Raw genomic sequence first — 487,587 nt, forward strand, 5'->3', positions numbered from 1 at the left:
CACCAATCCAGGGATCTATCTTAGCCCCTAAATATTTGTCAGTTTGGCCCGGTTCTATACACTGAATAAAACTGTCATTAAATTTCCAATTGGCCGATTCATTATAAATAAAAGTCTTATTTTTAAAAACAAAGTTAAAACCTTTAGTCTTATTAATATTTACTTCTAAACCCGTATTAAGGCAAAATTTTTCTACTAATTTTAAATTGCCTATCATCCCCTCACTAGACTCGCTAATCAATGCTATATCATCGGCAAACGCCAATGTAGCACAATGAAAACTTTTGCCGTCCTGTCCTAAAAATATTCCTTGTCGCTTATCTTCAATGGACTTAATAAGAGGGTCCATTACTATATTAAACAAAATAGGCGATAAAGCATCCCCTTGCTTTACCCCTCTTAAAATTCCTATTGGATCTGTTTTACAATTTGATCCCTCAATTTGTGTAAAATTGTTTTCATAAAGATTAGCTATTAATTTGATAAAAGATGACGGGATCTGAAGTCTTCTTAGGGCCGTTAAAATTAATTTGTGGCCGACCGAGTCGAACGCCTTAGCAAGATCTACAAAAACTACGGCTAAATTTTTCCTATTCTTTTTCGCCCCCTTAATTATATTCTCTAATATTTTAATATTTTCTTCACAACCGGCCACCCCCGACATAAAACCCTTTTGACGTTTATTGAGGTTTACTACTTTGTTCAACCGACCGGCCATTATCTTGGTAAATAACCTAAGCATAATTGGGCCGATGGTAATTGGCCTCCAATTATTAATTTCCTTTAACTCTTCTTCGTTATTCACCTTAGGAATTAAAACTGTTCTACTCAATTTCATGTTATGTGGAATTTTACCTGTTCTGATCCAAATCGAGTATATTTTGGGGAGTATTCCATTATCTTTGTTAAATAATTTAGTAATTTCTTTTAAAGTCATCCTATCAGGACCCGCGGCAGTTTCGATGTCCATCGCTTTAATAGCATGAAGGACATCCTCCACAGTCACTGGACCCATTAGTACCTCCTCCCCTAAACTTTCATTACTTTTAGTATATTTGGCAAATCCCCTTAAATTATTTTTCTCATTAACGTTTGCTAACCTACTCTTATAATAATTTTCCAAATCTTCCTTATTTAATGGACACTCACATTTTGAGGGTGCCCCCATTAGGGTTCTAGCCAAATATCTTCTATTACTATTGTATAATGCTTGTGTTTCTTTATACTGACCTTTTCTCTTACTAAATCTCTTTTTAGCGTTATTCTCCTCGCTGCTTTTGCTTTGCCCCCTATCATTAAGTTTTGATCTTAATACTGTCTTCCTTCTTCTCTTATTATCTAATGATACTTTATTCTTATTTGGTCCTACTTTTAACATTATTTTATCCATAATAATATCATAATCCTTGATACTACCTTTTGCCCTAGCCAATCCAGCCTCTATTATTTGAACTAATTCGTCCACCGATTGATTTATCGTACTCTCCAATTTCTAATCTATTACTATCTTCTTGAGTATTTTTATCTAGAGGCTTCTCTATCATACCTTCCCTTTCCATTTCTCTACTATCCTCTTCCTTCTCCTCCTCTCTACCCATAGTATCAGGGATTATCACCTGGTCTGGTTCTACGGCCTCTCCTATCGTTTTACTTTTCAATAACCTTCTCTTATCTGATATTTGTTTCGCCGTTTTAGTGGTGATCCTCTCTGCCATAAGTTTATTTATATTCTTACACCCCTTGAATTCAATTTCTAAACGTTGCACTTCAGCAACTTCCTTGATCGACCATATTCCCTTCCTTACTTTCTCGGGATCTGCCTCCTTCTCTTTACCCCTTTTGGCCCCGACTTTCCTCTTTTCATTCCTCAACAAGGGATGAGCATGCCTCTCATGTTGTCCTAACCCTCTAGCTGTTTTAAACTTAGACTGACACACTTCACACTGGACCAGGTTCTCATTTTCTCCCTCTTCTCTCCTCCTCAAATTATTTCTTTCATTACTTTCATTGTCATTCTCATTCTCATTGCTATTAGTATTACATTTTGCATAGTGGCAAGCTACAGCATGGTAACTCCCTTCCCATTTACACTTATTACATCTAACTCGAATGGACCTTATTCCTTTACATATCTTTAAATGTTTTCTAAATTGCCCAATTGTATTATAGATAATATTGCAATAGGGACAGCTAAAATTATCTATCGGATAATTAATTACTATTTCAATTTTCTGATTTTCCCTATTTATTGGATAAATAATGGAGCTTTCATTCCTCTCCTTGTTGCGCTCTGGTTCTCCGTCACGACTAAAATCAGTTGGCCCAGTAAAATTCGAATTAAAATATGTCTTGGTGTTTATTAGACTAGGTTGTAGGGGGGCCTCCTCCTCTAACAAACCTATACTTCGAATTTCATCATTAGTACTCGGTATATTACAAGCTACCTTGTGCCTGCCCAAGGAAAGCTTTACCGGAGTAATCACAATGGTCTCGTCTGTCTGAATAGAGACAGACCGTCTAGTCCGAATTTAGCTTGTACATTTTGCGCATGGAGCCGCCAATAACAACCATGCGGGGCGGTTATTCTCCCGGTTTCCCACCCAACCGGAGTTTTCGGTATCGGCCATAATCGCCACAACCAATTCGGGGTTTAATTAAATAGACCGCAAGGGAAGAGAGTCATAGTTACTCCTGCCAATCCGTTACATACTCTCCTCTTCAACAATACGGCCCCTCTCCTATTTAGAAATACTGAAGAAAAGTACTCATTCAAGACCTCTCCTATCTCTTCCGACTCAATACAGTCTCCCACTACTGTCCTTGATCGGACCTATCCTTGTCCTCGTCCTTCTTCTGTTTCTCCCATAGGCATAAAGGGCCTTGGGGTTATCCTTGATCCTACCCGCTAAAGATTTTTCATGCCCTCTCTTAGCTCTCCTAATCCCTTTCTTCAGCTCCCTCCTGGCTATCCTGTATCCCTCCAACGCTGTCTGAACCCTGTTTCCTCAACTTTATGAAAACCTCCTTCTTCCTCCTTACAAGACATTCAACCTCCCTCGTCAACCAAGGTTCCCTCACATGACCATCTCTTTCCTGCCTGACAGGTACGTACATATCAAGGGCACGTTGTATCTGTTCCTTGAAAAAGTTCCACATTTCAACGACATCCTTCCCTGACAGCCTATGCTCCCAATTTATGCTCCTCAGATCCTGTCTTGCAGCATCGTATTTACCCTTCCCCCAATTGTAAAACCTGCCCTGTTGCACGCACCTATCTCTCTCCATAACCAAGGTGAAAGTCACAGAATTGTGGTCACCATCACCAAAATGCTTACCCACGAACAAGCCCATCACTTGTCCTGGTTCGTTACCAACTACCAAATCCAATATGGCCTCCCCTCTGGTCAGACAATCTACATACTGAGTTAGAAAAGCTTCCTGGACACACTGCACAAACACCACCCTGTCCAATCAATATTTGGGAAGTTGAAGTCGCCCATGACTACGACCCTGTGGCTTCTGCACCTTTCCAAAATCTGTTTCCCAATCTGTTTCTCCACATCTCTGCTGCTGTTGGGGGGCCTATAATAAACACCCAACAAGGTGACTGCTCCTTTCCTACTTCTGACTTCAGCCCAAAGGCAGATCCCCCTCGAACTGCCTTTCTGCAGCCATTATACCATTTCTAATAAGTAACGCCACCCACTCCCACTCCCCTTCTGCCACACCTGCCCATGGATCGATATGGACACCCAGCTACTTTTGTGTGCTTCGGGGTATGTAGGGTACAGATTGATCTCACAGCTTCCAGTTTGTGAAGTGATTGTACAGGAAGGTCTTCCTTTTAAACGTTAAGTGGAATCCCTTTGTCTTTGTGATGTTAATACTGAGGCCTGTATGGTCACAGTATGCCTGGAGCAGCTTCAGATTCCTTGCCATTCTGGGGTGTGAGTCCCTCAGAAGGGCAATGTCATCCATGAAGGCCAAAGTCGAGCAGCTGACTCTTCTCTCGCCCAGGGGCACGGTGACCTCCTGAGTCGGCCTTCTCCAGAGTGTGTACCAACTGATCCAAAGCGATTGTTAAATAGTATTGGAGAGCGTGGGTCATCTTGTTTTAAGCCCCCCCCCCACCCCCTCAATGGTTATTGGGGTGGTACAGTTACCGTTCCCTTCCACCACTGTTGTGTTGCCAGTGTAGAGGTCTTTGATCAGACCTACAAAAGCTTTGGGGAGTTTGACTCTTTGTAAAGCTTTGATTAATAGTTTGTGCCCAACAGAGTCGAACACTTCCACCAGATTGACCAAGACAACTGCGAGGTCCTTCACTCCCTTAATGTTTTCAAGGATGGTAATGTTCTCATTGCCCCGGGGAGGGGCTGCTGGGAACCCCTTTGGCCTGGGATTTATTTTGACTTTTCACTGAGGTGTTTTGCTGTTATTTTGGCGAACAGTCTCAGCACCATTGGACAATAGTTATTGGTCACCAGTTGTCAATGTTTTACAGGTGGTCCTTATCCTCACACTGAGCAATCAGCACACTCTGGTTTTGTTTTCTTTTTTTTTAGATTAGATTAGATTAGATTACTTAGTGTGGAAACAGGCCCTTCGGCCCAACAAGTCCACACCGCCCCGCCGAAGCGCAACTCGCCCATACCCCTACATTTACCCCTTACCTAACACTACGGACAATTTAGCATGGCCAATTCACCTGACCTGCACATCTTTGTGACTGTGGGAGGAAACCGGAGCACCCGGAGGAAACCCACGCAGACACGGGGAGAATGTGCAAACTCCACACAGTCAGTCGCCTGAGGCGGGAATTGAACCCAGGTCTCTGGCGCTGTTTCAGTGAATCTGGTATCGTGATTGATTGTAGCCACAGGGAGAAGAGGTGGGGTAGACAGTGTCCCTCTTGTTCATGGATTGCTCTTATGTTCTGCAGTTTCAGGCTGTCTGGCCCAGCGGCATTGTTCTCCTCTATCCCCTTGATGGCTGCTTCAACCTCTTCTCCCTCGATGGGTTTCATCAAGGACCCGTCATCAACTTTAGCGGTGTATGAGGTGTACTTATTTCTGTTCAATGTCAGGTTTGGTAATGACAGATTCTCGCGGAAACATGTCTCCAATTCCCCTTTTGAGGGAGGACAAGTGGGTGAGGTCAGTGCCCCCATGGTCTCACGAGCTCATTGGTGCTGGTTTATTTTGTAGAGCTGCTGGGTCACTCTAAACACCGCTCTATGTGCTGCCCACCGTTTTTTTGGCTCCGGTGTTGTTACCGGTCTTTGTCTCTTTTGGCCTGATCTTTTTGAGGCCTCTTGCATTTGCTCTGTCCTTTACTAACTTGCTAATGAATAGTAGCAATGCTTTCCACTAGTCTGACCCCAGGGGAAAGGGGGTCTGGGTCATTCCTCGCGGTTAAGAGCTCCTCATCTAATGTACGCTGGTCACCTACGTCCCTGTGTTTAGGGATTGAAGCTGGTGTTCTTCGGCTGGCTCTATGGTGCAGGTTTTGATCGTTGGAACATTCCTGGACACACTCTGCCCCTGATTCGTGCGAGTCTATACCTGTCATGGACTCGTTTGGGGTCGGGAACTCTGTCGGGGTGTTTGCCAGGAGTCTGCCTTTATCTGAGATCTGGTTTGGTGGAAATGATTTAAGGATGCTGGCGATGGATTTATTTATAAACTTGCATCCTGCAAATCTCCCTTCCAGTTCCCTCAGGAATGCCGCCACCTCCTGTGACCAGACACGATCACTTCTCCCAGATTTGCCCCTGACTTTGGGTGCAGGTTTGAGGCGTTTTTCATTCTGTAGAATAGGGTGTCTGTGTCCCTCTTGACACTGGCTCACCGTGGGGAAGAGGGTGTTACAGTCCTTGCAGAACAGCCCATCGGGGTCGTGGATAATTATCTCTGGGACAGACGTTCTGTCGTAGACCGGCTTGATAACCACTCCTTCCATGAAGGCTGTTGTCACCTCGCCAGTTTTGTTTGTGTAGTTGTTTTTGTATTCTGTGCCCTGTATTGAGTCTTGATCACTTCTGTTGTCGAAGGTTTGTGTCGTTGTGCTTGCCTTATCTGTAGGGTGGGCTGTCCTTACAGTCCCTTCCTCAACATTATCTGGGTCATCCATTACGGGGCGAGCCAGCTCCCTGAGAGGGGTGTCCAGTCTCAGCTCCAAGTAAGGCAGGAGCTATCGTCTCAAGGTCCTTGTCTCGGTTTGGACTGAGATGGACCTTGTTGGGGCTTTTAAACATGTACGACTTAATGACCTATCACAGCTAAAACTATGTGAAAACGTCACGGTCGGTAATTAGATGACGAGGCTATTATTGCACTCCCCATCAGAATGGATGGTGTCCATTTAGAGTTATTCCATCGCTCGTCAACGTAAAAGTAACTCCTGTCGAGCTAACCGCAGCCAGATGATGTTAAAGGGAACGGGGTCGGTCATTGTAGAGAAGAACCAAGCGAGGATTGAGCCGGGGTTATTCCATCGCCAGACTCGCCACCCAACTAGCTCAGACTGTCTCTGAAAGTGGTATCCATGTGACTCCCAGCCTCTCGGGTGTACCACAGTGTTTCCAAACTTTGGAGTGAATTCTTCTGTTCCCATTTCCTTTCCCCCTCTCTCCCTGAGTCAGAGGGGAAGCTGCTGTCTTGCATTGGGTTTTTGGGCTGGAGAGTGGGGGAGGGGTCAGCTCGAGCCCTGCCTGGGGCCAATTCTTACACCTTTTGGGTGACCCTTTCCTGAAGCTTTGAATGATGTAAACATTCAGGGCGTTGAGTGAATTGGTTCTGTCACCTTGGTGTGTAGGTAATGGCTTTCAGTCCCTTGCTAATGGTGATCCCAATGTGTGTCTGCTTTGGGGCCTGGGGACATGGTTTTGTCCCAGAATATGCACCTGACCTTGGGCCACTGAGACACATCTGCCCCCCTGCCCCCTTCCCACCCCCACCCCCCCATGTATCTCGTGGTGACTCTGTCAGCAAACGTCAAGCTGCCTTGTTCAGAGGTCACATGACAGCAGGTTGGAGTTCAGGTTGATTGAAACCACGTGCTTTCGGAGTGCTGCTCCGTCAGGGGAAGGGGAGAGAGGGTCACAGACACAGAATACACAGGTGGGGAGAGAATGGAAAGGATTCCAGGTGATCAAAAGGTTCAGATCACTTCAGTGAGTCGTGTCAACAACTGAGTCCGTGAAGGGATGATCGACAAACTGACTTAAGGCAGATAAATAATTACAAAAAAAACCAAAAGATGGTGCTAGAGACATTCCAAGAGGCTGGAATAACATGAGTATCAGTCACATGACACAGGTCTAACAAGTCATCAAACTGTACAAACTAAAGACCAACACAACTCATCAAGATGTCAGCAAGCACGGTGGCACAGTGGTTAGCACTGCTGCCTCACAGCGCCAGAGACCTGGGTTCAATTCCCGCCTCAGCCAACTGACTGACTGTGTGGAGTTTGCACGTTCTCCCCGTGTCTGCGTGGGTTTCCTCCAGGTGCTCCGGTTTCCTCCCACAGTCCAAAGATGTGCAGGTCAGGTGAATTGGCCATGCTAAATTGCCCGTAGTGTTAGGTAAGGGGTAGGTGTAGATGTAGGGGTATGGGTGGGTTACGCTTCGGCGGGGCGGTGTGGACTTGTTGGGCCGAAGGGCCTGTTTCCACACTGTAAGTAATCCTAATCTAATCTAATTTTACAGAGAACAGTGTGGTGGGGTCACATGGACCGTGACATGACCCCAAGGTCACGGTTGAGGTGGTCTCCATGGATATGGAACAGGAACACTGATTCTGTGTTGTGTATCTCTCGGGCTGCCTTGGACGCTTACCTGAAGATCAGGGGCTAAATATCCTTGACTTTTCTCAACTGGGAGGGAACATTCCTGTCTGGTGATTGTTGTCTGGTGTCTATCCACCCGTTGCACTGGGGAGACCATACACCATGCCTTGGGGCATCCTTGCCTACAGTGTGAGGTAGACAACATTGGCCAAGTCAAATGACTATCTGGTGTGTACATGGTGGGTGGTGTTGCCAGGTGTGATGGTAGCGTCCATGTCTCTGATCTGCCATGCCTTGCAGAAATTGCTGTGACAGGGTTGTGAGATGTTGTGGTCAATGTTCTCCTGAAGGCTGGGTAGTTTTTTTTACACTGGCTTAATGTGTTCTGGTGCATCTGTTTGTTCTGTCTGAGCACAATGCTGTCTCCAGGCAGAATCTGTCTGTTGTGGACTGAGATTCCCAGCACACTGGGATTTCTGGCCAATGTGTGTGCCCCCCTCTCCATTTCCAGCTGCTGTGCTTGTATTCCTGGCTTTAGGATCAAATCACTGAAAGGAAGTGATTGTTCCCTCCAGCAGCTACACGCTTGCTCTGGAAGAGCATCAATAAATATTGACCGTGTGTTGGGAACAGATCACCTTTTTACAGCAAGGCTGTGATATCAGTCACTGGATACAGACCAGGCATGTAGCTCAGCGTGCATCTTCAGATGGGGAAGGGTGGTCTCTCACCTCCACTTACTAAGGTTACAAAGAACTCTCCAGCACAGGGACAGGGGAATACAGAAACATCATCATGGCTCTCCCTGTTGTTGTGGCTACATACATCCTTCAGGAGTTTCTGAACCACAGCCAGAGATCTAAAAAAAAGGGGACGGTAAAATCAATATTAAAAAAATTAAATGACATTGTCAAGCAGAATTCCAGCAAGGCAAGGACGAGCTAAGGTTCTCAACCATTCAACAGGACAACCCCTCATCCTTTATTGTGTGAAGTGTGTAAATTTATTAATTAACCCCCAAACTACCCACCACCTTTAAACTACGTGATCTAAAATCAAACAACTTTATTAATAAAACCTAAAAAGAAATTAACTCTACTTAAAATCTACCTATTAAAACCCATTAAAACATATCTAAAACTATCAATAAAAACTATTTAAACTATTACTAAAATCTTACAATTAAACCTAAAAATAAAACATATTAAATTGCACGGAGCTCCTACGAGTCCATAAAAATTCTTAGAAGCTCTAGAGTCAAAGATAAAGTTAGGTTTGAAACGTTCTGGGCAAACGATTTAAATCGCGTAATCCCGAGGATCTTCATCAAGTCTGCGTTCTTTTCGAACCACTTTCCCCGGGCACCCATAACAAACCCGTAAAAAGATATGGTTCCACCTCCAGTGAGGACCCCTATCTCTTTATCTCGATGGTTGTACTTTTTAATCTTTTCCTCCCAGGCCTCCTCGAGAGAGTTAATCTGGAAGTCCGACCTTATTGTAACATCCACCACCACTCTATGCAATTCCTTTTTCAAGATAAGATCTGGAATCCAAAGCTTCCCAGACTTATCCTTGATCCACGGTTCGACGAAAATTGTCCATCCAAATTTCTTCACAAAACCAACAAACTCATCTATAATTTTGTTGTGCCTCTTAATCCGCATCCCTTTCACACAGGGGCACCATCCCGAAATATGCGCTACAGTCTCTGACACTTCATTACACCTTCTACAGTTTTTGATGTTAAATGGCCTGCCATACGCCAATGACGCCCTGGTTGGATACAAGTTGGTTCGTATCAACGACGAGTTAATCACTTTGGACGATTTCATAAAATGTAATCTCTGTAGCCAACTGTTGGATATACTATCATTTTTAAAATAGTGTATTCCTGCCCCTTGGCAGGGAAGGGCCATCCATTTTTGCATCTCAAGTCCCCTCCATCCTGCGTAGTTATTACTCGCAAACTCCTCCAAACCCTCTTCGCTATTCTCATCGATAGTATCCCTCTCTTCCGATCCTCGGATAATATTCGGGTTCCAGATATTCTCCATCGTCTTCAATTTACTCAATCTTTGCATTCTTTCCATCACGCTACTTCCATTAAAGCGAAATGATGCATGCAACACCGCGTCCTCTGACTTCCGTAGCGACCCATACTTCCTCATTATCGATATTGGAATAAACGTTGACAGCCGACTTATGGCAAGACCGCCATCACGAGCTTTGGCATATAAAATACCATCTGTGATGGACTGTGGAAGGTGTAAAATCTCTTTAACCGCACCCTTTATAATATTATCCAATCTATTCATATAATTTATAGAAACCTCCGATAAAACCAGGTAATAAAATAATCTAGGAATAAAATACGTTTTTAAAAGTTCAATTTTTTGGATGGGTTTAAGGGGGGCACTCTTTAAATTTCCCAACCATATTTCTAACTGACTCTCCCACTTAACCTTACTGATCCCCAACCAGGGGTCTATCTTAGCCCCTAAATACTTGTCAGTCGTCCCAGGTTCTATAAATTGTATAATTCCTTCATTAAACCTCCAATTTGGCCTATCGTTAAATATAAACGTCTTATTTTTACAGGTGTAGTAAAATCCTTTTGTCTTTTTAATATTAACTTGCAGCCCTGTATTTTTACAGAATCTTTCAACCAATTTTAAGTTAAAAACCATCCCTTCATACGACCCGCTAATCAGGGCAATGTCATCAGCAAATGCCAATGTTGCACAATGACACCCATTCCCTTCCTCTCCCAAAAATATTCCCTTTTTTTTCTCCTCGATAGTACAAATCAAGGGATCCATAATAATAAATAAAATCGGTGATAACGCATCACCCTGCTTTACTCCGCGTAGAATTGGAATATTTTCGGTTTTACTATTAAAACCTTCAATATGGGTAAAGTTCCCTTCATACAGATCCTTGATTAATTGAATGAATAATGTCGGGAGCTGAAGTCTTTTAAGCACCGTAACTATTAGTCTATGACCCACAGTATCAAAAGCCTTGGCTAAGTCTATAAAGACTACTGCCAAGTCCCTCCTATTTCTTTTCGCCCCGTCTATAATGTTTTCCAAAATTTTAATATTCTCCTCGTACCCCAAGATACCTGTCATAAACCCTTTCTGTCGCTTATTTAGAATAATTACTTTACTCAACCTATTGGCCATAATTTTGGTAAAAATTCTGAGCAATATCGGGCCAATTGTAATCGGCCTCCAATTATTAATATCTTTCAACTCTTCCTCACTGCTCACTTTCGGAATAAGCACAGTTCTACTGACCTTAAGCTGGTCAGGAATCTTACCCTTTATAACCCAAATTGAATATATCCTAGGCAGTAGCGAATTATCCTTGTTAAAAAATTTAATTATATCTCCCATCGTCACCCCATCCGGCCCCGCAGCAGTTTTCACGTCCATCGCCATAATGGCATGATCGACTTCCTCCACCGTTACGGGATCGGTTAGAGCAACGAACTGGGACTCTTCCTCCTGACCCTTATATTTGGCGAACCCTCTTAGGTTATTCCTCTTATTATTATTCATTAACCTTTCTTTAAAATGTTCCTCCAATCCCTTCTTATCCAGGGGGCATTTACTCCTGACAGGAGCCCCCATTAGAGTTCTAGCCAAATACTGTCTTTTGGTTTTGTACAAGACCTGTATTTCTTCAAATTTACCTTTCTTCTTACTATACCTTTTCTTTGCTTCATTACTCTTCCGACTTTTCCTTAATCCACTACCCCTTACTTCAACCTTCTTCCGTTTATTATCCTTAATCTTGATACAAGTGCTTTCCTTCTTACTCTTTCCTATTTTATCCAGGATCACTTTCATAATCCTGTCATGATCCTTCCTGCCCGTTTTATTTTTACCCAAATCTCCTTCAATCAAACTAATTAATTCTATCACCGACCCATTTGGGCAATCCGAAATATTTGTGTTTTCTTGAGTAACTCCTGTCCTCTCCAATGACCTATTTAAGTTCCCTTCGTTATCTTCTCCTTCCTCCTCCCCACTAATATTCGGAAAAACCTCTACCTCTACCTCTGAATTCTTATCGTTATTCTTAATCTTCTTATTTAACAACCGTCTCTTATCGGAGATTTGTTTAGCCGTTTTCGAGACAAGCTTCTCAGCTATCATCTTATTAATATTTCTATTGCCCGAAAACTCTGACTCCAAAAGCTGCAACCTTTCAACCTCCTCTGCTGACCCCACACCCTTCCTATTACCATCCGCACAGTCTCTACTAACCCTAGCTTCAATCTTACCTTTCTTCCTCTTTTCATTTCTTAAACAGGGGTGTGCGTGTCGCTCATGTTGCCCTAGACCTCTAACTGAACTAAATCGTGACGGGCATAATTCACAGGCATATACCTTCTCCAACTCCCTTTCTATATTATTAATATTATTACTCCCATTAGCATCAAGATTTATATTATCACCAACACTTCTTGGACATTTCGGGAAGGGGCACGCTCCCGCCTGATAGCTCGCTTCCCAACTACATTTACTACACCTAATCCTGATCGCCTTAATCCCTTTACATACATTTAGGTGTTTCCTAAATAACCCCGATGTATTATAAATATTATTACAAGAATTACATTTAAAATCCTCTATGGGGTATTTAATTACTACTTCTAGTTTCTGTTCGGTTTCTATAGGGTGGATAATCCTCTCTTCCCCTCTCTCCTCATCGCTCTCTGGAACTCCGCATCGACTAAAATTAAATGGCCCTTTAAAATTCGAGTTAAAAATCGTCCGGCTCTTGAGTGAACCAGGCTGTAAAGGGGCCTTCTTTCCCAGCCTTTCTAATCGAATTTTGTCTTCATTATTCTGAACTATCTTTAAGGTGACCTCGTGCCTGCCCGAGGACAACCTAGCCGGAATAATTCGAATGGTCTCCTCTGTCTGCGTCTGAATAGAGACGGATTGTACAAATCGGTTTTGGCTAGCACATTTTACACATGGGGCCGCCAATAGCCACCGTGCGGGGCGGTTGTTTACCCGGTCTCCCACCCAACCGGATATTTTGACATCAGCCAAGTTTTGTTTTCATAGACCGAAAGGTCACCAGCCGTCTGGTATGTTTTCTCACAGGTCGTATTAGCCGGCCTATTCCGAGTACTGCTCAGACAACGGTTAAAACGACAAAACCATCCACGGCGCAAAGCACGAGTAAAATCAGGTCAAACCAAAAGATAAAACAATGGTAAAACACTGATAAAACCAGATTAAAACACCATGGGCTGATTAAAATCGCCTCCGTCAAGAGCCTCCTTGTTTTGGCCGTTACCAGGGGGAACCACGTGGAGGTTCGACCTAACTTTGCAGTCGGTAAAATACGTAAAACGACTGCAAAGGTGACTATGCAGGCAGTGGTCTGGGACCAAAACCAAAAACACACTATAGTCACATCCCCCCACTATAGTCACACTATAGTCACATCTCTTCCCTTTAACAAGGGATTCCAATTCCTTATTAAACCACGGCTCCCTCACACGACCCTTTCCTCCCTGCCTGACAGGTACATACTTATCAAGGACACTCAATAGCTGCTCCTTGAACAAGCTCCACACATCGATTGTGCCCTTCCCTTGAAGCCTACTTTTCCAAGCCACACATCCCAAGTCATACCTCACCGCATCATAATTTCCCTGCCCCCAGCTATAACTCTTGCCCTGCAGTGCAGACTTATCCCTCTCCATCACTACAGTCACCGAATTGTGGTCACTGTCCCCAAAGTGCTCACCCACCTCCCATTCTAACACCTGGCCTGGTTCATTACCTAGAGCCAAATCCAGTATAGCCTCCCCTCTTGTTGGCTTATCTACATATTGTGTCAGGAAACCTTCCTGCACACATTGGACAAACACCGACCCATCTAACGAACTCGAGCTATAGCTTTCCCAGTCAATATCTGGACAGTTCAAGTCCCCCATAACAACCACCCTATTACTTTCACTCTTCTCCTGAATCATCCTCGCAATCCTTTCTTCTACGTCTCTAGGAATATTATGAGGCCTGTCGAAAACTCCTAACAGGGTGACCTCACCTTTCCTATTCCTAACCTCAGCCCAAACTACCTCAGTCTTCATCCATCGTCCTTTCCACCGCTGTCATACTATCCTTGACCAGCAATGCCACACCTCCCCCTCTTTTACCCCCAACTCTGACCCTACTAAAACATTTAAACCCTAGAACCTGCAACAGCCATTCCTGTCCCTGTTCTACACATGTCTCCGTAATAGCCACAACATCAAAATCCCACCCTGCAAGTTCACCTACCTTATTTCGTATACTTCTCACATTGAAGTATACACACTTCAAGCCACCTTCCTGTTTACAGGCACCCGCTTTTGAGATTGATGCCTTGTTCTGAACCTCCCTACACTCAAGGTCCTGCACCCTAAAGCTACAGTCGAGGTTCCCATGCCCCTGCAGAGTTAGTTTAAATCCCCCCACTCCCAAAGAGCACTAGCAAACCTCTCCCCCAAGGATACTGGTGCCCCTCAGGTTCAGGTGGAGACCATCCTGTTTATAGAGGTCCCACCTTCCCCAGAAAGAACCCCAGTTATCCAGATACCAAAATCCCTCCCTCCTGCACCATCCCTGTAGCCACGCATTTAACTGTTCTCTCTCCCTATTTCTCGACTCTCTATCACGTGGCACGGGTAACAAACCAGAGACAACGACTGTTTGTTCTAACTCTGAGCTTCCAACCTCGCTCCCTGAAAGCCTGTCTAACATCCTCATCCCTCTTCCTACCTATGTCGTTGGTGCCAATGTGGACCACGACTTCGGGCTGCACCCCCTCCCTCTTGTTAGCGCGGATGAAATGATATCAGTCCGAGCCCAGAGTGCGGTTCAACAATCGGTAACGTTTATTTTTTTTATTTCAAAATATACTTTATTCATGTAAATAAATCTCTGGTACTTGTACAATTTTTCCATGTTGTTCATAGTTATATACATTGCATGTCTTAACATTACAAAGAACAAATTGAATTAATCGAATTCACAGTTATCCTATTAACAGTTACATTTATTAACTTGTCTACATCCCCATGGTAAGCACGAACCGCTGGACCTTCGCTGGGCTGAGGTAGCTATCCAGCTCCTCACTGGGGTCATTTGCCCGCTCTGGTGTCATTGAGCCAAGGCAAGGGTCCTCCCTGTCCAGTTCTGTGTCTGACAGTGGGACTGTCAGAGGATCACAGCTCTCGGTTGCCTGTAGTTGTGGGCCAGTAGGTACCTCCTGGTTCTCACTGGGTGGAGGGTGGACTTCGGGGGGTCCGTTGTTTCCTGGTTGGGAGGAAATGCCCTCCTCTTTACCGACGGCGCTCTGTCTCTTCTTCTGGTGGTGATGGCCTTCTTTGCGTCCATCTTCCCCCTCCGAAGAGCTGGCCGTCCCTCCCTCGTGCAGCTGTCTTTTCCCCTTTTGCTGGGGGGCTTTGGGAGCCTGGCAAGATTTCCTCTTCCTGTTTTTAACAGGTATCCACTCCTCTGCCTGCTTGTCAGAGATGTCGAGGAAAGGGATAGCAAAGATGATTCTGGATAGGAGCGAGTGTAACAGGGTAGTTGTTATGGGGCCTTCAACTTTCCAAACATGGATTGGAATACTATCGTTAGTGTACTTTTTAGATGTGTCATTTTTTGTCCAATGTGTGCAGAAGGGTTTCCTGACAGTATGTAGACAGGCCAACAAGGGGTGAGGCCACATTAGATTTGGTACTGGGTAATGAGCACGGCCAGGTGTTAGACTTGGAAGTAGGTGAGCATTCTGGTGATAGCGATCACAATTCTGTTATATTTACTTTAGTGATAGAAAGGGATAGGTGTATACCACTGGGCAAGAGTTACAGCTGGGGGAAAGGCAATAATGACACGATTAGGCAAGATTTAGGAAGCAGAGGATGGGGAAGGAAACTGCAGGGGATGGGCACATTAGAAATGTGGAGCTTATTCAAGGAAAAGTTCTTGTCTCCCCGAGATAAGTATGTCCCTGTCAGGGAGGGAGGAAGCTGGAGAGCACGGGAGCCGTGGTTTACAAAGGAAATGGAATCTCTGGTCAAGAGGTTGAAGGTGGATTATGTTAGGACGAGATGTGAAGGCTCAGTTAGGGGACTTGAGGATTACAAGGTGGCCAGGGAAGACCTAAAGAGAGAGAGCTCAGAAGAGCCAGGAGGAGACATGAGAAGTTGTTGGTGGATAGGATCAGGGTAAACCCTAAGGCCTTCTATAGGTATTTAAGGAATAAAAGAATGAGGAGAGTAAGATTAGGGCCACTCAAGGATAGTAGTGGGAAGTTGTGTGTGGAGTCAGAGGAGATGGGGGAAGCACTAAATGAATATTTCGACAGTATTCACTCTAGAAAACGACAATGTTGTCGAGGAGATTACTGAGATACAGGCTACTAGACTGGGTGGGATTGAGGATCACAAGGAAGAGGTATTAGAAATCCTACAGAGTGTGAAAATAGATAAAGTCCCCTGGGCCGGATGGGATTTATCCTAGGATCCTCTGGGAAGCCAGGGAGGAGATTGCCGAGCCTTAGGCATTGATCTTTAAATCGTCATTGTCTACAGGAATAGTGCCAGAAGACTGGAGGATAGCAAATGTGGTTCCCCTGTTCAAGAAGGGGAGTTGAGACAACCCAGTGAGCCTTACTTCAGTTGTTGGTAAAGTGTTGGAAAAGGTTATGAGAGATAGGATTTATCATCTAGAAAAGGATAATTTGATTAGGGATAGTCAGCACGGTTTTGTGAAGGGTAGGTTGTGCCTCAAACCTTATTGAGTTCTTTGAGAAGATGACCAAACAGGTAGATGAGAGTAAACTGGTTGATGTGGTGTATATGGATTTCAGCAAGGCGTTCGATAAGGTTCCCCACAGTAGGGAATTGTACAAAATGCGGAGGAATGGGATTGTGGGAGATATAGCAGTTGGGATCAGTAATTGGCTTGCTGAAAGAAGACAGAGGGTGGTGGTTGATGGGAAATGTTCATCCTGGAGTCCAGTTACTCGTGGTGTACCACAAGGGTCAGTGTTGGGTCCACTGCTGTTTGTCATTTTCATGAATGACCTGGATGAGGGTGTAGAAGGGTTGGTTAGTAAATTTGCGGACGACACTCAGGTCGGTGGAGTTGTGGATAGTGACGAAGGATGTTGTAGGTTACGGAGGGACAGAGATAAGCTGCAGAGCTGGGCTGACAAGCGGCAAATGGAGTTTAATGTGGAGGGGAGTTTACAGTGAGGGGAGATAGGTATAAGACAGATTTCAGAGGTAGCTTCTTTACTCAGTAGTAAGGCAGGCCAGGCAGCATCCAAGGAGCAGGAGAATCGACGTTTCGGGCATAAGCCCTTCTTTTGGAATGAGGCTTGTGTGCCAAGCGGGCCGAAATAAAAGGTGGGTGGGGGGGGAAATTTGGGGGAAGGGGTGCTGGGAATATGATAATTGGAAGGGGGTAAGGGTGAGAGGCTGGAAAGGGGGTGGGGGTGGGGACGGAGAGGTCAGGAAGATGATTGCAGGTCAAGAGGGTGGTGATGAATTCGGGGGTTGGGACTGAGATAAGGTGGGGGGAGGGGAAATGAGGAAGCTGGAGAAATCTACGTTCATCCTGTGCGGTTGGAGGGTTCCTAGGCGGAAGATGAGGTGCTCTTCCTCCAGGCGTCGTGTGGCCAGGGTCTGGCAATGGAGGAGACCAAGGACCTGCATGTCCTTGACGGAGTGGGAGGGAGAGTTAAAGTGTTCAGCCACGGGGCGGTTGGGTTGGTTAGTGCGGGTGTCCCAGAGGTGTTCCCTGAAATGTTCCGTAAGTAGGCGGCCTGTCTCCCCAATTTATAGGAGGCCACATCAAATGCAGTGGCTACAGTAAATGGTGTGTGTGGAGATGCAGGTGAACTTGTGACAGATATGGAAGGATCCACTGGGGCCTTGGAGGGAGGTGGGGAAAGAAAAGAGAGGTGTGGGCGCAAGTTTTGTGCTTCTTGCCATTGCAGAGGAAGGTGCTGGGAGTGGAGGTTGGGTTGTTGAGGGGTGTGGACCTGACAAGGGAGTCGTGGAGGAACAGCTACCGAACAGCCCAAATGGCCGCCTCCTTCAAAGACTGCAATTTCCCCTCTGACGTGGTTGACAATGCTCTCCACCGCATCTCCTCCACTTCCCACACCTCCACCCTTGAACCCCGCCCCTCCAATCGCCACCAGGACAGAACCTCACTGGTCCTCACCTTCTACCCCACCAACCTCTGGATACATCGTATCATCCTCAGTCATATCTGCCACCTCCAAACAGACCCCACCAGAGATATATTTCCCTCCCCACCCCCATCAGCGTTCCGGAGAGACCACTCACTCCACAACTCCTTCAGGTCATTTTCTGCCACCTCCAGAGAGATGCCACCAGACACACATTCCCCTCCCCTTCCTTATCTGCCTTCCACAGGGACCGTTCCCTCCGGGACATCCTGTTCTGCACTTACTTGACTCCCAACACTCCCACAGCCCCTTCCCCTGAACCGAATGTGGAATACCTGCCCATTTCCCTCCTCCCTCCTCAGTATCCAAGGGGACCAGACCCACCTTCCAGGTGAAACAGTACATTACCTACACTTCCCACAATCTAACCTACTGCAGTCACTGCTCACAATGTGGCCCCCTCTACACTGGGGGGGAAATGAAGCGTGGGCTGGGTGACCACTTTGTTTAGAATGTGGGTGTTCTGCAAAGATAGGCAACTGGAAGCTTTGAGTCGATCACTTCAACAGCCCCCCCCTGTTCCCTGACCAATGTCAGTCTCAGGCTTGCTGCAGTGCTCCAGCGTGTAGGTGCAGCAGGCAGGAGGTAGATGGTACGCTGGCCTCCAGATCAAGACACCATCCTCCAGATCATCCACTTCATCCCCAACCACAACATCTTCACCTTCACCAACCAGCTCTTCATCCAGACTCACGGAACAGTCATGGGGACCACATTTGTCCCCCAATACCCCAACATTTTCATACACAAGTTCAAACGAGATTTCTTTGCTGCACAGGACCACCAGCTGATGCTACACACCAGATACATCTGATATTTTCATCCTTTGGACTCACGGTGAGGAATCACTGAAACAACTACACAACGATATTAACAAGTTCCATATGCCGAGACTCATTGTGCACTACTCTTCAGAATCAGTCACATTCTTGGGGTCACCCATCCCCATCAAGGACAGACCCCTCAGTACCTCACTCTACCACAGACCCACAGACAACCTCACCATGCTGCACTTCTCCAGCTCCCACCCTGAACATGTTAAAGAAGCCATCCCCATACACAGAAGCTGCTCAGATGAGGAACGCAATGGACACCTGAAGATTTTTAGGGACACCCTCCTCAGAACAGGATACCATGTTCAACTCAATCACCAGTTCTCACGGGGCACAGTGAGAAACTGCAACAACCTCCTCAGGAGACGGACACTGGACACGACCAGAGTACCCTTAGTTTCTCCACTTCGGGGAAATACTGGACAACAAAGTCATGTTCTTCAAAGCCTTCAACATGTCATCGATGGCAAACAATTCACCAAGGCCATCCCTCCACCCAACTCCTCACCTCACCTCAAACAGATCATCACTCACAGCAAACTACCCAGCCTTCAGGAGAACATTGACCACAACATCACACAACCCTGTCACAGCAAACACTGCAAGACATGGCAGATCAGAGACATGGACACTACCAGTACATGTGGGAAAACTCCTCCCACAACACACATGGCAGATACCCATGTGACTCAATGTTGTCTCCCTGATACACTGCAGGCAAGGATGCCCCGAGGACTCTCTGCCTTTCGTTTAATCATCTTTGGGTTGTGTTACTTTGGTGAGACCCTTGTCATGTGACTGACACCAACTCACATTATTCCAACTGTTCGGTTTGTCTCTCGCACCACCTGATTTTTTGGTAATTGTCTTGGCTTTAATTAATTGGATCATCGCTCATTCCTTCCCGCCCCCCCCCCCCCCCCCCCTATTCAGCTGTTGACACTTTACTCCCTATTAGTATTTGTAGATATCCTTCAATATCTGGAGTTAACTGGCCATATTCTGCCGATATATTCTGTGCCTGGACACACCCCTCTCCACTTCACCTGAAGTTGGAGCAGCGCTCTGAAAGCTTGTGATTTTAAATAAACCGGTCGCACTATAACCTGGTGTCACCTGACTTCTGACTATGTCCACCCCAGTCCCACACCAGCACCTCCACATCGTTCACACCGAGACGATTCGAGTCCAGGAACACTGATGTCTTGCTCCAGATGCACAGGGCATTGGTGAGACCACAGCTGGAGTACTGTGTGAAGTTCTGGTCTCCTTATCTGAGGAAGGATGTTCTGACGACAGAGGGAGTGCAGCAAAGCTTTCCCAGAGTGATTGCTGGGATAGTGGGACTGACGAATGAAGGGACACGGAATCAGTGAGGACCACATTCCCAGAGTTTAGAGGAATGAGGGGTGGGATCTCTCACAAACCTGTAAAATTCTGACAGGACTAGACAATAAACACAGTCAACTCCCCAAATGGCTGGGAGCCCAGACCCAGGGGTCAGTGTAAGGATACGGAGTAGGGCAGTGAGGGACTGAGATGGGGAGAAATGTCTTCACCCAGAGAGTGGGGAGGAAGGGGAATCCTCTGCCTCAGGAAATGGCTGGAGGGCAAAACACAATGTTTACAAGGAGGAGTTAGATATAGTTCGGAGAGCTGTTCAAGGAACAGATATTGAGTGTCCTCGATAGTATGTCCCTGTCAGGCAGGCAGGAAGTGATAAAGTAAAAGGAACTATGGTTTCCTACAGAAATTGCATCTCTTGTTAAGCAGAAGGAAGCTTGTGTTGATGGGCAAGATGGTTCAGATGAGGCGATGGAGTGTTACAGGTCAGCTCGGAAGGATTTAAAGAGAGAATTAAGATGAGCAAACAGGACAAGAGCAGTCTTCAGCAAATAGAATAAAGGAGAAATCTAAAGCTTTCTCTAGGTATGTGAGGAATAAAAGGATGACTAGGGTAGGAATAGGGCCAAAGACAGATGTGGGAATTTGATTGCGCACCCTGTGGAGATCGGAGAGATGCTAAATGAGCATTTCCCCTCAGGTTTCACTCAAGAAAAAGGAGAATATTGTAGAGAAAAATGAGGTACGAGATATTAGACTAGAAAGGATCGAGATTAGTTACGCACAGGTGTTATCAATTCTGGAAAGAGTGAAAGTAGACAAGTCCCCTGGGCCAGATGGGATTTATCCAATGATTCTCTGGGATGCTGGAGAGGAGATAGCAGAGCCTTTGGCTTTGATATTTGAGTAGTCATTGTCTGCAGGTTTAGTACCAGAGGACTGGAGGATTGCAAATGTGCCCTTGTTCAAGAAGGTAATTATAGACCAGTGAGCCTTACCTCCATTATTAGAAAGGGTTTGGAAAGGATTCTAAGAAATAAGATTTATGATCTAGCAAGCAACAATTTGATTTCAGATAGTCAACATGGTTTTGGTCAAAGACAGGTCATGTCTCACAAACCTCATTGAGTTTTTTGACAAGGTAACCAAGCATGTGGATGAGGGTAGGGCAGTTGACGTGGTGTACATGGACTTCAGTAAAGCCTTTGATATGGTTACACATGGTAGGCGGTTGGAGAAAGTGCAGAGGCACGGAATTGAGGGTGATTTAACAGTTTAGATTAGAAACTGGCTTTCTGAAAGAAGGCAGCGAGTGGTGGTTGATGGAAAATATTCAGCCTGGAGTCCAGTTACTAGTGGTGTGCCACAAGGATTTGTTTTGGGACCACTGCTGTTTGTCAATTTTATAAATAACTTAGATGCAGGCATAGGTGGATGGGTTAGTAAATTTGCAGATGACACTAAAGTTGGTGGAGTAGTGGACAGTTTGGAACAATGTTACAGGTTGCAGGGGGGACTTGGATAAACTGCAAAATTGGGCTGAGACCTGGCAAATGGAGTTCAATGCAGCTAAATGTGAGGTGATGCACTTTGGGAAGAATAACAGGAAGGCAGAGTACTGGGTCAATGGAAAGATTCTTGGTAGTGTGGATATTCAAAGGGATCTTGGAGTCTCTGTGCAGAGATCCCTGAAAGTTGCCATCCAGGTTGATCGTACAGATAAAGCAGCATACGGTGTGTTAGGTTTCATTGGGAGAGGGATCGAGTTCTGGAGCCGCAATATCATGCTGCAACTATACAAAACCCTGGTGCGGCCACACTTGGAACGTTGTGTACAGTTCTGGTCGCCGAATTTTTGGGAGGGATGTGGAAGCATTGGAAAAAGTGCAGAGGAGATTTACCAGGATGTTGCCTGGTCTGGAGGGAAGGTCTTATGGGGAAAGGATGAGAGACTTGGGTCTATTCTCATTGGAAAGAAGAGGGCTAAGGGGGATTTGACAGAGACATACAAGATGGTCAGAAGATTAGACAGGGGAGACAGTGAAAGTCTTTTTCCTAGGATGATGACATCAGCGTGTACGAAAGGGCAGAGCGACAAATTGAGGGGCGATAGATTTAAAGGCAGATGTCAGAGGCCGGCTCTTTACTCGGAGTGGTAAGGGCATGGAATGCCCTACCTGCCAATGTAGTTAACCCAGCCACATTAGGGAGACTTAAACAATCCTAAGACTAGCACATCGATGATGTGATAGTGTAGGGGGACGAGCTGACAATAGTTTACAGGTCAGCACAACATCGAGGGCCGAAAGGCCTGTTCCGCGTTGCACTTTTCCATGTTCTATGATAGTTTGAGGAGGAGGAGGAGTAGTTTGTTCCTATTATTGTTATTATATTACAAAGTTGTTAGACTGTTTTGTAGTGGTATGTTCCAATTAGGGGGAAGGACAAGGATGGCAAGGTATTAGACCCTTCGACCAATGGGTTTGTGCATTTGGAGTGAAAAATCTGCCGACATTTCCGCCACCTCCAAACAGACCCCACCACCAGGGATATATTTCCCTCCCCACCCCTTTCCGCCTTCCGCAAAGACCGTTCCTTCCGTGACTATCTGGTCAAGTCCACGCCCCCCTACAACCCACCCTCCAATCCTGGCACTTTCCCCTGCCACCGCAGGAACTGTAAAACCTGCACCCACACCTCCTCCCGCACCTCTTTCCAAGGCCCGAAAAGGAGCCTTCCACATCCAAAGTTTTACCTGCACATCCACTAATATCATTTATTGTATCCGTTGCTCCCGATGCGGTCTCCTCTACATTGGGGAGACTGGGCGTCTCCTAGCAGAGCGCTTTAGGGAACATCTACGGGACACCCGCACCAATCAACCAAACCGCCCTGTGGCCCAACATTTCAACGCCTCCTCCCACTCTGCCGAGGACATGGAGGTCCTGGGCCTCCTTCACCGCCGCTCCCTCACCACCAGACGCCTGGAGGAAGAATGCCTCATCTTCCGCCTCGGAACACTTCAACCCCAGGGCATCAATGTGGACTTCAACAGTTTCCTCATTTCCCCTTCCCCCACCTCACCCTAGTTCTAAACTTCCAGCTCAGTTACTGTCTCCTTGACTTGTCCTACCGACCTAACTCCTTTTCCACCTATCCACTCCACCCTCTCCTCCTTGAGCTATCACCATCATCCCCTTCCCCTCTCACCCATTGTACTCTGTTCTACTTTCTCCCCACCCCCACCCCCACCCCCACCCCCACCCCCACCCTCCTCTAGCTTATCTCTCCACTCTTCAGACTCATTGCCTTTATTCCTGATTAAGAGCTTTTTCCCGAAACGTCGATTTCAAAGCTCCTTGGATGCTGCCTGAACTGCTGTGCTCTTCCAGCACCACTAATCCAGCATTTGGAGTGAGGCAAGAGAAGAGATTGCTGGGGCCTTGACCAAGATCAGTGTGGCCTTTGGTTAAGCTGCATTTAAGAGTCTTACCTTCAATTCTGGTCGCCACGCTATAGGAAGGATTGGGGGGTGGGGGGTGGGGGGTTGGGGGGGGTGGTGGGTGGTGCCTTGGAGAGGGTGTAGAAGAGATTCCCCAGGATGCTGCCTGCATAAGAGGCCATGGGCTGGACGGAGAGGCTGGACAGATTAGGTTTGTTTTCACAGGAGCGGTAGAAGGAGGAGGGGGCATTTATTGAACTGTATTAAATTACGGACGCATTGTTCGGGTTGACAGTCAGAATCTCTCTCCCCTCCCCCTCGAGAGGAGAGATATCTAAACTGGAGACCACATGCATTTAAGCTCAAAGGCAAAATGTTCAAAAGAGATTTAAGGGGCAAAGTTTGACTTTAAAAGAAAATACACAGGGGCAGCTGCCTGGAACATACTGTTGGGGGGTAATGGTGGAGGCAGATCGGATTGAGGCATTTAAAGGGCTTTTAGATAAACACATCAACACACAGGGGACGAAATGTCTGCAACACAAATTCCCAGCTCGGCGAACACAACCACAGCAACGAGCACCCGAGCTACAAATCTTCTCACAAACTTGGAACATCAATATCCAAAGGACAGAGGGATATGGACCAAGGGCAGGCAGAAGGCATTAGTTTAACATGGCGTCACGTACAGCACAGCATTGTGGGCCGAAGGGCCTGTTCCTGTGCTGTACTCTTCCATGCTCTATGCGCTTTACAACATTTCAAAAGCATTTGGACAGGCTCGTGAATAGGAAAAGGTTTAGAGGAATATGAGCCAAACACAGGCAGATGGTGCTAGTTTAATTTGGGAAACGTGGTCAGCACGGATAAGATGGGCCGAAGGGTCTGTTTCCCTGGTGTATGACTCTGACCCTGTCTTGTCTATTAACCGGAAGTTGCTCGATCTAAATGGGAGCGTTCCAGTCAGAAACTCCTGAAGGATGTATGTAGCCACAACAACAGGGAGAGCCATGATGATGTTTCTGTATTCCCCTGTCCCTGTGCTGTAGAGTTGTTTGTAACCTTAGTAAGTGTAGGTGATAGACCACCCTTCCCCATCTGAAGATGCACGCTGAGCTACATGCCTGGTCTGTATCCAGTGACCGATATCACAGCCTTGCTGTAAAAAGGTGATCTGTTCCCAACACACGGTCAATATTTATTGATGCTCTTCCAGAGCAAGCGTGTAGCTGCTGGAGGGAACAATCACTTCCTTTCAGTGATTTGATCCTAAAGCCAGGAATACAAGCACAGCAGCTGGAAATGGAGAGGGGGGCACACACATTGGCCAGAAATCCCAGAGTGCTGGGAATCTCAGTCCACAACAGACAGATTCTGCCTGAAGACAGCATTGTGCTCAGACAGAACAAACAGATGCACCAGAACACATTAAGCCAGTGTAAAAAAACTACCCAGCCTTCAGGAGAACATTGACCACAACATCTCACAACCCTGTCACAGCAACTTCTGCAAGGCATGGCAGATCAGAGACATGGACACTACCATCACACCTGGCAACACCACCCACCATGTACACACCAGATAGTCATTTGACTTTGCCAATGTTGTCTACCTCACACTGTAGGCAAGGATGCCCCAAGGCGTGGTGTATGGTCTCCCCAGTGCAACGGGTGGATTCACACCAGACAACAATCACCAGACAGGAATGTTCCCTCCCAGTTGAGAAAAGTCAAGGATATTTAGCCCCTGATCTTCAGGTAAGCGTCCAAGGCAGCCCGAGAGATACACAACACAGAATCAGTGTTCCTGTTCCATATCCATGGAGACCACCTCAACTGTGACCTTGGGGTCATGTCACGGTCCATGTGACCCCACCACACTGTTCTCTGTAAAATCTTCATCTTGCTGACATCTTGATTAGTTGTGTTGGTCTTTAGTTTGTACAGTTTGACGACTTGTTAGGCCTGTGTCATGTGACTGATACTCATGTTATTCCAGCCTCTTGGAATGTCTCTAGCACCATCTTTTGGTTTTTTTTGTAATTATTTATCTGCCTGAAGTCAGTTTGTCGATCATCCCTTCACTTACTCAGTTGTTGACACTACTCACTGAAGTGATCTGAACCTTTTGATCACCTGGAATCCTTTCCATTCTCTCTCCACCTGTGTATTCTGTGTCTGTGACCCTCTCTCCCCTTCCCCTGACGGAGCAGCACTCCGAAAGCACGTGGTTTCAATCAACCTGAACTCCAACCTGCTGTCATGTGACCTCTGAACAAGGCAGCTTGACGTTTGCTGACAGAGTCACCACGAGATAAAAGGGGGGGTGGGGGTGGGAAGGGGGCAGGGGGGCAGGGGGACAGGTGTGTCTCAGTGGCCCAAGGTCAGGTGCATATTCTGGGACAAAACCATGTCCCCAGGCCCCAAAGCAGACACACATTGGGATCACCGTTAGCAAGGGACTGAAAGCCATTACCAACACACCAAGGTGACAGAACCAATTCACTCAATGCCCTGAATGTTTACGTCATTCAAAGCTTCAGGAAAGGGTCACCCGAAAGGTGTAAGAATTGGCCCCAGGCAGGGCTCGAGCTGACCCCTCCCCCACTCTCCAGCCCAAAGACCCAATGCAAGACAGCAGCTTCCCCTCTGACTCAGGGAGAGAGTGGGAAAGGAAATGGGAACAGAAGAATTCACTCCAAAGTTTGGAGATACTGTGGTACACCCGAGAGGCTGGGAGTCACATGGATACCACTTTCAGAGACAGTCACACTGTAGCTGAAAGGGACTAGAACAATGGGGGACTGTGGGAAAAGATCTGCCACCCTGACAACCCATGATTGTCCAATTTTGCTTTTGTGGGCCTAACTGTACCAAAAACACCCAGAATTCCCAAGCAGGCTGACAAGCTAAACCAGACAGGCCACACAGACAAAAGAATACACTTCAAGCTCCCACTAACTGACACAGCTATCCAATGCACCAAGGGCAGTTTCACAAATCAGCAATACCAAAGCCGCACAAAGAGCAGGTCAGACAGAGGCACCAGTAAGGGCACTACTCCCAGACCAAGACAATGGAAACACCTCACCACTTCAGAGACAGTTTGACGTTAGTCAGCAGGCCCCTTCTCTCTCAACAGGGTAAGGAAACCTCATTTTAAATTTAGCCCAATCCAGACCTGGCAGCCAGCCCTGCCCGAGAGGGTCAGGCCAGAGAAAGGCTGGATGGCCTCTATTCTGATCAGCAGCAAATTGGTTTCAGCTGCAGTTTGGAACGAGAGTAGTGACTTGGCCTGTGGAGGTAGTTTGGTGGGAAAGTTAGTTAACTGGCAGCCGGTAATTCGGTATTGAGCAGCATGGACTGGGCTTGTGGAAGGAGCCAGCTGTGAGAAATTAAATAGCAAAACCTTGTGCAACAATCCTTCATTTGGCCCACGCGTGATTTACCTTGAGCCCAGACTTGTCACGAACCAGAAAGACAGCCAGGCAGAGAAAGTTAGGCACAATACGTGGAGAGACCACTCATCAAATTCTCCCTTTACTCCTGATAGACCCAGAGCTCAAAGGGAACTGACTGGGGCCCCAGCTGTGTTGTCCCTGTCCTGTGCTGTCTCAGTGTGTGTTTCGGGTGTGTCTGCTTGTTCTGCGGTTACTGAGGGATTGCCTTGTAAATTCCAGGTGTCCCATCTGGCCGGGTTTGGTCAGCGCTGAAGTGTCTGTTTACTTTGTGGTCAGTGATTACACGCTAGATTACCCTTTACTGCTGAACCGATCACTCACTCACTGTGGATGTTCTGTTAACTGTGTATTTCCCTCTAAACCAAAAATACAGCAATACCAAATCGACCCAAGACACCCAGGATGCCATGGGGACACGGGCATCCACTCTCAGCTGGGAGGTGCCAGCTGTGGGAGCTGCACAAACCCAACCACATGGTGAGACCGGCCCAGTGCCAATAATGAACAGGAGGACCCTGAAAAGGCATGGTCAATATTTAAACTACAAGAACAAGGTAGGGGACGGTCTTGTTCCCCCTGGGTAACTGGCAGAGACACCCCCCCACCCCACCACCACGTGCAGGAGACAGCAGTTACGTTCTCCCCTTCACAAGGGACCTTTACTCCTGGTCCCAAGGGCTCCTTCAAGATTGACAAAATTGATTACAGGACACAGCCATTACAGGGATCCCTCATGGGACACTGTCTACTTGTCTCACAAAATTTCAGGACATTACCAAACCCCACCAGCCCCCTAAAGTTAAAGGCCGCAGCAACAAAACCCTGACTGCAGAGACCACTACGCCCCACAATACCCTAAACTTCCCGGAACCAGCCCCAGGGGCAGACCTGCTGCTGAATGAAGTGGCTGCCTTTGTTATCACCCCCCCCCCCCCCCCACCCCAGCCCCAGCCCCAGCCCAGAGGAAGCTCACAGCAGGACACAGCAGCCACTGATCAGCCTGACCCAGTACCACTACCCAACCCAGATAATAACCCCAGGGTCACACGCAACACAGCTGCTGCCCTGAGAAACCAGGGCACTGAATACCAACTTCCTCTTATGATTGGATTCACTCCCCTTGATACACCCTGGACCCACAGAGGTCTGGGCCATGTTGCAAGGTGCCCCAGACTTATTGAAAAGACTCCTCGCATTTTATAATTGGCTGCTACAAAATTTCCACGATTTACAACTCTCTGCCCCAGGATGTGCAGACCCTGTTCCAACTCACCTATGGTACCCACTGGGTGACCATTTTCCCCTACCATGAACTTCCCCACCTGGCCCTGGGACACTGCTGCAGACCGGGACAGATGGATGGACAGCACTGGGAAGGAGGCAGGGAAAAGCCAGTGTAAGACAGCACGCAGACTTTGGTGCTGTTACCCGGTGTCTGCAGAGGGCAGACCAGCCCCTGCCAGACTTCATTGCCTCCTTTAGGGAAGTCTGGGACACCTAACAATGACCAAGCACCACAGCTATCCCAAAACCCCGAAGACAGTTTCACAACCCAGTAATACCAAAGGCACAGAAAGGACAGGTCAGACAGAGGCGCCCCAGCAAGGGCATTGTTCCCAGAACAGGACAATGGAAGCACCTCACCCCTTCAGTGGGACCATTAACAACTACCTGGGAAGGGGAATGGACCCATCGATACTGTCAGGATGTTGCATTGTGTGAAGGAACAGGACATTCACCGATAATTAACTGGTTTCCAATGAGCATCCTTGTAACGAGATTACTCCATTTCCAGGTACATTGTAGTTTCCCCATTTGTTAACCAGCCTCATTGTGCTGCATTATAATAAAAACTGGTCTCAACCTCAGCTCTGGGAAGAGAAATTCGGATCTACCTGGACAGACTGTCCGTTCTGTGTCAGCCTGGTCAGTTTCCCTTCCAGCCATATCGCTTGTACTAAACGTTTTGTCAAATTCACTTTGAGCTGTGTTTTGTGATCTCTAACCTATTGGGCAAATTTCGCAGACAGATTCTCGTCACCATATCTGCAAGCCTCAGGAGGACTATATATTCATCGGGCAGGGTAGTGAGTATAAGAGCTGGCAGGTCATGTTAAAATTGTACAAGACATTGGTTAAGTCGCATTTAGAATACTGTGTACAGTTCTGGGCGCCACATTACCAAAAGAATGTGGACACTTTGGAGAGGGTGCAGAGAAGGTTTAAGGATGTTACCTGGTATGGAAGGTGCTATGAAGGGTGTAGACAGGGTGGGTAGAGACCAGCTTTTTCCCCCAAGGGTGAGGGATTCAATTACACAGCGAGGTACGAGAATGACAGGAAAACGCTGGAAATGGTGTAGAGTGAAAAGTGACAAATACAAAACACCTGAACGCCGAGATAACGGAATTGTCAGGAGGCTGGGAACCCAAGCACTTCGGCTTCGGGATGGGCACACGAGGCAAGTGGCCGGGCTGGAATAACAGCCTCAGGAAATTCCTCTGCATCGAGAGATTGGAGACCTTCACCCAAATGACATCAAGACTCACATTATCACTGACACTCGAACTGTTACAACTCTTCAATGATAAGTGAGCAAACCACTGCTAGACTGTGATAACACCGAGACAAGGATCGGCTAACCCCCATCAAAACAAATAAAAGGGGGCGTCGATCCATTAAGGTCAAGGCAGGTCGGAGACCCCAACTGACTATAAACCAGAGTCTCATAACACCAGTACCACCCCGGCCCTTGGCCTGTGGTGATGCTGAAGAGTCCAAAACATTGACCAGCGATGTCAAGACTCAAAAAAAAGGCACTCCTGAGAGAGAGTGTTTCAAAATACCCAAGTACCTCGTCATCTAATTAGTGACGTGCATGAATGGGTGAACGAGATTCCCACTGTCCCTCCCTAATATCTGAGACAGGTTAGCTTGACCCGACTGATGTTGTGTTGTTACAATAGTAATCCTGCTCAGTACGAGGGGAACCGCAGATTCAGACAGTTGGTGGATGTGCTTGGCTGAGCCACCAATGGTACACAGCTACCATCTGTGGGATTATGACTGAACGACTCAGTCTGGCCGTTGTCCTGCCGCCGTTAAGTGGCTGCAGCCTGAAAACAAACTCTAGTTGGGGAAGTCTCACCAGGGAAATATCCAAAGCTGTCTGACCTACCACCTTCATCCCCACGTTCATACAACCACCTGATGAAGGAGCTTCCAATTAAACATGTTGGACTATAACCTGGTGATGTGTGATTTTTAACTACGGTCTGTTACCTCCACGTGAGCAGGGAGATGGGGCCTGGGTTTACGGTTCCATCTGGATGACGACACCTCGGACATCACAGGGACATGTGCAAGGAATTTCCAACTCTCAGCAGAAACAATGGATACCTCCACAGAGGAACTGGAAACTGGGAACTCAGGACCAAAGCCAGCGACACACAAATGACATTTCCTTCTCTTGCTAACGTAGCACCCCACTGTTAAGGAAAGGAGTAAGGAAAATGTCAGGAAATTACAGGCAGATTCCCCTGACCTCGGTCATTGTTCAGATTTTGGAGTCCATTGTGCACAATGAGATTTCTGAATATTTGGAAGTGCAGGGTACAATAGGGCAATGTCAGCATGGTTTCATCAAGGGGAGGGCATGCCTGACAAATCTGTTAGAAATCCTTGAGCTGACAACGATCAGGTCAGACCAAGGAGAGCCAATGGATGTTATCTACCTAGACTTCAAGGCGGCCTTTGACAAGGTGCCACACAGGAGGTTACTGAGTAAGATAAGGGCCCATGGTGTTAGAGGCAAGGTACGAGCATGGATAGAAGCTTGGCTGTCTGGCAGGAAGCAGAGAGTGGGGATAAAAGGGCCCTTCTCAGGATGGCAGCTGGTGACAAGTGGTGTTCCACAAGGGTCAGTGTTGGGATCACAACTTTTCACTTTATACATTAATGATCCCGGTGAAGGAACTAAGGACATTCTGGTGAAGTTTACAGATGATAAAGATCGGTGGAGGGGCAGGTAGTATTGAGGAGGTGGGGAGGCTGCAGAAGGGTTTAGACAGGTCAGGGTTGTGGGCAAAGAAGTGACAGATGGAATACAACGTGGGAAAGAGAGAGGGAATGCACTGTGGTCGGAAGAGTCGAGACATGAACCATTTTCTAAAATGGGAAGGAAATCCAAAATGCAAAGGGACTTGGGAATCCCAGTCAGTGTTTCTCTTCAGGTAAACTTGCAGGTGGAGTCGGGAGTTAGGAAGGTGAATACAATATTGTCATTCAGCTCACGGGGACGAGAATACAAAAGCAGGGATGGACTTCTGAGGCTTTAGAAAGGTCTGGGCAGACCATGTTTGGAAATATTGAGCAATTGTGGGCCCTATATCTCAGGAAGGATGGACTGGCCCTGGAACAGATCCAGAGGAGGATCACGAGAATGGTCCCAGGAATGAAAGGATTAACATATGAGGAATGTTTGAGGACTCTGGGTCTATACTCAGTGGAGTTCAGAAGGATCAGAGGGATCTGATGGAAACTTTCCAAATACTGAATGACCTGGATGGAGTGGATATTGGGAAGATGTTTCCGTTGGAAAGAGAGAAGAGTATTCCAAGGCTGTTCCCTCGGGTGAAGGGAAGACCCGTTAGAACGGAGAGAAGGAGAAACTTCTTCAGCCGGAGAGTGGGGAATCTGTGGGATTCATTGCTGTGGAGGAAGGAAGTTAGGAGATCAATAGAAGATCTCAAAAAAGGTAGGAATGGCAGGATTGGTCCCAGGGCTAGTCAGAGGAGGAACGGCAGAATAGTTAAGATGAATGTGTGGCATTAGGGATGGTGCAGGAGGGGAGGATTCAAACTGGGAAGGTGACTGCCCGGTAATATTATCACTGGGATATTAACTCCAGAAACCCCAGGTAATGTTCTGGGGAGCAGGGTCCGAGTCACACAACAGCAGATGGTGGTACCTGAATTCAATCAAAAAGCAAATCTTGTGTTAAGCATCTACTGAGGAGCACGAAATCAGTGAATTGTCAGAGAAGCCCATCTGGTAACACTGATGGCCTACACGTGACTCCAGACCCACAGCAATGTGGTTCCCTCTCAGCTGCCCTCTGAAATGGCCGAGCGAGCCACTCCGTTATACAGATCGTGACCAAGGTTCAAGACAGCAGCTCACCACCCCCTTCTCCACCAGACTCACCGTGCACTACTCTTCAGATTCAGTCTCATTCTTGGGGTCACACATCCCCATCAAGGACAGACCCCCTCAGTACCTCACTCTACCACAAACCCATGGATAACCTCACCATGCTGCACTTCTCCAGCTCCCACCCTGAACATGTTAAAGAAGCCATCCCCTACAGACAGGCCCTGCCCATACAAGGATCTGCTCAGATGAGGAACACAACAGACAACTGAAGATTTTGAGGGAGACCATCATTCGAATGGGATATGATGCTCAACTCATTGATCACCAGTTCCAACCTGCCACAGTGAGAAACTACAACAACTGCCTCAGGAGATGGACACTGAACACGACCAGAGTACCCTTTGTTGTCCAGTATTTCCCCGGAGCAGAGAAACTACCCCATGATCTTCACAGCCTTCAACATGTCATCAAAGACAAAATCTCACCAAGGACATCCCTCCACCCAACTCCTCACCTCACCTCAAACAGACCATCACCTCACAGCAAACTACCCAGCCTTCAGGAGAACATTGACCACAACATCTCACAACCCTGTCACAGCAACCTCTGCAAGACATGGCAGATCAGAGACATGGACACTACTAACACATTTGGGAACACCACCCACCATGTACACAGCAGATACTTGTGTGACTCGGTCAACATTATCTACCTCACGCTGCAGGCAAGATGGCCCCAAGGCAGGATGTATTGGGGAGAACATACAATGGGTGGATGGACAATCGCCAGACAGCAATGTTCCTTCCCAGTTGAGGAACACTTCAGGTGATCAAGGATATTCAGCCCTCAATCTTCAGGTAAATGTCTTCAAAAGGTAGCCTTCGAGATACACCACAAGGCAGAATCTGTGATCATTTCTGTGCCTGGACACACCCCTCTCCACTTCACCTGAAGTTGGAGCAGCGCTCCGAAAGCTTGTGATTTTAAATAAACCGGTTGCACTATAATCTGGTGTCACCTGACTTCTGACTATGTCCACCCCAGTCCCACACCAGCACCTCCACATCGTTCACATCGAGAGGATTCGAGTCCAGGAACATTGATGTCTTGCTCCAGATGCACAGGGCATTGGTGAGACCACACCTGGAGTGGTGTGTGAAGTTCTGGTCTCCTTATCTGAGGAATTTCCTCATTTCCCCTCCCCCACCTTACCACAATCCCAAACTTCCAGCTCAGCACCGTCCTCAGGACTTGTCCCATTTGTCCATCTTCATTTCCACCTCTCCACTCTGATCCAATCACCTTCATCCCCACCTCCATCCACCTATTGCACACACAGCGACCTTCTCCCCAGCCCCACCCCATTCCCATTTATCCCTCCACCTCCTGAAAGGGCTTTTCCCGAAACCTTGATGTTCCTGCTCCTCAGATGCTGCCTGACCGGTGCTTTTCCAGTACCACCCTAAATCTTGACTCTAATCTCCAGCACCTGCAGCCCTCACATGTCAGGAAGTGCCCAAGATACAGGGCTGACCAGTTCCAGACCCAACGGCCAATCAGGCCGGAGGTCAGTGTCACGGGGCTGAACCATCAGCTGGAACTGGATAATGTTCAACACAAGGACAACCAGGCAGCGAGACAGCAGACTGAAAACCATCGTCACCCATGAAGGATTCTTGTTTAGATTCATACCCATCCATCAGTCGGCACTAACCCCATGACCTGGGATGTCTATGCTCCTAAAAGTCCGGTCTCTCCTGCAATCTCTGATTGGAATGGGACCCCCACTGGGGGCTGGGGATCAGGTACCATCACCCTGAGCTCCAGAATCTCCTCCCAACACCTCACCTTCCCTCTTCCCCACGCTCCTTACCACTCGGACACGCCTTTGGGTCACCTGACCGAATATCTCCGGATGTGGCTCAGTGTCAGACTGCTTCATCATGGCCCTATGCAGCTCCACATTTAAACAAAGTTGCTGTTGGCTGAGAGTTTGCAGTTTAGTCCACATTAGTACCAAAGGGGAGAGGTTGTTGGGTCAAGTTATGGAGTAATGGTCAGGGGTGAGACTTCACAAATACTGGTCTTTCCAGTCAGAAAGATGGCTTTCCTCTGGGTGAAATTCAGAGACAAGAGCAAAGATCCCAGTCACATGACCCTCCCTGTCACAAACACATCAGCTGGGGGCCTGTTACAATGGAATACTGGGAAGGAATCAGACAGACATTGACACAATGGTCTGTACAGTATTAGCCTGGGAATTGGATATGGTTGGAGGGTGCGGTTCTGATCAGTTACTGTGCACAAACCTCCCTTTGTAGCAACAATCTCCATCCTGATTTATTTTACCAAGGGCATGACCTAAAATGGCCGATCAGGAGCTTGAGGCCTGCTGGGAAGGAGAATGGCTAAGCAAAAGGCGAACAAACATCTGAATCAAGCCTGACCTGGTTCCACTAAACCATTCACACCAACTTTCATGAGATGACCAGTTCAAGGACAGTCGAGAGGTTCTACGACAATGCTTGTATTGAAACTTTCTACTGGTTAGCACAGAACAGATCTCTTGTGAAAACAGCATTAAATTGCTCCAGGAAAGACCCTTAAGAGACTAAAGCAGTAAATGAGACCCAGGGATAATCTCAAGCTGGGGATGGGGGCATTGGAACACTTTGGATACTGAACACATGCAGTGGGTGCTTGGGAGATGGGAGGCTGATTCCCACCTTGGGAGAAAAGCCCATTTCCTCAGCTCTATCCCAGATGGAGGATGAGTTCTGGCTGGAAGACAGGTTAGTGTTTCCCCTTTCCCAGGAATACACCTGGGAATTGAATAATAAACTGCAATCCCCAGGCCCCACGTTCCACTGGATTGGTGTGAGCTCCTGACAAGGTCTCTCTCACACCAATTGCTGGAAGTGGGTCATGTGTTAGCAAAGTTACTGAACAAAAAGGAACAGATTTCCTTTGGCTAACTTGCCAAAGTGAGAATGACCTGCTGACGTCTGCATGGGCAGGGTCAGAACCACCGAAGCAGATGGAATAGAACGTGGGAACAAGGAGAGAGGAGGGAGACTGTTTTCTAAATGGGGAAAGACTTTGGAAATGTGAAGTACAAAGGGACTTGGGAGTCCTGGTTCAGGATTCGGAGCATTAACACAGGCTCAGTTGGCAGTGAGGAAGCTAACAGGGAATGCTGAGGTTAATGACCAATCCCCATCACTAGGGTAAAGGGGACTGAGCAAACTGGGATTGAAGAGAGGCCAATCCCCAAGGCTTGACAGTCCCCATCTGAGGGTCAAAGGGGACATGGCAGCACACACAACAGTTCCATTGATTAGAATATTCCCTGGATGCAGGAGCTATTCCAGTGGATAGTCGGAATGTTAATGTGACACCCTCATCCAAAGAGGCCAGGAGGCACCAAGGTAGGAAACTATGCCCCATGACACCAGTTAAACTAACTGGTCAAATGTACAAATCCATTAAGGAATACCAGGACACTGGGAAAGTGCAAGTGCAATCCAGAACCAGCCTTGTTCCGTGAAGGATAAATCACTTCTGCAGTCTTCACTTTCTCCCAGTTGATCTTAACCTACTGCCAATCCTCTTGGAAGGATGCCTACCTTGAAGAAGCTCTCCTCCTCCCTCTACAAGGATCTCAGTGAGTCCCTCTCACTGCACTCCCTCCCCCCAGGTCATCTCTGAAAACATCTGCAGTCCTCACTTTCTCCGACTTGTTCAAGTACCTCACTCTAAAAGGTACGTGGTAAGCTTTTACAGGGTGGGGGTCATTTAGTGTGGATAGAGGAAGGTGGTTGGGAAGAGGATCTTGGGGAGGTCATTGCCACAGGGTTCAGTCCTCAGGCCCCAACCATTTCCCATCTGTCTAACAGACTCCGATCCAGGGATTGAAGGCACTGTCACCATATTTGCAAATGCCATAAAAATAGGTTCCAACCGAAGATGCTGTGCTGAAATAAGGAACCCCACTGGTGATGAAGGGGTGAGGTGAATGGATTGAAACGTGTCCATTTGCAGAATGCTCTCCATCTCCTGCCACATAACCAGCAGTTGGTTGTCCCCAAGGGATAGGGGCAGGGGGACGGTGGTGGTGGTGGGGGAGAATGGGGGGGGATGACAGCACAATTCTCACAGCCCAATTCCTGCCTCATCCAATGAGGAAACTCCCATCAGGTGTGGCCTCGGGAACTCCATACCCAAAACACCAACCTGCTATTGCCCTTTGATGTGAAGGGCACGGCTCGTCTCTGGCCACTCGGGTGTTTCCTTTCTTCCTGGTGGTGGAAATGTGAAGATTCGTGCACCTTGTGTGTGTCTCTCACTGTCTCACTGTGTGCGTGCACACAACATGGGTGTGGGGGAATAAATAAGCACTACCTCAGTAAAAAATAAACAGGAGGGTTGTTCTGCCAGAAAAAAGAAAAAACACCAGCTTGTTAAGGCATGTTCTGATACACTGCTGGAGCAGGGGAGGAACTTGAAGCCAGGTATTCTGGCTCAGAGGTAGGGACACTACCACAAGTCAGAAATTATACCACAAGAGTCTGTGACACACTCAAAGCCAAACAGCATCATTTTTTCCAGGGTCACAGGTGACCTGACTGTTTTCCAACCCCTCCCCATGACCGTCCAGTTCGGTGGGATTGTTCTCTGGGTTCAATTCTTACCCAAATCAGCTGCAGAGAAGCCAATGACTGACCTGTATCTGACCCTGATCTCCAGAGGGGGCGGAGTCATTGCTCGCTTGTCTCCTGGGAGTGGACTTCAGTCCACATGGGCATGAAGGGTCTTGTGGAAGAACATCCAACCACAGGGAGCTCACTCACCGCTTCGTTACATTGAGACCCCAGGGGACTTTGGGTGGGGGGGTGAACAACAATTGGGGGAATGAGGGTCCACTCTGTCATCAGACCCTCCTCCTAGTGTCAAAACCTAATATTTGACGCGTGTGTGTGTGTGTGTGTGTGTGTGTGTGTGTGTGTGTGTGTGTGTGTGTGTGTGTGTGTAAGAGGGGTGTTTGGGGTTTGGTGATTCACTTACCCAATATTTTGGGTGTTGACCTGATATGCAACCGTGCAGAACCCAACTGCTTTTGATTAGATTAGATTCCCCACAGTATGGAAACAGGCCCTTCGGCCCAACAAGTCCAAACTAACCCTCCGAAGACTAACCCACTCACCTCATTTTTCTTACATTTACCCCTGATTAATCTACCCAACGCTCTGGACAATTTAGCACAGCCAATTTACCCAACCTGCCTCGCTTTTGGACTGTGGGAGGAAACCGGAACACCCAGAGGAAACCCACGCAGACGCGGGGAGAATGTGCTGCCAGAGGGTAGAATCGAACCTGGATCCCTGGCGCTGAGAGACAGCAGTGCTTACCACTGAGCCACCGTGTGGCTCATACATTTGGTTTCAATGTACAGTCAAACCCAACATTTTGGGTGTTGACCTGATACGCAATTGTGGAAAATCCAACTGCTTTTGTGTCAGTGTAATATTCACAAATGTGTAATATAAAAGTACTTTCCCAAAATTAGAAATAAAAGGAAACAGTCCAGGGGATCAGGGAGGTTCTTTACCGCCACGTTTTCGGGAGGTCAGAGGGGGACAGACAAAACTGACCAAACAGCAAACTCTACAGAACCTGCTCCTGCTGCAGATGATGGGGACCAACCTCACGGAGGGTGACCAGGAGGTGAGGAGACAGCAAGCCTCACTCTTTGCCTCAGAGACCTCCAAGATAAATCTTCTGGGTCCGCTCCGTGGAGCTGGATGAGGCAGGATCGTGTTAGTTCTTCCCGAAGGTAGACTGGGAGAGCTCTGTGCTCAACAGCCTGAAGGAGGAAGATGTCTCAGTAACATCTTAGCCTGACGTCCGGAGGATCAGCAAGTCCTTTTATTCCAGTCTGGAGAACACGAAGCCCACAGACAGCACAGCCTCCCAGTCGTTCCTGTCCTCCATCACGGAGATCTCCGATGACAGCACACAGGGAATGGCTAGACCAGTCACTATCTCTGGACGGGCTGAGCAAGGCCCTCGAGTTGTGAAATCAGGAATAAAACTCCCAGAAGTCACAGCTCACTGGCTGAGTTGTATCCAGCTCTATGTGACCTGGTTGGCCAGGACCTGCTGGAGGTGTCCTACAGCAAGATCAGCAGCTGAAATGGCTGATGGTCAGGAGGAGGTCCATAAATCCAAAGTTTGGCTTCCAACCTCAATTTAAATCCAGGAGGGATTGAAACTGGGGAAAAAAAGAGAAATCCTCACATGGAAAGGGAAAGGTAGATCTTTGAAGATCATAAGGATGCCATACCCCAGGGTAAAAAGGAAACCCTTGAAGGGAAAAGGGAAGTTAAAAAGCTCCAGTGTTTTCACAGCAATAACTCGGGTAGTGTCTCCCACCCATTCTCCTCCTCTAACCAAAAGGAAAAAGGTTCTGTGCGTCAGATTGATAAGGTAACTAGTTTTTAAAAAAATTCCTTCCCCCCCCCCCCCCCCTGTGGCCATTCCCCTCAACAATAAGTGGACTGTTTCGGAGACTGTTTTGGGGGTGGGATGACTTACCAGGGGAAAACAGTGGGGAACAGGGCTCTGGCACAGAGTCTGTCCCTGCTGCTCAGAAGGGAAGGGGGAAGAGCAGCAGAGCTGTAGTCATTGGGGACTCCATAGTTAGGGGGACAGATAGGAGGTTCTGTGGGGACGAGGGGGAGACTCACGGTTGGTGTGTTGCCTCCCAGGTGCCAGGGTTTGTGATGTGTCCAATCGTGTTTTTGGGATCCTTAAGAGGAAGGGGGAGCAGCCCCAAGTTGTGGTCCACATAGGCACCAATGACATAGGTAAGAAGAGAGATGGGGATTTAAGGCAGAAATTCAGGGAGCTAGGGTGGAAGCTTAGAGCTCGGATGAACAGAGTTGTTGTCTCTGGTTGGTTGCCCGTGCCACATGTTGGGGGGGGGGGGAAGGAAGAGAGAGAGGAGGGAGACAGAGACAGATACAGAGACAGAGACAACACATGGCTACAGGGTTTTGGATTCTTGGATAATTGCGGCTCTCTCTGGGGTAGGGGGACCTCAACAAGCAGGATGGTCTTCATCTGAACCAGAGGGGTACCAATATCCTGGGGGGGAAATTCAGTAAGGCTATTGGGGTGGGTTTAAACTAATCGCAGGGGGATGGGAACCCAAATTGTAGTTAGAGTACAGAAAAGGTTGAGAGTAGGGAGGTCCACAATCAGGTTTCGGGGACACAAGATGGCACCGGCAAGCAAGAAGTTGGTTTGAAGTGTGTCACCTTTAGCGCCAGGAGCATCCTGATTAAGGTGGTTAAATCTCAGCATGGGTTGGTACCTGGGAATTCAATGTTGTGGCCATTTCGGAGACATGGATAGAGCAGAGACAGGAACGGTTGTTGCAGGTTCCAGGATTTAGATGTTTCAGTAAGAACAGAGAAGATGGTAAAAGAGGGGGAGGTGTGGCATTGTTGGTCAAGGACAGTATTACAGTTGCAGAAAGGATGTTTGGGGACTCGTCAACTGAGGTAGTAGGGGGCTGAGGTTAGAAACAGGAAAGGAGAGGTCACCCTGTTGGGAGTTTTCTATAGGTCTCTGAATAGTTCCAGAGATGAGGAGGGAAGGAGAGCAAAGATGATTCTCGATAGGGGCAAGAGAGACAGGGGAGTCATCACGGGGGACTTCAACTTTCCAAATATTAACTGGAGACACTGTAGTACAAGTACAATAGATGGGTCAGTTTTTGTCCAGTGTGTGCAGGAGGGCTTCCTGGCACAGTATGTAGACAGGCCAACAAGGGGTGAGGCCACATTAGATTTGGTACTGGGTAATGAGCACGACCAGGTGTTAGACTTGGAAGTAGGTGAGCATTCTGGTGATAGCGATCACAATTCTGTTATGTTTACTTTAGTGATAGAAAGGGATAGGTGTATTCCACTGGGTAAGAGTTACAGCTGGGGGAAAGCTCTTGTCTCCCCGAGATAAGTATGTACCTGTCAGGGAGGGAGGAAGCTGTAGAGCACGGGAGCTGTGGTTTATGAAGGAAATGGAATCTCTGGTCAAGAGGTTGAAGGCGGCTTATGTTAGGACGAGATGTGAAGGCTCAGTTAGGGCACTTGAGGATTACAAGGTGGCCAAGGAAGACCAAAAGAGAGAGAGCTCAGAAGAGCCAGGAGGAGACATGAGAAGTTGTTGGTGGATAGGATCAGGGTAAACCCTAAGGCTTTCTATAGGTATTTAAGGAATAAAAGAATGATGAGAGTAAGATTAGGGCCAATCAAGGATAGTAGTGGGAAGTTGTGTGTGGAGTCAGAGGTGATAGGGGAAGCACGAAATGAATATTTTTCAACAGTATTCATTCTAGTAAACGACAATGTTTTCGAGGAGAATACTGACACAGGCGACTAGACTGGGTGGGATTGAGGTTCACAAGGAAGAGGTATTAGAAATCCTACAGAGTGTGAAAATAGCTCAGTCCCCTGGGCCGGATGGGATTTATCCGAGGATCCTCTGGGAAGCCATGGAGGAGATTGCTGAGCCTTAGGCATTGATCTTTAAATCGTCATTGTCTTCAGGAATAGTGCAAGACTGGAGGATAGCAAATGTGGCTCCCCTGTTCAAGAAGGGGAGTGGAGACAATCCTGGGAATTATAGACCAGTGAGCCTTACTTCAGTTGTTGGTAAAGTGTTGGAAATGGTTATGAGAGATAGGATTTATCATCTCGAAAAGGATAATTTGATTAGGGATAGTCAGCACGGTTTGGTGAAGGGTAGGTCGTGTCTCACAAACCTTATTGAGTTCTTTGAGAAGGTGACCAAACAGGTAGATAAGAGTAAACTGGTTGATATGGTGTATATGGATGTCAGCAAGGCGTTCGATAAGGTTCCCCACAGTAGGCTCAGTGGAGCAGGTAAGAGCTGTTTGGCGGTGTCTCTTTGTAGTCGCGGTTAAGTTTTTTTTTAAAACGGTGTAAATTTAAAAGTTTTTTTAAGCGCAGAGCAGACCCGGAAGCTGGTGTAACGCAAGCTGACCTGGGGAGGTTTTCCCAATAAAGGCGCGCAGGTTGTTAAGGGTGCAAGCGGGCATCAGAGCGACCCCACATTTGCCACGGGACTATGCCTACATCGGTAAAACTATAGGAATTCATTTTGTGTTTTAAACGGCAGCCGCAGTTTAAACCCACAGAACTCAGCAGCTGCCAGTCCACCCACGTGACCGGGAGATGGGAGCCAGAGGACAGATCGAATCCACACTAGGCCAGACACTAACCATGACTCATAAACCGAAACTCCGGAGCTAATTAATATGGAAACCCATCTCCTAATCAAATCAAGAGACTGACTGAAACACACCCATATTCATCAATACCGAACCATCCTGACACAAAGGACAGGCATCCACCAGACAGGACCGAACAGACTAATACACACCAGCACCCCAAGGGAACAAAGGGGGGTGCTGGCCTCCAGCCCTCCCAGAGAGAGACAAGGAGATAGTACCCAGACCCGTTTACATAACTAGGCAGATGGGGGCAACGGTCGCTCTCCATCGCGGGAAAAAACCTGGTCATCAGGTGTGAGGTACTCTCAGTATTGCTATATGTGGCACAGGTCTGGCCTATCCCCAGGACCTGTGCCGCCGCAGTCACCCGGGCCATCTTCCAATTCATTTGGAGATCAAAGATGGACCGGGTCCGAAGAGACTCTATGTACAAAGACCGGTGCAATGGGGGAAAAAACACGCCCAATGCCACCCTCACCCTGATGGCCACCTTTGTGTGTGGCTGCATCAAGCTGTGCGTGGATCCCCGGTACGCAAACACCAAGTGTCACTACGTACTGAGGTTCTACCTGTCCCCGGTGTTGCGAAGGATGGGCCAGGCCTCGCTGCCGCGGAACGCTCCGAGTAGTTGGACCGTTCCGTATCACCTGTCCTTCGTGGAGAAATTTATGAGGAAAAACACCTTTGACCACAAGTCCATCAGGAAGTGGTCAGCACGTAGCGTCCTTGAGACCCTTCGGGAAAAGGAGAGGGCGGATCCTGTCGAGCGGTTCCCTGAGCAGACTGTCAAAGCCATTTGGCAGAATGCCTCATCGCCAGAACTTTCCAACAAGCACCAAGACGTGGCTTGGCTGGTGATGAGAAGGGCTCTGCCTGTGAGATCCTTTATGCACGCCCGGACTCTCTGCCGCACCGCACGCTGCCCTCGAAGTGGCTGCGGGGGGGACGAGACTGTCACACACCTCCTTCTGGAATGTGCCTATGCAGAGGAAGTCTGGAGAGGAATGCAGTGGTGCTTGTCGAGGTTCGTCCCGAGCAGCGCCGTGACGCGGGACTCCGTGCTCTACGGCCTGTTCCCCGGGACTCACACCGAGACGAACATTAACTGCGCCTGGAGGATCATCAACTCGGTGAAGGACGCTCTCTGGGCGGTCCGAAACCTGTTGATCTTCCAGCTGAAGGAGTTGACCCCGACCGAGTGTTGCAGACTGGCACATTCCAAGGTCCAAGACTACGTGTTGAGGGACGCGCTGAAGCTTGGGGCAGCTGCCGCCAAGGCGCGGTGGGGAAAGACCACCGTGTAAGATCGGCCTGCCTAAAGAAGAACAGGGGGCCCATGCGGACGTTTTTTGGGCTCTGCTGATGCCTCAGCCAAATATATGCATAAGATTGAGAAATGCATAGACCTGTATACAACAAGGATAAATTCGAATCTGTGTTTGTAAATGTTTACATATGTATGGCACGACCAAATGTACAGACCGTCAAATCATTTTATGAATAAAGTATATTTTTGAAATTAAAAAAATATTAGCACCCAGCTGCTGTGTTTGCATGGTGTGGGTTTAATGATTTCAAAGTTTCACTTGGCCAGTGTACCCAGCATCCCTTGCTGTTTGGCCAAGTTAACAATCTGGGATTTCGCAGGCAGGAGACTGTTACATCATATTGAATGGTGGTGCAGGCTCGAAGGGCTCAACGGCCTCCACCTGTACCTATTGTTTTCTATGTATCAAGATTTCCCCTCCCTTGTCAGGATTTCACAGGGACTGTTCTCTCCTGGGCACAGTGGTCCACTCAACTCCCAACACCATCCTGGCACCTTCTCCTCCAACCACACAAGCTACAACCCTTGCCTGTTGATCTCCTAGCTCCTGCCGATCCAAGGCCCCAGACACCTTCTAGATACAGCAGCTGAAGTGGGAGTTGACATGGGGCACACAAATATAATAGAACATAGAACATAGAACATAGAACAATACAGCACAGAACAGGCCCTTCGGCCCACGATGTTGTGCCGAACTTCTATCCTAGATTAAGCACCCATCCATGTACCTATCCAAATGCCGCTTAAAGGTCGCCAATGAATCTGACTCTACCACTCCCACGGGCAGCGCATTCCATGCCCCCACCACTCTCTGGGTGAAGAACCCACCCCTGACATCTCCCCTATACCTTCCACCCTTCACCTTAAATTTATGTCCCCTTGTAACACTCTGTTGTACCCGTGGAAAAAGTTTCTGACTGTCTACTCTATCTATTCCTCTGATCATCTTATAAACCTCTATCAAGTCACCCCTCATCCTTCGCCGTTCCAACGAGAAAAGGCCGAGAACTCTCAACCTATCCTCGTATGACCTACTCTCCATTCCAGGCAACATCCTGGTAAATCTTCTCTGCACCCTCTCCAAAGCTTCCACATCTTTCCTAAAGTGAGGCGACCAGAACTGCACACAGTACTCCAAATGTGGCCTAACCAAAGTCCTGTACAGCTGCAACATCACCTCACGACTCTTGAATTCAATCCCTCTGCTAATGAACGATAATACTCCATAGGCCTTCTTACAAACTCTATCCACCTGAGTGGCAACCTTCAAAGATCTATGTACATAGACCCCAAGATCCCTCTGTTCCTCCACCTGACCAAGAACCCTACCATTAACCCTGTATTCCGCATTCTTATTTGTTCTTCCAAAATGGACAACTTCACACTTGACAGGGTTGAACTCCATCTGCCACTCCTCAGCCCAGCTCTGCATCATATCTAAGTCCCTCTGCAGCCGACAACAGCCCTCCTCACTGTCCACAACTCCACCTATCTTTGTATCATCTGCAAATTTACTGACCCACCCTTCGACTCCCTCATCTAAGTCATTAATAAAAATTACAAACAGCAGAGGGCCCAGAACTGATCCCTGCGGAACTCCACTTGTAACTGGACTCCATGCTGAATATTTACCATCTACCACCACTCTCTGACTTCGACCGGTTAGCCAGTTTTCTATCCAATTGGCCAAATTTCCCTCTATCCCATGCCTCCCATATAAGATGGCCACTGAGCCATAAGTTGGTCACTTTGCACACAAGATGGCCACTGAGCCATTACATGGAAAAGTATAGTGAAACATACCCAGATAATGCCTGAGGCTAACAGGATACCAGCACAATAGACACAGAGCATCGGTGGTTAGTTTAAAAGGTGGGTGGGGGAGAGAATACCCTTCAGTAATGACTACTGTCCACAAAGTGTCTGAGCCCAGCCACCACCTACAAACAGAAATGTTAACGAGCTGAGCTGGCTGGTATAAAAGAATGTTAAGACCTTTGATTTGCAGGAATGGAAAAACCATCTTCCTTCTCAGGAACAACCATCACGAGCAATTACTGCAGCAATGGACTTCTGTGTAGCTGCTGAAACGGACAGTGACTCAGTAACATTCCTCTGAAACGGACAGTGACTGTGTTTTCTGTAAACAAACCACGCTGCACAAACAGACTCAATATCTGGACCATTATACCATGAAATGTATAAAATACTGTGACATGTGCTCAGAGGGTGGGAGAAGGCTCACAGCTAACAGGTGGGGTGGGGTGTGTGCATGTGTGTGTGTGTGTGTGTGTGTGTGTGCGTGTGCGTGTGCGTGTGCGCGTGTGTGTGTGCACATGCGCACCCCTCCAGAGCTCTGGTTTCTTTGGACAGCCAGACAGAGATAGAGGGAGTGACCCTCCCACTGACCCTGGCACATTGAGTTGTGGGGTCATGGGACATCCCTGAAGACTGGAGAAAACCCAGATTTAAACACAAGTGGGACAGAGCTCACTTCAGAGCGAACGCTAAAGATCAACCATCACCAGGGAACAAATGCAATGTTAGCTGAGAGAGCGGAGTGAAGACAGAACCCTCCTTGGATCAGAGCCCGGGTAGTTCAGGGGTAAGTGGGTAATGTCTACCAAGTGGGTGGCCTATAGTGACTCACTGGTTAGCACTGCTGCCTCACAGCACCAAGGACCTGGGTTTGATTCTGGGTGACTGGGTTCAGTTTGTACATTCTCCCTGTGTCAGTGTGGGTTTCCTCTGGGTGCTCCAGTATCCTCCTACTGTTCACAAGGTGAACAGATTGACCGTGGGAAATGCAGGGTTACATGGATAGGGTAGAGGGGAGAGATGCTCTTCAGAGATCAGTATGGACTTGTTGGGCCGAAGGGCCTGTTTCTACGCTGTAGGGATTCTGTGGACTCAACCCTTCATTTACAGAGCTCTGCCTAAAGCACTCCCAATCTGCATGTATTTCTGTAAACTGCCACCGAACTGTAACATCAATGTGCTCCTGTGAAAGTGTCACAAATAGAAATTAGTGTTCTCCTCAAATGATTCCGTGCAAGGAGCTGTTCGAGAGATCTTGTGAAATTGAATAATCAGAGCCATTTCCCACCTAACCCAGTGTGTTGGGGGTTTAATATTCACTTTCTCCAGGTGATTGGATGATGCTAACAGTCAGCATTCTTTCAATTCCCAGCCTGGAGAGACAGAGCCTTTTATTCTTTAACAGCGCAGACCTCCACAGTTTCAAATAAACCCCTTCTGACCAACACTCCAGGCTCCATTTCCAATGAAACCCTTCCACGGAGGTAACCCATTTCCAAACTATTCCGAACGGTCTGCCTTCTTCAGGGAAAACTGTGTTCTTATCCCAACCCCAGCCAGAATCTCTGCAAACCAACACCAAAACAGATGTTCCACACTGTAGGTAGGCCCAGCACACCTATACCAGCTCAACAAACAAGTCTCATTGCCCAGCACGGAGCTCCTGCTTTTGTCCCAGGTATCCTTTCAGGATGGCCTTGGTCTCCAAATCGGGAAGGAAGAGGGCTGGGCCAAACATGGATGTTGGTCCTACATCAGGTAAAGATTGGCTGATATTCTTGCCTATCCCTCACCACAGGATGGAGTTACCAATAATAGGCTTCCATTCTCACTACTTTGAGGACATGCCCAAATAACCTTGTTGAGGGGGTGTGGTTTATGAGCAAGACTGGGAGATGCCATGTTACTTGCAATGTTTAGAACGCTTAGTCGACCCATTTTGGAGCTGAGTGAGGAGAGCCTTGCAGACTGGGTGATCGGACTACTGGGAGTCATATCGGAGTTTATGGCCATCAGGAGGTGGGGTTTCATGGGGATTGTTTGGAGTTCAGTTCAGCTGGTGTAAGCCTGTCAAGATCAACTTCCCAATCTATCCCACACCACCTTCAAGAAAAACCCTTATTGGAAACCCATTCCAGGAGTAGAGATGCTAGGATTCTCCAGAAACCCAGAAGATTCCTCTCGACAGTTCCCAACCCAACATTCCACTCCATTGGGAGTATCTCTGTGGAGATCACATGTTTAGCCACAAGTGTTCAGGGACAATGAGCTGCAAGCCTTTACACCCATTATACCTTATCCCTTTGTAGCTGGATGAGAGAGAGGGAGTGCACCTCCGTCTGAACCAATGACCAGAAATACATTCTACATGACTGGGGGTCTCTGGAGGTAACCTCCTCCTGGTGACCCAGTATTGAAGTTGCTCATAGAAACCAGTTTTACCAAAACAAATACCAGGAAGAACAAAAAGACAGGAGCTTGGTTACTGACTTGCCCCAAAAAGGCAGATGTAGAGGAGATCCTTACACTGGTTTCTCACAAGAATGCCCTGGCTCCAGTGAGAAAGTATCTTGGATCGTTGTCTCCCCATTTCCAACATGGCTGTAATAAAGGAGGTGATGCTACTGGTCAGACTGGAGCTGTACACTTGCCTTCAATGTTCTGTTTTCCGAAGAGTGACAGGAACACCACGGTAAACCAAAGCACTCACCCCAGCGATGAGGCTGGAGGTTAGATTGGACACAGTGGAAGGAGAAGGTGAAGGTGGAGGTGGAGGGGAGATCTGTTTTTGAGCATCTTGGAGAGAGACGAGATCAGGAGAAGCTGCTATTCAACCCTACAACCCACAACAGCACATCACTGGACTGTGCGGAGGAGGCTTGGAAGAGTAGTCACTGTTGGGACATTGGATCTGGTTGGAGAGATATTAGTGAAGGGGATTTTGAAAGCAGGTTCGGGGCGTAGTAGGAAGGCAAGTGGAGTTAGCCGAAAAACCTTCCCTCTGGTTATAAAAGGGCAGCATTGACATCACGAAATACAACATTTCATAGACTTGGAATTTAAATAAGGGAGGTGGTGATTTTTAGTACTACTGAAACAGATTCTAGTAACTGAACAGATCACTAAGAGACAATTTGGCCGGGTGGGTTGACCACAGAGAAACCACAGGATTCAGGATCATTGCTCATTTCCTTACGAGGGGAAAAAATGATACTGAACCTGCTCTGATCATTTCTCCTGGAGAGAGAATCCTTTCTCCACTCCCACTCCCCTCTCAGACAATTAATTCTTTGTGAATCATTTACCCACATCCATGGTCACTAATGCCCAGAGATTAGTTCTGTTTAAAAAAGTTTTCCTCACCAACCTGTTCAGAGATGGTATTACATGCCTCTGGAGCAGGTGGGTCTCCCAATCTAGAGGTCAGGACACAACCTCTGCACGACAAAGGACAGTTCTAGAGAACCAATTACCCAAGCATATTAATCCTTTCCCCCACTTCATTAACTTGTATCGAAGGTCACACCCCACCACTACAAGACTAAGGCAGCCACAGGGTCATTCCAAGACGTTCAAAGGAGGGATTCCAAAATAACAGCATCCAGTAATCCAGAGACTGCTCAGTCCCAGAAGGGGGACTCTCTGCAAAGTCTCTATCCACTCCGAGTGGGGGGCGGGGGGGGTGAAGAGAATGAGAGAAAAGTGGGGAAAGAGTAGGGTGAACACAGTCAATCCCAATCCATCCTATCCCCAACTCTTGCTTTTGCTTTGCAAGTTGACTTCCTTCTCATATCATACCCTTCTGAAATAGTCCATCATATCTTCTTCTACAGTCGTAGAGTTCCCCACCCACTCATGACTATCACAAATCTGAAAACTGCTCACTCCCACAAGCTACTCCCTTTCTGTTCCCAGATGAGTCTTTTTAGCCTTTTAACCCTTCCCCATATTCTACACAGGAACCATTTATTACCAGAGGATCAGACCTGATAGAGGATCAGACCTGAAACACTAATCTTTCATCCCAATGAGTTGAATATTTCAAAAGATTAAGGTTTTAGTTCACTGACAAGTCAACAATTTTCTGCTGTTATGAATCTTTGTTTGAAAGAGGTGATAAATGAAAGTGTCCAATTACATATTTAATTTTGTAGTTTTTTAAAACTCTACATTTACTCAAACCCTGAAATCCAGTAAGAAATAACAGCTGATTGCATTTAAAATAAAGTCAATCATTAAAAACAACCTTTAGAAGACTTCATTTCTTCAGCTGGATACTAAAAAGCCTTTTAGATAAAGAAAGCTCACTATACTTTTAAATCCCCAGAATCACAACCTCTCTCTTTTCTATCCTATATCCCTAACTGCTGGGCAAATCCTCTATTTATAGTTGGAGATGAGGCCTGTCAGGGTGGAGAAAGCTCACTCCTTCCGGTGTCTATAAAGGGCGCCCCCTGTTGTTCTGCTTCAATACCCCGCCATTCACACGGTGCGGTTCCTGTTCAAACTGGATTGAAGTCCTCCAGGGCACCAGGTGGCGATATCTCCAATACAACCCTTTGCTGGTCCCAAGAGACCATTCTTGTCCCAGATGAAGATTGTTGTTTTTACCACTCCCTCCCAACACCCACATGGTCTCCCTCCATTATAAATACAGACCTGAGGGAGGTGTGGGGGAAAGTGTAGTCTGTTAATGGAATGGTGTAAATCAGAGAGAAATGGGTTGTGTAGGGTGTATGTTGGTTAGAATCTGGCAATGTCATTAGAAACATTGCTGTGTGAGACTGAAAATGACTCTATTGAGGGTCAAGATGCTGAAAAGGCAGCCAGACAAGGGAGGGTTTAGAGACTGAGTTCTCACCTCATTATCTCACCTTTCTCAGGAAATAGAAGTGTTAGAATAAACCTTTAATTTGAAATACAATAAAGGGAGAATAATGTTGAGTAACAGACAAATCTGCTCTGAAAATGAGCTGAATCACAATTTTTGTTTTGAATTTTCTTCAAACAAATCAACTTAATAGACATGGATTTGAATTCCAATTTTTTTCCTCTTAACAAGCAAAAGGAGTTGACTTATATATTCAAATTGATGCTCATTTTTTCACTCTGTTGAAAATTGGGAATATATTTGAGACCTGCACTGAGGAATATTTCTTGTGTGGATTAAAAATAATTATCCTTTGGAACTGGGACTGAGGGGAATAGGTGGTGATTTACAAGAATTAATGTAGTGAATGTTCTAGTGTTAATTGATGACCTAATTTAAGCCCCGCCCAAGGTGATGGAGCTGTGAAGCCACAGTTCAGCTTTGGCTCTTTCCCAGACTGGGACACTGGGGATAGGGCTGGGGTTGGAGTTTTGCAAATAACACCTTTCTTAAAATCTTTACTGCTACAGAAAGTCTAGAAAGAATTTTGTTCAACTTAACAGAATCCAAATCAAATGTAGGTGTGGTTTGTTAGTCAAGGGCCTGGATTAGATGTTTGACTTAAATGGGTGAATTTAGTCTCTGAATGTGCTCATTAGCTTTTGATCTACTTTTTGATGTCTTTTTAGCTGTCTATTTCTCTCACTCTATCAAATTACTTCAAGTACAAGTCCAGTATCTGCTTCAAGTTTCCAACACTAAAGACTATGCATCTTGGAAAATCTTGGTTGGTTTAGATTGTGGTATACAGGCACAAGGACAAAATAGATAAATGCTATGTGTAAGTGTAATACAGTCCTGCAGGAATTATATCGGACTCACCCAGTAATTATACAGGATTCCTGTCTCAGGGACAGCAAGAGTGTTAATGAGGAGAAAGTGAGGACTACAGAAGAGTGTGGTGCTGGAAATACACAGGAAGTCAGGCAGCATCCGAGGAGCAGGAGAATTGATGTTTCGGGCAAAAGTCTTGCAAGTTAATGAGTTTTTAATTATAATTTAAGCTTCTCGCAGTACACTCTGCATCCTGCTCTGACAGCAGCAGACATTGGCATGTATACAAAATGGAGTATGCAAAACAATCACATTAGAATCACATTGTGAACAGATGAGTATTCTAAACTCCTGTTCCTTAATTCTTCACTGACATTATAGCCAAATAGCACTGCTGAACCATGCTTTATACAGAACTAGCTGTACCCCAGTACAGGGATACAGGCCACAGTGAAGTGGGTAAAGGTGCCATTCCAGCATCCTCTGGGGTGCCAAGGTACCTGGGTACCAACCCTTGGGTACAAAGTAGGAAAAGGAACAAAAGCAGTTGGAAGTGCTGCATCCTGCACTGGGTAAGGATACAGCCTCCAGGGAATGTCTGTCTCACTGACAATGACCCACTGTAGCAGCTCCACCAGGTACAGGGATCCCAGCACAACCCTGAGGAAAGAGATGCCTCTAGAAACCACTTGCACAAGTCTGCTGTGGTCCTCCAGCTGCAACTGCCCAGGATTGGGGGGAGGGGGGGGGACTGGATACAGTCAATAGGCCCATCCTTTCACTTGCTTGACCCACAGGATGGATGAACTGGATGAATATCCAGTTACCCACGTAATGATTAAACCTTCCAATCAGAGTCTCCATCCCTGTGGTAATGCATCCACCAAAGCACTTGCTGGTTATTCCTCATGTCAGACACGAAGATACTGGAGGGGAAAGTATTGTTGACGATAGTTGTCCATGCCTATCCAATAATGCCTTGGAACATCCCCTTTAGTTAATGCAGGCTTCAGTGGGTCCCATCTCCAAGCCCACCCTGCCCAATTCCCAGGATCAGTCTGTGTGGTGATAATGCTGTTTGTTGAAAAGGGTCCAGGTAACGGCTCCATCAGCTGAAGGGGGATGGGACCCTCCAGTCCCCACGGTAACACAGTGCTGTCTTGGAGAGAGCTGAGTTGGGTTTCCTGGAGTAACATTGTGACCATGGGAGGGAGCATTTTACCGTTCTCGAAGATAATATTGTACTTGGAATCAGCAGCTGAGTTTCCCAGTGTTTCCTTTCCCTGAGACTCAGTCTGGAGTGAGGAATTTTAATATTTCCAACTTGGGCTGAGACGTGGCCCTTGTGGAGTGTGGGAGAAGCTTGTGTGATGGTTTGTACATGGATCACTCCAACCTCCTCCATCATGGAGCATCTTGTTAACCAGTTAGTTGGAATGGTCTTGGGGCTTTGTTTTGCTGATGAGGATATCCCAGGCTATGGTGGTATTGTCCATCCCTCACTGCCCTGGAAGGTGGTGAGCTGTCACCATGCCCTTCCACGTGACTCCATCCACAGCGACACTGCTGTTGGGAAGGAAGTACCATTTCCCAGTCAGACCTGGCAGGGCCATTGTGCACAGCAGCCCCTCAGGATGGTGTTTCCAAGGGGAGTGTGTAGGTGGGATTTCTATCCATCTGCCTTTAGGTCGTGGTTATGGTTTTACTAAGAGCCTTGCTCAGTATCTGCAGTGTATCCTGCAGCTGGTGTGGGGACACTGGCAGATGGAATCAGTGGTGGGTGTGGGGCCAGTCACATGGGGGGGGCTGCTTTGTCCTGGATGGTGTCAACCTGCTGGAGGGTTGTTGGAGCAGCAGCATCAGACAAGGGGGAGTATTCCACCACCCTCCTGCCTTGTGGATAGACTGTGGGGAGGAAGGAAGTCCGTTATGTTGCTTAGGGAGTATTGTGTAATTATAATTATAAAACCATCTTTACTAAGGTGGTTCCCTCTTTTGAAGCACAGGAAGACAGTTCACACCTCGACCTGCAAGTCGTCTTCACAAAACTAAGGGACAACTCTTCAACAGGAAATGAAGCTCATGTTGCCCCAAACTCTAGCTGCCTGAAAGTGGCCACTCTGGTCAACGTGGGCTGTTACATTGCACTTGACTGAGCTCCATCAACAGATGAACTCCTCTTCGTACCAAGATGGGGTCTTGCCCCTCCCAGGGCCTGTCTCTCAGCAGACTAGGTGAGTCTTCCATCAGTTATCTTCAGATGGCCATGTTCAGCCTTTTCCTGGGCCTTCTGGAAGGTTCTCTGGTTCCAGCCAATGGGTTAGAGGACAGGTCACAGCACCCAATGAGATGAGGCCAGGTCATGCTCAGTGTACACACCCCTTCCTTACAAGATGCCCTCCCATGATGCTGAGGGGTCTGGGCAGTACACAATGTCCTGGCCCATTCCAGTTGAGAACCATTCACTCCCCAAGGTTAAGGTCAATCCCCTCGGGGCAAATAAACCCGGTGGGCTGACTGCTCCTTCAGATTAGAATATCCTTCCTGTGTACTCTAGTACAGGAGTACTGTGGTGAAGTTGCTGCAGTATTTGAGTGATACGTAGTACAAGTTAGAAATGTCCTCGTTAGGATAATCATTACAGGGAGATACAAATGACATTGCAGTCGCTCAGCACAGGGGCTTTCACACTTGGTCTGACCATCCACACCAGACCCCAGTTCCAAACCCAGTCCTGCTCTGCTCCAAGCCTCCTGTCCACTCTCTATACCAGCTCCCAGCTGCTCCAAGGTCACTGTTATCCTCCTGGGACTCCCCTCTCTCCCCTGAGACAGCCTCCACCCAGGGCAGCTTGGCTTTGAACCTGTGGGACCTTTTGTCCTTTGCATCAGGCTTTGCTTGTAGAGGGGGTTTAGGGTGTAGGTTTGCTCACTGAGCTGTAGGTTTGATATCCAGATGTTTCATTACTTGGAGGTCGCCCCTGATGTTACCTAGCCAAGTGATGTAGAGACAAGTGTTTAATGGGTGGAAAATCCAGTTCCCTGACGTAGTTTGAGGAGCTGGAGTTGAGTGCACTTCCCACATGTAGTCAGCAGGGACACTGGTGACCCTTACCTCCCACATTCTGCAGGAGGAACATTCAACTGCCCTAACATCCATTCCCACGATTCTAAATTCCCAAAGAGACTTAATAACAAATAAGGAATAAACAATAAACTCGTTACCTTCCCAATCTGGTGCACAGAACCGTTTTTTGGTTGGAGGGTGGGTGGGTGAGAGACACTGTCCGAGTGGTTGGGGAACACAACCACAGATATATTCCTTCCCAGAAGTCCTTCGCTCCTCCCTCATACCTCTCTCCAAATTGAGAAAGCTGAAGTTTGGGATGTCCTGAAGAAAGTGACCTGGGGAAATGTCCCTTTGGGCCTTTCTGGATCCTGCTTCCATTGTGCTTGAAGTCCCAGGTGGAAGTGGGAGTTGTGCTGCACTCCCAGCTGTCTGCTTTCATTCTGACCCCACTTCAGGGATTGAGGGCTGTCCCTCCACTGTCTCAGAAATAAAATAAAACTCCCTTTTTGGGATTTCTGTTGTTCAGATTGCACTGACGAACCCATTCCAATCAGACTCTGCCCTACACTATAGTGCCTGGGTGCTCATTCCCACGGAATTGTTGTTCGGCCCGAGGCCTGGGCTTCACTTCATGAAAGGCATTGACCCAGGATTCAAACAGGAAATGATGCGCTGACTGTCCAGGAAATACCAGTCTGGCCCAATACAGCCTTTTGACCAATAACCCAGATGTGAGTCTCCCTTGGATTTGAGTGAAGCCCCTCTGGGGTTACTTTATCCTTCCTGTCCCACTCCACAATAACTCTCTCTCTATTTCATCAAGAGATGCAGGACCATTCTCCACACCACAATGGGCTGAGGATGCTGTGGGCTATCTATTGACCAGGAATTTTGGGTTGTTTCCTCTCTAGGCCAAGTTCTTGGTAATTTTGGGAGGAGGTGAGTTCCTTTCAGTCCTGGTTTCAGAGGGACTGACCCACTTGGGGATAATGAGCACGATCGGATCATGAGGCAGATGGGAGGTGAATTCAGGTTAAAATTGGAACTTGATTGCTCACCATAGTCTGGATTAGTGGTGCTGGAAGAGCACAGCAGTTCAGGCAGCATCCAAGTAGCTTCGAAATCGACGTTTCGGGCAAAAGCCCTTCATCAGGAAATACTAACTTTCCAAGAACATGCTCACACAATCAACTGCAGTATGTAATTAAAAAACAGCAAAAGAACATTGTTCAATTAGGAACACTAAACAAGAGTAGGCCACTAAATATTATCCTGGCTCATCATGCAATCTCCGGATCCCTTTCCCACCCTCTCCATTCCCCCTTTGATTCCTCCAGCTGTAAGAGCCCCACCCAGCTCCCTCCTGAAGATATCAAATGAACTGGCCCCAACAGCTTCCTGTGGGAGAGAATTCCACGGGTTCCTAACTGAGGGAAGAAAATCTTTCACAGCTCAGTCCTGAATGGCTTCCCCCTTTTTTTTTTTTTTTGAGACTGACCCTTTGTTCAGGACTTGCCTGGGATCAGGAACACTGTTCCCACATCCAGCCTGTCGAATCTCATCAGGATTATGTTTCTACAAGATCCCCCAATTGTCCTTTTCACCTACTGAAAGGTCTTGTTTCCCATGTTACCCAGGGAACCCATACTGTTTACATCAGGGTAATAGTCCAATGTAGAGGGTGGTGTCTGCTCCAGACGAGGTGAAGGGAAAGAGGAACTTCAATATGAGGGTCCATTCAAAACCCACAGCAGGGAAGAAGCTGCTCTCGACTGGAAGGAGAACAGTTTCTGAAGGTTTTGAATTTGTAGTATGTACTGGTTATCCTGTTCTGATCCAAATTGTGTTGATCTGAATGTAGCCTGGAGTCCATGGGGGATCAGTCGGTTACGTAGGCAGGTGCTGAGGAAGGAGATGTGACTGTAGGAGTGGGTCTGCTTCAGGATGTGTTTGAAGAGCTTCAGGACAGAGGAGATGACTTGGGGGGCGTACAGTGGGAGAGAGAGACTCCAAGATCCTTGTGGAGGGAGGAGGAGAACTTTCAATGTGGGTATCCTTGGAAGAGGCATCGCAGTGAGGTTACAGTGACTAGGAGAGAGTGAGGGCTGTAGATGCTGGAGAGACCGTCAGTGACACTGGAGAAAGAGGCTTTGTACTAAGGTTAAAATCGACCAGGAGATGGTGTAGACTGCAGATGGTGGAGATGAGAGTAGAGAGTGTGGTGCTGGAAAAGCTCAGGTCAGGCAGCATCAGAGGGGAGTGTCGAAGCCTCCCCAAGAACTGCTTTCCCTGAGATCGTTCAATGACATGGAATAAAATTTGTGTAAGTAGTCCCTTTCAATGTTTGTAGTATATTTATTGGTACATTTTCCTATTTAATACTGTCTCAGTTACAGAGTAACACGACAGGAAGCCCTAGTCTAAGTCGAAGGTCTAAACCCCTGCAGTACCCCTGTCTCTGTGGGGGTCTGTGTGGGGCATCTCCAACACGACAAGGTGCCTCACAGAAGCTTTCACTAAAGGCAATTGGACACTAGGGACAGGAGGTGGTTTGGGTCGGGTCAAAGAGGGGGGGTTTTTAAGGAACATCCTGAAGGAGGAAGGGGAGAGGGAGAGAGACAGGTTTAGGGAAACAATCCCAGAGCGTGGGGCTTGACAGCTGAAGACTCAGACCCCCCCCCCCCCCAATGTTGGAGTCATTGATCGGATGGTCAAGAGGCTGTGATTAGAACATAGAAATGTACAGACAGAACAGGCCCTTCAGCCCACTATGTTGTGACAAGGATTATTCCTAATCTAAACTAAAATAACCTACACATCCCTCGATTCACTGCTGTGTCCATGTGCATGTCCAGCAGTCGCTAAAATGTCCCGAATGACCCTGCTTCCACCACCTTCACTGGTAATGCATTCACAACTCTCTGCATAAGGGACCTACCTCTGACGTCCCCTCTATACCTTCCTCCTAATATTGTAAAACTATGACCCCTTGTGCCAGTCAATCCTGCCCTGGGGAAAAGACGCTGGCTAGTGACTCTCCATGCCTCACTGTCTTGTATACCTCGATCAGTCACCTCTCTCCCTCCTCTCCAGAGAGAAGTCTGAGCTTCGTCAACCTCTCTTCATTCGGCAAGCCCTCCAGTCCAGGCAGCATCCTGGTAAACCTCCTTCGCATCCTCTCCAAAGCCTCAATCTCTCCTATAGTAGTGCAACCAGACCTGGACACAATATTCCAAATGTGGTCTCACCAGGGACTTGTAGAGCAGCAGCAAAACCTCGCTGCTCTTCAACTCAATCCCCCTGTTAATGAAAACCAAAACACCACATGCTTTTGTAACAACCCTATCCACTTGGGTGGCAACTTGAAGGGATCTATGCACTTGAATACCAAGATCCTGCTGTTCCTCCACTCTGCCAAGAATCCTGTCTTTAATTCTATATTCAACATTCCAGTTGGACCTTCCAAAATGATCACCTCTCACTTATCCAGGTTGAACTCCATCTGCCATTTCTCAGCCCAGCTCTGCATACTGTCTGTCGCGCTGTAGCCTACAATAGCCCTTGATACTATCAACGGCACCTCCAACCATTGTGTCATCTACAAATTTACTAACTCATTCCTCATCCAAGTCATTTATAAAAACTACTAAGAGCAAAGGCCCAAGAACTGAGCCCTGCAGGTCACCACTCACCACTGACCTCCAGGCAGAATACTTTCCATCTACAACTACTCTCTGCCTTCTGTCAGCCAACCAATTCAGAATCCAGTTGGCCAAATTTCCTTGTATTCGATACCTCCTGCCTTTATGAATGAGCCTACCATGGGGAACCTTATCCAATGTCTTGCTGAAGTCCATATACACCCCATCCACTACTCAATCTTCAACCTGTCCTGTCAACTCCTCAAATAATTCAGCATGACCTGCCCCCTCAAAGACATGCTGACAGCCTTTAATCACACTATGCTTTTCCAAATTGTCATAAATCCAATCCCTCAGAATTCTTTCCAAAACCTTGCTGACCACAAACATAAGACTGACTGGTCTGTAATTGCCAGGGATTTCCCTGTTTTCCCCTTCTTGAAAAGAGGAACGATTCACCTCCTTCTAATCCTCTGGGATGCCTCCTGTGAAGAGTGAGGGAGCAAAGATCTTCACCAGTGGCTGAGCAACCTCCTTTCTCACTTTCCAGAGCAGTCTCAAAATCTGGTCTGGCCCGAGGGACTTATCAATCTTAATGTTTTCCACAATTTCCAGCACATCAACTCCATCTGTCTTGATCTGTTCAAGATGTTGAGATCAGTGGTGCTGGAAAAGCACAGATCAGGCAGCATCTGATGAGCAGGAAAATCGTTTCGGGCAAAAGCCCTCCATCAGGAATAAAAGCCCTCCATCGGGACTCTTTGCTGAGGACTGATCATTTTGTCTTCAGTGAGGGGAAGGTCTGGGGGGTATGGTGAAAACGCAGCAGGGCTGGGAGCTAGGACCTGATGGAGGTATGGAGCTGGGAGTGGGGGGGCGGAGCCTGTAATGAGTGGTTGTGAGGGGAATAGGAGTGGAGTCAGGAGGGGTAGTGTTCCCCTCCAGGGTCCTGGGATGGTGACACTGGGATCTGTGGGGGGGTGTCGGCAGTATGCTGGTGATGGTGTTGGTGGGGGCAGAAGAGGTAGTGAACATGGCAGAGGGAGTGGAAATCGCTGAGTGTGTGATGTCAGCGATGTGGGGGGGTATAAGTGATGTCACATGTGATGTATGAGGAATTGAGGGGCAGAAGTGATGTCATCGATCACCGTAGGGATGGTAGGTGTATACGCCACATGGTCAATGGCGTCTGAGCAGTTCCAGAGGCCAGGGGAACCTTCTGGAATGTTTTGAGCACTGGTTATGGAGGTGGGTGTATAATAGTTTGTTGTACTCAGTTTTTGTTGTTTGAGATGGAGTTGAAATACTGTTTGTTGAGATTATGAATTCTCCTGTGGATGTAGTACAAAGTGGGTCCTTTTTCTGTTCTGGGAGTGTGTGGCCCTCAGCTGAGGCAGGGCTGACTGTAGAGAGGTTAGGTGCCAGCACATGGCTGCGAGGGTGGAGCGGAGGATCCTGAAGGACAACTATTTCTGGTGGTTTTGAATCTGTAGTCTGTACTGGTTGTCCTGTTCGGGTCCGAACTCTGCTGGTTTACAAGTGGTCCGGAGTCCGTGTGGGATGAGTTGGTTACGGAGGCAGGCACTGAGGAAGTAAATGTGGCTGTGGTAATGAGTCTGTTTCAGGACATTGGTTGAAGAGCTTCAGGACAGTTGAGATGACCTGGGGGTTGCAGTGAGAGAGAGACTCAGATTCTTGTGGAGAGAGGAGGACTTTCCAAGGTAGGCATCTTTGGAAGAGGATTCGCAGTAAGGTCAAAATCAACGAGGTAAAAGTGAGGACTGCAGATGCTGGAAACCAGAGTTTAGATCAGAGTGGTGCTGGAAAAGCACAGCAGGTCAGGCAGCATCCAAGAAGCAGGAAAATCGACATTTCGGGCAAAAGCCCTTTGTCAGAAATCTTGATCTGTCCAATCATGTTTCCAGCTCCTCCAAGTTCTCGTTCACAACCAGGTCCCTCTTCCTTCATGAAAACCAAAGCAAAAATCTCATTTAGGGCTACCCCGATCTGCTCAGACTCCACGCACAAGATCCCCCCCCCCCCCCCCCCCGCTATCCCTGAGCAGCACTACCTTCTCCCTGATCATTCTCTTATTCCTCATGTATGAGTCACATGCCTTTGGGTTCTCCCTAATCCTTCCTGGCCAAGCCTTTTCCATGCCCCCCCTTCCTGGCTCTCCTCAGTCCATTTGAGCTCTTTCCTCGTAAGCCTGTAATCCTCTAAAGCTGTGCTAGATCCTTGCTTCCTCCACCTTACGTAAGCTGCCTTCTTTCTTTGGATGAGAATCTCCTCTGTTCTCGTCATGAAAGGCTGCTTAATCTTGACCGCTTTCCTGCATCAGGAACAAATTTGTGCATCACTCACAACAATTGCTCCTTAAACAGTCTCCACATGTCTGTGCTCTTTCTGTGGAACAATTGCTCCCATTCTGTATTCCCAACTCCTGTCTGATTGGGTCATAATTTCCTTGTCCCCAATTAAATATCTTCCCTTGGTAACTGCTCCTTTCCCTCTCCAAGACTATGGTAAATGTGAGGCAGTGGTGGTCACTGTCACCAAAGTGCGCTCCCACCGTGAGATTTGACACTTGTCCTGGCTCATTGCTGAGCACCAAATCCAAAATGGCGCTCCTCTTGTCAGCCTGTCTACTTACTGAGTAAGGAAACCCTCCTGAATACACCTGACAAAAACTGCTCCATCCAAACCCTCTGCACGAAGGAGGTTCCAGCCAATATTGGGGAAAGCTGAAATCACCCATAACAATAACTCTGCTACATCTGCATTTTTCCAGAATCTACCAGCCTAAGTTCTTCAATCTTCTGACCCCTTTTAGGGGGTCTGTAGAAAACCCCCAATGAGGTGGCTGCTCCCTTGCTGTTCCTAACTTCCTCCCATACTGACTCGGCTGACAAACCTTCCTTTGTCTATGGAGTCAGTCTGGGTGGAAATTAGGTTGTTGTGGTTGTTAAAATTGAAGGAATTATTTAACTTGCTGTGTTGAAAAATGCAGTGGGAAGAAATGAATAAAAAACAACATGCAGTCGCGAGCTGGTTTGCAAAAATGATCAGAACTGAAATCCACGTTAATATGATTTGGTAACTTGGAGTCATAGACCTATGCAACATGGAAACCGATCCTTCAGTTCAACTGGTCCATGCCGACTAGATATCTTCAATTTAATCTGGGGTTCCATTTGCCAGCATTTGGCCCATATTTCTCCAAACCCTTCCTATTTGTATACCCAACCAGATGCCCTTTTAAATGTTGTAATTGTACCAGCCTCAACCACTTCCTCCAGCAGCTCCTTCTAAACATGTGTGAAAAGGTTACTCCTAAAATGCCTTAAATCTTTCTGCTTTCACCTCAAACCTATATCCTCTAGTTTTCGACTCCCCTACCATGCCATATCACCTTATCCATGTCCCTCGTTAGTTACCTTAGTTAGAATCAGAAAATAATCTGACTTTTTGAGCAAACTCATTGTTTTTTTTTTCTTTTTTGTCTAATTTGAGTAACTGGATCACTTTAACCCTCTAATGCTAAAATGTATTGATTCATCAGAAGTATGCTTTATTTCACACATCAGTTTCTTCTGATTTTGTGTTTTGTAATGACAAAGGTGTCATCCACACAGTTTCCACACTGTAAGGAATCTAATCTAATCTCATCATCGTGGACCCAAAGCTTGGGTTGGATCATGGGGAGGGCTGCTCGTTCTAGTCTCTGCATAACTGCTTCTGCTAAGAATCCTGATATAGAACATAGAGCGTTACAGCACAGTACAGGCCCGTCAGCCCTCAATGTCGCACCGACCTGCGAACAAATCTGAAACCCATCTAACCTGCACTATTCCATTGTGATCCATCTGTTTATCCAATCACCATTTCAATGCCCTTAATGTTGGTGAGTCCACTCGTGCAGGGAGGGCATTCCACACCCCGACCACTGAGGAAAGAAACTACCTCTGACATCTGTCCGATATCTATCACTCCTCAAATTAAATCTATGTCCCCTCGTGTTAGCCATCACCATCCAAAGATAAAGGCTCTCGCTGTCCACCCTATCTAACCCTCTGATTATCTTCTGTCTCAACTAAGTCACATCTCATCTCTCTCTCTCTCTCTCTCTCTCTCTCTCTCTCTCTCTCTCTCTCTCTCTCTCTCTCTCTCTCTCTCTCTCTCTCTCTCTCTCTCTCTCTCTCTCTCTCTCTCTCTCTCTCTCCCTCCAGTCCCTCAGCCTTTCCGCATAAGACCTTCCCTCCATACCAGGCAGTATCAGAGTAAATCTCATCTGCACCCTTTCCAATGATTCCACATCCTTCCTATAACGTGGTGACCAGAACTGTACACAATACTCCGTGCTATTGTGGTTCTGTTCGCCGAGCTGGGTGCTTGTGTTGCAGACGTTTTGTACCCTGTCTTGGGGACATCCTCAGAGCTTGGGAGCCTCCTGTGAAGCGTTTCTGTGATCTTTCCTCCGGCATTTATAGTGATTTGTACCTGCCGCTTCTAGTTGTCCGTTCCAGCTGTCTGCTGCAGTGGCTGGTATATTGGGTCCAGGTTGATGTGTTAGAACCTGTGGATGAATGCCATGCCTCGAGGAATTCTCTGCTATTCTGTTTGGCTTGTCCTACAATAGTAATGTTGTCCCAGTCAAACTCGTGTTGCTTGTCATCTATGTGGCTACTAAGGGTAGCTGGTCGTGTCGTCTTGTGGCTAATTGGTGTTCATGGATACAGATCGTTAGCTGTCTTCCTGTATGTCCGATGTAGTGTCTTGCATGGGATTTTGTACACTCGGTTGGTTTTGCTCATGCTGGGTATCGGGTCCTTTGTCCTGGTGAGTTGTCTGAGAGTGACTGTTGGTTTGTGTGCTGTTACCCCAAGTGCGGCTGCACCAGGGTTTTGTACAGCTGCAACATGACCTCATTGCTCTGAAACTCAATCCCTTTACCAATAAAAGCTAACACACTGTATGTCGCTTTCACATCCCTATCTACCTGGGTGGGAGCTTTCAGGGATCTCTGCACATGGACACAGATCTCACTGCTCATCCACACTACCAAGAATCTTAACGTGACCCCAGTATTCTGCATTCCTGTTACTCCTTCCAAAGTGAATCACCTCCCATTTCTCCACATTAAACTCCATTTTCCACCTCTCACCCCAACTCTGCAGCTTATCTATGTCCCTCTGTAACCTACAACATCCTTCGTCACTATCCACAACTCCTTCAACCTTAGAGTCGTCTGCAAATTTACTAACCCACCCTTCTACACCCTCATCCAGGTCGTTTATAAAAATGACGAACAGCAATGGACCCAACACCGACCCTTGTGGTACACCACTAGTAACTGGACTCCAGGATGAACATTTCCCATCAACCACCACCCTCTGTCTTCTTTCAGCAAGCCAATTACTGATCCAAACTGCTATATCTCCCACAATCTCATTCCTCCACATTTTGTACAATAGCCGATTGTGGGGAAACTTATCAAACTCCTTGCTGGACTCCATATATAACACATCAACCAGTTTACTCTCATCTACCTGTTTGGTCACCTTCTCAAAGAACTCAATAAGGTTTGAGACATGACCTATCCTTCACAAAACCGTGCTGACTATTCCTAACCAAATTATTATTTTCTAGATGATAAATCCTATCTCTCATAACCTTAGTACATAGAACATAGAAGAATACAGCGCAGTACAGGCCCTTCGGCCCTCGATGTTGTGCCGATCAAAGCCCACCTAACCTACACTAACCCACTATCCTCCATATACCTATCCAATGCTGCTTAAATACCCATAAAGAGGGAGAGTCCACCACTGCTACTGGCAGGGCATTCCATGAACTTACGACTCGCTGAGTGAAGAACCTACCCCTAACATCTGTCCTATATCTACCCCCCCCTTAATTTAAAGCTATGCCCCCTTGTAATAGCTGACTCCATACGTGGAAAAAGGTTCTCATGGTCAACCCTATCTAACCCCCTAATCATCTTGTACACCTCTATCAAGTCACCCCTAAACCTTCTTTTCTCCAATGAAAACAGCCCCAAGTGCCTCAGCCTTTCCTCATACGATCTTCCGACCATACCAGGCAACATCCTGATAAACTTCCTCTGCACCCGTTCCAGTGCCTCCACATCCTGCCTATAGTATGGCGACCAAAACTGCACACAATATTCCAGATGTGGCCGCACCAGAGTCTTATACAACTGCAGCATGACCTCAGGACTCCGGAACTCAATTCCTCTACCAATAAAAGCCAGTACGCCATATGCCTTCTTCACTGCACTATTTACCTGGGTGGCAACTTTCAGAGATCTGTGTACATGGACACCAAGATCCCTCTGCTCATCCACACTACCAAGTATCCGACCATTAGCCCAGTACCCCATCTTTTTGTTACTCTTACCAAAGTGAATCACCTCACACTTAGCTACATTGAACTCCATTTGCCACCTTTCTGCCCAGCTCTGCAGCTTCTCTATATCCCGCTGTAACCTGCCACATCCTTCCTCACTGTCTACAACTCCTCCGACTTTCGTATCATCCGCAAACTTGCTCACCCAACCTTCTAACCCTTCCTCCAGGTCATGTATAAAAATGACAAACAGCAATGGTCCCAAAACAGATCCTTGCGGAACACCGCTAGTGACGGCACTCCAAGATGATCCTTTGCCATCAACTACTACCCTCTGTCTTCTTCCAGCCAGCCAATTCCTAATCCAAACCTCCAACTCACCCTCAATGCCATATCTCTGTATTTTCTGCAGTAGCCTACCATGGGGGACCTTATCAAACGCCTTACTAAAATCCATATATACCACATCTACCGCTTTCCCCTCATCTACCTCCTTGGTCACCTTCTCAAAGAATTCAATAAGGTTTGTGAGGCACGACCTGCCCTTCACAAAACCATGCTGACTATCCTTGATCACATTATTCTTATCCAGATGTTCATAAATCCTATCCCTTACAATTCTCTCCAAGACTTTGCCCACAACAGAAGTGAGACTCACTGGCCTATAGTTACTAGGATTATCCCTACTCCCCTTCTTGAACAAGGGAACCACATTTGCGAGCCTCCAGTCCTCTGGCACTACTCCTGTCGACAAAGAGGACACAAAAATCAAGGCCAATGGCTCTGCAATCTCCTCCCTTGCTTCCCAGAGAATCCTAGGATAAATGCCATCAGGCCCAGGGGACTTATCTATTTTCACCCTTGCCAGAATTTCCAACACCTCTTCTCTATATATCTCAAAGCCATCCATTCTACTTATTCGTGCCTCAGTATTCATATCGACAACAATGTCCTGTTCCTGAGTGAATACTGACGAAAAGTATTCATTCAGTGCCTCCCCAATCTCGTCAGCCTCCACAGGCAACTTCCCATTACTATCCTTGATTGGACCTATTCCTACCCTAGTCATTCTTTTATTCCTAACATACCTATAGAAAGCCTTAGGGTTTTCCCTAATCCTACCAACTAAGGACCTTTCATGTCCCCTCCTTGCTGCTCTTGGCTCTCTTCAGGTCCTTCCGGGCTACCTTATAATTCTCAATCGCCCCTATTGAACCTTCACGCCTCATCTTTACAAAGGCCGCCCTCTTCCATTTAACAAGGGATTCCAATTCCTTATTAAACCACGGCTCCCTCACACGACCCTTTCCTCCCTGCCTGATAGGTACGTACTTATCAAGGACACTCAATAGTTGCTCCTTGAACAAGTTCCACATATCAATTACGCTCTTGCCTTGGAATCTACATTTCCAATCCACACATCCTAAGTCATGCCTCACTGCATCATAATTTCCCTGCCCCCAGCTATAACTCTTGCCCTGTAGTACACACTTATCCCTCTCCATCACTAGATTAAAAATCACCGAATTGTGGTCACTGTCCCCAAAGTGCTCACCTACCTCTAGTTCTAACACCTGGCCTGGTTCGTTACCCAGAACCAAATCCAGTATGGCCTCACCTCTTGTTGGCTTATCTACATATTGTGTCAGGAAACTCTCCTGCACACATTGGACAAACACTGACCCATCTAACGAACTCGAGCTATAGCTTTCCCAGTCAATATCAGGAAAGTTCAAGTCCCCCATAACAACCACCCTATTACTGTCACTCTTCTCCTGAATCATCTTCGCAATCCTTTCTTCAACGATTCTAGGACTATTAGGAGGCCTGTAAAAGACTCCTAACAGGGTGACCTCACCTCTCCTATTCCTAACCTCAACTCAAACTACCTCAGATGGCAAATCTTCGTCCATCCTCCTTTCCACCGCTGTAATACTATCTTTGACAAGCAAAGCCAAACCCCCCCCCCCCTCTTTTACCCCCACCTCTGACCCTACTAAAACATTTAAACCCTGGAACCTGCAACAGCCAATCCTGTCCCTGATCTAGCCATGTCTCCGTAATAGCCACAACATCGAAGTCCCAGGTACCAACCCACGCTGCGAGTTCACCTACCTTATTTCGTATACTTCTGGCATTGAAGTATACACACTTCAAGCCACTCTTCTGTTTACAGGCACCCTCCTTTAAGATTGATGCCATATCCCTAACCTCCCTACACTCCAGGTCCTGCACCCTAAAGCTACAGTCTGGGTTCCCATGCCCCTGCAGAGTTAGTTTAAACCCCCCCCCCCCCCCCCCCCAAGAGCACTAGCAAACCTCCCCCCAAGGATACTGGTGCCCCTCAGGTTTAGGTGCAGACCATCCTGTTTGTAGAGGTCCCACCTTCCCCAGCAAGAACCCCAGTTATCCCGATACCAAAATCCCTCCCTCCTGCACCACCCCTGTAGCCACACATTTAACTGTTCTCTCTCCCTATTCCTCGACTCTCTATCACGTGGCACGGGTAACAAACCAGAGACAACAACTCTGTTTGTTCTAACTCTGAGCTTCCAACCTAGCTCCCTAAAAGCCTGTCTAACATCCTCAGCCCTCCTCCTACCTATGTCATTGGTGCCAATATGGACCACGACTTCAGGCTGCTCCCCCTCCCCCTTAAGGACCCGGAAAACACAATCAGAGACATCACGTGACCTTGCACCTGGGAGGCAACATACCAAACGTGAGTCTCTCTCGTTCCCACAAAACCGCCTATCTGTGCCCCGAACTATCGAGTCCCCAATTATTATTGCTCTGCTCTTCTCCACCCTTCCCTTCTGAGTAGCGGGGACAGGCTCCGTGCCAGAGGCCTGAGCTCCGTCACTTACCCCTGGTAAGTCGTCCCCCCCCCCCCACAAGTATCCAAAACGGTATACTTGTTCTTGAGGGGAACGGCCGCAGGGGGTCCCTGCACTGGCTGCTTCCTCCCAGTCCCCCTCACTGTCACCCATCTATCTGCCATCTTTGGAGTTACTACTTCCCTATAGCTCCGATCTATGACCCCCTCTGCCTCCCGAATGATCCGAAGTTCATCCAACTCCAGCTCCAGTTCCCTAACACAGTCTTGGAGGAGCTGGAGATGGGTGCACTTCCTGCCAGTGTAATCAGCAGGGACGTCCATGGCATCCCTCACCTCATACATGTTGCAGGAGGAACATTGCACTGCCTTCACTGCCATCCCTCTAAAGCTAACCTTAATTTTAAAACAAAACTGGGTCTAAAGAATACAACAAGCAAAATTCAGCACTTACCCACTTACCACAACGGATCTTATTATTAGGTTAGAGGAGGAGGGCGGGTGGGAGGCACTACCTCTGTAGTGCCTCGGGTTCTTCAGCTGCGCGCTTTTAAAGGGGAAACAAAACTACCCAGGTAAGCTTACGCTCTACCTGCTTCCAGGTCTCGGCTGCCTCTCTGGTCGTCGTCACTTCCCCCTGCTGCTCCCGCTCTTTGTGAAGAGAGTGTGGAAAAAAAACACCGCTGCCCACTACCGGTAAGTACTTTTAAAACAAACAGTCTTACCTTAGCTGCTGCTCGCACTCGAACACTTTACCAACAACTGAAGTAAGGCTCACTGGTCTATAATTCCCAGGGTTGTCTCTTCTCCCCTTGAACAGGGGAACCACATTTGCTATCCTCCAGTCTTCTGGCACTATTCCTGTAGACAGTGACTATTTAAAGATCAATGCCTAAGGATTAGCAATCTCCTCCATGGCTTCCCAGAGGATCCTAGGATAAATCCCATCTGGCCCAGATAACTTATCTATTTTTACACTCTGCAGGATTTCTAATACCTCTTCCTTGTGAACCTCAATCCCACCCAGTCTAGTAGCCTGTATCTCAGTAATCTCCTCGACAACATTGTCGTTTTCTTGAGTGAGTACTGTCAAAATATTCATTTAGTGCTTCCCCTATCACCTCTGACTCCCCACACAACTTCCCACTACTATCCTTGATTGGCCCTAATCTCACTCTCATCATTCTTTTATTCCTTAAATACCTATAGGGTCAGGGTAAACCCTAAGGCTTTCTATCTGCTGACAACTTCTCATGTCTCCTCCTGGCTCTTCTGAGCTCTCTCTCTTTAGGTCTTCCTTGGCCACCTTGTAATCCTCAAGTGCCCTAACTGAGCCTTCACATCTCGTCCTAACATAAACCGCCTTCAACCTCTTGACCAGAGATTCCATTTCCTTCATAAACCACAGCTCCCGTGGTCTACAGCTTCCTCCCTCCCTGACAGGTACATACTTATCTCGGGGAGACAAGAGCTTTTCCTTGAATAAGCTCCACATTTCTAATGTGCCCATCCCCTGCAGTTTCCTTCCCCGTCCTATGCTTCCCAAATCTTACCTAATCGCATCGTAATTGCCTTTCCCCCAGCTGTAACTCTTACCCAGTGGTATACACCGATCCCTTTCTATCACTAAAGTAAACATAACAGAATTGTGATCGCTATCACCAGAATGCTCACCTACTTCCAAGTCTAACACCTGACCAGGCTCATTACCCAGTACCAAATCTAATGTGGCTTTGCCCCTTGTTGGCCTATCTACATACTGTGCCAGGAAGCCCTCCTGCACACACTGGACAAAAACTGACCCATCTACAGTACTGGTATTATAGTGTTCCCAGTCAATATTTGGAAAGTTGAAGTCCCTCATGACAGCTACCCTGTCTCTCTCACTCCTATCGAGAATCATCTTTGCTATCATTTCCTCTACATCTCTGGAACTATTCAGAGGCCGATAGGAAACTCCCAACAGGGTGACCTCTCCTTTCCTGTTTCTAACATCAGCCCATACTACCTCAGTTGACGAGTCCCCAAACATTCTTTCTGCAACTGTAATACTGTCCTTGACCAACAATGCCACACCTCCCCCTCTTTTACCATCTTCTCTGTTCTTACTGAAACATCTAAATCCTGGAACCTGCAACAACCGTTCCTGTCTCTGCTCTATCCATGTCTCCAAAATGGCCACAACATTGAATTCCCAGGTACCAACCCATGCCGAGATTTAACCACCTTAATCAGGATGCTCCTGGTGTTGAAGTAGACACACTTCAAACCAACTTCTTGCTTGCTGGTGCCATCTTGTGTCCCTGAAACTTGATTTTGAACCTCCCTACTCGCAACCTTTATCTGTACTCTAACTACAATGTTGGTTCCCATCCCCCTGCGATTAGTGTAAACCCACCCCAGTAGCCTTAGTGTATTTCCCCCCCAGGATATTGGAACCCCTCTGGTTCAGATGAAGACCATCCTGTTTGTTAAGGTCCCCCTACCCCAGAAAGAGCCACAATTATCCAAGAATCCAACACCCTCCCTCCTGCAGCCACGTGTTCAACTCTTCTCACTCTCTCCCTATTCCTCGCCTCAGCACGTGGCACGGGCAACAAACCAGAGACAACAACACTGTTCATCCTAGCTCGAAGCTTCCACCCTAGCTCCCTGAATTTCTGCCTTAAATACCCATCTCTCTTCTTGCCGATGTGGACCACGACTTGGGGCTGCTCCCCCTTAAGGATCCCAAACACACAATCGGAGACATTACAAACCCTGACACCTGGGAGGCAACACCAACAGGGAGTCTCTCATCCCCACAGAACCTCCTATCTGTCCCCCTAACTATGAAGTCTCCAATGACTACTGCTCTTCCCCCTTCCCTTCGGAGCAGCAGGGACAGACTCTGTGCCAGAGCCCTGTGTCCCACTGCTTTGCCCTGGTAAGTCATCTTCCCCTGCTGATCCTCAGGACGTCAGGCTAAGATGTGACTGAGACATCTTCCTCCTTCAGGCTGTTGAGCACAGAGCTCTCCCAGTCTCCCTTCAGGAAGAATTAACACAATTCCACCGCATCCAGCTCCACGGAGCGGACCCAGAAGATTTATCTTGGAGGTCTCTGAGGCAAAGAGTGAGGCTTGCTGTCTCCTCACCTCCTGGTCCCCCTCCGTGAGGTTGGTCCCCATCATCTGCAGCAGGAGCAGGTTCTGTAGAGTTTGCTGTTTGGTCAGTTTTGTCTGTTCCCCTCTGACCTCCCGAAAACGTGGCTGTAAAGAACCTCCCTGATCCCCTGGACTGTTTCCTTTTATTTCTAATTTTGGGAAAGTACTTTTATATCACAGATTTGTGAATAATTACATTGACATAAAAGCAGTTGGATTTTCCACAATTGCATATCAGATCAACACCCAAAATGTTGGGTTTGACTGTACATTGAAACCAAATGTATGAGCCGCACGGTGGCTCAGTGGTTAGCACTGCTGTCTCTTAGCGCCAGGGACCCGGGTTCAATTCTACCCTCTGGCAGCACATTCTCCCCGTGTCTGCGTGGGTTTCCTCCGGGTGCTCCGGTTTCCTCCCACAGTCCAAAAGACATGCAAGTTGGGTAAATTGGCCATGCTAAATTGTCCAGAGCGTTAGGTGCATTAATCAGGGGGTTCATGTAAGATAAAGGAGTCTGAGTGTGTTTGTCTTCGGAGGGTCGGTGCGGACTTGTTGGGCCGAAGGGCCTGTTTCCATACTGTGGGGAATCTAATCTAATCAAAAGCAGTTGGGTTCCGCACAGTTGCATATCAGGTCAACACCCAAAATATTGGGTTAGTGAATCACCAAACCCCAAAGAACCCTCTTACACACACATACGTCAAATATTTGGTTTTGACACGAGGAGGAGGGTCTGATGACAGAGTGGACCCCCATTCCCCCAATTGTTGTTCACCCCCCCCCCACCCAAAGTCCCCTGGGGTCTCAATGTAACGAAGCGGTGAGTGAGCTCCCTGTGGTTGGATGTTCTTCCACAATACCCTTCATGCCCGTGTGGACTGAAGTCCACTCCCAGGAGACAAGCGAGCAATGACTCCGCCCTCTCTGGAGATCAGGGTCAGATACAGGTCAGTCATTGGCTTCTCTGCAGCTGATTTGGGTAAGAATTGAACCCAGAGAACAATCCCACCGAACTGGACGGTCATGGGGAGGGGTTGGACAACAGTCAGGTCACCTGTGACCCTGGAAAAAATGATGCTGTTTGGGTTTGAGTTTGTCACAGACTCTTGTGGTATAATTTCTGACTTGTGGTAGTGTTCCCTACCTCTGAGCCAGGATACCCGGGTTCAAGTTCCACCCCCCCCCCCCCTCCCCCCTGCTCCAGCAGTGTATCAGAACATGCCTGAACAAGCTGGTGTTTTTTCTTTTTTCTGACAGAACAACCCTCCTGTTTATTTTTTACTGAGGTGGTGCTTATTTATTCCCCCCACACCCATGTTGTGTGCACACACACAGTGAGACAGTGAGAGACACACACAAGGTGCACGAATCTTCACATTTCCACCACCAGGAAGAAAGGAAACACCCGTGTGGCCAGTGACGAGCCGTGCCCTTCACATCAAAGGGCAAGAGCAGGTTGGTGTTTTGGGTATGGAGTTCCTGAGGCCACACCTGATGGGAGTTTCCTCATTGGATGAGGCAGGGATTGGGCTGTGAAGATCATGCTGTTATCCCCCATCCCCTGTCCCTATCCCTTGGGGACAACCAACTGCTGCTTATGTGGCAGGAGATGGAGAGCATTCTGCAAATGGACACATTTCAATCCATTCACCTCACCCCTTCATCACCAGTGTGGTTCCTTATTTCAGCACAGCATCTTCGGTTGGAACCTATTTTTATGGCATTTGCAAATGTGGTGACAGTGTCTTCAATCCCTGGATCGGAGTCTGTCAGACAGATGGGAAATGATTGGGGCCTGAGGACTGAACCCTGTGGCAATGACCTCCCCAAGGTCCTCTTCCCAACCACCTTCCTCTATCCACAGTAAATGACCCCCACCCTGTAAAATCTTACCACATACCTTTTTAGTGTGAGGTACTGGAACAAGTCAAAGTGAGGACTGCAGATATTTTCAGAGGAGATGACTTGGGGGAGGGGGTCCAGTGAGAGGGACTCACTGAGAGCCTTGTAGAGGGAGGAGGAGAGCTTCTTCAAGGTAGGCATCCTTCCAAGAGGATTGGCAGTAGGTTAAGGTCAACTAGGAGAAAGTGAGGACTGCAGAAGTGATTAATCCTTCACGGAACAAGGCTGGTTCTGGATTGCACTTTGACTCTCCCATTGTTCTGGTATTCCTTCGTGGATTTGTACATTTGACCAGTTAGTTTAACTGGTGTCATGGGGCATAGTTTCTGACCTTGGTGCCTCCTGGCCTGTTTGGATGAGGGTGTCACATTATCATTCTGACTCTCCACTGGAATACCTCTTGCATCCAGGGAATACTTGGAATATTATAATCCATGGATCTGTTGTCTGTGCTGCCATGTCCCCTTTGACCCTCAGATGGGGACTGTCAGGCCTTGGGGATTGGCCTGTCTTCAATCCCAGTTTGCTCAGTCCCCTTTACCCTAGTGATGGGGATTGGTCATTTACCTCAGCATTCCCTGTTAGCTTCCTCACTGCCGACTGAGCCTGTGTGTTAATGCTCCGAATCCTGAACCAGGACTCCCAAGTCCCTTTGTGCTTCACATTTCCAAAGTCTTTCCCCATTTAGAAAACAGTCTCCCTCCTCTCTCCTTGTTCCCACGTTCTATTCCATCTGCTTCGGTGGTTCTGACCCTGCCCATGCAGATGTCAGCAGGTCATTCTCACTTTGGCAAGTTAGCCAAAGGAAATCTGTTCCTTTTTTTGTTCAGTAGCTTTGCTAACACATGACCCACTTCCATCAATTGGTGTGAGAGAGACCTTGTCAGGAGCTCACACCAATCCAGTGGAACGTGGGGCCTGGGGATTGCAGATTATTATTCAATTCCCAGGTGTATTCCTGGGAAAGGGGAAACACTAACCTGTCTTCCAGCCAGAATTCCTCCTCCATCTGGGAGAGAGCTGAGGAGATGGGCTTTTCTCCCAAGGTGGGAATCAGCCTCCCATCTCCCAAGCACCCACTGCATGTGTTCAGTATCCAAAGTGTTCCAATGCCCCCATCCCCAGCTTGAGATTATCCCTGGGTCTCATTAACCGTTTTGGTCTGTTAAGGGTCTTTCCTGGAGCAATTTAATGCTGTTTTCACAAGAGATCTGTTCTGTGCTAACCAGTAGAAAGTTTCAATTCATCCATTGTCGTAGAACCTCTCGACTGTCCTTGAACTGGTCATCTCATGAAAGTTGGTGGGAATGGTTTAGTGGAACCAGGTCAGGCTTGATTCAGATGTTTGTTTACCTTTTGCTTAGCCATTCTCCTTCCCAGCAGGCCTCAAACTCCTGATCGGCCATTTTAGGTCATGCCCTTGGTAAAATCAATCAGGATGGAGATTGTTGCTACAAAGGGCAGTTTGTGCACAGTAACTGATCAGAACCGCACCCTCCAACCATATCCAATTCCCAGGCTAATACTGCACAGACCATTGCGTCAATGTCGGTCTGATTCCTTCCCAGTATTCCATTGTAACAGGCCCCCAGCTGATGTGTTTGTGACAGGGAGGGTCATGTGACTGGGATCTTTGCTCTTGTCTCTGAATTTCACCCAGAGGAAAGCCATCTTTCTGACTGGAAAGACCAGTATTTGTGAAGTCCCACCCCTGACCATTACTCCATAACTTGACCCAACAACCTCTCCCCTTTGGTACTAATGTGGACTAAACTGCAAACTCTCAGCCAACAGCAACTTTGTTTAAATGTGGAGCTGCATAGGGCCATGATGAAGCAGTCTGACGCTGAGCCACATCTGGAGATATTCGGTCAGGTGACCCAAAGGTGTGTCCGAGTGGTAAGGAGCGTGGGGAAGAGGGAAGGTGAGGTGTTGGGAGGAGATTCTGGAGCTCAGGGTGATGGTACCTGATCCCCAGCCCCCAGTGGGGGTCCCATTCCAATCAGATTGCAGGAGAGACCGGACTTTTAGGAGCATAGACATCCCAGGTCATGGGGTTAGTGCCGACTGATGGATGGGTATGAATCTAAACAAGAATCCTTCATGGGTAACGATGGTTTTCAGTCTGCTGTCTCGCTGCCTGGTTGTCCTTGTGTTGAACATTATCCAGTTCCAGCTGATGGTTCAGCCCCGTGACACTGACCTCCGGCCTGATTGGCCGTTGGGTCTGGGACTGGTCAGCCCTGTATCTTGGGCACTTCCTGACATGTGAGGGCTGCAGATGCTGGAGATTAGAGTCAAGATTTAGCGTGGTACTGGAAAAGCACCGGTCAGGCAGCATCTGAGGAGCAGGAACATCGAGGTTTCGGGAAAAGCCCTTTCAGGAGGTGGAGGGATAAATGGGAATGGGGTGGGGCTGGGGAGAAGGTCGCTGTGTGTGCAATAGGTGGATGGAGGTGGGGATGAAGGTGATTGGATCAGAGTGGAGAGGTGGAAATGAAGATGGACAAATGGGACAAGTCCTGAGGACGGTGCTGAGCTGGAAGTTTGGGATTGTGGTAAGGTGGGGGAGGGGAAATGAGGAAAGGAGACCAGAACTTCTCACACCACTCCAGGTGTGGTCTCACCAATGCCCTGTGCAACTGGAGCAAGACATCAGTGTTCCTGGACTCGAATCCTCTTGATGTGAACGATGTGGAGGTGCTGGTGTGGGACTGGGGTGGACATAGTCAGGAGTCAGGTGACACCAGGTTATAGTGCAACCGGTTTATTTAAAATCACAAGCTTTCGGAGCGCTGCTCCAACTTCAGGTGAAGTGGAGAGGAGTGTATCCAGGCACAGAAATGATCACAGATTCTGCCTTGTGGTGCATCTCGAAGGCTGCCTTGGAAGACGTTTACCTGAAGATTGAGGGCTGAATATCCTTGATCACTGAAGTGTTCCTCAACTGGGATGGAACATTGCTGTCTGGTGATTGTCCATCTACCCGTTGTATGTTCTTCCCAATACATCCTGCCTTGGGGCAATCTTGCCTGCAGCGTGAGGTAGATAACGTTGACCGAGTCACACAAGTATCTGCTGTGTACATGGTGGGTGGTGTTCCCAAATGTGTTAGTAGTGTCCATGTCTCTGATCTGCCATGTCTTGCAGAGGTTGCTGTGACAGGGTTGTGTGATGTTGTGGTCGATGTTCTCCTGAAGGCTGGGTAGTTTGCTGTGAGGTGATGGTCTGTTTGAGGTGAGGTGAGGAGTTGGGTGGAGGGATGGCCTTGGTGAAATTTTTGTCATTGATGACATGTTGAAGGCTTTGAAGAACATGGGGTAGTTTCTCTGCTCCGGGGAAATACTGGACAACAAAGGGTACTCTGGTCGTGCTCAGTGTCCATCTCCTGAGGAGGTTGTTGTTGTTTCTCGCTGTGGCACGTTGGAGCTGGTGATCAATGAGTTGAGCATCATATCCCGTTCTAATGATGGTGTCCCTCAAAATCTTCAGTTGTCTGTTGCGTTCCTCATCTGAGCAGATTCTGTGTATGGGCAGGACCTGTCTGTAGGAGATGGCTTCTTTAACATGTTCAGGGTGGGAGCTGGAGAAGTGCAGCATGGTGAGGTTATCCATGGGTTTGTGGTAGAGTGAGGTACTGAGGGGTCTGTCCTTGATGGAGATGTGTGACCCTAAGAATGAGACTGAATCTGAAGAGTAGTGCACGGTGAGTCTGGTGGAGAAGGGGGTAGTGAGCTGCTGTCTTGAACCTTGGTCACCATCTGTATAACGGAGTGGCTCGCTCGGCCATTTCAGAGGGCAGCTGAGAGGGAACCATATTGCAGTGGGTCTGGAGTCACGTGTAGGCCATTAGTGTTACCAGATGGGCTTCTCTGACAATTCACTGATTTCATGCTCCTCAGTAGATGCTTAACACAAGATTTGCTTTTTGATTGAATTCAGGTACCACCATCTGCTGTGGTGTGACTCGGACCCTGCTCCCCAGAACATTACCTGGGGTTTCTGGTGTTAATATCCCAGTGATAATATTACCGGGCAGTCACCTTCCCAGTTTGAGTCCTCCCCTCCTGCACCATCCCTAATGCCACACATTCATCTTAACTATCCTGCTGTTCCTCTTCTGACTCGCCCTGGGACCAATCCTGCCATTCCTACCTTTTTGAGATCTTCTATTGATCTCCTAACTTCCTTCCTCCACAGCAATGAATCCCACAGATTTCCCACTCTCCGGCTGAAGAAGTTTCTCCTTCTCTCCGTTCTAAAGGGTCTTCCCTTCACCCGAGGGAATAGCCTTGGAATACTCTTCTCTCTTTCCAACGGAAACATCTTCCCAATATCCACTCAGTCCAGGTCATTCAGTATTTGGAAAGTTTCCATCAGATCCCTCTGATCCTTCTGAACTCCACTGAGTATAGACCCAGAGTCCTCAAACATTCCTCATATGTTAATCCTTTCATTCCTGGGACCATTCTCGAGATCCTCCTCTGGATCTGTTCCAGGGCCAGTCCATCCTTCCTGAGAGATAGGGCCCACAATTGCTCAATATTCCAAACATGGTCTGCCCAGAGCTTTCTAAAGCCTCAGAAGTCCATCCCTGCTTTTGGATTCTCGTCCCCGTGAGCTGAATGACAACATTGTATTCACCTTCCTAACTCCCGACTCCACCTGCAAGTTTACCTGAAGAGAAACACGGACTGGGATTCCCAAGTCCCTTTGCATTTTGGACTTCCTTCCCATTTTAGAAAATGGTCCATGTCTCGACTCCTCCGACCACAGTGCCTTCCCTCTCTCTTTCCCACGTTGTATTCCATCTGTCACTTCTTTGCCCACACCCCTAACCTGTCTAAACCCTTCTGCAGGCTGCCCACCACATCAATACTACCTGCCCCTCCACCATGCTCGTACCTTGCCTCTAACACCATGGGCCCTTATCTTACTCAGTAACCTCCTGTGTGGCACCTTGTCCAAGGCCGCCTTGAAGTCTAGGTAGATAACATCCATTGGCTCTCCTTGGTCTGACCTGATCATTGTCAGCTCAAGGATTTCTAACAGATTTGTCAGGCATGCCCTCCCCTTGATGAAACCATGCTGACATTGCCCTATTGTACCCTGCACTTCCAAATATTCAGAAATCTCATTGTTCACAATGGACTCCAAAATCTGAACAATGACCAAGGTCAGGGGAATCTGCCTGTAATTTCCTGACATTTGCCTTACTCCTTTCCTTAACAGTGGGGTGCTACATTAGCAAGAGAAGGAAATGTCATTTGTGTGTCGCTGGCTTTGGTCCTGAGTTCCCCGTTTCCAGTTCCTCTGTGGAGGTTTCCATTGTTTCTGCTGAGAGTTGGAAATTCCTTGCACATGTCCCTGTGATGTCCGAGGTGTCGTCATCCAGATGGAACCGTAAACCCAGGCCCCATCTCCCTGCTCACGTGGAGGTAACAGACCGTAGTTAAAAATCACACAACACCAGGTTATAGTCCGACATGTTTAATTGGAAGCTCCTTCATCAGGTGGTTGTGTGAACGTGGGGATGAAGGTGGTAGGTCTGACAGGTTTGGATATTTCCCTGGTGAGACTTCCCCAACTAGAGTTTGTTTTCAGGCTGCAGCCACTTAACGGCGGCAGGACAACGACCAGACTGAGTCGTTCAGTCATAATCCCACAGATGGTAGCTGTGTACCATTGGTGGCTCAGCCAAGCACATCCACCAACTGTCTGAATCTGCGGTTCCCCTCGTACTGAGCAGGATTACTATTGTAACAACACAACATCAGTCGGGTCAAGCTAACCTGTCTCAGGACGGTCTAAACCCAGCTCCCGTTCCCTATTAGTGGGTGAACAATCCAACACTTGGTCAATTCTGCTTCACGACGATAGGAAGAGGTGACATCGAAGGATCAAACAACGATGTCGCTATGAACGCTTGGCCACCACAAGCCAGTTATCCCTGTGGGAAAGTTTCTGACCCCTCCTGATTCAAACCTAAAGGTCAGAGAATGTGAGGCCCCGCTTTCACGGTCTGTACTCGGACTGAAAATCCAGATCAAGCCAGCTTTTGTCCTTCTGCTCCACGGGAGATTTCTGTCCTCCCTGAGCTCACCACTTTAGGACCCCTGTGTTACGGTTTGACAGGTGTACCCCCCCCCCCCACCTCCCAGTCAAACTCCCCACCTGTCACTGTCCCTGTAGCGGGTCATGTTTGGGCGATTCCCACCAGGAGTGAGACCACCCCTCCCCCTCAGACCTCTCCTCCCTGGGTAAGTGAGAAACCGATCAGAGGAGTGGGATTTAACAGCGGCTGAAGCCTCCCACTTATTCTCCCCCTCTCCAGTTTCTTCACAGCATCAGGTTACAGTCAACCTCAACAGGGTCTTCTTTCCCACTAACTCTGCCAAGCCCATTCCCTTGGCTGTGGTTTCACGAGATATTAGGGAGGGACAGTGGGAATCTCGTTCACCCATTCATGCACGTCACTAATTAGATGACGAGGTACTTGGCTATTTTGAAACACACTCTCTCTCAGGAGTGCCTTTTTTTTATTGAGTCTTGACATCGCTGGTCAATGTTTTGGACTCTTCAGCATCACCACAGGCCAAGGGCCGGGGTGATACTGGTGTTATGAGACTCTGGTTTATCGTCAGTTGGGGTCTCCGACCTGCCTTGACCTTAATGGATCGACGCCCCCTTTTTATTTTTTTTGATGGGGGTTAGCCGATCCTTGTCTCGGTGTTATCACATTCTAGCAGTGGTTTGCTCACTTATCATTGAAGAGTTGTAACAGTTCGAGTGTCAGTGATAACGTGAGTCTTGATGTCATTTGGGTGAAGGTCTCAAATCTCTCGATGCCGAGGAATTTCCTGAGGCTGTTATTCCAGCCCGGCCCCTTGCGTCGTGTGCCCATCCCGAAGCCGAAGTGCTTGGGTTCCCAGCCTCCTGACAATTCCGTTATCTCGGCGTTCAGGTGTTTGTATTTGTCACTTTTCACTCTACGCCATTTCCAGCGTTTTCCTCTCATTATCGGACCGCACTGCCCCTTGCCATTCCAGTTTTTGCCACCTGTTTTAAATTCCGCCTCTCTCCATCCTGCATCTCTGGCAGGTGGTTTCTGTCACCCACCGTCTGCCTCCTGGAGTAGAACATAGAACAAAGAACAACACAGCACAGAACAGGCCCTTCGGCCCACGATTTTGTGCCGAACATTTGTCCGAGCTTAAGCACCTATCCATGTACCTATCCAATTTCCGCTTAAAGGTCACCAATGATTCTGACTCTGCCACTCCCACAGGCAGCGCATTCCATGCCCCCACCACTCTCTGGGTAAAGAACCTACCCCTGACATCCCTTTCCCCACACCCCCCATACCTTCCACCCTTCACCTTAAATTTATGTCTCCTTGTAATACTCTGTTGTACCCGGGGAAAAAGTCTCTGACTGTCTACTCTACCTATTTCCCATATCATCTTATAAACCTCTATCAAGTCACCCCTCATCCTTCGCTGCTCCAATGAGAAAAGGCCGAGCACTCTCGACCTATCCTCGTCCGACCTATTCTCCATTCCAGGCAACATCCTGGTAAATCTCCTCTGCACCCTCTCCAAAGCTTCCACATCTTTCCTAAAATGATGCGACCAGAACTGCGCACACTACTCCAAATGTGGCCTAACCAAAGTCCTGTACAGCTGCAACATCACCTCACGACTCTTGAATTCAATCCCTCTGCTAATGAACGCTAATACACCATAGGCCTTCTTACAAGCTCTATCCACCTGAGTGGCAACTTTCAAAGAGCTATGAACATAGACCCCAAGATCCCTCTGTTCCTCCACCTTACTAAGAACCCGACCGTTAACCCTGTATTCCGCATTCTTTTGTTCTCCCAAAATGGACAACCTCACACTTGACAGGGTTGAACTCCATCTGCCACTCCTCAGCCCAGCTCTGTATCATATCTAAGTCCCTTTGCAGCCGACAACAGCCCTCCTCACTATCCACAACTCCACCAATCTTCGTATCGTCTGCAAATTTACTGACCCACCCTTCGACTCCCTCTTCCAAGTCATTAATAAAAATTACAAACAGCAGAGGACCCAGAACTGATCCCTGCGGAACTCCACTCATAACTGGGCTCCAGGCTGAATATTTACCATCTACTACCACTCTCTGACTTCGACCGGTTAGCAAGTTTTCTATCCAATTGGCCAAACTTCCCTCTATCCCATGCCTCCTGACTTTCCGCATAAGCCTACCATGGGGAGCCTTATCAAATGCCTTACTAAAATCCATGTACACTACATCCACTGCTCTACCCTCATCCACATGCTTGGTCACCTCCTCAAAGAATTCAATAAGACTTGTAAGGCAAGACCTACCCCTCTCAAATCCGTGCTGGCTGTCCCTAATCAAGCAGTGTCTTTCCAGATACTCCTAAATCCTATCCCTCTGTACCCTTTCCAATACTTTGCCTACTACGATGAAGATCGTATGAGGAAAGGCTGAGGCACTTGGGGCTTTCTTCATTGGAGAAAAGAAGGTTTAGGGGAGATTTGATAGAGGTGTACAAGATGATTAGGGGTTTAGATAGGGTTGACAGTGAGAACCTTTTTCCGCTAATGAAGTCGGCTGTTACTAGGGGTAGATTTTTTACTCAGCGGGTTGTGAGTTCATGGAATGCCCTGCCAGTAGCAGTGGTGGACTCTCCCTCTTTATGGGCATTTAAGCGGGCATTGGACAAGCATATGGAGGTTATTGGGCTAGTGTAGGTTAGGTAGGCTTCGGTCGGCGCAACATCGAGGGCTGAAGGGTCTGTACTGCGCTGAATTTTTCTATGTACCGAAGTAAGACTAACTGGCCTGTCATTCCCGGAGTTATCCCTATTCCCTTTTTTGAACAGGGCACAACTTTCGCCACTGTCTAGTCCCCTGGAACCACCCCCATTGATAGTGCAGACGAAAAGATCATTGCCAACGGTTCTGCAATTTCCTCTCTTGCTTCACACATAATCCTAGGATATATCCCATCAGGCCCAGGGAACTTGACTATCCTCAAGTTTTTCAAAATGCTCAACACATTTTCCTTCCTAACAAGTATCTCCTCTATCTAACAACACTCACGTGAATGCACATTTCGAGTTTTCATGTCGCTCGTCGACAGCCATAGTGTCGATGGTATGGACGCGTCCCAATTTTAAAAAAAAAAAATTAATAATCATTAAATATTTGCAAGAGCTGCAGAGTCATGAAAAGTGTCTCACACGAGACCATAGAGGCAAAGGTCTGAAACCTCTTTATGCCCAGAAACTTCATGAGGGTGTCATTCTTCCCAAACCATTTTCCTCTGGAGCCGATGACGAACCCGAAGAATTGTGCCTTGGTACCTCCTGGGAGGCGCTCCACTTCCTCGCTCAGACGTTTGTAATTCTGGGTTTTTTTGGTCCAAGCTTGTTCTAAGGACTGGTCATTATTTTCGAACTGAACTGTGACGTCTACTACCGCCACTTTGGAGCTGTCCTCCTTCTTGAAGATGATGTCCGGCTTCCATAGATTGCTATCCGAGGTCACAAACCTTGGCTCCAGGTATGATGTCCATCCATACTTGCTGACGTGTTTTCTTAAATGTTCAAGGACCACATTGTGCCTTTTGATCCTCTTGTTCTTGACGTACGGACAGTGCCCCGATATGTGTGCCAGCGTTTCGTTTCGATTGTTACATCACCTACAGCTTTTGTTCGCATAAGGATTGCCCCTGGATAGGGTCGTTCTCGTCGGATACAGATTAGATCTGAGAAGCAGGCTGGAGATGAAGTTCCCAGATCTGGTGTTTGTGTGCGGTTTGAGCCAGGAATTGGATATCTTGTCTTCCTGGAAGTATTTAATGCCATCTCCCTGGAACACCATCTTTCTCCACTTCTCGAATTCCCATTCTCGCCACGCTCCGTACTCATTGGGAGGTTTTAGTAAGCGCTGTTGTTGCTTTTCTGACAATTGTCCACCCTCTAGCATCATTGCCAGGTCTTCTGTGCTAGGTCCAACGGGTACCTTTTTTCTCAACCAGGAAACCTTTAATTTCTCGAAGTACATTTAGCGATCGATATTCCTCGATGGTATCCTTATTGCTCTCTTCCCTGAATTGGAAAGAAGCTTTTATGATTGGATCGGTTGAGCGCTCAAGAGATTCTCACTTTCTAATTATGGCGGATGGAATTTGAACCTTGAGCTTCGGCATTGCCAGACCCTCCGTCTTTGTTCATCGAGTACAGCAAGTCATCTACAACGTGTTGTGGCAAGTGTAGGAATTCTTTTACCGCATTTCGAATGATCTGATCCAGCTTTCCCAATGTGTTTTGAGACGCCTCTGTCAGTATCAGGTGGAAGTTTAATCTTGGAATGACATGCACCCTGAAAAGTTCCAGTCTGAGTTGGTTTGAGCGGCGCCGTCCGTAAGCCTTCAACCCAGGTTTTGAGCTTTTCTTCCCATTGACTATCTTTTACCCCTGCCCATGGGTCTATCCGGGCGCCCAAGTATCTCTGTGTCTCCTGGTGGGATGGATTTGATGGTCTCGTTTCTGATCCTCCACTTTGCCGCATGATTATACATGAAGGGCTTCCTTTTGCATAGAACATCGAACATAGAAAAATACAGCGCAGTACAGGCCCTTCGGCCCTTGATGTTGCGCCGACCCAAGCCCACCTAACCTACACTAGCCCAATACCCTCCATATGCCTATCCAATGCCTGCTTAAATGACCATAAAGAGGGAGAGTCCACCACTGCTACTGTCCATGAACTCACGACTCGCTGAGTAAAGCATCTACCCCTAACATCTGTCCTATACCAACCTCCCCTTAATTTAAAGCTGTGTCCCCTAGTAATAGCTGACTCCATATGCGGAAAAAGGTTCTCACTGTCAATCCTATCTAAACCCCTAATCATCTTGTACACCTCTATCAAGTCACCCCTAAACCTTCTTTTCTCCAATGAAAACAGTCCCAAGTGCCTCAGCCTTTCCTCATAGGATCTTCCTACCATACCAGGCAACATCCTGGTAAACCACCTCTGCACTCGTTCCAGTGCTTCCACATCCTTCCTATAGTATGGCGACCAAAACTGTACACAATACTCCAGATGCTGCTGCACCAGAGTCTTATACAACTGCAACATGACCTCAGGACTCGGGAACTCAATTCCTCTACCAATAAAGCCCAGTACACCATATGCCTTCTTCACAGCACTATTTACCTGGGTGGCAACTTTCAGAGATCTGTGTACATGGACACTAAGATCCCTCTGCTCATCCACACTACCAAGTAGCCTACCATTAGCCCAGTAATCCATCTTCTTGTTACTCCTACCAAAGTGAATGACTTCACACTTAGCTACATTGAACTCCATTTGCCACCTTTCTGCCCAGCTCTGCAGCTTCTCTATATCCCGCTGTAACCTGCCACATCCTCCTTCGCTGTCCACCACTTCCCCGACTTTCGTATCATCTGCAAACTTGCTCACCCAGCCTTCAAGCCCCTCCTCCAGGTCATTTATAAAAATGACAAACAGCAATGGTCCCAAAACAGATCCTTGTGGAACCCCGTAGTAACTGCCCTCCAAGATGAACCATTACCTTCAACTACTACCCTGTCTTCTTCCAGCCACCCAATTCCTAATCCAAACCTCTAATGCACCCTCAATGCCATACCTCTGTACTTTTTGCAGTAGCCTACCAAGGGGTACCTTATCGAACGCCTTGCTAAATCCATATACACCACATCTACTGCTTTACCCTCGTCCACTTCCTTAGTCACCTTCTCAAAGAACTCAATAAGGTTTGTGAGGCACGACCTGCCCTTCACAAAACCATGCTGACTATCCTTGATCATATTATTCCTATCCAGATGTTCATAAATCCTATCCCTTCCAATTCTCTCTAAGACTTTGCCCACAACAGAAGTGAGACTCACTGGCCTATAGTTACTAGGGCTGTCCCTACTCCCCTTCTTGAACAAGGGGACCACATTTGCTATCCTCCAGTCTTCTGGCACTATTCCTGTAGACAACGATGACATATAAATCAAGGCCAATGGCTCTGCCATCTCCTCCCTAGCTTCCCAGAGGATCCTAGGATAAATGCCATCAGGCCCAGGGGACTTATCTATTTTCATCCTTTCCAGTATTCCCCAGACCTCTTCCCTATGTATCTCAAGGCCATCCATTCTAATTACTTGTGACTCAATATTCACATCAACAACTACGTCCTGTTCCTGAGTGAATACAGACGAAAAGTATTGATTTAGTGTCTCTCCAATCTCCTCCGCCTCCCCACACAACTTCCCACTACTATCCTTGACTGGACCGATACCTACCCTAGTCATCCTTTTATTCCTGACATACCTATAGAAAGCCTTTGGGTTTTCCCTAATCCTACTAACTAAGGACTTTTCATGTCCCCTTCTCTCTGCTCTTAGCTCTCTCTCCAGATCCTTCCTGGCTACCTTATAACTCTCAATTGCCCCAACTGAACCTTCACGCCTCATCTTTACATAGGCCGCCCTCTTCCCTTTCACAAGGGATTCCAATTCCTTGTTAAACCACGGCTCCCTCACACGACCCTTTCCTCCCTGCCTGACTGGTACATACTTATCAAGGACACCCAATAGCTGTTCCTTGAACAATCTCCAGATATCATTTGTGTACTTCCCTTGAAGCCTATTTTTCCAATCCACACATCCTAAGTCATGCCTCACCGCATCATAATTTCCCTGCCCCCAGCTATAACTGTTCCCCTGCAGTGCACACTTATCCCTCTCCATCACTAGAGTAAAAGTCACCGAGTTGTGGTCACTGCCCCCAAAGTGCTCACTACCTCCAAGTCTAACACCTGGCCTGGTTCGTTACCTAGAACCAAATCCAGTATAGCCTCACCTCTTGTTGGCCTGTCTACATATTGTGTCAGGAAACCCTCCTGCACACATTGGACAAACACTGACCCATCTAACGAACTTGAGCTATAGCTTTCCCAGTCAATATCTGGGAAGTTCAAGTCCCCCATAACAACCACCCTATTACTTTCACTCTTCTCCTGAATCATCCTTGCAATACTTTCCTCTACGTCTCTCGGACTATTAGGAGGCCTGTAGAAAACTAACAAGGTGACCTCACCTTTCCTATTTCTAACCTCAGCCCAAACTACTTCAGATGGCAAATCTTCCTCCATCGTCCTTTCCACTGCTGTAATACTATCTTTGACAAGCAATGCCCCACCTCCCCCTCTTTTACCCCCACCTCTGACCCTACTAAAACATTTAAACCCTGGAACCTGCAATAGCCATTCCTGTCCCTGTTCTACCCATGTCTCTGTAATAGCCACAACATCGAAGTCCCAGGTACCAACCCACGCTGCACGCTCACCTACCTTATTTCTTATACTTCTGGCATTGAAGTATACAAACTTCAAGCCACCTTCCTGTTTACAGGCACCCTCCTTCGAGATTGATGCCTTGTTCTGAACCTCCCTACACTCCAGGTCCTGTACCCTAAAGCTACAGTCCAGGTTCCCATGCCCCTGCAGAGTTAGTTTAAACCCTCCCAAAGAGCACTAGCAAACCTCCCCCCAAGGATACTGGTGCCCCTCAGGTTCAGGTGTAGACCATCCTGTTTATAGAGGTCCCACCTTCCCCAGAAAGAACCCCAGTTGTCCAGAAACTGGAATCCCTCCCTCCTGCACCATACCTGTAGCCACACATTTAACTGTTCTCTCTCCCTATTCCTTGACTCTCTATCACGTGGCACGGGTAACAAACCAGAGACAACAACTCTGTTCGTTCTAGCTCTGAGCTTCCAACCTCGCTCCCTGAAAGCCTGCCTAACATCCTCACCCCTCTTCCTACCTATGTCGTTGGTGCCAACGTGGACCACGACCTGGGGCTGCTCCCCCTCCCCCTTAAGGACCCAGAAAACATGATCAGAGACGTCACGTACCCTTGCACCTGGGAGGCAACATACCAAACGTGAGTCTCTCTCGCCCCCACAAAACCGCCTATCTGTGCCCCGAACTATCGAGTCCCCAATAACTATCGCTCTTCCTTTCTCTGCTCTTCCCTTCTGAGCAATGGGGACAGGCTCTGTGCCAGAGGCCTGAACCTCATTGCTTACCCCTAGTAAGTCGTTCCCCCCCCACCCCCCCCCCCCCCCCCCACCACCCCCACAAGTATCCAAAACGGTATACTTGTTCTTGAGGGGAACGACTGCAGGGGTTCCACCCACTGGCTGCTTCCTCCCAGTCCCCCTCACTGTCACCCATCTGTCTAACTTTTGGAGTAACGACTTCCCTAAAGCTCCGATCTATGACCCCCTCTGCCTCCCGAATGATCCGTAGTTCATCCAACTCCAGCTCCAGTTCCCTAACACGGTCTTGGAGGATCATGTGAAGTGGAAGCCTTTGGTTTTATTGACATTGATGTCCAGACCTGTCTTATCACAAGGTTTTTAAGTCGATCTGGGTCCTCGCACTTGGGAATGAGTACTGTCCGGCTCTTCTTCGTGCTCTCTGGGATAGATCTCGTTTTTAACCAAAGGGTCAAGAGAGTCGAGGTATACGGGAGGCGTCAGTCTCTTGGATGGCTTTGCCGTCTGCGGGGGTGTTTCCCGTTATGTCCACCGTTTATTTTGTCAGTAATACAGTCTACCAACCCTCGAGCTTGAGCCATACAGAGTGGATCATTGGCTTTCTGCAGTAGTTCCTCGGCCTGTCTGATCTGTTCATCTACTTCCCCTGTGTTTAGGGAGTGTAGCTGGGATTTTATATGGGATTTGTTGATCTACTGGTGCCGCCGAGCCATTTTCCTCTTCCTGTACGGGCTCTTGCTCCTCTCTTTCGGACGTTTTTGGGGTTGTCGGGGATTCGACTTGGGCTAGACGTTTCTTCTGGAGCAACCTGCGTTTGTCTGCAATCTGCTTGGCGGTCTTCGTTGTTAGGACTTTAGCAATCTCAACATTGATAAACCTGGCGCCAGCGAGGCTTATTTCTAGTTGTTCCAAGAGGGTTTCTTCCTCCTCGGACCACGCCCCTTTCCGTCTCTTTGCTGTAGGCTTGTCGGCCTCTATGCTCTTGTTCCTCCATTCCGGGGGCATATGTCTTTCATGCTGACCAAGACCGCTTTTTGTTGTGAAATTGTCCTCACAGGCTTCACATGGAAACTCTCCCACTACCGTCTGCAGAGCACCTTTGCATTTGGGATAGTGACAGGCAATTGAGTGAAATTCGCCCGTCTTCTGGCATCGCGAACATTTGGTTCGAAAGATCTTGGTTTGATGCGAGCGCCTTAGATGTTTGGCCAAAAGACTGGTGTTCGGAAAGAGTGTGTTACAGGGTTTGAACGGCAGCCCATCGACAGGGTAGTGTATTACGACCTCTGTAATTGTCGTTTTATCGTGTGATGGTGGAACAACAATAGTCTTGGGATTAGTTGTCGTTCTATCGTCTGATGGTGGAACAACGATAGTTTCGGAATTATTATCCAGGACGTTGATATTGTCCTTTTTCCCCAGGCAAGTTAATGTCCTTTGGGGTTGAAGATACCGTGCTCTTGTCGGTCTTATGGAAAGATTTGTTGTCGAAGGTCTTAGTAATAATGCTTCCTTCCGCTGGAGGATTGGTGGTCCTATCAGCACTTTCCATCACGGGTGTTACATCTGCTTCCTTCTGTCCCTCGGGTTCTGTGATCTTGGCTGCCACTCCAGAATCCTCGCTGGGAGTAAGGTGAGCCTGCGGTTTCGAGCTCCCCTCGTCTGACAGACTTGAGGTGGATCGTCTTGTGTCTCTGTAACTGCAGATATTAGATTTAACACTGCGCGGAGTTACAACCGCGGCAGCGGGGAGGTTGTTTATCCGGGACGCTTCCCAACCGGACTGATCTACCAAAGGCAGATTTAATGCACTCCTATTTTTAACAATCGCTTTCACCACAAGGCAAAAACACTCGAATGTTAACAGTCGTTTGGCCCTCGGTCAAAGTTGACCCAGGTTACCGGCGAGGCCAGCGGGGAGGCACGACTAAACTGTGAAAATCAAAATTCACAAAACCAATCACAGCTGTAACTATGTGGTGGTGGGGTCAGGTGGGTATTTAACTGCACTCACCATCGATGATGGATCATGTCCATTTCGAGTTTTTACGTCGCTCGTCGACGCGTGAATACCCCTATCCAGCGAAACCATAGCCGGATGATCTTAAGGGAACGGGAAGAAAAACAACAAAAAGTTGTCGAACCAGAATTCAACCAAGCGAGGGATGAGCTGAATTACTTAACCATTTGACAGTTAAGCACTCATCATCTGTTGTGTTGAGCCGTGAAATTTTATTGATCACCATTTACCCACCACCCTTAAGTGACTAAAAATATTACCAACTTTATTCCTCAAAAAAAACCACATTTAAAATCACACTTAAACTCTCTAAATTAAAAAGTTAAAAACATTAAAATTGCTAAAATGTACTAAAACCCAATTCCTAAAACATCAAATCCTAAAAGACTGTAATATCAATTTTAAAAAAGTATTAAATTATGTCGGCGGAGAACCTATGAGTCCATAAATATTCTCAGCAGCTCCAAAGTCAGGGATATAACAAGGTTCGTGATATCTTGAGCGAATGATTTAAATTTCGCGATCCCGAGTTTCTTCATGAACTCATCATTTCTTCCGAGCCATTTCCCTCGGCATCCAATCACGAAACCATAAAATGTTATTTCTCCCCGACCGGTAAAATCCATTATCTCTCCTTTAAGATGTTTGTATTTACTCACTTTTTCTTCCCAAGCTGCTTCTAGGGAGTTAATTTGAAAGTCCCCTCTAATAGTCACATCCACTACTACAATTTGATTATCCTTTTTAAAAATCAGATCAGGAATCCATAATTTCCCTGTATTGTCTTTGATCCTAGGTTCCATAAACGTCGTCCAACCATATTTCTTCACATACTTCGTTAACTCCTCAACGACTCTATTGTGCCTTTTAATGCGCATATTTTTAACATAGGGGCACCACCCCGAAATATGCGCCAATGTCTCTGATGTTACACTGCACCTTCTGCATTCCTTGGTGTTAAATGATCTTCCATAAGACAACGAGGCCCTGGTTGGGAATAAGTTAGTCCTCAACAGAATCGAATGAATCACTTTTGCAGTTTTCATAAACCGCATTTTCTTCAGCCAGTTATTCGAAATGGTATCGTTCTTATAGTAATGAGTGCCTGCTCCTTGACATGGGAGGGCTATCCATTTGTCGACTTCCATCGCCCTCCAGCTCTTGTAGTTAACACTACTGAGCTCCTCCACAACCTCATTTACTATCATCTCTCAGACTATCCGATTCTCCTTCTTCTCGATTAATATTTGGTTTCCAAATTGATTCCAAAATTTTCAATTTGCTCGTCGTCTTCATCTTCTCTACTGCACTTTCCCCCATGAAACGAAATGAGGCATGCAAAATTTCGTCCTTGGATTGGTGCAGTCTCTCATATTTCCTCATAATCGAGATAGGTATAAATACTCCCAATTTAGTAAAAGCCAGGCCGCCGTCGCGAACCTTGGCGTATATTACGCCGTCGGTAATGGAGTGTGGAAGGTGTAGAATTTCTTTTATGGCACCCTTTATTGTCAAATCCAATTTCTTGAGGTAGTTACCCGAGGATTCTGATAAAATTAGGTAATAAAACAATCTTGGGATAAAATATGTTTTTAAAATTTCTATTTTCTGTGATGGTTTTAAAAATGAGGATTTTAAGTTACTGATCCAATTTACTAATTGGGCTTCCCAGTCGGCCATACTGACACCAATCCAGGGATCTATCTTAGCCCCTAAATATTTGTCAGTTTGGCCCGGTTCTATACACTGAATAAAACTGTCATTAAATTTCCAATTGGCCGATTCATTATAAATAAAAGTCTTATTTTTAAAAACAAAGTTAAAACCTTTAGTCTTATTAATATTTACTTCTAAACCCGTATTAAGGCAAAATTTTTCTACTAATTTTAAATTGCCTATCATCCCCTCACTAGACTCGCTAATCAATGCTATATCATCGGCAAACGCCAATGTAGCACAATGAAAACTTTTGCCGTCCTGTCCTAAAAATATTCCTTGTCGCTTATCTTCAATGGACTTAATAAGAGGGTCCATTACTATATTAAACAAAATAGGCGATAAAGCATCCCCTTGCTTTACCCCTCTTAAAATTCCTATTGGATCTGTTTTACAATTTGATCCCTCAATTTGTGTAAAATTGTTTTCATAAAGATTAGCTATTAATTTGATAAAAGATGACGGGATCTGAAGTCTTCTTAGGGCCGTTAAAATTAATTTGTGGCCGACCGAGTCGAACGCCTTAGCAAGATCTACAAAAACTACGGCTAAATTTTTCCTATTCTTTTTCGCCCCCTTAATTATATTCTCTAATATTTTAATATTTTCTTCACAACCGGCCACCCCCGACATAAAACCCTTTTGACGTTTATTGAGGTTTACTACTTTGTTCAACCGACCGGCCATTATCTTGGTAAATAACCTAAGCATAATTGGGCCGATGGTAATTGGCCTCCAATTATTAATTTCCTTTAACTCTTCTTCGTTATTCACCTTAGGAATTAAAACTGTTCTACTCAATTTCATGTTATGTGGAATTTTACCTGTTCTGATCCAAATCGAGTATATTTTGGGGAGTATTCCATTATCTTTGTTAAAAAATTTAGTAATTTCTTTTAAAGTCATCCTATCAGGACCCGCGGCAGTTTCGATGTCCATCGCTTTAATAGCATGAAGGACATCCTCCACAGTCACTGGACCCATTAGTACCTCCTCCCCTAAACTTTCATTACTTTTAGTATATTTGGCAAATCCCCTTAAATTATTTTTCTCATTAACGTTTGCTAACCTACTCTTATAATAATTTTCCAAATCTTCCTTATTTAATGGACACTCACATTTTGAGGGTGCCCCCATTAGGGTTCTAGCCAAATATCTTCTATTACTATTGTATAATGCTTGTGTTTCTTTATACTGACCTTTTCTCTTACTAAATCTCTTTTTAGCGTTATTCTCCTCGCTGCTTTTGCTTTGCCCCCTATCATTAAGTTTTGATCTTAATACTGTCTTCCTTCTTCTCTTATTATCTAATGATACTTTATTCTTATTTGGTCCTACTTTTAACATTATTTTATCCATAATAATATCATAATCCTTGATACTACCTTTTGCCCTAGCCAATCCAGCCTCTATTATTTGAACTAATTCGTCCACCGATTGATTTATCGTACTCTCCAATTTCTAATCTATTACTATCTTCTTGAGTATTTTTATCTAGAGGCTTCTCTATCATACCTTCCCTTTCCATTTCTCTACTATCCTCTTCCTTCTCCTCCTCTCTACCCATAGTATCAGGGATTATCACCTGGTCTGGTTCTACGGCCTCTCCTATCGTTTTACTTTTCAATAACCTTCTCTTATCTGATATTTGTTTCGCCGTTTTAGTGGTGATCCTCTCTGCCATAAGTTTATTTATATTCTTACACCCCTTGAATTCAATTTCTAAACGTTGCACTTCAGCAACTTCCTTGATCGACCATATTCCCTTCCTTACTTTCTCGGGATCTGCCTCCTTCTCTTTACCCCTTTTGGCCCCGACTTTCCTCTTTTCATTCCTCAACAAGGGATGAGCATGCCTCTCATGTTGTCCTAACCCTCTAGCTGTTTTAAACTTAGACTGACACACTTCACACTGGACCAGGTTCTCATTTTCTCCCTCTTCTCTCCTCCTCAAATTATTTCTTTCATTACTTTCATTGTCATTCTCATTCTCATTGCTATTAGTATTACATTTTGCATAGTGGCAAGCTACAGCATGGTAACTCCCTTCCCATTTACACTTATTACATCTAACTCGAATGGACCTTATTCCTTTACATATCTTTAAATGTTTTCTAAATTGCCCAATTGTATTATAGATAATATTGCAATAGGGACAGCTAAAATTATCTATCGGATAATTAATTACTATTTCAATTTTCTGATTTTCCCTATTTATTGGATAAATAATGGAGCTTTCATTCCTCTCCTTGTTGCGCTCTGGTTCTCCGTCACGACTAAAATCAGTTGGCCCAGTAAAATTCGAATTAAAATATGTCTTGGTGTTTATTAGACTAGGTTGTAGGGGGGCCTCCTCCTCTAACAAACCTATACTTCGAATTTCATCATTAGTACTCGGTATATTACAAGCTACCTTGTGCCTGCCCAAGGAAAGCTTTACCGGAGTAATCACAATGGTCTCGTCTGTCTGAATAGAGACAGACCGTCTAGTCCGAATTTAGCTTGTACATTTTGCGCATGGAGCCGCCAATAACAACCATGCGGGGCGGTTATTCTCCCGGTTTCCCACCCAACCGGAGTTTTCGGTATCGGCCATAATCGCCACAACCAATTCGGGGTTTAATTAAATAGACCGCAAGGGAAGAGAGTCATAGTTACTCCTGCCAATCCGTTACATACTCTCCTCTTCAACAATACGGCCCCTCTCCTATTTAGAAATACTGAAGAAAAGTACTCATTCAAGACCTCTCCTATCTCTTCCGACTCAATACAGTCTCCCACTACTGTCCTTGATCGGACCTATCCTTGTCCTCGTCCTTCTTCTGTTTCTCCCATAGGCATAAAGGGCCTTGGGGTTATCCTTGATCCTACCCGCTAAAGATTTTTCATGCCCTCTCTTAGCTCTCCTAATCCCTTTCTTCAGCTCCCTCCTGGCTATCCTGTATCCCTCCAACGCTGTCTGAACCCTGTTTCCTCAACTTTATGAAAACCTCCTTCTTCCTCCTTACAAGACATTCAACCTCCCTCGTCAACCAAGGTTCCCTCACATGACCATCTCTTTCCTGCCTGACAGGTACGTACATATCAAGGGCACATTGTATCTGTTCCTTGAAAAAGTTCCACATTTCAACGACATCCTTCCCTGACAGCCTATGCTCCCAATTTATGCTCCTCAGATCCTGTCTTGCAGCATCGTATTTACCCTTCCCCCAATTGTAAAACCTGCCCTGTTGCACGCACCTATCTCTCTCCATAACCAAGGTGAAAGTCACAGAATTGTGGTCACCATCACCAAAATGCTTACCCACGAACAAGCCCATCACTTGTCCTGGTTCGTTACCAACTACCAAATCCAATATGGCCTCCCCTCTGGTCAGACAATCTACATACTGAGTTAGAAAAGCTTCCTGGACACACTGCACAAACACCACCCTGTCCAATCAATATTTGGGAAGTTGAAGTCGCCCATGACTACGACCCTGTGGCTTCTGCACCTTTCCAAAATCTGTTTCCCAATCTGTTTCTCCACATCTCTGCTGCTGTTGGGGGGCCTATAATAAACACCCAACAAGGTGACTGCTCCTTTCCTACTTCTGACTTCAGCCCAAAGGCAGATCCCCCTCGAACTGCCTTTCTGCAGCCATTATACCATTTCTAATAAGTAACGCCACCCACTCCCACTCCCCTTCTGCCACACCTGCCCATGGATCGATATGGACACCCAGCTACTTTTGTGTGCTTCGGGGTATGTAGGGTACAGATTGATCTCACAGCTTCCAGTTTGTGAAGTGATTGTACAGGAAGGTCTTCCTTTTAAACATTAAGTGGAATCCCTTTGTCTTTGTGATGTTAATACTGAGGCCTGTATGGTCACAGTATGCCTGGAGCAGCTTCAGATTCCTTGCCATTCTGGGGTGTGAGTCCCTCAGAAGGGCAATGTCATCCATGAAGGCCAAAGTCGAGCAGCTGACTCTTCTCTCGCCCAGGGGCACGGTGACCTCCTGAGTCGGCCTTCTCCAGAGTGTGTACCAACTGATCCAAAGCGATTGTTAAATAGTATTGGAGAGCGTGGGTCATCTTGTTTTAAGCCCCCCCCCACCCCCTCAATGGTTATTGGGGTGGTACAGTTACCGTTCCCTTCCACCACTGTTGTGTTGCCAGTGTAGAGGTCTTTGATCAGACCTACAAAGGCTTTGGGGAGTTTGACTCTTTGTAAAGCTTTGATTAATAGTTTGTGCCCAACAGAGTCGAACACTTCCACCAGATTGACCAAGACAACTGCGAGGTCCTTCACTCCCTTAATGTTTTCAAGGATGGTAATGTTCTCATTGCCCCTGGGAGGGGCTGCTGGGAACCCCTTTGGCCTGGGATTTATTTTGACTTTTCACTGAGGTGTTTTGCTGTTATTTTGGCGAACAGTCTCAGCACCATTGGACAATAGTTATTGGTCACCAGTTGTCAATGTTTTACAGGTGGTCCTTATCCTCACACTGAGCAATCAGCACACTCTGGTTTTGTTTTCTTTTTGTTTCAGTGAATCTGGTATCGTGTTTGATTGTAGCCACAGGGAGAAGAGGTGGGGTAGACAGTGTCCCTCTTGTTCATGGATTGCTCTTATGTTCTGCAGTTTCAGGCTGTCTGGCCCAGTGGCATTGTTCTCCTCTATCCCCTTGATGGCTGCTTCAACCTCTTCTCCCTCGATGGGTTTCATCAAGGACCCGTCATCAACTTTAGCGGTGTATGAGGTGTACTTATTTCTGTTCAATGTCAGGTTTGGTAATGACAGATTCTCGCGGAAACATGTCTCCAATTCCCCTTTTGAGGGAGGACAAGTGGGTGAGGTCAGTGCCCCCATGGTCTCACGAGCTCATTGGTGCTGGTTTATTTTGTAGAGCTGCTGGGTCACTCTAAACACCGCTCTATGTGCTGCCCACCGTTTTTTTGGCTCCGGTGTTGTTACCGGTCTTTGTCTCTTTTGGCCTGATCTTTTTGAGGCCTCTTGCATTTGCTCTGTCCTTTACTAACTTGCTAATGAATAGTAGCAATGCTTTCCACTAGTCTGACCCCAGGGGAAAGGGGGTCTGGGTCATTCCTCACGGTTAAGAGCTCCTCATCTAATGTACGCTGGTCACCTACGTCCCTGTGTTTAGGGATTGAAGCTGGTGTTCTTCGGCTGGCTCTATGGTGCAGGTTTTGATCGTTGGAACATTCCTGGGCACACTCTGCCCCTGATTTGTGCGAGTCTATACCTGTCATGGACTCGTTTGGGGTCGGGAACTCTGTCGGGGTGTTTGCCAGGAGTCTGCCTTTATCTGAGATCTGGTTTGGTGGAAATGATTTAAGGATGCTGGCGATGGATTTATTTATAAACTTGCATCCTGCAAATCTCCCTTCCAGTTCCCTCAGGAATGCCGCCACCTCCTGTGACCAGACACGATCACTTCTCCCAGATTTGCCCCTGACTTTGGGTGCAGGTTTGAGGCGTTTTTCATTCTGTAGAATAGGGTGTCTGTGTCCCTCTTGACACTGGCTCACCGTGGGGAAGAGGGTGTTGCAGTCCTTGCAGAACAGCCCATCGGGGTCGTGGATAATTATCTCTGGGACAGATGTTCTGTCGTAGACCGACTCGATAACCACTCCTTCCATGAAGGCTGTTGTCACCTGGCCAGTTTTGTTTGTGTCGTTGTTTTTGTATTCTGTGCCCTGTATTGAGTCTTGATCACTTCTGTTGTCGAAGGTTTGTGTCGTTGTGCTTGCCTTATCTGTAGGGTGGGCTGTCCTTACGGTCCCTTCCTCAACATTATCTGGGTCATCCGTTACTGGGCGAGCCAGCTCCCTGAGAGGGGTGTCCAGTCTCAGCTCCAAGTAAGGCAGGAGCTATCGTCTCAAGGTCCTTGTCTCGGTTTGGACTGAGATGGACCTTGTTGGGGCTTTTAAACATGTACGACTTAATGACCTATCACAGCTAAAACTATGTGAAAACGTCACGGTCGGTAATTAGATGACGAGGCTATTATTGCACTCCCCATCAGAATGGATTGTGTCCATTTAGAGTTATTCCATCGCTCGTCAACGTAAAAGTAACTCCTGTCGAGCTAACCGCAGCCAGATGATGTTAAAGGGAACGGGGTCGGTCATTGTAGAGAAGAACCAAGCGAGGATTGAGCCGGGGTTATTCCATCGCCAAACTCGCCACCCAACTAGCTCAGACTGTCTCTGAAAGTGGTATCCATGTGACTCCCAGCCTCTCGGGTGTACCACAGTGTTTCCAAACTTTGGAGTGAATTCTTCTGTTCCCATTTCCTTTCCCCCTCTCTCCCTGAGTCAGAGGGGAAGCTGCTGTCTTGCATTGGGTTTTTGGGCTGGAGAGTGGGGGAGGGGTCAGCTCGAGCCCTGCCTGGGGCCAATTCTTACACCTTTTGGGTGACCCTTTCCTGAAGCTTTGAATGATGTAAACATTCAGGGCATTGAGTGAATTGGTTCTGTCACCTTGGTGTGTAGGTAATGGCTTTCAGTCCCTTGCTAACGATGATCCCAATGTGTGTCTGCTTTGGGGCCTGGGGACATGGTTTTGTCCCAGAATATGCACCTGACCTTGGGCCACTGAGACACATCTGCCCCCTTCTTCCCCCCCCCCCCATGTATCTCATGGTGACTCTGTCAGCAAACGTCAAGCTGCCTTGTTCAGAGGTCACATGACAGCAGGTTGGAGTTCAGGTTGATTGAAACCACGTGCTTTCGGAGTGCTGCTCCGTCAGGGGAAGGGGAGAGAGGGTCACAGACACAGAATACACAGGTGGGGAGAGAATGGAAAGGATTCCAGGTGATCAAAAGGTTCAGATCACTTCAGTGAGTAGTGTCAACAACTGAGTCCGTGAAGGGATGATCGACAAACTGACTTAAGGCAGATAAATAATTACAAAAAAAAACCAAAAGATGGTGCTAGAGACATTCCAAGAGGCTGGAATAACATGAGTATCAGTCACATGACACAGGTCTAACAAGTCATCAAACTGTACAAACTAAAGACCAACACAACTCATCAAGATGTCAGCAAGCACGGTGGCACAGTGGTTAGCACTGCTGCCTCACAGCGCCAGAGACCTGGGTTCAATTCCCGCCTCAGCCAACTGACTGACTGTGTGGAGTTTGCACGTTCTCCCCGTGTCTGCGTGGGTTTCCTCCAGGTGCTCCGGTTTCCTCCCACAGTCCAAAGATGTGCAGGTCAGGTGAATTGGCCATGCTAAATTGCCCGTAGTGTTAGGTAAGGGGTAGGTGTAGATGTAGGGGTATGGGTGGGTTACGCTTCGGCGGGGCGGTGTGGACTTGTTGGGCCGAAGGGCCTGTTTCCACACTGTAAGTAATCCTAATCTAATCTAATTTTACAGAGAACAGTGTGGTGGGGTCACATGGACCGTGACATGACCCCAAGGTCACGGTTGAGGTGGTCTCCATGGATATGGAACAGGAACACTGATTCTGTGTTGTGTATCTCTCGGGCTGCCTTGGACGCTTACCTGAAGATCAGGGGCTAAATATCCTTGACTTTTCTCAACTGGGAGGGAACATTCCTGTCTGGTGATTGTTGTCTGGTGTCTATCCACCCGTTGCACTGGGGAGACCATACACCATGCTTTGGGGCATCCTTGCCTACAGTGTGAGGTAGACAACATTGGCCAAGTCAAATGACTATCTGGTGTGTACATGGTGGGTGGTGTTGCCAGGTGTGATGGTAGCGTCCATGTCTCTGATCTGCCATGCCTTACAGAAGTTGCTGTGACAGGGTTGTGAGATGTTGTGGTCAATGTTCTCCTGAAGGCTGGGTAGTTTTTTTTACACTGGCTTAATGTATTCTGGTGCATCTGTTTGTTCTGTCTGAGCACAATGCTGTCTCCAGGCAGAATCTGTCTGTTGTGGACTGAGATTCCCAGCACACTGGGATTTCTGGCCAATGTGTGTGCCCCCCTCTCCATTTCCAGCTGCTGTGCTTGTATTCCTGGCTTTAGGATCAAATCACTGAAAGGAAGTGATTGTTCCCTCCAGCAGCTACACGCTTGCTCTGGAAGAGCATCAATAAATATTGACCGTGTGTTGGGAACAGATCACCTTTTTACAGCAAGGCTGTGATATCAGTCACTGGATACAGACCAGGCATGTAGCTCAGCGTGCATCTTCAGATGGGGAAGGGTGGTCTCTCACCTCCACTTACTAAGGTTACAAAGAACTCTCCAGCACAGGGACAGGGGAATACAGAAACATCATCATGGCTCTCCCTGTTGTTGTGGCTACATACATCCTTCAGGAGTTTCTGAACCACAGCCAGAGATCTAAAAAAAAGGGGACGGTAAAATCAATATTAAAAAAATTAAATGACATTGTCAAGCAGAATTCCAGCAAGGCAAGGACGAGCTAAGGTTCTCAACCATTCAACAGGACAACCCCTCATCCTTTATTGTGTGAAGTGTGTAAATTTATTAATTAACCCCCAAACTACCCACCACCTTTAAACTACGTGATCTAAAATCAAACAACTTTATTAATAAAACCTAAAAAGAAATTAACTCTACTTAAAATCTACCTATTAAAACCCATTAAAACATATCTAAAACTATTTAAACTATTACTAAAATCTTACAATTAAACCTAAAAATAAAACATATTAAATTGCACGGAGCTCCTACGAGTCCATAAAAATTCTTAGAAGCTCGAGAGTCAAAGATAAAGTTAGGTTTGAAACGTTCTGGGCAAACGATTTAAATCGCGTAATCCCGAGGATCTTCATCAAGTCTGCGTTCTTTTCGAACCACTTTCCCCGGGCACCCATAACAAACCCGTAAAAAGATATGGTTCCACCTCCAGTGAGGACCCCTATCCCTTTATCTAGATGGTTGTACTTTTTAATCTTTTTCTCCCAGGCCTCCTCGAGAGAGTTAATCTGGAAGTCCGACCTTATTGTAACATCCACCACCACTCTATGCAATTCCTTTTTCAAGATAAGATCTGGAATCCAAAGCTTCCCAGACTTATCCTTGATCCACGGTTCGACGAAAATTGTCCATCCAAATTTCTTCACAAAACCAACAAACTCATCTATAATTTTGTTGTGCCTCTTAATCCGCATCCCTTTCACACAGGGGCACCATCCCGAAATATGCGCTACAGTCTCTGACACTTCATTACACCTTCTACAGTTTTTGATGTTAAATGGCCTGCCATACGCCAATGACGCCCTGGTTGGATACAAGTTGGTTCGTATCAACGACGAGTTAATCACTTTGGACGATTTCATAAAATGTAATCTCTGTAGCCAACTGTTGGATATACTATCATTTTTAAAATAGTGTATTCCTGCCCCTTGGCAGGGAAGGGCCATCCATTTTTGCATCTCAAGTCCCCTCCATCCTGCGTAGTTATTACTCGCAAACTCCTCCAAACCCTCTTCGCTATTCTCATCGATAGTATCCCTCTCTTCCGATCCTCGGATAATATTCGGGTTCCAGATATTCTCCATCGTCTTCAATTTACTCAATCTTTGCATTCTTTCCATCACGCTACTTCCATTAAAGCGAAATGATGCATGCAACACCGCGTCCTCTGACTTCCGTAGCGACCCATACTTCCTCATTATCGATATTGGAATAAACGTTGACAGCCGACTTATGGCAAGACCGCCATCACGAGCTTTGGCATATAAAATACCATCTGTGATGGACTGTGGAAGGTGTAAAATCTCTTTAACCGCACCCTTTATAATATTATCCAATCTATTCATATAATTTATAGAAACCTCCGATAAAACCAGGTAATAAAATAATCTAGGAATAAAATACGTTTTTAAAAGTTCAATTTTTTGGATGGGTTTAAGGGGGGCACTCTTTAAATTTCCCAACCATATTTCTAACTGACTCTCCCACTTAACCTTACTGATCCCCAACCAGGGGTCTATCTTAGCCCCTAAATACTTGTCAGTCGTCCCAGGTTCTATAAATTGTATAATTCCTTCATTAAACCTCCAATTTGGCCTATCGTTAAATATAAACGTCTTATTTTTACAGGTGTAGTAAAATCCTTTTGTCTTTTTAATATTAACTTGCAGCCCTGTATTTTTACAGAATCTTTCAACCAATTTTAAGTTAAAAACCATCCCTTCATACGACCCGCTAATCAGGGCAATGTCATCAGCAAATGCCAATGTTGCACAATGACACCCATTCCCTTCCTCTCCCAAAAATATTCCCTTTTTTTTCTCCTCGATAGTACAAATCAAGGGATCCATAATAATAAATAAAATCGGTGATAACGCATCACCCTGCTTTACTCCGCGTAGAATTGGAATATTTTCGGTTTTACTATTAAAACCTTCAATATGGGTAAAGTTCCCTTCATACAGATCCTTGATTAATTGAATGAATAATGTCGGGAGCTGAAGTCTTTTAAGCACCGTAACTATTAGTCTATGACCCACAGTATCAAAAGCCTTGGCTAAGTCTATAAAGACTACTGCCAAGTCCCTCCTATTTCTTTTCGCCCCGTCTATAATGTTTTCCAAAATTTTAATATTCTCCTCGTACCCCAAGATACCTGTCATAAACCCTTTCTGTCGCTTATTTAGAATAATTACTTTACTCAACCTATTGGCCATAATTTTGGTAAAAATTCTGAGCAATATCGGGCCAATTGTAATCGGCCTCCAATTATTAATATCTTTCAACTCTTCCTCACTGCTCACTTTCGGAATAAGCACAGTTCTACTGACCTTAAGCTGGTCAGGAATCTTACCCTTTATAACCCAAATTGAATATATCCTAGGCAGTAGCGAATTATCCTTGTTAAAAAATTTAATTATATCTCCCATCGTCACCCCATCCGGCCCCGCAGCAGTTTTCACGTCCATCGCCATAATGGCATGATCGACTTCCTCCACCGTTACGGGATCGGTTAGAGCAACGAACTGGGACTCTTCCTCCTGACCCTTATATTTGGCGAACCCTCTTAGGTTATTCCTCTTATTATTATTCATTAACCTTTCTTTAAAATGTTCCTCCAATCCCTTCTTATCCAGGGGGCATTTACTCCTGACAGGAGCCCCCATTAGAGTTCTAGCCAAATACTGTCTTTTGGTTTTGTACAAGACCTGTATTTCTTCAAATTTACCTTTCTTCTTACTATACCTTTTCTTTGCTTCATTACTCTTCCGACTTTTCCTTAATCCACTACCCCTTACTTCAACCTTCTTCCGTTTATTATCCTTAATCTTGATACAAGTGCTTTCCTTCTTACTCTTTCCTATTTTATCCAGGATCACTTTCATAATCCTGTCATGATCCTTCCTGCCCGTTTTATTTTTACCCAAATCTCCTTCAATCAAACTAATTAATTCTATCACCGACCCATTTGGGCAATCCGAAATATTTGTGTTTTCTTGAGTAACTCCTGTCCTCTCCAATGACCTATTTAAGTTCCCTTCGTTATCTTCTCCTTCCTCCTCCCCACTAATATTCGGAAAAACCTCTACCTCTACCTCTGAATTCTTATCGTTATTCTTAATCTTCTTATTTAACAACCGTCTCTTATCGGAGATTTGTTTAGCCGTTTTCGAGACAAGCTTCTCAGCTATCATCTTATTAATATTTCTATTGCCCGAAAACTCTGACTCCAAAAGCTGCAACCTTTCAACCTCCTCTGCTGACCCCACACCCTTCCTATTACCATCCGCACAGTCTCTACTAACCCTAGCTTCAATCTTACCTTTCTTCCTCTTTTCATTTCTTAAACAGGGGTGTGCGTGTCGCTCATGTTGCCCTAGACCTCTAACTGAACTAAATCGTGACGGGCATAATTCACAGGCATATACCTTCTCCAACTCCCTTTCTATATTATTAATATTATTACTCCCATTAGCATCAAGATTTATATTATCACCAACACTTCTTGGACATTTCGGGAAGGGGCACGCTCCCGCCTGATAGCTCGCTTCCCAACTACATTTACTACACCTAATCCTGATCGCCTTAATCCCTTTACATACTTTTAGGTGTTTCCTAAATAACCCCGATGTATTATAAATATTATTACAAGAATTACCATTAAAATCCTCTATGGGGTATTTAATTACTACTTCTAGTTTCTGTTCGGTTTCTATAGGGTGGATAATCCTCTCTTCCCCTCTCTCCTCATCGCTCTCTGGAACTCCGCATCGACTAAAATTAAATGGCCCTTTAAAATTCGAGTTAAAAATCGTCCGGCTCTTGAGTGAACCAGGCTGTAAAGGAGCCTTCTTTCCCAGCCTTTCTAATCGAATTTTGTCTTCATTATTCTGAACTATCTTTAAGGTGACCTCGTGCCTGCCCGAGGACAACCTAGCCGGAATAATTCGAATGGTCTCCTCTGTCTGCGTCTGAATAGAGACGGATTGTACAAATCGGTTTTGGCTAGCACATTTTACACATGGGGCCGCCAATAGCCACCGTGCGGGGCGGTTGTTTACCCGGTCTCCCACCCAACCGGATATTTTGACATCAGCCAAGTTTTGTTTTCATAGACCGAAAGGTCACCAGCCGTCTGGTATGTTTTCTCACAGGTCGTATTAGCCGGCCTATTCCGAGTACTGCTCAGACAATGGTTAAAACGATAAAACCACCCATGGCGCAAAGCACGAGTAAAATCAGGTCAAACCAAAGATAAAACAATGGTAAAACACTGATAAAACCAGATTAAAACACCATGGGCTGATTAAAATCGCCTCCGTCAAGAGCCTCCTCGTTTCGGCCGTTACCAGGGGGAACCACGTGGAGGTTCGACCTAACTTTGCAGTCGGTAAAATACGTAAAACGACTGCAAAGGTGACTATGCAGGCAGTGGTCTGGGACCAAAACCAAAAACACACTATAGTCACATCCCCCCACTATAGTCACATCTCTTCCCTTTAACAAGGGATTCCAATTCCTTATTAAACCACGGCTCCCTCACACGACCCTTTCCTCCCTGCCTGACAGGTACATACTTATCAAGGACACTCAATAGCTGCTCCTTGAACAAGCTCCACACATCGATTGTGCCCTTCCCTTGAAGCCTACTTTTCCAAGCCACACATCCCAAGTCATGCCTCACCGCATCATAATTTCCCTGCCCCCAGCTATAACTCTTGCCCTGCAGTGCAGACTTATCCCTCTCCATCACTACAGTCACCGAATTGTGGTCACTGTCCCCAAAGTGCTCACCCACCTCCCATTCTAACACCTGGCCTGGTTCATTACCTAGAGCCAAATCCAGTATAGCCTCCCCTCTTGTTGGCTTATCTACATATTGTGTCAGGAAACCTTCCTGCACACATTGGACAAACACCGACCCATCTAACGAACTCGAGCTATAGCTTTCCCAGTCAATATCTGGACAGTTCAAGTCCCCCATAACAACCACCCTATTACTTTCACTCTTCTCCTGAATCATCCTCGCAATCCTTTCTTCTACGTCTCTAGGAATATTATGAGGCCTGTCGAAAACTCCTAACAGGGTGACCTCACCTTTCCTATTCCTAACCTCAGCCCAAACTACCTCAGTCTTCATCCATCGTCCTTTCCACCGCTGTCATACTATCCTTGACCAGCAATGCCACACCTCCCCCTCTTTTACCCCCAACTCTGACCCTACTAAAACATTTAAACCCTAGAACCTGCAACAGCCATTCCTGTCCCTGTTCTACACATGTCTCCGTAATAGCCACAACATCAAAATCCCACCCTGCAAGTTCACCTACCTTATTTCGTATACTTCTCACATTGAAGTATACACACTTCAAGCCACCTTCCTGTTTACAGGCACCCGCTTTTGAGATTGATGCCTTGTTCTGAACCTCCCTACACTCCAGATCCTGCACCCTAAAGCTACAGTCGAGGTTCCCATGCCCCTGCAGAGTTAGTTTAAATCCCCCCACTCCCAAAGAGCACTAGCAAACCTCTTCCCCCAAGGATACTGGTGCCCCTCAGGTTCAGGTGCAGACCATCCTGTTTATAGAGGTCCCACCTTCCCCAGAAAGAACCCCAGTTATCCCGATACCGGAATCCCTCCCTCCTGCACCATCCCTGTAGCCACGCATTTAACTGTTCTCTCTCCCTATTCCTCGACTCTCTATCACGTGGCACGGGTAACAAACCAGAGACAACGACTGTTTGTTCTAACTCTGAGCTTCCAACCTCGCTCCCTGAAAGCCTGTCTAACATCCTCATCCCTCTTCCTACCTATGTCGTTGGTGCCAATGTGGACCACGACTTCGGGCTGCACCCCCTCCCTCTTGTTAGCGCGGATGAAATGATATCAGTCCGAGCCCAGAGTGCGGTTCAACAATCGGTAACGTTTATTTTTTTTATTTCAAAATATACTTTATTCATGTAAATAAATCTCTGGTACTTGTACAATTTTTCCATGTTGTTCATAGTTATATACATTGCATGTCTTAACATTACAAAGAACAAATTGAATTAATCGAATTCACAGTTATCCTATTAACAGTTACATTTATTAACTTGTCTACATCCCCATGGTAAGCACGAACCGCTGGACCTTTGCTGGGCTGAGGTAGCTATCCAGCTCCTCACTGGGGTCATTTGCCCGCTCTGGTGTCATTGAGCCAAGGCAAGGGTCCTCCCTGTCCAGTTCTGTGTCTGACAGTGGGACTGTCAGAGGATCACAGATCTCGGTTGCCTGTAGTTGTGGGCCAGTAGGTACCTCCTGGTTCTCACTGGGTGGAGGGTGGACTTCGGGGGGTCCGTTGTTTCCTGGTTGGGAGGAAATGCCCTCCTCTTTACCGACGGCGCTCTGTCTCTTCTTCTGGTGGTGATGACCTTCTTTGCGTCCATCTTCCCCCTCCGAAGAGCTGGCCGTCCCTCCCTCGTGCAGCTGTCTTTTCCCCTTTTGCTGGGGGGCTTTGGGGGCCTGGCAAGATTTCCTCTTCCTGTTTTTAACAGGTATCCACTCCTCTGCCTGCTTGACAGAGATGTCGAGGAAAGGGATAGCAAAGATGATTCTGGATAGGAGCGAGTGTAACAGGGTAGTTGTTATGGGGCCTTCAACTTTCCAAACATGGATTGGAATGCTATCGTTAGTGTACTTTTTAGATGTGTCATTTTTTGTCCAATGTGTGCAGAAGGGTTTCCTGACAGTATGTAGACAGCCAACAAGGGGTGAGGCCACATTAGATTTGGTACTGGGTAATGAGCACGGCCAGGTGTTAGACTTGGAAGTAGGTGAGCATTCTGGTGATAGCGATCACAATTCTGTTATATTTACTTTAGTGATAGAAAGGGATAGGTGTATACCACTGGGCAAGAGTTACAGCTGGGGGAAAGGCAATAATGACACGATTAGGCAAGATTTAGGAAGCAGAGGATGGGGAAGGAAACTGCAGGGGATGGGCACATTAGAAATGTGGAGCTTATTCAAGGAAAAGTTCTTGTCTCCCCGAGATAAGTATGTACCTGTCAGGCAGGGAGGAAGCTGGAGAGCACGGGAGCCGTGGTTTACAAAGGAAATGGAATCTCTGGTCAAGAGGTTGAAGGTGGATTATGTTAGGACGAGATGTGAAGGCTCAGTTAGGGGACTTGAGGATTACAAGGTGGCCAGGGAAGACCTAAAGAGAGAGAGCTCAGAAGAGCCAGGAGGAGACATGAGAAGTTGTTGGTGGATAGGGTCAGGGTAAACCCTAAGGCTTTCTATAGGTATTTAAGGAATAAAAGAATGAGGAGAGTAAGATTAGGGCCACTCAAGGATAGTAGTGGGAAGTTGTGTGTGGAGTCAGAGGAGATGGGGGAAGCACTAAATGAATATTTCGACAGTATTCACTCTAGAAAACGACAATGTTGTCGAGGAGATTACTGAGATACAGGCTACTAGACTGGGTGGGATTGAGGATCACAAGGAAGAGGTATTAGAAATCCTACAGAGTGTGAAAATAGATAAAGTCCCCTGGGCCGGATGGGATTTATCCTAGGATCCTCTGGGAAGCCAGGGAGGAGATTGCCGAGCCTTAGGCATTGATCTTTAAATCGTCATTGTCTACAGGAATAGTGCCAGAAGACTGGAGGATAGCAAATGTGGCTCCCCTGTTCAAGAAGGGGAGTTGAGACAACCCAGTGAGCCTTACTTCAGTTGTTGGTAAAGTGTTGGAAAAGGTTATGAGAGATAGGATTTATCATCTAGAAAAGGATAATTTGATTAGGGATAGTCAGCACGGTTTTGTGAAGGGTAGGTTGTGCCTCAAACCTTATTGAGTTCTTTGAGAAGATGACCAAACAGGTAGATGAGAGTAAACTGGTTGATGTGGTGTATATGGATTTCAGCAAGGCGTTCGATAAGGTTCCCCACAGTAGGGAATTGTACAAAATGCGGAGGAATGGGATTGTGGGAGATATAGCAGTTGGGATCAGTAATTGGCTTGCTGAAAGAAGACAGAGGGTGGTGGTTGATGGGAAATGTTCATCCTGGAGTCCAGTTACTCGTGGTGTACCACAAGGGTCAGTGTTGGGTCCACTGCTGTTTGTCATTTTCATGAATGACCTGGATGAGGGTGTAGAAGGGTTGGTTAGTAAATTTGCGGACGACACTCAGGTCGGTGGAGTTGTGGATAGTGACGAAGGATGTTGTAGGTTACGGAGAGACATAGATAAGCTGCAGAGCTGGGCTGACAAGCGGCAAATGGAGTTTAATGTGGAGGGGAGTTTACAGTGAGGGGAGATAGGTATAAGACAGATTTCAGAGGTAGCTTCTTTACTCAGTAGTAAGGCAGGCCAGGCAGCATCCAAGGAGCAGGAGAATCGACGTTTCGGGCATAAGCCCTTCTTTTGGAATGAGGCTTGTGTGCCAAGCGGGCCGAAATAAAAGGTGGGTGGGGGGGGAAATTTGGGGGAAGGGGTGCTGGGAATATGATAATTGGAAGGGGGTAAGGGTGAGAGGCTGGAAAGGGGGTGGGGGTGGGGACGGAGAGGTCAGGAAGATGATTGCAGGTCAAGAGGGTGGTGATGAATTCGGGGGTTGGGACTGAGATAAGGTGGGGGGAGGGGAAATGAGGAAGCTGGAGAAATCTACGTTCATCCTGTGCGGTTGGAGGGTTCCTAGGGGGAAGATGAGGTGCTCTTCCTCCAGGCGTCGTGTGGCCAGGGTCTGGCAATGGAGGAGACCAAGGACCTGCATGTCCTTGACGGAGTGGGAGGGAGAGTTAAAGTGTTCAGCCACGGGGCGGTTGGGTTGGTTAGTGCGGGTGTCCCAGAGGTGTTCCCTGAAATGTTCCGTAAGTAGGCGGCCTGTCTCCCCAATTTATAGGAGGCCACATCAAGTGCAGTGGCTACAGTAAATGGTGTGTGTGGAGATGCAGGTGAACTTGTGACAGATATGGAAGGATCCACTGGGGCCTTGGAGGGAGGTGGGGAAAGAAAAGAGAGGTGTGGGCGCAAGTTTTGTGCTTCTTGCCGTTGCAGAAGAAGGTGCCGGGAGTGGAGGTTGGGTTGTTGAGGGGTGTGGACCTGACAAGGGAGTCGTGGAGGAACAGCTACCGAACAGTCCAAATGGCCGCCTCCTTCAAAGACTGCAATTTCCCCTCTGACGTGGTTGACAATGCTCTCCACCACATCTCCTCCACGTCCCGCACCTCCACCCTTGAACCCCGCCCCTCCAATCGCCACCAGGACAGAACCTCACTGGTCCTCACCTTCTACCCCACCAACCTCTGGATACATCGTATCATCCTCAGTCATATCTGCCACCTCCAAACAGACCCCACCAGAGATATATTTCCCTCCCCACCCCTATCAGCGTTCCGGAGAGACCACTCACTCCACAACTCCTTCAGGTCATTTTCTGCCACCTCCAGAGAGATGCCACCAGACACACATTCCCCTCCCCTTCCTTATCTGCCTTCCACAGGGACCGTTCCCTCCGGGACATCCTGTTCTGCACTGACTCGACTCCCAACACTCCCACAGCCCCTTCCCCTGAACCGAATGTGGAATACCTGCCCATTTCCCTCCTCCCTCCTCAGTATCCAAGGGGACCAGACCCACCTTCCAGGTGAAACAGTACATTACCGACACTTCCCACAATCTAACCTACTGCAGTCACTGCTCACAATGTGGCCCCCTCTACACTGGGGGGGAAATGAAGCGTGGGCTGGGTGACCACTTTGTTTAGAATGTGGGTGTTCTGCAAAGATAGGCAACTGGAAGCTTTGAGTCGATCACTTCACCAGCCCCCCCCTGTTCCCTGACCAATGTCAGTCTCAGGTTTGCTGCAGTGCTCCAGCGTGTAGGTGCAGCAGGCAGATGGTACGCTGGCCTCCAGATCAAGACACCATCCTCCAGATCATCCACTTCATCCCCAACCACAACATCTTCACCTTCACCAACCAGCTCTTCATCCAGACTCACGGAACAGTCATGGGGACCACATTTGTCCCCCAATACCCCAACATTTTCATACACAAGTTCAAACGAGATTTCTTTGCTGCACAGGACCACCAGCTGATGCTACACACCAGATACATCTGATATTTTCATCCTTTGGACTCACGGTGAGGAATCACTGAAACAACTACACAACGATATTAACAAGTTCCATATGCCGAGACTCATTGTGCACTACTCTTCAGAATCAGTCACATTCTTGGGGTCACCCATCCCCATCAAGGACAGACCCCTCAGTACCTCACTCTACCACAGACCCACAGACAACCTCACCATGCTGCACTTCTCCAGCTCCCACCCTGAACATGTTAAAGAAGCCATCCCCATACACAGAAGCTGCTCAGATGAGGAACGCAATGGACACCTGAAGATTTTTAGGGACACCCTCCTCAGAACAGGATACCATGTTCAACTCAATCACCAGTTCTCACGGGGCACAGTGAGAAACTGCAACAACCTCCTCAGGAGACGGACACTGGACACGACCAGAGTACCCTTAGTTTCTCCACTTCGGGGAAATACTGGACAACAAAGTCATGTTCTTCAAAGCCTTCAACATGTCATCGATGGCAAACAATTCACCAAGGCCATCCCTCCACCCAACTCCTCACCTCACCTCAAACAGATCATCACTCACAGCAAACTACCCAGCCTTCAGGAGAACATTGACCACAACATCACACAACCCTGTCACAGCAAACACTGCAAGACATGGCAGATCAGAGACATGGACACTACCAGCACATGTGGGAAAACTCCTCCCACAACACACATGGCAGATACCCATGTGACTCAATGTTGTCTCCCTGATACACTGCAGGCAAGGATGCCCCGAGGACTCTCTGCCTTTAGTTTATCCATCTTTGGGTTGTGTTACTTTGGTGAGACCCTTGTCATGTGACTGACACCAACTCACATTATTCCAACTGTTCGGTTTGTCTCTCGCACCACCTGATTTTTTGGTAATTGTCTTGGCTTTAATTAATTGGATCATCGCTCATTCCTTCCCGCCCCTCCGCCTTATTCAGCTGTTGACACTTTACTCCCTATTAGTATTTGTAGATATCCTTCAATATCTGGAGTTAACTGGCCATATTCTGCCGATATATTCTGTGCCTGGACACACCCCTCTCCACTTCACCTGAAGTTGGAGCAGCGCTCTGAAAGCTTGTGATTTTAAATAAACCGGTCGCACTATAACCTGGTGTCACCTGACTTCTGACTATGTCCACCCCAGTCCCACACCAGCACCTCCACATCGTTCACACCGAGACGATTCGAGTCCAGGAACACTGATGTCTTGCTCCAGATGCACAGGGCATTGGTGAGACCACAGCTGGAGTACTGTGTGAAGTTCTGGTCTCCTTATCTGAGGAAGGATGTTCTGACGACAGAGGGAGTGCAGCAAAGCTTTCCCAGAGTGATTGCTGGGATAGTGGGACTGACGAATGAAGGGACACGGAATCAGTGAGGACCACATTCCCAGGGTTTAGAGGAATGAGGGGTGGGATCTCTCACAAACCTGTAAAATTCTGACAGGACTAGACAATAAACAGAGTCAACTCCCCAAATGGCTGGGAGCCCAGACCCAGGGGTCAGTGTAAGGATACGGAGTAGGGCAGTGAGGGACTGAGATGGGGAGAAATGTCTTCACCCAGAGAGTGGGGAGGAAGGGGAATCCTCTGCCTCAGGAAATGGCTGGAGGGCAAAACACAATGTTTACAAGGAGGAGTTAGATATAGTTCGGAGAGCTGTTCAAGGAACAGATATTGAGTGTCCTCGATAGTATGTCCCTGTCAGGCAGGCAGGAAGTGATAAAGTAAAAGGAACTATGGTTTCCTACAGAAATTGCATCTCTTGTTAAGCAGAAGGAGGCTTGTGTGTTGATGGGCAAGATGGTTCAGATGAGGCGATGGAGAGTTACAGGTCAGCTAGGAAGGATTTAAAGAGAGAATTAAGACGAGCAAACAGAGGACAAGAGCAGTCTTCAGCAAATAGAATAAAGGAGAAATCTAAAGCTTTCTCTAGGTATGTGAGGAATAAAAGGATGACTAGGGTAGGAATAGGGCCAAAGACAGATGTGGGAATTTGATTGCGCACCCTGTGGAGATCGGAGAGATGCTAAATGAGCATTCCCCTCAGGTTTTACTCAAGAAAAAGGAGAATATTGTAGAGAAAAATGAGGTACGAGATATTAGACTAGAAAGGATCGAGATTAGTTACGCACAGGTGTTATCAATTCTGGAAAGAGTGAAAGTAGACAAGTCCCCTGGGCCAGATGGGATTTATCCAATGATTCTCTGGGATGCTGGAGAGGAGATAGCAGAGCCTTTGGCTTTGATATTTGAGTAGTCATTGTCTGCAGGTTTAGTACCAGAGGACTGGAGGATTGCAAATGTGCCCTTGTTCAAGAAGGTAATTATAGACCAGTGAGCCTTACCTCCATTATTAGAAAGGGTTTGGAAAGGATTCTAAGAAATAAGATTTATGATCTAGCAAGCAACAATTTGATTTCAGATAGTCAACATGGTTTTGGTCAAAGACAGGTCATGTCTCACAAACCTCATTGAGTTTTTTGACAAGGTAACCAAGCATGTGGATGAGGGTAGGGCAGTTGACGTGGTGTACATGGACTTCAGTAAAGCCTTTGATATGGTTACACATGGTAGGCGGTTGGAGAAAGTGCAGAGGCACGGAATTGAGGGTGATTTAACAGTTTAGATTAGAAACTAGCTTCCTTTAAGAAGGCAGCGAGTGGTGGTTGATGGAAAATATTCAGCCTGGAGTCTGGTTACTAGTGGTGTGACACAAGGATTTGTTTTGGGACCACTGCTGTTTGTCAATTTTATAAATAACTTAGATGCAGGCATAGGTGGATGGGTTAGTAAATTTGCAGATGACACTAAAGTTGGTGGAGTAGTGGACAGTTTGGAACAATGTTACAGGTTGCAGGGGGACTTGGATAAACTGCAAAATTGGGCTGAGAGGTGGCAAATGGAGTTCAATGCAGCTAAATGTGAGGTGATGCACTTTGGGAAGAATAACAGGAAGGCAGAGTACTGGGTCAATGGAAAGATTCTTGGTAGTGTGGATATTCAAAGGGATCTTGGAGTCTCTGTGCAGAGATCCCTGAAAGTTGCCATCCAGGTTGATAGTCCAGATAAAGTGGCATATGGTGTGTTAGGTTTCATTGGGAGAGGGATGGAGTTCTGGAGCCGCAATATCATGCTGCAACTATACAAAACGCTGGTGCGGCCACACTTGGAACGTTGTGTACAGTTCTGGTTGCCGAATTTTTGGGAGGGATGTGGAAGCATTGGAAAAAGTGCAGAGGAGATTTACCAGGATGTTGCCTGGTCTGGAGGGAAGGTCTTATGAGGAATGGATGAGAGACTTGGGTGTATTCTCATTGGAAAGAAGAGGGCGAAGGGGGATTTGATAGAGACATACAAGACGGTCAGAAGATTAGACAGGGGAGACAGTGAAAGTCTTTTTCCTAGGATGATGACATCAGCGTGTACAAGAGGGCAGAGCTACAAATTGAGGGGTGATAGATTTAAGGCAGATGTCAGAGGCCGGCTCTTTACTCGGAGTGGTAAGGGCGTGGAATGTCCTACCTGCCGATGTAGTTAACCCAGCCACATTAGGGAGACTTAAACAATCCTTAGACTAGCACATGGATGATGATGTGATAGTGTAGGGAGACGAGCTGACAATAGTTTACAGGTCAGCACAACATCGAGGGCCGAAAGGCCTGTTCCGTGTTGCACTTTTCCATGTTCTATGATAGTTTGAGGAGGAGGAGGAGTAGTTTGCTCCTATTATTGTTATTATATTACAACGTTGTTAGACTGTTTTGTAGTGGTATGTTCCAATTAGGGGGAAGGACAAGGATGGCAAGGTATTAGACCCTTCGACCAATGGGCTTGTGCATTTGGAGTGAAAAATCTGCCGACATTTCCGCCACCTCCAAACAGACCCCACTACCAGGGATATATTTCCCTCCCCACCCCTTTCCGCCTTCCGCAAAGACCGTTCCTTCCGTGACTATCTGGTCAAGTCCACGCCCCCCTACAACCCACCCTCCCATCCTGGCACTTTCCCCTGCCACCGCAGGAACTGTAAAACCTGCGCCCACACCTCCTCCCGCACCTCTTTCCAAGGCCCGAAAAGGAGCCTTCCACATCCAAAGTTTTACCTGCACATCCACTAATATCATTTATTGTATCCGTTGCTCCCGCAGTGGTCTCCTCTATATTGGGGAGACTGGGCGTCTCCTAGCAGAGCGCTTTAGGGAACATCTCCGGGACACCCGCACCAATCAACCACACCGCCCCGTGGCCCACCATTTCAACTCCCCCTCCCACTCTGCCGAGGACACGGAGGTCCTGGGCCTCCTTCACCGCCGCTCCCTCACCACCTGACGCCTGGAGGAAGAATGCCTCATCTTCTGCCTCGGAACACTTCAACCCCAGGGTATCAATGTGGACTTCACCAGTTTCCTCATTTCCCCTTCCCCCACCTCACTCTAGTTCCAAACTTCCAGCTCAGCACTGTCCCCATGACTTGTCCGGACTTGTCCTACCTGCCTATCTCCTTTCCCACCTATCCACTCCACCCTCTCCTCCTTGACCTATCACCATCATCCCCTTCCCCTCTCACCCATTGTACTCTATGCTACTTTCTCCCCACCCCCACCCTCCTCTAGCTTATCTCTCCACTCTTCAGGCTCATTGCCTTTATTCCTGAGAAGAGCTTTTTCCCGAAACGTCGATTTCAAAGCTCCTTGGATGCTGCCTGAACTGCTGTGCTCTTCCAGCACCACTAATCCAGCATTTGGAGTGAGGCAAGAGAAGAGATTGCTGGGGCCTTGACCAAGATCAGTGTGGCCTTTGATTAAGCTGCATTTAAGAGTCTTACCTTCAATTCTGGTCGCCACGCTATAGGAAGGATGGGGGGGGGGGGGGGGGGGGGGGCCTTGGAGAGGGTGTAGAAGAGATTCCCCAGGATGCTGCCTGGATAAGAGGCCAGGAGCTGGACGGAGAGGCTGGACAGATTAGGTTTGTTTTCTCAGGAGCGGTAGAAGGAGGAGGGGGCATTTATTGAACTGTATTAAATTATGGACGCATTGTTCGGGTTGACAGTCGGAATCTCTCTCCCCTCCCCCTCGAGAGGAGAGATATCTAAACTGGAGGCCACATGCATTTAAGCTCAAAGGCAAAATGTTCAAAAAAAAAATATAAGGGGCAACGTTTGATTTTAAAAGAAAATACACAGTAGCAGCTGCCTGGAACATCCTGTCGGGGATAATGGTGGAGGCAGATAGGATTGAGGCATTTAAAGGGCTTTTAGATAAACACATCAACACACAGGGGACGAAATGTCTGCAACACAAATTCCCAGCTCGGCGAACAGAACCACAGCAACGAGCACCCGAGCTACAAATCTTCTCACAAACTTGGAACATCAATATCGAAGGGACAGAGGGATATGGACCAAGGGCAGGCAGAAGGCATTAGTTTAACATGGCGTCACGTACAGCACAGCATTGTGGGCCGAAGGGCCTGTTCCTGTGCTGTACACTTCCATGCTCTATGCGCTTTACAACATTTCAAAAGCATTTGGACAGGCTCGTGAATAGGAAAAGGGTTAGAGGAATATGAGCCAAACACAGGCAGATGGTGCTAGTTTAATTTGGGAAACATGGTCAGCACGGATAAGATGGGCCGAAGGGTCTGTTTCCCTGGTGTATGACTCTGACCCTGTCTTGTCTATTAACCGGAAGTTGCTCGATCTAAATGGGAGCGTTATAGTCAGAAACTCCTGAAGGATGTATGTAGCCACAACAACAGGGAGAGCCATGATAATGTTTCTGTATTCCCCTGTCCCTGTGCTGTAGAGTTCTTTGTAACCTTAGTAAGTGTAGGTGATAGACCACCCTTCCCCATCTGAAGATGCACGCTGAGCTACATGCCTGGTCTGTATCCAGTGACCGATATCACAGCCTTGCTGTAAAAAGGTGATCTGTTCCCAACACGGTCAATATTTATTGATGCTCTTCCAGAGCAAGCGTGTAGCTGCTGGAGGGAACAATCACTTCCTTTCAGTGATTTGATCCTAAACCAGGAATACAAGCACAGCAGCTGGAAATGGAGAGGGGGGCACACACATTGGCCAGAAATCCCAGTGTGCTGGGAATCTCAGTCCACAACAGACAGATTCTGCCTGGAGACAGCATTGTGCTCAGACAGAACAAACAGATGCACCAGAACACATTAAGCCAGTGTAAAAAAACTACCCAGCCTTCAGGAGAACATTGACCACAACATCTCACAACCCTGTCACAGCAACTTCTGCAAGGCATGGCAGATCAGAGACATGGACGCTACCATCACACCTGGCAACACCACCCACCATGTACACACCAGATAGTCATTTGACTTGGCCAATGTTGTCTACCTCACACTGTAGGCAAGGATGCCCCAAAGCATGGTGTATGGTCTCCCCAGTGCAACGGGTGGATAGACACCAGACAACAATCACCAGACAGGAATGTTCCCTCCCAGTTGAGAAAAGTCAAGGATATTTAGCCCCTGATCTTCAGGTAAGCGTCCAAGGCAGCCCGAGAGATATACAACACAGAATCAGTGTTCCTGTTCCATATCCATGGAGACCACCTCAACCTTGACCTTGGGGTCATGTCGCGGTCCATGTGACCCCACCACACTGTTCTCTGTAAAATTTTCATCTTGATGACATCTTGATTAGTTGTGTTGGTCTTTAGTTTGTACAGTTTGATGACTTGTTAGGCCTGTGTCATGTGACTGATACTCATGTTATTCCAGCCTCTTGGAATGTCTCTTGCACCATCTTTTGGTTTTTTTTTGTAATTATTTATCTGCCTGAAGTCAGTTTGTCGATCATCGAGAAAGGGGGCAGGGGGGCAGGTGTGTCTCAGTGGCCCAAGGTCAGGTGCATATTCTGGGACAAAACCATGTCCCCAGGCCCCAAAGCAGACACACATTGGGATCACCGTTAGCAAGGGACTGAAAGCCATTACCAACACACCAAGGTGACAGAACCAATTCACTCAACGCCCTGAATGTTTACGTCATTCAAAGCTTCAGGAAAGGGTCACCCGAAAGGTGTAAGAATTGGCCCCAGGCAGGGCTCGAGCTGACCCCTCCCCCACTCTCCAGCCCAAAGACCCAATGCAAGACAGCAGCTTCCCCTCTGACTCAGGGAGAGAGGCGGAAAGGAAATGGGAACAGAAGAATTCACTCCAAAGTTTGGAGACACTGTGGTACACCCACGAGGCTGGGAGTCACATGGATACCACTTTCAGAGACAGTCACACTGTATCTCAAAGGGACTAGAGCAATGGGGGACTGTGGGAAAAGATCTGCCACCCTGACAACCAATGATAGGCCCACAAAAGCAAAATTGGCCAAACTGTACCAAAAACACCCAGAATTCCCAAGGAGGCTGACAAGTTAAACCAGACAGGCCACACAGACAAAAGAATACACTTCAAGCTCCCACTAACTGACACAGCTATCCCAATGCCCCGAATACAGTTTCACAACCCAGTAATACCAAAGGCACAGAAAGGACAGGTCAGACAGAGGCGCCCCAGCAAGGGCATTGCTCCCAGAACAGGACAATGGAAGCACCTCACCCCTTCAGTGGGACCATTAACAACTACCTGGGAAGGGGAATGGACCCATCGATACTGTCAGGATGTTGCATTGTGTGAAGGAACAGGACATTCACCGATAACTAACTGGTTTCCAATGAGTATCCTTGTAACGAGATTACTCCATTTCCAGGTACATTGTAGTTTCCCCATTTGTTAACCAGCCTCATTGTGCAGCATTATAATAAAAACTGGTCTCATCCTCAGCTCTGGGAAGAGAAATTCGGATCTACCTGGACAGACTGTCCGTTCTGTGTCAGCCTGGTCAGTTTCCCTTCCAGCCATATCGCTTGTACTAAACGGTTTGTCAAATTCACTTTGAGCTGTGTTTTGTGATCTCTAACCTATTGGGCAAATTTCTCCGACAGGTTCGTCACCAGCGACCTTGTTGAGTGGGAGCAGCAGCAGATGTGACACGGACCAGAGGGGCTGCTGGGAAGGAAAGTAATTGACCATATATTATCAAGGCGGCTAAGCCCGAGACAGTACAAGTGTACTGTCTCCCATCCACCCCCCTCCTCTGACCAAGTTAATAAGATACAGTTCACTTCTAAACTTCATTTATTGAATATAAGTTTATTGCTTGATTTTACAGCAATTGAATTAATCTTTCTTGTTTAGTATTGTGTGGGTGTTCAGATCAGTGGGGTATGAATGCTAGGGCAGTTGCATGTTCCTCCTGCAGAACGTGGCAGGTGGGAGACACGACATGTCTCTGCAGGCCACATCTGCGGGAAGTGCATCCGACTCCAGCTCCTTAAACAGTGTTAGGGAACTGGAACTGGAGCTGGATGAACTGTGGATCATCCGGGAGGCTGAGGGGATAATGGAGAGGATGTACAGGGAGGTTGTCACTCCTCAGACGCAGGATAAGGACAACTGGGTTATAGGTCAGGGGGAGGAAAGGGAACCAACAGACAGAGCAGGACTCCCTGTGGCTGTTCCCCTCAGCAATAAGTATCCCATTTTGGATACTGCTGGTAGGGCCGGCCTACCCGGGGAAAGCCATAGTTGGCAGGTCTCTGGCACTGAGCCTGACACTGTGGCCCAGGAGGGAAGGGGGAGAATAGAAAAGCACTCGTGGTAGGAGACTACAGTTAGGAGAATTGACAGGAGATTTTGTCGTCAGGATCGGGATTCCCGGAAGGTTTGTTGCCTCCTGCCTCCCTGGTGCCAGGACACCTCCGATCGGGTGTATCAGCTTCTGAAAGGGGAGGGCGAACAGCCAGAAATAGTGTTATATATTGGCACCAATGATATCGCCAGGAAAAGGATCGAGGATATAAAAAGTGACTTCAGGTAGTTAGGATGGAAGCTGCAGAGCAGGACGAACCGAGTAGTGTTCTCGGGTTTACTACCGGTGCCACTAGATAGCAAGGAGAGGAACAGGGAGTGGGCGCAGCTTAACACGTGGCTGCACAGCTGGTGGAGGAGGGAGGGTGTGCTTCAGATATGTAGATAATTGGGATACCTCCTGGGGAAGGGGGGACCTGTACATGAAGGACGGGCTGCATCTGAACAGGAAGGGAACCAATGTCCTGGGTGGAAGGTTTGCTCGAGTGGTTCAGGAGGGTTTAAACTAGTATGGCAGGGGGGGTGGGAACCTGAGCTATATACTGGGGGGGGGGGGGGGGGAAGAGAGTTGATGGAGATGAGGCAATAGCAAGAGGGAGCACAGGCAGTGGGAAGGAATTTCCTGGGAAAGAACCATCGGATCGGTTAAAGTGTGTTTGCTTTAATGCAAGGAGTATCAGGAATAAAAGTAATGAGCTTGGAGCATGGATCAGTACCTGGTGCTATGATGTTGTGGCTATAACAGGCGTGGGTTTCTCAGGGGTAGGAATGGTTGCTGGATGTTCCAGGGTTAAGAACATTTAAAAAGAATAGGGAGGGGGGAATAAAAAAAAAAGAGGGGGTGTAGCATTGCTAATCAGAGAGGGTTTCACAGCTACAGAAGTTATCATTGTCGAGGAGGGTCTGCCTACTAAATCAGTATGGGTGGAAATTAGGAACAGTAAGGGAGCAGTCACCTCATTAGGGGTTTACTACAGGCCCCCCCAATAGCAGCAGGGGGATTGAAGAAAGCATAGGGCAGCAGGTTTTGGAAAAGCGTGAATATAGTAGGGATGCTGTAATGGGTGACTTGAACTTTCCCAATATTGACTGGAACATCCTTCGAGCAGATGGTTTGGAAGGAGCTGTTTTTGTAAGGTGTGTTCAGGAGAGTTTCCTAACTCAGTACATTGACAGGCCGACGAGGGGAGAAGCCATTTTGGATTTGGTGTGCGGCAATGAGCCGGGGCAGGTGTCAGATCTTGCGGTGGGAGAGGATTTTGGTGATAGTGACCACAACTGCCTCAGATTCTACATAGCTATGGAGAACGAGAGAAGCAGGCACAATGGGAGGATATTTAATTGGGGAAAAGGAAACTATGATGCTATCAGACGTGAGTTGGGAAGGAAGGACTTGGAGCAATTGTTCCATGGAAAGGGCACTATAGACATGTGGAGACTGTTTAAGGAACAGTTGTTGCAAGTGATGCATAAATGTGTTCCTCAGAGACAGGCAAGAAGGGGTAAGATAAAGGAACCTTATTGGAGGAGCTTCTGGTCAAAAGAAAGGAGACAGTTTACGTAAGATGGAGGAAGCAAGGGTCTTGCTCAGCTCTAGAGGATGACAGGCAGGCGAGGAAGGAGCTCAAATATAATCTGAGGAGAGCCAGGAGGGAGCACGAGCAAGGCTTGGCAGGAAGGATTAGGGAGAATCCAAAGGCATTTTACACGTATGTGAGGAATAAGAGAATGATCAAAGAAAGAGTAGGGCTGATCAGGGATAGCATCGGGAACTGGTGTATAGAGTCTGAGGTGGGAGGGGAAACCCTAAATGAGTTTTTTGCTTCTGTCTTTACTAAAGAAAAGGACCTTGTAGTGAATGAAACCATTGAGGAGCAGGTAAGCATGCTGGAACGGGTAGAGATTGAGGAAGCTGATGTGCTGAAGATTTTGACAAACATTAAGATTGGCAAGTCGCCAGGGCCAGACCAGATTTGTCCTCGGCTGCTTTGGGAAGCGAGAAATGAGATTGCTTCGCCGCTTGCGAAGATCTTTGCATTCTCGCTCGTCACCGGAGTCGTACCTGAGGACCGGAGGGAGGCAAATGTAATTCCTCTCTTCAAGGAAGGAAATAGGGAAATCCCCAGCAAGTACAGACCAGTGGACTTCAGGATGGCATTTGATAAGGTTCCCCATGGTAGGCTCATTCAGAAGGTCAGGAGGAATGGGATACAGGGAAACTTAGCTATCTGGATCCAGAATGGGCTGGTCGACAGAAGACAGAGAGTGGGAGTGGAAGGGAAGTATTCTGCCTGGAAGTCAGTGGTGAGTGGTGTTCCACAGGGCTCTGTTCTTAGGCCTCTACTATTTGTAATTTTTATTAATGACTTGGATGAAGAGATTGAAGGATAGCAAGGTTGGAGGGGTCATTGACAACATAGAGGACTGTTGTAGGCTGCAGTGTGACATTGACAGGATGCAGAGCTGGGCCGAGAGGTGGCAGATGGTGTTCAACCTGGATAAATGCGAAGTGATGCATTTTGGAAGGTCGAACTTGAAAGTGGAGTACAGGATTAAGGATAGGATTTTTGGCAGTGTGAAGAAACAGCGGGATCTTGGTGTGCAGGTACATAGATCCGTTAAAATGGCCACCCAAGTAGACAGGGGTGTTAAGAAAGCATATGGTGTTTTGGCTTTCATTAACAGAGGGATTGAGTTTAAGAGCCAGGAGATCTTATTGCATCTATATAAATCTTTGGTTAGACCGCACTTGGAATACTGCATCCAGTTCGGGTTGTCCGATTATAAGAAAGACGTGGATGCTTTGGAGAGGGTTCAGAGGAGGTTTACCAGGATGCTGCCTGGAATGGAGGGCTTGTCTTCCGAAGAGGGGTTCACTGAGCTCGGACTTTTTTCATTGGACAAAAATAGGGAAGAAAGAAAGAAAGAAAGAAAGAAAGAAAGAAAGAAAGAAAGGGGACCTAATTGAGGTGTCCAAGATAATGAGAGGCAGAGAGTTGATAGCCAGAGACCGTTTCCCAGGGCAGAAATGACGAACACGAGGGGTCATAGTTGTATGCTGTTTGACGGAAAGTAGAGAGGGGATGTCAGAGGTGGGTTCTTTACGCAGAGAGTTGAGAGAGCATGGAATGTGTCGCCAGCAGCAGTTGTGGAGGCGAGGTGTTTGGGGATATTTGAGAGACTGCTGGACATGCATATGGTCCCAGAAATTGGAGGCTTCTTACATTAGGTCTACCTCACATGAGGATCAATGGTCGGCACACCATCGTGGGCTGAAGGGCCTGTTCTGTGTTATACTGTTCTATGTTCTATGTTCTAATATTTATAATACAACTGGTCAATTTAGGAAGCATTTAAATAAATGCAGTGGGATAATGAGTTAAATGTAGTAAATGCGTCTGGGAGAATAGTTATCATGCAGTCACGTGTCATTGTGCTAAATGTAATGGTAATAAAGATGTTAAAGAACCAGAGAATACCGTCCAACGTGAGGTACGTCCTCTTCAAGTTACTCCGGCTATAGGGCTTGGACAGCATGAAAGGCTCATGCATCCTGCAATCAGAAACATTCAAAGGAATCAAAGTAATAATGGAAAGGCAGAGAAAAATAAAAAGGGAGGGTGGTCCAACTCAGAGGCAGAACTACTAAAAAAGGTTAGAACAAGAGTTTAATAGCCGTAGGTTTATTAATAAATTATTTGCTGAAAAGTGAGATTGCAGACGGAATGCTTTTTCTGAGAAGCTGAGACGGTGGCCTCTGAGTAAACTAACATTTATTCCCATTGCTGTATTAAGAAAGTGTGAATCGTTATACGACTCTTCAGACAAACTTTTACATGCCTTATGTGCGTTTGAAGGGACTAGTAGAACAAAAAGTGGAAAATTTGAGTAATTTAAAAAAGGTATTGAAAGAAATCTGGAATCCACATTTAATCAGCCAATCGGAAGAACGAACGAGTGTCAATGATGGAGAATATAATAAAGGAATTGAAGAAGACAGCAGTAGAAATGATATTAAATGGAGAGAATTGGAGCTGCAGGAATGGATGGCCTTGCCCTGTCAGGGCGCAGACATTCATTATTTTAAACAATCAAATCTACAACAATCGGTTGAAAGGATTACAACATACGAAGACCTCGAAAGTAATTAATTCAATCCTTTTCAGAACAAACCTGTATCCAACCAGGGAGACCTGATCATACGAGAGGCCATTTAATGTCAAGAGCTGGAGGAGATGCAACGAAGGGACTGAGACTATCGCACACACGTCGGGTTGGTGCCCGTGTGTGAAAAATATGGGAATTAAAACGGAATAATATAATAGCGGAATAGTAACTAAATTCATAAAAACTAAAGGATGGCCTACTGATATTGAACCCCTTAAGGATAATGGAGGAAATCTGTGGATACCAGATATAATATTTAAGGATAATCATATGATTGTGGGAGGCGGAACAATTCTGAAGGATAACCAAGAGAATTCACGAGAACTAGCTTGGGATGAAACACATGGAAAAATACAAACATTTAAAGAAGGAAATTCTGGATCTTGTTAAAGGAGCCAGTATATCTTTCTACGGATTGGTGATGGGATCCCGAGGCAAACGGTTCAATAAAAATAACGAACTGATGAAGGATCTTGGGATCGTAACATTGAAGACATTTGTACAGAATATCACCAATCTGGGTTTATCCTGGACTCTCGAGCTGCTTCACATTTTCATGGGTCTTTAATGGACTCTATTAGGTTCACTATTGGACAGAATTGATTTAAGTTTTAGATGGATTTTAGGAACAAAGTTATTTGTTTTTAGATCACAGTCATGGTGATGGGTAGTTAGGGTGAATAAAATTAACTCTTCACCTGCCAGCACAACAGGTGATGAGCTAGTTGGGTCGCGAGTCTGGCGATGGAATAACCCCGGCTCAATCCTCGCTTGGTTCTGCTCTACAATGACCGACCCCGTTCCCTTTAACATCATCTGGCTGTGGTTAGATCGACAGGAGTTACTTTTACGTTGACGAGCGATGGAATAACTCTAAATGGACACAATCCATTCTGATGGGGAGTGCAATAATAGCCTCGTCATCTAATTACCGACCGTGACGTTTTCACGTAGTTTTAGCTGTGATAAGTCATCAAGTCGTACATGTTTAAAAGCCCCAACAAGGTCCATCTCAGTCCAAACCGAGACAAGGACCTTGAGACGATAGCTCCTGCCTTACTTGGAGCTGAGACTGGACACCCCTCTCAGGGAGCTGGCTCGCCCCGTAATGGATGACCCAGATAATGTTGAGGAAGGGACCGTAAGGACAGCCCACCCTCCAGATGAGGCAAGCACAACGACACAAACCTTCGACAACAGAAGTGATCAAGACTCAATACAGGGCACAGAATACAAAAACAACTACACAAACAAAACTGGCCAGGTGACAACAGCCTTCATGGAAGGAGTGGTTATCGAGCCAGTCTACGACAGAACATCTGTCCCAGAGATAATTATCCACGACCCCGATGGGCTGTTCTGCAAGGACTGCAACACCCTCTTCCCCACGGTGAGCCAGTGTCAAGAGGGACACAGACACCCTATTCCACAGAATGAAAAACACCTCAAACCTGCACCCAAAGTCAGGGGCAAATCTGGGAGAAGTGATCGTGTCTGGTCACAGGAGGTGGCGGCATTCCTGAGGGAACTGGAAGGGAGATTTGCAGGATGCAAGTTTATAAATAAATCCATCGCCAGCATCCTTAAATCATTTACACCAAAACAGATCTCAGATAAAGGCAGACTCCTAGCAAACACCCCGACAGAGTTCCCGACCCCAAACGAGTCCATGACAGGTATAGACTCGCACAAATCAGGGGCAGAGTGTGTCCAGGAATGTTCCAACGATCAAAACCTGCACCATAGAGCCAGCCGAAGAACACAAGCTTCAATCCCTAAACACAGGGACGTAGGTGACCAGTGTACATTAGATGAGGAGCTCTTGAGCGCGAGGAATGACCCAGACCCCCTTGCCCTCGGGGTCGGACTAGTGGAAAGCATTACTAACTTGCTAATGAATAGTAGCAAAGGACAGAGCAAATGCAAGAGGCCTCAAAAAGATCAGGCCAAAAGAGACAAAGACCGGTAACAACACCGGAGCCAAAAAAACGGTGGGCAGCACATAGAGCGGTGTTTAGAGTGACCCAGCAGCTCTACAAAATAAACCAGCACCAATGAGCTCGTGAGACCATGGGGGCACTGACCTCACCCACTTGTCCTCCCTCAAAAGGGGAATTGGAGACATGTTTCCGCGAGAATCTGTCATTACCAAACCTGAAATTGAACAGAAATAAGTACACCTCATACACCGCTAAAGTTGATGACGGGTCCTTGATGAAACCCATCGAGGGAGAAGAGGTTGAAGCAGCCATCAAGGGGATAGAGGAGAACAATGCCGCTGGGCCAGACAGCCTGAAACTGCAGAACATAAGAGCAATCCATGAACAAGAGGGACACTGTCTACCCCACCTCTTCTCCCTGTGGCTACAATCAAACACAATACCAGATTCACTGAATCAAAAAGGAAAAAAAAGAGTCAGTGTGCTGATTCCTCAGTGTGAGGATAAGGACCACCTGTAAAACATTGACAACTGGTGACCAATAACTATTGGTCCAATGGTGCTGAGACTGTTCACCAAAATAACATCAAAACACCTCAGTGAAACAGTCAAAGTAAACCCTAGGCCAAAGGGGTTCCCAGCAGCCCCTCCCAGGGGCAATGAGAACATTACCATCCTTGAAAACATCATTAAGGGAGTGAAGGACCTCGCAGTTGTCTTGGTCAATCTGGTGGAAGTGTTCGACTCTGTTGGGCACAAACTATTAATCAAAGCTTTACAAAGAGTCAAACTCCCCAAAGCTTTTGTAGGTCTGATCAAAGACCTCTACACTGGCAACACAACAGTGGTGGAAGGGAAAGGGAACTGTACCACCCCAATAACCATTGGTGGGGGGGGGGGGGGGGTGGGGGGTGCGTTAACCAAGACGACCCACGCTCTCCGATACTATTTAACAATCGCTTTGGATCCATTGGTACGCTCTCTGGAGAAGGCCGACTCAGAGGTCATTGTGCCCCTTGGTGAGAGAAGAGTCAGCTGCTCGACTTTGGCCTTCGTGGATGACATTGCCCTTCTGAGGGACTCACACCCCAGAATGGCAAGGAATCTGAAGCTGCTCCAGGCATACTGTGACCATACAGGCCTCAGTATTAACATCACAAAGACAAAGGGATTCCACTTAACGTTTAAAAGGAAGACCTTCCTGTACAATCACTTCACAAACTGGAAGCTGTGAGATGAATCTGTACCCTACATACCCCCAGGCGACACAGAAAAGTAGCTGGGTGTCCATATCGATCCATGGGCAGGTGTGGCAGAAGGGGAGTGGGAGCAGAAGCTTAAGTCCTGGGTGAAAGGAATACAGGCAGCACCACTCCAACCACAACAACGGTTAGAAATCCTGAAAACACGTCATTCCCAGACTGTACTTCCACCTGATCGGAACAGAAGCATCTCAGGAAACCCTCACTAAACTGAACCAGCTCATCTGTAACGCCACAAAAGAATTCCTCCCCCTCCCACCTCATCCCACTGACGGAGTCCTGTACACCAGCAACAGGAACGGCAGGCTAGGCATCCCAAAACTGGAACTGCAGATTCCATCCGCGATTGTTCACAGGCGCGAGGCACGTGAGATGCCCAATGATGTGGTAATTCGAGCCTCCTTTCAGTATAAAGGAGAATCCAACACAGATACCGTTGGGGGACTGCTCAAGGTCCTTAAAGAAATGGACAATTTCCTCCCCAGCAGCTGCAACGGGGCCGAGGAGGAAATGGACCCCATAACCCACATCCAGACCATCATGCTAACACTATTCGGGGGGGGGGGGGGGGGGGTTAAACTGATTTGGCAGGGGGATGGGATCCGGACTTGTAGTCCAGCAAGTAGATTAGCTGTTTTTCAGGATGTCCAAGAACGTAGGGAGGCTGTGGAGAAGGTAGCACCAACAGGGAATACTTGTGGACACAGATGGGCTCAAGTGTGTATACTTCAACACAAGGACTATCAGAAATAAGGTGGGTGAACCTAAGGCATGGATCGGTACTTGGGACTACGGTGTTGTGGCCATCACGGAAACGTGGGTAGAAGGAGGGACAGGAATGGTTGTTGGAGGTTCCTGGTTACAGATGTTTCAGTAAGATTAGGTGGGGGGTGGGGGGTGGGGGGCACGTTGCTAATTAGAAATGGTACAATGGCTGCAGAAAGGCAGTTCGAGGGGGATCTGCCTTTGGGCTGAAGTCAGAAATAGGAAAGGAGCAGTCACCTTGTTGGGTGTTTATTATAGGCCCCCCCAATAGCAGCAGAGATGTGGAGAAACAGATTGGGAAACAGATTTTGGAAAGGTGCAGAAGCCACAGGGTCGTAGTCATGGGCGACTTCAACTTCCCAAATATTGATTGGAAGCTCTTCAGATCAAGTAGATTGGATGGGGTGGTGTTTGTGCAGTGTGTCCAGGAAGCTTTTCTAACTCAGTATGTAGATTGTCTGACCAGAGGGGAGGCCATATTGGATTTGGTACTTGGTAACGAACCGGGACAAGTGATGGGCTTGTTAGTGGGTGAGCATTTTGGTGATGGTGACCACAATTCTGTGACTTTCACCTTGGTTATGGAGAGAGATAGGTGTGTGCAACAGGGTTGGTTTTACAATTGGGGGAAGGGTAAATACGATGCTGCAAGACAGGATCTGAGGAGCATAAATTGGGAGCATAGGCTGTCAGGGAAGGATGTCGTTGAAATGTGGAACTTTTTCAAGGAACAGATACAACGTGCCCTTGATATGTACGTACCTGTCAGGCAGGAAAGAGATGGTCGTGTGAGGGAACCTTGGTTGACGAGGGAGGTCGAATATCTTAGAAGGAGGCTTACATAAAATTGAGAAAAGGTTCAGACAGCGTTGGAGGGATACAGGATAGCCAGGAGGGAGCTGAAGAAAGGGATTAGGAGAACTAAGAGAGAGGGCATGAAAAATCTTTAGCGGGTAGGATCAAGGATAACCCCAAGGCCCTTTATGCCAATGTGAGAAACAGAAGAATGACGAGGACGAGGGTAGGTCCAATCAAGGACAGTAGTGGGAGACTGTATCGAGTCGGAAGAGATAGGAGAGGTCTTGAATGAGTACTTTTCTTCAGTATTTCTAAATCGGAGAGGGGCCGTATTGTTGAAGAGGAGAGTATGTAACGGATTGGCAGGAATAACTATGACTCCCTTCCGGTGCCCACCTGACCCCACCACCACATAGTTCCAGCTGTGATTGGTTTTGTGAATTTTGATTTTCACAGTTTAGTCGTGCCTCCCCGCTGGCCTCGCCGGTAACCTGGGTCAACTTTGACCGAGGGCCAAACGACTGTTAACATTAGAGTGTTTTTGCCTTGTGGTGAAAGCGATTGTTAAAAATAGGAGTGCATTAAATCTGCCTTTGGTAGATCAGTCCAGTTGGGAAGCGTCCCGGATAAACAACTTCCCCGCTGCCGCGGTTGTAACTCCGCGCAGTGTTCAATCTAATATCTGCAGTTACAGAGACACAAGACGAACCACCTCAAGTCTGTCAGACGAGGGGAGCGTGAAACCGCAGGCTCACCTTACTCCCAGCGAGGATTCTGGAGGGGCAGCCAAGATCACAGAACCCGAGGGACAGAAGGAAGCAGATGTTACACCCGTGATGGAAAGTGCTGATAGGACCACCAATCCTCCAGCAGAAGGAAGTATTATTACTAAGACCTTCGACAACAAATCTTTCCATAAGACCAACAAGAGAACGGTATCTTCAACCCCAAAAGACATTAACTTGCCTGGGGAAAAAGGACAATATCAACGTCCTGGATAATAATACCGAGACTATCGTTGTTCCACCATCGCACGATGGAACGACAATTAAAGAGGTCGTAATACACTACCCTGTCGATGGGCTGCCGTTCAAACCCTGCAACACTCTTTCCGAACTTCAGTCTTTTTGCAAAACATTTAAGGCGCTCGCATCAAACCAAGATCTTTCGAACCAAATGTTCACGATGCCAGAAGACGGGTGAATTTCACTCAATTGCCTGTCACTATCCCAAATGCAAAGGTGATCTGCAGACGGTAATGGGAGAGTTTCCATGTGAAGCCTGTGAGGACAACTTCACAACAAAAAGCGGTCTTGGTCAGCATGAAAGACATATGCCCCCGGAATGGAGGAACAACAAGCGCATAGAGGCCGACAAGCCTACAGCAAAGAGACGGGAAGGGGCGTGGTCCGAGGAGGAAGAAACCCTCTTGGAACAACTAGAAATAAGCCTCGCTGGTGCGAGGTTTATCAATGTCGAGATTGCTAAAGTCCTAACAACGAAGACCACCAAGCAGATCGCAGATAAAAGCAGGTTGCTCCAGAAGAAACGTCTAGCCCAAGTCGAAACCCCGACAACCCCAAAAATGTCCGAAAGAGAGGAGCAAGAGCCCGTACAGGAAGAGGAAAATGGCTCGGCGGCACCAGTAGATCAACAAATTCCATATAAAATCCCAGCTACACTCCCTAAACACAGGGGAAGTAGATGAACAGATCAGACAGGCCGAGGAACTACTGCAGAAAGCCAATGATCCACTCTGTATGGCTCAAGCTCGAGGGTTGGTAGACTGTATTACTGACGAAATAAACGGTGGACATAACAGGAAACACCCCCACAGACGGCAAAGAGAGATCAACAGAAAGGCCGAAAAGAAGGACAACAACAATGGTGCGAAGAAACGTTTTGCCACTAAAAAAGCGACAGAGAAGAGACCCAAGATTTATACAGAACCAACAGGCGCCAGCTAGCCAGGAAATTAATGGGTGCACCCGATACATCTCAATGCCCCATCTCACGAGAGGAACTTGAAACCAAATTTCGTGAGAAATTGTCCAAGGCAAATAATAAGGCGGACATAAAGAACTTTACTGGTTATGCTGGCCATGTTGATGAAAACCTACAACTGGGACCAATCGGTGAAGAGGAGGTCGACGAAGCCCTGAGAGGTATCGATAAACACAGTGCACTGGGGCCAGATGGCAAAAAGCTGCAAGATCTCGAAGCCATCCAAGAGACTGACGCCTCCCGTATACCTCGATTCTCTTTACCCTTTGGTTAAAAACGAGATCGATCCCAGAGAGCACGAAGAAGAGCAGGACAGTTCTCATTCCCAAGTGCGAGGACCCAGATCGACTTAAGAACCTGGACAACTGGCGCCCCATTACAATCGGGCCAATGCTTCTCCGCCTATTCACAAAAATTCTGGCAAAGAGGTTAAGCAAGGCTGTGAACATCAATCCGAGACAGAAGGGTTTCCTGGCATCCACACCTGGCTGTAACGAGAACATTGCTCTCCTCCAGAATATCATCAAGGGCTCGATAAAGAACAGAAAGGAGCTGGCCGTTGTTTTTGGTCGATCTGGCCAAAGCGTTCGACTCAGACGGACACAAATTACTCCTCGGTTCACTGAAGAGGATGAAAACACCTGCTGCCTTGGTGGATCTGATCCGCGACCTCTCCACCAATAACACTACGGTGATTGAGGGCAAAGGCAAGCTCACGGATCAGATAAAGATCGAGTGAGGCATCAAGTAAGGCGATCCGCTTTCCCCATTACTATTCAACATCGCGATAGACCCTCTGATTAGTGCCCTGGAGCAGGCAGGCAGGGCATTCCAATGCCGTATGGGAACAGGACGCTTAACTGTACAGCATTGGCCTTCGCGGATGACATTGCACTGCTGAGCAACTCTCACGCCGGGATGCAAGAGAACTTAAAGATCCTCCAGTCTTATTGTGATAAGACAGGTCTAGACATCAATGTCAATAAAACCAAAGGCTTCCACTTCACATGCTCCTCCAAGACAGTGTTAGGGAACTGGAGCTGGAGTTGGATGAACTACGGATCATTCGGGAGGCAGAGGGGGTCATAGATCGGAGCTTTAGGGAAGTCGTTACTCTGAAGGTTATAGACAGATGGGTGACAGTGAGGGGGAGTGGGAGGAAGCAGCCAGTGCAGGGACCCCCTGCTGTCGTTCCCCTCAAGAACAAGTATACCGTTTTGGATACGGGTGGGGTGGGGTGGGGTGGGGTGGGGGGGGGGGCGGGAGAGAAGTTGCTCAGAAGGGAAGGGTGGAGAAAGGTAGAGCGATATAGTTATTGGGGACTCGATAGTGAGGGGCATAGATAGGCGGTTTTGCGGGGGCAACAGAGACTCACGATTGGTATGTTGCCTCCCAGGTGCAAGGGTACGTGATATCTCTGATCGTGTTTTCCGGGTCCTTAAGGGGGGAGGGGGAGCAGCCCCAGGTCGTGGTCCACGTTGGCACCAACGACATAGGTAGGAAGAGGGCTTTCAGGGAGCTAGGTTGGAAGCTCAGAGCTAGAATGAACAGAGTTGTCGTCTCTGGTTTGTTACCCGTGCCACGTGATAGAGAGTCGAGGAATAGGGAGAGAGAACAGTTAAATGCGTGGCTACAGGGATGGTGCAGAAGGGAGGGATTCCGGTTTCTGGATAACTGGGGTTCTTTCTGGGGAAGGTGGGACCTCTATAAACAGGATGGTCTCCACCTGAACCTGAGGGGCACCAGTATCCTTGGGGGGAGGTTTGCTAGTGCTCTTTGGGAGGGTTTAAACTAACTCTGCAGGGGCATGGGAAACTGGACTGTAGCTTTAGGGTACAGGACCTTGTGTGTAGGGAGGTTAGGAACAAGGCATCAATCTCAAAGGAGGGTGCCTATAAACAGGAAGGTGGCTTGAAGTGTGTATACTTCAATGCCAGAAGTGTCAGAAATAAGGTAGGAGAACTTGCAGCGTGGGTTGGTACCTGGGACTTCGATGTTGTGGCCGTTACAGAGACGTGGGTAGAACAGGGACAGGAATGGCTATTGCAGGTTCCAGGGTTTAAATGTTTTAGTAGGGTCAGAGGTGGGGGTAAAAGAGGGGGAGGTGTGGCATTGCTTGTCAAGGATAGTATTACAGCGGTGGAAAGGACGATGGAGGAAGACTCGCCATCTGAGGTAGTTTGGGCGGAGGTTAGAAATAGGAAAGGTGAGGTCACCCGGTTAGGAGTTTTCTGCAGGACTCCTAATAGTCCGAGAGAAGTAGAGGAAAGTATTGCGAGGATGATTCAGGAGAAGAGTGAAAGTAATAGGGTGGTTGTTATGGGGGACTTGAACTTCCCAGATATTGACTGGGAAAGCTACAGCTCAAGTTCGTTAGATGGGTCGGTGTTTGTCCAATGTGTGCAGGAGGGTTTCCTGACACAATATGTAGACAGGCCAACAAGAGGTGAGGCTATACTGGATTTGGTTCTAGGTAACGAACCAGGCCAGGTGTTAGACTTGGAGGTAGGTGAGCACTTCGGGGGCAGTGACCACAACTCGGTGACTTTTACTCTAGTGATGGAGAGGGATAAGTGTGCACTGCAGGGCAACAGTTATAGCTGGGGGCAGGGAAATTATGATGCGGTGAGGCATGACTTAGGATGTGTGGATTGGAAAAATAGGCTTCAAGGGAAGTACACAAATGATATGTGGAGATTGTTCAAGGAACAGCTAATGGATGTCCTTGATAAGTATGTACCAGTCAGGCAGGGAGTAAAGGGTCTTGTGAGGGAGCTGTGGTTTAATAAGGAATTGGAATCCCTTGTGAAAGGGAAGAGGGCGGCCTATGTAAAGATGAGGCGTGAAGGTTCAGTTGGGGCGATTGAGAGATATAAGGTAGCCAGGAAGGATCTAAAGAGAGAGCTAAGAGCAGCGAGAAGGGGACATGAAAAGTCCTTAGTTGGTAGGATTAGGGAAAACCCAAAGGCTTTCTATAGGTATGTCAGGAATAAAAGGATGACTAGGGTAGGTATCGGTCCAGTCAAGGATAGTAGTGGGAAGTTGTGCTTGGAGGCAGAGGAGATTGGAGAGACACTAAATCAATACTTTTCGTCAGTATTCACTCAGGAACAGGACGTAGTTGCCGATGTGAATATTGAGTCACAAGTGATTAGAATGGATGGCTTTGAGATATGTAGGGAAGAGGTCTGGGGAATACTGGGAAGGATGAAAATAGATAAGTCCCCTGGGCCTGATGGCATTTATCCTAAGATTCTCTGGGAAGCTAGGGAGGAGATAGCGGAGCCATTGTCCTTGATTTTTATGTCATCGTTGTCTACAGGAATAGTGCCAGAGGACTGGAGGATAGCGAATGTGGACCCCTTGTTCAAGAAGGGGAGTAGGGACAGCCCGAGTAACTATAGGCCAGTGAGTCTCACTTCTGTTTTGGACAAAGTCTTAGAGAGAATTGTAAGGGATAGGATTTATGAACATCTGGATAGGAATAATGTGATCAAGGGTGGTCAGCACGGTTTTGTGAAGGGCAGGTCGTGCCTCACGAACCTTATTGAATTCTTTGAGAAGGTGACTCAGGAGGTGGACGAGGGTAAAGCAGTAGATGTGGTGTATATGGATTTTAGCAAGGCGTTCGATAAGGTACCCCATGGTAGGCTACTGCAAAAAGTACGGAGGTATGGCATTGAGGGTGCATTAGAGGTTTGGATTCGGAATTGGCTGGCTGGAAGGAGACAGATGGTAGTAGTTGATGGTAAAGGTTCATCTTGGAGTGCAGTTACTAGCGGTGTTCCACAAGGATCTGTTTTGGGACCATTGCTGTTTGTCATTTTTATAAATGACCTGGAGGAGGGGCTAGAAGGCTGGGTGAGCAAGTTTGCGGATGAAACGAAAGTCGGTGGAGTGGTGGACAGCGAAGGAGGATGTAGCAGGTTACAGCGGGATATAGATAAGCTGCAGAGCTGGGCAGAAAGGTGACAAATGGAGTTCAATGTAGCTCAGTGTGAAGTCATTCACTTTGGTAGGAGTAACAAGAAGATGGATTACTGGGCTAATGGTCGGATACTTGGTAGTGTGGATGAGCAGAGGGATCTTGGTGTCCATGTACACAGATCTTTGAAAGTTGCCACCCAGGTAAATAGTGCTGTGAAGAAGGCATATGGCGTGCTGGGCTTTATTGGTAGAGGAATTGAGTTCCGGAGTGCTGAGGTCATGTTGCAGTTGTATAAGACTCTAGTGCGGCCTCATCTGGAATATTGTGTGCAGTTTTGGTCGCCATACTATAGGAAGGATGTGGAGGCACAGGAACGGTTGCAGAGGAGGTTTACCAGGATGTTGCCTGGTATGGTAGGAAGATCGTATGAGGAAAGGCTGAGGCACTTGGGGCTGTTTTCATTGGAGAAAAGAAGGTTTGGGGTGACTTGATAGAGGTGTATTAGATGATTAGGGGTTTAGATAGGGTTGACCACGAGAACCTTTTTCCGCGTATGGAGTCAGCTATTATGAGGGGGCATAGCTTTAAATTAAGGGGAGGTTGGTATAGGACAGATGTTAGGGGTAGATGCTTTACTCAGCGTGTTGAGAGTTCATGGACAGTATCAGTGGTGGACTCTTCCTCTTTATGGTCATTCAAACGGGCATTGGATAGGCATATGGAGGGTATTGGGCTAGTGTAGGTTAGGTGGGCTTGGGTCGGCGCAACATCAAGGGCCGAAGGGCCTGTACTGCGCTGTATTTTTCTATGTTCGATGTTCTATGCAAAAGGAAGCCCTTCATGTATAATCATGCGGCAAAGTGGAGGGGATCAGAAACGAGACCATCAAATCCATCCCACCAAGAGACACAGAGATACTTGGGTGCCCGGATAGACCCATGGGCAGGGGTAAAAGAGTCAATGGGAAGAAAAGCTCAAAACCTGGGTTGAAGGCTTCCGGACGGCGCCGCTCAAACCAACTCAGAGACTGGAACTTTTCAGGGTGCACGTCATTCCAAGATTAAACTTCCACCTGATACTGACAGAGGCGTCTCAAAACACATTGGGAAAGCTGGATCAGATCATTCGAAATGCGGTAAAAGAATTCCTACACTTGCCACAACACGTTGCAGATGACTTGCTGTACTCGATGAACAAAGACGGAGGGTCTGGCAACGCCGAAGGTCAAGGTTCAAATTCCAGCCGCCATAATTAGAAAGTGTGAATCTCTTGAGCGCTCAACCGATCCGATCATAAAAGCTTCTTTCCAATTCAGGGAAGAGAGCAATAAGGAAACCATCGAGGAATATCGATCGCTAAATGTACTTCGAGAAATTAAAGGTTTCCTGGTTGAGAAAAAGGTACCCGTTGGACCTAGCACAGAAGACCTGGCAATGATGCTAGAGGGTGGACAATTGTCAGAAAAGCAATGACAGCGCTTACTAAAACCTCCCAATGAGTACGGAGCGTGGCGAGAATGGGAATTCGAGAAGTGGAGAAAGATGGTGTGCCAGGGAGATGGCATTAAATACTTCCAGGAAGACAAGATATCCAATTCCTGGCTCAAGCCGCACACAAACACCAGATCGAGGAACTTCATCTCCAGCCCGCTTCTCAGATCTAATCTGTATCCGACGAGAACGACCCTATCCAAGGGCAATCCTCATGTGAACAAAAGCTGTAGGTGATGCAACAATTGAAACGAAACGCTGGCACACATATCGGGGCACTGTCTGTACGTCAAGAACAAGAGGATCAAAAGGCACAACGTGGTCCTTGAACATTTAAGAAAACACGTCAGCAAGTATGGATGGACATCATACCTGGAGCCAAGGTTTGTGACCTCGGATGGCAATCGATGGAAGCCGGACATCATCTTCAAGAAGGAGGACAGCTCCAAAGTGGCGATAGAAGACGTCACAGTCCGGTTCGAAAATAACGACCAGTCCTTAGAACAAGCTTGGACCGAAAAAACCCAGAATTACAAATGTCTGAGCGAGGAAGTGGAGCGCCTCCCAGGAGGTACCAAGGCACAATTCTTCGGGTTCGTCATCGGCGCCAGAGGAAAATGGTTTGGGAAGAATGACTCCCTAATGAAGTTTCTGGGCATAAAGAGGTTTCAGACCTTTGCCTCTATGGTCTCGTGTGAGACACTTTTCATGACTCTGCAGCTCTTGCAAATATTTAATGATTGTTAATTTATTTTTTTAAAATTGGGACGCGTCCATACCATCGACACTATGGCTGTCGACGAGCGACATGAAAACTCGAAATGTGCACTCACGTGAGTGTTGTTAGATAGAGGAGATACTTGTTAGGAAGGAAGATGTGTTGAGCATTTTGAAAAACTTGAGGATAGTCAAGTCCCCCAGGCCTGACGGGATATATCCTAGGATTATGTGTGAAGCAAGAGAGGAAATTGCAGAACCGTTGGCAATGATCTTTTCGTCTTCACTATCAATGGGGGTGGTGCCAGGGGACTAGACAGTGGCGAACGTTGTGCCCTGTTCAAAAAAAGGGAATAGGGATAACTCCGGGAATGACAGGCCAGTTAGTCTTACTTCGGTACATAGAAAAATTCAGCGCAGTACAGGCCCTTCAGCCCTCGATGTTGCGCCGACCGAAGCCTACCTAACCTACACTAGCCGAATAACCTCCATATGCTTGTCCAATGCCTGCTTAAATGCCCATAAAGAGGGAGAGTCCACCACTGCTACTGGCAGGGCATTCCATGAACTCACAACCCGCTGAGTAAAAAATCTACCCCTAACATCTGTCCTATACCTACCACCCCTTAATTTAAAGCTGTGTCCCCGAGTAACAGCCGACTTCATTAGCGGAAAAAGGTTCTCACTGTCAACCCTATCTAAACCCCTAATCATCTTGTACACCTCTATCAAATCTCCCCTAAATCTTCTTTTCTCCAATGAAGAAAGCCCCAAGTGCCTCAGCCTTTCCTCATACGATCTTCATCGTAGTAGGCAAAGTATTGGAAAGGGTACCGAGGGATAGGATTTCGGAGTATCTGGAAAGACACCGCTTGATTAGGGACAGCCAGCACGGATTTGAGAGGGGTAGGTCTTGCCTTACAAGTCTTATTGAATTCTTTGAGGTGGTGACCAAGCATGTGGATGAGGGTAGAGCAGTGGATGTAGTGTACATGGATTTTAGTAAGGCATTTGATAAGGTTCCCCATGGTAGGCTTATGCGGAAAGTCAGGAGGCATGGGACACTGGGAAGTTTGGCCGGTCGGATAGAGAACTGGCTAACCGGTCGAAGTCAGTGAGTGGTAGTAGATGGTAAATATTCAGCCTGGAGCCCAGTTACGAGTGGAGTTCCACAGGGATCAGTTCTGGGTCCTCTGCTGTTTGTAAATTTTATTAATGACTTGGAAGAGGGAGTCGAAGGGTGGGTCAGTAAATTTGCAGACGATACGAAGATTGGTGGAGTTGTGGATAGTGAGGAGGGCTGTTGTCGGCTGCAAAGGGACTTTGATATGATACAGAGCTGGGCTGAGGAGTGGCAGATGGAGTTCAACCCCGCCAAGTGTGAGGTTGTCCATTTTGGGAGGACAAAAGAATGCGGAATACAGGGTTAACGGTAGGGTTCTTAGTAAGGTGGAAGAACAGAGGGATCTTGGGGTCTATGTTCATAGCTCTTTGAAAGTTGCCACTCAGGTGGATAGAGCTTGTAAGAAGGCCTATGGTGTATTAGCGTTCATTAGCAGAGGGATTGAATTCAAGAGTCGTGAGGTGATGTTGCAGCTGTACAGGACCTTTGTAAGGCCACATTTGGAGTAGTGTGTGCAGTTCTGGTCGCCTCATTTTAGGAAAGATGTGGAAGCTTTGGAGAGGGTGCAGAGGAGATTTACCAGGATGTTGCCTGGAATGGAGAATAGGTCGGACGAGGATAGGTCGAGGGTGCTCGGCCTTTTCTCATTGGAGCAGCGAAGGATGAGGGGTGACTTGATAGAGGTTTATAAGATGATCAGGGAAATAGGTAGAGTAGACAGTCAGAGACTTTTTCCTTGGGTACAACAGAGTATTACAAGGAGACATAAATTTAAGGTGAAGGGTGCAAGGTATGGGGGGTGTGGGGAAAGAGATGTCAGGGGTAGGTTCTTTACCCAGAGAGTGGTGGGGGCATGGAATGCGCTGCCTGTGGGAGTGGCAGAGTCAGAATCATTGGTGACTTTTAAGCGGAAATTGGATAGGTACATGGATAGGTGCTTAAGCTCGGACAAATGTTCGGCACAAAATCGTGGGCCGAAGGGCCTGTTCTGTGCTGTGTTGTTCTTTGTTCTATGTTCTACTCCAGGAGGCAGACGGTGGGTGACAGAAACCACCTGCCGGGGATGCAGGATGGAGAGAGGCAGAATTTAAAACAAGTGGCAAAAACTGGAATGGCAAGGGGCAGTGCGGTCCGATAATGACAGGAAAACGCTGGAAATGGCGTAGAGTGAAAAGTGACAAATACAAACACCTGAACGCCGAGATAACGGAATTGTCAGGAGGCTGGGAACCCAAGCACTTCGGCTTCGGGATGGGCACACGAGGCAAGTGGCCGGGCTGGAATAACAGCCTCAGGAAATTCCTCGGCATCGAGAGATTTGAGACCTTCACCCAAATGACATCAAGACTCACGTTATCACTGACACTCGAACTGTTACAACTCTTCAATGATAAGGGAGCAAACCACTGCTAGACTGTGATAACACCGAGACAAGGATCGGCTAACCCCTATCAAAAAAAATAAAAGGGGGCGTCGATCCATTAAGGTCAAGGCAGGTCGGAGACCCCAACTGACGATAAACCAGAGTCTCATAACACCAGTACCACCCCGGCCCTTGGCCTGTGGTGATGCTGAAGAGTCCAAAACATTGACCAGCGATGTCAAGACTCAAAAAAAATGCACTCGTGAGAGAGAGAGTGTGTTTCAAAATAGCCAAGTACCTCGTCATCTAATTAGTGACGTGCATGAATGGGTGAACGAGATTCCCACTGTCCCTACCTAATATCTCGTGAAACCACAGCCAAGGGAATGGGCTTGGCAGAGTTAGTGGGAAAGACGACCCTGTTGAGGTTGACTGTAACCTGATGCTGTGAGGAAACTGGAGAGGGGGAGAATAAGTGGAGGCTTCAGCCGCTGTTAAATCCCACTCCTCTAAATCGGTTTCTCACTTACCCAGGGAGGAGAGGTCTGAGGGGGTGGGGTGGTCTCACTCCTGGTGGGAATCGCCCAGGCATGACCTGCTCCAGGGACAGTGACAGGTGGGGAGTTTGACTGGGAGGATGGGGGGGTACACACCTGTCAAACCGTAACACAGGGGTCCTAAAGTGGTGAGCTCAGGGAGGACAGAAATCTCCTGTGGAGCAGAAGGACAAAAGCTGGCTTGATCTGGAATTTCAGTCCGAGTACAGACCATGAAAGCGGGGCCACACATTCTCTGACCTTTAGGTTTGAATCAGGAGGGGTCAGAAACGTTCCCTCAGGGATAACTGGCTTGTGGTGGCCAAGCGTTCATAGCGACATCGTTGTTTGATCCTTCGATGTCACCTCTTCCTATCGTCGTGAAGCAGAATTGACCAAGTGTTGGATTGTTCACCCACTAATAGGGAACGGGAGCTGGGTTTAGACCGTCCTGGGACAGGTTAGCTTGACCCGACTGATGTTGTGTTGTTACAATAGTAATCCTGCTCAGTACGAGGGGAACCGCAGATTCAGACAGTTGGTGGATGTGCTTGGCTGAGCCACCAATGGTACACAGCTACCATCTGTGGGATTATGACTGAACGACTCAATCTGGCCGTTGTCCTGCCGCCGTTAAGTGGCTGCAGCCTGAAAACAAACTCTAGTTGGGGAAGTCTCACCAGGGAAATATCCAAACCTGTCTGACCTACCACCTTCATCCCCACGTTCACACAACCACCTGATGAAGGAGTTTCCAATTAAACATGTTGGACTATAACCTGGTGTTGTGTGATTTTTAACTACGGTCTGTTACCTCCACGTGAGCAGGGAGATCGGGCCTGGGTTTACGGTTCCATCTGGATGACGACACCTCGGACATCACAGGGACATGTGCAAGGAATTTCCAACTCTCAGCAGAAACTATGGAAACCTCCACAGAGGAACTGGAAACGGGGAACTCCGGACCAAAGCCGGCGACACACAAATGACATTTCCTTCTCTTGCTAACGTAGCACCCCACTGTTAAGGTAAGGAGTAAGGCAAATGTCAGGAAATTACAGGCAGATTCCCCTGACCTCGGTCATTGTTCAGATTTTGGAGTCCATTGTGAACAATGAGATTTCTGAATATTTGGAAGTGCAGGGTACAATAGGGCAATGTCAGCGTGGTTTCATCAAGGGGAGGGCATGCCTGACAAATCTGTTAGAAATCCTTGAGCTGACAACGATCAGGTCAGACCAAGGAGAGCCAATGGATGTTATCTACCTAGACTTCAAGGAGGCCTTGGACAAGGTGCCACACAGGAGATTACTGAGTAAGATAAGGGCCCATGGTGTTAGAGGCAAGGTACGAGCATGGATAGAAGCTTGGCTGTCTGGCAGGAAGCAGAGAGTGGGGATAAAAGGGCCCTTCTCAGGATGGCAGCTGGTGACAAGTGGTGTTCCACAAGGGTCAGTGTTGGGACCACAACCTTTCACTTTATACATTAATGATCCGGGTGAAGGAACTGAGGTGATTCTGATTATGTTTGCAGATGATAAAGATCGGTGGAGGGGCAGGTAGTATTGAGGAGGTGGGGAGGCTGCAGAAGGGTTTAGACAGGTTAGGGGGGTGGGCAAAGAAGTGACAGATGGAATACAACGTTGGTTAGAGAGAGGGAATGCACTGTGGTCGGAAGATTCGAGACATGGACCATTTTCTAAAATGGGAAGGAAATCCAAAATGCAAAGGGACTTGGGAATCCCAGTCCGTGTTTCTCTTCAGGTAAATTTGCAGGTGGAGTCGGGAGTTAGGAAGGTGAATACAATGTTGTCATTCAGCTCACGGGGACGAGAATCAAAAGCAGGGATGGACTTCTGAGGCTTTAGAAAGGTCTGGGCAGACCATGTTTGGAAATATTGAGCAATTGTGGGCCCTATATCTCAGGAAGGATGGACTGGCCCTGGAACAGATCCAGAGGAGGATCACGAGAATGGTCCCAGGATTGAAAGGATTAACATATGAGGAATGTTTGAGGACTCTGGGTCTATACTCAGTGGAGTTCAGAAGGATCAGAGGGATCTGATTGAAACTTTCCAAATACTGAATGGCCTGGATGGAGTGGATATTGGGAAGATGTTTCCGTTGGAAAGAGAGAAGAGTATTCCAAGGCTGTTCCCTCGGGTGAAGGGAAGACCCTTTAGAACGGAGAGAAGGAGAAACTTCTTCAGCCGGAGAGTGGGGAATCTGTGGGATTCATTGCTGTGGAGGAAGGAAGTTAGGAGATCAATAGAAGATCTCAAAAAAGGTAGGAATGGCAGGATTGGTCCCAGGGCTAGTCAGAGGAGGAACAGCAGGATAGTTAAGATGAATGTGTGGCATTAGGGATGGTGCAGGAGGGGAGGATTCAAACTGGGAAGGTGACTGCCCGGTAATATTATCACTGGGATATTAACACCAGAAACCCCAGGTAATGTTCTGGGGAGCAGGGTCCGAGTCACACCACAGCAGATGGTGGTACCTGAATTCAATCAAAAAGCAAATCTTGTGTTAAGCATCGACTGAGGAGCACGAAATCAGTGAATTGTCAGAGAAGCCCATCTGGTAACACTAATGGCCTACACGTGACTCCAGACCCACTGCAATATGGTTCCCTCTCAGCTGCCCTCTGAAATGGCTGACCGAGCCACTCCGTTATACAGATCGTGACCAAGGTTCAAGACAGCAGCTCACCACCCCCTTCTCCACCAGACTCACTGTGCACTACTCCTTCAGATTCAGTCTCATTCTTGGACTCAGGCATCTCCATCAAGGACAGACCCCTCAGTACCTCACTCTACCACAAACCCACAGATAACCTCACCATGCTGCACTTCTCCAGCTCCCACCCTGAACATGTTAAAGAAGCCATCCCCTACAGACAGGCCCTGCCCCTACACAGGATCTGCTCAGATGAGGAACGCAACAGACAACTGAAGATTTTGAGGGAGACCATCATTAGAACGGGATATGATGCTCAACTCATTGATCACCAGTTCCAACGTGCCACAGTGAGAAACTACAACAACCTCCTCAGGAGATGGACACTGAACACGACCAGAGTACCCTTTGTTGTCCAGTATTTCCCCGGAGCAGAGAAACTACACCATGTTCTTCACAGCCTTCAACATGTCATCAAAGACAAAATCTCACCAAGGCCATCCCTCCACCCAACTCCTCACCTCACCTCAAACAGACCATCACCTCACAGCAAACTACCCAGCCTTAAGGAGAACATTGACCACAACATCACACAACCCTGTCACAGCAACCTCTGCAGACATGGCAGATCAGAGGCATGGACACTACCAACACTTGGGTATACCACCCACCATGTACACAGCAGATACTTATGTGACTCAGTCAACGTTGTCTACCTCACGCTGCAGGCAAGGATGCCCCAAAGGCTGGATGTATTGGGGAGACCATACAACGGGTGGATGGACAATCACCAGACAGCAATGTTCCATCCCAGTTGAGGAACACTTCAGTGATCAAGACAATTCAGCCCTCAATCTTCAGGTGACTGTCCTCCAAGGCAGCCTTCGAGATGCACCACAAGGCAGAATCTGTGATCATTTCTGTGCCTGGACACACCCCTCTCCACTTCACCTGAAGTTGGAGCAGCGCTCCGAAAGCTTGTGATTTTAAATAAACTGGTCGCATTATAACCTGGTGTCACCTGACTTCTGACTATGTCCACCCCAGTCCCACACCAGCACCTCCACATCGTTCACACCAAGAGGATTCGAGTCCAGGAACACTGATGTCTTGCTCCAGATGCACAGGGCATTGGTGAGACCACACCTGGAGTACTGTGTGAAGTTCTGGTCTCCTTATCTGAGGAAGGATGTTCTGACGACAGAGGGAGTGCAGCAAAGCTTTCCCAGAGTGATTGCTGGGATGGTGGGACTGACGAATGAAGGGACACGGAATCAGTGAGGACCACATTCCCAGGGTTTAGAGGAATGAGGGGTGGGATCTCTCACAAACCTGTAAAATTCTGACAGGACTAGACAATAAACACAGTCAACTCCCCAAATGGCTGGGAGCCCAGACCCAGGGGTCAGTGTAAGGATACGGAGTAGGGCAGTGAGGGACTGAGATGGGGAGAAATGTCTTCACCCAGAGAGTGGGGAGGAAGGGGAATCCTCTGCCTCAGGAAATGGCTGGAGGGTAAAACACAATGTTTACAAGGAGGAGTTAGATATAGTTCGGAGAGCTACAGGGATCAAAGGGTGTGGGGAGAAAGCAGCAACAGGGACTGAGTTGGATGAAGGGCCATGATTCTACTGAATGGAACAGACTATCTCTGTTTGACCTGCTGTGCGTGTTCCAGCTCCACTCCTGATCCATTCGGACTCTCCAGCATCTGCAGTTCCCACTATCAATGGGCTGAATGGCCTCCTCCTGCTCCTAGTTTCTCAGGTTTAAGATCCCTCGTGTTTGCTGTCACAGCTCATCTGCTGCTGAAACCCTCATTCATCCCCTTGCTCACCTCAACAAACCCAACAATTCCTGGGGGGAGCTCCTGCATTGTCCCCTCTGTAAACCAGAGATCTTCAAAATCTCTGCTCTCTCCACACAAACAGTACCATATCCCCAACCCCCCTGTGTCCATGGACCTACACAGACTTGGTAGGATGTTGGAGGAGCGTTCATGATAACATTGTTTCCAATTCCTCCAAGCCCTTGTCCCTCATTGTTTGTCCCCAGCTACCAAGAGGAGCAACACTTCTTCCACACAGTAGGGTCTCCCTCCCTCCCACCCACCCCCTCTAACCTTACTAAGAGTCTGTAAACTTGGTACGTTTTCAGGTTTTTTTTAATTCCCCCCTTTTCTTCTCTTCCTTGTTTAGTCCTGTGTGGGCTTTCAGATTAGCAGGGTGTGGCTGATGGGGCAGTTCCATGTTCCTCCTGCAGAATGTGGCAGGTGAGAGCCACTACACGTCTCTGCTGACCACATCTGCAGGAGGTGCACCCAACTCCAGCTCCTCGAATAGAGTTAGGGAACTGAAGCTGGATGAACTGGGGATCATTCGGGAGGCTGAGGGGGAAATGGAGAGAATATACAGGGAGGTAGTCACTCCTCAGACACAGGATAAGGACAGCTGGGTTACAGTCAGGGGGAGCAAAGGGAACCAACAGACAGAGCAGGGATCCCCTGTGGCTGTTCCCCTCAGCAATAAGTATCCCATTTTGGATACTGCTGGTGGGGACGGCCTACTGGGGGAAAGCCATAGTTGGCAGGTCTCTGGCCTGAGGCTCAGAATGGAAAGTGGGAGAATGGAAAAGCACTAGTGGGAGGGGACTCAATAGTTAGACGGATTGACAGGAGATTTTGTCGTCAGGAACGGGACTCCCAGAAGTTACGTTGTCTCCCCGGTGCCAGGGTCCGGGATGTCACCGATTGGGTTTAGAGGATTCTGAAGGGGGAGGGTGAGCAGCCAGAAATCGTGGTACATATTGGCACCAACAATACAGCCAGGAAAGGGATGGAGGATCTGAAAAGTGACCACCGAGAGCTCGGATGGAAGCTGAAGATCAGGCCGAGTAGAGCAGTGATCTCAGGTTTGGTACCGGTGCCACGAGACAGTGAGGTGAGGAACAGGCAGAGAGTGCAGCTTAACACATGGCTGTGGGGCTGGTGCAGGAGGGAGGGCTTCAGATACCCTAGACTATTGGGATACCTTCTGGGGAAGGTGGGACCTGTACATGAAGAATGGGTTGTACCTGAACTGGAGGGGCACAAATGTCCTGGGTGGGAGATTTGCTCGTGGGGTTCAGGAGGGTTTGAACTAGGGAGGGAGGGTGGGAACCAGAGCTACATATCTGAGAGGGGGACAGATGCAGATGGGGCAGTGACAGGGTGTAGCGAATCTATCAGGAAGCTTTCTAACACGGTGAAGCAAAGGGATGTCTGCATTAACACAAGGATGGTCAGAAATAAGAGGGATGTACTTAGTCCCAAGTACTGATCCATGCTGTATGATGTTGTGGCCGTAACAGACAGGTTTCACAGGGGCAGGAATGGTTGCTAGATGCTCCAAGGTTGGAACGTTTAAAAAGAACAGGGAGGGTGGAAAAAGAGGGGGTATAGCATTGCTAATCACAGCGTGCATCACAGCAACAAGAACCAAGGTTGTTGGTGAGATTAGATTACTTACAGTGTGGAAAACAGGCCCTTCAGCTCAACAAGTCCACACCGACCCTCCAAAGTCCAACCCACCCAGACCCATTTCCCTGACTAAACGCACCTAACCTATGGGTAATTTAGCATGGCCAATTTACCTGACCTGCACATCTTTGGACTGTGGAAGGAAACTGGAGCACCCGGAGGAAACCCACACAGACACAGGGAGAATGTGCAAACTTCACACAGAGAGAGTCGCCTGAGGTGGGAATTGAACCCAGGTCTCTGGCACTGAGGCAGCAGTGCTAACCACCCTAAAAGAAGCCGGACTGACAGGCTAAATGGCTTAATTCTACGTTCCAAGAATACAAGAATAAGCCACAAGCTTGCTCTGGCATTTACTAAACTCCATCATTGATTCCCAACCTGATCACTAGTTTCTCAATTAATCTCCAAACCTTCTTACAATTCAAAAAGATGGATTGCTGTTTTGATTATACCCAGTGAGCATGCACAACTCCTGGGTAGATAATTCAATGATTCACATTCGGTTCCAAGCGGAAAAACATTTTTAAACTCAGTGCTCATGACTCATTTCTTAAACTGAGACCATACTCCCTCGTTCTTGGCTCGAAAACAAGACCATAAGCCGAACACAACCTTGTTAAAAAGGAACAGTTTGAGAGAGACAAGAACCAAACATTTTGTAAAAAAGCTGAAAGGTGGCAATGGATAAATTGGAAGCCGAGGTTCCATATTTATTAATACTACTACAGTGATCAAGCTCCTCATGGTACAGCTATTTAATCAATGAGCTCCATGTTAAAGAACTTTACCCAAATCTAATGAATTTTGGAAAATTAAATCCAATGTATAAATTCTCACTCGCTTCTTCTAAGGCCTTAGAATGAAATTCATCAGGATCCAGGGGCTGGATAATTCACTTCACTTTGGTCACTTCAAAACAAACATTTCTGGTATTTATATTTTTGACTAATTTTCTCTTTATAATTACTAAAAGATTAATTTAGTGTTTTAGATCATCTGTCCAATTTTCTGACCTGTCACCGATCTTTGTGCAATTGCCTGCCTTGGAGCTTCATACATTGATGGTAGATCCATCCCTTAGAAACCTGCTTATCTATAATCTTATTTATCCTGCAGGAGCAAATTGCTGCATACGGTGGAACCTGTATTGAAAACACAAGATGCTTGAGATCACAGTGGGTCAAGGCAGCATCCACAGAGAGAATGCGAGTCAGTGTCTGTGCTTTCTAGAATATCCCCAGAAATGTTTGGCACTGCATCTCTCCTGACCTATCCCTGAACCTAAATTACCCGTTTACCTTTGCCAGCTTTGTTTTCATGCCCTTAGAAAGGGTTTGTTTTCCTTCAAGGAAGGTTCCCTTCTAGATGTTGCCCTAAATCAAATCGGAGGTTTAGGTCTGTTCATTTGTGAAATAAAGCAGACTTCTGATGAATCAATAAATTTTAGCATTAGAGGGTTAAAATGATCCAGTTACTCAAATTAGACAACTGAAAGAAAACAATGAGTTTGCTCAAAAAGTCAGATTATTTTCTAATTCTAATTAAGGTAACTAACGAGGGACATGGATAAGGTGATATGGCATAGTAGGGGAGTCGAAAACTGGAGGATATAGGTTTGAGGTGAAGGCAGAAAGATTGAAGGCATTTTAGGAGTAACCTTTTCACACAGAGGGTGGTACATGTTTAGAATGAGCTGCTGGAGGAAGTGGTTGAGGCTGGTACAATTACAACATTTAAAATGGCATCTGGTTGGGTATACAAATAAGAAGGGTTTGGAGAAATATGGGCCAAATGCTGGCAAATGGAACCCCAGATTAAATTGAAGATATCTAGTCGGCATGGACCAGTTGAACTGAAGGATCTGTTTCCATGTTGCATAGGTCTATGACTCCAAGTTACCAAATTATATTAACGGGGATTTCAGTTCTGATCATTTTTGCAAACCAGCTCGCGACTGCATGTTGTTTTCTATTCATTTCTTCCCACTGCATTTTTCATCACACCAAGTTAAATAATTCCTTCAATTTTAACAACCACAACAACCTAACTTCCACCCATACTGACTCCGTAGACAAAGGACGGTTTGTCAGCCGAGTGAGTATTGGAGGAAGTTAGGAACAGCAAGGGAGCAACCACCTCATTGGGGGTTTTCTACAGACCCCCTAAAAGGGGTCAGAAGATTGAAGAACTCTTAGGCTGGCAGATTCTGGAAAAATGCAGATGTAGCAGAGTTGTTATGGGTGATTTCAGCTTTCCCCAATATTGGCTGGAACCTCCTTCATGCAAATGGTTTGGATGGAGCAGTTTTTGTCAGGTGTATTCAGGAGGGTTTCCTTACTCAGTATGTAGACAGGCTGACAAGAGGAGCGCCATTTTGGATTTGGTGCTCAGCAATGAGCCAGGACAAGTGTCAGATCTCACGGTGGGAGCGCACTTTGGTGACAGTGACAATCACTGCCTCACATTTACCATAGCCTTGGAGAGGGAAAGGAGCAGTTACCGAGGGAAGATATTTAATTGGGGACAAGGAAATTATGACACTAATCAGACAGGAGTTGGGAATACAGAATGGGAGCAATTGTTCCACAGAAAGAGCACAGACATGTGGAGACTGTTTAAGGAGCAATTGTTGTGAGTGATGCACAAATTTGTTCCTGAGGCAGGAATGGGGTCAAGATTAAGCAGCCTTTCATGACGAGAACAGAGGAGATTCTCATCAAAAGAAAGAAGGCAGCTTACGTAAGGTGGAGGAAGCAAGGATCTAGAACAGCTTTAGAGGATTACAGGCTTTCGACGAAGGAGCTCAAATGGACTGAGGAGAGCCAGGAGGGGGGCATGGAAAAGGCTTGGCAGGAAGGATTAGGGAGAACCCAAAGGCATGTGGCTCATACGTGAGGAATAAGAGAATGATCAGGGAGAAGGTAGTGCTGCTCAGGGATAGTGGGGGGGATCTTGTGTGTGGAGTCTGAGCAGATAGGGGTAGCCCTAAATGAGATTTTTGCTTTGGTTTTCACAAAGGAAGAGGGACCTGGTTGTGAACGAGAACTTTGAGGAGCTGGAAACATGATTGGACAGATCAAGATTTCTGACAAATGGCTTTTGCCCGAAATGTCGATTTTCCTGCTCCTTGGATGCTGCCTGACCTGCTGTGCTTTTCCAGCACCACTCTGATCTAAATTCTGGTTTCCAGCATCTGCAGTCCTCACTTTTACCTCGTTGATTTTGACCTTACTGCGAATCCTCTTCCAAAGATGCCTACCTTGGAAAGTCGTCCTCTCTCCACAAGAATCTGAGTCTCTCTCACTGCAACCCCCAGGTCATCTCCTCTGTCCTGAAGCTCTTCAACCAATGTCCTGAAACAGACTCGCTACCACAGCCACATTTACTTCCTCAGTGCCTGCCTCCGTAACCAACTCATCCCACACGGACTCCGGACCACCTTTAAACCAGAGTTCGGACCCGAACAGGACAACCAGTACAGACTACAGATTCAAAACCACCAGAAACAGTTGTCCTTCAGGATCCTCCGCTCCACCCTCACAGCCATGTGCTGGCACCTAACCTCTCTACAGTCAGCCCTGCCTCAGCTGAGGGCCACACACTCCCAGAACAGAAAAAGGACCCACTCTGTACTACATCCTCAGGAGAATTCATACTCTCAACAAACAGTATTTCAACTCCATCTCAAACAACAAAAACTGAGTATAACAAACTATTATACAACCACCTCCATAACCAGTGCTCAAAACATTCCAGAAGGTTCCCCTGGCCTCTGGAACTGCTCAGACGCCATTGACCATGTGGCTGGTACACCTACCATCCAGACAGTGATCGATGACATCACTTCTGCCCCTCAATTCCTCATACATCACATCACATCACATGTGACATCACTTATACCCCCCCACATCGCTGACATCACACGCTCAGCGACTTCTACCCCCTCTGCCATGTTCACCACCGCTTCGGCCCCCACCAACGCCACTCACCAGCATACTGCCGACACAAAACCCCCACAGATCCCAGTGTCACCATCCCAGGACCCTGGAGGGGAACACTACCCCTCCTGACTCCACTCCTATTCCTGTCACAACCACTCATTACAGGCTCCGCCCCCCCACTCCCAGCTCCATACCTCCATCAGGTCCTAGCTCCCAGCCCCACTGCGTTTTCACCATTTCCCCCCAGACCTTCCCCTCGCTGAAGACAAACGATCAGTCCTCAGCAAAGAGTCCTGATGGAGGGCTTTTATTCCTGATGAAGGGCTTTTGCCTGAAACGATTTTCCTGCTCATCAGATGCTGCCTGATCTGTGCTTTTCCAGCACCACTGATCTCAACATCTTGATCAGATCAAGACAGATGGAGTTGATGTGCTGGAAATTGTGGAAAACATTAAGATTGATAAGTCCCTCGGGCCAGACCAGATTTAGAGACTGCTCTGGAAAGTGAGAAAGGAGGTTGCTCAGCCACTGGTGAAGATCTTTGCTCCCTCACTCTTCACAGGAGGCATCCCAGAGGATTAGAAGGAGGTGAATTGGTCCTCTTTTCAAGAAGGGGAAAACAGGGAAATCCCTGGCAATTACAGACCAGTCAGTCAGTCTTATGTTTGTGGTCAGCAAGGTTTTGGAAACAATTCTGAGGGATTGGATTTATGACAATTTGGAAAAGCATCGTGTGATTAAAGGCAGTCAGTATGTCTTTGAGGGGGCAGGTCATGCTGAATTATTTGAGGAGTTGACAGGACAGGTTGAAGATTGAGTAGTGGATGGGGTGTATATGGACTTCAGAAAGGCATTGGATAAGATTCCCCATGGTAGGCTCATTCATAAAGGCAGGAGGTATCGAATACAAGGAAATTTGGCCAACTGGATTCTGAATTGGTTGGCTGACAGAAGGCAGAGAGTAGTTGTAGATGGAAAGTATTCTGCCTGGAGGTCAGTGGTGAGTGGTGTCCCGCAGGGCTCTGTTCTTGGGCCTTTGCTCTTAGTAGTTTTTATAAATGACTTGGATGAAGAATGAGTTAGTAAATTTGTAGATGTCACAATGGTTGGAGGTGCCGTTGATAGTATCAAGGGCTATTGTAGGCTACTGCGCGACAGACAGTATGCAGAGCTGGGCTGAGAAATGGCAGATGAAGTTCAACCTGGATAAGTGAGAGGTGATCATTTTGGAAGGTCCAACTGGAATGTTAAATATAGGATTAAAGACAGGGTTATTGGCAGAGTGGAGGAACAGCAGGATCTTGGTATTCAAGTGCATAGATCCCTTCAAGTTGCCACCCAAGTGGATAGGGTTGTTACAAAAGCACGTGGTGTTTTGGTTTTCATTAACAGGGGGATTGAGTTTAAGAGCCTCGAGGTTTTGCTGCTGCTCTACAAGTCCCTGGTGAGACCACATTTGGAATATTGTGTCCAGTTCTGGTCGAACTAGTATAGGAAAGAGAGAGGCTTTGGAGAGGGTGAAAAAGGAGGTTTACCAGGATGCTGCCTGGACTGGAGGGCTTGCCTTATGAAGAGAGGTTGACTAAGCTCAGACTTCTCTCTGGAGAGGAGGAAGAGAGGTGACTGATCGAGGTATACAGGACAGTGAGAGGCATGGATAGAGTCAATAGCCAGAGTCTTTTCCCCAGGGCAGGATTGACTGGCACAAGGGGTCATAGATTTACAATATTAGGAGGAAGGTATAGAGGGGAGGTCAGAGGTAGGCTCCTTATGCAGAGAGTTGTGAATGCGTTACCAGTGAAGGTGGTGGAAGCAGGGTCGTTCGGGACATTTTAGCGACTGCTGGACATGCACATGGACACAGCAGTGAACTGAGGGATGCGTAGGTTATTTTATTTTAGATTAGGAATAATCCTTGTCACAACATAGTGGGCCAAAGGGCCTGTTCTGTCTGTACATTTCTATGTTCTAATCACAGCCTCTAGACCATCCGATCAATGACTCCAACATGGGGGGTTGGGGGGGGGGGGGGGGGGGGGGGGGGGATGCTGAGTCTTCATCTGCCAAGCCCCACACTCTGGGATTGTTTCCCTAAACCTGTCTCTCTCCCTCTCCCCTTCCTCCTTCAGGATGTTCCTTAAAACCCCCCTCTTTGACCCGACCTAAACCACCTCCTGTCCCTAGTGTCCAATTGCCTTTAGTGAAAGCTTCTGTGAGGCACCTTGTCGTGTTGGAGATGCCCCACACAGACCCCCCCAGAGACAGGGGCACTGCAGGGGTTTAGAACTTCGACTTAGACTAGGGCTTCCTGTCGTGTTACTCTGTAACTGAGACAGTATTAAAAAAAAAGGAAAATGTCCCAATAAACATACTACAAACCTTGAAAGGGACGACTCACAAGAATTTGAGGAAAGACATTCTGGCTATTGAGGGAGTGCAGCGTAGGTTCACGAGGTCAATTCCTGGAATGGCGGGATTACCTTACACGGAAAGAGTGAAGCGACTGGGCTTGTATACCCTTGAGTTTAGAAGACTGAGAGGGGATCTGATTGAAACGTATAGGATTATGAAAGGATTGGACACTCTGGCAGGAGGAAACATATTTCCGCTGATGGGGGAGTGCCGAACCAGAGGACAACTTAAAAATGTGGGGTAGACCATTTAGGACAGAGATGAGGAGAAACTACTTCACCCAGAGAGTGGTGGCTGTGTGGAATGCTCTGCCCCAGAGGGCAGTGGAGGCCCAGTCTCTGGATTCATTAAGAGCTCTATCCAATTCTTAAAAGATAGTGGAATCAAGGGTTATGGAGATAAGGCTGGAACAGGATACTGATTGGGAATGATCAGCCATGATCATATTGAATGGCGGTGCAGGCTCGAAGGGCAGAATGGTATTGTCCATTGTCCATTATTCTAGGTCATTGAACGATCTCAGGGAAAGCAGTTCTTGGGGAGGCTTCGACACTCCCCTCTGATGCTGCCTGACCTGAGCTTTTCCAGCACCACACTCTCTACTCTCATCTCCACCATCTGCAGTCTACACCATCTCCTGGTCGATTTTAACCTTAGTACAAAGCCTCTTTCTCCAGTGTCACTGACGGTCTCTCCAGCATCTACAGCCCTCACTCTCTCCTAGTCACTGTAACCTCACTGCGAAGCCTCTTCCAAGGATACCCACATTGAAAGTTCTCCTCCTCCCTCCACAAGGATCTTGGAGTCTCTCTCTCTCTCCCACTGTACGCCCCCCAAGTCATCTCCTCTGTCCTGAAGCTCTTCAAACACATCCTGAAGCAGACCCACTCCTACAGCCGCATCTCCTTCCTCAGCACCTGCCTACGTAACCGACTGATTCCCCCATGGACTCCAGGCTACATTCAGACCAACACAATTTGGATCAGAACAGGATAACCAGTACCTACTACAAATTCAAAACCTTCAGAAACTGTTCTCCTTCCAGTTGAGAGCAGCTTCTTCCCTGCTGTGGGTTTTGAATGGACCCTCATATTGAAGTTCCTCTTTCCCTTCCCCTAGTCTGGAGCAGACACCACCCTCTACATTGGACTATTACCCTGATGTAAACAGGATGGGTTCCCTGGGTAACATGGGAAAGGAGACCTTTCAGTAGGTGAAGAGGACAATTGGGGGAACTTGTAGAAACATAATCCTGATGAGATTCGACAGGCTGGATGTGGGAACAGTGTTCCTGATCCCGGCCAAGTCCTGAACTAGGGGTCAGTCTCAGAATAAGGGGGAAGCCATTCAGGACTGAGCTGTGGAAGAATTTCTTCCCTCAGTTAGGAACCTGTGGAATTCTCTCCCACAGGAAGCTGTTGGGGCCAGTTCATTTGATACCTTCAGGAGGGAGTTGTGTGGGGCTCTTACAGCTGGAGTGATCAAGGGGGATGGGGAGAGGGTGGGAATGGGATCCTGAGATTGCATGATCGGCCAGGATCATATTGAATGGCAGTGCAGACTCAAAGGGCCGAATGGCCTCCTCTTGTTTAGTGTTCCTATTTGAACACAATTAATGTTCTTTTGCTGCTTTTTAATTACATACTGCAGTTGATTGTATGATCATGTTCTTGCAAAGTTAGTATTGACTGATGAGCAATCAAGTTCCAATTTTAACCTGAATTCACCTCCCATCTGCCTCATGATCCGATCATGCTCATTATCCCCAAGTGGGTCAGTCCCTCTGAAACCAGGACTGAAAGGAACTCACCTCCTCCGAAAATTACCAAGAACTTGGCCGAGAGAGGAAACAACCCAAAGTTCCTGGACAATAGATAGCCCACAGCATCCTCAGCCCATTGTGGTGTGGAGAATTGTCCTGCATCTCTTGATGAAATAGAGAGTGTTATTGTGGAGTGGGACAGGAAGGATAAAGTAACCCCAGAGGGGCTTCACTCAAATCCAAGGGGAACTCACGTCTGGGTTATTGGTCAAAAGGCTGTATTGGGCCAGACTGGTATTTCCTGGACAGTCAGCGCATCATTTCCTGTTTGAATCCTGGGTCAATGCCTTTCATGAAGTGAAGCCCAGGCCTCGGGCTGAACAACAATTCCGTGGGAATGAGCACCCAGGCACTATAGTGTAGGGCAGAGTCTGATTGGAATGGGTTCGTCAGTGCAATCTCAACAACAGAAATCCCAAAAAAGGGAGTTTTATTTTATTTCTGAGACAGTGGAGGGACAGCCCTCAATCCCTGAAGTGGGGTCAGAATGAAAGCAGACAGCTGGGAGTGCAGCACAACTCCCACTTCCACCTGGGACTTCAAGCACAATGTAAACAGGATTCAGAAAGGCCCAAAGGGACATTTCCCCAGGTCACTTTCTTCAGGACATCCCAAACTTCAGCTTTCTCCATTTGCCGAGAGGTGCGAGGGAGGAGCGAAGGACTTCTGGGAAGGTATATATCTGTGGTTGTGTTCGCCAACCACTCGGACAGTGTCTCTCACCCACCCTCCTCCAACCAAAAAAACGGTTCTGTGCGCCAGATTGGGAAGGTAACGAGTTTATTGTTTATTACTTATTTGTTATTAAGTCTCTTTGGGAATTTAGAATTGTGGGAATGGAGGTTAGGGCAGTTGAATGTTCCTCCTGCAGAATGTGGGAGGTAAGGGTCACCAGTGTCCCTGCTGACTACGTGTGGGAAGTGCACCCAACTCCAGCTCCTCAAACCACGTCAGGGAACTGGATTTTCCACCCATTAAACACTTGTCTCTACATCACTTGGCTCGGTAACATCAGGGGCGACCTCCAAGTAATGAAACATCTGGATGGCAAACCTACAGCTCAGTGAGCAAACCTACACCCTCAACCCCCTCTACAAGCAAAGCCTGATGCAAAGGACAAATGATCCCACAGATTCAAAGCCAAGCTGCCTGGATGGAGGCTGGCTCAGGGGAGAGGGGAGAGTCCCAGGAGGGAAACAGTGACCTTGGAGCAGCTGGGAGCTGGTATGGAGTGGACAGGAGGCTTGGAGCAGAGCAGGACTGGGTTTGGAACTGGGGTCTGGTGTGGATGGTCAGACCAAGTGTGAAAGCCCCTGTGCTGAGCGACTGCAATGTCATTTGTATCTCCCTGTAATGATTATCCTAACGAGGACATTTCTAACTTGTACTACGAATCACTCAAATACTGCAGCCACTTCACCACAGTACTCCTGTACTAGAGTACACAGGAAGGATATTCTAATCTGAAGGAGCAGTCAGCCCACCGTGTTTATTTGCCCCGAGGGGATTGACCTTAACCTTGGGGAGTGAATGGTTCTCAGCTGAAGCCGACAAAGGGGTTCTCAGCCGGAATGGGCCAGGACATTGTGCACTGCCCAGACCCCCCAGCGTCATGGGAGGCATCTTGTAAGGAAGGGGTGTGTACACTGAGCATGACCTGGCCTCATCTCATTGGGTGCTGCGACCTGTCCTCTAACCCATTGGCTGGAACCAGAGAACCTTCCAGAAGGCTCAGGAAAAGGCTGAACATGGCCATCTGAAGATAACTGATGGAAGACTCACCTAGTCTGCTGAGAGACAGGCCCTGGGAGGGGCAAGACCCCATCTTGGTACTAAGAGGAGTTCATCTGTTGATGAAGCTCAGTCAAGTGCAATGTAACAGCCCACGTTGACCAGAGTGGCCACTTTCAGGCAGCTAGAGTTTGGGGCAACATTCACTTCATTTGCTGTTGAAGAGTTGTCCCTTAGTTTTGTGAAGAGGACGTGCAGGTCGAGGTGTGAACCATCTTCCTGTGCTTCAAAAAAGAGGGAACCACCTTAGTAAAGATGTTTTTATAATTATAATTACACGATACTCCCTAAACAACGTAACGGACTTCCTTCCTCCCCACAGCCTGTCCACAAGGCAGGAGGGTGGTGGAATACTCCCCCTTGTCTGACACTGCTCCAACAACCCTCCAGCAGGTTGACACCATCCAGGACAAAGCAGCCCCCCCCCATGTGACTGGCCCCACACCCACCACTGATTCCATCTGCCAGTGTCCCCACACCAGCTGCAGGATACACTGCAGATACTGAGCAAGGCTCTTAGTAAAACCATAACCTCGACCTAAAGGCAGATGGATAGAAATCCCACCTACACACTCCCCTTGGAAACACCATCCTGAGGGGCTGCTGTGCACAATGGCCCTGCCAGGTCTGACTGGGAAGAGATTCTGCTCGAGTGTTGGAGGTTCGACGCAGCAGAAGCGTGCTGGCGGGGGAAAAACTGCGGGGGTCGTGTTGCGAGTCGTCGGAGCTGCTGGAGACCATCGCTGGATCGTGATTGGACGTTGGAGGATCGTTTGGTTGTGCTGACCTGCTCTTGGTGGATCTTCATGCTGGCTTCGGCCTAACGCCAATTCAGGGACCAGCCAACCTCAGAGCTATGGCCTCAGCAGCCACTCGCCGCCCAGGCCAGGGCATTCGGAACACAGTCAGGGTGACTGTGAAGAAGGTGGAGGAGCACACACCAGTGGATCGGACGGTGTTTGTGAAGAAAGTTCTGCTGGAGTGTTGCGGCCTTGCAGCCGCAGACGGAAATTGGATCAGACTGCTCTACACCAACATTGTCAGTGCAGTCTCAATCAATGGGTGGGAATCAGATAGCTTCCCTGTAAGATCTGGAGTCAGGCAGGGATGCCCCCTCTCACCCGCCTTGTTTGTGTGTTGCATAGAGCCATTTGCTGAATCCATCAGGAAGGATGCGAGCCTGAGAGGGGTGACTATTCCTGGCAGCGGGGGCCTGCAGGTTAAGGCCTCCCTGTACATGGATGACGTCGCTGTTTTCTGCTCGGATCCGCTGTCCGTGCACAGACTCGTGTGCATCTGCGACCAGTTCGAACGGGCCTCGGGGGCCAAGGTAAACCGAGGCAAGAGCGAGGCCATGCTCTTCGGGAACTGGGCCGACCAATCCTCTATCCCCTTCACCGTCAGGACTGACCACCTGAAGGTGCTGGGTATTTGGTTCGGGGGGGCTGGGGCGTGCGCCAAGACCTGGGAGGAGCGGATCAGGAAGGTGAGACAGAAACTAGGCAGATGGGGACAACGGTCGCTCTCCATCGCGGGAAAAAACCTGGTCATCAGGTGTGAGGTCCTCTCAGTATTGCTATATGTGGCACAGGTCTGGCCTATCCCCAGGACCTGTGCCGCCGCAGTCACCCGGGCCATCTTCCAATTCATTTGGAGATCAAAGATGGACCGGGTCCGAAGAGACTCAATGTACAAAGACCGGTGCAATGGGGGAAAAAACACGCCCAATGCCACCCTCACCCTGATGGCCACCTTTGTGTGTGGCTGCATCAAGCTGTGCGTGGATCCCCGGTACGCAAACACCAAGTGTCACTACGTACTGAGGTTCTACCTGTCCCCGGTGTTGCGAAGGATGGGCCTGGCCTCGCTGCCGCGGAACGCTCCGAGTAGTTGGACCGTTCCATATCACCTGTCCTTCGTGGAGAAATTTATGAGGAAAAACACCTTTGACCACAAGTCCATCAGGAAGTGGTCAGCACGTAGCGTCCTTGAGACCCTTCGGGAAAAGGAGAGGGCGGATCCTGTCGAGCGGTTCCCTGAGCAGACTGTCAAAGCCATTTGGCAGAATGCCTCATCGCCAGAACTTTCCAACAAGCACCAAGACGTGGCTTGGCTGGTGGTGAGAAGGGCTCTGCCTGTGAGATCCTTTATGCACGTCCGGACTCTCTGCCGCACCGCACGCTGCCCTCGAAGTGGCTGCGGGGGGGACGAGACTGTCACACACCTCCTTCTGGAATGTGCCTATGCAGAGGAAGTCTGGAGAGGAATGCAGTGGTGCTTGTCGAGGTTCGTCCCGAGCAGCGCCGTGACGCGGGACTCCGTGCTCTACGGCCTGTTCCCCGGGACTCACACCGAGACGAACATTAACTGCGCCTGGAGGATCATCAACTCGGTGAAGGACGCTCTCTGGGCGGTCCGAAACCTGTTGATCTTCCAGCTGAAGGAGTTGACCCCGACCGAGTGTTGCAGACTGGCACATTCCAAGGTCCAAGACTACGTGTTGAGGGACGCGCTGAAGCTTGGGGCAGCTGCCGCCAAGGCGCGGTGGGGAAAGACCACCGTGTAAGATCGGCCTGCCGAAAGTAGAACAGGGGGCCCATACAGACGTTTTTTTGGGCTCTGCTGATGCCTCAGCCAAATATATGTATATATACAAGATTGAAAAATGCACAGGATTGTAAAGGACAAGAATAAAGTCGAATCTGTGTTTGTAAATATGGACATATGTATGGCATGATCAAATGTACAGACCATCAAATCATTTATGAATAAAGTATATTTTTGAAATAAAAAAAAAGACGTGTACTGCCTGCAGGATTTCCCTGGGGCAGGCTACTTCGATGTGACCTTCAGAAGCGTGAAGCCGTGAGAACAGCTCCTGAAGGTCTTCAAGGAGAAGGAAGGGGAGCCACTGTTCTCCATCTTGTCGGCGACCCCATTGTGTGTGCTTCCTGCACAGAGGAACCGGGTTGTTACAATCCATATGTACAACCCCTACGTTCCAGCGGCTGATGTCCTGACCTTCCTGGGAAGGTACGTCCAAGTCGAGGGAGAAGCCACCGATGTGATCGACCCCTTTGGGATCTGGACCAGTAAGAGGCAGGTCAAGGTAACTCTGAGGGCCGATGACAGTGGGAACATCCTCCACCCACCCTCGAGCTTCGCAATCGGAGGGAGCAGAGGCTACCTGACATATGCAGGGCAGCCCAAAGTGTGCCGAACCTGCGGGAAGTCGGGACACGTGGCGGTGGATTGCAAAGTGACCATCTGCAGGAACTGCAAACAGGAGGGTCACTTGACGAAGGACTGTCGGGAGGAAAAGAGCTGCAACCTGTGTGGAGAGGCAGGCCACATGTACAAGGCCTGCCCAAGACGAGGGGGCCCCACTTACGCACAGATGGCCGGAGGTGGCAACACGAGCCGCGGACCGACAAAGTCCAACGAGGTACCGCGAATCAGCAAAGGAACGGTGCCTGGAGGCACCCAGAAGGAAGGGAAAGTTGTAGAGGAGCAGGCAGCAGACAGCGGGGAGATGCAGCAGCCGACCCAAGCTCCTGCAAGACAGACGGAGGAAATGGAAGAGGAGGGATCAAAGGAGGCAGAGCAGTGGATTATCGTTAAAAACAGGAAAAGGAAACCTCTCGAGGGCCCCAAAGCCACCAAGCGAAGGGGGAAGAGACACCTCCAAGAGGAGGATACAGGCAGCTCCTCCGAGGGTGAGGACGGGCGCAAGAAGGGTCGCCTCCGGAGGAAGAGGCAGAGCGCCGTGGGGAGAAAGGAGGGCAACACCGCCCAAGAAGGAAAAGACGATCCCTCTGAGGGGATGGGTGAAGGCCTCCCCCTACCCGGTGAGAACCAAGGGGTACCCACCGGCCCACAGCTCCAGGGAACTGGGAGCAGCGTCCCAGTGACAGCCCTGATGTCAGATGGAGAACGGGGCGATGCGGACACTGGGTCTGACACGATGACACCAGAGCGGGGAAATGACTCCAGCGTGGAGCCGGACAACTACCTCAGCCCTGGGAAGGTCCAGCAGTTTGCTGTCACCACGGGGATGCACGCAGCTACCCCACTGGAGCAAGACCAGAAGAAAATGGACACTGGTAACCCCGCAAACTGTTAAAATGGGGTTTAAAATTGCCAGCATAAATGTGCGTAGCATTAAAGCGGCTACGCGATGTGTTTCAACGCTGGCCTTCCTGGCCAACGTCAAAGCCGATGTCCTGTTTCTGCAGGAGTGTGGGATACCGCACCTCAGCAGTTACAGGAGATGGTCGAGCTTGTGGGCCCACGGGCCGTCAGTGTGGTCGGGGGGCAACGATAGCCGCGCCTCCGGCCTGGGTATCCTGTTGCGGGGAGGCAACTTCACCATCTCCGAGGTTAAGGAGGTGGTGGGCGGGCGCCTCCTCGTCGTGGACGTCAAATACAGAAACGCTCCCGTGAGACTAATCAACGTGTACGCCCCAGTGGGTAAGAGTGAACGGTTGGCCGTCCTGCAACAGCTTCCACTGCTGCTGGCTACGTCCAGGCCGGTCATTCTGGCCGGAGACTTCAACTGCATCATTGATGCTGATGGACGATCCGGCGGGGGGGGACAGTAAACCGGACGCTACGTCCAGGGCCCTGATGGAAACGGTCAAAGACGCCAAGCTGCACGACGTCTTCAGCGCCCCTGCAGATGGAGCGCAGCGTAGATACACCTGGTCACGGGCAGACGGGTCTACCCGCTCAAGGATAGATTACCTGTTTGTGTCCCGAACGCTCTCGGTCAGATCCACCGACGTCAAGCCGGTGTTCTTCTCTGACCACTGCCTCCTGCTGGCCGACTGTCACCTACAGGACGAACAGCGGGTGGGCAAGGGAACGTGGAAACTGAACACTAAGCTGTTGACCCCGGGAAACATCGAAGAGCTCAAGAGGGATTACGCAGGTTGGAGAACCGTGAAGCCCCTCTTTGAGTCTCCAGCGGACTGGTGGGAAACGGTAAAAGGGAACATCAAGAGGTTCTTTATCCTCAAAAGGTGTCCAGGAGGCGAGAGAGAGGCGGGGAAAACTGTCCCAGCTCCAGGAAAGTATGCAGAACCTGCTCCTGCTGCAGACGATGGGGGTGGATGTCACGGAGGACCTCAAGGAGGTGAAGGGCCAGCAAGCCTCGCTCTTTGCCTCGGAGGCCTCCAGGATAATCTTCCGGTCCAGGGTCCGCTCGGTGGAGCAGGACGAGACGTGCTCACGTTTCTTCTTCCAGAAGGTGCACAAAGAGCTCCGTGCTCAGCAGCCTGAAGAAAGAAGATGGCTCGGTAACGTCATCTCAGGCTGACGTCATGAGGATCAGCAAATCCTTCTACGCCAGCCTGTATGACTCGAAGCCGACCGACAGCGCGGCCTCCCAGTCGTTCCTGTCCTCTATCACGGAGGTCCTAGATGACGGAACACGAGAGAGGCTGGACCAGCCGCGATCTCTGGATGAACTGACCAAGGCCCTCGAGTCCTTCTAAAAGAATAAAACTCCCGGAAGCGACGGCTTACCGGTCGAGGTTTATTCCGCTCTTTGGGACTTGATGGGCCAGGACCTGCTGGAGGTGTATGTCAGTATGTTTTGGGCAGGTACCATGAGTGAATCCATGAGGAAAGGCATCATCACCCTCGTCTACAAGCGGAAGGTGGAGAGGGAGGAAATTAGAAATTGGAGACCGATCTCACTGTTAAATGCAGACTACAAAATCCTGTCAAAGGTCATCGCCAACCGGGTCAGGTCTGCTCTGGGATCGGTGATCCACCCGGACCAAACCTGTGCTGTACCGGGCAGGAAGATCTCTGAGAGTCTCGCACTCCTCAGGGATACGATCGCCTACGTGCAGGACAGGGGGGTGGACACCTGCCTCATCAGCCTGGACCAGGAGAAAGCCTTTGACAGGATATTGCACACATATATGAGGGATGTCCTCTCCAGAATGGGCTTTGGGGAGGGAATCGGAAATTGGATCAGACTGCTCTACACCAACATTGTCAGTGCAGTCTCAATCAATGGGTGGGAATCAGATAGCTTCCCTGTAAGATCTGGAGTCAGGCAGGGATGCCCCCTCTCACCCGCCTTGTTTGTGTGTTGCATAGAGCCATTTGCCGAATCCATCAGGAAGGATGCGAGCCTGAGAGGGGTGACTATTCCTGGCAGCGGGGGCCTGCAGGTTAAGGCCTCCCTGTACATGGATGACGTCGCTGTTTTCTGCTCAGATCCGCTGTCCGTGCACAGACTCGTGTGCATCTGTGACCAGTTCGAACGGGCCTCGGGGGCCAAGGTAAACTGAGGCAAGAGCGAGGCCATGCACTTCGGGAACTGGGCCGACCAATCCTCTATCCCCTTCACCGTCAGGACTGACCACCTGAAGGTGCTGGGTATTTGGTTCGGGGGGGCTGGGGCGTGCTCCAAGACCTGGGAGGAGCGGATCAGGAAGATGAGACAGAAACTAGGCAGATGGGGACAACGGTCGCTCTCCATCGCGGGAAAAAACCTGGTCATCAGGTGTGAGGTCCTCTCAGTATTGCTATATGTGGCACAGGTCTGGCCTATCCCCAGGACCTGTGCCGCCGCAGTCACCCGGGCCATCTTCCAATTCATTTGGAGATCAAAGATGGACCGGGTCCGAAGAGACTCTATGTACAAAGACCGGTGCAATGGGGGAAAAAAACACGCCCAATGCCACCCTCACCCTGATGGCCACCTTTGTGTGTGGCTGCATCAAGTTGTGCGTGGATCCCTATACGCAAACACCAAGTGTCACCACGTACTGAGGTTCTACCTGTCCCCGGTGTTGCGAAGGATGGGCCTGGCCTCGCTGCCGCGGAATGCTCCGAGTAGTTGGACCGTTCCGTATCACCTGTCCTTCGTGGAGAAAATTATGAGGAAAAACACCTTTGACCACAAGTCCATCAGGAAGTGGTCAGCACGTAGCGTCCTTGAGACCCTTCGGGAAAAGGAGAGGGCGGATCCTGTCGAGCGGTTCCCTGAGCAGACTGTCAAAGCCATTTGGCAGAATGCCTCATCGCCAGAACATTCCAACAAGCACCAAGACGCGGCTTGGCTGGTGGTGAGAAGGGCTCTGCCTGTGAGATTCTTCATGCACGCCCGGACTCTCGGCCGCACCGCACACTGCCCTCGAAGTGGCTGCGGGGGGGACCGAGACTGTCACACACCTCCTTCTGGAATGTGCCTATGCAGAGGAAGTCTGGAGAGGAATGCAGTGGTGCTTGTCGAGGTTCGTCCCGAGCAGCGCCGTGACGCGGGACTCCGTGCTCTACGGCCTGTTCCCCGGGACTCACACCGAGACGAACATTAACTGCGCCTGGAGGATCATCAACTCGGTGAAGGACGCTCTCTGGGCGGTCCGAAACCTGTTGATCTTCCAGCTGAAGGAGTTGACCCCGACCGAGTGTTGCAGACTGGCACATTCCAAGGTCCAAGACTACGTGTTGAGGGACGCGCTGAAGCTTGGAGCAGCTGCCGCCAAGGCGCGGTGGGGAAAGACCACCGTGTAAGATCGCCCTGCCGAAAGAAGAACAGGGGGCCCATGCGGACGGTTTTTTGGGCTCTGCTGATGCCTCAGCCAAATATATGTATAAGATTGAAAAATGCACAGGATTGTAAAGGACAAGGATAAATTGGAATCTGTATTTGTAAATGTGGACATATGTATGGCATGATCCAATGTACAGACCATCAAATCATTTATGAATAAAGTATATTTTTGAAATATAAAAAAAAATTTCCCTGGGGCAGGCTACTTCGATGTGACCTTCAGAAGCGTGAAGCAGTGCGAACAGCTCCTGAAGGTCTTCAAGGAGAAGGAAGGGGAGCTGCTGTTTTCCATCTTGTCGGCGACCCCATTGTGTGTGCTTCCTGCACAGAGGAATCGGGTTGTTACAATCCATATGTACAACCCCTATGTTCCAGCGGCTGGTGTCCTGACCTTCCTGGGAAGGTACGTCCAAGTTGAGGGAGAAGCTACTGATGTGATCGACCCCTTTGGGATCTGGACCAGTAAGCGGCAGGTCAGGGTAACTCTGAGGGCCGATGACAGTGGGAACATTCTCCACCCACCCTCGAGCTTCGCAATCGGAGGGAGCAGAGGCTACCTGACATATGCAGGGCAGCCGAAAGTGTGCCGAACCTGCGGGAAGTCGGGACACGTGGCGGTGGATTGCAAAGTGACCATCTGCAGGAACTGCAAACAGGAGGGTCACTTGACGAAGGACTGTCGGGAGGAAAAGAGCTGCAACCTGTGTGGAGAGGCAGGCCACATGTACAAGGCCTGCCCAAGACGAGGGGGCCCCACTTACGCACAGATGGCGGGAGGTGGCAATGTGAGCTGTGGACCCCCAAAGACAAGTAAGGTCCACCCGGACAGCAGGGAAACGGAGTCTGGTGGCACCCAGAAAGAAGAACAGGCTGGAGTGGAGGAGGCGGAAACCAGCAGAAAGACACAGCAGCTGATCCTAGCTCTAGCCGGGCAGATGGAAGAAATGGAGGAGGAGGAGGTAATCAAGCAGGCGGAGGAGTGGATACCTGTTAAAAACAGGAAGAGGAAATCTTGCCAGGCTCCCAAAGCCCCCCAGCAAAAGGGGAAAAGACAGCTGCACGAGGGAGGGACGGCCAGCTCTTCGGAGGGGGAAGATGGACGCAAAGAAGGTCATCACCACCAGAAGAAGAGACAGAGCGCCGTCGGTAAAGAGGAGGGCATTTCCTCCCAACCAGGAAACAACGGAACCCCCGAAGTCCACCCTCCACCCAGTGAGAACCAGGGGGTACCCACTGCCCCACAACTACAGGCAACCGAGAGCTGTGATCCTCTGACAGTCCCACTGTCAGACACAGAACTGGACAGGGAGGACCCTTGCCTTGGCTCAATGACACCAGAGCGGGCAAATGACCCCAGTGAGGAGCTGGATAGCTACCTCAGCCCAGCGAAGGTCCAGCAGTTCGTGCTCACCATGGGGATGTAGACAAGTTAATAAATGTAACTGTTAATAGGATAACTGTGAATTTGATTAATTCAATTTGTTCTTTGTAATGTTAAGACATGCAATGTATATAACTATGAACAACATGGAAAAATTGTACAAGTACCAGAGATTTATTTACATGAATAAAGTATATTTTGAAATAAAAAAAATAAACGTTACCGATTGTTGAACCGCACTCTGGGCTCGGACTGATATCATTTCATCCGCGCTAACAAGAGGGAGGGGGTGCAGCCCGAAGTCGTGGTCCACATTGGCACCAACGACATAGGTAGGAAGAAGGATGAGGATGTTAGACAGGCTTTCAGGGAGCGAGGTTGGAAGCTGCGAGTTAGAACAAACAGGAGTTGTTGTCTCTGGTTTGTTACCCGTGCCACATGATAGAGAGTCGAGGAATAGGGAGAGAGAACAGTTAAATGCGTGGCTATCGGGATGGTGCAGGAGGGAGGGATTCCGGTATCTGGATAACTGGGGTTCTTTCTGGGGAAGGTGGGACCTCTATAAACAGGATGGTCTGCACCTGAACCTGAGGGGCACCAGTATCCTTGGGGGAGAGGTTTGCTAGTGCTCTTTGGGAGTGGGGGGATTTAAACTAACTCTGCAGGGGCATGGGAACCTAGACTGTAGCTTTAGGGTGCAGGACCTGGAGTGTAGGGAGGTTCAGAACAAGGCATCAATCTCAAAGGAGGGTGCCTGTAAACAGGAAGGTGGCTTGAAGTGTGTATACTTCAATGTGAGAAGTATACGAAATAAGGTAGGTGAACTTGCAGGGTGGGATTTCGATGTTGTGGCTATTACGGAGACATGTGTAGAACAGGGACAGGATTGGCTGTTGCAGGTTCTAGGGTTTAAATGTTATAGTAGGATCAGAGTTGGGGGTAAAAGAGGGGGAGGTGTGGCATTGCTTGTCAAGGATAGTATTACAGCGGTGGAAAGGACGATGGATAAAGACTGAGGTAGTTTGGGCTGAGGTTAGAAATAGGAAAGGTTAGGTCACCCAGTTAGGAGTTTTCGACAGGCCTCATAATATTCCTAGAGACGTAGAAGAAAGGATTGCGAGGATGATTCAGGAGAAGAGTGAAAGTAATAGGGTGGTTGTTATGGGGGACTTGAACTGTCCAGATATTGACTGGGAAAGCTCTAGCTCGAGTTCGTTAGATGGGTCAGTGTTTGTCCAATGTGTGCAGGAGGGTTTCCTGACACAATATGTAGACAGGCCAACAAGAGGTGAGGCCATACTGGATTTGGTTCTGGGTAACGAACCAGGCCAGGTGTTAGAATGGGAGGTGGGTGAGCACTTTGGGGACAGTGACCACAATTCGGTGACTTTTACTCTAGTGATGGAGAGGGATAAGTCTGCACTGCAGGGCAAGAGTTATAGCTGGGGGCAGGGAAATTATGATGCGGTGAGGCATGACTTAGGATGTGTGGCTTGGAAAAGTAGGCTTCAAGGGAAGGACACAATCGATGTGTGGAGCTTGTTCAAGGAGCAGCTATTGGGTGTCCTTGATAAGTATGGCTTCAAGGGAAGTACACAAATGATATGTGGAGATTGTTCAAGGAGCAGCTATTGGGTGTCCTTGATAAGTATGTACCAGTCAGGCAGGGAGTAAAGGGTCGTGTGAGGGAGCCGTGGTTTAATAAAGAATTGGAATCCCTTGTTAAAGGGAAGAGATGTGACTATAGTGTGACTATAGTGGGGGGGATGTGACTATAGTGTGTTTTGGTTTTGGTCCCAGACCACTGCCTGCATAGTCACCTTTGCAGTCGTTTTACGTATTTTACCGACTGCAAAGTTAGGTCGAACCTCCACGTGGTTCCCCCTGGTAACGGCCGAAACGAGGAGGCTCTTGACGGAGGCGATTTTAATCAGCCCATGGTGTTTTAATCTGGTTTTATCAGTGTTTTACCATTGTTTTATCTTTGGTTTGACCTGATTTTACTCGTGCTTTGCGCCATGGGTGGTTTTATCGTTTTAACCATTGTCTGAGCAGTACTCGGAATAGGCCGGCTAATACGACCTGTGAGAAAACATACCAGACGGCTGGTGACCTTTCGGTCTATGAAAACAAAACTTGGCTGATGTCAAAATATCCGGTTGGGTGGGAGACCGGGTAAACAACCGCCCCGCACGGTGGCTATTGGCGGCCCCATGTGTAAAATGTGCTAGCCAAAAACGATCTGTACAATCCGTCTCTATTCAGACGCAGACAGAGGAGACCATTCGAATTATTCCGGCTAGGTTGTCCTCGGGCAGGCACGAGGTCACCTTAAAGATAGTTCAGAATAATGAAGACAAAATTCGATTAGAAAGGCTGGGAAAGAAGGCTCCTTTACAGCCTGGTTCACTCAAGAGCCGGACGATTTTTAACTCGAATTTTAAAGGGCCATTTAATTTTAGTCGATGCGGAGTTCCAGAGAGCGATGAGGAGAGAGGGGAAGAGAGGATTATTCACCCTATAGAAACCGAACAGAAACTAGAAGTAGTAATTAAATACCCCATAGAGGATTTTAATGGTAATTCTTGTAATAATATTTATAATACATCGGGGTTATTTAGGAAACACCTAAAAGTATGTAAAGGGATTAAGGCGATCAGGATTAGGTGTAGTAAATGTAGTTGGGAAGCGAGCTATCAGGCGGGAGCGTGCCCCTTCCCAAAATGTCCAAGAAGTGTTGGTGATAATATAAATCTTGATGCTAATGGGAGTAATAATATTAATAATATAGAAAGGGAGTTGGAGAAGGTATATGCCTGTGAATTATGCCCATCACGATTTAGTTCAGTTAGAGGTCTAGGGCAACATGAGCGACACGCACACCCCTGTTTAAGAAATGAAAAAAGAGGAAGAAAGGTAAGATTGAAGCTCGGGTTAGTAGAGACTGTGCGGATGGTAATAGGAAGGGTGTGTGGTCAGCAGAGGAGGTTGAAAGGTTGCAGCTTTTGGAGTCAGAGTTTTCGGGCAATAGAAATATTAATAAGATGATAGCTGAGAAGCTTGTCTCGAAAACGGCTAAACAAATCTCCGATAAGAGACGGTTGTTAAATAAGAAGATTAAGAATAACGAGAAGAATTCAGAGGTAGAGGTAGAGGTTTTTCCGAATATTAGTGGGGAGGAGGAAGGAGAAGATAACGAAGGGAACTTAAATAGGTCATTGGAGAGGACGGGAGTTACTCAAGAAAACACAAATATTTCGGATTGCCCAAATGGGTCGGTGATAGAATTAATTAGTTTGATTGAAGGAGATTTGGGTAAAAATAAAACGGGCAGGAAGGATCATGACAGGATTATGAAAGTGATCCTGGATAAAATAGGAAAGAGTAAGAAGGAAAGCACTTGTATCAAGATTAAGGATAATAAACGGAAGAAGGTTGAAGTAAGGGGTAGTGGATTAAGGAAAAGTAGGAAGAGTAATGAAGCAAAGAAAAGGTATCGTAAGAAGAAAGGTAAATTTAAAGAAATACAGGTCTTGTACAAAACCAAAAGACAGTATTTGGCTCGAACTCTAATGGGGGCTCCTGTCAGGAGTAAATGCCCCCTGGATAAGAAGGAATTGGAAGAACATTTTAAAGAAAGGTTAATGAATAATAATGAGAGGAATAACCTAAGAGGGTTCGCCAAATATAAGGGTCAGGAGGAAGAGTCCCAGTTCGTTGCTCTAACCGATCCCGTAACGGTGGAGGAAGTCGATCATGCCATTATGGCGATGGACGTGAAAACCGCTGCGGGGCCGGATGGGGTGACGATGGGAGATATAATTAAAGTTTTTAACAAGGATAATTCGCTACTGCCTAGGATATATTCAATTTGGGTTATAAAGGGTAAGATTCCTGACCAGCTTAAGGTCAGTAGAACTGTGCTTATTCCGAAAGTGAGCAGTGAGGAAGAGTTGAAAGATATTAATAATTGGAGGCCGATTACAATTGGCCCGATATTGCTCAGAATTTTTACCAAAATTATGGCCAATAGGTTGAGTAAAGTAATTATTCTAAATAAGCGACAGAAAGGGTTTATGAAAGGTATCTCGGGGTGCGAGGAGAATATTAAAATTTTGGAAAACATTATAGACGGGGCGAAAAGAAATAGGAGGGACTTGGCAGTAGTCTTTATAGACTAATAGTTACGGCGCTTAAAAGACTTCAGCTCCCGACATTATTCATTCAATTAATCAAGGATCTGTATGAAGGGAACTTTACCCATATTGAAGGTTTTAATAGTAAAACCGAAAATATTCCAATTCTACGCGGAGTAAAGCAGGGTGATGCGTTATCACCGATTTTATTTATTATTATGGATCCCTTGATTTGTACTATCGAGGAGAAACAAAAGGCAATATTTTTGGGAGAGGAAGGGAATGGGTGTCATTGTGCAACATTGGCATTTGCTGATGACATCGCCCTGATTAGCGGGTCGTATGAAGAGTGCCCCCATTAAACCCGTCCAAAAAATTGAACTTTTTAAAATGTATTTTATTCCTAGATTATTTTATTACCTGGTTTTATCGGAGGTTTCTATAAATTATTTGAATAGATTGGATAATATTATAAAGGGTGCGGTTAAAGAGATTTTACACCTTCCACAGTCCATCACAGATGGTATTTTATATGCCAAAGCTCGTGATGGCGGTCTTGCCATAAGTCGGCTGTCAACGTTTATTCCGATATCGATAATGAGGAAGTATGGGTCGCTACGGAAGTCAGAAGACGCGGTGTTGCATGCATCATTGCGCTTTAATGGAAGTAGCGTGATGGAAAGAATGCAAAGATTGAGTAAGTTGAAGACGATGGAGAATATCTGGAACCCGAATATTATCCGAGGATCGGAAGAGAGGGATACTATCGATGAGAATAGTGAAGAGGGTTTGGAGGAGTTTGCGAGTAATAACTACGCAGGATGGAGGGGACTTGAGATGCAAAAATGGATGGCCCTTCCCTGCCAAGGGGCAGGAATACACTATTTTAAAAATGATAGTATATCCAACAGTTGGCTACAGAGATTACATTATATGAAATCGTCCAAAGTGATTAACTTGTTGTTGATACGAACCAACTTGTATCCAACCAGGGCGTCATTGGCGTATGGCAGGCCATTTAACATCAAAAACTGTAGGTGGTGTAATGAAGTGTCAGAGACTGTAGCGCATATTTCGGGATGGCGCCCCTATGCGAAAGGGATGCGGATTAAGAGGCACAACAAAATTATAGATGCGTTTGTTGGTTTTGTGGATGGACAATTTTCGTCGAACCGCGGATCAAGGATAAGTCTGGGAAGCTTTGGATTCCAGATCTTATCTTGAAAAAGGAATTGCATAGAGTGGTGGTGGATGTTACAATAAGGTCGGACTTCCAGATTAACTCTCTCGAGGAGGCCTGGGAGGAAAAGATTAAAAAGTACAACCATCTAGATAAAGAGATAGGGGTCCTCACTGGAGGTGGAACCATATCGTTTTACGGGTTTGTTATGGGTGCCCGGGGAAAGTGGTTCGAAAAGAACGCAGACTTGATGAAGACCCTCGGGATTACGCGATTTAAATCGTTTGCCCAGAACGTTTCAAACCTAACTTTATCTTTGACTCTCGAGCTTCTAAGAATTTTTATGGACTCGTAGGAGCTCCGTGCAATTTAATATGTTTTATTTTTAGGTTTAATTGTAAGATTTTAGTATTTTAGTAATAGTTTAAATAGTTTTTATTGATAGCTTTTTTTAAGTAGAGATAGAATAGAGTTTTAGAAATGTTTTAATAGGTAGATTTTAAGTAGAGTTAATTTCTTATTTATTAATTTATTAATAAAGTTGTTTGATTTTAGATCACGTAGTTTAAAGGTGGTGGGTAGTTTGGGGGTTAATTAATAAATTTACACGCTTCACACAATTAAGGATGAGGGGTTGTCCTGTTGAATGGTTGAGAACCTTAGCTCGGCCTTGCCTTGCTGGAATTCTGCTTGACAATGTCATTTAATTTTTTTATATTGATTTTACCGTCCCCTTTTTTTAGATCTCTGGCTGTGGTTCAGAAACTCCTGAAGGATGTATGTAGCCACAACAACAGAGAGAGCCATGATGATGTTTCTGTATTCCCCTGTCCCTGTGCTGGAGAGTTCTTTGTAACCTTAGTAAGTGGAGGTGATAGACCACCCTTCCCCATCTGAAGATGCACGCTGAGCTACATGCCTGGTCTGTATCCAGTGACCGATATCACAGCCTTGCTGTAAAAAGGTGATCTGTTCCCAACACACGGTCAATATTTATTGATGCTCTTCCAGACCAAGCGTGTAGCTGCTGGAGGGAACAATCACTTCCTTTCAGTGATTTGATCCTAAAGCCAGGAATACAAGCACAGCAGCTGGAAATGGAGAGGGGGGGCACACACATTGGCCAGAAATCCCAGAGTGCTGGGAATCTCAGTCCACAACAGACAGATTCTGCCTGGAGACAGCATTGTGCTCAGACAGAACAAACAGATGCACCAGAACACATTAAGCCAGTGTAAAAAAAACTACCCAGCCTTCAGGAGAACATTGTCCACAACATCTCACAACCCTGTCACAGCTACTTCTGAACGGCATGGCAGATCAGAGACATGGACGCTACCATCACACCTGGCAACACCACCCACCATGTACACACCAGATAGTCATTTGACTTGGCCAATGTTGTCTACCTCACACTGTAGGCAAGGATGCCCCAAGGCATGGTGTATGGTCTCCCCAGTGCAACGGGTGGATAGACACCAGACAACAATCACCAGACAGGAATGTTCCCTCCCAGTTGAGAAAAGTCAAGGATATTTAGCCCCTGATCTTCAGGTAAGCGTCCAAGGCAGCCCGAGAGATACACAACACAGAATCAGTGTTCCTGTTCCATTTCCATGGAGACCACTTCAACCTTGACCTTGGGGTCATGTCACAGTCCATGTGACCCCACCACACTGTTCTCTGTAAAATCTTCATCTTGCTGACATCTTGATTAGTTGTGTTGGTCTTTAGTTTGTACAGTTTGATGACTTGTTAGACCTGTGTCATGTGACTGATAAACATGTTATTCCAGCCTCTTGGAATGTCTCTAGCACCATCTTTTGGTTTTTTTTGTAATTATTTCTCTGCCTGAAGTCAGTTTGTCGATCATCCCTTCACTTACTCAGTTGTTGACACTACTCACTGAAGTGATCTGAACCTTTTGATCACCTGGAATCCTTTCCATTCTCTCCCCACCTGTGTATTCTGTGCCTGTGACCCTCTCTCCCCTTCCCCTGACAGAGCAGCACTCCGAAAGCACGTGGTTTCAATCAACCTGAACTCCAACTTGGTGTCATGTGACCTCTGAACAAGGCAGCTTGACGTTTGCTGACAGAGTCACCACGAGATACATGGGGGGGGGGGAAAAGAGAGGGCAGATGTGTCTCAGTGGCCCAAGGTCAGGTGCATATTCTGGGACAAAACCATGTCCCCAGGTCCCAAAGCAGACACACATTGGGATCACCGTTAGCAAGTGACTGAAAGCCATTACCAACACACCAAGGTGACAGAACCAATTCACTCAACGCCCTGAATGTTTACATCATTCAAAGCATCAGGAAAGGGTCACCCGAAAGGTATAAGAATTGGCCCCAGGCAGGGCTCGAGCTGACCCCTCCCCCACTCTCCAGCCCAAAGACCCAATGCAAGACAGCAGCTTCCCCTCTGACTCAGGGAGAGAGGGGGAAAGGAAATGGGAGCAGAAGAATTCACTCCAAAGTTTGGAGACACTGTGGTACACCCACGAGGCTGGGAGTCACATGGATACCACTTTCAGATACAGTCACACTGTAGCTGAAAGGGACTAGAACAATGGGGGACTGTGGGAAAAGATCTGCCACCCTGACAACCCATGATTGTCCAATTTTGCTTTTGTGGGCCTAACTGTACCAAAAACACCCAGAATTCCCAAGCAGGCTGACAAGCTAAACCAGACAGGCCACACAGACAAAAGAATACACTTCAAGCTCCCACTAACTGACGCAGCTATCCCAATGCCCCGAGGGTAGTTTCACAAATCAGCAATACCAAAGCCGCACAAAGAGCAGGTCAGACCGAGGCACCAGTAAGGGCACTACTCCCAGACCAAGACAATGGAAACACCTCACCACTTCAGAGACAGTTTAACGTTAGTCAGCAGGCCCCTTCTCTCTCAACAGGGTAAGGAAACCTCATTTTAAATTTAGCCCAATCCAGACCTGGCAGCCAGCCCTGCCCGAGAGGGTCAGACCAGAGAAAGGCTGGATGGCCACTATTCTGATCAGCAGCAAATTGGTTTCAGCTGCAGTTTGGAACGAGAGTATTGACTTGGCCTGTGGAGGTAGTTTGGTGGGAAAGTAAGTTAACTGGCAGCCGGTAATTCGGTATTGAGCATCGTGGACTGGGCTTGTGGAAGTAGCCAGCTGTGAGAAATTAAATAGCAAAACCTTGTGCAACAATCCTTCATTTGGCCCACGCGTGATTTACCTTGAGCCCAGACTTGTCACGAACCTGTTCTCTCCAGCAGAAAAAACAGCTAGGCAGAGAAAGTTAGATACAATACGCGGAGAGAGCACTCATCAAATTCTCACTTTACTCCTGATAGACCCAGAGCACAAAGGGAACTGACTGGGGCCCCAGCTGTGTTGTCCCTGTCCTGTGCTGTCTCAGTGTGTGTTTCGGGTGTGTCTGCTTGTTCTGCGGTTACTGAGGGCTTGCCTTGTAAATTCCAGGTGTCCCATCTGGCCGGGTTTGGTCAGCGCTGAAGTGTCTGTTTACTTTGTGGTCGGTGATTACACGCTAGATTACCCTTTACTGCTGAACCTGTCACTCACTCACTGTGGGTGTTCTGTTAGCTCGGTGTATTTCCCTCTAAACCAAAAATACAGCACTTACAAATTGACCCAAGACACCCAGGATGCCATGGGGACACGGGCATCCACCCTCAGCTGGGAGGTGCCAGCTGTGGGAGCTGCACAAACCCAACCACATGGTGAGACCGGCCCGGTGCCAAAAATGAACAGGAGGACCCTGAAAAGGCATGGTCAATATTTAAACTACAAGAACAAGGTAGGGGACGGTCTTGTTCCCCCCGGGTAACTGGCAGAAACCCCCAACCCACGGGTAGGAGACAGCAGTTACCTTCTCCCCTTCACAAGGGACCTTTACTCCTGGTCCCAAGGGCTCCTTCAAGATTGACAAAATTGATTACAGGACACAGCCATTACAGGGATCCCTCATGGGACACTGTCTACTTGTCTCACAAAATTTCGGGACATTACCAAACCCCACCAGCTCCCTAAAGTTAAAGGCCGCAGCAACAAAACCCTGACTGCAGAGACCACTACGCCCCACAATACCCTAAACTTCCCGGAATCAGCCCCAGGGGCAGACCTGCTGCTGAATGAAGTGGCTGCCTTTGTTATCACCCCCCCCCAGCCCCAGCCCCAGCCCACAGGAAGCTCACAGCAGGACACAGCAGCCACTGAGCAGACTGACCCAGTACCGCTACCCAACCCAGATAACCCCAGGGTCACACACAACACAGCTGCTGCCATGAGAAACCAGGGCACTGAATACCAACTTCCTCTTATGATTGGATTCACTCCCCTTGATATACCCTGGACCCACAGAGGGCTGGGCCATGTTGCAAGGTGCCCCAGACTTATTGAAAAGACTCCTCGCATTTTATAATTGGCTGCTACAAAATTTCCACGATTTACAACTCTCTGCCCCAGGATGTGCAGACCCTGTTCCAACTCACCTATGGTACCCACTGGGTGACCATTCCCCCCGACCATTAACTTCCCCACCTGGCCCTGGGACACTGCTGCAGACCGGGACAGATGGATGGACAGCACTGGGAAGGTGGCAGGGAAAAGCCAGTGTAAGACAGCACACAGACTTTGGTGCTGTTACCCGGTGTCTGCAGAGGGCAGACCAGCCCCTGCCAGACTTCATTGCCTGCTTTAGGGAGGTCTGGGACACCTAACAATGACCAAGCACCACAGCTATCCCAAAACCCCGAAGACAGTTTCACAACCCAGTAATACCAAAGGCACAGAAAGGACAGGTCAGACAGAGGCGCCCCAGCAAGGGCATTGTTCCCAGAACAGGACAATGGAAGCACCTCACCCCTTCAGTGGGACCATTAACAACTACCTGGGAAGGGGAATGGACCCATCGATACTGTCAGGATGTTGCATTGTGTGAAGGAACAGGACATTCACCGATAACTAACTGGTTTCCAATGAGCATCCTTGTAATGAGATTACTCCATTTCCAGGTACATTGTAGTTTCCCCATTTGTTAACCAGCCTCATTGTGCAGCATTATAATAAAAACTGGTCTCATCCACAGCTCTGGGAAGAGAAATTCGGATCTACCTGGACAGACTGTCCGTTCTGTGTCAGCCTGGTCAGTTTCCCTTCCAGCCATATCGCTTGTACTAAACGGTTTGTCAAATTCAGTTTGAGCTGTGTTTTGTGATGTCTAACCTATTGGGCAAATTTCTCCGACAGATTCTCGTCACCATATCTGCAAGCCTCAGGAGGACTATATATTCATCGGGCAGGGTAGTGAGTATAAGAGCTGGCAGGTCATGTTAAAATTGTACAAGACATTGGTTAAGTCGCATTTAGAATACTGTGTACAGTTCTGGGCGCCACATTACCAAAAGGATGTGGACACTTTGGAGAGGGTGCAGAGAAGGTTTAAGGATGTTACCTGGTATGGAAGGTGCTATGAAGAGAGGTTGAGAAGGTTCGGTTTATTTGGTAAACCTGATTGAGGTTTACAAAATCATGAAGGGTGTAGACAGGGTGGGTAGAGACCAGCTTTTTCCCCCCAAGGGTGAGGGATTCAATTACACAGCGAGGTACGAGAATGAGGGGAAAACGCTGGAAATGGCGTAGAGTGAAAAGTGACAAATACAAACACCTGAACGCCGAGATAACGGAATTGTCAGGAGGCTGGGAACCCAAGCACTTCGGCTTCGGGATGGGCACACGAGGCAAGGGGCCGGGCTGGAATAACAGCCTCAGGAAATTCCTCGGCATCGAGAGATTGGAGACCTTCACCCAAATGACATCAAGACTCACGTTATCACTGACACTCGAACTGTTACAACTCTTCAATGATAAGTCAGCAAACCACTGCTAGACTGTGATAACACCGAGACAAGGATCGGCTAACCCCCATCAAAAAAAACAAACAAATGGACAATTTCCTCCCCAGCAGCTGCAACGGGGCTGAGGAGGAAATGGACCCCATGACCCACATCCAGACCATCGTGCTAACACTATTCAGGGGGGGGGGGTTAAACTAATTTGGCAGGGGGACGGGATCCGGACTTGTAGTCCAGCAAGTAGGTTAGCTGTTTTTCAGGATGTCCAAGACTGTAGGGAGGCTGTGGAGAAGGTAGCACTGACAGGGAATACTTGCGGACACGGAGATGGGCTCAGGTATGTATACTTCAACGCAAGGAGTATCAGAAATAAGGTGGGTGAACTTAAGGCGTGGATCGGTACCTGGGACTACGATGTTGTGGCCATCACGGAAACGTGGATAGATGAGGGACAGGAATGGCTGTTGGAGGTTCCTGGTTACAGATGTTTCAGTAAGATTAGGGAGGGTGGTAAAAAAAGGGGGGGGGGGGGGGGGGGGAGGGTGGCATTGCTAATTAGAAATGGTATAACGGCTGCAGAAAGGAAGTTTGAGGGGGATCTGCCTCTGGGAGGTAGTATGGGCTGAAGTCAGAAATAGGAAAGGTGCAGTCACCTTGTTGGGTGTTTATTATAGGCCCCCCAACAGCAGCAGAGATGTGGAGAAACAGATTGGGAAACAGATTTTGGAAAAGGTGCAGAAGTCACAGGGTCGTAGTCATGGGCGACTTCAACTTCCCAAATATTGATTGGAAGCTCTTTAGATCAAGTAGATTGGATGGGGCGGTGTTTGTGCAGTGTGTCCAGGAAGCTTTTCTAACTCAGTATGTAGAATGTCCAACCAGAGGGGAGGCCATATTGGATTTGGTACTTGGTAACGAACCGGGACAAGTGATGGGCTTGTTAGTGGGTGAACATTTTGGTGATGGTGACCACAATTCTGTGACTTTCACCTTGGTTATGGAGAGAGATAGGTGCGCACAACAAGGTCGATTTTACAATTGGGGGAAGGGAAATTACGATGCTGTAAGACAGGATTTGAGGAGCATACGTTGGGAGCATAGGCTGTCAGGGAAGGATGTGGTGGAAATGTGGAACTTTTTCAAGGAGCAGATACGACATGTCCTTGATATATATGTACCTATCAGGCAGGAAAGAAATGGTCGTGTGAGGGAGCCTTGGTTGACGAGGGAGGTTGAATTTCTAGTAAAGAGGAAGAAGGAGGCTTACATAATGTTGAGGAAACAAGGTTCAGACAGAGCAGTGGAGGGATACAGGATAGCCAGAAGGGACCTGAAGAAAGTGATTAGGAGAGCTAAGAGAGGGCATGAAAAATCCTTGGCGGATAGGATCAAGGATAACCCCAAGGCATTCTATGCGTATGTGAGAAACCTGAGAATGACGAGAACGAGGGTAGGTCCGATCAAGGACAGGAGTGGGAGACTGTGTATTGAGTCGGAAGAGATAGGAGAGGTCTTGAACAAGTACTTCTCTTCAGTATTTACGAACGAGAGGGACCGTATTGTTGAAGAGGAGGGTGTGAAACGGACTGGTAAGCTAGAAGAGATACCTGTTAGGAAGGAAGAAGTGTTGGACATTTTGAACAACTTGAGGATAGACAAGTTCCCCGGGCCTGACGGGATATATCCTAGGATTATGTGGGAAGCAAGAGAGGAAATTGCAGTACCGTTGGCAATGATCTTCTCGTCTTCACTGGCAACGGGGTTGGTACCAGGGGACTAGAGAGTAGCGAATGTTGTGCCCCTGTTCAAAAAAGGGAATAGGGATAACCCCGGGAATTACAGGCCAGTTAGTCTTACTTCTGTGGTAGGCAAAGTAATGGAAATGGTACTGAGGGATAGGATTTACGAGTATCTGGAAAGACACTGCTTGATTAGGGACAGCCAGCACGGATTTGTGAAGGGTAGGTCTTGCCTTACAAGTCTTATTGAATTCTTCGAGGTGGTGACCAAGCATGTGGATGAGGGTAGAGCAGTGGATGTAGTGTACATGGATTTTAGTAAGGCATTTGATAAGGTTCCCCATGGTAGGCTTATGCAGAAAGTCAGGAGGCATGGGATAGAGGGAAATTTGGCCAATTGGATAGAAAACTGGCTAACCGGTCGAAGACAGAGAGTGGTGGTAGATGGTAAATATTCAGCCTGGAGCCCAGTTATGAGTGGAGATCCGCAGGGATCAGTTCTGGGTCCTCTGCTGTTTGTAATTTTTATTAATGACTTAGATGAGGGAGTCGAAGGGTGGGTCAGTAAATTTGCAGATGATACGAAGATAGGTGGAGTTGTGGACAGTGAGGAGGGCATTTGTCGTTTGCAAAAGGACTTAGATATGTTGCAGAGCTGGGCTGAGGAGTGGCAGATGGAGTTCAACCCTGCCAAGTGTGAGGTTGTCCAGTTTGGAAGAACAAATAAGAATGCAGAATACAAGGTTAATGGTAGGGTTCTTAGTCAGGTGGAGGAACAGAGGGATCTTGGGGTCTATGTACATAGATCTTTGGAAGTTGCCACTCAGGTGGATAGAGTTTGTAAGAAGGCCTATGGTGTATTATCGTTCATTAGCAGAGGAGTTGAATTCAAGAGTCGTGAGGTGATGTTGCAGCTGTTCAGGACCTTGCGAAGGCCACATTTGGAGTACTGTGTGCAGTTCTGGTTGCCTCATTTTAGGAAAGATGTGGAAGCTTTGGAGAGGGTGCAGAGGAGATTTACCAGGATGTTGCCTGGAATGGAGAACAGGTCGAACGAGGATAGGTCGAAAGTGCTAGGCCTTTTCTCATTGGAACGGCGATGGATAAGGGGTGACTTGATAGAGGTTTATAAGATGATCAGGGAAATAGAGTAGACAGTCAGAGACTTTTCCCCTGGGTACAGAGTGTTACAAGGGGACATAAATTTAAGGTGATTGGTGGAAAGTGTGGGGGGTGGGGGGGAGGATGTTGGGGGGGTAGGTTCTTTACCCAGAGAGTGGTGGGGGCATGGAATGCGCTGTCTGTGGGAGTGGCAGAGTCAGAATCATTGGTGACCTTTAAGTGGAAATTGGATAGGTACATGGATAGGTGCTTAAGCTCGGACAAATGTTCGGCACAACATCGTGGGCCGAAGGGCCTGTTCTGTGCTGTGTTGTTCTTTGTTCTATGTTCTACTCCAGGAGGCAGACGCTGGGTGACAGAAACCACCTGCCAGGGATGCAGGATGGAGAGAGGCGGAATTTAAAACAAGTGGCAAAAACTAGAATGGCAAGGGGCAGGCAGCCAGTACTTTTAGAGACAACAAGATCCCTAACTCGTGGTTAAAAGCAGCAAACCAGCAAAAACCCCTTCAGTTTATAAACAGCTTGCTCCTGCAGTGTAATCTCTCGCCAACAAGAGCCACCCTCTCAAGGGGAAAACCAAATAGAAACAAAACCTGCCCAAGGTGTGAGACGGTGATCGAGACAAATCTCCCACATCTCAGGACGATGCCCATTTGGAAAGAACGCTGTGATTAAATGCTGTAATAAGATCGCTGACCAGTTACAAAAACATGTCAGTGAGTATGGCTGGACATCGTACGTGGAGCCCAGATTGTTCACAAAAGATGGCTCCCCACAGAAACCCGATCTTATATTTAGGGAAGAGCAGAAGATGGCGGTAGTCGATGTCACAGTGCGGTCCGATAATGACAGGAAAACGCTGGAAATGGCGTGGAGTGAGAAAAGTGACAAATACAAACTCCTGAACGCCGAGATAACGGAATTGTCAGGAGGCTGGGAACCCAAGCACTTCGGCTTCGGGATGGGCACACGAGGCAAGTGGCCGGGCTGGAATAACAGCCTCAGGAAATTCCTCGGCATTGAGAGATTTGAGACCTTCACCCAAATGACATCAAGACTCACGTTATCACTGACACTCGAACTGTTACAACTCTTCAATGATAAGTGAGCAAACCACTGCTAGACTGTGATAACACCGAGACAAGGATCGGTTAACCCCCATCAAAAAAAATAAAAGGGAGCGTCGATCTATTAAGGTCAAGGCAGGTCGGAGACCCCAACTGACGGTAAACCAGAGTCTCATAACACCAGTACCACCCCGGCCCTTGGCCTGTGGTGATGCTGAAGAGTCCAAAACATTGACCAGCGATGTCAAGACTCAAAAAAAGGCACTCCTGAGACAGTGTTTCAAAATAGCCAAGTACCTCGTCATCTAATTAGTGACGTGCATGAATGGGTGAACGAGATTCCCACTGTCCCTACCTAATATCTCGTGAAACCACAGCCAAGGGAATGGGCTTGGCAGAGTTAGTGGGAAAGAAGACCCTGTTGAGGTTGACTGTAACCTGATGCTGTGAAGAAACTGGAGAGGGGGAGAATAAGTGGGAGGCTTCAGCCGCTGTTAAATCCCACTCCTCTGATCAGTTTCTCACTTACACAGGGAGGTGAGCCCTGAGGGGGAGGGGTGGTCTCACTCCTGGTGGGAATCACCCGGGCATGACCCACTCCAGGGACAGTGACAGGTGGGGAGTTTGACTGGGAGGAGGGGGGGTACACCTGTCAAACCGTAACACAGGGGTCCTAAAGTGGTGAGCTCTGAGGACAGGAATCTCCCGTGGAGCAGAAGGACAAAAGCTGGCTTGATCTGGATTTTCAGTCCGAGTACAGACCATGAAAGCGGGGCCTCACATTCTCTGACCTTTAGGTTTGAATCAGGAGGGGTCAGAAACGTTCCCACAGGGATAACTGGCTTGTGGTGGCCAAGCGTTCATAGCGACATCATTGTTTGATCCTTCGATGTCACCTCTTCCTATCGTCTTGAAGCAGAATTGACCAAGTGTTGGATTGTTCACCCACTAATAGGGAACGGGAGCTGGGTTTAGACCGTCCTGAGACAGGTTAGCTTGACCCGACTGATGTTATGTTGTTACAATAGTAATCCTGCTCAGTACGAGGGGAACCGCAGTTTCAGACAGTTGGTGGATGTGCTTGGCTGAGCCACCAATGGTACACATCTACCATCTTTGGGATTATGACTGAACGACTCAATCTGGCCGTTGTCCTGCCGCCGTTAAGTGGCTGCAGCCTGAAAACAAACTCTAGTTGGTGAAGTCTCACCAGGGAAATATCCAAACCTGTCTGACCTACCACCTTCATCCCCACGTTCACACAACCACCTGATGAAGGAGCTTCCAATTAAACATGTTGGACTATAACCTGGTGCTGTGTGATTTTTAACTACGGTCTGTTACCTCCACGTGAGCAGGGAGATCAGGCCTGGGTTTACGGTTCCATCTGGATGACGACACCTCGGACATCACAGGGACATGTGCAAGGAATTTCCAACTCTCAGCAGAAACAATGGAAACCTCCACAGAGGAACTGGAAACGGGGAACTCAGGACCAAAGCCAGCGACACACAAATGACATTTCCTTCTCTTGCTAACGTAGCACTCCACTGTTAAGGAAAGGAGTAAGGCAAATGTCAGGAAATTACAGGCAGATTCCCCTGACCTTGGTCATTGTTCAGATTTTGGAGTCCATTGTGAACAATGAGATTACTGAATATTTAGAAGTGCAGGATACAATAGGGCAATGTCAGCATGGTTTCATCAAGGGGAGGGCATGCCTGACAAATCTGTTAGAAATCCTTGAGCTGACAACGATCAGGTCAGACCAAGGAGAGCCAATGGATGTTATCTACCTAGACTTCAAGGTGGCCTTGGACATGGTGCCACACAGGAGGTTACTGAGTAAGATAAGGGCCCATGGTGTTAGAGGCAAGGTACGAGCATGGATAGAAGCTTGGCTGTCTGGCAGGAAGCAGAGAGTGGGGATAAAAGGGCCCTTCTCAGGATGGCAGCTGGTGACAAGTGGTGTTCCACAAGGATCAGTGTTGGGACCACAACTTTTCACTTTATACATTAATGATCCGGGTGAAGGAACTGAGGACATTCTGATTATGTTTACAGATGATAAAGATCGGTGGAGGGGCAGGTAGTATTGAGGAGGTGGGGAGGCTGCAGAAGGGTTCAGACAGGTTAGGGGTGTGGGCAAAGAAGTGACAGATGGAATACAACGTGGGAAAGAGAGAGGGAATGCACTGTGGTCAGAAGAGTCGAGACATGGACCATTTTCTAAAATGGAAGGAAATCCAAAATGCAAAGGGACTTGGGAATCCCAGTCCGTGTTTCTCTTCAGGTAAGCTTGCAGGTGGAGTCGGGAGTTAGGAAGGTGAATACAATGTTGTCATTCAGCTCACGGGGACGAGAATACAAAAGCAGGGATGGACTTCTGAGGCTTTAGAAAGGTCTGGGCAGACCATGTTTGGAAATATTGAGCAATTGTGGGCCCTATATCTCAGGAAGGATGGACTGGCCCTGGAACAGATCCAGAGGAGGATCACGAGAATGGTCCCAGGAATGAAAGGATTAACATATGAGGAATGTTTGAGGACTCTGGGTCTATACTCAGTGGAGTTCAGAAGGATCAGAGGGATCTGATTGAAACTTTCCAAATACTGAATGACCTGGACTGAGTGGATATTGGGAAGATGTTTCTGTTGGAAAGAGAGAAGAGTATTCCAAGGCTGTTCCCTCGGGTGAAGGGAAAACCCTTTAGAACGGAGAGAAGGAGAAACTTCTTCAGCCGGAGAGTGGGGAATCTGTGGGATTCATTGCTGTGGAGGAAGGAAGTTAGGAGATCAATAGAAGATCTCAAAAAGGTAGGAATGGCAGGATTGGTCCCAGGGCTAGTCAGAGGAGGAACAGCAGGATAGTTAAGATGAATGTGTGGCATTAGGGATGGTGCAGGAGGGGAGGATTCAAACTGGGAAGGTGACTGCCCGGTAATACTATCACTGGGATATTAACACCAGAAACCCCAGGTAATGTTCTGGGGAGCAGGGTCCGAGTCACACAACAGCAGATGGTGGTACCTGAATTCAATCAAAAAGCAAATCTTGTGTTAAGCATCGACTGAGGATCACGAAATCAGTGAATTGTCAGAGAAGCCCATCTGGTAACACTAATGGCCTACACGTGACTCCAGACCCACAGCAATATGGTTCCCTCTCAGCTGCCCTCTGAAATGGCTGACCGAGCCACTCCGTTATACAGATCGTGACCAAGGTTCAAGACAGCAGCTCACCACCCCCTTCTCCACCAGACTCACCGTGCACTACTCTTCAGATTCAGTCTCATTCTTAGGGTCACACATCCCCATCAAGGACAGACCCCCTCAGTACCTCACTCTCCCACAAACCCACAGATCACCTCACCATGCTGCACTTCTCCAGCTCCCACCCTGAACATGTTAAAGAAGCCATCCCCTACAGACAGGCCCTGCCCCTACACAGGATCTGCTCAGATGAGGAACACAACAGACAACTGAAGATTTTGAGGGAGACCATCATTAGAACGGGATATGATGCTCAACTCATTGATCACCAGTTCCAACCTGCCACAGTGAGAAACTACAACAACTGCCTCAGGAGATGGACACTGGACACGACCAGAGTACCCTTTGTTGTCCAGTATTTCCCCGGAGCAGAGAAACTACCCCATGTTCTTCACAGCCTTCAACATGTCATCAATGACAAAAATCTCACCAAGGCCATCCCTCCACCGAACTACTCACCTCAGCTCACCTCAAACAGACCATCACCTCACAGCAAACTACCCAGCCTTCAGGAGAATATGGACCACAACATCTCACAACCCTGTCACAGCAACCTCTGCAAGACATGGCAGATCAGAGACATGGACACTACTAACACTTTTGGGAACACCACCCACCATGTACACAGCAGATACTTGTGTGACTCGGTCAACATTATCTACCTCACGCTGCAGGCAAGATGGCCCCAAGGCAGGATGTATTGGGGAGAACATACAATGGGTGGATGGACAATCGCCAGACAGCAATGTTCCTTCCCAGTTGAGGAACACTTCAGTGATCAAGGATATTCAGCCTTCAATCTTCAGGTAAACGTCTTCCAAGGCGGCATTCGAGATACACCACAAGGCAGAATCTGTGATCATTTCTGTGCCTGGACACACCCCTCTCCACTTCACCTGAAGTTGGAGCAGCGCTCCGAAAGCTTGTGATTTTAAATAAACCGGTTGCACTATAACCTGGTGTCACCTGACTCCTGACTATGTCCACCCCAGTCCCACACCAGCACCTCCACATCGTTCACATCAAGAGGATTCGAGTCCAGGAACACTGATGTCTTGCTCCAGATGCACAGGGCATTGGTGAGACCACACCTGGAGTACTGTGTGAAGTTCTGGTCTCCTTATCTGAGGAATTTCCTCATTTCCCCTCCCCCACCTTACCACAATCCCAAACTTCCAGCTCAGCACCGTCCTCAGGACTTGTCCCATTTGTCCATCTTCATTTCCACCTCTCCACTCTGATCCAATCACCTTCATCCCCACCTCCATCCACCTATTGCACACACAGCGACCTTCTCCCCAGCCCCACCCCATTCCCATTTATCCCTCCACCTCCTGAAAGGGCTTTTCCCGAAACCTTGATGTTCCTGCTCCTCAGATGCTGCCTGACCGGTGCTTTTCCAGTACCACCCTAAATCTTGACTCTAATCTCCAGCATCTGCAGCCCTCACATGTCAGGAAGTGCCCAAGATACAGGGCTGACCAGTCCCAGACCCAACGGCCAATCAGGCCGGAGGTCAGTGTCACGGGGCTGAACCATCAGCTGGAACTGGATAATGTTCAAAACAAGGACAACCAGGCAGCGAGACAGCAGACTGAAAACCATCGTCACCCATGAAGGATTCTTGTTTAGATTCATACCCATCCATCAGTCGGCACTAACCCCATGACCTGGGATGTCTATGCTCCTAAAAGTCCGGTCTCTCCTGCAATCTCTGATTGGAATGGGACCCCCACTGGGGGCTGGGGATCAGGTACCATCACCCTGAGCTCCAGAATCTCCTCCCAACACCTCACCTTCCCTCTTCCCCACGCTCCTTACCACTCGGACACACCTTTGGGTCACCTGACCGAATATCTCCAGATGTGGCTCAGCGTCAGACTGCTTCATCATGGCCCTATGCAGCTCCACATTTAAACAAAGTTGCTGTTGGCTGAGAGTTTGCAGTTTAGTCCACATTAGTACCAAAGGGGAGAGGTTGTTGGGTCAAGTTATGGAGTAATGGTCAGGGGTGGGACTTCACAAATACTGGTCTTTCCAGTCAGAAAGATGGCTTTCCTCTGGGTGAAATTCAGAGACAAGAGGAAAGATCCCAGTCACATGACCCTCCCTGTCACCAACACATCAGCTGGGGGCCTGTTACAATGGAATACTGGGAAGGAATCAGACAGACATTGATGCAATGGTCTGTACAGTATTAGCCTGGGAATTGGATATGGTTGGAGGGTGCGGTTCTGATCAGTTACTGTGCACAAACTGCCCTTTGTAGCACAAAGGGACTTGGGAGTCCTGGTTCAGGATTCGGAGCATTAACACACAGGCTCAGTCGGCAGTGAGGAAGCTAACAGGTAATGCTGAGGTGAATGACCAATCCCCATCACTAGGGTAAAGGGGACGGAGCAAACTGGGATTGAAGACAGGCCAATCCCCAAGGCCTGACAGTCCCCATCTGAGGGTCAATGGGGACATGGCAGCACAGACAACAGATCCATTGATTAGAATATTCCCTGCATGCAGGAGCTATTCCAGTAGAGATTCGGAATGTTAATGTGACACCCTCATCCAAACAGGCCAGGAGGCACCAAGACAGGAAACTATGCCCGAAGATGGTTGGGAAGAGGATCTTGGGGAGGTCATTGCCACAGGGTTCAGTCCTCAGGCCCCAACCATTTCCCATCTGTCTGACAGACTCCGATCCAGGGATTGAAGACACTGTCACCACATTTGCAAATGCCATAAAAATAGGTTCCAACCCAAGATGCTGTGCTGAAATAAGGAACCCCCCTGGTGATGAAGGGGTGAGGTGAATGGATTGAAATGTGTCCATTTGCAGAATGCTCTCCATCTCCTGCCACATAAGCAACAGTTGGTTGTCCCCAAGGGATAGGGGCAGGGGGATGGTGGTGGTGGTGGGGGAGAATGGGGGGGGGATGACAGCACAATTCTCACAAACCAATTCCTGCCTCATCCAATGACCAAACTCCCATCAGGTGTGGCCTCGGGAACTCCATACCCAAAACACCAACCTGCTCTTGCCCTTTGATGTGAAGGGCACGGCTCGTCTCTGGCCACACGGGTGTTTCCTTTCTTCCTGGTGGTGGAAATGTGAAGATTCGTGCACCTTGTGTGTGTCTCTCACTGTCTCACTGTGTGTGTGCACACAACATGGGTGCGGGGGAATAAATAAGCACTTCCTCAGTACAAAATAAACAGGAGGGTTGTTCTGCCAGAAAAAAGAAAAAACACCAATTTACTCAGGCATGTTCTGATACACTGCTGGAGCGGGGGGGGGGTGGGGGGGGGGGGGGGGGGGGGAGGGGAGGGGGGATCTTGAAGCCAGGTATTCTGGCTCAGAGGTAGGGACACTACCACAAGTCAGAAATTATACCACAAGAGTCTGTGACACACTCAAAGCCAAACAGCATCATTTTTTCCAGGGTCACAGGTGACCTGACTGTTTTCCAACCCCTCCCCATGACCGTCCAGTTCGGTGGGATTGTTCTCTGGGTTCAATTCTTACCCAAATCAGCTGCAGAGAAGCCAATGACTGACTTGTATCTGACCCTGATCTCCAGAGGGGGCGGAGTCATTGCTCGCTTGTCTCCTGGGAGTGGACTTCAGTCCACACGGGCATGAAGGGTATTGTGGAAGAACATCCAACCACAGGGAGCTCACTCACCGCTTCGTTACATTGAGACCCCAGGGGACTTTGGGTGGGGGGGTGAACAACAATTGGGGGAATGAGGGTCCACTCTGTCATCAGACCCTCCTCCTAGTGTCAAAACCTAATATTTGACGCGTGTGTGTGTGTGTGTGTGTGTGTGTGTGTGTGTGTGTGTGTGTGTGTGTGTGTGTGTGTGTGTGTGTGTGTGTGTGTGTGTGTGTGTAAGAGGGGTGTTTGGGGTTTGGTGATTCACTTACCCAATATTTTGGGTGTTGACCTGATATGCAACCGTGCAGAACCCAACTGCTTTTGATTAGATTAGATTCCCCACAGTATGGAAACAGGCCCTTCGGCCCAACAAGTCCAAACTAACCCTCCGAAGACTAACCCACTCACCTCATTTTTCTTACATTTACCCCTGATTAATCTACCCAACGCTCTGGACAATTTAGCACAGCCAATTTACCCAACCTGCCTCGCTTTTGGACTGTGGGAGGAAACCGGAACACCCAGAGGAAACCCACACAGACGCGGGGAGAATGTGCTGCCAGAGGGTAGAATCGAACCTGGATCCCTGGCGCTGAGAGACAGCAGTGCTTACCACTGAGCCACCGTGTGGCTCATACATTTGGTTTCAATGTACAGTCAAACCCAACATTTTGGGTGTTGACCTGATACGCAATTGTGGAAAATCCAACTGCTTTTGTGTCAGTGTAATATTCACAAATGTGTAATATAAAAGTACTTTCCCAAAATTAGAAATAAAAGGAAACAGTCCAGGGGATCAGGGAGGTTCTTTACCGCCACGTTTTCGGGAGGTCAGAGGGGGACAGACAAAACTGACCAAACAGCAAACTCTACAGAACCTGCTCCTGCTGCAGATGATGGGGACCAACCTCACGGAGGGTGACCAGGAGGTGAGGAGACAGCAAGCCTCACTCTTTGCCTCAGAGACCTCCAAGATAAATCTTCTGGGTCCGCTCCGTGGAGCTGGATGAGGCAGGATCGTGTTAGTTCTTCCCGAAGGTAGACTGGGAGAGCTCTGTGCTCAACAGCCTGAAGGAGGAAGATGTCTCAGTAACATCTTAGCCTGACGTCCGGAGGATCAGCAAGTCCTTTTATTCCAGTCTGGAGAACACGAAGCCCACAGACAGCACAGCCTCCCAGTCGTTCCTGTCCTCCATCACGGAGATCTCCGATGACAGCACACAGGGAATGGCTAGACCAGTCACTATCTCTGGACGGGCTGAGCAAGGCCCTCGAGTTGTGAAATCAGGAATAAAACTCTCAGAAGTGACAGCTCACTGGCTGAGTTGTATCCAGCTCTATGTGACCTGGTTGGCCAGGACCTGCTGGAGGTGTCCCACAGCAAGATCAGCAGCTGAAATGGCTGATGGTCAGGAGGAGGTCCATAAATCCAAAGTTTGGCTTCCAACCTCAATTTAAATCCAGGAGGGATTGAAACTGGGGAAAAAAAGAGAAATCCTCACATGGAAAGGGAAAGGTAGATCTTTGAAGATCATAAGGATACCATACCCCAGGGTAAAAAGGAAACCCTTGAAGGGAAAAGGGAAGTTAAAAAGCTCCAGTGTTTTCACAGCAATAACTCGGGTAGTGTCTCCCACCCATTCTCCTCCTCTAACCAAAAGGAAAAAGGTTCTGTGCGTCAGATTGATAAGGTAACTAGCTTTTTAAAAAAATTCCTTCCCCCCCCCCCCCCCCCCCCCCCCCGTGGCCATTCCCCTCAACAATAAGTGTACTGTTTCGGAGACTGTTTTGGGGGTGGGATGACTTACCAGGGGAAAGCAGTGGGGAACAGGGCTCTGGCACAGAGTCTGTCCCTGCTGCTCAGAAGGGAAGGGGGAAGAGCAGCAGAGCTGTAGTCATTGGGGACTCCATAGTTAGGGGGACAGATAGGAGGTTCTGTGGGGACGAGGGGGAGACTCACGGTTGGTGTGTTGCCTCCCAGGTGCCAGGGTTTGTGATGTGTCCAATCGTGTTTTTGGGATCCTTAAGAGGAAGGGGGAGCAGCCCCAAGTTGTGGTCCACATAGGCACCAATGACATAGGTAAGAAGAGAGATGGGGATTTAAGGCAGAAATTCAGGGAGCTCGGGTGGAAGCTTAGAGCTCGGATGAACAGAGTTGTTGTCTCTGGTTGGTTGCCCGTGCCACATGTTGGGGGGGGGGGGGAAGGAAGAGAGAGAGGAGGGAGACAGAGACAGATACAGAGACAGAGACAACACATGGCTACAGGGTTTTGGATTCTTGGATAATTGCGGCTCTCTCTGGGGTAGGGGGACCTCAACAAGCAGGATGGTCTTCATCTGAACCAGAGGGGTACCAATATCCTGGGGGGGAAATTCACGAAGGCTATTGGGGTGGGTTTAAACTAATCGCAGGGGGACGGGAACCCAAATTGTAGTTAGAGTACAGAAAAGGTTGAGAGTAGGGAGGTCCACAATCAGGTTTCGGGGACACAAGATGGCACCGGCAAGCAAGAAGTTGGTTTGAAGTGTGTCACCTTTAGCGCCAGGAGCATCCTGATTAAGGTGGTTAAATCTCAGCATGGGTTGGTACCTGGGAATTCAATGTTGTGGCCATTTCGGAGACATGGATAGAGCAGAGACAGGAACGGTTGTTGCAGGTTCCAGGATTTAGATGTTTCAGTAAGAACAGAGAAGATGGTAAAAGAGGGGGAGGTGTGGCATTGTTGGTCAAGGACAGTATTACAGTTGCAGAAAGGATGTTTGGGGACTCGTCAACTGAGGTAGTAGGGGGCTGAGGTTAGAAACAGGAAAGGAGAGGTCACCCTGTTGGGAGTTTTCTATAGGTCTCTGAATAGTTCCAGAGATGAGGAGGGAAGGAGAGCAAAGATGATTCTCGATAGGGGCAAGAGAGACAGGGGAGTCATCACGGGGGACTTCAACTTTCCAAATATTAACTGGAGACACTGTAGTACAAGTACAATAGATGGGTCAGTTTTTGTCCAGTGTGTGCAGGAGGGCTTCCTGGCACAGTATGTAGACAGGCCAACAAGGGGTGAGGCCACATTTGATTTGGTACTGGGTAATGAGCCTGGCCAGGTGTTAGACTTGGAAGTAGGTGAGCATTCTGGTGATAGCGATCACAATTCTGTTATGTTTACTTTAGTGATAGAAAGGGATAGGTGTATTCCACTGGTTAAGAGTTACAGCTGGGGGAAAGCTCTTGTCTCCCCGAGATAAGTATGTACCTGTCAGGGAGGGAGGAAGCTGTAGATCACGGGAGCTGTGGTTTATGAAGGAAATGGAATTTCTGGTCAAGAGGTTGAAGGCGGCTTATGTTAGGACGAGATGTGAAGGCTCAGTTAGGGCACTTGAGGATTACAAGGTGGCCAAGGAAGACCAAAAGAGAGAGAGCTCAGAAGAGCCAGGAGGAGACATGAGAAGTTGTTGGCGGATAGGATCAGGGTAAACCCTAAGGCTTTCTATAGGTATTTAAGGAATAAAAGAATGATGAGAGTAAGATTAGGGCCAATCAAGGATAGTAGTGGGAAGTTGTGTGTGGAGTCAGAGGTGATAGGGGAAGCACGAAATGAATATTTTTCAACAGTATTCATTCTAGTAAACGACAATGTTGTCGAGGAGAATACTGACACAGGCGACTAGACTGGGTGGGATTGAGGTTCACAAGGAAGAGGTATTAGAAATCCTACAGAGTGTGAAAATAGCTCAGTCCCCTGGGCTGGATGGGATTTATCCGAGGATCCTCTGGGAAGCCATGGAGGAGATTGCTGAGCCTTAGGCATTGATCTTTAAATCGTCATTGTCTTCAGGAATAGTGCAAGACTGGAGGATAGCAAATGTGGCTCCCCTGTTCAAGAAGGGGAGTGGAGACAATCCTGGGAATTATAGACCAGTGAGCCTTACTTCAGTTGTTGGTAAAGTGTTGGAAATGGTTATGAGAGATAGGATTTATCATCTCGAAAAGGATAATTTGATTAGGGATAGTCAGCACGGTTTGGTGAAGGGTAGGTCGTGTCTCACAAACCTTATTGAGTTCTTTGAGAAGGTGACCAAACAGGTAGATAAGAGTAAACTGGTTGATATGGTGTATATGGATGTCAGCAAGGCGTTCGATAAGGTTCCCCACAGTAGGCTCGGTGGAGCAGGTAAGGGCTGTTTGGCGGTGTCTCTTTGTAGTCGCGGTTAAGTTTTTTTTTAAAACGGTGTAAATTTAAAAGTTTTTTTAAGCGCAGAGCAGACCCGGAAGCTGGTGTAGCGCAAGCTGACCTGGGGAGGTTTTCCCAATAAAGGCGCGCAGGTTGTTAAGGGTGCAAGCGGGCATCAGAGCGACCCCACATTTGCCACGGGACTATGCCTACATCGGTAAAACTATAGGAATTCATTTTGTGTTTTAAACGGCAGCCGCAGTTTAAACCCACAGAACTCAGCAGCTGCCAGTCCACCCACGTGACCGGGAGATGGGAGCCAGAGGACAGATCGAATCCACACTAGGCCAGACACTAACCATGACTCATAAACCGAAACTCCGGAGCTAATTAATATGGAAACCCATCTCCTAATCAAATCAAGAGACTGACTGAAACACACCCATATTCATCAATACCGAACCATCCTGACACAAAGGACAGGCATCCACCAGACAGGACCGAACAGACTAATACACACCAGCACCCCAAGGGAACAAAGGGGGGTGCTGGCCTCCAGCCCTCCCAGAGAGAGACAAGGAGATAGTACCCAGACCCGTTTACATAACTAGGCAGATGGGGGCAACGGTCGCTCTCCATCGCGGGAAAAAACCTGGTCATCAGGTGTGAGGTACTCTCAGTATTGCTATATGTGGCACAGGTCTGGCCTATCCCCAGGACCTGTGCCGCCGCAGTCACCCGGGCCATCTTCCAATTCATTTGGAGATCAAAGATGGACCGGGTCCGAAGAGACTCTATGTACAAAGACCGGTGCAATGGGGGAAAAAACACGCCCAATGCCACCCTCACCCTGATGGCCACCTTTGTGTGTGGCTGCATCAAGCTGTGCGTGGATCCCCGGTACGCAAACACCAAGTGTCACTACGTACTGAGGTTCTACCTGTCCCCGGTGTTGCGAAGGATGGGCCTGGCCTCGCTGCCGCGGAACGCTCCGAGTAGTTGGACCGTTCCGTATCACCTGTCCTTCGTGGAGAAATTTATGAGGAAAAACACCTTTGACCACAAGTCCATCAGGAAGTGGTCAGCACGTAGCGTCCTTGAGACCCTTCGGGAAAAGGAGAGGGCGGATCCTGTCGAGCGGTTCCCTGAGCAGACTGTCAAAGCCATTTGGCAGAATGCCTCATCGCCAGAACTTTCCAACAAGCACCAAGACGTGGCTTGGCTGGTGATGAGAAGGGCTCTGCCTGTGAGATCCTTTATGCACGCCCGGACTCTCTGCCGCACCGCACGCTGCCCTCGAAGTGGCTGCGGGGGGGACGAGACTGTCACACACCTCCTTCTGGAATGTGCCTATGCAGAGGAAGTCTGGAGAGGAATGCAGTGGTGCTTGTCGAGGTTCGTCCCGAGCAGCGCCGTGACGCGGGACTCCGTGCTCTACGGCCTGTTCCCCGAGACGAACATTAACTGCGCCTGGAGGATCATCAACTCGGTGAAGGACGCTCTCTGGGCGGTCCGAAACCTGTTGATCTTCCAGCTGAAGGAGTTGACCCCGACCGAGTGTTGCAGACTGGCACATTCCAAGGTCCAAGACTACGTGTTGAGGGACGCGCTGAAGCTTGGGGCAGCTGCCGCCAAGGCGCGGTGGGGAAAGACCACCGTGTAAGATCGGCCTGCCTAAAGAAGAACAGGGGGCCCATACAGACGTTTTTTTGGGCTCTGCTGATGCCTCAGCCAAATATATGTATATATACAAGATTGAAAAAAATGCACAGGATTGTAAAGGAGAAGAATAAAGTCGAATCTGTGTTTGTAAATATGGACATATGTATGGCATGATCCAATGTACAGACCATCAAATCATTTATGAATAAAGTATATTTTTGAAATAAAAAAAAAGTGTACTGCCTGCAGGATTTCCCTGGGGCAGGCTACTTCGATGTGACCTTCAGAAGCGTGAAGCCGTGAGAACAGCTCCTCAAGGTCTTCAAGGAGAAGGAAGGGGAGCTGCTGTTTTCCATCTTGTCGGCGACCCCATTGTGTGTGCTTCCTGCACAGAGGAATCGGGTTGTTACAATCCATATGTACAACCCCTACGTTCCAGCGGCTGATGTCCTGACCTTCCTGGGAAGGTACGTCCAAGTTGAGCGAGAAGCCACTGATGTGATCAACCCCTTTGGGATCTGGACCAGTAAGAGGCAGGTCAGGGTAACTCTGAGGGCCGATGACAGTGGGAACATCCTCCACCCACCCTCGAGCTTCGCAATCGGAGGGAGCAGAGGCTACCTGACATATGCAGGGCAGCCCAAAGTGTGCCGAACCTGCGGGAAGTCGGGACACGTGGCGGTGGATTGCAAAGTGACCATCTGCAGGAACTGCAAACAGGAGGGTCACTTGACTAAGGACTGTCAGGAAGAAAAGAGCTGCAACCTGTGTGGAGAGGAGGGCCACATGTACAAGGCCTGCCCAAGACGAGGAGCCGCCACCTACGCACAGATGGCCGGAGGTGGCAACACGAGCCGCGGACCAACAAAGTCCAACGAGGTACCGCGAATCAGCAAAGGAACGGTGTCTGGAGGCACCCAGAAGGAAGGGAAGGTTGTAGAGGAGCAGGCGGCAGACAGCGGGGAGATGCAGCAGCCGACCCAAGCTCCTGCAAGACAGACGGAGGAAATGGAAGAGGAGGGATCAAAGGAGGCAGAGCAGTGGATTATCGTTAAAAACAGGAAAAGGAAACCTCTCGAGGGCCCCAAAGCCACCAAGCGAAGGGGAAAGAGACACCTCCAAGAGGAGGATACTGGCAGCTCCTCCGAGGGTGAGGACGGGCGCAAGAAGGGTCGCCTCCGGGGGAAGAGGCAGAGCGCCGTGGGGAGAAAGGAGGGCAGCACCGCCCAAGAAGGGAAAGACGATCCCTCTGAGGGGGTGGGTGAAGGCCTCCCCCTACCCGGTGAGAACCAAGGGGTACCCACTGGCCCACAGCTCCAGGGAACTGGGAGAAGCGTCCCAGTGACAGCCCTGCTGTCAGATGGAGAACGGGGCGATGAGGACCCTGGGTCTGACACGTTGACACCAGAGCGGGGAAATGACTCCAGCGTGGAGCCGGACAACTACCTCAGCCCCGGGAAGGTCCAGCAGTTTGCTGTCACCACGGGGATGCACGCAGCTACCCCACTGGAGCAAGACCAGAAGAAAATGGACACTGGTAACCCCGTAAACTGTTAAAATGGGGTTTAAAACTGCCAGCATAAATGTGCGTAGCATTAAAGCGGCTACGCGATGTGTTTCAACGCTGGCCTTCCTGGCCAACGTCAAAGCCGATATCCTGTTTCTGCAGGAGTGTGGGATACCGCACCTCAGCAGTTACAGGAGATGGTCGAGCTTGTGGGCCCACGGGCCGTCAGTGTGGTCGGGGGGCAACGATAGCCGCGCCTCCGGCCTGGGTATCCTGTTGCGGGGAGGCAACTTCACCATCTCCGAGGTTAAGGAGGTGGTGGGCGGGCGCCTCCTCGTTGCGGACGTTAAATACAGAAACGCTCCCGTGAGACTAATCAACGTGTACGCCCCAGTGGGTAAGAGTGAACGGTTGGCCGTCCTGCAACAGCTTCCACTGCTGCTGGCTACGTCCAGGCCGGTCATTCTGGCCGGAGACTTCAACTGCATCATTGATGCAGATGGACGATCCGGCGGGGGGGGACAGTAAACCGGACGCTACGTCCAGGGCCCTGATGGAAACGGTCAAAGACGCCAAGCTGCACGACGTCTTCAGCACCCCTGCAGATGGAGCGCAGCGTAGATACACCTGGTCACGGGCAGACGGGTCTATCCGCTCAAGGATAGATTACCTGTTTGTGTCCCGAACGCTCTCGGTCAGATCCACCGACGTCAAGCCGGTGTTCTTCTCTGACCACTGCCTCCTGCTGGCCGACTGTCACCTACAGGACGAACAGCGGGCGGGCAAGGGAACGTGGAAACTGAACACTAAGCTGTTGACCCCGGGAAACATCGAAGAGCTCAAGAGGGATTACGCAGGTTGGAGAACCGTGAAGCCCCTCTTTGAGTCTCCAGCGCACTGGTGGGAAACGGTAAAAGGGAACATCAAGAGGTTCTTTATCCTCAAAGGTGTCCAGGAGGCGAGAGAGAGGCGGGGAAAACTGTCCCAGCTCCAGGAAAGTATGCAGAACCTGCTCCTGCTGCAGACGATGGGGGTCGATGTCACGGAGGACCTCAAGGAGGTGAAGGGCCAGCAAGCCTCGCTCTTTGCCTCGGAGGCCTCCAGGATAATCTTCCGGTCCAGGGTCCGCTCGGTGGAGCAGGACGAGACGTGCTCACGTTTCTTCTTCCAGAAGGTGCACAAAGAGAGCTCCGTGCTCAGCAGCCTGAAGAAAGAAGATGGCTCGGTAACGTCATCTCAGGCTGACGTCATGAGGATCAGCAAATCCTTCTACGCCAGCCTGTATGACTCGAAGCCGACCGACAGCGCGGCCTCCCAGTCGTTCCTGTCCTCTATCACGGAGGTCCTAGATGACGGAACACGAGAGAGGCTGGACCAGCCGCTATCTCTGGATGAACTGACCAAGGCCCTCGAGTCCTTCGAAAAGAATAAAACTCCCGGAAGCGACGGCTTACCGGTCGAGGTTTATTCCGCTCTTTGGGACTTGATCGGCCAGGACCTGCTGGAGGTGTATGTCAGTATGCTCCGGGCAGGTACCATGAGTGAATCCATGAGGAAAGGCATCATCACCCTCGTCTACAAGCGGAAGGGGGAGAGGGAGGAAATTAGAAATTGGAGACCGATCTCACTGTTAAATGCAGACTACAAAATCTTGTCAAAGGTCATCGCCAACCGGGTCAGGTCTGCTCTGGGATCGGTGATCCACCCGGACCAAACCTGTGCTGTACCGGGCAGGAAGATCTCTGAGAGTCTCGCACTCCTCAGGGATACGATCGCCTACGTGCAGGACAGGGGGGTGGACACCTGCCTCATCAGCCTGGACCAGGAGAAAGCCTTTGACAGGATATCGCATACATATATGAGGGATGTCCTCTCCAAAATGGGCTTTGGGGAGGGAATCGGAAATTGGATCAGACTGCTCTACACCAACATTGTCAGTGCAGTCTCAATCAATGGGTGGGAATCAGATAGCTTCCCTGTAAGATCTGGAGTCAGGCAGGGATGCCCCCTCTCACCCGCCTTGTTTGTGTGTCGCATAGAGCCATTTGCCGAATCCATCAGGAAGGATGCGAGCCTGAGAGGGGTGACTATTCCTGGCAGCGGGGGCCTGCAGGTTAAGGCCTCCCTGTACATGGATGACGTCGCTGTTTTCTGCTCGGATCCGCTGTCCGTGCACAGACTCGTGTGCATCTGTGACCAGTTCGAACGGGCCTCGGGGGCCAAGGTAAACCGAGGCAAGAGTGAGGCCACGCTCTTCGGGAACTGGGCTGACCAATCCTCTATCCCCTTCACCGTCAGGACTGACCACCTGAAGGTGCTGGGTATTTGGTTCGGGGGGGCTGGGGCGTGCGCCAAGACCTGGGAGCAGCGGATCAGGAAGAGGAGACAGAAACTAGGCAGATGGGTTCAACGGTCGCTCTCCATCGCGGGAAAAAACCTGGTCATCAGGTGTGAGGTACTCTCAGTATTGCTATATGTGGCACAGGTCTGGCCTATCCCCAGGACCTGTGCCGCCGCAGTCACCCGGGCCATCTTCCAATTCATTTGGAGATCAAAGATGGACCGGGTCCGAAGAGACTCTATGTACAAAGACCGGTGCAATGGGGGAAAAAACACGCCCAATGCCACCCTCACCCTGATGGCCACCTTTGTGTGTGGCTGCATCAAGCTGTGCGTGGATCCCCGGTACGCAAACACCAAGTGTCACTACGTACTGAGGTTCTACCTGTCCCCGGTGTTGCGAAGGATGGGCCTGGCCTCGCTGCCGCGGAACGCTCCGAGTAGTTGGACCGTTCCGTATCACCTGTCCTTCGTGGAGAAATTTATGAGGAAAAACACCTTTGACCACAAGTCCATCAGGAAGTGGTCAGCACGTAGCGTCCTTGAGACCCTTCGGGAAAAGGAGAGGGCGGATCCTGTCGAGCGGTTCCCTGAGCAGACTGTCAAAGCCATTTGGCAGAATGCCTCATCGCCAGAACTTTCCAACAAGCACCAAGACGTGGCTTGGCTGGTGGTGAGAAGGGCTCTGCCTGTGAGATCCTTCATGCACGCCCGGACTCTCTGCCGCACCGCACGCTGCCCTCGAAGTGGCTGCGGGGGGGACGAGACTGTCACACACCTCCTTCTGGAATGTGCCTATGCAGAGGAAGTCTGGAGAGCAATGCAGTGGTGCTTGTCGAGGTTCGTCCCGAGCAGCGCCGTGACGCGGGACTCCGTGCTCTACGGCCTGTTCCCCGGGACTCACACCGAGACGAACATTAACTGTGCCTGGAGGATCATCAACTCGGTGAAGGACGCTCTCTGGGCGGTCCGAAACCTGTTGATCTTCCAGCTGAAGGAGTTGACCCCGACTGAGTGTTGCAGACTGGCACATTCCAAGGTCCAAGACTAAGTGCTGAGGGACGCGCTGAAGCTTGGGGCAGCTGCCGCCAAGGCGCGGTGGGGAAAGACCACCGTGTAAGATCGGCCTGCCTAAAGAAGAACAGGGGGCCCATGCGGACGTTATTTGGGCTCTGCTGATGCCTCGGACAAATATATGTACAAGATTGAGAAATGCACAGACCTGTGTACAACAAGGATAAATTCTGATCTGTGTTTGTAAATGTTTACATATGTATGGTATGACCAAATGTACAGACCGTCAAATCATTTTATGAATAAAGTATATTTTTGAATTAAAAAAAGATTAGCACCCAGCTGCTGTGTTTGCATGGTGTGGGTTTAATGATTTCAAAGTTTCACTTGGCCAGTGTACCCAGCATCCCTTGCTGTTTGGCCAAGTTAACAATCTGGGATTTCACAGCCAGGAGGCTGCTACATCATATTGAATGGTGGCGCAGGCTCGAAGGGCTCAACGGCCTCCTCCTGTACCTATTATTTTCTATGTATCAAGATTTCCCCTCCCTTGTCAGGATTTCACAGGGACAGTTCTCTCCTGGGCACAGTGGTCCACTCAACTCCCAACACCTTCCCCTCCAACTACACAAGCTACAACCCTTGCCTGTTGATCTCCTAGCTCCTGCCTATCCAAGGCCCCAGACACCTTCTAGACACAGCAGCTGAAGTGGGAGTTGACATGGGGCACACAGATATAAGATGGCCACTGAGCCATAAGTTGGTCACTTTGCACACAAGATGGTCACTGAGCCATTACATGGAAAAGTACAGTGAAGCATACCCAGATAATGCCTGAGGCTAACAGGATACCAGCACAATAGAGACAGAGTATAGATGGTTAGTTTAAAAAGGTGGGTGGGGGAGGGAATACACTTCAGTAATGACTACTGTCCACAAAGTGTCTGAGCCCAGCCACCACCTACAAACAGAAATGTTAACGAGCTGAGCTGGCTGGTATAAAAGAATGTTAAGACCTTTGATTTGCAGGAATGGAAAAACCATCTTCCTTCTCAGGAACAACCATCACGAGCAATTACTGCAGCAATGGACTTCTGTGTAGCTGCTGAAACGGACAGTGACTCAGTAACATTCCTCTGAAACGGACAGTGACTGTGTTTTCTGTAAACAAACTACGCTGCACAAACAGACTCAATATCCATTTTGAGTGCGAGCAGCAGCTAAGGTAAGACAGTTTGTTTTAAAAGTACTTACCGGTAGCGGGCAGCGGTGTTTTTTTTTCCACTCTCTCTTCACAGAAAGAGCGGGAGCAGCAGGGGGAAGTGACGACGACCAGAGAGGCAGCCGAGACCTGGAAGCAGGTATAGCGTAAGCTTACCTGGGTAGGTTTGTTTCCCCTTTAAAAGCGCGCAGCTGAAGAACCCGAGGCACTACAGAGGTAGTGCCTCTCACCCGCCCTCCTCCTCTAACCTAATAATAAGATCCGTTGTGGTAAGTAGGTAAGTGCTGAATTTTGCTTGTTGTATTCTTTAGACCCAGTTTTGTTTTAAAATAAAGGTTAGCTTTAGAGGGATGGCAGTGAAGGCAGTGCAATGTTCCTCCTGCAACATGTATGAGGTGAGGGATGCCATGGTCGTCCCTCCTGATTACACTGGCAGGAAGTGCACCCATCTCCAGCTCCTCCAAGACCATATTAGGGAACTGGAGCTGGAGTTGGATGAACTTCGGATCATTCGGGAGGCAGAGGGGGTCATAGATCGGAGCTATAGGGAAGTAGTAACTCCAAAGATTGCAGAGAGATGGGTGACAGTGAGGGGGAGTGGGAGGAAGCAGCCAGTGCAGGGACCCCCTGCGGCCGTTCCCCTAAAGAACAAGTATACCGTTTTGGATACTTGTGGGGGGGACGACTTACCAGGGGTAAGTGACGGGGCTCAGGCCTCTGGCACGGAGCCTGTCCCCGCTACTCAGAAGGGAAGGGTGGAGAAGAGCAGAGCAATAATAATTGGGGACTCGATAGTTCGGGGCACAGATAGGCGGTTTTGTGGGAACAAGAGAGACTCACGTTTGGTATGTTGCCTCCCAGGTGCAAGGGTACGTGATGTCTCTGATCGTGTTTTCCGGGTCCTTAAGGGGGAGGGGGAGCAGCCTGAAGTCGTGGTCCATATTGGCACCAATGACATAGGTAGGAGGAGGGCTGAGGATGTTAGACAGGCTTTTAGGGAGCTAGGTTGGAAGCTCAGAGTTAGAACAAACAGAGTTGTTGTCTCTGGTTTGTTACCCGTGCCACGTGATAGAGAGTCGAGGAATAGGGAGAGAGAACTGTTAAATGCGTGGCTACAGGGATGGTGCAGGAGGGAGGGATTCCGGTATCGGGATAACTGGGGTTCTTTCTGGGGAAGGTGGGATCTCTATAAACAGGATGGTCTGCACCTGAACCTGAGGGGCACCAGTATCCTTGGGGGGAGGTTTGCTAGTGCTTTTGAGGGGGGTTTAAACTAACTCTGCAGGGGCATGGGAACCCAGACTGTAGCTTTAGGGTGCAGGACCTGGAGTGTAGGGAGGTTAGGAATATGGCATCAATCTTAAAGGAGGGTGCCTGTAAAGAGAAGAGTGGCTTGAAGTGTGTATACTTTAATGCCAGAAGTATACGAAATAAGGTAGGAGAACTTGCAGCGTGGGTTGGTACCTGGGATTTCGATGTTGTGGCTATTACGGAGACATGGCTAGATCAGGGACAGGATTGGCTGTTGCAGGTTCCAGGGTTTAAATGTTTTAGTAGGGTCACAGGTGGGGGTAAAAGAGGGGGGGGGGGCGGTGTGGCTTTGATTGTCAAAGATAGTATTACAGCGGTGGAAAGGACGATGGACGAAGATTTGCCATCTGAGGTATTTTGGGTTGAGGTTAGGAATAGGAAAGGTGAGGTCACCCTGTTAGGAGTCTTTTATAGGCCTTCTAATAGTCCTAGAATCGTTGAAGAAAGGATTGCGAAGATGATTCAGGAGAAGCGTGATAGTAATAGGGTGGTTGTTATGGGGGACTTGAACTTTCCTGATATTGACTGGGAAAGCTATAGCTCAAGTTTGTTAGATGGGTCAGTGTTTGTCCAATGTGTGCAGGAGAGTTTCCTGACACAATATGTAGATAAGCCAACAAGAGGGGAGGCCATACTGGATTTGGTTCTGGGTAACGAACCAGGCCAGGTATTAGAACTAGAGGTAGGTGAGCACTTTAGGGACAGTGACCACAATTCGGTGATTTTTACTCTAGTGATGGAGAGGGATAAGTGTGTACTACAGGGTAAGAGTTATAGCTGGGGGCAGGGAAATTATGATGCATTGAGGCATGACTTAGGATGTGTGGATTGGAAAAGTAGATTCCAAGGCAAGAGCGTAATTGATATGTGGAACTTGTTCAAGGAGCAACTATTGAGTGTCCTTGATAAGTACATACCTATCAGGCAGGGAGGAAAGGGTCGTGTGAGGGAGCCGTGGTTTAATAAGGAATTGGAATCCCTTATTAAATGGAAGAGGGCGGCCTTTGTAAAGATGAGGCGTGAAGGTTCAATAGGGGCGATTGAGAGTTATAAGGTAGCCCGGAAGGACCTGAAGAGAGCCAAGAGCAGCAAGGAGGGGACATGAAAGGTCCTTAGTTGGTAGGATTAGGGAAAACCCTAAGGCTTTCTATAGGTATGTTAGTTATAAAAGAATGACTAGGGTAGGAATAGGTCCAATCAAGGATAGTAATGGGAAGTTGCGTGTGGAGGCTGAAGAGATTGGGGAGGCACTGAATGAATACTTTTCGTCAGTATTCACTCAGGAACAGGACATTGTTGTCGATATGAATACTGAGGCACGAATAAGTAGAATGGATGGCTTTGAGGTATGTAGAGAAGAGGTGTTGGAAATTCTGGCAAGGGTGAAAATAGATAAGTCCCCTGGGCCTGATGGCATTTATCCTAGGATTCTCTGGGAAGCAAGGGAGGAGATTGCAGAGCCATTGGCCTTGATTTTTGTGTCCTCTTTGTCTACAGGAGTAGTGCCGGAGGACTGGAGGCTAGCAAACGTAGTTCCCTTGTTCAAGAAGGGGAGTAGGGATAATCCTAGTAACTATAGGCCAGTGAGTCTCACTTCTGTTGTGGGCAAAGTCTTAGAGAGAATTGTAAGGGATAGGATTTATGCACATCTGGATAAGAATAATGTGATCAAGGATAGTCAGCGTGGTTTTGTGAAGGGCAGGACGTGCCTCACAAACCTTATTGAATTCTTTGAGAAGGTGACCAAGGAGGTAGATGAGGGGAAAGCGGTAGATGTGGTATATATGGATTTTAGTAAGGCGTTTGATAAGGTCCCCCATGGTAGGCTACTGCAGAAAATACAGAGATATGGCATTGAGGGTGAGTTGGAGGTTTGGATTAGGAATTGGCTGGCTGGAAGAAGACAGAGGGTAGTAGTTGATGGTAAAGGTTCATCTTGGAGTGCCGTCACTAGTGGTGTTCCGCAAGGATCTGTTTTGGGACCATTGCTGTTTGTCATTTTTATAAATGACATGGAGGAAGGGTTAGAAGGTTGGGTGAGCAAGTTTGCGGATGATACGAAAGTCGGAGGAGTTGTAGACAGTGAGGAAGGATGTGGCAGGTTACAGCGGGATATAGAGAAGCTGCAGAGCTGGGCAGAAAGGTGGCAAATGGAGTTCAATGTAGCTAAGTGTGAGGTGATTCACTTTGGTAAGAGTAACAAAAAGATGGGGTACTGGGCTAATGGTCGGATACTTGGTAGTGTGGAAGAGCAGAGGGATCTTGGTGTCCATGTACACAGATCTCTGAAAGTTGCCACCCAGGTAAATAGTGCAGTGAAGAAGGCATATGGTGTACTGGGCTTTATTGGGAGAGGAATTGAGTTCCGGAGTCCTGAGGTCATGCTGCAGTTGTATAAGACTCTGGTGCGGCCTCACCTGGAGTATTGTGTGCAGTTTTGGTCGCCATACTATAGGAAGGATGTGGAGGCATTGGAACGAGTGCAGAGGTGGTTTACCAGGATGTTGCCTGGTATGGTAGGAAGATCCTATGAGGAAAGGCTGAGGCACTTGGGGTTGTTTTCATTGGAGAAAAGAAGATTTAGGGGTGACTTGATAGAGGTGTACAAGATGATTAGGGGTTTAGATAGGGTTGACAGTGAGAACCTTTTTCCACGTATGGAGTCAACTATTACAAGGGGGCATAGCTTTAAATTAAGGGGAGTAGATATAGGACTGATGTTAGGGGTAGGTTCTTCACTCTGAGTCGTAAGTTCATGGAATGCCCTGCCAGTAACAGTGGTGGACTCTCCCTCTTTATGGGTATTTAAGCAGGCATTGGATAGGCATATGGAGGATAGTGGGTTAGTGTAGGTTAGGTAGGCTTTGATCGGTGCAACATAGAGGGCCGAAGGGCCTGTACTGCGCTGTATTCTTCTATGTTCTATGTTCTATAAAGCAGCATACGGTGTGTTAGGTTTCATTGGGAGAGGGATTGAGTGCTGGAGCCGCAATATCATGCTGCAACTATACAAAACGCTGGTGCGGCCACACTTGGAACGTTGTGTACAGTTCTGGTCGCCGAATTTTTGGGAGGGATGTGGAAGCATTGGAAAAAAAGTGCAGAGGCGATTTACCAGGATGTTGCCTGGTCTGGAGGGAAGGTCTTATGGGGAAAGGTTGAGAGACTTGGGTCTATTCTCATTGGAAAGAAGAGGGCTAAGGGGGATTTGATAGAGACATACAAGATGGTCAGAAGATTAGACAGGGGAGACAGTGAAAGTCTTTTTCCTAGGATGATGACATCAGCGTGTACAAGAGGCAGAGCTACCAAATTGAGGGGCAATAGATTTAAAGGCAGATGTCAGAGGCCGGCTCTTTACTCAGAGTGGTAAGGGCGTGGAATGTCCTACCTGCCGATGTAGTTAACCCAGCCACATTAGGGAGACTTAAACAATCCTTAGACAAGCACATGGATGATGTGATAGTGTAGGGGGACGAGCTGACAATAGTTTACAGGTCAGCGCAACATTGAGGGCCGAAAGGCGTCTTCCGCGTTGCACTTTTCCATGTTCTATGATAGTTTGAGGAGGAGGAGGAGTAGTTTGTTCCTATTATTGTTATTATATTACAAAGTTGTAAGACTGTTTTGTAGTGGTATTTTCCAATTAGGGGGAAGGACAAGCATGGCAAGGTATTAGACCCTTCGACCAATGGGTTTGTGCATTTGGAGTGAGGCAAGAGAAGAGATTGCTGGGGCATTGACCAAGATCAGTGTGGCCTTTGATTAAGCTGCATTTAAGAGTCTTACCTTCAATTCTGGTCACCACGCTATAGGAAGGATGGGGGGAGGGGGGGAAGGGTGTGCCTTGGAGAGTGTGTAGAAGAGATTCCCCAGGATGCTGCCTGGATAAGAGCCCATGAGCTGGACGGAAAGGCTGGACAGATTAGGTTTGTTTTCTCAGGAGCGGTAGAAGGAGGAGGGGGCATTTAATGAACTTTATTAAATTATGGACGCATTGTTCGGGTTGACAGTCAGAATCTCTCTCCCCTCCCCCTCGAGAGGAGAGATATCTAAACTGGAGACCACATGCATTTAAGCTCAAAGGCAAAATGTTCAAAAGAGATTGAAGGGGCAAAGTTTGACTTTAAAAGAAAATACACAGTAGCAGCTGCCTGGAACATCCTGTCGGGGGGTAATGGTGGAGGCAGATAGGATTGAGGCATTTAAAGGGCTTTTAGATAAACACATCAACACACAGGGGACGAAATGTCTGCAACACAAATTCCCAGCTGGGCGAACAGAACCACAGCAACGAGCACCCGAGCTACAAATCTTCTCACAAACTTGGAACATCAATATCCAAGGGACAGAGGGATATGGACCAAGGGCAGGCAGAAGGCATTAGTTTAACATGGCGTCACGTACAGCACAGCATTGTGGGCCGAAGGGCCTGTTCCTGTGCTGTACTCTTCCATACTCTATGCGCTTTACAACATTTCAAAGTCTTTTGGACAGGCTCGTGAATAGGAAAAGGGTTAGAGGAATATGAGCCAAACACAGGCAGGTGGAGCTCTTTTAATTTGGGAAACGTGGTCAGCACGGATAAGATGGGCCAAAGGGTCTGTTTCCCTGGTGTATGACTCTGACCCTGTCTTGTCTATTAACCGGAAGTTGCTCGATCTAAATGGGAGCGTTACAGTCAGAAACTCCTGAAGGATGTATGTAGCCACAACAACAGGGAGAGCCATGATGATGTTTCTGTATTCCCCTGTCCCTGTGCTGTAGAGTTCTTTGTAACCTTAGTAAGTGGAGGTGATAGACCACCCTTCCCCATCTGAAGATGCACGCTGAGCTACATGCCTGGTCTGTATCCAGTGACCGATATCACAGCCTTGCTGTAAAAAGGTGATCTGTTCCCAACACACGGTCAATATTTATTGATGCTCTTCCAGAGCAAGCGTGTAGCTGCTGGAGGGAACAATCACTTCCTTTCAGTGATTTGATCCTAAAGCCAGGAATACAAGCACAGCAGCTGGAAATGGAGAGGGGGACACACACATTGGCCAGAAATCCCAGTGTGCTGGGAATCTCAGTCCACAACAGACAGATTCTGCCTGGAGACAGCATTGTGCTCAGACAGAACAAACAGATGCACCAGAACACATTAAGCCAGTGTAAAAAAAAACTACCCAGCCTTCAGGAGAACATTGACCACAACATCTCACAACCCTGTCACAGCAACTTCTGCAAGGCATGGCAGATCAGAGACATGGACGCTACCATCACACCTGGCAAAACCACCCACCACGTGCACACCAGATAGTCATTTGACTTGGCCGATGTTGTCTACCTCACACTGTAGGCAAGGATGCCCCAAGGCATGGTGTATGGTCTCCCCAGTGCAACGGGTGGATAGACACCAGACAACAATCACCAGACAGGAATGTTCCCTCCCAGTTGAGAAAAGTCAAGGATATTTAGCCCCTGATCTTCAGGTAAGCGTCCAAGGCAGCCCAAGATACACACAACACAGAATCAGTGTTCCTGTTCCATATCCATGGAGACCACCTCAACCGTGACCTTGGGGCCATGTCACGGTCCATGTGACCCCACCACACTGTTCTCTGTAAAATCTTCATCTTGCTGACATCTTGATTAGTTGAGTTGATGTTTAGTTTGTACAGTTTGATGACTTGTTAGACCTGTGTCATGTGACTGATACTCATGTTATTCCAGCCTCTTGGGTGGGGGGGGTGGGGGGGGGGGGGGGGAAGGGGAGAAAAGAGATGTGTCTCAGTGGCACAAGGTCAGGTGCATATTCTGGGACAAAACCATGTCCCCAGGCCCCAATGCAGACACACATTGGGATCACCGTTAGCAAGGGACCGAAAGCCATTACCAACACACCAAGGTGACAGAACCAATTCACTCAACGCCCTGAATGTTTACGTCATTCAAAGCTTCAGGAAAGGGTCACCTGAAAGGTGTAAGAATTGGACCCAGGCAGTGCTCGAGCTGACCCCTCCCCCACTCTCCAGCCCAAAGACCCAATGCAAGACAGCAGCTTCCCCTCAGACTCAGGGAGAGAGGGGGAAAGGAAATGGGAACAGAAGAATTCACTCCAAAGTTTGGAGACACTGTGGTACCCCCGCGAGGCTGGGAGTCACATGGATACCACTTTCAGAGACAGTCACACTGTAGCTGAAAGGGACTAGAGCAATCGGGGACTGTGGGAAAAGATCTGCCACCCTGACAACCCATGATAGTCCCACAAAAGCAAAATTGGCCAAACTGTACCAAAAACACCCAGAATTCCCAAGCAGGCTGACAAGCTAAGCCAGACAGGCCACACAGACAAAAGAACACACTTCAAGCTCCCACTAACTGACACAGCTATCCCAATGCCCCGAGGGTAGTTTCACAACCCTGCAATACTAAAGCCGCACAAAGAGCAGGTCAGACAGAGGCACCAGTAAGGGCACTACTCCCAGACCAAGACAATGGAAACACTTCACCACTTCAGAGACAGTTTGACGATAGTCAGCAGGCCCCTTCTCTCTCAACACGGTAAGTAAACCTCATTTTAAATTGAGCCCAATCCAGACCTGGCAGCCAGCCCTGCCCTAGAGGGTCAGACCAGAGAAAGGCTGGATGGCCTCTATTCTGATCAGCAGCAAATTGGTTTCAAGTGTCTCTTTACTTTGTGGTCAGTGATTATACGCGAGATTACCCTTTACTGCTGAACCGGTCACTCACTCACTGAGTGGGTGTTCCCTCAGCTGGGAGGTCCAGCTGTGGGAGCTGCACAAACCCAACCAGATGGTGAGACCGGCCCGGTGCCAAAAATGAACAGGAGGACCCTGAAAAGGCATGGTCAATATTTAAACTACAAGAACAAGGTAGGGGACGGTCTTGTTCCCCCCGGGTAACTGGCAGTAACCCCCCCCCTCCCCCCCGCCACGTGTTGAAAGACACAGGAGATAGCAGTTACGTTCTCCCCTTCACAAGGGACCTTTACTCCTGGTCCCAAGGGCTCCTTCAAGATTGACAGAATTGATTACAGGACACAGCCATTACAGGGATCCCTCATGGAACACGGTCTACTTGTCTCGCAAAATTTCGGGACATTGCCAAACCCCACCAGCCCCCTAAAGTTAAAGGCCGCAGCAACAAAACCCCGACTGCAGAGACCACTACGCCCCACGATACCCTAAACTTCCCGGAACCAGCCCCAGGGGCAGACCTGCTGCTGAATGAAGTGGCTGCCTTTGTTATCACCCCCCCCCCCCCCCACCCCACCCCCAGCCCCAGCCCACAGGAGGCTCACAGCAGGACACAGCAGCCACTGAGCAGCCTGACCCAGTACCGCTACCCAACCCAGATAATAACCCCAGGGTCACACGCAACACAGCTGCTGCCCTGAGAAACCAGGGCACTGAATATCAACTTCCTCTTATGATTGGATTCACTCCCCTTGATACACCCTGGACCCACAGAGGTCTGGGCCATGTTGCAAGGTGCCCCAGACTTATTGAAAAGACTCCTCGCATTTTATAATTGGCTGCTACAAAATTTCCACGATTTACAACTCTCTGCCCCAGGATGTGCAGACCCTGTTACAACTCACCTATGGTACCCACTGGGTGACCATTCCCCCCGACCATTAACTTCCCCACCTGACCCTGGGACACTGCTGCAGACCGGGACAGATGGATGGACAGCACTGGGAAGGAGGTGGGGAAAAGCCAGTGTAAGACAGCACACAGACTTTGGTGCTGTTACCCAGGTGTCTGCAGAGGGCAGACCAGCCCCTGCCAGACTTCATTGCCTGCTTTAGGGAGGTCTGGGACACCTAACAATGACCAAGCACCACAGCTATCCCAAAACCCCGAAGACAGTTTCACAACCCAGTAATACCAAAGGCACAGAAAGGACAGGTCAGACAGAGGCGCCCCAGCAAGGGCATTGTTCCCAGAACAGGACAATGGAAGCACCTCACCCCTTCAGTGGGACCATTAACAACTACCTGCGAAGGGGAATGGACCCATCGATACTGTCAGGATGTTGCATTGTGTGAAGGAACAGGACATTCACTGATAACTAACTGGTTTCCAATGAGCATCCTTGTAACGAGATTACTCCATTTCCAGGTACATTGTAGTTTCCCCATTTGTTAACCAGCCTCATTGTGCAGCATTATAATAAAAACTGGTTTCATCCTCAGCTCTGGGAAGAGAAATTCAGATCTACCTGGACAGACTGTCCGTTCTGTGTCAGCCTGGTCAGTTTCCCTTCCAGCCATATCGCTTGTACTAAACGGTTTGTCAAATTCACTTTGAGCTGTGTTTTGTGATCTCTAACCTATCGGGCAAATTTCTCCGACAGATTCTCGTCACCATATCTGCAAGGCTGAGGAGGACTATATATTCATCGGGTAGGGTAGTGAGTATAAGAGCTGGCAGGTCATGTTAAAATTGTACAAGACATTGGTTAAGTCGCATTTAGAATACTGTGTACGGTTCTGGGCGCCACATTACCAAAAGGATGTGGACACTTTGGAGAGGGTGCAGAGAAGGTTTAAGGATGTTACCTGGTATGGAAGGTGCTATGAAGAGAGGTTGAGAAGGTTCGGTTTATTTGGTAAACCTGATTGAGGTTTACAAAATCATGAAGGGTGTAGACAGGGTGGGTAGAGACCAGCTTTTTCCCCCAAGGGTGAGGGATTCAATTACACAGCGAGGTACGAGAATGACAGGAAAACGCTGGAAATGGCGTAGAGTGAAAAGTGACAAATACAAACACCTGAACGCCGAGATAACGGAATTGTCAGGAGGCTGGGAACCCAAGCACTTCGGCTTCGGGATGGGCACACGAGGCAAGTGGCCGGGCTGGAATAACAGCCTCAGGAAATTCCTCGGCATCGAGAGATTTGAGACCTTCACCCAAATGACATCAAGACTCACGTTATCACTGACACTCGAACTGTTACAACTCTTCAATGATAAGTGAGCAAACCACTGCTAGACTGTGATAACACCGAGACAAGGATCGGCTAACCCCCATCAAAAAAAATAAACAAATGGACAATTTCCTCCCCAGCAGCTGCAACGGGGCTGAGGAGGAAATGGACCCTATGACCCACATCCAGACCATCGTGCTAACACTATTCAGAGGGGGGGGGATTAAACTAATTTGGCAGGGGGACGGGATCCGGACTTGTAGTCCAGCAAGTAGGTTAGCTGTTTTTCAGGATGTCCAAGAATGTAGGGAGGCTGTGGAGAAGGTAACACCGACAGGGAATACTTGTGGACACAGATGGGCTCAAGTATGTATACTTCAACGCAAGGAGTATCAGAAATAAGGTGGGTGAACTTAAGGCGTGGATCGGTACCTGGGACTACGATGTTGTGGCCATCACGGAAACGTGGATAGATGAGGGACAGGAATGGCTGTTTGAGGTTCCTGGTTACAGATGTTTCAGTAAGATTAGGGAGGGTGGTAAAAAAAGGGGGGGGGGGGGGGGGGGGGAGGGTGGCATTGCTAATTAGAAATGGTATAACGGCTGCAGAAAGGAAGTTTGAGGGGGATCTGCCTCTGGGAGTAGTATGGGCTGAAGTCAGAAATAGGAAAGGTGCAGTCACCTTGTTGGATGTTTACTATAGGCCCCCCAATAGCAGCAGAGATGTGGAGAAACAGATTGGGAAACAGATTTTGGAAAAGGTGCAGAAGTCACAGGGTCGTAGTCATGGGCGACTTCAACTTCCCAAATATTGATTGGAAGCTCTTTAGATCAAGTAGATTGGATGGGGCGATGTTTGTGCAGTGTGTCCAGGAAGCTTTTCTAACTCAGTATGTAGAATGTCCAACCAGAGGGGAGGCCATATTGGATTTGGTACTTGGTAACGAACCGGGACAAGTGATGGGCTTGTTAGTGGGTGAACATTTTGGTGATGGTGACCACAATTCTGTGACTTTCACCTTGGTTATGGAGAGAGATAGGTGCGCACAACAAGGTCGATTTTACAATTGGGGGAAGGGAAATTACGATGCTGTAAGACAGGATTTGAGGAGCATACGTTGGGAGCATAGGCTGTCAGGGAAGGATGTGGTGGAAATGTGGAACTTTTTCAAGGAGCAGATACGACATGTCCTTGATATATATGTACCTATCAGGCTGGAAAGAAATGGTCGTGTGAGGGAGCCTTGGTTGACGAGGGAGGTTGAATGTCTAGTAAAGAGGAAGAAGGAGGCTTACATAAGGTTGAGGCAACAGGGTTCAGACAGAGCAGTGGAGGGATACAGGATAGCCAGAAGGGACCTGAAGAAAGTGATTAGGAGAGCTAAGAGAGGGCATGAAAAATCCTTGGCGGATAGGATCAAGGATAACCCCAAGGCATTTTATGCGTATGTGAGAAACCTGAGAATGACGAGAACGAGGGTAGGTCCGATCAAGGACAGGAGTGGGAGACTGTGTATTGAGTCGGAAGAGATAGGAGAGGTCTTGAACAAGTACTTCTCTTCAGTATTTACGAACGAGAGGGACCGTATTGTTGAAGAGGAGAGTGTGAAACGGACTGGTAAGCTCGAAGAGATACCTGTTAGGAAGGAAGAAGTGTTGGACATTTTGAACAACTTGAGGATAGACAAGTTCCCCGGGCCTGACGGGATATATCCTAGGATTATGTGGGAAGCAAGAGAGGAAATTGCAGTACCGTTGGCAATGATCTTCTCGTCTTCACTGGCAACGGGGTTGGTACCAGGGGACTGGAGAGTAGCGAATGTTGTGCCCCTGTTCAAAAAAGGGAATAGGGATAACCCCGGGAATTACAGGCCAGTTAGTCTTACTTCTGTGGTAGGCAAAGTAATGGAAAGGGTACTGAGGGATAGGATTTATGAGTATCTAGAAAGACACTGCTTGATTAGGGACAGCCAGCACGGATTTGTGAAGGGTAGGTCTTGCCTTACAAGTCTTATTGAATTCTTCGAGGTGGTGACCAAGCATGTGGATGAGGGTAGAGCAGTGGATGTAGTGTACATGGATTTTAGTAAGGCATTTGATAAGGTTCCCCATGGTAGGCTTATGCGGAAAGTCAGGAGGCATGGGATAGAGGGAAATTTGGCCAATTGGATAGAAAACTGGCTAACCGGTCGAAGGCAGAGAGTGGTGGTAGATGGTAAATATTCAGCCTGGAGCCCAGTTACAAGTGGAGTTCCGCAGGGATCAGTTCTGGGTCCTCTGCTGTTTGTAATTTTTATTAATGACTTGGATGAGGGAGTCGAAGGGTGGGTCAGTAAATTTGCAGATGATACGAAGATAGGTGGAGTTGTGGACAGTGAGGAGGGCATTTGTCGTTTGCAAAAGGACTTAGATATGTTGCAGAGCTGGGCTGAGGAGTGGCAGATGGAGTTCAACCCTGTCAAGTGTGAGGTTGTCCATTTTGGAAGGACAAATAAGAATGCGGAATACAGGGTTAATGGTAGGGTTCTTAGTCAGGTGGAGGAACAGAGGGATCTTGGGGTCTATGTACATAGACCTTTGAAAGTTGCCACTCAGGTGGATAGAGTTTGTAAGAAGGCCTATGGTGTATTATCGTTCATTAGCAGAGGGGTTGAATTCAAGAGTCGTGAGGTGATGTTGCAGCTGTTCAGGACCTTGCGAAGGCCACATTTGGAGTAGTGTGTGCAGTTCTGGTCGCCTCATTTTAGGAAAGATGTGGAAGCTTTGGAGAGGGTGCAGAGGAGATTTACCAGGATGTTGCCTGGAATGGAGAACAGGTCGAACGAGGATAGGTCGAGAGTGCTTGGCCTTTTCTCATTGGAACGGCGAAGGATAAGGGGTGACTTGATAGAGGTTTATAAGATGATCAGGGAAATAGAGTAGACAGTCAGAGACTTTTCCCCTGGGTACAGAGTGTTACAAGGGGACATAAATTTAAGGTGATTGGTGGAAAGTGTGGGGCGTGGGGGGGAGGATGTTGGGGGGGTAGGTTCTTTACCCAGAGAGAGTGGTGGGGGCATGGAATGCGCTGCCTGTGGGAGTGGCAGAGTCAGAATCATTGGTGACCTTTAAGTGGAAATTGGATAGGTACATGGATAGGTGCTTAAGCTCGGACAAATGTTCGGCACAACATCGTGGGCCGAAGGGCCTGTTCTGTGCTGTGTTGTTCTTTGTTCTATGTTCTACTCCAGGAGGCAGACGCTGGGTGACAGAAACCACCTGCCAGGGATGCAGGATGGAGAGAGGCGGAATTTAAAACAAGTGGCAAAAACTGGAATGGCAAGGGGCAGGCAGCCAGTACTTTTAGAGACAAGATCCCTAACTCCTGGTTAAAAGCAGCAAACCAGCAAAAACCCCCTCAGTTTATAAACAGCTTGCTCCTGCAGTGTAATCTCTCGCCAACAAGAGCCACCCTCTCAAGGGGAAAACCAAATAGAAACAAAACCTGCCCAAGGTGTGAGACGGTGATCGAGACAAATCTCCCACATCTCAGGATGATGCCCATTTGGAAAGAACGCTGTGATTAAATGCTGTAATAAGATCGCTGACCAGTTACAAAAACAGTGAGTACAGCTGGATATCGTACGTGGAGCCCAGATTGTTCACAAAAGATGGCTCCCCACAGAAACCCGATCTGAAATTTAGGGAAGAGCAGAAGATGGCGGTAGTCTATGTCACAGTGCGGTCCGATAATGACAGGAAAACGCTGGAAATGGCGTGGAGTGAGAAAAGTGACAAATACAAACTCCTGAACGCCGAGATAACGGAATTGTCAGGAGGCTGGGAACCCAAGCACTTCGGCTTCGGGATGGGCACACGAGGCAAGGGGCCGGGCTGGAATAACGGCCTCAGGAAATTCCTCGGCATCGAGAGATTTGAGACCTTCACCCAAATGACATCAAGACTCACGTTATCACTGACACTCGAACTGTTACAACTCTTCAATGATAAGTGAGCAAACCACTGCTAGACTGTGATAACACAGAGACAAGGATCGGCTAACCCCCATCAAAAAAAATAAAAGGGAGCGTCGATCCATTAAGGTCAAGGCAGGTCGGAGACCCCAACTGACAGTAAACCAGAGTCTCATAACACCAGTACCACCCCGGCCCTTGGCCTGTGGTGATGCTGAAGAGTCCAAAACATTGACCAGCGATGTCAAGACTCAAAAAAAGGCACTCCTGAGACAGTGTTTCAAAATAGCCAAGTACCTCGTCATCTAATTAGTGACGTGCATGAATGGGTGAACGAGATTCCCACTGTCCCTACCTAATATCTCGTGAAACCACAGCCAAGGAAATGGGCTTGGCAGAGTTAGTGGGAAAGAAGACCCTGTTGAGGTTGACTGTAACCTGATGCTGTGAAGAAACTGGAGAGGGGGAGAATAAGTGGGAGGCTTCAGCCGCTGTTAAATCCCACTCCTCTGATCGGTTTCTCACTTACCCAGGGAGGCGAGCCCTGAGGGGGAGGGGTGGTCTCACTCCTGGTGGGAATCGCCCAGGCATGACCTGCTGCAGGGACAGTCACAGGTGGGGAGTTTGACTGGGAGGAGGGGGGGGTAAATCTGTCAAACCGTAACACAGGGGTCCTAAAGTGGTGAGCTCAGGGAGGACAGAAATCTCCTGTGGAGCAGAAGGACAAAAGCTGGCTTGATCTGGATTTTCAGTCAGAGTACAGACCGTGAAAGCGGGGCCTCACATTCTCTGACCTTTAGGTTTGAATCAGGAGGGGTCAGAAACGTTCCCACAGGGATAACTGGCTTGTGGTGGCCAAGCGTTCATAGCGACATCGTTGTTTGATCCTTCGATGTCACCTCTTCCTATCGTCGTGAAGCAGAATTGACCAAGTGTTGGATTGTTCACCCACTAATAGGGAACGGGAGCTGGGTTTAGACCGTCCTGAGACAGGTTAGCTTGACCCGACTGATGTTGTGTTGTTACAATAGTAATCCTGCTCAGTACGAGGGGAACCGCAGTTTCAGACAGTTGGTGGATGTGCTTGGCTGAGCCACCAATGGTACACAGCTACCATCTTTGGGATTATGACTGAACGACTCAATCTGGCCGTTGTCCTGCCGCCGTTAAGTGGCTGCAGCCTGAAAACAAACTCTCGTTGGGGAAGTCTCACCAGGGAAATATCCAAACCTGTCTGACCTACCACCTTCATCCCCACGTTCACACAACCACCTGATGAAGGAGCTTCCAATTAAACATGTTGGACTATAACCTGGTGTTGTGTGATTTTTAACTACGGTCTGTTACCTCCACGTGAGCAGGGAGATGGGGCCTGGGTTTACGGTTCCATCTGGATGACGACACCTCGGACATCACAGGGACATGTGCAAGGAATTTCCAACTCTCAGCAGAAACTATGGAAACCTCCACAGAGGAACTGGAAACGGGGAACTCAGGACCAAAGCCAGCGACACACAAATGACATTTCCTTCTCTTGCTAACGTAGCACCCCACTGTTAAGGAAAGGAGTAAGGCAAATGTCAGGAAATTACAGGCAGATTCCCCTGACCTCGGTCATTGTTCAGATTTTGGAGTCCATTGTGAACAATGAGATTTCTGAATATTTGGAAGTGCAGGGTACAATAGGGCAATGTCAGCATGGTTTCATCAAGGGGAGGGCATGCCTGACAAATCTGTTAGAAATCCTTGAGCTGTCAACGATCAGGTCAGACCAAGGAGAGCCAATGGATGTTATCTACCTAGACTTCAAGAAGGCCTTGGACAAGGTGCCACACAGGAGGTTACTGAGTAAGATAAGGGCCCATGGTGTTAGAGGCAAGGTACGAGCATGGATAGAAGCTTGGCTGTCTGGCAGGAAGCAGAGAGTGGGGATAAAAGGGCCCTTCTCAGGATGGCAGCTGGTGACAAGTGGTGTTCCACAAGGGTCAGTGTTGGGACCACAACTTTTCACTTTATACATTAATGATCCGGGTGAAGGAACTGAGGACATTCTGATTATGTTTACAGATGATAAAGATCGGTGGAGGGGCAGGTAGTATTGAGGAGGTGGGGAGGCTGCAGAAGGGTTTAGAGAGGTTAGGGGTGTGGGCAAAGAAGTGACAGATGGAATACAACGTGGGAAAGAGAGAGGGAATGCACTGTGGTCAGAAGAGTCGAGACATGGACCATTTTCTAAAATGGAAGGAAATCCAAAATGCAAAGGGACTTGGGAATCCCAGTCCGTGTTTCTCTTCAGGTAAACTTGCAGGTGGAGTCGGGAGTTAGGAAGGTGAATACAATGTTGTCATTCAGCTCACGGGGACGAGAATCCAAAAGCAGGGAAGGACTTCTGAGGCTTTAGAAAGCTCTGGGCAGACCATGTTTGGAATATTGAGCAATTGTGGGCCCTATATCTCAGGAAGGATGGACTGGCCCTGGAACAGATCCAGAGGAGGATCACGAGAAAGGTCCCAGGAATGAAAGGATTAACATATGAGGAATGTTTGAGGACTCTGGGTCTATACTCAGTGGAGTTCAGAAGGATCAGAGGGATCTGATTGAAACTTTCCAAATACTGAATGGCCTGGATGGAGTGGATATTGGGAAGATGTTTCCGTTGGAAAGAGAGAAGAGTTTTCCAAGGCTGTTCCCTCGGGTGAAGGGAAGACCCTTTAGAACGGAGAGAAGGAGAAACTTCTTCAGCCGGAGAGTGGGGAATCTGTGGGATTCATTGCTGTGGAGGAAGGAAGTTAGGAGATCAATAGAAGATCTCAAAAAGGTAGGAATGGCAGGATTGTTCCCAGGCCTAGTCAGAGTAGGAACGGCAGGATAGTTAAGATGAATGTGTGGCATTAGGGATGGTGCAGGAGGGGAGGATTCAAACTGGGAAGGTGACTGCCCGGTAATATTATCACTGGGATATTAACTCCAGAAACCCCAGGTAATGTTCTGGGGAGCAGGGTCCGAGTCACACCACAGCAGATGGTGGTACCTGAATTCAATCAAAAAGCAAATCTTGTGTTAAGCATCGACTGAGGAGCACGAAATCAGTGAATTGTCAGAGAAGCCCATCTGGTAACACTAATGGCCTACACGTGACTCCAGACCCACAGCAATGTGGTTCCCTCTCAGCTGCCCTCTGAAATGGCTGAGCGAGCCACTCCGTTATACAGATCGTGACCAAGGTTCAAGACAGCAGCTCACCACCCCCTTCTCCACCAGACTCACCGTGCACTACTCTTCAGATTCAGTCTCATTCTTGGGGTCACACATCCCCATCAAGGACAGACCCCTCAGTACCTCACTCTACCACAAACCCATGGATAACCTCACCATGCTGCACTTCTCCAGCTCCCACCCTGAACATGTTAAAGAAGCCATCCCCTACAGACAGGCCCTGTCCATACACAGGATCTGCTCAGATGAGGAACACAACAGACAACTGAAGATTTTGAGGGAGACCATCATTAGAACGGGATATGATGCTCAACTCATTGATCACCAGTTCCAACGTGCCACAGTGAGAAACTACAACAACTGCCTCAGGAGATGGACACTGAGCACGACCAGAGTACCCTTTGTTGTCCAGTATTTCCCCGGAGCAGAGAAACTACCCCATGATCTTCACAGCCTTCAACATGTCATCAAAGACAAAAATCTCACCAAGGCCATCCCTCCACCCAACTACTCACCTCACCTCAAACAGACCATCACCTCACAGCAAACTACCCAGCCTTCAGGAGAACATTGACCACAACATCACACAACCCTGTCACAGCAACCTCTGCAGACATGGCAGATCAGAGGCATGGACACTACCAACACTTGGGAACACCACCCACCATGTACACAGCAGATACTCATGTGACTCAGTCAACGTTGTCTACCTCACGCTGCAGGCAAGGATGCCCCAAGGCAGGATGTATTGGGGAGACCATACAACGGGTGGATGGACAATTGCCAGACAGCAATGTTCCATCCCAGTTGAGGAACACTTCAGTGATCAAGGATATTCAGCCCTCAACCTTCAGGTAAACGTCTTCCAAGGCAGCCTTCGAGATACACAAGGCAGAATCTGTGATCATTTCTGTGCCTGGACACACCCCTCTCCACTTCACCTGAAGTCGGAGCAACGCTCCGAAAGCTTGTGATTTTAAATAAACCGGTTGCACTATAACCTGGTGTCACCTGACTTCTGACTATGTCCACCCCAGTCCCACACCAGCACCTCCACATCGTTCACATCAAGAGGATTTGAGTCCAGGAACACTGATGTCTTGCTCCAGACGCACAGGGCATTGGTGAGACCACACCTAGAGTACTGTGTGAAGTTCTGGTCTCCTTATCTGAGGAAGGATGTTCTGACGACAGAGGGAGTGCAGCAAAGCTTTCCCAGAGCGATTGCTGGGATGGTGGGACTGACGAATGAAGGGACACGGAATCAGTGAGGATCACATTCCCGGGGTTTAGAGGAATGAGGGGTAGGATCTCTCACAAACCTGTAAAATTCTGACAGGACGAGACAATAAACACAGTCAACTCCCCAAATGGCTGGGAGCCCAGACCCAGGGGTCAGTGTAAGGATACGGAGTAGGGCAGTGAGGGACTGAGATGGGGAGAAATGTCTTCACCCAGAGAGTGGGGAGGAAGGGGAATCCTCTGCCTCAGGAAATGGCTGGAGGGTAAAACACAATGTTTACAAGGAGGAGTTAGATATAGTTCGGAGAGTTAAAGGGATCAAAGGGTGTGGGGAGAAAGCAGCAACAGGGACTGAGTTGGATGAAGAGCCATGATTCTATTGAATGGAATAGAAGATCTCTGTTTGACCTGCTGTGCTTCTTCCAGCTCCACTCCTGATCCACTCGGACTCTCCAGCATCTGCAGTTACCACTATCAATGGGCTGAATGGCCTCCTCCTGCTCCTAGTTTCTCAGGTTTAAGATCCCTCGTGTTTGCTGTCACAGCTCATCTGCTGCTGAAACCCTCATTCATCCCCTTGCTCACCTCAACAAACCCAACAATTCCTGGGGGGAGCTCCTGCATTGTCCCCTCTGTAAACCAGAGATCTTCGAAACCTCTGCTCTCTCCACACAACCATTACCATCTCCCCAACCCCCCTGTGCCCATGGACCTACACAGCCTTGGTGCGATGTTGGAGGAGCGTTCATGATAACATTGTTGCCAATTCCTCCAGGGCCTTGTCCCTCATTGTTTGTCCCCAGCTACCAAGAGGAGCAACATTTCTTCCACACAGTAGGGCCTCCCTCCCACCCACCCACCCCCTCTAACCTTACTACGTCTGTAAACTTGGTACGTTTTCAGGTTCTCTTTTTTCCCCCCTTTTCTTCTCTTCCTTGTTTCGTCCTGTGTGGGCTTTCAGATTAGCAGGGTGTGGCTTATGGGGCAGTTGCATTTTCTCCTGCCGACCACATCTGCAGGAGGTGCACCCAACTCCAGCTCCTCGAATAGAGTTAGGGAACTGAAGCTGGATGAACTGTGGATCATCCGGGAGGCTGAGGGGGGGAAATGGAGAGGATATACAGGGAGGTAGTCACTCCTCAGACACAGGATAAGGACAGCTGGGTTACAGTCAGGGGGAGCAAAGGGAACCAACAGACAGAGCAGGGATCCCCTGTGGCTGTTCCCCTCAGCAATAAGTATCCCATTTTGAATACTGCTGGTGGGGACGGCCTACCAGGGGAAAGCCATAGTTGGCAGGTCTCTGGCACCGAGGCTCAGAAGGGAAAGGGGGAGAATGGAAAAGTACTAGTGGGAGGGGACTCAATAGTTAGACGGATTGACAGGAGATTTTGTCGTCAGGAACGGGACTCCCAGAAGTTACGTTGTCTCCCCGGTGCCAGGGTCCGGGATGTCGCCGATTGGGTTTACAGGATTCTGAAGGGGGAGGGTGAGCAGCCAGAAATCGTGGTACATATTGGCACCAACAATACAGCCAGGAAAGGGATGGAGGATCTGAAAAGTGACCACCAAGAGCGAGGATGGAAGCTGAAGATCAGGCCGAGTAGAGCAGTGATCTCAGGTTTGGTACCGGTGCCACGAGACAGTGAGGTGAGGAACAGGCAGAGAGTGCAGCTTAACACATGGCTGTGGGGCTGGTGCAGGAGGGGGGGCTTCAGATACCCGAGACCATTGGGATACCTTCTGGGGAAGGTGGGACCTGTACATGAAGGATGGGTTGTACCTCAACTGGAGGGACACAAATGTCCTGGGTGGGAGATTTGCTCGTGGGGTTCAGGAGGGTTTGAACTAGGGAGGGGGAGTGGGAACCAGAGCTGCATATCTGAGAGGGGGACAGATGCAGATGGGGCAGTGACAGGGTGTAGTGAATCTATCAGAAAAGTTTCTAACACAGGGAAGCAAGGGGATGTCTGCTTTAACGCAAGGATGGTCAGAAATAAGAGGGATGTACTTAGTCCCAAGTACTGATCCATGCTCTATGATGTTGTGGCCGTAACAGACAGGTTTCACAGGGGCAGGAATGGTTGCTAGATGCTCCAAGGTTGGGAACGTTTATAAAAAGAACAGGGAGGGTGGAAAAAGAGGGGGTGTAGCATTGCTAATCAGAGAGTGCATCACAGCATCAGGAACCAAGGTTGTTGATTAGATTAGATTACTTACACAGTGTGGAAACAGGCCCTTCGGCCCAACAAGTCCACACCGACCCTCCAAAGTCCAACCCACCCAGACCCATTTCCCTGACTAAACGCACCTAACCTATGGGTAATTTAGCATGGCCAATTTACCTGACCTGCACATCTTTGGACTGTGGAAGGAAACTGAAGCACCCGGAGGAAACCCACACAGACACAGGGAGAATGTGCAAACTTCACACAGAGTGTTGCCTGAGGTGGGAATTGAACCCAGGTCTCTGGCACTGAGGCAGCAGTGCTAACCACTGTGCCACCCTAAAAGAAGATGGGCTGACAGGCTAAATGGCTTAATTCTACGTTCCAAGAATACAAGAATAAGCCCCAAGCTTGCTCTGGCATTTACTAAACTCCATCATTGATTCCCAACCTGATCACTAGTTTCTCAATTAATCTCCAAACCTTCTTACAATTCAAAAAGATGGATTGCTGTTTTGAATATACCCAGTGAGCGCGCACAACTCCTGGGTAGATAATTCAATGAATCACATTCGGTTCCAAGCGGAAAAACATTTTTAAACTCAGTGCTCATGACTCATTTCTTAAACTGAGACCATACTCCCTCGTTCTTGGCTCGAAAACAAGACCATAAGCCGAACACAACCTTGTTAAAAGGAACAGTTTGAGAGAGACAAGAACCAAACATTTTGAAAAAAAGCTGAACGGTGGCAATGGATAAATTGGAAGCCGAGGTTCCATATTTATTAATACTACTACAGTGATCAATCTACTCATGGGACAGCTATTTAATCAATGAGCTCCATGTTAAAGAACTTTACCCAAATCTAATGAATTTTGGAAAATTAAATCCAATGTATAAATTCTCACTCGCTTCTTCTAAGACCTTCGGATGAAATTCATCAGGATCCAGGGGCTGGATAATTCACTTCACTTTGGTCACTTCAAAACAAACATTTCTGGTTTTTATTTTTGACTAATTTTCTCTATAATTACTAAAAGATTAATTTGCTGTTTTAGATCATCTGTCCACTTTTCTGACCTGTCACCGATCTTTGTGCAATTGCCTGCCTTAGAGTTTCATACATTGATGGTAGATCCATCCCTTAGAAACCAGCTTATCTATAATCTGATTTATCCTGCAGGAGCAAATTGCTGCATATGGTGGAACCTGTATTGAAAACACAAGATGCTTGAGATCACAGTGGGTCAAGGCAGCATCCACAGAGAGAATGCGAGTCAGTGTCTGTGCTTTCTAGAATATCCCCAGAAATGTTTGGCACTGCATCTCTCCTGACCTATCCCTGAACCTAAATTACCCGTTTACCTTTGCCAGCTTTGTTTTTATGCCCTTAGAAATTGTTTGTTATCCTTCAAGGAAGGTTCCCTTCTAGATGTTGCCCTAAATTAAATCGGAGGTTTAGGTCTGTTCATTTGTGAAATAAAGCAGACTTCTGATGAATCAATAAATTTTAGCATTAGAGGGTTAAAATGATCCAGTTACTCAAATTAGACAACTGAAAGAAAACAATGCGTTCGCTCAAAAAGTCAGATTATTTTCTAATTCTAACTAAGGTAACTAACGAGGGACATGGATAAGGTGATATGGCATGGTAGGGGAGTCGAAAACTAGAGGATATAGGTTTGAGGTGAAGGCAGAAAGATTTAAGGCATTTTAGGAGTAGCTTTTTCACACAGAAGGTGGTACATGTTTGGAATGAGCTGCTGGAGGAAGTGGTTGAGGCTGGTACAATTACAACATTTAAAAGGGCATCTGGTTGGGTGTACAAATAGGAAGGGTTTGGAGAAATACGGGCCAAATGCTGGCAAATGGAACCCCAGATTAAGTTGAAGATATCTAGTCGGCATGGACCAGTTGAACTGAAGGATCTGTTTCCATGTTACATAGGTCTATGACTCCAAGTTACCAAAGCATATTAACGGGGATTTCAGTTCGGATCATTTTTGCAAACCAGCTCGCGACTGCATGTTGTTTTCTATTCATTTCTTCCCACTGCATTTTTCATCACACCAAGTTAAATAATTCCTTCAATTTTAACAACCACAACAACCTAACTTCTACCCAGACTGACTCAGTAGACAAAGGAAGGTTTGTCAGCCGAGTCAGTATGGGAGGAAGTTAGGAACAGCAAGGGAGCAGCCACCTCATTGGGGGTTTTCTACAGACCCCCTAAAAAGGTGTCAGAAGATTGAAGAACTCTTCGGCTGGCAGATTCTGGAAAAATGCAGATGTAGCAGAGTTGTTGTTATGGTTAATTACAGCGTTCCCCAATATTGGCTGGAACCTCCTTCGTGCAGATGGTTTGGATGGAGCAGTTTTTGTCAGGTGTATTCAGGAGGGTTTCCTTACTCAGTATGTAGACAGGCTGACAAGAGCAGAGGCCATTTTGGATTTGGTGCTCAGCAATGAGCCAGGACAAGTGTCAGATCTCACGGTGGGAGCGCACTTTGGTGACAGTGACCACCACTGCCTCACATTTACCATAGTCTTGGAGAGGGAAAGGAGCAGTTACCAAGGGAAGATATTTAATTGGGGACAAGGAAATTATGATGCTATCAGACAGGAGTTGGGAATACAGAATGGGAGCAATTGTTCCACAGAAAGAGCACAGACATGTGGAGACTGTTTAAGGAGCAATTGTTGTGAGTGATGCACAAATTTGTTCCTGATGCAGGAAAGAGGTCAAGATTAAGTGGCCTTTCATGACGTGAACAGAGGAGATTCTCATCAAAAAGAAAGAAGGCAGCTTACGTAAGGTGGAGGAAGCAAGGATCTAGCACAGCTTTAGCGGATTACAGGCTTTCGACGAAGGAGCTCAAATGGACTGAGGAGAGCCAGGAGGGGGGCATGGAAAAGGCTTGGCAGGAAGGATTAGGGAGAACCCAAAGGCATGTGACTCATACGTGAGGAATAAGAGAATGATCAGGGAGAAGGTAGTGCTGCTCAGGGATAGCGGGGGGAACTTGTGTGTGGAGTCTGAGCAGACAGGGGTAGCCCTAAATGAGATTTTTGCTTTGGTTTTCACAAAGGAAGAGGGACCTATTTGTGAACGAGAACTTTGAGGAGCTGGAATCATGATTGGACAGATCAAGATTTCTGACAAAGGGCTTTCGACCGAAATGTCGATTTTCCTGCTCCTTGGATGCTGCCCGACCTGCTGTGCTTTTCCAGCACCACTCTGATCTAAACTCTGGTTTTCAGCATCTGCAGTCCTCACTTGTACCTCGTTGATTTTGACCTTACTGCGAATCCTCTTCCAAAGATGCCTACCTTGAAGAAATTCTCCTCCTCTCTCCACAAGAATCTGAGTCTCTCTCACTGCAACCCCCAGGTCATCTCCTCTGTCCTGAAGCTCTTCAACCAATGTCCTGAAACAGACTCACTACCACAGCCACATTTACTTCCTCAGTGCCTGCCTCCGTAACCAACTCATCCCACACGGACTCCGGACCACCTTTAAACCAGCAGAGTTCGGACCTGAACAGGACAACCAGTACAGACTACAGATTCAAAACCACCAGAAACAGTTGTCCTTCAGGATCCTCCGCTCCACACTCGCAGCCATGTGCTGGCACCTAACCTCTCTACAGTCAGCCCTGCCTCAGCTGAGGGCCACACACTCCCAGAACTGCAAAGGACCCACTCTGTCCTACATCCTCAGGAGAATTCATACTCTCAAACAGTATTTCAACTCCATCTCCAACAACAAAAACTGAGTATAACAAACTATTATACAACCACCTCCATAACCAGTGCTCAAAACATTCCAGAAGATTCCCCTGGCCTCTGGAACTGCTCAGACGCCATTGACCATGTGGCTGGTACACCTACCATCCAGACGGTGATTGATGACATCACTTCTGCCCCTCAATTCCTCATACATCACACGTGACATCACGTCCACCCCCCAACATCGCTGACATCACACGCTCAGCGACTTCCACCCCCTCTGCCATGTTCACTATCACTACACCAGCATACTGCCGACACCCACCCACCCATCCCAGTGTCACCATCCCAGGACCCTGGAGGGGAACACTACCCCTCCTGACTCCACTCCTATTCCCCTCACAACCACTCATTACAGGCTCCGCCCCCCCCACTCCCAACTCCATCCCTCCATCAGGTCCTAGCTCCCAGCCCCACTGCATTTTCACCATTTCCCCCCAGACCTTCCCCTCACTGAAGACAAACGATCAGTCCTCAGTAAAGAGTCCTGATGGAGGGCTTTTATTCCTGATGAAGGGCTTTTGCCTGAAACGATTTTCCTGCTCATCAGATGCTGCCTGATCTGTGCTTTTCCAGCACCACTGATCTCAACATCTTGAACAGATCAAGACAGATGGAGTTGATGTGCTGGAAATTGTGGAAAACATTAAGATTGATAAGTCCCTCGGGCCAGACCAGATTTCGAGACTGCTCTGGAAAGTGAGAAAGGAGGTTGCTCAGCCACTGGTGAAGATCTTTGCTCCCTCACTCTTCACAGGAGGCATCCCAGAGGATTAGAAGGAGGGGAATTGTTCCTCTTTTCAAGAAGGGGAAAACAGGGAAATCCCTGGCAATTACAGACCAGTCAGTCCTATGTTTGTGGTCAGCAAGGTTTTGGAAAGAATTGAGGGATTGGATTTATGACAATTTGGAAAAGCATTGTGTGATTAAAGGCAGTCAGCAGGTCTTGCTGAATTATTTGAGGAGTTGACAGGACAGGTTGAAGATTGAGTAGTGGATGTGGTGTATATGGACTTCAGCAAGGCATTGGATAAGGTTCCCCATGGTAGGCTCATTCATAAAGGCAGGAGGTATCGAATACAAGGAAATTTGGCCAACTGGATTCTGAATTGGTTGGCTGACAGAAGGCAGAGAGTAGTTGTAGATGGAAAGTATTCTGCCTGGAGGTCAGTGGTGAGTGGTGTCCCGCAGGGCTCTGTTCTTGGACCTTTGCTCTTAGCAGTTTTTATAAATGACTTGGATGAGGAATGAGTTAGTAAATTTGTAGATGATACTATCAATGGCACCTCCAACCATTGTGTTAAGGGCTATTGTAGGCTACAGTGCGACAGACAGTATGCAGAGCTGGGCTTAGAAATGGCAGATGGAGTTCAACCTGGATAAGTGAGAGGTGATCATTTTGGAAGGTCCAACTGGAAATGTTGAATATAGGATTAAAGACAGGATTCTTGGCAGAGTGGAGGAACAGCAGGATCTTGGTATTCAAGTGCATAGATCCCTTCAAGTTGCCACCCAAGTGGATAGGGTTGTTGAGAAAGCATGTGGTGTTTTGGTTTTCATTAACAGGGGGCTTGAGTTTCAGAGCAGCGAGGTTTTGCTGCTGCTCTACAAGTCCCTGGTGAGACCACATTTGGACTATTGTGTCCAGTTCTGGACATAGGAAAGATCGAGGCTTTGGAGAGGATGCAAAGGCTGTTTACCAGGATGCTGCCTGGACTGGAGGGCTTGCCGAATGAAGAGAGGTTGACGAAGCTCAGTCTTCTCTCTTGAGAGGAGGGAGAGAGGTGACTGATCGAGGTATACAGGACAGTGAGAGGCATGGATAGAGACAATAGCCAGAGTCTTTTCCCCAGGGCAGGATTGACTGGCACAAGGGGTCATAGTTTTAAAATATTAGGAGGAAGGTATAGAGGGGACGACAAAGGTAGGTTCCTTATGCAGAGAGTTGAGAATGTGTGGAATGTGTTCCCAGTGAAGGTGGTGGAAGCAGGGTCATTCGGGACATTTTAGCGACTGCTGGACATGCACATGGACACAGCAGTGAATCAAGGGAAGTGTAGGATTTTATTTTAGTGTAGGAATAATCCTTGTCACAACATTGTGGGCCGAAGGGCCTGATCTGTGCTGTACATTTCTATGTTCTAATCACAGCCCCGAGACCATCCGATCAGTGACTCCAACATGGGGGGGGCGCTGAGTCTTCAGCTGTCAAGCCCCACACTCTGGGATTGTTTCCCTAAACCTGTCTCTCTCCCTCTCCCCTTTCTCCTTCAGGATGTTCCTTAAAACCCCCCTCTTTGACCCGACCCAAACCACCTCCTGTCCCTAGTGTCCAATTGCCTTTAGTGAAAGCGTCTGTGAGGCACCTTGTCGTGTTGGAGATGCCCCACACAGACACCCACAGAGATAGGGGGCACTGCAGGGGTTTAGAACTTCACCTTAGACTAGGGCTTCCTGTCGTGTAACTCTGTAACTGAGACAGTATTAAATAGGAAAATGTACCAATAAATATACTACAAACCTTGAAAGGGACTACTTACAAGAATTTTATTCCATGTCATTGAACGATCTCAGGGAAAGCAGTTCTTGGGGAGGCTTCGACACTCCCCTCTGATGCTGCCTGACCTGAGCTTTTCCAGCACCACACTCTCTACTCTCATCTCCACCATCTGCAGTCTACACCATGTCCTGGTCGATTTTAACCTTAGTACAAAGCCTCTTTCTCCAGGGTCATTGACTGTCTCTCCAGCATCTCCAGCCCTCACTCTCTCCTAATGACTGTAACCTCACTGCGAAGCCTCTTCCAAGGATACCCACATTGAAAGTTCTCCTCTTACCTCCACAAGGATCTTGGAGTCTCTCTCCCACACAATTAATGTTCTTTTGCTGTTTATTTTTATTACATACTGCAGTTGATTGTATGATCATGTTCTTGCAAAGTTAGTATTGACTGATGAGCAATCAAGTTCCAATTTTAACCTGAATTCACCTCCCATCTACCTCACGATCCTATCGTGCTCATTATCTCCAAGTGGGTCAGTCCCTCTGAAACCAGGACCGAAAGGAATTCACCTCCTCACACAACTACCAAGAACTTGGCCTAGAGAGGAAACAACCCAAAATTCCTGGTCAATAGATAGCCCACAGCATCCTCAGCCCATTGTGGTGTGGAGAATTGTCCTGCATCTCTTGATGAAATAGAGAGTGTTATTGTGGAGTGGGACAGGAAGGATAAAGTCACCCAAGAGGGGCTTCACTCAAATCCAAGGGGAACGCACGTCTGGGTTATTGGTCAAAAGGCTGTATTGGGCCAGACTGGTATTTCCTGGACAGTCAGCGCATCATTTCCTGTTTGAATCCTGGGCCAATGCCTTTCATGAAGTGAAGCCCAGGCCTCGGGCTGAACAACAATTCCGTGGGAATGAGCACCCAGGCACTATAGTGTAGGGCAGAGTCTGATTGGAATGGGTTCGTCAGTGCAATCTCAACAACAGAAATCCCAAAAAGGGAGTTTTAATTTATTTCTGAGACAGTGGAGGGACTGCCCTCAATCCCTGAAGTGGGGTCAGAATGAAAGCAGACAGCTGGGAGTGCAGCACAACTCCCACTTCCACCTGGGACTTCAAGCACAATGGAAGCAGGATCCAGAAAGGCCCAAAAGGGACATTTCCCCAGGTCACTTTCTTCAGGACATCCCAAACTTCAGCTTTCTCCATTTGCCGAGAGGTGAGAGGGAGGAGCGAAGGACTTCTGGGAAGGTATATATCTGTGGTTGTGTTCCCCAACCACTCGGACAGTGTCTCACCCACCCTCCTCCAACCAAAAAAACGGTTCTGTGCGCCAGATTGGTAAGGTAACGAGTTTATTGTTTATTCCTTATTTGTTATTAAGTCTCTTTGGGAATTTAGAATTGTGGGAATGGAGGTTAGGGCAGTTGAATGTTCCTCCTGCAGAATGGGGGAGGCAAGGGTCACCAGTGTGGGAAGTGCACCCAACTCCAGCTCCTCAAAAACCACGTCAGGGAACTGGATTTTCCACCCATTAAACACTGGTCTCTACATCACTTGGCTCGGTAACATCAGGGGCGACCTCCAAGTAATGAAACATCTGGACAGCAAACCTACACCCTAAACCCCCTCTACAAGCAAAGCGTGATGCAAAGGACAAAGGGTCCCACAGGTTCAAAGCCAAGCTGCCCTGGGTGGAGGCAGGCTCAGGGGAGAGAGGAGAGTCCCAGGAGGGAAACAGTGACCTTGGAGCAGCTGGGAGCTGGTATGGAGTGGACAGGAGGCTTGGAGCAGAGCAGGACTGGGTTTGGAACTGGGGTCTGGTGTGGATGGTCAGACCAAGTGTGAAAGCCCCTGTGCTGAGCGACTGCAATGTCATTTGTATCTCCCTGTAATCATTATCCTAACGAGGACATTTCTAACTTGTACTACGAATCACTCAAATAACGCAGCAACTTCACCACAGTACTCCTGTACTAGAGTACACAGGAAGGATATTCTAATCTGAAGGAGCAGTCAGCCCACCGGGTTTATTTGCCCCGAGGGGATTGACCTTAACCTTGGGGAGTGAATGGTTCTCAGCTGAAGCCGACAAAAGGGGTTCTCAGCCGGAATAGGTCGGGACATTATGTACTGCCCAGACCTCCCAGCGTCATGGGAGGGCATCTTGGAAGGAAGGGGTGTGTACACTGAGCATGACCTGGCCTCATCTCATTGGGTGCTGTGACCTGTCCTCTAACCCATTGGCTGGAACCAGAGAACATTGCAGAAGGCCCAGGAAAAGGCTGAACATGGCCATCTGAAGATAACTGATGGAAGACTCACCTAGTCTGCTGAGAGACAGGCCCTGGGAGGTGGTAGGGAGGGGCAAGACCCCATCTTGGTACTAAGAGGAGTTCACCTGTTGATGGAGCTTAGTCAAGTGCAATGTAACAGCCCACGTTAACCAGAGTGGCCACTTTCAGGCAGCTAGAGTTTGGGGCAACATTAGCTTCATTTCCTGTTGAAGAGTTGTCCCTTAGTTTTGTGAAGAGGACGTGCAGGTCGAGGTGTGAACTGTATTCCTGTGCTTCAAAAAAAGAGGGAACCACCTGAGTAAAGATGGTTTTATAATTATAATTACAGAATACTCCCTAAGCAACGTAACGGACTTCCTTCCTCCCCACAGCCTGTCCACAAGGCAGGAGGGTGGTGGAATACTCCCCCTTGTCTGATGCTGCTGTTCCAACAACCCTCCAGCAGGTTAACACCATCCAGGACAAAGCAGCCCCCCCCATGTGACTGGCCCCAAACCCACCACTGATTCCATCTGCCAGTGTCCCCACACCAGCTGCAGGATACACTGCAGATACTGAGCAAGGCTCTTAGTAAAACCATAACCTCGACCTAAAGGCAGATGGATAGAAATCCCACCTACACACTCCCCTGGGAAACACCATCCTGAGGGGCTGCTGTGCACAATGGCCCTGCCAGGTCTGACTGGGAAATGGTACTTCCTTCCCAACAGCAGTGTCGCTGTGGATGGAGTCACGTGGAAGGTCATGGTGACAGCTCACCACATTCCAAGGCAGTGAGGACTGGACAATACCAATATAGCCTGGGATATCCTCATCAGCAAAACAAAGCCCCAAGACCATTCCAACTAACTGGTTAACAAGATGCTCCATGATGGAGGAGGTTGGAGTGATCCATGTACAAACCATCACACAAGCTTCTCCCACACACCACAAGGGCCACTTCTCAGCCCAAGTTGGAAACATTAAAATTCCTCACTCCAGACAGAGTCTCAGGGAAAGGAAACACTGGGAAACTCAGCTGCTGATTCCAAGTACAATATTATCTTCAAGAACGGTAAAATTCTCCCTCCCATGGTCACAATGCGACTCCAGGAAACCCAACTCAGCTCTCTCCAAGGCAGCACTGTGTTACCGTGGGGACTGGAGGGTCCCACTCCCCTTCAGCTGATGGAGCCGTTACCTGGACCCTTTTCAACAAACAGCATTTTCACCACACGGACTGATCCTGGGAATTGGGCAGGGTGGGCTTGGAGATGGGACCCACTGAAGCCTGCATTAACTAAAGGGGATGTTCCAAGGCATTATTGGATAGGCATGGACAACTATCGTCAACAATACTTTCCCCTCCAGTATCTTCGTGTCTGACCTGAGGAATAACCAGCAAGTGCTTTGGTGGATGCATTCCCACAGGGATGGAGACTCTGATGGGAAGGTTTAATCATTACGTGGGTAACTGGATATTCATCCAGTTCATCCATCCTGTGGGTCAAGCAAGTGAAAGGATGGGCCTATTGACTCTATCCAGTTCCCCCCCCACAATCCTGGGCAGTTGCAGCTGGAGGACCACAGCAGACTTGTGCAAATGGTTTCTAGAGGCATCTCTTTCCTCGTGGTTGTGCTGGGATCCCTGTACCTGGTGGAGCTGCTACAGTGGGTCGTTGTCAGTGAGACAGACATTCCCTGGAGGCTGTATCCTTACCCAGTGCAGGATGCGGCACTTCCAACTGCATTTGTTCCTTTTCCTACTTTGTACCCAAGGGTTGGTACCCAGGTACCTTGGCACCCCAGAGGATGCTGGAATGGCACCTTTACCCACTTCACTGTGGCCCTGTATCCCTGTACTGGTGTACAGCTAGTTCTGTATAAAGCATGGTTCAGCAGTGCTATTTGGCTATAATGTCAGTGAAGAATTAAGGAACAGGAGTTTAGAATACTCATCTGTTCACAATGTGATTCTAATGTGATTGTTTTGTATGCTCCATTCTGTATATGTGCCAATATCAGCTACTGTCAGAGCAGGACGGGGAGTGTACTGTGAGCAACTCAAATCACAATTAAACTCATTAACCTGCAAGACTTTTGCCCAAAACATCAATTCTCCTGCTACTCGGATGCTGCCCGACTTCCTGTGCTTTTCCAGCACCACACTCTTCTGTAGTCCTCACTTTCTCCTCATTAACACTCATTGCTGTCCCTGAGACAGGAATCCTGTATAATTACTGGGTGAGCCTGGTATAATTCCTGCAGGACTGTATTACCCTTACACATAGCAATCTATTTTGTCCTTGTGCCTGTGTATCCCAATCTAAACCAACACCCCAAGAAACAAAAAAGTCAGAAGACAAATCAATCGATCACAGCCATCCACTTCTACAGCCACACAACTGCACTTGAAAGGTGATGATCCTCTGTCCCGGCATTGACAATATTTTTTCCATTTAGTGTTAAATTTGCTTTGTCTCATTAATAAAGGATTTAAACCTTCCTTCCGGCTGTGCTGCCCTTACAGACTTTGGGACATTTGGAACCATTGAAAGGGAGATTTGTTGCTGCTCTGTCCCTAACCCTACAGACCCCATTATTTCTATTCAGTGAGTTTCTACAGAGTGAGGTTTCACTGGAACAGTGTTATTGGAGAATGACCTGTCCACCCAACAGTGAAACCAGGTTCTAATTCTGTGCCTTAAATCTGTCCAAGTGGTTGGTGGATCACAAGAAGCACCTTCAGAACAAGACGCAAGTAGAAATTATTGTTTCCAACTTGCTTTTAGTCTGCAAACTCAGCCAGATACAAGTGTTTTGGAGCTGTATGTTCAGAGTTTATATTCAGACCTTACCTGACAGTTGCTCATCTCTCCCTCCCTCCATCGGGATAAAGACCCGAGAGGGAAGGGTGAGAAATCCCTGAGCCATGGATGGGATTAGATGATCCTTGGCCAAGGACAGGCCAGTTTGTCCAGGCCTTAGCTGTGACTGTGTGGGAGGGGCAACATACTGAGTGACTGTCCAACTTTGCATGTGCCCCTGTTTCACTAACACGGGGACAGCCCTAACTCACTGCTAGGGAGTAGCTCTGGGGAAAGGCAACCTTTGCTAAGGGAAGCATCTTTGGCAGAAAGCCTCCTCTCTCCTGGGAGAAGCTTTGCCCAGTAATAATTACATTGTGGGCACAGATGGAGGTTATTTCCCTCTCGTACCCCCCCCCCCATTTAAATCAAACATCTAATCCAGGCCCTAGACTAACAAACCACACCTAGATTTGATTTGGATTCTGTTAAGTTTAACAAAATTCTTTCTAGACTTTCTGGAGCATTAAAGATTTTAAGAAAGGTGTTATTTGCAAAACTCCAACCCCAGCCCTACCCCCAGTGTCCCAGTCTGGGAAAGAGCCAAAGCTGAATCACCACCTATTCCCCTCAGTCCCAGTTCCAAAAGGATAATTACTTTTAATCCACACAAGAAATATTCCTCAGTGCAGGTCTCAAATATATTCCCAGTTTTCAACAAAGTAAAGGAATGAGCATCAAGTTGAATATATAAATTAACTACTTTTGCTTGTTAAGAGGAAAAATTGGAATTCAAATCCATGTCTATTAATTTGATTTGTTTGAAGAAAATTCATAACAGAAGTTGTGTTTCAGCTCATTTTCAGAGCTGATTTGTTTATTACAAAACTTTATTCTCCTTATTGTATTTCAAATTAAAGGTTTATTCTAACATTTTTATTTCCTGAGTACTCAGTCTCTAAACCCTCCCTTGTCTGGCTGCCATTTCAGCATCTTGACCCTCAATAGAGTCATTTAACAGTCTCACACAGCAATGTTTCTAATGACACTGCCAGATTCTAACCAACATACACCCTACACAACACATTTCTCTCTGATTTACACCATTCCATTAACAGACTACACTTTCCCCCACACCGCCCTCAGGTCTGTATTTATAATGGAGGGAGACCATGTGGGTGTTGGGAGGGAGTGGTAAAAACAACAATCTTCATCTGGGACAAGAATGGTCTTTTGGGACCAGCAAAGGGTTGTATTGGAGATATCGCCACCTGGTGCCCTGGAGGACTTCAATCCTGTTTGAACAGGAACCGCACCGTGTGAATGGCGGGGTATTGAAGCAGAACAACAGGGGGCGCCCTTTATAGACACCGGAAGGAGTGAGCTTTCTCCACCCTGACAGGCCTCATCTCCAACTATAAATAGAGGATTTGACCAGCAGTTAGGGATATAGGATAGGAAAGAGAGAAGTTGTGATTCTGGAGATTTAAAAGTAGTGAGCTTTCTTTATCTAAAAGGCTTTTTAGTATCAAGCTGAAGAAATGAAGTCTTCTAAAGGTTCTTTTATAATTGGCTTTATTTTAAATGTTTACAATATAATATGACCAGCAGTTAATTCTTGCTGGATTTCAGGATGTGAGCAAATGTAGAAAAGAAACCCCACAAGATTAAATATGTAACTGAACATCTGTTTCAAACTGGGATTTTTAACAGCAGAAAATTATTGAATTGACTGAGCTAAAGCCTTAGTCTTTGGAAATGTTCAACTCATTGGGATGAAAGATTAATGTTTCAGGTCTGATCCTCTATTGGGTCCTGGTAATAAATGGTTCCTGTCTAGAATATGTGGAAGGGTTAAGAGGCTAAAAGACTCTTCTGGGAACCGAAAGGGAGCAGCTTGTGGAGTGAGCAGTTTTCAGGTTTGTGATGGTCATGAGTGGGTGGGGAATTCCATGGCTGTGTAAAGGGAGATGGTGGACCATTTCAGAAAGGTATGATGTGGGAAGGAAGTCAACTTACCCTTACCCTTACCCTGTAAGGATAAGGGTAGGCCCTGCCCTGCCCTGCCCTGCCCCGCCCTGCCCTTTCCTCTTTGTTTTTTTACCCCCCACCCCAGAGAGTGGGTAGAGACTCTGAAGAGAGTTCTCTTCTGGGATTGAGCAGTCTCTGCCCTGATGAGAATTTAATGTCTGTGATGGTCAGTCTGGGAGAGCTGTATCCTGGGTCATGGGGCTATGTCTAAGAAGACCCTGTATATTTGCTACACCCCTTGCTGTAGTTTCTCCTGGATTCTGTCCAGTGTCTCATTCATTACCTATTGTCCTGTAATCAGAAACTGAGGAGGATTACTGGAAGCTGTTAGTTTAGAATCCCTTCTTCGAGCACCTTGGAACGACCCTGTGGCTGCCTTAGTCTGGTAATGATGGGGTGTGACCTTCGATACAAGATAATGAAGTGGGGGAAGGGATTAAATTGCTGGGGTAATTGGTTCTCTAGAACTGCCCTTTGTCGTGCAGTGGTTGTGTCTCTCCCCTAGACTGGGAGATCTGCCTGCTCCAGAGGCATGTAATACCGTCTCTGAGCAGGTTGGTGAGGAAAATTCTGTTAAACAGAAAGCATCTCTGGGCATTAGTGACCATGGCTGTGGGTAAACAATTAACAAAGAATTAGTTATCCAAGGTGGGAGTGGAGAAAGGATTCCCTCTCAGGAATGATGATCAGAGCAGATTTAGGATCTTTTTTTCTCTCGTAACAAAATAAGCGATGATCCTGAATCCTGTGGTTTCTCTTGGCTTGTTGTTGTTTTGCTGTGGTCAAACCACTGGGCCAAATTGTCTCTCTTAGTGATCTGTTCAGTTGGTAGAATCTGTTTCAGTAGTACGAAAAATCATCACCTCCCTATTTGAATTCCAAGTCTCTGGAATGTTGTATTTCTTGATGTCAATGTTGCCCCTTTTCTAACCAGAGGGAAGGTTTTTCAGCTAACTCCACTTGCCTTCCTACTACGTGCCGCCCCCACCCCCGGAACCTGCTTTCCAAATCCCCTTCAGCCCTTCACTAATATCTCTCCAACCAGATCCTGCCTGACCATGACGTGGTGTGGGAGGTCATTCAGCCCACTGTCTAGTCTCTGGCTCTCCAACAGAATGTCCTTCCTCTGTGACACTGTCCTGCCCTTTGTCCCACAATTCTGCACATTATCCCCATTTACATCATCAGCTGTGACCTCACCAATGCCTTGCTTTGAATCTACCTCCACCTCCAGGTGGAGCATTTCAGACTGAAACCACTCCGTGTGTGAAGAAGTTTCTGGTGTGTTTCTCCAGCAAATCACTAAACCTGGGCCTCTCTTGATTTTTGATCCTTTTTTGAGTGAGAGCAGCTTCTCCTGATCTCGTCTCTCTCTCCAAGATGCTCAAAAACAGATCTCTCCTCCACCTTCACCTTCTCCTTCCACTGTGTCCAATCTAACCTCCAGCCTCATCGCTGGGGTGAGTGCTTTGCTTTGGTTTACCGTGGGGTTCCTGTCACTCTTCAGAAAACAGAACATTGAAGGCAAGTGAACAGCTCCAGTCTGACCAGCAACATCACCTCCTTTATTACAGCCATGTTGGAAATGGGGAGGCAACGATCCAAGACACTTTCTCCCTGGAGCCAGGGCATTCTTTTAAGAACCCAGTGGAAGGATCTCCTCTACATCTGCCTTTTTGGGGCAAGTCAGTAACTAAGCTCCTGTCCCTTGTTGAATTTCCCAGTATTTGTTTTGGTAAAACTGGTTTCCATGAGCAACTTCAACACTGGGTCACCAGGAGGAGGTTACCTCCAGAGACCCCCAGTCATGTAGAATGTATTTCTGTTCATTGGTTCAGACTGAGGTGCACTCTCTCTCACATCCTGCTACAAAGGGATAAGGTATAATGGGTGTAAAGGCTTGCAGCTCACTGTCCCTGAACACTTGTGGCTAAACATGTGATCTCTACAGAGATACTCCCAATTGAGTGGAATGTTGGGTCAGGAACTGTCGAGAGGAAGTTTCTGGGTTTCCGGAGAATCCCAGCATCTCTACTCCTGGATTGGGTTTCCAAGAAGGGTTTTTCTTGAAGGTGGTGTGGGATAGATTGGGAAGTTGATCTTGACAGGCTTACACCAGCTGAACTGAACTCCAAGCAATCCCCATGAAACCCCACCTCCTGATGGCCATAAACTCCGATATGACTTCCAGTTGTCCGATCACCCAGTCTGCAAGGCATCTACAGGATCCCCGTTATCCACTCGTTAGATGTTCGAAGCACTCTCTCGCAAATTAATCAAACATGATTGACCCTTCATAAAATCACATTGACACTCGATAGAGTTGGAACTTTCCAAATGTCCTGATTTTGTTTCTTTGATAATTGATTTGAACACACTCCCAATAAATATGAAGTTCAATGGTCTCTGTTTTCCCACATCTTGCCTCAATCCCTTTTTGAATAATGGTGTTACAAAAGCATTTTTTCCAATCTACTGGAACCTTTCCTGTGTCCGGGGAGGTTTGAATATTTATAACCAATGGATCCACTCTCTCTGCTGCCACTTCCTTTAATATCTTAGGATGTAGACCATCAGGCCTAGGGGACTTGGCTGTCCTCAATCCTAATCATTTGCTGAGTACCTTTTCCCCCTCGATGTTTGTTCTAAGTCCTACCCTTCCTATTGTCTCTGACCTGCCTGTTCCTGCTGGAATGGTACTATTGTCCTCCACCGTGAAAACTGAGGCAAAGTGCTGATTCAACATCCCTTCACCTCAGTGTTCCCCCCTATTAACTCTCTGGTTTCATCTTCCAAGGCACCAACATTCACCTGAGCAACTTTATTCCATTTTATACACCTATAGAAGCTTTTGTTATTTGAATCTAACTTTAGAGGTTTCCATTCTTTCTGCTGAGAGTTGGAAATTCCTTGCACATTTCCCTGTGATGTCAGATGTCGTCATCCAGATGGAATCGTAAACTCAAGCTCGGCATGCTGGGAGATTGGGCAGTTTGATTGCCAGGGTAATCCCAGCCTGTGGGTCATAGATTCTGCACCCAGTGAGTGGCTCGGCACTGTACTGGAGCTGTCCACATTGATCTCTCTCTGAGCCTGTGGGCTGTATCCTGGCTTGGAAATGTAGATTGATGTCCCACTCCCTGTCTACTGAATCCCTGTGGCACAGTCTTGTGTAGACTTTATTAGCAGCGAGTTTGGGTTCCCACAGACCCTTCACCTTCTTCTTCTGCTCTGTCTGATGGGAGCAGGGTCTAGCCAGCCATGCGCGCTGCTCACTGTTCCATCTATAACTCTCCCATCGACAGCCAGCTGAGTTGGGGGAAGGGGTTTAGGTGATGGGTGAAGAGGGTTATCAGGGACACCCTAGTGAGTCACCAGCAGAGGCCTCTCTGTTTGAGTGCCCTGTCTCCATCTCAGTGAGCATCCTGGAAGAGTAGGCCACAGGCCTGAGCTGGTCACTCCTCTCCAAAAGAAACACAATGTAACAATCATGTGACCTTTGTCTGCCAAAAGGATTACCAAGGTAGACAAGCCAGAGGTGGAGAAATCAATGTTTTAGGTGTAACCCTTCAGGAGTGGATGTGTGTATAAGAGGTGCTGCAGATAAAAGGGCGGGGGGTGGGGGGGGAGGGAGAGAAACAGGGTGGGAAAAGTGAAGGCAGGTGGAGAGTACCACCTGATTTGTCAATGGGAGGGATGAATCTGGTAGGTGGTTGAGAGGAATGGTAGGGAGGGGGAGGGGCTGGAAAGGGAGTCGGGGGATGGTCAGCGAGGTTGTTTGAAATTGGAGAATTCAATGTTGAGTACTCCGGGCTTGTAGGTTGCCCAGGCGGAAGATTGTGTTTCTCCAATAGAAGCTGTGGTTTGTTTTGGTCATGTTCGAAAGTTAGAGGTTTGGGGAAATTAAAATGGGCGATGACTGGGAGGTCCGGTCTCCCCCTGCGGGCCTGGCTGCGATGCTACGTGAACCATTCCCTCAGTTGATGATTTGGTATCCCCAATGTAGAGGACACCACATTGGGAGCACCTGCTGCAGTACACTAGGTTGGAGAAGAGGCAGGAGAACTTCGGTCCTTCCAGGTGAGACAGGTTGGGCCCCTGGATGGAGGTGAGGGGGGTGGTGTACCAGCAGGTTTTGGATCTTTTCTGGTTGCAGGGGAAGGTACCTCGGGGTTCAGAGGGGTTGGTGGAGAGAGTGGCGCAAACCAAGGACTGTTGAAGGGAACAGTCCTTGTGGAAGGCAGAGAGGTGGGGAGGGGAAGGTGTTCTTGGTGGTGGTGTCTTGTTAGAGTTGGTGGAAGTGTTTTTAAGCATGATGCGTTCGATGTGGAGGTTGGTGGGGTGAGGAAAAGGGAGACTCTGTCTTGATTGCGTTAGGAGGGGAGATTTCAGAGCAGTGGAATGGGGGATGGAGTTGGTGCAGTGGAGGGCTGTCTGAATGACTGAGGGAGGAAAAGCATGTTGTTCAAAATAGATGGACATCTGGGATGCTTGCGAGTGGAATGTCTCCTCATTTGGAGCAGATACAGTGGAGGCTGAGGAATTGGGAGAATGGGATGGAGTTTTTGCAGGATACTGGGTGGGAGTGTCGAAGTCTCCCCGAGAGCCTCTGTGGGTAAGGGAGGATTTCCTACCGAAGTCTACTCAACCTTCCCTGGTTCTTTCCCTGAGATCATTCAATTGCCTGGAATAAAATTCTTACAAGCAGTCCATTAAAGATTGATAGTGAATACTTAAATAAATGTACTACTTAATACAGTATCAGTTACAGAGTAACACGACACTGAGCCCGAGTCTCAGTCGAGGTTCTAAACCCTCAGAGTTGGGGGGACCAGCACGTACCCAACCTCGGGTTCTTTTTTTACATTTACATTACAGTGTGGAAACAGGCCCTTCGGCCCAACAAGCCCACACCGACCCGCCCCCCCTACATTTACCCCTTACCTCACACTACGGGCAATTTAGCATGGCCGATTATTCTGACGTGCACATCTTTTGGACTGTGGGAGGAAACCAGAGCACCCGGAGGAAACCCATGCAGACACGGGGAGAACGTGCAAACTCCACACAGCCAGTCGCCTGAGGCGGGAATTGAACCCAGATCTCTGGTGCTGTGAGGCAGCAGTGCTAACCACTGTGCCACCGTGCTGCCCACAAACATTCCAACTACTCCACAGTGGCACACTCCAACTGCAGTATTTATACAGTTTTTACCCATTAAACACATCAACCAAACATCTGATGAACACTGTCCTCAGCACATTCCTGCTGTTTGATAAATTTGTTAGTCTTCTACTGACTGTGATCATTTAATTATATTACTGATTTTGTGATCGAGTGAAGCAATTAGTTGCTGGAATCCCCTAAAGTTTGATCTCTCACTCATCACCTCATGTCCTTATTGAAACCTAATTACTGACTGTTGTCGTAAATCCATTCCTCGTCATTTTTCACCTCACACATGCCTGGTCAGTAACTCTTTATCCAAACCCCTGTTCTCTTTTCTCGGACGTACTCTAAGTTTGAACTGAATCTGTTGATATATTCCTTTCCACTGCAGTTTCTATTTCTCGTTAATAACTAACTTTAAGTTTCACAGCTGCCTAAACTTGTTTTTGCTCACAGCTGGACCTCCTGCTTTCCCCAGCAAAGCTTGAAACCTTTATTTAGGCTATTTTACTTTTGTAAATTTAATGCTTTATTTCTAATGTTATTTAGTTTCTTTAATTCTATGCTTTCCCTTCATGTCCTTTCTCAGGAGGAGGTGTAGTCCAGGTAGTTATGGGAGTCTGTGGATTTGTACACAGTTAAAAATCACAACACCAGGTTATAGTCCAACAGGTTTAATTGGAAGCACACTAGCTTTCGGAGCGACGCTCCTTCATCAGGTGATAGTGGGGGGCTCAATCGTAACACAGAATTTATAGCAAAAATTTGCTGTGATGTAACTGAAATTATACATTGAAAAATTGATTGTCTGTTAAGCCTTTCATCTGTTCGAATACAGTGATAGTTTCACTTCTTTCATGTGTAAATCACAAAACCCTTCTTTTTAAAAGTTGCATTCTCGGATTAGCTGTTAACAATGGTGATAGCTAGACAATATGTTGAAGGTGTTGGCCCCCTGTGTTCTGTCTATGACCTGATGTTTAAATTGATTCTAATCTAATAAGTGAGATGCGTTTTACATAAATTCCTGCAGTTTTTGAGCTCAGTTCTACATGAATATATGCAGTTTTTGAACAAAGTGCAATGTAACTCTGCAATATTAATTCACCTGTGTGTGTGTGTTGATCACCTGTAATGTGACATGAACCCAAGGTCCTGGTTGAGGCCCTCCCTATGGGTACCAAACTTAGCTATCAGCCTCTGCTCGGTCACTTTTCTCTGCTGCCTGTCCCGAAGTCCACCTTGGAGGATGGTCACCCGAAGGTCCGAGGCTGAATGTCCTGGACCACTGAAGTGTTCCCCAACTGGGAGGGAACCCTCCTGTCTGTTGATTGTTGTGCAGTGCCCATTCATCCATTGTCGTAGCCTTTGCTTGGTTTCCCCAATGTACCATGCCTCCGGGCATCCTTGCCTGCAACGTATAAGATAGACAACGTTGGCTGAGTCACATGAGTGCCTGCCATGTACAAGGTGGGAGGTGTCCCCACGCGTAATGGTGGTATCTATGTCCACAATTTGACACATCTTGCAGCATCCACCGTGACAGGGTTGTATGGAGTTGTCCTGAGAGCCGGGCAGCTTGCTACGAACAACGATCTGTTTGAGGTTTGGCGGTTGTTTAAAGGCAAGTAGTGGAGGTGTGGGGAAGGTCTTGGTGAGGTGCTCATCCTCATTGATAATGTGTTGCAGGTCACGAAGAACATGGCGTAATGTTTCAGCTCCTGGGAAATACTGAACAACGAAGGGTACCCTGTCGGTTGCAGCACATGTCTGTCTCCTGAGGAGGTCATTACGGTTCCTTGCTGTGGCACGTCGGAACTGGCAGTTGATGAGTTGAGCATCATACCCCGTTCTTGTGAGGGCATCCTTGAATACTTCCAGGTGTCTGTCACGTTCCTCCTCATCTGAGCAAATCTGGTGTATGCGTAGGGCTTCTCCATAGGGAATGGCTGTTTTAATATGTTTTGGGTGGAAGCTGGGTTTGTAGTTATTATCCATCTGGAGACTGTGTCGTCTGAGATAGAAATGGTGAGTTCAAGAAAGGGCAGGAGGTATCTGAGATGGACCAAGGGACTTTGAGGGTGAGGTGGAAGCTCTGGGCGAAGCTGATGAACTGCTCCAGTTCAGCCTGGTTACAGGACGCTGCACCGATGCAGTCATGGCTGAAGAGTTGGGGCATAGTGCCGGTGTAGGTATTAAAGCGGGACTGTTCGTCACAGCCAACAAAGAGGCAGGTGTAGCTGGGGCCCATCCGAGTACCCATGGCCAGCCGGCCACCCCCTGGATTTGGAGGAAATGGGAGGAGTTAAAGGAAAAGTTACTGAGGGTGAGGACCAGTTCAGTGAGGTGGAGGAGGGTATTGGTGGAGGGGACTGGATGGATCTGTTAGAGGAAGAAGCCAAAGGCCTGGAGGCCATCCTTGTGGGGTATGGCCGTCTATAAGACTGCATGTCCATACTGAAGATAAAGCGCTGGGGGCCAGGGAACTAGAAGATGCTGAAGAGATGGAGGGTGTGGTTGGTATCACAGATGGGAAGTGACTAAACTCAAGGAAAGAAGATGAAGCCTAGGTAGGACAAGATAGAGTACTCTTACCCTAGTCATTTTTATTCCTGACATACCTACAGAAAGCTTTAGGGTTTTCCTTGATCCTACCTGCCAAAGAATTCTCATGTCCCCTCCTGGCTTTTCTTCGTGTTCTCAAGTGCCCTGACTGAGCCTTCATCTCTCATCTTTACAAAGGCCACCACCTTCCTCTTGACAAGAACTTCAGCTCCCTTAGTAAACCATGGCTCCCTCACTCAACTAATTCCTCCCTGCCTGATAGGTACGAACTTATCATGGACACACACAGCTGTTCCTTGACTAACCTCCACATTTCAATTGGGTCCATCCCCTACAGCTTGCCTGCCCATCCACATGCATCCCTAAATCTTGTTAATCTTACCATAATTGCCTCCCCGCCCCCCCCAGTTATAACTCCAGCGATGAAAAGTGGCAGATATATACTGCAGGACAAAAGTAAACATAACTGAATTGTTGACACTGTCAAAGTGCTCACCTACCTCTGAATCTACCACCAGGTCTGGTTCATTATCCAGTGGTCAAACGTGGCCTCACTTCTTGTTGGCCTATCTACACACTCAGGACACCCTCCTGCACACATTGGATAAGACTTGCCTCTCTAAAGTACTTGACCCTGCCAAGTATTAACTGGAAACACTGCTGTTACACTCGCTCCTATCCAAAATCATCTTTGCTATCCTGTTCTCTACATTTCTGAACTATTCGGAGGCCTATAGAAAACTCCCAACGGGGTGACTTCTCCTTTCCTGTTTCTAACCTCAGCCCAAACTACCTCAGTAGACAAGTCCTCAAACATCCTTTCTGCCATTGTAATACTGTCCTTGACTGACAATGCTACACCTCCCCCTCTTCTACCACCTTCCCAGTTCTTAATGAAACATTTAAACCCCGGAACCTGCAACAACCATTCCTGTCCCTGCTCTATTCATGTCTCTGAAATGACCACAATGTCGAAGTGCCCCTACCCCGTATTTCTTGCCTTGCTAGCACCTGGCATGGGTAACAAGCCAGAGATAAAACTGTTCTAGCTCTAAGCTTCCACCCTAGCTCCCTGAATTTCTGCCTTAAATCCCCATCTCTCTTCCTTCCTATGTTGGTGCCAATGTAGACCACGACTTGGGGCTGCTCCCCCTCCCCCTCCCCCTCCCCCTTAAGGGTCCTGAAAACATGATCAGAGACATCACAAACCCTAGCACCTGGGAGGCAATACACCAACTGAGAGTCTCTCGTTCCCACAGAATCTATCTGTTCCCCTGACTATGGAGTCCCCAATGACTAACACTCTCCTCCTTCCCCTCTTCCCTCTTGAGCAACTGGGACAGACTCTGTGCCAAAAACCTGTACAGGGGAACGGCCATAGGGGATCCCTGCACTGCCACTGGTTCCTTTTCTGTCCCCTGACCAGAACCCATCTGCCTTTTTCTTGTCTCCTGAGGAGTGACTACCTCCCTGTACATCCTCTCCATTTGCCCCTCAGCCTCCCGAATGACCTGAAATTCATCCAGCTCCAGTTCCCTCGCACAGTTTCTGAGGAGCTGGAGTTGGGTACACTTCCCACAGATGAAGTCAGCAGGGATACTGGTGGTGACCCTTACCTCCCACATTCTACAGGAAGAGCATGCTACTGTCCTAACCACCATTGTCACTGGTCTAAATTCCCAGAGAGACTATTGGGGGGGGGGGGGGGGGATCCTCAGTAACCTTACTGAATGGGCACTCATGACCTTTTTGTTTTGGTTGGAGGAGGATGAATGGGAGACACTAGCTAAGTAATGTTTCAACTAAAGTAGCCACCCAACTAAATTATCTCACTTACTCAGTTGTCCTATGCCTGCCCTTGGTCAGTGTGCACATTCATGAGGTAAGCTTCTAATTGGATTAGTTTACCTTTCCAGCGTAAGTAAGGACTGCAGGTGCTGAAGATCAGAGTCGAGAGTGTGGTGCTGGAAAAGCACTGCAGGTCAGGCTGTATCTGAGGAGCAGGAGAATCAACATTTCAGGCATAAACCCTTCATCAGGAAACCCAGTCATCCGACTGTGTTTAATTAACTACCATTCTACAGACTACCTCACACTGCATCCTTGCCTGCAGCATGAGGTAGACAACATTGCCTGAGTCACATGAGTATCTGCTGTGTACGTGGTGGGTGGTGTTCCCACATGTGATGGTAATGTCCATGTCTCTGATCTGCCATGTCTTGAAAGGATGCTGTGATAGGGTTGTGTGGTGTTGTGATCAATTTTCTCCTGAAGGCTGGGTGTTTGCTGCGAGTGATGGTCTGTTTGAGGTGAGTAGTTGGGTGTAGGGATGGCCTTGGTGAGATGTTTGTCATTGATGACATGTTGAAGGCTGTGAAGAACATGGCGTAGTTTTTCTGCTCCGGGGAAGTACTGGACAACCAAGGGTACTCTGGTCATGTCCAGTGTCCGTCTCCTGAGGAGGTCATTGCAGTTTCTCACCGTGGCACGCTGGAATTGGCAATCGATGGGTTGAGCATCGTATCCCGTTCTTATGAGCGTGTTCCTCAAAATCTTCAGTTGTCCGTTGCATTCCTCATCTGAGCAGATCCTGTGTATGGGCAGGGCCTGTCTGTAGGGGATGGCTTCTTTAACATGTTCAGGGTGGGAGCTGGAGAAGTGCAGCATGGTGAGGTTATCCATGGGTTTGTGGGAGAGTGAGGTACTGAGGGGGTCTGTCCTTGATGGAGATGCAGGAGTCCAAGAATGAGACTGAATCTGAAGAGTCGTGCACGGTGAGTCTGGGCATGTGGAGCATGTTAATATTGTTGTGTAGTTGTTTCAGTGATTCCTCACCGTGAGTCCAAAGGATGAAAATATCTCGGATGTATCTGGTGTGTAGCATCGGCTGGTGGTCCTGTGCAGCAGAGAAATCTTGTTTGAACTTGTGTATGAAAATGTTGGTGTATTGGGGGACAAATGTGGTCCCCATGACTGTTCCGTGAGTCTGGATGAAGAGCTGGTTGGTGAAGGTGAAGATGTTGTGGTTGGGGATGAAGTGGATGATCTGGAGGATGGTGTCTTGATATGGAGGCCAGCGTACCATCTGCCTCCTGCCTGCTGCACCTACACGCTGACTATCAGTGACTGGTATACAGGGTCCCCCAGGTCTGTCTGCACCTCCCCCTGTTACCTCATCGATGACATTCAGATAATCGCCTCCCTTCCTGTTTTTGTAACCAAAATGGATAACCTCCCACTTCCCCACATTATACTGCATCTGGGGGTGGATTTTAGAAGCATCAGTGGGTGGGTATGTGGGGGAGGAAGGGTGGTGGAGCTCCAACAGATGAAATAAGGTCAGTGACCAGAGTGGGCATGATGACCTGATGTTTCATGGTCCAGGCAGAGATAGGAGGAGGTATCTGAGAGTTGGCATTCAGCCTCTGTAATGTAGAGGTCAGTGCACCAGACTGCAACAGCACCCCCTTTTGTGGCTTAATTCCAAAGTCAGGGTTGGATATGAGAGCATAGAGTGCAGTCAGTTCCTGGGAGGATTGGTTGGAATTGGGGAGGGGGGGGGTGCTGAGATCTTGGGGTGATCAACATTACATTGACCGTTCTGAATGAACATGCAGGTGCAGGTAGAAAGCTGGAGGGAGAGCCTTGGAGCTGAACTACTCCCATTTGCCTGTGATTGGCTCATATCCCTCGAAACCTCTTGTATCTAATAATGCCTCGACAAATCTGATTATCTATTATGTTAGTTACTAAGCTTCGCAGTGGTGAAGAATGTAATTATTTTCTACATGATGTTTTGTCTACATAAACTACTACAGTTGAGTAAATAGTAAGATAGACACTGGATGTAGGTTTGATCACTGAGCTTGAAGGTTCATTTTCAGACGTTTCATCACCATACTAGGTAACATCTTCAGTGAGCCTCCGAATGAAACACTGCTGGTGTTTCCTGCTTTCTATTTATATGTTTGGGTTTCCTTGGGTTGGTGATGTCATTTCCTGTTCTTTTTTGTCAGGGGGTGGTAAATGGGATCCAAGTTGATGTGTTTGTTGATAGAGTTCCGGTTGGAGCTCTATGGAGATACTTGTTTGAATCCCTCTCCCAAAAGTCATCCCACCTTGTCTCCTTTATATTGTTTGTTCACCTGCCCTTTTTTTACTTGCTACACTCACACATTCCTCCAAAATATCCAATTTGTCAAGGTGTTCAGACAACAGCAATATCTGTAACAGCTTCTGTTATTTGGAGGTCTCTCAAAGTGTGCCATGATAGATTATCTGCATGGAGAAAGTGAGGACTGCAGATGCTGGAGATCAGAGCTGAAAATGTGTTGCTGGAAAAGCGCAGCGGGTCAGGCAACATCCAAGGAACAGGAGAATCGACGCTTCGTGCATAAGCCCTTTTTCAGGAATGAGGAAAGTGTGTCCAGCAGGTTAAGATAAAAGGTAGGGTGGAGGGACTTGGGGGAGGGGTGTTGGAAATGCAATAGATGGAAGGAGGTCAAGGTGAGGGTGATAGGCCGGAGTGGGGTGGGGGCGGAGAGGTCAGGAAGAAGATTGCAGGTTAGGAAGGCGGTGCTGAGTTTGAGGGATTTGACTGAGACAAGGTGGGGGTAGGGGAAATGAGGAAACTGGAGAAATCTGAGTTCATCCCTTGTGGTTGGAGGGTTCCTAGGCGGAAGATGAAGCGCTCTTCCTCCAACTGTCGTGCTGCTATGGTCTGGCCATGGAGGAGTCCAAGGACCTGTATGTCCTTGGTGGAGTGGGAGGGGGAGTTGAAGTGTTGAGCCACGGGGTTGTTGGGTTGGTTGGTGCAGGTGTCCCAGTGGTGTTATCTGAAACGTTCCGCAAGTAGGCGGCCTGTCTCCCCAGTATAGAGGAGGCCACATCAGGTGCAGCGGATGCAATAGATTGTGTGTGGAGGTGCAGGTGAATTTGTGGTGGATATGGAAGGATCCCTTGGGGCCTTGGAGGGAAGTAAGGGGGGAGGTGTGGGCGCAAGTTTTGCATTTCTTGCGGTTGCAGGGGAAGGTGCCGGGAGTGGAGGTTGGGTTGGTGGGGGGTGTGGACCTGACAAGGGGGTCACGGAGGGAGTGGTCTTTTCGGAACACTGATAGGGGAGGAAAGGGAAATATATCCCTGGTGGTGGGGTCCGTTTGGAGGTGGCGGAAATGACGGTGGATGATACAATGTATATGGAGGTTGGTGGGGTGGTAGGTGAGGACCAGTGGGGTTCTGTCCTGGTGGTGGTTGGAGGGGCGGGGCTCCAGGGCGGAGGAGCGGGAAGTGGAGGAGATGTGGTGGACGTCATCATCGACCACGTCTGGGGGGTAAATTGCAGTCCTTGAAGAAGGAGGCCATCTGTGTTGTACGGTTTTGGAACTGGTCCTCCTGGGAGCAGATGCGGCGGAGACGAAGGAATTGGGAATATGGGATGGCGTGGGCAGGGTGGTCAGTAACCCCAAACTGTACAACTAAAACTTGGTAAAAACCTCATGTCGTATTTTGAGTTCAGTCAACTGATGTATCCTGTCATCCAACATTGTGGCTCGTTGGTCTAGGGGTATGATTCTCGCTTCGGGTCTTCAGCTGCGTGGGTACGTGAGAGATCCCGGGTTCAAATCCCGGACGAGCCCTCATTTCTTACATTGCCTTGTGCAAAAAACGGCCAATCAATTTTCTCAAAAAGCAGCTTCGTTCAACGAGATCCGACTGCCTGAATTTGGGATGGGGCAGAGGTACCATTACAATGAACGCGGCAAGGGCAACGCTTACTCAAATTGAACATGAGTTTTACTTGTGGGCGTTTAGAATGCGTTGCCAGCAGAGGTCGTAGAGGCAGGCACAGTAGATTTGTTTAAGATGCGTCTTAGGTGGAGTTGTGGACAGCGAGGAGGGCTGTTGTCGGCTGCAGAGGGACTTAGATATGATGCAGAGCTGGGCTGAGGAGTGGCAGATGGAGTTCAACCCTGCCAAGTGTGAGGTTGTCCATTTTGGAAGAACAAATAAGAATGCGGAATACAGGGTTAATGGTAGGGTTCTTAGTCAGGTGGAGGAACAGAGGGATCTTAGGGTCTATGTACATAGATCTTTGAAGGTTGCCACTCAGGTGGATTGAATTTGTAAGAAGGCCTATGGAGTATTATCGTTCATTAGCAGAGGGATTGAATTCAAGAGTCGTGAAGTGATGTTGCAGCTGTACAGGACTTTGGTTAGGCCACAGTTGGAGTACTGTGTGCAGTTCTGGTCGCCTCACTTTTGGAAAGATGTGGAAGCTTTGGAGAGGGTGCAGAGAAGATTTACCAGGATGTTGCCTGGAATGGAGAGTAGGTCGTACGAGGATAGGTTGAGAGTTCTCGGCCTTTTCTCGTTGGAACGGCGAAGGATGAGGGGTGACTTGATAGAGGTTTATAAGATGATCAGAGGAATAGATAGAGTAGACAGTCAGAAACTTTTTCCCCGGGTACAACAGAGTGTTACAAGGGGACATAAATTTAAGGTGAAGGGTGGAAGGTATAGGGGAGATGTCAGGGGTGGGTTCTTTACCCAGAGAGTGGTGGGGGCATGGAATGCGCTGCCCGTGGGAGTGGTAGAGTCAGAATCATTGGCGACCTTTAAGCGGCATTTGGATAGGTACATGGATGGGTGCTTAATCTAGGTTAGAAGTTCGGCACAACATCGTGGGCCGAAGGGCCTGTTCTGTGCTGTATTGTTCTATGTTCTATGTTCTATGTTCTATGTTCTATGTTCTATGTTCTATGTTCTATGTTCTATGTTCTATGTTCTATGTTCTATGTTCTATGTTCTATGTTCTATGTTCTATGTTCTATGTTCTATGTTCTATGTTCTATGTTCTATGTTCTATGTTCTATGTTCTATGTTCTATGTTCTATGTTCTATGTTTATTAAAATGGACTCTTTGAGAATCTGGGTTCAGACTTTGACGATCAAGATCAACAATTCCCACAATAGTCCATCTATAAGATCTGCCAATCGATGTAAAATAATCTTAACGTTAAAAAGACTTAAAAAAAAAAGTCATTGAGAACTAGGTGATTGAGTTTAGGGATTATAGTGTTTTTAATTTTTTAAAATTTGGTTTCAATTTGGTTAGCTTTAAACTTTCACCCACTTATGAAGTTTGTTGAGTTCATCTTTTTCCTGAATCCTGGCCTGTTGGTCAATGTTGGGCTACCAGGTGTTTTCCAGCTGTCACTAAAGTTTCACTTTATTACTGTAGTGGAATGTTTACATTTTACTCGCCATAACACAGCCAGCTATTTTACTGATTATTAAGGCCGGTTTACAAAATTTACAAAGGATTTCCAAATTGTGCTTCATGCCAATGTATGAGTTTCTAATGAAGATGGGGCAGCATGGTGGCTCAGTGGGTAGCACTGCTGCCTCATGGCGCCAGGTACCCAGGTTCAATTCCCACCTCGGGCAACTGTCTGTGTGGAGTTTGCACATTCTCCCCGTGTCAGCGTGGGTTTCCTCCGGGCGCTCCGGTTTTCTCCCACCGTTCAAGGATGTGCAGGTCAGGTGGTGATTTGGAGAATTAGCCATGCTAAAATGTCCATAGTGTTAGGTGCATTAGTCAGGGATAAATATTGGGTCAGGGAATAGGTCTGGGTGGGTTACACTTCGGAGGGTCAGTGTGGACTTGGGCCAAAGGGCTTGTTTCCACACTGTGGGGAATCTAGTAAAAAAAAGACACTGTACAAGCACAGGATTGGCCTCTGCTGACTAATGAGCTTATTAGTTTTATCCAGTACAATTATTGACTTGCTCTTTATTGTTTTTATAGTTTTTCACACTGAATTTTGTCTGTATTTTACATTCATTCATTCTTTGTTGTCAACAAGGTGTCTGTCATGGGGAAAGTGAAAGTGGATCAGTGTTTGATCCCTTTTTTGATTAAAATTGGTCACATTTCTCCATTGTTGCTGAAAATCTGGGGGGGTAACAATTCTGTATAAAATTTCAATAAGATTTGATAGAAAGGCCAAAGCATCTAAGACTTTGGGTTTCAGTTTGTATCCTATTGAGTTTGAAGGCCTTAGCAAGATAAATGAAAACAGCAATTTGTTTCTTTGCCAATCTGGCCCCCTACATTCAGTTAGACAGGGAGAGTCCTGTTTTGTTGACCTTCTAGCAATAAAACCTTACTGCTTCATGTGAACATCGATGGCTTTCGAGTATCCATCAGATGGGATCGCTAGTAATTGGTCTCTTGCTATCAGCCTCCAACTTTGGGAGTAAGATAGTCCTGCAGGCCTTAATGTTATTAGGAATTGTGCTGGTCTTCAACCGAAGTGTAAAATACGGAGCTAACCATGGGGTTAGCATTCCTAAAAGCTTACACTTCTGCTACACTGATTTTTGTCCGTTCTGTGATATCATGTGCAAAGTTGATATGGTAACTTGCTTTAGCAAACTTACGAACGTCTGTTTTATTACATGAGCTAGACCATTTTTCCAACTCTGTATTGGATAGAGTGCATTTAATTTTATCAGGGCAGTCAAAAACTTCACTAACTTTTAAAATGCACTTGTGTAATTTTGTAAGCCAATTTTAAAATAATATTTGCTGCTGGCGTTACGGTTTGTATTTTTTTTGGTTTGTTGCCCTTTTAGTTAACTTTTAGCTGCCTGTTTCCCTGTAACATTCTTTTACACAATTAGTTTGTATATGCCATCAATGTTATACAAATGACCAACATTTTTATTATTAATCATACCTTGTAGAATGTCTAGGAGTTCTCAAATATTCTATTCAGTCCTAATCTTTCAGTTCCTAACTATCTGGTATGGCTTTGGTAAACCTATTATCTATATCTACATCCAAAATTCTTCTAATTTTATCAATCTCCTCCTCCTCCTCTAAATCTTCATTGTAGGCAACTATTGGACTGTACGTAATGATTTCAGCTTTTGCCTGAAATGTCGATTCTCTTGCTCCTCTGTTGCCTGACCTGCACCACTCTAATCTTGATTATGGCTTCAGTCCCAATGGATTTACCCTTTAGTGTAAGCAATTCAGCTGACCTCTTGTTAGAAATCTGTTTTGTGAATCTCCGTTTTGTAATTTGTTGAAGACCATGAAGACAAATTTCAGAATTAGAAAAACGATTCAGTGGAACCTAAGGCTTGTTTGGTTTCCTCCTGCATCCACGTTGATCTTTTAAGGGTAGAGTTTCTGATTTTTGTCCCTGCCTACTCTTCTGCCATTCCTAGTCTTTCTGCTGACTATTGATTGTTTTTTGTATTTCAGATCTAAGCTTACATAATGCATTTTGTAATTTTCTACCTTAGCTACTGGTATCCTACAAATGGGATCATTACATGCAATCACATAAAAGCAGTCCATTCTACCCACAGTCCCATGTCTCTCAAAGTTTCATGTTGTCACTTTTTAAGACTTTTAAAAGACCAGTACTATTAAATCTTGGCTAAAGTTCATATATCAGCTGTATGAAGCTGAGATGCACCCAGATAGAATGTATTCTATGGTGCATCTATTAAAGTTGGTGAGGGTCATTGAGTCATAGAGATGTACAGCATGGAAATAGACCCTTCGGTCCAACTCGTCCATGCTGACTATATATCCCAACTTAATCTACTCCCACCTGCCAGCACCTGGCCCATATCCCCACCCAAACCCTTTCCATTCATAAGCCATTCCTGGTCCTTATGGACTTACTGAATTTCTTTAGCCTCCTGAGGAGGAAAATCATTGTTGGTGCCTTCTTGACCATCACATCTACATGGGAGGTCCAGGATAGACTATTGCTGATTGTCACTCCGACGGACTTGGTGCTCTCGACCCTCTCCACTCTTCTGCTTGCTCCTTGAAGATGATCAGCTCTTTTATTCCGCTGTTTTTATCTTTGCACCATGACACCAGGCATTCTCTCTCGTTCCTGTATTATTTTGTCATTGTTTGACATCTGGCCTACAATGGTGGTCTCATCAGTGAAGTTGTAGGTAGAGTTTGAATGGGATTTGGTCACCACAGTTGTGAATGTACAGTGAGGAGCTGAGTATGTATCCTTGCAGGATGCCAGTGTTGAGGATCATCATTGAGGAGGTGCTGTTACCTATGTTTACTGATTGCAGTCTATGGGTCAGGAAGCAGAGGATCCAGTTGCTGAGGGTGGAGCTAAGAACTAGATCGGAGTTTGGACAGTAGTTTGATGGAGCTGTTATCAATAAGTAAGAGGTATCCTTATTATCCAGATCTTCCAGGGATGAGCATAGGGCTCAGGAGATGGTGTCTGCTGTAGTGGTAAACAGCAAGGGTTCCAACATTGATCCCTGTGGAATTCCACAGGCTTCAAGGCACAGGAACCCCTGTTAACCATCACCCTCCGTTTCCTAATACTCAGCCAAGTCTGCATCCAATTACCCAAATTTCCATGGGCTCATACCCTCCCTATCAGTCTCCCTTGCAGGACATTATCAAAAGCCTTGCTGAAGTTCAATGAGACTATGTCAAAAGCATTGCCCTCTTATGCATACCTGGTCACCTCTTTTTTTTTTTCAAACAATTAAGTTAAGATGGTCAAACATCACCTCCTGTAACAAAATCCATGCTGACTGTCTTTGATTAATCCCTGCTTCTCTGAAAGAAGATTAATTGTCAGAATTTCTTCCAGTAGTTTTCCCCATCACTGAGGTTAGACTGATTGGTGTTGACTGGTTCAGAGAATCTCTGTGACTCACGTGACTGATAAATGTGAAATGATTTTGACATGCAGAAAAAACTATGTACACAAGCCTGCAGTCAGTGAAACACTCAATTTTATTTGAAGACAACAAACGAATTGTGTTTAAAAGCAGGGAGGTTATATTGCAGCTGTATAAGGTGCTGGTGAGGCCACACTGTGTGCAGTTTTGGTTTCCTTACTCGAGAAAGGACGTACTGGCACTGGAGGAGGTTCACTCGGTTGATTCTGGGGTGAGGGGTTTGGCTAATGAGGAGAGTCTGAGTAGACTGGGATAATATTCATTGGAATTTAGAAGAATGAGGGAGGATCTTGTACAAACATATAAAATTATGAAGGGAATAGATAAGATAGGGTTGAGGGGAGATCTAATAGAAACTTACAAGATAACGTGTGGCTTAGAAAGGGTGGACTCTGGGAAGTTGTTTCCTTTAGGCAGGAGACAAGGACCCGTGGGCATAGTCTTAGAATTAGGTGGAGTCAATTTAGAACAGAAATGAGATATTTCTTCAGACCAAGGGTGGTAGGCCTGAAGGAATTCATTGCCATGGAGTGCAGTGGAGACCAGAACATTAAATGTTTTCAAGGTAGAGATGGATAAATTCTTTTCTCTCAAGGAATTAAGGGATACGGGGAGAGTGCAGGTAAGTGGAGTTGAAATGCCCATCAGCCATGGTTAAATGGCAGAGTGGAACTCGATGGGCCAAATGGCCTTACTTCTACTCTTATGTCTTTATGGTCTTAATTCCAGACTGTTATTGAATTCAAATTCCATACTGGGATTTGATTGAGTCCCCACAATGATACTTGTTTTTTTGGATTTATAGTCCAGTGGTAATACCTTCCCCCTGCTGGCGATCATTCTCTGAGCTGCTTCCTATGAAACATTACCTGTCATAGAGATGTATGGCATGGAAACAGAACCCTCGGTTCAACTCTTCCATGCTGACCAGATATCCCAACCTAATCTAGTCCCATGGGCCAGCACTTGACCCAAATCCCTCTTAAACCCTTCCTATTCATGCACCCATCCAGATGCCTTTTAAATGTTGCAATTGTACCAGCCTCCATCAGATCCTCTGGCATCTCATTCTATATACGCACCACCCTCTGCATGAAAAAGTTGCATTTTGGGTCCCTTAAGGAGACCAAAACTGCTGTCAGTATCCCATATGTGGTCACACCAGCACCTTGTACAGATACAATAAGCCTTCCCTACTCTTTGTACTCACTATATACCCATGATTGTTTCCAAACACCAGACTAATGCCATTTACATGTTCACTGATGACACCACCATAGTTGGTCAAATCTCAGATGGTGGTGAAACAGACTACAGGTGGAAGACCTGGAAAAATGGTGCCCTGAGAACAATCTAGCTTTCAATGCTGACAAAACCAAGAAACTCATTGACTTTCAGCAGGATGTTACTCATGCCCCCCTACACATTAACAGCACAGCGGTGAAACGAGTGGAGAGTGTCAAGCTCCTGGGAGTGGTTATCCACAACAAGCTTTCTTGGACTCTTCATGTGGACGCACTGGTTACAAAGGCCTGACAACATCTCTTCTTCCTCAGGCAGCTCAGGAAATTTGGCATGACGGCGAATACCCTCGCCAACTTTTATAGGTGTACCATCGAGAGCATTCTGTTTGGATGTGTCACTACCTGGTATGGCAACTGTACCATTCAAGATCGGAGACGGTTACAAAGAGTGGTGAAGTCGGCCCAGACAATCACTAAGGCTAACCTCCCATCTAGAGAATCCATCTCCCAGGCCCGCTGTCAAGGAAAGGCCGCCAGCATTCTCAAAGATCCATCCCACCGTGGCAATGTTTTTCTACAACCTCAACCATCAGGGAGAAGGTACAGATGCCTGAACACAGGCACCAGCCAATTTTGAAACAGTTTCTACTCAACTGTTCTTAGAATACTGAATGGACTCTCAAACTCTTAACATTCGCCTGTACCTGTGTTTTGGTTTTTGCTGCTGTTTACCCTATTATTTACTATTTATGCTACTTAATGATGTGATCAGCCTGTAGTGTTTGCAAGACAAAGCTTTTCACTGCCTCAGTACACATGACAATAAATTTAATTCAATTCAATTCCATTAGCCTTCCTCATTACCTGTTACACCTGTGTCAGCTGTCTATGTTTTCTTTCTAAGTACCTCAAGTCCCTTTGAATTGCTGTGTTTTTCCATTTTAAATAATAGTTCTTTCATTCTTCCTTTCAAAATGAACAACTTCACATTTTTGCACATTATACTCCATTTGCCAAATGTTGCCACTAAATCTATCAATATCTTGCAACCTGACTTTCCACCAATTTTTGTTATCTGTGCCTCTGGCTACACTACATTACATTACTTTCTGTCCTCTGAGTCATTATATACACAGAGTTATGGTCCCAGCACTGATCCTGTGGAACTCCACTGGTTCCTGAAAGAAAGCCCCCCCCTTATCCCCAATCACCGATTCCTGTCCATTAGCCAATTCTCTATCCATGCCAATATACTACCTTCAACACTGTGGGGTCTAAGTCTTTAACTTGGCATGAGGTCCCAGAACTCAATCTGGAAGTCCAAATGCTACATATCTACTCATTTCCCTCTATCCACTCTGGTCGAGACTTCCTGAAAACATTCTAATAAATTAGTCAGACACTATTTCTCTATATGAAAATATGCTCATTCTGCAAATGTTCTCCTCTTACTAACTTAATTCCAACACTTGTCTAGTCCTTTTGGGCTAATTGACTTGTAGTTACCTAATTTTTGCCTCTCTCTATTGGAATATGTGTGTCACATCAGTTTTCCAGTCTGTTGGGACTTCTCCAGAATCCAATGACTTTTGAAAATTAATGGCTGTGTGCAATCTGACCAAGTGAAATTTTACCTTTTCAGGACCATTATGCTAGACCCTGATGTAAGGGTGCTGTATAAATGAACAGTTGTTGCTGTTGCAGCTTCTCCTGCTCACAGTGAACTCAGGGTCAGGGTGAAGGACCAGGGCCTCACTAAAGGTGCTGTATAAATGAAGTTATTGTTGCTGCAGCACCGGCTCACACTGTGCCCAGAAGCAGGCTGAAGCTCATGAAAGGTGCTGTATAAATGAACAGTCGTTGTTGTACCAGTTCCTGCTCACACTGTGCCCAGGGGGCGGGCTGAGGCTCACGAAAGGTGCTATATAAATGAAGATTACTTACTTACAGTGTGGAAACAGGCCCTTCGGCCCAACAAGTCCACACTGACCCATTTCTCTACATCTACCCCTTACCTACACTATGGGCAATTTAGCATGGCCAATTCACCTAACCTGCACATTCTTAGATTGTGGGAGGAAACTGGAGTACCCAGAGGAAACCCACGCAGAAACGGGGAGAACGTGCAAACTCCACAGAGAGTCGCCTGAGGTGGGAATTGAACCTGGGTCTCTGGCGCAGTGAGGCGGCAGTGCTAACCACTGTGCACCCATAAAAGCAGGAGATTGGCTTGACTTCATTCTGCTCTGCTCCAGCAAACTGCAGTCGCAGGCTAAGGAAGGCAGTCTGTTTTGCCACAGGGGCGTTTCCATTTGCTCTATTCATTCACGGGATGAGAGCAAAGGTGGCTGGGCCAACACTTATTGCCTCTGTCTCAAGAGTAGTTGTTGTTGTACCGGTTCCTGCTCACATTGTGCCCAGGGGCCGAAAGATGCTCACTAAAGGTGCTGTACAAATGAACAGTAGTTGTTGTTGTACCAGTCCCTGGCCACACTGCGCCCAGGGGGGCGGGCTGAGGCTCACTAAAGGTGCTGTATAAATGAACAGTAGTTGTTGTTTTGCCAGTCCCCGCTCACACTGCGCCCAGGGGCCAATTGAGGCTCACTAAAGGTGCTGTATAAATGAACAGTAGATGTTGTTGTACCAGTCCCTGCTCACACTGCGCCCAGGGGGCGGGCTGAGGCTCACTAAAGGTGCTGTATAAATGAACAGTAGTTGTTGTTGTACCAGTCCCTGCCCACACTGCGCCCAGGGGGGCGGGCTGAGGCTCACTAAAGGTGCTGTATAAATGAACAGTAGTAGTTGTTGTACCAGTCCCTGCCCACACTGTGCCCAGGGGGGCGGGCTGAGGCTCACTAAAGGTGCTGTATAAATGAACAGTAGTAGTTGTTGTACCAGTCCCTGCCTACACTGCGCCCAGGGGGCCGGGCTGAGGCTCACTAAAGGTGCTGTGTAAATGAACAGTGGTTGTTGTTGTACCAGTCCCTGCCCACACTGTGCCCAGGGGGCGGGCTGAGGCTCACTAAAGGTGCTGTATAAATGAACAGTGGTTGTTGTTGTACCAGTCCCTGCCCACACTGTGCCCAGGGGGCCGGGCTGAGGCTCACTAAAGGTGCTGTATAAATGAACAGTGGTTGTTGTTGTACCAATCCCTGCCCACACTGCGCCCAGGGGGCGGGCTGAGGCTCACTAAAGGTGCTGTATAAATGAACAGTGGTTGTTGTTGTAGTACCAATCCCTGCCCACACTGCGCCCAGGGGGCGGGCTGAGGCTCACTAAGGGTGCTGTATAAATGAACAGTGGTTGTTGTTGTACCAGTCCCTGCCCACACTGCGTCCAGGGGGCGGGCTGAGGTTCCCCTGCGCGCGCAGCCAGCTGCAGCCGAGCGCCTAGAGGCGGGAAACTCGGATTCCAGAAGCTTCTGGCGGCCCCCGCTGTCCAGGTGAAGGCTCCACCCGTTACCCCGCGAGCAGGGGGCAAAGGGCAAGGGGCGGGGCGCGGCGCTTTCCCGGGCTGGGTAAGGACGATCATCCGCTCACTGCCCCCCCCCCCAACAAACAACCAAGAGTCCGCTCGGGGGCGCGCTGGGGACCGTCCGGGCTCCGCTCGGGGGCGCGCTGGGGACCGTCCGGGCTCCGCTCGGGGGCGCTGCTGCCGGGTTACCATGGCGACAGGGTGACCATGGAATTGGGGGAAAAAGGCGGGAGGAGGCCATTCGGCCCCTCGAGCTTGCTGCTCCATTCAGTCTGGTCATCGGAGCCCCCCCTTCTCCCTCACCCCCATGAACTGTGTCCAACTCCTTTTATCCTTGACCGCCTTCTGTGAGAGACAGGCCATTGCACAGGCTCTGGGGTTACCCTCTGAATGTCTCCTCACCTCAGTCCTAAATGACTCACTCCATGTCCTTACCCTGCAAGCCCAGAATCTGGGCTCCCCCACCATCAGGACCATCCTTCCTGCTTCACCCTGATAGAACTCAATACATTCATCAGCCACAGCTTTGCCCATTCACCTTACCCTACTCTGCTTCTAAGCTCCAGCGAATACAATTTTAAAATAATGCAATGCTGACCAACCCTAGTTGGTTCAGTTTATCTTTTTAGAATAGAATCTCTACAGAGGCTATTGAGTCCACATAACCCTCCTGATAGTATCCCACCCTTCCCTATCCTATCCCTGCACATCCCTGGATACTACGAGCAATTTAGTGCAGCTCATCCACCTAACCTGAACATCTTTGGACTGTGGGAGGAACCTGGAGCAAACCCACACAGACACGGGGAGAATGTGCAAACTCCACACAGATGGTCACTCAAGACTGGAATTGAATCTGGGTCCTTGGTGCCGTGAAGCAGCAGTGCTAACCACTGCGCCGTTGTGCTGCCCAATTTTTAAATTTAATTTATTGTCAGGTGGATTTATTCCAAATAGTGTTGTTTAGTGTCACCACTCTTCAGTCCATCTTCAAACACAATATTAAGCCTGAAAAATGAAACAATAACATTCATCTTATCGTCTTACCTTAAAGTTAGATAGTCTTTGGAAAACCTTTCACTTGTGGCTCAGTCATGGGCCTGGATTAGTGTCCTCTGCACCGATATCTTGAATCCCTGTGGCCAAACTAACAACACTGCTTTACCATGCTACGAGAACAAACAGGTGCTCCCCATCTCAATTCCCGGGTTCAATTCCCACCTCAGATGACTCTCTGTGTGGAGTTTGCACATTCTCCCAGTGTCTGCGTGGGTTTCCTCCGGGTGCTCCAGTTTCCTCCCACATTCCAAAAATGTGCAGGTTAAGTGAATTGGCCATGCTAAATTGCCCGTAGTGTTAGGTGAGGGGGTAAATGTAGGAGAATGGGTCTGGGTGGGTTACGCTTTGGCGGGTGGGTGTGGACTTGTTGGGCCGAAGGGCCTGTTTCCACACTGTAAGTAATCTAATCTAATCTCACTTCCACCAATGCCTCCCAATGACTTCAAATTCCACATGAACACTTCTGTTCTTTTCCCCCAGTTGCCTGACTTGTAAATTCTCATTTTATACATAACTTCTGTCCCTTTGTCAGTCTACTTGCTTTATTTCTTGCTGAAGTGAATTGTTTCTTAATAGTATTTAAAACACCAATTTTAAAAGAAAGTGTTACAGTTGAGAAATGTCGATCACAATGATGCTTATTGGTTATGGTCCAGTTTTATTTTTGTATGTTGCTGGCTGGACCAACATTTGTAGCCCATCTCTCATTGCCCTAAGGAAGGGGGGTCAGGAGCTGCCTTCCTGAATTGTTCAGAGGTGCTTTGGTTAGATGGCTGATTTGTTGAAGTAGTCTCTCTCTCATGGGAAAGCAGCCTGTGGTATTATATATACTTGGAATTTTTTGTTAACTGTTGTAGTCCTTCTGGTGTAGGTACAGCCACTATGCTACCTGGAAGGGGTTTCCATGATTTTGACCCAGTGACATTGATTACCAAGTCAGGATGGTGAGTGGCTTCCAGGGGAACTTGCAGGTGGTGGTTCCCCATGTATCTACTGCTCTTGCCCTCTAGGTGGTTGATGTAATAGGTTTGTAGCTACAGGTTTACACCTCACTTTCACATCGGTCTGGTTCTGTTCCTGACATGATCTCCCATGCCTCTCATGGAAACACGCTTAGTCACCCTAGCTTGAGAAAGTGGCTGATTTCCTGATGCAGTGTCTCTCTCATGAAAAAGCAGTCTATGGTATTATATATATTTTGATTTTTTTCTTTAACTGCTGCAGTGCTTCAGCTGTAGGTACAGCTAGAGTGCTATCTAGAAGGGGTTTCCATAATTTAACCCAGTGACACTGATTACCAAGTCAGGATATGCTGGATTTTGAGGTTACAGATTGTGGTTGAAAATATTGCCGCTGCAGTTCATTAACTACAGCACCTCATTATGAGTTACTGGCCATGAGTGGGATCATGAGGGATGGACTTGTACGAAGTTCTGACCAAGTGTTACCAGTCTTGATTGTTCCAAAAATGTCAGTCAAAAAGTTGTAAATAATGTTCTTGCAAAAAGCTGCATAGCTCCACTAACCATCCTCTGTGCACTTGGAGCCCTGTTCTCCCAGCACTCCAATTTCATCTGTGATGAAAACTAAAATCATAACCTCCTTTGGAAGGAATCTGATGGGAACAGTGTTTCTGTTGGGAAGGGAAATACCATGATTGAAGATTGTGTGGGATCGGGATTGATTCCGGCTGACTAGCGCTCGACCTTTTGGAGCCAGTGAATGGAAAAGGGATTGAGGATACGGCTGAGGATAGGGATTGAATGGGTTGAATGGATTGAACTGATGTATCAAATATTTGGAGTGGATTGAGCGCGAGTCACAGTTTTCATTGAATGAGAGCATGATGGCAGCAGTTCTGGTCCTTTTATCTCTCAATCCTTCATCCTCCACCCTACTTTTAAGATCACTGAGGTTAAGTGTAGAGCTGAGAGAATCACCCTCTAAATCAACACAGCCTTGAAGTGTATAAAGTTAAAAATCACACAACACAAGGTTATGGTCCAACAGGTTTAATTGGAAGAACTAGCTTTCAGAGCACTGCTCTTTCATCATGTCGCTGTCACAATCACCTGATGAAGGAGCAGCACTCCGAAAGCAAGTGCTTCCAATTGAACCTGTTGGACTGTAACCTGATGTGTGATTTTTAACTTTGTACACCCCAGTCCAACACCAGCATCTCCATATCTTGAAGTGTTTAAGATTTGGCATCAAGTGGGGGAGTACATATACCCAGTCAGATGTGTCTTGACTATAGGACTGAAAGTTGTTGAAGGCTACTTTTCTTCATCTTTTGATAAACGCACAATTCTAACTTTCCAAAAAATGTGTGCAATCACAAAATAAGTTTTATTTTGTCTTGTTTTCTTCCTTTGTAGAGACAAATGAAAGATTGAGAGAAACCACTGGACTATTGTTGGGAAATGGATCGATACACTGAGTTAAAACTTGCGTTGAAAAAGTGGGAGACTTTGTTCTTCGAGAGAAACAGAAGGAAACCAACTAAGGTAGTCACTGAGTCTAGAAAACCTATCACAAACACTTTATGATTGAAGTAATGGCTGTGAATGTCACTAGCTTCACAGTTTCCAATAAGGGTTAGTTCTGGACAGGTTGCCATCAGAAGTCATTTGAAACAGGAACTGAATAGCAGGAAAAACTAGGTAGGTCCCACAGGAAAAGCAGTGTCAGCGTTTCTGGTCCAGTGATCTTTCTTCAGAACTTCCAAAAAATAATCTAAGATGCCCTTATCTGTTGGAGTATTAAAATGAATTTGCACTACTTTTCACAGCCTTGTGACATCCAGCAGTGTTTCAATCAGTGAATACAATTTTAAAATATTCCCTGATCTGCATACTCGGTAAGGGCCTGGTCAGTGTGTGAAAAGGATGACCTTTTTAAACTGTGGGTTTTTTCACATAGTTATTCTGCAGCTATCTTCAGGAGAATTTTTACATTTTCAAAAGGTGTAAATGGCTGACCACCTAATGATGATGGACACACAAAGAAAATGTTACGTCCTCTAAATCTGCAATAGTTTATATTAAATTTGGAGAAATACCTTGCATTCACGTTTTATTTACTCATAGTCTCAGGTCTTTGGGTGTGAACCAAATTAGAGTCACTAGTACCCTCATTACCCTTGAGTTTTATTATCTGAAAAACTATCAATAATCTTATCCTCACAATCCTCGTTTCTTCAATTTCTAAATAACCAGTTGAATTGGTATAATTGCGCTCATGGAAAAAAAAGAGTTCAATAAATTCTGCCATGCTGCTCCTCTATCTGAAATTTTGTTTTTGTTTTAGTCATAAATTCTTCTGCAATCTGAGTGTTACTATTTTGATGACTCTTACATTTGTTGACTTTTAGACAAGAAATAGTTTTGGACCTTCATCTTATTACTTCAAATACCAGTATGCTCATGTCCTCCTTGTGGTGGATGGTCTGTCATGATTGTATTAAATGATAGAACAGGCTCAACAGGCTGAGTGGCCTATTCCTGTTCCTATGTTCTGGCCTGGTACACCATTTAATTTGGTCTTCTGTTTCTTTTTCCCCCTGTAGGATTTGGCACATACCTGTGTTGCTAGTCATGCAAATCAATTTGGTCTCATCTGGAAATTTACAGACAATTCATGACGTTTTAAACTATGACTTAATGGAGGGTATGCAATATGTGATGGTGCAGATCAGGCTAATCTGGTATATGTGTGGCTGCTGCAAGTAGCCATTTGTAATAAGTATGATTTCAGATTGTGATTTTTTAATTTTGTGTAATAAAGCTGCTCTGTCTGTCCAAGAAAACTTACTGTTCCTCAACGTTTTCCTCTGTAGGTTGATGTGGCTTGTGCTTCAGAAGAGACTCAAAGTAAGTAATGTATGAAAGGAATATGTCTTGTTACCTTAATTCAGAGAATTTATTGGTAGTGAATGGAAGGGAAAGAATGCATTGGACCGACCTTTACTTGCAGGGAAAATATCCATGTAGCAGGTATCACAATGTAAACAAAGTTTCTCCTCTGCAGCTTTTTCTGATGACTTGTTGTTCTGAAGCCATTCTGAGCTGTAGGTTTTATTGTCAATGGATTGTGTTGGCACAGATAAATTAGCTTGTATGTTTTGCTTGATGGAAATAAAAGCCTAAGGTTGCTTTACTAAGCCGTAAAGAAGGAAGGGAAGTGGTTTGGGAAAATTTAAGAAGGAAATGTTACAGAGGGGAGGGCATTCAGAAGGCAAGGGATTCCAGAAAGAAAGTAAAAGCCTTAGTGGAACAGAGATGCTGAGGAAAGAATTACAGTTTGGTGGAGGGGCAATTGGAGCAAATATGACAACACTTTTGCCATTCTGTAGCTGGAGAAGTGACTGAGGCCAGGAGTGTGACGGAGCTGAGGAAGAATGCTTCAGTTTTGATATATTAAACTAAAGGAAGTTTTTACTCTGATTATGCTTGATCTTCCCCTGCCTAACCCTAACTTTATCCAACCAAGTGACTTGACTTAATGGTCCTGTACTTAGGCCAGCACTAAAGACAGTCAAGACAGAATGCAAGGCAGCAGCTTGATAACAGTTGTAACTTATTAATGTTTTTCTCTTATTTTTTTCCTTTATCTGCTTGGCTTGGAAACATGGTGGTTTCACTCTTCAAAATGTAGAAGAATTTGGACATCTCTGTGATATCACAATACTGTCACCAAATATTTCCAGCCTTTGTCTTTTATAGAAAGTGCTAATTCTTCCTTGGGTTGGGATGGTTGCAATAATGCTGGCTGCTGGAAACCACTCAGGACCATTATTTGATTGTGAGGTTACGCATTGAATGTTCCCGAAAGGCATATCAATGGAGTTCACCATATCGACCTTGGTTTTTATTTGATGTTCATTAGTATACACTTTTAGCAAAGATTACTGAATGAAGGGCATGAGGAGGAAGAGCTGTGCCTTTTTATCGTTCCATCTTTGTTTTGTCCAGGGAAGTATGAAGTCAACCTTGTATCCTGTTGTGTGGGGATAAAAAGACCTTTGCCTCCTGAAGATCCAAAAACTGATCCTGTGATTTCTCGGGCTGTATGACTCACACATAATTCGTTAATTGACCAACTGAACCATCTTTACACAAATGCTAACAAAAAACATAGGTGACTGCCATTCCTTGGTTGATTAATGCCTTGACTAATGAGTGTCAACTGTGCTCAAATATAAACAAAACTTGGCAGTTTACTGTCAGTCATTGCCTAACTGGTGGATTTTCCATGGCAATATCTCCTACCAATCAGAGTCCATTTGTTAATCAATCAGCACTCTTTTGTAAAGTTTATAATGGTATTCTTGCAACTCTCCCAAGGGTTGCAAGATGAAAAGACTTAATGTCTCCCTTTCATCCCCCCAGTAATATTAACGCACAACTTCTGAAATAACCCAAAGTATTGTCTGAATTTTCTGGCATGGCTGGAGGGTGACTGTTTTTTTAAGTAATTCTAGTGTGTATAAAGAGGATCTGAACTTCAAGACCGGAAATTCCCAACCCCACTATGGGTCAGCTGGAATTGTATATGGTAAAATAACATATCTGAAAGACGAGAATGCAGCCCGTTGCATCTTGCTTGGATGGTACCTGACTGATGTGGATCAAACTTATTTATGTTGTGTTGTATTGGAACGGAATTCACTGATATTAATGTATTGGATTAAACCATTTACACCACAGGGCACACTAAATAATCCATGTTTGTTTGAATTCACAGAATTGTATAGAGAATATAGAACTATCAAGCAAAATAGGGAAGAACATACTACAGAGAACAATCACCGTCCACCGGTAGATTCTGGGAGTAAGCCTTTGATGAAAACTAACCAAAATGAGGAGGTGAGTCTAGATTTCTGCATTATGTCCATTTTCTTGTCTTCTTTTTCCATAATATGTCCCTGCATAGAATATTCCTCATGGAATTTTGTGCAGCAAAAATCAAAAAATTCTGTCTGCCTCCAGGTAACCAGTCATTTACAGAATATTGTGGCTGAAGTAGCAGGACAGGCTGTGATCTTTGACAGAGAGACTACTTAGTGAACCGATTGATTCTGCTCTTCAGCCAATAAAGATAGATGTTTGCCTTTCCAAACTTTTAGCTGTCTCTGATTTGTAGCTTTTATGTTCCTTTTTTAATAATTGGATTTGAACTGTCAATGTCTCTTTTCCACCAACACGTAGAACAAGGGATACCTCCAGTTATGTTAAAGGTTGATGGGGTAAGCTGTTAATGATAGAGTGCCACAGGCAGCTGTGCTGGGGCCTCAACTATTCACAATCCATATTAACAACTTGGATGAAGGAGCCGACATTATTATAGCCAAACTTATTGACAGTATGATAAATAGAAAAAGCAATTTGTGAAGAGGCTAAAAAGGGACATGCAGAGGTTAGGTGAATGGGAAATATTGACTGATGAAATATAATGCAGTCAAACACAGATCTCCATTTTGGCAGAAAAAACAGAATCTTCTTTAAATGAAGAGAGATGACAGCACTGTGGTGCAGAGCGATCGGGTATCCTTGCACATAGATCACAAAAATAAACATATAACTCAGAAGGCAAGCAGAATCTTTAGCTTTATTTCAAGGCAATAGAATATAAAAGTAGATGTACAAAGAGGTTTGGGTGTCCTTGTACACCAGTTGATGAAAGACAGGCAGGTGCAGCAAGCAACGAAGATGGCAAATGATAGAGGGGCCTTCATTGCAAGACAATTTGAGTTTAAAAGTAAGAATGTCTTACTGCAGTCATTACTACAACCTTAGACAACATTGGTGAGATCATATGGTATTCTGGTTTCCTTAAGAATAGACATACTTCCATTGGAAGTAGTTTAGAAAATGTTCACAAGGCCATGATGAAGGTGCTGCCCTTTGAGGAAAGGTTGAACAGGTTGGGCTGGTACTCAGCGAAGGTTAGAAGAATGAGAGGTGATGTTATTGAAACATGTAAGATTCTAAAGAAGCTTGATTCCAAGCATGTTTCTTCTGGAGGGAGTTGGGAGCAATAAATTGGCATGGATTAGAATTGATTGACTGAAGGGAAGCATTTTTCCAGGTAGCAGGCAGTGACCAGTGGGTTAAGATCATAAGATGTAGGAGCAGAAACAGACCATTGAGCCCATGGTGTCTTCTCCACCTTTTCAATGAATCGCAGCTGATTTGATAATCCTCAACTCCACCTTCTTGTTTTAGTCTCCATAACCCTTGATTCCCTTAATGATTAAAAGTCTAGTTATCTCAGCCTTAAAGATACGTAATGAGTCCGCCTCTATGTTAAATAATTCCACAGATTTGCCAGCTTTTGCAAGAAGAAATTCCTCCTAACATTTAAATGTGCAACCCATTATCCATTTAGCCCTCTGGTCGTAGACATTTAAAGACTGGGTGGGGCAAAGGAGGCTTCATGGAAACTTTGACATGGTAACTTCAAGAACGGCTTCTTCTCCTCTGATCAGACTGCTAAACAGACCTCTCGTGTATCAGAATTGATCTTTGTAACTTCTCTGTAACTGTAACACTACATTCTGTGTGATCTGTCTGGATAGCACGTAAAGCAATACTTGTTGCTGCATTTTGCACATGGGACAATAATAATCAAATCCAACAAGTCTGAGTGAGTGAGGAGACACATGGCAGATGCAGTACAATGTGGGTAAAATGGAGTTAAATACTTTGTTGTGAATTACAGACAGGAAGAGTATTATTTAATGAAGTATTGGGAAATGTAGATGTACAAAGAGGTTTGGGTGTCCTTGTACACCAGTTGATGAAGGACAGGCAGGTGCAGCAAGCAACAAAGATGGCACATGATAGACGGTAGTTTGGCGCACTGATCTTTATATTGCTGAGTCTAAACACTAGCTCGCGGACACCTCCTCCTACTGCCCCCTTGACCATGACCCTAACTCCCACCACCAGACCATCCATAACCTCATCACCTCAGGGGATCTCCCATCCATCGCCTCCAACCTCATAGTCCCACAACCCCGCACCGCCCGTTTCTACCTCCTGCCCAAAATCCACAAACCTGACTTCCCCGGCCGACTCATTGTCTCAGCCTGCTCCTGCCCCACCAAACTCATCTCTGCCTACCTTGACATGGTCCTGTCCCCCTTAGTCCAAGAACTCCCCGCCTACGTTCGGGACACCACCCACGCCCTCCACCTCCTCCATGATTTTCGCTTCCCCGGCCCCCAACGCCTTATCTTCACCATGGACATCCAGTCCCTATACACCTCCAGCCCCATCACGAAGGCCTCAAAGCCCTCCGCTTCTTCCTTTCCCGCCGAACCAACCAGTACTCTTCCACTGACACTCTCTCCTTCGACTGAACTGGTCCTCACTCTTAACAATTTCTCCTTCCAATCCTCCCACTTCCTCCAAACCAAAGGAGTAGCCATGGGCACCCGCATGGGCCCTAGCTATGCCTGCCTCTTCGTTGGATATGTGGAACAGTCCATCTTCCGCAGCTACACTGGAACCACCCCCCACCTTTTCCTCCGCTACATTGATGACTGTATCGGCGCTACCTCGTGCTCCCACAAGGAGGTTGAACAGTTCATCTACTTTACTAACACCTTCCACCCCGACCTCAAATTTACCTGGACCGTCTCAGACTCCTCCCTCCCCTTCCTAGACCTCTCCATCTCGATCTCGGGCGACCGACTCAACACGGACGTATACTATAAACCAACTGACTCCCACAGCTATCTAGATTACACCTCTTCCCACCCTGCCCCCTGTAAAAACGCCATCACATATTCCCAATTCCTTCGCCTTTGCCGCATCTGCTCCCAGGAGGACCGATTCCAATACTGAACAACCTAGATGGCCTCCTTCTTCAAAGACCGCAATTTCCCCTCAGACGTGGTTGACGATGCTCTCTACCGCATCTCCTCCACTTCCCGCTCCTCCGTCCCTGAACCCCGCCCCTCCAATCGCCACCAGGACAGAACCCCGCTAGTCCTCACCTACCACCCCACCAACCTCCAGATACATCGGATCATTCTTCTTCATTTCCGCCACCTCCAAACGGATCCCACCACCAAGGATATATTTCCCTCTCCTCCCCTATCAGCGTTCCAAAAAGACCACTCCCTCCATGACTCCCTTGTCAGATCCACACCCCCCACCAACCCAACCTCCACTCCCGGCACCTTCCCCTGCAACCGCAAAAAATGCAAAACTTGCACCCACACCTCCCCCCTCACTTCCCTCCAAGGCCCCAAGGGATCCTTCAATATCTATCAGAAATTCACCTGCACCTCCACACGCATCGTTTACTGCATCCACTGCACCAATGTGGCCTCCTATATATTGGGGAGACAGGCCGCCGCCTACTAGCGGAACATTTCAGAGAACACCTCTGGGACACCCGCACCAACCAACCCAACTGTCCCGTGGCTGAACACTTTAACTCCCCCTCCCATTCTGCCAAGGACATGAAGGTCCTTGGCCTCCTCCATCGCCAGACCATGGCAACACAATGCCTGGTGGAAGAGCGACTCATCTTCTGCCTAGGAACCCTCCAACCACAAGGGATGAATGCAGATTTCTCCAGCTTCTTCATTTCCCTTCCCCCCCCAACCTTTTCTCAGTCCCAACCCTCGGACTCATCACCGCTTTATTGACCTGCAATCTTCTTCCCGACCTTTCCGCCCCCACCCCCTCTCCGCCCTATCACCCTCACCTTGACCTCCTTCCACCTATCGCATTCCCAACGCCCCTCCCCCAAGTCCCTCCTCCCTACCTTTTATCTTAGCCTGCTGGACACACTTTCCTCATTCCTGAAGAAGGGCTTATGCCCGAAACGTCGATTCTCCTTCTCCTTTGATGCTGCCTGACCTGCTGTGCTTTTCCAGCAACACATTTTTAAGCACTGATCCCCCGCATCTGCAGTCCTCACTTTCTCCTACATGATAGAGGGGCCTTCATTGCAAGACAATTTGAGTTTAGAAGTAAGCATGTCTTACTGCAGTCATACAGGACCTTGTTGGGACCACACCGGAAGTAATGTGTATGATGTTGGTCTTCCTTCCGAAGAGAGAATATTCTTGGCACAAAGGGATTAACTGGACTAATAACAGAGATGGCAAGATGATCTTTTTGAATATAGATGGTTCGATTTGGCTTGTGTTCGCTACAGTTAAGAGAGATTAGATAAAAGATGAAACAATTCTAACAAGGAGGAAGCTAGATGCAGAGAGTATGATTTTCCTGGTTGAAAACTCTAGAACTGGGGGACACAGACTCAAGATAATATTGACTGATGAAATATAATGTAGCCAAACACAGATCTCTATTTTGGCAGCAAAAAGAGAAATGCGGGATCTTTCAGGGTAGGGCATTTCCGACTGAGATGAGGAAAACAATTCTTCATTCAAAAGATGGTGTATCTGTGGAATACTCTACCACAGAAATCATTGAATAATGTCAAGTACGAGATAATATTTTTAGATATGGCATCGAGAGGTAGAGGGAGAAATTGGAAATGTGGCTTTTAGATTTCGGTTCAACTATTGTCATATTGAGTGGTGGAACAAACTCAAATGACTGGTTGCTTCCTCCTAGTTCTATATAACGAGGAACACAGTTAAAAATTAAGATGGAGATGGAATTTCCTCTGCGGATTATTATGATTCTCTTTCTGCAGACAGCGGTGAAAGTCTTTGTCTTTATCTTTGTGTCACTAGAGTTGTATATGTTCAGACCTTTGACAAGGAAGTCTCTGGCTATGTGGAACAGACAGGAAAATGAAGTTATGGACACACTCAAACTAACCATGATGCAGCCAAGACTATTGAATGATGGAGCAGATTCCATGGACTGATTGACCCAGTCCTGCTGTTTATGCAGGTTTTTTTGAATTTCACTGCTATTATGTAGACACATGACTCCAAATGCATTGATGGAGGTAGATAATTATTTGCTCGAGTAGGGAAATCCAAACAATGTGGAAAACGTTTAATATTTGAGCCATTCAGAATTTGTTTTGCACAAGGGGCATGGTGTTCTAACCAGCAAGAACAAAAACAGGCATTGAACAAGTCACTGTCATTTGGTCCATCCTTGTTTGGTAACTGGCATGAACCACGTCATTTTGTGACTGGATAATTGGTTGAGCCTTCCAATGCCATGTAAGCAGCTATTGGTCATCTTTTGAGATGGCTGTAACTAAGGAGGGAATCTAGTTTGTTTTTTAAAAAAAAATAAATTGAGATGATTTGTCTCTCCAGGCTTCTAAGTGTGATACTTGGGGATTACATCTTAATCGTCAGAACAGAAAGTTTCAGGAGCTCACGCCGAAGGAGCACGGTGCTCTAAAAGCATCGGCACAGTATTATGGAATGAAATTAAAGGAGAAACTTGGAACATCAGGAAAGGTAAGTGTTACTTCCTTTGCTGCTTCCCACCCTCTGTATCACACGTATGAAATCGTCTGCCCTGGCTAAGGAGGGTACAGTTGCAGTTACTTCAGTTGTGCTGTAGCTATCTCTGTGGAAAGTGTTGGTGTTGGATTAACCTGGTAACACGGCTGATATCAGACCCTTGGTAAACAGTCACAGGAACTTTGAAAAGCTCTCTTTCGAGAGGGAGTCAGGGGAATGGAATGTGGTTTTTCTGTCACAAATTTGATACAGTCCACAAATTATTTGAAAGCAGAATTAAATAGTTATTTGAAACCGGAGAACTTTAGGGGGTACTGGGAAGAAGGAAGTGAGTGAGTTTAGAGTTGGGTACTTTATCTGTAAGAATAAAATATAAAGTTGATGGGTCATTTGGCTTGTTTCCGTCATTCTCTTGATGAATTCAGAGAAAGTACAACAAAGCTGAGTACTGGAGCTGCAACGTCAGCGAGTTTAGTTACAAGAGACTTCATAGTTTTAGCCGCTTGGTTTTAAATGTTTTGAACTTTAGTACAGCTGTACAAGTAAAAGACCAGAGCAAAAACAGTGAATGTCCTTTTTTTCAAATATCTGAAAGGTAAGGCCAATTTCTCTCCGTAAGTCGCTGACTTCAAGGAGGACGCAGATGTCCAAAGAGATCGATGATGGGGAGAATGGCCCAGTTATTGGGGGACACCCTGTCACCCCCAAGCCTGCTGAAGATCTGCAGCTTGAATCTCAAGACTTTCCAGATGGATCTGATCAACTAGAATTTCAGCATCCAGTCATGAAAGGTATTTCTCCATCAAAAGTGCTCCGAACCCAGACAAGGACTCCCCAGTCTACTAATAAACTACAGCAATTACAGCAGTGTGTGTCTCGGAGATTATCCTCGATTGATCGTGGCTGGTTAGACAGATGCCAGGAGAGAACACAACCAGATGTTGAATTGCCCATATTGGGCAGACTTTCACTCCCAGCCAGTGGTAAATACAGTCTTGACTCTGATCATGGGGAACCTCCTTCATTCGGTGACTCTACTCCCCAAGTTGATCACAACCCTCAAAATGTGAATGACACAATGCAGGTAGCCAGTGAGCAGCCTCTGCAACTAAGTGATTCCCCAACAGTCAATAAGAGGTCCTGTTCAGTGACTGCTACGTCTCCCTCAGCTGGTGATACACCCTCCTCATTGGGTAATGTCTCTTTAAAAGTTAGACATGATGAGCTATCAGTTTCCTCGAGTGATTTTCAGGATTCTGAAAAGCCTCCAGAATTAGGGAATGGCTATTTCCGAGATGATCATGCTTGCCAAAAATATGTTGACACAGGGAAAATGCAGATTCTAACAAGAACTGGTTTGGAACATCAATTGAACATTAATTCAGTGACCAGTGAAGAGAGAAATTGCAATGTCCCAGAATCTTTGCAGGAAAATTATGATGAAGGAGAGAGACAGACTGATTGTGAGCAGTGTAAAGTGATAAATACTGGGAAGGGCACACAAGACCTAAAGAGAAGCAGTAAGAAGCGACGGAGAACATTGGCAGCAGACGGAGTGAGTGCTGACGCTTGTGAAGATCTCAACGGCAATGCCAAGAAACGCAGAAAAGCAACTAAACCTTCAAACACTACCACAGCTCAGACGGTGAAGAAGCAAATCCTCAAAGCCAATTGCAGAACTGTGGTGGACGCCAGCAGTCCACCAGCAAATGAGGGGAAGCCAAAACCTGAGCTGCCAAAGGAGAATCTCTACGGAGATGTGGAAGAAGGGAACATCTGTTCAGAGGCTCAGAAGAGCAGTGGCATGAGGTAGGTGCAGACATTGACCTAATGAGCAATATCAGAGGTACGTGAGAAAGATGTACTGGATTTTGTTTTGCTTTCTATTTTAATGCTTGATTCAACGGAACAAATTCTTTCTTTGGTTGCAGTTGTAGTTATCTATTTCGAGACCAAGCCTGAGATGGAACTATTTGTCCTTCCCAGTTAGAGGAAATGCCATTATATAGTTCAGGCTGGTAAATGTGCTATAAATGTGATCTTTTGGGCTGTTTCTTCAGGGTTTTTTAGGTGCATTGATCTCATTTCTCATGCAAGATGTATGAAATATCTTTCTATAACCTTTCTATATTTGAGCTGCTAGGGATCATAGTTGATTGAACTTAACTGAAAAGCAAAGGTGGATGACAAGTCAGAAGGCTGCCTTTTTTTTTCATACTCCATACAACAAATGACTAAAAGAATGAGAGCAAAATTAGAGTACAAGAGAAAGCTAACAAGAAATATAGATAGTAAGAGTTTCTAATCATCATTCTATTAATTTTAAAATAGTTATGGAAACAGGCCTTGTATAAAACTTGAAGTTCTTAATTAGAGTAAGGCAAACTTTGAAGATATGAGACAAGAACTGTCAAAAGTTGATTGGAATAGACTGTTTGCGGGTAAAAGGGACAATGGCGAGGGGACGCTTTCAGAAGTGTGATAACAAGTTCAGAAGCATTATCTTCCTGTTCGAGAGAAGGCTAAGGTTGATAAGAGTGGAACAATGAATGAATAAAGATATTGAGGCTCTGGTCAAGAATAAGGAAGGGCTGTATATTAGGTATAGACAGCTGGGATCAACTGAATTTCTTGAGGAGTAACAGAGGTGCAGAGTCATTCTTGAGAGGGAAATCAGGGAGGCAGAAAGGGAATATGAGATTGCCTTAGCAGATAAGGTTAAGGATGATTCAAAGAGATTCCACAAATTCATTAAGAGCAAAAGAGCAAGTAGGGAGAGAATAGGGCCCCTTAAAGATCAATGAGGTTGCCTATCTGTGGAACTACAGGAGATGAGAGAGATACTAAATTAATATTTTGTCAGTTTTTATTGTTGAGACAGAAATGGAGGAACTCGGGGAAATAAATATTGATGTTTTAAAAATAGTCCCCATTACAGAAGACTAAGTGCTGGAGGACTTATAAAACATTAAGGTGGATAAATCTCGAGGACCAGATCAAATGTATCCCTGGACAGCATGGGAAGTTAAAGAAGAAATTGCAGGGCCCCTATCAGAGATATTTGTATCATCTACAGCCACGAGTGAGGTAACCGAGGACTGGAGGATGGCTAATGTTGTACCTATATTTAAGAAAACTATAGACAAGTGAGTCTGACATCAGTGGTGGGAAGTTGTTGAAGGGGATTCTGAGAAATAGGATTTACATGCATTTGGAGAGGCAAGGACTGATTCGGGATAGTCAGCATGGCTTTGAGCTTGGAAAATAATGTCTCACAAACTAGATGGAATTCTTTGAGGGCAAAGTGTTAACTGTTATCCACATGGACTTTAAGTAAGGCCTTTGACAAAGCTGCGCTGTAGATGGAAAATGTTAGAAGTTGTTATAAAGGACAGGAGAGCAGGTTACTTTAAAAAAATCAAGGTAATCTGGTGGAGTCATAGTTTTGTGAAAGAGGAAAGCTTATGTAATTAATTTATTGGAGTTCTTCAAAGAAGTAATGTGCAGTGGGTAAAAGGAGAATGAGTGAATGCAGTAGACTGCAAACTGACTGAGAAAAGGATTTCTGTTGTAGCTGTTTACATTGTAGTCGTGCTGAGTCTTGACTGCTTGATCAATCTTCTCTCTATTACTTTTGGCTTTGCTTATAATCTGTTGTAGAGTTGCACCACCTAAAAAAGGTGGAAACTTTGTGAGAATCAACCTTAAGAAGAAATCACACGTCAGAGGTGGAGTGTTACGAGGAACGTATCTTCGCAAACAGGTACTGTATTTAAGTTACTTTCTGCGGTAGAACTCGTTCATGATGCTTCTTTTGATGAATATAAAACTAGTAGCTTCTCCTCTTTTGAGGTGTGGAAGTTTGAAAACAATGCAATTGTGTTCTTCCTGGTTTTTATTAATATTAATATGGTTATTAATATTTGGATAGCTGCAGGTTTTTTAGTATTTGAAAGGTGATTTTAAAAGCGCAAGGAGCTGACTATTGATATTAGCAATGGTCTGATTGATCAGAAAAAAAAACACACCTTTTGAATTTTACCTGTTGCCTGAGATGCAATCAACCATGTCTGTATGTTTCACTCAGGGAATGAACCAAAACCTGGCAATGTAGTTAACATGAACATCTGCCTGTTTGCCAGAAAAGCGTTAACCTAGAGTATATTGTGTTGACGAGTCGCTCTCTTTGTGGACCCAGGCTAATACTTTGTGGATGTGAGTTCAAATCCAGCTCAGCAGCAGCTGATTGAATTTAAATTCACTTCATCAAATTTGGAATTGAAAACCAATCTCTGTGACCGGGACCATAATCATTCTCCACGATTGTTGTAAAACCCACCTAATTCATTGATCTTTTAAGGAAGGAAATCAGCCGTTGTAACCCATCTAGCCTCCATGTCATTCCAGACCCAGCAAAATATGGTTGGTTCTCAACCGCAGCCTGAAGTGGCCTAGTGGGCTCCTCAGTTCAAGGCCAATTAGGGAAAGGTAACAAATACTGCTATCGCCAGCGACATTCACAGCCGCTGTTTCCCCATTCTTTCAATATGGACGCTCAGCAGGTCTGGCAGCATCTGTGGAGAGAAATCAGCGTTAACGTTTCTGGTCCACTTACCCTTCCTTCGAACAGGAGTGGAAACGTTAGCTCTGATTTCTGTCCAAAGATGCTGCCAGACCTGCTGAGCGTTTCCAGCAATTTCTATTTTTTGTTTCTGATTTCTAGCATCCACAGTTGTAGAGTTGTACAGTCATATAGCATGGAAATAGATCCTTCAGTCCAAGCACAACACAATCCCAAACTGAACTATTCTTTCCTACCTGCTCCTGATCCATATCCCTTCAAATCTTTCCTATTCATGTATCCATTCCAAATGTCTTTTAAATGTAATTATTTTGGTTTTGAAAACAAATGTAGTTTACTAATGTGCCTTTCTGATGTTATGGATTTCCAAAGGCCTGGAAGCAGAAGTGGAATTTAAAAGGGGAACGTTTTGGTGGTGGTGCTGGTCAATTCAGCAGAAAGGGAGACACGTGTTTCCGCTGTGGGGCAGCAGGTCACTGGGCCAAGAACTGCAGCAGTCAGGGTAAGTGTATTCAGTCATACCATTCTTGCCTTTCAGGGGTTGGACATTGTGCTTCTTTTTTTTAAAAAGAAGACTTGTGTTGACTTTTATAGTAATGAGGGGAGACCCCAGGTGGCAGCCCCACCTGACCGGGCAGGAGTTCTAACAAGCAGCATGATGTGACAGTCAGGAATCCATGTTCTGCTTGGCTGAAATGATACCTCCACCCCTGCCAAACGACCAGCCCCCCCCCCCCATACCCACCCTCCCTCCAGGCCTGTGGTTGATATCAGAATTAATGTTTTGGATCAGGGTCAGCTATGAATAAACATTCCTGATGTTCCTGTATTCTGCTGCTTGTTCTGGTTCACACCTCAGTTGGTGCCAAAAGGCTGATTGTTGAGATTGAGATAGTGCAGAATGACATCCTGACAGCTGTAAATTCGAGTAATTCTATTTTATCTGTGTCTGCTGGGGACGACTTAAGAGAAGTTAAGCTGGTATGTGCTGAAACAAATGAAGCCAGTGGGAAGAAAGTGGTTCTGTCGTCCAAACTGGAATGATTTAGAGATTTGTTATCTCAGATCTTCAGCAGCTATTTGCTTGTGCTTAGAAGAAGACAAAAGTATAAACTTTAAATTTAAGAAACTTTATAGGAATTTAATCCCTTTTGTTTTGATTGGGGTGAAGAGATGGGAGTAAGGGTGCTGTATAACGAGTATCCATGGAAACAGGTTATACCTGTCCATCATTCTCCTTTCAAAAATTGGAATGAGAGTATTTCTCATACTCCAGCAGCTTGTCAGTGAGAGAAAGTGAAGCGTATTAAAAAATCTACTGCCTGGCTCTAGATTTGTTTGTGATATATGGGGTTCCAATTCTGTCTTTTGCATCCTGAAGGAGTAAGTACAAAGACAATCAGCAACTGAAATTAACTTGAAACAGTAAGTTATAGAAAGCTGGAGGATCTACAAGGGAGTCACAGCGCTTGATCCACACAGTATGGAATGAGTTTATTTCCTCTGATCAGAAGCCACAACAGCCGCGACTCCCCCAACCCAAACTTCTCCCCCCCAACCCACGTGCTCTATTTTCTCCCCATTCCAAATGTGAAGTAACTTTGGCAGCAAGCTGGAGAAAGGTGTTCAGTCTGAATAGACTTGAATACATCGATATTTCAAGATTCAGCTTATTATAAAATCTGTCATGTTTCAAATCTCCTTTTCTTTACTCAGAGAGCAGTAAGGGTATGGAATGCTTTGCCTGCAACAGTAGTAGATTCGCCAACTTTAAGCGCATTTAAATCGTCATTGGACAAACATATGGACGTACATGGAATAGTGTAGGTTAGATGGGCTTCAGATTGGTATGACAGGTCGGTGCAATATCGAGGGTTGAAGGGCCTGTGCTGCACTGTAATGTTCTATGTTGTATGAAAAGGTGCCCCAACAATATTAATCAGTGGCTTCAGAATTTTATAGCTCCTGTCCAAAACAGCAGTTAACAAGCCTGCACACTCAATAAAGGACTTTGCTGGTCTAAGAGGAAAGAAATACATGTCTGGCTGCTGCTGGAAGCAATGTTCACAGACTGTGCAATCTAAGTAGAACTGACTTTAACATGTAAATCATCAGAAGAATTGTACAATGGTTGCAGCACAGAAGGAGCTCATTCAGCCCATGGTATGTGTTCCTGTTGCACAAGTGCAAATCACCTAGCACCTCCATCATCACCTTTATTTTCTTTTCCCGGAACTTTCCTGGGTCTTTGTCTCCCCCCACCACCCTTCCATCTCCTGGTCCATCTTTCTGGTGCAGACAGCTCTTTCAGGACTGCTCTATGCCTGAGCACCCTGATAGCTGGCAGCTTATGCTGTGTCAACCAACTGTCTGAATCTTTTTGGTAAATGACCATGGAACAGCTCCTCATGATGTTGGATGACCGTTGTCACCTTGCTCACCTCCATTTGAAAGTTTTTGTTTCTTCCACAAACAAAAAATTGTTGTTTTTGAAAACGCTGCACTCATAATCAAGGAGCGTGGTACACGATAAGTCTTTGTTTACACTTATAGATGGTTAGTCATAGAGTCATAGGGATGTACATCATGGAAACAGACCCTTCGGTCCAACTCATCCATGTCGAACAGATATCCCAACCCAATCTAGCCAGTACCTGGCCCAAATCCCTCCGAAACCTTCCTATTCATTTACCCATCCAGATGCCTTTCAAATGTTGCAATTGTACCAGCCTCCACCACTTTCTCTGGCAGCCCATTCCATACACGTACCACACTCTGCATGAAAAAGTTGCCCCTTAGGTCTCTTTTATATCTTGTCCCTCTAACCCTAAACCTATGCCCTCTAGTTCTGGACCAGGGAAAAGACCTTGTCTATTCATCCTATCAATGCCCCTCATGATTTTATAAACCTCTATAAGGTCACTCGTCAGCCTCCGATGCTCCAGGGAAAACAGCCCTAGCCTATTCACCCTCTCCTGATAGCAGGAGGTCTGATGCGACACGGGAAATGCTAAAGATGGAATACTAAGAACACTGTTTTAAAGGGGAACCCCATTTCCAATAGTACCCTTTTAAAATCATCCTTTATTTTAATCTGCATTTCCTCATTACTCCTGCTAAAATAAATAATTTCACTTCTCTACATTAAATTTTGTCCTCAATGTACATGTCCAAACTACTAGCCTGTCTTTGCCCTCTTGAAGTTTATCACTGTCCTCCTTGCAGTTCTGTAAACTTTCACTGTTTGGGCTATTGCCCTGGAAGGACTGTGATGTGGGAAGAGATGTTCACCTATTAAATGTTTGTCTCCAGCCAGAAATACTGAAGTGCCTTTCTATCACCTTTCCAATTACAAAATGACCAAAGTCCTTTGCACAACTTGAATGAGCTGCCAGAGGATGTGGTGGAGACTGGTACAATTGCAACATTTAAGAGGCATTTGGATGGGTATCTGAGTAGGAAGGGTTTGGAGGGATATGGGCCGGGTGCTGGCAGGTGGGACTAGATTAGGTTGGGATATCTGGTCGGCATGGACGGGTTGGACAGTAGGGTCTGTTTCCATGCTATATATCTCTATGACTCTATAACTTAGTAATGCCCTTAGCCTCTATTACACATATAGTTTGCTTTCTCTCTAGACTAAACTTGCACATTACAGTAACCCTTGCTAACTAACCTCCATGTCTCTGGACAGGGGATCTTACAGCATAGAAGTGATACTAAACACCATTTCACATTTCTGAACAGTGCAGTAACTGTGGCAGTGTCATGCTTTGTTTCAGGAGTTAACACCAGGTTTAAAGCAGTACCTGAGGAGAAAGTGGAAATGTCTGAGATGATAGATGATGACATTGCCCCATTACCAACCCTGGAGGAAGTGGCACGTTTGACATCAATGTGTAACACTGAGAGGGGTAAGAGAGATGACTAAGAAATAAATGGTTCAGGTTTCCATAAAAACGAGTTTCATTTTCAATGTACAATGTAAAGGAAGAGAGTGGAGCAAAATAAAATTTAAAACCTTTTTAAAAACCACATTAGGTGTGCAGTTGAATGGAAGGATCCTGTTGGTCTGATTCATTGTTAGCATGACTAAAGAATCACATTGATTCTTGCATTTGGGCAACCTGCAGTTTGGAATAGAATGAGGCTTGTAAGTACTGCAAAACGAATGAAAATCCAAAGGTAGAGGGGACAGGTACAACTTTAGTTATGTTCTCCACGATCAATGAATGGATTGGTTTCTCTCAAAGGCCATTGGATTTTTCTCAGTAGTGGGTGATGTTGATAATTAATGGAGTGGAACCATTTATGGATACACTCGGGAAATCTCTTATTAGGCCAGTCTAATCCTGTACGGGCCATCTTTCATGTCTAATAATGTTGGATATGAGTTAGTTAAAATTGACCGCATAGTTTATCTATTTGTAACATCATTAGAAATGAAAATTGGTTGGGGATAAATCATGAGCAAGTCTCCCACCTCACAGAAGCTGTTGAAATGAACCCTTTTTCCCTATTTTATTACGACTTAGGGCTGCTGATTCTGAAAGTGGTCTTTCTTACATGTCTGTGGCTCTGTTTTAACCTTTTAACCAGGACCATGTTCTTGGCTATCACATTTTCATTGCAGGCATCTCAGCTCCAGATAATACAAGGGCACAGTTTGAACCGGTGTCTGCTGCTGAGCTTCAAATGAACACTGCCTGTCCGACATTTGAGAAACCGGAAGCTCCCCCAGCAGTGGAACCTCTGTACAGGCTTGGAGAGGATGGAAAGGTCATAGGTATGAGATTTAATTGAGTTTTAACAAACCATCTTCTGCTACTTCATCAATGATCTTTTTTAAAATTTATTCATGGCATGACGGTGTTGCTGGCTGGGCCAGCATTTATTGCCCATCCCTAATTATCCAGAGGGCAACCATTTTGCTGTGAGTCTGGAGTCACATGTAGGCCATGGGATTTCATTCCCTAAAGGACATTAGTGAGCCAGGTGGGTCTTTAATGATAATCAGCATTGGTTACATGATCATTGTTAGACTGTTAATTGCAGATTTTAATAGAATTCAAATTCCACCATTCACGGCAATGGGTCTTCAGAACATTATTTGTGTCTCTGGATAAATAGACTAGTGATAATGACATTAAGCCATTGCATCCTCTCCATACGGTCAGAAATGGGGATGTTTACCAAGGATTGAGTATGCAATATTCGGCACTATTTGCGACTCCTCCAGTCATGAAACAGTCTATGTTTGTATGCAACAAGGTCTGGAAAACATCTAGGCTGGGGCTGACAAGTGGCAAGTAACAGTTGCAGCACAGACTGTCAGGTACTGACCATCTCCAGTAAGAGGCAGTTTAACCATTGCTCCTTGACATTCAATGATGTTACCATCACTGAATCTCCCACTATTAACATTATGAAGATTACCACTGACCAGAAAGTCAACTGGACTTGCCACATAAATCCAGTGGCTGCAAAAGCAGGTCAGAGACTGGGAATACTGCAATGAGTAACTCACCTCCTGATTCCCCAAAGCCTGTCCACCAACTACAAGGCACAAGTCAAGAGTGTGGTGGAATACTTCCCACTCAAGAAGCTTGACACCATCCAGCAGTCTGCATGATTGGAACCACATCTACAAGCATCCAGCACTGTGATGCTCAGAAGCAGCAGTGTGTACTATCTACAAGATGCACCAAATTCATCAAGAATCCTCAGACAGCACCTTCCAAACCTACAACCACTTCCATCTAGAAGGACAAGGGAATACTAATACAAGGGAACACTACTATCAACAAGTTCCTCTCCAAGCCATTCATCTTCCTGACTTGGAAATCTATTGCTGTTTCTCTACGGTCATTGGGACGAATGCCTGGAATTTCCTCCCTTAAGTGCGTTGTAGATCAACCTACAGTATGTGGATTGCAGCAGTTTAAGAAGGTAGCTCATCACCACCTTCTCAAAGGCAGCTAGAGATGGGCAATAAATGCTGGTCAGCCAATGACACCCCACGTCCCATGAATGAATTTATAAAAAAAAAAGCCCCTTCACACTCTAATATTTGTAAGCTATCCTTGCCAGAAAGTATATGTGAGCTTGGTGTAAGAGATAAGATCATGTTTCCAAATAGTTCCATTATCACCTCTGCAGGAGGTTGCATGTTGATGTCCATGTGCAGCACTGCAAGAGAAGATATAATAGAGTAGTGGAGAGAGACCGTCTTTGTGTAATGTTATCTGGCTGCCTAATTTTATTCTTAGTAATGGGTGAATATAAATGAATCTCTGTCTATTACTAACATTATAACCATTGGCAACTTTTTCATGCAGATGGTATTAAATGAGTTGCCAGAGGAAATGGTGGAGGTACAATTACAACATCGAAAAGGCATCTGGATGGTTACATGAATAGGAAGGGTTTAGAGGGATATGGGCAAATGGAACTAGATTAATTTAGATCAGGTCGGCATGGATAAATTGGATCGAAGGGTCTGTTTCCGTGCTGTATAACTCTATAACAGTGACTCTGATTTATTATGGAACACAAACGAATAACCACAGTCTTCTGTTGGTTGAGACCCCCGCAAATAGGACAGTCCTTTACAATCAACCCAAAGGGACAGTGTAACAAGTGATTGATGTTGAGTGAAGCTTTAATTACGGAAAAATATGTATTAATACTGGTCATGTGATGTAGACATTATTGGCAAGACCAACATTTTGTGTCATTCCTAATTGCAGTTGAGAAGTGAGCTGCTGCCTTGAATTACTCCAATCCATTGAGTGTAGAGACACCTCCCATGATCTGGATAAGGAGTTCCAGAATTTTGAGCCAGTTGTAGGGAAGGAACAACAACACAATTTCAAGTCAGGGTGGGGTGTGACTTGGAATAGAAATTGGTGTTCTAATTGGTAGAGGTTGAGTCTTGAAAATGCTGGGGAAGCATCCTCTGAGTTGGTGCAGTGGAGCTTGTCGTTGCCAATTATGTGGACTACTTTCCTTTGGGGGAAATTTGAATTTACCATAAGGAAGGAAAGGTTTTGCATTTCGATAGAATATCTTAGGGTGTGTCAAACAGTGTTCACTGTTGTCAGGTGAAACATGTGGCAGCCAATTTCCAAAGGACGTGCTGCCTCAAACAGCAGTATGGTAATGACCAGGAAATCTCTATATGATGATGATTGAGGAATAAATGTTAGTAGGACACCAGAGATAAGTTCTCTGCTTTTCCTTGAAATGGTACCAGACAGTCTTTTGCTTTGTCCTGTCAGAGTGTTTGGTTCCATGGTTTAATGATTTGTCTGAAAGTGTAGGGCTATGTACTGTCAGCCTGAGGTTTTTGTACTCCGGTTTTGGAATGGGAATTGTGACCTGGTGATGTGTGCTACCAGCTCAGGTTCCGCATTTGGGTTACACGACATTTATTAATTTTTTTTTAAACTCTCTTTGTCAGCTACTCCGGCAGAGGTATTTGAAGCCCTGACAGAACTCGGGTACCATTCATTCAGACCAGGCCAGGAATTAACCGTGATGAGAATTTTATCAGGTATGTCAGAAAGAACAAACTGGTTCAGGCAGTGACCATGTTTCAGTAACATATGTATGGCAATAGTGGTGCAGTCTCTCCAGCCGGGAAGTCTGCTTATACTGTAACTATTGGCACTATGTGGAAACCCACACTGTCAAATAAAGTTGTACCATCAGGAATAAATGACATAGCCACTCAATATAAAGGCTGCGAAAAGTGAGAAGCAAGGCGAGGAAAGGCTTCATCTGTGTGACGGCTTTACTGAATTATTCGTTTCCTTGTGACAATTAGAATGAGTCATAGCTCCTCTGCTTCAGCATGTAAAGCAACTTCAAACTTTGTTTTAACTAGCACTTTGTGAACTGGCATACTTGATTAAACCAGCAAAAATTATATACCTCAAATAGCAGACATTTACCGTATTATTGCAATCTCCACAATGTCTGAGTAGTCAGCTGAGAGTGCGAGTGAGAAGTCTCTCTGATAGTACATTTTTTTAAAAATTAAGGCAAAGTTGCATCATTATTTAAGTGATTTATGTTGTAAATAAAGTATAACAGGGATGTGTATACCTGCATTACTCTGTGTTTTTACATTGATTATGTGGACCTCTTGATCAACCAGAATATTTGATAACTGGTACACTCCTGGTCCCATAGGTGCTGGTCAATAAAAAGTTTGCTGTACAATTTAACTAGTTAATTAAAATGTAACACTTGAACACAACATTTTCAGAGGTGCTTAATGTTCCTGTCTGGTGTCTGTTCTGTCCATTGTCACCCAACTAGGTCTTTCTACTTTGGTTGTGCTCTCCACTGGAATGGGGAAATCATTTTGCTACCAATTACCTGCATACCTGTATGCCAAGAGGTCAAAGTGCATCACCTTGGTGATTTCACCTCTTGTCTCGCTGATGGATGATCAGGTGAGATTTTCAGTTTATTTTCTTTATCGTATAGTGCATCTGTTTTTAAAGAGTGACCCTCACTACATTCACACATTTAGAAAATGTAACAGCATCTGTTCATAACCCTGAGGGTCATTACACACAAGTCCTGTTCTGTCTAACTCCTAACTCGACAAATTATGAAGTATGTTTTACCCTAACAGATGATGTACCAATCCAGCTTCAGTGACTTCTCAGTCACAAACCTAAACTATAACTCAGGCATACATTATGGTATTAGTACTCCATGCAAAGTGCTGATAGTTTAAGGTTACTGAATGGAAGCAAGGCTAAGCACTCTGTGAGAACTTTGAAATATAAACAAGATGCTGGAAATGCACATCATCTGTCACAAGGTCTTTCAGATGGGGCTGAAAAGCCTGGTTATCTGTTTTGCAGCTGTCTGTGGGATCATACTGAAACAAACTGGCTGCTGCATTTTCTTCAGTCCAACAACATTCCATCATAGAATCCTGACTGTCTGCCTACAGCTGAGGATCAGTATTGATCAAAAACCAACTGAACCAGCTTTACAAATATTGCAGCCACCAGGAGCAAATGTGGAGAAGTTCAGCAGGCCCGGCACTGTCTGTGGAGAGAGAAACCGAGTTAATGTTTTGATGCCAGTATGATTTCTACCGAACTCGGAAATCAGAACTGACCTAACTGAACCAATAATTGCCCCATCTATCTACTGTCAGTTATCAGGGAAGTGATGGAAGGTGTGCAGTTGCTTAGCTATGAGCTATTCACTGACATTCAGTTTGGATTTTCCTAAGGCCTATAAGCTTCTGATCTTATACCTTTAATTTTAATGATGGTTTTAAAAAAAAACCTGAACTCCATAGGTAAATTAAGAGTGATTCCCCTTGACATCAAGCAGCACTTGACTGAGTATGGATTCTTGGAAGCAATGGGTGTAATGACAGTCACTCCATTGATTGGAATAATATTTAACACAAAGGTTACAGTTGCTGGAGGACATCGCTGCAATCCAAGGACATCACTGCAGGAATTCCTACGTGTAGTATTCCAGGACCAGCCATTTTCAGTTGTATCATTAATGACTTTCCTTCTATTGTGAGATTAGTAGAAGGAAATGTTACCAGAGGTTTGCAGAATATTCGATATCATTTGTGATTCCTCAGATACTGAATTAGAATTAGCTTTATTGTCAGGTTTATTGTCCCTCATTAGGTACAAAGTAGCTAGGTAAAAATTTCATATACAGAAAGAGAAATAAAGGAGAAAAAAAATTGCATTACCTTACAGTGATTCATAGTATAAGTTAGAAAGTAAGACGTAAAGTTAAAAGGATAAACATTACGTTGCAGTAGATCAGCACAGGGGCATCCACACATGATCTGACCGGCCTCACAAGCCTCTTACCTGCCCACGGCAGTTCTGACTCCAGGCCTCCAGCTGGGTCCAGCAATAAGACGTGGAGAACATTTAAGCTTTGGCTAATAAGTGGCAAGTCACAGTTTCACTCTTCTAAACCCACAAACTCGACCACCTGGAAGGGCAAGGGCAGGAGGTGCCTGGGCCCATCACCTGTATGTTCCCTGTCAAGACACCTGCCATCCTGACTTGGAATCCCATCAAAATCACAGAACTTCCTTTGTGACAGCAATGTGGATGTTCCGAGACCACAGGGACTGCAGCACATCAAGAAGTCAGCACACCACCTTTTCTGAGACAATGAGGGATGGGAATAATGATATAGCTAGTGATGCCCAGATCCTCTGGGAAAAAAAATTAAAATGAAAAATGTACTTGGTTGGATGTGAACTGCTTTGGGATAGCCTCATCGAGTCTCAACTGTGTAGAAACAGTTCGGCCTAACAAGTCCATACTGATCCTCCGAAGAGTATCCCACCCAGACCCATTCCCCTACCCTATTACTCTACATTTTCCCCTGACTAATTCACCTAAACTACACATCCCTGCATACTATGAGCAATTTAGCACAGCCAATTTACCTCACCTGCACATCTTAGGATTTTGGGAGGAAACTGGAGCACCCAGAGGGGACCCACTCAGACAAGGGCAAAATGTGCAAATTCCACACAGACTCTCGCCAGAGGCTGGAATTGAACCCAGGTCCCTGGCGCTGTGAGACCTAAGGGCAGAAAAAAAATCACTGATCTATTGTTTGCTTTATATCAGGTATGAGAATACCTTTTTAAATCTTTTGAAAGGAACAACAAGCAATACTCAACATCAGCACAGGAGAATGCAATTCAATCTATCCTGCTCATGCTGACTTTTTGCAGGAGCAAACCACTGAGAGGCAATCACCGGCCTTTTCCCCGTAACTCTACAAATTGTTCCTTTTCAGAGAGTAGTCCCTCTTGAATCCTTTGATTGAACTTGTCTCTACCACATACTCATGTCGAACATTCCAGACTGTAACCAGTTGCTGCACGAAAATGTTTCTCCTCTTGTCACCATTACTACTTTTACCAATTATCTTATACCTGTGATCTCTTTTGATGCTTGCAGCATTGGAAAGTTTCTCCCTGTCTACTCAATCCAGAACCCTCATGATTTTGAATAGCTCTATCAAATCTCCCTCAATCTCTCTTCTCCAAGGAGAACAACCCCAGCTTTTCTGTTCTGCAACTGAAGTTCCTCATCACTGGAATATAGTGGATCTTCTTTATTCCCTGTCTCATCCCTTCACTTCCTTTGTCATGTATGACCACGAACTGGATGCAATACTATGTTTGAGGTTGAACCAGTGTTTTGTACAGTTTTAAAATAACAACCTTTGTTGTGGTTCTGTTCGCTGAGCTGGGAATTTGTGTTGCAGACGTTTCGTCCCCTGTCTAGGTGACATCCTCAGTGCTTGGGAGCCTCCTGTGAAGCGCTTCTGTGATCTTTCCTCCGGCATTTATAGTGATTTGTACCTGCCGCTTCCAATTGTCAGTTCCAGCTGTCCGCTGCAGTGGCCGGTGTATTGGGTCCAGGTGGATGTGCTTATTGATTGAATCTGTGAATGAGTGCCATGCCTCTAGGAATTCCCTGGCTGTTCTTTGTTTGGCTTGTCCTATAATAGTAGTGTTGTCCCAGTCGAACTCATGTTGCTTGTCATCTGAGTGTGTGGCTACTAAGGGTAGCTGGTCGTGTCGTTTCGTGGCTAGTTGGTGTTCATGGATGCGGACCGTTAGCTGTCTTCCTGTTTGTCCTATGTAGTGTTTTGTACAATCCTTACATGGGATTTTGTACACTACATTGGTTTTGCTCATGCTGGGTATCGGGTCCTTCGTCCTGGTGAGTTGTTGTCTGAGATTATCTGTTGGTTTGTGTGCTGTTATGAGTCCTAGTGGTCGCAGTAGTCTGGCTGTCAGTTCAGAAATGTTTTTGATGTATGGTAGTGTGGCTAGTCTTTTGGGTTGCGGCATGTCCTCATTCCGTTGCTTTTCCCTTAGGCATCTGTTGATGAAATTGCGCGGGTATCCGTTTTTGGCGAATACATTGTATAGGTGTTCCTCTTCCTCTTTTTGTAGTTCTGGTGTGCTGCAGTGTGTTGTGGCCCTTTTGAACAGTGTCTTGATGCAACTTCTTTTGTGTGTGTTGGGGTGGTTGCATTCGTAGTTTAGGACTTGGTCTGTGTGTGTGGCTTCCCTGTATGCCTTTGTGGTGAATTCTCCGTTCGGTGTTCTCTGTACCATCACGTCTAGGAATGGGAGTTGGTTGTCCTTTTCTTCCTCTCTAATTGACTTTTGCATATTTGTTTTGTACCTTTCTGACAGGTTTCGGGGCTTCCTTCCAACCTAAAGGCAGTTTGTATCCACTCCAGTATGACAAGGACACAGAGAGAAGCAGCTATTGCAAAGGTCAGCTGAAGATTTAATAATTCATTGTGCTCATCACCTATGGAAATATGACAATCTGACCTAGTTTCAATTATTCTTTGAGCTGTTTAGAGAACTGTGCCGTACAGGTGGATATGCTGGCTCATCGTGTGTGTGCTGGCTCTTTGAAAGAATACTTCAATTAGTTTCATTCCTTTCAATTGTCCTTTTAGCCTCCAAATATTTGTGCAAGTGTTTATTCAATTCCATTTTTGAAAGCTTATGTTGACTCTGCTTAGAATCATAGTTTCCCTACAGTGGAAGCAGGCCATTCAGCCCATCGATTCCACACTGATCCTCAGAAAAGCATCCCACCCACACCTACCTCCTACCCTATCCCTGCAAACCTGTATTTCCAATGGCAAATCCACCTAGACAGTACATCCCTGGGAAATTTACCACGGCCAGTCCACCTAACCTGCATGTCTTTGGACTGTGGAAGGCAACACACGCATACATGCAAACTCTACACCACTTGCTTGAGGGCGGAATCGAACCTGAGTCCCTGGCACTCCGTACTAACCACTGAGCCGCTGTGCTCCCACTGTTATTTTAGACAGCATCCACTCTCTCAAATGGAAAGAACCCAATTATTTCTATCATCTTTTGGAATACACGGATGCCAGTTTTACAGTACAGTTTGGAGTGAGGATACTACTTCTTTGCTTCAGGTTTCCATTAATCCCATTTTAAATATAAGCATTTAGATTAGCAGCAATGCTGTCATCAACATAAAAACTCCGGTACAAGTCTGCTGAATACTGATGCTAAAGGATTCTAAGAGATTATCCATATTTCAAAAGCATTACTGGAAAGCATTTTTGGTTCAGAAAAATGCTGTTGAAACAAGTTGTGTCCCCAGTACAGCTAAATGATATCAAAGTTCTGAGGAAGGATCACTTGACCCAAAACGTTAACTCTGATTTCTCTCCACGGATGCTGCTGGACCTGCTGAGCTTTTACCAGCAGTTTCTATTTTTATCTCTGATTTATAGCATCCGCAGTCCTTTCGGTTTTTAATATCAAATGATGCTAGTCTTTGCAAATGTTAACTTTACAGAGCCATCAAAAACTTCACTTGTACAGTTTGTTACGTCATGCCTTGAACTATGGGAACTTTCACTTCTCAAACCTCTGTTACCAACATTGTACTGTCACATTTTGAATTTCTGGATTCACAGTGAGTATGAGAGTCAGGAGATGAGAAAAGATTAGCTCCCTGCCATAAAAATAAAGTGTCCCTTAATCCTGTATGGGTATATCCTTGTAACTGTCTGTGTGTAGCTTTTAACCTTGGTATGCTTAGAACATTGCAGAAGTAGACCATTCAACTCCTACAGCCTGCTCCACTATTCCGAGCTGATTATCTACCTCAATGCCATGTGCCTGCACTATTCCCATATTCCTTGTCATTAGTAACTAGAAATCTAATGACCTCTGTTTTGGACTTCCACAGTCCTTGAGGATGAACAATACCAAACATTTGCTACCCTCTGAGTGAAGTTGTTGTTTCGTATCTCAGTTTTACATGCCCTGCCTTTTATTCTGAGACTGTCTCATGGTTATAGACCCCAGAGCTTGTGAAAACGTTCTTTATTCATTCACTTTTTTTTATATTTAACAGTTTTGTAGGTTTCTATGAAATGTGCGTTATTCTTTGAAACACTGAAAATACAAGCCTAACTTAAAGCACCTTTGTGTGGGATCCATCAGATGTAGAGTCACCTGTGATGTTTCTTGCTGTCTTGTTTCTCCATGTGTGTGGCAGGCCATTGGTTGCAACTTTTTGCCTTTATCCTCTATTGAAGCAATCTGTACTTTTTGGTCTCATGGTACCAAGTAGCAAGTACTGTCATGTTTATGTCACCCAAGTTTAAGGCAATGATGATTTTTAAATTCACTTTTATTTGTTTGCAGGGCCAGCATTTATTTCCATCCTTATTTGCCTACAACCATCTTGCTATCTCCAGCAAGAATATATCTACCTCCCAGTGATATTTCTTGTCCTTGCTAATATTTATAATGCCCCACCATCAACATCTTGTAAGTCGCTACTTATCAGAAAATCAATTGGAACAATCGTGACTATGAAAATAAATCCGTGACTGGGAATTGTGATGACTGACTTCCCTAAGTTTATCCTTTACGTGCAAGGCAGGTGTATGATGGAACACTTTGCCTAAATGAGTACAGCTCTAATAACATCAAGTAGTTTGACATCATTCAGGACAAATTAGTCATTGATTGGAGCCCTGTTCACCACTGGCACAATGTGCAACAGTTACTGACTTCACTCCCAACAGTTCTTATTGGATGATTGGTGATGTTGAGGTGTATGACCAGATGGTTGCAGAGCAGAATATACGCTGAAAGACATCAAGTATTTTAAAACAAACTGCAGCAGGAATTTTTTTTTTGTTTCAATGTAATTGGAAGTAATTTCAGATTGGTTTAGATTCATATGTTTATTTTTGGATCCTCAGGTGAAAGAGGGTAAGGTCCATGTGCTGTTGTTGTCCCCAGAAGCACTTGTTGGTGGTGGTCGGGCTGGATCAAGTTGTCTCCCGCCTGCACATGAGCTTCCCCCAGTGGCTTTTGCATGTATTGATGAGGCACACTGTGTTTCGGAATGGTCTCACAACTTCAGACCGTGCTATCTCCGTCTGTGTAAGGTAAGGGAGGAACATCTCAGTGGTGTTGTGGTTTAGACGGGTGGCTCCTTTGTGCAGTGTAGCTTTGATCAGGATTAGCTTGAGGGAAATAATCTGAATTCAAATTCGGAATCTGATTACATTTTCCGTTTCCTGCTCTCCTGACGATGCTTCCTAGAGCATGTGACCTATTTGATTGACACCCTGACTTCGAGTAATGTATGTGATGGATGTTGTAATGTTGGCCTTGCCCAATTTCCACCCTGATGCGTTTCCTGGAAGGACTTTTTGTCTTGCACTGAAGAGAACTGGGACGCGAGGAACAGATATGGAAAATGGTTGCATTTATATTGTGCCTTTCTCACTGGGGAGAGAAAAAGGGTCATGGAGATTGTAAATCCCCGTTGCAACCACCTGGTACCTGCTTGATCCAATTACTAAGGTTGACAGTTAACTGCGTCTCCACATCAATGATGAATCCACCAATCAGCACCATATTCTGATGTTGTATAAAACCATAAAATATAGGAGCAGAGTTAGGCTATTCAGCCCATCAGGTCTACTGCACCATTCGATCTTGGCTGACATGTTTTTCAGCTCTATTCTCCTGCCCTGTCTTCAAAACTTAATCCTCTTACTAATCAAGATCTTATCTATCCCTGTCTTAAATACACTCAATAACTTGGCCTCCACAGCCCTCTGGGTTAATGTGTTCTACAGATTCATCACCCTCTGGGTGAAGAAATTCCTCCTCCTCTCAATTCGAAAGGGTCATCCCTTCACTCTGAGGCTGTACCCTTGAATCCTAGTCTCTCCTACTATTGGAAACATCTTCTCCAGGCTGACTATCAAGGCCTTTTGGAAGTCTCTTCATTCAGGATCTCCCCGTTCATCCTTCTAAACTTCATCAAGTGCAGACTCCGAGTCCTCAATTGCTTCTCATTTGACAAGCCCTTCATCCCTGGCATCATTCTAGGAACTGGATTAGTGGTGCTGGAAGAGCACAGCAGTTCAGGCAGCATCCAAGGAGCAGCAAAATTGACGTTTCGGGCAACATGATTTCTGATGAAGGGCTTTTGCCCGAAACGTCGATTTTGCTGCTCCTTGGATGCTGCCTGAACTGCTGTGCTCTTCCAGCACCACTGATCCAGAATCTGGTTTCCGGCATCTGCAGTTATTGTTTTTACATCATTCTAGGAAGCCTTCTCTGGACTGCCTCCAATGCCAACACATCCTTCCTTGGATGCAGGGCCTAAAACTGCTCACTATATTCCAAATACAGTCTGACCAGATTCTTATACATCTCTACTTTTGTATTCTGGCCCTCTTACATTGAACATAAAATATAAAACAGTACAGCATGGTACAGGCCCTTCAGCCCGCCATGTTGTACTGACCTTTTATCCTACACTAGGATCAGACTAACCTACATACCCTTCATTTTGCTATCATTCATGTACCTATCCAAGAGTCGCTTAAATGTTCCTAATGTATCTGATTCTGCTACCACTGCTGACCGTGCATTCCACTTTCCCACCAGTCTATGTAAAGAACCTACTTCTGATAACTCCCCGAAAACTTTCTCCACTTACCTTAAAATTATGTTCCCACTTGATAGCCATTTCCTCTCTGGGAAAATGTTTCTGGCTATCCACTCAATCTCTGCCTCTCATCAGCTTGTACAACTCTTATCAAGTCACCTCTCATTCTTCTTCTCTCCAATGAGAAAAACCCTAGTTCCCTCAACCTTTCTTCGCAAGACATACTCTCCAGTCCAGGTAGCATTCTGCACCCTCTCTAAAGCTTTCACATCAGGTAACTATAACTGAACACACTATTCCATGTGTGGTCCCACCAGGGCTTCATAGAGCTGCAGCATAACCTCGTGGCTGTTAAACTCAATCCCCTTGCTAATGAAAGCCAATACACGATATGCCTTCTTCACAACTTGGGTGGCAACTTTGAGGGATCTAAGGAGGTGGACCCTAAAATCCCTCCAAATACTTTCCATCTACCACCACCCTCTGTCTTCTGTGGGCCAGCCAATTCTGTATCCAGACAGCCAAACTTTCCTGTATTCCATGCCTCCTTTCTGAATGAGCCTACCTTGGGGAACCTTATCAAATGCCTTGCTAAAATCCATGTACACTATATCCACTGCTCTACCTTCATCGATGTGTTTTGTCACATCCTCAAAGAATTTAATAAGGCTTGTGAGGCATGACCTACTTCTCTCAAAGCCAAGCCAAGCCAAGCTAACTATCTCTAATCAAACTTCCAAATAATCCTAAATCCTGTCTCTCAGAATCCTCTCCAATAATTTGCCCACCACTGACATAAGGTTGACTGGTCTGTAATTCCCAGGGTTATCCCTATTCCCTTTCTTGAACAAGGAAATAACATTTTCCACCCTCGAATCATCTGGTACTACTCCACTTGACAGTGAGGATGCAAAGGTCATCACCAAAGGCACAGCAATCTCTTTCCTTGCTTCCTGTAGTAGCCTTGGGAATATCCCGTCTGGCCCAGGGGACTTATCTATCCTCATGTTGTTCAAACTTTCCACCACATTCTCCTCTTCAACATCAACCTGTTTAAGCATATCAGCCTGTTTCATGCTGTCCTCACAAACGACAAGCTCCCTCTCAGTAGTGAATACTGAAGCAAAGTATTCATTAAGGACAAAGTGAGGACTGCAGAAGCTGGAGATCAGAGCTGAAAATGTGTTGCTGGAAAAGCGCAGCAGGTCAGGCAGCATCCAAGGAAGAAGGGCTCATGCCCGAAACGTCGATTCTCCTGCTCCTTGGATGCTGCCTGACCTGCTCGCTTTTCCAGCAACACATTTTCAGCTATTCATTAAGGACCCCTCATACCTCCTCTGACTCTAGGCACAAGTTCCCTCCGCTATCCCTGATCAGCCCTACCCTCACTCTGGCCATCCTCTTGTTCCTCACAAAATGTAGAACTCATTGGGGTTTTCCTGAATCTTACCCACCAAAGCTTTTTCATGCCCCCTTCTGGCTCTCCTAAGTCTATTCTTCAGTTGCTTCCTGGCTGCTTTGTAACCCTCAAGAGCCCTGTCTCATCCTTGCTTCCTCAACCTTAAATAAGCTTCCTTCCTCTTGACTAGATGTTCCACATCTCTTGTCATCCAAGGTTCCTTCACCATACCATCCCTTCCTTGCCGCAATGGGACAAACCTATCCAGCAGTTGCAGTGAGTGCACCCTAAACAACCTCCACATTTCTGTCATGCATTTCCCTGAGAATATCTGTTTCCAATTTATGGTCCACAGTTTTTGCATAATAGCAGTGTAATTCCCTCTCCTCCAATTAAGTACTTTCCCATACTGTCTGCTCCTATCCTTCTCCATGACTGTAGTAAAGGTCAGGGAGTTGTGATCACTATCACTGAAATGTTCTCCCACTCAGAGATCTGACACCTGATATGGCTCATTGCCCCCAAGCAGCAAATCCAATATGGCCTCCCCTCTACCGACATGCTGAGTCAGGGATCCTTCTTGGACACACCTGACAAAGTCTGCTCCATCCAACTATTTGCACTAAGGAGGTTCCAATCAATATTGGGGAAGTTGAAGTCACCCAAGACAACAACCCTGTTACTTCTGCAGCTTTCCAAAATCTTGCTCCCAATCTACTCCTCTGTGTCTCTCTTGCTGTTGGGGGCTGTATACAATTCTCTCAATAAATTGACTTACATTCCTGCTTCTGACTTCCACCCAAACTGACTCAGCAGACAAACTCTCCTTGATGACCTCCCTTTCTGCAGCTGTGATACTATTTCTGATTAGCAATGCTACTCATAGAACATAGAAAAGTACAGCACAGAACAGGCTCTTCGGTCCACAATGTTGTGCCGAGGATTATTCCTAATCTAAAATAAAATAAGCTAACCTACACACCCCTCAATTCACTGCTGTCCATGTGCATATCCAGCAGTCGCTTAAATGTCCCTAATGACTCTGCTTCCACCACCACCGCTGGCAACGCATTCCATGCATTCACAACTCTCTGCGTAAAGAACCTATCTCTAACGTCTCCTCTATACCTTCCTCCTAATATCTTAAAACTATGATCCCGTGTGCCAGTCAATCCTGCTCTGGGGCAAAGTCTCTGGCTACTCCCCTCCCTCTTCCTTTAGAAACATCTAAACCCCGGAACATGTAACAACCATTCCGGAATCTGTGATATCTGTAATGGCCACAACATCGTAGCTCCAAGTACTGATCCATGCTCTTAAGTTCATCATCCTTTATTCTTGACACTTCTTGTGTTAAAACATGCACACTTCAAACCATCACACTGACTGCAACTTTGCCCTAACAACTGTCTATCCTTTCTCAAAGACTCTCTGCACGCTGTATCTGCCTGTTCACCAGCTACCCCATCCTCTGATCTGTAGTTCCGATTCCCGTTCTTCTGCCAAACTAGTTTAAACCCTCATGTAAAGCTCCAACAAAACCTTCAGCCCAGGATATTGGTGCCCTTCCAGTTTAGGTACAACCTATCCTCCATGTACAGGTCCCACCTTCCCCAGAATGTATCCCTATGATCCATATATCTGAAGCCCTCTCTCCTACATCAGCTCTGCAGCCATGTGTTCAGCTGCACTCACTCTCTGTTCCTAGCCCATGGCACTGGTAGTAATCCTGAGATTATTACTCTGCTTGTCTTGCCTTTTAGTTTACAACTTAACTTCCTACATTCACTTTTCAGGTCGTCCTCCCTTTTCCTAGCTATATCACCAATGTGTACCACGACTTCTGGCTGCTCCCCCTTAAGAATCCTGTAGACTCAATCCGAGACATCCCTGATGCTGGCACCCCAGGAGTCTCGTTCACAACCACAGAATCTTCTGTCTGTTCCTCAAACCATTGAATCTCCTGTCACTATTGCTCTCCTATTCTCCCCCTTCCCTTCTGATCCACAGAGCCAGGCTCAGTGTCAGAGACCTGGCTGCTGGCTTTCCCCTGGTACGTCATACCTCCCCCCCCCAACTCCACAACAGTATACTTATTATTGAGGGAAACAGCCAGAGGGGATCGCTGCACTGTCTGCCTATTCTCTTACCCTCTCCTGACAGTCACCCAGCTACCTTTATCCTGTAACTTAATTGGTGTCCTTTGTTTCAATCAAGCCTGTATCGTGTCCCCTAATTTTGAGTGTAAAATGAAAAGCTCTGACTCTGTTTTTAGTAATTATATATGATGGCATGTTTGTTTTCTCAAATGTGTTGGTCAAATGCAATGAGGTGCGATTGCATCAATTGTACATAATCTTGGTTAGATACCATCTGGAGCTCACGCCTTTAGCTTTGAACATCAAGGGTCAGCAATCACTTACAGAAGTAGAATACTGTACATGTTGGAAATCCAAAATTAAAGTTGACAGTGCTGGAATAGCTCAGCAGTGTTAGGTAGCATTTGTTAAGAGAAACCGAATCCGTGTTTCAGATTGATGAACTTCCACTGATTCTGATGGTGATTCGGATTTTGAATTTCCATTGATCTGAGGTACTTGTCTCCACAGGTTCTGCCTAACCTGCTGAGTATTTCTAGCATTTTCTGTTGGGAAAGATTTGAAGGTTAAACAGATTCACTGGAATTATGCCTTTGATTAATTGGTCAAATTGAGGACAGAGTGAGCATGGCTGTATAGATATTCTTAATCACTGTCTTCAGATGGATTATCATTATACCTCTGAAGCAGGTGATCTTAAACTTGGGCCTTTTGGCTCAGAGGCAGGGACATGACCAGACCAGAAGAGCCCTTAATGATGGCTACATATCCTTTAGCACATAAATGATCATATCTCAAGGGATACAATTGTTTGACTAAAGAAAGACCAAGTGCTGGACACTTGACTATTCGAGCATAGGCAGTGTCAAAGCATTTGCATCCTATCACAAATCAGTCATTTTGAGATGAGGGAGGGTTATTGGAGGAATTTGAAAAGAAAATCAGTGACACACTGAACACAGTTAGCTAGTAGGCTAATTAAATTGCTCCTTTTCTCAGTTATGTCAGAATTTCAGCCAGTGAATGAACAAATTCAATTTAAATTCCAAATGTCAGTACCACTAGAGAGAGTAACCTGCAGAGTTTCAGTATGTTTATTCTTTAGTCAATTATTTTGTCTGATCTGCAGGTCCTGAAAGAACGTTTGGGAGTGAAATGCCTGCTGGGATTAACAGCCACTGCCACACTAGCGACAGCCCAGAATATCGCACATCACCTTGGGATCCAGGAGCGAGAAGGAATAGCTGTCCGCTCTGCAGATGTACCAGCCAATTTATTCCTCAGTGTGTCTACTGACCGGGATAGAGACCAGGTAAAGCCTGAGAGTCGGACTGTTAATAGCCCATTGTAGAAGGGAGCTTTTTAATCACTTACTGGATGTGGTCCTTGCTGGCCAGGATAGCATGAGAGCGAAAACCATCTGGTTCTTGTTAGTAACTGTGTAAAAATATGCAATAATGTGGTTACGAAACGTTAACTCAGCTTTCTTTCCACAGATGCTGCCAGATCTGTTGAGTTTTTCCAATAAGTTCTGTTTTTGTTTGCAATAATGTGGTGTATGAGGGTGCAAGACCCAAATTAAATTGAAGTTAGACCAGATGAACATTGAACTTTTTAAAATGATGCTGTTCTATAACCAAGGATTGGACTTGGGTAAAGGCAAGTTACTGCGGATGCTGGGATCTGAAACCAAAAGAGAAAATGCTGGAAAATCTCAGCTGGTCTGGCAGCATCTGTAAGGAGAGAAAAGAGCTGACATTTTGAATCTAACTGACCCTTTGTCAAAGCAGTGACCTGCTGAGATTTTCCAGCATTTTCTCTTTTGGATTGGACTCAGCTACTCTGTACCTAAGATGGTGCAGTATGTTAGTGACATTGTTACACAGTGAGTAGTCTGTAACTGAAGCAGCTGTACCTTGGCATCTAAGATGGCGCTGTAAGTGGCAACTAATGATCTTTTTTACTGTACTCATTTGAGCATGTGACAACGAAGCTAATTCATGCATTCATTCAAATTGGATATCACTGAGAATAGGAGAAAGTGAGGACTGCAGATTCTGGAGATCAGAGCTGAAAATGTGTTGCTGGAAAAGCACAGCAGGTCAAGCAGCATCCAAGGAGCAGGAGAATCGACGTTTCTGGCATGAGCCTGATTCCTGAGGAAGGGCTCATGCCCGAAACGTCGATTCTCCTGCTCCTTGGATGCTGCCCGACCTGCTGCGCTTCGCCAGCAACACATTTTCAGCTCTATCACTGAGAATACTAGCATTTATTCCACTGCCTAATTGCCTTTGAAAAGCTGCCTTGAACAAAGTGCTATTGGGTAGAATGATTCAGGTTTTTATCCTTGCAACCCTGCCGGAATGGTGTTACAAAGACTGATTTTCTTTGCATATTAAAGGCATCGAGGGTTATGGAGAGAGAGTAGGACTATGGTGCTGAGGTAGAGGATCAGCCATGATCACAGTGAATGGTAGAGCAGGTTCCAACAGCCTACTCCTCCAGCCACTTTCTATATTTTCAAGTTTGGAGGGGAGTTTGCTGGTGGTTATGATCTTCCCATATGTCTGCTGCTTTTGTCCTTGTAGGTGGCAGAAACTTGGCTCCAGAAATAATATTTTACAACATCAACTTTGTGTTTTATATCTGTGTGCTTTTTTATTGTGGTAAATTGTTTAACTTCATTCCTGCCCAGGCTCTTGTAACTTTGATCCAAGGGGATCGATTTGCCTCTTTGGATTCCATTATTGTCTACTGCACACGAAGAGAAGAGACGACCCGCATTGCAGCCCTGCTCCGGACATGCCTTCAGGGAGTCACACTAAAGGAGTCGCCACAAGAACTAAATGAGGAGGGGAAGATGGCTGAGGAAATCCTAGCAAAACGAAAGAAAGCTATGGGTAAATTGCCTTTAGAAGCTCAGGATGTTGCTCAAAATGAGTTGTTTGGGGTAGAAACTGAAATGCTATACACTCAATCACTGGGGCATAAAATGTCTGGAAAGCATATCAGTTTAGCAATGGCTTGCAGCTTCACGATGGGCCCACTGCTAAATTTATTCCTGATGAAGGGCTTTTGCCCGAAACGTCGATTTCGAAGCTACTTGGATGCTGCCTGAACTGCTGTACTCTTCCAGCACCACTAATCAAGAATCCACTGCTAAATTTGCTAAATTCATTTTTTTAAGGACACTTCTAATCAGGAGTTAAGTCATTTAAATGGCTAAGTTTGGATCTGGTGCCAATTTAAAGATTCCATTGAGAAATTTGTTAGGCATGAATAGAACATTTTAAAAGAAGGGACAGTGTTGATCTCCAGTGTCAGAGGACTGTAACTGTAATGCCAGTCTTGATATACACTACAACCTCGATTATCCAAACAAGACGAGCGGGGAGTATTTTGTTCAAATAACTGATCTGATTGTAAACAAGTGGTAATTTGAGCGCTGTTTATCAAACATGCCATAATGCTGTTTAACTGTGAACTGAATGCTGAGTTGCCTAATGCCGCTTTTACAGGACGTTGAGAGCTTTTTCAGATAATGTTCAGATAATCGAGGTTGCACTGTATGTGAGAATAAGAGGGCACTGTTCACAGATATGGAAAACACTGCCTGGAACCAATTCAGTGGAGCCACTGCAAGTTGAATCTGGACTGTCTGACAAGGATGTACTGGTAGTAACTCATTGACAAGTTCAATATTTTATATCAAGAAGCACAAAACACCAAAAAGACACTTGAAGAAATAGTGACACAAATATATTTTTACATGAGTGCTTATGATCTGGCATGCATTACCAGAGAGTGCAGCCAGATTCAACATAGGGTTCTAAAAAGAAATTGGATAAGCACTGGGAGAGAGAATTTGCCAGGTCATGAAGAAGGAGGAGGGGAATGGGACTAGCTGACTTTATTTGGCAACTGTTTGAATGAAACAGTTCCAATACCGAACAACCCAGATGGCCTCCTTCTTCAAAGACTGCAATTTCCGCCCAGACATGATCGACGATGCCCTCTACCGCATCTCCTCCACTTCCCACTCCTCCGCCCTTGAGCCCCACCCCTCCAATCACCACCAGGTCAGAACCCCATTGGTCCTCACCTACCACCCCACCAACCTCCATATACATCGTATCATCCGTCATCATTTCCGCCACCTCCAAACAGACCCCACTACCAGAGATATATTTCCCTCCACTCCCCTAACAGCATTCCGAAAAGACCATTCCATCCGTGAATCCCTCGTCAGGTCCACCCCCCACTAACCCAACCTCCACTCCCGGCACCTTTCCTGGCAACCGCAAGAAATGCAAAACTTGCGCCCACACCTCCCCCCTTACTTCCCTCCAAGGCCCCAAAGGATCCTTCCATATCCGCCACAAATTCACCTGCACCTCCGCACACACCATTTACTGCATCCGCTGCACCCGATGTGGCCTCCTCTATATTGGGGAGACAGGCCACCTACTTGCGGAACGTTTCAGAGAACACCTCTGGGACACCCGCACCAACCAACCCAACCACCCCATGGTTCAACACTTCAACTCCTGCTCCCACTCCACCAAGGACATGCAGGTCCTTGGACTCCTCCATCGCCAGACCATAGCAACACGACAGTTGGAGGAAGAGCGCCTCATCTTCCGCCTGGGAACCCTCCAACCACAAGGGATGAACTCAGATTTCTCCAGTTTCCTCATTTCCCCTCCCCCCACCTTGTCTCAGTCAAATCCCTCGAACTCAGCACCGCCTTCCTAACCTGCAATCTTCTTCCTGATCTCTCCGCCCCCACCCCCAATCCGGCCTATCACCCTCACCTTGACCTCCTTCCACCTATCGCATTTCCAAAGCCCCTCCCCCAAGTCCCTCCTCCCTACATTTTATCTTAGCCTGCTTAGCACACACTTTCCTCATTCCTGAAGAAGGGCTCATGCCCGAAACATCGATTCTCCTGTTCCTTGGATGCTGCCTGACCTGCTGCGCTTTTCCAGCAACACATTTTCAGCAACTGTTTGAATGGCCTCTTTCTATGCTATAATCATTGAGAATGATAAATAGCTAGAATGTTGATTAGAGTGGTGGCAACAGTGTAGTGTCCCTGCAATGAATGAGAAAATTGTTCTTGGTGAGAGTCTCGTTTCTGAAGATTTTTGACTCGTACTTATTGTGACTAATGGAATAATCTCAAACTCATACATGCAATTGAGCCAGAGTCTGCCACTCTGAACCTGAATAGTGCTTCGTCTACTTCAGAATGCCCTGGGAGAGGCAACACGTTGAAACATTTGAACAACAAATTAAGCGATTCATTTCATGCTGCCATTATGCAAAAGTAACACAGATAGTATTTTCCATTAATGGGGTGCTGTATGCCCAAAAGGATGCTCTACTACTCTTGACAGTTGTATATGAATTGTATATTGCATCATTGTATATGAATTTCAGCCAATGCAATGTCAGGTCCATAGGCTGTACATCTTGCAGTTCCTTCAGCTGTTTGTAATAGTCAGAGCACAAACTGTTTCCAACCAACCTGTACTGGCAAAACCCAAAACCAACATCTACCTTTTTGGAGTCAATAAAATGTGAGGCTGGAAAAACACAACAGGTCAGACATCATCGAAGGAGCAGGAAAGTCGATCTTTTGGGTCAGGACTGGGGAAGGAGACTTGGGAATAAATAGAGGGAGGAGAGTGGGGTTGGGGCATGAGAATTCAGTAATTGGGAAGCACTTGCTTGAATAATCCTGGTTATAAATGGCTCTACGAACAACCAATTTCAGATAACAAATTAAGGTGGGAACAAAGCTCATTTATGCTCATTAGAAGTACATTGATTCATGCACAATAATCCAGACACTGCAAACAAGAATATGCTCAAGCCTTGTGCCTTTTTTTGAACTATCCAAGAGCTCACTGAGCCGACAGTTCCTTGCTGTGTTCTTCATGGAAATATTTCAGCCAATTAAGAGTCAACTCGCTGACCAATCAGCACCCTTTTCTCCAAAGGTATGAGTTTTTGTGATCATTTTGAAGTTTGGCATTCTTGCATGTCTAGAAGCATGGCATTCCAACCAGAATTCTATCAACAAATACATTGACTTGGATCCCATTTACCTCCCCCTGAGAAAAAGAACAAGAAATGATGTCACCACAGGAAATGACATCACCAACCCAAGGAAGCCTAAACACATAAATAGAAAGTAATCCATACCACCAGTGTTTCAACCAAAGGCTCACTGATAATGTTACCTGGCATGGTGACGAAACGTCTGAAAACAAACCTTCCAGCTCAGCGAGCAAACCTACATCCATTGACATTCTTACATTGGTCCTAATGAGTGCAAGTCAGAAAACTTCACTTATGACCTTTTTTCACAACATTGAAGGTGGATTAGTGTTTTATTGTGAGGGAGGGACACAGGTAGGATCCCGTGACAGATTTGATAGTTATTTCTGCAATTTATTTCTCAGCCCTGATGCCATTTATAACACCATCTGCCATTTTTCTTGAGGTCAGTTAAACCAGTATCACTGGTGTACTTTACTGCCAATGATAGGCAGTGTATTTAATAAGAGTCTGAAATGAGTTTATTATATAGGATTTTTTGCCTGTCCTGACACTGGGAAAAATATTCTGGATTAGTGGTGCTGGAAGAACACAGCAGTTCAGGCAGCATCCAAGGAGCTCCTTGGATGCTGCCTGAACTGCTGTGCTCTTCCAGCACCACTAATCCAGAATCTGGTTCCCAGCATCTGCAGTCATTGTTTTTACCTCACTGGATAAAATATGTTCACGTACAATTTGTTTTGGTTGTGGAGAAGGTTCTAAAGACTATTTTCTTGCAATTCCTCTACACAAAACGCAGCAAAAAAGAAGTTGAGGCGGCCTTTAAAGTGGATTGCTGATTGCTACCATGCTGGAATGTCAGCCAGTGAACGGAGGAGAATTCAGAACAACTTCATGAGTGGTCAGCTGCGTATTGTGGTGGCAACAGTGGCATTTGGCATGGGATTGGATAAGTCAGATGTCCGAGGAATCATACACTATAATATACCAAAGGGCTTTGAGAATTACGTGCAAGAAATTGGCCGTGCTGGGAGAGATGGGAAGCCTGCCCATTGCCACCTCTTCCTCGACTCAGACGTGAGTACAAACCTGTTTTGTATTAGTTACGATGTCAGGTGCTGGTGTTGGACTGGGCTGGACAAAGTCAAGTCACATGACACCAGGTCATAGTCCAACAGGTTATATGAAATCACAAGCTTTCAGACCGCTACTCTTTCACCTGATGAAAGAGCAGTGCTCTGAAAGGTTTGATTTCATATTAACCTGCTGGGCTATAACCCGGTGTTGTACGACTTCTGACTTTGTATTGCTTACTTCTGAGATTTGTCCTTCTGCCTCCCTGGTGCTGGAAGCAATTAAAGTGTCTCTTTGCACTGGTAGGAGGATCATTAATAGAGAACACAGAGCAAAGATAATTAGCAAAAGAACAGTTCATTGTCCCATGAAAGTGGAGTTGCAGTTGGACAGAGTAGTGAAGCAGATGTTTGGTATGCTTGCCTTTATTAATCAGTTCATTGAGTGTCAGAGTTGAGAGGTCATGTCGCAGCTATACAGGACATTGGTTAGGTCAATTCTGTATCCAGTTCTGCTCTCCCTGCTCTGGGGAAGATGTTGTAAAACTTGAAAGGGTTCAGAAAACATTTACAAGGATGTTGCTAGGGTTGGAGAGTTTGAACGATAGGGAGAGGCTGAACAGGCTGGTGTTGTTTTCCCTGAAGTGTCAGAGGCTCGGGGGTGACCTGATAGAGGTTTATAAAATTATGAGAGACACGGATAGAGTTAACAGCCAAGATCTTTTCCCCAGGAAAAGGGAATCCAAAACTAGAGAGCATAGTTGAGAAGGGTAGGATTTAAAAGGGACCTAAGGAGCAACTTGTTTCTGCAGAAGTTGGTGTGAACGGAATGAGCTGTCAGAGGAAGTGATAGAGGCTGGGACAATTACAGCATTTAAAAGGGATCAGGATGGGTATATGAATAAGAAGGGTTTAAGAGGGATATGGGCCAATTGCTGCCAAATGAGACGAGATTAATTTAAGATATCTGGTTAGCGTGGACTGAAGGGTCTGTTTCTGTTCTATACAGTTCTATGATCAGAGGAGAAATGATTTCTTTGTTTAACGTAGAAAGATGATGTTCTCTGAAATGTATAGTCTGGAAAGGTGATGGAAGCAAATTCAACAGCATCTTTCAGTAGGAATGTTTTTTTGAAAAGGTGCAATTTGCAGAGCTGTGCTGACAGAGAATGGGACTAATTGGGTAATTCATAGAGCTAGAAGAGACACAGTGGTCAAAATGGCAATCTTCTGTGCTTATCATTCAACTGGTACAGAAACAGTCGGGTTAGCTATCTCTTTGCAGTCAGATCCTCCTGTTACTTGAAGTCAGTCTGGCATGTTTCAAACAGCTGAAACAAACTGATCACGAGCAAGCCTTCAGCTGTATTTTTCTTTTCCCACAAACACGAGGGACCCCCACCCCTCTTTATTTTGTTCAGAACATAGGACCATTCAAGAGTCATGGAGATGTACAGATCGGAAACAGACCCTTCGGTCCAACCCATCCATGCCGACCAGATATCCCAACCCAATCTAGTCCCACCTGCCAGCACCCGGCCCATATCCCTCCAAACCCTTCCTATTCATATACCCATCCAAATGCCTCTTAAATGTTGCAATTGTACCAGCCTCCACCACATCCTCTGGCAGCTCATTCCATACACGTACCACCCTCTGTGTGAAAAAGTTGCCCCTTAGGTCTCTTTTTTTTATATCTTTCCCCTCTCATCCTAAACCCATGTCCTCTAGCTCTGGATTCCCCGAGCCCAGGGAAAAGACCCTTGATACCCAACAATCAGAAGGTTTGAAAAATAATTGTATAGCTGTTAATATTTTCATTTAATGAATTAAACACGTTCACATTCCCTTCCTAAATTGCAATGGAAATTGCCTATAAAAGCTTGTCAGGCTGGCACGGTGTGTGAAAAGAGTACAAGCTTTAAATGCTTGTGGAAATAGGATTTAGGATAGAAATAAAAAAGTAATGAATGAAGTAATATTTAGAGGTGGATTAGTGGTGCTGGAAGAGCATTGGAGTTCAAGAGGTATTGAGTAATAAGTTAACTGCCTTGATTCAATCACTCTTGTTAGATACTGGAGATTAGAACTGTACCTTTACATTGATTGCAGGGGAGCCAGACAGTGGAAATTCACACTGATCAAGTTTAAGCTGTTCCATTTTGTAATTAAGTGTTAATTAATGTGAAAAAGTGCATACAATGGAAGTAAATAGACTTCCTAGCTGATAACAAAGTAATTCAAGTCATAAAATAAAAACCCAGAGAAATCAAGTAATGATGCTGAAAGATTTGTTATTATGGTAAACATTTTCTTTGGAAAACATTTCTTAAAATACTGTATAAGTAATCTGCAGTATAAATTTGAGTGTACTTTGTTTTAAAAAAGCTTGGATAAATCAAGTTTGTTTTCTAATATTGATGTAATCACATTCGCCCCTGGATGGTGTCCTAGCCTGACCTGGCTCTCTGGTGTCCTGGCCTGTCCCTCTGGCCCAGTGGATGGTGTCCTGGCCTGTCCCTCTGGATGGTGTCCTGTCCTGTCCCTCTGGCTCCGCGGATGGTGTCCTGTCCTGGCCCTCTGGCCCAGTGGATGGTGTCCTGTCCTGGCCCTCTGGCCCAGTGGATGGTGTCCTGTCCTGGCCCTCTATCCCCATGGATGGTGTCCTGGCCTGGCCCTCTGGCTCCGCGGATGGTGATCTGGCCTGTCCCTCTGGCTCCATGGCTGGTGTCCTGTCCTGGCCCTCTGGCCCCGTGGATGGTGTCCTGGCCTGTCCCTCTGGCCCCGTGGATGGTGTCCTGGCCTGTCCATCTGGCCCCGTGGCTGGTGTCCTGGCCTGTCCCTCTGGCCCCGCGGATGGTGTCCTGTCCTGTCCCCGTGGATGGTGTCCTGGCCTGTCCATCTGGCCCCGTGGCTGGTGTCCTGGCCTGTCCCTCTGGCCCCGCGGATGGTGTCCTGTCCTGTCCCCGTGGATGGTGTCCTGGCCCTCTGGCTGGTCATCTGGTCAAGTGCCTCCCCCTCAGTGCTACGTTTGCCAGGCAGCCGATGGCACTGGCCGTAATCCTGTGGCAGAGCCCAGCCCGGGCCAGGTAGTCAGAGGCCAGGCTGCGCATCGTGTCGGGCCCGAAGGGGTCGAAGTGCCCGGGCAGCACGGTGTGTACCTGGCCTTGGTCCAGCAGCTCCAGGAGGTGCCTGCAGCTCCGGCGGTAATGGCCCACATCGCTGTGGGGCAGCCAGTCAATGAGAGCCCCCTGGTACAGGGTGTCCCCGGTGAACAGGAGGCCGCGCCTGGCCTCATGGAGACACACGCTGCCCCTGGAGTGCCCGGGGGTGTGCAGCACCCGGAGCTGCTGCGTGTCCCCCAGCTCCAGCAGGTCACCGTGCTCCAGCAGGCGGCCGGCCCTGACGGCCTGTACCCGGTAACCGCGGGCCGTCCATCCTGGGCCTGCCCCGGGAGGCGGGCGCCTCAGCTCCCGCGGACTGAGCCAGCTGACCGCCTCGAGCTGGTCGCCGCGGGCCAGCGCCTCCGCCTCGGCGCGGTGCACCGCCACCTGGCCGCCCTGGAAGTGCCGCAGGCCGCCCGCGTGGTCGAAGTGGACGTGGGTGGCGACGGCGAGCAGGGGCCGGTGTCCGGACAGCAGGCCGTGCCGCCTCAGGTACTCGGGCAGGCTGCCCAGGCCCAGGCCCGTGTCCACCACCAGGTCCCGATCGGAGCCCCGCAACAGCCACATGTTCGCCCGGTTCCCCGACTCGAAGTAACGCTCCCGGATCAGGTAGAGGCCGTCAGCCAGGCGCTGGTGGTAGAACCACTCCCCGGTGTCCGTGCCCTCCATCCCCCAGAGTGACCCCGGGGGGGTCTGTCCTAGCCCCAGACACTGCCCCTTGCTCATTCACCACAGACTTGGGGCACCCTCATCACATCCACATCTCAAACCTGGGAATAATTAATACAAACTCATCCACTCACTGCATTTCCCGGTGGTGGGCAGACAGAGAGCTGTGCAGCACAATAACACTGTCAGCTTTATCACTGCTCCCCTACTGAGCACAGTGTTAAATATCACACAACACCGGGTTACACTGCAGTCCCCCACCCCCCTTCACTGTTCTGCAGTTCCCATGTTGTGTCCCTTACAAATCAACTCTGCACTCCACAACTGAACCCATTTGCAACCCAGCGACTGCTGGCAGTGCTCTGTGTATTTCTGGGGGGAGGGGGAAAGTGCACAGTGGAGCTTCCTATGGGTTGATACTGGGATTTTTGCTCCTCCTGTTAATGCATTTAATATTCCGGATCTTGATGTGCAGGGGACAATTTTCAATTTTCCACAATGGCACTAAACTTGTTAAAATTGCAAACTGTGAGGACAGTGTGGAACTCCATACTGGAGTGGAAGGATGAGGTTCAGTGCAGAGAAGTGTGAGGTGATGCATTCAATAGAAAGAATAATTAATAAAGCATCCAGTTTCCCCATCCTCAGCTCAACTACCTTGAGTTGCTTTATCGAGAAGACCACACCACAAATGTGCAGAAGTAGGCAATTCAACTGCTTTGTTTTGCCATTCAGTGAGATCACGGCTGATCTGATAATAAGCAACTCTATTTTCCTGCCTTTTCGTCATAATCCTTGATTCCATTATTGATTAGAGATCTGTTTTTGTTTTAGAACATAGAGAACATAGAACAGTACAGCACAGTATAGGCCCTTCAGCCCTTAATGTTGTACCAACCTTTTATCCTACTGTAACATCAAACCCTTCATTGTGCTAACTTCCATGTGCTTATCCAAGAGTTGCTTAAATGTCCCTAATGTATCGGACAGGCAGTGTATTCCATGCACCCACCACTCTCTGACATCTCCCCTAAACCTTCCTTCAATCACCTTAAAATTATGGTTCCTTGTGATAGACATTTCCACCCTGGGAAAACGTCTCTGGCTATCCACTCTATCTATGCCTCTCATCATCTTTAAACACCACACAACATTGTAGTCCAATGGTTTATTTGGGAGCATTAGCTTTCAGAGTGCTGCTCCTTCATCAGGTAACTAGTGGGGCAGCATCATAAGACACCGAATTTATAGCAAAAGATTACAGTGTCATTCAACTGAAATGATATATTAAACAAACCTAGCAATCTAGGTTTGTTCAATATATGGCTTCAGTTTATTAAACAGTAATCTTTTGCTATACATGCTGTGTCTTATGGTCCTGCTCCACAACAACATGATGAAGGAGCAGCACTCTGAAGGCTAGTGCTTCCAAATAAACCTGTTGGACTATAACCTGGTGTCGTGTGATTTTTAACTTGTCTACCCCAGATCAACATCAACTCCTCCACATCATCTCATCATCTTGTACACCTCTATCAAGTTACCTCTCATCCCATTTCTCTCAATTGATAAAAGAACCAGTGGAGTGCCACAACTGTGACCAGTGAAGTGCCACAAGGATCGGTGCTGGATTCACTACTTTTCTTCATTTATATAAATGATTTGGATGCGAGCATAAGCGGTACAGTTAGTAAGTTTGCAGATGACACCAAAATTGGAGGTGTAGTGGACAGTGAAGAAGGTTACCTCAGAGTACAATGGGATCTTGACCAGATGGGCCAATGGGCTGAGAAGTGGCAGATGGAGTTCAATTCAGATAAATGCGAGGTGCTGCATTTTGGGAAAGCAAATCTTAGCAGGACTTCTACACTTAATGGTAAGGACCTAGGGAATGTTGCTGAACAAAGAGACCTTGGAGTGCAGGTTCATAGCTCCTTGAAAGTGGAGTTGCAGGAAGATAGGATAGTGAAGAATGTGTTTGATTAGATTCCCTACAGAGTGGAAACAGGCCCTTTGGCCCAACCAGTCCACACTGACCCTCCGAAGAGTAACCCACCCAGACCCATTTCCCTCTGGCTAATGCACCTAACACTGTGGGCAATTTAGCATGGCCAATTCACCTGACCTGCACATCTTTGGATTGTGGGAGGAAACCGGAGCACCCAGGGGAAACCCATGCAGACACAGGGAGAATGTGCAAACTCCACACAGTCACCCGAGGCTGGAATCGAACCTGGGACCATGGTGCAGTGTGGCAGCAGTGCTAACCACTGAGCCACCATACCACCTCCTTTATTGGTCAGAGTATTGAGTACAGGAGTTAGGAGGTCATATTGCGGCTGTACAGGACATTGGTTAGGCCAGTGTTGGAATATTGTGGGCAATTCTGGTCTCCTTCCTATCGGAAAGATGTTGTGAAATTTGAAAGGGTTCAGAAAAGATGTACAAGGATGTTGCCAGGGTTGGAGGATTTGAGCTATAGGGAGAGATTGAATAGGCTGGGGCTGTTTTCCCTGGAGTGTCGGAGGCTGAGGGTTGACCTTATAGAGGTTTATAGAGGGGCATGGATAGGGTAAATAGACAAAGTATTTTCCCTGGGGTGGCGGAGTCCAGAACTAGAGGGCATAGGTTTAAGGTGAGAGAGGAAAGATATGAGACCTAAGGGGCAACGTTTTCACGCAGAGGGTGGTACGTGTATGGAATGTGTTGCCAGAGGAAGTGGTGGAGGCTGGTACAATTGCAACATTTAAGAGGCATTTGGATGAGTTTATGAATAAGAAGGGTTTGGAGGGATATGGGCTGGGTACTGGCAGGTGGGACTAGATTGGGTTGGGATATCTGGTCGGCATGGACAGGTTGGACCGAAGGGTCTATTTCTGTGCCGTACACCTGTATGACTTTATAGCCTAGCTCCCTTTCTTCATAAGACATGTCCTCCAGTTCAGGCAGCATCCTGGTAAATCTCCTCTAAAGCTTCCACATCTTTTCTATATTGAGGCAACCAAAAATGAACACAATATTCCAAGTATGGTCTAACCAGGACTCTATAGATCTGCAGGGTTTAAATCAGTGGTGCTGGAAAAATGCAGCAGTTCAGGCAGCATCCGAGGAGCAGGAAAATCGATGTTTCGGGCAAAAGCCCTTCATCAGGAATAGAGGCCTCTATTCCTGATGAATGGCTTTTGCCCAAAATGTCAATTTTCCTGCTCCTCGGATGCTGCCTGACCTGCTGTGCTTTTCCAACACCACTCTGATCTAAACTCTGGTTTCCAGCATCTGCAGTCCTCACTTTGCCTCTATAGAGCAGCAGCATAACCTTACAGCTCTTAAAATCAAAGCCCTGGCTAATGAAAGGCAACACACCGTACACTTTCTCAACAACCCTATCAACTTGGGTGACAACTTCGAGGGATCTGTGCTATGGATGTGGACTCCAAGATCCCTCTGTTCCTCCACTCTGCCAAAAATTCTGTCTTTAGCACTGTATTCTCCATTCAAATTTGACCTTCCAAAGTGAACGCTATCTGCCACTTTTCAGCCCAGTTCAGCATCCTGTCAATGTCCCGTTGCAACCTACAGAAGCCTTCCACACTATCCACCCTTCCACCAACCTTCGTGTCATTGGCAGACTTACTAACCCACCCTTCCACTTCCTCATCCAAGTCATTTATAAAAATTGCAAAGAGCAAAGGTCCCAGAACAGATCCCTGTATATCACCACTGGTTGTCAGGCTCCGGGCTGAATACTTTCCGTCTACCACCACCCTCTGTCGTCTATAAGCTAGCCAATTCTGTATCCAGACAGCTAGATTTCCCTGTATCCCATGCCTCCTTCCTTTCTGAATCAACCTACCATGGGAAACCTTGGTAAAATCTATATGTATCACATCCACTGCTCTACCATCATCAATGTGTTTTGTCACATCCTGAACAAATTTGGTAAGGCTTGTGAGGCATGACCTGCAACCTCCCCACCACCACCCCCCCCAACGCCCTCCCCCACCCCCCACCCCAGCCAAAGCCATGCTGACTATGTCTAATCAAACAGTAGTTTTCCAAGTAGTCATAAATCCTGTCTCTCAGAATCCTCTCCAGTACTTCGCCCACCACAGACATGAGACTGACTGGTCTGTAATTCCCAGGATTATCCCTATTACCTATCTTGAAGAAGGGAATAACATTTGCCACCCTCCAATCATTTGGCACTATTCCAGTGGACAGTGAGGGTGCAACGATCATTCCCCAAGATGCAGCAATCTCTTCCCTCAATTCCTGCAGTAACCTAAGGTATATCCCATCTGGTCCAAAGGATTTATTTATCATCAGTCATGGTTTTTCAAACGTTTCAGCACATCCTCCTTAACATCAACCTGTTTGAGCTGTTTCATGCTGTCCTCCGAAAAGTCAAGGTCCCTCTCAGTAGTGAATACTGAAGCAAAGTATTCATTAAAGCCTCCCCTACCACCTCTGACTCCAGACACAAGTTCCCTCCACTACCCTCACTCTGGCCATCCTCTTGTTCCTCACATAAATGTAGAGTTTTTAATACAAATAATGACCCAGCTTCTATAGCTCTCTGCAGTAAAGAATTCCACAGAATCATTACCCTCAGAAGAAATTCATCCTCATCTCTGTTGTAAATTGGTGACCTGTGATTGTGAGATTATGCCCTGCAGTCTTAGACACTTTCACAATGGGAAACAATCTTTTTGCATCTACATTGTCAGGTTCCCTAACAGGGTTGTATGTATCAATAAGGTCACCCCTCATTCTTCTATATTTCAACTCATAATAAAATCCCACCATCCTAGTATCAGCCTCGTGAACCAATGCCTCGTGAACTCAAACAGATTGATGTTAAGGAGGATGTGCTGAAACGTTTGAAAAACCATGACTGATATAATTTTCCGTATCTAAGTTTTTCAGCTGTGATATTGACTAGTGTCTGTATGTGAAATAACTCCACACAGGATGGAATCCGATCACCAAGTCACCCTTTATTGACATGTGGAAAGGCATTGACACTGATGCAGCTTCTTTAGAGTCGGCTGTCAGAGTGAACAGAACCACTGACAGTCTTGTTTATATCTGTCAGCCAGGGCTCCCTGATTCAACCTCATTAACAGTCCCAATCAGGGAACTCATACTCTATGAAGTCCATCTGGCTGACCTCGTTACAATCACTACAGTATAGTTCTAGCAAAAGGTCCTTACTTTTATACTCCATTTCCCTTGGAATTAAGACCATTTCCATTATCAGCTAAATTTGAATACTAGCTTTTTTGTGATTCATTGATCAGGGCTCCCAAACATCTTGAGCATTTAAATAGTATTCAGCTCCTCCTCTTCCTACCCAAATGTATGACCTTACATTTCCCCATTTCTCCATTGGCCAAGTTTTTGGTCATTTGTTTAACCCATCTATATCTCTGTGAAGACTCTGTCTTCATCACTACTTGCTTTCCCACTTGTTTTTGTGTCATCCACAAACTTGGCTGTAGTGCATTCGCATCCCTCATCCAAGCCATTAATATAGATGGTAAATTATTGTGACCCCAGCACTGATCCCTGTGGCACACCATCAGTTCAGGATCAATGACCTCTGTCCATCACAAGGTCAAAAGTGGGAATATCTACTGATTGCATAATTGTCAATGTCATTGTAACTCTTCAGATATTGAAGCAGCCTATGTTTCCATGCCGCGAGGTCTAGACAATATACAGGCTTAGACCAACCACTGATAAATTACATTACCTGGCACTTGTGTAGCATGTAACGATCACCTGTGACATTCACTGGCATTGCCATTGCTAATTCCCCCACCATCAAAATCCTGGGGTTGACCATTGAGCAGAAATTGAACTGGACTAGCCCTATAATTGCAATGGCTACAAGTGAAGCCAGAAGCTAAGAATCCTGCAGCAAATAGGTCTCCTCCTGAGCCTGTCCACAAGGCACAAGTCAGGAATATGCCCAGTTGCCTGGAAGAGTGCAGCTTCACCAACACTCAGAAGTTTGGCACCATCCAGGACAAAGCAGCACACTTGATTGGCACAACATTCACAAACATTCAGTCTTTCCACGACTGATGTTTAGTAGTACTAGTAGTGTGTACCACCCACAAGATGCACTGCAAAAATTCACCAAAGCTCCTTTTGACAACACACTTCAAAATCACAACCATTCAGTAGGACAACAGCAGCAGATACTTGGGAACACCACCAACCACAATTCTCCCTCACAGCCGCCCCCTCCCACTCAAAGCCACTCACCATCCAGATTTGGAAATATATTGCAATTCCTTAGTGTGGCCAAGTCAATGTTCTGAAACTTTCCCAAACGATATTGTAGGCCTGCCGAGACCAGATACACTGCAGTGGTTCAAGAAGGTAGCCACCCACCATCTTCTCTAAAACAACTAGGGATAGGCATTAAATGGTGGTTCAACCAGTGACATCCACATCCTGTGAATGAACAGAGGACATGAACAAGGAGGTGATATTGAATTTGTATAAGACACTTGTTAGACCTCAGCAAGGGTATTGTGTTCAGTTGCGGGTGCCATATTATAGAAAAGATGTGAATGCATTGGAGAGAGGGCTGAAGCAATTTACAAGAATGGTTCAGAAACGTGAAACTTCAGTTATGAGGAAAAAAATTGAAGAAATTGGGGCTGTTGATACTGATGAGAAAATAAAGAAGATAAAGGCATGTGGTACGTATCGGAAAAATAATAGCAATAGAAATCAGGAAGAATATCTTCAATGCAGGAGAGAGGCTAAGGCTGGAATAAAGAAAGCTAACAGGAAGTGTGAGGAAAAAATGGCAGGCTGTGCTAAATAAGTGATAAGATGTTCTTCAAATGTAAAAGATTACTGAAGGATAGAATGGGACCCATAGGAAGAAGCAGGGTAAGCTGCTTACTGAGGCAAAAGGTATGGCAGAGCTACTAAATGAGTAAATACAGAAAGAACTGCAGATGCTGTAAATCCGAAACAAAAACCGAATTGCTGGAAAAGCTTAACAAGTCTGGCAGCATCTGTGGAGCGAAATCGGAGTTAACATTTTGTGTCCAGTTGAGGAAAGGTCACTGGACTTGAAACATTCACTCTTGAATTCTCGCTGTGAAATGAGTACTTTGCTTCTATCTTTACCAAGTTTTTTAAAAACAGGCAGTGACACTGACCCAGGTGAAAATGTGGGTGTTGAGCAACTGAGCAGGGTAGCGATAGGTCTAGGAGATATGCTAAAAAGGCTGGCAGCACTCCAGGTTGAGAAGTCCCCAGAGATGCTTCCAAGATTGTTGAGAGGTAAGGGAGCAAATCGCAGAGCTGTTGACAGAAGTTTTCCAGGCCTCCAAACAGGGATTGGTTCCTGGAAACTGGAGGATTGCAATTGTGACACTTTTTTAAGAAAGGTCAAAGATAGGTCTGTTGTTTCCTGGGGGGAGCTGTCAGCTTGACAGCAATAGTTGGAAAACTGGTAGAGACCATAGTACAGGATAAGATAGTTTCTGTATACGTTTAGAGAAAAATAAGCAAGTCAATGTGGCTTTGTCAAGGGCAGATCATGTCTGGTAAATTTAACTGGGTCCCTTAATTAGTTCTTTAATGGCCAGTGGATGAGAGTAGTGCTATGGATCTTGTATATTTGGACTTTCAGAAAGTATTTGGTACAGTGCCAAATGGCAGGTTGGTTAACAAATCCGAAATATTTGGGATTGATGGATCCTTGACAGCATGGATTACAAGTTAGGTGTAAAAGAATGGGAACCAGGGTAGGTATAGAACTAGAGTCCTGGCAGGTCCCACACCTAGGGCTGTATAGGGCTGTAATCTAAATACTTGGGAGTGGGTTCAGTTGTGTGGAAAATTATGGAAAAAGTTTAAGTGGCGGAGGGCTCACAGAGGTTATGAAAGTTTCCAGAACTAGCGTTGGGACAGAATATGGAAACATCTGCCATGATTGAATGGTGGAGCAGACTTGATGGGCCCAATGGCTAATTCTGCTCCTGTATCTTGTGCATCTTATGTACTTGGGCATTTCTTAGACTGGAGCCTAGTTGAAAGACGCATTCTCCAAGGATCAGTCTTGGGACCCTTGCTTTTTCAGATTTATATAAGCGATTTGGAGATGGGTGTTGAGGGCAAAATCTCTATCCTCCCTAGTTCAGTATCATCTGCAAATTTAGTGAAATGTAAGGATGATACTGAGTGACCTTCAGAGGGACATCAACAAGTCGGACAAATGGGCAGACACCGGACAAGTGAATCTCAATGCAGAGAAATGAGAGACAATGCATTTTGCTAGAAGAAATACGGAGACAATACAGGCTCAATGGTACAGCTTTAAGGGGAGTACAGGAGCAGAAGGACCTTGGGATTCACGTTCATAATTCTATGAAGGTGGCTAGGCAAGTTGAATCAGTTGTTAAGTCTTATAGGATCCTTTGGTCTATACATAGAGGCATAAGAGTATAAAAGCAATGAAGTGATGCTACACCTCTACAAATCATTGGTCAGACCACTTTTGGAGTATTGTGTTCAGTTCTGGGCACCTTATTTAAGGTAAAATGTTAAAGTCCTGGAGAGAATTCAAAGGAGATTTACTAGAATGATGCCAGGAATGAGTAGTTTTTGATACAAGGGAAGATGAGAGAAGTTGGGCTTATTCTGCTCGGAGCAGACAAGATTACAAGGTGACCTTATTGAGGTGTCCAACATTATGCACCAATTTTGACAGTGTTTTATGGACTAGGCCAGACACTCAAAATATTCTTAAGCGGACAGCCCAGACCATAACTTTGCAATTTGTTTCAGTAAATGTACAATGAAAATGACCTGAAGTTAGCTAGGTTGACTACCAGGTTTTAAAACAGACAAAGTTATTCACAAAATTACACAATGAAGCACAAAGAACCCCTACAGAACTCTGGCTATTCAAATTAGACTTAGTTATGCTGTTCTGAATATACACAACAGTCCCAATAAGTATGCCCCCTTAAAGAAAACAGTAAAAATGGAACAAATGCTTACAGGTTGAAGTTAGAAGGGCAGAAGGAAAGAGAGAGTTTTGCAACCTGTTTCCACACAGCTCTCTGCTGAACTTTGAACTAGTTCTGGACTGAACTGCTCAGCTAGAGAGCTGACCATTCCCCTTTCATTATATAGGTCACTTCTAAAACATGACCACTTTGGACTGAAGTCTCATCTGTTTACATTTCAACAAAACGGCCTCTCAATACCCTTTTAATGTCTGGACCAAACCAGTCTAATCAGAACCAGGAGCTGTTTAGGACCCCTCTGACAGAAACTAGGGACACAGTATCCTTGAGAAAAGGAACAGAAAAAAGGGACCAGCTTTGTGACACCTCCCCCCTTAAAAAAAATGAACCATCAATACCACAAGATGGCTTCATTTTGAAGATCCTTCAAAAACAAACTGGTTAATAGTCTAAAACACACGTATACACTATACTGACTATACACATACAAATATGCACAACCACATGTAAATTCAGGCCATGGCGCACGCTCCACCAAATGCCCCCGTATCTCATTTGAGCCTCGGCAATCATGTTTTCGCGACCTGCCACCTGCACAATTGTCAAATGGAATGGCTGCAACAACAAGCTCCATCTAAACGGTCTGGCATTTTTGTCCTTAAATATTTCCACAAAGGTCAATGGGTTACGATCAGTGTGTACAATAGTCTCAGATGCATTGCTGGTAATATAAACACTGAAATGTTGTAATTACAACACCAAGCTTAAAGTTTCTTTCCCCACTGATGAATATTCCTGTTGATTAAGGTTCAACTTCCTGGAAAAATACCCGATGGGTCTTTCTATTCCCTTGTCATCCTCCTGCAGGAACACCGTACCGACACCCACATCAATGGCATCGTCATGTAATCCAGTGGTTAACACAGTCTTCAAGCTGTCAAATGCCTTTTGACAGTCCACTGTCCCCTGAAACTTCTTGATCTTTTTTAACAATTCAGTAAATGGAGCAGTCACGCTGCTAAAGTTTGGCACAAACATTCGATAAAATCCACTCAATCCCAGGAACTTTCATTTCCCCAATTACTTTCGTTTTCATATCCTGTGGGGTTATTTGCCCATGTCCAATAATATAGCCCAGGAAGGTGACTTGGGCTTTAAAAATTCACTTTTAGCTAGGTTTACCACCAAGCCTGCCTTCCAAAGTCGATTAAACAAGTCCGATAAATGCTGTAAATGTTCTTCCACGAGTTACTAAAAATCACCAGGTCATCAATATGTACCACATAATAGGGTAATCCGGCAATTACCTTATTAGTCAGTCTCTGAAGTGCGGCTGGAGCGTTTTTCATACCAAATGGCATGACTTTGAACTGATATAGTCCATTTGGCGTAATGAAAGCTGAAATCGCCTTTGTTCTCTCTGACAGGTGCTTGCCAGTAGCCTCTGAGCAAGTTCAGTTTAGAAATGTAAGTTGCTTGTCCCATTTTTTCGGCACAGTCCTCCAATTGTGGAATTGGATATGTATCAGTCTTTGTAACGGCGTTGACTTTGCGACAGTCCACACATAACTGTTGGGTACTATCTGGCTTTGGCACCATGACTGTGGGTGAGCTCCAGTCACTGTAACTCACTTTGATAATGCCATTTTGGAACATACGCTCTGTCTCCTTCTGAACCTGTGCCAGCTTTAGAGAGTTATGCCTGTAACGATGTTGCTTAATCGGAATAGCATCTCCTATATCTACATCATGCACAATTAGGTTTGTACTTCCCAGTTTATTTCCACATATCTCCCCATGTCATAGTACGAACTCTTAAGATCATTTCGGTTTTCTTGTGGAAGGTAACTCAATTTATCCCAATTTTTTACAACTTCCTCCTTGTCCAATTTGATTTGAGGAATGGCCAGTGCAGAATCCTCTGAACTTGGTTCTTCCTTCTGTACTGTAATCATTAACACCTTCTCCTCTTGCTTTCCTTCCCGAACAAAATACCTTTTGAGCATATTCACGTGACGCACTCTGTGAGATTTCTTCCTGTCTGGAGTTCTTCTTGATTTGATATGGTCCACTAAACCTTGCTTTTAAAGGCTCACCTGTTTCTGGAATTAACACCAATATCTTATCCCTAATTGAAAATTGCGAATTTGTGATTTCTTATCCACTTCTTGTTTCATTGCATGCTGTGATACTTTTAAATGCTATCTAGCCAATTCTCCAGCTCTAATTAATCGTTCTCTAAAATTTGACACATAGTCCAAATGGGTGACTTATTAATTTCTCCTTAATCAGTTTTAACGGTCCTCTTACTTCATGCCCAAAAGTTAATTCAAATAGTCTGAATTTGTCGAATCATTTGGTGCACCTCTGATTACAAAAAGTACAAAAGGAACTCCCTTAACTCAATCATCTGGATAATCTTGACCATAAGCCGTCAATATGGTCTTTAGCGTTTGATGCCATCTCTAGTGCTCTCTGCGATTCTGGATGTATGCAGTAGATTTGAATTGCTTTATTCCCAAGTTATCCATTACATCATTGAATAGTTTGGATGTGAAGTTTGATCCTTGATCTGACTGGATCTCTATTGGTTGTCCATATCTAGTTAAAAAGATTAAGTAATTCTTCTACAACCCTTTTAGCTGTGATGTTGCGTAGTGGGATTGCCTCTGGAAATTAAGTTGACACATCCATTATTGTTATTAATACTTATTACCACTTTTTGTTTGAGGTAGGGGACCTACACAATCAATCAAGACTCTTGTGAAAGGTTCCTCAAATGCTGGCACAGGTATTAAAGGTGCAGGTTTTATTACTGCCTGTGGTTTTCCGATTGGCTGACGTGTGACACATCTGGCAAAATTCAACGACATCCTTGTGTAGCCCAGGCCAGTAAAAATGTCTTTGTATTTTAGCCTGTGTTTTCCTCACCCCTAAATGACCTCCATGTGGTGGCTCATATGCCACTTGCAGCACCTCCTTTCTATACCCTACTGGCAAAATAATCTGATGAACTTTTACCCATTTTTCATTTGCTTAAATGTGTGATGGTCCCCATTTCCTCATTAAGACATCGTTTGTTAAGTAATAACAGGCAGGGATGCATTCACTCTCCTAACTGTTTTAAATTCTCGTCTTTCTGCTGTAACTCCATAAGCACAGCAGAGTTAAATATACTGGCATGTTTACCTAGTTGCTTCTGCTCTGACCCACTTATCTGATCAAAAAGAGTCTGTGATAAAGCTATGTCAGCTTCCTTATCTATGCCTCTTGAACTCTCCTGCTTAAGCTTGTGCCTCTGTCATCAGGGAAAATTCCTGGATAACCATTCTCCAAGTCTTCAGTTGCCTGCGTCTCCACTGGCTTTTCAGCTAGAGTAGGCAGCGCGTCTACCGGTGAATCAGCTATATCATTTGCAAGACAAATTATATTCCTGGAGCTGAGAGTTTATCCAGTACACTACCACAAATTCTCCGCTCTTCTCTGGACTCTCTAGCCGCACTTTACATAACTGAGCACGTTTTGTCTCACCATGAATTCCTGTTACCAGTACCTTTTCTGGCAATAGTCCCTCAGGAGTACATATCGCCTCCTCCCTCAGCATTACAGACTGAAAGGACCCTGTGTCCCTTAATATTGTAACCTCCTTGCCTGCTGCTCCTGGCCTATGTGAATAAACGTTACCCTTGCATGTATATTTTTTAAGCAGATCTGGCATTTCCTCCTTAATTATCCTCTGATCATCTTGTACACTCTGAGTCGGTTGTCTCACTTCCCTTGTGCTTTTTGTTACTAGTCCAACAAAACTCCCAGGCTTTTCCAGTTTTCCTACACCTGGCTTTCACTGATTGTGTGGCCCACTTTATTAGAATGAAAACACCAGAGCTTCTTAACTTCTTTGAACCCCTCAAGGGTTACTTTTTTACCCTGTGGTAAGTTATCCTTATGATCCTCACTGAGTATATTTTGTTTCCACTGTTTGGAAAGTCAGTAACTTGGGGTCACAACTTCAAGATTCCCAGCAAGAGAGCTTAGAGTGAGATGAGGAGAAATGTCTTTACTTGGAGAGTTGTTAGGATTTGGAATGAGCTGCCTGTGAAGTGGTGGTTCCACGGGAGGTTTCAGAAGAAAGTTGGGTATATATTTGAAAGTGATGAAGTTAGATGGCTACAGAGATAAGGCTGGAGTACAGGAGGCTCTTTTGGGAACTGGTACAGACATGATGGGTTAAATGGTGAGAGATACTAAATTATAGAATTCTATGTTCCCCTTGGAAAAAATAAGACTAATTTCAAAAGTTTTCAAGATATGGAAAAATGTTTATTCTAAGAGTACGGTGAATCTTTGAAATTCTCTATCCCAGAGGACTGTGAAACTCCATCTTCGAGTTTATTTAAAATAGAGATTGATTAAACTTTTGATTTACCATGGCATAAGAGTTATGTGGATAAAAGGTATTGAAGTGTTCCAACAGCCATGATCATATTGAACGATAAAGTAAGTTTGATAGTCTGAACGACATACTTCTATTTCCATGTTCCTTTAGAGAAGGAAGTCTGCCTTCCTTACCTGGTCTGGCCTACATTTGACTCCAGATTCTCAGCGGTATGGTTGACTCTGAAATGCTCTCTGAAATTTCTCAGAGATCCACTCCATTCAAGGATGGTTTGGGGTGGGGAAAAAAAAGGATTTTTTTTTCCTCTGTCTCGTATATCTGTCTTTGAATGTGTTAACAAAGATAACTAAACCAGTAGGGGCCATCCAATTGGCTATAATAAGACTGGAATTTAATGAAAATCAAATAATTTTGGCAGTACTCAACAGGTCTTCCAGGAGGAATAGAGAAACATGGCATAATGTATCAGCTTGGTCCCTCTCCATCTGCATTTCTGTTTTCCTTCTTTATCAGTAAACAAACAGAATGCTGACAGTTCCCTCTTTCCGCAACCCCTTCCTGTGGAATTGTATGAAACAGATGGTTGCATGATGGGAAAACTGGCTAACCCCTGGTTGTACCGTAACACAAGTTAAGACTATTGCAAAGATCAAAGCATTGCTAACCTCAGCAGGACTCGAAGTAGGCTAAGTGCACATAAATTTTTTAACCTTGCTAGATTAGATTACTTACAGTGTGGAAACAGGCCCTTCGGCCCAGCAAGTCCACAATGACCCTCCGAAGAGCAACCCACCCAGACCCATTCCCCTACATTTACCCCTTCATCTAACACTACAGGCAATTTAGCACGGCCAATTCACCTAACCTGCACGTCTTTGGACTGTGGGAGGAAACCAGAGTACCTGGAGGAAACCCACACAGACACAGGGAGAATGTGCAAACTCCACACAGACAGTTGCCCAAGGTGGGAATTGAACCCGGATCTCTGGCGCTGTGAGGCAGCAGTGCTAACCACTGTGCCACCATGCAGCCCATCTCGGCAGACCTTGATTTGGCTGGCTCCATATAAAATCTGGGATACTGGCTAAGCCCAAATAAAGATATTTCACAGAATCCTCTGAGCCCCAACAAGGATGAAATTATGAGATAATGTATGTGGCACAAGGTTTTGGGAAAGCAATATAATTCAAGGTGAGAGGTGGAAAGTTAAGAGGGATACACGCGGCAAGTACTTCACACAGAGGGTGGTGGGTGTTTGGAACGCGTTGCCAGCAGGGGTGGTAGAGGCAGGCACGGTAGATTCATTTAAGATGCGTCTGGATAAATGCATGAGTAGGTGGGGAGCAGAGGGATACAGATGCTTAGGAATTGACCGACAGGTTTAGACATTACATTTGGATCGGCTCAGTCTTGGAGGGCCGAAGGGCTTGTTCCTGGGCTGTAAATTTTCTTTGGTTCTTGTTCTATAAACCTTGGAAATAATAACATAGATCAGGATTCAATGTACTGGTATAATGGGTGACTAAACTCTAGTGATAGTTATTGATAGCTGTTGATAAATTTTAAGTATAAAGATTCCTGCTGTTCTCTCTGTAAGCGTGAACTTGTGAGAGAGACTCCATGCTGTATTCAACTCTCTTTCTTTTCCAAGTTCAGCCACTCTCTGTACAGTTTCCTTGTTAATAAAGACCGATTGTTTTGTGGGACCAAGTTTTGTTGAACTTTTGTTGAGTTTGTTCAGCTGTCACAGTCCTGTAGCTACTTTTAATCCATTTCAACACTCCCCCACCCCCAACTTTTCACAAGTGGTTGGGAATGTTGTAATCCTGCCGGGTAATTCGTTTAGGAAACTAATGGCAGAATTGCAAGGGTGGGGGTGACGTGGTGGTGAAATGTGCAAGCAGAATTGGCAATCCTATCATGTGCATGTGCACAAAAGTAAAATGTTCAAAAAAGTTTGGGTGTTCTCATCCTTCATGTGAATCTTGTTTGGCCAACAGTGTTTTTAACTGGCAAATCCTTGATGGTCTGTTTAATTGCTGGGCTTTTCTTCTCAGGGTGGAGATATGAATGAACTGCGACGGCACATTTATGCTGACACTGTGGATTATTACACAGTCAAGAAACTGGTACAGAAAGTATTCCAACCCTGCAAATGCCATCAAATTTATCAGACACAGCAGGGTGTCAGTGTAAGTCTCATGCTTCACTGATTTATTTATTTTTCTTCTTTAACCCCCGCCCCCATTTTCATCACAGGTCAACTCTCTAATATAGCTCTCAATGCAATACTGAACCACATTTATATACATTTAAAAAGTCTGGAATATTTTGGGTGTTTTATTTGGGGAAAGATTAGAACCATGAAAGACATGACAAATTGGTTAAAATGTGAATTGTGAATGTCAAGAGAACAAGCAAGCTCCCAGAATGACCTGACTAGTGATGGAGCAGCAGTTATTTCCACAGTTAATAACTGTCACCTTTAAAGGAATCAATTAACATTCCAAAGCTAATGCAATACAAGTTTCCAAGATTACCAAATTTTAGCAGTGGAGTATTATTCACAAATTTGTGAATAATGTTTGTAAATGGACTGTATGCTGCAAAATATTGGTGTTGGAGATGAAACCCAAGATCAACCATGATCTAGAGAATTTGGAGCAGGCTCATTGGACCAAATTGCCAAATCCAGCTCTTAATTATTTATGTTCTATCGACTGCTGGACCTATTTAAACACATATAACTGTGAAGTATTTTTAATTGCTGGAAAAACTCAGCAACTCTGGCAGCATCTGTGGAGACAAAGCAGAATTAACATTTTGGGTCCAGTGACCTTCCTTCAGAGTTGATTTTAGCTTGGTAAGGTTGGTTTATATGCTGAAGATGGAATGGGAAAGAAGGGGAGACTTAAATGATAGGTGAAGCCCAGAGAGAGAAAACCAATTGGACAGACAAAGGACTGGGTAAATGAAGGGCTTTTGCCCGAAACGTCAATTTTGAAGCTACTTGGATGCTGCCTGAACTGCTGTGCTCTTCCAGCACCACTAATCCAGAATTTGGTTTCCAGCATCTGCAGTCATTGTTTTTACCAAAGGACTGGGTAAAGGTCAGCCTGGGAGAATCAATAGCTGCTAATGGGGGCCATTAGGAGCTGACAATAGGATGGTTGTGATAGGAGACCATATGATGACAAAGCCTGGTGTTGGAGGGAGAACAAGGACCTGGGAGAAGGACTACAGCACCTAAAATTATTGAACTCAGTATGAGTCTTGAACAAAGTTAAAAATCACACAACACCACGTTATAATCCAACAGGTTTATTTGGAAGCACCAGCTTTCGGAGCACTGCTCCTTTGTCAGGTGGTTGTGGAGCATAGAGATGTTGACCAGGAAGCATCATGGTGTGTTGAAGCAGCAGTTGACTAAAAAGATGTAGTGAGAGTATAGTACCATCGGTGATCAGGTGTTTTTTTTAGGTGTCTGATTTCCTGAAATAATGTATCATTATAGTTTAATAAAAGCAAATTACTGCGGATGCTGGAATCTGAAACTAAAAGAGAAAATGCTGGAAATCTCAACAGGTTTGGTAGCATCTGTAAGGAGAGAAAAGAGCTGACGTTTTGAGTCTAACTGGCCCTTTGTCAGGCCTGCTGAGATTTTCCAGCATTTTCTCTTTTGGTATAGCTTGTTTGATTTTACATTGGAGATCTAGATTCCTGTGTTTTGTTTTTCCCCCCTTCATGACAGTGTAGGGCCATCACAGACGATGAGTTGCTGGAAATGCCTGACCCATCTGAGGAGCTGCCCCCTGAAGGAGCTCAGCCCCTCAAAGAATTTGAAGGAAGTTCTCCAAGGGTGTGCCACAGGCACGAGAGGGCAATGTCAATCCAGAAAACTGTGGAGATGTTAGACCTCCGAGAGGAAGGTAGGTGGCAGTGCTTCTCCCAGTGTTAACTTGTCTGTGGCTGGATATCAGACTTCAAAATAACCCACTATATATTACATATAAAACAACAGGAACTGAACTAGAGCTGAATATTGGCTGTACTTTTCACCAACGTTCTAGGTTTTGGAGTGCCCACGTTCTTGATGTAAGCAGGTTGCCACAGGAATGTAGTGTTGGTTTTCCACCACTGGTTCCAAGACATTGATGACTCAGGCACACTTCTGTTTAACTTGCAGGAATTGAAACTCTGCTCTGTTACCTGGAGCTGCACCCCCAGCAGTGGGTAGAGTTGATGCACCCAACCTTTTCAACCTGTCGCCTCCAGTGTTACAGTGGACCCGTGCAACTGAGAAGCACAGCAAGAAGGTAAACATTGTATTGTTCCCATTATCATCGGTGATGGTGGATGAGAGAGGATTTCATTGCAGAGTTGACTGGAATTCCTTGGAAAGGAAAAGAGTGAGACTCTATGTCAATTAAAAACAAGTTATGTGACAAAACAAAGTCCTGGAAAAGCACAGCAGGTCAGGCAGCATCCAAGGAGCAGAAGAATCGACGTTTCGGGCATGAGCTCTTCCTCATTCCTGAAGAAGGGCTCATGCTCGAAACGTTGATTCTCCTGTTCCTTGGATGCTGCCTGACCTGCTGCGCTTTTCCAGCAACACATTTTCAGCTCTGATCTCTAGCATCTGCAGTCCTCACTTACTCCTAAAACAAAGTCCTGACCTATCACAGTGTATTGGTGCAGTCACGTTGGTATGAGATGAACCTGTCTGGTTCCAATTGAATCAGTGTAAAATCAGTGTCATGTTAGGGCTGCAGAATGCCCGACAAGCTTCTTGATACCGAATAATAATGATAAGTTGTCATGAGTGGGGACAGTATTGATCAAGTTTTTACTGTTTCAGTCCATGCTCCTACCACCTTGTGTCTTCACACACAGCCTTGACTCTTTCAACCACAGTTGACACTTGTATCGAATCTTTAGCAGCAGAAAACTTTCCAATGCATCTATGACTTGCCGCATCTGATGTTTTGTGACCTTTTGCAGTTCCTCACCATCCCGTCAACCGGCATTTCAATGTGAATTCTGTGCAGTTCTCAGATTTACTTGAAGCTGAAGTCATTATTTGTGAAAAAAGGCATCAGGTTTCTCTGCTGGAATAACTGTAACTCTTGGCCATAACAGCAGGTGACGTTAACAACCTCGGGGTTAGGGTCAATCAAATACAGTGTCAGTGACCCCTAAACATCATCATGTGCAAGGAAATCTGGGGAATTGGAGTGGTGTCCCACAGTTCTGACTGTGGCAACTATTAGCTCCTTACAAATCAAAGGGAAAATTTCAAACTTGTATTGTTTCATCCCAAAGACAAAGGTGGCCTAAATTTGGGAATCAGTCTCCCAGGAATTGATGATTGCTCCTCCTTTGAAATCAGCTTTTGGAAGGTCCAGCTTCTAGTTCTGGCAAGGTAGTGATGTATGGGATTCTCCCGGACTTCCTGTAACATTCTATCTGGAGAAGAGAACAGCAAACCGAATTCTTCTGTATCAATCTTGATTTCAGGCAGAACCAGAGTAGATGGTGGCTCAGTGGTTAGCACTGCTGCCCCACAGCACCAGGGACCCAGGTTCGATTCCAGCCTCGGGCGACTGTCTGTGTGGAGTTTGCGCATTCTCCCCTTTTCTGCGTGGATTTCCTCTGGGTGCTCCGGTTTCCTTCCACAGTCCAAAGATGTGCAGGTCAGGTAAATTAGCCATGCTAAATTGCCCGTAGTGTTAGGTGCACTAGTCAGACAGGAAATGGGTCTGGGTGGGTTACTCTTCGCCAGGTCGGTGTGGACTGGTTGGGCCAAAGGGCCTGTTTCCACACTGTAGGGAATCTAATCTAATCTAAAAAAGTGATCCTGGTTGAGGTCCCATTGCAAATTCCTGTCCTTGCCCAACTTATCTATTGCTCACCCTCTTGTTGCCCAGGAATTTAAGCCCCGCAACAATAACTAAATCACTTAGCATGTTGAAGCTTTGACATTCGAGGAGGCTGGTCGTGTTTAATTTCTGCCTGTTGTTTAATTGAAGATGTCCTCCTATAGCTGTGGCTCTCGCCAAAGAGCGTCTGCGTGGTGTGGATCATACCCACTCCAATTCAGTTGAGTTTGATGTGGTGGAACTGGCTGATTCAATGGGATGGGAACTACTGCCAGTTAAACGAGAACTAAGGCAGCTGCAGTGGACAACTCAATCCAGGCAAGGTGAGTAAGTGAGATTGGTTGGAGCTGAGGACCTCCTCGAGAATAGAGCATAATGCTGAGATTCCTCTCCTCCAAGTCTTGCATGCAAAATATCTGCTTCTATTTTCTCTCAATTTTTGCTGTGCAAACCACCTCTTTCTATTTTCCCATTTTTTGACAGTATTTTCCATCCGTTCCATTAAGTCCTTCAGCTCTGGGAGCTGGGAGATGTCATGTTATTTGTGATTTTAAATCATGACTGTAAAAGCTGTATACCCACCAACTATAGAATTTCCCCACTACTACTATTGGATAATGACGTCAGCTTGTACGAGAGGGCATAACTACAAATTGAGGGGTGTTAGATTTAAGACTGATGTCAGACGCAGGTTCTTTACTCAGAGTGGTAAGGGTGTGGAATGCCCTACCTGCTAATGTAGTCAACTCAGCCACATTAGGGAGATTTGAACAATCCTTAGATAAGCACATGGATGATAATGGGATAGTGTAGGGGACAAGCTGAGAATAGTTCATAGGTCAATGCAACATCGAGGGCTGAAGGGCCTGTTCTGCGCTGCATTGTTCTATGTTCTATAAGACCATAAGATGTAGCAGCAGAATAGACCATTCACCGCATCGAGTCTACTCCATAATTCTATGTGATTACGGCAGATCTGATAGACCCCTAACTCCACTTTTCTACCTTTACCGGTAATCTTTGATTACGTTACTAATTCAAAATCTGTCTCAGCCTTGAATGCACTTAATGACCCAGTTTTGACAGCCCTCCGATAAAGAGTTCCACAGATTCACTACTCTCTGCCAAGAGATTCCTCTTATTAGTGATAGCAGAGGTTTGGGGGGATGTGGGCCAAGACCAGGCAGATGGGAATAATGTAGTTTGAGATTATGTTCGGCATAGACTAGTTGGACCGAAGGGTTTGTTTCTGCACTGTATTACTCTGACTTCCAAAGGTTATTGACTCTCCTTTTCACGTAAGCTACATATTTTCTTTATAGTACCCTTGTTGTCTTTAATGAAGAGTGAAATTCGGAAATATTCTTTGTGCAAAGGATGGTAGCAGTCTGGAACTCAATTGCTGTTGATCAAGTGTGAACATTAAATCTGAGATTGATAACTTTTGTTAACCCAAAAAGTGTTGAGGGATGTGGAGAAAAAGCCATATACACTCCCTCAGGTTGCCCATCAGCCATGATTTGATTGAATGGTGGAACAGATTGATGGGTTGACATGGCCTACTCCTATATTACTGTATCCCAGGTTGAATACCCTTGATTATGATTCTTTCATTGTCTACATTATTGCTGTATTTTGGACAATCCCATTCCGTAAGATGTTTGTTTTTCATTTTCCTCCTTTTTAATGCAGTCTCTGAATTATATTTAGAACATAGAACATTACAGTGCAGTGCAGGCCCTTCGGCCCTCAATGTTGTGCCGACCAGTCATACCAATCTGAAAACCATCTAACTTACACTATTCCATGTACGTCCATATGTTTATCCAATAACGATTTAAATGTACTTAAAGTTAGTGAATCTACTACCGTTGCAGGCAAAGCATTCCATACCCTTACTACTCTCTGAGTAAAGAAACTACCTCTGACATCTGTCCTATATCTACCACCCCTCAATTTAAAGCTATGCCCCCTCGTGCTCGCCGTCACCATACTTGGAAAAAGGCTCTCCCTGTCCACCCTATCTAACCCTCTGATTATCTTATATGTCTCTGTTAAGTCACCTCTCAACCTTCTTCTCTCTAACGAAAACAGCCTCAAGTCCCTCAGCCTTTCCTCATAAGACCTTCCCTCCAGACCAGGCAACATCCTAGTAAATCTCCTCTGCACCCTTTCCAAAGCTTCCACATCCTCCTTATAATGCGGTGACAAGAACTGTACACAATACTCCAAGTGCAGCCGCACTTGTTGCATCACTTGTTGCATTGAATCATCTTAATGTTTCTTCTGGAAATCTTTCCTGTGTAGTCATGTTGCCAGGTACAGCTATCTAACCTTCTGCTTGAATAACTCAGCACGCTGGTACTTTCTGAAATGTGCTTTTGAATACTTTTGGCACATACTGCTTTGTGAAAGGTGCATACTTCACTACCCTAGATCCTTATCCTGATTGTACAGCTACACAATCCTTTATCCGAAATCCTTGGTGCCAGTTGTTTCGGATTTCAGAATAAATGACATTTTCACAGTGAAATAAAAAAGAATTACCAGACAGCAGACCCACTTGCAACTCGTACGAGCGCTGAGACACAGTTAGTGTCTGCCAGTGCTGGGTCACGCTGCTGCGTCATGTCTAGGTGACGTGGGTGGGGAGGGGAACCCTTCCCAATGAAGGGCCTTTACCCGAAACATCGACTTTCCTGCTCCTCGGATGCTGCCTTGACTGGCTGTGCTTTTCCAGCACCGCACTCTCGAGAGGATGGGAACTTGGGCCACCTGTTCGCATGCCAAACAGCCTTGTTATGCAGAAAAAAATCTTCAAGAGAAACTTCGGATTTAGAGCTTTTCGGATTTCAAACTTTTGGGTAAAGGATTGGGTACCTGTACCATGCTCCTAAGTTCTATGTTTGTCTAGACTTAATTTAGTAGAGCATGTTTTCACTTACCTGCCAGGTTGAAGGATATGAAACCTTCCCTGTCTTCACTGATGTCAATAGGCAACTCTCTTTCAATATAACCTGTCATATTCTGATTTGTACTAACCAATCAATTACTGAGGAATTCACTCTATGTTCTTCGCCATTCTAGTTAGTTCATTTTTCAGCTGCTGTTAATTTGAACGACTGATCGCACATGCGGTTTGCAACATAGCCATTAACTGCTGGTCGAGACAAACCTGCTGTCTCCCTTACAGTGTCTAGATAGTATGGATACTGCTGGAAATCGGGAAATATTCAGTGGATCATTCAGTGTTTGTGAGAGAAATGGAGTTCACATTACAGGTCATAGACCTTTCATCAAAGTCGATGTTTCCCTTTGGCTAAAATTCACTTTGTCGGGATCTTGCTCAGTCAGCTTTGATTTTTGTCTTTTTTTTAAACTCCTTTTGATAGGGTTTCAAGGCACAGGGAAGAGTGGCATACTTGTGGAATTCAGTAACCTGTCCTTCCACTTCCGATCCTATGGAGATCTTGACCATGAGGAACTGGATGCAGTTTGTAGGTTCCTTCATCAACGAGTACTGGCCCATGAAAAGACTGCGCTGTGTCACCTCAAAGCTTGCTTCAAGTCATTCCACAGGTGGGTATGATCTGTCCAAAAGAGCACAGGTTAGGGTCTTCAAAGGACGGTCTTGAATTCATTACAGAACAAATGGAAACTGTTCATCCCATTGACTTCATGTACAGCAACTTAATTTGTCCAATTCTGTCACATTGTCCTCATAACGCTATAAGTTTGCTTCCCTTGAATGCACATCTATTTCATTATGAAAATACACATGGCGTCTGCTTCCATCATTTTTTTGGCACTGTTCTCCCATTGCCAGTTGCTAAGGAGAAGGGCAGAGGTTGCATGATAACTTACAATTTCACTTCCTCGCCCCACACCATCCTGAATTGGGACTATATTGCCATTGTTCTCATTAGGTCAAAGTCCTAGAAATCTCTTTCCAACAGCAATGTCATAAAAAACATTCGGAACAGGGCACAGCATTCAGTCTGTCGAGCCATTCTGTATGATCTAACACTTTTACCCATCCCATCTCAATAAGCCTGTATGTCATTGGTAATCATAAATGGATTAATCTCTTCCTTAAATATACTCAGAGCTTCCACAACCCACTGAGGTGGAGAATTCCAAAGATTCGCAACTTTGAGTAAAACAAACTCTTCTCATCTCTGACTGAAGTGGAATCCTCATTTTTTAGATTCTGCCAACTGATTCTAGACTCTCCTCTAGAGGAAACATTTTAATTGCATCTACCTTGTCAATTTCTTCAAGTATTTGTAAGTTTCAATGAGATCTCCTCATTCTTTGAAACTCAAGAATACAGAGCCAGTTTACCCAAGCTGTCTTCATAAGATAGTCCCATCATCCCAGGACAAAACTTGTGAACCTATTTGCACCCCCCAACGAATGAAAAGATTAACATAAGATACTGGATATTGCTGTCAGTACTCCTGGCACAGTCTAACAAGGAACTTTGCAATTGAAGAAAGGATTCAGTACTCCTGTACTTACATCCTCTTGTATTAAAGGAAAACACTCCATTAGCTTTCATATGGTTTGCTGTTTGTAGCCTTCCGTGATTTATCAACAAGAACACCTTGGTCCCTTTATACAACCACACCTTTCAACCTCTCTTACCTTTTAAGAAGTGCTATGCATTTCTGCTTCTCCTGCCAAACTGGATAACCTCATACTTTCTACATTATATTCTATGTGCCATGTTCTTGCCTGTTCACTAGGTTTGTCCAAATTGACCTGAAGCCACTTTACATCTTCCTCACAATCTGCAGCAGTTTAAGAAGGCCACTGACCGCCACCACCTCAAAGGAAATTAGAAGTTGGCAGTAAATGCTGGCCTTGCCAGTAACATCTACATCACAAGAATGATTTTTTTAAAAAAGACTTTCCTTCTCAAAACCTTAAATCATTGTTCCTTATCCTTGTGTTATTATCTAAAGGGAGTACCTTTTCCATGTCATTATCTGCTTGTGAGTATGTCTGTCCACCTCAAGAACTCCATGTCACTGGTCTGGGCTTCTGGGGGTCTTTGTTTGGATGATGAGCCCAATCCTAGAGCCACAGCTATGGCCACATGTTTGGCAGGTATTTCCAGGAGGTGGGAGTGGTCCTTGACTTTGACTGCTGGCATTACTATCTCTATTTCATTTAAGACCATAAGACATGGGAGCGGAAATTAGGCTATTCAACCCATTGAGTCTGCTCAGCCTTGATAAGTTTCTCAACCCCATTCTCCTGCTTTCTCCCTGTAACCCTCGATCCCCTTGACAACCAAGAACATATCTATTTCGATCTTAAATATACTGAATGACCTGGCCTCCACAGCCTTCTGTAACAATGAATTCCAAAGTTTCAGCACACTCTGGCTGAAGAAGTTTCTCTTTATCTCTGTTCTAAAAGGTCTTCCCTTTATTCTAAAGCTGTGCCCTCTGGTCCTACTCTCCTACCAGTGGAAACATCTTCCCAACACCCACTCTGTTAGGCCATTCAATATTCTATAAGTTTCAGTCAGATCCCCCCCTTATCCTTCTCCATCGAGTATAGACCCAGAGTCGTCAAACAATATGTTAAGCTTTTCATTTCTGGGACTATTCTTGGGAACCTCCTCTGAAGATGTTCCAGGGCGAGTGCATCCTTTCTGAGATATCGAGCCCAAAATTGTGCACAATACTCCAAACATGGTGTGACCAGATGTATTTCTGTACTTCTTGCTAGTGATTGCTCTCAAAAAATGGTATCCCTCATACAGGAACTGCCTCCTAGTCAGTTCCTTCTGAACAAGGATCTCTCTCATGTTGATGTGAATGTTACATTTCTTAAGGAACTTGTATACCATATCTGAACCTGCCATAATCAAGTACATCTCTATCAAATCTCCACTCAATATCCTTTGGCCGAGGCTACCCCTTGATTACTGAACCAAATTTTGTGTCTAAATAGCACCCCATGCCATGGAACCATGCTGGTTCCCTTTTCATCTACTCTCTCAAGGACCTTTACATGCTTCCTGAGGTGACACATCACTTCTTAAAGTAAAGTACTTGGAAAAGTGAGTGTCATTCTGTAACAATCTCTTGCTTGTACGCACAGGTGACTTGTACGAAATAAGGTCCTCAAGTAAGTGAGTGGCAAAGAAGAGTGAAAGCCAAAGGAGGTGGCCATTATCCTGAAGTAGGCCATTGGATGATTGACCTTGCTCCTCACTGGCTTGTGTACTGATAATTCCATTAACTAAAGTTTGACTGGATTCATCAGATTACTCTTCGTTAATGCTGGAAGTGTGGTATTTGTTAAGCCATTTTAATTAAGGACCAATTACTGTTTCTCTCTTTCCTCCCTCTCCTCTCCTCCCTCTCTCTCTCTCTGATTCTCTCTCTGTCTCTCTCTCTCTGTCTCTCTCTCTGTCTCTCTCTCTCTCTCCTGTCTGTCTATCTGTCTGCCTCTCTTTGTCTCTCGCTCTCTCCCTCTCTCTTTCTCTCTCTGTCTTACAGTGTGGCCTTTAAGAACTGTAGCATCTGTGCAGATGCTGTTTCTATGGAGAAGAGCTCACGGTTAAAACAGGTGCTGAAAGAATATTTTGACCAGAAAAATGACCAGAGTCAAAGCACAAATTACCCAGAAGACTGGGAGGACGACCTGACCAGAGCAAAGGTTTGTACAGGCCCAGAGCTTTTCATGGTGCTGTTTGATATTTAAAAATGAATTGAGTGAAGAATGCATCTCCAACATTATTTATTAGAACCCATTTATTAAAACTTGAAAAATTTGTTTCTGTTCTTTCAGTGCTGAACCCTAATGGAATTGGAGTGAGTTTGTAACTCCATTGGCTCATTTTCGCCACATTAGGTTCTGAGGTCCATTACTTTTGTAACTAAAATGGGTTTGACAATTGAGAACATTGTTGGCACTGACTAGTTGCAGTGAGTGTTATGATAGTTGGAGATGGGACGTGGTTCAAATTAGTTCCTAAGGGCTATGGCCAACACAACTCATGTCAGCAATCTCAGCCATTTCCTGATGAGAAAAGGTAAGTGTGACCAATGGAAGATAATTGTCTCATACCAAAGGTGTGTATCAAATCAATCCCAGCCACTTAACAGCAGTCATCTCCCGGAATGACTGAAAGGGGCATTGCTCAGTCATTTTCTTTTTGGCCAAGACTACTAGTTTTGTTTTCCTAAAGCGGGAACATCTCGAGAGGGTGGGTCGGTGATTGTAAGACTTCACTCGAATTGGCATCTCTGTTTCAGCTCAAAGACTGGGAAAGTCAGATCCGAGCTGATATCCGACAGTTCCTGTCTATTCGCCATGATGAGAAGTTCTCTGGCAGAGCCATTGCACGAATATTTCATGGTATTGGTAAGGCACCTCCTACTCATTTATTAAAACTTTAAAAACGTGTTTCCGTGTTGAGCCTTACTGGATTTGGAGTGAATTTCCAATCCCACCGGCTGTCTTTTGCTAATTTTCCTCCTGTCCTCCCCTTGACCTTTTGGATTATGGTTATACAAGAATCGGTTTGTGTCTCATTCAAGTGAGCTTTTCAAGAGGGTCTGAAGTGAGCATTAAAACTGTGTCACTGAGAGAGAAGCTCGATCGACAGGGTTACTGGAATGAAATATAGAGTGAGGTAGAAAGATTTAAACAGATAATCAGAAGAGCGTGAAAGGTTATGTGGAAAAGGCAGTAAAGTAGAATTGAGTTATCGGATTAGCCATGATCTCATTCAGTGGTCAAACAGACTTGATGGATTGAATGCTGGTCCCATTTGTCAGCATTGGGTCCATAACCCCCTCAACCCTTCATGTTCATTTACCCATCCAGATGTCTTGTAATTGTACTAGCCTCCACCACTTCCTCTGGCAAGTTGTTCCAAACATGCACCATCCTCTGTGTGAAAAAGTTGCCCTTTGGTCCCTTTTATTTCTTTCTCCTCTCATCTTAAACCTATCGACTCTAATTTAGACTCCCCTACCTAGATTTTTCACACACAGGGTCGAATGAGCTGCCAGAGGAAGTGGTGGAGGCTGGTACAATTACAACATTTTCCAGGCATCTGGATGGGTATATGAATAGGAAGGGTTTGGAGGGATATGGGCCAAATGGTGGCAAATGGGACTAGATTAGTTCAGGATATTTCATTGGCATGGACAAATTGGACCGAAGACTCTGTTTCCATGCTGTGTAACTCTATGACTTACCTTTGCTCCCATACTTTTTTAGCCTTGAAAAGAAATCAAGCATTCAGTCATGCAAGTGTCCTGACACTCAACAAGACCATCGCTGATTTCCATCAATTTTATCTTCCCAAACTAACCTCACATCCTTACTTCTCTTCGTATTCAAAGGTCTTAACAACCTTTGTCTTGAATATAGTCAGAATCAGATTTAGGGTGGAAAATTGCAAAGATTGACCACCATCTGAGTGTGGAGGGAAAAAAACATTCTCTTCAGACCTAAATGCTCCTTGTTCTGAGAAAAACAAAACAAAGAACTGTGACTGTTGAAAATCAGAAACAAAAGCAGAACTTGATCGGAAAACTCAGGCATTTGGCAGCATCTGTGGAGAGAAAGCAGTTAATGTTTGGGGTCCAGTGACCCTTCTTCAGAACTATCAAACCAAAATGTTAACTTGATGTTTTCTCCCCAGATGCTGCCAGACCTGGTTTGCCAGCAATTTCTGTTTTTGTTCCTTATTCTGAGACTCTGTCTCTGTATTGTAGAAAAGTGATCACTAACAGGAATTCTGGTTAATTTGGTTTTCACTCCTGTCACAATGTCATTCACCAAAGTGTGAAAATGGAATCGTGGAGCTTGCCTTCCCCAGAAGAAACTGGTCAAACAGCTGGTTTTTAATGTGGTAACCTTCATGGTCATTTTCTGCTGCGAACTCAAGTTCCCAGATTTAATGTATGCATTTTCACCTTATGTGATGATGGGATCTCTGGGTTGATGTGTTTAGAGTCCAAGCATAACACCCTATGTGGTGCAGGCCATAATTGGTGACCTCAGTGCAACCCTGGAACTTTTAAAATGTATTTTAAAATGTATGTTCTTTCCTTGGATGTGACTGTTGCTGGTAACACCAGCTTTTGGTGTCCATCCCTAATTGCCCTTGAGCTGAGTGGATTGGTAGGTCATTTCAGAGGGGTACAGGTGGGGAAGTCAAATGTAGATCAGGTAAGATGGTCGATTTCCCAAAAAGAAAATCAGCACATTGATAGTTTCATTGTTGCCATAACTGAGATTAGCTTTCAGTTCCAGATTTGCGAACTGAATTTAAATTCTTCCAGCTGCCATGTTGTGTGTGTGTGTGTGTTTGTACATGCACGTGCCTGGTTCTAGACTGCATCCATTCCCATTTGTCATTTCACCTGATGAAGGAGCAGTTCTCCAACAGCTTGTGATGTCAAGTAAATTTGCTGGACCATAACCAGGTGTCATATGATTTCTGACTTCTTCCATCCCAGTCCAACACCGGCACCTCCATCTATTTCCATTGTCGCCCTCTTTCTGACATAGCATCTCTCTGAACAGTATATATGTCTATTGTCTAGACAAAACATAGCTGCCACCATATGCTTTCTGTTAACAAGTGCAGTTGAGCTGAAATGTTTTTATTGGTTTTCCAGTTGTTATCTGACAAACAAATAACATATTTGGGCGGCACGGTGGCACAGTGGTTAGCACTGCTGCCTCACAGCACCAGAGATCCGGGTTCAATTCCTGCCTCAACGACTGACTGTGTGGAGTTTGCACATTCTCCCCGTGTCTACGTGGGTTTCCTCTGGGTGCTCCGGTTTCCTCACACAATCCAAAGATGTGCAGGTCAGGTGAATTGGCTATGCTAAATTGCCCGTAGTGTTAGGTAAGGGGTAGATGTAGGGGCATGGGTGGGTTGCGCTTCGGCGGGGCGGTGTGGACTTGTTGGGCCGAAAGGCCTGTTTCCACACTGTAAGTAATCTAATCTAATCTAATCTAATATTCTTGTTCTTTCCCTTCTTCTTACTCAGAGAGCCCATGTTATCCAGCTCAGGTCTATGGGCGAGATCGAAGATTCTGGCGCAAATATCTCCACTTTGATTTCAATGAACTAATACGGATGGCCACAGAGGAATTGATCAGAATGAAGTGAGCTCTGTCAGCCAGATCCCTGGGGTGGAATGTATGTTACCTAACATGGTTAGTGCTGCTATTAAACGTTGTAGCTACCTCTCAACTGTGCCACATAACGCCTGCATTTGGGAGCAGTGATCTTAGATACATAATGATTTTAGTATAATGGGCTGCTCTTTTCATCCCGATCCTGTGCAAGCAGGACGGCACAGTAGCTCAGTGGTTAGCACTGTTGCCTCACAGTGCCAGAGACCCGGGTTCAATTCCAGCCTCTGGCGACTGTCTGCATGGAGTTTGCACATTCTCCGTGTCTGCGTGGGTTTCCTCCAGGTGTTCCGGTTTCCTCCCACAGTCCTAAGATGTGCAGGCCAGGTGAATTGGTCATGCTAAATTGCCCGTAGTGATAGGTGCATGAGTAAGTGAATGGGTCAGGGACGGTCAGTGTGGACTTGTTGGGCCGAAGGGCCTGTTTCCGCACTGTCGGGAATTAAATCTAATCAAACTCTGCCATTCAGAGTTTTCTTAGCTGTTGACTCATTGTGAATTTCAGGGCTGTTCCCTCTTCTCATCCTGCTTCCCAACTCAAAACCAAAAAAGCATGGGAATGTTACTAGGAACCGAGGAAATACTAATTTCTATAAAGCAAGGGGAAGGAACCTTTTGAAATAAGATTTGTGATTAAAGCATGGTCCCCATATTAAGCCTGGCATCCACTGGGCAGATCCTGTCCACAGTGGTAGGATTAAAGTCAGTGGGAGCTCTCAGATGTGCAGCTAATGCATGTCAACACAGGCTGCAGAGGGGTCCACCGGCAAATGATCCTTGGCAAACACTGGATAATAAAGCACTATGTCATCACTGCTGCTTTGGTAACCATTTGCCATCAGTAGTTTTTGAAGTGCTCGAGCCACTAAATATATCTCAAAGCAATAATAATGGAACACTGACTCCCATTTAGATGAACCAGATCTGTGAAAACAGGTAGGCCTCTGGGACTGACGTTTTGTCAGAAATACTCTCATGAATGAGATCCACCCAAAATATTCATTTCTCTTGGTTAGTATTAATGGGCGTGCTGCGTGTTCATACATGTTCTGATTTATTATTTCAGGACTTCAATTTTTGTATTCTCCAATAATTTGTAAATCTGTAATAACTTGAAATATTTGGCAGCTTCTTGTTTTTAAATCAGAGCTGCTGAGCTTTTATGGAGGACCTAATGTTGTGTTAATACTTAATTATTTTAAGTGATGTTTTAGGGTGAACGTTCAATGGTCGTTGACAACCAAGAGTAATTTCACAATTATGTCTTCCAAATGTGCTTATTAATTCAGTTACTGCCTTCAAAACAGTCTCCTCTACTGCTGTAGCTCTGCAGAGGTGATGTACTGCAGTGAACAAGGCTTCCTGCATACAGGGGAATGTTCCAAAGGTGTCACAATGTTCATGGGTCGTCATTTTACACCGCATTCTGACAGTCTTAAATCTATTTATATTTGTACTCAATTACAAGTTTCATTTTATAAGTACCAGGAATTGCTTTGGACTTTTTATGATTTTTTTTAAACAAATAAATTTTGCTTTGAGAAAGATTGGTCATATTCTTTCCACAATTTTATTGTTCTTGCATGACATCAGTTATTGTAGCTATCAAAGCAATATTCAAAACAGGAGGGAGAAAGCAAAGCAACAAACTATCAAGAAACATCAAACTTTTGGATTTACTAGAATAGGTTATTTCCACCATTTCCAACTGTGGGAGCCATCTCAGTCTATGATCATGTTTGTCTCTGGGTGAGTCAGTGTATCACTGAAATGGGAGAGACCCTGTGCGAGAGAGAGGAGGATGTGGAGTTAGAGTGATTATTAGTCAACCTCGAGTTGCCTGTGGCTTATGTGATTACCATTACTTCAGCTGAGAGCTCCATCAAGCAAAGGAGCTTGCATTTAAACCTTTCACTGCCTCAGTACGAATGAAAATGCTTTACCACCACTCTGTAAGAACTTATAAAATGTGGTCATTTCATACAAAAAAAGTCTAGAAACCAGTTTGTACAAAGCAAGTTCCCACAGTGATGATGAGCAAATTAATTCTCAACTAACATCAGTAAAATAATTAATGTTGACCAGGAGAGAGTACCTTGCTGCTTTTTGAATAGTATGCCGGCATCTTTTATGTCTAGTAGTGTAGATAGGCCCTGGTTTTATGAAGCAGGCCTGAGGAGGCACATGGCCTACCCCAATTCTTTTCGCATGTTCTTAACGTGTCATTCAAAACACAGCCCCTCTGATGACGCAGTATTAAGCTGCAGAGTCTGTGCTATGGGAGTGTCAGCCTGAACTGTGTGTACAAATCTCTGGAGCTGGACTTGAACCTAGACCCTCTGAACTCAGAAATTTGTGCTTACTACACTCTATATTTTCAACTCAATTGACTGATTCCATCATTTCAAAATACGGTTCTCAATTTGACCTGATTTCAGTTTAAGAATATCTATTATGATTCCTGAAAGTTCAATGGGTTTAACACCACTCACCGATGATTTATCTGCAGTGAACTGCATCCCTGATTTATATTAGACCTTCAGTTATACAAGCCTCTGAGATTCTCTCCCTGAACTTCTCCTCCCCCTAGCCTTCAGGGCTTTTCTTAAAACCTACCTTATTGACCAATATTTTGTTAAACTTCCCTAAGGTCTCCTGTTGAGGTTTGGTGTCTAATTTTGTTTATGCTCCTGTTGAAGCACTTTGGGTGATTTCAGTTGGTTAAAGTTGCTATTTAAATGTAATCTGTAAAACGCAAGTTGCCAAAATGGTCCCTGTTGGAAATATGAATAAGATGACAAGCCAACTGAAAGTGTTGAGTGTGACCTTTTGTTAGAACTTGAGGCAATTTCAAATCTTTCTGTTTTAATTGTAGCATTTTGTTTCATTTTCCTTATCCGTCATCAGGATGTACAAATTATTTTTGCTCATCTAAAATAAGGGACACAATATTTTCTCAGTTCTGCACTCGGATACTCTGATCAGGTGATACTTTACCAAGCTCAGAGACACCTGTTTCCAGTCTGCATAAGGAGGTACTTGGAGGTGGAGCTCAGATCTGCAGGAGGGAATTGCAGTTGCTTCTTCCTGCATTTCTACCAATATCATGGCAACTGGTCTGCAGTTAGCAAGGAAAGAATTTGGACTGATATAGTCCTTTTCTCACTTAAAAATGCTCCATGGCTTTGTAATGTCAGGAAAAGCATGGCTGCTAGTCAATCTCCACATAGCAATGTCTCATCAGCAACAGGTTGTTGATCAGTTAATCTGAGTTGAGTAATAAATATTGGCCAGGAGACAAGCTTACTCCTCAAACAGTGGCGTCTTCTGCACCTATCTCAGCCAATGGGTTATTGGACTTCGAGTATTTTCTGGTTAAACATTAAATGTGAAAGACAGCACCCGCAACATGCAGGAATCCCTTGGGACTGCATCAGCCTCGCTTACAGTGGGTCTTGAATCTATTACCTCCTGACTCAGAAAAGTGCTAATACTGAATCATATCGGGCAAATGTACGTTTGCGTGTTTTCATGAATCTGCAGAATTCTATAAAGCATTAAATGAAGCACTGATGGTGCCAGAGGCATTTGTACTAACAAGCGCGAATCAATCCTATTTCCACACTTGATGGAAAAGCCAGTGTTTTTTTCATTAAATCCTCGGACAATTTTTTTTCTAAAAATTCATTGTAAATCTTGTTTAGCTATTGGCAAAGTTCTAGGTGTCATAGCCCATCAATAATCTGTGATTTCACAATCTGGACATAGCATCATCAGCAAGATCGCCTCGATTCTCGAGTGTCTCAGCTCAAGCAATCAAATTTCACTGCAGCTCTCGTCTGGTCATGAAGTCATCTTGCATTCCATCAGTTGCTACCCTAAGGAGTGTCAATAAGATGAAGATTTATTAAAACAAATAATTCAACCTCAGTCACCCCCTCAATCTAGATACATAAATATTGTTAGCATTGGCTTTTACCATCCTGTTTTAGTCTTGAATATAATTAAACATCATATGCTGGACACACTTCTACAAGAATTGCACCTTGTCGTAATATTTTCGTCATATTTAGCAGAGTCATTAGGGACATTTAAGTGACTGCTGGATATGCACATGGATAGCAATGAATTGAGGGGTGCGTAGGTTAAATTATTTTATTTTACATTAGGATTAATCCTCGGCACAACATCATGGGCCTTTTCTGTGCCGTACTTTTCCACTTTCTATGTTCTATATTTATCAATATTTCTTATTTAATTTGTCCATCTCAGCTGTCACATTTTAGTTTCATGCTGCAGCCACTGGGTGGTCATGTGGAGTGACTTTATGATATCTCCTGATTCTTCTTGTCTTGAATTTTTTTTTAAAACATTTTTTTTATTTATCAATGACACTAAAATAGGTGGTATCACGGACAGTGAGGAGGGTTATCAGAAATTGCAGCAGGACCTTGATCAGCTGGGGAAGTGGGTCAAGAAATGGCAAATGGAGTTTAATATAGATTAGTGTGAAGTCTTGCGTTTTTGAAAGTCAAATCAAGGCAGAAGTTTCATGGTGAATGATAAGGCCATAAGGAGTGTAGTGGAACAGAGAGACCTTGGAGTTCAGGGGCACGGTTCTCTGAAAGTGAAGTCCCAGGTTGACAGGGCAGTGAAGATGGCTTTTGGCACACTAGCTTTCAATAATCAGGGCACTGAGGATAGAAGTTGGGAAGTTATGTTGCAGTTGAACAGGACATTAGTGAGGCCAGTTTCAGAGTGTTCAGTTTTGGTCACCTTGCTATAGGAAGGATGTTATTGAACTGGCAAGAGTGCAGAAGAAATTTACAAGGATGTTGCCAGGGCTCAATGGTCTGAGTTACAGGGAGAATTTGGACAAGCAAGGACTTTTTTCTTTAGAGCGTAGGACAATGAAGGGGGATCTTACAGAACTGTATAAGATCATGAGAGGCATGGATAGGATGAATGCACTCAGTCTTTTTCCCAGGGTTGGGGAATTGAGGACTAGAGGGCATCAGTTTAAGGTTAGAGGAGAAAAAATAAAAGGGAAGCCAAGGGGCAACGTTTTTACACAGAGGATGGTACATATATGGAATGAGCCACCAGCGGATGTGGTTGAGCCGGGTACATTAACAACATTTAAAAAGCATTTGGACCAATACATGGGTAGGAAAGGTTTAGAAGGATATGGGCCAAGTGCAGGGAAATGGGGTTAGCATGTATGGACATTTTGGTCGGCATGGACCAGTTTGGGCCAAAGGGCCTGTCTCCGTGCTATAGGACTCAATATTTACTTGGGATGAAATACCATTGTTGCCGACTGTTTTGCCTTTTATGTGATGCAATGTTCCCCACTTGCCTGGATGGCTGGAGCTCCAACAACACTCAAGAAACTTGACACCATCCAGGACAAAGCAGCCTGCTTGATTGGCATTGCATCCAAGGAAATAGGAGTACACTTAAGAGGGAAATCAGGAGGGCAAAAAGGAGACATGAGATAGCTTTGGCAAATGGAATTAAGGAGAATCCAAAGAGTTTTTATAAATCCATTAAGGACAAAAGGGTAACTAGGGAGAGAATAGGCCCCTCAAAGATCAGCAAGGTGGCCTTTGTGTGGAGCCGCTGAAAATGGGGGAGATACTAAATGAGTATTTTGTTTCAGTATTTACTGTGGAAAAGGATATGGAAGTTATAGACTGTAGGGAAATAGTTGGTGACAGAGGAGGAAGTGCTGGATGTCTTGAAAAGTATAAAGGTGGATAAATCCCCAGGACCTGATCAGGTGTACCCTAGAACTCTGTGGGAAGCTAGGGAAGTGATTGCTGGGCCTCTTGCTGAGACATTGGTATCATCAATAGTCACAGGTGAGGTGCTGGAAGACTAGAGGTTGGCAAACGTGGTGCCACTGTTTAAGAAGGGTGGTAAGGCCAGGGAACTATAGACCGGTGAGCCTGACCTCGGTGGTGGGCAAGTTGTTGGAGGGATTCCTGAGGGACAGGATGTACATGTATTTGGAAAGGCAAGGACTGATTAGAGATAGTCAACATGACATTGTGCATGGGAAATCATGTCTCACAAACTTGATTGAGTTTTTTGATGAAGTAACAAAGAGGATTGATGAGGGCAGAGTGGTAGATGTGATCTATATGGACTTCAGTAAGGTGTTCAGCAAGGTTCCCCGTGGGAGATTGGTTAGTAAGGTTAGATCTCATGGAATACAGGGAGAACTAGCCATTTGGATACAGAACTTGCTCAAAGACAGAGAGTGGTGGTGGAGGGTTGTTTTTCAGACTGGAGGCCTGTGACCAGTGGAGCGTCACAAAGACCGGTGCTGGCTCCTCTGCGTTTTGTCATTTACACAAATGATGCGAGCATAAGAGGTACAGTTAGTAAGTTTGCAGATGACACAAAAATGGAGGTCTAGTGGACAGCGAAGAGGGTTACCTCAGATTTCAACAGGAACTGGGCCAATGGGCTGAGAAGTGGCAGATGGAGTTTAATTCAAATAAATGCGAGGTGCTGCATTTTGGGACAGCAAATCTTAGCAGGACTTATACACTTAATGATAAGGTCCTAGGGAGTGTTGCTGAACAACAAGACCTTGGAGTGCAGGTTCATCGCTCCTTGAAAGTGGAGTCGCAGGTAGATAGGATAGCGAAGAAGGCGTTTGGTATGCTTTCCTTTATTGGTTAGAGTATTGAGTACAGGAGTTGGGAGGTCATGTTGCGGCTGTACAGGACATTGGTCAGGCCACTGTTGGAGTATTGCGTGCAATTCTGGTCTCCTTCCTATCGGAAAGATGTTGAGGAACTTGATTTGGAGATACCGGTGTTGGACTGGGGTGTACAATGTTAAAAATCACACAACACCAGGTTATAGTCCAACAGGTTTAATTGGAAGCACACTAACTTTCGGAGCGTCGCTCCTTCATCAGGTGATTGTGGAGGACCCAATTATAAGGCACAGAATTTATAGCAAAAATTTACAGTGTGCTGTAACTGAAATTATACATTGAAAAATGCCTTGATTGTCTGTTGAGTCTTTTGTCTGTTTGAATATCATGATAGTTTCACTTCTTTCAGTTACATCACACTAAATTTTTATTGTAAATTCTGTGTCTTAGGATTGAGCCCTCCACTATCACCTGATGAAGGAGTGACGCTCTAAAAGCTAGTGTGCTTCCAATTAAACCTGTTGGACTATAACCTCGTGTTGTGTGATTTTTAACGTTGTGAAACTTGAAAGGGTTCAGAAAATTCCACTGTCTGAATATTGCGTGCAGTTCTGGTCTCCTCCTCTCGGAAAGATGTTGTGAAACTTGAAAGGGTTCAGAAAAGATTTACAAGGATGTTGCCAGGGTTGGAGGATCTGAGCTACAGGGAGAGGTTGAACAGGCTGGGGCTGATTTCCCTGGAGCGTCGGATGCTGAGGGGTGACCTTATAGAGGTTTACAAAATTATGAGGGGCATGGATAGGATAAATAGACAAAGTCTTTTCCCTGGGGTGGGGGGAGTCCAGAACTAGAGGGCATAGGTTTAGGGTGAGAGGGGAAAGATACAAAAAAGACCTAAGGGGCAACTTTTTCACGCAGAGGGTGGTACGTGTACGGAATGAGCTGCCAGAGGATGTGGTGGAGGCTGGTGCAATTGCAACATTTAAGAGGCATCTGAATGGGTATATGAATAGGAAGGGTTTGGAGGGATATGGGCCGGGTGCTGGCAGGTGGGATTAGATTGGGTTGGGATATCTGGTCGGCATGGACGGGTAGGACCAAAGGGCCTGTTTCCATGCTGTACATCTCTATAACTCAATGACTGTCCACCAGCCATGCTCAGTAGCAGCAGTGTGTACTATGTACAAGATACACTGCAGAAATCCATCAAAGATCCTCAGATGGCACCTTCCAAACCCATGACCACTTCTGTCCAGAAGAACAAGGGCAGCAGATACATGGGAACACGACTACCACCAAGTTCCCCTCCAAGCCACTCACCGTCCTGATTTGGAAATATATCACCGTTCCTTCACTGCTGCTAGGTCAAAATCCTAGAATTGCCTCCCGAATGACATTGTAGGTCAACCCACAGCAGGTGGACTACAGCGATTCAAGAAGACAACTCCCCACCATATACTCAAGGGGCAATTAGTGACGGGTAATAAATGCTGGCACAGCCAGTGACACTCTCATCCCACAAATGATTTTTTTAAAAAATTTTATTTTTCAGAGCAACACAAATTGGGCTGAATTATAATCCGTATTAAATAAGGAATATCGTGCAGCTGAGTGTGTCATTTTATATACAGACAAACAATAATCTCATTTTCAGTTCTTTACCTAACCATAGAGCTGCATTGCCTTTGGCCGCAGTTTGTTCACTTGATTTTCTGCTGCATCCGCTCGCTCCTCTGCGTTTTGCAGCTCGTACCGTGCTTTCCGGAACTTTGAGAGGTTCATGTTGGCCTGTTCCTCCTGGAATCAGGAAAACACTCAGTTCATGTGGCAATATACACATGTTCATTAACTGTCCTGGTTACAATTTTGAGTTGACATTATGCAGAGTAAGTGCACACACCATTTGACGCTCACATAGATTACACCTCACTGAAACATTATTCTACACCTACAGGTAATCAGTATACCTAAAGCAGGGAGGACCCTTCTGATGGAGTGGTAGTGTCCGTACTTCTGAGCTGGGAGGCCAAGGTTCAAGTGCTACCTGGTCCAGCATCCCTGAGACGGTTGATTAGCAAAATACCTACATCGACACAAGCTGAGATTTCTCAGGGCTTGTACTCTTACTTGTATTCTCAGATTGTACCGTATGAAGGAAGCTTTTCTCTACATTAACTAGTTAAGTATCTTTTCCATAACCTGCTATAATGTGTTTATAGTATGAGCAGATGGTAGGAAAACACTACCTCTGGTCTAGTCACCCACTCTTTACCTGATCAACCCTATAGTCGACAGTAGTCTGCTCAGCCTGAGTTGAATACTGACTGAGCACTACTCACTGCGGAGTAACCTTTAGAATAATAAGATTTCAGGTAATTCATTGGCTACTTGTCCAAGTATTAGTCATTGTGCAGTAATACATCGAGTAATGCAGAGTAAAGATTATTCACTGCCCAGTAACTCCTCGAGTAACTGAAGGATTGATGCTGGCATCCACTTAGTCACTGGAAAAGACAACAGCAGAATCTGTCCTGTCGACCCTGCAAGGTCCTCCCCACTAACATCCGAGAGTGAGTGCCAAAATTGGGAGAGTTGTCTCACAGCCTCGAGTCAAGAGTGTGGTGCTGGAAAAGCACAGTAGGGCAGGCAGCATCCGAAGAGCAGGGAAATCAACGTTTCGGGCAAAAGCCCTTCATCAGGAATGTCTCACAGCCTAGTCAAGCAACAGCTTGATATAATCACATTCACGGAATCAAACCTTACAGGCAGTACTCCAGACACACCTGGATATGTCCTGTCTCACTGGCAGGACAGGCCCAGCTGAGGTGGCAGCACAATGGGATACAGTTGGGAGGGAATTGTCCTGGGAGTCCTCAACGTTGACTCCAGACCCAGGAAGTCTCATGGCTTCAGGTTAAATATGGGCAAGGAAACCTACTGATTCCCACATCCTCCCTGAGGTGATGAATCAGTACTCCTCCATATTGAACAACGCTGAGGATGGTAAGGTCACAAGATGTACCCTGGGGCTTTCAACGTCCACCACCAAAGTGGCTCAGCAGTAATACCACTGATCACGCTGATTGGGTCCTAAAGGACACAGCTGGCAGACTGGGTCTGCGGCAGATGGTGAGAGAACCAACAAGAAGAAAAAACATACTTGACCTCATCCTTACCAATCAGCCGGCTGTAGATGCATCTGTCCATGATGGTATTGGTAAGAGTGACCACCGCACTGTCCTTGTGGAGACAAAGTCCCACCTTCACATTGAGAATACCCTCCGTGGTATTATGTGGCACCATCACTGTGCTAAATGGGACAGATTTCGAACAGATCTGGCAATTCAAGCCTGGGCATCCATGAGGTGCTGTGGACCATCAACAGCAGCAGAATCGTACTCCAGAACAATCTGTAACCTCATGGCCCGGCATATCCCCCACTCAACCATTACCATCAAGCCAGGGGATCAACCCTGGTTCAATGGAGAGTGTAGGAGGGCATGCCAGGAGCAGCACCAGGCATCCCTGAAGATGAGATGTCAACCTGGTGAAGCTACCAAGCAGGACTACCTGTGTGCCCAACAGCATAAGCAGCAAGTGATAGACAGAGCAAAGCGATCCCACAACCAGTGGATCAGATCTACACTCTGCAGTTCTGGCCACGTGTGGTGGTGAATGGTGGTGGACAATTAGATAACTCACTGAAGGAGGAAGTTCCACAAATATCCTCATCCTCAATGATGGAAGAGCGTAAAACATCAATGCCAAAGATAAGGCTGAAGCTTTCACAACGATCTTCAGCTAGAAGTGCTGAGTGGATGATCCATCTCAGCCTCCTCCAGTGGTCCCCAGCATCACAGATCCCAGTCTTCAGTCAATTTGATTCACTCCATGCGATATCAAGAACCAGTTGGAGACACTGGATACTGCAAAGGCCCTGACAACATTCCAGCAATGGTCCTGAAGACTTGTGCTCCAGAACTTGCCACTCCCCTCGCCAGGTTGTTCCAGTACAGTTACAACACTGGCATCTACCCAACAATATGGCAGATTGCCCAGGTGTGTCCTGTACATAAAAAGCAGAACAAATCCAACCCAGTCAATGACTACCTCATCAGTCTGTTCTCCATCATTCGTAAAGTTACGGAAGCTGTCATCAACAATGCAATCAAGCAGCACCTGCTCAGCAATAACCTGCTCAGTGACCCCCAGTTTGGGTTCTGCCTGGGCCACTCAAGTCCTTCGCTGTTACAGGGTTCGGATCCTCATAAGTAGGTTACTGACTGCCCAGTAACTCCCATGAGTAATGCAGAGTGAAGGTTACTCACGGCCTGCTCAGTTTGCTGCTTGTAACTTTTCATCTTCAGCTGCATTTGATCAATCACTTCCTGCAGCCTTTTCAAATTTTTTTGATCTTCTTCAGTCTGTTTAAAAGTAGAAATGAAATGAAATATGTGAAAAACCAGAATGACTTGGAAAAGTAATACTAGATGGTCATTGCTTTTGGTCTGAAAATCAGGCTAGTTTATTGGTGATGCCTCCTGTCCAGTTAGTGTCATGGCCTGTGACAGTGGGGCCATGCATATTGTCTATATTCTGAAGATAACGTCATGAGAAATTACATTTAAAAATTCATGTTCTGGATGACACATGGGGTACAAGAAAGAACAAGGAGGTACCTTAAAATAATTCATAAGTCTTTTATTGGCATCAGAGCATAGGAGGTCGAGAGGCAACCTTTAGAAGTTTATAAAGTAAATGATAAGTATAGATAGAGTTAACAGTAGTTGTCTTTTCCCGAGGATGTGAGATAGGGAGCATATTTTTAAGGAGAGAGATTTAAAAAAGACATGAGGGGCAAACCTTTTACACACAGCATTGGAATGAATGTCCTGAGGAAGTGGCGGATATGGGCAGAATTACAATGTTTACAAGATATTTGGATAAGTACATAATTAGGAAAGGTTTGGAAGGATATGGGCCAAGTGCACGCAGGTGGACCAGTTGACTTTGGGTTGGAATGGTTGGACTGATGGGTCTGTTTACGTGCTGGATGACTACGATTCCATAAGTGTGGCCAAAAGAAGATTTATACATGAAGGCAGAAACCAAGTGAGCGTGCTGCATGTGTTTTTGTTATGGTGAAAATGGAGGTGGTTGAAACACTAAATTGGTTAAAATTTGACGAAGGGGCATTCTTGGAGAGACTGGTTTTCAGACGGGAAGCTTTAGGGAATGCTACAAGAAGTAGGAATAGCAATAGCAGAGATTCTGGTCATCATCTTCCAGTCCTTCTCCAACTCAGGGCTAGTGCCAGAGGAGTGGCCAAATGCAAATGTTACGCCCATGTTCAAAAAAAGGGTGTAAGGGGAAGTACAGCAACTAAAGGCCAGTCAGTTTAACCTCGGTGGTGCGGAAGCTTCTAGAAAGTGTGGAGTTGTAGTTAGGGAGGAAGGTTGCTGCAGGATACAGATGAGTTGGAAAGTTAGGCAGATAAATGGCAGATAGGAGTTTAATCTGGATAAGTGTGATGCATTTTGGGAGGTAAAATGCAAGTGGCAAGTGTACAGTGAATGGCAGGACTCTAAGCAGCATTGAGGGATCTTGGGTAAAAAGGCCATAGCTCTCTGAAAGTGGCAACACAAGTGGCTAAGATGGTAAAGGCGGCATATGGCATGTTTGCCTTCATTGAGTGGGTCATTATGTATAAAAGCTGGCAGGTCATGTTGCAGCTGTACAAAGCTTTAATTAGGCCACATTTGGAACATGAATATTGCACCCAGTTCTCTCCCCACACGATAGGAAGGATGTGGAGGCTTTCGAGAGGGTGCAGAGGAGATTTACCAGGATATTGCCTGGATTGGAGTGTGTTAGCTATAAGGAGAGGTTGGACAAACTTGGATTGTTTTCACTTGGGTGTTGGTGGCTGAGAAGCAAACTGTTCGAAGTGGATTGAATTATATGCAGGCATTGGTCGGGCGGATAGTCGGAATCGTTTTCCTATGGTGGAAATGTCAAGTACTCGGAGGCAAAGGTTAAAGGTGAGAGGGGGAAAGTTTAAAGAACATGTCCACAGCAAATTTTTTTTCCACAAAGGATGGTAGGTGTGTGGAATGCGCTGCCAGGGCAGGTGCTAGTGATGTTTGAGAGCCATTGAGACAGACACATGAACAGGAAGCGAATAGAGGGATATAGACCATGTGCAGGCAGATGGGCTTATTCAGGTTAGCACAGACATAGTGGGACCTGTTGCTGTGCTGTACTGTTATGTGTTCTAAATACAACCTGGGACTAGATCATCAACTTGGATAAAGTGGCGATTTAATTAAGCAAAACCAGCAAAGATTGGTTAACGACAAATTGTGTTTGATGAGGTTGTTGGAATTTTCTGAAGCAGTGGGAGCATTAGCTGATGATGACGCAGTCAGTTACCTGGAAGTTGAGTTCTTTAACACAGCGTTCCTGCTTTCTTATTCCTCTTTGTAACTCAGCATTCTTCTTCTTCTCGATGGCAATTTCCTCCTCCAACCCTTGGACCTGCAGTTTGAGAAATAATCCCCACATTTTATTTAAAGGCAGCTCACCCCACTGAAATCCAATAACAAGTTGAGATCCCGGACTTTAGCTGTGGGGCGTGGGGTTTATCCAAATGGAGATCGCTGGAGGAGTTGGAGTTTACATGCACCACATTTGTATTTCATTCATGAGGCAGACACTGTTGTGGGACAATTTAGTTAGGCCAAGGTTGTGCCATCATTGTCACTATGACAACCTTCAACAACATGTGGCCTAGTGGAGAATGAATATTTTTATGAAAATCCACTTTCTGGAACAGAAGGTGTAGTACTGTATGTAACCTTTGTAGGGACCCAGTGGTTTTCTGTGTGTACTCTCCTGTTTATTAATCCTCCCATTGGCCACTGCTAACCCATCTAATCAGCCTGTCGACACTGTCTGTAGTAATAGGCCTTACTTCTCACTACATAACAACTTCAGGAGGTCAACTTACTGATCATAACTCATGCATTCATGTCAGGATCATTAATGCATACTACAGAAATCAGGGACACAGCACCAAACCCTGTGAGACATCACAAGACACAAGCTTCCAGTCACCAAAACATCCTTTGGCCGTCACCCTCTGTTTCCTGCCACTAAGCCAATTCTGGACCCAATTTGCATTGGATCCCCTGGGCTCTTACATCCTGATCAGTTTCCCGTGCGAGACTTTGTCAAAAGCTTTACTGAATTCCATGTAGACTCCATGACTCTCATCTGCACACCCAGTCACCTCCTTGAACAATTCAATCCAATTTGTTAGACATGATCTTTCCCTTTCAAGGCCATGGTGACTATCCTTGATTAATCCATGTCTTCCCAAGTGCAGATTAATTCTGTCCCTCAGAGTTTTTCCTATAATTTCCCCTCAGTTTTTTCCCTATAATTTCCATACCACAGATGTTAAATTCACTGGCCTGTAGTTTCCTGGTTTACCCCTACCACCCTTCATGAGTTTTGGTACTACTTTAACCATGCTCCTGTCCTTTGGCACCCCTCATGGTCAGAGAAGATTTGAAAATTAAAGTCAGAACCTCTGCAATCTCATCCCATGTGTCACAGAGGAGCCTGGGATTCATCTCATCTGGGCCTGGATATTAACCTACTTTCAAGTTCATTAAAATCACTAGTACCCAAGGTTAGGCTAATTGGCCTATAATTTTCCATCTTTTGTCTTGATACTTTCTTGAACAATGGGTTTACAACAGCGATCTTCCAATCATCCGGGACTTTCCATGACTCCAGTGACTCTGAAAGATCTCAACCAATGCCTCCGCTATTTCCTCAGCCACCTCTCTCAGAACTCTAGGATGTATCCCATCGGGGCCAGGAGATTTATCAATTTTAAGACTTTTTTAGCTTTTCTAGCACTATCTCTTTTGTAATGACAACCATACTCAACTTAGCCTCCTGACTCCCTTTAATTGTTGGGATATTACTCATGTCTTACACTGTGAAAACTGACGCAAAGTACTTGTTAAGTTCTCCTGCTATTTCCTTATCTCCCATTACTAGGCTTCCAGCATCAGTTTGAAGTGGCCCAATGTCTACTTTTGTCTGTCGTTTGTTTCTTATGTATTGAAAGAAACTTTTACTATCGTTTCTAATATTACTGGCTAGCCTACCTTCATATTTGATCCTCTCTTTTCTTATTACTCTCTTTGTTATCCTCTGTTTTTGTAGCCTTCCCAATCTTCTGATTTCCCACTGCTCTTGGCCACTTTATAGGATCTCTCTTTTTCTTTAATACATTTCCTGACTTCCTTTGTCAGCCATGGCTGTCTAATCCCTCCCTGGATAATCTTTCTTTTCTTGGGGATGAACCTCTGTACAGTGTCCTCAATTATACCCACAAACTCCTGCCATTTTTGCTCTACTGTCTTCCCCGCAATCCTCTGCTTCCAGTCTATTTTTGTCAGTTCCTCTTTCATGCCCTCATAATTACCTTTATTTAACTGTAACACCATTACATCCGATTTTGCCTTCTCTCTTTCAAACTGCAGACTGAACTCTACCATATTATGATCGCTGCTTCCTAAGGGTTCCCTTACTTTAAGATCTTTGCAAACTTCATGAGTTTTGGTACTACTTTAACCATGCTCCTGTCCTTTGGCACCCCTCATGGCCAGAGAAGATTTGAAAATTAAAGTCAGAACCTCTGCAATCTCATCCCATGTGTCACAGAGGAGCCTGGGATTCATCTCATCTGGGCCTGGATATTAACCTACTTTCAAGTTCATTAAAATCACTAGTACCCAAGGTTAGGCTAATTGGCCTATAATTTTCCATCTTTTGTCTTGATCCTTTCTTGAACAATGGGGTTACAACAGCGATCTTCCAATCATCCGGGACTTTCCGTGACTCCAGTGACTCTTGAAAGATCTCAACCAATGCCTCCGCTATTTCCTCAGCCACCTCTCTCAGAACTCTAGGATGTATCCCATCGGGGCCAAGTCTTAAAATTGATAAAGTTTGGTTCATTGCAAAGCACTAGGTCCAGAATAGCCTGCTCCCTTGTGGGCTCCATGACAAGCTGTTCCAAAAAGCCATCCTGTAAGCATTCCATGAATTCCCTTTTCTTTGGATCCACTGGCAACATTATTTACCCAGTCCACCTTCATATTGAAGTCTCGCATGATCACTGTGACCTTGCCTTTCTGACATGCCTTCTCTATTTCCCGGTACATGTTGCATCCCTGGTCCTGACCACTGTTAGGAGGTCTGTACACAACTCCAATTATGGTGTTTTTGCCTTTGTGGTTCCTCAATTCCACCCACACAGACTCCACATCATCTGACGCTATGTCATTCAGTGCCATAGATTTAATATTGTTCTTAACTAACAAGGCAACCCCACCCCCTCTGCCGACCTCCCTGTCTTTTCGATAAGTTGAAACTTCCTCCCTCCCTTAAGCCAACTTGACGTAGAGTAATCAAAGATCTATCCCTAACCTCAATATCCATGTCCCTCTCAGTGAATATTGATGCAAAGTACTCATTAAGAATCTCACCTGTTTTCTCTGACTCAATAACCTTCCTCCTTTGTCCTTGAGTGGCCAACCCTTTCTCTCATTACCCTCTTGCTCCTTATATATGAGAAAAGGTTTTGGGACTTTTCCCTAACCCTGTTTGCTAAAGATATGTCATGACCTCTTTTAACCCTCTTAATTCCTCATTTCAAATTGGTCCTACATTCCCAAAATTCTTCCAAAGCTTTGTCTGTCTTCAGGCCGCAAGACCTAATGTACACATCCTTTTTCCTCTTAGCTAGTCTTTACAATTTCACCTGTCATCCATGGTTCCCTAATCTTGCCATTTCCCTCCCTCGTTTTCACAGGGACATGTCTGTCCTGCACTCTAATCAACCTCTCTTTAAAAGCATCCCATATATAAAATATGAATTGACCCTCAAATAGCTGCTCCCAATTCACATTCCCCAGCTCCTGCCAAATTTTGCTACAGTTGGCCTTCTCCCAATTTAGCACTCTTCCTTCAGGACCACTCTTGTCTTTGTCCATGAGTATTCTAATATTTATGGAATTGTGATCACTATTGCCAAAGTAGTCCCCTATTGAAACTTTAACCACGTGGCTGGGCTCATTCCCCAACACCAGGTCCAGTTTGGCCCTTTCCCGAGTTGGCCTGTTTACATACTGCTCTATAAAACCCTCCTGGATGCTCCTTACAAATTCTGTTTCATCTAAGTGAATCCCAGTCTGTGTTGGGAAAATTAAAATCTCCTATCACCACCACCCTGTTGCTCCTACATCTTTCCATAACCAGTTTACATATTTGCACCTCTATCTCACACTCGCTGTTAGGAGACCTGTAGTACAGCCCCAACATTGTTACTGATTGAATGGCGGAGTGGATTCGATGGGCCGAGTGGCCTTACTTCCACTCCTACGTCTTATGGTCTTATGGTTTTATGGTTTTATGGGTACTCTAAAAGGCGTACCTAAACCTAAATATTCCCAGATCCGGATGGGATCTAACTCAGGTTACTGAGGGAAATGAGAGAGGAAATAGCTGGTGCTTTAACAAATATCTTTGCAGCATCCTTGAACACAGGTGAGGTCCCAAAGGACTGGAGAATTGCTAATAACAAAGAACAGAGAAAATGTACAGCTCAGGAACAGGCCTTCGGCCCTCCAAGCCTGAGCCAATCCAAATCTACTGCCTTAACCTGTCGCCCAATTCTTAAGCATCTGTATCCCTCTGCTCCCCACCTACTAATGCATCTGTCCAGGCGCATCTTAAATGAATCTACCGTGCCTCCCTCTACCACCTCTGCTGGCAATGCGTTCCAGGCACCTACCACCCTCTGTGTAAAGTACTTGCTGCGTATATCCCCCTTAAACTTTTCACCTCTCACCTTGAAAGCGTAACCTCTTGTTATTGAATCCCTCACTTTGGGAAAAAGCTTATGTCTATCCACCCTGTCTACACCCTTCATGATTTTGTAAACCTCAGTCAGGTCCCTCCTCAATCTCCTTTTTTCTCATGAAAACAATCCCAACCTACTCAACCTCTCTTCGTACCACCTTCCATACCAGGCAACATCCTCGTAAACCTTCTCTGCACCCTCTCCAAAGCGTCCACATCCTTTTGGTAATGTGGCGCCCAGAACTGTACACAATATTCTAAATGCAGCCGAACCAATGTCGTGTACAATTTTAACATGACCTGCCAGCTCTTATACTCAATACCCCGTCCAATGAAAGCAAGCATACCATACGCCTTCTTGACCACTCTATCCACCTGTGCAGCAACCTTCAGGGAAGAATGGACCTGAACTCCAGATCTCTCTGCTCATCAAGATTTCCCAAGGCCCTTCTGTTCACTGTATAATTTGCTCTAGAATTAGACTTCCCAAAATGCATCACCTCACATTTTACCAGATTGAACTCCACCTTCCACTTCTCCGCCCAACTCTCCAGTCTATCTATATTCTCCTGTATTCTCTGACAGTCCCCTATGCTTTCTGCTACTCCACCGATCTTTGTGTCATCTGCAAACTTGCTGATCATACCAACAGTGCCCTCTTCCAGCTCATTGATGTATGTCACAAACAACAGTGGCCCCAGCACTGATCCCTGTGGAACACCACTGGTCACCTTTCTCCATTTCAAGAAACTCCCTTCAACGACTACTCTCTCTCTCCTGCTATTCAACCAGTTCTTTATCAACCTAGCTAGAACACCCTGCACACCTGACTTCACTTTCTCTATTAGTCTACCATGGGGAACTAGCCCCAGCTATTTCCTCTCTTGCCTCCCTCAACAACCTGGAATAGATCCCATCCGGTCCTGGGGATTTGTCTACCTTAATAACCTCTAGCATACCCAACACATCTTCCCTACTTATGTCACCGTGATCCAGAGTAATCAAACTTCTATCCCTAATCTCAACATCCATCATGTTCCTCTCCTCAGTGAACACTGATGCAAAGTAATCATTCAGAATCTCACCCATTCTCTCAGGTTCGCCTTACAGCCTCCCTTAGTTATCCCTTAGTGGACCAATCCTTTCTCTAGTTACCCACTTTCTGCTTATATAAGAATAAAAGGCTTTGGGATTCTCCTTAATTCTGCTCGCTAAAGTTATTTCATGACCCTTTTAGCCCGCTTGATTCCTCGTTTAAGACTGGTCCTACTCTTCTGATATTCTTCCAGGGCCAATTTAGTTCTTAGCTGCCTAGACCTTACGTACACTTCCCTTTCCCTCTTGGCCAGTCGTACGATTTCTCCTGTCATCCACGGTTCACGGATTTTGCCTTTCCTATCCTTCGCTTTCAATACAACATGATTAGAGTGGTGCTGGAAAAGCACAGCAGATCAGGCAGCATCTGAGGAGCAGGCAAATCGACGCTTCGGCAAAGGCCCTTCATTAGGAAATCTGTTTTCCCAGTGAAGGGCTTTTGCCTGAAACGTTGATTTTCCTGCTCCCTGGATGCTGCCTGACCTCCTGTACTTTTCCAGCACATCTCTAATCTTGACTCTGATCTCAAGCATCTGCAGTACCCACTTTCTCCTTTCATGGGGACATGCCTGTCCTGCACTATCTTTAACCTATCTTTGAAAGCCTCCCACATATCAAATGTGGACTTCTCTTCAAATCGTTGTGTCCAATCCATATTTCCCAGCTCCTGCCTAATTTTGATATAATTGGCCTTGGCCCAGTTTGGTACCACTCTCTTCTTTGCCCACGAGAATTATGGACACTGTTCCCAAAGAAATCCCCCACCGCAACTTCTACCACCTGGCCTGACTCATTCCCCAACACCAACAGGTGGGCGGCACGGTGGCACAGTGGTTAGCACTGCTGCCTCACAGCGCCAGAGACCCGCCTCAGGCAACTGACTGTGTGGAGTTTGCACATTCTCCCCGTGTCTGCGTGGGTTTCCTCCGGGTGCTCCGGTTTCCTCCCACAGTTCAAGGATGTGCAGGTCAGGTGAATTGGCCATGCTAAATTGCCTGTAATGTTAGCTAAGGGGTAAATGTAGGGGTATGGGTGGGTTGCGCTTCGGCGGGTCGGTGTGGACTTGTTGGGCCGAAGGGCCTGTTTCCACACTGTAAGTAATCTAATCTAAACCAGGTCCAATATGGCTCCTTCCCTCATCGGACTATTGACATATGGCTCTAAAACACTTTCCTGGGCGCTTCTGACAAATTCTGTCCCATCCAGACCTCTGACACTAAGTGTATCCCAGTCAATGTTGGGAAAATTAAAATCTCTCATCACCAATCCAAGATGGAGGACAGGAAAAATTTCTGGCTGTAAGAGCTGCTCCTTTTTTTGAGGTATTTTTGGTGTTGGAGGTGATTTCCTCGAATTCCAGGAGCAGCAATGACTGTTTTATATGCTGTTGCATTGTTTTGGAACTTTGGAAAAAAAAGTCAAAACAACAGCAGTTTAAAAGGGAGAAGGGCAGACAAAGGAGGCACATGGTGAGGTCAGTGCAGGAGAGAGAGAGAGAGAGAGAGAAAACCTGCACAGTTACTGCCTTTGCTGTTTGAATTCGTGTATCGCTAGACATCGGAGTGCATCTGGGAAAATTAGCAAACAGTGAATTTCACAACTAATCTTGGAGGATCTGTTGGGCGAAGTTCACAGCACAGAATCAGATAAGTTAATTGTTGTTTTAAGTCTGTCCAAGAGAAAGGCTGCAGTAGTGAGTATAGTGGATTCTTTCTTGATTATATGTTTTTGGAGATAAGTCTCTTGATTAAACTTAAAATATAAGCCATAGCTATTAATTTAATCTAGGGCAGTATTTGTAGAGAAATGGGTGGGTTGCGCTTCGGCGGGGCGGTGTGGACTTGTTGGGCCGAAGGGCCTGTTTCCACACTGTAAGTAATCTAATCTAATCTAAAGACGGTGTTACTTTCTGGGTCTGTAGATTGTGAAGGAACAAAAATGGCCTTTGCAGTGATATGTACTTCTTGTCAGATATGGGAGTTTAAAGACAGTTTAAGGGTTACTGCAGATTAAACTGCCATAAATGCTGTTGGATGCAAATCTTATCAGATCGAGTGGATCTGTTGGAGAGACAGATAGAAGCGATGAGGAATTTGCAACAGCAGCAGTATGTGATGGATGGCAGTTATAGGAAGGGGGGAAAGTCTCAGATACAGTCACATAGATGGGTTAACTCCAGGAAGGGTGAGAGAGATCGACACCTAGGGCAGGAGTCTTTTTTGGATATACCCATTTCAAACAGGTATTCTGTTTTGGAAAATGTAGGGGGTGATGGATTCTCAGGGGAACGTAGCACAAACAGCCAAGTTTCTGGTGTTGAGACTGGCTCTAATGCAACGATGGGTACATCGGCTTCCAAGAGATCAATTGTGTTAGGGGATTCTGTAGTCTGAGGTACAGACAGACGTTTCTGTGGCCAGCAGAGAAAAAGCAGAATGGTGTGTTATTTCCCCAGTGCCAGGATCAAGGATGTCTCAGAGAGAGTGCAAAATGTTCTCACGGGGGAGAGGGGCCAGCAGGAGGTCATTGTCCACATTGGAACAAATGACATTGAAAGGGAAAAGGTTGAGATTCTGAAGGGAGATTACAGAGAGTTAGGCAGAAATTTAAAAAGGAGGTCCTCAAGTGTAGTGATATCTGGATTACTCCCAGTGCTACGAGTTAGTGAGGGCAGAAATAGGAGGATAGAGCAGATGAATGCATGGCTGAGGAGCTGGTGTGTGGGAGAAGGATTCACATTTTTGGATCATTGGAATCTCTTTTGGGGTAGAAGTGACCTGTACAAGAAGGATGGATTGCACCTAAATTGGAAGGGGACTAACATACTGGCAGGGAAATTTGCTGGAACTGCTCGGGAGGATTTAAACTAGTAAGGTGTGTGTGTGTGTGTGTGTGGGGGGGGGGGGGGGGGGGGGGGGGGCGTGGTGGGACCCAGGGAGATAGTGAGGAAAGAGATCAATCTGAGACTAACTGCATTTATTTCAATGCAAGGGGCCTAACAGGGAAGGCAGATGAACTCAGGGCATGGTTAGGAACATGGGACTGGGATATCATAGCAGTTACAGAAACATGGCTCAAGGATGGGCAGGACTGGCAGCTTAATGTTGCAGGATACAAATGCTACAGGAAGGATAGAAAAGGAGGCAAGAGAGGAGGGGGAGTGGCATTTTTGATAAGGGATAACATTGCAGCTGTACTGAGGGAGGATATTCCTGGAAATACATCCAGGGGAGTTATTTGGGTGGAACTGAGAAATATGAAAGGGACGATTACCTTATTGGGATTGTATTATAGACCCCCGAATAGTCAGAGGGAAATTGAGAAACAAACTCATAAGGAGATCTCAGCTATCTGTAAGAATAATAGGGTGGTTATGATAGGGGATTTTAACTTTCCAAACATAGACAGGGACTGCCATAGTGTTATAGGTTTAGATGGAGAGCAATTTGTTAAGTATGTAAAGACAATTTTCTGATTCTGTATGTGGATGTACCAATGAGAGAAGGTGCAAAACTTGACCTACTCTTGGGAAATAAGGCAGGGCAGGTGACTGAGGTGTCAGTGGGGGAGCACTTTGGGGCCAGCGACCATAATTCTATTCGTTTTAAAATAGTGATAGAAAAGGATAGACCAGATCTAAAAGTTGAAGTTCTAAATTGGCGAAAGGCCGATTTTGACGGTATTAGGCAAGAACTTTCGAAAGCTGATTGGAGGCAGATGTTCGGAGGTAAAGGTATGGCTGAAAAATGGGAATCCTTCAGAAATGAGATAACAAGAATCCAGAGAAAGTATATTCCTGTCAGGGTGAAAGGGAAGGCTGGTAGGTATAGGGAATGCTGGATGACTAAAGAAATTGAGGGTTTGGTTAAGAAAAAGAAGGAAGCATATGTCAGGTGTAGACAGGATAGACCGAGTGAATCCTTAGAAGAGTATAAAGGAAGTAGGAGTATACTTAAGAGGGAAATCAGGAGGGCAAAACGGGGACATGAGATAGCTTTGGCAAATAAAATTAAGGAGAATCCAAAGGGGTTTTACCAATATATTAGGACAAAAGGGTAACTAGGGAAAGAATAGAGCCCCTCAAAGATCAGCAAGGCGGCCTTTATGTGGAGCCACAGAAAATGGGAGAGATACTAAATGAATATTTTGCATCAGTATTTACTGTGGAAAAGGATATGGAAGATATAGACTGTAGGGAAATAGGTGGTGACATCTTGCAAAATGTCCAGATTACAGAGGAGGAAGTGCTGGATGTTTTGAAACAGTTAAAGGTGGATAATTCCCCAGGACCTGATCAGGTGTACCCGAGAACTCTGTGGGAAGCTAGAGAAGTGATTGCTGAGCCTCTTGCTGAGATACTTGTATTACCAATAGGTGTGGTGACGGAAGACTGGAGGTTGGCAAATGTGGTGCTACTCTTTAAGAAGGGTAGTAAGGACAAGCCAGGGAATTATAGACCAGTGAGCCTGACGTCAGTGGTGGGCAAGTTGTTGGAGGGAATCCTGAGGGACAGGATGTACATGTATTTGGAAAGGCAAGGACTGATTCGGGATAGTCAACATGGCTTTGTACGTGGGAAATCATGTCTCACAAACTTGATTGAGTTTTTTGAAGTAGCAGCAAAGACGATTGATGAGGGCAGAGCAGTAGATGTGATCTATATGGACTTCAGTAAGGCGTTCGACAAGGTTCCCCATGTGAGACTGATTAGCAAGGTTAGATCTCATGGAATACAGGGAGAACTAGCCATTTGGATACAGAACTGGCTCAAAGGTAGAAGACAGGGGTGGTGGTGGAGGGTTGTTTTTCAGACTGGAGGCCTGTGACCAGTGCAGTGCCACAATCGGTGCTGGGCCCTCTACTTTTTGTCATTTACATAAATGATTTGGATGCAAGCATAAGAGGTGCAGTTTGCAAATGACACCAAAATTGGAGGTGTAGTGGACAGCGAAGAGGGTTACCTCAGATTACAACAGGATTTTGACCAGATGGGCCAATGGGCTGAGAAGTGGCAGATGGAGTTTAATTCAGAAAAATGCGAGGTGCTGCATTTTGGGAAAGCAAATCTTAGCAGGACTTATACACTTAATGATAAGGTCCTAGGGAGTGTTGCTGAACAAAGAGACTTTGGAGTGCAGGTTCATAGCTCCTTGAAGGTGGAGTTGCAGGTAGATAGATTAGTGAAGAAGGCGTTTGGTATGCTTTCCTTTATTGGTCAGAGTACTGAGTACAGGAGTTGGGAAGTCATGTTGCGGCTATACAGGACATTGGTCAGGCCACTGTTGGAATATTGCATGCAATTCTGGTCTCCTTCCTATTGGAAAGATGTTGTGAAACTTGAAAGGGTTCAGAAAAGATTTACAAGGATGTTGCCAGGGTTGGAGGATCTGAGCTCCTGGGAGAGGCTGAAAAGACTGGGGCTGTTGTCCCTAGAGCGTCGGAGGCTGAAGGGTGACCTTATAGAGGGTTATAAAATTATGAGGGGCATGGATAGGATAAATAGACAAAGTCTTTTCCCTGGGCTCGGGGAGTCCAGAACTAGAAGGCATAGGTTTAGGGTGAGAGGGGAAAGATATAAAAGATACCTAAGGAGCAACTCTTTCACACAGAGGGTGGTACATGTATGGAATGAGCTGCCAGAGGATGTGGTGGAGGCTGGTACAATTGCAATATTCAAGAGGCATCTGGATGGATATATGAATAGGAAGGGTTTGGGGGGGATATGGGCCGGGTGCTGGCAGGTGGGACTAGATTGTGTTGGGATATCTGGTCGGCATGGATGGGTTGGACCGAAGGGTCTGTTTCCATGCTGTACATCTCTATGACTCTATGGCCACCACCCTGTTGCCTCCACAACTTCCCATTGTCTTGGTAAAAACAATGACTGCAGATGCTGGAAACCAGATTCTGGATTAGTGGTGCTGGAAGAGCACTGCAGTTCAGGCAGCATCCGAGGAGCAGGAAAATCGACGTTTCGGGCAAAAGCCCTTCATCAGGAATACAGGATACAGGAATACTGTATTCCTGATGAAGGGCTTTTATCCAAAAATGTCGATTTTCCTGCTCCTTGGCTGCTGCTTGAACTGCAGTGCTTTTCCAGCACCACTAATCCAGAATCTTTCCATAATTTGTTTACCTATTTGTTCTTCTACCTCATGCTCACTGTTGGGAGGCCTGTAATACAGCCCCAACAATGTCACTGCACCCTTCTTATTTCTGAGATCCACCCATAATGCCTCAATGCTCCAGCCCTCCATCGTGTCCTCCTTTAGCACAGCCGTGATATCGTCCCTGACCAGCAATGCAACTCCACCTCCCTTTTACTTCCCTCCCTGTCTGGTCTGAGCGTCTATATCCTGGAACATTTAGTTGTCGATAATCATGCCCTTCCTTCAACCAAGTCTCTGTGATTGCAATAATGTCATACTCTCAGGCCCCAATCCAAGCCCTAAGTCCATCTGCCTTACCCACTAAACTCCTTGCATTAAAGTAGATATACTTCAGGCCACCAGTTCTTTTGTGCTCACCTGCTCTCGGCCTACTCTTCCCCTTATTAATGTTATCTTCATGATCCTCATAGTCTCCCGTCTCCACCTCGCTGCCTACTTGTTTTCTCCGGGGGTTCCCAGCCCCCTGCCACATTAGTTTAAACCCTCCCCAACAGCAGTAGCAAAAACTCCCCAAAGGACATTAGTCCCAGTCTGGTTCAGATGTAGACCGACCAATTTGTAATAGTCCCACCTTCCCCAGAGCCAGTCCAAATGTCCAACAAATCTGAACCCCTCCCTCCTACACCATCCCTCAAGGCACGTGTTCATCCGGCCTATTTTTTCATTTCTACGCTGGCTAGCATGTGGCACTGGTAGTAATCCCAAGATCACTACCTTTGAGGTCCTCCCCTTTAACTTCTCTCCTAGCTCCCGTGTGCCTCTTTCAGGACCTTATCTCATTTTTTTATTTGTATCGTTGATGCCTATATGCACCAAGACAACTGGCCGTTCCCCTCCCCTTTTAGAATGCTCTGCAGCCGATGGGTGACATCCCTGACCTGAGCACTTGGGAGGCAACATACCATCCAGGAGTCCTATTTTCGGCCACTGAATCGCCTATCTACTCCCCTCACAATAGAATCCCCTATGACTATGGTCCTACGAGTCTTTTTCCCACCCTTCTGAACAGCAGTGCCCGCCACGGTGCCATGATCCTGACAACTGCTGCCTTCCCCTGGTGAGCCATTTCCCCCAACAGTACCCAAAACGGTATCCCTGTTTTGGAGGGAGATGACCGCAGAGGACACCTGCACTGCCTTCCTACTCTTTTTCAGCCTTTTGGTCACCCATTCTCTGTCTCCCTCAGCAATTCTAACCTGCGGTGTGACCAGTTCACGAAACGTGTTATCCATGACCTCCTCAGCATCGAGGCTGCTCCACAGTGAGTCCATCCGCAGCTCCAGAGCCGTCATGCGGTCAAACAAGAGCTGCAGCTGGACACACTTCCTGCAAGTGTAAGAGTCAGGGACGTCAGCCACATCCCTGAGCTCCCACATCAAGCAAGAGGCACATGCCACGGGTCTGAGGTTCCCCTGACATTGTAAGCTTTAGCTTTATATCAACTAACTAAAACCCAACAACGCACTTCAATATATGAAAGAAAGAGAAAAAATAAAAATCTTACCTTACAGTGTCTTTCATTTCTGGTTAGAGAAGGGGGGCGCGGGAGGGAGATACTACATGTATAGTATCTTGGGTTTAGTTGCCGCCCAAATATTTACCAAGTCCTTACCTTCCCGGCACCGTCCTGGTCTCCATGTCACCTGTGCTCTGTCTCCCACTAGTCCCAGGGAGGAAAAATAAAATGTTGTCCCCTTGTTTAAGAAGGGTAGCAGGGATACACCAGGTAATTATAGACCGATGAGCCTGATGTCAGTGGTAGGGAAGCTGCTGGAGAAGATGCTGAGGGATAGGATCTATTCCCATTTAGATGAAAATTGCCTTAACAGTGATAGGTAGCATGGTTTTATGCAGGGAAGGTCATGTCTTACAAACCTAATAGAATTCTTTCAGGAGGTGACAAAGTTGATTGATGGGGGAAGGGCTGTAGATGTCATATACATGGACTTGAGTAAGGCGTTTGATAAGGTTCCCCATGATAAGCTAATGGAGAAGGTGAGATCGCATGGGGTCCAGAGTGTTCTAGCAAGATGGATAGAGAACTGGTTGGGCAACAGGAGACAGAGTGTAATTGTGGAAGGGAGCTTCTCAAAATGGAGACCTTTGACCAGTGGTGTCCCACAGTGATCCATGCTGGGACCACAGTTGTTTGTGATATACTTAAATGATGTGGAGGAATGTGTAATTTGCCTCATTAGCATGTTTGCAGATGACACTAAGATTGGTGGAGCAGCAGGTAGTGTAGGGACTGTCAGAGAATGCAGCAGAATATAGATAGATTGGAGAGCTGGGCGGAGAAATGGCAGGTGGAGTTCAATCTGGACAAATGCGAGGTGATGCATTTTGGGAGATCCAATTCAAGAGCGAACTATATAGTAAATGGAAAAGCCCTGGGGAAAATTGATGTACAGAGAGATCTGGATGTTCAGGTCCATTATTCCCTGAAGGTGGCAACACAGGTCGATAGAGTGGTAAAGGCAGCATACGGCATGCTTTCCTTCATTGGACGGGGTATTGCGTACAAGAGTTTGGCAGGTCATGTTACAGTTGTATAGGACTTTTGTTCGGCTACATTTGGAATACTGCGTACAGTTCTGGTCACCATATTACCAATAGCATGTGGATGCTTTGGAGATGGTGCAGAGGAGGTTCACCAGGATGTTGCCTGGTATGGAGGGTACTAGCTATGAAGAGAGGTTGAGTAGGATTATTTTCATTAGAAAGATGGAGTTGAGGGAGAACTTGATTGAGATTTACAAAATTATGAGAGCAAGAAGGCTTTTTCCCCAGAGTGCAGAACTCAATTACTAAAGGCCACAAGTTCAAAGTGAGAGGGGCAAGGTTTAGGGGAGTTATGCTTGGAAAGTTCTCCACGCAGAGGGTGGTGGGGGCCTGGAATGCGTTGCCAACAAAAGTGGGAACGCTAATGTCATTTAAGGTGTATCTAGACAGATACATGAATGGGCAGGGAGCAAGGAATACAGATCCTTCAAAAATAGGCGGCAGGTTTAGATCGAGGATCTGGATCGGCACAGGCTTGGAGGGCCGTAGAGCCCGTTTCTGTACTGTAATTTTCTTTGTTCTTTTTATTATGAGGGTTTCTGCCTCTAACAGCCTCACAGGCAGATTCCCACCTCCTTCCCTCTGGGTATAAGAGATATTTCTCTCAACCTGGTCAATGTCTCTCTGATCATTGATCCCTCCACCAAGGGAAAGGTTCTGTCCCTACCTCTCCTGTTTTACCCCTCTATAACTGTGAACACCTCAATCATGGCCCCCTCTCAGTCTCCTCTGGTTTCAGGCTCTCTAAGCTGTTGGTATCTACCAAAAGCTTCACTTTTATTCCTGGTTCAACCCTGTACGTTCCTTGACTTTTCCAGGGTTCTCAGGAATTTTGGGTCACAATCTTCATCCTTACAGGAACATGCTCGCCCTCACACTCACTGCCACTGACTTTGATATATTCATTCATTGATTGCACAGTTGTAGTGAGTCCTCCCTAGTTTGATACCCCGTGCCTCTTGCAATAAAGGCCAACACACCATTGCCTTTCTCAATTACAGGCTATACCTGCAAACTAAACATTTGTGACTCATGTAGGAGGGTCTGTTTGCCAATTCAGGGCTCATATTCCATACTGTATGATGGAGGTCTGGCTTCCGTGGTCACTGTACAATGGGAACCTGGTTTCCATGGATACTCTACGATTGGGACCTAGTTTCCATGGATATTGAACGATAAGCGCCTGGTTTCCATGGACACTGTACGATGGTGACCTGGTTTCCATGGATACTGTATAATGGAGGGCCTGGTTTTCATGGGCATTGTCCAATGGGGGCCTGATTTTCATGGTTACCATGATGGCAGCCTGATTCCAATGGATACTGTGTGAGGGGAACCTAGTTCCATGGGTACTGTATAACAGAGAGCCTGGTTTCCATGGATATTGTACAGTGTGGGTTACCCAGCTCTGGACCTCTCACCCGAGCCTCCATCTTGTGCAGCTGCTTCTTGCTGCTTTTCAGTGCTCCCATCTCAGCTTCATCCAGCTGTTCTTGCAAGTCTTTGACCATCTGTTCCAGGCTCTTTTTGGCCAGTTCCAGGCTGGAGTTGATTTCCTGTTCTCTCTTCAGCTTCTCAGTCACTGCCGTAACCTGAACAATGAGAAACACGGGCAGTCAGCACTGTCTGAGCTGTGCAGGGCAGGGAGAGTGAGGGCAGGGAGGGTGAGGGGGCGAGAATAGGAAGAATGACCCCTGTTCAAAAGGTAATTTTTAAACTGGCTGGAACTCTCGGTCAGTCTTTCTGCCCAGGCCTCCTCAGGAATGGGGACAGCCTCTTTGCGTTTCCAGGGTCCCCAGTCCAATTCCAAATACTGTCCAACCAACTCAGACTGAAACTTGGAGAGAGTAGACTGCCACTGTTAAAGACTAGGGCCTCAATAGCTGGGTTGGAGGATCTTGGGTACATTTCTGCAGAGTCGATGGTGGAGGGAATGTATGCTCGTGGATGTGGTACCAATCAAGTGAACTGCTTTGTCCTGGATGGTGTCAAGCTTCTTGAGTGTTGTTGGGGCTACACCCCTCCAAGCCGGGGGCGAGTATACTCGCCTTGTGCCTTGCAGATGGTGAACAGGCTGTTGGGAGTCAGGAGGTGAGTTACTCACTGTAGTATTCCTAGCCTCTGACCTGCTCTTGTAGCCATTGTGTTTATGTGCTGAGTCCAGTTGAGATTCTGATCAATGGTAACCCCCAGGATGTTGATAGTGGTGGATTCAGTGATGGTAACACCATTGAATGTCAAGGGGCGGTGGTTAGATTGTCTCTTATTGGAGATGGATTTGTTTGGCACGTAAGAACAATGACTGCAGATGCTGGAAACCAGAGTCTAGATTAGAGTGGTGCTGGAAAAGCACAGCAGTTCAGGCAGCATCCGAGGAGCAGGAAAATCAAAGTTTCGGGCCTGTATTCCTGATGAAGGGCTTTTGCCCGAAACGTCGATTTTCCTGCTCCTCGGATGCTGCCTGAACTGCTGTGCTCTTCCAGCACCACTCTAATCTAGACCCCCATTTGTTTGGCACAAATGTTACTCGCCACTTGTCAGCACAATTTTAATATAAGTCAGGTTCTGACAGGGAGTAGAGTTTGTGGAGCTGGGAATATTACACAGGATTAGGGATAGTGACAGATAGGGATCAGGCAGGATGTGAACTCATTTTTAAAAAAAGTGCTGAAATTAAATAAAAGCAAGAACTGAGGATGCTGGAAATCTGAAACAAAACCAGAAGGTGCTGGAGAAACTCAGCAGGTCTGGCAGCACCTGTAGAGAGAGAAAGCAGAGTCAGTGTTTCGTGCCCAGTCAGAACACTGTGTTGTACTTACCTCAGCTTTGGCCTTCCGGACGTTCTCAGCTTCCATCCGGAATTCTTGCACCAATTTCTCAACTTGCTGGTTCAGTTGCTCAATGTCATATTCATACTTTTTCTTCTGATTTAGGAGGTTTATGTTCTGCAGGTGCGAGAGGAAAGCGCATGAGTTTACCGTCAAATCACATACTTATTACAATGCAGAGGAGGCCATTCAGCCCATCACCTCTGCACTGGTTCTGTTAACTAGCCTGGCTGTATTACCTAGTGCCAATCTCCTGCCTTTGCCCCACATGCCTGCACACAATCTTATCCAAACACCCATCCAATACCCCTCTAGAATGCTTCAGTTGAACCAGCCCCTACCACATTTCCAGGCAGTACACTCGACACCCCAATAACTCACTGGGTGAAAATGTCTTTCTCACTTCACACCTCAAATCCATGTCTTCTCGTTCTTGTTCCTTTTATGAGAAGGGCCAGTTTCTCCCTATCCGCTCTATCTGAAAACCTCTATCAGACCTCCCTCTCAGCTTTCTTCTCTCCGAGGAGAATAGTCCCAACTTCCTCAATCAATCCTCATCACTGAAGGTTCTCATTCCTGCACTCATTCTAACAAATCGCTTCTGCATTTTCTCCAATACATTTGCATCTTTCCTATAATATGATGCCAATGACCGTACACGGTACTCCAGCTGAGGTCTAACAAGTGTCTTGTATAAGTTCAAAATCACCTTTCCACTCAGGATGAAGGCATCAGTGGTGAGGCCAGCATTTATTGCTCATAGTGGGCGGCACGGTGGCACAGTGGTTAGCACTGCTGCCTCACAGCGCCAGAGACCCGGGTTCAATTCCTGCCTCAGGCGACTGACTGTGTGGAGTTTGCACGTTCTCCTCCTTGTCTGCGTGGGTTTCCTCCGGGTGCTCCGGTTTCCTCCCACAGTCCAAAGATGTGCAGGTTAGGTGAATTGGCCATGCTAAATTGCCCGTACTGTTAGGTAAGGGGTAAATGTAGGGGTATGGGTGGGTTGCGCTTAGGTGGGTTGGTGTGGACTTGTTGGGCCGAAGGGCCTGTTTCCACACTGTAATGTAATCTAATCTCTAATTGCCCAGAGGGCCGGTAAGAATCGACCACATTGCTATGGGTCTGGAGTCACCTGTAGGCCAGACTGGGTAAGGATGGCAGTCTCCTTCCTTCAAGGACATTAGTGAATCCAATGGGTTTTCCCCAATAATTGACAATGGATTATTAGATTTTTAGTTCCAAGTTTTAAAAAATTGAATTCGAATTCTACCACCTGCCACAGTGGGATTCGAACCTGGGTCCCCTGAATATTACCTGGGTCTCTGGATGAATAATCCAGTGATAATACCACTATGTATCCCCTTCTACTCAATATGAAGTGAGGACTGCAGATGCTGGAGATCAGAGCTGAAAATGTATTGCTGGAAAAGTGCAGAAGGTCAGGCAGCATCCAAGGAGCAGGAGAATCGACATTTCGGGCATGAGCCCTTCTTCAGGAATGAGGAAAGTGTGCCAAGCAGGCTAAGATAAAAGGTAGGGAAGAGGGACTTGGGGAGGGGCGTTGGGAATGCGATAGGTGGAAGGAGGTCAAGGTGAGGGTGATAGGCCGGATTGGGGGTGGGGGCGGAGAGGTCAGGAAGAAGATTGCAGGTTAGGAAGGCGGTGCTGAGTTCGAGGGATTTGACTGAGATGCCCGAAACGTCGATTCTCCTGCTCCTTGGATGCTGCCTGACCTGGTCCACTTTTCCAGCAACACATTTTCAGCCCTTCTACTCAATACCCCGTTAATAAAACCAAGACACTGTCTGCCTTATTTACTGCCCTCTCCACTTGTCTTGCCACCTTTGACGATCTGTGCACATAAAACCCAAGATCCCTCTGTTGCTGCCCCACCTTTAGAATTGTCCCTTCCTATTTCATGCTGTCTCTTGGTGTTCTTCTGACCTCACCCTCCTATAGCAAGCTTCACATCCTCAGGAGATCCTAAATAACATTCCAGCGAAGTATGGTTGTGTTATAATTGAGATGAAGTTGGCACCTGATTCATGCACAGCAACATCCCAACAACAACAGTTGGGCTCATCTGTTTCTGGTGAGGTTTCTCTGGCTTTTACACCCATCCATGGAAACATCCAAGACCTGAAAAAGTGCAGCACTCCCTCAGTGTTGTCCTGCAGGGTCAGCTTTGATGTTCATATCCTGTGGTGGGACTTGAACTCTCACCCTCCTGACTCAGAAAGCAGAGCCAGGCCTGACCCTGACTGTGAATGGACTCGGGACGCCATTCCACCTTTGAAAGATTCAGAGAGTCATAGGGTTGTACAGAACAGAGACAGACCCTTCAGTCCAACTCGTCCATGCTGACCAGATATCCTAAACTAATCTAGTCCCATTTGGTCCACATCCCTCGCAACCCTTCCTATTCATATACCCACCCAGATACCTTTTAAATGCTATAATTGTACCAGCCTCCATCACTTCCTCTGGCAGCTCATTCCATACACGCACCACCCTCTGTGTGAAAAAGTTGCCCCTTCGGTCCTTTTTATATCTTTCCCCTCTCATCCTAAACCTGTGTCCCTGGGGAGAACACCTTTTCTATTCACTCTATCCACACCCCTCATGATTTTATAAACCTGTATAAGGTTCATTTTCCATTGCTCCAGGGAAAATAGCCCCAGCCTATACGGCTTCTACCCATTGCTCAAACTCTAGCAATATCCTTATAAATCTTGTCTGATCCCTTTCAAGTTTAACAACATCCTTCCTATAGCAGGGAGACCAGAATTGAATGCAGGATTCCAAAAGGTGGCCTAACCTATGTCCTGTACAGTCACAACATGGCCTCCCAATGCCTATACTGAATGCACTGGCCTATAAAGGCAAGCATACCAAATGCCTTCTTCATCACCCTGTCTACCTGTGACTCCATCTTCAGACAAAGTCCAGCACACACTGCTGATCTCCCAGTAACACATGGAGATGCATTAGTCAGAGGGGAATGGGTCTGGGTGGGTTACTCTTCAGAGGGTCGGTTACTCTTCAGAGGGTGGGTTACTCTTCAGAGGGTCGGTGTGGACTGCCTGGGCCGAAGGGCCTGTTTCCACACTGTAGGGAATCTAATCTAATCTAATCTAATCTAATAACAGGGAAACCCCATGGGCTTCTTCCCAATTTTTGCCTTAACATAGAACATAGAACATAGAAAAATACAGCGCAGTACAGGCCCTTCAGCGCTCGATGTTGTGCCGACCGAAGACTACCTAACCTACACTAGCCCAATAACCTCCATATGCTTGTCCAATGCCCGCTTAAATGACCATAAAGAGGGAGAGTCCACCACTGCTACTGGCAGGGCATTCCATGAACTCACAACCCGCTGAGTAAAAAATCTACCCCTAACATCTGTCCTATACCTACCACCCCTTAATTTAAAGCTGTGTCCCCTAGTAACAGCTGACTCCATACGAGGAAAACTTCAGCTGAGATTCCAGAGAAATGGGATGATCTGGAATTACAGTGCGAGTTCTGGAAAGATCCAGTGGAAACTCCAAGCAATATTCCATGAATGAGCAGTGGGGGATGGTGGTAGTTCTTTGGAGGAGTGAAACATATTTAGCAGGTTGTGGAGTGTTCAACTAAAGTCTCCTCACTGAGCGATCTGAAGAGGCTGCTGCTATGGGAAAGACACAGTGGGTTGCTCATTGAGAACTGACACAAAATGGAAAGGAAACCCATTGGGAATATCATTAATCAGCTGCTGGATGGAATTTTACAGGGATTGGGATGTTCTGTAGCGTCATCCTATCCCTCCTTTGGGAGGAAAGGTGGGGAAGTGTTCAGAGGCTCTGCAAGCTGACCCACTGAGTGCTGTCTTGACTACATCCTCACTGTTTCTGTCATGGGACCAACCAATCCTGGAGTGGGATTTGGATTTTTGTCCCGGCGACAGGGGCATGGCCCACTGAGTCACAAAGTCTCCGTGAACTGGGGCAGAGGAAGACGTTACAAAGGACTCAAAGGCAGTACAGGTCTGACGGCTGGTTCTGTCCACTCAATTCCCCTCATTTCCTGTTTCCCTCCTGGGATATGGGAATGATGGCGTTCCAATTTGTTTCTTTCTTGTTTATTCATTCACAGGATGATGGCATCACTGACTAGGCCAGCAGTTATTGCCCATCCCTCATTGCCCTGAGGGCGATTAAGAGTCAACCCTGTTGCTGTGGGTCTGGCATCACAATGTAGGCCAGACCAAGTGAGGACGCCAGTTTCTTTCCCTAAAGGACATCACTGGACTGTTAATCCACCAACCCAGATAATGTTGTGGGGACCTGGATTTGAATTCCGCCACAAACAGATGGTGGAAATCGAATTCAATGGAAAAGGAAAAAAACAAATCTGGAATTGAGAGTGTAATGATGACCAGGGATCCATTGTCGATTGTCGGAAAATCCCAACTGTTTATCTAATCATAGAATCACAGAATCACTACAATGTGGAGAGAGGCCATTCGGTCCCTCGCGTCTGCACTGACCGGTGGTTCTCACTGCACGCCGGTTCTCACTGCACGCCAATAATAGTCAGGGATTAGATTACTTACAGTGTGGAAACAGGCCCTTCGGCCCAACAAGTCCACACCGCCCCGCCGAAGCACAACCCACCCATACCCCTACATCTACCCCTTATCTAACACTACGGGCAATTTTAGCATGCCCAATTCACCTGACCTGCACATCTTTGGACTGTGGGAGGAAACCGGAGCACCCGGAGGAAACCCACGCAGACACGGGGAGAATGTGCAAACTCCACACAGTTAGTCGCCTGAGGCGGGAATTGAACCCGGGTCTCTGGCGCTGTGAGGCAGCAGTGCTAACCACTGTGCCACCGTGCCACCCATTTGAACGCTCAACCATTTGAATTTCGAGATGATGAGATACCTGAGAGAGAATCATTTCTGATCTGTCTCGTCCGTCCTGCAGTTCCTGCTCCGCTGTTTTACAGTTGCGTTCTGCGGTCTCCAGCAGGTTTCTCACGGTCTCGAGCTCAGCGGTCAGTGTAATGACACGGCGGTTTGACATATTCAGCTCCTCCTTCAGGCCCTCGTTCAGCTGAGAGCTGGACTCCAGCTGAGCCTGTAATTCCTGGCCGAAGAGCAGAGAGAGAGAGAGAGTAGTGAACAAGGAGGGAGAGGGAATGTAATTCACTGACAGCGCGGAGGACAGCGCACTGCACAATGTGTAACCATTGGGACAAGGTCAGGCAGCCGCACCCCAGAGAACGCGAGTTCACCGATCGGGGCGATTAATCAGGCCCAATCAGGGAGCCCTGGCTGACACAAAAGGATGAATTGAGAGTGTGTTGCTGGAAAAGCACAGCAGGTCAGGCAGCATCCGAGGAGCAAGGAAATGGATGTCAGGGATGTTGGAATGCCTGACTCAGTTAGAGGCAGTGCCATTGTCAAGGGCTATGCATTGGAGGTCTGTGAAAAGTTGTTACACAATGGATAACACACATCCCATACACCACCCCCTTCCCAACCCTGCTCCATGTCCCAGAGTGATACAAACATTCAAATGGGATTGAACAAAAGTCTTGCTGTTGTGACATTGTCTGTATCCAGTGTCATGTGTCGCCACTGTTTCCTGATTGGTCCGATTCGGAGATTATACTAAATGAAAGATTGTAGAATGAGAGAACACAGAGGAGGCCATTCGGCCCGCGGTGCCTGGGACAGATCTTTGAAAGAGCTGTCCATTCTCAACACAGACGCAGACCATTTGGCCCATCGGGCCCAAGCTGGTGTTCATGTTGCATGTGAAACTTCCACTTGTTCAGAGCCCAGCAAAGTTACTCCAGATCATTACCCTCTCATTGTGTGGCTAAGGCCATGAGAGGAACAGGGATGGAGCAGTGAGGACAGAGCAGGAGATAGTCAGGCCATGACGGGTCCACAGAGTAAATGTGACTGTGAGGGGTGAGCAAAGGCTCTCGGAGTCAGTGTGCGTTTGAGTGTGAATGTTTGAAAGGATCTCTAGTAGAGTGAGTTAGTGTGAGGAGGGAGTTCCCATGATAAGTGTGAGTGGGTTAGTGTGAGGAGGGATTTCCTGTGGTGAGTGTGAGTGAGTTAGTGTGAGGAGGGATTTCCCGTGGTCAGCGTGAGTGAGTGTGAGGAGGGATTTCCCGTGGTGAGTGTGAGAGAGTGAGTGTGAGGACAGATTTCCCGTGGTAAGTGTAAGGAGGGATTTCCCATGGTGAGTGTGAGTGAATGTGAGGAGGGATTTCCCGTGGTGAGTGTGAGTGAGCGTGAGGAGGGATTTCCCGTGGTGAGTGTGAGTGAGTGTGAGGTGGGATTTCCCGTGGTGAGTGTGAGTGAGTGTGAGGAGGGGTTTCCCGTGGTGAGTGTGATTGAGTGTGAGGTGGGATTTTCCGTGGTGAGTGTGAGTGAGTGTGAGGTGGGATTTCCCGTGGTGAGTGTGAGTGAGTGTGAGGTGGGATTTCCCGTGGTGAGTGTGAGTGAGTGTGAGGAGGGGTTTCCCGTGGTGAGTGTGATTGAGTGTGAGGTGGGATTTTCCGTGGTGAGTGTGAGTGTGAGTGGGTGTGGGGAGGGATTTCCCATGGTGAGTGTGAGTGAGCGTGAGGAGGGATTTCCCATGGTGAGTGTGAGTGAGTGTGGGGAGGGATTTCCCGTGTTGAGTTTGATTGAGCATGAGGTGGGATTTCCCGTGGTGAGTGAGTGTAGGGAGGGATTCCCCGTGGTGAGTGTGAGTGAGTGTGAGGAGGGATTTCCCGTAGTGAGTGTGAGGAGGGATTTCCCGTGTTGAGTGAGAGTGAGTGTGGGGAGGGATTTCCCATGGTGAGTGTGGGGAGGGATTTCCCGTGGTGAGTGTGAGTGAGTGTGAGGAGGGATTTCCCGTGGTGAGTGAGTGTGAGGAGGGATTTCCCGTGGTGAGTGACTGTGGGGAGGGATTACCGTGGTGAGTGTGAGTGAGTGTGAGGAGGGATATCCCGTGGTGAGTGTGAAAAGAGATTTCCCGTGGTGAGTAACTGTGGGGAGGGATTTCCTGTGGTGAGTGTGAGTGAGCGTGAGGAGGGATTTCCTGTGGTGAGCGTGAGTGAGTGTGAGGAGGGATTTCCCGTGGTGATTGTGTCTGGGGAGGGATTTCCTATGGAGTGTATGAGTGAGTGTGAGGAGGGATTTCCCGTGGAGAGTGTGAGTGAGGAAGGATTTCCCATGGTGAGTGTGTGTGAGGAGGGATTTCACATGGTGAGTGTGAGTGAGTGTGAGGAGGGATTTCCCGTGGTGAGTGTGAGGAGGGATTTCCCCTGTTGAGTGTGAGTGAGCGTGAGGAGGGATTTCCCATGGTGAGTGTGAGTATTTGTGTGGAGGGATTTCCCGTGGTGAGTGTGAGTGAGTGTGAGGAGGGATTTCCCGTGGTGAGTGTGAGTGAGTGTGAGGAGGGATTTCCCATGGTGAGTGTGAGGAGGAATTTCCCGTGGTGAGTGTCATTGAATGTGAGGAGGGATTTCCCGTGGTGAGTGTGAGTGAGTGTGAGAAGGGATTTCCCGTGGTGAGTGTGAGTGAGTGTGAGGAGGGATTTCCCATGGTGAGTGTGAGTGAGTGTGAGGAGGGATATCCTGTGGTGAGTGTGAGGAGGGATTTCCCGTGGTGAGTGTCAGTGAATGTGAGGAGGGATTTCCCGTGGTGAGTGTGAGTGAGTGTGAGGAGGGATTTCCCGTGGTGAGTGTGAGTGAGTGTGAGGAGGGATTTCCCATGGTGAGTGTGAGTGAGTGTGAGGAGGGATTTCCCATGGTGAGTGTGAGGAGGGATTTCCCGTGGTGAGTGTGAGTGAGTGTGAAGAGGGATTTCCCGTGGTGAGTGTGAGTGAGTGTGAAGAAAGATTTCCCGTGGTGAGTAACTGTGGGGAGGGATTTCCTGTGGTGAGTGTGAGTGAGCGTGAGGTGGGATATCCCGTGGTGAGTGTGAGTGGGTGTGGGGAGGGAATTCCCATGGTGAGTGTGAGTGAGCCTGAGGTGGGATTTCCCGTGGTGAGTGTGAGTGAGTGTGAGGAGGGATTTCCCGTGGTGAGTGAGTGTGTGGAGGGATTTCCTGTGGTGAGTCTGAGTGAGTGTGAGGAGGGATTTCCCGTGGTGAGTGTGAGTGAGTGTGTGGAGGGATTTCCCGTGGTGAGTGACTGTGAGGAGGGATTTCCCGTGGTGAGTGTGAGTGCGTGTGTGAAGGGATTTGACGTGGTGAGTGAGTGTGAGGAGGGTTTCCCGTGGTGAGTGTCAGTGAATGTGAGGAGGGATTTCCCGTGGTGAGTGTGAGTGAGTGTGAGGAGGGATTTGCCGTGGTGAGTGTGAGTGAGTGTGAGGAGGGATTCCCCGTGGTGAGTGTGAAATAGTGTGAGGAGGGATTTCCCGTGGTGAGTGAGTGTGGGGAGGGATTACCCGTGGTGAGTGAGAGTGAGTGTGAGGAGGGATATCCCGTGATGAGTGTGAGGAGGGATTTCCCGTGGTGAGTGAGAGTGAGTGTGGGGAGGGATTTCCCATGGTGAGGGAGAGTGAGTGTGAGGAGGAATTTCCCGTGGTGAGTGAGAGTGAGTGTGAGGTGGGATTTCCCGTGGTGAGTGAGAGTGAGTGTGAGGTGGGATTTCCCGTGGTGAGTGAGAGTGAGTGTGAGGTGGGATTTCCCGTGGTGAGTGAGAGTGAGTGTGAGGAGGGATTTCCCGTGGTGAGTGAGAGTGAGTGTGAGGAGGGATTTCCTGTGGTGAGTGTGTGAGGAGGGATTTCCCGTGGTGAGTGTGAGTGAGTGAGTGTGAGGAGGTGAGGGTGTTTTTATCCGAAAGCACACTGACCTTTGTCTGAGAGAGTAAGTTGCGAACAGCTCTCTGTGCCTCACTGGCTCGGCGAATCGCTTGGTTCATTTGCTGCTCCATCTCATTGAGGTCGTTCTCCATTTTCTTCTGTATTCGGAGGGCCTCGGTTCTGCTCCTCATCTCAGTCTCCAGGTCAGCCTGCAGGATGTCTATGGTACGCTGGTGGTTCTTCCTGCAGAGATAACATTCCTCCCAGTTAGATAGAGACACCCAGGACTTTGGGGATAATGTTCATTCACGTCATTGAGTGGAATAGCCCTGGCATCAGTAGTTAGCAAGATACACATCCTGGGTGGAGAATCTAGGGGACAATGGAGCCAGGTGCAGTGTCAAACTTACATTGCATCTGTAGTGACAGCAACAAGGTGGACCTCATAGAGTATGTGTTCCCTGATTGGGGCTGTTAATCTGGTCTGATCAGGCAGCCCTGGCTGACAGCTATAAACAGTAGTGTCCACACCTTGGCGTGCCCATTTGCCACCAGGGCAGTGGGGATCCCCAGTGGAGGACTCTCTACGCGGGAGTCCTCCCCCTTTCTCTCGGGGATCTGGGGTGGAGGGTGCTGCACGCAGCGGTCCCCTGCAACCGCAGATTGCGGTGGTTCACGGACTCCCAGCCCAACTGCTTGTTCTGTGGTGCTGTGGAGTCCGTGGACCATGTATATATTGGGTGTGGGCGTTTGCACTCCCTTTTTTGATTTTCTCAAAAACCTTCTCCTCTGCTTTTGGTTGCACTTCAGTCCCACGCTCCTGATCTTCGGGCACCCCGTACGGAGGAGGGAGGGCAGGTCTGAAGACCTCCTCGTGGGTCTGCTCCTGGGCCTGGCCAAACTGGCCATCAACAGGTGGAGGGGGTCGTTAGGGCCGACTGCCTGCCCCTCTTCCGCAGTTACGTTAGAGCCCGGGTGTCCTTGGAGAAGGAGCACGTGGTCTCCACCAACACCCTGGAGTCGTTCAGGGAGAGGTGGGCGCCGCAGGGAGTGGAGTGCATTATTTCTCCCTCCAACTCTATTTTGATTTAGTCCCTACCCTCCCCTTCACTGTTTTGATCACACAGCATTGCCCTTTGATGTGAAGGGCAGTGCTTGTCACTGGGCACTCGGGTGTTTTCCTATCTTCCTGGTGGTGGAAACTGAATAAAGATTCATGCACCTTGTGTCTCTCACTGTGTCTCACACCTGCACACACACACACCATACCGCAGTTAGGCGGTAGTGTGGGGGTAATAAAACTATATAAATAAATAAACAAACAGGGTTGTTGGATTCTGTTGACTCTGAGAGCTGGCTCTGTACCAGCTGGGTCAGTGTCATGTCTTGTACCTGTGCCTCAGCTGCTCTTTTAACAAGGTTATGTTGTCCTTGGCTTTTTTTTTCAGAAAGTCATAAATGACCCAGACTCCGAAAAGTCTGGGCTTATAGGGTTTCAGGACCAATTTGATAATAGCTAACAGATACTACCTCAGGCAGAAGGCTTTCAAGTTTAAAAAACACACACTTATACAATGAAGTGAAGTGATTCACTTTGGTAAGAGTAACAAGAAGATGGAGTACTGGGCTAATGGTAGACTACTTGGTAGTGTGGATGAGCAGAGGGATCTTGGTGTCCATGTACACAGATCTTTGAAAGTTGCCACCTAGGTAAATAGTGCGGTGAAGAAGGCATATGGTGTACTGGGCTTTATTGGTAGAGGAATTGAGTTCCGGAGTCCTGAGGTCATGTTGCAGTTGTGTAAGAGTCTGGTGCGGCTGCATCTGGAGTATTGTGTGCAGTTTTGGTCGCCATACTATAGGAAGGATGTGGAGGCACTGGAATGGGTGCAGCAGAGGTTTACCAGGATGTCGCCTGGTATGGTAGGAAGATCGTATGAGGAAAGGCTGAGGCACTTGGGGCTGTTTTCATTGGAGAAAAGAAGGTTTAGGGGTGACTTGATAGAGGTGTACAAGATGATTAGGGGTTTTTTTTTAGATTAGATTACTTACAGTGTGGAAACAGGTCCTTCGGCCCAACAAGTCCACACCGCCCCGCCGAAGCGTACCCACCCATACCCCTACATCTACATCGACCCCTTACCTAACACTACAGGCAATTTAGCATGGCCAATTCACCTGACCTGCACATCTTTGGACTGTGGGAGGAAACCGGAGCACCCGGAGGAAACCCACGCAGACACGGGGAGAACGTGCAAACTCCACACAGTCAGTCGCCTGAGGCGGGAATTGAACCCGGGTCTCTGGCGCTGCGAGGCAGCAGTGCTAACCACTGTGCCACCGTGCCGCCCACTCGATAGGGTTAGATAGGGTTGACCATGAGAACCTTTTTCCACGTATGGAGTCAGCTATTATGAGGGGACATAGCTTTAAATTAAGGGGTGGTAGATATAGGACAGATGTTAGGGGTAGATTCTTTACTCAGTGAGCCATGAGTTCATGGAATGCCCTGCCAGTAGCAGTAGTGGACTCTCCCTCTTTATGGGCATTTAAACGGGCATTGGATAGGCATATGGAGGATAGTGGGCTAGTGTAGTTAGATGGGCTTGGATCGGCGCAAATCGAGGGCCAAAGGGCCTGTACTGCGCTGTATTTTTCTATGTTTTCTATATTCTATGAAAGGGGGGTGGCTAGTTCTCCCAGCCCAGCTTTACTCTGGTTTGGTTTGGTTTTTAGCAATAGTGTGGACCCAAAGAAGCCGGTCCAAGCTAGCCCTCTCTCTCTCTCTCTCTCTCTCTCTCTCCGACTTCAATCCTGTAAGAACTTGTGTTTGATTTTACCTTTTGTGCCAAGGGGTCTTCATGGGGATTGTCGCAAGTATTTGGAACAGCATCACTAAATTGGGATAATCTGTTGGGTTTTCGGAGAGGTTAAAGTTATTCGGTATTCTGTTTTCTGTTGTTTCAGTAATCTTGTAAATAAATTCTGTTTTGTTTAAAACTTAGTGGTTTGACCAGTGGCATCTCTCCTGAAATACCCAGGTTAGACCTGCTGAAAACAACTAGCAAAGTTAGGGTCTGGATTACTTTCTTGAAACGTTTTCAATGGTCCATTACAGGTTGGAGGCTCTTTGCAGAATTTATTTTGTAGTTCCAAATTGGGGATTAGAGTGGTTGGACTCGAGGGCAGCAAGTGGTAGATATTAGTGTCTTTTAGGAGAAAGTGAGGACTGCAGATGCTGGAGATCAGAGCTGAAAATGTGTTGCTGGAAAAGCGCAGCAGGTCAGGCAGCATCCAAGGAGCAGGAGAATCGACGTTTCGGGCATAAGCCCTTCTTCAGGAATGAGGAAAGTTCCTGAAGAAGGGCTTATGCCGGAAACGTCGATTCTCCTGCTCCTTGGATGCTGCCTGACCTGCTGCGCTTTTCCAGCATTAGTGTCTTTTATTCTGGGTGTTGAATCTGGTTGGTTTAGCATAGCATAGCAATGACTCTTTCAGTCACCAAAAGTTTTCTGGGGGTTGGAAGAACTGACTTTGGGGTTTTACAAAAGGTAAGGAAGGCCAAGCTGCTGGAATTAGCAGACAATCCGGAGTTGGAGCTGCATCTTTCCGTGAGGAAAGAAGAGATACTTACAGCAATAGCTCAGCATTTACATTTGCTGGAAACACTGACAGAACCTTTGGAGATGGCTAAAATTCAATTGAAAATGAAGCAACTTGAGTGAGAGGCAAAAAGGGCAACAAAAATGAAACAGTTTGAGTTCTGATTAAAAGCAGAAGAGAGAGGAAAGGAAGAAAGAGAGGGAATTTGAATTTCAGAAATTGGCACTCAGGCAGGAAAGTCAGCTTAAAGGGTTAGAGATGAGGATTGAAGGTAAGCTGAGTGAGGAGGAGAGTGAGGATGAGCAAACCCATGGCAGCCAAAGACCTGGTGGGGATCTGTTTAAATATATTCAAACATTCCTTACAGCTAATGAGAAGGAACTGGAAGCCTTTGTCATCTCATGTGAAAAAGTGACTAAAGAACTGCGATGACCAGTGACCATGTGGGTTTTGTTGATTAAACTAAACTTGTAGGTAGAACTGGTGAGGTATTCACATCACTATCAGAGGGGGTATCTGGGGAGTATGAGGAGATGAAGAAATCCATCTTCAGTACATATGAGCTGGTGCCCGAAGCCTATAGACAACGTTTCAGGATTTAAGGAGGGATCCTGATCAAACCTACAGTGAGTTTGAAAGGATCAAACAAAGTAATTTTGAGATGTGGATAAGGGCATTAAAAATAGAGCAAACCTGTGATGCTCTTAGAGGGATAATTAATTTGGAGGAATTCAAAAATTCACTTTCTGAGATAGTGAGAATTCATGTGGAAGAGCAGAGAGTTAAAACAGCAAGGTTAGCAGCTGAAGTGGCTGATGGTTATGAGTTGCTCCATAAAGTGAAGTTTGGCTTTCAGAATCAATTTGAGACAGTGAGGGTCCCACCTGGTCTGAATTTAGTGAGAGAACTCACAGGCCAGTACCCAGGAGAGTGCACACCCCAGAACATCCCGGTTTGGAACAGGTAAAATGCTCATCAACATCCAAATCAGAACCAATCAAAATAAACATCTGGTTAAATGGTCACCTGGTTCTAATGGTGGTCAATACCAGCGCAGCTGTTTCAGTGACCACAGAACCAGTCTTTAATAACATTCAGAAACAAAAACAGAAGTTGCTGGAAAAGCTCAGCAGGTCTGGCAGTATCTGGGAAGAGCAATCAGAGTTAACATTTCATGTCCAGGGAACCTTCCTCAGATCTCTGTCTGTCTGTCTGTCTCTCTCTCTCTCTCTCTCTCTATCTCACTGCGGCACTCTGTTCTGCTACCCTGATGCACTTTGTATGGTACAATCTACCTAGTTAGAATGTAAGACAACACTTCACTGTATCTAAATACATGCCAATCGAACTTCAAGCACATTGGATAATGAATGACAATGAGAAGAGGGACAGTTAATACAGGACTGAAGGTGTTATACCTGAATACACATAGTATAAGGAATAAGGTAAATGAGCTTGTGGTGAAGGTTGAAATTGGTAGGTATGATGTGGTGGGCATCACGAAGATCTGGCTGCAAGGAGATCAGAAGTGGGAGCAGAATATTCAAGGATATACAGCCTATTGAAAAGATAGGCAGGTGGGCAGAGAGGTGGGGTTACCTTATTCGTAAAAAATGAAATCAATAGTAAGAAACGATATAGAGTCAGATGGTGTAGAATCTGTGTGGGTAGAGTTGAGGAACCACAAAGGTAAAATAAAACATAATTGGAGTTATGTACAGGCCTCAGGAAGTGGGGCACAAGATATACCAGGAGATAGAAAAGATGTGTAGGAAAGGCAAAGTTACAGTCAGCATGGAGATTTCATAATGCAGGTGGACTGGGAAAATCTTCAACCTCTCCCTGCAGCAGGCCACTGTCTCTACCTGTTTCAAGAGGGCCAACATCATCCCTGTGCCTAAGAAGGCTCATGCAGCATGTCTCAACGACTACCACCCAATGGCCCTAACCTCAGTGGGCATGAAGTGCTTTGCAACGCTGGTCATGGCATTAATCAACTCCAGCTTTCCCACTCCAATTTGCCTGTCAGACCAACAGATCCACGTCAGATGCCATATACCTACTCTTCACTCCTCCCGAGAACATCTTGACACCAAGAACAGCTACATAAGAATCCTATTCATTGACTATAGTTCAACCTTCAACACTATTATCCCCTTGAGACTAATTATTAATCTTAGTGATCGCAGACTAAGCCCCACTCTCTGCAACTGGATCTTCAGTTTCCTGACCCACAGGCTACAATCAGTGAATATTGGGGACAATATTTCATCCTCACTAACACTCAACACTGGAGCCCTCCCAGGGGTGTGTACTCAGCCCCTTACTGTACTCGCTGTATACCCATGACTGCGTCGCCAAATGCCAGACTAAGTGATACAAGATACATGTATTACAAGATAATACATGGCTTGGAAAGGGTGGGCGCTAGGAAATTGTTTCCGTTAGGCGAGGAGACTAGGACCCGTGGACACAGCCTTAAAATTAGAGGGGGTCAATTCAGAACAGAAATGCGGTGACATTTCTTCAGCCAGAGAGTGGTGGGCCTGTGGAATTCATTGCCGCAGAGTGCAGTGGAGGCCGGGACGCTAAATGTCTTCAAGGCAGAGATTGATAGATTCTTGATGTCTCGAGGAATTAAGGGCTATGGGGAGAATGCGGGTAAGTGGTGTTGAAATGCCCATCAGCCATGATTGAATGGCGGAGTGGACTCGATGGGCTGAATGGCCTTACTTCCACTCCTATGTCTTATGGTCTTAATGCCATTTACAAGTTCGCTGATGACACCACCATAGTTGGTCGAATCTCAGATGATGACGAAACAGGTTACAGACGGGAGTGAAAGACCTGGAAAAATGATGCACTGAGAACAATCTAGCTCTCAATGCCGGCAAAACCAAAGAACTCATTATTGACTTTTGGCGGATGTTACCCATGCCCCCCTACACATTAACAGCACAGAGGTGGAATGAATGGAGTGTGTCAAACTCCTGGGAGTGGTCATCCACAACAAGCTTTCTTGGACTCTTCATGTGGACACACTGGTTACAAAGGCTCAACAACGTCTCTTTTTCCTCAGGCAGCTGAGGATATTTGGCATGACTGCGAATACCCTCACCAACTTTTATAGGTGCACTATCGAGAGCATTCTGTTTGGATGTATCACTACCTGGTATGGTAACTGTACCATTCAAGATCGGAGACGGTTACAGAGAGTGGTGAACTTGGCCCAGACAATCACTAAGGCCAACCTCCCATCGATAGAATCCATCTACCAGGCCCGCTGTCAAGGAAAGGCCGCCAGCATTCTCAAAGATCCATCCCACCGTGGCAATGTTTTTCTACAACCTCTACCATCGGGGAGAAGGTACAGAAGCCTGAACACAGGCACCAGCCGGTTTCGAAACAGTTTCTACTCGACTGTTGTTAGAATACTGAATGGACTCACAAACTCTTAACATTCGGCTGTTCCTGTATTTTTGTTTTGAGAGGAGGGATAAAAGGGTCTGTCTTGGATGGCAGCTGGTGATAGGTGGCGTTCGGCAAGGCTCAGTGTTGGGACCACAACTTTTCTTTTTATGTACTTCTGAGGTTCTATAAGGCTCTAGTCAGCCCACATTTGGAGCATTGTGCACTGTTTTGAGCCTCATATCTGAGGAAGGATGCATTCGCCCTGGAGTGGTTCAGAGGAAGTTCGCAAGAATGGGCCCCGGAATGAGAAGCTTAACATATGAGGAACGTTTGAGGACTCTGGGTCTATACTCGATGGAATTTAGAAGGATGAGGACGGATCTAATTGAAACATACAGAATACTGAATGGCCTGGACAGAGTGGATGTTGGGAAGATGTTTCCATTGGCAGATGAGACTAGGACCAAGGGAATAGCCTTAGAGTAAAGGGAAGACCTTTTAGAACGGAGGTAAGGAAAATCTTCTTCAGCCAGAGAGTGGGGAACCAATGAAATTCATTGCCACAGAAGACTGTGAGAGCCAGGTCATTGAGGATGTTGTGTTCAATTCTGGGCACCTTATTTAAGGTAAAATGTTAAAGTCCTGAAAAGAATTCAAAGGAGATTTACTAGAATGATAACAAGAATGAGTGATTTTAGATACAAGGAATGGTTAGAGAGATCGGGCTTATTCTGCTTGGAGTAGAATGATAACAGGAATGAGTGATTTTAGATACAAGGAATGGTTAGAGAGATTGGGCTTATTCTGCTTGGAGTAGAATGATAACAGGAATGAGTGATTTTAGATACAAGGAATGGTTAGAGAGATTGGGCTTATTCTGCTTGGAGCAGAGAAGATTAAGAAGTGACCTGATTGAGGTGTCCAACATTATGCACAATTATGCCTCTACCTCTGCTGGCAACGCATTCCAGGCACCTACCACCCTCTGTGTGAAGTACTTGCCATGTGTATCCCCCTTAAACATTTCACCCCTCACCTTGAAGGTGTGACCTCTCATTATTGAATCCCTCACCTTGGGAAAAAGCATATCTCTATCCACCCTGTCTATACCCCTTCATGATTTTGTAAACCTCAACCAGGTCCCCCCTCAATCTCCTTTTTTCTCATGAAAACCATCCTAACCTACTCAACCTCTCTTCATAGCACCTTACATACTAGGCAACATCCTCGTAAACCTTCTCTGCACCCTCTCCAAAGTGTCCACATCCTTTTGGTAATGTGGCGCCCAGAACTGTACACAATATTCTAAATGCAGCCGAACCAATGTCGTGTACAATTTTAACATGACCTGCCAGCTCTTATACTCAATACCCCGTCCAATGAAGGCAAGCATACCATACGCCTTCTTGACCACTCTATCCATCTGTGCAGCAACCTTCAGGGAACAATGGACCTGAACTCCCAGATCTCTCTGATCATCAACTTTTCCCAAGGCTCTTCCGTTCACTGTATAATTTGTTCTAGAATTAGACTTCCCAAAATGCATCACCTCACATTTGCCTGGATTGAACTCCATCTGCCACTTCTCCACCCAACTCTCCAGTCTATCTATATTCTCCTGTATTCTCTGACAGTCCCCTATGCTTTCTGCTACTCCACCGATCTTTGTGTCATCTGCAAACTTGCTGATCATACCAACAGTGCCCTCTTCCAGATCATTGATGTATGTCACAAACAACAGTGGCCCCAGCACTGATCCCTGTGGAACACCGCTGGTCACCTTTCTCCATTTCGAGAAACTCCCTTCAACTACTAGTGTCTCCTGATGCTCAACCAGTTCTTTATCCACCTAGCTGAAGCACTCTGCACATCATGTAACTTCACTTTCGCCATTAGTCTACCATGGGGAACCTTATCAAACACCTTACTAAAGTCCACGTATATGACATCTACAGCCCTTCCTTCATCTATCAACTTGGTCACTTCCTCTATTAAGTTGATAAGGCACGATCTCCCCCACACAAAACCATATTGCCTATCACTGATAAGCCCATTGGCTTCCAAATATAAAGAAACACTATCCCTCAGTACCTTCTCCAGCAACTTTCCCACCACTGACATTAGGCTCACTGGTCTGTAGTTATCCAGAATATCCCTACTACCCATCTTGTTCAGGGGGACAACATGAGCAACCTTCCAGTCCTCCAGCAACTCACATGTGTTTAAGGATGCCACAAAGATATCTGTCAGGGCCCCAGCTATTTACTCTCTCTCCTCCCTCAGCAACCTGGGATAGATTCCATCCTGTCCTGGGGATTTGCCCACTTTAATAACCTCTAGCATACCCAACACATCTTCCCTACTTATGTCACCGTGATCCAGAGTAATCAAACTTCTATCTCTAATCTCAACATCCATCATGTTCCTCTCCTCAGTGAACACTGATGCAAAGTAATCATTCAGAATCTCACCCATTCCCTCAGGTTCGCCTTACAGCCTTCCTTAGTTATCCTTTAGTGGACCAATCCTTTCTCTAGTTACCCACTTGCTTCTTATATAAGAATAAAAGGCTTTGGGATTCTCCTTAATTCTGCTCGCTAAAGTTATTTCATGATCCCTTTTAGCCCACTTGATTCTTCATTTAAGACTGGTCCTACTCTTCCGATATTCCTCCAGGGCCCGTTCTGTTCTTAGCTGCCTGGACCTTATGAATGCTTCCCTTTTCCTCTTGGCTAGTTGTATGATTTCTCCTGTCATGCACGGTTCATGAATCTTGCCCTTCCTATCCTTTACCTTCAATGGGACATGTTTATCCTGCACTATCTTTAACCTATCTTTGAAAGCCTCCCACATCTCAAATGTGGACCACCCTTCAAATAGCTGTGTCCAATCCACATTTCCCAACTCCTGCCAAATTTTGATATAATTGGCTTTGACCCAGTTTAGTACTCTTCCCTTAGGACCACTCATATCTTTGTCTCAATTCTTCTAAAACTTACAGAATTGTCGACACTATTCCCAAAGAAATCCCCCACTGCAACTTCCACCACTTGTCCTGACTTGTTCCCCAGTACCAGGTCCAATATGGCCCCTTCCCTTGTCGGACGATTGACATACTGCTCTAGAAAACTCTCCTGGACGCTTCTTATAAATTCTTCCCCATCCAGACCTCTGACGCTAAGTGTATCCCAGTCAATGTTGGGAAAATTAAAATCTCCCATCACCACTACCCTATTGCCTCTTCATCTTTCCATAATCTGTTTACCTATTTGTTCTTCTACCTCACACTCCAGCCCTCCATAGTGTCCTCTTTTAGCACAGCCATGATATTGTTCTTGACCAGCAATGCAACTCCACCTCCCTTTTACTTCCCTCCCTGTCTGGTCTGAGCGTCTATATCCTGGAACATTTAGTTGCCAGTCATCATGCCCTTCCTTCAACCAAGTCTCTGTGATTGCAATAATATCATACTCCCAGGCACCAATCTAAGCCCTAAGTCCATCTGCCTTACCCACTAAACTCCTTGCATTAAAGTAGATATACTTCAGGCCACCAGTTCTTTTGTGCTCACCTGCTCTTGGCCTACTCTTCCCCTTATTAAGATTATCTTCATGATCCTTACAGTCTCCCGTCTCCACCTCACTGCCTACTTGTTTTCTCTGGGGGTTCTCAGCCCCCTGCCACATTAGTTTAAACCCTCCCCAACAGCAGTAGCAAAAACTCCCCCAAGGACACTAGGCCGAGTCTGGTTCAGATGTAGACTGTCCAATTTGTAATAGTCCCACCTTCCCCAGAACCAGTCCCAATGTCCAACAAATCTGAACCCCTCCCTCCTACACCATCCCTCAAGTCATGTGTTCATCCAGCCTATTTTTTCATTTCTACGCTGGCTCGCATGTGGCACTGGTAGTAATCCCAAGACCCTTGAGGTCCTCCTTTTTAACATCTCTCCTATCTCCCTGAATTCTTTTCAGGACCTCATCTTGTTTTGTACTTATATCGTTGATGCCTATATGCACCAAGACAACTGGCCGTTCCCCTCCCCTTTTAGAATGCTCTGCAGCCAATGGGTGACATCCCTGACCTGAGCACTTGGGAGGCAACATACCATCCAGGAGTCCTATTTTCGGCCACTGAACCGCCTATCTACTCCCCTAACAATAGAATCCCCGATGACTATGGTCCTATGAGTCTTTTTCCCGCCCTTCTGAACAGCAGTGCCCACCACGGTGCCATGATCCTGACAACTGCTGCCCTCCCCTGGTGAGCCATTTCCCCCAACAGTACCCAAAACGGTATACCTGTTTTGGAGGGAGATGACCGCAGGGGACACCTGCACTGCCTTCCTACTCTTTTTCAGCCTTTTGGTCACCCATTCACTGTCTCCCTCAGCAATTCTAACCTGCGGTGTGACCAGTTCACTAAACGTGTTATCCATGACCTCCTCAGCATCGCGGCTGCTCCAGAGTGAATCCATCCGCAGCTCCAGAGCCGTCATGTGGTCAAACAAGAGCTGCAGCTGGACACACTTCCTGCAAGTGTAAGAGTCAGGGACGTCAGCCACATCCCTGAGCTCCCACATCAAACAAGAGACACATGCCACGGGTCTGAGGTTCCCCTGACATTGTAAACCTTAGCTTTATATCAACTAACTAAAACCAGACAACGCACTTAAAGAAATGAAACAAAGAAAAAACCTTAACTGCTGCCCAAATATATACCAAGTCCTTCCCTTCCTGGTATCCTCCTGGTCCCAATATCACCTTCGCTCTCTCTCCCGCTGCTCCCGGACAGGGAACAGTGCCTCCTTCTCTATTGTAAAATCCTATGATTGTATAGTCTCTGCCCCTCTCTAATTTAGGCATCGTGTACATGCCTGATTTGTATTGGTTCGCCACCACTGGACATACCTTCAGTTGACAGGGCCCCCAAGTTCTGGATTTGCCTTCCTACACCTTCGTGTGTCTCCACCTTACTTCCTATCTGCAGACACTCCTTATACCCTCTTGGATCTCTGACTTACCCCTCTTCCTGGGGGGGCCAGTGTTATACTTTGTTTCAGGATGCTCCTTTGACAGGGGGGGCATTTCATTTTTTACAGGTGCTGTAAAGATGCAGGTTGCTGCTGTTAGACTTCCCAGTGGTTATTTTCTTGTTAGTAATGTATCTGGTTGGCTGACTGAAGCTCCCCAGGCTGTGGCCAGCAATAGCAGTCACATTATCTGAGACATGAATGCAGTAATAAACACCCTTGCTTTCCCTCTGTAAATGATCGATGTTCACTAGCTTCCTCATTTCCCCTCCCCCCCATCTTATCCCAGATCCAACCTTGCAAATCGGGACCGCCCTCATGACCTGTCCTACCTGTCCACCTTCCTTCCCACCTATCCACTCCACCTTCCCCTCTGATCTACCACCACTACCCCCACCTCCATCTACCTATCGCCTTCTCATACCATCCCCCAGACCCACCCCCCTATCCCACTTATCTCTGCATCCCCTCGGCTCATATTCCTGATGAAGGGTTTATGCCTGAAACGTCTACCTCCTGCTCCTCAGGTGCTGCCTGACCTGCTGTGCTTTTCCAGCAACACGCTCCCGACTCACGATCTCCAGCATCTGCAGTCCTGCCTTTCTCCGAAATGATTAATGTTGGCAGAGTACAGGTCACCCTGCTTCCGAGTGTGCTTCCTCCTCCTTACCTCACACTGGCCAGCTCGTCATCCTTCTCCTTTAGTTTTCTCTCATTCTCACTCTGCAGCTGAGTCAGCTCCACCTGAAGACGGCTGCTCCTGTTCTCTGCTGTCTTCAGCTCATTCTAACACACAACAAGAGAGAAGCAGTGAGTGACAGTGGCACAGGGAGATTCCAGAGAACACTGTCAGTCCTGCCTGTCTCAATCTGTCAAGAGTCTTTGGCTCCATTCAATTATTCACATTCTCAAAAGGAAGTTCAGCTCCCTCTCTCACACCATGGAACTCTATGTCAGTCAATTGTTCAATGGATCCTGTCATCCTGTGTTTTGATGTTATAGAGTCATAGAGATGTACAGCATGGAAACAGACCCTTCGGTCCAACCCATCCATGCCGACCAGATATCCCAACCCAATCTAGTCCCACCTGCCAGCACCCGGCCCATATCCCTCCAAACCCTTCCAATTCATATACCCACCCAAATGCCTCTTAAATGTTGCAATTGTACCGGAGTCCAACACTTCCTCTGGCAGCTCATTCCATACACGTACCACCCTCTGTGTGAAAGAGTTGCTCCTTAGGTCTCTTTTATATCTTTCCCCTCTCACCCTAAACCTATGCCCTCTAGTTCTGGACTCCCCAACCCCAGGGAAAAGACTTTGTCCATTTATCCTATCCATGTCCCTCATAATTTTGTAAACCTCTATAAGGTCACCCCTCAGCCTCCGATGCTCCAGGGAAAACAGCCCCAGCCTATTCAGCCTCTCCCTATAGCTCAAATCCTCCAACCCTGGCAACATCCTTGTAAGTCTTTTCTGAACCATTTCAAGTTTCACAACATCTTTCCAATAGGAAGGAGACCAGAATTGCACGCAATATTCCAACAGTGGCCTAAGCAATGTCCTGTACAGCCACAACTCCTATACTCAATACTCTGACCAATAAAGGAAAGCATACCAAACGCCTTCTTCACTACCCTATCTACCTGCAACCCTACTTTCAAGAAGCTATGGATCTGCACTCCAAGGTCTCTTTGTTCAGCAACACTCCCTAGGACCTTACCATTAAGTGTATAAGTCCTGCTAAGATTTGCTTTCCCAAAATGCAGCATCTCGGATTTATCTGAATTAAACTCCATCTGCCACTTCTCAGCCCATTGGCCCATCTGGTCCAGATCCTGTTGTAATCTGAGGTAACCCTCTTCGCTGTCCACTACACCTCCAATTTTGGTGTCATCTGCAAACTTACTAACTGTACCTCTTATGCTTGCATCCAAATCATTTATGTAAATGACAAAAAGTAGAGGGCCCAGCACTGATCCTTGTGGCACTCCACTGGTCACAGGCCTCCAGTCTGAAAAACAACCCTCCACCAACACCCTCTGTCTTCTACCTTTGAGCCAGTTCTGTAGCCAAATGTCTAGTTCTCCCTGTATTCCATGAGATCTAACCTTGCTAATCAGTCTCCCATGGGGAACCTTGTTGAACACCTTACTGAAGTCCATATAGATCACATCTACTGCTCTGCCCTCATCAATCATCTTTGTTACTTTTTCAAAAGACTCAATCAAGTTTGTGAGACATGATTTCCCACTCACAAAGCCATGTTGACTATCCCGAATCAGTCCTTGCCTTTCCAAATAAATGTACGTCCTGTCCCTCAGGATTCCCTCCAACAACTTGCCCACCACCGAGGTCAGGATGACAGGTCTATAGTTCCCTGGCTTGTCTTTACCGCCCTTCTTAGACAGTGGCACCACGTTTTTGCCAACCTCCAGTCTTTTGGCACTACACTACTTAACTAACTGATTAATGTTCATTGAACTTATCAGCAACACATCACCTGAAATACAGGCCGTCAGGTTGTCCTACTGTACAAGTAACACCAGAAAAGGAGTGCAACCTGTGAAGAAAATGTGAGTCTATGAAGGTTATTTGTATTAGAATAACTACAGCACAATTGGGACCTTTAGCCTGCTATGTCCAGTTTACACAGTCCAGAACTAAACACCAATATTTCGGCTGAGGTTAAAGGAAACAACATCTGATATTAGTTTACATCTCACACCAATGTACATCTCACACCAATGTACATCTCACACCAATGTACATCTCACACCTTTAAAGGACAGGGTCATGACGGTACCACCATACCCTGGCTTCTGATATGAAGCTCACAGTTTCCATGGTTACTGAGCTCTGTCCTTTTGCAGCAGGACACAGAGTAATGTGGGCTAGGGCATCTGAACCTGCTCAGTGTGAGCAGACACACACAGGTGCCTGAGATTGTAATGTACATTTATAAATAGCAGCTGGTGCAAGAAAAGTTCAATGAATGATGCAGTACTAGGTGACCCACGTTTCATCATTATGTAGGCAGAGGTGGGTACTGCAGCTGCTGGAGATTAGCGTCAAGATTAGAGTGGTGCTGGAAAAGCACAGCAGAACCGGCAGGAGCAGGAAAATTAACTTTTCGGGCATAAGTCCTTCATCCGGAATCTGATTCTTGACGAAGGCCATCTGGGTTGTTCGGTATTGGAACTGGTCCTCCTGGGAGCAGATGCAGCGGAGACGAAGGAATTGGGAATATGGGATGGCGTTTTTACAGGGGGCAGGGTGGGAGGAGGTGTAGTCTAGGTAGCTGTGGAGGTCGGTCAGTTTATAGTAAATGTCCGTGTTGATTCGGTCGCCCGAGATAGAAATGGAGAGGTCTAGGAAGGGGAGGGAGGAGTCTGAGACGGTCCAGGTAAATTTGAGGGTGGAAGGTGTTAATAAAGTGGATGAACTGTTCAACCTCCTCGTGGGAGCATGAGGTAATGCCTATACAGTCATTGATGTAGCGGAGGAAAAGGTGGGGGGGTTGTGCCAGTGTAGCTGCGGAAGATGAAGTTCCAACACCGAACAACCCAGATGGCCTTCTTCTTCAAAGACTGCAATTTCCCCCCAGACGTGGTCGACGATGCCCTCCACCGCATCTCCTCCACTTCCCGCTCCTCCGCCCTGGAGCCCCGCCCCTCCAAACGCCACCAGGACAGAACCCCATTGGTCCTCACCTACCACCCCACCAACCTCCATATACATCGTATCATCTGTTGTCATTTCCGCCACCTCCAAACGGACCCCACCACCAGGGATATATTTCTCTCCCCTCCCCTATCAGCGTTCCGAAAAGACCACTCCCTCCGTGACTCCCTCGTCAGGTCCACACCCCCCACCAACCCAACCTCCACTCCCAGCACCTTCCCCTGCAACCGCAAGAAATGCAAAACTTGCGCCCACACCTCCCCCCTCACTTCCCTCCAAGGCCCCAAGGGATACTTCCATATCCGCCACAAATTCACCTGCACCTCCACACACATCATCTATTGCATCCGCTGCACCCGATGTGGCCCCCTCTATATTGGGGAGACAGGCCTCCTACTTGCGGAACGTTTCAGAGAACACCTCTGGGACACCCGGACCAACCAACCCAACCACCCCGTGGCTCAACACTTCAACTCCCCCTCCCACTCCACCAAGGACATGCAGGTCCTTGGACTCCTCCATCGCCAGACCATAGCAACACGACGGCTGGAGGAAGAGCGCCTCATCTTCCGCCTAGGAACCCTCCAACCACAAGGGATGAACTCAGATTTCTCCAGTTTCCTCATTTCCCCTCCCCCCACCTTGTTTCAGTCCCAACCCTCGAACTCAGCACCACCTTCCTAACCTGCAATCTTCTTCCTGACCTCTCCACCCCCACCCCCATTCCGGTATCACCCGCACCTTAACCTCCTTCCACCTATCGCATTTCTAATGCCCCTCCCCCAAGTCCCTCCTCCATACCTTTTATCTTAGCCTGCTTGGCATACTTTCCTCATTCCTGAAGAAGGGCTTATGCCTGAAACGTCAATTCTCCTGCTCCTTGGATGTTGCCTGACCTGCTGCGCTTTTCCAGCAACACAGTTTCAGCTCTCAACATGATGTAACAGGAGCTAAGATAAGTATCAGAGAATGATACTGCCAGACCATTATGATAATGCCACGTCATGTCTTGATGACATCTCATGCAAATTCAACATAACTTCTTTCCTTTTGAACTCTTTGCCCTATTGGTATGGTCTGGAATAACATATGATTAAATTGGTCTCTCAACCTGTCCCTTAAGCTGTCCTGACACCTTCAATGATTGATACAGTTACACACCCAGGTTCCTTTGTTCTCCTGCTTGCTTTAGATTTGTGTTGTTTATTGGGAATTGTCTCTCAGTGTTCTTCTTATCAATGGGGTGGCTCGGTGGTTAGCACTGTTACCTCACAGCACCAGGGACCTGGATTCGATTCCAGCCTAGGGTGACTGTCTATGGGGACTTTGCACATTCTCCCTGTGTCTGCGTGGGTTCCCTCCCACAGTCCAAAGATGTACAGGTTAGGTGGATTGGCCATGGGAAATTGCCCAGTGTCCAGGGATGTGTAGGTTAGATGAATTAACCATTGGAAATGGCTTCAATGGGCTGAATGGCCTGCTCCCACACTGTAGGTATTGTATACCATGGTAATTTGACAATTTTACCTGTGACTGCCCCATCGCCGTACTCCCCCAATACCTTGCCCCACACCCTCCAGCCCCCACCTCCTGCCCACTGACAGCTGCGGCTGCTTTGACTGGTGAAAGGTGAAAGGGTTGTACCTGGAGATCCTCCAGTGCCACCTCTAGCTGCGTGTGTTCCTCTTGGAGCCGTTTCCTTATCTTGTCCATCTCGTGCCAGTGCTGTGTGGCTTCATTCAGCTGCTCTGTCAGCGAGGCAATCTCCTCTGGTTTGGGAGAGAGGAAGTGGGTTAATCCATCGCTAAGTTGACAGAGCAGCAAGACCGTCTGTTTTGGAAGACCCGCCGACCTTTTCCAGCAAATATAGAGCCATCAGCAGATTCAGGCCATTTGGCCCATTACTGTACCTTTCAATGAAATCATGGCTGATCTGATATTCCTGATCTGCAGTTTGCTGCTTTTTCCTGAAACCCTTGATTCCCTTACTGGTTAAAAATCTATCTCAGACCTGAATATGCTTAAATTACATCAAAACTAGGAGCAGGAGGAGGCCATTCAGCCACTTGAGTCTGCTGTAACATTCACTATGACCCTGGCTGATCCTCCTTCTCAAATCCACATTCCTGCTTTCTCACTATACCCCTTGATGCCTTTAAAATTGAAATATTAATCTTTTTCTTGAATATACTCAGTGAATTGGCCTCCAAATCAGACAGTGGTACGTGTATGGAATAAGCTGCCAGAGGATGTGGTGGAGTCTGGTACAATTGCAACATTTAAGAGGCATTTGGATGGGTATATGAATAGGAAGGGTTTGGAGGGATATGGGCCGGGTGCTGGAAGGTGGGACTAGATTGGGTTGGGATATCTGTTCGGCATGGATGGGTTTGACTCTAGAGCATGGAAACAGACCCTTCACTTCAACTCATCCATGCCAACCAGATATCCTAATCTGATCTAATTCCATTTGCCAGCACTTGGCCCATATCCCTCCAAACCCTTCCTATTCATATACCAATCCAGATGCCTTTCAAATGTTGTAATTGTACCAGCCTCCACCACTTCCTCTGGCAACTCATTCCATACACACACCATCCTCTACATGAAAACATTGCCCCTTCTAAATCTTTCCTATCTCACCTTAAACCTATGCCCTCTAGTTTGGATTCCCTTACTTTGAGGAAAAGACCTTGTCTATTTATCCTATCTATGCCCCTCATGATTTTGTAAATCTCTGTAATATCACCCCCTACGCCTCCGTGCTCCAGGGAAAACAGCCCCAGCCTATTTAGACTTTCCCTATAGCTCAGATCCTCCAACCTTGGCAACATCCTTGTAAATCTTTTCTGAACCCTTTCAAGTTTCACAACATCTTTCCTCCTTCAAAGAATTCCAATAGATTGGTTAAAGTGATTTCCTCTTCACTGTTCCTTTAGGTTTTCGAAGTGTGCTGTTACCAGCTGTTGACTGGTTCACTGACTCAAACACATGACCTATGACAGACACCCCACTGATTGCTGTGTTGTTTTCTGTTGCCTGCCTCCTTCCCATGTTACTTTCCAGTCTGATGGAACCTTTCCTAAATCGAACACAGTTTTGTTGTTCCACCAGCACATCTTCCATCTCATTAGCCACCAGTGCGATCCTCAGATGAAGACCATCGCGACCTGGACACCTATTAACAGCAGTCCCATCGGTTTGTTCAGTCTACTGATGACAGTTCTCTTTTCATTCAACCTCCAGTTATTATTGGGGTGGTTTTTGTATCCTCTATAGTGAAGACTGAGGTAAAATATTAATTGTCTATGTCTCCCTTTTCTTATTATCTGCAATTATCTCCCCCATTCTCACTCTGGAGACTCAACACTGACTTTACTTATCCATTTCCTTTATAAGCATATAAATTAGGAGCAGGGGTAGGGAATGTAGGCCTGCCCTTCATCAGGACTCCTGATTCCTGATGAAGGGCTCCAGCCTGAAATGTTGATTCTCCTGCTCCTCGAATGCTGCCTGACCTGCTGTGCTTTTCCAGCACCACACTCTCGACTCTGATCTCCAGCATCTGCAGTCCTCAGTGTCTCCTAATGGCAGGACCATCCTGGGGGAGAGATCGGTTTGTCTCAGCCTGTATTCACTGGCATTCAGAACGACGAGAGGGAGATCTGATTGAAATGTACACAATTCGAGCCATAGATTCATAGAGCTGTACAACATGGAAACAGACCCTTCGGTCCAACCCCTCCATGCTGACCAGATATCCCAACCTAATCTAATCCTATTTGCCAACACCCGGCCCATATCCCTCCAAACCCTCCCTAATCATATACCCATCCAAATGCCTTTTGAATGTTGTAATTGTACCAGTCTCCACCACTTCCTCTGGCAGCTCATTCCATACACGTACCACCCTCTGTGTGAAAAAGTTGCCCCTTAGGTCTCTTTTATATCTTTCCCCTCCCACACTAAACCTATGCCCTCTAGTTCTGGACTCCCCCACCCCCAGGGAAAAGACTTTGCCTATTTACGATATTCATGCACCTCATGATTTTATAAATCTCTATAAGGTCACCCCTCAGTCTCCGACGCTCCAGGGAAAACAGCCCCAGCCTCTCCCTATAGTCCAAATCCTCCAACCCTGACAATATCTTTTGTGAAGGAAAGCATGAGTAACATATGGTGTTGTGTAATGGGTGCATGTTGTCATATAGTCCTTGGATTTCCAGAAGGTATTTCACATGTTGCAGCTCATGGTGGAAGGAGGTAACATACCAGCAGCTGATTGGCCGGTTGGCAGGAAACAGAGAGTATGCATCAATGGGTTTTGAGATTGGCAGGATATGATGTGTCCCTGCAGGGATCTGTATGTGTTTCTAATTTATATCAATCATTCAGAGGAGAGGATTGAAGGCATGGGAGCTGTCAGATATTCCAAAGATAGGTTAGGAAGTGAAAGTGTAGACCAGCGTAGAGAAGGTTATGTGACTGAACACAAATCTGGCAAATGGAGCATAATGTGTGAAAATGTGCGGTTTGTTCACTTTGGCATGCAGAATTCAGATGCTGAGTGTTAATTAAGCAGAGAACATTTCAGAACTCTGAGGTGCAGAGGGATCAAGGTGTTTGACACCTTGACACTCAGGTACAACACACACGCAGATTCAACACACACTCAGGTACAACACAAACTCAGATACAGCGCAGAGCTGAAAATGTGTTGCTGGAAAAGCGCAGCAGGTCAGGCAGCATCCGAGGAACAGGAGAATCGATGTTTCGGGCATCAGCCCTTCTTCAGGAATGAGGAAAGTGTGTCCAGCAGGCTAAGATAAAAGGTAGGGAGGAGGGACTTGGGGGAGGGGCGTTGGAAATGCGATAGGTGGAGGGAGGTCAAGGTGAGGTTGATAGGCCGGAGTGGGGTGGGGACGGAGAGATCAGGAAGAAGATTGCAGGTTAGGAAGGCAGTGCTGAGTTCGAGGGATTTGACTGAGACAAGGTGGGGGGAGGGGAAATGAGGGAACGGGAGAAATCTGAGTTCATCCCTTGTGGTTGGAGGGTTCCCAGGCGGAAGATGAGGCGCTCTTCCTCCAACCATCGTGTTGCCATGGTCTGGCGATGGAGGAGTCCAAGGACCTGCATGTTCTTGGTGGAGTGGGAGGGGGAGTTGAAGTGTTGGGCTACGGGGTGGTTGGGTTGGTTGGTGTGGGTGTCCCAGAGGTGTTCTCTGAAACGTTCCGCAAGTAGGTGGCCTGTCTCCCCAATATAGAGGAGGCCACATTGGGTGCAGCGGATGCAGTAAATGATGTGTGTGGAAGTGCAGGTGAATTTGTGGCTGATATGGAAGGATCCCTTGGGGCCTTGGAGGGAAGTGAGGGGGAAGGTGTGGGCGCATGTTTTGCATTTCTTGCGGTTGCAGGGGAAGGTGCCGGGAGTGGAGGTTGGGTTGGTGGGGGGTGTGGACCTGACGAGGGAGTCACGGAGGGAGTGGTCTTTTCGGAACGCTGATAGGGGAGGGAAGGGAAATATGTCCCTGGTGGTGGGGTCAGTTTGGAGGTGGGGGATTTAAAGTTGCCTTTGCAGACAGAGATGAGGGAAGCCTCTTTTCTGTCAGAAGGTTGTGTGACCTGGGAGCCTTCCAGATCGGAAGATTCTGGAGGTGGGGATACATAGATTGTTGTCAGTCAGGGAATTAAAGATTATGGGGGGTACCGGGGCAAGAGGTGGGAATGTGGAATTCCAAACTTAATCCAATCAGCCATTGAAAGCTGATGCAAGCTGAGGGCCTGAATGATCTCCTATTTCACTGTCTGATCTTCCAACTCATGCCTTTTTCCACATTATCCCCAAATAGAAATTAGGAGCAAGAATGTGATCATCCAACTCTGTAAATATTCGCATTTTCTTCCATTAGTCCTAAATTGTAGAATCTGCACAGATACAGGCCATTTAGCCCATCAACTCTGCACTGGCCCTCCAAACAGCATCCAACTAAGACCCGCTCCCCTACCCTATCCCCACAATCCCACATCTCCCATAGCTAACCCACCTAGCCCACACACAATGAGTAAGTTTGTAGATGACACTAAAATTGGAGGTATAATGGACAGTGAAGATGGTTACCTCAGATTACAACAGGATTTTGACCAGATGGGCCAATGGGCTGAGAAATGGCAGATGGGGTTTAATTCAGATAACTGCGAGGTGCTGCATTTTGGGAAAGCAAATCTTAGCAGGACTTATACACTTAATGGTAAGGTCCTAGGGAGTGTTGCTGAACAAAGAGACCTTGGAGTGCAGGTTCATAGCTCCTTGAAAGTGGAGTCACAGGTAGATAGGATAATGAAGAAGGCGTTTGGTATGCTTTCCTTTATTGGTCAGAGTAATGAGTACAGGAGTTGGGAGGTCATGTTGCGGCTGTACAGGACATTGGTTAGGCCACTGTTGGAATATTCCATGCAATTCTGGTTACCTTCCTATCGGAAAGATGTTGTGAAACTTGAAAGGGTTCAGAAACAATTTAAAATTATGTTGCCAGGGTTGGAGGATTTGAGCTATTGGGTGATGCTGAACATGCTGGGGCTGTTTTCCCTGAAGCGTCGGAGGCTAAGGGGAGACCTTATAGAGGTTTATAAAATCATGAGGGGCATGGATAGGATAAATAGACAAAGTCTTTTCCCTGGGGTGGGGTAGTCCAGAACTAGAGGGCATAGGTTTAGGGTGAGAGGGGAAAGATATAAAAGGGTACATGTGTATGGAATGACTGCCAGAGGATGTGCTGGAGGTTGGTACAATTACAACATTTAAGAGGCATTTGGATGGGTATATGAATAGGAAGGGTTTGGAGGGATATGGGCCGGGTGCTGGCATGTGGGACTAGATTGGGTTGGGATATCTGGTCGGCATGGATGGGTTGGACCGAAGGGTCTTTTTCCGTGCTGTACATCTCTATGACTCTAACTTAGCATGGCCAATCCATCTAACCTGCACATCTTTGAGCTGTGGGAGGAACCCCATGCAGACATGAGGAAAACATGCAAACTCCACACGGACAGTCACCCAAGGGTGGGATTGAACCTGGGTCCCTGGTGCTGTAAGGCAGCAGTGCTAACAACCGAGCCATCATATAGTATATCGAAGTCTGATGAACTCTGTGTTTAACCTGAGTTTCCATAGCCCCCTAGAGGAGAGTGTCCCAGTGATTCTGAGTGAAGACATTCCAGCACTGCATCCTCTCTGAAACACTGCCCCCACCCCACCAAATCCTGGATCCTCCCTAGCCACGGGCAACATCCTTCCTGCACTTTCTCTGTGCAATGCTCTCTGAATGGTCTCCTCCTGCTCCTATCTCTTAGAAAGGGATGTCTCATTGAACCAATAATCAGTGCCCCGCAACTCTTTCTTTTCAATTAGTGAAAGCTGGTGCTGAATTGAACATTACAGCTGTTTGTATGCATTGGACCCTGTCAATAGGCACTGAGGATGTTCGAGATGGAGATGGATGGACTTGCAGATACTAAACATATCGAGGGATATGTGGGAATATTAAGGGATGGGGAATATCAAGTTATATGAGGGAATATTGAGAAATGGATAATATCGAGTGATATGAAGGAATATTGAGGAATGGGGGAATATCGAGGGATATGAGGGAATATTAAGGAATGGGGGAATATTGATGGATATGGGGGAGTGTTGAGGAATGGGGAATATTGAGTGATAAGGGGGAATCTTGATGAATGGTGGAATCTTGAGGAATGGGGGAATATCAAGGGATATGAGGGAATATCAAGGGATGGGGAATATCGAATATGGGTGAATATTGAGGGATATAGGAATTATATCACTGAGGTAGAGGTTCAGCTGTGATCCAGTTAAATAACAGAGCAGCTTGAGGGGCTGAATGGCCTCCTGCGCCAATTCCCCATGTAGTCCAGGGCAGTATGGGCTGCCTCTTACCCAAGTGGTGCTTGTTGTCTCTTCTCAGCGCCTCTCTCGAATCGACTGCCTCATCGAAGGCCGTTTTGAGCTTCAGCAGTTGGGTGCTTATCTCCCTCGTCTCTCCCTGTGCTGCCTCCAGCTCAGCCTGTGACTGCTCCAGTTTCACTCTCCACTCGTTTAGGGCCTTGTCGAAGTTTTGCTGCTTCCTCTCGAGGGTGGCGGACACAGCGTGGGATCTCTCGACCTCGGCGTTGAGGTCCTCCACCTCCGCCTGTAACCGGTTCTTGACCTTTTCCAGGGAAGCGCACTTGCTGCCCACTGCCTCAGCCTTGTCCTCCATTTCCTGAAGGCGGGCAGCGAGATGCTTCCTGACAGAGAGGGGAGGGGACACACAGAAACACAAAGGGAGTCACAGAGTCCCCAGGACACAATGGAAAGTTGCTCACCCACGATTAAGGGAGGGAGTGCTGTCCTGACAAAGGGACCCTCCATTGGATGAGACATTAAACCAAGGCCCTGGCTCCCCTCCCAGAGACAAGTAGAGGGTCCCATGACACTTATGGACTCCATGTGTGAAACTGACACCCTGAGAACCAGCTGGATTTGGGATTTTCCCAGATTTTGGATGACCCACAACAACGCTGGAGGGTGGTCACAGGTTCTCAGTTGTTATACTGTGCAGGAAACATAGAAAATAGGAGCAGAGGGAGACCATCCGGTCCCTCGAGCCTGCTTCCCCATTCAGTATGGTCATGGCTGGTCATCTGAGCCCCCCCGGTCCTCCTCCCCTACCTCTTAATCCCCATGAACTGTGTCCAATTCCTTCTTTTATCCTCAACCACTTCCTGTTGCAGGCGATTGTACAGGCTCTGGGGTAAGAAATGTCTCCTCACCTCAGTCCTTAATGACTCACTCCGTATCCTTAGACTGTCCCCCTGGTTTGCTCTGTCTGGTCATAGAGTCATACAGCATGGAAACAGACCCTTCGGTCCAACCAGTCCACGCTAAACTAGTTTCACCTGCCTGCATGTGGCCATAATCCCCGAAATCTTTCCCCATAACGTTCTTATCCAAATGTTTTCGAAATGTTGTAACTACCTGCATCCACCACTTTCTCTGGCACTTCATTCCTGTGTACAAAAATGTTGTCCCTTATGTCCTTTTTAAATCTTTCCCCCTCCCCAACCTTAAAAATATGCCCCCTAGTTTTGAACTCCCCCACCCTAGGGAAAAAGACCCTTGTCATTCACCCAATCTATATCTGATAACCCAAAATAAGGTCACCCCCTCAACCTGCCACGTTCCTGCCCATTCCAGTTTATTTTTATATTTCAAACACCTTGGTAAATCTTTTCTGTTTAATAATATCCTTCCTATAGCAGGGCAACCAGAACTGCACACAGTGCTCCAGAAAAGGTCTCACCAATATCCTGTACAACCTTAGCATGACGTTCCAACTCCTATTCTCAAAGATCTGAGCAATGAAGGCAAGTGTGCTAAACTCCTTCTTAACCACCCTGTCTATCTAAGTCCTAAATTTCAAAGAATTATGTACCTGAACTCCTAGGTGTCTCTGTCCTACAACACTACCCACAGTCCTAAAATGGAGGACGTATAAGTCCTGTCCTTGTTTTGCCAAAATACAATACCTCACATTCATCCAAATTAAACTCCATCTGCCAATCCTCAGCCCATTGACCCAGTAATCAAGGTCCCTTGGTAATCTTAGATAGCCTTCTTTGCTGTCCACTATATCACCAATTTTGGTGTTATCCACACCGTGGGCGGCACGGTGGCACTGCTGCCTCACAGCGCCAGAGACCTGGGTTCAATTCCCCCCTCAGGCGACTGACTGTGTGGAGTTTGCACATTCTCCCCGTGTCTGCGTGGGTTTCCTCCGGGTGCTCCGGTTTCCTCCCACAGTCCAAAGATGTGCCGGCCAGGTGAATTGGCCATGCTAAATTGCCCGTAGTGTTAGGTAAGGGGTAGATGTAGATGTAGGGGTATGGGTGGGTTACGCTTCGGCGGGGCGGTGTGGACTTGTTGGGCCAAAGGGCCTGTTTCCACACTGTAAGTAATCTAATCTAATCTAAAAAAATTATTCACGATGCCTCCTATGTTCTCATCGAAGTTATTGATATAAATGACGAACAAAAGTGGACCCACTATCGATCCCTGTGGAACACTGCTGGTCGCAGACCTCATATCCAAAAAAACAACCCTCCACCACCACTCTGTCACCTACCATAAAACCAATTTTATACCCAATTGGCAAGCTCACCCTGAAACCCATGTGATCGAACTTACTAATGAGTCTACCATGCTAACCTTAACAAAGGCTTTACTAAAGTCTAAGTAAACAATGTCTACTACTCTGCCCTCAAGAATCTTTCTGGTTCCTTCACTAAAAAACCTCAATCAAGTTAGTGAGACACGATTTCCCACACACAAACCCATGCTGACTATCCTTAATCAGTCCTTGCCCCCCCAAATGGATATACATTCTGCCCCTTGGAATCCCCTCCAACAACTTACCCACCACCAAAGTCACACTCAATTCTATAGTTCCCAGGCGTCTCCTTACAGCCTTTCTTAAACAAAGATACAACATTCGTCACCCTCCAGTCCCCCAGCACCTTTGGTGATACAATTATTTCTGCTAGGGCCCCACAACTTTCTCCCTGGCTTCCCATAGCGTCCTGGGATAGACTTGATCGGATCCCAGAGATTTATCCACCTTTATGTTTTCTAAGATCTCCAACACTTCCTCTTCTGCAAGGTTGACTGTTTTCAAAACATTAATATTTATTTTCCCTGAGTTCTCTAGCCTCCATTTTAGGCCCAACAAGTCCACACTGACCCTCTGAACAGCAACCCCACCACCCCCTTTGACTAATGCACCTAACAACTATGGACAACTTAGCATGGCCAATTCACCTGACATGCACATCTTTGGAATGTGGGAGAAAACCACAGCACCCAGAGGAAACCCACGCAGACACAGGGAGAATGTGCAAACTCCACACAGACAGTCTCCCCGGGCTGGAATTGACCCTGGGACCCTGGTGCTGTAAGGCAGCAGTGCTAACCACTGAGCCACAATGCCACCCTCTTTATTTCTTTCTCTACAGTAAAAACTGATCAAGATATTTATTTAGTGTTGCTCCTATCACCAAGGTCCAACACAGAGATGACCTCGTTGATCTTTAAAGGGGTGCTGCTCTCTCTCTCTCTCTCTCTCTCTCTCGTTGCTCTGAAATCAAACTGGGGACAATGATGGAAACACTCAGCAGGTCTCCCTGTGGAGAGCGCGAATGTTTGCTGTCCCCAATTCGAATCCCCCCCCCCCGAGGTCACCATTGTGATCTCTGTCTCTCTCTCTCTGTAGGTGTTGCCTGACCAACTGAGTGTTTCCAGCACCTTCTATCCTCAGCTGTGGGAAAGAGTGCAGGTTTCAAAGTTCAAACACCGTACTTGGCCTCCTCCAACTCGGCCAGTTTCTGAACTCCATCTGCCTCGTATTTTGACTTCCACAGCGCGGCGTCCGCATTGGCTTTGCTGAGGCTCTTCAGAAGGAGGGCCCGTTCTTCCTGCTCCTCTTCGTTCTGCCCCCGGAGGAGCTCGCAGTCATTGCGGGCGTCCTGCAGGCTCTGAGCTAGTCCCATCCGGAGCTGTGGACAGAGGGCACCCACTATCAAATACAACAACAACCTGCGTTCGCACGGCGCAACAGGGAAACGTCTCTTAGGCATTTAATGCCAAGCTGCGGGAGATCTTCACCGGGTGAGCAGGAGGTTTTTGGACAGTGGAAGGTGACATGGTGTGGGGTGTGTAGAAACTGGGTTCACCCCATCAATTGGGATTGATTTCAGCAGCAACTTACATTGATATAGCTCCGGTGTTGTTGTTGAATGTGAAGGTGTATGTCACAGGAGGGACAGCAGAGTTTAACACCAAGCCACCAAGAGAGATAATGGTGACCAAAAGGTTGGTCAAAGATGTCAGTTTGGGAGAACACCTTCCGAGGAGGAGAGTGAGTTTGGGAGGTGGGGTTTTGGGAGGGGGGCAGCAGTATTCCCAGAGTTTAGGGCCTGGGTAACTACAGCCCTGACCACCCCAGTGCTGAGTTATAGGGAGTGGGAGCACCAGAATTGGAGGAGCACAGATACCCTCTTGGAGGGGTTTTAGGGTTGGAGGACATTACAGATTAGAGGAGAAGCAAGAGTCTCAGGGGAATGTTTTACACTCAAAGTATCAGCAAGCTGGGAACCTGTGTGGGATTGAGAGTTTTCGGAGTAACTTGTGAACTGCACACAATGGGATAGGCAGCAGGACTATGGAGGAGTTCTCGTTTATCGAGAGTGAGAGTAACGAAGCAGATCACAAATCTTCAAATCAGGGATTCAGAAGCAGATTGGGTGAGGCAAATGCACTTAAAATATTCATATCTATTATTGCGTAGTGATCTGGACAATATATAACTTTACATTTCGATTTTGTGTGTTATTATGGAGTTGAGGGTGTGGGTGGGGGGAGGACATTGTTTTAGTTTCCGTTTTACAACTTGGCACAAGGATGTCCTGAACTCGTTTCTTTATACTCGATTTAATGTGGTTTTACAACCCTTGAAACTGTGGGAATTTGTAGCGTAGTGCATTAAAATAAAACCATGCTGTTGCCTAGCGACAGGGATTCAGGGTCACACAGAGACAGAGAACACTCTGGAAGGGGGTCAGTCACTCAGTGTGGATGGATGTGCCAGATTGTGGAGGCAGGACTGTTAGACTCTTCAGTGAGAAATCCCACAAAACTGGCTGGAAACTGGCTTCAGGAATTGTGTGCTTGCTCTGAAGTTAACGCAGCAATCAGTTTACCTTTCAGATTGTTTACAGTATGTCAGAGAGAGATACCAGCTAAAGAAAAAGCATCTCATGACATAAGCCATTTTTGGAATACTGCGTTCAATTCTGGTCTCCCTGCTACAGGAAAGGTGTTGTGAAACTTGAAAGACTTACAAGGATGTTGCCAGGGTTGGAGGATTTGAGCTATAGGGAGAGGCTGAACAGGCTGGGGCTGTTTTCCCTGGAGCATCGGAGGCTGAGGGGTGACCTTATAGAGGTTTATAAAGTCATAGAACATAGAACAATACAGTGCAGAACAGGCCCTTTGGCCCTCGATGTTATGCCAACCTGTGAACTATTTTCAGCTTGTCCCCCTACACTATCCCATCATCATTCATGAGCTTATCTAAGGATTGTTTAAATCTCCCTAATGTGGCTGAGTTGACTACATTAGCAGGTAGTGCATTCCACACCCTTACCACTCTCTGAGCAAAGAACCTGCCTCTGATGGCTGTCTTAAATCTATCACCCCTATTTTGTAGTTATGCCACTTGTACGCACTCGTACATGAGGGGCATGGATAGGATAAATAGACAAGGTCTTTACCCCAAGATGGGGGAGTCCAAAACTAGAGGGCATAGGTTCAGAGTGAGAGGGGAAAGATTTAAAAGGGACCTCAAGGGCAACGTTTTCACGCAGAGGGTGGTACGTTAATGGTCTGAGCTCCCAGAGGATGTGGTGAAGGCTGGTACAATTGCAACATTTAAAAGGCATCTGGATGGGTGTATGAATAGGAAGGGTTTGGAGGGATATGGGCCGGGTGCTGGCAGGTGGAACTAGATTAGGTTGGGATATCTGGTCGGCATGGACGGGTTGGACCGAAGGGTCTGTTTCCATGCTGTACATCTCTATGACTGTGAGGAATTCACCAGAAGGAATCTCAGGCAACTGTGCTAACCGAGGCAAAAGGAGCAGGTGTGGGAATCATTGTCAGTCAGGGAACCTTGGTGTTTGTCTGGATATTACTGGAATTAAAGAATTAGTGCGAGTTAAAATCATTTTCTTGTGTTTGTGATTGAACCTTTTCAACTTTTCTTTTATAGTACAGTCCAGTTTTTCTTTCTTGTTTAATAAACACATTATCTTTTTTATTGGAAGTAAAAATTTAAGGTGAAGGGTGGAAGGTATAGGGGAGATGTCAGGGGTGGGTTCTTTACCCAGAGAGTGGTGGGGGCATGGAATGCGCTGCCCGTGGGAGTGGTAGAGTCAGAATCATTGGTGACCTTTAAGCGGCATTTGGATAGGTACATGGATGGGTGCTTAATCTAGGTTAGAAGTTCGGCACAACAGCGTGGGCCGAAGGGCCTGTTCTGTGCTGTATTGTTCTATGTTCTATGTTCTATGTTCTACACTGGCAAACTCATGGATAAGAAGAAACAAAGGACTGTCCATCCATGTTTCATTCTGGGATTTGTTATTAACATCAGTTTAGGTCAGAGCATCATTCAGAAAAGATGTTTTTGGAAAGTACTGTGATGATACATATGATTTTAAGAGGTGTACTTTGTCCTGGCGTTTTTTGTGAAGAGAGGTTGAGACAGAGGTACAGAGCAGTCTGCTCAGAGCCAATAAAGTAAACAGCTTGTGAAACCTTGGGTTTTGTTTTAAGTTAGAACAATAGAAGCAGCCTGAATGGATGGGGTCAAGCTCCCACAGAAGCAGCATGTTTAGTTTTAGCTCTCTGAAGTTGCAGGAGTCTTGAAGCTGGATGTGGAAGCTCTCATTCCTCTCTCTTTGTTACTGCTAAAAGCTCGGGTTCTCTTCCTGCAGCTAGAATAGCTTGTGAGATAATCGATTTTACTGAATTTTCCTTTGCCAAGGGTGTGCTGCTGAGATTTTACTACATGGGAACAGTTACTGTTTAGGAGTTGAATAATCTATTGTTCTGTTAAGTTTTCCAATAAAGTTATTCCAATTCTTTCTGTTGTGGCATCGTAACTCTAGTGTGTGAATAAAATGTGTTTTGCTTTAAACCTGGTAGTTTGACCAATCAAAATGCACTCAGAACACAACGCCTGGCACCTGCCTTTAAACTAGGGAACAGACAGGATCTTGAGGGGGTTTGGTCTGGTTCATAACAATACCATTGTTAACATTGATTCTGGGTGTGTGTTTGAAGGATTTCCAGAACTGTGAGATATGTGTTTTCACCACGCAGTCAGACTGCAGTGACTGTCACACAGCTGATATGATATTGTGTCCGTATTGAGACTGACACTCAGTAAGTATTGACTGCCCATCCCTTGGGGTCATACACCTTACTGGTTTCACCAGGTCATCTCAGATGCTGCAAAGACTTGGCCAAATCTGACTCGAACTGGATCACAGTTTGCAAATTGACAATGGGAATCAAGGGAATGAAAAATACCTCATGTCCCCCAGAGATTTTTGGGGAAGGGAGGAGGGAATAAGGACAACTAAATTGCAAAGCAACAACATGAAAGCACAAAGGAACAGGAGTGGGAACTCCTTCAAATATGTGATGGATCGATTGGCACCATGGATTCTATAAAAGGAAATGTGAGCATTTCCGTAACCATGGCATATCCCAGAAATAACCCAATAAGGATCTGCTGGGGTGAGATATATGGGAGGGAGGGCATTATGAGGAAGAACGATTTTACCCAGCACTTAGGTCATGGTCTTTAACCCACTCCGAGGGGGTGGTGGGACAGTCAGAGGGCATCAATGATTTCAGAAGGAAATTGGATGGACATTGCTGAGAAACAAATTTGCAGCATTAGGAGAATTGGATGGGGAATCTGGAGTGACGAGATTATAGTACAGAGGGCTGGCATGGCAGCGATGGGCTGAACAGACTCTTTCAGTGCCACAGTCGAGAGTATGTTGCTGGAAAAACACAGCAGGTCAGGCAGCATCCGAGGGGCAGAAGAATCGATGTTTCGGGCCAGAGGTCTCCATCAGGCCCTTCCTGAAGGGCTCTGGCCCGAAACATCGATTCTCCTGCTCCTCGGATGCTGCCTGACCTGCTGCGCTTTTCCAGCAACATACTCTCGACTCTGACTCTCCAGCATCTGCAGTCCTCACTTTCTCTTTCTGTGCCAGAGTGGCTCTCTGAGTCCAGTCTGAACCTTGAGGTTTAGAAATGGATGGGAGGAAGGGTCAATTGTACCACAATATCTGTGAGGGGGGGTGGCTATCAGTGAGGTTAACATAGCGTCAATCTGACCACTTCCACCACGTGGACTGCAGCTGTTCAAGATGGCAGTTCACCACCACCTCTCCAGGGCAACGAGGGACAGGCAATGAAGGCTGGCCTTGCCTCTCACACTTGCAGCGAGTGGGGTGAAAGGTCAGAGTTTTGGTTTGGGGTTTACCCCTGTTAGGGGTGAGGGTGAGTACAGTTGGCCGAGGATACAAACCTTCGATTCCTCCTGCAGCTGGTTCCTCAGCTCCTCGAGCTGCTGGCTCATGGCCATTTTAACCCGAGCGGACTGTGCGATGAGAGCATCCCGTTCCTGTAGCTGGTGTGACAGCTCCCCTGAAAGCAGAAACACATCGGGATCACATCCAGACAAGAGCCAACGGTCATTGGCCGTACGCACGCAGAACAGTCACTCGTCAGAGCTGGCTCGCGATACACGCCCTGGTCTAGAAAAGCATAGAATCCCTACAGTTACAGTGCAGATACAGGCCATTGGGCCCATTGAGTCTGTGCTGACCCTCTGAAGAGTATCCTAGCCAGACCCACTCCCACCAGCCCATTCCTGTGTCCGCATGACTAATCCACCGAGCCTGTACGTCACAGGGTCCCTTAGCATGGCCAAGGTGAGGACGGAACTTTCTGGAAATGGGATGTTATGGTATTGTTATTTTGTCGATCAGGGAGCGAACCAGGCCCTTTCTGCAAGTTGCCCTGGTGATGGGGGGGGATGGAGTTGGGGAGTAGTGGGGACTCTGTGTAGGACAGCGTTCCATATGCACCGAGCGATGAGGTGACAACACCGTCTTGGAGAGAGATTGTATTCTGTGCATCCAGCAACTTTCCTGGACGGAGAGGAGCCGGGAAAGGAAATGGACAATGAACCAGGAAATCCCTGTTTGGAGACGGGGTGTTGGCAACAGACAATGATCAATTTCAAACAGGGAACTGGGAAGACATCTGATGGGAACTGAGCCATTGACGGGGACTATGGCGATTGAGATGATTGATGGGATGAGGGGGATTGCTTGGCTGAGGGCCAACATGGCCTCAATGGGATGAATAGCCTCATTCTGCGGTAGGACATTTCCCCATCAATCTGCTCTGCTCCCCATCCTCAGCCCAGATCCACTTCTCCCAGATCCCAGACTCTCACCAAGCCGCACTCCCTCCGTCCCACATACCTGCCTCAGATTTTGTCCTTGTCATGTGTGCTCGAAGGTTTTGCAATTCACTCTGAAGTTCCTCCGCTTTGCATTTGGCGTCTCTCGCTTCAGCCTCATGTGCGTGACAACGTCTCTCAAACTCAACCTGAAAGAGAGGGAATTCCGCAGTCAGACCTGCCCATGACAGTCTATCCACACCCCAGCATGTGGGGAGTGGAGAATCCAACCAATCACAAACCCCGACCACAGTGACTTCCTCACATCAACCAGGGCAACAATATACCACAGTGCTGAGGGAGTGCCACACTGTCGGAGGGTCACTGCTGAGGGTGTGCTGCACTGTCGGAGGGTCAGTGCTTAGAGAGTGCCGTACTGTCAAAGGGTCAGCACTGAGGGAGTGGGCACTGTTGGAGGGTCAGTGCTGAGTGAGTGCTGCACTGTCAGAGGGTCAGTGCTGAGGGAGTGTCGCACTGTCAGAGGGTCAGTGCTGAGGAACACGGCACAGTCAAAGGGTCAGTGCTGAGGGAGAGCTGCACTGTCAGAGGGTCAGTGCTGACGGAGTTCCACATTGTCAGAGGGTCAGTGCTGAGGAACACCGCACTGTCAGAGGGTCAGTGCGGAGGGAGTACTGCACTGTCAGAGGGTCAGTGCTGACGGTGTGCTGCACTGTCGGAGGGTCAGTGCAGAGGAAGTGACGCACTGTTGGAGGGTCAGTGCTGAGTGAGTGCCACATTGTCAGAGGGTCAGTACTGAGGGAGTGCCACACTGTCGGATGGTCAGTACTGAGGGAGTGCCGCACTGTCGGAGGGTCAGTGCTAGGAAGTGCTGCACTGTCAGAGGGTCAGTACTGAGGGATGCCGCACTGTCAGAGGGTCAGTACAGAGTGAGTGCCGCACTGTTGGAGGGTCAGTGCAGAGGGAGTGCCGCATTGTCGGAGGATCAGCGCGGCGGGAATGCAGCACTGTCAGAGTGTCAGTGCTGAGGGAATGATGCACTGTTGGAGGGTCAGTATTGAGGGAGTGCCGCACTGTCGGTGGGTCAGTGCTGAGGGAGTGCTGCACTGTCGGAGAGTCAGTACTGAGGGAGTGCTGCACTGTTGGAGGGTCAGTGTAGAGGGAATGCTGCACTGTCAGAGGGTCAGTGCTGTGGGAGTGCTGCATTGTCGGAGGGTCAGTGCTGAGGGAGTGCTGCACTGTCAGAGGGTCAGTGCAGATGGAGTGCCGCACTGTCGGAGGGTCAGTGCTGAGGGAGTGCCGCACTGTCGGAGGGTCAGTGCTGAGGGAGTGCCGCACTGTTGGAGGGCAGTACTGAGAGAGTGCTACACTGTCGGATGGTCAGTACTGAGGGAGTACCGCACTGTCGGAGGGTCAGCGCTGAGGGAGTACCGCACTGTCGGAGGGTCAGCGCTGAGGGAGCGCCGCACTGTCGGAGGGACAGAGCTGAGGGAATGCTGCACTGTCAGAGGGTCAGTGAAGAGGGAATGCCACACTGTCAGAGGGTCAATGCTGAGGGAATGCCGCACTGTCGGAAGGTCAGTGCTGAGGGAATGCCACACTGTCAGAGGGTCAGTACTGGGGGATTGCCGCACTGTCGGAGGGTCAGTGCAGAGGGAGTGCCGCACTGTCGGAGGGTCAGTACTGAGGGAGTGCCGCACTGTCGGTGGGTAAGTGCAGAGGGAGTGCCGCACTGTCAGAGGGTCAGTGCAGAGGGAGTGCCGCACTGTCGGAGGGTCAGTACTGAGGGAGTGCATCATTGTTGGAGGGTCAGTACTGAGGGAGTGCCGCACTGTCAGAGGGTCAGTGCTAGGGAGTGCCACACTGTCAGAGGGTCAGTACTGAGGGAGTGCCACACTGTTGGAGGGTCAGTACAGAGGGAATGCCACACTGTCAGAGGGTCCGTGCAGAGGGAGTGCCGCACTGTCGGAGGATCAGCGCTGCAGGAATGCAGCACTGTCAGAGGGTCAGTGCAGAGGGAGTGCCGCACTGACGGAGGGTCAGTACTGAGGGAGTGCTGCACTGACGGAGGGTCAGTACTGAGGGAGTGCTGCACTGTCGGAGGGTCAGTGCAGAGGGAATGCCACATTGTCAGAGGGTCAGTACTGAGAGAGTGTCGCACTGTCGGAGGGTCAGTGCTGAGGGAATGCTGCACTGTCGGAGGGTCAGTGCAGAGGGAATGCCACATTGTCAGAGGGTCAGTACTGAGAGAGTGTCGCACTGTCGGAGGGTCAGTGCAGAAGGAATGCTGCACTGTCGGAGGGTCAGTGCAGAGGGAATGCCACATTGTCAGAGGGTCAGTACTGAGAGAGTGTCGCACTGTCGGAGGGTCAGTGCTGAGGGAATGCTGCACTGTCGGAGGGTCAGTGCAGCGGGAGTGCCGCACCATCGGAGGATTAACGCTGAGGGAATACCGCACCGTCGGAGGATCAGTGCTGAGGGAATGCCGCACTGTCGGAGGGTCAGTGCAGAAGGAGTGCCGCACTGTCGGAGGGCCAGTACTGAGGGAGTGCCACACTGTCAGAGGGTCAGTGCAGAGGGAATGCCACACTGTCAGAGGGTCAGTACTGAGGGAGTACCGCACTGTCAGAGGGTCAGTGCAGTGGGAGTGCCGCACTGACGGAGGGTCAGTACTGAGGGAGTACCACACTGTCGGAGGGTCATTGCAGTGGGAGTGCTTCATTGTTGGACTGTTGGAAGGTCAGTACTGAGGGAACGCCGCACTGTCAGAGGGTTAGTGCTGAGGGAACGCCGCACTGACGGAGGGTCAGTACTGAGAGAGTCCTGCACAAAAGTATAGTGAAGGAGATGACTGATGCTGGACTGGAAACATTAACTCTGTTTCTGTCTCTACAGATGCTGCCAGTCCTGCTGAGTTCCTCCGGCACTTTCCATTGCAGGTGGGACTAGTTGAGTTTGGGAGCGTGGTTGGTGTGGACACTTTGGACTGAATGCTGTGTCTCCCTGCTGTTGTGTGACTGTGTGAGCGGTTGAACTGGGCTGTAATATCTAGCCGTCCCATCTGTGAGTGGGAACGGAGTGTACCTGGTGCCTGATTGCTGGCCCTGAGCTCTCTGAGCTGTTGTACCTTTGCTCTGGAGAGTTGGTCAATATTTGCAGTCATCGTGTCCATGTTGGTTTTCATGGCTTGCTTCTCCTTCTCGAGGTTTTGTCTGGCGTATTGCAGCTTCTCGACCTGCTCCTCCAGGTCGCCCACTGCGCCCAGCTGCTTCCTCTGGAGTTCCACTGCCACCTTCTCCTGGCACAGGCGGCTCTCCTCCAGCTCCCTGCGCAGGCGTTGACACTCTGCCTCCTGCCTCTTTGTGAGCTCTGCCTGTGAGCTGCTCTGGCCTCCTGCGTTGTGGAGCTGCTGGGTGAGCTCCTGGACCCTGAGCTCGAGTTCAGCTCGCTGCCGCTCACTCCTCACTCGCGCACTCTGCTCACTCTCCAACTCCTCGGTCAGCTCCTGGTTTTGACCCTGCAACAGGATCCAACAACGACAGCAGCAACAGATCACATCGTGACACGGGAGTCTACATACGTGTGCATGTGAGTTTGATTCATTGTTGTCACGTGTACAGTGGTACAGTGAAAAGTGTTGTTTTGTGTGCTACACAGGCAGATCGCAACGTATAAAGTGCATCAGGGTAACAGAACAGAGCGCAGAATACAGTGTTACAGCCGCACAGAAGGGGCAGAGAGAGAGATCAGAATTAATATTTGAAAGGTTCTGATAACGGCTGTTCCTGTGTGTGAGGGCAACATGAGTAGTAGTAATTTATCGATAGAAATGTTTATGAAAATACAAAAAAAATGTGTACAAGTCACCATAAGCTGGCGTCATTTTAATTACATAAATTATCAAAGTTCAATGCAGATAAATGTGACGTGCTGCATTTTGGAAAGGCAAATCAGGACAGAATTTATACACTTAATGGAGTGTTTTTGAACAAAGAGACCTTGGGGCACAGGTTCATAGCTCCTTGAAAGTGGAGTCGCAGGGAGATAGGATAGTAAAGAAGGTGTTTGTTATGCTTTCCTTTATTGGTCAGAGTATTGAGTACAGGAGTTGGGAGGTCATGTTGTGGCTGTACAGGACATTGGAATAATTGCACACAATTCTGGGCTCCCTGCTATAGGAAGGATGTTGTGAAACTTGAAAGGGTTCAGAAAAGATTTACAAGGATGTTGCCCAGGGTTGGAGGGTTTGAGCTATAGGGAGAGATTGAACAGGCTGGGACTGTTTTCCCTGGAGCATCAGAGGCTGAGAGGTGACCTTATAGAGGTTTATAACACCATGAGGGTAAATAGACAAGGTCTTTTCCCTGGGGTGGGGGAGTCCAGAACTAGAGGGCATGGGTTTAGGGTGAGAGGGGAAAGATATAAAAGGGACGTAAGGGGCAAGGTTTTCATCCAGAGGGTGGTGCTTGAATGGAATGAACTGCCAGAGGATGTGGTGGAGGCTGGTACAATTGCAACATTTAAGAGGCATTTGGTGGGTATATGAATAGGAAGAGTTTGGAGGGATATGTGCCGGGTGCTGGCAGGTGGGACTAGATTGGGGTGGGATATCTGGTCGGCATGGACGGGTTGGACTGAAGGGTCTGTTTCCATGCTGTACATCTCTATGACTCTATGACTCTGTAGAAAGAAATAAACAAAGTTGTGACGAATCTCATTTTTCTGTTCCATCCACCGCTTCTGGGTTTTCTCAGAGGCTACAGTATACAACCCCCAACGATTCCCTGAGGCCACAACAGCAAGGAGGAAGCTCCCACTGCCACTCACTGGACCCAGAACGGGGTGCGGGGTGTGTGTGTGTGTGTGTGTGTGTGTGTGTGTGTGTGTGTGTGTGTGTGTGTGTGTGTGTGTGTGTGTGTGTGTGTGTGTCTTCACCCAGAACCTCACTCTCTCAGTCCCTCGCTCTCTCAGAAACACATTCTCTCAGTCTCTCACTGTCTCAGACCCTCACTCTTATAGCCCTCATGCTCTCAGATCCTCCCCTTCAGAGACCCTCACCCTCAGAGCCCTTCAGTGTCTCAAACACTCAACCTCTCGGTCCCTCGTTGTCACAGTGGTTACTGGGTAGTGTCAGGGCTGCAGCCTGTGAGTACGGCCCAAGTTGGGAACATCTTGGTGAAGTACTGGGTGAAGTAAATACCTGCAGCTCCTTCAGCCTCTTCTGCAGCTTTGAGATTAAACTCTGGTCCTCACTGATAGTTGTCTGCAGCTCGCCAATCTCAAACTCCCGCCTGGAAATAAGCAGAGGAAACCATTCAACTGAACCTGCCCGAGAGCTGGGCTCCACACAGCCTGCATTCTCACAGGCAGAGTGTGAACCAGGGGCTAACACTAACCCAGGCCCAGGCAGAGTATACACCAGGGGCTAACACTACCCCAGGCCCAGGCAGAGTATACACCAGGGGCTAACACTAACCCAGGCCCAGGCAGAGTATACAACAGGGGCTAACATTACCCAAGGCCCAGGCAGAGTATACACCAGGGGCTAACATTACCCAACGCCCAGGCAGAGTATACACCAGGGGCTAACATTACCCAAGGCCCAGGCAGAGTATACACCAGGGGCTAACATTACCCAATGCCCAGGCAGAGTATACACCAGGGGCTAACATTACCCAAGGCCCAGGCAGAGTATACACCAGGGGCTAACATTACCCAACGCCCAGGCAGAGTATACACCAGGGGCTAACATTACCCAAGGCCCAGGCAGAGTATACACCAGGGCTAACACTAACCCAGGCCCAGGCAGAGTATACACCAGGGCTAACACTAACCCAGGCCCAGGCAGAGTATACACCAGGGCTAACACTAACCCAGGCCCAGGCAGAGTATACACCAGGGGCTAACATTACCCCAGGCCCAGGCAGAGTATACACCAGGGGCTAACACTACCCCAGGCCCAGGCAGACTATACACCAGGGGTTAACATTACCCAAGGCCCAGGCAGAGTATATACCAGGGGCTAACATTACCCAAGGCCCAGGCAGAGTATATACCAGGGGCTAACATTACCCAAGGCCCAGGCAGAGTATACACCAGGGGTTAACACTACCCAAGGCCCAGGCAGAGTATATACCAGGGGCTAACATTACCCAAGGCCCAGGCAGAGTATATACCAGGGGCTAACATTACCCAAGGCCCAGGCAGAGTATATACCAGGGGCTAACATTACCCAAGGCCCAGGCAGAGTATATACCAGGGGCTAACATTACCCAAGGCCCAGGCAGAGTATACACCAGGGGCTAACATTACCCAAGGCCCAGGCAGAGTATACACCAGGGGTTAACACTACCCAAGGCCCAGGCAGAGTATACACCAGGGGCTAACATTACCCAAGGCCCAGGCAGAGTATACACCAGGGGCTAACATTACCCAAGGCCCAGGCAGAGTATATACCAGGGGCTAACACTACCCCAGGCCCAGGCAGACTATACACCAGGGGCTAACATTACCCAAGGCCCAGGCAGAGTATACACCAGGGGCTAACATTACCCAAGGCCCAGGCAGAGTATACACCAGGGGCTAACATTACCCAACGCCCAGGCAGAGTATACACCAGGGGCTAATATAGGATCAGAAATTAGACCATTCAGCCCATCGAGTCTGCTTCACCATTCTATCGTGGCAGACAGGTTTTTCAACCCCATTTTCCCCTTTCTCCCCATGACCTTTGATCCCCTTGACAATCAAGAACGTGTCTATCTCTGTTTTATATATACTCAGTGATCTGGCCTCCACAGCCTTCTGTGGCAAAGAGTTCCACAGATTCTCCACTCTCCGGTTGAAGAGAGTGTGTTGTGTTATTCTAGATTGTTAAACGGATACAGTGGGGATGAACCCATAAAATGGAGCAAGGGTCTTCACACGAGACCATCCCAGTTTCCTCTAACCACGGGATGCTCTCCCTGGTTGCCCCTGGGTACCCCAGGTACCCTGTTCCCCCCGATACTCCTGGCTACCCGGTTACCCCCGGTTACCCCTGGTTACCCCCGGTCCCCTGGTTACCTCCTCAGCTTTTCCTCCATTTGCACTTTATTACTTTCCAAGTCAATCACTGACTCAAGAGTCTGTTTCAAATCTTCCTCCAGCTTCTTCCTGGATCGATCAATTTCCATACGGATCTTCTTCTCCTCCTCCAGGGATACTTCCATCTTCAGAGAAAGAAGTATTGTTTACAAACAAATAACCTCAGGAACTCCCCACACGTTTCACCCTGGACTGTCAAGTGTCCCTGCTCTTTCCGGATTTCAATTCCTGCTTTCCATCATTCCATGAGTATTTCCTGTTTTTTTTACCCAAATAAATTTCCAACGACAGGGCACGTGAGCTGCCTCCTTTCACCATTGTCTGGCATCAGTTCACCGGCCGCTCAAATCCTGATCCAGTTTTCCTACAGAACTGACAATTCCAAAGCTGTCTGGCTGCTCTTCCAACCACTGAGGTTGGGCACATCTCAGCAACCCAACCCTGAACTCGCACAGCCACTCATCACTCTATCCCATCCTCCATGTTCTCTGACCCAATCTGGCTCCCAGTCAGGGCACATCTCGATTCTAAAATACTTGCAATCTCCACCAGCCCCACACCCCTCTGTGCTCTCTGTACTTCTCCGGTTCTGGTGTCTGAGCACCGGTGGGTTGAATTATTCCCAGACTGGTGGCTGTCGTGCCTGGGGACCCATATTCCAGAATACCCTCCCTGCTCCTCTCTTCTCCTTGAGGCCTACTTTTCAGGCCGAACCATCTAACCTATTAGCACCTGACGTTGGAAAGGCCTGTGTCTCCTCCTGATCTCTGTAACCTCCCCCAGCTCGACTGTCCCAGGGAACCAAATATTCCTCTGGTCTCTTGAACCTTCCCAATTTTGACCATTCCAACATTGTTGGGCACTCCTTCAGCACTCCTTGTGCTTAAGCTCAAAACTTCCCTCACGAACCTTTCCACTCTCTCTCTCTCCCCTCCCGTGAGTGACTCACTAAAATCTACCTGTTTGACCAAGGCCTGCCTGAATAATTCCCTGGTAGGCAGGCAAGAGGCTGGAAGAACAAGCAGGCCGGGCAGCATCATGAGGTGGAGAAGTCGATGCTTCGGGCGTAATCCTTCTTTAGGACCCCGAACGTCAAATTCCCCACGTCCTGGCTTGCTGTGTTCTCCCAGCCTCCTGCCCGTCTACCTTGGATTCCAGCATCTGCAGTTTTTTTTCTCTCTAATAACTCATGCTTTGTGGCAGATTGTGTCTTGCCTTTGCTGGGAAAGAAGACGGCTTGTTATTAAATGGGGTGAAATACTTTAGCAATTTCTCTTCCTCTCTGGGCATGGACACCCCTCCTCACCCCTTCCCTTTTATAATGGTCCCTTTGGTTACACTTACATCTTCCACTTGCTGTTCAAATTTCGCCTTGGCCTTGCTTAAACTGTTGACCTTCTCCTCTTCCATTTGCAGGTCTTCCAGAATATTCTGATGGGCTTCCTGAAGGGCATTCTTCTCTTTTCTCAACTTCGCAATCAGCGCATTCATCTCTGACGTTTCCTCCGTGAGGTTTACCACCTTCAGTCAAAGATGGAGCTTCAGGTGAGAGTCACTCGGCAGAATATTACAACACAGGAGGCCTTTCAGCCCATACTGCCTGTGCCGGCTCTTTAAGAGATGGCCAATTAATCCCACTGCCCTCCTCCTTACCCAGAACCCTGCGAATTTCTCATTTCAAGCCCAATTCCTAATTCCCGGTTTAGCTTTCATTAGTAGAGTGATTGAGTTTCAGAGTCACAAGGTCATGCTGCAGCTGTACAAAACTGTTGGTCACCTCATTAAAGGAAAGATGTGGAAGCTTTTGAAAGGGTTCAGAGGAGACTTACCAGGATGTTGCCTGGTCTGGAGGGATGGTCTTATGAGGAAAGGCTGAGGGAACTGAGGCTCTTTTTGTTAGAGAGAAGAAGGTTGAGAGGTGACTTAATAGAGACATATAAGACAATCAGACAGTTAGGTAGGTTGGACAGTGAGAGCCTTTTTCCTCAGATGGTAGTGGTTAGCATGAGGGGACGTGGCTTTAAATTGAGGAGTGATAGATATCAGACAGATGTCAGATGTGGTTTCTTTACTCAGAGAGTAGTAAGGGTATGGAATGCACTGCCTGCAACAGTAGTAGACATTGGATAAACATATGGACGAGAATGGAATACCATAGGTTGGATGGGCTTCAGATTGGTTTCACAGGTCGGTACAACATTTAGGGCCGAAGGGCCTGTACTGCGCTGTCATGTTCTACATTCTATGTTCTATTTCCTTTTAGCTCCCACCACTTCAGGGGCGGTGGGTTAAATATCAGAACCCCGTGTTGCAATTGTCAAATACCCTCATCTCCCACCCCCTGTATCTTTCACCATTGCCTTAAAAATGGGGTGAGATGGTCTGAAACGGTTAAATCAAACGGTGATCACCACTTGGAATAAATTACTGGAGGAGAACATGGAAATTCATGTAGCCCTCCCATAATCCAAAGATGTACAGGTTAGCTGAATTGGCCACACTTAAATTGCCTCATAGTGTTCAGGGATGTGTAGGTTAGGTGCATTAGTCAGGGGTAAGTGTACAGCAATAGGTTCGGAGAATGAGTCTGGGTGAGTTACTGTTCGGAGGGTCAGTGTGGACTTGTTGGGCTGAAGGGCCTGTTTCCAAACTGTAGGGATTCTATACAACCTCAACCACAAGATCACATCTACACTCAGATCAGGTCAAGGTGACAAATTCTGAGCATTTATGAAAAAATTACATTCAGCTGGAACAAGGTAACAGAGAATGGGGCAATAAACACCAACCCTTGAATGTTTTGACAAGCCAACATTTCCAAAGATTTCATTTCCTGGTTTAGAGAGAGCCTCATCCATTGGCAGAGCCAACTGTGGATCTGACTCGTGGGCAGTACCTTGTTTTCGGCGACACGTTTCTCCTTGCTCATTTTGCTCAGAGTACTCTCCAAGGTGTCAATGTTGGACTTCATCTGCCCACATTCCTCCTCCAATTTCCGCTTCCTATTGGCCAGCTCTTGGCTCATTTCCATCTGACTCTCCAAACCTTCCAGAAGCTCCTGGATTTTGGATTCCAGATGTCTCTTGGTCTTAACCAGCAGCTCACACCTCTCCTCAGCGTCGGCCAGGTTTTCCTGATCCTGGAGACAGTTCATTAGGTGGAATGTCAGGCAAATGGAACAGCCTACAAGATAAATTCTACAGACATCTACTGCACTCATCGAGACCATTTGCAAAAAACAAATCGATTTAAGGAGAAAGCTAACATTTACAATAGATGAGGTGAGAGTTGGCAAGACTGGTAGAGGCACTACCATGGAGAATGTATTAAAAGACCAAACTTTGTTTACAATTCAAACAATTGACAGTTAACTGCCAAGCTTTGTTTAAATTTTAAAGTTGAAACAGTTGACAGTTAACTGCCAAGCTTTGTTTAAAATTTAGACAATTGATAATTGACTGCTAGGTTTTGTTTAAAATTTTAAATTCTAACAGTTACAGATTGACAGTTAATAGTCAGGCTTTGTTTAAAATTTAAAACTAACTCATCAATCATAATTAATTGGTTCTCCATGGAAATACCTCTACCATTTGGAGTCCACTTGTGAAACAATCAACACCCTCCTCTCGTGCGATATAAATCCTGGTTTTTCAATTAAAATGGCACTCTTGTCAGTTATCCTGACAAGTGCAAGACAAAAAGCCTTTTTTCAGTGATTCTCAAATCCAAACATCAATAGATTTTAATCTCAAAGTAAAACCACAAAAAGAGTTTCAAATCTCCTGCAAGTCCTCAGGGTGAAGAATGCATTGGATTGCCAGATGTTGTGAGCCTGAAATGTTAAAGATATTTTTCTCAAACCTCAGACCAGGGCTGCTTTAACAAGTGTACAAAGTAGATGAGTAGCCCAATAACACTTCAAGGGATTAAACCCTTGATTTATCAAAAAGATTCCATCAAAAGTATATATTTTTACTTTTTAAATTTGGGCAAGTTCTCAGGATGTGTATGGCTCGCTGTTTTGTAAAGCCCACAGGATGCTTCAGCTGATGTAATTTCAGAAATATTCCAACCCATTTGCCCACAGTGGACCCCAACAAACAGCGATGTGATACTGAGCAGAAAGTCTACTTATACAAACAGGCAGGTACAATTACAACATTTAAAAGGCATCTAGATGAATGCATGAATCGGAAGGGTTTAGAGGGATATGGGTCAAATGATGGGAAAGGGAATTAGGTCAGATTGGGATGTCTGGTCAGCACGGTTGAGTTGGACTGAAAGGTCTGTTTCCGTGGTGTATTACTCTATTGAAAGAAAGCAATGTGATATTGATCAGTTTATTTTTAATGTTTTTTGATGGGTTGATATTGGGCCATGGCACTGGGGAGGGGGGGGGGAGGGGGGGGGTGAGGAAGATTCCTTTCCCTTTCTTTAAAACACTACTACGGGATCTTTCACATCCACACAAGTATAGTCAATGGAGTTAAAGTCAATTCCATCCTGAGAAGGTGTGGGACCAGAGCTACATTCTGATGAGCACAAAGGTTCCTATTAAACAGAAGAAGCTAAGGGTGGCGGCTCACGGTCTGTAGTTGCTGCAGGAGCTCATCTTTCTGATTGATGAGTTCCTGATGCTGACATTCCACCGCCTTCCTCATACTCTCCGATTTTGCGAGCGATTCCTTCAGCTCCTGAAGCTGTTTCTCGGTCTCGGCACACTTCAGCAGGGGCTTAATTTTGTAAAACAGCTTCATCCAGCTCCACTTCTTCAACCTCTGGAAAGCCCGGAAGTTTCTCTGGATGATCTGGATGGTGTCCCTGGAAAAGACGATGAAGATGAAATATCCCAGAGGGGACGCGGGTCGAGTCAGGATAGTCCTCAGGGAGTTGACAGAAAGATCAGTCACTATCCTGCTGCTTGGCATAGCATGCTTAAAGGGCTGAATGGCCAACTACAGGTTCAAGTGACTGAACAAACTCAGGGGGGAGGGTGGTGGTGGTGTTGACAGTGAGAAAGAACGAAGAACAGTATAGCCCATCAAGACTGTGCCAACACATGACCCCTTACAAAACTAAAACCCTTTTGCTACTACACTGTCTGTCTCCCTCTATTCCCTAACTGTTCATGTATCTGATGCCTCGTAAACATTGTTACTGTATCCTCCTCCACCACCTCCTATTGCAGCACATTCCGGGCACTTATCCCCCCACTGTGTAAAATAAAACCTGCCTCTCACATTTCCTTTAAATGTGCCCACTTGTATCTTACAATCCGTGACCCCTGGTAATTGACGCTTCTACCCTGGGGAAAAGACTCCAACCATCCATTCTATCCCTGCCTTCTCTGTTTTCTAAATGTCTATCAAGTCACCCCCTCATCCTTTGACGCTCAATTGAAAATAAACTGAGTTTGTTCAATCTCTCCTCGTGGATAAGTTCCACATCAATCTTCAGGAGAACAATAACAGAATGGGCAGGGAGGTACATCATCGGTTATTTCTCGTATGTCACAAACATCAGTTTCCAACATAAACACAGAGAATGCTGGAGAAACTCAGCAGGTCTGGCAACATCAGAGGAGAGAGAAACAGAGTTAGCGTTTCAAGTCTCAGAGGGCAGGGGAAATTTTAAATAACAGAGAGAACATCAAACAGAAATCTAAGGGAGTGGGAATATTTTGCTCTGGGAACGTGGGCGTCACTGGCTGGAGCAGCATCTATTGCCTGTCCCTAGCTCTCCTTGAGAAGATGATGGTAAACATAGAAACTAAGAACAGGAGTAGGCCATTCGGCCCTTCAAGCCTGCTCCACCATTTAATATGACCGTGGCTGATCATCCAACCTGATATCCTGTTCCTGCTTTTCCTCCATGTCCTTCGATCCCTTCAGGGTTACAATGAATCATTGGTTTAGATACATCAGAGGTGGGGAGTCATAGCTGTGAGGAGAACTGTACATAGAAACGAGTAGCAGGAGGAGACCATTCAGCCCTACGCTCCTGCTACTCCATTCAGCATGATCATGGCTGATTCTCTATCTCTATTTTGTTTCCTGTCTATAATACCTTGATGCCTTTAATATCTAAAAAGTCTCTTTCTTGAAGATATTCAGAGACTTGACCCCATCCCCCTCCCCACCCCTCCCCCCAGTGCATTTGGCAGTAGTGAATTTCACTATCTTTCCTCATCTCAGTCCTAAATAGTCTACCCCAATCCTGAGACCGTGTTCCCTGGTTCTCAAACCCCAACCCAGGAGAAACAACCTTCCTTCCTCCGATCTGTCCAGCCCCGTTAGAATTTTATACATTTCAAGCAGATCTCCAAATCTCACATGACAATATTTCCAGCAGAGGCTAAAGGAAGATGCAATACCAGTTTGTCAAATTATGAAGTGCTTTGATTGGCTGAATTGTAAAGTTGGTTATCACTAATTAGGGAATTATTGTTGAACATTATACCAGCACCATTCCTGTCAGGGATGAAGTTCCATTGGAAGAAATATGACCCCGATTTGTATGAATTCAATAGGCTGCTCACTCAGAGACTGGATGGAGCATGGCCTAGATTTTTGTCTGTCCTGTTTTGGGTGGAAAGGACTATGTCACGTCAGCAAATCCTTTCAGGATCCGGGAATCAATCAGACCAAAGTAATCCTTTGATGTTGAAGTTCCAAAGATTCCGATGTCCTTCTCCACCCTGATTGGTTCAAAGCTGCCAGTTGCCGTTCAAACAGGTTACCGTCATTCTCTCTCTCGCTCATCTCTTACCTTATCTCAACCAACCTCGCAAACTCCAAACGTGCCAACATGCCTCGGCATTTGGCCTGCATCAGAGTCAGAACTTTAGCCAGCCTCTTGTCTCTCATTTCTTCCAACAGACCGAGGAGTCCAGCTCTGAAGAACACCTGTTGGGTAGGGAGTGACAAAGATTTAGGCCGCTCTCTGGTTACTTTATCGTCTTCCCCTTCCCTCCCACCTTTACCCAGCCATCGTCTGACATGTCCCTCAGCCTCCACCACAGGCGTTCTTAAACTGCACACAAGGAACTGCTTCAGTCTAATCCTTGGTCACCGATTGAGGGGAGGTGAGGTGAAAAAACAGACTTTGAAAACATAAGGAATGCAGATGTCAGTAAGTCAGACATATTATCTGGTCGTGACTGACCTGTTTCAAAAATTGCTTCACTTGGCTTGTTGCGTGGGCATTGCTGGAGCAGTATGTCTTCATCAACATATTTACCGCAAGGGGAACAGGAATCAAAACTGTTATTGATAGAGTGAGATGGGGAGAGGTGTGAAAAGGCTACCAGCATGGACTAGTTAGGCCTATTTCTGTAAATTAGGGAACAGGGCCCGATACTCTGTATCCTTAGATTCCCACAGCCATTAGGGAGAGAATAAAGGCAATGCCACCACTTGCAAGTTTTCCTCCAAGCCACTCACCATCCTAACTTGGAAATATATCTCCATTCCTTCATTGTCATTGGGTCAAAATCCTGGAATTCCCTCCCTAAGGGCATTGTGGGTCAACCTACAGCAGATGGACTGCAACGGTTCAGGAAGGCAGCTCACCCCCCACCTTCTCAAGGGGGCAGCTAGGGATGGGCAATAAATGCTGAGCCCAGCCAACGATGCCCAGATCCTGTGAATGAGAAAGAGAGCTGACACCGCACTGGGGTCCACTTGGTCGACTGGAACCCTTCCCTGCCATTTCTGGGCCTGTGATTGCCGTCTCTGTTGTTCCGATGCCCACGGTCTCCCCTCACCTTGGTGTGCCCGAAGCGATACTGACTCCGATCGATAGCCAGTGATGCCAGGAGGGCCTCTGCTGCTGTCCTGCTGTCCACGTAGGTGTCCTTCGGCAGGACATTCGGGTTCAGGATCCAGTATCTGTAAGAGTCATATCCACAGCTTGGTCAAAGTGAAGAGATGGGTATCGGGGGGATAGCAGGCAGGGAAGGGCAGGCTGGAATGACACAGGGAATGACCCAATGCTGGAGGGGTCAGCTCCCACCAGACCTGGTCTGTTGGTTAGTATCTGGAGAAGGAACAAAGGAAGCTGTATAAAAGTCCAAAGCACTCACTCTGTCCATCAGAGGAGAGATCCTGCTCTTTTGGTCTACTCTGTGTGGTCGGTCACTAATCCTTGAAGGGAGCAATGATGGAGGCAGGATAGGACAGCTTTGCCAAGGTCTCTAACATTCCTGAGGAATAGGTTGAGTGAAGAAAATCTCCAGTTGACATTACGATCCCTGTTCTGCCTGCACAGTGGGAAAACTGAGACCCTTGTTTCATTTTACTCTCTCATTGATGCGTTTTCTAGAATAGTCTTTTGGACTGGGAACTTTCAGAAGGCTTTCTCGATTCCAGATGAAGACACGTCAGTGGTGGCAGTGATTGGAGCGAGAGCTGTAGGATCTGATTGTCAGTGAATGACTGAAACCCTGGAGAGTCCTGGGCAGTGAGCTTCTCGGACTCAGAGCTGGGAAATCGGTCAGTTTTGGTGGTGACAGAAAGTTTAAAGAGCTGTCTCATGTGACTGGATTACAATGCAGTGGAAGATTCTTTGCAGATGTATCAGGTTCTGCTTAAACCCCATCCAGAACACAGCATTCATTTCTGAGCACAATCCTTCAGGAACACAGAAAATGGCAGGTATAGACCATACAGCCACCACTCAATCTTCCTCAGGTATTAACCTCACTCTCCCTCCTGATACCTCCACCTCCTGATTTCCTGAGCGACTAGACATTTGGCTATCATTGCCTTAAATGTATTGAACGACGAACCCTTTGGACTCCCCTAATCAAATACAGAACACTTGACCACTAACTTTATGTCCTTCCTAAGGCATTCACATCTTTGGTGAATCTATTGGCCGATGCTTCTGCTCATGAACATCATCCTGGAGCCTTGTAATGTCCTTATGTTGGATGACTTTGCCAAGTTTAGTTTCCTCAGTAAACATTGTAATGCTGCTCCCTCTACCTAGGCAAAAGTGAGGACTTGCAGATGCTGGGGATCAAAGTCGAGATTAGAGCGGTGCTGGAAAAGCACAGCAGGTCAGGCAGCATCCAAGGAGCAGGAAAATCAACATTTGGGCAAAAGCCCTTCATCAGGATTCCTGATGGAGGGCTTTTGCCCGAAACATCGATTTTCCTGCTCCTTGGATGCTGCCTGACCTGCTGTGCTCCCTCGACCTGTTATCAAAGGTGTTGTCTTGTGTATAGTGTGGTGGAGGACTGATCCAATTGCATTTAAGATGATTAAGGAAGTTGATTTTTCTTAATTCATTCATAGGACGAGGCTGTCACTGGCTAAGGCAGCACTTATTATTAATCCCTAATAGCCCAGAGGGCAGTTAAGAGTCAACCTCATTGCTATGGGTTTGGAGTCACATATTGTGTAGACCAGGTTAGGGCGGCAGATTTCCTTCCACAAGGAACATTAGTGAGCCAGATGGGTCTTTAACGATAACCAGCATGGCTTACAAGGTTAACATTAGGCTAGCTTTTTAATTCCAAATTTTTTATTAATTTAGCTCAAATTTCCTCAGTAAACATTGTAATGCTGCTCCCTCTACGCAGGCAAAAGTGAGGACCGCAGATGCTAGAGATCAGAGTCTAGATTAGAGTGGTGCTGGAAAAGCACAGCAGGTGCCATCCTGGGATTTGAACCTATGATCCCCAAAACATTAGTTTGGGTTTTGGATTGCCAGTGACAATACCATTATGACACCATTACCACCGCCCCCCCACCTCCGTACAAAAGTTTATTAGATCTTTATGAGGGATAAAGTTAAGTTGCACATTATTGGAACAGATGTAGACTGAATGGTTTTCCAAGATTCCAAGTTTTCCCACTTGGTCTCTACACATCTGTGCCATCTTCATAACACAGTCCATGAGGATTCAAGTCTTCACGAAGGAAAATCAGATAAAATTTTAAGGATTATTTTAAGAAAATTCACCGGCTAACCTCTGCTTGAACTCTCCGTAGAAGATACGGTTGGGGAAACCGATGCGGCAAATGCGGATTCCTTCCAGCACACCGTTACACCGCAGCTGATGGAGCACGAGATGGGGCTCAATGACACCTTCAACACAGAACACAGGCCGATGAGCTCCCAGCCTCCCCACTGCCTCGGGGGATATCACCTCCAACATCACTGTCTCACCACCACCATCCCTCCCGGCCCCAAGCCCACTGCCATCCCACACAAAATGTCACCCCCTCAACTAGTGCCAACTCACTACGTAATGGGACAGAGTTACATAGGTAGTGACCGGCCTCTTGGGGGTGTGTCATCTTCACATGGACGGAGGGACAATCAAAGTTGGGAGGATGGAAGGAGTGTCAGAAGAACAGGAGGGGAAAGGGGAAGGAGGACAGTGCTGCATTGGAGAGTCAGCCTCGATTTTATACTCAAGGGTCATGGAGATCTACATCACAGAGAAAAGTCTATTGGTCCATTGTGCCTGTGCTGTTGATAAACAACCACCCGGGCGGCATGGTGGCTTAATGGTTAACACTGCTGCCTCACAGCACCAGGAACTCCAGTTCAATTCCAGTCTCGGGTGACTGTGTGGAGTTTGCACGTTCTCCCTGTGTCTGCGTGGGTTTCCTCCGGGTGCTCCGGTTTACTCCCACAATCCAAAGATATGCAGCTTAGGTGAATTGGCCATGCTAAATTAACCATAGTGTTCAGGGATGTGTGGGTTAGCCATGAGAAACGTAGGGTTACAGGAATAGGGTAGAGGGGTGGAGTCTGGACGGGATGCCCCTTCAGAGGGTCAGTGTGGACTTATTGGAACGAATGGCCTGTTTCCACACTGTAGGGATTCTATGACTATTCTAATGAGGACATTACCTGGTCAGGATGACTAACCCAGTAACAATACCACTAGCCCATCACCTCCCTTCAGTAAGTGTCCAGAGTGGGACTTGAACCCACAACTGTGTGACTCAGCTAAATGTGACAGCTAAAACCCCAAACTACATCTCACGCTGAGTGGCTACCCATCGTAATAGGTGTGAAACCCTCACTCACTCATTTCAAAATGTTTCTGGGCTGTGGGAAATGATGCCGAGAAAGGGAACGCATTGACCAAAGTAGAGGTCGTGAGAGTCAGTCTGCGGTTTACAGCGGTCGGATTGCCCCATCACCTCACCCCATTTTCTTCCTGAGCGCCTCCCCATCGTACCTGGTGTCTTGGTCTCGTTGGGAATGATACAGCGGACAAAGTGCGGCTGTGTGGAACGGAGATTTGTCATCAGCTTGTTCAGGTTCTCCTGAAAGTACAAGAACAAATCTGTCGATTTGACAGTCATGGGAAATTAGACACCTCAAACACCCGAAACACAGGCTAACAGTCCAGGAAACCAACAGGTAGATGCAAGATCTCAGGGGACGGGATCTGAGGTTAGTGTCAGTGCAATGATGGACAGGGAGACAATGGGCAGTGTGACACTATTGGTGTCAGTCTTATCTTACATTATCTGCTCTGGTGAGTACTCACTTTATGCAGCTGTGAGACAGTACGGAATGAGGCAGCTTTTCTCCTCCTGGTCTTCACCCCTGGCTGTTTCTGTTCTGAATGGACCAAAATTTGGAAGATAAAGTTTAACATGGAGAAGATGATCCATCTTAGTCAGATAAGTAGAAAGGCAACTTATTCCCTAAATGGCAATAAACTTCAGGGTACTTCGGTGCAGAGGGATCTGGGTGTCATGGTGCATGAATCACAGGAAACTAGCTTGCAGACACAGGAAATAATAAAGACGGCAAATTGAATTTCAGGTGTTTATTGCTTAAGGAAGACAGTATAAAAGTAGAGAAGTGTTGCTACAACTGTACAAGGCATTAGATCACATGGACTCCAGGGAGAGCTAGCCAATTGGATACAAAATTGGCTTGAAAATAGGGGAAAGAGGGTGGTAGTGGAGGGTTGCTTTTCAGACCGGAGGCCTGTGACCAGCGATGTGCTGCAAGGGCTGGTGCTGGGTCCTCTAGTTTTCATCATTTATATAATTGATATAGGAGGAATGGTCAGTTTGCAGATGACACCAAAGTTGGTGGTAAAGTGGACAGTGAAGAAGATTATTTCAGAGTATAACAGCACCTTAATCAGATAGGTCAGTGGGCCAAGGAATGGCAAGTGGCGTTTAACTTAGATAAATGTGAGATGTTGCATTTTGTTAGGGTAGATCAGAGCAGGACTTGCACAATTAATGTTCAGGCCCTGAGGGGTGTTGCTGAACAAAGAGACCTTGGGGTGTAGGTGCATAGTTCCTTAAAAGTAGTGTCACAGTTAGAAAGGATAGTGGAGAAGGCGATTGGTATGCTTTCCTTTATTGGCCAGTGCATTGAGCACAGGAGTTGGAATGTCATTTTGCAGCTGTACAGGACATTGGTGAGGTCATGTTTAGAATACTGCGTGCCCCAATTCTAGTCTCCTTGCTATAGGAAGGATGTTCTTAAAATTGAGAGGGTGCAGATAAGATTTACAAGGATGTTGCCGGGATTGGAGAGTTTGAACTATAGGGAGAGTCATAGAGATATACAGCATGGAAACAGACCCTTCAGTCCCATTCATCCATGCTGTCCAGATATCTATATAAACCTAGTCCCATTTGCCAGCACTTGGCTCATATCCCTCTAAACCCTTCCTATTCATATACCCATACAGATGTTGAATAGGCTGGTGCTGTTTTCCCTGGAGTGTTGGAGGCTGAGGGGTGGCCTTATCGAGGTTTATAAAATCATGAGGAGCATGTATAGGATAAATAGACCAGGTCTTTTTCCCAGGGTAGGGAATCCAAAACTAGAGGGCATAGGTTTAAGGGGAGAGGGGAAAAATTTAAAATAGAGGGGTAATTTGTTCACACAGAGGGTGGTGCGTGTATGGAATGAACTGCCAGAGGAAGTGGTGGAGGCTGGTATAAATACAGCATTTAAAAGGCATCTGGATGGGTATATGAATTGGAGGGAAATGCTGACAAATGAAACTTAGTCAGATTTTGAAGACTGGTAGAGCAGATAAGTTGGACCGCAGGGTCTGTTTCTGTGCTCTATGACTATAACTCTGTGTATTGTGTACAGTTGTGGTCACCTTACTTGAAAGAGGGATATGGATTGGAAACAACTCAGAGAAGGTTCAATGGTTAGATTCCAGAGGTGAGGAGTTTGTCTTATGAGGACAGATTGAACAGTTCAGGCTTATGGTCTCTGGAGTTTAGAAGAGAGGGAGGAGATCTATTTGAGGGATACAAGATGCTAAAAGAGTTGTCAAAGTAGATGTAGAAAGGATGTTTCCCCTTGTGGGACAATCTCGAAGTCATATTTTAGGACAAGGATTGGCAGATTTAAAACAGAGCTGAAGAGAAATTACTTCACTCAAAAGATTATGAATTCACTTCCCTAGAGTGAGGTGGAAGCTGGGACATTGAGTAAGTTGGAGGACGAGATGAAGAGATTTTTAAATGAGTAACGTGTTGAAGGATTATGGCGAGCAAGCAGCAAAGTGGAGGCGAGGGTGAGATGAGATCAGCCCTGACCGTGTTAAATGGCGGAGCAGGCTAGAGGGGCTGAATGGCCTCCTCCTGCTCCTGGTTCTTAAGTTTTAGTGTTCTAAATAAACTCTATTCATAAATAAATGAAGAGTTTCAAATTTTCAAAAAGTGAGCTATTGACAAAACCAGCGCTTGTAATGCTTGCACAACTTCTCTCTGTCGCACATTCATTTCATCAATATCTGGGCCACTAAAAACATAAATATTGTTAAAAACAGCAAAATCTATTCATCACAGAGAACACAAAAGGGCCAGTGCAGTAATTTCCTGCATTTCATTTCCCTCCTTTCTTGAAGGGGAGTTACATTTTCTAATCTGATTGGGCCCTTTCCTGAATCACAGGTAATTTGTAGAAATAAAATTCATGTGTGCGTTATCATTTCTTTTAACAGCCAGGGATGGAACCCATGAGGATTCTGGGATGTGTCTGGTTGAAATTCCTGGATTTTTTCTCAGTCCCCTTTGCTCAGTGATTGTGATCATTTCACATTCTCATTCAAGATTAACTCTGGGCTCCTCTGTAATGAAGGCAGACCCAAAATATCTGTTAAACTCACCAGCCATTTTCTTATTTTCTATTTTAACTTACAACTTATAACTAAAACTTGCAATTTTTATTAATATTTCTAGCTGGCTTTCACTCATACTCCAATTTCTCTTGCCTTTTAGTCATTCTTTGTGGCTCTTTCTATTCGATCTAACCTTCTGACCTATCGCTCATCTTCATAGAATTATTTATAGTGGTAGCCACACACGCAGATGACAAGCAACATGAATTCGACTGGGACAACACTACTATTATAGGACAAGCCAATCACAGAGCAGCCAGGGAATTCCTAGAGGCATGGCACTCATCCACAGATTCAATCCATAAGCACATCGACCTGGACCCAATATACCGACCACTGCAGCAGACAGCTGGAACTGACAACCGGAAGCGGCAGATTCAAACCACTACAAATGCCAGAGAAAAGATCACAGAAGCGCTTCACAGGAGGCTCCCAAGCACTGAGGATGTCACCTAGACAGGGGACGAAACGTTTGCAACACAAACACCCAGCTCGGCGAACAGAACCACAACATTAATCTAATGTCCCAAGTTTATTGCTCTCCTCCTGCCCCATGTAAATTTGAAATACTAGTTTTCAATTTGTTCTTCTCTCCTTCAAAACTCAATCATTATTATGATCACTGTTACCTCAGGGTCCCCTTACTGTGAAATCATGAGTCAATCCTATTTTATTACACATGGTCTCCTCACTGGTTGGCTCTAGAATGTTCTACTCTAAGAAACCGTGCAAAGACACTCTATGAGCCCATTACCAATCTGATTCATTCAACTAATGTAAAGATTAAAATCACCCAAGATTATAACTCTACTTCTCTCCCAAGTGGGTTCTTACCTTTACTGTTTCTTACCTTCACATAAACTAATGCTATAAAGTGAAGCTCTTGAGTATTGCTAAAATATCTTGATGGAGTTTATTTGTCTTGCACTCATCAGGACCATGAATAAGAATTCCAGTGTAAAGGGCAGATTTTTATACAGTATGAGAAGAGAGTACTGATTGAATTGCAAGTTGACTCTGAGATTCACTCTTTCTATTGTACTGATTGTCACCCTTAATTAACAGAAATACTCTTTTCATCTTTTCTTAAGCTTTCTGGATTTCTTTTGATATTCAAGTGCCAGCCTTGGTCACCTTTAGCCATGTTTCTGACAGCTATCAAGTCAGATATTTGCGCTGTCAATTCATGGGTTTTGTCACAAATGTATTCAGAAATGGCATCTTTAGTTCAAACCTTTTATGATTGTTATAATCTCCAGCCCTTTCTATTGTTGTATTCTTTATGGTCTGTACACTCCATCCTTTCTTATTGCACTCCAAACACCATTTTCCTTATCGCTACCTTGCTCTCTTGCTTTGTCTTCTCAATTGAACCACACTAATCTAGACTCTAATCTATTGAATTATTGTCTACTCCCAAACTTGATCCCTCACTGTATGGTTTAATGCTCTCTCTGCTACCGTAATTATACCTCCTGCCAGAACATGGGGCCCAACATGGATCAGAGGAAGACCCTAATGAAGATATCATTCCCACTATGTGGGTGGCACAGTGGCACAGTGGTGAGCACTGCTGCCTCACAGCACCAGAGACCTGGGTTCAATTCCCGCCTCAGGCGACTGACTGTGTGGAGTTTGCATATTCTCCCCGTGTCTGTGTGGGTTTGCTCCGGTTTCCTCCCACAGTCCAAAGATGTGCAGGTCAGGTGAATTGGCCATGCTAAATTGCCCATCGTGTTAGGTAAGGGGTATGGGTGGGTTGCGCTTCGGCGGCTCGGTGTGGACTTGTTGGGCCGAAGGGCCTGTTTCCACACTGTAATGTAATGTAATCTTTCTTCATTGTCCCAGAAATTGAAACCCATTTGTCCCAAATCAGACTTTAAGCAACACATTCATCTTTCCAAAGTGATTTACGTGTGCTAATTTTAATTTTGTTCTTTCAGGAGATGCAGGGGTGGCTGGTGGGATTTGTTAGGACAATTAAAGGCAATTAAAAGTCTGGTTCTGGAGTCACATGGAAGAAAGGCCTTACCAAAAGGACATTAGCAAACCAGATGGGTTTTTAGCACAATTGATGTTCACTGTTACTGAGATTAACTTTATTTTGGTTGATGTTCAGTTCCAGTAGCTACTATGATAAAAACATAGAATCCCTATAGTATGGAAACAGGCCATTCAGCCTACCAAGCCCACACCGACCTTCTGAAGAGCATCCCCCCCGGCCCACTTTATTCCTGTAACCCTGTATTTCCCACAGCCAATCCACCTAACCTGCACATCCCTTCGACTGTGGGAGGAAACGTGATCAAACCCATGCAAACACGGGGAGAATGTGCAAACTCCACACAGACGGTCACCTGAGGCTGGAATTGAACCCAGGTCCTGGCGTCATGAGACAGCAGTGCTACAGTGGCACTGAGCCACCATGCCTCCTGTGATGGGATTTGAACTGTAGCATTAATCTGTGAGTCTCTGTATTACTTGTCCAGTGATATTATTACCACTACACCACTGTCTACCTCCTTCCTCCCTTTACCATAACCCTTTCTCTCTTTTCAGTTTCAATGCCATTTTCATCTGCTTTTGGGGTTGGATGATCAGGGAGTTGTGTCGGAAATAAATGCTTGCAGAGACCCTGTGGACTGAATAGTCCGTTTCCAAGCCAGACAGACTATTCCATTCTTTGTAATCATTGATGTTTATTCATTGGATTTTATTTACTGATGTACGTTGGTGAATTTGGCCCAGACAATCACGAAGGCTAACCTCCCATCTATAGAATCCATCTCCCAGGCCCGCTATCAAGGAAAGGCCATCAGCATTCTCAAAGATCCATCCCACCCTGACAATGTTTTTCTACAACCTCAACCATCAGGGAGAAGGTACAGAAGCTTGAACACACACACCACCCGGTTTCGAAACAGTTTCTACCTTACTGTTGTTAGAATACTGAATGGACTCAAACTCTTAACATTCGGCTGTACCTCTGTTTTTGTTTTTGCTGCTGTTTATCTACTATTTACTATCTATGTTACTTAACTCTGTGATCTGCCTGTATTGCTCGCAAGACAAAGCTTTTCACTGTGCCTCAGTATACGTGACAATAAATTCAATTCAATTCAATTCATATCTGTTTTGAGTTTACAAATCACAAATTTGAAGATCTCTTGCTGTTGATAGGTCAGTTGCCAGCTGTTTCCACCCCGTTAGTTTGGCCCAAGTGCTCTTCCTATTTCAGGGGGATGGCCCTAACTTCAACTGCTCAGGGAAATGTGAAAGGGAGAATTCTCTAATCACCTGTATATGCACTGACGTAGTCCTGGTACAGGAGGGCCACTAACTCATTCGAGGATTGCTGGAAGAGTTCCACTACCGTTTCATTCAAGGGGTCTTTGTTCTTGTCTAACCAGCCGTGGAGGTTGTAGGGGACCTACAGGAGAGAGAGGACATTGATTAATTCCAGACTGAACCAAGTGTCTCTGTCCAACCAAGACGTGAGTGATGGAATTCTCTTCTTTCTCAATCAGTTTCTAAAGGACAGCGGCTCACTGAGCCGTAGATCTGAACAAAAGCCCTAACTCAGTGAAGGACAACACAGAGGTGAGAAATATTGAAAGGATTCATACAGTATAAGGAGTCAATCTTCCACCACCACCCTCTTGTAAGTTCCCCTCCAAGCCACTCGCCATCCTGATTTGGAAATATGTCAGGGAGCAAGTGAGCACTGCAGATGCTGGAGATCAGAGTCGAAGAATGTAGTGCTGGAAAAGCACAGCCGGTCAGGCAGCATCCGAGGAGCAGGAGAATCAACGTTTCGGGCACAAGCCCTTCATCAGGAATGATGAGATCCTGATGAAGAGCTCATGCTTGGAACGTCGACTCTCCTACTCCTCGGATGCTGCCTGACCAGCTGTGCTTTCCCAGCATCACACTCTTCGACTTGGAAATATGTCAGCATTCCTTCAGTATTGCTGGGCCAAAGTCCTGGAATCCGCTTTCTGACAGTATTATCGATCTGCCTAAAACACGCGTTCTCAAGGGACAGATAGGGACAGGGCTCAACCAGCGATGCCCCTCTCGGAAGGGGACTTGGAGCCCTGGGATACCGTTCACTCTTGGAATGGGACACAGAGCTCTGGGATACCATTCCCTCCCGAAATGGGACAGGGTGCTCTGGGATACCATACATCCCAGAATGGTGCATGGTGTTCTGGGATATCATTCCCTCAATGGGACACAGAGCTTTGGAATACCATTCCCCCCAGGAATGGGATAGGGAGCTCTGGGATATCGTTCCCTCCCAGAATGGGACAGGGCTCTCTGGGATACCATACCATCCCAGAATGGGGTACGTAGTTCTGGGATACCATTCCCTCCCGGATTGGGACACGGAGCTCCGGATACCATTCACTCCCAGAATTGGACAGGGAACTGTGTGATACCATTCCATCCAAGAATGGGGAAAGGAGCTCTGGGATACCTTCCCTCCTGGAATGGGACAGGGAGCTCTGGGATATTGTTCCCTCCTGGAATGGGACAGGGAGCTCTGGGATACTGTTCCTTCCCAGAATGTGACAGGGAGCTCTGGTATACCGTTCCCTTCCGGAACGGGACAGGGAGTTCTGGGATACCGTTCCCTCCTGGAATGGGACAGGGAGCTCTGGGATACTGTTCCCTCCTGGAATGGGACAGGGAGCTCTGGGATACTGTTCCTTCCCAGAATGTGACAGGGAGCTCTGCGATACCGTTCCCTCCTGGAATGGGACAGGGAGCTCTGGGATACCGTTCCCTTCCGGAACGGGACAGGGAGTTCTGGGATACTGTTCCCTCCTGGAATGGGACAGGGAGCTCTGGGATACTGTTGCTTCCCAGAATGGGACAGGGAGTTCTGGGATGCTGTTCCCTCCCGGAATGGGACAGGGAGCTCTGGGATACTGTTTCCTCCCGGAATATCACAGGGAGTTCTGGGATGCTGTTCCCTCCTGGAATGGGACAGGGAGCTCTGGGATACTGTTCCCTCCCGGAATGGGACAGGGAGTTCTGGGATGCCGTTCCATCCCGGTTACTCACCACTCCGGCATAATGCAGGATCTCAAAGTGCGACTCGTATTTTCTCTTCTTGTCAGGTTTCGGTTTCAGAAAGTTCGGCGACTTCCCCAGGAGATTGTCGTGGAGTTTTGCGTTAAAGGTTATGTCCGTAGCCTTTGGAAACATGCACTCCTCCTCTAGGATCGACAGGATTCCCAACGGCTGCAACATTCCAACAGAAAGGGAAGGAAAGTGATAGACCGTCAGCATGTGGTGGTTTAGAGTGTGGGTGAGGATGTAGGGAGTGGTGAAGAACAAACCCAGGACCGAACACCAGCAGGTTTGGGCAGGGTCCGGGGGCACTGAGGTTGGAAAATATCCCCACCTTGGGCAGAATCCAGGAGCCAGACAGTGTCTGCTACTGGGTGAAAGTGAGGACTGCAGATGCTGAAGTTCAGAGTCGCGAGTGTGGTGATGAAAAAGCACAGCAGGTCAGGCAGCAACTAAGGAGCAGGAGAGTCAAACTTTTGGGCATAAGTTCTTTATCAGGAATGTCTGGTACTGGGCAATAACTGGCCAATTTCATCTAGAAGGACAGCAGATATATCGGATGGCACGGTGGCTCAGTGGTTAGCACTGCTGCCTCACAGCACCAGGGACCCAGGTTCAATTCCAGCCTCGGGTGACTGTGTGGAGTTTGCACATTCTCCCTGTGTCTGCGTGGGTTTCCTCCGGGTGCTCTGGTTTCCTCCCACAGTCCAAAGATGTGCAGGTCAGGTGGATTGGACATGGGAAATTGCCCATAGTGTTCAGGGATGTGTAGGTTAGCAGCATTAATCAGGAGAAGTTTAGAGTAATAGGCTGGGGAAATGGGTCTCTTCAGAGTGTCTGTGTGGACTTGTTGGGCCGAATGGCCTGTTTCCACACTGCAGAGATTCTATGATCCCATGATAAATGGGAACACCACCTCCTGCAGGTTCCCCTCCAAGGCACTCACCACCCTGACTTGGAAATACATCTTTGTTCCTTCACTATTGCTGGGTTAAAATCCTGCAATTCCCTCCCTACGGGCATCGTGGGTCCGTCTGCAGCGGGAGGTTCAGGATGGCAGCTCACCCCCACCATCTCAAGGGGGCAACTAGGGACAGGGCAGTAAATACTGACCCAACCAGTGATTGGATAAACTGGAAAAAAAAATGTTTTTGTGTATAACCTCTCTGATTTTACTGTGAAGTTTTATTTTGAAATGAGGTTATCTTTCTGCCCTCAAATTATGACATTTTATTTGAACACTCAGCATGTCAATCTTGTGAACTTTCATCATGCAAGGGAGACTTCAGGTCCTGGCCATGAAGGAGGAGTTAATCTCGGGGTACTCACAGCCAAACTAACATCATCCAAAGCAGGCCATCCAGTCATTTTCACATTCCCCTTTGTGGGATCTTGCTGTGTGCAAGATGACTGTCTCCGTTCCAAACCCTAACTACACTCACTTGACTCCCTTCCCACCCCCACAGATAAATATGTTCAATGATGGAACAGCCATGAATACTCTGGGATTGAGAATTCCAAAGATGCACTACACTTTAAGTGAAGCGATTTCCCCTCTTCTCAGCGTGTACTCTATCCAGCTCCTTCAGCACCTGTACATCTCTGTGAGATCTCTCTCCATTCTCTCACAGAATACAGATGCTACTTGTCCAGCCCCTTGTCAACAGAAGAACTCTGATATCCCATCAATCCAGAGAACGTTCACTGTTGTATCCCCTGTGCAGACTAAATCAGAGGTTCACCCAACATTCACGATCACTGTTTCAGATGTTGTCTGACCATGGTTATATCATCTGGAATGGTCGGCCTGGGTGGTCAGACATGACTCCTTTACTGCTGGACTCCAATTGCTTTGCAATCAATGCCAATATTTTGCCTTCCAATTACTTCCTATATCTGGAAACACAGTCCTTTGAGCCTACCTCCCTGATTATGGCTGCTCCTCTACCTCAACATGATATTCCCACTCTCCCCCCATACCCGCGATGCGTTTACAATCTAAACATTCCAAAAATCTATCTCTTTCTTGAATGTGCTCAGTGACACAACCTCCGTGGCCTTCTGTGGTAGTGAATTCATCTGCTCAATGAGCTTCTGAGCTTCCACTTGATGGCAAGTATATCCTTACTTCAGTAAAACTGTACACAACACTCCAGGTGTGGTCTCACCAAGTTCCTGATCTGATGATCCTCAACTCCACTTTCTTGCCTTTTCCCTATCACCGTCCATTCCATTTCTGATTTAAAAACCTGTCCACCTCAGCCTTGAAGATAATGACCCAGCCGTGACAGCCCTATGTGGTAAAGAATTCCATAGCAGCAAACTCCCAGGGCAAGGGTCAGGAGCCAGACCGCTGGAAATGTTTCCCCCTGAATCCCTGAGGAAGATTCTCAACAGGATGCTGGCTAAATTCAGACTGTTGTTGCCATGTTCCTTCCATTTTTCTTATTTTCATTGTAAGGACAATAAGGTTTGCAATTGAGCAATGCTGGGAAATCTAGTCCAAAGGTTGAGCCATTTAGTCCAACCCTTTGGCCTGCCCTCATCAGGACAACTCACAGGAATTCCAACGAGAAAGGAGAACATGAATACTGTCTAAGAAGAGAGTGCTGATTGGTTGGCAAGTGGACTCTGATTGGCAGAGGTGTTGCCATGCGGCCTAGTGGGCGGCACGGTGGCACAGTGGTTAGCACTGCTGCCTCACAGCGCCAGAGACCCGGGTTCAATTCCCGCCTCAGGCGACTGACTGTGTGGAGTTTGCACGTTCTCCCCGTGTCTGCGTGGGTTTCCTCCAGGTGCTCCAGTTTCCTCCCACAGTCCAAAGATGTGTAGGTCAGGTGAATTGGCCATGCTAAATTGCCCGTAGTGTTAGGTAAGGGGTAGATGTAGGGGTATGGGTGGGTTGCGCTTCGGCGGGGCGGTGTGGACTTGTTGGGCCGAAGGGCCTGTTTCCGCACTGTAAGTAATCTAATCTACAAAAACATTAGCCACTTAAAATGTTGTCGTGATTGTATCGAGGTCAGGAAGTGGACCCCATAGAATAAGAGTTCCCTGATGGGGCTGTCAATCTGTTTCAGTCAGGGAGCCCTGGCTGACAGATATAAACAGGAGTGTCAGCCAGAGAGCTGGCTCTGAGGGAGCTGGGTCAGTGTCGAGGACTCTCCCCGTGTAAATACAGGGTGATGGGAAAGAGGCCTCTGTGTGCGCTAAAGTTTCAAACACCTCCCAAATCGAGTCTTTCCCCACTGCTCAGAGGCTGGCTGTTACAGACATGATGGAGCTGTACTGTCTCAGCTCTGCCCCAGATTCTGTTTGTGGTTTTCCATTGCAGCCAGCACTGAGCTCCCCCCTCTCCCTCCCCCACCCCTCCCTCCCTCCCTAACCCTCCCCCTCCCTGTCTGTCCTTCCCTCCCTCCTTCCTCCTCCCCTCCACGTCTGTCCCTCCCCAGCCCTTCCTCCCTCCCCCTCCCCCTCCCCACCCCTCCCCTTCCCCCTCCACCTCCCCACCCCTCCCTCCCTCCCTACCCCTCCCCTCCCCGTCCCTCCCTCCCCCTCCCCCTCACGACCCATCCCTCCCTCCCTCCCTACCCCCGTCCCTCCCTCTGCCTCCCCTCCCCACCCCTCTCTCCCTCCCTACCCCTCCCCCTCCCTGTCCCTCCCTCCGCCTCCCCCTCCCCACCCCTCTCTCCCTCCCTACCCCTCTCTCTCCCTCCCCCTCCCCCTCCCTCTCCCTCCCTCCCTCCCTCTCTCCCTCCGCCTCCCCCTCCCTGTCCCTCCCTCCCCGTCCCCCTCCCCCTCACCTTCTCAATCAGGTCGATACAGGCCTGTAAGTCCATACCAAAGTCGACGAAGGTCCACTCGAGGCCCTGCATCTTATACTCCTCCTGTTCAAGTACGAACATGTGGTGATTGAAGAACTGTTGCAGCTTCTCATTGGTGAAGTTAATACAGAGCTGTTCGAAACTGTTCAGCTGCAGGGAGAAACAGAGTGATCAGTGAGGGCCAGGCACAGACCCCCGACAGAGAGAGAGAGAGACCCCTCCCTGGTCAGAGAGAGAGAGATAGACCCCTCCCCGGTCAGAGAGAGAATGAGATCCCTTCCCCATCAGAGAGAGAGAGAGACCCCTCTCTGGGTCAGAAAGGGCCCTCTCCCCCCCAGTCAGAGCAAGACCCCTTCCCAGGTCAGAGAGAGAGAGAGACAGAGAGACCCCTCCCCCGTGAGGGACTAACCCCCCCCACCCCACCACCATCAGAGAGAGTTCACAGCCCCCTCCTCGGGATTCCACACTCCACCTTGCGGACTGTGACTGGGGTGAGGGGGTGCTGAAGATCTGCGTTAGGCGATGGCTTGGGTGGGGGTCTGAGTGTGCAGTGTGAGGGGCGGGAGAGTGGAGGGGAGTCTCATTGCCTGCTGACACCTTACACCCTCTTCACAACTCGGCTTTCCCCCTGCTGTTAACCATCAGTGAATCTGACTGACCTATCCCCCTCACTCATCCTTGTGGATCAGAAATAGCTGTGGCCCCAGTATGGATCCGTCTGACAAGGGGCAATGTACTGAGCCCATCTCCCTTCTGTATGAGCCCCCACACCACACTCTCTTAGTAACGTCTTATATGGGACGCAAAACTGAATTGAGAATTACTTGAAAAATCTCGAAGCCTGCGATGTCCAGCACTCCGATAAATAATTTGCTCGCCAGCTTTGTGTCCAGTGTCTTGTTAATCCGTGTCACCAGCCATGTGAACATTCGGTCATACGTGGCTTTCGCTAAAGCTCCAACGGCATAAAGGACCTGCCACCAGACAAAAAAAAAACAAAAGCCCAGCTGAGTCCAGGCAGAAGCCAGAGCCATGTAGTGTTGGTCAGATCTCCTGTCAGTGCGGACAACACGCAGGAGGAGTGCAGACTTGACCTCATTGAGTATATCCAGCAATTTGTTTCAAATATGGGAGCAGAGGTGCTTTACATAGAGTCATAGAGATGTACAGCATGGAAACTTGGTCCAACCCGTCCGTGCCGACCAGACATCCCAACCCAATCTAGTCCCACCTGCCAGAACCCGGCCCATATCCCTCCAAACCCTTCCTATTCATATACCTATCCAGATGCCTTTTAAATGTTGCAATTGTACCAGCCTCCACCACATCCTCTGGCAACTCATTCCATACACGCACCACTCTCTGTGTGAAAATGATGCCCCTTAGGTCTCTTTTATATCTTTCCCCTCCCACCCTAAACCTAGGCCCTCTAGTTCTGGACTCCCCGACCCCAGGGGAAAGACTTTGTCTATTTATCCTATCCATGGCCCTCATAATTTTGTAAACCTCTATAAGGTCACCCCTCAGCCTCCGACGCTCCACGGAAAACAGCCCCAGCCTGTTCAGCCTCTCCCTTTAGCTCAAATCCTCCAATCCTGGCAACATCCTTGTAAATCTTTTCTGAACGCTTTCACGTTTCACGACATAAAGTTTACTGTAAGAAGTAAAGTTTCCAGAGGGAGCGGTGTGTGGGAGAGATTAAAAAGCCAATTGACTGAAAGGCCAGTCCACAGTGAGGAACAGTGCCGCAGTGCTAGCACAAACTACCATGCAGAGAAATAAGTCAACAGTTTCAGTGAATGTTTCTGTTCCTTGAAGTAAAACTTAGGACTTGGGTTTGCATGGATTTCTCTCTTCTCAAAAATATCTCAAGTATATCTCATGTATGGAATGAGCTGCCAGAGGATGTGGTTGAGGCTGGTACAATTGCAACATTTAAGAGGCATCTGGATGGGTATATGAATAGGAAGAGTTTGGAGGGATATGGGCCGGGTGCTGGCAGATGGGACTAGATTGGGTTGGGATATCTGGTCGGCATGGACGGGTTGGACCGAAGGGTCTGTTTCCGTGCTGTACATCTCTTTGACTCTATGACTCTATATGTAAACAACAGAATAAGCCACAAACCTGGCTGAGTTTCCATATTTATAATCAATACTAATGACTTAAAGAGACTCCAAATAATGTATCCAAGTTTACTAATGATATAAAACTCGCTGATAATGCTAGCTGTGAGGACACAAAGAAGCTACACAGACTTATAGGCAGGATCAGTGAGTCAGCAATGGAGTATAATGTGGGAGGTTATTCAATTTGGTTGTAGGCGAGGTAGATTTTATTTTGATGTAACTTGTTAAGGTTGTTGTTCGAAGGAACTTGTGTGTGTTTGGACAAGGAACACAGCATCCAGGGGCAGCAGCCAATGAGGAAGGCAGATTGGCTTTGCCTGGAAGGAGAATGGTGTTCAGAAATAAAGAAATCTTGCCACAGTTGCGTAGGTCTTTGGTGAGACCACACCTGGAGCAATGCACCAAGTCCTGTTTCCATTTTAGAGGTGAGGATATGTTTGCATGGGTAGAGATAAAGCTAAATAAGTAAATTATAAGAGAAAACAACAAATTCAGGAATGAATGTGTAATGTAAGATTCTAATTTTCCATTCCTACAGCCAAACAGAATAGTCTCCTGGCTGCCACATTAGACTCCATCGCTAACTTAATGCTCACTCCCTGAACCTGTCTATAACTCCTCACAACCTCTTTGTGTTGTCCTCACAGTTTGCATTCCCACCCAGCTTTGTACTTCTTTTTTTTATCCCTTTCTTTACATTTCTAAAGATGAAGCTTGGTAAATAGGTTCATTCGATGTGTTCCTGAAATGGGTAAGATTGAGGTGAAACTGCCCAGAGTTGCAGAGAGTACAGGAGATCTCACTGAAATACACAGGAATGTGGGGAGGGAGGGGGTGGTGGGGGCTCAGACTTGACCAGGAGGATCGTAAACACACAATCACAGCCTCACGTTAAGGAGCTAACCATTTAGGACTGGCCTATGGAGATAGTGCTCCAATGAAGAGGTTGTGAATCTTTCAAATTCTCAACCCCAGAGAATTATGGATGCTTCATTTCAGATAAAATCATAGAAAATGGGAGCCGCAGGCCATTTGGCCCTTAAATCTGCTGCACCTTTCAATACTATCCAATTGAGTCCTCTATCCCTGCTTTTGCCCTATTCCCTTGATCTCTTTAGCTCTAAGAACTAAGAACAACATCTTCTTGAAAACTGAAAAAACTGCGGATGCTGTAAATCAGAAACAAAAGCAGAAATTGCTGGAAAAGCTCAGCAGGTCTGGAAGCATCTGTGAAGAGAGATCAGAGTTAATGTTTCGGGTCAGAATGGAGGAAGGGTCCTCGACCCAAAACATTAACTCTGATCTCTCTCCACAGATGCGGCCAGACCTGCTGAGCTTTTTCAGCAATGTCTGTGTTGGTACCTTCTTGAAAACATTCAATGTTTTGGCCTCAGCCATTTCCTGAGGCAGAGGATTCCCCTTCCTCCCCACTCTCTGGGTGAAGACATTTCTCCCCATCTCAGTCCTGAATACATTCATGGGATGTGGGTGTCACTGGCTGGGCCCAGCATTTATTGTCCATCCCTAGTTGCCCCTTAAGGAGGTGGGGGTGAGTTGCTTCTTGAACCATCTGCTGTAGGAGGACCCACAATGCCCTTAGGGAGGGAATTCCAGGATTTTGACACTTCAGGAGTTAGAACATAGAACATACAAAAATACAGCACCGAACAGGCCCTTCAGCCCACGATGTTGTGCTGAGGATTAATCCTAATCCAAAGTAAAATAACCCAACCTACACACCCCTCAATTCACTGCTCTCCATGTGCATGTCCAGCAGTCGCTTAAATGTCCCCAGTGACTCCGCTTCCACCACCACCGCTGGCAACGCATTCCATGCATTCACAACTCTCTGCGTAAGGAACCTACCTTCCTCCTAATATCTTAAAACTGTGAACCCGTGTACCAGTCAATCCTGCCCTGGGGAAACGTCTCTGGCTATTGACTCTATCCATGCCTCTCATTACCTTGTATACCTCGATCAGGTCTCCTCTCTTCCTCCTTCGCTCCACAGAGAAAAGTCCGAGCTTAGTCAACCTCTCTTCGTAAGACAAGCTCTCCAGTCCAGGCAGCATCCTTGTAAACCTTCTTTGCACCCTCTCCAAATCCTCTGTATCTTTCCTATAGTAGGGCGACCAGAACTGGACACAATATTCCAAGTATGGTGTTACCAGGGACTTGTAGAGCTGCAGCAAAACCTCGCGGCTCTTAAACTCAATCCCCTGTTAATGAAAGCCAAAACACCATATGCTTTCTGAACAACCCTATCCATTTGGATAGCAACTTTGAGGGATCTATGTACTTGAACACCAAGATCCCTCTGTTCCTCCACACTCCCAAGATTTATGCCTTTAATCCTAAATTCAGCATTCGAGTTCGACCTTCCAAAATGCACCACTTCACATTTATCCAGGCTGAACTCCATTTGCAGGGATAGCTGGTATTGTTTGCGGTGCAGCCAGAGCTGATTGAGTTTCAGATTCACGTACCTGCCCAACATTCTGATCCTTGGTCACACACTCATTGCCAATCTTCACCTGAGGGTGTAGCAGGCTGGTGATCAGGTCTGTCGAGCGAATTCCCAGTAAGCAGGCAGCTTTATCTGCACCTGTTACAAAAAGGTGGGATGATAGTAAGGATTAGTGTAAAACCTCGCTTTAGTCCGAATCCAGGAGATGTTGTGGACTATGCCTCAAAGGTGACCATCCGCTGTATCCTGCTGTGATGGAATCTGGGCATCACTGGCAAGGGCAGCACCTACAACTGTTGCCCACCTATAATTGCCCCAGGAGTCGGTGACGGTGAGCTGCTTTGTTGTCTCAAGCTTGTGGAGATACCTGCAGTGCTGTTGGGAAGGAGAATTCCTGCCTGCTAACCCAGTGTCATTGAAGGAACGGCAATGTACCTCCAAGTAAGATGTAAATTCATGCAAATTATGGGCAGGAGTAAGCCCTTTGAGTACACTCAGCCGTTCAGTGAGGTGATGGCTGCTGTGAATATTCCACATTCATGCCCCTGATAACCTTTCATAAAGTCAGAAATTGCTGGAGAGAGAAACAAGAGTGAATATTTGGGATGTAGTGGCTCTGCTTCAGGACTCAGTAACCTTTCAGTGGGTGGCACGGTGGCATAGTGGTTAGCACTGTTGCCTCACAGAGCCAGAGACCCGGGTTCAATTCCCGCCTCAGGCGACTGACTGTGTGGAGTTTGCACGTTCTCCCCGTGTCTGTGTGGGTTTCCTCCGGGTGCTCCAGTTTCCTCCCACAGTCCAAAGATGTGCAGGTTAGGTGAATTGGCCATGCTAAATTGCCCGTAGTGTTAGGTAAGGGGTATCGGTGGGTTGCGCTTTGGTGGGGCGGTGTGGACTTGTTGGGCCGAAGGGCCTGTTTCCACACTGTAAGTAATCTAATCACTTCTTTCACCCCCTCACTTCTCAAACATCTATCTACTCTGTCTTCAAAATATGCAAGGCCTCAGCTTCAAACACCTTTTGAGGAACAGGATTCCAAAGGCCATCAATGAAAATAAGAACCTGCTCATGAATCAGGCAGGAAACTTTCAATAAAATTCATCCCTTGATGGTTAAGGAGATGAGTAACATCTGTTTCCCATTTTTAACCAGCTTTCAATATGTGTGTTATTTAGCCAATGTTGTTTTGCTTGTGTGATGGACCACCCCAGCTTAATGGATGAGTATTGCAGCCCCTCTGAGCTGTCCAGTGTGTTATTGAGCTGCTATACTGCTATCGCACACTGTTTCGAAATGAAAGTAATCCCGTCCACCCTGATCAATAACGGACTCATGTTAATTACTTACTTTCTGTTCCATCTATTTCAGCCTGCTCCTCCCTTGGCTTCTGTTTGAACTTCATGTTCCCAAAATGCAAGATCACCCCCACCATTTTATAGCAGTTGTATTTCTCTTCTGTGGAAAAGCCCAAGATGTCCATAGCGTGCTAATAATAAAAAAACACAGGATTAGTAATATCCTCCCTGTGACTCTGTAATACCCTCCCTGTGACTCTGTAATACCCGCACTGTGACTCTGTAATACCCTCCCTGAGAGTCTGTAATACCCTCCCTGTGACTCTGTAATACCCGCACTGTGACTCTGTAATACCCTCCCTGAGAGTCTGTAATACTCTCCCTGTGATTCTGTAATACCCGCACTGTGACCCTGTAATACCCTTCCAGAGAGTCTGTAATACCCTCCCTGAGAGTCTGTAATACTCTCCCTGTGTGTCTGTAATACCATCCCAGAGAGTCTGTAATACCATCCCTGTAAGTCTGTAATACCCTTCCTGTGAGTCTTTAATACCCTCCAGAGAGTCTGTAATACCCTCCCTGTGAGTCTGTAATAGCCTCCCAGAGAGTTTGTAATACCCTCCCTGAGAGTCTGTAATACCCTCCCAGAGAGTCTGTAATACCCACCCAGAGAGTCTGTAATACCATCCCAGAGAGTCTGTAATACCATCCCAGAGAGTCTTTAATACCCACCCAGAAAGTCTGTAATAACCTCCCTGAGAGTCTGTAATACCTTCCCTGTGACTCTGTAATACCCGCACTGTGACTCTGTAATACTCTCCCTGAGAGTCTGTAATACCCACCCAGAGAGTCTGTAATACCCTCCCTCTGACTCTGTAATACCCGCACTGTGACTCTGTAATACCCTCCCATAGAGTCAGTATTACACTCCCTGAGAGTCTGTAATACCCACCCAGAGAGTCTGTAATACCTTCCCTGTGAGTCTGTAATACCATCCCAGAGAGTCTGTAATACCCTCCGTGTAAGTCTGTAATACCCTCCCTGTGAGTCTGTAATACCCTCCCAGAGAGCCTGTAATACCCACCCAGAAAGTCTGTAATACCCTCCCTGAGAGTCTGTAATACCCTCCCAGAGAGTTTGCAATACCCTCCTTGAGAGTCTGTAATACCCACCCAGAGAGTTTGTAATACCCTCCCAGAGAGTCTGTAATACCCACCCAGAAAGTCTGTAATACCCTCCCTGAGAGTCTGTAATACCCTCCCTGTGAGTCTGTAATACCCTCCCAGAGAGTCTGTAATACCCTCCCTGTGACTCTGTAATACCCTCCCAGAGAGTCTGTAATACCCTCCCAGAGAGTCTGTAATACCTTCCCAGAGAGTCTGTAATACCCTCTCTTTTGAGATCAGTGTGCGATTGAGTAGAGCAGAGGAACAGGTACATGGTGGAGCTCAGACAGTGTAAGCCCCCTGCAGACAGCAAACACATTACCACTCACAATAACAGAGAAGGTGCAACATTTAAAGTTCTTACAAACACTCTCGGCTGTTATAATTTAGGAAGGGGAAACCCCGATTGCTCATTCATTGGAAAAGAATTCTGCAACCAAAAGGATTGACATTTACCGAGTTTAACTCACAAAACAAAGCTTTTCACTGTGCCTCGGTACACGTGACAATAAACTCAATTCAATTCAATTCAATTGTATTGAGTGTTCAAGGTGGAGGATGGATAACCCTCATCCTTTATACCCCTAGCACCCAGTGATCCAATGTCTGATGTATGTCTGACGGTATTTCTCTCCTTCAGCTCTGTTCCCATCAACCAAGCCAGAAGCTCATTGGTTCAACGCAGAGTAATCATTCACTTCGCTTTGTCACATCCAATAATTCAATTCAAATTTACGATTCCTGTTCGCATCTCAGACTGTCGACCTGAGCTGTGAGAAATCATTAGGCTGAGGAGAGACACAAGCTGATGAAAATGATGATCAAGGGAAGGCTGAAACAACCCCCATCCTGCAGTCAGGAATATTCCCGTCTTATCAAAGGGGCATCACCACATGTATTGCTCTGTGAGCAATCTGAGGCCATTAACTGTTACTGGGATTGTGTGCATGTTTACCTCACGGGTCCTCAGACTGTTATCTATAAAGTATAAATAAAACTATATAAAAATACAAATATATGTAAACAACAGAATTATCCACAAACCTGGATGAGTTTCCATATTAAATATTTGGTCAGTGGATTTTAAAGGCCGCAGAGTCCCCTTAACAGGGGTTTCTTTTCATTCTGTCATGGTTAGTGGATGTCTCTGGAAGGATTGGCATTGTTCCCTGTCCCTAAGTGCCCCTGAACCAAGTGGCTGTCTATACCATTTCAAAGGGCAGGTCAGAGTCAACCACATTGCTGTGTGTCTGGAGTCACATGTTGGCCAGACCAGGTGAGGATGGCAGATCTCCTTCCCTGAAGGACATTAGTGAGCCAGGTTGGTTTTTAAAACAGTCAATGCTCACCATTGCTGAGTCTAACTTTTAATTCCAGATTTGTTCGTTTTATTCCTGTTCCCCCTGGGTAATTGGGGATGGGTAATAAATAGCCAGCGACACCCACTCCTGAACGAGTGAGAATTAATTTTAACTCCAGCTGTGATGGGATTCGAACCTGCGAGGCAGGAGCATTGAGCCAGGCTTCAGGATGATTATTCCTGTCACATTCCCAAAGCACCATGTCCCCCTGATTAAACAACCACTTCTTAAAGGAATGGTGAGATATGGAATATAAAACACTTACATCAGTTGCCATTAGCTCTGCACCATCGTCGACTTTGTCCACTGTCACTACTCCTTGTGAACAGAAGTGATAGTCATGGGGGTTGGTGGAGACCATGAGGATATCTGTAATGAGAAGGGGGGCTCAGTTTGATTCTGGTGATGGTAAACTGTCCCTGGTTCAGATTAGAAACTTAACTCCTTGTGCTGTGAGCTATTCCAACCTGAGGCAGCAACAGTATGTGGGGAAACTGTTTTTAATGCACTGTTGTGTGTCTCAGACCGAAGTTAACATTGAGCCAAAGAGGAGGGAGTCAGGTCTGGGCAGACTGAAGGGCTTGAAGCAGCATCTTACTCAAACAGCAAGCTGTGAGGTGATCTGTGAAGATCGTAGGGTCTAGATTAATTAAGACACGGAGACCAATGGGGAGCATGAAGGGGCTGGGAGATGGGGGAGCCAGGGTTGTAGGGCTGGAGGAGGTTATCGAGATTGGGAGATGTCAAGGACATGGCAGCATTGAGTCTGAGAGTGAGGTGCTGGAAAAGCATAGCCAGTTAGACTGCATCCGAGGAGCGGGAGAGTCGACGTTTCGGGCATATGCCCTTCATCAGGAATTCCTGAAAAGTCTCCCGCTCCTCCGATGCTGCCTGACTGGCTGTGCTTTTCCAGCATCACACTCTTCAACTCTGACCGCCAGCATCTGTTGCCCTCACTTTCTCCCAGCATTGACTATGAGGCTGATGGACTTTTCCATTTAACTAAGAGTGCCTGGCTTCCCACACTGTAAATCCATTGATCTCTCTCTCTCTCTCCCTCTTTCTCTCTCTCTCTCTCTCTCTCTAATGCTGCTCCTTACCTTGAAGTTCCTTTTTCTTGCCAGACAGGATCTGATAATAAATGTGATAACTCCGCTCCCCAGGTTGTTGGAATACAACACGTGACTTTTCCAGTAAGTCTGAACAGATGAAGAAATATTGATTAATACCTTGGCAGAAAACAATCCCCACTCTTTATCTACAGCTACGACAGGTATTCAGAGACCTCCCTGTCCATATACAAACTCTGTCTGTACATTCCCTCATTTCATTCTAACATTCTCTCCCCCCTCAGTCCCACGCTTCATTCTGCCCCTTATTTTGAGTTACTCTGTGACTGTATTTCAGAGTTAAGGTGAGTTATTCACCCTGAATTCATTGAGGTCGATTTTCACCCATTCTCTTCATTCCTTCTGCAAGGCATCATTACAGTTCTCATTCTGATGTATTCACACAATGTGTCCACCATTTCCCCAAACTATTTCAAACCAACCCATCTTTGGAATGTCTTGAGGACACTGTCCATTTCATTACGACCTGGCAAGCCTACTTGCTCTGAGAGCTCACATCCATCAGCTTTCCTCCTGCGTACATTTTTATGCAATTTCCGAATGGGCTGCTGTTTCTGATTAAGTTTCAAATAGAGATCCTACCTTCCCAACCCATGACCACTTGCACCCAGAAGGATGGGGAAACACCATCCCCTGCAAACCACTCACCATCCTGACTTGGAAATATATCATCATTCCTTCACTGTCGCTGGGTCAAAATCTTGGAATTCCCTTCCTAAGGGCATTGTGGGTCAATTTACAGCACCTGACAGCACGGTGGCTCAATGGTTAGCACTGCTGCCTGACAGTGCCAGGGACCCGGGTTCGATTCCAGCCTTGGGTGACTGTCTGTGTGGAGTTTGCACATTCTCCCCTGTCTGCGTGGGTTTGCTCCAGCTGCTCTGGTTTCTTCCCACAATCCAAAGATGTGCAGGTCAGGTGGATTGGCCACGCTAAATTGCCCACGGTGTTCAGGGATGTGTAGGCTAGTGAAGGGAAATGTAGGGTTACAGGGTAGGAGGGTGGCTCTGAGAGGGATGCTCTTCCAAGGGTTGGTGTAGACTCGGTGGGCCTACACTGTAGGGATTCTATGACTGCTGTGTTTGAAGAAGGCAGCTCCCCACCACTTTCTCAAGGAGGTAACTAAGGATGGGCAGTAAGTGCTGACCCAGCCAGTGACACCCACACCCACGTTCCCCACAAACCCAAAGCACATCATCGTATTTACGTACAGGTGTCAATGTCAGCAGATGAGAGCTTGCCCGTGTGTCCAAAATGGATCCGTATGTATTTGCCCTGAAATCAAAGTAGATATTAGACAATAGGCTTTGTTGTTCCTCAAGAGAAGTGAAACAGCATGATGTACGAAGTAGTGGGTTACTGGAGCTAGTTAACATTCTGTCTCTATGCTCAGGCTGACAGACCAAGCATTTATACAGGAAGGGGAGCAGGCTACTTGGCCATTTGATTTGATCATCTCTCCTGCAGCTCAACTCCAACCCACCCCTCTTGGGGGTTTGTAGTTCAGACAGAGAAGGTGGTAACATTCCATTAGTTATCCACTATCTACTCTGGAACTACTCTGTTCAAATCCCACTGCAACAACTGAGGGGATTTAAGTTTGGCCCTGAAGTTTGGAACATAAAGCAAGTCTCATTAATAGACTCCATGATGTCTATCGGAGATTGTTGTGTAGAGTTTGTCCTGATTGATGAAGAGACTTTGGGAGGGAAATCTGCCATCCTTACCTAGTCTGACCTACACGTGACTCCAGGTCCACAACGGTGTGGCTGACTCTGAATTGCTCTGTGAAATGGCTCAACAAGCCTCTCAGTTCGAGGGCAGCTAAGGATGGTCTCCAAATGCCATCGCATAGAAGAATTTTTAGAAACCCCTGAGACCATACAATATCGGACCCACAGTAGGCCATTCAGCCCATCAAGTCTGCTCCACCAATTTACGAGATCATGGTTCTTTTGATCATCCTCCACTCCACTTTCCTGCCCTTTCCCCTGGACCCTTGATTCCCTTCCTGACTAAAAAGCCTCGAATATATTTAATGACCCATCCTCAATATCCCTCTATTCTAAAGAATTCCAGAGATTCATTACCCTCTGGGAGAAGAAATTCCTCCTCAGTCCAGTCTTAAATGGGTGAACCAAAGATAATGTCCTCTGGTCCGAGACTCTTCCACAAGGGAGAGACAACCTTTCCACTAATCTGTCAAGAACTTAAAGAATTGTACACCTTTCAATGAGGTCTCGCCCATTCTTTTAAACTCCAATGAGTACAGGCCCGATCTACACAACCTCTCCTCATAAAGCAGTCATAGAGTCAGAGAGATGTACAGCATGGAATCACACCCTTCGGTCCATGCCAACCAGATATCCCAACCCAATCTAGTCCCACCTGCCAGCACCCGGCTCATATCCCTCCAAACCCTTCCAATTCATATATCCATCTAAATGCCTCTTAAATGTTGCAATTGTACCAGCCTCCACCACTTCCTCTGGCAGCTCATTCCATACACGTACCACCCTCTGTTTGAAAACGTTGACCCTTAGGTCTCTTTTATATCTTTCCACTCTCACCCTAAACCTATGCCCTCTAGTTCTGGATTCCCCCACCCCATGGAAAAAACTTTGCCTATTTATCCCTTCCATACCCCTCATAATTTTTCTAAACCTCTATAAGGTCATCCCTCAACCTCCAATGCTCCAGGGAAAACAGCTCTGGCCTATTCAGCCTCTCCCTGTAGCTCAAATCCTCCAACCCCGGCAACATCTTTGTAAATCTTTTCTGAACCCTTTCAAGTTTCACAACATCTTTCCAATAGGAAGGAGACCAGAATTGTACGCAATATTCCAACAGTGGCCTAACCAATGTCCTTCCATATCTGATATCAGCCTAGTGAACTCTACCTGGACTGACTCCAATGCCAGGGTATCTTCCCTTAGATAAGGACCCAGAAAGGGTGGTACGTATATGGAATGAGCTGCCAGAGGAAGTGGTGGAGGCTGGTACAATTGCAACATTTGAAAAGCATCTGGATGGGTATATGAATAGGAAGGGTTTAGAGGGATATGGGCCAAGTGCTGGTAAATGGGACTAAGTCAGAATGGAATGTTTGGTCAGCACAGACAAGTTGGACCAAGGGGTCTGTTTCTGTGCTGTACATCTTTATGACATTTTTTGAGCTGTGGTCTGAATAGTGCTTTGTATAGCCTTTGAAAAACATCCTTACTTCTATCTTTTGTTCATTTCCTTAACCAAGGAAGCGCCTTTCAAGATTAATTTTCAGAAGCATTTCTCCTGAAATGATCAGACTGTGGAAGGTGTCACAGAGAGGACAGAGGATGGCTCTAACCACCCCCTTTTTTGTTACCAATGATCTTTCTGGTCACTGGCCTGTCACAGTTAATACTGATCTTTGGATTTAATGTTTGGAAACCCGTCAAGGTTTTATCCAATTGATTGTCTTAACCTGCGCTGGAGATCAAGAGGAGCTATGTCTGGGATTTGGGTACATGTTGAAACCACGGGTACAGCCACAAATAGTGGCAAGCTTGCAGGTAGGAGAGAGAAACATCAAAGGGAGAATGTTTCCACTCACAAATCTGGAAGAGTTGTCATTTCGAACAGTCTTAGCATTCCCAAACGCTTCCATGGCTGGATTAGCCTCAATGATCTGATCTTCCAGGGAGGCCTGTGGGACTCACAAGTAGGAATTATTAAGAATGCAAAATGTACAATATACGGACCTTCTCTTTAGCTAGTCTTGCACAATTTACCAAATCATTAATTCAATCAACATGTATGTTTAATTAGATGTTATCATAGAATCTCCACAGCACAGAAGGAGGCCATTTGGCCAGTCTTGGCTCTGCTGACTCTTTGCAATTCCAGTGCCACCTCCCAGTCTGAGATATCTTTACTCATCAGATAATAATCTGTGTGCCTTCTGAAAGTCACAGCTGGCACGTTGCAGATCCTGCCTCTCCATAGGATCTTCCTCTTGCTGTCTTTTGCTAATCACCTTAAACCTGAGACCTTCCGCACTTGATCACTGTGTCAATGGGAACACGTTCTCCCTCTCTATTGCTTCTGGGTTTCCAAGCGGTTAATTTTGGCGTAAGTGTACCTATTCAGCTTGGCCCACATGCTGCCCCCCCACCCCCATACACACACAGACAGACAGACAGACACACACACACACACACACAAACAACAGTCGCACATTAAGGGATACATGACGAGCTTAGACCAGTGAGGTAAAAACAATGTCTGCAGATGCTGGAAACCAGATTCTGGATTAGTGGTGCTGGAAGAGCACAGCAGTTCAGGCAGCATCCAAGGAGCTTCGAAATCGACATTTCGGGCAAAAGCCCTTCATCAGGAATAAAGGCAGTGAGCCTGAAGCGTGGAGAGATAAGAGGGACTCCCTGAGATTCTTGTAAAGAGAGGAGGAAAACTTCTTCAAGGCAGGTATCCTTGCAAGAGGATTCGCAGTAGGTTTAAAATCAACGAGGTAAAAACAATGACTGCAGATGCTGGAAACCAGATCTCAGGGAGTCCCTCTTATCTCTCCATGCTTCAGGCTCTCTGCCTTTATTCCTGATGAAGGGCTTTTGCCCGAAACATCGATTTTACTGCTCCTCGGATTCTGCCTGAACTGCTGAGCTCAGACCAGTGCCAGCCATTTCCAGGACTTACTGCTTTCTGCAAGTGAACACTTTCATAATCTCAGTGAGGTCAGGTGACTCCTTGTCCATCTCTGTTCTAGACACTGGTCTAGCCTCAATGATCTGATCTTCCAGGGAGCCCTGTGGATCAGTTACTATTCTGGCTGATTGCTCCAGCGTTTCTGTGTCAGACTCACGGACATGGCTGTTCCCCACAGAGACCATTCCCCACAGAGTCCATTCCCCACAGAGACCATTCCCTACAGAGACCATCCCTTACCGTCTTCTTCATTGCCAGATCTCCCTGAGCGGCAGTAATGGCAAAGTATTGAATCACTCTCTTAGTGTTCACTGTTTTCCCAGCTCCAGACTCACCCCTGTGTAATAACAAATAGATTCAAAAAAAACAAAGTCAAAACTTATTCAACACTAAGAGTCCAATCCCTACAGAATCCAATTCCCCAGAATCCAATCTCCACAGAGACCCATCCCCACAGAGTCCAATCCCTATAGAATCCATCCCCCACAGAATCCAATCTCCACAGATTCCCATCTCCACAGAGTCAAATCCTCATAAAACCCAATCCTTATAGAGTCCATTCCCCACAAAGTCTCATCCACACAGAATCCAAGCCCCACACAATCCAATCCCCACATAGAGACCATCCCTCACAGAGTCCATTCCCCACAGAGTCCATTCCCCACAGAGTCCATTCCCCACAGAGACCATTCCCCACAGAGTCCATTCCCCACAGAGTCCATTCCCCACAGAGACCATTCCCCTCAGAGACCATTCCCCACAGAGTCCATTCCCCACACAGTCCATTCCCCACAGAGACCATTCCCCTCAGAGACCATTCCCCACAGAGTCCATTCCCCACACAGTCCATTCCCCACACAGTCCATTCCCCTCAGAGACCATTCCCCACAGAGACCATTCCCCACACAGTCCATTCCCCTCAGAGACCATTCCCCACAGAGTCCATTCCCCACACAGTCCATTCCCCACAGAGACCATTCCCCTCAGAGACCATTCCCCACAGAGTCCATTCCCCACACAGTCCATTCCCCTCAGAGTCCATTCCCCACAGAGACCATTCCCCACAGAGTCCATTCCCCTCAGAGTCCATTCCCCACAGAGACCATTCCCCACAGAGTCCATTCCCCAGAGTCCATTCCCCACAGAGTCCATTCCCCACACAGTCCATTCCCCACAGAGTCCATTCCCTACAGAGACCATTCCCCACACAGTCCATTCCCCTCAGAGTCCATTCCCCACACAGACCTTCCCCACAGAGTCCATTCCCCTCAGAGTCCATTCCCCACAGAGACCATTCCCCACAGAGTCCATTCCCCAGAGTCCATTCCCCACAGAGTCCATTCCCCACACAGTCCATTCCCCACAGAGTCCATTCCCTACAGAGACCATTCCCCACACAGTCCATTCCCCACAGAGTCCATTCCCCACAGAGTCCATTCCCCACACAGTCCATTCCCCACAGAGACCATTCCCCACACAGTCCATTCCCCACACAGTCCATTCCCCACACAGTCCATTCCCTACAGAGTCCATTCCCCACACAGTCCATTCCCCACACAGTCCATTCCCTACAGAGTCCATTCCCCACACAGTCCATTCCCCACAGAGTCCATTCCCCACACAGTCCATTCCCCACAGAGACCATTCCCCACACAGTCCATTCCCCACACAGTCCATTCCCCACACAGTCCATTCCCAACAGAGTCCATTCCCCACACAGTCCATTCCCCACAGAGTCCATTCCCCACACAGTCCATTCCCCACACAGTCCATTCCCCACAGAGACCATTCCCCACACAGTCCATTCCCCACACAGTCCATTCCCCACACAGTCCATTCCCCACAGAGTCCATTCCCCACACAGTCCATTCCCCACAGAGACCATTCCCCACACAGTCCATTCCCCACAGAGTCCATTCCCCACACAGTCCATTCCCCACAGAGACCATTCCCCACACAGTCCATTCCCCACACAGTCCATTCCCCACAGAGTCCATTCCCCACAGAGTCCATTCCCCACACAGTCCATTCCCCACAGAGACCATTCCCCACACAGTCCATTCCCCACACAGTCCATTCCCCACAGAGACCATTCCCCACACAGTCCATTCCCCACACAGTCCATTCCCCACACAGTCCATTCCCTACAGAGTCCATTCCCCACACAGTCCATTCCCCACACAGTCCATTCCCCACACAGTCCATTCCCCACATAGAGACCATTCCCCACAGAGCCCATTCCCCTCAGAGACCATTCCCCACAGAGTCCATTCCCCACACAGTCCATTCCCCACAGAGACCATTCCCCACAGAGTCCATTCCCCACACAGTCCATTCCCCACACAGTCCATTCCCCTCAGAGACCATTCCCCTCAGAGACCATTCCCCAGAGACCATTCCCCTCAGAGTCCATTCTCCACAGAGTCCATTCCCCTCAGAGTCCATTCCCTACAGAGTCCATTCCCCTCAGAGACCATTCCCCACAGAGTCCATTCCCCACAGAGTCCATTCCCCACAGAGTCCATTCCCCACAGAGACCATTCTCCACAGAGACCATCCCTCACAGAGACCATTCCCCACAGAGTCCATTCCCCACACAGTCCATTCCCCACAGAGACCATTCCCCTCACAGAGACCATTCCCCACAGAGACCATTCCCCACAGAGTCCATTCCCTACAGAGTTCATTCCCCTCAGAGACCATTCCCCACAGAGTCCATTCCCCACAGAGTCCATTCCCCACAGAGACCATTCCCCACAGAGTCCATTCCCCACAGAGTCCATTCCCCACACAGTCCATTCCCCACAGAGTCCATTCCCCACAGAGTCCATTCCCCACACAGTCCATTCCCCACACAGTCCATTCCCCACATAGAGACCATTCCCCACAGAGTCCATTCCCCACAGAGACCATTCCCCACAGAGACCATCCCTCACAGAGACCATTCCCTACAGAGACCATTCCCCACAGAGTCCATTCCCCTCAGAGTCCATTCCCTACAGAGTCCATTCCCCTCAGAGACCATTCCCCACAGAGTCCATTCCCTACAGAGACCATTCCCCATAGAGACCATTCCCTACAGAGACCATCCCTCACAGAGACCATTCCCTACAGAGTCCATTCCCCTCAGAGACCATTCCCCACAGAGACCATTCCCCACAGAGACCATCCCTCACAGAGACCATTCCCTACAGAGACCATTCCCCACAGAGTCCATTCCCCACAGAGTCCATTCCCCACACAGTCCATTCCCCACAGAGTCCATTCCCCACACAGTCCATTCCCTACAGAGTCCATTCCCTACAGAGACCATTCCCCACAGAGACCATCCCTCACAGAGACCATTCCCTACAGAGTCCATTCCCCACAGAGTCCATTCCCCTCAGACACCATTCCCCATAGAGACCATTCCCCACAGAGACCATTCCCTACAGAGTCCATTCCCCACAGAGACCATTCCCCACAGAGACCATCCCTCACAGAGACCATTCCCTACAGAGTCCATTCCCCACAGAGTCCATTCCCCTCAGAGACCATTCCCCATAGAGACCATTCCCTACAGAGTCCATTCCCCACAGAGTCCATTCCCCTCAGAGACCATTCCCCATAGAGACCATTCCCTACAGAGTCCATTCCCCACAGAGTCCATTCCCCACAGAGTCCATTCCCCACAGAGACCATTCCCCACAGAGTCCATTCCCCACAGAGACCATTCCCCATAGAGACCATTCCCTACAGAGTCCATTCCCCACAGAGTCCATTCCCCTCAGAGACCATTCCCCACAGAGACCATTCCCTACAGAGTCCATTCCCCACAGAGTCCATTCCCTACAGAGTCCATTCCCCACAGAGTCCATTCCCCACACAGACCTTCCCCACAGAGTCCATTCCCCTCAGAGTCCATTCCCCACAGAGACCATTCCCCACAGAGTCCATTCCCCAGAGTCCATTCCCCACAGAGTCCATTCCCCACACAGTCCATTCCCCACAGAGTCCATTCCCTACAGAGACCATTCCCCACACAGTCCATTCCCCACAGAGTCCATTCCCCACAGAGTCCATTCCCCACACAGTCCATTCCCCACAGAGACCATTCCCCACACAGTCCATTCCCCACACAGTCCATTCCCCACACAGCCCATTCCCTACAGAGTCCATTCCCCACACAGTCCATTCCCCACACAGTCCATTCCCTACAGAGTCCATTCCCCACACAGTCCATTCCCCACAGAGTCCATTCCCCACACAGTCCATTCCCCACAGAGACCATTCCCCACACAGTCCATTCCCCACACAGTCCATTCCCCACACAGTCCATTCCCCACAGAGTCCATTCCCCACACAGTCCATTCCCCACAGAGTCCATTCCCCACACAGTCCATTCCCCACACAGTCCATTCCCCACAGAGACCATTCCCCACACAGTCCATTCCCCACACAGTCCATTCCCCACACAGTCCATTCCCCACAGAGTCCATTCCCCACACAGTCCATTCCCCACAGAGACCATTCCCCACACAGTCCATTCCCCACAGAGTCCATTCCCCACACAGTCCATTCCCCACAGAGACCATTCCCCACACAGTCCATTCCCCACACAGTCCATTCCCCACAGAGTCCATTCCCCACAGAGTCCATTCCCCACACAGTCCATTCCCCACAGAGACCATTCCCCACACAGTCCATTCCCCACACAGTCCATTCCCCACACAGTCCATTCCCCACAGAGACCATTCCCCACACAGTCCATTCCCCACACAGTCCATTCCCCACACAGTCCATTCCCTACAGAGTCCATTCCCCACACAGTCCATTCCCCACACAGTCCATTCCCCACACAGTCCATTCCCCACATAGAGACCATTCCCCACAGAGCCCATTCCCCTCAGAGACCATTCCCCACAGAGTCCATTCCCCACACAGTCCATTCCCCACAGAGACCATTCCCCACAGAGTCCATTCCCCACACAGTCCATTCCCCACACAGGCCATTCCCCTCAGAGACCATTCCCCTCAGAGACCATTCCCCACAGAGACCATTCCCCTCAGAGTCCATTCTCCACAGAGTCCATTCCCCTCAGAGTCCATTCCCTACAGAGTCCATTCCCCTCAGAGACCATTCCCCACAGAGTCCATTCCCCACAGAGTCCATTCCCCACAGAGTCCATTCCCCACAGAGACCATTCTCCACAGAGACCATCCCTCACAGAGACCATTCCCCACAGAGTCCATTCCCCACACAGTCCATTCCCCACAGAGACCATTCCCCTCACAGAGACCATTCCCCACAGAGACCATTCCCCACAGAGTCCATTCCCTACAGAGTCCATTCCCCTCAGAGACCATTCCCCACAGAGTCCATTCCCCACAGAGTCCATTCCCCACAGAGACCATTCCCCACAGAGTCCATTCCCCACAGAGTCCATTCCCCACACAGTCCATTCCCCACAGAGTCCATTCCCCACAGAGTCCATTCCCCACACAGTCCATTCCCCACACAGTCCATTCCCCACATAGAGACCATTCCCCACAGAGTCCATTCCCCACAGAGACCATTCCCCACAGAGACCATCCCTCACAGAGACCATTCCCTACAGAGACCATTCCCCACAGAGTCCATTCCCCTCAGAGTCCATTCCCTACAGAGTCCATTCCCCTCAGAGACCATTCCCCACAGAGTCCATTCCCTACAGAGACCATTCCCCATAGAGACCATTCCCTACAGAGACCATCCCTCACAGAGACCATTCCCTACAGAGTCCATTCCCCTCAGAGACCATTCCCCACAGAGACCATTCCCCACAGAGACCATCCCTCACAGAGACCATTCCCTACAGAGACCATTCCCCACAGAGTCCATTCCCCACAGAGTCCATTCCCCACACAGTCCATTCCCCACAGAGTCCATTCCCCACACAGTCCATTCCCTACAGAGTCCATTCCCTACAGAGACCATTCCCCACAGAGACCATCCCTCACAGAGACCATTCCCTACAGAGTCCATTCCCCACAGAGTCCATTCCCCTCAGACACCATTCCCCATAGAGACCATTCCCCACAGAGACCATTCCCTACAGAGTCCATTCCCCACAGAGACCATTCCCCACAGAGACCATCCCTCACAGAGACCATTCCCTACAGAGTCCATTCCCCACAGAGTCCATTCCCCTCAGAGACCATTCCCCATAGAGACCATTCCCTACAGAGTCCATTCCCCACAGAGTCCATTCCCCTCAGAGACCATTCCCCATAGAGACCATTCCCTACAGAGTCCATTCCCCACAGAGTCCATTCCCCACAGAGTCCATTCCCCACAGAGACCATTCCCCACAGAGTCCATTCCCCACAGAGACCATTCCCCATAGAGACCATTCCCTACAGAGTCCATTCCCCACAGAGTCCATTCCCCTCAGAGACCATTCCCCACAGAGACCATTCCCTACAGAGTCCATTCCCCACAGAGTCCATTCCCTACAGAGTCCATTCCCCACAGAGTCCATTCCCCACACAGTCCATTCCCTACAGAGTCCATTCCCCACACAGTCCATTCCCTACAGAGTCCATTCCCCACAGAGTCCATTCCCCACACAGTCCATTCCCCACAGAGTCCATTCCCCACACAGTCCATTCCCCACCGAGACCATCCCTCACAGACATTTTGAGCAATTTGATTTAATGCTGACCTCGGCCTTTCCCTTAAATCTGCACGCTGTTTTCTATTGAAGTAATTTCTACTGCAGTTTTGAATTCCTCAACTTGCCTGACATCCACCACATTTCCAGGCGGCATCTTCTTTTGCAAAATACTGTGCTTTCAACCTATGTCCTCTGGTTCCCGAGGCTTTTATGAATGAGAATAATTTCTCGTTATCCACTCTGCCCAGACCTCTGATGATGTTAAAAGCCTCTAACAGATCTTCCTCTGAGCCCTCTCCTCTCCAGGGAGAACAGTGCCAATCTCTTCAATCTACCCTCATCACTGCAGTTTCTCGTTCCTGAAGCCAGTCGAGTAAAATCCTCCTGCTTTGTCCCCAGTGCGGCACCCATGACTATACACAATAACCTCCGTGTTCCTGTACTCTGTACTTCAATGAAGCTGAGAATACAGTAATGCTTTATTTACAGCTCTCTGGGCCAATCCTGCCACATCCAAAGCACAAATCCACCCTGGTTTCTCAGATCCTGCACCCTCTCTAGTACAGTTCCATTCATACTGTTTCTTTACTTGTACAAGTGTATCACCTCATCCGTCTCTTGTCAACTGAACCTACTCCCCACAGAGAAGTCATGTACATTCGTATATTTAGAATATAGAAAAATACAGCACAGGAACAGGCCCTTTGGCCCACTATGTTGTGCCGAATATGACGCCAAATTAAACTAATCCCTTCTGCCTGCCCTTGGTGCATATGCCTCCATTCCTTGCAGATAGGATAGTGAAGAAGGTGTTTGGTATGCTTTCCTTTATTGGTCAGAGTATTGAGTACAGGAGTTGGGAGGTCATGTTGCGGCTGTACAGAACATTGGTTAGGCCACTGTTGGAATATTGCATGCAATTCTGGTCTCCTTCCCATCGGAAGGATGTTGTGAAACTTGAAAGGGATCAGAAAAGATTTACAAGGATGTTGCCAGGGTTGGAGGATTTGAGCTACAGGGAGAGGCTGAACAGGCTGGGGCTGTTTTCCCTGGAGCGTCGGAGGCTGAGGTTTATAGAGGTTTATAGAGGGGCATGGATAGGATAAATAGACAAAGTCTTTTCCCTGGGGTCGGGGAGTCCAGAACTAGAGGGCATAGGTTTAGGGTGAGAGGGGAAAGATATGAAAGAGACCTAAGGGGCAACTTTTTCACACAGAAGGTGGTACACGTAGAGAATGAGCTGCCAGAGGATGTGGTGGAAGCTGGTACAATTGCAACATTTAAGAGGCATTTGGATGGGTATATGAATAGGAAGGGTTTGGAGGGATATGGGCCGGGTGCTGGCAGGTGGGACTAGATTGGGTTGGGATATCTGGTCGGCATGGACGGGTTGGACCGAAGGGTCTGTTTCCATGTTGTACATCTCTATGACTCTATGACGCTACAGTGTAGAAACAGGCCATTTGGCCCAACAAGTCCATACCGATCCTCTGAAGAGTATCCCACCCAGACCCATTCCCCTACCCTGCTTCTCTACATTTACCCTTGACTAATGCATCCACACATTCTTGAAGACTTGAACAGGGCAATTTGGCATGATGAATTTGCCTAACCTACACATCTTTGGATTGGGGGAAGAAACCGGAGCACCCGGAGGAAACCCACAGAGACACGGGGACAATGGGCAAACTCCACACAGTCACCCAAGGCTGGAATGGAACCTGGGTTCTTGCCACTGTGAGGCAGCAGTACCTACCACTGAGCTACAGTGCCACCCCTAAACACTGAGCCAAGTGCTGCCCATATTCATCTGTTTATCTAAAAATCCCTTAAATACCCCTATCGCATCTCCCTGGTAGGGCATTCCAGACTCCTACCACCCTCTGTGTCAAAATCTTGCCCCTCACATTTCCTTTGAACTTTCCCCCCTCTCACCTTAAATGCCTGCCCCCCTAGTGTTAGACATTTCAACTCTGGGCAAAAGATTCTGATCATCAACCTGATCCATGTATCTCATAATTTTACAGACATCTTTCAAGTCTCCCCTCAGTCTCTGTTGCTCCAGACAGAACAACCCACGTTGTTCCAGCCTCTCCTTACAGCTCCTGCCCTCTAATCCAGGCAGCATCCTGGTAAATCTCTTCTACACCCTCTACAAAGCCTCCACGTCCTTCTTGTAATGCAGTGACTAGAATTGAACACAAAACTCTAAGTGTGGCCTCATGAAAGTCTTATAAAGCTGCAACATGACATCCTGACTCTTGTACTCAATTCCCCGACCAATAAAAGCAAGCGCACTATACGCCTTCTTTATGCCCCTCCTAGCTACTTGCGTTGCCACTATCAGGGAGCTATGGATTGAACCCCAAGATCCTTTTGTATATCAGTGCTGTCCAGGGATCCTGCCATTAACTGTGTACTTTCTAGATCAATTCTAGATTTGAACTCACTTTACAGAAAAGTATCATCTTAACATTCCCTAAAATGTAACCTTTACTCCTAGTTTCCAGCCATAGATTAAATGACATGCATTGGTTAATAAACAACAGGTAACAGCGTGAATTTACAAGAAAGTATTCGGCTCCTCACTGAGTCTCCCGAATGCGATTCCAAACCGGAGACTCCTGTAGTGGGATCAAGGGAAAGGAATGAAGCAGATTTCTCAGGATTACTTACGTGATCAGCATGGACTGGTTCTCGCGATCTAGAATTAAGAATAACAATGATTCAGACAACCTTGAATCCTTTCCACATAAACATCTGAGAATGAGGGTGGCCCAGTCAGGAGGGTGAGGCCAAAAACAGCAAACTTCCTGATGACAGGAGCAGGAATGTGTCAGTGCTGTTACACCGCCTGACATAAGGGTAAGGGTCACCACTCGTGTCCCTGCTGACTGCATCTGCGGGAAGTGCACCCAACTCCAGCTCCTCAAAAAAACCAGGTCAGGGAACTGGAGCTGGAGTTGGATGAACTGCAGATCATTCAGGAGGTGGAGGGAGTAATTGAGAGGAGTTACAGGGAGATAGTCACCCCTCAGGTAAAAGAAGAAGGTCAATGTGTTCCTGTCAGGGGATGGAAAGGGAACCGACGGCAGTGTAGGGATCCCCAGTGGCCATTCCCCTCAACAACAAGTATACCATTTTGGATACTGTTTGGGGGGGTACAATTTACCAGTGGTAAGCAATGGGGCGCAGGTCTCTGGCACAGAGTCTGTCTCTGTTTCTCAGAAGGGAAGGGGGAAGAGGAGCAGAGCATTAGTCATTGGGGATTCTACAGTTTAGGGGACAGATAGGAGGTTCTGTGGGAATGAGAGAGAGAGACTCATGGTTGATCTGTTGCCTCCCAGGTGCCAGGGTTCGTGATGTCTCTGATCGTGTTTTCAGGATCCTTGAGGGGGAGGGGAGCAGTCTCAAGTCATGGTTATCATAGGCACCAATGACATAGGTAGGAAAAGGGATGGGGATGTAAGGCAGAAATTCAGGGAGCTAGGATGGAAACTTAGAGCTAGAACAAACAGTTGTTTCTGGTTTGTTGCCCGTGTCATGTGCCAGCGAGGCAAGGAATAGGGAGAGAGAGGAGTTGAACACGTGGCTACAGGGATGGTGCAGAAGGGATGGTTTTAGATTCCTGGATAATTGGGGCTCATTCTGGGGTAGGTGGGACCTCTACAAATGGGATGATCTACACCTGAACCAGAGAGATACCAATTTCCTGGGAGGGAAATTTGCTAATGCTCTTCAGGGGGGTTTAAAACTAATTCAACCGGGGGATGGGAACTGAAATTGCAGTTCAAATACATGGGAGGTTGAGCATAGTGAAGTCAGAACTAAAATTTCAAGATCGCAAGAGTTCACTGGTAAGCAGGAAGGTGGTTTGAAGTGTGTCCACTTCAACACCAGGAACATCCAGACTAAGGTGGGTGAACTTACAGCATGGTACCTGGGATTTCGATGTTGTGGCCAATATTGAGACACAGGAAGAGCAGGGACAGGAATGGTTGTTGGAAGTTCCGGGATTTAGGTGTTTCAGTAAGAACAGGGAAGGTGGTAAAAGAGGGGGAGGTGCGACATTGTTAGTCAAGGACAATATTTCGGTTGCAGAAAGAACATCTTAGGGCTTCTCTACTGAGGTAGTATGGGCTGAGATTAGAAACAGAAAAGGAGAGGTTGGGAGTTTTCTATAGACCTCTGAATAGTTCCAAAGATGTAGAGGATAAGATAGCAAACATAATTCTGGATAGGAGCGAGAATGATAGAGTAGTTGTTATGGGGGACTCTAACTTTCTAAATATTGACTAGAAATACTATAGTTCAAGTACTTTAAATGGATCAGTTTTTGTCCAATGTCCGCAGGAGGGTTTCCTGATACAGTATGTAGACAGGTCAACAAGGGGTGAGGCCACATTGGATTTGGTACTGGGTAATGAACCAGGCCAGGTGTTAGATTTGGAGGTAGGAGAGCACTTTGGTGATAGTGACCACAATTTGGTTATGTTTACTTTAGTGATGGAAAGGGATAGGTATATACCACAGGGCAAAAGTTATAGCTGGGGGAAAGGCAATTACAATATGATTAGGCAAGAGTGGACGAGCGAGGGAACCGTGGTTTACTAAGGAAGTTGAATCTCTTGTCAAGAGGAAAAAGAAGGCTTATGTTAGGATGAGATGTGAAGGCTCAGTTAGGGTGCTTGAGAGTTACAAGTTAGCCAGGAAAGACCTAAAGAGAGAGCCAAGAATCAGGAAGAAACATGAGAAATCATTGGTGGATAGAGTCAAGGAAAACCCCAAGGCTTTCTATCAGTGTGTCAGGAATAAAAGAATGACTAGAGTAAACTTAGGGCCAATCAAGCGTAGTAGTGGGAAGTTGTATGTGAAGTCAGAGGGGAAGTGCTAAATGAATACTTTTTGTCAATGTTCACACTAGAAAAATACAATATGGTTGAGGAGAATACTGAGATACAGGCTACTAAACTAGACAGGATTGAGGTTCACAAGGAGGAGGTGTTGGTAATTCTGGACTGTGTGAAAATAGATAAGTCCCCTGAGCTGGATGGGATTTATCTTAGAATTCCCTGGGAAGACAAGGAGGAGATTGCCGAGTCTTTGGCATTGGGCTTTATGTCATCATTGTCTACAGGAATGGTGCCAGAAGACTGGAGGATAGCAAATGTGGTTCCCCTGTTCAAGAAGGGGAAAATAGACAACCCTGGGAATTATAGACCAGTGAGCCTTACTTCAGTTGTTGGTAAACTGTTGGAAAGGGTTATAAGAGATAGGATTTATAATCATCTAGAAAGGAATAAGTTGATTAGGGATAGTCAACGCAGTATTGTGAAGGGTAGGCCGTGCCTCACAAACCTTATTGAGTTCTTTGAGAAGGTGACCAAACAGGTAAAGGAGGGTAAAGTGGTTGATGTGGTGTATATGGATTTCATTAAGATGTTTGATAAGGTTTCCCATGGTATGCTATAGCACAAAATACGGAGGCATAATATTGAAGGTGATTTAGTGGTTTGGATCAGAAATTGGCGAGCTGAAAGAAGACAGAGGGTGGTGGTTGATGGGAAATGTTCATCCTGGAGTTCAGTTACTAGTGGGGTACCACAAGGATCTGCTTTGGGTCCACTGCTGTTTGTTATTTTTATAAATGATCTGGATGAGGCATAGAAGGATGGGTTAGTAAATTTGTAGATGACACTAGAACATAGAACAGGCCCTTTGGCCCACGATGTTGTGCCGAACATTTGTCCGAGCTTAAGCACCCATCCATGTACCTATCCAATTCCCGCTTAAAGGTCACCAATGATTCTGACTCTGCCACTCCCACAGGCAGCGCATTCCATGCCCCCACCACTCTCTGGGTAAAGAACCTACCCCTGACATCCCCCCTATACCTTCCACCCTTCACCTTAAATTTATGTCCCCTTGTAACACTCTGTTGTACCCAAGGAAAAAGTCTCTGACTGTCTACTCTACCTATTTCCCTGATCATCTTATAAACCTCTATCAAGTCACCCCTCATCCTTCGCTGCTCCAATGAGAAAAGGCCTAGCACATTCAACCTATCCTCGTACGACTTATTCTCCATTTCAGGCAACATCCTGGTAAATCTCCTCTGCACCCACTCCAAAGCTTCCATATCTTTCCTAAAATGAGGCGACCAAAACTGCACACAATACTCCAAATGTGGCCGAACCAAGATCCTATATAACTGCAACATCACCTCACGACTCTTGAATTCAATCCCTCTGCTAATGAACGCTAATACACCATAGTCTGGATTAGTGGTGCTGGAAGAGCACAGCAGTTCAGGCAGCATCCAAGTCGCTTCAAAATTGACATTTCGGGCAAAAGCCCTTCATCAGGAATAAAGGCAGTGAGCCTGAAGCGTGGAGAGATAAGGTAGAGGAGGGTGGGGGTGGGGAGAAAGTAGCATAGAGTACAATGGGTGAGTGGGGGAGGGGATGAAGGTGATAGGTCAGGGAGGAGAAGGTGGAGTGGATAGGTGGAAAAGGAGATAGGTAGGTAGGACAAGTCCAGACAAGTCATTAGGACAGTTACTGAGCTGGAAGTTTAGAACTAGGGTGAGGTGGGGAAAGGGGAAATGAGGAAACTGTTGAAGTCCACATTGATGCCCTGGGGTTGAAGTGTTCCGAGGCAGAAGATGAGGCGTTCTTCCTCCAGGCGTCTGGTGGTGAGGGAGCGGCGGTGAAGGAGGCCCAGGACCTCCATGTCCTCGACAGAGTGGGAGGGGGAGTTGAAATGTTGGGCCACGGGGCTGTGTGGTTGATTGGTGCGGGTGTCCTGGAGATGTTCCCTAAAGCGCTCTGCTAGGAGGTGCCCGGTCTCCCCAATGTAGAGGAGACCGCATCGGGAACAATGGATACAATAAGTGATATTAGTGGATGTGCAAGTAAAACTTTGATGGATGTGGAAGGCTCCTTTAGGGCCTTGGATAGAGGTGAGGGAGGAGGTGTGGGCACAGTTCCTGCGGTGGCAGGGGAAAGTGCCAGGATTGGAGGGTGGGTTGTTTGGAGGCGTGGACCTGACCAGGTAGTCGCAGAGAGAACGGTCTTTGCGGAAGGCGGAAAGGGGTGGGGAGGGAAATATATCCCTGGTGGTGGGGTCTTTTTGGAGGTGGTGGAAATGTCGGTGGATGATTTGGTTGATGCAAAGGTTTGTAGGGTGGAAGGTGAGCACCAGGGGCGTTCTGTCCTTGTTACGGTTGGAGGGGTGGGGTCTGAGGGCGGAGGTGCGGGATGTAGACGAGATGCATTGGAGGGCATTATAACCATGTGGGAAGGGAAATTGCGGTCTCTAAAGAAGGAGGCCATCTGGTGTGTTCTATGGTGGAACTGGTCCTCCTGGGAACAGATCTGGTGGAGGCCTAGGAATTGGGAATACGGGATGGCATTTTTGCAAGAGGTAGGGTGGGAAGAGGTGTAATCCAGGTAGCTATGGGAGTCGGTGGGTTTGTAAAAAATGTAAGCTCTATCCACCTGAGTGGCAACTTTCAAAGATCTATGAACATAGACCCCAAGATCCCTCTGCTCCTCCACCTTACTAAGAACCCTACCGTTAACCCTGTATTCTGCATTCTTGTTTGTCCTTCCAAAATGGACAACCTCACACTTGACAGGGTTGAACTCCATCTGCCACTCCTCAGCCCAGCTCTGCATCATATCTAAGTCCCTTTGCAGCCGACAACAGCCCTCCTCACTATCCACAACTCCACCAATCTTTGTATCGTCTGCAAATGTACTGACCCACCCTTCGACTCCCTCTTCCAAGTCATTAATAAAAATTACAAACAGCAGAGGACCCGGAACTGATCCTTGCAGAACTCCACTTGTAACCGGGCTCCAGGCTGAATATTTACCATCTATCACCACTCTCTGACTTCGACCGGTTAGCCAGTTCTCTATCCAAGTGGCCAAACCTCCCACTATCCCATGCCTCCTGACTTTCCACATAAGCCTACCATGAGAAACCTTATCAAAAATCCCATCTAAAATCCATGTACACTACATCCACTGCTCTACCCTCATCCACATGCTTGGTCACCTCCTCAAAGAATTCAATAAGACTTGTAAGGCAAGACCTACTCCTCACAAATCCGTGCTGGCTGTCCCTAATCAAATAGTGTCTTTCCAGATACTCATAAATCCTATCCCTCGGTACCCTTTCCATTACTTTGCCTACCACCAAAGTAAGACTAACTGGCCTGTAATTCCCAGGGTTATCCCTATTCCCTTTTTTGAACGGGGCACAACATTCGCTACTCTCCAGTCCCCTGGTACCACCCCCGTTGACAGTGAAGACGAAAAGATCATTGTCAACGGTTCTGCAATTTCCTCTCTTGCTTCCCACATAATCCTAGGATATATCCCGTCAGGCCCGGGGGACTTGTCTATCCTCAAGTTTTTCAAAATGCCCAACACATCTTCCTTCCTAACAAGTATCTCCTCTAGCTTACCAGTCTGTTTCATACTCTCCTCTTCAACAATACGGTCCCTCTCATTTGTAAATACTGAAGAAAAGTACTTATTCAAGACCTCTCCTATCTCTTCCAACTCAATACACAGTCTCCTTGATCGGACCTACCCTCGTTCTCGTCATTCTCCTGTTTCTCACATATGCATAAAAGGCCTTGGAGTTATCCTTGATCCTACCCACCAAAGACTTTTCATGCCCTCTCTTAGCTCTCCTAATCCCTTTCTTCAGCTCCCTCCTGGCTATCCTGTATCCCTCCAATGCTCTGTCTGAACCTTGTTTCCTCAACCTTATGTAAGTCTCCTTCTTCCTCCTTGCAAGACATTCAACCTCCCTTGTCAACCAAGGTTCCCTCACACGACCATCTCTTTCCTGCCTGACAGGTACGTACATATCAAGGGCACGTTGTATCTGTTCCTTGAAAAAGTTCCATATTTCAACGACATCCTTCCCTTCCAGCCTATGCTCCCAATTAAGCCTATGCTGACTAAGGACATCAGCGATGTGGACAGTGACAATGGATGTTATAGGTTACAAAGTGACATAGGTAAACTGCAGAGCTGGGCTCAGAGGTGGCAAATGGAGTTTAATGTGGAAACGTGTGAGGTGATTCCCTTTGGAAGGAGTAACAGGAATGTAGAGTACTGAGCTAATGGTAAGATTCTTGGTAGTATAGATGAGCAGAGAGATCTCGGTGTCCAGGTACACAGATCCTTGAAAGTTGCCACCCAGGTTGACAGGGTTGTTAAGAATCTGGATTAGTGGTGCTGGAAGAGCACAGCAGTTCAGGCAGCATCCAAGTAGCTTCGAAATCGAAAGGGCTTTTGCCCGAAACGTCGATTTCGAAGCTCCTCGGATGCTGCCTGAACTGCTGTGCTCTTCCAGCACCACTAATCCAGAATCTGGTTTCCAGCATCTGCAGTCATTGTTTTTACAGGGTTGTTAAGAAGGCATACAGTGTTTTAGCTTTTATTAATAGAGGGATCGAGTTCCGGAACCATGAGGTTATGCTGCAGCTGTACAAAACTCTGGTGCGGCCGCACTTGGAGTATTGTGTACAGTTCTGGTCACTGCATTATAAGAAGGATAGAACATAGAACATAGAACATAGAACAATACAGCACAGAACAGGCCCTTCGGCCCACGATGTTGTGCCGCACTTCTATCCTAGATTAAGCACCCATCCATGTACCTATCCAAATGCCACTTAAAGGTCGCCAATGAATCTGACTCTACCACTCCCTCGGGCAGCGCATTCCATGCCCCCACCACTCTCTGGGTAAAGAACCCACCCCTGACATCTCCCCTATACCTTCCACCCTTCACCTTAAATTTATGTCCCCTTGTAACACTCTGTTGTACCCGGGGAAAAAGTTTCTGACTGTCTACTCTATCTATTCCTCTGATCATCTTATAAACCTCTATCAAGTCACCCCTCATCCTTCGCCGTTCCAACGAGAAAAGGCCGAGAACTCTCAACCTATCCTCGTACGACCTACTCTCCATTCCAGGCAACATCCTGGTAAATCTTCTCTGCACCCTCTCCAAAGCTTCCACATCTTTCCTAAAGTGAGGCGACCAGAACTGCACACAGTACTCCAAATGTGGCCTAACCAAAGTCCTGTACAGCTGCAACATCACCTCACGACTCTTGAATTCAATCCCTCTGCTAATGAACGATAATACTCCATAGGCCTTCTTACAAACTCTATCCACCTGAGTGGCAACCTTCAAAGATCTATGTACATAGACCCCAAGATCCCTCTGTTCCTCCACCTGACCAAGAACCCTACCATTAACCCTGTATTCCGCATTCTTATTTGTTCTTCCAAAATGGACAACCTCACACTTGGCAGGGTTGAACTCCATCTGCCACTCCTCAGCCCAGCTCTGCATCATATCTAAGTCCCTCTGCAGCCGACAACAGCCCTCCTCACTGTCCACAACTCCACCTATCTTTGTATCATCTGCAAATTTACTGACCCACCCTTCGACTCCCTCCTCTAAGTCATTAATAAAAATTACAAACAGCAGAGGACCCAGAACTGATCCCTGCGGAACTCCACTTGTAACTGGACTCCATGCTGAATATTTACCATCTACCACCACTCTCTGACTTCGACCGGTTAGCCAGTTTTCTATCCAATTGGCCAAATTTCCCTCTATCCCATGCCTCCTGACTTTCCACATAAGCCTACCATGGGGAACCTTATCAAATGCCTTACTAAAATCCATGTACACTACATCCACTGCTCTACCCTCATCCACATGCTTGGTCACCTCCTCGAAGAATTCAATAAGACTTGTAAGGCAAGACCTACCCTTCACAAATCCGTGCTGGCTGTCCCTAATCAAGCAGTGTCTTTCCAGATACTCGTAAATCCTATCCCTCAGTACCCTTTCCATTACTTTGCCTACCACAGAAGTAAGACTAACTGGCCTGTAATTCCCGGGGTTATCCCTATTCCCTTTTTTGAACAGGGGCACAACATTCGCTACTCTCCAGTCCCCTGGTACCACCCCAGTTGCCAGTGAAGACGAGAAGATCATTGCCAACGGTACTGCAATTTCCTCTCTTGCTTCCCACATAATCCTAGGATATATCCCGTCAGGCCCGGGGGACTTGTCTATCCTCAAGTTGTTCAAAATGTCCAACACATCTTCCTTCCTAACAGGTATCTCTTCTAGCTTATCAGTCCGTTTCACACTCTCCTCTTCAACAATACGGTCCCTCTCGTTCGTAAATACTGAAGAGAAGTACTTGTTCAAGACCTCTCCTATCTCTTCCGACTCAATACACAGTCTCCCACCACTGTCCTTGATCGGACCTACCCTCGTTCTCGTCATTCTCAGGTTTCTCACATACGCATAGAATGCCTTGGGGTTATCCTTGATCCTATCCGCCACGGATTTTTCATGCCCTCTCTTAGCTCTCCTAATCCCTTTCTTCAGGTCCCTTCTGGCTATCCTGTATCCCTCCACTGCTCTGTCTGAACCTTGTTTCCTCAACCTTATGTAAGCCTCCTTCTTCCTCTTTACTAGACATTCAACCTCCCTCGTCAACCAAGGCTCCCTCACACGACCATTTCTTTCCTGCCTGATCGGTACATACATATCAAGGACACGTCGTATCTGCTCCTTGAAAAAGTCCCACATTTCCACCACATCCTTCCCTGACAGCCTATGCTCCCAACGTATGCTCCTCAAATCCTGTCTTACAGCATCGTAATTTCCCTTCCCCCAATTGTAAAAACTTCCTTGTTGTGCGCACCTATCTCTCTCCATAACCAAGGTGAAAGTCACAGAATTGTGGTCGCCATCACCAAAATGTTCACCCACTAACAAGCCCACCACTTGTCCCGGTTCGTTACCGAGTACCAAATCCAATATGGCCTCCCCTCTGGTTGGACAATCTACATACTGCGTTAGAAAAGCTTCCTGGACACACTGCACAAACACCGCCCCATCCAATCTACTTGATCTAAAGAGCTTCCAATCAATATTTGGGAAGTTGAAGTCGCCCATGACTATGACCCTGTGGCTTCTGCACCTTTCCAAAATCTGTTTCCCAATCTGTTTCTCCACATCTCTGCTGCTATTGGGGGGCCTATAATAAACACCCAACAAGGTGACTGCACCTTTCCTATTTCTGACTTCAGCCCATACTACCTCCAGAGGCAGATCCCCCTCAAACTTCCTTTCTGCAGCCATTATACCATTTCTAATTAGCAATGCCACCCCCCCCTCCTTTTTTACCACCCTCCCTAATCTTACTGAAACATCTGTAACCAGGAACCTCCAACAGCCATTCCTGTCCCTCATCTATCCATGTTTCCGTGATGGCCACAACATCGTAGTCCCAGGTACCGATCCACGCCTTAAGTTCACCCACCTTATTTTTGATACTCCTTGCATTGAAGTATACGCACTTGAGCCCATCTCTGTGTCCGCAAGTAGTCCCTGTCAGTGCTACCTTCTCCACAGCCTCCCTACAGTCTTGGACATCCTGACACACAGCTAGCTTACTTGCTGGACTACAAGTCCGGATCCCATCCCCCTGCCAAATTAGTTTAAACCCCCCCGAAGAGTGCTAGCAAACCTACCCCCCAGGATATTGGCGCCCTTCTGGTTCAGGTGCAACCCGTCCTGTTTATACAGGTCCCACCTTCCCCAGAATGCAGTCCAATTGTCCAAATATCTGAAGCCCTCCCTCCTACACCACCCTTGCAGCCACGTGTTCAACTGCACTCTCTCCCTATTCTTTGCCTCTCTGTCACGTGGCACCGGCAACAACCCAGAGATGACGACTCTGTCTGTCCTAGCTTTTAGTTTCCAGCCTAACTCTTTGAGCTCTTGAATGACCTCCCCACCCCTCTTCCTACCTATGTCGTTGGTGCCAATGTGTACCACGACTTCTGGCTGCACACCCTCCCCCTTAAGGATTCTGAAGAGACGGTCCGAGACGTCTCGGACCCTAGCACCCGGGAGGCAACAAACCATCCGAGAGTCTCGCCCATGTCCACAGAACCGCCTGTCCGTCCCTCTAACTAGAGAGTCCCCTATAACTAGCGCTCTCCTCTTCTCCCCCTTTCCCTTCTGAATCTCAGAGCCACAGACCCCTTCACTGCAGCTTACACCTGCAAGGCTGTCCCCCCCAACAGTTTCCAAAGCTGTATACCTGTTTTTTAGGGGAACGACCACAGGGGAACCCTGCACTGCCTGCTTCTTCCCCTTCCCACCTCTAACTGTTACCCAGCTACCTCTGTTCTCTGGCGTGGAAGGATGTGGAAGCTATGGAAAGGGTGCAGAGGAGATTTACTAGGATGTTGCCTGGTATGGAGGGAAGGTCTTACAAGGAAAGGCTGAAGGATTTGAGGCTGTTTTCATTAGAGAGAAGAAGATTGAGAGGTGACTTAATTGAGACATATAAGATTTTCAGAGGGTTAGATTGGGTGGACAGGGAGAGCGTTTTTCCTTGGATGGCAATGGCTAGCACAAGGGGACATAGCTATAAATTGAGGGGTGTTAGATTTAGGACAGATGTCAGAAGTGGTTTCTTTACTCAGAGAGTAGTAGGGGTGTAGAATGCACTGCCTGTAACAGTAGTAGACTCGCCAACTTTAAGGGCATTAAAATAGTCATTGGATAGGCATATGGATGAGGAAGGAATAGTGTAGGTTTAGATGGGCTTCAGATTGGTTCCACAGGTCGGCACAACATCGAGGGCCAAAGGGCCTGTACTACGCTGTAATGTCCTATGTTCTATTAACACCTTCACATCCCGATCTCTTTAGGGACAGTCCCTGTTATAGGGGATGGGGTAGGGTTTTGTACCATTGGGTAAACGCCGTGTTCGGGGGGAGCTCAGGGACCTTGGCAAGCTGGAGGAGGGGGTAGGTCAGGACTGGGTGACAGGGTGGGGGACATATTTTGAGGGGGCAGTGGGAGCTTCCTCCTCCCACACAGCTCTTCGAGATCACCTGCCCCAGGAGACAAATGCATTTGAGTTCCCTTGCAGACTTCCCCATTGCAGGGGCCTGTTTGAACGAGAACAATCCCAGTTCCTCACCATGCGATGTCCCACCATCTGCAGCCTTCCTCTTTCACTCTTTAACCTCTGACTCTTGGTCTGGGTAAGGATCGCTGCCAGTATTTCCATCAACAGCTAAACTTACTTTCACAGACTTCAGTACAACCAGAAACGGAGAGATTTTCAATTCCCGATTGGAGGAAGATCCCAATTCCTGATTGAGGGAACACGTTCGTAACCTCACGGAGCTCCACCAGGCCTCTCCTCAGTCCCCTGGTTTCTGTCGGTTATGGAGCCGCAGTCAGGCCTGATCAGAATAAACTTCTCCATTTGGTAGTTTCAAGATCTCAGGGACACAGTTTCAGGATAACAGGTCAACCCTCAGAGGGTTGTAGACGGATGGAATTTTCTAACTTAGAGGCTTGTAATTGATTAAGGCTGGCGTAGAGGTACTCCTGGTCACCCAGGGTATCAAGGGATAGGGGAATAGGTGGGAAAGCAGAATTCATAATGATGGAGTACGCTCAGCAGATTATAACCTATCCCTCTGCTCTGATTTCTTCATGGAGCAGGAAGTGAGGACTGCAGATGCTGGAGATCAGAGTCGAGAGTGTAGTGCTGGAAAAGCAGAACCAGTCAGGCAGCATCCGAAGAGCAGGAGAATCAATGTTTCAGGCAAGAGCCCTTCATCAGGAATGAGGTGATGAAGGGCTCCTGTCTGAATCATCGATTCTACTGCTCCTTGGATGCCACACTCACGACTCTGATTTTTTCATGTCTCCTCACGTGTCTCTGTCTGTTTTTTTAATAATAGGGAGACCAGAACCGTGCACAATTATCTGAGAGTAGTCCTACGTCAATGTTTCGGCTTTTCAGTTAGCATGTTGGTAATGAATGAGTTGATAAACAAGGTGAGGAGTGAGGTTGAATCTTAACAGTGACCTCAGCCAGCGTGGGAATTGAGCCCACGCTGTTAGTGTCATCCTACATCGCAAACTTGCCTTCTAGGCACCTGGGCTAACCATTGGATCTTCTCCAGATTGGAACAGTTTATCAATTACAGTCCTACCCCACTCCTCCACCTGTACTCTGAATCTAAGAAATGTCGCTAAAGCTGGGGACAGAAGGCAGTGGGTGCAGAATCTTTGGCTTGTTTTAAGGCAGCGGAAGATAGATTCTCGATTGCCAAGGGATTATTGGGGACATTGCAAGGATGTTAAGTTGAAGTCAGATGAGCCGCAGACAGGGCAACAGGCTCAAAGGGCTGAATAGCCTGTTGTTGTTCCTGCTTTGTTTGCTCATCAATTTCCAAGATGCCAATGTCACACAAAGCTGCTCAGTCCAATGGGGAACATTGTAATGTTAATCATACCAACAAGGAACAATCACGGTTCATCCCGATTATTGGGAACTGTTGCTTGCAGGATTTATTGTGGGGCTAGGAGCAATGTCAAGGACAGGGAGGAGTTCAAAGAGCAGATTTCCTTGTCTGTCGAAAAAGGGAAGATTGATGTTTGATCACCTTCTCAAGGACAATTAGAGGCAGGCAATTCACACTGGGTCAGCCGGGGATGCCCACTTCCCACACCGAATGAGTAAATAAAACGACAAAGCTTTCACTTCTTTACGCAGAGAGATATAAAGATTGGGAGCCAATCACTTGGTGATGGTCTTTAATGGTGTGATGGGTGAGGACAAGCCTTGCAATGTGTTCATTCCTATTGGAAATCAGTGGGAAAGGGAAGGGATAATGATCAGTTTGGGAGGGATGCCATTGTGGTGGTGTTAGCCCATGCACTGACCGATTAAAGCCATAGAGTGACAACATGTGCTTATTCTACTTGGTAGGGATTTGAATGTTAATGTTAAGCGTGTCCCTCTGTACTTACTGCTCAACATGTCGAAGTAGGCATTGTCTGCAATGCAGTATATATGCGGGGGAGCATCACCCTTGCGTTTCCGTTTGTAGGCTGCGACCACAGTCGGTGTGTACACAGGCAGCAATTTGTAAGGGTTCACTGACACACAGAACAACCCCGAGTAAGTCTGCAAAGGAACAGATTGCTCCTGTCAATCTGCGTATCCCACTGAAGATGTTCACAGCCACTCACTGACAGGACAGGCTCAGCTTTTTCAGCTAACTCTCCACACCATTCATTCCCCAAAACAACATAAATGACCAAACCAGAATCCACTTGGAACTGTTTTGTTTCAGAGCCATGGTCTTGACAGTGATTCTTAGCTGAATCTTTAATCCATCACATTACGATTTCAGGATGTTACCGGTGAAGGCAGACGCAAAGCAACACACCAATATCCAACAATAACCAGATATTCCTCCACCTGCAGTCTTTAGCAAATTCAGGTTGGCAATAGATTTCAAGAAAAGGAATTTGTGGAATATTGACGAGACGTTTGTGTTTTGGAACAGCTTGTGGTAGAGCCCACTGGGAAACAAGCAATTCTGGATCTGGTGGTGTTTAATGAGGGAGACTTGATTGGAGAGCTGAAAATGAGGGAACCCCTAAGGGGCAGCGACCATAACATGTTAAAATTCATCTTGTGGTTTGATTGGGAGAAGCTGGAATCAGATGTAATGGTATTACAACTGAGTCAAGGTAACTACAAAGACATGAGGGAGAATCTGGCCAGAGGTGATTGGAAGGGGAGTCTAGCAGGGAAGACATTAGAGCAGCACAGGCAGGAGTTTCTGGGGGCAATTCAGGGACAACAGCAGAAATTCGGAGACATTATAAAAGCAAAAGAAAGAGTTTACAATGTGCTGAAGATTAGTGGGAATCTAGAGGATTGGGAAGCCTTTAAAAATCAGCGGAGGATAACTCAAAAGGCAATAAAGGGGGAAGACAAGGAAACATGAGAGTAAGCTGGCTAGTAATATCAAAAATTATGAGTAATTTTAGATATATAAAAAGTAAGAGTGAGGCAAGAATGAATATTGGACCACTGGAAAATGAGGCTGAAGGAGTAGTAATGGGGAGCAACTGAAAAGGCACTTTGCATAAGATTGTACTTTGGAAAACACCAGCAGCATTCCAGACCTTCAAGGGAGTCAGAGTGCAGAGGTGAGTGTAGTGGGCATCACTGTTGGAGGGACTGGGTTTGTTTTCACTGAAACGCAAGGGGTGATCTGATAGAATTTTATGAAATGATCGAGGAGAAAGTGAGGACTGCAGAAGCTGGAGATCAGAGCTGAAAAATGTGTTGCTGGAAAAGCGCAGCAGGTCAGGCAGCATCCAAGGAGCAGGAGAATCGACGTTTCGGGCATAAGCCCTTCTTCAGGAATGAGGAAAGTGTGTCCAGCAGGCTAAGATAAAAGGTAGGGAGGAGGGACTTGGGGGAAGGGGCGTTGGGAATGTGATAGGTGGAAGGAGGTCAAGGTGAGGGTGATAGGCTGGAGTGGGGGTGGGGGCAGAGAGGTCAGGAAGAAGATTGCAGGTTAGGAAGGCGGTGCTGAGTTTGAGGGATTTGACTGAGACAAGGTGGGGGGAGGGGAAATGAGGAAACTGGAGAAATCTGAGTTCATCCCTTGTGGTTGGAGGGTTCCTAGGCGGAAGATGAGGCGCTCTTCCTCCAACCATCGTGTTGCTATGGTCTGGCGATGAAGGAGTCCAAGGACCTGCATGTCCTTGGTGGAGTGGGAGGGGGAGTTGAAGTGTTGAGCCACGGGGTGGTGGGGTTGGTTGGTCCGGGTGCCCCAGAGGTGTTCTCTGAAACGTTCCGCAAGTAGGTGGCCTGTCTCCCCAATATAGAGGAGGCCACATCGGGTGCAGCGGATGCAATAGATGATGTGTGTGGAGGTGCAGGTGAATTTGTGGCGGATATGGAAGTATCCCTTGGGGCCTTGGAGGGAAGTAAGGGGGGAGGTGTGGGCATAAGTTTTGCATTTCTTGCGGTTGCAGGGGAAGGTGCCGGGAGTGGAGGTTGGGTTGGTGGGGGGTGTGGACCTGACGAGGGAGTCACGGAGGGAGTGGTCTTTTCGGAACGCTGATAGGAGAGGGAAGGGAAATATATCCCTGGTGGTGGGGTCTGTTTGGAGGTGGCGGAAATGACGGCGGATGATACGCTGTACATGGAGGTTGGTGGGGTGGTAGGTGAGGACCAGTGGGTTTCTGTTCTGGTGGCGATTGGAGGGGCGGGGCTCAAGAGCGGAGCAGCGGGAAGTGGAAGAGATGCAGTGGAGGGCATCGTCGACCACGTCTGGGGGGAAATTGCGGTCCTTGACGAAGGAGGCCATCTGGGTTGTTCGGTATTGGAACTGGTCCTCCTGGGAGCAGATGCGGCGGAGACGAAGGAATTGGGAATATGGGATGGCGTTTTTACAGGGGGCAGGGTGGGAGGAGGTGTAGTCTAGATAGCTGTGGGAGTCGGTCGGTTTTTAGTAAATGTCCGTGTTGATTAGGTCGCCCGAGAGAGAAATGGAAAGGTCTGGGAAGGGGAGGGAGGAGTCTGAGACGGTCCAGGTGAATTTGAGGTCGGGGTGGAAGGTGTTGGTAAAGTGGATGAACTGTTCAACCTCCTCGTGGGAACACGAGGCAGCGCCGATACAGTCATCGATGTAGCGGAGGAAATGGTGGGGGGTGGTGCCAGTGTAGCTGCGGAAGATGGACTGTTACTATTCCCAATTCCTTTGTCTCTGCCGCATCTGCTCCCAGGAGGACCAGTTCCAAAACCGTACAACCCAGATGGCCTCCTTCTTCAAGGACCGCAATTTCCCCCCAGACGTGGTCGACGATGCCCTCCACCGCATCTCCTCCACTTCCCGCTCCTCCGCCCTGGAGCCCCGCCCCTCCAACCGCCACCAGGACAGAACCCCACTGGTCCTCACCTACCACCCCACCAACCTCCATGTACAGCGTATCATCCGCCGTCATTTCCGCCACCTCCAAACAGACCCCACCACCAGGGATATATTTCCCTTCCCTCTCCTATCAGCGTTCCGAAAAGACCACTCCCTCCGTGACTCCCTCGTCAGGTCCACACCCCCCACCTCCACTCCCGGCACTGCAAGAAATGCAAAACTTGCACCCACACCTCCCCCCTTACTTCCCTCCAAGGCCCCAAGAGACACTTCCATATCCACCACAAATTCACCTGCACCTCCACACACATCATCTATTGCATCCACTGCACCCGATGTGGCCTCCTCTATATTGGGGAGACAGGCCGCCTACTTGCGGAACGTTTCAGAGAACACCTCTGGGACACCCGCACCAACCAACCCAACCACCCCGTGGCTCAACACTTCAACTCCCCCTCCCACTCCACCAAGGACATGCAGGTCCTTGGACTCCTCCATCGCCAGACCATAGCAACACGACGGTTGGAGGAAGAGCGCCTCATCTTCCACCTAGGAACCCTCCAACCACAAGGGATGAACTCAGATTTCTCCAGTTTCCTCATTTCCCCTCCCCCCACCTTGTCTCAGTCAAATCCCAAATCCCTCGAACTCAGCACCGCCTTCCTAACCTGCAATCTTCTTCCTGACGTCTCCGCCCCCACCCCACTCCGGTATCACCCTCACCTTAACCTCCTTCCTCCTATCGCATTTCCAACGCCCCTCCCCCAAGTCCCTCCTCCCTACCTTTTATCTTAGCCTGATGGACACACTTTCCTCATTCCTGAAGAAGGGCTTATGCCCGAAACGTCGATTCTCCTGCTCCTGGGATGCTGCCTGACCTGCTGCGCTTTTCCAGCATCACATTTTCAGCGTTTATGAAATGATGAATGGCATGGATAGAGTGGAAAGTATGAGGCTTTTAGCCAGGGTGGAGGAGTCAATTACTAGGGGCACAGGTTCAAGGTGCAAGGGGGGGGATGTTTAAAAGAGATATGTGATGCAAATTTTTCACACAAAGGGTGGTCAGTGCCTGGAATGCGCTGCCAGAGGAGGTGGTGGAAGCAGACACAATAGCAGCATTCAAGAAACACCTGGATGAATACAGGGAATAGAGGGATACGGATCCTGGAAGTGAACACAGTTATAGTATAGAAAGGCAAAATGTGTCAGCGCAGGCTTGGGGGGGAGCGATGGGTCTGTTCCTGTGCTGAATTATTCATTCTTTGTTCTTTGAGAAGGTGCTAAGGAAGCTGAAAGATCCAAAGGTGGATAAGTCGCCCAGACCAGATGGACTATACCCCAGAGTTCTAAAGGAGATAGCTGAGGAGATTGTAGAGGCATTGGTAGTGATCTTTCAGAGAGGGTCTCAGAGAACTGGAAAATGGATGATGTAACACCCCTGTTTAAAAAAGGGAGGGGAGCCTGACCTTGGCCGTTGGTAAGATTTTCAAGTCCATTATTAAGGATGATATTAGGGAGTATTTGGAAATGCACAGTAAAGTAGGGCTGAGTCAGCACAGCTTCCTCAAGAGGGAGTCATGTCTGAATTGTTTGGGGAGGTAATGTGCAGGTTAGACAAAGGAGAGACAGTGGACGTAATCTATTTAGATTTCCAGAAGGCCTTTGACAAGGTGCTGCATAAGAGGCTGCTAAATAAAGGGCAAAGTACTGGCATGGATAGAGGATTGGCTGACTGGCCGAAGGCAGAGAGTGGGGATAATGGGGTCTTTTCCAAGAAGGCAGCTGGTGCCTTGTGGTATTCCACAGTAATCAAGTTTGGACCACAACTGTTCATGTTATACATTAACGATCTGAATGAAGGAACTGAAGGCATTATTGCCAAGTTTACAATGACACAAAGATAGGTGGAGTATCTAAGAAGTGGGGAGGCTGCAGAAGGATTTGGACAGGCTGGGAGAGTGAGCAGATGGAATACAATGTGGGAAAGTGTGAGGTCATGCACTTTGATAGGAAGAATAGAGACATAAACTGTTTTCTAACCAGGAACAGGCTTCATAAATCTAAAGCACAAAGGGGATTGGGAGTCCTAGTACGATTCTCTTCAGGTTAACATGCAGGTTTAGTTGGCAGTTAGAGAGGCAAATACAACGTTAGCATTGAGTTCAGCTGGGCTAAAATACAAGAACAGGGATGTACTGCTGAGGCTGTATAAGGCTCTGGTCAGTCTGTGCTTAGAATATTGTGAGCAGTTTTGGGTCCCGCATCTAAGGAAGGATGTGCTGATGATGGAGAGGGGTCCAGAGGAGGTTAACAAGAATGATCCCAGGGATGAAGGGCTTGTCATATTAGGAGCAGTTGAGGACTCTGGATGTGGACTCAATGGAGTTTAAAAGGATGAGGGGGGGTATCTGATTGAAACTTACAGAATACTGAATAGGCTGGATAGAGTGAAAGGTAAAATATTCTGAAACTTGAAAGGGTTCAGAAAAGCTTTACCAGGATGTTGTCAGGGTTGGAGGGTTTGAGCTATAGGAAGAGGCTGAACAGGCTGGGTCTGTTTTCCCTGGAGCGTCGGAGGCTGAGGGGTGACCTCATAGAGGTTTACAAAATTATGAGGGGCATGGGTAGGATAAATAGACATAGTCTTTTCTCTGGGGTGGAGGAGTCCAGAACTAGGGGGCATAGGTTTAGAGGGAAAACAATAGTTGAGAGGGGAGAAGTTTAAAACAAACCTGAGGGGAAATGTTTTCACACAGGGGGCAGTGTGGGTATGGAATGAGCTGCCAGAGGAACTGATTAAGGCTGGTACAATTACACGATTTAAAAAGCACTTTGATGGGTATATGAATAGGTTTAAAGGGTATGTGCCAAGTACTGGCAGGTGGGTTGGGATATTTGGTCGGCATGGACGAGTTGGACCACAGACTCGATTTCCGTGCTGTACATCTCTATGACTCCATGTTTACTAGGGGAGACTAGGACCTGAGGGCACAGCCTCAGAGTGAAGGGATGACCCTTTAGAATGGAGATTATGAGGAATTTCGACAGCCAGAGAGTAGGGAATCTGTGGAAGACATTGCCACAGAGGGCTATGGAGGCTAAGTCATTGAGTGTGTTTAAGATAGAGATAGGTTCTTGATCGGTAACGGGATCAAGCAGGCAGAAGAATGGGGTTGAGAAACATGATTGAATAGCTGAGCAGACTCAATGGGCCAAATGGCCTCATTTTATAGCTATACATTAGAGGACATTAGCTATGTACTGGGTCAATGGAAAGATTCTTGGTAGTGTGGATATGCAGAGGGATCTTGGAGTCCATGTACATAGATCCCTGAAAGTTGCCACCCAGCTGTGAAGAAGGCATACGGTGTGTTAGGTTTCATTGGTAGAGGGATTGAGTTCCGGAGCCATAATGTCGTGCTGCAACTATACAAAACGCTAGTGCAGCTGCACTTTAAATATTGTACAGTTCTGGTCACCCCATTACAGGAAGGATGTGGAAGCATCGGAAAAGGTGCAGAGGAGATTTACCAGGATGTTGCCTGGTCTGGAGGGAAGATCTTATGAGGAAAGGCTGAGAGATTTGGGTCTGTTCTCATTGGAAAGAAGAAGGCTAAGGGGGATTTGATAGAGACATACAAGGTGATCAGAGGATTAGATAGGGTAGACAGTGAGAGTCTTTTCCCTCGGATGATGATGTCAGCTTGTATGGGAGGGCGTAGCGATAAATTGAGAGGCGATAGATTTAAGACAGATGTCAGAGGTAGGTTCTTTACTCAGAGAGTGGTAAGGGTGTGGAATGCCCTGCCTGCCAATGTAGTTTACTCAGCCACATTAGGGAGATTCAAACAATCCTTGGATAAGCACATGGATGATGATGGGATAGTTTAGGGGGATGGGCATGGATGAGTTCACAGGTCAGCACAACATCGAGGGCTGAAGGGCCTGTTCTGCCCTGTACTGTTCTGTGTTCTATTATGGCATTATTGCTTTTTCATGTTCACCTGTTCTTTTGATGACTGCTCCAATGTCAGTAACATGCCTGTACATGCCTGTAAGAGAGGTACTGAACATCTTGGCAATTGTTCTGGAATGTTCCTTTCCCCCAGTACTCACATAGATCAGCCAGTTTGCATATCTCTGCCTGAGGTTGTGCAGCACAGACGCCTCGTTCAGATGGGTTAACATGGCCATATCTTCAGCCAGACTGAACTTAGGTGGGTTCATCTCCTGAGCATCCTCTTCCTTCAGAGTCACTTTCTAAGAAAGAAGTTTTGAAACAAGATACATTGGAGTTTGCACCTGGCAGCATCTTTTGTTGTACCTTTTATTGAGCAGTTCATCTTTAAGTGTAAGATCAGTGTGAAATTGTGGAGGTCAACCATTGCAGCCCCAGGATATTTCAGCAGGAGTTTCATATTTTCTTTTCGTCCTGTTCAGAAATGCAATCCGGAACTGGTGTGATTTGAACCCGGGTTAACACTAAGTGAAGAAACTTGAAAGATTAGACGAGGATACCTGGTCAGTTTCTGTGCTGTGCATCTCTATGACTCTAAATTGCTGGAGACACTCAGCAGGTCTGGCAGCATATGTGGAGAGAAATCAGAGAAAGCTCAGAACTGAGTTCTGAGGAAGGGTCACTGGACCCGAAACGTTACCTCTGATTTCTCTCCACAGATGCTACCAGACCTGCTGAGTGTTTCCAGGAAGTTCTGCTTTTGCTGTGTCTGAACCCATGCTTCCTAAGCTCAGAGGTAGGGACGTTAGCACCACACCAGGGAAAGGCCTTCAGAGGCTGAGTGTGAGTTGACCATCCTGACACGAGGCAATCGTTACTGTGTCAAGGAGGTTGGATCATAGAAGCCGGACAGTGTGGAAACAGGCCATTTTGGCCCAACAAAGCCACACTGATCCTCTGAACAGTAATCCACCCAGACCCATTCCCCTACCCTATTACTCCTCAATTACCCCTGACTCATGCACCTAACCCACACATCCCTGAACTCTATGGGAAATTTAGCATGGTCAATTCACCTGACCTGCACATCCTTGGACTGTGGGAGGAAACCGGAGCACCCGGAAAAAACCCACACAGACATGGGGAGAACATGCAAACTCCACACAGGCAGTCACCCAAGGCTGGAATTGAACCTGGGTCCCTAGCGCTGTGAGGCAGCTAACCACTGAGCCACCGTGCCACCCTCTTATCACACTCCCCCCTTCCCCCCCCCACTTCCCTCTTCTACCAGGTGATCACTTCCCCATGTGAACCCCAGCAGAGTGGCTGGACAGGTTTAATTCAGGTCAGCATGACAAACCTGGTTCAATCCCACAGAGCAGCAGGAGCCAATCAGCAACTAGCACAATCCCAAAAATTTGCCCACATGTCGTTTCCTCAGCACTGAGCTAAATCATTAGCACCTCGACTGGTCTGCTCCCCAGCTCACTGCACAGACACCAATGATCAAATCCAAGAGGTTCACTTGTTTAAGAGAGAGGAGGAGAGCTTTGAAAGAGTCAATGACAGATCATAGTGCAGGGCAAGATGAAGGAACACTGGACAACAGTATGATGAAGGTGCTCAGAGTTGGGAAGAGAACAGTGATGTTGGACTGTTCCACTGCGGGAGGGGAGATGGGGAAGAACTGAAGAGATTTGACAGCAAGGATTATAGACACATTGGAAACAGGAGCACGAAGAGGCCATTCAGCTTTTTGAGCCTGCTGCACCATTCAATATGGTCATGGCTAATCATCCAACTTAGTCACCACCCCCGCTCCCAGTCTCTCCCCAATACCCTTTGATCCCTTTACACTGCCTTAGAATTAAAGGGGGTAAATTCAGAACAGAAATGCGAAGACATTTCTTCAGCCAGAGAGTGGTGGGCCTGTGGAATTCATTGCCGCAGAGTGCAGTGGAGGCCGGGACGCTAAATGTCTTCAAGGCCGAAATTGATAGATTCTTGATGTCTCGGGGAATTAAGGGCTACGGGGAGAATGCGGGTAAGTGGAGTTGAAATGCCCATCAGCCATGATTGAATGACGGAGTGGATTTGATGGGCCGAATGGCCTTACTTCCACTCCTATGTCTTATGGTCTTATGGTCTTATGGTCTCACTGGGACCCCTGCTTCTGGACATCTTCCCAGGCATTGGGAACATCCTTTCTGAGTTTACCCTGCCTAGTCCCGTCAGAATTCTATAGGCTTCTGTGACATCTCACCCCGTCCCCCTTATTCTTCTATAATCGAGCGAATACAGTCTTGACGGATCCAGTCTCTCTTCATACATCAATTCCAGGGATAATTGTTTATTTTTGTTCACATATTAATTCTAAATATATGATGTTGTTAGACCAGGAGTTAACGGAGAGCATGAGTAATGTATGATCTGGATTTAGTAATAGGGAAGGTGGGCTACACCTGTTTCTTTGGTCCTGGGATTTGCATGTCATTGAGGTTGGCAATTATTGAGAAGGCAGAAGTCAAGTTGTTGAAATGTGAGAGCAAGGAACGTTTAACTAGAATCATACCCTGCTCTGCTGGACTTAAAACAGAATAAAGCACATTTTAAAAATACGATTGATTAAAACACACAGGAGGGCCACTCACTTGTCCAGCAACCGTCTCCACAACGATTTTCCCACTGTTACGTTCCTTTATTTCCGCTTCAATATAAACTTCCTTCTTGTCAGGGACCCAGACTTTCTTCTTACCTTTTAAACAAGAAAATGTTTACAGAATACCTTGCTTAACTCCAGGAGTAATGTGTGTCCAGGACTGTCTGATAGAGACAATGAGTTGGACAGAGTCAGTCTGTCCAGTGCATGTTCAGAATACCACAGGAGATTGGGAAACAGAAAGGTATCTCTCTGAGGCTAACTTCAGCTGTGTCAAAGGGTAGGGTTCAAGGGTCAGTGTCTGGCCTCTGAGTGAGGAGGCTCTGGCCCCAATCCAGATGTTGGAGTTTATCATCTAAGGTGGCATTCGCAATATTTCCCAAATCGGAAACTCAGCCAAGACCTCAGCTATCCCCAGGAAGACAGAAAAGAGATCTCCATGTCTGACTGATGGAGGGACAGCGGTATATCCTGAGCTATATTCCATCACTTGATCGATATCACTAAAACATCCAGCTTGTTTGTTCCAAGGTGAAACAGCTGTATGTCAGATCTTGCTGCATTACAGCAACGAGTTTATTTTAAATTGTTAATGGGATGTCAGTTTCACGGGCAAAGCCAGCATTTATTGTCCACTGCGAACTGTGCTTGACTGATGAACCAGTACAGTCCTTATGGTACAGATACACACACAACATATGGTATAGGCAGGAGGGGACCAGGACGTTGACCCAGAGACACTGAAGGAACGGCAATATGTTTCCAAGTCAGGATGGTGAGTGGCTTGGAGTCTCTGTTGTAGTCTCTGTGTTTACGTGGTGAGTCCAGTTGAGTTTCTGGTCAATGGTAACCCCAGGATGTTGATGTTTGTCTTCAATTTTAAAACAAGTATTTGTCTGTCAGACATTTTAGGACACTTTGAGGTTGTTGTACAAATGTAGGTCTAACCCAGATGACTTTATTGAAAAGCGATTACTGGCAATGATGAGGAAGCATCTTCTCTGACACCACACCCTAACTAGACAAAGAGCTTACCGTCAAACGGAACATTCTGGATCGCCTTCAGCTGTTGTGGGTTTTTCCTGAGGTAAGGAGCAGCTTCACCATAGGCTGCCAAATCATCCACCTTGTCCATTTTGTAAGAGCAGAGAGAGTTGTGGAATTATCTGTGAAAGAAGAGGGATTAAACAATAATGTGCCGTCAAAACATTTAAGATACTGCTGGACATGCACATGGATAGCAGTGAATTGAGGGGTGCGTAAGTTAAGTTAATTTATTTTATATTAGGATTAATCCTTGGCGAGCATAAAAGGTACAGTTAGTAAGTTCACAGATGACACCAAAATTGGAGGTGTAGTGGACAGTGAAGAGGGTTACCTCAAATTACAAAAGGATCTGGACCAGATGGGCCAATGGGCTGAGAAGTGGCAGATGGAGTTTAATTCAGATAAATGCAAGGTGCTGCATTTTGGGAAAACAAATCTTAGCAGGACTTATACACTTAATGGTAAGGTCCTAGGGAATGTTGCTGAACAAAGAGACCTTGGAGTGCAGGTTCATAGCTCCTTGAAAGTGGAGTCACAGGTAGATAGGATAGTGAAGAAGGTGTTTGGTATGCTTTCCTTTATTGGTCAGAGTATTGAGTACAGGAGTTGGGAGGTCATGTTGCGGCTGTACAGGACATTGGTTAGGTCACAGTTGGAATATTACATGCAATTCTGGTCTCCTTCCTATCGGAAAGATGTTGTGAAACTTGAAAGGGTTCAGAAAAGATTTACAAGGATGTTGCCAGGGTTGGAGGATTTGAGCTACAGGGAGAGGCTGAACGGGCTGGGGCTGTTTTCCCTGGAGCGTCGGAGGCTGAGGGGTGACCTTATAGAGTTTTACAAAATTATGAGGGGCATGGATAGGATAAATAGGCAAAGTCTTTTCCCTGGGGTTGGGGAGTCCAGAACTAGAGGGCATAGGTTTAGGGTGAGAGGAGAAAGATATAAAAGAGACCTAAGGGGCAACATTTTCACGCAGAGGGTGGTACGTGTATGGAATGAGCTGCCAGAGGATGTGGTGGAGGCTGATACAATTGCAACCTTTAAAAGGCATTTGGATGAGTATATGAATAGGAAGGGTTTGGAGGGATATGGGCTGGGTGCTGGCAGGTGGGACTAGATTGTGTTGGGATATCTGGTTGGCACGGATGGGTTGGACCGAAGGGTCTGTTTCCATGCTGTACATCTCTACGACTCTATGACTCTACCATTGTGGGCCAGAGGGCCTGTTCTGTGCTGTACTTTTTCTATGTTCTATGTTCTAAAACCTGGTCTTGTACTCGCTGTGTACACCATGAGTGGAACTGTGAGCTGAAATGTCCTCAGCTTCCGATGGATATCTTAAGGGTAGTAAGTCAGGTAGTTGATGTATCGGTTTCAATTTTCCAAAACTCATTTGATTTAAGGAATGTTCCTTTAGATTGAAAAATAATTATTGCAACCCCTTTATTCAAAAAAAGCAGGGAGGCAGAAAGCATGAAACTACCGACCAGAGAGTTTAACATCTGTCAGAGAGAAAATAGGCACATAGGAAACAGAGTAGGCCTGTTCTGCCAGCCAATGAGATCTTGGCTGATCTATAACCTAATTGGCTGTACATCGCCTTCACCCCTATCCCTTAATACATTGGCTTAATTCAAAATTCATCTACATCAGATTTAAAGTTAACAACAAAATACTTGAAGATATTATTAAAGATGTTATAGAAGGATAAGTTCAAGATAATTGAGCACAGCCAACTTAATTTTATTACAGGGAAACCATGTTTAACTAATTGTTTGGCGTTCTTTGTCAAAGTAACTTGTGCCATAGACATAGGGGAACCAATGGATATGTTGTATTTTCAGAAGGTATTTGATAAGGCGCTACATCAAAGGAAATAGTGGAAATTAAAAGCTCATGGTATCAGGGGTAAGATATTCCTGATGAAGGGCTTTTGCCCGAAACGTCGATTTTGCTGCTCTTTGGATGCTGCCTGAACTGCTGTGCTCTTCCAGCACCACTAATCCAGAAGGGGGTAAGATATTGTCAAAGATAGAAGATTGGCTGGCAAATAGGAAACCCTGAAATTAAGATCAGTTGAGACCAGTAGAAATTTTAAATTGTGACTAATTTGATTCTAAGTATGAGATGGGTGGCGGTGACCAATATTACTAAAAAAGACAATAAGCTGCAGGAACAAAGGGAGGCCATTCAGCCCATCGAGTCCGCTCCACCATTCAGTGAGATCATAGCTTTACCTTTCTCCTGAATTGAAATTAATGGTAATTGAGAGACAGTGTAATGTGATTCAGATTCACTGATCTGACTGCATCCTACAAAGTAAAACTGAGGTCTAATGTAGCTTAAAAACTGGTTCTGATCCCCAGCATCTGCAGTCCTCACTTTCTCCTAGTTGAGGTCCAATGTACCCATTTCTCAGTGAGCACACTGTCATCACAGACACTGAGAGAAAGGAGTGAGTGATACCGTCCGGTCAACCTGACAGATGCTGGCAGCTCATTCACAGCTGGTATTGTGCCAACCCCAATTTATACAATATTCCAGAGCAGCTAAAGTGTACTCGTATTATCAGGCAATTGACAGCCCTGTATTTGAAGACTAGTTAGGTGACAGAAATGCTATAGGATCCTGCCATTGTTCTAGTCAGGCCTTCCAATGGCTGTCAAGACTGTAATCTCTAATCTCCCACGGAAGCAGACGTAGTGCCAAAGCTCAGCATCTTATTAGTCAGGAGAATGCTCAGTGTGAGGTGGCCGGGCTTTTGCCCGAAACGTCGATTTCACTGCTCGTTGGATGCTGCCTGAACTGCTGTGCTCTTCCAGCGCCACTAATCCAGAATTTGGTTTCCAGCATCTGCAGTTATTGTTTTTACCTCAGTGGCTGACTAGAGTTGAGTGTGTGGTGCTGGAAAAGAGGGATAGTATCGAGTATAAAACATTGTCATTGGGTATAACTCACGCATACTGTAACTGGGTATAAAATGTACAAAGCACCTGGGCTAGTAAGTGGCAAGTAACAATCATGCCACACAAGTGCCGGACAATGACCCACTATAATGAGCCCAGCCTATCGTAATACTAAACAGATTCTAGAAGGAAACCTGGCTTGATAGATCATAATTAACTTCTGCAGTTGGTTACGTTGGTAGTTGGTCATTGAAACATATTCACACGAGGCTGCTAATGTCCTTTGGTAAGAGAACATAAGTTTGTTACACAAAAGAAATAAACAAATAAAGGTTGGAAGATTCACAGCACAAACATTAAAAAAAACATTTCTCATCAGTATTCTTTCATAGATGCTCAATTCCAGAGAAATATCATTCTTTCACAACTCTTGCAAGCTTTACTCAACTGGTTCTGTCCAGTTTCTTTCCCTCAGACCACTGGGACTATTTTTTTAAAAGATTCCTTTCTAAGTTTACTGACATGAATCAGTTCTGGTGGCATAAACTTTCTCAGTTTAAACAGCTTTCAAGCTAAACATTCCTGACTTGGAAACTCCACAGACTATAAACTACTTATGTCGATGTGATTAGTTCTCTGAACAGACTTTATATTCCCCTCCGGATGCAAAGTCTTCTAACTTGTGAATTAAAACCTGTATATTTGCTCTGAAGTCAAAAACTAAACTAATTGTCATTTTGTGTTTACTCTGCCTGTCATAAACTCAACAGTATAAACATTTTATCCATCAACGCTGTAGGGTCTGCTAGGTAATTAGTTGAATACGTTTGTCTTTTTTGAAATGATATGGAGGAATAGAGATGGGGTTAGGGCACGGGGAACATCAGTGCGAGTTTCTGGGCCAGCTCACCTTGTATTTTCACCCATTCAGAGGATATGATCATCACTGGTCAGGCTGGAATCTTATTGGCCATCCGTCCACATTTCTCTCTTTCAGATACATCATCGAACTCGGTCATACCCAAATCACTATCCAGGTACTATTAGGGTATTCACTAACTCAGAATCACACAATTGTTATGGAACCAGAAGGAGGCCATTTGGCCCCTCGTGTTTGCAACAGCTCTTCAAACGATCACAGTGACCTCATGCCAATCTCCTGCCTTTTCCTCATAGCCTGACACATTATTTCTGTTCAAATATTCACCCAGACCCAGTGAGCAAACTCATGACTCTTCTTGATATGAGCTAGTGTGCTTATCTCATAGTGTTTGTAAGCTAAGCGCTCTCCATTAAAACCCCTCTGCTGTTGCTTGTTTTATCTCTGCATTTTTACAACCTACCACCTCCCAGCTGTTACTAGAAGCTGATACACAGCCTCTGCTCCAATCTTAAATAATTCTGTAGACTTCACCTCTACCCATAAAGTGCTGACCTTATATCTCTCTTCTCATTGAGGAGCTTTTTTGTCCTGAACAGAAATTTCTGGAGAAACCACAGCCACCTCCCACACTCCCACCCACACCCCTCCCCTCCCTCACACCCACAACCCCCTCCCACACTCCCACCCACACATCTCCCCTCCCTCACACCCACAACCCCCTCCCTCACTCCCATCCAAACCCCTCCCCTCCCTCACACCCACAACCCCCTCCCACACTCCCACCCACACATCTCCCCTCCCTCACACCCACAACCCCCTCCCACACTCCCACCCACACCCCTCCCCTCCCTCACACCCACAACCCCCTCCCACACTCCCACCCACACCCCTCCCCTCCCTCACACCCACAACCCCCTCCCACACTCCCACCCAAACCCCTCCCCTCCCTCACACCCACAACCCCTTCCCTCACTCCCACCCACATCCCTCCCCTCCCACACACCCACAACCCCTTCCCTCACTCCCACCCACATCCCTCCCCTCCCTCACACCCACAACCCCCTCCCACACTCCCACCCACATCCCTCCCCTCCCACACACCCACAATCTCCTCCCACACTCCCACCCAAACCCCTCCCCTCCCTCACACCCACAACCCCCTCCCACACTCCTACCCACACCCCTCCCCTCCCTCACACCCACAACCCCCTCCCACACTCCCACCCACACATCTCCCCTCCCTCACACTCACAACCCCCTCCAACAAACCCACCCACACCCCTCCCCTCCCTCACACCCACAACCCCCTCCCACACTCCCACCCACACATCTCCCCTCCCTCACACTCACAACCCCCTCCAACAAACCCACCCACACCCCTCCCCTCCCTCACACCCACAACCCATTCCCACACTCCTACCCACACCCCTCCCCTCCCTCACACCCACAACCCCCTCCCTCACTCCCACCCACACCCCTCCCCTCCCTCACACCCACAACCCATTCCCACACTCCTACCCACACCCCTCCCCTCCCTCACACCCACAACCCATTCCCACACTCCCACCCACACCCCTCCCCTCCCTCACACCCACAACCCCCTCCAACAATCCCACCCACACCCCTCCCCTCCCTCACACCCACAACCCATTCCCACACTCCTACCCACACCCCTCCCCTCCCTCACACCCACAACCCATTCCCACACTCCTACCCACACCCCTCCCCTCCCTCACACCCACAACCCCCTCCCACACTCCCACCCACACCCCTCCCCTCCCTCACACCCACAACCCATTCCCACACTCCTACCCACACCCCTCCCCTCCCTCACACCCACAACCCATTCCCACACTCCCACCCACACCCCTCCCCTCCCTCACACCCACAACCCCCTCCAACAATCCCACCCACACCCCTCCCCTCCCTCACACCCACAACCCCCTCCCTCACTCCCATCCACACCCCTCCCCTCCCTCACACCCACAACCCCCTCCCACATTCCCACCCACACTCCTCCCCCCCTCACTTTCACCCACACATCTCCCCTCCGTCACACCCAAAACCCCCTCCCACGCTCCCACCCACACCCCTCCCCTCCCTCACTCCCACCCACACTCCTCCCCTCCCTCACACCCACACTCCACCCCTCCCCCACACCCATACCCCATACCCTTACCCATTCCCCTACCCCACTCAACACCCACACGAACACTCCATTTCCCTACCCTACCACAACCTACCCCCTCCCACTGCACACACCAACCCCCACCCACACACCTTCCACTCCTACCCGCTGCAGCCCAATCCCCATGCCCTTCCAAATTCCTACCCCACACACCTACCCCTTTGTCCTACACCACACCCCCTGCCCCGATTAATGGGGCTCCTTGTGACCATCAGAATGTCCACTCCACACGGAAACAAAGCCACAGTTTGTTTTAAATGGAGCTTGTTTCAATGATGCAGGTCTTTCCAACCCCACAACCAGTTCCAGTGGAAAGTACAGGAAGGACATAAACTCTCCGCCGCAGTTAACAGAATTGGTTACTTTAGACTCTTGTGTTGCGTTGACAGTGTCCTCCCTGTGTTCTAGGAGTCCCAGGTTAACGTTCCATCCTGCCTGGAGTGTGTCTGAGCAGCTTCATCAAAAATACCGTATAACAAGCCATGCTCATTGTAGATTACAGCACATGCTGTTTGAAAGAGAGTAAAAGAGGTGGTGGGGGGGGTTGGGGAGTGGGGGGGGGGGGGGGGCGGTGGGTGGGTGTGGGGGGGGTGGGGAAGCTGTTTCTGCTTATAAAAGAAATAAACTATAACAGAGCACAGATTTAAAGTACAAACCATGTTAGGGTAATGTTAGAAAAAAAGCCTTCTAACCCAGCAAGTGGTTAGGGTATGGAATACACTGCCTGGTAATGTGGTGGAGGCAGGTTCAATTGAAGCATTCGAGAGGAGCTTTAGATGGTTATTTGGATAGGAATGATGTACAGGAAAAGGGGGAAAGACAATGTGGGGTGGAACTCAATAATAAAACTGGCACCGGCACGATGGACCAAATGGTCTCCTTCTACACTGTGACATTTCACTGATTCCCTTTCCCACGTTCTGAAGAAGGGTCAATGGATTGGAAATGTTAACTCTGTTTCTCTATGTACTGATGCTGCCAGACTTGCTGAGTTTCTCCAGCATTGTCTGTACTTGTTTCAGATTTCCAGCATCTGCAGTATTTTGCCTTTTTAATTCCCATTACATAAATATTGCCTAATAACGTGTTGCATTGCAACTACAGTATGTATTGTCAGTGTGTTATATAATATAAACTGTGAATATATTGTGCAACAAATTCTGTAATTGTATAAAACACACCAGCACATAATATGTTATGACACACAGCATTAATGAAATAAAACCCTGCAGTGCCAATTAGAAAAAGCTCTACTGGCTAAATTAAAATATAACCAGTTAATAAAACATTTGATTAAAAACCAAATACACATAGATTACATACCTTGATGACAGACCCAGCTACTAATCTAGCATGTTACTGCGAAATGATCCTCACTATTAAATGGAGACACATCAAAGGGTTCAATGCCATTGGTCCCTATTTGTAGATAGAGCCCAAAGCTTTAGCAAGATTAGGAGGAAGGGAGACTTTCCAATGACTCACAGCCCTTTCAGGGAATAGAAACACAAGAAGACA

General features: G+C 47.0%; 2 protein-coding genes, 1 non-coding gene and 1 pseudogene across 7 annotated transcripts; 2 read left to right on the top strand and 2 right to left on the bottom strand.

The window, feature by feature from the left end:
- The first annotated feature begins 243,189 nt into the window (after positions 1-243,189).
- On the top strand, positions 243,190-243,279 carry trnap-cgg (transfer RNA proline (anticodon CGG)). The gene is given in 2 exon segments: positions 243,190-243,225; positions 243,244-243,279. It is a non-coding gene; the product is annotated as a tRNA-Pro (tRNA).
- A 9,723-nt stretch (positions 243,280-253,002) lies between these two features.
- On the top strand, positions 253,003-332,193 carry recql4 (RecQ helicase-like 4). Of its 5 annotated transcripts, none has more exons than XM_072576415.1 (25): positions 253,003-253,078; positions 256,548-256,676; positions 258,008-258,041; positions 259,915-260,036; positions 265,439-265,585; positions 266,187-267,400; positions 269,252-269,354; positions 270,546-270,675; positions 273,956-274,087; positions 274,807-274,959; positions 277,636-277,728; positions 278,499-278,635; positions 282,415-282,498; positions 285,000-285,188; positions 291,336-291,518; positions 292,902-293,106; positions 297,072-297,349; positions 316,637-316,771; positions 318,331-318,508; positions 318,766-318,895; positions 320,609-320,781; positions 323,851-324,037; positions 326,977-327,136; positions 327,736-327,844; positions 330,499-332,193. In XM_072576415.1, exons 2-25 carry the CDS (start codon positions 256,593-256,595, stop codon positions 330,618-330,620), a joined length of 4,482 nt encoding a protein of 1,493 aa, XP_072432516.1. In that variant the 5' UTR covers positions 253,003-253,078; positions 256,548-256,592; the 3' UTR covers positions 330,621-332,193. The 5 variants fall into 5 exon arrangements, with proteins under 5 accessions (XP_072432516.1, XP_072432519.1, XP_072432517.1 ...); XM_072576416.1 differs by having other exon boundaries at positions 253,023-253,153; XM_072576418.1 differs by lacking the exon at positions 316,637-316,771.
- On the bottom strand, positions 299,623-301,555 carry LOC140480876 (acyl-coenzyme A thioesterase MBLAC2 pseudogene; annotated as a pseudogene).
- A 42-nt stretch (positions 332,194-332,235) lies between the features above and the next one.
- LOC140480877 (myosin-1B-like) lies at positions 332,236-486,783 on the bottom strand. The gene is made up of 42 exons (XM_072576421.1): positions 486,726-486,783; positions 480,078-480,208; positions 479,035-479,138; positions 476,542-476,685; positions 469,496-469,652; positions 456,260-456,287; positions 447,189-447,285; positions 445,840-445,932; positions 443,459-443,522; positions 442,218-442,316; positions 441,383-441,486; positions 438,643-438,781; positions 437,315-437,433; positions 433,524-433,673; positions 432,679-432,849; positions 428,870-429,049; positions 427,097-427,229; positions 421,178-421,251; positions 420,863-420,950; positions 419,637-419,754; positions 417,425-417,548; positions 416,428-416,564; positions 414,246-414,480; positions 412,556-412,798; positions 411,004-411,180; positions 409,639-409,784; positions 407,774-407,864; positions 405,701-406,090; positions 402,638-402,764; positions 401,674-401,792; positions 396,864-397,060; positions 393,408-393,757; positions 387,099-387,223; positions 382,440-382,555; positions 369,774-369,966; positions 365,856-366,059; positions 360,910-361,035; positions 359,512-359,682; positions 343,752-343,856; positions 341,648-341,743; positions 338,982-339,116; positions 332,236-334,524 (listed from the first exon to the last, which is right to left on the bottom strand). The coding sequence occupies exons 2-41, from the start codon at positions 480,175-480,177 to the stop codon at positions 338,982-338,984; spliced, it is 5,769 nt and encodes a 1,922-aa protein (XP_072432522.1). The 5' UTR covers positions 480,178-480,208; positions 486,726-486,783; the 3' UTR covers positions 332,236-334,524.
- Between the last annotated feature and the right edge of the window lie 804 nt (positions 486,784-487,587).

The sequence above is a fragment of the Chiloscyllium punctatum genome, chromosome 8, assembly GCF_047496795.1.
Source record: "Chiloscyllium punctatum isolate Juve2018m chromosome 8, sChiPun1.3, whole genome shotgun sequence".
Taxonomy (NCBI): domain Eukaryota; kingdom Metazoa; phylum Chordata; class Chondrichthyes; order Orectolobiformes; family Hemiscylliidae; genus Chiloscyllium; species Chiloscyllium punctatum.

What these genes read in the sequence shown, in the direction of transcription:
- recql4 (XM_072576415.1), top strand. Translation starts at nt 256,593, where the DNA reads ATGGATCGATACACTGAGTTAAAACTTGCGTTGAAAAAGTGGGAGACT. An exon ending in CGTGATGAGAATTTTATCAG is followed by an intron (nt 277,729 to 278,498) that starts GTATGTCAGAAA and finishes TCACCCAACTAG; the next exon opens with GTCTTTCTACTTTGGTTGTG. An exon ending in GACAACTCAATCCAGGCAAG is followed by an intron (nt 320,782 to 323,850) that starts GTGAGTAAGTGA and finishes TCCTTTTGATAG; the next exon opens with GGTTTCAAGGCACAGGGAAG.
- LOC140480877 (XM_072576421.1), bottom strand. Translation starts at nt 480,177, where the DNA reads ATGGACAAGGTGGATGATTTGGCAGCCTATGGTGAAGCTGCTCCTTAC. An exon ending in TACGGAGAGTTCAAGCAGAG is followed by an intron (nt 417,549 to 419,636) that starts GTTAGCCGGTGA and finishes TGACTCTTACAG; the next exon opens with ATACTGGATCCTGAACCCGA. An exon ending in AGCAGCAAACTGAGCAGGCC is followed by an intron (nt 339,117 to 341,647) that starts GTGAGTAACCTT and finishes TCCTGATTCCAG; the next exon opens with GAGGAACAGGCCAACATGAA.